The sequence below is a fragment of the Danio aesculapii genome, chromosome 18, assembly GCF_903798145.1.
Source record: "Danio aesculapii chromosome 18, fDanAes4.1, whole genome shotgun sequence".
Taxonomy (NCBI): Eukaryota; Metazoa; Chordata; class Actinopteri; order Cypriniformes; family Danionidae; genus Danio; species Danio aesculapii.
This window is the reverse complement of record NC_079452.1, coordinates 2579471-3118225: the sequence shown is the minus strand read 5'-3', so window position 1 is coordinate 3118225 and position 538755 is coordinate 2579471. Positions and strand designations below refer to the sequence as shown.

The 538755-nt window shown below is 37.2% G+C and overlaps 13 protein-coding genes across 15 annotated transcripts in view; 4 read left to right on the top strand and 9 right to left on the bottom strand.

Annotated features, from left to right (window-relative positions):
- Positions 1 to 2324, bottom strand: part of kcnab1a (potassium voltage-gated channel subfamily A regulatory beta subunit 1a) — a 227981-nt gene extending 225657 nt beyond the window's left edge. The window contains exon 1 of the mRNA XM_056478098.1: positions 1913 to 2324. Coding sequence (XP_056334073.1) covers positions 1913 to 2148 — 236 coding nt within the window. The 5' untranslated portion in view covers positions 2149 to 2324. The remainder of the gene's footprint in view (positions 1 to 1912) is intronic.
- Positions 2325 to 54984: 52660 nt separating this feature from the next.
- Positions 54985 to 67584, bottom strand: LOC130245932 (vomeronasal type-2 receptor 1). The gene is made up of 6 exons (XM_056478718.1): positions 67343 to 67584; positions 64911 to 65202; positions 61274 to 62083; positions 59805 to 60032; positions 58925 to 59048; positions 54985 to 56170 (listed from the first exon to the last, which is right to left on the bottom strand). Exons 1-6 carry the CDS (start codon positions 67582 to 67584, stop codon positions 55077 to 55079), a joined length of 2790 nt encoding a protein of 929 aa, XP_056334693.1. The 3' UTR covers positions 54985 to 55076.
- An 11849-nt stretch (positions 67585 to 79433) lies between these two features.
- Positions 79434 to 116776, bottom strand: gmps (guanine monophosphate synthase). Its single transcript, XM_056478244.1, has 16 exons — positions 116572 to 116776; positions 112731 to 112909; positions 109617 to 109731; positions 107578 to 107675; positions 107369 to 107472; positions 107037 to 107230; positions 104904 to 105069; positions 103054 to 103205; positions 102068 to 102241; positions 101150 to 101255; positions 99848 to 99963; positions 99510 to 99635; positions 91163 to 91278; positions 90202 to 90332; positions 87973 to 88145; positions 79434 to 80569 (listed from the first exon to the last, which is right to left on the bottom strand). The coding sequence occupies exons 1-16, from the start codon at positions 116596 to 116598 to the stop codon at positions 80468 to 80470; spliced, it is 2079 nt and encodes a 692-aa protein (XP_056334219.1). The 5' UTR covers positions 116599 to 116776; the 3' UTR covers positions 79434 to 80467.
- Positions 116777 to 122964: 6188 nt separating this feature from the next.
- slc33a1 (solute carrier family 33 member 1) lies at positions 122965 to 143157 on the top strand. Of its 3 annotated transcripts, none has more exons than XM_056478747.1 (7): positions 122965 to 123087; positions 126223 to 127006; positions 131835 to 132037; positions 134626 to 134810; positions 137530 to 137647; positions 137955 to 138170; positions 141951 to 143157. In XM_056478747.1, the coding sequence occupies exons 2-7, from the start codon at positions 126265 to 126267 to the stop codon at positions 142116 to 142118; spliced, it is 1632 nt and encodes a 543-aa protein (XP_056334722.1). In that variant the 5' UTR covers positions 122965 to 123087; positions 126223 to 126264; the 3' UTR covers positions 142119 to 143157. The 3 variants fall into 3 exon arrangements, with proteins under 3 accessions (XP_056334722.1, XP_056334721.1, XP_056334720.1); XM_056478746.1 differs by having other exon boundaries at positions 122965 to 123091; XM_056478745.1 differs by having other exon boundaries at positions 122965 to 123181.
- A 348-nt stretch (positions 143158 to 143505) lies between these two features.
- c18h3orf33 (c18h3orf33 homolog (H. sapiens)) lies at positions 143506 to 152219 on the top strand. The gene is made up of 5 exons (XM_056478460.1): positions 143506 to 143607; positions 143753 to 143812; positions 146389 to 146542; positions 150031 to 150191; positions 151007 to 152219. Exons 1-5 carry the CDS (start codon positions 143506 to 143508, stop codon positions 151277 to 151279), a joined length of 750 nt encoding a protein of 249 aa, XP_056334435.1. The 3' UTR covers positions 151280 to 152219.
- Positions 152220 to 154411: 2192 nt separating this feature from the next.
- plch1 (phospholipase C, eta 1) lies at positions 154412 to 328215 on the top strand. The gene is made up of 24 exons (XM_056478120.1): positions 154412 to 154561; positions 173395 to 173495; positions 235792 to 235938; positions 245241 to 245483; positions 251731 to 251861; positions 253987 to 254157; positions 265315 to 265408; positions 273880 to 274083; positions 274174 to 274294; positions 282354 to 282525; positions 287233 to 287340; positions 291508 to 291669; positions 296391 to 296453; positions 305234 to 305319; positions 307632 to 307729; positions 307935 to 308114; positions 310249 to 310356; positions 310461 to 310585; positions 310679 to 310763; positions 314741 to 314887; positions 317812 to 317891; positions 320194 to 320253; positions 322363 to 322720; positions 323856 to 328215. The coding sequence occupies exons 2-24, from the start codon at positions 173417 to 173419 to the stop codon at positions 326141 to 326143; spliced, it is 5310 nt and encodes a 1769-aa protein (XP_056334095.1). The 5' UTR covers positions 154412 to 154561; positions 173395 to 173416; the 3' UTR covers positions 326144 to 328215.
- A 2051-nt stretch (positions 328216 to 330266) lies between these two features.
- On the top strand, positions 330267 to 337689 carry LOC130245928 (extracellular calcium-sensing receptor). Its single transcript, XM_056478714.1, has 6 exons — positions 330267 to 330520; positions 332642 to 332918; positions 333269 to 334099; positions 335548 to 335757; positions 336572 to 336695; positions 336788 to 337689. Exons 1-6 carry the CDS (start codon positions 330267 to 330269, stop codon positions 337687 to 337689), a joined length of 2598 nt encoding a protein of 865 aa, XP_056334689.1.
- Positions 337690 to 396823: 59134 nt separating this feature from the next.
- Positions 396824 to 400122, bottom strand: LOC130245782 (extracellular calcium-sensing receptor). Its single transcript, XM_056478547.1, has 6 exons — positions 400013 to 400122; positions 399518 to 399809; positions 398507 to 399328; positions 398146 to 398373; positions 397870 to 397984; positions 396824 to 397737 (listed from the first exon to the last, which is right to left on the bottom strand). The coding sequence occupies exons 1-6, from the start codon at positions 400120 to 400122 to the stop codon at positions 396824 to 396826; spliced, it is 2481 nt and encodes an 826-aa protein (XP_056334522.1).
- Positions 400123 to 436925: 36803 nt separating this feature from the next.
- Positions 436926 to 440196, bottom strand: LOC130245739 (extracellular calcium-sensing receptor-like). Its single transcript, XM_056478500.1, has 6 exons — positions 439976 to 440196; positions 439515 to 439806; positions 438548 to 439375; positions 438202 to 438429; positions 437913 to 438036; positions 436926 to 437839 (listed from the first exon to the last, which is right to left on the bottom strand). The coding sequence occupies exons 1-6, from the start codon at positions 440194 to 440196 to the stop codon at positions 436926 to 436928; spliced, it is 2607 nt and encodes an 868-aa protein (XP_056334475.1).
- Positions 440197 to 459464: 19268 nt separating this feature from the next.
- LOC130245707 (extracellular calcium-sensing receptor-like) lies at positions 459465 to 462737 on the bottom strand. The gene is made up of 6 exons (XM_056478462.1): positions 462517 to 462737; positions 462071 to 462362; positions 461097 to 461918; positions 460736 to 460963; positions 460461 to 460584; positions 459465 to 460378 (listed from the first exon to the last, which is right to left on the bottom strand). Exons 1-6 carry the CDS (start codon positions 462735 to 462737, stop codon positions 459465 to 459467), a joined length of 2601 nt encoding a protein of 866 aa, XP_056334437.1.
- Positions 462738 to 488568: 25831 nt separating this feature from the next.
- On the bottom strand, positions 488569 to 492165 carry LOC130246097 (extracellular calcium-sensing receptor). Its single transcript, XM_056478959.1, has 6 exons — positions 491945 to 492165; positions 491413 to 491704; positions 490182 to 491009; positions 489835 to 490062; positions 489562 to 489685; positions 488569 to 489479 (listed from the first exon to the last, which is right to left on the bottom strand). The coding sequence occupies exons 1-6, from the start codon at positions 492163 to 492165 to the stop codon at positions 488569 to 488571; spliced, it is 2604 nt and encodes an 867-aa protein (XP_056334934.1).
- Positions 492166 to 500311: 8146 nt separating this feature from the next.
- Positions 500312 to 503626, bottom strand: LOC130245827 (extracellular calcium-sensing receptor-like). The gene is given in 7 exon segments (XM_056478601.1): positions 500312 to 501225; positions 501317 to 501431; positions 501587 to 501814; positions 501969 to 502729; positions 502732 to 502795; positions 502920 to 503211; positions 503517 to 503626. Coding segments are annotated over 7 exon segments (2484 nt in total).
- Positions 503627 to 530204: 26578 nt separating this feature from the next.
- LOC130245766 (extracellular calcium-sensing receptor-like) lies at positions 530205 to 535946 on the bottom strand. Its single transcript, XM_056478530.1, has 7 exons — positions 535937 to 535946; positions 533917 to 534064; positions 533140 to 533431; positions 532147 to 532974; positions 531623 to 531850; positions 531233 to 531356; positions 530205 to 531118 (listed from the first exon to the last, which is right to left on the bottom strand). Exons 2-7 carry the CDS (start codon positions 534024 to 534026, stop codon positions 530205 to 530207), a joined length of 2496 nt encoding a protein of 831 aa, XP_056334505.1. The 5' UTR covers positions 534027 to 534064; positions 535937 to 535946.
- Positions 535947 to 538755: the final 2809 nt, after the last annotated feature.

Sequence of the window (538755 nt, the reverse complement as noted above, 5' to 3'; positions counted from 1 at the left end):
CGATCAGCCCTTTAATGTTTATTGCCACCCTTTATAGAAAGATTGAAAATACAGGAGAAATACCGGAAAATATCTTTACGGGACGATAGCGGGTTAAAATTGTAAAATACGAGAGAATCCTGTGAAAAACGGCATAATTGGCAGGCATGTATTCTACATCCCTAATCATACACAATACCCAAACCCAACTACTTTATTAGAAAATTATGAGTTTTATTGAGCTAAAAGTCTTAGTCAATGTTTTGTTAATAGCGAGAATTTTATCTTAAAATAAAGTGTGACCAAAACTTTCAACCCAGGCTTTTTCTGAAAACGTACCGCTATATATATTTCTGGAGAGCGCCAAATTTGTCTCAGGAGGTATGTGTTTTTGCATATTTTGTTTTCGTGAATCCACCAGATGCCACTGTGTGTCCTTTTTGAAATATAAAATTTCTCTCTCGAGTGCTATTCATGCCTGCTAATCTTGCGTTAATTCACCAGAAGCCGCTGTCGACTGACTGACTGACTGACTGAATCACTGACTGTCTGACGAATCGACTGACTCCTCCCTCCCTAAACCTAACCAATAGTGTTTTCAAAAGCACCTATTGACCCATCCACCCACTTCCTTAAACCCAACCGACAGTTTTAAAAAGCAAACCAAGAAAAAAAGCTCTCACCTGATTTTTACCACATTTTCAGATTTTACCACATTCTCACCCTGTTATTTTCTTGTTTATTATATTTTTTGGCTTCTGTTTTTGTTTTACCCACTTTCTGGAATTGTTCTTCGCTGGACTCTAATCCCGTCATCGTGGTCAACTCCTCTCTGCATCTCAAGTTCGCCAATGTACATGGCGAGCTACTGGACAAACTGGTAACAGCGGGAAAGCTGTCCAAACGGAGGTAAGCGGTGAGCTGGTAAGCGCAAAAAGGATGGGTTTTGTAACAGCAACCCTATAGCATTCTTTTTAAAGATGAAATGCAGCCATAAGTACTTCTGGTTACATAATTCACTATCTCCAAAAATGTATATATGTCTACGTTTTCAGAATGAGCCTATGTTGAAGACTTTCAAAATAAATAAAATAAAATAATAATAATAATAATAATAATAATAATAAATTAAAAATAAAAGCACTATTTTAAATTGTCATAATAATATTAATGTTAAGGTATTTTTTCTAAATGTAATTTAAAATTTCTAAATTAATATCCATTTCCATAGTAAAAATTATATCAATCTATAAATTATCTAAAATAAATTTAATGTTGTGATATCTATATATTCACTTGGAGTCATTTAAATAATGGATTTTAGCATTTAGTGTTTTCATTGCTTAGTTATTTAGACAACACAGCATATATTAATAGTGACCAATAATTTTTTTAATCAGCCACTGCATGAAGAAAAATATACAGAAAGTGTAAGTTTATATTAAGTTGCTATATTAAGTTGCTATAAAAGTGTCTTCGAAAGGAATACATGCCAATGACATAATTATCAGTAGAAATCAGAGCTTTTGACTTGGGGCAATCAATGTTCCACTGATTTCCCTGTGGCAGATAATAATAATAAAAAATGAAATAATAAAAACAAAACGTGCAAAGCAATGAGCACAAACGAGAACAATGGAAACATCTTCCTCCTCCTCTGATATCTGCTAACGTCACTCAGAAGAGAACAAAATATACAACCACAAGTGGGCGAAAAGAGGAACGGCACGTCACAAGAGTTTTCCTCCCACTCTCCAGAACTTCTTTGTTTTTCGGAAAGTTCCTTAATAACAACCGTCCAAGGGATTTTTAAACTCAGAATCATTAAAAGACAAGAAACAACAGGCTGAACACAATACTGAACACAAACACAGAGTAGAAAGGTTATCAAGCGGAAACCCAAACGTCCCTTTGCACTTTACTGAGTGTGTACCTGTAGGCCATGCCAGTCCTGGCTCGGACAGAATCCTGCAATGAGAGTGTGTGCACGTTGAGAAACTCCTCCAGATGCTTTAGTTCTACCTGAGAGCTGGAACGCAGACACACCAGCGGAGGATAGAGTTTGCCTCCAGCATTTTGCTTCCCGCAGCGACTCGAACCCTTCTCCTTTTGCCCACCCTTCTGTTTCGGAGTGGGGATATCAGGACAAGTGGCTTTGTACAAGTACATCTCTCCCAGTCACGTCCATACACTGTCCAGAACAGGCCCTCAGGAAACAAAGTTCTCCCGTTCTGTCAAAACAACCTGGACGTCCTCTTTCAGTCAGGTTATTTTTTTTGCCCAGAATCACGTTTAGCTAGTTGATATCTTCTGGCTCAATCTGTCTCTCTGTCTTGTTAGTCACACATCTGAGTGCAGTCAATCCACTCTGTTTTACTCTCTAATAAACACCATGGGAATCTGGGACATTTTCCCTGCTTGTATCTCTCCCTCCATCCCTCCCCCTGCTCTCCCACCCTTTCCATCTCTGTCGCTCCACCTCTCTCTCTCTCTCTCTCTCTCTCTCTCTCTCTCTATTACATGGTGCTATAGCCATAAATACATTTGTGGCTAAAATAAATTCTAGTTTGAGTGATAAATGTCCATTTTGTTTAGAAAGAGAAACAATTTTTCATTGTTTTGTGGATTGTAAAATACTTTTTGGATCTTTTAAATGTTTTCTTTGCTTTATTGTTGTTGTTTTTATTATTCATGAAGCAATGTTTTAAAGGGGTCGTCCACTACGATATTATATTTTAAACTTTAGTGGATGTGTAATGTAGCTGTGTGATCATAAACAACATCTCTGAATGTAATACACTCAAAGCTCAATGCAAAGGTAGACATTACCTTTTACAGAGTTAGCTTAGCAAAGCCTACAGCAAACAAAGTTTGGGGTCTACAGAAAAATACATCCGGGTTAGCGAGATTACCAACACTTCAGGTTATGCATTCACCATGCACATACACCCAGCGCAGCGAAAGGGCATGGCCAGAGGTGCTGCAGAGAAAGCTAAAATGCCATCCAAACACTGCTATTTCCACAGAGATCGTTTTGTTTCTGTATTTTGGCTTCCAAAGGACACGTCACAATAAGAGTGTGCTTACAATTTAACTTTAATTGTGTTCCAGGTAATTATATAAAAAAATGTGTATATAGCTATCATTTGACAAAGGATAGATTCCAGAATCTCTCCCAGTTCAGTGCTGGATTCGGCAAAAACTCATCAAAGGAGCAGCTCCAACCATAATAGAAAAAGCTGTGGATTGTGAGCCACAACCTGTAAGTGTTTTTTATTTGTTAAAATTTATCTATTACATGAATAGATTCTAGCGGTAATGATGTGGTGTAGCAATGACGTAAATAAAGATGTAAACAATAAAATGCTGTTTGGCACCACTAACAATTTAGCTACATTTCATATTCATATTCATATTCATATTCAGCCATGAAACCCTTGTAAACACCCACAGTCTTCTCCAGCACTGCATTTTCTCTGTATGCGGCTGCTTTCTGTGCTAACAAACTCACTAAAGATATGTTAATGTTTCATATTACTTACACAGGCTTATTCAGAGTATATATGAAAGACACTTGTCAGATTTTATTTTAGAGAGCAGGCATGAGGTTCAGCTGTGTCCTTTTATTTTCTTTATTTTCTGATTCAGGCTCAAACTGATATGACTAACAGCTAAACTGATTGACAATATTTACACAGCAGAGGCACAGTGCATGCTATTAGAGGCATGACACTTTTCCTGGTGACATGGAGCCGATCCTCAAATCACAGCACGTTATGTTAGCTGACCAATCAGAGCCTCTTGAGGATTACATAATAAGAGCTGTATATAATAAAAGTAAGGTATGTGAAAAAATAATGTGATTTTTTACAAATGAAGCATGATCACACATTGCTTTGCATCTTATAAACACAACCAAGCTTTAAAAATACACTCTGGACCACACATTTAAATACAAACAATTACAGAAATACAAATGTCATTAAATTAAAGAGCATAGAATCACCAAGAGGCTACACTCTTATGCTAGTTGAGAAACATCCACTAGATGTCGCTAGTGTTGAGCGGCCATTTTGGAATAAAAATTCTTATAGAACAACAGCTAAATTTGTATTTTAGTAACTTAACAGTTAAATATTACTTGAAATATTATATATTCATACACCCCCATTGAAAAGCAACATTTTAAACAATATCTTAATAAAAAGAAAAACAATTTCCAAAATGTTGACAAGACTAAGTTTATTTTATTTTTTTTTTAACTTAAATTAAGGTGATTAAATAAGTATACCCCACATCAAAAACTACTTTATCTAGTTTGTAAGCACCAAGACTCCATTCTTCAAAAATAACCCCTGTTTTAGAGTTGCTCAAAGAGATGCTCAACTTACTGTCTCTTCAGAATTCCTCAAATGTGTTCAATTGGATTCAGATGAGAAGACATATTTATAATAATCTTACATATTAACATAGATGTGTATGTGTGAGTATATATGATAAATTTATGTGTCAAAATTCAATCATTTTGGAGAAAGTGGCTTTTTGCATAAAAGCTGTATTAGTCTTTCTTTATCAGACAAGACTGGACAAAAAATATTACAACATATAATACTGCAACAAACAGTGTACTCTCTGTTTGTTATAAACATCCCTTTTTGAAAGTCATGTTAATTTAATTCAACATGTCAGTATTCATTTATATTATGACAGTGCATAAACTAATAAACTAAAGTAATTTAAAGTAATTTCACCTAAAAGTGACAGTTGCAAGAAAATAAGTATAGTTAAAATATAAACATGAGGTCTGTAAAATAAACTACCAAAAGTACTGATGATCACCAATCTTGTGATAGTAAATGTTGTATTGTGGTCTTTCAGGATGTATCTCAGCTTTAATGCACTTTTCAAATAAATAAATAAAAAACAAAGCAGCTGCTTGCCATTGCGATAGTAATAAGATCCAATGGACTGCCGATCTCTTTCACTCCAAAATGACGGAATCGCGGGGCAGTTGCTGGGCACTGCTGTTGCAATAGAACATTCTATTGAAGGTCGCCTCTTGGTGATTCTAAGCTCTTTGATAAAATAAATTGGAATGGAAAGATATTGTATTAGTTTTAAAAAACTTTAATCTTTGCATCAAGAATTATTGTTGATTTTATTTATTACAAAACGATGAAAGCTATCCATGTCTTTGAGATCAAATGGTGCTGTGCTTTGTTTTTGAAGAAAAGTTGCATTTTATAAATGAATTGATTTGATTTAAAAAATAATTGTTTGTTATAGTAATTGTAAAATTACTCTCTCTCTTTTTCTCTCTCACTCACTCTTTCATCCCTTGCTATTTTGCAATCCCTCTTTGCATGCTTCCACAGATACAGTAAACTCAGTCTACAGTCGACCTTTGATCCCCGGCATCTGCTGGAACTACAACTATGACATCACGTCTGTTCCGGGGGATTGTGGGAATGAGTTGAAGACTTTCTTTCCCATATCTAGATATATCAGCATGTTTGAGCATCTCGGCCAGAATTCCATGGAGACGAGCCAACAAATACACACACACGCAGAGGCAGCAGTGATCCATACACACTCACTGACAGACCCCAACAAAGTCATACACGCATCACATATTCGGGAGAGACAGAGAGAAGCGTTTAAGGAAAACTGTTTACATTCAGCATCAGAGGCAGTGGAAAACTGCTCGTCTCATGAAGTGTCAACCAAAGTGGTGGAGTTGTCAGTAATGCTTTTGTTTAAGTTTATTTTTAGGACACAGGCACAGTCGTATAAATAACCTGAATGAATTTTCACACTCGCAGGAGCGCACAGAGTTCATGACTGAGAACAGATAACTCATTCTCTGCCATCATGACATTAACTCTGTCTTACTCCTCAATCCCCCTGAATAGGCTTACAGAACACTGTAGGAGATGTGTGCATTTTGCATATACACTGCATAATAAATGCTTTCATTTCTTAGAGTTTTTCTCTTGTTTCTAGTTTTTCCTTAATTGTTTTTTCTTAAAACAAGCCTTGTTTTTCTCTTGTTATTACTTTGAAATAAGATTTTTTTTTGCTTACCCCTTTGGCAAATTATTTTGCTTGCTTTTTAGAAGAAAAAAAAATCACTTAATTTTAAAACTACCAATTGAATTCATTTTAAATGTAATTAATTGTGAAACTTTTTTTTTTTTTTTTTTTTTGCTTGTTCATAAAATGTTTCTTAATTTAAGAATTTTTAGATAATTAGACTAGAAACAAGACACAAACTGTTAATTTGTAAAAAATAAAATAAAAAAAATAAAAAAGAAAACTATTAATGTTCAATTTTGTTTGTTTAAATTCAACCCAAATAAATTGTTTACAACCACTTATTTTTTGAGAATTTAAGTAAACAATCCTCTTTCCAAACAAATGAATCATCTTTGAATCATTTGTTTCAGTTTATGAAATTCTTTTCCAAGTGCTGTTTGATTGAGAGAATATTTTTTTCAACAGATTTTTAAACATTAAAGTTTTATTAACAAAGTTGTAATTACTAATTTATTTTGTTATTTTTCCTTTGCCTTATTGACAATAAACAATATCTTACTAATAATACTGACCTTAGCAGAAGTCAAACATAATAGAAAACAAGTTTACAAAAGCATATACACCTGTACAAAAATCCTGGTTGCCTTAAATTTTTAGGCTGAATCAAATTAACCTCATGAGTCCACTGAACTTATATTATGTTAAACTGACTTAACACAGATTGCATAACTTATAAAATTAAGTTAGAAGATGATTTACTTAGTTTAATAAGTTACAATGAACTAAAAACAGGACTAATTGTCAGGACTAATTGATCATATATTTTTACAGTGTACATCAGATATGCCAGGATCTTAAAATAAATACATGAATAAAATTTTCATAATATAATTTGTATTAATATTATATATGTATATATATTTTTTATAATTTTTTATCCATTTTCACAGTAAAGAATATACTGTATCTATGCTCTAAAATGAGATAAATGTTGAAATGCCTAAATGTATTAGTGTTGTTTCTTCTTTCTTCTGGATAATGTTTTGTTATGTTTATAGTTCGGCTAAAATAAAATAGTTTTTTACATTTTTTAAACAATTTTGAGGTCAATATTCCAAGCCGCTTTAAAATTTACTTGTAGTGTTGGCTACAAAACAAACCACCATTGTCCAATGAGTTGCATAATTAACTTGCCAGCCTAAGTCTTAAGGTCAATACTAGTCTCTTGCTAAATATTTTGAAAAATATTATGTACTGTCATCATGCCAAAAAAGACAAAAAATTTATTAAAACTATTAAAAAATAAGTTGACATTATCTTCTATGCATTAAATCACATTTGGAAATATTTTTAAAAGAATTTAAACTTAAATTATATATACAGTTCAAGTCATTACCCCCCCCCCCCCCCCCCCCAATTTTCCCCAATTTCTGTTTTACGGTGAGAGAATTTGTTCAACACAATTCTAAACATAAGAGTTTTAACAACTCATTTCTAATAACTGATTTATTTTATATTTTCCATGATGACAGTAAATAATATTTTACTAGATATTTCTCAAGACACTTCTATACAGCTTAAAGTAACAAAGACAAACCATCATTATACAAAGTTATTGTATAACGATGGTTTATTCTGTGGACTGTCGAATAAATATATAGCTTAAAGGGGCTAATAATTTTGACCTTAAAATGTTTTTTAAAAATTAATAACTGCTTATATTTTAGCTGAAATAAAACAAATAAGACTTTCTTAAGAAGAAAAAGTAGTATCAGACATACTATGAAAATTTCCTTTCTCTGTTAAATATCATTTGGGAAATATTTAAAAAAAGAAAAAAAAATCAAAGGGGGTTTAATATTTCTGATTTCAACTGTATATATGGTACACTAAGACATCCTAGACACCTATCCTAAGAGCCATTCATTATCCCTTTCTGAACATCTATCTCCGCTCTTTTTCTAAAGTACAGTATGAACAGTATCTGAGCTTGAAAAATAAAAATATAATGATATATAACAGGCCTCATTTCGTTATTTGCCATTAAGATAATGGTCTACAATTGCATTGCTATTTGGATTAATGTTCAAAACACCCCTGGGATGGAAATAATGGGAGCGAAGGCCACTTGTGTTATTATATTAGCCCTGGAGCTCACAGCTCTTGTTGTTATTAAATCTGATCTTTGTCAGACTAATTATTACACTTACAGCTTATTAGCGCATTAATGTTAACACAAAATGTGACTAATGTAGTCCTCATGGCTGCTTCCATTAAAATAAAACTATTATTATTCAAATACTTGAAAATGATAAAATAATCATAAAATTGAACTGCAATGTGAATTAGCAAAACAAAATGATGGCAATTCATAACTATGTTCAGACATATTTGTAGCTAATTCATTTGAAACTGCATAAGACTGTTATGAAAACGTAATATAATATAATAATGACATGACACATTTTATGCAACTGTGCTTAATTGTCATTGGCTTAGTTATGTCATTTAAAAATCAAAGAAGATATTGTTTGAGATGTCTGTGTTATAACTTAACCTGTCATAACTAAAACATAATAATCAAGACAGCTTGTCATAAATCTGTCATAAACATTCTTGTCATAAGGCAATAAAAATCGAGTCACATATTTTATAACAGTGTCATTAATATATGTGTTGACCTCTACAGTGGTGCGAATTGAATATCTGTCAAAAAATATTAAATATGCTGTTCTACAATTGTTTGACAGAATATTGACACTTTCATTGAGATTTTTTAATGCCAAATTCATTTAGTTCAACTGTAAAATAAAAAATAAAAAAGGGATCAGAAATATAGACATGATACAATTATAATAGACTCATGACAATCATGTTTATGACAAGTTATGTTGTCTTTGTTTATATTAAGTTGCCATAGCAAAGACATCTTAAACTAACTCACCTTTGTATTTTAAATGACATAACTGAGCTAATGACACTTAAAGACCATAGTCATAAACATGTATACAATCTTCTTTATACTTATGACAGGTCATGTCATGATTGTAAAGGTGTCTTATGACAGTCACCCCATTCAAGTATAAAGTGCTACAAAACTTTGTTGTAGTAAAACACTTATCATTCACACTATCACCAGCTTGAGGAGGTGCGTCTCACTTACTAATAACTGTGTGGGGATTATTTTGTATTTGTATGTACAGAGGAGCTTCTCACAAAAGAAAAAAAGAACACAAACAGCTCGTGTGCATGCACATCAATTGGTTCTTAACCTTGTTTTAATGTTAATGAATTAAAGCATTCCAAATGAGCATCCGCTTGCCCAAGGATAGTCATTTGCATAAAACACAGCCAAAATATCTGTTTTCCACACAAGTCTTCATTTAGAGCCTTTTCTTATTCACAGCAAACATAAATTGGGGTGCATTTTCATCTGAGAGTGCAAACACCAACCCAGGCTCATTCTGAAAGCATATCCCTATATACATTTCTGGAGAGCGCCAAATACATCCCAGGAGATATGCTTTGTTTTGTGTTTTTTTTTTTTTTTTTTTGCAGTTTTTTTTTTTTTTTTTTTTTTGCAAATCCACTACACTGAAGAAAATTATTCAAAGATGATTCCTTGGATTTACTCTTTTTTTTTTACGATAGGTGGTTGTAAACAATTTATTTGGGCTGAATTTAAACAAACAAATTACATTGCTCAATTTAATTTGATTGTTTAAATTCAACACAAATAAATTGCATGCAACACTTTTTTTCAGTGAGGCCGCTGTGTATGCTTTTTGAGATCACAAATTTTTCTCATGAGTTCCATTCGAACCTGCTGTTCTCACGAAAAAAGGCTGCTGTCGACTGACTGACGTCTGCTACGTTTTCAGAATGAGCCTATGTTGGCTAACACAGAAAGATCCTTGACAAATGAACTTTTATGCACATCGAATTGACACACATTAGCCTGCTGTACATCACACAGTAACTGTGTTCTTATAAAACTCACAACAGAAATATAAGCTAGCAAATTAAAGCAAGGCTGAAAAACTGTGCCATTAAACATGGCAGCTCCAATTTCACTTTCAGAGTTTCATTTTCTCACTGCTCCTACTTAAATAACCTTAATTGCCTTTTATTGATTTTCCCCTGCAGATATTAAAACTTCAGAATTAAGATCAGTAACAAAATGTCTCCTGCAGAAAATAGATTTAATAACTGTGAGCCACAAAACACAATCTGTAATCCGTCACATTACCGGGAAACCAAATAATCTGTGAATAAATGCATACTTTATATTAAAAAAAACTATTAGAGCCAAAGAAGAGAAATCCCAGTTTGGACTCTGCATTAAATTAAATTCACAACAGTGATTTAAAGGGGCAGTTCAAGATTTTTTTAAATTTCTTCACCATTTACGCATTCACTCAAGTGGTTCTAAAGTTTTATGAACTTCGTTTCTTCTGTTGAATAAAAAAACAAGATATTCTGATGAATGTTGGCAGTAGTAGGAAGAAAAATACTATAGAAGTCAATGGCTGTTTTTTCCAACATTCCTCAGTATATTTGTTTTGTGTTCAACAGAAGAACGAAACTTAAACAGTTTTGGAACAAGCACAGGTTCAGCAAATGATGATGGAATCTTAAATGCAACATATCTACTTTAACGTTTTAAATAAATTATGTGTGTTCAGGGGGGTAGGGTATGTATGGGTGGGTAAAATGAGCCTGGGTCGCTGCAAATATTCTAATTATGAACATGCTTGTAAAAAAATTAAATAACAAACATCATATTCATGATTCTTGCTCTAAATATGCCTGATAAAATTGTTTGGTATATAAACCCCTTTTTACTTTGACCCATTAGATATGTTAAACATGTAAGTAAGTTAGTAAGTAAATGTGAAAGAAAGAAAGAAAGAAAGAAAGAAAGAAAGAAAGAAAGAAAGAAAGAAAGAAAGAAAGAAAGAAAGAAAGAAAGAAAGAAAGAAAGAAAGATAGCTCTGCTAGTGCTGTTTTCGCTTTGTTATCAAGCAAAAAACATTTGTAATATTTGTCAAATATAAAGCAATATAACTATATGGCATCAACAAACTAATTCAGGTCATTATAAAATGCGCATTGTACCAGCTGAAATAATGAACTGTTATAATACTATACTTAACATACCATGTATGCCTCTATCAGTCTAGTTCTCTGTCTCTGTCTATCTCTCGTGACCTATTTGAGCAGATAAGCTTTCATCTTTGAGAAAAGAAATAGAATAAAAGGTGAACAGAATCTCATGTCCTACAGCTGCGGGGTTTCAGATTTAAACCCTTCCATTAACCTCATATGTATTCGTCATATTTCTAAAGACATAAAAAAAAAAAGCTAAATCGGCTCAAAGACAGGCTTCCGTTTCTGGAAGAGGTAAAAGAAAGATATTTGCAATGTAAAGCAGCATAAATGGATTTGGGCTGAAACACTTACAATGGCAAATATCCCAAAAGAGAATTAGAAACACAAAACAAAAATCCCTTTAAGCTTTTAAAAATTTTGGCATGTGAGAGATTTGTAATAAATCAGCCATTGCTGGTTCATGAAATAAAGGCTAAATTATACAGGATAAAATGAAATAGAAACAAATGCGTGATTTACAATGCCCTCCGCTAATATTGGCACCCTTGGTATGAGCGAATAATGTTGTGGGAAAATGCCTTTCTTGGTTAATCTTTTGATCCCATATGAATATCAGCAAAATATATTTGTCAAGTATATTTTCATTGATATTTAAAGGAACAATATGTAAGTTTTGTTTTTATTAAAATATCCAAAAACCCACTAAAACAGTGTTATATTTTTCTTTTTGATATGATACTTGTCAAGGGGAGTGGAATTCCAAGTGCAGCTTTTGTTCATATAAAATAGTCAGCAGGCAGGGGTTAAAACAGGTGCAAAACAGTATCATAAGTGGTCATCCACTAGAATAATCAAATAGTCAGGCAAAGTTAAGGCCGGGTGGCAAACGATCATAAAACAAAAACAAAAAACAAGAAGCACTGGCAAAGTCTATGACAGAAATATATAATAACCCTACTGAAATAAAACAGCCTAAACCAGCCTAGGCTGGTTGGCTGGTTTTAGCTGGTCAACCAGGCCTGTTTTAGAGGGGTTTTGGCCACTTCCAGACTGGTTTCCAGCCATTTCCAGGCTGGTCTTAGCTGGTCAGGCTGGGAGATTACCAACTAAAACCAGCTTGACCAGCCTAGCCAGGCTGGGAGTCCAGCCAAAACCAGCTATGTCCAGCTTAAACCAGACTGATCAAGTTGGTTTTAGCTGGTCATTTTCCAGCCTGACCAGCTAAGACCAGGCTGGAAATGCCTGGAAACCGGTTGGGAATAGAGAAGTGGGTGGGCGGATCAATCAGTGCTTTTGAAAACACTATTGGTTGGGTTTAGGGAAGGAGGAGGGTGGGTCAGTCGATTCAGTCAGTCAGTCGACAGCAGCCTCTGGTCGATTTTAGCAAGAATAGCATGTGCGAATGGCACTCGCAAGAAAAATTTGAGCTTGCACAGTGGCCTCTGGTGCACTCGCGAAAACAAAAACTGAAAAAAAAAACATACCTCCCGAGACATATTTGGCGCTCTCCAGAAATGTATTTAGCAGTACATTTTCAAAATGAGCCTGGGTTGGATAAAGGGCTTATGTAGCTGGAGTGCCCTTTAGTGAGTCTGGTGGGTAGTGCAGCTAATGACTTTCTGCACTTATGCTAATTACATCACTCATTCTTGATATCCAGTTTGGTTTTGTAGAAAACAGATAAACATCAAAGATACTTTAATATGTTAAATACAATTTTTCCAGGCTGCACAGAGCAGTACTGTAACGGAACCTTAAACCAGAGAACCTGAAGTGGTTGACTGTGGCATAATAAAAGTTCTGTTGCTTTTATATCATGTTGCACTCATCTGTCATCAGCTTGTATCAGGGGTCCTGTTACATTTTGACAGCTTTCAACCTTACTCTCCCTCCTACCACTATGATAATACATTTTGATTAATACTTTGTCTCATTCATGAACATGATTTATGCAGGAGCCTCATAGCATGTAATGAAGACCACGACTCCCATGTTTCTACACTCAGTCACGACATCATCATACTACACCTTTGTTATGCATACACATCCTCTAGTGGTAAAAATTACATATTGTGACTTTATTCTTTAGAACAGGGATGCCTAAACTCGGTCCTGGAGGGCCGGTGTCCTGCAAAGTTTAGTTTAATCCCCAGTCATACACACCTGGGCTAGCTAATCAAGCTCTTACTAGGCTTTCCAGAAACATCTGTGCAGGTGTGTTGAGGTAAGTTGGAGCTAAAATATGCAGGACACCGGCCCTCCAGGACAGAGTTGGGGCACATCTGCTTTAGAACACCTAGACGGCTAAGAACAGGAAACCCACAGGCTAAACTCACTCAGTCATTCACCACAATGGAAAAACCAAATGAACAGAGCTGTGCAGTAGAAGGTTGTTGAGATTCACAAAATGGCTATAAGAAAATAGAATTGGACATCTTCATTGTTTCCTTTTTTTCTATCATCAGGGGAATAATTATCAAATGTATTTTAGAGAAGTGTCAATCTCTCTGAAAGAAGATGTGTGTCTGTATTTCCCAACACTGCTAAAGCATCTCCAAGAATCAGAGCTGCAGAACTGCAGAAGTTAGTTGGATCTTGGGGGGAGAAAGTCCCTATAACCACAAATTGCTGGTTTTAGAGAGGCTAATCTAATCCAAAGGCAAACCCAAGTGCCCTTTTTGTAATATTTTGAGTACAATAAAAAAACGGTAAACAATAAAAAGATGTTTTCACAGCCTTTTTTTGGGTGGGGGGGGGGTCCCTCACAGTATGGTGGTTATTCAAGGATTTTTAGTGTGAAACTGTCAGGACTCTTGTGTTAAAAAGATCGAGTTCCATCCTAACAGTTTCACTCATTATCTTTCAGGAAGTAAGACAGAGAGAATGAAGCTGAGAGAGCATATACGCTAAGAATAGAGATCTTATTTATATTTACTGTTCCAAAGAAGATCAAATGCCAGTTCACACCAACACAAGACAGCTGAGAATGTCTTCAGAAAAGATCAGGCCTCTTCAACATTTTTCAGGTCAGTAACCTTTGGGTACATGGAGAACTTCGTAAACCATTTCAGTAGTGTATCTACACTGTATACTACATTTGAAGCAAGTTCTTTTAAGTTATCTGCTATTGGAAATGTACTATCAATCAATAAACACCATGCATATATCCTGATCCAGGAGCCTCAGAAAGAGCTGCGGCCCTCCAATAATTGAGTTTAAGACCATTGATTTAAAGAGATCTGAAATGAAATGACTGTGAATTGCTGTGAACAAAAGGGTGAAAATGGAGTTTGTTCACACTACCATTGAGAAATTGTACTTTTTACATTTTAAGTAGTTATACTGACCTTAAACATTGGAACAAAATTGTACAAATCCACTTTGCTATATTGACTTCATTAGAACAGCCCTTAAAATAATAATTGTAATATTTATGTAGTACCAAAACTATTTAACACCCTATCATTGCCTCAAACCCCACTCATATAGTATATTATGCAAATCCATATTTTAATTTCATTCATAAAAGTCTAATCAATAATCAATTGGAGACGCCATGTTGAAGACCCCTGATTGTTTTGTTTTAATCAACAAATGTCATTCAGCAACAGCTCATTGCAAGATTATAAACAACAAGAACGAGAGACTAAAACAAATTCAGGATCTCATGTGCTTCACTCAGACACATCAATAAAAGACAATGATTTTTAAAGAGAAGACTAAAAAAATCTGATTTATTTTAACCCAAGATTGGATTAAAAATGGATAAATTAACCGTGCAGTTAAGATAAATATTTGGTAAAACTTTAGTATAAGGACCAATTCTCACTATTAGAGGCTAATTACCTGCCAATTATCAAGATATTGGCTATTTATTAGTACTTGCAATCAGAATTATTAACCCCCCTGAATTATTAGTCCCCCTGTTTATTTTTCCCTAATTTCTGTTTAACAGAGTGAAGATTTTTTCAACACATTTGTAAACATAATAGTTTTAATAACTCATTTCTAATCACTGATTTATTTTATCTTGCCATGATGACAGTAAATAAAATTTTACTAGATATTTTTCAAGACACTTCTATACATCTTAAAGTGACATTTAAAGGCTTCACTAGGTTAATTAGGGTAACTAGGCAGGTTATGGTAATTAGGCAAGTTATTGTATAACGATGGTTTGTTTTGTAAACTATCGAAAAAAATACATAGGTTAAATGGGCTAATAATTTTGACCTTAAAATGGATTTTATAACAGATTTCCTTGCTCTGTTAAACATAATTTGGGAAATATTTAAAAAAGAAAAAAATTCAAAGGGGGTTTAATAAATCTGATTACAACTGTGTAAAGTGCAAATTTTTATTCTACACCCCTAATCCTACCCAATACCTAAACAAACTATTAATTAGTAGTTTGTTGAACTAAAAGTGTTAGTTAATGTTTTGCTAATAGTGTACAGCATGCAGATTTGTACCTTAAAATAAAGTGACATAAATTTTTAAATTAAAATATTAACCCTACAATCGAGTTTGTCCATATTTGACCTAAAACTGAGTAAATAAAAAGACATATTTTAGAATGAATAACTATTCAATGCTTAATCACACTTAAAGCCCTTGTGCGAGGCATTGCCCACACATCAAGCTCACTCTGGTTTCAGCACTCACCGATAAGGCATGCCAGTCTCAAACGCAACACTATCTTCTCTGGCTCGTCCACACAGCTTCAAGTACCAGTTGGTCTCCATCTCCCTGATAAGAAAGGCTTTCCTGGCCCGCAGCAGCACCCCCTGCCGGTACTGTGCGTGGCTGTCACGAGCATTCTCCTGAGAATTACGATGCCCACGTTGCCCTGCCAGAGAAGCAGCTGATTGTCTGCGGTGCCTGGAGGCCTCCTCGGGGCCCCCGCGGCCCACCGAACCACTGCGAGCTGCAAACATGGCCGACAGGGGCCCTTTCTCCTTCCTCTACACGAAATCACAGAATCATTCAAAACTGCACGGAGACTTGCTGATGGTCAGTAAATCATCTTGCTATGCTTTTGTCTGGTCGGCTTTTCCCTCTCTTTCTGTGTATATGTGTGTGTGTTTGTGTGTGATCTTCTTCTCCAGCCTCTCTTATAACCTCCCTCTGCGTGCTGAGGATGAAACCAGATCTGGCTAAGCTCTTGGGTCCGGCTGGAGGGTTGGGTTGGGTGTGGATGAAGATAAAAGTCACTAGACTTTGGTGTAAGTAGAATTAGGTAAAGGTCATATAAATCGGAATGTTTAATGGCTATTGTTCAATTTCTTGTCATTTTTACAGTTACCCAAATAATTATTTGTTAGACTTTTGACATTCACTGAATTACAGTCAATTTATCAATGAATATTTATATGACTGTTCAATTAAATCAGTCATTAATATATAGAAATTAGATGCCCATTTATAAAACATAAAAATATTTGTGTTTATTCCCATTACAAGTAAAATTATACTGAACATAATGTTTTTGTCACACTTTATTTTATGGTAAATTCATGCTATTAATTAACCATTAACTGTGATTTTTTTTTAAAGCTCAATAAACTACTAATTTGCTAATTAATGCTTTCTAAGGTAGCAGTTGGGTTAAGATATTAGTTAGGATTAGGGATGTAGAACAAGATTGCACAGATTATGAACTTTATAAGTACTAATTACAGCAAATATATGAATAATAGGCAGGTAATAAGCTATTAGTTAATGGTGGGAATTTGTGCTTAACTAAATGGTTTAAGAAAAAAACAATATTACAGATGTATAATTCATTTATTTTTTTGTGCTTAAATATAAATTATGTTTGTTTGTTTTTTTAACTTTATTACATTTTACTTCATTACTCTGTATTAACTTTATTATATAGAAATTAGCGCTTATGTTCAGAAAATATTCTGTTGGGAAAAAGTCCCAGTAACACTTATATTGGTCAAACTTTTAGAACCCTTGTGATTTTTTTCATGTTCTTTAAAAGTTTGTTCAGCACATAAATGTTGTATTTATATGCACTGTAAATCCCAATAAGTTAAGGTAACTCAAACCATTTGAGGACACCGATTGCAACAAACCATTTAAGTTCAAAAACTAATCCTAATAAGTACTGTGAACATAATCCATTTGAGTAAACTAAGCAATTTAAGCACAGTTAAACCCAATAAATGAAGAGAACTCAAACCAACTGAGTACTGTAAAACCCAATAAGTTAAGGCAACTCAAACCATTTGAGGAAATCGATGGCAATAAACCATTTAAGTTAAAAAACTAAACCTAATGAGTACCGTGAACTTAATCCATTTGAGTAAACTAAGCAATTTGAGCACAGTAAAACCCAATAAAAGAAGAGAACTCAAACCAACTGAGTACTGTAAAACTTAATAAGTTAAGGCAACTCAAACCATTTGAGGAAACCGATTGCAACAAACCATTTCAGTTAAAATAATATGAGTACTGTGAACTTGCTCCATTTAAGTTGAAGTAATGAGGTATTTAATTAACTCATTACCTTCAACACTGAGTTCAAAAGTTTTTTCAATCGAGTAGAATTAACTTTCAGTAAATTTTGAATTAACTACACTCATTTCATTTGATCAAGTTGACTGTTGGGTTTTACAGTGTGAAAAAAAGTAATATTGTGATTTTTCTTTTGAGTTTAAAATAACAGTTTTTAATATGAATATGGCTATATAACTCCAGTCGTCAAAATAAAAAGAAGAAATAATTAGAATTATTTCTGGAGTATTTTTGATACTAAACTCTTGCCGTCAATTAAATAAATACAATTTTTAAATCAATTTAAATTTAAATCTTCGTTTTTATTCATTTTTGCAATACACTCAAAAATGTGGGTTTTGTAACCCAACACTGGGTCAAAAATGGACAAACGCAACCAATGGGATGAAAAGTGTAATTTAGATTAAACAAAAAAAAAAAAACTAACTTTGGGTTAGTTCATATTTGACATAACTTTGGCTTATGGCAATGCAGCATTTTTAAGAGTCAATCACATGAAGAGTTTAGATGTAAAAAGTTTTTAAGTGTCATGTACCTGTAAAATCTTTCTAAATGAAGATTTTAGATGCAAAAACCTCTAAATGTCGTCTGTAATTTTAATCTAAAATGAGCATTTTTATGTGTGTAGTTTCCTTAACAATTACTCTAAATGCAAATAATGGGTTATTTTCATTGCATTTCAGTTGAAATAACTGAACAAACGTAGGAGGCTAAGAAAAAACGAAAATAATAGAGGAAAACTTCGATGGTACTTAGAGGGTTTTGCATCTGAACTCTTCAAGTGTCATCTAAATTGAGCCTTTTTTCTCAGGCACCTGTGTGTATGTTCAATAATTTAACTTTTATTACAAAGTCTAGGTTCTTGTCATCACCTTCAAGGTGAAATTAATAGACAAACACAGGAGGCTAAGAAAAATGCTCATTTTAAAAGAAAATGTCAGATGTAACTTGTTTTTGCATCTAAACTCTTCACATCATAATCTCAATTCCTTCTTTGTATTTTAATTAAACAAACACAACATACAGTAGGTTATAGACTTCTTTCCAACCTTATGAATGGCAGTGCATTGAAAATATATCCCCAATAAAATGGTCAATTTGAATAGCGCAACCTGCCTCTGATAAGTAGCAAATAGGGTACGCTGCATGAGTCAGCAAAAAAATAAATAAAAAATGGAAAAAGAGAGAGGCTTCAATATATACTAGAAAGGTTGTCCTCTTTCTACACAGACATGAAAGAATGTTGTTATGATTAAGTCATTTCACAAGATCTACTTTCACAGGTAGCCAAACAGTGGCTCTCAAAAACATCTCATAATCTTCTCTCGCTGTGCCTGCAGATGCTTTGATGAAGCTCACTGAACTGACACTCACCAACATAACAGAGCCCTGTGTCAACAGCTCAATAGTGCTTTATATTTAAACACAGACGTAATAGTCTTTGGGTCTTTGCAAAATGTTAGTTTTTCTGCTAGGTATGCACTTTAACTTGGCACAGTGGGGATATGATTCTTAACTGTAGCATATGTAGTTGAAGGCAAAATTATTAGCCCTCATGTTATTATGTATAATCCTTCACTAGCTATTTTGCAATACTTTTCAGCTTAAATTGCCAATTAAGGGCTTAAGTAGGTTAACTAGGCAAGTTAGGTTAATTAGACAAGTCATTGGCCAACAGTAGTTTGTTCTGAAATCAATCAAAAAAAGAAAGAAAAAAGTAAGAGGGATAATAACTTTAGATAAACGTTTGTGTATATATATATATTTATTCATTTATTTTTTTGCTGTTATTCTAGCCCAACTAAAATAAATAAGACTTTCTCCAGAAGAAAATGTTTTAAAAATAACTAAAAATGCACAGGGCTAATCATTTTGCCTTCAAATATGTAAGCTTCTTAGTCATGTCTAAGAATGCTGTAACATGCTGCCTGTTCACTTTCATACACACACAGACACACACCTGAACTGATCTGCTTCCTAAATCAACAAACAAAAGGAGATCATTAGCATGTTTTTAAATTCTTATCTTAAAACAATCTAAAAAAAAATTAAAATAGAAAAATGCTTTTGGCTTTTTTTATGTAACGAGATAATAGATGAAGTAATCTCATGCTTACCTCAAAGGTCGAGTCACATATGGAAATTTGCTAATTACGTGCTGGCTTTCCATGACACCAAACTCAGCACAAAATTAATCCTTCCTCTGAATGTCAGCAAAAATAAAAGTTTAATGTTGTTCAAATTTTTTCTCAGCTACTTCAGAGGAGTAGAAACCCTATTTCACGCTTGAGTAGAAAGAGTTTGAAAGCAACCTGAAATTCCCTCACCTGAATGTTACAGAAAAGGACGTCCTAAGACAGGCTGTCTTAATCTATTTCAGTGCCAGTGGGCACAAAACAGCTGTGATCGATGTTCTCCGAGTCCATCAAAGCTCCTGTCAGAGGTGTGCCAACATGATCTCACATTCAAGAAGAAAAACACCAGCGATAACAAAACTGACTGCTCAGATGTGAGTGTGTGATGTATGTTTATCACAAATATGATGTTGACGTATGTTATTCGCTAAAAAGATCTAGTATCATCTTGCTACTGTTCATTAGCCACAATCGCTTAAGAATTAATGAGTAATCAAATATGAATTTTAAAGAAACTTAATGCCGATATTCTCTGCACCCGACGGGCCTCGACCTCACAGGTCACATTTCCAAAGATGACTATTCTAAAGCTTAATAATTGATGCGGGTAATGTCTATCTGGTCTGGCCGATGATCGAGGTTAAAAGTATATGCGTGTGGGTTTTTGGTTTGGGTAAAGTGGTTTGTGAGATGGAAAGTGAGAGCTAGCTGGAGGAGAAGCTGGAGAAACCAGAACCGCTCTGAGTGGACCTTGGATGTGACGTGGAGGAGAAACCGGAGCACCAGTAGGTCAGTCTTTGGCCCGATGACAAAGGTGAGAAGACTGTCCTTCATGTCTGAAGCATAGCACACACATCTCATGCAGGCCAGTGTGAAATAATATGTTTGAAAATGTAAAGCAAACCAATTTAGCAAAAAAAAGTACTTTTTCAAATACATTTGAAATATAAATGTAAACATTTTAAAGTAATTTTCTAAAAAAAAAAAAAAAAGAACAAAAAGAAAAGGCATCAATATAACTATAACAGTATATAGCACAAGCCGCCTAAGGAAATATTTTTGTTCACATATATATATATATATATATATATATATATATATATATATATATATATATATATATATATATATATGGGATAAAACCAAATAGAAAAATAATTTTTAAAATAATTTTAACAATTTTTTTTTATAATTTTAAAACTGATCTCTAGTGTGTTGATTGTGAGATGGGACTCACATATCAAAAATGTTTGTATTTTGTGTTGGCTACTCTTTGTATAACCCTGAGTTACTTTTTGGTTGGCCATCTGTTTGTTACCAATGAGTCTCCTGTTTTCGCTACTGCTAGACTAGAGCTGCATCCCAAATAGCACACTATAAACTATGCACTTATGCATTATGTACGTTTGCACTTACACACTCAACAGCATAATATATGTATGTAGTCATCCCAAATGGAACACTAATGTTTTTTTTTTACTAAGCGGAAATTCCCTGATAATGTTTAACGGTTCCCAAATTGGTAAATTAATGACCAAAGTACCAAATAATACCTGACATGAGTATAACCACATTCACCATCAGGAGGAGGTATAATCACTCTCATAGGAGAAGTTTTCTGACATGTGCGCCTGATAGCTCCACCCCTTCCTCTACATGAGCAAAGCTGCATTGAGTGCGTGAAGTGTCCATCATTCCACACTTCATTTAACCGGTTAAATGAGTGCATCATCCGGGTAATTAAAGTGCAATTATTATTTTTAGAGTTTTCAGTGTGAACGCAATACTTACAATATTTATACTACAAAATGGCATAGAATAGTGCATAAGTATGCAATTTGGGACGCACCTTAGTTCAGTAAATGGAAAGAAAGAAGAAATGCCTGCATGTGTTTAGCATTTTTCCTTAATCGCGAACACAACTGTAATCTGGTAGTGTTTGCATTGCTTTGGCTTTTTCGGGTTTAATTATTGTGGTCTCTTGATTGCAACAGAGAAATACTGAGAAATGTCTCTAGACTGAAGGCATTTCATGCCGTTAAAAGATCACAGCTGACCTTGCTAGCTAGCTAACCTATTGCAATATTGCCCATTCCACTACTTAACAGTGTTGCCATTTGACAAAACCTAAACTAAGGTTTTCTCTTTCCAACAAAAAAGAAATAAAAACATTTAATGTTGGTCTTAAAGAAACAGTGGCAGGGAAATGTATATAAATATCATGTTGCCATATGGCAACACCATGCGGTAGATGGTTAAGAAATAATATATAGAGAGCTAAGTTTGTAAAAAAAACTGAAAACATACTAGCAGCTTATTACTAGGTTTTTGTAGCATAATATACAACAACCACCCAGACAATATATCACTTTTAGCCTATCAAAAATGTCAATAAAAGTCAATTTTTTCAAACTTATTAACATCAAAAGCTTTTAAAGGAAAGATCAAGGTCCTATAATGCAATTCAAAAGCCTAAATAACTGGATTTTTCAAATATATTTTTACAGTCTACTGTCATCATGAAAAATTCAAATATATATATAGTTATATATCAGTTAAAAGAAATTTGTTATATGGAAGTTGAATTTAGATATATTTTCAAAAGATATATAATTTCAAAAATATAAAATATCAATTACTGTTTAATATGTTTATCATATATTTAAATAATATTTAAATACACCATCATACACTATATTACCATGCGGAAGACACTCACACACAGAAATACTTCTATATACGAGGACAGAGGTGAAAGTATTCATGAGCATTTGAGCTCCACATTTTAGACAAGGTAACTAAACTCCTCCTCTGCTTGGTGACCATTACGTCTCTGTACATCCATCAGCAGGGGTCACGACCTGCACCCGGACCTGCAGAGCGACAGTTGCTGTCCCATAGTTTAAATACTGCGACAAAGCCTGTTCCTATGACAGCAAACATCACCAATACACACACACATGCAAACAAAAACCAAACAGTCACTCTGTAGACTACTTCTAAAAATGAATGTGGCCCTAGAGACAGATCTATTAAAACAAAAAAAAAAATGTACAGCTTAATTCTACATCACTCATGAGGCATCAAAAGCTGCCCCTGAAACTTAAAATGACTAAAAATGATTCCATTTCCCAGAAGAGCAGAGGAAGTGACTGACTTTAAAGCCTCTAGAGAATCAGACTTAGACTAATTGAGAATTTAGGCTTCCCAATGATTCATGTGCTGTGACATAAATGTAAAAAAAGTCTGTGAATATAACAGTAAAAATACAGTAGAATTTATAACCTGGTTAACCAAAGAAGGTACAAACCCTTGTCACTGGGGCAGTACCTTTTTATGGGACAGAATTATACCTTAAGACAAAGAAACAAATTTGTCCCATTGCAGTTTGTACCTTTATGGACATGATTTGTATAATGGGAAACCAAAATGTACAGTACCTTTGAGTTTTGAACCTGCAGATACAATATTGTACCAAATAAAAGTACAAATCGGATCCATGAACCACTACAGTGACAAGACACTTTGTACCTTAACAGTGTCAAATGTGTTCCTTCAAGAACTATCTAAAGGCATTTTTCTATATCCAAAATGTGTTGATTTATTTTCAGTAAATATAAAACATCAAATACATTTATAAAAAATGTTTTAATAAAAGTTTATTTTTGTGTAAATGCAGCTTTTCAATTCGAAATGAAGAATAAATCAAAAGATCTATTTTTTGCTAAACATTTCACAACACTTTTCACAAATATGTTACAGAAATACATTCTCCCGCATGTACAATATGAAAATAGAAATAGAATTATGCAAAAGTATTGTAACGATATATGCACAATGTTTGATTAGTTTTGCAATACTAAAATGTCTGCATGAGCACTTTGCAGACTTTTGCCAGTTCACATGCGTAGTGGAAAGCAAACGCCAAAAGGTGCGGATATCAATAATGAAAATGAATTTATGAGAAATTGTTTACCAAATGTTTATTAACAATGCCTTAAATGTTTACTTTACAATACCTACTGTATAGTTTTGTTTTACCAGTTGTTTTGTATTATATAACCTAATAATTAATGTTTATGAGCTTCTTTAAACATATGCTTCTCAATTATGATTCTTGTTTTAATATGAAAATTATTCACAAATCACTTTGCCTTTCCAGTCATATTTATTTTCATAGATATTGTAATAAAGTTGTCAGACAGTTATGTGCCTTTTTATGAGAACAATTGTGTACCTTCATTTCAATTGTACCATAACAGGTACAGAACAGTATCATAAGAGATCTTTTCTGTACCATATAAGATACAACTTTTACAAAGGTACAAAACTGTTCCTTAAGGAACATAATTTGTACCACCATGTACCTTTTTTATGAGAGTGTATAGTTTCCTTAATATATACAGTGAACAACTGTAAATTCACTTTCCCAGAATTCCCTGCATGACACTTCACTTTTAATGCTTTTTTGTTGACACTGCTACAGTTCCTTATAATTTTTTTGAGTTTTATGTTACATGTATTTTTTTTTTCGAATATTTCCCAAAAGATGTTTAACCCCACAAGCAATTTTTGACAGTATTTCCGTCTTGTTTGTTTTGTTTGTTTTATTTTGGCTAGAATAAAAGCAGTTTTAATTTTTTTTTAAAACCATTTAAAGGTCAATATGATTAGCTCCCTTAAGCAATTCTCTCTTTCTTTGATTGTCTACACAACAAACCATTGTTATACAATAACTTGCCTAATTACGCTAACTTGCCCAATTAACCTAGTTACTGTAAGCCTTTAAATGGCACTTTAAGCTGAATACTAGTGTCTTAAAGTGATTAAAAACAAATTTCGGGAGAAGCACAATCAGTTTTTGACGAGGCTAATTCGTCATTATCAATCATTCTATTATCCAGTCAGCTCAAGACAAAATCTCTATGAATAGTCCAAAACATCTGTTTCTTCAGACTTCAGCATTTCTCCACCATCCTGACTCCACACTATAAAATCTGATACCTACTTAAATCTGAATGGATAGCAAGGGTGTAGAATTAGTATCGACGGAGAGGACGTGTCCCCACCAATATCCACAGATTATTAAAATTTCCCCACCAATAATTTCATCTCATCACACTCAGGCCCCGTTTACACTAACACATCTTAGTTTTAAAAATGGCATTTTAGAATGAAAAAACGATCCATGTCCACACAGGCATTTCATCTCGCATTTCAGAAAAACCTCCATCCACACTATACCACTGAAAACGCATGTCACGTGACCACACACACACACACACAGGAATGCACTGCAGCATACGCGCACGTCTGAACTCCAGGCAGTCAGCGGGTGCTTGAAGCACAAAACCCCAGAGAGCAGAGCATGTCAGACAGTTTATCAAGGATGTACCACTGGATCACGTCTCACTAAAGTTGTTAAACTTGGTATTTAATTAATCTTGTCTCTATTTAACGACCCTTCTGTCTTTTGAATCTATCAGGTAACGTGCCACAGTGTCAGTACACTGCTTCCATCTTTCGCTATCACGCTTGTGCTTGTACTTAGTAATTTTATTGAAAACCTCAGAAATGTGGGTTGGTTTCTGTTGGTTGTGCACCTTTTTTACCAACCAAGTTTGTCATCGCCATTATAACAACACAGAGAACTCTGCCTATTCATGCCAGAGTTGAGAGGTGGTAATTTGTGTGTAACTTATCTTTATTTATTTATGATTTGGTTATGGGTAAAACAAAGTCCCTGCAGGTAAGGTAAATGAAACGGTGGGCTAAAATAATTAATTTGTTTTGAATTCATTATTCATAAATAATTAATTCACCGCCGCATATGACGATGATGCCATCGTCCATCGCGATGTTTCATCATTTGGCATTTAATGCCAAATTGGTCAACATCACCAAACCCTATTTTAAAGACAGAATGCATACTTCAGGCTACATAATTCACGATCTCCAGAAATGTATATAGCGCTACATTTCAGAATGAGCCTGTTGAGAATAAGCCAAATCCAATTAGTTAAATTGTATGAGATGAGAAGCAATGCTGAGAGAAAAGAGACAGAGATATATAACAGAAGAGAAGGAATTAAAGAATAAATTAGCAAGCAATAATGTGTGATAATAATGAAACACTGATCAAGACTGAATCACTTGCCAAATGACTTGCTGTAAGATCTTGACTGTGATTTTAATGAAGCTTTGCTAAGCAGAAACTCTTCCAGATAATGCAATGTTCAAATCCTTTTTCTTCATTTTTAACTTTCTGTAATTTATCTTTGATTTGTCTAACCCGCAAACTTGTTCTTATATAATTTACTCACTGTTTACTCACCTTCAAGCTGATCCAAACCAAAAAGTTACATTTTTCTGTTGAACACAAAAGATGAAATTTCAAAGAAAGCTGAAACCATTGACTTCCATAGCAGAAAAAAACAAATATTATGGAAGTCAATAGTTACAGGTTGACAGCTTTCTTCAAAATATCTTCTTTTGTGTTCAACAGAAGAAAGAAACTTAAACAGGTTTGGAACAAGTAAAGGGTGAGTAAATGATTGTAATTATTTGGGTGAACTTTCCTTTTAAATCCGCAAATAGCACATACTGTATGATAGTTGTTGGTAAAATGACTGCTCCTGTTCTCCTCTTTAATGCAAGACATTCACACATTGTGTCAGTCGAGGTCAAATAGGTTACTTATACTGATATAATTCATTGAGCCAAACATTATTGAGTGATAGCCAGGAGAGCTTCCAATGTAATTGTCTTGATCCCAAGGGCTTTCATTCAGCCAAGTGGTTTTATTTCAATTGTTGAAGGAGGAGATGAAGGAGGAGATTAAAATGGAAGGGAGGGGGGATGAAGTGAGGGGTAATGAAATGATGACTGCTTCTTATCTAAAAAGAGCCGAGGGAACAGTTTTATCTCTAGTGGATACGCAGAGCAGAAAAAAACAGCAGTTCTTAAAATTAGTGCACATTAACGATGGCATGAGAGAATAGAAAAAGACAGGAGCAGGGAATAAAGGTGTGTATGTACACAAATGTCCTAAATGCTTGTCCTTCCATTCTCGAATGGCTGTTCAGTTGTACTGTATCGAAGCTTTCCTGACAATCTGGTGTCTAATTACTCCAGTGTGTCATTCTACCCAGACAGAACAGCTGTTCACAGGCTCCAGATTTTTCCACACACACACTTTTAGATTCATTCTGCACCAATTCCCACCTTCACACATGGTCCAAAATTAACACTCTTCAAGGATTTTGGTGGATTTCACAGCAGTTGGCCCATAATTTCATTCATAACAGTAATAACTGTATCATTATATGGGTTGATTTTTAAGAATTACTTGCTTTTGTAAATGAATTTTTAGCATTGTTTTTAGAATTTTTTTCAGCTTCTCAGATCTTGTTTTGAGAAATAGTGACCAGGAGCTCTATAAGGATTTTCATCCAACTTTTGAGTTAAAACCTGAGCAGATTCATGATGCAGTCAAATCATGACAAATTAATTGAGTTGAATGTGCATCAACGCTACTGCAACGTTGTTATTATGAGTTGGAACCTCAAAATCACCAATTTATCCAAAGTAGGTACTGTACAACACCATCTTGTGCTAACAAAAGTGACTTGAAGGCATTAACTCGTAAGTAGGAACATTCCAGGACTTGAATGCTGCAGCAGAACATTTTAGAACAGCTAAACTGAGTTAGCAAAGTCAACTCTGAATAGTGTTACGAGTAGGTGTTGTAGTGTAGTGTGTGTGATGTTTTTCCTCTCTCTCTTTCTCTCGCTCTCTCTTTCTCATTTCGCATTATTCGCAGGTGCAGCGGATTACATCGGATCATGATTGGCGCTTGGATTGGCGGCGGCTGTATTTAAAACCTCAGAGAGCATGGACTCGGCGGCTCCCCGCTCTCTCTCAATTTCCCATTCGGTATTCTCTGTGGAGATTTCATGGCTCGAGTGATAAAAAATGAGTGTTTGTTGCTCATGTCTCTTATATGGCGTTTTGTGATGCAGATGTGAAGTTGTATATCCTAATTGAAACCTGGTTTTCTGTCTCCCTGTCTGGCTTGGATTTTTTGGAAGTTTTCTGTATTATATTTTTTCATCTATTTTCAAGGAAGTTTTCTCTAATTTAGTTAGCTTGGTTTATTGTCATTTATTTTGGCTGAATCCCTCCCGATGTTATTTTTGCTTCTTATTTTCTGTAAATAAATAATATTTTCTTGTTAATTCTTAGTGGTTGTGTTTTTGGATTATATTTTGGGGAGAGAGAGTGTGGGGGCACCAGGGATTATATATATTTTTTAATCTCTGCTATCTTGTTACGTTTTGTTTAAACCTCTTTTTGATTAAGGATTTTTTCATTTATTTCATAGCAATAGGTTGACTCTGAGTTAAGCGCGGGAATCATGACTATGAAAAGTCATGATCGATGGAGCTCTGATATACGATTACTATATTATTATGATGACTTATTTTGCTAATAAGTAAAATGCAGGGTAAATACAGCAGCATTTCTCATGTAATGGAAGAAAAGCAAAAAGGGAATTCGACAATAGCCATACTTGAGCCCATTCAATCTGATTACAAGCGGTTCTCAATGCCTGATGCCTTACTGCCTGCCTCTCTGAAGCTGTTTTAAACATGTGATTTATTTAACCTTGTGTGACATTGAAGTGACTGTGACTGTAAAATTGTATTTGTACTTAAAGAGCACCTATTTTACCCCTTTTACAAGATGTAAGATAAGCCTTTAGTGTCTCCAGAATGTGCCTGTAAAGTTTCAGCTCAAAATACGCATTTTTATTATAGCCCCCAGAATATGCCCATTTTGGTGTCTGATTACAGAGTAGATATTTTTGTCAACACAATCTCACAGCAATTTTTTAACTTTTTGATTTGTTGGCTAATTCGCATGAATTCATACAATCTAATTTGCACAATTTAGTACAATTTGCTCATCCCCCAATGACGGTTGGGTTTAGGGGTAGGGTTAGGTGCCACGCCTCCTTTTTAAACTTGTACGAATTCGTAGGAATTAGCCACTAAACTGACAAAATGTAAAATACTTACATTTTCTTGTGAGATCAGGCTGGTTTTTGTAGCCTGTGACTTTAAATGCAAATGAGCTGCTTCTCCCCACACACCGTTCCAATATGCATGTCTGTTGTATTGTATGTCAGAAAATAAAATAAAAAACTTGTGTTTATATCACTCCATTATGTTAGTGGACACACTGTTACACACAGTTCTGTCCAAACAGATTACAAAAGTAGATTTTCATCATAGGTGCCCTTTATGTTAAATGCACTAATTTAAATTCTGAAGAGGTACCTCTCAGTTACAGCTCTCGTGCCTTTATTTTGAGTGCATAGAAATTCAATCATGATTTAAGAAAAGCACCAATAATAAATGAATGAAGAATTTAAACATTGCTTGCACTTAAAAATGGGAGGAGATCGAAGGACACTCTAGGCTTCAAATTTGGTCTTTTAAATAACAAACGATATAAACAGTTGTTGTTTTTAATTTATTTTGTTGTTGTAATATTTATATTTGCTATTTAATTTGAAATGTTATTTGTTTTTGTTGAAACAAATTTTTAAATTGTTCTTTTGAGAGTCAGTTTTAATTCTGGTGTAAATGCCTTTGCAAACTAACATGGAGATGCTCATCGCCTGCTATTGAACAACAGGCATGACCATGTTAAAGTTGTTTATGCAACAAAAATGGTATTTACCTATATGCATTTAAGAATAGTAACATTTCTCATACATGAAAGTCAGGAAACACAACAGTGTTTCTCAACCACGTTCCGGACCACCAACACTTCATGTTTTGGGTGTCTCCTTTGTCACTCATTACAGGTCTTTCAGTCTCTGCAAATGAGCAGATGAGCATCTGAATCAGATGTTTAAGGAGTCAAAATGTTTGTTATATCTCCTTAACATTTTCAATGTCTCCTTAACCAAACACATCTGATTCATCTCGGAACTCATCTCCTCAACCAGAATGGCTAATAACTTAAAACAGGGATGTCCAAACTCAGTCCTGGAGAGCCAGTGTTCTGCATATTTTAGTTCCAACTTCCTCCGTCACACCTGCTTGAAGTTTCTAATATAGACCATTTCAATGTGATGTCATTAGCCCATGAACATTTCCTGCTTGTTATCAAACTATTTCATAACTGTAACAAGAGGCAATTCAATCCTAACTTTACGTTAAAACAGCTACCATAACATTATTTATCAATATGTGGCTCTTTTTGGATTCTTGGAAGCTAAAGAAATTAAAAATGTAAAACAGGATATACGTTAAATTTATCCGTTTAAAAATGCGTGGAGGTCATGTGACCATCAGGAAGAACGCAGCATCTCATTTCTCACAGGACGTGTTATACATTCTCGTGGTCTTCCGAGGATACCTGGCAAGACCGGTTTTCATAAGAACGCTAGTCCGTTCTCTGCTGTCTTGGAATTAAGAAACAGCCAAGATGTTTCTTCAGCGTAGCCATCAAAGTCCAGTCCCAAAACTCAAGACCGCTAGAACGGAGGATATGTGAAAAATCCCGGATTTGTTCTTGATTTCGAGGATCAGTGGTGGTTCTAACTTAAATGGCACCCTGGGCGAATCAACCCCATATACAACCAGCCCCCCCACTCCCCCCACTCCAAAATTATTAAGAATATCCATATTAAAATATGGGCAAAACCAGAATTGGGATTATTAAAAATATAAATATTTATTATAAATACAATATTATTACTATTATTATTATACAATTATTATTCTAAATATCTAAGTAAATAACAGAAAACAACCCTAAATGTAACTGGAAAACAATGTAAAGACAAAACTGGAGTGATATGCTAAGATCACTTCAGAAATATTTTGCATGAATATTATTTATGACAATTCTATAGAATACAAAAAATATATATGTTTTATAGAATTATCTGTTCATCTTAGACCCGACTCAAGGCCGAGAATTAATTTTGTTAAGTCTTACCTCCCTGACTCTATCCCTACTTTCTGCTTCATAGCCATGCTTGGTCAAAATAAGATTATCATCATATTATAAGCTTCAGTTTTGTCAACTTGCAAAACTCGCTGCGTGTGATGATTATTACTGGGGCACTTTTTTTTGCACCGTCTCCCCGTGCTGCTCCCAGCAAGATGCTGCCCTAGCCGATTGCCCATATTGCCCATGCCTAAATCCGCCACTGTCAAGGATGCATAGATGCAGACTTGGGCACAAAACTTGCTTGAGAAAGTGGGAAGCACAGCATTTTATACCTGTTTATTATTAAAGTTTAGAGATAAAACTTATTTATCTCAGGAGTTTCCCTAAATGAGACGGTGAAAGTAAACATTACCATAAAAATCTTAATATAGGCATTAACACACAAAGGGTGTTTATTTGCTGAAATTCTTATTAAAATCTGTTTTATTTGTATTGTGCAAAGTAAATTTGTAAGGTTTTTGTGTATGTTATATATAGTGAAATCGGGAAAAACAATAAATCATATGAATGCTGTAATGTTTAAACAATTGGCAGTTAAAAATATGGTGAGGTCATGTGACTATCAGGAAGAACGCAGCATCTCATTTCTCATGGGACGCATTCTGTGTTCTCGCAGTCTCACGAGTTTGTTTTTCTAAGGACACCTGGCTAGACCGTACTCTACGAGAACACAAGTCTTCTTGGATTTGAAAAACAGCCACAGACAAAGAGAGGGAGAAAAAATAAAGCACATTATGCCCAAACAAAAGATACAGCTCAGGACGTAACATGGGTGTCACAGCCAAAAGATATGAAAAATATGCAGAACTGGTGGTCCTCCAGGAATGTGGTTGAGAAACACTGAGCTAGAATATTAAAACTATGTAAAAAGGTTTAACAACAGTGCTAGTATACAATGTTAATTCTATAGATTATTAAACCTGCATAATTTGTATAAAATTGGCAATATTTGCCAACTCAAGTATTTTGAGACTTGTGTGTGCATCTGAAAATCAACGCAATAAAAAGAGAACAAAGTAATGGATTACATGCTGTATGAAATGTCTGCAGGTGTATGAGAGTGTGTAAAAAGTCCAGCACAGCAGTCTGAAAGTTCTCAAATTCAGATGGCTATGATAACTTGTCCCAATCAATAATCTTAACTTCTCTACAATTATAAGCTCCACTATTACAATTTCCTGCCCCCTAAAACTAGCCCTAAACTTCTTGATGATGCACTATAACATCCAGTCTGAGACTGCCGGCCTGGCACAGTCTTACGGCCACACAAGGAAAACAAAGATGGTCTCACACACAGTTCAAATGGTAAGTTTCAGATCTTTAGTAAAGTTAGTTAAGCAGGTGTGTTTGCTTCCACAGGAGAAGAAGGACATCCACGGAAGAGTACAAGAGGGAGAGCCAATGAGGAGAAACATCTGACTTCAATTCCAGCCGGTGAGTGAATGAAGGAGGTGAGTTTATATAGTGCATGGGTGATTGCGGCTGCAGGTGCAGGTGATCAGTAATCAGGTGATGGTTCACGGGTGTGGTGTGTGGTGGATGGTGAGGGAAAGTGGTGATTGGAGCTGCAGGAACTAGCCGAGGGTGTGACACACTGATGTTCTGAAACTGTTGTAAAATGCGGTAATGCAGTTCTAAATTGTTGTTCAGAGCACTGATTTCAGTTGTTGTTGTTTTTTTGTTGTCAATAAAAATATTAGGTTACACTTTACTTGAAGAAGTGTAATGACACCTTTTCAATTATGACACAAAAAAGTTTTTTAAATATTTTCAAGATTTTATGCATGCTTATGACAACTATCATTAAGTGTCATTAGTTCAGTTACGTCATTAAATGCAAAGATGGCCATGTTTGAGATGACTTTGTCATCTCAACTTGACATTACCAAGACAACATAACTTGTCACACATCTGTTATAAACATGAGTGTCATGGGGCCAATATTATTGTGTCATGAATACTTTTCTGATCACTTTATTTCAAACTAAATTTGTCATTAAAATTTCTCATTAAAAGTGCCAATACTCTGCCAAATTATTTTATAACAGCATCATTAATATTTCATGGTATTTTAATTAAAAAATCCAATTTGCACCACTGTAGAGATCAAGAAAAAATATTAATTACACTGACAATCATGTTTATGACATGATTACAAGTGAGGTTGTCTTAGTAATGTCAATTTGTGATGACAAAGACAGGTTATGATGTATATGGTTATGTCAAGCCTCAAAACAAATATTTTAAACAATGCCACCTTTGCATTCAAAATGACAAAAGCATTTGCATGCATAAATCTCATGATTATAAATTGACAGTCTTTTGATTACTCCCTTAAATTAAAGTGTTACCAAATACTATTTACAAATACTTTAATTGGACAAAATATTCTTGTATTTCTGACTTTATTTTGTTTTTAACAATTTAAACAACAACCAAAGTGATTCAAAAGTGATTTTTTCTTCTTCCTCCAGTGATAATGCTGTCAGTTTTCAATAGTCTCAGTAATCTGATATGATGTGCAACTACTTAACATAAAATCTTTGTTCTGTCAGTTACTCTCGAAAAGACAGGACAGAGTGAAATGACTGCCATCTAGCTGTCAAATCATATTCAGCAACAATGAGAGAAATGTAAGTGAAGAAAATGCCTATCATTGGGAAGCTCCTCCTGATAGACAAAGACAGACTCTAATCCTCCATGACAGCAGTCTGAATGTAATTATCAGCTCTACTCATCAGTCTCTGTCCAATGAATGCATCTCAAAGAGGCATGTAATGGGCCACACATAAAAGGAAAATTTGCTAAAGGCATATTGCATATGCATCTGAATATGATGAATCATGAAAACTGTTTGTCGTAAAATGACACTATGAGAGTTTGTTTAGCAAAATCTAATTCCTTCTTTGCAGCAGATGAAAAATCTGATCATCACGATTCTTCAAAAGACTTTTTCTGACCTGTAGGGCAGTTTTGAGCTTCTGCGGCATCTGTCACTGTCATCTGTCATATCTCGTTCTGCCTCCATCTGGATATTTATCCCACCTGCAAGACATTCAAGTGCAACATTGAGTTTTTTTTTCCATGTAAATTTCAAAACTTCACCTGCATTTCTCTCAGCTTGTATAATTTGTTTAGATCTCCAGCCATTCGTCTGCTGATAATGATTATCTTTTTGGTAAGTAATGTGTCTGATTCACTGCAATCATGTCAGATGATGGGGCTTAAGCTTAATGGATGGTTATTGAACGTATTTCATACTTATGTACATGTGATTTTTCAGGTTTTTTATTTTTAATAAATTTGCAGAAATTTCAAAAAAAACTTTTTTTCACTTTGTCATTATAGATTTGATGAAATAAATTAATTTAATGAGTGAATAGGGCTGTAACATTAAAAAATTTGGAAAAAGTGAAGTGCTATGAATAATTTCCAGATGCACTATATATGTATATATATATATATATATATCCCACATCCCTGGCTTGTTCCTGCTGCTCCAATCATCATTCTCCCTCTCTATCCACCTCTCACCAAACCCACAATTAATCACCTGAGTACTGATCACCTGCAGCTGCAATCACCCATGCACTTTATAAACTCACCTCCTTCATTCACTCACCGGCTGGAATCGAAGTAGGATGGTTCACCTCACCTTCTCGCCCTCTCTCTCTCGCCTTCTTCCATGGATGTCTCTCGTCACCTGTGGATGCATATTCAACAAATAAGGGAAGTGACTAAGCTATTCTGGTGGTTGATTGAAGATCTGATGTTTACATTCTTGTCTTCCTTGTATGACCATGACAGGATTCCGGCTCAGCAGACAAACTTCTCACTTCATCGTCAAACATTATATCCCCTCTGTGTGTAATGAAATTCAGTATAAAATAACCACCATACAGGACTCCCCATTAGGCGATGGCAAAATATCCTAACATACCAAGGAAGTGATCATCCAGTCTCTGCACAATCATTAAGAAAAAATCATTTTACTCATCCTTCCCCGAGCCAACATTGAAATCATTCTGGGCAGGCCGTGGCTTGCACAACATTAGCCTAATATGGACTGGAGCACTGGTGAGATCCTGGGATGGAGTTCAGTCTGTATCACCCATAGTCATACTACTCCTCCTACTGTTCACACTCCTCATCAGGACTCCCTCTCTGTTCATGCCACTACCATAAAAAGTCCTCGTCACCCCTCCACCGTCTTCGTTCCGACCATCTACACCCCCTACATCGACGTCTTCAGCAAGAAACGAGCCACACAATTACCCCCACATCGGTCCTGGGAGTGTAGCATCGACCTGCTTGACCTCCGAAGCGCATGTAATCTGATCCGTATCCAAGAAGGAGACGAGTGGAAAACGGCTTTCATAACCCCCTCCGGCCACTATGAGTACCAGGTGATGCCCTTTGGCCTAGTTAACAGTCCCTCCATCTTCCAAAATTTTATGAACAAAATCTTCAGAGACTTCCTCCACCGCTTTACTATAGTATATAGATGACATCTTAATCTACTCCTGTAATTTAGCAGAACACCAGTCTCATGTCCAGAAGGTCCTCCGGTGTCGCGGAGAGAATCACCTCTTGCTGAAAGCTGAAAAATGTGAATTCTACAAAACCTCAATCTCCTTCCTTAGGTACGTGATCACCGCTGAGGGGGTCAGTATGGAGTAAGGTAAAGTGGAAGCCGTCTCCCAGTGGAAGTTGCAGCGGTTTCTGGGATTCGCCAACTTTTACAGACGCTTCATCAAAAACTACAGCATACTCTCAGCTCCTTTAACCTCATTCTCATTAACTCTCATTCTGGGCAGGCCATGGCTTGCGCAACATCAGCCCAATATGGAATGGAGCACTGGTGAGTTCCTGGGATGGAGTTCAGCCTGTATCGCCCATGGTCACACTACTCCCCTTACTGTTCACACTTCTTATCGGGACTCCCTCTCTGTTTATGCCACCACCATAGAAAGTCCTCGTCACTCTTCCACCGTCATCATTCCGACCATTTACACCCCCTACATCGACGTCTTCAGCAAGAAACGAGCCACTCAATTACCCCCACATCGGTCCTGGGATTGTAGCATCAACCTGCTGCCAGACAGCCTTTTCTTCATTGCAAAGAAGGACGGAGGACGAAGGCCCTGTATTGACTACGGAGTACTGAATGCTGCCACTATTAAATTAGCTTATTCCTTACCACTGGTCCCGGCCATTCTGGAAAAGCTTCGAGAGGCGCGCATCTTTAGTAAACTTGACCTCCGAAGCGCATATAATCTGATCCGTATCAGGGGCAGCCCCCTCAGTGAATATTAATAGACACCCTTCACAAGTCAGCCCAGTAAAGTATGGGGTGCCTCAAGGATCAGTTTTAGGCCCTTTGCTGTTTACAATATACATGCTACCCCTGGGAGACATTATTAGAAGACATGGGATCCATTTTCACTGCTATGCAAATGATACTCAATTGTATATTTCAACTAAAACTGATGAGATGTCTAAACTGTCTAAGCAAACTGAGTATATTAAAGATGTTAAAGACTGGTTGACCAACAATTTTCATCTCTTAAACTCACTGGGCCTAAATCCTGTACACAGCAGATCTCACAACTAGACCTACATTTAGAGGGATACAAAGTTAGCGTTAGCTCTACTATAAAAGATCGGGGTGTCATACTAGACAGCAATTTAACTTTTGAAAACCATATATCCCATGTCACAAAAACTGCCTTCTTTCATCTGAGAAATATTGCTAAGTTACAAAGTATGCTATTCATCTCAGATGCAGAAAAGCTAGTCCATGCTTTTATGACTTCCAGGCTGGATTACTGTAATGCACTGTTTGCTGGCTGCCCAGCGTCTTCTATTAATAAACTTCAACTAGTACAAAATGTAGCTGCCAGAGTTCTTACCAGGTCTAGAAAATATGATCATATCACCCCAATTTTGTTCTCCTTACACTGGCTGCCTGTTAAGTTTCGTATTGAATTTAAAATATTGCTTCTTACCTATAAAGCTTTAAATAATCTAGCTCCTGTTTATCTAACCAACCTTCTGTCTCACTACCATCCAACCTGCTCTTTAGGATCTCAAAACTCAGGGCTTCTGGTAGTACCTAGAATAGCAAAGGAGGTCGAGCCTTCTCATTTATGGCTCTGAAACAACCTTCCTGATAACGTCCAAGGCTCAGACACACTCTCGCAGTTCAAAACTAGAATAAAGACCTATCTCTTTAGTAAAGCATACACTCAGTCCATCACTTAGCGGTATGATACATGAATGTGTTCCACACAGGTTTCTTCATCTCGTTTATATACACTATGAACAGCAGCTATGCTAATTATTCTCGGAACCCCCCCCCCCCCCCCAACCAAGTTAAAATTATCTGTGATAACATCTACAGAGTCAAGGAGGTCCTCCACTCCCGGTGGTGGAATGACCAGTGGTGGTTGATTGAAGTTCTGATGTTTACCTTGTGAACTGCTTGCAAGATCGCTCTCACTCTTTAACACCCCTTACTTGCTTCATCTCTCTGCATTATCTGCATTGCCTTGAATAAATACCCTTAAAAGATAACCATCCATGTCTTCCTTGTGTGATCCTGACAATATATATTTATAAATTTAGAGTATATTTTTTGTAATAAGCAAAAATACATTATATGTGACAAAATTACAGATAGATTATGTTTATCCAATAGTTCTGTCTGGTTCTCAAATCTGGTAGCCGTGCGACATTCTGCAATATTAGAACTTGTACAGCCTCTTCACTCTTCTGTATCACTCTTCTGTATTATGCCCAATTATAGTGACAGCAGATCAATAAACTCACTACATTTTGACATATTGCAGCTGTTGGACAACATAATGTATTTTTGAGGCTTTTTTAGGCAGGAATGTTGTTGTTTAGATAGCAACTGTGCAGTTCATTTGTAAGGATAGTGCCTATTTTAAATATTTAGAATTTTGCAGAGTGCGTTGGCAGCCATTAGCCTGTCATTGAGCAGAGCAAAGAAGATTGACGTTGTCCAAGATGTCCGCATAATAAGAAATAAATAAACGTAATTTCTAACTACAGCTGATCAAATCATTATAACACCGGTAAGTGAAGTCGATCTCTCTCTTTTCTATGTTGTAGTGCTGTATTTATACCATAGTCTGCTAGTGTTTCTGGTTGTATTTGCTTTGATTTGGCTTTTCAGGCTTAATTATAGTGATATCCCGATTGCAACAGAGAAATACTGGAAAATCTCTATAGACTGATGGCATTTCATGCCGTTCAACCTTATAATCTTGAAATGTGAGCAAAATCCCATTATTTATTATTTATATATATAAATGGGTTGTGGTTTAAAGTACAGTATAAGTGTACAATGGGATAACTAAGCAAAATATATAAGACTGATCTTGTCACAATCACCAGCGATGTAGTCCATACAAATCGCTGGAGAACTATAAATCTGCCACCAAAAGTACTACAAATCCTGTTATGCACTACACACACACACCTGTTCCAGTTCTCCTTTGATTACACACACACAGCTGGGAGCTGCTCAAGAACTGATTACACAGACTATATAAACAGCACACACACTCACAGATGTTGTTGAGTCTTGTTGGTATTATCCCTGTAATATTACAAAGCATTTGCTGTGTTTAGTCTTTCCATGTTTTTACCCCTGCCTTGTTTCATTGTATGCCGCTTGTATCGACCATTTACCTGTGACTTGACTACGATTCTGGATTTTCCTCATGCCTCTGTTTGTACTCCATGACTATTGCCTGTCTGACATCTCTTAATAAAGTACCGCACATGGATCCTCAACTCTGTTGTTCAGTACCCTTGTGTTACAGATATTTTTTGTTGTATATTAATAAAAAGATCTGACACATTTTGCCTATAAGTTCTACTTCAGTAGTTATTTAAGTGAAAGTAACTCAAAAGCAATAAATGATCAAGTGACACATTAATAACAGTAATACTGTAAGGTAAGGCATTACCTTTTTAAAGGTAAGGTAAGGGATTGTATTTTTGTTTCCATATATTAAATTCTGGAGTGAAAGGTGATTTGCAAACACACATTAACCATTTAATACTTGCAAATTTTTTAAAAATCCAAAATAAAAGTGTGTATATTTAAAATATTACTAAAAAATATATTATAAATACTATTGCGTTACAGCAAAAATGTTACTAAAATGAATCACTTTTCTTATAATTTACTCCCAACGTGTGTTATTGTTTAATCATAACAAGTGGAACCTCATAGTAAGGTTATCTCCTAAATTTAATTTAACATCCAAAAAAGTATACAGGCCTTTAATCTGCACTTAAAATGAAACCTTTCATTCAGCACTTGACCTGTAGTTGAATATTTTGGACTACAAGTTCATATATCATACACACCTGACCTTCACAGTGGTCAGTGGTCTGACAGGTTGAAGAAGAAACCCCTCAGACTCAATTGAAGGGCAACCCCTGACACCAATCCCATCCTCCAGAATAGAAGCAAGCTCATGCATCCTAACACCTCCAGCTGAATCACATTCATTATTAATCTCACAGTTTAATGAGTTCACAAAGACGACATGAATTATTAAAATCATACCTTGACAGTCCAGCCGGATTGCTTTTATCACTGCTCAGTGTTTTCAGTGGTCACTCCACAGTTGAAGGATCACTTGGCCCAGACCATATTCAGGCATTTTGTTTACACCACAACCACAGTCACTCAGACACACACACACAGACATACTACAAAAGTCTTCCTCAGGCATGCTGGGCTATTCCTCACTGAGGGTGTGTTGTTACACGTCCAATTATAGAAAAATATCATCAGTCCACCGGGCATGTAGAGTGCAAAGTGGCATCAAGTGAATTGTGCACACTCATTCTCTCTGACACACCGTTTTGAATATTGCTCATGCTTTGAATGCACCAACTCTTTATTTAAGCAGTGGGGTTCAGAAGTCTGTGACCACTATGACCACATTTTTATTTGATACTGAATGTTTTATTTTGGCTGTGTTAAAAACTGTTTATGTAATTTTATCCAAAAACAAAAGCCTTTTTATTCGAATGTCAACATGTTCAACAATTTGCATCTAAAAGATGGAATGGCATTTCACAGTATTAACTTAAAGGGCACCTATGGTGAAAAATCTACTTTTTAAGCTGTTTGGACAGACATATGTGCATATATGGTGTATAGACCGTCATATTGGGGTGATATAAACACACCCAGTCCTTTTATTTTCAATTTAGCAACAAAAACAGTGGACCAATTGGATCGGTTTTCAGATCGACTGCAATTTTATGTAGGAGTGCGGTCCCCCCGCCCACCGAATTGATTGACAGCTGCGTGTATTAACATGTCCCGGTAGTCACATGTAAATTCATATAAACAAGACCAGACATGCGCAAAGCAACCGGGAATAAAAGGTGTGTTCAGTTTGCTAGGATTATCAATCATCATCAAATGTGATCAAAAGTAAGTTTCACATGTTTAAAATGTTTTAAAACAGTGCACATCTGTAATGAAGTACAGTGATTTACTTCAGATTCACTTCATCAGCACAGCCGCGTGTCAGAACAATTATAAAGGAAGACGCTTCAATCCCGGTTTGTGGACATTAAATCAGGTTTATTTTGTACATTAATATAACAGATATCCATACAGCAGTGGATATTAACCTGTATCATGTCATATTTGCGTGCAAAAAGAGTGCAAAGCTAAACGGGCGCTCTGTCTGTCTGTCTGTGTGTGTGTGCGTGTGTATCTGTGTGTGCGTGTGTATCTGTGTGTGCGTGTGCGCACATGAACTTTGTGTGACTTTGCGATGCAACTGCACAAAAAATACTCATTGGTAAAGTTCTTACTGTAGTATTTCTCTCAAACGCTACATGAGATCTGCTTCCTTTAAGTCTGTCTGTTGTCTGACGCAGCCGAGGGAGGAGATTAAGGCACGCAGAAAGGCACATAGAAACTGTGGGCGGGGAGGACTAGCCTTAAAGGAGCAGTACACCAAAACCGCCACCCAGTGAAAAAATTTATAAATAGGAATTTACTAAAAGGTATAATAAAAATTCTGATGGGTGTTTTGAGCTGAAACTTTACAGAAACATTCTGGAGACACAAAACACTTATATTAAATCTGAAAAAAGGACCTAAAAGGGTCACAAAACACCAAAACATTTTTGAGATAGACATATGTCCCACGTTGCTAAAAGCACTTTTAGGACACATTTACTTCACTAAAAAGTGAACATTGGATGTTTTTGCGTCGTTTTGAGCAAATTGGTTCTTACGGTTTGAAAAGAAATTCTGAAGCTACGGCACGGCGATAAGATCTTTGTGTACATTTCAGCATGGAGATTGGATGTCTGTACCGGACAGTACAAAGTGATGTAAGTGATTTGATTGAGTTTTTAAGCATTAATTCATGAGAAAGACTTGGTACGAACCAATCAGTGTGCTCTAGTGTGAATAAGATGCAACTTTATTAATATGCATGATATAGCCTGGAAGAATGTCCTGGTTACGTACGTAACCCACGTTCCTCAAATAGGGAATGGAGACGTGTGTCTGTAATAAACAGACTTTGGGAGTGCTTTAGATGACCAATCACTTCTGAAGATATGAAAACGAGCCAATGAAATGCCAATTGAATTGGCGGAGCTTAGCTCCACAGCTGAAACTGATGAGCCAATTAGGGCTATATCAGTCGGCTGTTGGAGTCAGCTCATCAGAATTTGCCTGCTGAAGAGCCGATCACTCAGCTCCCAACTGGAGACTCAGGTGCTGTGGCAGTGGAGACACACGTCTCTACGTTCCCTATTCGGGAAACATGGGTTATGTACGTTAATAAACAGACATTGGGAGACAGTATGGAAAACGCCACAGCAGCTAAGCCTGTCACGCTCCTGATGTGTAGTTTGCCAAGCCAAGGCGTGAGTGCAACCTTCCAACGTCCCCTAGGCCCAACATATTACCATTACATGGGAATAATACGAATTTAGATCGGGGTTGTAAATGTGCTTTTACCTAGCTAATATAGACTAGAGATTTAAGAAATACATCATCTGTTTAATGATCTGTTTAAGAGGCGCAGCGTACTCGCGCCGAAAATGAGGCACCGCTTATATATCATAGTATTATTAATAAGTGTGCTTCGGCCCGAATTACTGGCACAATTCGCTGACCAAAAATGCCACCGGAATCCTAACCCTCCTGATACCAACGGCATCAGCAGAGCTGTCTAAGGACAGAAACTTATAGATACTGATCGAGTGGCTCAACGAATCTAATCATAACCGCTGTCATCTGAGCATAACAGCTTGCTCTCCAATGTCGCGATGGACCTTTGATCTCCGGTATCATCAAGTGGAGGCACGGGCATCCCGGGGGATGAACCGCACAACCACCCGAAGCTTGGATGGGGCGCGCTGTGGAGGAGTGGGGGGTCCGCGGGCCCGGAGGCGACGGGGGTGGCTGACGCCGCGATCTCAGCTGTGCAACATCCAGGCCTTGACCCCCCATGCTTGACCCCCAGACCTGTCATGCGATACCCGTGCCCATCATCCGGAGATAGGAACCACCGCATCCAGAAATGCACAGTCAGAACAGCGTCTTGAAAAAGACGTGTTGATTGACTGTTGCTCTCTTAGGGAATCTGCCTCTACATGGAAACTGCTCTTTTGTGCACACCAGCGAAACGCTCAGGGGACGCTTAGGGATCCCAGATCGACTGCCGCTGTCACGTCTTCCCCCGCACTGGTGAGTAAACTTGAAATCAGGTTGGCAGAGAGCATGTCTTCAGTCTCATGATTGGGTTTGAAGCAACAATTCTGATGAGATTACTCAAACAGCCGACTGATATAGCCCTAATTGGCTCATCAGTTTCAGCTGAGTTCAGATTGTGTTGCCAACCATAATAAAAAAAATAGTAGAAGAAGAAAAAGAATTGTTCAGAGTGATGGGTCCTCATTATTGGGTTTATAATTGTGCCGCAGTGAAGGTTCAGTTTTCATTTCCCCACGATGAGAGCACAGCTATCAAAAATACATTTGTAAGGAATATTTTTTTACCTGAGAGCTTTTCAAATCTGGAATCGATGAAATGAGGCGCAAATTTTCCACTTGTCTTCTTTTAAAAATAGACATGGTTCCAGTTGGTGTTGATTGTCCTGTCTCTACAGTTTTGGTAAGTGTATGATCAATGTTCATTGTTTATGTTTATTCAGATGGCAAAGTTAGCTAGTATTGTCAATAGTACTCTTTCAGTTTTTGAAGACGTATCTTAGTCAAAATAAATTTAGTTACAGTAATATTTCTACAATATTTGAATAGCAAAGTTAGTTTGTATCGTCACCAGTACTTGTTTTTAAACACATACTTAGTGAAATGACTGAACTTAGGTAGTTTACAATAATATTACTACAATATTATGGACTAAAAATGCTTTGTTCTGTGTGTTTTTAAATGGTTGTACAACAGTTACATCCGTCCTCTGAACCCAAAGTGTGGTGTGAGGTGGTGTGCCAAATCAATGTTTCACAAATGTAGCATGCTAGGATTACAACAGAGACAATTAACATTACAACAGTCCACTTTTTCAGTGCAGGACAGTATTTGTGGCAGGCACAATGGTGTATTTATTAGTTATTTGTGTATTTCAACAAATACAGTTGGGAATAATAACTACCATTGCAAGACTTCGATATTCGCCTCGTCAGGAGCATCCATAGGCATGTTTGTGTTGACAGGTTAAAAATGATTTGGCAGTGGACCTGCACTGTCATCAACCAGATAATGTGACTGAGGGGAATCTGGTGGAGAGAAATCCTCCACTTCCACACACCTCCCAGATCCCCGATAAACACTGCTCTTCGAATTGGCTGTCTGTTCTGCCCAGTGGGACTTGTTGCACCTTTAGGACCTCTAGTGGTCTATTATAGTATTCCAGTATGAACCATGAAGTTTCTGTATATGTCAAAGCACATGGTGAAAATCGTTTTGCTGCAATAATCTTTGTGTTCTAAACTCTTCTTGGCAAGAACTGCTTGTAAGTCATTATATTTTCTATGTAAACATCCTAAAATTAGTTTAATTCATAATTGATTGTTGACTCAAACCTTCTTTTTGATTGTAATTATGTTAGACCCTGTACAAGCTTCAGTTTCACCTAAATGTATCTTTTGTATCTATTTTCAGTTTCATGACAACATTTGACTACAAGAGTCTATATTAAATGGAGCTGGAAGGCTATATCCTGACTCTCGTGTAATTTATGACAGGAGTTTGGCTGGCTGTCTAATCTTGGTTAAGAACACTAATTGGAGGACAGTACACTGTCCATCTCCCCTGCGTCTGTGTTTGGGTTGCCGGTGTGCAAATTAGCTTTTTATGCATGTAATGAAATTCCCTTTTCCATGCAAACCATTCCCTCTTTTGCCGCCCACCCAAACAAAGCTGGACACACCAATTTTCCTTAATTTTTTTAAACTAGAAGTGTGAAAACACCCTGCTGAGTTAGGGGGGTTCAATGCACTTTAATAACTGCTGTTCCTGAGCCAGTTAAAATGTGCTATTAGAAGAAACTGCTGCAGAAAGCTGCACTATGCAAAGACTAATTTACAAGATAATTCAAAATCAATCGATATAATTAATTACCAAATTAATCAATAAATAAGTCAGCAATCAGTCAATCACTTAACTAATCAATCAATTACTCAACCAATTAATCAATCAAAACATTAATCAATCAGTTACCAATCAATCACTCAATTAATCAATCAAACAACTGTTCGATCAATCAACAAATTAATCAATTGTTCAGTTATCATTCAATTATTACAATTATTCAATTAATCAACTAGCAATCGACATGAATCAATTAATCAATCAATAAGTTACACAATAAATCACTCAATCAATTGAATCAATCAATCATTCAATGATCCTCCCTCTCAATGGCTCAAGCCTCTGTAACCAATCATGGTGGGGTATATGGCTCTCAGGGGCGGGATATCGGCTTGACGCAGGCAGAGAAACTTTTCTCACTGAGTGAAAGTAACAGTAGCATTGCCATGGAGTGTTTTCTCCCGTGTCTGATAGGCTGCTTCGTTTCTATTGGCCACGCGCGGACATTCGTCCCAGCACGCTTCATTCACAACACACGAAAAAGTTTTTTAAGTTGCTGCCCAGCGGGACAGAGAGAGAGAGAATGAGTTCAGCGAATGCTGTGTGGATTGTGTACACACGCTCGCATGATGGTAGTCACTGTGCGCTAGTTAAAGCAAAATTCAAGTTTAACTATTGGTCCCGAACAATATTTTCAACCAATCATCTTTCTTGCATTTACAATCTCTCTCATTGGTTGGTGGTTATAGTTTTGCGTGCAATAAGCAGAAAAGGAATCAATGTGATGCGTAAGCGGCGGGATAAAAAAAAGTAAGGAACCCAATGCAACCATATGTCGTCTGTTATCACACCTGTCCATCGGCAATAAGAGTCCCCCGTAACTCTTATTTATTTGTGGGTCATTTTCATTGCTCTCTCTGCATTGTATTTGCATTGTCTCACAAAATAAACATTACATATACTTCTATATGATGAAAAAGTAGTCAAAACAAATGACAACAACAGTGTTGCTTCTTTTCCTGTAACAACAGCACAGCGGTAACAGTAAGTCTAATTAGTTATATTATTATTATTATTACTATTTTTTTACTCATTGATTTATTTTCTTATTCATTTTTAATTTGTTTATTTTTTCATCTTATTTTGTGTTTAAAAATTCCAATCATCTCAAATCTCTTTATTTTATTTTTTTAACACAAAAAAGATGATAAAATAAACAAATTAATAATTAATAATATAATTAATTTCTTGTGTAAAACCTGATGCAGCCCAGCCTCACCCAGACTCAGCCTCCAGTGGCCCCCAGGTAAATTAAGTTTGAGACCCCTGATGTAAACGAATGGGACTTCAGTCCAAAAAAGAATAATAATAATTACACTTCCAATAAAATTTGGCAAAAGTCATATTGGTCATTTAAGGTAGTTGTTATCACACTGCTATAAAGTTCAATTGTTCCTTTTTGTTAAGAGTTTGATTTTAGCTAATAATTTGATGCTATAAAAACAGGACATTTGGAGATTGACGCAATAATAAATCTGTAACGTTTAACTTCTCTGTTATTTTACTCCAACAAATCACTCAGCTAAGCAACCAACAAATCAATTGCTCAAAAATTAGGTATTGAAATTAGAAACAGATCTTTTTGGATGGGATGTGTAAGAAACCTGATTAATGTCTGGAAATAAATAATGAATCAGCGTAGTGAACAATCTTACATGAATGTTCCATTAGTTAATGTTCATGAATTTACTAACAATAACTATGATTAAAAATGATTTACAAGTTTTGTTTATGTTTAGTTATTCATTTCATCATTTTCAAATGCATAATCAAAATACAAATGCTTGTTAACATTAGTTAATGCCATGTTAACAAGGACTAACAATGAATGAGGACTTACTTTTCATTAACTAATGATAACAGCAAGAATAAATGATGTAATAAATGCATTCTTTATTTATTTCAGTAAAATACATCAACTAACATTAACTAATGGAATCCTAGTATTTAGAGTAGTGTATGAGGAATAAAATCAATCTCTGTTTGAATTTGACAATAATGGATATCTGACATTATTTTCTAACAATTTATTATGGGCCATAGCAAATTATTCCATAGCAAAAAAGATGTGTAATATATGAGTCATTTGTGTAATACTAATATTGTCAAAATGTAGTTTGGATGTGGGTAATGATACATGTTTGTTTGTTTTTTTTATCTGACCCAAAAAAACTAAACAAAAATATATGTTGATTCAGTATGAAGAATTAGCCTTTATTATTTGAAAATATTTTTGCAAGGTATTATTTTAATATTTGTCCATTGTAAATAAACTTGCATAAAAATATATTAAGTTTATAAAAAATAATAGGCGACGCAGTGGTGCAGTAGGTAGTGCTGTCGCCTCACAGCAAGAAGGTCGCTGGTTCGAGCCTCGGCTGGGTCAGTAGGTGTTTCTGTAAGGAGTTTGCATGTTCTCCCTGCGTTCGTGTGGGTTTCCTCCGGGTGCTCCGGTTTCCCCTACAGTCCAAAGACATGCGGTACAGGTGAATTGGGTAGGCTAAATTGTCTGTAGTGTATGAGTGTGAATGAGTGTGTGTGGATGTTTTCCTGAGATGGGTTGCAGCTGAAAGGGCATACGCTGCATAAAAACGTGCTGGATGAGTTGGCGGTTTATTCAGCTGTGGTGACCGCGGATTAATAAAGGGACTAAGCCAACAAGAAAATAAATGTATGAATGAATATAATAATAATAATGGGTGGCATGGTGGCTCAGTGGTTAGCACAGCAGGATGGTCGCTGGTTCAAGTCCCATCCGGGCCAGTTGGTATTTCTGTGTGGAGTTTGAATGTTCTCCATGTGTTTGCATGGGGTTTATCCAGGTGCTCCGGTTTTCCCCACAGTAAAAAGACATGCACTTTAGGTGTGTGTGTATCCCATGTAGCTGGAAGGGCATCCACTGCATCAAATATATGCTGGAATAGTTGGCACTGCTATGATCTTTGATAAATCAGAGACTATATATATATATAGCATTAGCATTAGCACATCTAAACATAATTAATTAAGAATGCTGCACCATGCCACATAGCCAAAGCAGTATACTCAAACAGCACATTGGTAAATTTGTTTATTTTATAAGTAAAATGGAGACAAAGGAAACTTATAAAGCATACATTTACCTTTATATTGTTTATTAGTGAGCGTTCACAGATTCCAGTACAAAAATGTGGTTCAGCTACAACAGATCATATTAGATGTCATTTGTTCATTAATCCATGATGCCTCCCACTATATAAAAACACTATATAAAAACACTCATTCTGATCTAAAATTAATTCACAAAAATATTCTTCATTGTATGTTAGCAAAACTATTACAATTGTAATTCTGTGATATAACAAATAATTAATAGAACAGTTTAATTTGTTACCTCCAGTCAAAAGAGACTGAAGTTTTTGAACTTCCAATGCTTCCCCCTGCTGTCACAAACCAGTATTGCATTTAATTATTTTCAAGCTCTTAAGACTGTCATTTGCTTTTGAGATGTTTAAATGTAGTTAATATATTATATAGTTCTATTTTAAATGGACAAGGAAGGTCAAGTATTTGAAATATAATTAGTATACCTAGTATAAAACAAGCTCTCAAAACTTTACAGATTAATATTAGATTTATTTATTCACCTTTTTTCTAAGGTTTGATATTTTGATTTTATTTTTACAGTTGCTCAATCCTCTGCTCTTTTTATTGTTTAACTAACTGAAGCCATAAAAAGTGCTAAAAATGCTGGTTCCTATCTTTTTGATGGCTTGAGTAGGACAGTTTAACATGCTACTTGCCTTAAAAGTAAATACACAAGAGTGCATTTACAAGACAACAATGCAGCAAAACAGAAAGGTTTTTCTGCATCATTTACATTTTCAAAACCTTCACACAGATCTGTGAAAATGACTAAAATGCATTATTCATGCAAGTAATTGGTGATGTCATTGTACAGAAACTAAACGCCTGTGCAGATATGGTCCTGTAATCTACCATTGTTGTTTTGGTTGTCAAGTACACATGCATGCCATAAGACTGAAGCCATGATATGGATGAGAATACCAAATTCACATTTTGGTACTTTAAATGGAGACAATAAACATTCTCTTATTCTTTCCAAAAATTATCATGTACAGTTGAAGTCAGAATTATTAGCCCCCCTTTGACTTTTTTTTCTTTTTTTATATATTTCCCAAATGATGATTAACAAAGCTTCTGGAGAAAGTCTTATTTGTTTTATTTCGGCTAGAAAAAAAGCAGTTTTTTATAATTTAAAAAATAATAAAAACATTTTAAGGTCAAAATTATTAGCCCCTTTAAGATATATATTTTTGATAGCCTACTGAAAAAAAACATCATTATAGAATAACTTGCCTAGAAGTTTAGAAATGTGTAGAAAAAATCTCTCCATTAAACAGAAATTGGGCAAAAATAAACGGGGGCTTTTCAGAAATTCAGGAGAGCTAATAATTCTGACTTGAACTGTAGCTACATGCACAGTAAAAAAATCTGTCAATTAACAGTTCGCATATTTTGTGATTTACAAGTGTTTTCCATTTATTTATAGATGTGAATTGCATTATGGGACCTAGATCTCTTCTCTGTTTACTTTTGATGTTGACATTTCAACTCTGTAGTTTAACAAAGGGATTTGGTCACACTTTATTTTGACGGTCTTTTTGTTGAGTTTGTTACATTGCATCTACATGACAACGAATTCTTATTAGATTATAAGTAGACTGTTAGGTTGGGGTTAGGGTAGGGGTTTGGGTTAGTGTAAGTTGACATATAGTTGCAAAGTTTCTTATAGTTAAATGTCCGTTGAAAGAGCAGTATCAACAGATATTCGGCAGAGTCTACTAATACTCAAATGGACCATCAAAATAAAGTGTTACTAGTGACTTTTTGTGACAGTAGTTTAAAATAATTTAATGTATGAGAAATAGAGGGAAATAAGTCTAAATTGTACTGGCAGGTTATTAATGTCACGGGCAATGAAGAGATGAACTCAAATGCAGAAAAATAATGTCTTTATTTAAGGAGCGAGTCTCAGGGAAAGTAACAAAACCAAATTAACCCAGTTGGGTAAACGCTGAGGGTGCGTCAAGGACAAAACCCAGAACAACGGGACTCTCGCTCACTGGCAGGCCTGGACACAAACAAAAGGTGAGTAACGGAGTGCTTCGCACAGACACACAAATGACAACCTACTGACAAACATGAAGGGAAATGACGTGCTATAAATAGGGGGAAAAGGGAATAACAGGCAGGTGGAAAGAATTAGCAGAAATGATTGGTGCTCCTGTGATTGCAAATAAAAACAGGTAAAACTAGGTCATCTGTAAATGCAAGGTAGGAGAGGAGAGCAAGAACGCAAGGTACGGTGACAGTACCCCTCCTCTCAAGAACGCCCCCTGGCGTTCCCTGGAGACTCACCATGGACCTGATGAAACTGGTCAATGAGAGAGCGGTCCAGAATATCCCGAGCTGGGATCCAACATCTTTCCTCCGGACCATACCCCTTCCAGTCTACCAGATACTGATAGCCTCTGCCTCTCCTCCTCACATCCAGGAGACGGCGCACAGTGTATGTAAGTGCACCCTCAACCAGTCTGGGAGGCGGAGGAGCAGAGGTTAAGGGCTGCAGGGGGGAGCGAAGAACAGGTTTGATCTTAGATACATGAAAGACCGGGTGAATGCTTCTAAACTGAGGGCTTAATTTGAGTCGAACCGACACTGGACTGAGCACCTTGATAATAGGAAAAGGTCCGATGAATTTGGGTCCCAATTTACGTGAGGGAAGTCTAAGGGGAATGTCTTTGGCTGACAACCAAACCTTCTGGCCACACACGTAAAGAGGGGGCACGGAACGGTGGCGGTCCGCAGAAGCCTTGTTCCTCTCGCCAGTCCGAATAAGGGCCCTTCTGACGATTCTCCATGTCTGGAGGCATCTTTTAATGAACGAATGCACGGAGGGAACAACGGCATCAGGTTCTTGGGAAGGGAATAGAGGGGGCTGGTAGCCTAGGCAGCACTGGAAGGGAGACAACCCCGTAGATGAAACGGGGAGGGAGTTATAAGCGTACTCGACCATGGTTAACCTGGAACTCCAAGATGACGGTTCCCCTGACGCCACACAACGCAGGACCCTTTCCAGGTCCTGATTAGTTCGTTCGGCCTGGCCGTTGGTCTGTGGGTGGTACCCAGAGGAAAGACTAGCAGTCGCCCCCAGCTGTCGGCAGAATTCTGCCCAAAACCTGGACACAAATTGGGGACCCCTGTCTGAAACCACGTCAACCGGGAGGCCATGAATACGGAAGACGTGGTCTAAAACAACGGCAGCTGTCTCCCTCGCTGAAGGTAATTTGGGGAGGGGAATAAAGTGTGCCGCCTTCGAGAATCTGTCCACCACAGTGAGGACTACAGTGTTGCCACTGGATGGGGGTAATCCCGTGACGAAGTCCATCGCTATGTGTGACCAGGGTCGCGAAGGGACAGGCAGTGGCCGGAGAAGCCCTGCTGGGGGTCGATTAGAACTCTTAGCCACCGCACAGACCGGACAAGCCAACACAAACTCACGAGTGTCCCGTACTATCGAGGGCCACCAGAACCGTTGCTTAATTAACCCAATGGTGCGATCTGCTCCTGGGTGGCAGGCTAGCTCAGATGAGTGACCCCACTGTAACACCTTGGTCCGGACCGACTCAGGCACGTATAGCAAGTTACTAGGGCACTTAGTGGGCGTAACGATGGTGCGGAGTGCTCTAAGAACCACAGACTCCACCCCCCAGGCTACCCCTGCCACCACACGTTCGGGTGGCAGAACAGCAGCCGGAGAGGTGGGTTTGGGCTCAACCTCACTAAGACGTGACAGGGCGTCTGCTTTACCGTTCTTGGACCCCGGGCGATAGGAGATGTGGAAATCAAACCGGCCAAAGAATAATGCCCAACGAGCCTGACGAGAATTTAGTCGTTTGGCAGATCTAATGTATTCTAAATTCTTATGGTCGGTCCAGACTACGAAAGGAACCCCCGATCCTTCAAGCCAGTGACGCCACTCACCCAACGCCAACCTGACAGCCAGTAACTCCCTGTTCCCGATGTCATAGTTTCGTTCCGAAGGGGTTAGTCGGTGGGAAAAGAAGACACAAGGGTGTATTCTGTCGTCAGATGGTGACCGTTGGGACAAAATGGCCCCTACACCTACCTCTGATGCATCAACCTCCACCACAAACTGACGGGATGGGTCTGGATTGACCAAAATGGGTGCAGAAATAAAGCGCCTCTTTAATTCAGAGAAGGCAGTTTGGGCCTGAGGGGACCACTCAAATCGTTTGTGGATGGAGGTGAGATTTATCAGAGGTAGAGCAACCTGGCTAAAATTGCGTATGAATCGCCTGTAAAAATTGGCAAACCCCAGAAACCGCTGGACCGCCTTGCGACTGTCTGGGGTGGGCCAATCCGCAACTGCTTTTACTTTGGCAGGATCCATTTGCAATCCTTCAGGCGACAGAACAAACCCCAGGAACGAAACCGACTGTGTATGGAAGTCACACTTCTCCACCTTGGCGAATAAACGATTCTCCAGCAGCCGCTGAAGCACCCGCCTGACGTGCTGGACATGCTCCTGTTCATTCTGGGAAAAAATCAGAATGTCATCAAGATAGACGAACACAAAATTATTGACCATGTCCCGGAGCACGTCATTGACGAGTGCCTGGAAGACCGCCGGTGAATTGGAGAGCCCAAAGGGCATAACAAGATACTCGAAATGACCAGTGGGGGTGTTAAAGGCGGTCTTCCATTCGTCCCCCTGCCTAATCCGAACTAGGTGATAGGCGTTGCGGAGATCTAATTTAGTAAAGATGGTTGCCCCCTGCAGGAGATCGAAGGCCGATGACATCAGTGGCAATGGATAACGGTTCTTTACCGTGATGTCATTCAACCCCCGATAATCAATGCAGGGGCGCAGAGATCCATCCTTTTTCTCCACAAAAAAGAACCCGGCACCAGCTGGAGAGGAAGAAGGACGTATAATACCTGCTGCTAGAGAATCGTGGATGTACTTCTCCATGGCCTCCCTCTCGGGTCTAGTCAGAGAGTATAGACGCCCCCTAGGTGGAGAAGTGCCAGGTAATAGGTCGATAGCACAGTCGTACGGGCGGTGCGGAGGAAGCGATGAAGCCCGGGACTTACTAAATACCGCTCTCAAATCATGGTAAACGACAGGTACGCCAGTCACGCTCACCTCCTCCTGTAACATAGAACGAGAAGAAAGGGGAGAACATGCAGAGCCAAGACATTGAGACAAACAATAGGGACTCCAAGAAGATACAGAGCTGAGAGCCCAATCAATATGAGGGTTGTGCTTGACTAGCCAGGTGTGACCCAACACTAAGGGGGCCGTGGGAGAGTGAATGAGGAGAAACTGTAACTGCTCCACGTGATTGCCTGACAGTGTGAGTGTGAGGGGAATAGTGCAGTGGGTTATCACAGCTAGGTGAGAGCCACAAAGAGTTTTGGCTGAAATGGGGTTATCCAGAGCGACCATAGCAATTCCCAGTCGCTTAGCCAAGTCTAAGTCCATAAAGTCCCCTTCAGCACCGGAATCAATAAGGGCAGACACCTGCTTAACAAAACCCTTAATATTTAACCAGGCCTGGAGTGACGCCCGACCCCCAGGCAGTGCACGTGTGTTCGTGGTGCTCACCGTTAATCCGCCCTTAGATGGCTTACGCCGCTCTCTGATAGGGCACGAGGCCACCTGATGCCCCGCCTCCCCGCAGTAAAGGCAGAGGCGGTTAGAAATGCGGAAGCGTCGCTCCGTCGCCGACAAATGAGCTCTTCCGACTTGCATCGGCTCCTCCTCTGAAAATTCGGGGTGTTGTGCCACGAGAACATCCAGCGCGCCGGTGTTCCTAGCTGAACCCTCGTTGACTCCGCCTCTGCGATGACGCGCCCTGAGCGCGAGCCGGTTGTCGACCCGGATGGCGAGATCGACGAGTCCATCGAGACTGGACGGCAGCTCGAGCGAGAAGATCTCGTCCTTAACGTACTCCGCCAAGCCGTGAAGGAAGTGGTCCCATTGAGCCTTGGCATTCCAGCCGCTGTTCGCCGCCAGAGTGCGGAACTCAATGGAATAATCCGTCACTGATCGGTCCGCCTGTTGAAGTGCCGCTAATGCTCTCGCATTCTCAGTCTGCAGGGGGGAACGGTCGAACACCTTCTTGAGTTCGTCGGAGAAAGCTTTAAATGATGTGCAGCATTCGTTTTTGTTGTCCCACATCGCCGTGCCCCATTCTCTAGCCCGGCCAATCAGGAGAGTTATAGTAAAGGCTACCTTGGAAGTCTCTGTGGGGAAGCAAGATGGCTGGAGCGAGAAGGTGAGGGAACACTGGGACAAAAAGGATCGACAAGTGTCGGGCTCACCAGAGTAAGCGGCGGGTGGGTTGAGTCGAGGTTCTGCCTGTCGTGAAGGGGTTATCGCCTGTTCCGACGATGCAGCCGCTGGAGGATCCGGAAGAGCCGCTGGAGGATTAGGGAGAGCTGCTGGAGGATTCGAGAGGGCAAGCTGCAGCTGATTAAGGCGCTCGGCGAGCGCAGCCAGTTGTTGTGACACCTCTGCGAATGCCTGGTGGGAGGCCGCGATTTCCTCCTGTTGTCGCCCCAGCAAAGCGCCTTGTTGGGCGAGCGCTCGGCGAATATCAGCGTCTTCTGCGGAGTCCATGTTGGTCAGTAGGTTCTTGTCACGGGCAATGAAGAGATGAACTCAAATGCAGAAAAATAATGTCTTTATTTAAGGAGCGAGTCTCAGGGAAAGTAACAAAACCAAATTAACCCAGTTGGGTAAACGCTGAGGGTGCGTCAAGGACAAAACCCAGAACAACGGGACTCTCGCTCACTGGCAGGCCTGGACACAAACAAAAGGTGAGTAACGGAGTGCTTCGCACAGACACACAAATGACAACCTACTGACAAACATGAAGGGAAATGACGTGCTATAAATAGGGGAAAAAGGGAATAACAGGCAGGTGGAAAGAATTAGCAGAAATGATTGGTGCTCCTGTGATTGCAAATAAAAACAGGTAAAACTAGGTCATCTGTAAATGCAAGGTAGGAGAGGAGAGCAAGAACGCAAGGTACGGTGACAATTAAAAGGTTTATATAGCGTAATATACAACACCAACCAATGATCAAGCTACCATAATGCAATTCAAAAGCAACAAACATAAAAACATGAATCACAAAATACAGAAAAAAGCTAATTTATGGATATTTTTACAGTGTGGTTAAACAAATAAAAGCTTTTTGATTTTTGTTGAAAATGGTGTCATGTAAACTTCTGCTAAAATGTAGAAAATAAAACAATTATGGAAAATGTTAAAAATGAACCTCATTGTAAAACATGTGTAACAAATTATGTTACTGAGGCGAAAAAAACTGTAAAATAACAACAAACAAACCCCTTAATAGCCCATTTCTGTTTTGGATCTGGCATCGAAATGTATAATAAAGACCCTTGAATCCTGGCAGTCTTATACAATAAGACTGTATTATGAGGGACATAGTACTTTACTCTTCTAGAGACAAAGTGGAAACCGTGGTTCCATTAGGATTACCAGAGCTGCTGGTGGTCGCGAGCGATGCAGAGCTTGCAGCGGCGGCAGCTATGTCACGTGATTTGGTTCGGGGAATCATCATCTCCTCTTTGTTCCTCTCTGGTTTGACAAGCAGCACGTAGCACTTGGGTATGAAGACACACGCAAGCAGGCCGAAGCTGGAAGCCAAGATGGCAAAAATCTGCACGGCCACCATAAACTTCCCCCGCGTGCTCAGGTAAGCAGGAACAAAGGAGATCCAAACGATAAAAAACACCAGCATGCCGAAGGTCACGCTCTTGCCCTCGTTGAAGTGGTCTTCCAACTTGCGAGCCACAAAAGCGAATGCAAATGTCACCAGAGCCAACAGAATGTCGTAACCAAAGATGGAGCAAATAAAGATGATGTTTCCAGGGTCGCACTCCAGGATGATCTTGATGTTCTGAACGCCTGTGTTCTTCACGGGGTGTGGAGGCATCAGAATTAACCACGCAGTGCAGCCCACGACTTGGATCAGAGTGCACATGATCATTATCACCCTCTGGTGTCTTGGATGTATGGGGTCAACGTCATTCTTTTGAGGTATAGCTGGAGCAAAGACGGCGGTGTCAGGACTCTGCTCAGATGCTGCAGCAGCCGCTTTGGCAGCTTTGGCTGCAGCTTTGACTGCTTTCACAGCTCTGGCTCTCAGCATAAGCAGAGCAGATTTGCCCATTAGCGAAGAGAGGATGAGAGCAAAACCAACGGCCAACGCCACCTGACTGGTCATGCAGGACCACATCTGAGGCTTGCCAAGGAACACAATGGCGCTCAAGAAGGTGATCACCAAACCCAACAGTAGAGAAAAGGTAAGCAGAGGGTCATTGACATTCACCAAAGGTGTATTAAGGTGCATTAAGAAGATGATGGCAACTACAATTGCCGCAAGAGCCCCAAAAGCAGCAATGGCAATAAGTGTAATTCCGAGAGGTTCTGAAAAGTCCAGGAATTCAATGGTCTTGGGCACACACTCGTCATGATTGGCATTGGACCAGTAGTCCCCATCACATTGGATACAGCCTCGTGCATCTGTTGGAACAATCATTTAAATTGAATAATGGTACAACCTAAAGTAAACACTTTGACTGAAAACTAGAACTGGCAACATTTTCGATGACGCCTGCATTTATAATGCATTGTGTATGAATTTTTAATGCATTATAATACGTGCATAATGCCTTATAAACAAAATATTCTTACCAGTTAAACACTTACCTATTTGTGGTTATGACTTTTAGGAGTGATTCATTACCACTTTACATTTTGAATGCATGCATAATGATATTATATAAGACTGACTTTTAGCTCAATAAAATATTAATTTGCTTCTTAATAAGATTATACTTCATTGTATTGATAAACAGTCACTATTCTAAAGAGCCCCTATTGTGCATTAAAAAGGTCATATTTTGGTTTTGGGGGTATCCAACAACAGGCTGATATCCATGCAAGGTCAAAAACACTTTCATTGTCTTATAATGAGCATTTATTTTACCTAATTATCCCAATGACTCCCATATGATTTGTTTAGCGATTCATTTGTTCCTAAATCTCTCCTTTGCACAATGCTAATCTGCGCTGATTGGTTCGATGACCCAGTCTGTTGCAATTAGTTGACGGCATTCAGCGCTAGACACAGAGAAATGCCCACCACGGCTTATCAACATTGTTAAAGTAGTCAGAGTGCAGAGTATATGTGTGAGCTTAATGCAGGAGTGCTTTAAAGCAATGCAGTTAAACACCAGCATATTCTTAGCCATAACCCTAAGTAATAACAATGACACACATTCAGTATTAATCCACACAGTGGCAAAAGCTGAACTATTTTCAAACTTAACTGCCGCACATGTGTAGGAAGAGCTGATGGTGGCATCACAATGACAAACGGCAAAGGATCGCAAGGTCACAAACGCATTTAAATCTGTAAACAAAACGGCACGCATCGCGTTTTCAACTTGACTTTATATAAAGAGTTTCAACTTTTCACCTTGGCTGAATATGCAGAGTTAACCAGATAGAGTATAAGTCGCATAGAGAGATTACAAGGAACAAAACACAGTTAAATACATATTTTGCGAGCTAGAGAAAACAAGGAGGCAACCATTTTAAATCGCACTTACTTACACTTGTGAAATGAAGAAAAAAACTGGTCCATGAACTGTGTACTGACAAAGTTCCTGTCAAGCTCTGACAAAGTATTATACATCAATAGTCTTTTCTGATCTTTTCTTTAACAAACAGCCAGCAAATCCCCCGTTGCAGGGCAGATTATTGCATTTATCAACAGAACATTCACTCATTAATCTTCACTCATCTTCAGTCATGATCAGTCCCACACACACCTGCACTCTGCTAGCATTTGAAGGGAATGGCACGTTCATGTTTTACCGGATCCGGCACAGAACATATTTGTTATTGTTTTGTGTCGACATCGATACGAACAGGCAAAAGATCCGGGCGAACGACGAATCATTTAAACGACTGAGTCGAATCTTTTATTAAATAAGTGATCTTTTTTTAACAAGGTGCAATATCAGATTTAAACCTCAGCTGGATGTTTTCATTCACTTAGAGCTGTGTTATGCACTGCATGGAAGGTCATTTTCAAAAGCCCATAATAGGGGCTCCTTAATAATGAGTTGGTAATAAGCCAGTAGTTAATGGTTGAAATTGGTACTTAACCTTTTCACACATAAGTTATAAATATTCCTGCTGATCTCCTACTGAGTTTTTATTAATGAGACCTTTATGTAAAATGCATCACTTTAAAGTTTTCATAGTATGTGTATTTGAACGGCTGAAGCCTAAAATAAATGTCATTTGTTTGAAAACACTGATAAATTGATTAGACTGATTAGACTGAGAAGTGATTTATGACAAGCACAGCATGCGTCTTTATATGCCTGTGTGTGGGAACATTTGAATTTAACAATTGATGAGTGTTCTGAATGTTCAAATAACACTGATGTGATCGTATGCAAAAAGGGTTAAATCAAAGTGTTATTATATATTAAAAGTATGCGCCCATTAGACTCACTAAAGGCACTCAAGCGATCTGTACACTCTAACAGCCATTCACCCAGACTACACATCTCATCATATATTGTGCCAATCAACCCCTACAGCTGATATTTATCTGGACACTGATTACACACACACAGCTAGAGGACATTAACACACACTATAAAAACTCCACTTATATACAGATCAGGGCTTGTATTTCTGTTTAGTGTGCATAACTAAGCATTTCATGTTCCTGTCTTGCTTGACAATGTTATGTATTTTGGAGTTTTTATTGGATTGTTGCTTGTTTGCCACTTTGTTTTCTGGACTATCCATGTGGATTATCTGTGTGCTTCTGGTTGACCTTGTTTTGACCCTTGCCTGTATGACCATCACTTCTTTAATAAAGATGCATTTGCAATGTCAACTTTGTTGTTGCACCTTTCATAACAGAATTATGATTTATATCACATAATAAATAAATTTTATATTTTTTTGTATCCAATAATAAATTATATTTATTAATATTATTCTTTTAAACAGCCATATCAAATATTAAATCAATTGTCCTGTGTTGTTTTAATGCATTGTAATCTAAAAATTGATAAGAACAAATATGTACGTATTATAACATATTGTAAATGTAGTTACTCTTATGTTACACTATTTAATATGATTTATGAGACATTATACATTGATGATAATACATTAAGAATAGGCAAATAATGCATTATAGTTACAGTCTTAGAAAGTGTTACCCAAACTCTTTGGAAAAAAGACCTGTTGTGTTGGAAATCTCGCCATCTGCACAGGGAATGCAGTCAAAGCAACACACTGGTTCTCCCTGCCGGATGCCCATTCTGGTGCCTGGCTGACAGCGTTCACTGCACACAGAGCGTGGTGCCTGGAACAACGTGAACAAGCAGTGTTTAGTTTTCAATAAAAATACACATGTGGTACTTAAGATGGTTAATTGTCATAATAAAAAAATCATTACAATATTAAGTAAATTCTTTGTTCTATTAAGATGCTTTTCTACTATAAATATATATTGATTAATTGATCAGTAAAATACATTGCTCAGCACCAAATAGTACACATAATAAATTATACATCAATTGAAAGCTTTTTTATTCAGCTTTCAATTCATGCATACATCTCAGTTAAAATAATAAAAATACACTTAATAATTGACTGATTTTTGGTTCAGGTCACATATTAATTGTGAAGGTAAACTTGAATGTTTATTCTGAATTGAACTAAAATAAGTATGTAGTTACATTTTTAAATTTTGTTTTTTATATATATATATATATATATATATATATTCCATTTAAATTGCTAAAACTGAAAGTGAAGTGAAAGTATTTAAAAGATTCAAAGATACAAATAATTAGTATTGTAGAGATATGGTGTGATCCTTTTTATTCTGATTTTTGTCCAAACAAATTCCATTATAAAGTATTATTGCACTAAATTATGTTATTTTGTGTCTGCAAATCAAGGTAAATATGAATATTATGTATTATTCCATAATGCATTGCAAATATAATAAATATTTTATATAAAATAATTGCAGAAAACTATTTTGAAACTCCTAATGTTATTTTTACATCAACTCATCTTTGATCATGCTAAATAAATGACATAATGTCCTCACCTTTAGAACATTATTATTCCATATGATGGAGCCATTGTTAATGACCAACTTCTCCTCAGGCGGCGCTGTGCTATTATAGTAACCGATATGTGTATATGCAATCCCTCCATTTGAATCACTCTGCCAATTTAAGAGTTCATAAAAGCCTTCCACCTCACCATTAGTAAAGAACAACTCTTCTCCGGTGTGAGGCACGATGAATCTGAGGTGTATCAGGTAGTACATGAGCTAAACATAAAGCACATATATTAGTTAGCATTTATACTACAAGTCAAAAGGTTGGAAAGAGTAAGATTTGTTGTTTTAGATGAAGCCAATTCTGCTCACCAAGGCTGCATTTTTTGTATTAAAAATACAGTAAAAATTGTTAAAACATTGTAAAATGTTATTAATATGTTAAATATTATTATTGCAGTTTCCAATTTAATTTATTCCTGTAATTCAAAGCTGAATTTCCATAATCATTACTCCAGTATTTAGTGTCACGTGATCATTCTTACATTTATAAGGAAAAACAGATTGCATTAATTTATTCATTCATTCATTCATTCATTTACATTTGGCTAAGTCTCTATTTCAGAGGTTGCCACATCTGAATGAACCACTAACTATTCCAGCATTTGTTTTACACAGCGGATGTCCTTCCAGCTGCAACCCAGTACTGGGAAAGATTGGATGCAAAAATTACGGTAGTTTTCCGGGAGAATTAACAAAACGGGAGGGTGACAGGTGATGGTTCTGAAATACAGGAGACTGCCAGGAAAAAGGGGAGTGCTGGCAGGTAATCAGCCCATTTGGTTTATTCAATTCACCTGCACTGCATGTCTTTTGACTGTAGGGGTACCCGGAGCACCCGGAGAAAACCCACAAGAACATGGGGAGAATCTTTTAACTTCACACAGAAATGCAAACTGGCGTAGTCGGGACTCAAACCAGTAACCTTCTTGCTGTGAACCACCGTGCCACCCCCGTAATGAAAAGAAAATGCAAATGAAAGCCAACATTTAGAACTTTATTTTTAATTAAAGAATTATAAAAATAAAACATATCACAGTTTACACAATATCAAGCAAGACCATATTTAATTTTATTATTTTATTTAAATCATTATTTGTGAATTTGTACCAATAATATCTGATCAAATAATCCTTTTATAATAATTTCTGAAGGCCCATGTGACTTGAAGACTGGAGTAATGATGACAAAAAATTCAGCTTTTATCGCAGAAATAAATTAAATTTTAAACTACAATCAATAAGAAAACTAAATATAAAAAAATATTTCGCAATCTATTTAACAATTTTTACTGGATTGTCCATCAAATAAACGCAGATTTGGTGAGCAGAATTGGCTTCTTTTAAAACATTAACAAATCTTACTGTTTCCAAACTTTCGAATGCTAGTGTATATTGGCAAATATCAAACAAACTCGAATTCTAAAAATACATCACTTTCAGTGTGCGTCATACCTGCCAAGGCTCGAAATTAGTAATATCAGCACATGTGTTGTTCTCAAAAGGCCCGCTTCCAGTTTTGCATAGCTCTAGGTTATGTAAAGCATGTGCTACAGCATATACAGCCTTATAGACGTTGTATGTAATCCTTAACTGCGATACATCAGAGTAGGTATTATCTACTGTCCCTAACATCTCTTCTCCAGTGCATCTCCTCATGCCTTTTAATATCAGCGTATAATTCGTAGTACAGTTAAAGACTATCCCCCAAAATTCTTCTGTCAGAGAGTCATTAAATGGACTAATGCTCAGTAAATGCTTTTTCAGGCTGGGTATTTCCGCACGTTTAACGGCAAACCCTATAGTGCCACCCAGAAGAGACAGAACGTTGGGCTGACGGGAAATGGCAGCTGAAGTGACCCAAGCTTCACTGGCGATCCATGTGCGGTTGGTGACATTGCTTTGTAGTAGTGCCTCCACTAAAGGACTGAGATCCACATCAGAGGAGAACACCACAATGATCTTAGCCGTGGAGTCGTGCACCGTCTGCACGATGCGAGCGATGGCCTCTGGGTTCTTAATTTTCGGAAGGGTCTCAGAGAAGGATATGCACACTCCTGCTTCCTCCACCACCTCCTTGAACCTCTTAATGCCATATTTCCCATAGTCGTCCTCGGCTGCGATGGTACCCACCCAAGTCCAGCCAAAACGAAGGACCAGTTTTGCCATCGCAACAGATTGGTTCTCGTCGCTTGGAATGGTGCGAAGGAATGTGGGGTACTGGAACCTGCTTTCCAGAACGGAGCATGATGACTCGTAACTGACCTAGAGGAGCAGACAGACAGATTCGGCTCAATTTAAAGCTCTACATAAAGAGGTGTTTGTTGTTGGATATTACTGAATAATAATTGAAATTGTAATAATGAGGTCTGAGTCAATGACAAATTAAAGTTTTATACTTGAAGAAATGTACTCTTTGCGTTGTTTTTATCAGTTGGGTTTATATGGTTGTGAAATTTAGAGTTTAAATTTAATGCAATACTGTATCTTGAATGTCAATGTACATATCATGTGTATACTCACACAGTGAAAACCTAAATTAGGGCTACAGTTAAACTACAATTTTCTAAGTTTTGAGGTCATTGTAGTATGTTTTTAAGTTATTCTAGCAGGACTAAAAGAACATATTTTTGGATTTTTTAGACAGGAGTAAAAGAACATATTTTTTTCTAGATTTCACAAGTTACGTATATTCTGGAAAACACTATACTTAAATGTGATATTTAAGAAAATGTACACTGATCAAAATTAGAGATCACTTTCAGATCTAGCTTTTGCCGTGTGAGAGACTAGTGATGTGGCTGCGTCTGAAATCACATATTTCCATACTATATAGTATGCTAAAAGAGTATGCGAGCCAAGTAGTATGTCCGAATTCCTAGAATTCAAAAAACAGTATGCAAGAAGTACCCAGATGACCAAGTACTTCCGGCAAGATTCTGAAGTGCGTATCCGATGCACGCTATGCTATCCCATGATTAGGCCCACACGGAATCTGCGCTTGCAGAATTCCGCAGATTTTTAGCCCATCATTAATTCTGTTTATTTACTTGAGTAAATGTGTGTAAATCTATATTTATTCAGTTTTTGAATTAATTACAGTAATATTATTGACTAATGTGAAAATGTTCATCTGATTTATGTACAATACACTTTGTAAAGTATTATTTTCTGTCTTTTAGTAGATCTATTATAAGAGAGACTTGCTTTGTTAACCAAATAAAGTGAATCTGTTTGGATCTTCATTTTGAACATTAAATAAAAGTTAAAAAGGTATTATTTTTTATATCACAGGTTTTAGTTATTATACTCCCAAAATAATTCAGCAGAAATCCGCAGATTTTTACCAAAATTCTCAGCAGAAATTGCAAAAAACGTCTGCAGATTCCATCTGACCCTACCCATGATGCACCTTGAGAGATTTCATGAATGGGAGTGAAGCGACACAACTGATGCGAGTGGGTCACGTGATCATGACAAAATGGCGGATACCAAAGGCTGCTTCATAGTTCTGCACTTATTCTTCGATAGCCATGCACTTATACTTCTGCGTGCTGTTTGTGTTGCTCATCAATAACATTTCCAAAATGCTAGCTGGCAGTGACATTATTTGTTCCTCTGTGCTGAGTTTCTTCGTGGGTGTTTTGTTTTTTCAAGTAGCTAAGTACAAATAGCTAAAACCGGCAGACATGCAACAACTTTAATCATAAGGTGAATACAAAACAAAAGATTCCATCTGGAGCTCCTTCACAGGACGGGACACTTGTAAACACTAGCTCCATCAGGCTCGCATCTCTCATCACCACCCACACTCGGCACAGCTACCAAGCCGACCAATCACAGAGCTTGCGCTACGTCATTGCGACATGTACAGTTGAAGTCAGAATTATTAGCCTCCCTGTTTATTTTTTCCCCAAAGTCTGTTTTACGGAGAGATTTTTTCAACACATTTCTAAATATAATAGTTTTAATAACTCATTTCTAATAACTGATTTATTTTATCTTTGCCATGATGACAGTAAATAATATTTGACTAGATATTTTTCAAGACACTACTATACAGCTTAAAGTGACGTTTAAAGGCTTAACTAGGTTAATTAAATTAATTAGGCAGGTTAGGGTAATTAGGCAAGTTATTGTATAACGATGGTTTGTTCTGTAGACTATCAAAAAAAAAATACAGCTTTAAGGGCCTAATAATTTTGACCTTAAAATACTTTTTAAAAAACTTTAAACTGCTTTTATTCTACCCGAAATAAAATAAATAAGACTTTCTCCAGAAGAATAAATATTATCAGACATTCTGTGAAAATTTCTTTGCTCTGTTGAACACCATTTGGGAAATATTTAAAAAATAAATAAATTCAAAGGGGGCTAATAATTCTGACCAACTATAGTCACATTATTTGAGAGGTAAGTGTCAGCGTTGGCCTCAGCCATGGCGAGGGCTATGTGACCGCGCGAAGGCTGCACCAGATCATACAGTACGTTTGCGCTTGACGCAAAAGTATAAATCAGCCTTACGACCAGTGATGTCTGCGAGAGACACAGTTCTACCAGCATGTCATAATGATGACTACATTTTTTATGAAAAAAGTGCTTTTCTCTAATTTTGATCTCCTGTGTGTCTGACTTTTATTGTTTCTCTGTTCATTCTCGTAAAACAACTATCTTGTATAAAGTACTATATAAATAAAGGTGACTTGACTTGCTAAATGTACTTTCACTAGTAAAAAATCTTTAAATGATGCTGATCACAAATTTCTGATTCTGATTTAAATTCTTTAAAAAATATATTTTAAATGTTTTACACAATATCATAATATAAATTAGTATAATACAAAGATTAAACAAAAAATTGCATCTCTCGGAAGAGATGAATTTCCTAAATTATTAGTTTTTTTTTTTCTTTAGTAGCATTTTAGGACAACCCTATGATCCTGGAATTATTATTTTTTTAAATATATGTCCTCTAAGAATTATTAAGAAATGTATTCAGGTTTTTAATGTATTCGTTCCAGCAATTAAAAGTTCTGAACCTACATATAAGTGTCATGTCATTGCCCCAAAAACAGTGATATTTGTAAGTTACTTGTGGGAAATAGTAGAGGCCGAGAATCCTGGCTGTGGCGATGGACAGATCCGATCCTCCAGCACCAACCAAAGCAGATAGAGGAGGTCCATTTCCACAGCGGTAGTTGGGCACAGCCTCGTCCTGGCCTGTCAGGAAGGTGAGTGTTCCCTCCACAGCTTTGGAAATGGTAAAGCAGGAGTCATAGATGACATAACCCAGCTCAGTTTTGGGTAACAAGTCTGTTCTGCTGTTGATCTCTTTTAGAGCAAACAACATGGTCTGAGCCCAGCGGAATGCACGGAAGTTAAAGCTGAAGGGGAATTCACAAGTTACAATTGAACACTGTACTTTTTTGTTTTTTTATTATAAATTTATTTATAACTGTGATGTACTTCATTCCTGTGTTTATTACAGTTAGTTCAAGTTCATCTTCTGTCCTCTAAAAAATCACTTTCTAGAACTTTTTTGTTCTTGTTGACTGTTTTTCTAACTCCTTTTGTGTGTTTGTTTAATTTAGAATCCCAAATCACGTCGGCGCCAATAGCCTAGTGGTTAGTGCGTCGACACATAGCACCAAGGTGTTCACAGTGACCTGAGTTCGATTCCCGGCTCTAGGTCCTTTGCCAACCCTTTCCCTATCTCTGCTCCCTATTCTTTCCTGTCTGTAAATCTCCACTGTCCTACCACAATAAAGGTTAAACCCCCCTAAAAAAGAATCCCAAATCACATACAATATTCATGAGAGAGTTAAACTCATCTATTTCATGAACACTTCACAACATACCAAAGAATTATAAATAAATAAACAAATGAATAAATAAACATATAAGTGATTGAATGAATAAATAAACATAAGTGAATAAATAAACTAATGAATGAACAAATAAATAAATGATTGACTAAATAAATAAACATATAAGATAAAAAAACAAATGAATAAATAAATAAATGATTGAATAAATAAATAAATAAATGATTGAATAAATAAATAAACATAAGTTATTGAATAAATAAATAAATGATTGAATAAATAAATGAACATAAGTTAATAAATAAATAAATAAATAAACAAATAAATTAATTAATTAAATGATTGAATAAATAAATAAACATATAAGTGATTGAAAAAATAAAAAACAAATGATGGAATAAATAAATAAATGATTGAATAAATAAATAAACATAAGTGATTAAATAAATGAATAAACAAATTAATTAATAAACAAACAAATAAATAAATAAATAAATGATTGAATAAATAAAAAAATAAAAAATAAACATATAAGTGATTGAATAAATAAAAAACAAATGAATGAATAAATAAATAAATGACTGAATAAATAAATAAATAAACATGAGTCACTGAATATAAAATGGATGAATGAATGAACAAATAAATAAATGAGTGAATGAATAAATAAACATAAGTGATTGAATAAATAAATAAACAAATTAATTAATAAACAAACAAATAAATAAATAAATGATTGAATAAATAAAAAAATAAAAAGACATATAAGTGATTGAATAAATAAAAAATAAATGAATGAATAAATAAATAAATGACTGAATAAATAAATAAATAAATAAACATGAGTAATTGAATAAAAAATGGATGAATGAATGAATGAACAAATAAATAAATGATTGAATGAATAAATAAACATAAGTGATTGATTGAATAAATAAACAAATGAATGAATGAACAAATAAATAAATGATTGAATATATAAATAAACATATAAGTGATTGAATAAACAAATGAATGAATGAATGAATGAACAAATACATAAATGATTGAATGAATAAATAAACATATAAGTGACTGAATAAATAAATAAATAAATAAATAAACAAATGAAGGAATGAACAAATAAATAATTCAATAAATAAATGATGAATGAATAAATGACTCCCATTTCTAGCTTGTTTTGTTCTAAACAACATCTGGAAAAATAAATAAATAAAATGGATAAAGGCCTCTAAAAATGTATAAATGTAAATAAAAATGTTACAATTGAATATGCTTATAAATATCTTGATAGATTATGAATATTATTTTTTTCTCCAGCCTTCATGTCTATTAAACCACTGTAATAAGGACAGTAAAAGGCAAGGCAACAGAGGTAATACAACCTCGTACCACAAGATGTCGCTGTAAACGACAGGTTGATTGACAGAAAATAAACAACAACATAAATAACAAAATCTCTCAGGAGGACTAATTAAGCTCCTCCGTAAAAAATATATATAATTAATTTAGCCTGATGAAAGACGAAGCAGTATAATTAGGACTAATTTAATCAGATGTTTGCAAAAAGTGTCTCTTTTCTTTCTCATTTTATAATACGATGAGTAATTAAAATGTACACCTAGTTTTACACCAACTAAAAATATAAATGTGCTGGTGACTGTTAAGCTTGTCAAATGTATAAGATATTTTATCCTACCCCTCGCAATCCACAGATTCTGGAGGGTCTGTGGTGTTGCTGTCTGTTGAAATCAGGCTCCGATGAACGGGAAACATACCGCCTATCACCACCGTCGTCTTCTCCACTTCTTTGTAACCCCTCAGATTGAATTTGGCTTTGAGTTTACAGCTCCCTTCAGCATCAACGGATGTGAAAAGGTAAAAAATCATGCATAAAACTAACAAAAAGCGTCCTTTGAAACCTAATCCAGTTAAATCCATGGTAAAAGTCACACTGCTTTGCTCCGAGTGTGTTTGGAGAGACACGGCAGACAGAGTGAATTACAGACACCTGAGTGAATTCCCATCGACTCTTCTGGGATCTGAAGATTGCATAAGCTGATATCAAAGCTTCTCTCAATCTGATTCACACACAAGGGGCAGAAATGAACCTGTGCTTAGGGCAAACACATCTGACACTTTTCTGTTTCTAGGCCTAACAGCAAAATAGCTAACTTAAAAAAATAGGTTTACCATTTCTTTATGTTTAAAAATTAAACCATGTGTTATTTAAACAATTGCACCTTTTTGAATCATCAATGTGGCAATAATTATGTTTAATTACTTAAATTCCAAACCACAAAACTGCTGGTCCCCACAGCCATGTACAGAAGGAAGGGACTTGTTTTTTGGTCAAAAACAGATTTTTCTACTATTCAAAATACAAAACTGCATTAATATCTATCAAACATATGATGTGAATAACAAAAAGAAAATACCAAATAAATATTATAAATATAGAATGAAAGTAGTGCCCTGGAGTTGTATTACTGATGTTAACAAAAATACATCATTTTGGAATACAAATCTCTCTGTTGACAAACTCTTGACCATATTTTCTGAAGGTCTATGAAAAAATGATACATGATCTTTATATAAATGTACAAAATAAAATAAATCATTAAGCTGTCATTTTTGTGTTTTCGTAAAGTCAAAAGGTAATTGATTAATGTGGCCTAAGTTTTTTTTTAAATATATTAAATATATTATATTTTAAAAATACGCTTGAATTTTGACATTTTGCCAAACAAGAATTGCATGTTTCTGTAGAATGACCCAACTACATTTTCCTGGTTATGTCTTGTTAAAAAAAAGTTTAATTAAATCTTCATTATGTTGTATGTTTGTTTTTTAAGAAAATAAATCTTTCAATTCAGAATAATTTTAATCAGTCAATCTTATATTGGATTCAGTGTGACAGTAACAGTAATAAAGATAAAAATGGTAATAACATTTATAATGCTGCATAAGCTCCTCCATAAATTGTCATCTTATTGTGGTGGAGGGGTTTGAGTGCCTGAGCGATCCTAAGAGCTATGTTGTCGAGGGCTAATGCCCCTGGTAGGGTCTCCCAAAACAAAAAGGTCTTAGGTGACAAGTCAGACTGAGTGCATTTCAAAAAACTGGGCAAATAAACCGGCTGGGCAGCCCAAAGGTGCAAAGTGTGACCATCCTCCTACAGGCCCACCACCTAAGGGGCCAGTGCATTGTGAAACAGGTGGTGGTCGAAAGTCAGGAACACAATGACTGATTTTCAGGCACAGAAACTGGCACTTGGGACATGGAATGTCATCTCACTGGGAGGGAAGGAGCTTGAGCTTGTGCAGGAGGTTGGACGGTACCCACTAGAGATAATCGTGCTCAACTCCAAGCACAGTTTGGGCTCTAGAACTTCTTGAGGAGGGCTGGACTTTCTTCTGCTCTGGAGTTGCTCACGGTGAGAGGTGGCAGGCTGGTCAGGGCTTGCTTATAGCACGTCAACTCAGCCACCATGTGTTGGAATGTTCCCTGGTGAACAAGAGCGTCACCTCCCAGCACCGGGTCAGGGATGGTTTGTGCTTATAGGACAAACACCAGCGCAGAGTACCCAGCTTCTTGGAGTACTTGGGAGGGGTTCTGGAAGGTGCTCCGCCTGAAGACTCCATTGTTCTACTGGGGGACTTCAATGCCCACGTGAATACCTGGAGAGGTGCAATTGGGAGGAATGGCTTCACTGAATCCGAGTGGCGTTCTGTTGTTAGACTTCAGTGCTAATCACAGTTTGTCCATAACAAATACTATGTTCGAGCATAAAGCACAAACATATTGTGAGGGTCTCTGGGAATGTCTGGCTGAACCACTTGTCAGGGGGATTTTTAACTCTCACCAACGGAAAAACTTTGACCAGATCCCGAGGGAGACGGGAGACATTAAGACAGATCTCAGATTTCATTGTTGACGCGGCTGTGAGAAGCTGTGGCTGCAAGGCCTTTGGTGCCTGTCACGGCAGCAATTCATGAACCCGGTGGTGAACACCAGAAGTAAGGGGTGCTGTCAAGCTGAAGAAGGAGTCCTACCAGGCTTGATTGACCTTTAGGACTTCCGAGGCAGCTGATAGGTACCGACAAGCCAAGCATGTTGCAGCTTAGCGGTTGCGAAATCAAAAACTCAGGCCTGGAAAAAGTTCAGGGAGACTATGCAGGAAAATTACCGGTCGGACTCAAAATGATTCTGGCAAACTGTTTAGCGCCTCAGGAAGGGGAAGCAGTTCCGCACCAACACTGTTTACAGTGGAAGTGAGTAGCAATGCGAAGGAAATTGAACCAATTCTATACCCTCACTAGGGTACTAGAGGGTTCATAGGAGTATGCCCAACCAGTCTACATGTGTTTTGTGGAACAAAAGAAGATATTTTGCCATTTCGAAGGCATTCTGTCGGATGCATTCTGTCCAGTCCCTGTATGAACAGAGCAGGAGTTTGATTCACATTGCCGACAGGGTTGTCCTCTGTTACTGGTTTTGTTCATAATTTCTAAGTGCAGCCTAGGGCCAGAGGAGGGCTGGTTCGGGGATCACAGGATTTCATTTTCACATAAGTGAAGTCTTCACATTCAATCGCTGAATGCCTTCACTATTGTAAGTCACTTTGGACATTTGTTAAACTCATTCATTCTTTCATTTTCCTTTGGCTTAACCCCTTATATTAGGGGTCACCACAGTGCAATGAACCGCCAACTATTCCAGCATATGTTTTATGGAGCGGATGCTCTTCCAGTCGCAACCCAGCACAGGGAAACAACCATACACCCTGACATTCACACACACACTTACACACTACAGCCAATTCAGTTCATCCAATTCACTTATGGCCCATTTCCACTGACTGTACGGTATGGTACAGGCCAGTACAGTCACATTTGTCAGGTTTGCGTTTCCGCTGCCTAAAGGTTACCCAGGGTGTACAACAGAAAGTTTCAGTCGACGTCATTCTCGCTCGAGGAAATGTCAAAATAAAGTTAAACGGGTCGTTCACATATCATATGAGAAGCCCTTTTCGCAAAACAGATGCTTTATACACATAAATACTTGTGTATAAATGTTCATAACTATCCTTTCTATGAACATGGTTTGATTATAACTGCAGATCAATGACAGTGCGAAATAGCCTACTGTAACGTCTGTGATTATATAAAATAAATAAATAAATGCAACATATATGAACCCACAGAGACCCTTACAGTCGCTGATATGTTACTATTTACAGACAAACTACACACAGCATACATTTAGTCCTTATTTGGGTTCAAAAATAACATGCAACAAATAGCCCACAGTACGTGCAAACCTCTCATCTGTATTTTTAATCTTCACCAGCACATGTAACCTCTGTCAGAGAGTAATTCCGTCATTTAGAGTACATAATAGTCCAAAAGGCGATGATAATAGTTAAACATGGCAGTTTGTTCATGGTTTAGGTTGGTGAAAGAATCATTCGCTCCTTCATTTTTTCCGGCTTCTCCTTTGTTTTTTCAAGCTTCACTCTCGCGCTTTTCTGTTTCTGAAAGGATCGGATGTCAGAAGCACTTCAATAATCACTTGCACATTATTATCATCAGCTCAAGACGTTCCTTAGTTCAAATATAGACATGATCGCGAGCTCCCTGGAGAAAGTGAAACTGCTCATCACTTTTAGACTGTCTCGTAAAACAAAAACAGCACACGACAGATTTGGTTCTTCTTGGCTTTGTGGCTGTTCATCAAGACAACGACAAGGTTTGTCTGAGTTTGGGTCAACCATGGCTCATTATTATATGCATATAGTATTACAATGTAATGTCTCGACTGTGCATTTAAAAATGGTTGGTTTTCATTCTTCTGCTTGTGTATGCACGAGTGACGCTTCTCTGTAAACCAATAGCGTTCAGCTGCGCGTCTAGCTCCACCTTTTGGTACCCTTTTGTCGTGCTAGGTACACTTTGCAAAGAGTGCCCAAAAAGTGGTACAGTATGGTTCGCTTTTAAGTACATTTTGACAGTGGAAACAGCCATAAAAACTTACCAAACCGAACCGTACCTTACCACTCAGTGGAAACGGGCCATTATACCGCATGGCTTTGGGCTGTGAGGGAGCACCTGAAGGAAACACTGGGAGAACATGCAAACTCCACACAGAAATGTCAACTGTCCCAGCGAGGACTCGAACCAGTGACCGACAGTGCTAACCACTGAGCCACCATGCCGTAATTTTTTTTCCAATATTTAACATAAATTTAAATGTATTATATTTCTGTTTCTAAAATATTCATTATTAAAATATCCATTTAATAAATCTGCTTTGTTCAAACGCTTCAAAATATACTGCTCAAAAAAATAGGGAACACTTGGAGTTCTGTTGTGTTGTTTAAGTGTTCTCTTTATTAAATTCATTATGTTCAAGTGAATTCATTACGTTTGTTAATTATCTGATCATTTTCAGTTATTTATATAAAAAATATTCAGTTTCTGTGCATCATTTAGTCAAATGGACTTGTAACTGGACAAAACCTGTATTTTTAACTATAATTTTACGTGACCCGTCTCTCTCTCTCTCTTACACACACACACACGCACACACACACACACACACACACACACACACACACACACACACACACACACACACACACACACACAAACAAAGAACAATTGAAATGATGAAATAGGAACCCTTAATTCCCCCTACATTGAAAACATGTAATTAAAGATCAGTTATATCAGACTGTGACAGCTGGAGACAGATGATAGGGACGGGGAAGCAGCGCAGATCCTCTACTGGGGTTGATTTAATTGTGATAGGCAAGATTCAGCTTGTCTACTGACTGCACTGGAGCTCCAACATCCCATGCCGTTTAACTCTATAATAGGCATGATACTGTATCTTTACTCTCCTCTGGGATCTTGCTGTTTGGGGATGTGCTTGTCACCACATGTCCTTCAATCAGCACAGTGACACAAACACACCTGCACCCTCTCCCCAAGTGAAAGGAAGAAACAAACACATTGTAGTTCACAAACAAGCTTGTCACATTACACAATATCTCCTCTTAACGCTTCAGTTTGGTCATTGAGCTATGTTTTTACTCATTTTAGCTGAAAAAAAAACTGCCGATGACCTTTGATGCTGTATTGATATTTTTGTCACACATTTATGACAAACTGAAGAGACCAACTCCGCAGATTTGCGCAGAATATTTAGCTTATCATTAAGTCTATGTATTTACTTGTGTAAATGTGTGTACATTTATAGTTATTCAGTTTTTTTATTAATTTCACTAATATTATTGTGATATAATAATAGTAATAATAAAATGTCCATATGATTTATTTACAATACAGTTTGTAAAGTAATATTTTCTGGCTTTTAATAGATATATTATATGAGAGACTAGCTTTGTTTACCAAATAAGTGGATATAATTGAATTTGTGAACATTAAACAAAAGTTTAAAATGTTTTATATTTCATTTCATGTTTTGTAAAGTTTTTAGTTATGATACTTCTAAAATTATTCCACATAAATCTGCAGATTTTTCTAAGTAGAAATACCAAAAAATGTCCGCATATTCTGTCTGGCCCTACTTGTGCAAACATATACTTGCTGCCATTTTAGATCTACCAAACAGGATCAGCTTAGGGCCAGCACATAACCAGCAGCCATCAAAATCATCATATGCTGTTCTTCTTTGTTGTTGTCTTCAGAATAAATTACTTTAATTCCATACTGAAAGCCTAAAAGTTATTTAAAGAAAAGCCTAAATAGTTGTTTGAATATTAATAAATAGGCTATGCTACAAACTATAAAAGCATACTAGTACAAACACGTTAACTGTGTAGTAAAACATACTAGTAATGGCCTTAAACATGCTAACAACATGTTAAACAATGCTAGTAGCATGACACTGATGTGCTAAAGCTTGCTAACACGATGTTATCAATGTTAAAACATGTTAGCAACATGCTAGTAAAGCTAACAAACAGGATACACCATCGTTTCACTGAAGGCCATAAGCAGTTATTGTTTATCTCTGTCCAACTCTCTTTTCCTTCAACAATTAAGGCCCGTGCACATCGAGATAATTTTTGCGTGACTAAATAAAGGGCGTCAATGTGATTGTGCACACCAACGGACAAAACGAATTTGTGAAAGCCTAATAAAAAACAAAAAAACACCTCGTGCTCGTTTTTTGTTTTGACGCGCCACTTCTCAACCAATCAGGTTGGCACTTTTGTTCACATGCAAGGAGCTGCTGAAGTTACAGTAAACAGCACTTGGAGGCGCTCAAGCGCAAAACTGTCAATGCGAGCGCACATTGAAGAAGATGCCCAGAGGCAATATGAATGTAAAGCTGCTCATTGCTCTGGTAAACAACAACCATTTCTTCATCGCTAGAGCTGGAGCTGCTACTTGAACCATCCATACCAACAAGCGTGTCAACTTTGTTTTCTTCTTCTGTGTTACAAGCGGGTGTCAGAAGCTTAAAGTTGTGTAGCGTCATCTAACGTCAAGGAGTGATTTTGCATACTCTTCTGCTCTACGCCAGTGAAAATCGCTTGGGTTTGAATCCAGAAAAACGTTTTAAAAAACGGTGACGATAAACTCAAACGAAAAGCGTCCCGGTGTGTACGAGCCTTTAAACCTACAAAAGTACGTTTTCTTAACTGTATTCATTATCTCACTAAAACGTTTGCACAGCACTGTACATACATGTATACAGATTATACATACCCATAAAAGTCTTAAGGCCTGTTCACACCGGGATGCTTTTTGCTTTCGTTTTCCATCTACGTTTACACCAGCGCGCAAAACGCCAGGTGTAATTTTTAAAGATTCGGCTTTTACGCCTGGCATTTTGCACATTGGTGTGCACGATCATGTTAGTGCCCTTTATTTAGTCACGAGGTGTTAAATGTCGACGGAAAATGCAAGCAAAAAGCGTCCTGGTGTGCACAGGCCTTCATGCTCGTTTTTTTTGCTTTCGTTTTGACGCGCTGCATCAAAACCTTCTCCGCCAATCAGATTGGCACTTTTGTTCATGTGCATGAAGCTGCTGAAGTTACAGTAAACAGCACTTGGAGGCGCTCAAACGCAAAACTGTCAATACGAGCACCAGTGAAAAATTGCACTGGTGAACAATAACCATTTCTTCATCGCTAGAGCTGGAGCTGCTACTTGTTCCGTCTATGCTTATTCGAATCACCAGTAACGACAAGTGTGTTAGCGTTCTTTCTTCTTCTTCTGTGTTACAAGGGGATGTCAGAAGCTTAAAGTTGTGTAGCGCAATCTAACTTCAAGGAGTGATTTTGCATCGCTTGGGATTGAATCCGGAAAAAATGTCTCGAAAAACACTGACGATAAACACAAACGAAAAGCGCCCTGTTGTGTACGAGCCTTTAGGCTAGTTTAAATCAAAATGCATATATGAGCAATTCCATGCAAATTTTAACCTTGCCATGAAAAAAAATTGTTTTGTCAAAATAGCGAAACCGTTTCTGCGTTTTTTTTTGTGCAAGCAAGTATTTTACAGTGCTTTAAAAATACTAAAAATGTCTCTGTTAATGTTTTCAAACTATTATATTTGATTTTTCCAAAAACAAACAAGTGCCAATTTCACATCCGTCACATACATAACCGAGCTTTTTCCTCATAAATGTCAAATAAAATAAAAGTGTTCTATAGTGAGCCAACTCTTATCCTTTTGATTAGCATTATTTCTTGAGGGATGTATAGTTTAATTTACAGAATTTTATATTTATTGTATATTGTATACTGTAAACTCATCAACTTTTTTCGTCACATCCATAACGCATTATTTTCCTCATTTAAAATATAAAAAATGTTTACAGATTGATATTTTTTTGATTTATTGACTGCTCCCATAACTCTTAGTTTTTTTGAAAATATAAACAGATGTTTCAATATAATGTTAACATATATTTCTCTGTGAATTTAGGTTTTGAGATTTTAGTGCAAATGTCACATCCATAACGCTGGACTTGCTCATATGTAATATATTTTTATTCAAATGCAGTTACCATGCACACTGTGGGCTGTAATAGTGATAGTCCACCAGATGGCGCGTTTGTCTTCATTTTGTGCTTTAAATCCCTATAGAAAAGCATTCCCATTTGCCACGCATCATTTTTTTGTATTCAGAAAGGCCTGGAATAATTGCATCACAGGGTTTCTACAGGTTTCATCAAGTCAAATTTAAGACTTTTTAAGACCCTTTTAAGACCATTATGAATGAAACTTCAGACTTATACAGGGCTAAACACTAATGCTTATTTCTAATGGCCCGGTTTGCCACAAAAAAAGCAAATGTAATTATTTCTTAGCGACATACTTCAATGTGTCAAAACAGGAAAATTGTAGCAGTAAACACTATTATCAACATAATACTTTTTTATGACAAGTTTAACATTGTGAAAAGTATATTTATTGTAGAGGCAATTACATAAATAATCAAAAAATATATATTTGTTGGCTGTTGGTCCAAATTGATTGAGTATAACTTCTATACTCAACCTATTGAATTTCTGTTATAAAAATTTAAGTTCCATGTCTATTTATAAATATTATGTCTACCCCCCTCCCCTCCCTCTTACTTCTGTAAATATTTTTTGTAGGAATGGAAAATAATGCAAAAGCATAAACTGCTCTGTTATTATTATGAGGAACTGTTTTTAGTTTTCTTTCCCTGATTTTATTAAGATGGATTGTTAGATATTGGATGGACGTCGGCCCGATTGGGTAGCTTTACTTAGATAGAGGAAAATTAAGACCTGTTTAAAATGATTTGAGACCGACAACACAATATTTCAGTCAATTTAACACTTTTTAAGGCCTAAAATTTTGATTTTGAAATTTAAGACATTTTAGGACCCTGCAGATACCCTGCGTCATTTGTAGCAAGTGTGTAAATAATCATTTTGATTCAACAAATGTAGCATCATTATTAGATGAGGGGAAAACAAAGGCATTGACAGCAAAATAAAGTAGATAATAAATAAAAAATATAGATCATTAGGAGCAGATGAGATTATTACACTTTTTCCCCCTGTATGAAAAGTTCTGCATGTTTAAATGAATGCTGTGAAAAACTGCTGACTTTTAAACAGCAATATACCACTAAGTCAGTTCCATGTCAGTTCTAATGCTATTTACACAAAAATGTAAAAAAAAAAAAAAAAAAAAAATGTTTTAACAAGCCACACCTGATTTTGGACCAAAATATATACAGTTGGAAGTCAAAATTATTAGCCCCCCTTTTAATTTTTTTGTTTCTTTTTTAAATGATGTTTAACAGAGCAATGCATTTTTCACAGTATGTTTGATAATATTTTTTCTTCTGGAAAAATCTGTTTTATTTTTCTTGTTTTATTTCTGCTAGAATAAAAGCTATTTAAATTTTTTTACAAACCATTTTAACGTCAAAATTATTAGCCACCGTCAGCAATTTATTTTATTTTTTTTCGAGTCTACAGAACAAACCATCGTTATACAATAACTTGTCTAATTACACTAACCTGCCTAGTTAATCTAATTAACCTAGTTAAGCCTTTAAGAACCCTATCATACATCCGGAGCAATAAGGCGCAAGACGTGTTTCTATGATATGTTACTATTTTCAGACCAGCGCAACCTTTATTTTCCTGTTTTCCGCCATGTTGTTTAAATAGCAAATCCATTTGTGCCACTTTGTGGACTCATGGGTGTTTCGGTCTAGATAAGAGGTGTGTTAAGGCGCACTGTTGGCACGTTGCTGCTGTGAGGAACTAAAATAGACTGCTCAATAGACCAGCTGAGAGCAGGTCTAAAGTCCAGCCCAGTTGTGTGACTTACACATTGCTTAATACACACAGGATGTACAGCAATATGCAAATATCTTTACAAATGAAAAAAGAATTAAAGGATTAAAATATTACAAAAAATATTATTTTCTACATTAATATAAAAACCACTGCCTTCATCTCAGGGGCTTTTTCAGTTTATTCATGACAATGTGCTTTGTATAATATTATTATTATCAGTATTATTTATTATATGCATATTTATATTTGTTTTATTAAAAACAAGCTTAGATTTGTCCACCTGTCTGGTTTTGGACCATATGGGGCATAGTACGTATTTGGATATAACTCAGTTGTTTGACCACACTTCGCAATTATTGTTCATTTATTTAGTTGCTGGAAGTAGTAACTGAATTTAGAAATAGTTTTGAAACAAATCTTTGCGCTTAACAAACTAAATTAATTATGTAGGCTAATGGATGTCTGTGCATACAACACGTTTCCTTATCCACGAAAAAAAAAGGCTCATTCTCTCGCTGCAGATGGTTTTCTCGCTAATGAAGCATGTCGTTTTTTCCACTTACAAAGTCCACCATGTAAATAGCAAATGCGCCATGGCATGACACAACTGACTCTTAAAGGGAATGGGAGATGAGACATTGATTGGTTTATTCTCAAAACACACCCATAACTCATTAAAAGAATAAGCTCAACCCTGTTAGACCATGCGCCACGGCGCAGAGCATGTCTTTCCGGCCTTAAAATAGCAAAAGTGGTCGGTGCCAATGGCGTAGTGGAAAAGTGCACCGACACATGCACTCTGGTGTTCGCGGCGACCCGGGTTCGATTCCCGCCTCGTGGTCCTATGCCGATCCTTCCCCTCTCTCTGCTCCCCACACTTTCCTGTCAATTCTCTCTACTGTCCTGTCCAAATAAAGGTGAAAACCCCTAAAAAATAATTATAAAAAAAAAAAAAAAAATAGCAAAAGTGAAATCGACGTACCCTTAATGCTTTGCGCTTCGATCTTTAAATAGACCTATAAATCTCACTTTAAGCTGTATAGAAGTGTCTTGAAAAATATAAAGTAAAATATTTTTTACGGTCATCATGGCAAAGAAAAAAAAAATCAAGAGGGGGATGGGGCGGCTAATAATTCTGACTTCAACTGTAAACCTAAAATCAATCAAAGTAAGCTTTTTTTTTGATGAGAGAAATCTGAACACAGAGTTCTTTATTAAAGCTCAGTTTGCATTATACAAATATCAGTTTCAAACTGCATGCGGTGGCTTGGTCTGAGGCACAATACTAAGGTAAAACAGCATTGTTCATGTAGACAAAAAATAAAGGGATGGGGTGAGGAGGAGGAGGGTGAAATCAACATTTGAATTGCATAAATTAAACTGAATATCGTGTAATATTGCAGTTTACCCACTAGGAATTTAAACTTGTTAGTTGTCATTTTTAATAGACGAGTAAAATATACACAAAGGTGACACTTGAGGAAAAAGACATTAAGAACAAGGTCTGCAATTAAGACAAGTCAATTCATCTTGTGTTTTTTTTTCTTTTCTTTTTTTTTTTTTGCTATCATGACAACAGAAGGTTCTTGAAATGAAATCTTTAAAGACAATAAATACAGAGCATGTTATCATATCACAACGATTCTCTACACCATAAATTAGACAGAGGGCTAAACGCAGATCTGCAATGAAAGCCCACTCTCTCTATACATACAGACACGCTTCTGTTAAAGGAGTGGAATATCAATATGAAGAGGACTCGGACATTGACTGTAACTCATGGTCCAAATTCATTTCAGCTAAACGCGGCTCAGAAGAACTTGGTGTATGGTGCGGGACGGCCCTCAGGTTGTGTCCTGTCCATCACCTCTTTCTCTCTCCATAAAAAAACAACAGAAATCTCATTTCAACTTGCTTTTGGAAACACTATTGCTGTTCCTTGCACACACACACGCAAAAAAAAAAAAATACCAAGGCCTTTATTGGTGAAAATAAGTACACTGTTGATCTTCCATGTTTGTAAGACCAGAGCAGGCAAACTCAGCCATGACGGTGGTGTAAAATGCAGATATTCACATATTTATTCTCACTATTCAAATCTCAATAATCCTCTTCTTAAACAAAATGCAGCATAAAATGAAGTCGCATCCCTGAAAAAACAAAGTAACCAAAACGAAAGTTAAAACAGGCACAAAATTTCAGGAAGACTCCTGATTTTAGGAGTTTCCTTCACAGCAAAACCTCTGCGACAAACCAACCTGTCACTGCATAAGAGCGCCAATCACGAAACACTCAACTCTTCTCTGGATTTGGCAAATAAACATGGATTGGTCATGATTTAAGGAGCTACGACTGCTAGTTCTTCCACTTCCAAAGCAAATTTCAGAGCGAGCAATCCAAACAGAACTCAACACTGGGTTAGTTAAATCAAGCTTATCTTAAAAAGGCAGAAAGCAGCACAACTCCAAACTTCATCCTTATACTGGTGGACGTAAAAAAAGAAAAAAAATAGAAGCTGTTTAGTTGGTGTCATGCTGCCCGTGGACAGTTGACTGCCCTAATATGACCTTAGACCTTCGGTGGCTACAACAGAAAGTTTGGAGGAGTGACCAGTCACAATGCAATAAACACAGACAGCTGATACAAAAAAAGTCAGTGTATCATTATCATTATCATCATCATCATCATCATCATCATCAGTGATGATAATAATAACAATGACAACAACATAATACCAATATTACAACCGACCCCAGATAATGAGGCCCAACTGAAGTAGCATCATCAGTTTAGCGCTGATCACAGTACAACCTGCCGTTGTAGGGAATGTTCCGGTCTCAGCGGGACAATGACAGGCTGGTGAGCCTAAAGGAGGTGAGGGGGTGTGCACAGGAGAGGAGAAAAGGGGATTTGGGGGGGAATGTAGCAGTACTGGGAAAGGGGGAGGTAGAAGAGGAGTCGACGAGGAGAAATCAAAGTGTCCAAGAGTCCACTGCTCTACTCCCACTCGGTGGTTCCCGGTGGTTTGGACGTCAGGTCATACATCACCCGAGAGATGCCGGGGATTTTCTTTATCTCGTTCACCATCTTGAGAACCACCTGCGGCCAAAAGAGAACGAGTTAAGCACAAAGCATATCCAGTGTTCAGTTATGGCCAGTAACTGTTTAACTGACATGCAATCTAGATGATCTTTTAACAATCCCAAAATCTGTTAGTGAGATTAAATTGGATTACATTTTAAAAATTACAGTTACTTTATGGATCACCCAAAATCAGTAATTGGGCAATTTACGGCCCCCCCTCCTCCTCCTTCCAACCTGCAACTGATGTCAAAAATAAAACGAGATTCGGCCGTATGTTTTGAATCACTATCATTGTTATGCAAATAGCCACTTGTGGTTTTGACCCTCACCTATTGGACATTTAAAAAATTACTGCACTATATTTTTCTCAGCATACGGTTGAGACTAACGCACATGCAGATTATTTCTGGGGCTGATTTAGACATTGAAATAAATGTGCATAAGTGCTCTATTTTTATTAAAGCTCTATTTTTGTAAATATTCAAGGGTCATTTGATGTTTATCAGTTTTATACCACCTGTATTTTGTTGCACACTTTTTCATGGCTTACACATGCTGGTGTTGTAACAAATATGCTAATTCTGCTAATATTCGATTCAAATGGTCTCATTTAATAGATTTTCCTCATATGCGTATTGAGATTTCTATGAAAACTATGTACATTTTACTGCAGGTTGAATTGAACGAGTTAAAGTATATGTGACAGTGTTTCCTCTAGGATTTTTTCCAGCTGTGGCGGCAGGCCTTTTTTTACACAAATCTACCAACTACCTGTGGCGTTATTTCAATGACAAATGTCTTGAGCGCAGTATTAGAAGTCGAGATCGCATTTATGTAATAGCATACGAGCATGCGGATCTCTTTGCTTGCACGCCGATTTCCTCTGCTCGTGCACAAAATGTCTTTGCATGTCCCCTCAAATATAAGCCGCTTCAAAAGTGTGCAGATCTTCTTGTGCGCTCTCAAATAAACGCTGCTGAAGTGCAATTTAGTTTGTGTATATAATGAGTATGTCTCCAGCATTTGTTAGATTTGCTAAGAAAATTTATGAATGTCTCCAATAGACCTGCAGAGCGGTATTAATGCGTCCTGAAGTAAAGTGAAACGGCTATACGTCGTGTTTGCTGGCCTCACGCACCTGTCAGTCAGTACGTCACCTTAAAGGGTTAAACAAATGACGCACAGCGTTGCGCTGTTATAATTCACTTACCCTTTAATACGTTTTGGTGTGATTATTACCTGCTATTAAAAAATATATAATTTTTTGAATGAGAAGCTGTAATGTAGCCGTGGCGGGATAAATTTTGGCATGGCGCCCCGCCATGGAAGAATGAATGTAGCGGAAAGCATGTGTGAATATACTGTATACTTGCTTTCTCCCTCTTTGTTGTAGTTTTACAAAAAAGAAAAATACTGAGATGAACAATTGACAGTAAAGTCAGTAAAGTTACCCAAACTGTATTCTGCTGTTCTTACGCTATGTTAGACTTTTGGTAAAGCAACAATTTAGGGTTCTTGCACCATTTTAAAAGAAAAATTTTATGCTTTTTATGACCTTTTAAAGACCTCAACAAATATAATTTCAGACCCAAAAATTTCATAATTTCTTTGGAATAGGCTACTCAATTTAATATCCTCGTTAGATTTAAATGAATTGTGCCTCGTCACAGTAGTCCCTGCCTTTTGGGTGTCTGGCGGTGAAAAGAAACTGTTATAGCTGACTGTGAGGTGGCGTCTGAACTAGACCTGTAATCAGGCCATAAAAGTTAGTCCCAATAGGGCCCGAGCCCGACAAGTACATATTGATTGACAGCTTTTAAAAAGCCTGAACCCGTTTATAGCCCAACATTGTTCAAATGTGCACATGCACACAGTACTTTTTTCATGAATGAGTGGTTTATATGCATGTTAACATTACTTAAGTTGTAAAATAAAATAAGTCCTCTGTAACATCTTAACATCTCAGTACTCTAAATAGGCCTGGGTACATACACTTAGCCTTTAAATTGGCCAACATACCAATCAGAAAATAGGTCTTTCTTAACAAATTAAATTAAAATAAATGATAAATGATGACGGGTATTTGGAAATAATGAAATTAAGATAAAGGTTCTGTGGGACTTGTTTCGGAACTTCTCTTCACAATCTGCATTAAGGTGACGGTGAAGCTGAATAATAAAAGATTAATGCCAGAATTAGCCTATATACTGTCTACATTATGATTTTATGGTTTAATTTTAATATTTAATTATAATTTGAAAATTCTTTACTCATCATGATTAGGCTATGTGTTTTTGTGGGGGAACATCATTGAATCCACTGTAAATGGCTTTAGTGCAGTCCTGCGCTCACTGAGCACTATTGACCTGGCTAATTTAGCATATTTTGGGTATGGGTAGGATTGTTTGTTCATCTTCCACCAAAAACATTCATTTCATCTTCCCTGTCAGCTCACTGTACACTGCTGTTTAGTGCTTTACCATAATACGCAGTGTATGAGTGTAAATATTGTACACAATAAACAATAGTGTTTACTATTTCACAAATGTTGCGATCGAGACGGGCGAATGGGCAGCGTTGTTTCCGATCGCCATTCAATATAAAAGACTGAACAGTGTCCTATCAGTCATCATAGATGATCAGTCATTGTTATCTGACAGAGTCAATATAGCAGATACTAGTTTGCTGGCCTTGCTGAACGATCTAAATTGGACAGGTTTAATTTATTTAATGAATTCATTTATAATCAATGAAATAATAGCAAGTTAATATAGACAATAATACATCTTTATTTGTAATAAAAATCTTTTTACATGTAATAAATGTATAACACTATATTAATATTTTATTCAAGCGATTTATAGTATTTTTTGCTTAATTTTCTAATAACTTTTTATTAATGATTTTCCACATTAAATCATATAGTAATTTATAGTAAGCAACATATTGTTTTTAAACCATAAAGCTACAAATTTAGCATTACAAACAAATTAACTGCTGACAATTAATAAAATTAATAAATAATAAATTAATTAAAAAATAAAATTAATAAAAAATAAAATTAATAAATTATATATATAAATATATATATATATATAAACAGTTGCTAGTTTGGTAAAAGATAGTAGTTTATAGTCAGATAATGAGTTAAGATAATCAGTTTATAACTATATTGTATAAATGCTTAACTATAGTAATTCATTTTAATGACACATTATTGTTTGCTTTTTATATTTTACAACAAGGCAATTATAACCAAGTATGATAATATTAAGATCCTGAATTAGTTTATTAAACTTAATTCTACAATTAGAGGGTCCATTATGTTTTCTTTGTGTATTCGGACACGTGAATAAAGTCATAAGTGTTTAACCAATTATTTTTATTTACATAATTTGAGTTCAGAAACTGCAGAGATGTTAAAATGATTGTTACAACATAATAATGATATAATGACTGAAATGGGAAACCATATTTGTAAAATTCAATAGGTGGCGATAACGCTCCTAAGGAGTTAGTTAGTTACCATATATGGTTTGCCTAGATTGTGTGTGCTGGACTGTGTGTGCCTGAAACGTGTGTGGTTCTGCGGGTCTGCAGCTGGACATATCTCAAAATTATAGAAATCTGTCGGGTTTGGGCAAATATCATAAGCTTTAGTCTGAACTAGTAACATTGTTAGGTCTAGCTGCAAACAATGCAGGGATTAAACTGGACCTGCTATTGCTATGACAAGCTGTTGCAACAAGTTAGCGCTGGTGCTTTCCTCCTTTCATGTGACTTGATGGCTTTGAGCCCCATGGTCCCTAACGAAAAGGTCTTTTTGCAGAATTTACACAATGCCTCATTGCCTCATCATTAAATTTACACTTTCCCATCTTTGCATTTTGAACCACACCTTGACAACCAAGTAATGTCAGAAAACAGGAGCAGACCGACGGAAGAGTCTGTAGCCGACCTACCGTAATAAGCTAATAAATCATGGAGACTGTCATTTCTCTCCTGTTTCACGCATACTAAATTAATCAACTATTAAATGTTTTACGGTGAACCACTGTGGTTCCCTATTGTCATTAAGGACACAGGGAAGAAATGTAATACCTAACAGCCACTTTACGGTAAATTTAAGACAATTTAAGACCTTAATTTCCCAGTTTTAATTTAAGACCTTAAGACTTTAAGGACCCGCGGGAACCCTGAATTGGTTGGGACAGAATAATTATTATTATTATCATTATTATTTTGACTATTTAAATATTAAAATGCTAATTTAAACAGCCACTGATATATTTCAGTGGTTGTGTGAAGCAAAAAAAGTGCTGATTTGTGAGTGGTAATGCTTAAATTATAAACATTATGTCTGTTGTCCTAAGATGCACCAATTACGTCATATTTTCTTGTGCTTGAATGTTAAAACGGCCCTATGAATTGTCAGTCACTGAAATGGCCCCCCACCAATTTGAGTTTGAGACCCCTGCAGTAAACAATTCATCATTTATTATACTGTGCATCTTTTTTCATGTAATGCTACAATTTCCAAACACCATATAAGTTAAGATAAAATCCACTCGACTGACAACAGAACTTCTCAACCAGTTAGAACACTGTTTAGGTCAATAAGTTTATTCTCATGGCAAAATCTGGTCAACTTTTGCTTTGATTTTGATTTTTTTTAATACCAATAGGTAATTTTGAGGGCAAGAACATTTTGTGTTTCATTTTATTATTGTTTTGTGAGTGTGTGTGTTGTAATGGAGGCATTTCCAAACACTGTTGTAATTCAAATCCCAAGAATATTTACTTTCATTTGAATTTCACGTGAGATTTTGTTAATGTTTCAGTAATTTAAACAACACATTGTATATTAACACAGTAATGACATGTACCTTAAATATGCAGCTCTGATTAAAATTAGGTTTGCACAAATCAGTTTGTGCAGAAGGTGGCAACATTGCTTTATGGGATGGAAAATATGAAAGATTCTGTGTGTCAGGCATGTGATCAGTCTAGTATTAAGATGGTGAAGAAAAAAAAAAAATATTTTGTATATTAGTTTTACTATACCAACACAAAGAACATTTTGGTATTTAGTGAGCTCTCTTTCACCATGACTTATGAATGAGAAGTCAATCATTTTTTTTTCAGTTTCAGAATTTCATGTCGGTACAGACTGAGCAGCACTGAGCTCACTTTCAGTTTTTTACAGAAATTAAAGGTTTTAGTTCAGCTGATTGATGAACATTATGCCTCGTAAAGTATCTGTTGTGGTATATACAGCACAAGCAGAAGTCAGATATCACTGACAAATGACTGGCATGATCACTGGCAAGGATTTAGTATGTTCAGTACTCACAGTCAAAGGCAAACGTAGAAAGCAACATCTCATATACTGATAGCAAATCCCACATGTGCTCACTAAACACTTCACCATTTTATTATTTTAACACCCCCAACTAAATATATTAAAACATTCAAAAATACATAAATGACATGTGAAATTTATATGGGTCACCCCACTGAGGTCAGAAAATATGGAAATCCATATTACAGGAGCCAAAATGTAATTATTATTTCGCCGCTAGAAGGCAATGTGCACTTACTGTGAAGAGGACTAATAAATCACTGGTTCATCATCTCTCCTGAGATAAACCAGTTCTCCACCCTGCCCTTGCTTAGTGGAGAGTAAGAACACACATTTATCCACCTTTTTCCTATGCCACATGAATAATGGAAGTAAACTCAACTAAACTGAAAACAATCAATTAAATGTTTTTAAAACTGGGTACAATGAGATGCAAACTGTGAAACTCATGTACTCAGTCAATTCTATTATTCTAAACCAAAGTCACTTAGGGCCGTCTAAACTGAGGAATTAGCGAATGAAATTGAAACACCATCACTTAGGGTTGGTTTGGACAATGCTGATTGGACAGAACAAGGGAGTGCTCACTCTATTGGTTAATAAGGTCTCATTTCCACTGAGTGGTACAGTTCAGTTCAGTATGGTACGGGTCACCTTTATTAGGCTTGTGTCTCCACTAGGGCTGGGTGATTAATCGAAAAGTAATCGAAATCGACATTCAGAACCAATAATCGATCAAATTCTTCCAGATGATTTTTCAATTACTTACCTTATCACATGTGGAGTCATGTGACCCTGCTCTTTTTGTTACTATTGTGTTACTTTGCACTACACTAACGATCATTGGAAGCTGCTCCAATGCCTTGAGATGGCGGCATACTTTCCATTCCATTTAAATAGTTTTTTTAATTAAAATATTTGTTTACAGAAGATGCAAAAAAATGCACTATTTAAAATATTATTTACGGAATATACATGAGTTAGTTTATTTAGAAGAGATCCTGCTTATTTCCTACTTGTAATATGAAAAACATTGAAAATTATTTATTTTGTTTCCAAAAGTGCAATTTATTTTTTTTCACTTTTTTATATTAAAAATATAAAACTTTGTTTTAGGCAATGAGTGTAGTAAAAAATGTATTCTGCTATTTGGATTTTTTTTTTTTCCTTTTTAAACCCTATGGTGATACAACGATTTTTCTGAAAAAGTGGATCGTGCAGTAATTTTGATCGTCCATGATCAAATGGTTTATCACACAGGCCTAAATGCACCTTTCATTCAAACATCTCTAACTTGTAATATGCGAGCATATTTACTGTACAAAACCTGTACAAAAATGAAGCATAAATAAGAATTCCAAAACATACCACTCCCTCAGTTTTTACTATGTACAATTGAAGTCATATTTATTCCTTCCCTATTCCTATCCCTCCTGTGATATATATATATATATATATATATATATATATATATATATATATATCCAAATGATGTGTATATTTCCAGTGTTTTCTGGTAAAAGGTCAATATGATAAGAATTTTTTATAATATATATATATATATATATATATTTTTTTTTTTAATTCTATTGTCCACAGAACAATCCACTGTAATGCAATAAATCGTCTACTAATATGTAAGGTCTAGTTAAGCCTAGTTTGCCTAAAGTCTTAAAATTGCACTTTAAGCTGAATACTAGTAACTTGTGAAATAATGCACTGTCACAGTCAAACACAAAATAAATTATTTATTAGAAATGAGGTAAAAATAGTATGCTAATAATGTTTTGAAAAACTCCTCTCCATTAAACAATTGGTAAATATTTTTAAAGCAATCCAATAATTACTTTATTAATAATAAATAATTGTTAATTAATGATTGTGACTTCAACTGTATATACACTATTTGTAGCTCAACATTATTATGTGAAATGATTTGTAATCTTTGAAATGGAAGTTCCCCAAACCGGGGAACTAATCACTTTCAAATGCAGTTGTAACACGCAGAAAAAGGTGGACAGGGGAAAAATTGTGGCTAGAAGATCAAAATTCTCACCTCCTCTGGGATCTGGTTGTCTGGAGTAGCAGCGATGCCGGTCATGAAGTCGCTGGTGATGAAGGTTCTGATGACGACGGAGCGTCTGCAAGATGGTTGTTTCTGCAGCGGGTCACGGTCAAAGTGCAGCGGTGTGAGGATGACTGGCATCTGACTGATCTTACTCGAGTAGCCTGCACGTTAAACAATTTTGAAGAAAATTGAAAACCAGTAACCACTGACATATATTCAAATTCAAGCTTATTTGTATGGCACATTTTACAATGATTGTTTCAAAGCAGCTTTACAAAAGGACCACATTATCGCATTACAATCAAATACAAGTTATTATATATATATATATAAACATAGTTAACCTGCAGTTTTACAGCATATAAGAGAACAAACATTGTGGTCAGTAGCTACTGGTTTCCTTCAAAATATTTTCTTCAACAAAGTCAAACAGGTTTGAAATCCAAATCAGCAAGTAAACAGTTTCAATATTTAGTTTGAGCTTTAAGTCTAAAAAAAAAATCAAAGCATAACAGTTGTTGGCAAGTGCTCTTCATGCTTTATTCCAGCTTCTTTCAGATCTTGATGCTAAAGAATTAATAGTTTTTGGTGATTTAGATTGAAACTGGCAGTAATCACCAACTGATAAATTTAAAAACTATTGTGATGCATCAAATGTCTTTCAGATGGTTGATAACCCCACTAGACTGAACTTAAAACTGTCCTGCAAAATCATCTATAATTGATTTAATTTTAACGAATGTCCCACACAAGTTTTCAACTGTGTCTATATTTGCCAATGACGTCGGTTATCACTGCGTCTTCTCACCCAATTGCCAATTCTGCGATTTTCCCATAGAATCGGGCTACTTTAACCCACGGGGAAAAAAAAATAAAACGAAGAAAGCGGTTAATAGTTTGACAAACTGCATTAATTATATTTACATGGTTGTGTTTAACCAGTGGTCCCCACTTTTGAGATGCAGGGGTTCTAGAGGAGACTGCATGTGTGGCTGTTTTTGTTTCCATGGTAACAGACTGGCGGGAACCCCCAGGATTGATGTTAAGTATTAACTGCAAAAGTATTATATTTTAAGTATATGTATATCATAAGTAATATGTAATTTCTACAGAATAAAGTCTGTTGACTTACAATTTAAATAATATATTGAATGTTTATTTTAGGTTTTATAAATTTGTCCCACAAGATGCCTACAAGTTTAAGGATCAATTCCATTTCAACTGGGTGACACATATTCAGCAAGACACAACATGCCAGCTATGCTATCAGTAAGCTGATTTATTTTTAAAGAGAATCTTTAAAATTGCTAATATGAAGTCATTTTAAAATAAGAACCCATGTATAATGCATGCGGTGACGTACAATATTTAGCATAGTAACAATCGATGACAAACTTTGATTTTTGGGCTAATTGGGCTAGTTTTGTTGTGAAAATCTGGCAACCGTGATATCAATAGGGAAAATTTTTATAAAAAAAAATAAATAACATATAAATAAACGTGATATGAAGCATTTTTTCAAAATAAGCCTTTCTACATGATCTGAATAACTTGGAGCTGAACAAATTCATTGAATACCTGAACTTGAAATAGCATACATAACCCCTTCAAAAGGTACACGGTGAAAGCTAAGGATAATGCACACAACTTTTTAATCAAACATGCCTCATAAGTACAATCTGATTTGGGCAAAGCCAGGAAAACAAATTTACAGTCAAATTGGCTTTACTTTAGAATTTATTCTGAACTGACTGATTCAGATCATCAGGTCGTTAACAAAGAGATCCATGAACAGATCATTGTGTGTCAAATAAAAGAGACATACAAAATGTGCAGTTAATACAAATAAACAATTAAATAAATAAATAGAAATCTTAAATACTAATAATAACTAATATTGTTGTTCAAAACCGTTATAAAATAAAGTGAAATGTTTTTACTGTTAAAACCATTTAAATACCAGAAATCCAAGTCAGTAAAACAGTAAGACATTAAGCAATTCCCTCCAAATGCGTGAAGTGCTTTGAGTGTTAAGTGCTATAGAAATGTAATGAATTATTGTTATGAACATTTGTTGCCTTGTCTAGGCAAAGCATATTTTTCCCTCAGAGACATAACTGTGGTAAAAGTGTTTATACAGCTCTCGCAGTAGCCATAGCTGTGGTTGGACTGTTTACACATGTAAAAGGTTATAATAATGCAGCAGACGGCTCTTACCGGACTCTCTTAAAATGGAGTGTGCAACAAAGTCTGCCTGTCGCAGTGTGCTCAGTACACCAGTGGTCAGGAAGGTGGGCGTGATGTCCGTGGGCGGTTCCTTTACATGTGAACCGAAGACGTAAACAACTCTGCAGAGATGAACAAGGACAAAAAAAGAAGACAATATAACTGACAATGGACAATAAGAAATGTACTTAAAAGATATTTGTACAAAACAACATTCTTACACTTGCATTCTTACATTCAATGACACTTGTCATTTATTTCAAACATGTAACCTTCCTTTTAAAGTTAATAAATATGATGTTTTTGTAGCTTTGGGTGTTGCTGTTTTTTTTTCTTATATATTAACGTGCAAGTGAAAAAGCTTTTGTTACATTTAAGATACTGTTCACACGAATACGGGGTTCAATTTCACAGTTTGTCCACATGAAAACAGAATATCTGGTGACTGAAACCGAAAATTTCTGAAAATTCTGGCCAGAGTGAAGATTTTACAAAACTACAGGTATAGCGTGCTAATGTGGACACTACAACTGGAAATTTCGCCTCATGACAAGCCCGTGCTCACTGTTTTCTACTTTCTAATTGGCCAACATGGCCAACAAGACGCAGAGGCAATGTCTGCACAATATTCCGCAATGTTCAACAGTAGGAAAGTAATCTATCTCTGTTTGCATTGACTTAAATGCAATCTACTCACGAAATTTACTTAATACCCAGTTTAGTTTTGTGAACTAGGCATAAAAGTTTCATTATCGCCACCTGTTGGTTTGGGGTGCCCATGACAGGCATCACGGAGTGTATTCATTTGGACACAGATTTGTTTTTAAATGAAAGCAGGGAAAAGTGTACGTGTGGAAGATTTGACCTAAACATCAGTGAATATTCCTGGAGCTATATATATATATTCCTCTCTGTTGAGCACTAGAGCAAAGAGTCCATCTGTTGACATTACCTGTTGATGGAATGACAGATGCGAGGGATGAGTCTGGCCAGGAACATCAGAGAATCCCAGTGAGGAGCCTCTTTACTGCTCACTCCACAAACATAACTGTATGATCGCGAGTCTCCCTGTACAGACAGATCATATGGAATGAGAGTTAAATATAAGTGTGTATATTTTTAAATCTGCGATACACTTTGATTGGAAAAATTATATTTTTTAGATGTATACAGGAGAAATTTCATAAATATCCTTTTGGTGGCTGTTAAAAAGAATATTACCAAAAAATGTCATCACAAGAAATTCCTACCCTAAATGCATGGATTGAAATTATAATGGAAATTTATAAAACAGACCAAAAATTGATGCAGCATCTCATACAGCTGATGACAATTCTGATAGAATACCCCCTACAATTTTTCATAGCTCATCCATTTTTTCCCCTTTTTCTTTCTTTTTATTCTTATGTACACAATATATATTTACATGCGCACATATAGGTAAATATATTTTGCTGAAAAAGAAAATGAACATGTGTGCTTATATCTATGTGTATTCAGATATACGATCTCTGACACGTATCTGATGCAAGTGTAAAAAAAAAAAAAAAAAGGAATTTCTGTGGTAAATTAAATTCCCATATCTTAAAGGCATGGTGTAGAAAATAATATTTAATGCAGTGCTTCTCATCTAGAGAGAGACCCACTTAATATTGTTTCTTAATCGGACAGTAGCTACATTTCCATTCACCTATTTTTATGCGCATTTTGTATATGCGCATAAAAAAAAACAAACGGAAACGCCAAGATACGCATACATTTTGAAAATGCGCATGAAAAACATATGCACATAGCTGAGTAAGAATTTTTATTTAATAAGAAAATATGTGCATAAACTGCGATGGAAAGGCTTCAACCGAACTAATTCCAGTTTGCCCATTAAAAAAGTCATGTCACTTTCTTATAGGAGATCATGTGATGATAAAAATGTGTGTAAATGGACAAAGCAGCAGGCTGAGCACATTGTAAAGCATCTGAAATATTGTTTTGGACATTCTAAAACGCCTTAATGCTTAAATATTAGTATCATTATATTATTTATGACCTACAGAATCAATAGAGTCCGTGCTCAGCGTCGCACGATTATGTAACAATGGTACAAATCACAATGAAAATTCTGCACATAATATATGTTAAATATCATGAGAGCAATAATAATTGACAAATCTTATTCAAATTGTAACAGAATCATTAAGAGAAAAGGGAAGAACATATACAGTGCTCAGCATAACTGACTACACCCCATTGAAAATTATTATTTTTATCCATTTATCTGTAAAATATAGGTCATATATTTTGGTGCATTTGAACAAAACCGATTTATTAAACTGATATATTTATTTAAACATTATTTTATACACCGAACATTTTTAGAAATAGAGGATAATACATTTAAATTCATATGAAATACTGGGGAAAAAATTACAAAACTACAAAATTTCAACTAATTTTTTTTTGTTTGTTTCTGTTGAATTTTGCTCATTTACATTTTTTATTCAATATTTTTCTTTAACATATCAATTTAGGTGAACTCATTTTGGACCGTTATCATAGATTATTTTGTTAGGATAGCCCTAGATCTAATATTAATTTAAATGCGAGATTTGTGAGGGGTGTACATATATATGCTGAGCACTGTATATATTGGTTTGTTACTGGTTACTGGCCATACATATTAGACCCCTATTTTGTGTACTGCCTGCTGTGTAAACTGATCACTTATAAATGATAGTCAGAGCTATTTTTTGAACTTCTGAAGCTATTTTTTTTACACTTCTGCTCAAACCTTGTTTTCCCCACGGTCACTGCAGTGTCCTCAGATGGGATTTGCCTAACTCTGGGATCCTGCTCTTTACTACCATAAAACAAGCTTACATCCATTTTCTATCAAAATATGTTAAAAAAGTAAAAATTAAATGAAAAATAATACAATATGTAATAATGATAATATGTGAAAATGCCCACATGTAATGTCAGTAAACACATCTGGAAAAGTACCACTTATAGCACAACATTGCCCTGAGGCAACGAAAAGAAAAATTGAATTTCTGAACATGTAAAATAAAAAAATAACAAAATAAAAAAACTTGATAAAACCCAACAAAAGGCATCTCTACAACTACACAAATACACACATTTTTGTACAGTTTATGTTACTTTAAATGAGGTTAACTAAGCAAATAATCTTCACTTCTTCTCATACCATGTGCTCCTGTCACCATGAGTCAGAAAATGAAGCTTTACCTTCAAACGGTGCTAGATAGCAATTCCCACACCTTATTGGATGTTTTTGAAAGGATTGATGCTCCTACTGCAGCAAATTCCGTTTTTACTGTCGATATTTGGCACTAGTTTATCAGGAAGTGACGATTTTGTTCACTTTGACTCATTGGATGGAAATGCTGCTTTATTTGCACATCTTTTATGTGATATACCAGTTTTGCGCATAAAGTTAATTCGCATTTTTGGATGGAAACATAGCTAGTGACAATCATTGATTTTAAACAAAAGTGGAAAGTTTACAATAACATGACAATTCACCGAAAATGTCTGAGCTGGCTTAAAATTAAAAGTCCCTGTGCATATAGTCCATTACAGGCTTGCCAACATGCATAAATACAGTGTGTGGTATTTAAAACTCTTCCCCCTGCCTGTCAGCATGTCCCAGCTCAGAGTCTGCAGACTGTGGTAATTTTAGCAGTAGGCTGTTTGTTAGAGAAACACCCAGCCATGCGTCATCAGCCAGTGTGTGGTGAGACGCTGACTGCCTCTGTCTGGATGTGTTTTCTGTCTATAAGGCTTCATCTCTGAGATGCAAGCCAGCTTCAACTGATACTCTGATTGAAAAGCTGTCTATAAATACAAATATCATGAGACCTGCACATAGCATTAGACCAACTACTGCTCTATACGTTACACTAATGGACAGAATGAACAGCGCTTGGGCATTTGCAGCAGCATTAAAAATCCCAATTAAACAAAGCAACAGAGCATATAACAGTAGCAGTGTTTGTGAAATGAAAGTGTGTGTTTGAAAGCCTAACCACAGAAATGTGGAGACAGGAAAAATGTCATAATGAGATACAAGCAGACAGAAGAGTCTGTCGTTTTGGAGACAGTTTAAATCAAACTAAACTAAATGAGCAGTTTTAGAATTCTTATATTATAGGTAGCCCTTTAACAGTTAAAAATATTATCTTAAAAAATAAAAAAGGAAAACAATTGGCCAAAATTATCTTTTTTTATTATTATTACCAGGATTGCTATCTATTAAATAACCCCATTTTACACAATGTGCTTTAATGCTTTAAAGTGCTTGAACCCGCTAATAGCCATATTGTTAATGACAAGACTGAGGGGGAAAGACACACATTACTTAGCTTTCAAAAGCTGTTTTCCAAACATTCCCATACATGTATTAGTGTAAACCTTGAAAATTCAGATAAAGTATTACCAAAGTCCCTTTAAGGCAAGTCATTTTACTCAGTGGCCATCTTTGAAACGCTTCTCGGGCAGTATACCCGGGCATTCTGTTTGCATGGGGAAACATCAAATTCTCCAAAACTACTAGCCAAGCTTACGATTAAATTCCATATTACAAATAACCAATAAAATTAAACAAAAACAACTGTCTATTTAGTTTCATTTCTAAATGTTCGTATCACACAAAATCTGCAGAAACTCACGTCTGGTCAGAGCCCCTCCCCCAGAGAATTGTCATTCTATAGCAATCGCTGATTGGCTCCTGTACTAGAAGGCGGGGCTTCATTCACCATATTGACAGTTACACATTTCCCCATTCAAAAGTATACGAGTGGCATGTCTTGTGTATTCTGTAGTCTTTGGTATTACTTTACATGTGAAAAGTCACTTTAGTGGAGCTGGCTTTCTGCTGCTAGGCACTAACGCTGCATGTCCACTGGCACATTGCGAGAGCAGTGCATCAAGTGTTTTCAATTCAGTCATTATGAAAGTTGAGCATAATGCACAGCATGTTTGTTGATGCTCATCTTCTGTATGAATGCGTTAAAAATAGTGTTGCTTTCGTCAATTAAATGTATGACTAAATACAGTTAAAGTCAGAATTATTAGCCCCCGTAGAATTTTTTTTTTTCTTTTTTTTAAATATTTTCCAAATGATGTTTAACAAAGCAAGGAAATTTTCACAGTATGTTTGATAATATTTTTTCTTCTAAAGAAAGTCTTATTTCTTTTATTTTGGCTAAAATAAAGGCAGTTTTAAGTTTTTTAAAAGCCCTTTTGAGGTCAAAATTATTAGCCCCCTTAAGCTATATATTTTTCCGATAGTTTACAGAACAAACTATCGTCAGTGTTGCCAGATTGTGCGGTTTCCCGCCCAATTGGGCAGTTTTGAATTTATTTTTGCGGGTAAAAAATGACATAGGCGGGTAGTGAAAATTTGGGCAGTTTTGCAACGGCATGCCCGCCAGCCCCGGTCTGTCCTCATAAACCTGTTTTGATCTCCCAAAGAGATGCCATAGCCCCCGTTCCTCGCATACATATGCTTAGAACAGTGTAGAACGCTTGTGATCTCCCTCCCCGACACCGTACAAATTCCAGTATGCGCATTAAAAAAAAAAAAAAGTCATGTGATTTTGTTATAAGAGATCACGTGATGATAAAAATGTGCGAATGGATAAACCAGCAGGCGAGCACACAGTAAAACATTTGAAATGTTGTTTTGGTCATTCTAAAACACCTCAAGTGTTATTATATTATTAGAGACCTCCAAAACTGTCAAGAGCATCTGTGCTCTGTGTCCCACGCCTTTAAACAGTGTCAGGATTGCCTTTTGAGCCGCAAGTTATTTATTAAATAAAGAAAAGATTCACGCAGCTTCTCAAACTGCAGCAAATTCCATTTTTACTGTTGATACTTGGCGCCAGTTAATCAGGAAGTGACGATTTTGTTCGCTTTGACTCGTTGGATGGAAACGCTGCTTTATTCGGACATCTGTTGTGCAATATTCCAGTTTTGTGCATAAAGTTAATTTGCATTTTGAGATGGAAACATAGCTACCGTCTCTCCACTCCACCTATAGTTGGTGTTTGGTGAGTGCAGTGTCGTGTGGCTGCAGACACATCATCACATTTTTCTTTACTATTAGATACTTATATTGACTGGGTTAAATATAACAATAAGGAATTATTGTTGTGTGAAATATTGTCTATTTATTACTATTAATTATTATTGTCATTTTGGGATCATTTTATGCCACTGATTACATAATGATTATATAACAGCATAATAATGCAAATAGCCAAAAACACTTACTTAGCCTTAAGGTTATTTAGATTCTATAATTTGATGGTAAAATGGCAAATGTCCTATCATATATACCAGGGCTATTCAATTAGTTTGTCAATGACGGCCGGTTCATGAAAAGCATCCCAAACGAAGGGCCGGAGAGATATGACTTGCTATATGAGTGATGACACAACTGCATATAAGAGCCCGTATGCTGTATTTTTCCTTAAGACACCCACGTTGGCTTTTCTACATTAAAATGGTAACATATTGTATTTTGAAACTACATAATATCAGTGCATTGTACAATAGACTTTCTTTTTTTTTTTTTACAAACATTAAAATGTATTTCAGAGCACAACAAAAGTAGGCTTCTTCTACATTCAGACACATTCATATGTTATGTTTTGAACTGCATAACAATTATGGATGAACGATTATAGATTTTGGTTGTACGATTATATAGTTTGAAGAATAATCATGGTTTCACGAATATCACGTCTAATGTAAATTCAAGCTTTATGTTGGCTAAGTACATAGCTATTTAGATTAATTGTTGTTGCCATCTGCGTTCATGCATACATAATCATTTCAATAATAATTTTTCTAACATATCTTTTGTTTACATTGCACTCAAAGGTATGCACAACTCACACCGTGAGATGTTTTCTGCTGCGTGCGCCCGGAAAGACACAAGCGCGTTGCTCTGCTTGTGCGCACATATTGTCATATATTCTTACATTAGAAATAACAAACTTGCAAACAGAAAGACGTGATATGGGAACAGCCGCTGCTATGGTTAATCCGGTGTGCGTGTGTATTAGCCTCAGTGTACATACATGGAACTTTAAACTAGCGCACAGTTGGCAACTTGGCATAACTTTGTTTAATTGCAGCAGTTTTGTTTTGTTCCGTGCAACAGAAATGCAGCTTGAAGAAACCTTTACGATTAATTAACTGTGACAAATTAAAGCGCAGTTAATAGTGAACATCCAAATGTACCACTTGAATGTTTTTGGCTGCCCACGCCGCTTGCTTATGATGACTCACGCTCTGCGCAGCCTCTGCAGCTCATGCTGTATTGAACAGACGCACGTCACTTCATAACTATAGCGGCCATTTTTCGTCTGAACTAAATTTATTTTTGATGTCTTGGTCACACAATTTGGAGAGCCGGAACAAATTGCCTAGGGAGCCGGGTTCAGCCTGCGGGCCGCCAATTGAAAAGCCCTGATATATACTACTCAATGTCCTATTAGGTAAATGCCCAATTATAAACTTTGACACAGATGAGGTAGAATGTAAAAGTCATTGAAAAATTTGTATATATTGCAATGGCAAAAACGACTGAGGTCATCTCCAAGTACTTCACAATAAGTCAATATGTTGATTATTGTGACAAGTCTAACAGTTGCATTACTAATGAGAGACCAAAACAATTTATTGCAGGGTTTCTGCAGATATTATAATGACAAATTTAAGACTTTTAAACAATTTAAGACTATTAAGTATTAAATGTAATACCTATAGAACAATATAAAAATCACAAAATTAGTGGTAAAATAAATGTATTCAAATTGAACAGTACTAAAGACAGGTTAGATGCACCATTGAACTACAGAAAAAACAAACAAACAAACAAACATCTTGAGGCTGATTAATACTTTCGTCTGGCACCGCATCTCGCACCTCACGAAAACGGACGGGCTTTTGTACTTGATGCATTCGCCATAGAGATATTCTTTTAATAACAGGGGGTGGTCAAAAGAAACAGACAGTAAAATCAGACGGATAAACAGAGAAGTGGAATGTTTCCCAAACTAGGTCATATCATTAATATTATTGAGGATTTATAAACTAATTAATTTTTATTATTTTTATATTTTATTATAATGATTATAACGATTTTTATAACCATTCAAGATTTTTTAAAATCAAACTTTGATGCATCACTTGCTTTTGTTCATATCTCGCACAGTTCTATCTGTTAAAGTTAAATATTAATGGCAACAGAACATGAGTTGCTCTACAATTATATTTTTTTATTATGGCAAAAATAAAACAAAACAAAAAAAAACATAATTTGTTAATTCATTTTAGTTTGTAAGTTGTAAATTGTTTCAAATTCAAAATTGTAATATATACATCAGTGTAAAATCTTTGACTGGTGGAAAAACATTCTGTAATATTAAAACAACCTGGGTCTCCACTTTTGCCATGGCAAACACAGCGCCTCGCGAATGGAGTTCATTAACAGAAAGCCGATTGGCTATTGCATGTTGGTCTCATTTGTAGTTGTAATACCGCAAATTACACTTGGACTAGTGAAAAAGAACTACAACAGCACGAAAACCAAGCAACAACAAAAAAGAATTTAAATGAGCATTAGATATAGCATTACATGGACATCGGAAAAATAAGACCCGTGCAAAAATATAGGACCTAGAACAGCGAATTTAAGTCTTTTTAAAGCCTAAAATTTAGATTTTTTTTATTTTAGACTTTAAGACCCCACGGAAACCCTGTATTGAATAAAACTAGACTAAATTTTATCAGTTTTCATTGACAAAAATGGTCATGGATGAAAATGGTCATCAGACTAAAAATCTCAGACTTAAGCAATTAAAACCTGACTAGACTAAAGTGATTATGAACATGACTAAAACAAATCAAAACTAAACTCTCAGCCTCACACAAAGACTTGAATAAAACAAAAATTAAAACAAGCCACCAAAAACACTAGCTGAAAATGCACACTCCATTGAGCTTGCAACGTGCCAGTGGAAATGCAGTTACTCTTTTGCATGCGGATTCTAAAGGAAAAATGGCTGCGTACTAAGAGTGCATTTGTGCAATGGCATTTCTAATTTGAAAACTAGCATTGATGCAGCAACCACACCTCTAGATGTCAGTACAAAACAGACAACAGACATTATCTGCCAACAAACAAAAAATGCTGATCGATTTATTCTCATGCTCACATAAAAAATGATCTAAATAAAAGTAAATAAACGGCAGACAAAAAAGCTTACCTGGACACCGACGGTTTTGATTGGCAGTAGAAAGGCATTTAGTGAATGAAGGCTGGTGATCTGCATGAGTTTCTCTTCCTCCTCGTCTGATATGCATGACTTCACTCTCTGAAGAAGGGTGTGAGGCTGAACGGAATGACATCAAAAGAATTGAGATTTTATAGCATGCCATATATAATCCACTGGGAGCTGGAACCACAGTGTGCTTTCAAGTGTCCACTTTCAACTCAATCAGAAAGCTTTAATACTTTTAGGTTGAAAAGATAAATTATTGAAGGCCAGTGTCAATAATTCAGCCTACAAGAAGCAAATCTTTAAACACACACACACACACACACCTTTTTGACACTGGCAGAAAAGTCTGTGATGATTTTCAGGATGTTGTTAGTCTCAGCAAAGTCTTTACAGACGTAAGGCTCATCAGCACAGATAACTCTAATGGCCAGACCAGGACCTGCAAAACACGTTACACAACTTCAGCAAGCAGCCTTTCAGAAATTGTTATTGGTTTCATGTTTATCATGCATTTTTAAAAACATGGTTCACTCAAAAATGAAAATATTCCTGCCAATTATTTTCAAGCAGTTACAAAGTAGTGTTTTTAATGTAATTAATGTTTTTAATTTAATTAATGTATTTATTTCATTCAGTTTTTCAGGTATTTATTTAGTTAGTGGAACACAAAAGCAAATATTTTGCCAAACAGCCACTGACAGCCACAACAGGGAAAATGCTATGAAAGTCAATGGGTGCTGGTTTCCAGAACTCTTCAAAATATAGTTTTTTTTTATTGTGTGTGTTCAACAAAAGAAAGAACATCAAACAAATGGAACAAATGAAGGGAGATTAAATTATGAAAGGGCCATTAGGAATAAATTAAGACATGCTTAAAATTGCATTGCCTAGGTCTTTTTTGAGTTCTGGTGTTCATGTGGACAAACTGCAAGTTCAATGTTCTAACACATCAGGACGGCAGTTACATAAACATAGACACGCATAGAATTTAGCAACCAATTAGACACGGGGGAAATATTTTTTATAAACTATATAAATCTTGTAAGCGCATAAATAGTTTATTTTCTTGGAGGTTCACACTGGATTCTTACACATTTCCAAAGTCAAATTTAAGCACTTTTCAAACCTTTCCAGCATTTTGAGTGTGGCAAATTACATACATGTACTTTTGAGCGTTTCATCAGATGCTATTTGTTATAGTATTCTAAGCCATGTTTGCCACAAGCCCGACATTGAATTAATACTATTTACTTAAAAAGATGTTAAAAATATTCATCTATCACTTTAAATGTATATTTATTTAAAGTTCATTAGTTGTTCACTCATGAACTGAAAAAAGGACAAACAGATCAAGCTACAGGCAAAGACACGAATTGCAGAGTTTATGCTATTTTATTTTATTAAAATAGTTCATTCTCATTACCCATTTAGTAACAAGTTATTATAAAACAACTACATTTTCAAGCAATTTATTCTAAGCTCTAACACTTGATTAAAATAAGCATTTAAGGATTGCTAGCACCCTTAAGAACCTTTCACAAAAACTAGAATACCCAACTAATTGTTAGCAGAACCGATTGTTTAAATAATTATTTGCCAAAAAAAATGGTTTCTGAGGCTCTCACCAGGGAAAGGATGTCTTGAGACGATCTCTTCAGGAAGTCCCAGCTCTCGACCGAGTGCTCTCACTTCATCCTTATGGAAATCCTTCAGCGGTTCGATTACTTTCCCCTAAAAGGCAAAACGTTCAGAAGAACCAGTAAAATATCAGTTAGGGTGAAGGCGTAATTGAGTTCACATAACACGAAGATGACAAGACTCCCTATTGTGTGCCTCTATTCTGACACTCCACAGGGGTCTTAAATTTACTACAGCCCAATACATTAGAAATCCATTTTCCCTGCTTGAATTCACCAATATTGACACACTGCACAAACACTTTACTATTATGCTGTTAAATTGCACAAATGTGAAAAAAAGAGCAAAATAACTGTTACAACAATAAAAGCAATACTCATTCTCAGGAAAACGTTTTTCTTCTATTTTGATATTTTGATGATCTAGTATCTTTATTCATCACATCACTCATAATGTTCCCTTAAGGTAAAGAGGATGTTTCTGAAATGTTCTCTTTTAGGATCTTTAAAAAAAAAAGATCCAGAAATCCAGCAATGTTCTGCAAGGCTCAGTTATTGTTTAACAAAAACAACATTCTGATTTGGTTTGCAAAAACTACAGAAGCAGAAAGCATATGAGACATCCTGTTTTTGCTGGGCTTCAAGGTTTCAAATGACCCAACACTGTTTATCCCAATACTTCTGTAACAAGGCCTCAATAATGAAGTCATCTCATAACTACACATGACAAATGCTCTCTCTGAATCAAACCCATATTTAAACATACAGCTGTCATCACCAGAACTTCAATAAACATATGCAAACTGCAATCATTTAGAATTAGGATCACATGGATCGTGATTGAAAATTATGCAGCACATAAATTTGCATTAAAAAATACTGTGCATTTGATTGATGTCACTTTACCTCGTCTCTGAGCTTGCGGATAAGCTCTGTGTCATTGTGGTGTGTTTTGATAACTTCTGCCTTCCCACTAGCAAGGTGAGATGCGCTTTCGATGAGGTCTGGCCTGAGCGTTCCCTGTGCCAGATACACATCTTCTGGCTTCAGATTCATCTCTCCAATCACCTCGTTCGCCACCTATGACAGACAGCACATTACTGTCTATACATCAGCTTGTTATTTCCTACACATTCTCAACTGGAGGACTTAATGCTATATAAAAGGTTTGGAGGCTCAAAAGTTTGCTAATGCTTCTTCAGCTAAGTGCAAGTAAGGCTGCATATAGGCTGGGTGATCTTTAAGGGGGAGGGACTTACACCACAAGTAAACTGGGTTTAGGGTTGGTGTAGTAGACATTTATAAAGCACAGGTTATTGTGAGGTTGAGTAAGGTGTAGACATTCATAAAACACAATAGCTTGGACTTTGTGTCATATAAAAAACAATAAATAAATGAAAACTTGAGGAGGTTTGTCCAGCCCAATTGGAGCTGGCTCCGACCTCAATTAATACCTTCTCGCAAAGTGCGGATTTACATCACCATTTACATCACTGCACAGTTGAATCATCATGGCTAATTCTAAACCCACAGTGTTGTCAACATGTTTAATCATCGCTTCAATACAGGAACTAATTATGATCAAGTTGACTGCGCAAACTACTGTCATGTCATTGTTTTTGACAGTTTGCACATGTGTACATGTGAAACATTTTAAAAATGTTGTGCACATATGAAACCTTTTTAACAATAGAACCTTTTTTAGAATAGAATAAATAAACTTTTCCACTAGTGACTGCATGCAAATGTAGCCTTTGTCTGCAGACAGTCTTAGTTGACTTAATTGAAGCTTACATTTTAGACGAACCAAAACTGAGGTCAACCGTTCTCCACAGTAACGTCATCACAGGACTATTTAATAATAATGAGTGGACAAATATTCTGCTACACACTTTTACAAACGTATCCCCGATGATCTTTCGCTTCTCTTCTGGATTGGTGGTCATGTTGAGTGTTTTGCTGATGCGTTTCCTGGGTGTGCGGTCCTCTTCTGAAATTGGCAGAGTCGTTGTGCCATTGTAAAAAGTGTGTGCTGCGTTTACCACTGTCAAGCAAAGAGGGTTTCATTTTAGTTACAACACAGATCCATGTTTCATTTAACAATGGTGTGATGCACTTTTAATAGGCAAATAATAATTTACAATAAAGTATAAAAAGATAATTAATAAATGACACACACATACGGATATTCAGTACACTTGAAAATACAGTGAATAATTCTATAAATATTAATTCTATTATATAAACTTTAGGAATATTCAGATTGTCATATTGGCAGCGGTTGTTCATCACAGAATCAAATGATTACTGATGAATAAGCAATTTATTTTCAAACATTAACATTTTCACATTAAATCAGTCTACGACATAGAAAATTATGTGATATGTATTTATAGGCTTTTCATTCGTTAACTGTACATCAAGGTTCCATATGTTAACATTAATCAAATTTAACTAAAGTCAATATCATGACAACTACAAAAGCATTTATTAATCTTAGCTGATGCTAATTTCTGAGCTAATGCCTAATAACAGATTGAAATCAAAAGTTGTAATTGATTTATTAAATTGAGTTGAGTAAAATTCAATTGTTTTTATTAACTTAAACAGTAACTATAAAGTGCCTTTTAATAAAACTTAATTGTAAAGAGTTAGATTGTACTTATCCATCCACAGTTTAATAAAATATATATTTTTGTTATCACAGCTGTTAAGTCAACTTTTTTGCAGCTTAGTCAATATCATGATAATACTGTATACCACGATAAAAGCTTCAGAGAGTAATCACACCACGTCAATTTGATACTGGCAGAAGCCTACACGCATATACAGTTGAAGTCAGAATTATTAGCCCCCTTTTGAATTTTTTTTTCTTTTTTAAATATTTCCCGAATTATGTTTAACAGAGCAAGGGAATTTTCACAGTATGTCTGATTTTGTTTTTCTTCTGGAGAAAGTCTTATTTGTTTTATTTTGGCTAAAATAAAAGCAGTTTTTAATTTTTTATGAACCATTTTAGGGTCAAAATTATTAGCCCCTTTAAGCTATTTTTTTGACTGTCTACAGAACAAACCATCGTTATACAATAACTTGCCTAACTATCCTAACCTGCGTAGTTAACCTAATAAACCTAGTTAAGCCTTTGTCACTTTAAGCTGTAAAGAAGTGTCATGAAAAATATCTAGTCAAATATTATTTACTGTCATCATGGCAAAGATAAAATAAATCAGTTATTAGAAATGAGTTATTAAACTATTATGTTTAGAAATGTGTGGAAGAAATCTTCTGTTAAACAGAAATTGGGCGAAAAATGAACAAGGGGGCTAATAATTAAGGGAGGCTAATTATTCTGACTTCAACTGTGTATTAGTGCTGTCAAACGATTCATTGCAATTATCACATCCAAAAAAGTTTATATTTACAAAATGTTTGCTCATACTGTTTAAATTGTGTAATTAAATATATGGACGACTATATTGTATACAATTATATTTATAATTATTTAAAGAAAAACTTTATCTTGTATGAAATTTATCGTGATTAACTGTTTGACAGCACTATTATATTTACAAATTCAAATACACAGCATAATAACTTTATAATAACTTCATTAAAAATAAGCAATCAAGTTACAATATTAATGAATGATTGAAAACAAAATACAAACAAATAATAAATGATTTGTGCTAAACTTCAGTGACAGAAATATGAAAAAAAAAAAAAATCTTAATCTGAATGATACCTTTGAGTTTAATGCCGAGTTTAGTCAGTGCTTCCTCAACACTCTGACTCTCTCTCTTTCTCATGAAGCCATTGTCGATGTGAACGGCAATCACTTGCTCCTGATTGAGGGCTTTGTTCAGCAGGGCAGTGCAAACAGTGGAATCCACACCGCCACTCAATAAAACCTGCACAAACACACACACAACTGATTCAAGACTCACATTAAACAAGACATACAATAAACCTAAATGTTCAAACACACATACATACACAAAATAACAACATGATCGTGTTTTTTTGTAGATACATATTACTATATTATTAACACTACAGTATGTTCATTAATAGATTATAAATCCAGTAACTCTTAGTTCATGCTCTAGAGAGAAGACCCACTTTGCAGAAGAGCAGAGAGGAAATCACCTTGCTTTAGGAAACAGCACTAACTAATTGGAAATTTTAATTGGTTCCCTTCACACACACACACACACCTCACCCAAGCACTGCCTGAAGCAAAAGCAATTATTAGGAAATTAGACAAATTAGAGCATTATGGTACTAATCACATATGTGCCTTCAAACAAACAAAAGGTCTCTTAATTGATCAAAGAAGATCAATAGAGGACAGAGTCCACAATAACAGAAACATTCACCACCCATACTTTTAAAAGAGGAGCGTAATTAAAAACAAGAAAACAAAACAAAATAAGCCTGAAAACTGGTTAACAGCACATTTCATTACTATATATTAGTGAACTGTAAAGAATGCAACCCTAACAATTGACATTTTACAGCAAGATGTGAGTAATAGATATTCCTTCATAATATACATTGTTGTTATAATGTGATAATAATAGTAAAAAAAATGACTAAATGCATTGTCCGTTTTTATCTAAACTGTATTTGTTTGCAATGATTACAGATTCAGTTTGAAAGAGATGTTGTATGCTTGCATGTATGTGTGTGATTATCTGCCAAAGTGCTTGATTTCTTCATTACCATGATACAAAAAAAAACTATTATCGTCAGTGATTGTAGGTCTACTACATATCGCAGTGGTTTGTAATTAATCATTGATTTAACAAGAAAAAACTGTTTCTTTATGTGCCTCCCATAAGCACACCCTCTGACTTCAGCACATAAGACAATGTAGTCAACATGCATCTCCAAAAGCAGGCAGAGTGAACATGCTGGTTTTCTAGTCTCAAAATCAGTATTCACTTCAGTATGGATGCTGAAAAATGACCAAGCAATCAAGCTATGACACAAAGACAGTTACTCCACTCTGTTTCAAGTGGTTTTGTTCTCCTGATTGTTCTTGATAAAACTATACCGGTGGAGCAAAGTGGTGGTCATTTTTCTTTTTTTTTACATTGTCAAAATGTCTGATTTGTTTTATGTAAAAGTAAAACACTGCTGTTCACTTTCACAAATTGTAGTGATGTTGTATTTTCCCTGAAACATGGAACAATACACTGGTAGTAAAATGTTTTTAAATATTGAATTGCATATGAAATATTGCATTACTTGTTAAGTGACCACTTTTTTTCCTACCAAATAATTTTAGTTCCTGATAAAGAAACACTAAATCATTCATTTATTCAACTGCAGTGATTATGAATGTTTCCCAAAGCATGCACACATCCACCATCGGTCCACAAAGATGACTATACTTTCCAGAAAATCTATTACATGTGCCATGTCTCAAAACATTATAAACATGCATTTAAGTTCCTCCCATTCTACAAGAAATCCTTTACATTTTAAAATATTAACAGGACTAAATAAGCATAAAACTATTTATTTTACTGAGCAACATACTGCTAATAAACAGATCTATAGCATTAAACATGACAAACAAAACAACTCTTTTTAATTATTACTATAAACTATAACTATAGAGAGTATTTTGTTTTTGAGCAACAACCTAATCCTAAAACTGATTTAAAATGACATCAACAATGTTCACTCCAAGCAAATACATCAGGGCTAAAACAGTTGGCCTCTTTAGTCAACTAATAAAACATTATTATACAGTTGGACATATTACATCCAGTAAAAACTTCAGTCTCACTCCAAGTAACCACAAAACATATGAGCAGAGCCACATATTCAATCATTTTAAATGATGAAGGAGCTTTCCGTTACTCACCAGGACTTTCGATTTGTCCACCTTCTCTTGGATCTCTCTGATGCAGCTGATCTGACGGTTCTGGACAGTGAAGTTACTGCTGCAGCCTGCAATCTCAAACAGGAAGTTGCGCAGCATGTCCATTCCTTTCTCTGTCAGATCAACCTCTGGATGAAACTGAGTGCCATAAAGTTTCTTCTGTTCATTAGCGATGCCTGAGTCAAACAGAGATGGGGAAACATGTTAAATCGCAAACAGCCAGACAAAACACCCAGCACCTGTTACGCTTTTTTTTTTTTTACAGTATAAAGCATGTCTAGGAAAGCATTACTCCTTTATTTCCATATGCACACCTGCAACTATGTTTCCGGACTGTGCAACAATTTTGAATCCATCTGCTACTTTGTCGACACTGTCTCCATGTGTCAGTAGAACGTGCTCCTCCTTTTGTAGCCCCCTTAAAACATAAAAAGGCGTTGAGCACAACATTTCTTTGAGAAAGTTTAGAAATGAACAATAGATGATAACCAAAAAAATGCTAAGATAATAAAAGGACTCGTACCTAAAGAGCGAGCAGGAATTGTCCAACGCAATGTTGAAAACCCCATCCTCCCTCACACTCTTCCTGTGCACCGTACCGCCAAACACTTTATTCATCATCTGGAAAACACAAAAACAGTTTAGTGTTTTCAATAGTATTTTAGATGTTTAGAAAATAGCCTATGTAAAATATTAACATCAAATTAATAAAACAATCAGCAAATGAGAAATAACAGGAAAAATAGATAAAAACAGACAATATCTCAAAAAAAAAAATCATAATTACAAGATTAAAACCATTTAAATTTAAATAAGGCAAATGCTTTGATTAAACACTAATGGTGTACATATATTTTGCGGTTAGTTTAGACATTCATCCTCTTCGAACATATATTAAAGTTTTTCTGAATCATTTAGATTAAAAAATCTATTATTTACTTTTTTCTCTGTCTTTAATAAAAGAATAATGCAAAAAAAATGCATACAAGCTTTAGAAAGTAAAAGAATCCTGCACAGTTAGGAGATTTAGGCCGCATTTACACTGCACTGTTCAAGTGACTCAATTCCGATTTTTTTCTCCCATGTGGCACAGATCGGATATGGCCCATGTACGTGTAAGCAGGAACAAATCACATGGATTCCGATTTACTCAAATCAGATTCAAGCCTTGTTCATATGTGGAAATTTATACGATATGATCAGATCTGTGCCCTCTTGTCTGCAGAGTAAGCAGGTAGATCGGATTTTCGCCTCATTAAAAACCATAGCGAATGACGTCAACTCTGACACTTACTTTTCAGACTTTAGCAGAGTCCCAAACCTTAAATCTCATATACAAGAACTAAAACAGCTTTTATATTGTCATAAAGCACAGGTATTTAAGCATGTTAACGAGAGCGAGAGAGCGCAATGTCCGCCACATAACCAATATAAACTAATATAAAACTAGTGTATCCATCACGTGTATACTGGTTTAAAAAAGCCTATATATCAAAAGACAATGGACAAATGAGAACCTTTCTGTCATAAACTATAGTAAAACAGCTTGTCAAAAGCTGCGAACACATTGCGTACAGAAAAGAGCACTCTTTAATTATCAGCTGTTAGTAAGCACCCGCTCTTTTTTCCTAGTCATTGCACCTTTGCCGTGTGCTGTGTAAATGCAGACGATCGGAGGTCATCAAAAAAATCGGATACAGTGACAAAATCGGAATTGACCATGAAGAGCTGCAGTGTAAATGCAGCCTTAGAAACCCGGGGTGGACAACCTTTTTAAGCCCCAAAAAGGCGTGTCTCTGTGGGTCTGCAAAGCAAGTGAGATTGTCTGGAGGAGTGCTGACAGGTCTCGCGCACACAGATCAAAACCGGTAAACACGAGAAGATTTTCCACTACCTAAATTATCATGGATGTTTGGTTATTTTGGGCGGATACAAAAAAAAAAAAAAAAAAAAAAAAAAAAGTGTAAAAGCATGTTAATAATAGTAAAAAAATAAATAAAATAAAAAATAACAAGTCTTTAAATATACTTGTTTGGACGTTAATGTACCTGAGCAGCCTGTCTAAGTAAAGTCTATGTGTGGTCACTTACCAAAAATTATGAAATATTGCATATTTGTTATTAAAGAATTTCAGCTTTTTTTCATTTACAGTTTGAGTAAGTTGGACTTTTAGTATGCTTTTTAGTTTTAATCTAGTTTTAAAATAAAAGATTTCTAAAGAACTAGTTGAAGTACATTAGGATTTTATATATCTTATTTTTAAGTTAAGAGTTTGTGTTATACTACAGTAATAGAACTTGGCAAAAGTAACATTAAATATATTTATATAAAAAAAGTTTTTATATAACAGTTTAAAAATTAGCTTTGCAACCACAGGAACAAAACAATAAAATAAACGGTTATTATACTGTAATAAACGTGTTAATGTTCACCCCTCCAACAAATTTAGCCTTGTAGACATCAAAAAACAAAAACTTATTTTCATTATTATTGAATTATTATTATGAATAATATTATCTACACTGTAATTATTTATTAATAATAATAATAATAATTTCTCACCTGCATTCCATAGCAGATTCCAAGAACTGGTTTTCCGATGGTGAAAATGGCAGGATCAAACCAGGGTGCGTCTTCGGCATAGACAGAGTTCGGCCCTCCAGATATTATAATGGCTCTAATGATGGAGACAATAATTTGATATACACATTATAAACCAATTTACATTAACCAAAATAGAATTAAATAAAAACTCAAGAGGCTGGGAAAGATTTAAAGTGTCTGTCTGTCTGTCAAGCCTGGGAAAGTTAATGCAAAGGCCAAATGATGTGGCTCATTTTTCTCTTCGGCTTGTGGATTTTCTTTCTTTCTATCAGTCACATTCCAAGTCTCAATGTCTATTGCTTTGGGAAAACAGCTTTGTTTTCTTTTATGTCCTCATAGGTGGAAAACACTGAACTCAAACTCACACAGTGTTCTCTCAAGGACAGACTAACTAACAACATAAAGCAATATGTTCTCACCAACTGGTCTCTTACAAATTTCAAGTACAGCTTTAAGTTTTGCAAAACAAGCAGCCTGGATGATCATACTGAAACAGTAACAAAACCATTTGAAAGAAAGCAATTCTCTTCATTAAGCTTCAGTGAAAATACTATATCTGAATGAATTTGATCAGATCCATAAAATCATCATTTACAACACCTAAAGACCTCAAAGCCTCCTCACAATAAATTACTTTTACTCAAATGCATTACTATGAGCTGCACATGCATTTACAACTTGTCTAATCCTGTACTGCGTAGAAAAAAATACTGATATATCTCTAAATTCACCCAACTCCTAATCTGTGCAAGCATTTGATGAAAAGCTTCAAGCAATGATCATTGGAGCCAATCATAGTCCTCCCTGTTGAGCATGTGAACAATGACCAATCAGTGATGTTCAAGAATCCACTCAGCAGTACTCAAACTAGACAACCAGAAAATGCTGGTTCTGTCACTTTTTTTTTTTTTTTGCAATTCAGTACCAATAGGGTATATGCTGAAGTATGCTAATAGGACTTTTAATTTGAGTAACCTGGGTTAAGCGCTTCAGGTGAACAATATGCCATTGCAAAACTGGTGCGTTTAAGCTCAGTTTTCTTTAAAAATCAGCGATCTCCACAGGCTGAGAGATATTTGATATAAAGTGGGTCTCAGATTGTACAAGAAGCACTGCATTAAATTACATTTTTCCCCGCCATGCCTTCATAAAATGAGCATTTATTTTACCCCAGTATAATTAATGGAGCTTCTGCGCTAGCCTGCCGATTCTGACAGGAGCGTGTGCGAGTAAACAGCTTTTTGTCTCGTTTTATGTTTGAGCAACTAAATGAATGCCAAAGTCTGTTTAACTGATTGTATTTTAATTACATTACAACATCGATGCTTTAAAAGGAAATGTATAAAATGGAAAAAACTCACAATAACAGGTCAGCGGAAGTTTATCAGTATGGGAATAACACTGGCTCGGCATTTACCCTATTGGAACCAAAATCTGTACTTTTGACATCCAAAATTCCAAACCATTATGACTTTTCTTTTCTGTTGAACGCAAAAGAAGATATTTTGGAAAAAGTTTTTTGGAAACAGGTAGCCACTGACATCCACAGTAGAAAAAAATATATGTATTATAAAAGTCAATGGCTGTTGGTTTCAAAAGAAAAAAAAGTGAAGGAAGAGTAAATGATGACTTCAAGAATGTGCATCAAATCACATTATTTACACTTTGCTAAAGAACAAATTACAATCTAAATCGTGCTCCAAACTAAGCACTCCCATAAAGGTGTAGAGACAGAAAAGTGGAAGGGTCTCCATGGTCACAATAAAGCAACTGAAAACCAGGTGAAAAGGGTAATGGGTCTCGAATGACCATGTGTGATAAGATTTTAATAAACCAAGAGCGTAACTTGGCCAAAGAAAGAAAATGCACATATAGGTTAATCATTCTGGTGTCTTCGGCTTTTAAAGGACTATGGTAGACAAGGGCGATAAATTGATTTTATTGATTAACTTAACTGTTAAGTTCACATCGATTTGTTTGAATGAAAATCAGTTTTCACCCTAATACATGACGCTACCCTCTGGGCTCCTGTGGTTTCCCTCAAATTCCCATAGAAAAACACAAACAACAAGCAGCGAGAAGAGGTGAACTCGGATTAATGTTGCTCTCCTTGAAATTATTTTTTAAAAATAATAAAAAATGAAAAACATAAACAGCAAAAAAAAACTGCTTAACCCAGGGCTCGCAGTGAAATATTTACAGCGAGATGTGCATTTAAAACTGCGTGCCACACCTTGCATTTCTCACAGTGAGAAGTAATGAATAAGACAATAAAGGGAGAAGACGCACATAAGAAAGGAACTGTTACCTATAGAATAGATATATACAATGAAAAAATCTATGGCTGTTACTGATCGAATTTTGAAATCCAACATTGCTGTTTCTGGATAAATGACATGACCCAGTTGCAAACACGTTCATTACTGTAAATATCAACACTACCAAAACTCACTCAGTGCACCAGACTAATCTACAAGATGCAGAGACCCCAGGCAAATAACAGCAATAAAATGCAAGCCACTACCACTATGTGAGTAATTTATATGAACTGATATAGCACAAAATAAAAATGAATAAACCACAATGCATGGTCAGTGAAAAACAATCATCTTGAAAAGGTCCCATTTATTTAACAATCGTTATGAGTTTACTTTCACTGTAATTATAAAATAGTGTAATTTATATTATTATTGATACAGTCTTGTATGCAATAAAGCTTATAAATTTTTATCTTTAAAATGACAGCTTTTTTTCTTTAGCATTTTTACATCCTATAATTAATTATAATTATGATAAGGTTATATAGGTCAATAACCTTCAACTCATTTTTTTGTGGGAAAAAAAAATTAAACGTAAATCATTTTTTGTTTTTTTTGGTGAAAAAAAATAAATAAATCAGGGATTCTTTAAAAAGGTCATATCACCCAGCCCTAGTTTAAGGCATTGGATTCACTGAGATTTGGGTCAGATTCTAAAGCCAGTTTGTTTTCGTGCCAAACCTTTTTGCTTTGCAACTTCCCTGGTACTTTTTAAACAGCACCTACAGACAGTGCTGAGCACCAACAGGCTCACCTGAAACCCTGTTCTCTGATGGCGAAGGCGGGTGTCTCCAAAGGCAGAATCTCAGACTGGACAAACATCTCTCGTACCCGTCTGTCAATCACTTTGCCATACTGTGCTCCTGCATCCAGGATCACCACAGCACCCTCATAAGAACATAAACCATCTTTAGTCTCTCCGACGATGTCCAGCTGCAGATACACACAAAGACACAAAACAAATGAACACACATGACCTAATTACCCATGTTAAGCAAGTAAAATGGCACTAATTTAATTTGTGATGCATTTAAAGGAGCATGTGACTGGAGAGTAAAGATGTGCTGTTGCTGATAAATGCAGTCACATGAGTCCCAGGAAACTGATGTCCTGTGTGGTGCTTATAATCATTACAGCCTGACTGACCCTACAACATTGTATGTGTGTGCGTGTGTGTAGAGAGAGAATTAATGTATTTTTAATCAGTGATTTAATCATTTAATACAATTTGAATGCCATATTTAGTAGTAGCAACTAATAATTTAATAGCCTGCTATCTAGATATTGTTTTGGAACTGCTCATTAATCCTACATTGGTCACACTTTAAAAAAATGTTTCATTAATTAATGCATTTACTAAGCTAAACTAATTATGAACAATACTTGTACATCATTTATGTTATATTATATTATAATACACAGGCCTGGGCAATTAATCAAAGTAACTGAAATCAACATTCAGAACCTATAATCGATCTAATTTTTTTTTTTCCAATTACTTTCCCTGCCACGTGTGGATTCATGTGACCCCGCTCTGGTAAGGCTGATTTAGACTTTTGCAGCCACATCTGATCTTTGGTCAAGTAGGACCCATTCTTGAGCCTTACTTTGCACTACATTGACAATGATTGGAAGCTGCGCCACAGGTGCATTAAGATGGCATACTTTCCATTACATTAAATCATTATTTAAATTAAAAAAATTTTTTACAGAAGATGCAAGAAATGCACTCTTTAAAATATTATTTACACGATATACAAGAGTTAGTTTATTTAGAAGAGATCCTGCTTATTTTCCACTTTTAACATGAAAAACATTTGGAAACAAGGAAAAAAAGTGACTTTTCATTTTACGCGATGTGTGTTTTAATTTCAGTTGTTCAACGTTGATGTACAATAAATAATCATAGCTAGTAGATAGTATACGTGTTTCCTTCAATGATTTGAAAAGTTATGCACCTTACATTCAAACATCTAAATTGTAGCATGTGCGCATATTTACTGTACAAAACTTGTCAGTGCACAATGAGGGCAAAACAATTAAACAAATAACCAATTATTATTCGTAATCAAGTTAAAACGTTCAATTAATTGAGATTAGGCCTGTCACGATATCTATTTTTTGTCGTACTGCACAAAAATTGCACAAAAATATATTGTGATAAACAGTATTACTGTTGATACTGTCGTATTGACAATAAGACCATTTTATGCCACTAATTATATAAATGGCAGAATGACAATAGTATTATAATGCAAGTACTCTCTTCCAAAGAAAACAATATTTTATTCTTAAGAGTTTTTAATTTTATAGTCATTTTAACAATTTAATAATTAGGCATTGGAATCAGAATGTTAAAACGCATACGAACAATTCCATGCAAATGTCAACCTTGCCATGAAAAAAAGTATGTTTTCACCAAAATACGGAAACGGTTTCTAAGTTTTTTGTGTAAGCAAGTATTTTACAGTACTTCAGAAATATTCCAAAAATGTCTCTGTCAATGTTTTCAAACTATTGTATTTGATTTACCAAAGTCACACAAGTGGCAATTTCCCATCTGTCATCCACAACGGAGAGATGTCACATCCATAACGGCGCTTTTTCCTCATAAATGCAAAAATGTCAAATAAAATAAAAAACAATAATTTTTCTTCTATATTGAGCCGACTCTTATCCTTTTGATTATCCTTATTTCTTTTGGGTTGTGCAGTTTAATTCACAGAATTTCTACAAAGCATGTTGTATACTGGAAACTTGCAGAATTTTTTGGTCACATCCATAACGCATGTTTATTTTCGTCATCTAAAAGTAAAAAAAAAAGTTTACAGATTGATTTTTCTGATCCTTTAACTCTGTGGTTAGTTGTTCTGGAAAATATAATGTTTCAATATAATGTTAACATATACTTTCTCTGTGAATTTATGTGTTGAGTTTTTACTACACATGTCCCATCCATAACGCTGGAAATGCTCATATCCTAAACAAATAAATAATAATAAATGTTAACAGAAAAGGTAAAAAGTAATAGAGGCTACCAAAAATTTGCTACCAGATCTATTTTCCGTTGTTAGAGCCCATGTGAAAATATAATAAAGTAATTTATAGTAAATACTAGTGTATTTTTAAACCATTCAGATACTGACACCTTCAATTGAAAGGTTGCAGAATCAGCTAAAATGTTGCTACAATTGGGTTTTATGTATGGGCGATATATATTGCATCACCAAAAATGACTGAGGTCATGTCCATGTGTTGTGCAATAAGTCGATATATTGATTATTGTGACAGGCCTAATCGAGATTTTGATTTTAGGCCAAATCGCCCAGCCCTAACAATACATTTTACCATGAATTGGAAGACAGAGACTCACTAAAATGTCACTCAGTCTAGATTATATACCAAACACACTATGGAAAAAACTATAAGAACATTTCACTGACATGTTAAAAGACTTTAAGAGCCACAGTGCAACAACATAATACTAATTAGCTATTTAGTATGTTGCATATTAGTAAACGACAAAGTTTTATGCTTAATGTTTACTTTTCATTTTTCTTAAGCATAATCAAATTCTGATCTGTACATCAATCAGAATTAAATCGTACATTTAAAAAAAATGACATTATTAAAATATTAAACACACCCGGCAGACATAAGATAGAAACAGGTGTTTGCTTGTTTTAATGCCATGCAGTCTTTTAAGTCTACTTAGTGCTGGAAATGTCAATGTAAAAATAGCTTTTTAAATAAAAACACTACATATATAGCATCATAATACTAAATACACACACTTCGTAGTAAAGCATTTATTTCTCACTATAGTTTACAAGCACGAAACGCTCCCACGTGGTTTGTGAGTGAACGACACTTTATAGCTGACTCTTTCACAGCAGCGATAATTGAAAACTGTGTGAAAATGCAATAAAGGTCAGTTAATTAACACTTATTGGAGTGCAAATATTAACTAGTACTCATTTAATACGCAACGATTAAACAAACAGCGCACATGACTCTTCATCAACAGTGTGAAATGCACTGGCCTGCTCAGCGTATACAGCTCATAATAGCATGTTACCACAGAGAGCATCACAACTTTTCAGTTTCCCCTACTTTAAAAGTAAAAGGGATAAATACTTTTGCAGTTGTATAAAACACAGCGGCGTGTCAGGGGTGGATGTTCGTTTCAGCCACAGCTCGGAAACCTCATTAGCAATGGCAGCTCAGCATGTCACATCGATCGTGGCTAACTAGCATTAGCTTGAGCGCGCGAGCCCAGCTAACTGAACGCATGAGCGGCGAGAGCCTGTGAGCTTCGCCCGGGGCATGTGATAGATCACCAAACCATAAACCATACCGCGACACCAGCCGGGCAGAGCGCTGTAGGCATGAAAAGGTGCGTAAAAATTCTCTGCATACCATTTATGCGTTTAGAAAAGAAATACAATAACCAGCCAAATCAGTAAAACCCATGTCCACTCTTAAGTTTCCAAGCGCAGTAAGGCCGCGTGGGAACGGGGAGAACCGGCGACACTCACAAGGACGGCCGGGTAGAACATTTCGGCTTCTGTTGGCGCTTAGGCCGGTTTACTCACCTTGCTGTCCCCGTTGCACAACGCCATGAATGTGAGATGTGGAGCGGACAGCCCTGTCTTGCCGTGTTTCTGCTGCGAACGTGTTGAGCGGGTTCTCTCTCTTCCGCGTGATCGCTGACGGTGTTTGTGTGTCACCCACTCTCCTGCTGGCCACTGACTACTGCTCTCTCTACAGCTATCTCTGTCCGCTGCTGCCTGCTGTGTGGCGGCTGATAGGAGGGGTTTGACGTTAAGAGTCAGAGAAAAAGTTTGTGGTGGCTGGGCTGGCAGTGGCCTGGGAAGTCTAATAACCTAATGACTATTCGCTTAGCATTTTAAGCTTATTTGTTTATTTATTTATGTATTTTTAAATGTTTGCTTTTTTCCCTAATATTTATAACTTTGTTTAGAAAACAAAACATGTATTTTGGTAATTAGAACATGCATGACAAAACTTACTTTATGAGAATGAGACCTTTCAGACATTTTTGGAACTCCCATTCCACCAGTAAGAGCTGAGTGTGATGGTTTATTTAGCAGCGTGATAGCATGATTTTGTTTAAAAAATATTGCAATGCACACAACACTATGGGGTTCTTTAAAAGAGGACAAATTATTGGTGCGCATCTCGTTGGCGCTTCTGTGACCAAGACAGCAAGTCTTTGTGATATATCAAGAGCCTTGCTATCAAGGGTAATGTCAGCATACCACCAAGAAGGTTGAACCACATTCAAGTGGAGAAGACATTCTAAAACACTTCATGGTGCGAAAAAAAAAAAGCTTAACATGGCTTAATGTACCTAAACTTCAACCAGAGAAACTCCAATTTCTGTCAAACTTTACTTGTAATTAACCCCAACTACTCAAAAAAAAAAAAAAAAAAAAAAAAACAAGTCCAAATCCATAGATAAAGGGAAAAAAAACATCACGTTAAGCGTTTTCTCCCCATTGAAGTCTATTATAAGGACAAAGCTTAACATGGCTTAATGTACCTTAATAACAAGCAGAGAAAATCAATTTTCTATCAAATTTTACTTGTGATTAGCACTAACTACTAGCAAAAGAATGGTTTCCACAGCTAAAGTAAACAACAAGCATTTTTCCCTGTTGTGGGGACGTCAATGTCATGCACAAGCACATTCGTTTGACAGCAAGGGTTAATCTATTATAAGTAAAATTAGATTTTATGAACAGCCTTTTTAACATTTGGTTTCCCATAGTTGTTGTAAAGTTACGTAAGCCATTTTTTATTATTATAGGCTTCAATGGGGAAGACAACACTTAATGTGATGTTTTTCACTTTATCTATGCAATTAGGGCCTGTTCTTTTGACAATGGTTAGTGTTATTCACAAGTAAAGTTTGACAAATTTGGGTTTCCTTGGTCAATGTTAAGCCACATTAAGCTGTTTCCTTATAATGGTCTTCTATAGGGAGAATGCTTAAAGTGATATTGTTTATGAGTATATTTTTATAGAAAATTTTATTGTCTCCAAATGTTGAACAACATTAAGCACTTAAAATGGACTTCAATTGGGATAAAACGCTTAACGTGACATTGTTCACTTCATCCACAGAATCAGGGCATGATCTTTTGCTTGCAATTAGTGTTAATTACAAGTAAAATTTTTCATAGATTTTTGGTGTGCCCCAGTTGTTGAGGTACGTTAAGCCATGTTAAGCTTTTTCCTTTTATAATGGACTTAAAACGCATAACGTGAAAATTTTCACTCACTAAAATTAGAGTTCATTCTTTTGACATCAGAAAGTGTGTGTCATTAGTTAAATTTGATAGAAATTTGATTTTCCCTACTTGTTGTTAAGGTACATTAAGCCACGTTAAGATTTTTCCTTATAATAGACTTCAATAGGAGAAGAAAATGCTTAACGTGATGTTTTTCACTTTATCTATTTGGGACTGGGACTCTCTTTTTACAGTAGTTGGGGTTAATTACAAGTACCGTTTGACAGAAATTTGGGTTTCTCTGGTTGATATTTAGGTATATTAAGCCACGTTAAGCTTTTTACATGTTAAGCGTTTTTAGAATGTCCCAAGAGGAGAAACTGTGGACACAAGTGGAAGATGTCTGAAATGGATGTCTGGGTGCTAACCCGGATTGTACTCAAAAAAACATAAAACCACAGCTGCCCAACTCACTGCAAAGTTAAATGTTCACCTTAAGTCTTCTGTTTCCATCAAAACTGTTTGTCAGGAGCTCGACAGGTCTCAATATACATGGCAGGGCTGTATATTGTTGGTTCCAATGGTGCTAGCTGTGAGCAATGAGAAACATGTATTGTTCTTTGATGAGTCAACCTTCACTGTCTTTCCCACATCCAGGAGAGTTACGGTGTGGAGAAGCCCCAAAGAAGTGTACCACCCAGACTGTTGAATGCCCAGATTGAAGCATGGAGGTAGATCGGTGATGGTTTGGGCTGCAATATCATGGTATTCCCTAGGCCCAATACTTGTGCTAGATGGGCACATCACTGCCAAAGACTACCCAACAATTCTGGCAGACCATGTGCACCCAATGGATCAAACATTGTATCATGAAGGCAGTGCTATGTATCAGGATGATAGCGTAGAAATAATACCTTATTTTCAGACGAACTAATAGTCACAATAAAAAGGAAATTTCAAAATAAATTGTCTTGCACCCTAAGTTATTTTTACTGGGCTTAAACACAAAAAAATCCTAATTATTCATAGATTTAAGTATTTATAGCTCTTTAATTTGTATTTAAATGCAATCTGTGGTTGCAAAGAATGTTCTATGATTGTAAAAGGCCATGTTTCAATGTGTAAAAGCTGAAAACAAAATAAAATAAAAACACTGTGAGAAAATAAATAATACTAGTATTTTCACCAGCTAAAGCTATGTCAAAATCTCCCAGACACTTCAAGAACCTGCCAGCAAAGCTGCAGTACTAAATAACGTTTCTGGCACCTGTGTAAAAAGGCTGTAAAGTGAGGATGCTTTCAATAAATGCATGAATAACGTTTTAAATTAATTAATTCATTAACTTCCTTCAACTGTTCTGACATATGTTTTTACGCAGTGTTTTACGCATTTCCAGCCACAACCTATTACTGGGAAACTTTTTAAATAACTTCTAATAACTGAACTAAATCAACATTTGGTGTGACTACCAATTTTTCTTTGATGTATTTCAGGTATTTGCAGCAGTAGTGGTAGTAGCAGTTGTTGTTCTGGTAGTTTGTATTTATTTTGCCCTTTAAAGCCTACAATATAAACAGCTTAGCACGTGAGTAAAATGAATTGAACTGGTTCAAATAAAGTTAAATAAAATAAAAAATCTTATAAGAGAGTCACTATAGCAATTAAACAAACATTAAACGAATATCCAGATATGATTTTGACTTTGCACCTCCACATAATATGACAGGGATTCTCCTGGATTGTTCTAGGCACTCCCCAAATTCAGATTTGATGTATTCAAATCTTAAAATAGAATTTGGCAGTCTCTCGGTTCTCTTTGTCAGCTGTGTACAATTATGTCTTGGTTTGGGGAAGAAGAAAAAAAAAAAACAGGAAAAATTACTGCTTAAATGAATGCAGACTGTGACTTTGGCTACTAATGAAAAAAACACACTCACGCGTCTGATCACATGTCTTTATTCAACATCCTCTGTCACATGCAAACCTTTTTACAGATTCTGCATGGCTTCACACACACTGGCCATAAAGTCATTGATTATCTCTGGAGAAAGCAAACAGTGGATGTCTTTTACAGTCAAAGCAAAAAATGGCTCATAAAAAGGAACACAAACCAAACAATATTTATGTTTTTTTTATCATTATACTAATGTAACACACAGGCATATAAACACTGTTACATTATGCGGATATCATATAAATAAAGTCAGAAGACAATATTAATTTTAGCTTATTTAATTCTTTACCGCTTTCAATTATGTCTATTAAATAATTACACACATGTAATTAGCCCAGTAATGCATCTGTGGCCTTTTGAAAATGGGACATTCAGGCTGTGGTCATGTGTGCTTTACTTTATGAGACGTTTTTTGAGAAAATTTGGTCTGCTGTTTAGAAAGTCATTACATTTTAATATAAATATTATATGACACACTGACTGGGAGGTGGACAGTGATTTATTTATACATGCATACCACCTTTAAATACTTGTTACATTATATGTAACATTTGAAGAGTTTAGATGCAAAAACTTCTGAATGCTATCTGAAATTTTCCTCTAAAATGAGTATTTTTATCAGGCTCCTGTGTGTATGTTCAGCGATATCACTTTTATGGCAAAGAATAAGTCCTTTTCCTGGTCTTTCAAGTGAAATATCTCAACAAGCTGAGAAAAATGTTCTTTCTCAATGGAAATTTCAGACAGAACTTAGATGTTTTTGCGTCTAAACTCTTCATTTACAGAACATTGAAAACCTTCAAAAAAGTTGCATGCGTATAATACATTTTTAATCATGTGTATTTGTTTATTGCTTACAATTTTGTGTTGTCCTCGAAGTCCTCGTATAGGTTTGGAATCATTTCTTCACAGGTCTTGGATCTGATTGAGATGCTCTGCACAATCTCTCTAAGCCTCTGGATGAGCATCCCAAAGTGGAAAAAGAAGAAAGAAAGAATAATTATTGAAGCTGCTGTTTATAATATTTCAAACAATATATATTAATGTTAGTGTGAAAGAATGCATTTGAAGAGATACATTCTGGTGACCCCAATAAAGAAGGTAAATAGCTGAAAAAAGTAAGTGAATGTTTGAAATGTGCTGTGTTAAACTGCAAAATAAGTTTAATTTCAAATAATTCAAATTATTTTTTATTTGAAAATAGTTTCTGTTAATTTATTGACAAATTATTTTAGTTTTTCTTTATTAGGTTAGTCATGGTCATGTTAATAATGTTGTCACAGGTCATTTCCATTCTTTTTTCAGTAAATGGAATAAAGAATACACTATATGAAACAAAACTATTTGTACTCTTAGGACAAGTAGGGGGATTCACACAAACTAAGAAAGTCAAAAATGTTAGTTTGCTAGCCTATTTCTAACATAATAATAATATTTCTTCATTACTCCATGTCTCTTGGAAACATTGTGTGTTTCAAATTGTGCTTCATTGAGGTGAGTGGGCTTGACTCTTCTCTCTTATGCATCTGACACTTTATATAAACTCCATCTTACAAGAACTCAATAATGAAAATCATGTTTATTATAAATGTACAACAGTCATGTTGCACTGCTTGCTTCAACCTTTATTAACTCTTGCACAATATTATCCTTAAATACCTCTTTTGCACAATATTCACCTTTAATACCTCTCTTGCACAAGATCGTGGTGTTCACTGGCTGCTTCACGTGCACACGTGTCAAGCAACTGAAGCAGAGCTTGAAGGTAAACAAACAGCAGTTTATCATAAGCATTTTATTTATCATTTCTTTTCAACAGTTGGCATTAACAGGGAACATAAAAACGTTATCTGACTAACATCTAGCAGCTAAACGTGTCTGGAAAAATATTCAAAGGCTTTTATTTTCGTAAACAGTGTGGATGTGAATGCGTTGGAATGTTCTGATTGGCAATTTTCCTTCTGTGTTCACACAGCGCAGCATTCTGATAAATTACCGGTAATGTTACAACTTTTCTTTCCGGAAAATTGCTGTAACGAATTTACTGGTATTTTCAAAAAGGGCCTGTTCACACATGATCCCTTACCAGAAAATTGCCGGTAAATTTTCGGAAAGGTCTGTATGAGTGAAAGGGGCTAATGTGTTGTGTTTGTATTTATTAATTTATGTAGCACCGTTGTCCTGCGAGACAGTCCACACATGTAGCGGAATGACAATAAAGCTTGACTTGACTTAATACACTCAAAAAATGACGTTTGCTATTTGTTCAATAAAATTAGCTAAAACAACACAATTCTTGACTGTTTTGTGGAAGGGGGACAACTTAATTGTTTTATGCCAACACAGTTTTGGGGTTTTTGGGGGACAACTTAGTTTTATGTTCAATCTACTTAAATTTGTAAAAAATAATAATAATAAATAAATAAATAAACAAACAACTAATAAGTTACATTTCCTTTATGTTTCCCTTGCGTGGAACCCGGCATTTGTTAGTGTAGGCTACTTTCTCACAACCACACAGTAGTAAACTTTTATGTAATAGACTAACAATAACAACTCGTATTGTCAGTTGAGCACAGCATATTTACAGCTCAATAAACTAATATTTGTTTAGTTCATATAAAGGTTGACTGTGATATGCCATATGCATGCTGAAAGAACACCTTCTCTCCTTACGTCAAGCTAGGCTAGCTACATGAAACCAGGTGGAACCAAAAACAGACATTGTAAGACACGTCAGCTGAACTATACGGACACATTTCACCGGCGGACCACCCCGGCTTCCTTCTCATTTTACCAGTCAGGTGTATTTACTGCGCTTCCCTGCGTCTTGTAAACACTAGATATATTACATATCTGTGTGGATATTTTTGTCTCAGCAAAGTGCTGCTCATTTGCCGTCAGTGAGTTTTGTTTCGTCATTTATATACAGCTTTTATTCATTGATTCACTGATGTCTTGATTTGTCATGTGGTTTGTCATCATAGTGCAAGGTAATCATGAATCAGTATATTTTACCATCTCATGCTTGTGTCATCCTCTTTTTCTAAGTATGTACTTTGTTATTAAGGACTGCCGGGCACAAACTGTTATCTGTTTATGTTAATCCAGCTATACGTCACTGTATTTTTCTTATGTTTTCTTCCTCGTTTTCTGTGTTTTGATATCAGAGAGCTTTTGGCTTGAGTATATACTGTTATCAGGTTTTAGTGAGCATCTTGAATGAACACATGTCTAACGTTAAACTTAAATGATTTTACATCAAGCTTTCTACAACTTAACAATGAAAACTAGTATTTCGTGATGCTTTAATAGCAGGGAGCTTCTGTAGGGGTTTTCTGTAGTTCTGGGAGTTTCTTATTGTAGAAATAACTTTGAATAAATATCTTAAAACAATACCTCTTAACTGATTATATTCATATTCTTTAGGTTTATATGATGTAAGAATCATGACAGTTGTTGCTCCCACTTTATATTAGGTAGTCGTAACTACTATGTACTTTCATCAGAAAATAAATACAATGTACTTACTGTGTTCATAATGTATTGTAAGAACACTTCTGGTGCTCTTGAGGTGGTATACAAGTAGGGTTAGAGGTATGGCTAGGTTTAATGGTGTTAATTACAGATGTAATTACATGCAGGTATTTAATTAATCATAGGTCCAATGCAAAAAACATGTATTTGCACAATAACATTGTAACAAATGACTGATTTTAGTGTAAGTACATATTAGTTTAGATCAATTTATATAAAGTGGGACCCTGTTGTTTTTTCTTTTACGTGTAACGTTAAGTGTTCTGATGCTATGTATTTTTCCCTGTTCTTCTTAGTGTTATATATTTAGCATTATACTACTCCCCATGATGGTGCTTTGCATCAATTATGGGAGCAACGTCGTTGAACTTAAGAAATATATACTCCTCTCAATTCATCTACAGGATTTCAAAAGGAACTTAGAATTAAAATTACTATCCGCAGACTTTGAAATAACCCCAAAAACCTGTATCAAATCTGCAGCAATATTACAGATGCATATTGAAAATTACTGTACTGTAAGAAATACAGAGGGCACAAAAATTGTCTTAAGGAACAAAACACAGTGATTTCAAAATAACTTTTGCCACATATATGCTTATGATGATAAAGTCAAATTAAAATGAAATTTGGAATTTGATATTTAGATGTGCTGGTCATATAATCAGAATATCTTCAAAAAGTTGATTTATTTCACTGATTCTATTCAAGAAGTGAAACTTGTATAATGCCTTTTTTCATTCCACACAGACTGATATTTCAAGTGTTTATTTCCTTTCATTTTGATCATTTTTATGAAAACTAATTAAAACCCCAAATTTAGTATCTCAGAAAATAGAATTAGAACATTGTGAAAAAGTTCATTACTGAATTAATGTAAATGTTTTTAGACATTACCACACTCTAATCAGCTAATTAACTCAAAACACCTTCAAAGGCCTTTCAATTGTCTCTTAGTCTAGTTCTGTAGGCTACACAATCATGGGGAGGACCGCAGATATGAGAGTTGTCCAAAAGATGACCATTAACACCTTGCACAAGGAGGACAAGACACAAGGTCATTGGAAAAAAAAGGTTGGCTGTTCACAGAGCTCTGTGTCCAAGAACTTTAATAGAGGTGAATGGAAGTTAAAGATGTGGTAGAAAAACTGTACAAGCAATAGGGATAAATGCACCCTGGAGAGAATTGTGAATCAAAACCTGTTCAAAGATGTGGGAAAGATTCACAAAGAGTGGACTGCAGCTGGAGTCAGTGCTTCAAGAACTACAGATGTTTGCAAGACATGGGTTTCAGTGGTCTCATTTCTTGTGTCAAGCCACTCTTGAACAACTGACAGCATCAGAAGCGTCTCGCCTGGGCTAAAGACTGGACTGCTGCTGAGTGCTCCAAAGTTATGTTCTCTGACGAAAGTAAATTTTGCATTTCCTTTAGAAATAAGGGTCCCAGAGTCAGGAGGAAGAGAGGAGAGGCACACGTTGCTTGAGCTACAGTGTAAAGTTTCCACAGTCAGTGATGCTTCGGGGTGCCATGTCATCTGCTGGTTTTGCTTCGCTGTTTTTCCTGAGATCTAAGGTCAACGCTGTTCTATACCAGGACATTTTAGAGAAGTTTATGCTTCATGCTGCTGATTAACTTTTTGGAGATGCAAATTTTTTTTTCCAACAGGACTTTGCACCTGCACACAGTGCCAAATCTACCGGTATCTGGATTAAGAACCATGGTATCCCTGTTCTTAATTGGCCAGAAAACTTGCCTGACCGTAACCCCATAAAATTTATATTGAGTATTGTAAAGAGGAAGATGTGATATGCCAGACCCAACAATGCAGAAGAGCTAAAGGCCACTATCAGAGTATACTTGGGCTCTCATAACACCTCAGCAGTGCCACAGACTGATCCACTCCCTGCCACACTGCATTGCTGCAGTAATTCAGGCAAAATGAGCCCCAACTAAGTATTGAGTGCTGTGCATTGTCATACTTTTCATGTTCATACTTTTCAGTTGGCCAAGATTTAAATAAAATTTTTCTTTTAGTAGTCTTAAGTAATACTATAATTTTCTAAGATGCTGAATTTGGGGTTTTCATTAGCTGTCATCAAAATCATCATAATTAAAATAAATAATTTTGATGATTTAGAAATGCTGAGTGCTTTTGTTTCTTATCATTTCTTTTCAAAGTTTGAGGTAAATTATCTAACGTTTCTCATCAAATGGCTATTAAATACATGGAAAAAAATGTATTCCGGCACAAACAATTTTATCTATTATGCAAAGCATACTAAAACACACTTTTTAGTCAGTAAAAGTCAAGAAAAGTCATTGAATTTGGCTAAGCGTGGGAACTCTGAAAGCCAGACATCTCACTTAGTTTTTATTATGGATATGCATCATTTGTTGTGTGACCTAATTTTTTGACAAGATTTTATTTCAGTTGTTTTGAATGGAAGTTCCCCAAACAGAAACAGGTTTATTTTTCATCATCTTTTGTCCTTTCAGGTATTTTGAGGCCATATCTGGATTGATGCCCGGCAGATTAAGATGGAACTGTCTGAATCTCTCACACACAAGAACGGGAGGCAGCGGAAGCCTGTGCTGCCCAACTCAGACATGGGGGAAAGAGAGTCCAAGCTAGAAGTTGAGGGAGACGAAGAGGCTCTTCTTCCAAACTCCGACAGAGCCGATAGACGAGCGCAAACACACAAAGGGATTAAAGGAGAACTGGGCAATGTGTCCCTGTTATTGTTCCTGTATGTGCTTCAGGGCATTCCTTTAGGCTTGGCTGGAAGCATCCCTCTCATCATGCAGAGTAAGAATGTCAGCTATAAAGACCAGGCCTATTTCAGCTTCGTCTTTTGGCCCTTCAGTCTAAAACTGTTCTGGGCTCCTCTGGTGGACTCTGTGTATCTCAAGCAGTTTGGGAGGAGGAAGTCCTGGCTGGTTCCTACTCAGTACCTGCTGGGTCTTTTTATGCTGTATCTATCATTAACGGTTGACTCCATGCTTCAGATGGATGGACAGAAAGGGCCAGATGTGATCACTTTAACCGCAGTCTTCTTCTTGCTGGCTTTCCTCGCAGCCACGCAGGACATTGCTGTTGATGGCTGGGCTTTGACTATGCTTTCCAGGGAGAATGTGGGTTATGCTTCCACTTGTAACTCTGTGGGTCAGACTGCAGGATACTTCCTGGGAAATGTGCTGTTTCTGGCTCTGGAGTCGGCTGATTTCTGCAACAAGTATTTGAGGTTTGAGCCTCAGGAACGGGGCATTGTTACACTCTCAGGTATGTGTAACGGATGTAATAATGTTCTTGAAAAGCACCTCTGATGTTCATCGTGGCGGAATTCATTTTAATAATGATACAGTACTGATATATTGCAAAAATACTGATATATTGCAAAATATTATTACAATAGAAAGAACTGCTGTCTACTTCAAAAACAGTAATATATTTCTGTGATGTCAACGCTGAATTTACCACAGCTATTACTCACATGATTAATGAATAATTATTTTTATTTTTGTTGAGAATTCTTTGTGCTTTTTTTGGGAAACATTGATAAACCACTTGTTTGGTTTGGTGTTTGTATGGGGAAAAATACATTTAATAATTAAAAATTGTTATTTTATTAAATATTAAATTTATTAATATTAAAAAGGATTAAAATTAAAAATATATTAAAAAAAATGATATGATATATAAATTCATTTAAAATGATCATGACTTCTGGTAGCAATTTTAAATTTATTAATTGATAAAAAGATCCAATAACCATTTAATTGACAGCGCAAAAATTAAAGTTTACTCCTAGGGCTGGGCGAAATTGCAAAAAAATAAAAATAAATCACAATATCATGTTTCATATCATTCGATAAAGCTAATTATTGAATTCTTTTTAGCAATACATTTGGGAATAGTATTTTTTTTTAATTTAACCACCTTATTTTAATTTACCAACATTACTAAGGCAAATAGTTTTAATAGTCAATTGTAGCGAGACAGAAGGTTGGTTAGATAAACAGGAGCTAGATTATTTAAAGCTTTATATGTAAGAAGCAATACTTTAAATTCAATACGAAACTTAACAGGCAGCCAGTGTAAAGAGGATAAAATTGGGGTGATGTGATCAAATTTTCTAGACCTGGTAAGAACTCTGGCAGCTGCATTTTGTACTAATTGAAGTTTGTTAATAGAGGATGCTGGGCAGCCAGCAAACAGTGCATTACAGTAGTCCAGCCTAGAAGTCATAAAAGCATGGACTAGCTTTTCTGCATCTGAGATGGATAGCATACTTCGTAACTTAGCGATATTTCTCAGATGAAAGAAAGCAGTTTCTGTGACAGGATATATGGTTTTTAAAAGTTAAATTGCTGTCTAATATGACACCCAGATCTTTTATAGTAGAGCTAACGCTAACTTCGTATCCCTCTAATTGTAGGTCGAGTTGTGAGATCTGCTGTGTACAGGATTTAGGCCCAATAAGTAATAATTCTGTTTTGTCTGAGTTTAAGAGAAGATAATTGCTGGTCATCTGGTCTTTAATATCTTTAAAACATTCAGTTAGCTTGAACCGTTAAGCATTGAGACTGAAGCCCTGTGTGAATCTATTCCATACAAAGTGTGAAGCAGATCGGTTAGTTCTAGTGATCGGGTCATTCAGAAAAGTTCAGATGTTGATCAACAAGGTGTACCTCCCATGTGCGCGCCTCCATTGGAAATGACAAACTGACATCCTTAGCTTATTGGCGTTGCTTTTAAGGTGCATGCTCAGCAGCCACGTTTTAATAAAACTGTAGCATTTCATAACGAAACAACATATTGAACTTTTTTTATTATTGAATAGTGTTCGGTCAATAAATACAGATATCTATTTTTTTTTATTTTTTTTATTAATTTTTTTGGCCAGCCCTATTTATTACCTATTTAGTCGTCATCATCAGTGGTTTCAAAACTTTGACTTTATTTTTTATTTTTTATTGTTAACCCTATGTTCCCAAATAATGTTGGGAACTGGTAACAAATGACAACTAATAGTACAAAAAATATTGGAATTCAATGACAACCAGTTTCCAAATTTTTTTAACAGAAAAAAGACAACTCGAACATTCATTCATTTTTTTTTTAAGCTTTGTCCCTTTACTAATCCAGTGTGGCCACAACGAAATGAACCGCCAACTTATCCAGCACATGTTTTATGCAGCGGATGCCCTTTCCAGCTGCAACCCATCTCTGGGAAACATCCATACACACTCGCTCACACTCATACACTACGGACAATTTAGCCTTCCCAATTCACCTGTAGTGTATGTCTTTGAACTGTGGGGGAAACCGGAGCACCCGGAGGAAACCCACGCGAAACATGCAAACTCCACACAGAAACGCCAACTGACCCAGCCGAGGCTCGAACCAGCGACCTTCGTGCTGTGAAGCGACAGCGCTACCTACTGCGCCACTGTGTTGCCAAAACTCAAACATGTTTGAAACAAATAAAGTAAATGACAGAATTTTTCTTTTTGGGTGAATGTTCCCTTTAAAGGGGACCTATTATGCAAAAATCACTTTCATAGGTAGTTTAAGCACAGTTGTGTGACAACAGTGTGTGTGAAATGAGGCAATGGTAAAAATGAATTGATATATTTTTTTTATTGACATCAGAGGGGGAAATCTCTCCTTAATTAGCATAGACGGACCTGAGTGAGAAGCAGCCGTCTGCCGTTATGCTGTGTTCACAGTTTACTCTTCATTTCATTCGGACATAAAATTCACTTCACAACAGATGTGAATTCGCATCATGGGAAGGGCTTCTGTCTGCCCGGTGACTTTAGCTTCGTTACTAAATGGCTAACATGGATTTTATTGACAGAATAGCTGTGTTTATGTGGTTTAGGGAGGCTGAAAAACAGCATAAATTCGTTCGGCGCCGTGTCCGAGTCCACTAGATAGTTTCAGAGGTGTACCCAGCTCTGTGAGTTCAACAACTCCTCCAGAAATCATACCTGGATAATGCAGGCTTTAAGCAGTGCTTCTGACTGAGCCGAGCCCAGTTTGATTAGCTGTTGTCCAGTGTCGGCAAGAGGCACTACGTCCTAATCATGCCCCTACAAGAGAAAGCTCCTGATTGGTTAACGTGGTGCTAATGTCCGCTAAAGTTCATATTTTCCAACTCAAGCGATTTGCGCATTTAGCGTGTCATGTTTTAATTTGCACAAATCGCACCGCAGGATGTCTATTCGTATCTTTGTATTGACTTAACATTCGTATCGACTTAACACTCACGCTTGACGCATCATCCTTGTCTGGTGTGAATGCACCATAAGAGTTTTCACGTCGTGCAGGCTGAAGATAATATCAGCGAGGATGCACAAATGAACACAGGGGTCTCCATAGGCTGACTTCTTCTGAGCCACTTGACATTGACATATTGACCTTTTCAGTTTTTCATAGAGATTACGTTAGTCCTGATTTAAATGTTGCTATGGTTACAAATAGGCATGTGTAGCCCCTTCCCTTTTGAAAAGAAGCCATGAAGCACAGTCTGATTTGAATTTAAAGTCACTAAAAACAACACAATTTGGATTAGGGCTGCACAATATTTCATTTGAGCATCAATATCGCAATGTGTGCGTCTGCAACCGTCACATCTCAAGACATGCAGTGTCGAGTAGGATTATAGATGACCAGAAACCACTGGTCAAAACAATCAAGATTTGTGGAGACACTGCAGAATAGAACCGTAATAGAGTGAAAGTTTATCATCTGCATGTGTTTTTAGGGCCTGTGACTGTGTGAGCATTTGAAGAGACTTTATATCTATATATATGGTATAACATTATTATATATAGTGAAGACTATACCGTGCTATTTTACATTTGATTATTCAATTTCTATACCTGAATACTGTTGCTCTCTCCAGAAAACCATAAAGCATTGTTTATTTCACTTTAATATTTGCTCAATTGTGTTTATTTATGACTGTAGTTTATGTGTAAAATAAATTGCATAAAAATATATTTATATTTCACTCCCCTACAAAAGCATTCCAAGTAATGGCTTGGATATTTAAGTCATTTGGTGAAATAATATCGCAATATACAGTGAAAGTGAGAATTATTAGCCCCCTTTGAATTTTTTTCTTTTTTAAATATTTCCCAAATGACGTTTAACAGAGCAAGGAAATTTTCACAGTATGTCTGATAATATTTTTCCTTCTGGAGACAGTCTTATTTGTTTTATTTCGACTACAATAAAAGCAGTTTTTAATTTTTTAAAAACCATTTTAAGGTCAGAATTATTAGCCCCTTTAAGCTATATTTTTTTCTATAGTCTACAGAGCAAACCATCGTTATACAACAACTTACCTAATTACCCTAACCTGTTTAGTTAACCTTATTAACCTAGTTAAACCAATAAATGTCACTTTAAGCTGTATAAAAGTGTCTTTAAATATCTAGTAAAATATTATTTACTGTCATCATGGCAAAGATAAAATAAATTAGTTATTAGAAATGAGTTATTAAAACTATTATATTAAGAAATGTGTTGAAATCTGCTCTCCGTTAAGCAGAAATAAAAAAATAAAAAAAAACGTGGGGCTATTAATTTTGACTTCAACTGTATATTGCAGAGAAAAAAAGTATTGCAATGTAAAAATGTTTCAATAATGTGCAGCACTAATTTGGATCAACGGCTAAAAGGGTCAGTTTCAGAGAGTTCTAAAAAATATTTGTGCTGTATTTTGAGATGATTCTTCATATACACACTCTTGGGACATCAGAAACTTATTTTAAATTTTGTAAAAATGGGGCATAATATCTCCCCTTTAATATCGAGGCATATTAGAATGATTTCTGATGAATTTTGTGATACTGTGCTGGAGATGCGGAAATTGTAATAATAATCAACCTTAATAAAAATGAATTATATTTCGTTTTTCTTTTTTAAAATTCAAAGACATGCATCATTGTTGAGCATAAGAGACTCTCTTCAAAAACATAAAACCCTTATCCAAACGTTTGACTTTATTTTCAATATTACTTAGACCTCTATAAATGTAATCTTGTGAGCAGGTTTACTGATACCTTGATCTTTGTTCTCTTCTTCTGTGTCACAGATTTCTTGTTTTTCTGGGGGATTGTGTTCATGGTGTCCACCACTCTGGTTGCTATCCTGAAGAAGGAAAATGGCAAACCCCATCACGCTAAGAAGAAGCCCAGAGAGGAGACACAGGGTGTTATGGAGACTTACAAACTTCTGTTCTCCATCATTAAAATGCCCACCGTCTTTACATTCTGTGCTCTGCTACTGACTGCTAAGGTAACATCAGTTTTCTGAGGCTCATTATGGGCAACTTCCTGTTTAAACTGGTTTGATTGCTGTTACTTGTTACTACACATTCATCTCGATAACATCAGATTACTTTGATGGAAACTGTATGTAATTGGTAACAATAAATTAAAAAATAATTCAGATAACTGTTATATACAATATTTACAAAACTATCAATACTTTCATCAAATGACAGCCTATAGTCGGCGCGGTCAACCAGATAAACGTTTTATGCAAAAAATTACTTTCATTTTCCTTTTTTTGTGTTGCGTATGAGCATGAGCAAATGGGTTGTGATTTCAGTCACATTGCAATTCTTTTTTCACATGACTTTTTAGGGTTCAACACTAAGGATTTATCAAATTTTTGTGAAAAGACATACTGTGTGTGATAATAAAAGGATGACCAAGTGAAAGCAACCTCTGCTGCTTACAAAAGACCTTTAAAAAATATGGAGCTCTTGAAAGCAGCAGGACTGTGGGTGCACGAGCGTCGCTTTTATATTTAAAAGAGAACTGATTGCACCAGGTACGTTTCCAGGCATGGATGCTTTGCGCAAGGAACCGTTTCTTTTTCGTTTCGAAACACTTGCGTGCATCACATCACCTGAAATCAGCCTCGACACTGAAGCCCTCATCAGTGCATCAAGATTACCTGTGTCTCACCGTGCGCTTGATCAGCCTCTCATTTGGTATTCACCTGCTTACTTTTGCTCTCTCGAACACCGTTATTGTCATGTCTCATGCTGGCGCCTCATTGGGCAACCCTTATTGTTAAACTCTGCTTGTTAAGCTCTATACACCAGCACAATGGATTTGAAATGAAACGAACAAGAAGTGCTTTAACTGCAGACTGTCAGCTTTAATTTGAGGGTATTTACATCCAAATCAGGCCAATGGTGTAGGAATTACAACAGTTTGCATATGTGCCTCCCACTTGTTAAGGCTCCAAAAGTAATTGGACAGAATGAAAATCATAAATCAAACTTTCACTTTATAGTTCTTGGTTTCAAATCCTTTGCAGTCAATTACAGCCTGTAGTCTGGAACTCATAGACATCACCAGACGCTGGGTTTCATTTCTGGTGGTGCTCTGCCAGGCCTCTAGAGCAACTGTCTTCAGTTCCTGCTTGTTCTTGAAGCATTTTCCCTTCAGTTTTGTTTTCAGCAAGTGAAATGCAAGCTCAATCGTATTTAGTTCAGGTGATTGACTTGGCCATTGCATAATATTCCACTTTTTTTCCCCTCAAAAACTCTTTGGTTGCTTTTGAAGTATGCTTTGGGTATTCTCCATCTGTACTGTGAAGTGCCATCCAATGAGTTCTGAAGCATTTGGCTTAATATGAGCAGAAAATATTGCCTGAAACTCTTCAGAATTCATCCTGTTGCTTTTGTCAGCAGTCACATCATCAGTAAATACAAGAGAACCAGTTCCATTGACAGCCATACATGCCCACGCCATGCAACTATACTAGCATGGTTCACTGCTTAAGATCATGAGCAGTTCCTTTTCTTCTTCATACACTTCTCTTCCTATCACTCTGGTACAATTTGATCTTGATCTTGTCTGTCTATAGGATGTTGTTCCAGCACTGTGAAGGCTTTTTTAGAACTCCAATCTGGCCTTCCTGTTTTTGAGTCTCACCAATGGTTTACATTTTGTGGTGAACCCTCTGTATTCACTCTGGTGTAGTTTTCTCTTGATTGTTGACTCTGACACACATACACCTACCTCCTGGAGAGTGTTCTTGATCTGGCCGACTGTTGTGAAGGGTGTTTTCTTCACCAGGGAAAGAATTTTTTGGCCGTCCACCACAGTTGTTTCTTCCAGGTCTTCCAGGTCTTTTGGTGTTGCTAAGCTCACGGGTGCGTTCTTTATTTCTAAGAATGTTCCAAACAGTTGTTTTGGCCACACCTGATGTTTTTGCTGTCTCGATGGTTTTTGGTTTTTCAGCCTAATGATGACTCAAATATTTATGGACCTGACTGTATATTTTTCTCTATAGTATCATGTTTTTTAAATCACGTTTTTTCTTTTTCAAATTAAAGTTAGTTAAATCATCCATTTGTTACTCTCATAATGCCTATTAAATTGATTTTTAAAATTTTATTCAAGCTCAAACTATTTTAATATTATTTAAAGTACAACAGTGTTTCTGTTTATTATAAGTCATAAAAATTCAACTTTTTAGTCAGTAAAAGTCAGCGAAAGTCTGGAAATTTGACATTTTAATACCACCAAAGCTGTATCCATTTGATCAAAAATACTTAATGTTGAACGTAGAGAATGTTGTTACAACAAACTGATTTTTTTCTCTTTTACAATATTTTAAAAAATGTAATTTATTCCTGTGATTGCAAAGCTGAATTTCAGCAGCATTTACTCTCATTATTAATGTCACATGATTATTCTAATTAACTGCCCACTGCTTTTTACTTTGTGTGTTTTTCTGCTGACTGTTATTATATATAACCACTTATTTGAGCTTCATTAAGGTCATCCTCCTGTTTTAACTGCTTTGATTGCTATGAATTTGCAGTTCTATGCAAATCAGCCTCTCGTCATCTGTTTTTTTAGGTGGGATTCTCTGCTGCAGATGCTGTGACGGGACTAAAGTTAGTGGAAGCTGGGGTTCCAAAAGAGCAGCTGGCCCTGCTGGCAGTCCCAATGGTGCCTCTGCAGATCCTGCTGCCTCTGGTTATTAGTAAATACACGGCCGGCCCACGTCCACTCGACATTTTCTACAAGGCATTTCCATTTAGGTACAAACTAAACCAACACACACACACACACACACACACACACACACACACACACACACACACACACACACACACTATTATGTGCTATGTTCCAAAGTTGAGGATTTACTTCATGTGGAAAGTTTACGAGTAAAACTATTTGTCACATGTCTCCAAAGAAATAAAAATATTCACTTCCTGGAAAACTAGCACAATATCTTTATGGCAATTTTTTTTTTCAATAAACTAAGAAACTAATTTTTCTGTTTTTAATTTTCATCCACACTTAAAAGGTTCAATAGGAGATTTTGGAAAATGTTAACGCTACCCTGTTAGCACTGAAAACCTCATCCCACCCTGCCAATCCCCATCCATTGAAACACCTCTTGAACACACGAACGCGCACTAGACAACATCACTACGTTACCTAACATTGACAGAGAATGCTTTATAGTACAGTTAATAGTTCCGAGACCAAAAAGTAGATTGTTGATGATTGCCTGCCATTCTGTCTGAACCGCATCTGTGAATGCACTGATGATGCATGAACAGGATGAACAGGGTGTTCAGAGCAGAGGTATGCAATTATAGGAAGTCTATCTTTAATGTTTGGACCGACAATTTGATTGGACAAACTTTTCTTGGCCCAACAACTTTCACAGAATATTGGATGCATATAAGTACATTTGGACCACTTTATGCAATTATTGCTATCAGGATGTGAAGAGACTTCAAACCAGGGGTGCGTTTCGGAAAACCATGGTCAGCCAACTAAGGTCGCAAATTGTGTCGTTACAAACATAGTACGTTGATTTACCATTTCCCAAATCCATCGTTTCAATGAACAAACTGCATTACAAACTTTCCAACTACACCTTTAGAGTTGTACTTAGAAACATATTTCCTGGCTATGTTCTATTCCTAGTTATCCCCCCTATGCCCTATTCATGCCCTATTCATTAAAGTCATCTCTCTTAGGTGTAATTTGCTTTCAAAGTATTTTTATAGTTCAGTTATAGCGATCTTCATGTTGACAATTGCGTTCCCTTGCACAGTGCACACCTTATGCCATTTTTAACGCAGCCGTGGCTCATGACGAAAGCTGTAGGTCACATATTATTTAAATATTTATGTTATGTCTCCAAAGCTTGTGAAAACAAAAATATATAGCATACATTAATACGTTTAATTTATAGTAGGTTATTTATTAAGAGAGGGCACTGCGCTGTCTCCTCACAACAAGAAAATCGCTGGTTTGAGCCTTGGCTGGGTCAGTTGGCATTTCTGTGTGGAGTTTGCATGTTCTTCGTGTGGTCATGTGGGTTTCCTCCGGGTGCTCCGGTTTACGCCACTAGTCCAAAGACATGCGCTATAGGTGAATTGGGTAAACTAAATTGCCTGTAGTGGATGTGTGTAAATGAGTGTATGGGTGTTTCCCAGTGATGGGTGGCAGCTGGAAGGGCATCCGCTGTGTAAAACATATGCTGGATAAGTAGGTGGTTCTTTCCACTGTGATGACCCTTGATTAATAAAGGGACTAAGCTGAAAAGAAAATGAGTGAATGAATTTATTAAGAAATGTATCTACTGTTGGCCTATATGACATGGGCCAGTTGGTTTGAATATGTCAAATTGTAAAAGTAGACTTAATAAAGAAGTAAACAATATCCTACTTAATAATAATAATAATAATAATAATAATAATAATAGTACTTTTATAGTAATTATAATTAATATTAAGTAGGATATTTTTTTTCTTTTTATAATAAATGGCCTACTCTAAATTACAACCATTAATCTAATGATTTATATATGGGATTAGAGTGTTAGCTAAGTGGTTTTTGTTTTAGAATAGAATATGGAATGTTCTCAATAATATTTGTAAAGGAAACATAGGCTCTGTATGTGACATTTACATATATTTCAGTTAATATGGAAAGCGAGTGCATGTTTTTATCAAAACTAATATTGGATTTTTTTTAATGCGTGTGCGTGTAAAACTATATAATTTGATCAAAAAAGTATGGGTTTTTTTCTCTAAAAAACTTATTCCACCTCGTTATGAGCGTCAATATGGACATTTTACGTTATAACTAATGTAGTTCAAATGATGGATCTGCGACAAAGCCGCAACGGTTTTGGGAAACACTTATTACTACATCGTTCTGTTCCCAAACGATGCATCGTACTGTGATAGTTCAGCCACGACTTATGTCGTTGTTTGGAAAATGCACCCCAGCATAGCAGAACATGTTTCTGAAGACAGTCACTTATTGCACCTTTAATAATGATGAGAGTGCTTAATTTTTATAAGCAATTACTCAAGTCACAGGATTATTCTCATTAGTTTTTTTGGTGCTAAACATTTTTTATTAATGATCAATTCTTTAAATCTTTGTGTAAATGACTTCATTTGTTGAGAAACGAAGACAAAATCACATTTTACTCTTGATTTTCATCAAGGAATTGATTCCGTAAATGTGTTCCCATCTCAGTTTATGCACATATATTTTTAATGGATTAAAAATGACTCAACTGAGTTTTTTGCACATCTTTATAATTTATAAGCATATTGATGTTTGAATTCATCATGTGGTCTATGCAATATCCCGAAATGTGCATAAAACCCAGTGGATGGAAACACGGCTACTGATTCTGACCAGTCGCAAGTGTAATCATCAGTGGAGATGAATGGCTTTGTAAGAGTAACGGGACGCATGTTTTTCTGGTGTTCCTCAAAGGTTATTGATTGGTCTAGAATACGCTCTGCTGGTCTGGTGGACGCCAAGTGTCCGGCAGGAGGAGGGCTTCCCTGTCTATTACTATGCTGTTGTGCTTCTGAGCTATGCAGTACATCAGGTTAGTCTGCAATAGTCTGTAGAGATGCTATTATTGCCTTCATTTGTGAGACATTCAGTTATTAATACATTTATACATTATTATTATTATACATTTATAATAATATTATTATTTCATATTTCCGTGTATTAGTGCATACATTCATAAAGTTATAAAAGTATCAAAAAAAGAAAAACGAGTGGAGATTTAAAATTATTTGAAAATTATTTATTCCTGTTGGCAAAGCTATTAATATTTTCTATAAACAAATAAATAAAATCACTTTTCTTTGTACTTGTGTTTACTGTGAAACGTCTTTGTCCACTAGGTGGCACTGTACAGCATGTATGTTGCCTGCATGGCCTTTCATGCCAAGGTCAGTGACCCTGTGATTGGGGGCACCTACATGACCCTTCTGAACACTGTGACTAATCTAGGAGGGAATTGGCCCTCAACACTGGCTCTATGGCTGGTAGACCCTCTCACCTCAAAAGAGTGTCACGGGGCCCCCGGACAGACGTGCGGCTCCATTGAAGAAGCAGGAGTAAGTGCTTTCATACCTTTTGTCCTTTTTCTGCACATGCCTACTGCTTTTTTAAATTATGGGTTGCACATCCGGATTGGGAAACTTCCATTCAAAAGAACTGAAACAGATCTTTTCCAATAATAAATCTGTCAGAAGTGAGAGGTGCATTAGCTTGGTGTTTTAACATGACATTAGTATCACGTGACATTAATATCAATGGTAAATGTGTGGCCAAAGCTCTTTTGAGCTCACTGTGTTTTGTTCCTCTGTATGATGTCTTTAATAGCTTTATTTGGAAAGACTTAGTTTTTTTAAATATTGATTAGGATAATTGTGAAGGACAGTGCATTTGTATAAATATAACAACCATATTGGAAGCACAGATAAAAACAATGAAGCAAAGATACAATTAAAACAAACAGCACTTTATGGGTCTTGCTTTACAATAAGGTTTCATTAGTTAATGTATTTATTAATATTAACTAATTATGAACAATACTTGTACAGTATTTATTAATCATAGTTCAACATTTACTAATGTAGTATTAACATTCAAATTCATGCTTAACACACCGTATTAACTAACATGAATATAGTTAATGCACCATGAGCTAACATGAACTGTCAATGAACAACTGTATTTTCATACTAGCATCAGAGATATATACTCTAGATATCGCATGCGTCAATAGCGCCTCCACATTTGTACAGTGCTCCCAGGACAAATGTCATTCAACCGCACTTGTCAAAACAGTGTGCCAACGTGAAGAAGCCGGACTTTAGTGCTGTGTACGGCTGTAGTAACGAGCAAACAGAGAAAACAAAGCACAAAGGCAGAATATTTCATAGGTAAGATTTCGTTTTTTACGGTTTTGTATGTTGAGAACTTTTGTGCTCAACAAGTAACATTATTGATAATAATATAGTCACTTACTGCACTGACCATAAGGAAAAGTAGCTCCAACCTGCACTAAATGCCAGGCTTATGCTAGTCTTGTTGAATAAAATAAGCAAACTATGAAAAAGAAATATGACAACAAGATGCTGCAGTGCCAGAAACTTGCGTATTATTGTCGGCTAATGAACAAGTAGTTAATAATGGAGATTCATTCACAAACTAATCGATCTCTCAGTTAGAATGAGAAGTGAAAGCAGGAGAGGGTGTGTGTTTCATTACACGGATTAGATCAAATTTAACAGGGAGGGAGGATAATACATTTCCATGAACACAAACACATGCTCTTTGTCAGGAATGCCCATGCGGTCACTTATCCATCAGAAAACTTATTTTCTACTTATCCAATGTAGAAAACTGATGTAAGATTATAATTTTTGTAATTTAAAAAAATTTGCATACCAACCACCGGGAAAACTCACGATCATAGATACAGTATATGTGTATAAATCTCTCGCTCTGTATGGCCAGTCCCTCACTGCACCTTGGTCTCGCAATCATTTCAAAGAAGCGCTACCCTGTACTAAAATAGCGGCTCTATTGACGCATTCCTTCCAATAGACAACAACAGGGTAGGGAACATCTAATGTAAATATCTATGCACTAGCATTAACTAACATGAACAAATGCTTTAATACATGTATTATTCTTTGTTTATTTATGTTAGAAAATGCATTAACTAACATTAACTAATACAACCAAAATGATACAGTACTTGTGTACAAAAAAATCAAATGTAAATTAACCTTATAGTCATCATCATCATCATCATCATCATATAAATTAATAACATAATTGAACTTTGTTAAAGCTAGTTTTATCCTCACTGAATTGATATATTATGCAGCCCCACTATACCGTTAATACCATACTATACAGTAATTATCAAAATGTCTGTAATATTGCTGCTCAAAGACTTGTTTTGAGTTAATAATTGCCTGCTCAAAGTAATTTGTCAATTTTTTTTTTTAATATTCAATACTTTTGCAGGCTTTCCCACTGTGCTCTATACATAGTACCATAGTAGGTAAAGTTCCAAATGAGCCATACCATTACCAAAACGCAGGCAGGCCCAACCCTGTTCCTGGAGATCTACCCTCCTGCAAAGTTCAGCTGAAACCTTGATCAAATGCGTCTGTCTTTAATTACCAAGTGCTCCTTCAGATCATATTTAGTTGGTTTATTTGCGTTTGATCAGGGATGGAGCTGAACTCTGCAGGAAGGTAGATCTCCTGGTACAAAGTTGAGCACCGCTGACAAAACGTGATGTGTAAACATACTGCTGATCACCAACTGGATCGAGAGCATCTTCACTACCAGCGACATTGGATTTGTGATGAGAGGCATTGGATTTGCGCCAAACCCCTGTATTTCAATAGCCAGCATCCACTGCTGGGTTGTATAAGGTAGTCGCGAGACAATTCATCTTATGATTCTATACCATCTGAAGTATCATGATACCAAGTAGTATTGTGATACTGTAATTCATAACTCAAATTATAAGGAAAATTGTCAGAAATACAATATTTTATGTTAAAATAGGTCTTGAATTTAATTCATAATTCCCTTATTATTGAATTATTTGCATGTCACTTCACCTAAAACATATTAAATCTTTTTAACTGACCAACAAAAATACATTAAAGTAAAGATACAATTGATACCAAATGAAATTTGTTACAAAAAAAAAAGTGTTTTTCCAACAAGATTATGATTGTTTCAATGTTTCCTTTTGCTATTTTGGGTTTTTCATCTTTTTTTATTTATTTATTTTTTTGTCTTATCAGGTAACAATCCAAAGTAATTTAAAATTTCTTTTGAAGAGATTGTCGTGGTTGTTGTAGCTACTAAATCATATTGAGAGAAACAGAAATGAACTGAATCAGATGTACGTTTGATACGTCAGAAAACATCAGAAAACTTGCAAACTTAAAGGGCTCCACAGACTATTAAAATAAAATGGTCTATTGTTACACAAACGTGTGAGCGTTTTAGTGACTTTTCCACATCCAACATTATCTATTGTAGATAAACCGTTAATGACGATACTACCATTTACAAACTACAGTGGCACCGCCAGTATTTTGGAGCCATAGTATCGCGATACTACTACAGTACTGGTAAACCATGCAACCCTACTGCTGTATTGTTGATTCGGTTAGCTAAACCGTTTTTATTCTGACAAGACACTTTGCATCGTTGGTGGCCAAGGAGCAGTTTCAGCAAGATGGAATAGAATTACCCAGAATAAATACAGTTTTAATCAAAGTCATAGCAGTTGAGGTGGAATGATTTATAGCGATAATCCCTCCCACTTTACAAGACAAAGCGAGTTGAACCGTACAGTACCGCACAATGGAAAAGTAGCTAATGATACTTCAGTGTACCCTTTTAATAAAAGCTTAGCAATGCAATGGAGTGGACGTGTGTCTTTCTACCCCACTCGTTTTCGCTTATTCCCTTAAATCTTTTCAGACAAACTATAAAAACTAGCTAAACGACTTGTAAACAACAGTATTTATATAAAATGGCATCTAAATTGGCGAAAACATCAAAGAAAGAAACCAACGTAAAAGCGGAGACACCCGTGGTAACAGGTGAAGTAAACATGGCGGCTCTGTCAGATTTGCTGGAAGATCATAGAGCTGTCTTGGAGGCAGAGTTCAAGGCCACAGTTTCAAAATTGGATGTGGAAAAAATGCATTACAGTTCAACAGAAGCTATTGCCATATTCCCAGAATTCACATAAAGCATTATGGGTATAAATGGTGGAGGGAATTAGTTTGTAACACTCAACTATAAGCAACATCTTAACCTGTTTTTTTTTTTTGTGTTGTCTTCAGCTCTGTGTGAGAGAAGGTGGTTCGTGTGTCACATCATTGGACGGTTACTATGTGGAGTCTGTGGTGTGCGTTCTGATTGGTCTCTGCTGGTGGATCTTCTTCGGGAAAAGAATGAAGCGCTTACAAGAAGAAAGTCCCTCAGCGTGGCATTGCAGGGTTGCCAAATAGCAATCTCAGCTGAACTCTTCCTCTTGTTTTAAAGTTACTTCATGCCTCTCTTTCCTTCTTTGAGTGACTGCTTGTTTTCATCACACTACAGTGGCCCTGTAGAGAGGCTTTGAACTGAAAATGGTAAACATAGTGCTAGTAAATTATTAGCAAATATGTTCTATTTTTCAGACTTTTATTGTAAAATTGAAGAACTATAAAACCAGAAATGGCTCTAGCTTATGTGTACACGAAATGGTTCATGACTGAAATGGCATGACTCACTGTTCGGTTGCCTCTTGAATACTTGAGTTCCTGTGCCTTTCGCATTTCTGTTTCTAATGCAAGCACCACCCTCAAAAACAATCAGCCTTCCCTTATCATAAATGATATATGTAGGATAAAGTAGTTTCAAAATTCACTTATCAGCTTTTTTCAAGAAAGACTAGATTCTGATTGAGCTTCTCTGGTGGGATGTTAATAAAGTGTTAAGCACACAGCATCATCAGTCAACCAATTGAGAATGAAACTGGTTGACGTTCTACTACTAAAAATGGTTACAGCAGTTTTTATTTTAAGTACGCCTACCTTTAATGAAGGTATCAGTTTAAAAAGCAACTTATAAAATAATGGCCAGGAAAAAATAACTTTGCCATATACTGCTTTTACTGTTATTCCTGACTGTTTTATTTGCTCTTTTTCCGTGCATTTTAAAGGCCAGTGCTTTATTGTCGTTTGAGTGTGTGTGACTGATGTTTCATGAAACGTTTTGGGGTAACAAAGTTTGTTCCCACAACCAAAACCCATATCAGCAAAATTAGTTGTTATATTTTCTATGAAGGATTTAGACTTTTAAGGAACGAAGCCTATATTCTACCAGAGGAACTGCTGTTCATGGTTGACGTGGATGTTTATCCAATCACCGGCACTTTTACTACAAGTTGGTACTTAGTGATTGTGGAATGTCTAGAGAATGATTTCCCAAAAAAAGATGATTCTTTCATTAATTACATTGTATTTCTCAGTTTCTATTTTTGAGTAAATCATCCCTTTAAAATGCTGTACTGTAAAATGTTTCTTTATTTTTATAATGCTGATTCTGTTGTTTTATGTCAAATAATGAGGGCAGAGCTTTAGGGAGAGGGATTTTAACTGTTGTAAATACTTGTAAACAGTTCCAACGAACGTTTTTATTCATCATTCCTAAAGTCTATATAAATTAAAATAAAGGCAAATCTTCTATACAACGCACAAAACACTTGCTTCGGTTATTTTATGATTTCCAAATATATGCATATATAAAAGGTCTGCGTGTAGAACTAAAAACGCTTTTTAACTTTTTTGTCCTAATCGCTACCCGTTTATAGTGGGCGGAGTTTTATTCTGTAGTTCTTTTTCTGTAAACAACATGCCGTCACTTTCTGCAGATGACAAAGAGGATGATAAACCCTCTAACAATCTCATTGCACGTTTATCAAACTTTGCTGACGATCATTTGACAATTGTCCGGGTAAGTAGCAGACTCGACAATGCGTGTCATTTAAATTAATTTTATAAACATCCTGTATATATCATATGATTCATGTTTTGAAAGAGAAACTCATGCAATGTTATAATCTGCTATCTTGTGAGTATTTTTGTCCTCTTCCCAACAGAGCATCAGCACATGTGTTGGTCTCGCGGGGCTTCTCATAGTAGCAAGGAGCATCAGGCTGGTACGCACGCACACACACAGACACATGGGCTCGCGCGCATCCCAACACAATATTGTCTCAACGTAGCGATCTTATATGAGTTTTATGATATTTTTTAACGTATTTTATACTGGTCTACTCTGATCATTTGAAGTGCTTCTTTAATCCTTCCTTAAGTCGCTTGGATAAAAGCGTATGCTAAATGAGTAAATGGTAAAAATAATATAATATAGCGATCTCAAGTTTTACTAACAAACTCAAGCATTAGGCTTGGAACATACCCAAATCCCTTTAAGGAATTGAAACTAAAATGAACTAAGGAATTAAATGATATATTTTTAAACAATAACATATACTATTGCATATAAAATATGTATATATGTATATGTAAGTGTGTGTATGTATGTATGTATGCACAATATCACAAAAGTACTCAATGGCACTGGTGGAAGGCGTGTATACAGCCATATAGCACTGCTATGAGTGTGATATTGCGTTTATACAACAGTTAACTGCTGAAAAAAATCATTTCCATGCTGATTCCCAGCCTGGTCTTAGCTGGTCAGGCTGGAAAATGACTAGCAAAAAACCAGCTTGACCAGCCTTGTGCCGGACATAGTTTGGTTGGGCTCCCAGCCTGGCTAGGTTGGTCGAGCTGGTTTTAGCTGGTAATCTCCCAGCCTGACCAGCTAAGACCAGCCTGGAAATGGCTAAAACCTCAATAAAACCAGGCTGGTTTAAGCTGTTTTTTTTTTTTTTCAGTATAGGGTTCGATGGCATAATCATGTATATAAAAAGAAAATCTAACACAGAGAGTCTAAGAATCTTTTTGCATGAGGATTTACTTTCTTTCGCCATTTACATCATTCACATAATTACTGCAGCTGAAGTCAGAACAGCAGAAACCGTTGCTACTTTACAAACGTAACTTTAAAGCTAGCATTTGAATGATTCTCTAGCATAATATATAAAGTGATGACAAAACAGGTGATTTTGCTGAAATTTTAAGATTATAAGAGTGAAATGCCAACAGTCTAGAGACATATCACGATTGCAACAGAGAAATACTATGATATCACAATAATTAACCCCAGAAAAGCCAAAGCAAACACTACCAGACTATGGTATGAATACAGCACTACAACATAGAGGAGAGAGATCAAACTGAGTTAAGTTGAATTTATGCTGTTTTTCTCCTCTAAGGGCTTATTATGTGGTCTCTGTCCCCATCTTGGGGCTGAACGTCAATTGTCTTTGCTCAGTATGACAGCTTGATGGACGCTGATGCGCTGTATCTCCTACATCTTAAATATTTAAAATATCTTTATAAAAATAAACTGCATAGTTGCAATCTAAACTGCCTAAAAAGCCTCAAAAGTACATTATGTTGTCCAATAGCAGCAATATTTGTAAAGCAATATTAAGTTTATTAATCTGCTGTAACTCTACATGGGCACAGTAATGACAGTAACGAGTGCTGTTATTGCAGAATATTGCACGGCTACAGAGTGCCATATACAGAGTGCCATCTGGAATTTTCTTCTACAATGAGCATTTTTCTCAGCCTCTAATGTTTATGTTCAGTTATTTCATGGAAAAAGCTATGAAAATAACCTATTCTTTGCCATAAAAGGGAAATTACTGAATCAAGACATATAAGCCTGTGAAAAATGCCAATTTAGAAGAAATTTTCAGATGCCACTTTTTTTCACGTTTTTGCAAAATTTTCAGATGATTTTTTCAGAAAACGTGAAAAAAGTGGCATCTGAAAATTTCTTTTAAATTAGTATTTTTCACAGGCTTATATATCTTGATTCAGTAATTTCCCTTTTATGGCGAAGAATAGGTTATTTTCATAGCTTATATATATATATATATATATATATATATATATATATATATATATATATTCCACACAGATTCCACAAAGAATCCACACAGAAATGCTAACTGACCCAACCGGAGCTTGAACCAGCGACCTTCCTAAATATATATATATATATATATATATATATATATATATATATATAGCTTTTTCACAGCAAACCTAAATATATTTAGTAAATGTTAACAAACTTTTTGTGATTTTGATGACTGCAGCACACTCCAAAATTGTTGGCATAGAAGCAAAATAATAGTGAAATGGTTAAAGAATATCCAAATTCGCCGGTTTTGAAAGCTGGTGAGGAGGATAAACAGGAGGATATCAAATGATTAAATGTTGTAATTAAAAGGAAAGGGGACCTGACATCATGATAAACATGTCTCTGTGCCAACTTTTTTAGAATGAGTTGCAGACATCGAAATCAAAATGTCTTTATATATATATATATATATATAAAAAAAAATTGCTCACAGAAAACGCACGGCTTTGAAAATATTGAAAATATTTTCTTTGTACTTTTATCAGTTAAAAAAAGGATAAACAGAATCTCATATTCTCAATTTAGTTGTATCGTTTTTAGAATTGGGTCACAGCTACTTTTATATGCTACATCTTTATGGTGTTGTAGTTACGACATTCACCAGCAGAGGCTCCTAATATCCTATCAGTTTTTTTTTTTTTTCTGCTCATGTTTTCTATTCTTTGTCTGCAGATGACAAAATTCGGCTCCGGCACTGATATTCCAGCACGGTTCATTGAGAGAAATATCAGTATCAGAGGACGACTGAGAAATATCACAGAGAAAGGGCTTGAAGTGGAACACATTCCAATTGCTGTCCCTTTACTCAGTCGCCTGCTTGCTAAACGTAAGAACACACACAAGCCCTCTTGTGCAGTGCTTCAGAAAGACCCCCGCACACTTTAATTAAATGTCCTACTGGTGGGCCTGTACATTTATTTCACAGCTGTCAGAGGGACCACTGTCTTCATCTAAACAGCTGCTCTCAATTAGGACTTCATCTTTAGAAGCACAAATCTCTTAGAAACATCTTTTTAACACTCTTCATAATTGTGCTTCTCCTGCTGTGTCAGAAAAGGCAGAGAAGGGTTTTTCTTTTGCCGTCGTAGTGACTTTGAACTTGGATTGAAACCCATTGACTCCAAAGATTGTAAAATGCAGATTCATCTGGTTTCACTTAAGTTAAACTGCTTTTGGTTTTGCAGCAACATTTGCAAATTTACAAGATTTTATTTCAGTCTTTTCAAATGAATCTCTATAAACCATTCAGTCAAAGTAATTGTATTACAAACCAGCCATGCCTTCAAAATGAGTTTAGATGTGATCTAAATGTGCCTTTTTTAAGACTAAACAATCATAGATCAAGTCTCTGAATTGTAATGAGATTATGTGTGTCAGTGTCATTGTGATTCACAGATGGCTACGTTAAGCTTGGTCTCTTGGGATTCATACCATATGGACATGTATAACTGTCTCCTGTACACTCCACAGAATGATTCTTCTAGCATGCAGGGTATATGTGGGGTCTTAAAATGTCTTAATTTTCCAAAAATCTAATTTTAGGCCGTAAAAAGTCTTAGGGTGCTTTCACACCTAGGCTTTTGTTTTGGAACCTGGCACATTTCCCCAGTTAGCACGGTTCATTTGGCATACAGTTGAAGTCAGAATTATTAGCCCCCCTGTTTATTTTTGTTCCCAATTTCTGCTTAACGGAGAGCAGATTTCTTCAACACATTTCTAAACATAATAGTTTAATAACTCATTTCTAATAACTGATTTACTTCATCTTTGCCATGATGACAGTACATAATATTTGGCTAGATATTTTTCAAGACACTTCTATACAGCTTAAAGTGACATTTAGAGGCTTAACTAGGTTAATTAGGTTAACTAGGCAGGTTAGGGTAATTAGGCAAGTTATTGTATAACGATGGTTTGTTCTGTAGACTATCAAAAAATATATATAGCTTAAAGGGGCTAATAATTTTGACCTTAAAATGGTTTTAAAAAAAATAAAAACTGCTTTTATTCTAGCTGAAATAAAACAAATAAGACTTTCTCCAGAAGAAAAAAATATTATCAGACATACTGTAAAAATTTCCTTCCTCTGTTAATCATCATTTGGGAAATAATTAAAAAAGAAAAAGAAAAATTCAAAGAGGGCTAATAATTCTGATTTCAACTGTATGTGAATCCAGCAATTGCACTCGGATCTGTGCCAAAACAATTGGTCTGAGATCGCCTGAATGAGATGGTCTCGGCTCGATTGAAACAAACTCTGAAAAGGATGAATTGTAGTGAGAAAGCAATACGATTCAACGAACCAGGCTATATCCCAGTGTATTATGGATATGTAATAGGCATATATACGGCTATATAAAGAAAGAATTATGAGTAGGACGGGATGTCATTCCTACCAGTAAATGTGCGTTTCATGTCAAATATGAAAGTGAAAGCATGCTAACTATTAACGAGAGCTGTTTATCCGTTAGGAAATTTCATTAAACAGCAGTCTTGGTTTATCTGTTATTTCTCTCTATAATGTATAGCCTATAATGCTTAAGCTCTGTATGAGAAAGTCTTACCTCTGATTCATGTTTGGTGACGATGTCTGTGAGTGTCACCATTCAAAATGAAAAAAAAAAAAGATTCGATCCACAGGTGTGAAAGCACCCTCAAATCCACTGAAATATTGTGTTGTAGGTCTTCAATCATTTTAAACGGGTCTTAATTTTCCTATGTCCATGTAAAGCTATACTCAATCAGGCCAACACCCATCCAATCACTAACAATATATTTCAATAAAAGTTTTAAGAAACGTTTATTTATTAACTCTATTTACTTATGAATGTGGTTTAATTATCTTCCTTGTGATAACATTTGTTTTTAATGTTTTTTTTAACTTAACTTTAGCATTTAGCCTTGCGTAAGTCTGAAATGTCATTCATTATGGTCTTAAAATGGTCATAAAATTTTTTTAATTTGATTTGATGAAACTTGTAGAAACCCTGCTAGCATGACCTATCAGCAGTGCTAGACAGAAACTGTGGGGGGGGTTTTTTGTGTGTGTGGATGTTTTTTCAAAATCTGCAGATTTATGTGGAATGATTTTGAGAGTGTAGTAACTTAATACCATATCACCCTGCTGCCCAAGAGCAGTTGCTCACTGAAGCTAAGCAGGGCTGAGCCGGTCAGTACCTGGCTGGGAGATCAGCAGGGGGTTAAAATGCGAGACGCGCAGGGCACATAAGCAGTGCGCAAACGCTCGCATCCATTAGTAAACCATTCACAAAAAGGCCCCTCTCAGCGAAAAAAGTGCGTTCGGTACACTTGTGAGCCGGGGAGGTTGATAACTGTGGTGTACTGTGGTGTTAGTAACTGTACTATGGAGTGGATTTCGGGCGGCCTCTGCGATCGGATACTATACCAAAATTGGCAACCCGGGGGTGTTACAGTACAGACTGTACCAAAAAGCTGAGGACCGGGGGTGGGGTGAAATTACGTGAGCTTTTTTGGGAGAAATAACAAAACGGGAGGGTGGCGGGAGATGGGTCTGAAATACATGAGAATTGTCAAAACAGGAGTGTTGACAGGTATGCTCACACATACACTCTGCTTCTAATTTTGATCACTTCAAAATTGTTGATAAGCCGTGCTGGGCATTTCTCTGTGTCTCACGCTGAACACAGTCAACCAATTACAACAGACTGGGTCTTTAAACCAATCAGCGCAGATTAGCATCCCACTAAAAAGGGGTTTAGGAAAAAATGAATCGCTGAACGAATCATATGAGAGTCTTTGGGATAATTAGTTAAAAAAAATGCATATTATAAGGCAATAAAAGTGTTTTTTGACCTTGCATGCATATCAGACTGTTGTTTGAGACCCCCAAAACCAAAACACAACATTTTTTAATGCATTTTTTAAAAGATAAATATTTCTGTAACAAAATCACATAGATTTGATAAGAAATGCATTAATCCCTAGCACCATGTGGTTTAGTTTAATGATTTATGCATATCTGGAAGCTTTAAAGCCACTATATCCACCGTCATTATACTGCATGCAGGAGGCAGGAGAGAATTTAAACGTACTCTGACTGTGTTTGTGTGACAAAAAAAAAGTCAAATACACCAATGATGGCTTCAGGGTGATTTAAGTTTTGAGTGAATTATTCTTTAAACACATAAAACAGACCTTTCTTTAAATTGGTTAAAAAAACCTCAGTGCTTCATGTTGGCTCCGTAAGCTGTTTTCCCATTGTAAAAGAGCACTTTGAAAAAGAGTCTTGTTGATCTAGAGGTTTTAAAGGGTCATTGGGCTTGACTTCAGCAGGTCAGACTGTGGCCCTCCTGGATGTGCATTTGGCTGGGGTGGAGCTGACCTCAGAAGGGCACCACTGGATCGGTCAACAGCTGAGACCCGCTGAGACGGTTTGGCTCCGGCTGATTGCTCGACAGAATGAGACCCTCCACTGCCTAGTGTCAGTTAACAAGGTGGGTGAGATGCCAAGTCAAAGCGTTAGCTTGACAAATGTGAGGCTGTGAAGTATTGGAAAAGGATTCTTTAGGTTTACAACTTTTTACAATGTTTACAATCGTCTATCTAACGTTACTAATCTATCTATCTATGTCTCCATCCATCCATCCATCCATCCATCCATCCATCCATCCATCCATCCATCCATCTATCTATCTATCTACAGTATCTATCTATCTACCTACAGTATCTATCCATCCATCTATCTATGTCTCCATCTATCTATCTATCTGTCTGTCAGTCTGTCCGTCCGTCCGTCCGTCCATCCATAGTATCTATCTATCTACAGTATCCATCCATCCATCCCTCCATCCATCCATCCATCCATCCATCCATCCATCCATACAGTTTTGTAAATTAAATATACATTACACAGTTTCTGTCTGCGAAATCCACATTGTCCACAACGTTTGAAGACTCTTTAGATAGTTTAATATTTTAAGCATTCTACTTAATAAATGTTTGAAATAATTCATTGTTAATTTAATTACCATTAAATAATTGAAAGCATGGCAAAATTATTTACAGTATTTTTCAAAATGACCAAGTAAAATATTTATTTATTTATGTGAGCATATGAACATGATCTTTTCTTTATATTCAAATTATTTTTGGCATAAAATAAAATTGATTAAATTTGAAAAATTAGGGGACTAAATAATTATTTGGTGACCAAGTGATCATTTAAATTTTACTATTATAAAATAATTTTTGCAATAGATGAATGACAACACTGTTTAACCCACTTTATCCCCTTGACTGTGTTTTCTAGGGCTCCCTCTTTAACACTTGTGTAAATGAGGAACTTTTAAGACTTGGTTTGGCTAGGACGTCTCCTCTTGTGGGTCTGGACCCTCACTCTCAGATTTACTGGAGTCTCTATAAGCGCTTACTTCGTGCTGAAAGCAAAGCTGAGAAGAAAGGAAAAGGCCTCTGGAAGGAAGAGAGTCGCTGGGAGAGATTTACTGATGTCTTGAGGAACAATATGCTGCTCGTCTCACTTAAGAAACTCTTCAAATGGAGATCTGGCACTAAAAAGAAGTGAAACATTTCATTTTCCAAGTTGGTGATTTGTTCGATTTATTTTGCATTACATATTTATTTTAAATCAGACATCTTTCTGATCTAAGACATGAAGGAGCTCAATTAAACCTATCCATCCGAGAATGTGAATTTCCATGTGTTATTCTGCTTACTGCTACTGACACTTGTGAAGAATGTCTCCTTCATGTCTTGCTCATGAAGACAGACTGTCTTTACCCCTGCTGTAATGGTTGTAGCATTCTATAATCCATCACGTTATTCATGCTGTCTTACACCTGTAGTGTCGGACCCCGTCATCATACTCCTGACAACCGGAAAGCCTTTGTACTCTGCCCTCCTCCCATAAATCCATATCCTACAGACCTCTTGGATTTCTCTTTCCCTGGGAGATGGGGGAGTGCTTTGTCACGATGACATGGCAGTGGGGGTCTACCAATGCCCCTGTGGAGATCCCCATTACTATAGAAACATCACAGTCGGAAGACAAAGTGTATCAGGGGGGCCTTTCTCAGGGTCCTAAAAGCCGTAGTGCTTGTAGAGCGCACAACAGAGACTACGAGAGGGGGAAAATGCTTGAATGCCAGAACTATTGTAGTTCAGGATATTTACACAACACTGTTTTCAACTAATAATATTGGGGGCCTAAAAAAACTCCAAAGTGCACAAATTATTTATTAAAAATGTTACATCATGAATGTGAATTTTAGGTTTGTATTTCGCCCTTTTTTTTTTTTTTAGAATCTGTGCAGATGCTTTTTTCTCTACAAAGTAGGGCCAACTGAATAGTTTTAGTCATTTTCCATTTGTGTACACTGCTGTGGTGTAAATGTACACTCTGTGTTTACTTGCATTGTCTGTAAAAAAAGAAAAATGAAACAGCATTTTTCAAAAAACATTTTATGTGAATTTCACATGATTTTAACGTGATTTCGTGAGGGAAAATAAAGATAGCTGAAGCACATTTTATCAGAGTCACATTTTTTTGCTTATTAAATTCTCATTTAGTTCAATGTGTTAATTTGCATCGTGAGTTTTAGGGCGTACTCACACTATGTACAGTTACCTTGAACCAGGCTGAAGCACGCTTATCCCCTCTCCTGTCTCTCCTGACGTGAGCACGCTTATGTTATCAATGATGCGCTGTTCAGTAAGAAGCGCTCTCGCTCAGCACAGTGGAGATTCCTTTAGTTATATCGTTTTAGTCGCTTGATATGCAGTGACACGCAGTCAAATATTTCGCCGAACAGATCAGCCACTTTTGAAGCTCAAAATTTTTGCAGCTGCCATGCAGCAAGGGGTTTGAGACTTTAATAATCTACGACAGTTTGCGTTCATTGAACAGTAAGATTGATTAAGAACACATACTGTATGAAACAGTCCCATAAAATTCATGACTTGTCTTTAGTTTCGGGCTCAGGCATAATTTGCACTCATACTACAAGCGTACCGAGTAAACCGCACTCTGGCACACCTCTTCCAATTGGGCCAAGGCTGGCCAACTGAACTGTGCCTGAGCCTGAATCAGAGCACTCACACTTCTCAAACTATCCGGGAAACGAGCCTGGGGGCAGTTCGGATAGCATAGTGTGAGTGTGCCCTTAATAGCAATTATTTATTGTCTATATAAAAGAATATATAGTTTCCAAAGTATATATTTTCCAAATATATTTGAGATGTTATCAGTGGGCGACACGAAGGCTCAGTGGTTAGCACTGTCACCTCACAGCAAGAAGGTCGCTGGTTCGAGCCCTGGCTTAGTCAGTTGGCAGTTCTGTGTGGAGGTTGCATGCTCTCCCTTTGTTCGTGTGGGTGTCCTCTGGGTGCTCCGGTTTCCCCCACAGTCCAAAGACGTGCCATAGGTCAACTGAATAAATTGGCCTTAGTGTATGTGTGTGAATTAGAGAGTGTATGGGTATTTCCCAGTACTGGGTTGCAGCTGGAAGGGCATCCGCTGTGTAAAACATGCTGGATTAGTCGGTGGTTCATCGCGTTGTGGCGACCCCTGATGAATAAAGAGACTAAGCCACACAACATAACATACCAACTACAAAATGTTGGTGATTTGACACTGCATTTTTAAAAGCAATAATTTAGATTATTGGTTATTTTAACTTATTTTTTTTCCCCTAGAAAATGACAATGGGTGAACAAGCAAACTTTAAGAGAAGGTGTAGTCTTGTTAGTCTTTAAACAGACTTAAGTAACATCTAATGACCCCCTCATGGGTTTTCTCAACAGTGAGAGTGCAGGGGTTTTTTTTCCGCCTCAGTTCTCAGTGCCAATAGTCTTATCTACTCCAATAGGCACAAGGGTGGGGGAGTGACCAGGGAAGTTTCCTGCCCCATTCATTCAGCCTTTGTTGTGCAAATGTCCCTTTCGACTATGGCAGAGATGCTGGACTCTTATTGGACAGACGGTTTGAATTGTAAGGTGCACTGGGTCTGAGTGTAGACTTTGAACTGGGAGTTACACACACACAAAGACCTGTGGAAACTGTGGAAGGACTACGAGTGAGAGATGTGTGTGTGTTCACTTGGAGAGAGGGAGAGAGAGATCTGAGCTTCTCTCTCCTCACTGTATCAAATTCCATGCCTGGAATTTTGAACTCCTAAATTGATTTAGCTATATTTCTGTTTTAGGTACTGTGACAATATTGATGTTATTTTAAGTTATTCTATTATTTGGTGTGTTAAAAAAAAGAGCATATCCCCACAAGTATTACTTTTTAGACTGTAGTCTATTTAACCTTTTTAAAAGTGTTATGCATTATTATTACAAGGTTTTTTTTCAAGAATTTATTCATATTCAATTCTATCTATCTATCTATCTATCTATCTATCTATCTATCTATCTATCTATCTATCTATCTATCTATCTATCTATCTATCTATCTATCTATCTATCTATCTATCTATCTATCTATCTATTCATTAGTATTTATTCTGATAACTTGGCTTTCAAATAAAAGTCTACATGATTAGATTTTTTTTAATTTTAATATCTGTTCAATGGTACTCTGCACTGTTTCATCAGTCAATCCGTTCCTGAATGTCGCTCCTGGTTTTTGCGGCTGCTCTTCTCTGCTCGGGTCACTTACCAGTCCGGAGGTTTTGAATGAGAGCGGACACTTACAGTTGAGTTAAACAGTAAACACTGCTTTACGAGGAAAGAGAGTCTTGGAGTCGCGTGTGTAGAGAAAAATACATACATGATGAGAAGTGTCGAGGCTGACTTTGTAAACAAAGTGGATTTATAAGCAAACTCTTGAGTCAGAGGAACTGAAGTAAGTGATTTGTCTCTGTTCTTCTTTGTTGAGAGCAGGTGCACGTTTTGAACGATAACCCAGACGAAGTAGTTTCACTTTTCCCTCTTTCTTTTCGGATTAACATTTCTGTTCAATTATGAAATGTGTCAGTGAACTATTATGCTGCTATCATCAATTAGTGGGGACTTAAATTCTAAAAACTTACATTTCTCTATCTAAATATTAGATTTAATGCAAACTATTACACCACATTTATTGTTGGCTACTATTATACTGACAGTCTACACACTTTATAAGGCACAGTTTGTTTGATTTAAAGAATTAGAGTATTAGTTTTAATTCTAATAATTCTTTAATTCTTTTATATATATATATATATATATATATATATATATATATATATATATATATATATATATATATATATATATATATTTATATATATATATATATATATATATATATATATATATATATATATATAAAATAAATTTAAAAAAAAAAAAATATATATATATATATATATATATATATATATATATATATATATATATAATATTTTCATTATGCAACAAAGAACATTACAAAGATACAGTATGAACAAAGAAACAAAAGAGTTACAGAAATAAAATTCCAGCAGTTTAAATGATGTACACCGAGAAAGGGTTTTACATGCAATATAATTGAGTTCACATATAAATCAAAGCTCTTTCTGAAAAGAAAAAAGTAAGGGTGTTTTTTTGAAAATGTACATTTATGGATGTAAATTTTAGCCAAAAAAGCTATAAAATAATAATAAATTTACAATAAGAAGGATCTAAGTTCAAAGAGTATCCAAAGAAACAATTTTTGGGGTAATTAAAAAAGTTTGGAAATAAGAATTTTTTTTATGAAATTGAAAAAGTCGACCCAAACAACTTTACAGTAAGTGCACTCCCAAAATAAATTATTTAGTGTTTAATCATATTGAGTACATAATGAGCATTTAGTGGAAATATTGATTTTAAATTGAGCTAGTTTGGTATTTATTGGATAGCAATTATGAATGATTTTGACTGACACTTCCACAGCTTTATTAGAAAAAACTGTTCCCAATCTATGTCATCAAATATATTATTCCAAAAACCTATGCAAGCAGGTAAAGAGATCCGAGAACTATTAATAACCAAGCGACTATCTTTGTTTGACATAGAACTGAGAAGAGTTTGGTCAACAAAAAGGTTTGTGTTGTCAAAAATAAAAGAATCTAAAGAGCCTTTGGGGCCAGATTTGGCTAAAGGTATAACATATATATAGTTGATACATAAAATTCAGGTGGGCCAAACTCTTTTACTTATTTCAATCTGCTAGAAAGGGTGGCCCGGTGGCACAGTAGGTAGTGCTGTTACCTCACAGCAAGAAGGTTGCTGGTTCGAGCCTCGGCTGGGTCAGTTGGCGTTTCTGTGTGCTTGTTCTCCCTGCGTTCTCCTGGGTTTGCTCCGGGTGCTCCGCTTTCCCCACACAGTCTAAAGACATGTGGTACAGGTGAATTGGGAAGGCTAAATTGTCCATAGTGTATGAGTGTGAATTAGTGTTTATGCATGTTTCCCAGAGATGGGTTGCGGCTGGAAGGGCATCCGTTGCGTAAAACATGTGCTGGATAAGTTGGCGGTTCATTCAGCTGTGGTGACCCCGGATTAATAAAGGGACTAAGCCGAAAAGAAAATGGATTAATATATATATATATATATATATATATATATATATATATATATATATATATATATATATATATATATATATATATATGTATGACACAACCTTTATTGTACTTGTTGTGGCAGTCTGCATAACCAACTTTACCTCAACTTAAGCAAGCAGACATGCAGGTGGCCTTCTCGAGAGGATTTAGAGAGTCTGGGGGGCATTAATTAAAGTTTCACTGACTACTTGGTGTTACATGTAAGTTTAGTGTAAGTCAGAACACATTATAGCTATAACTTCACTATAGTTGTCTTGCAGGCTGGTAAATTTATCTGGGCGTGTGCTGTTTCCTCAAGCTTTCAATGTTCACTGTTACTCTTGTTCAACACTTTCACAAAACCATTTATACCGGATAAATGTGCAGCAAAGATGATTGAGTGATGCTTGGTCTATTTAAGATCTGCCAGCTTCAAAATGGAGCTTAATAATTAAAAAAAGCTCAAGGATTTAACAAGATTACACTGTTGATGTTCAACCCATAGCCAACTAATCTCTTCGGAAAAACGTTTGGAAAACTTGAGCTGTTTTTACTCAAAAAAGAGGTTTATTATTACGAAAGTGTAGACAGATCTTTATATAGCTCTTTGTAAATTTAAAGCAAGTTACTACAGTTTGCTAGGCTTCATCAACAACTCGTTACCTACTTATATATGCTTGCCCTGATGTTACATTAGGTGCATATACATGACCTGTCTCTGGCTCTATAAGATGCCTCCACACAGGGAATTACATTAGACTCCAATAAATGTCAGACACACTTGGGGAAAGGTTAGGCTTTGCAATTGAGACAGTCTTGCATTTGTCACTGCAAAGAGCTCCTATTCAAAGTGTATGCATATTTCTGTGTATTGGAACGCGCTGAGTAAAATGACTCCAGTGTTTTCCAAGCACGTCGTATCATTTTGCTCCCCTACTCGGGTGTAGCGTGGGGCGGCAAACAAGCCTCTGTGTGGAAGCGGAGACCAGATTAATTATTTAGCCTTTATTATCCGAGAACAGAAGACAAGACTTGTTAACTGTATTCTTTGTGTCCTCACTATGGCTTCAGTGAAGTTAGTCCCCGGCAGCCTTGAAACAGATCCCAGTGTCTGTCACTAGTTCTGGGTCATGGTAAATATGTCTGCCACTCCTACTGTATAGATCAGCCAAAGCCATGGACGTTTCAGTGCATTCGTTAAGCTTATTCAGCTTTTACTGTAGGGTAACATACAAAAAAAACACTTGCTTTCCTTTTTTTAATGAAATTTGAATCCAAGCAGATTGAAATAAAAAAAGTTTTTTTCACTAGAATTTTATTTATAGACTTGAATTTTAGTGGCTTTAGTGACAATAAAAACGTAATATTACAATTTTAATCTTCCTCTTTAAAAGTACAAAAACACAAATATAGCATACCACATACTTTAACATTGCCTTACTTAAAAAAGTACACAATTAGTTTTTTTATAAGTTGCTTAAGATTGTTATATATTACTTTTCCCCAACACTAAATATGTGCTTTCTGCAAGCTGTCTTTACACCTAGAGTACAGAGTTTTTTTACAACCTGTATGCAAAATAAAAATCTTGATCAATGACAAGTGAGAAATTTACAAGTTTAGATTCCTGAAAGGAATTGTGTAGTCAAAAGTCCACATTATTAGGTGTTTTGTTTTGTTATGTGCTTTATAGTAATCCTTTTAATGATTCAGAATATGAAACTGCTGCAAAAGATTCAGTGAGTATGAGCTGTCTAAATGAATCAAAATGAATTTAAAGTTTTTTACATCTTTTTGCAAAAATGTTTGAACCTGGCATCCTTTACACTTTCTATGTTGTATAAATTATTACTTAAAGAGATGATTTTGAAAGGATGTGTGCCCCCAAACCCTATTCTGGTGGATGAGCAATGTATGAATGAGACTGAACAAATGAATATGAATTATGTCTTAGTAAATGAAAAAGTTACACGCTGCTGTGAGATTGAGTTAAAAGGATATGTATTCATTCATTCATTCATTCATTTATTTATTTCTTTTTTGGCTTAGTCCCTCTAGTGTTGCCACAGCGGAATGAACCGCCAACTTATCCAGCAAAAAATCTTATATCTATATCTATATAAGTAATTATAGCCCAATATATATATATATATATATATATATATATATATATATATATATCATTATAAAGAAAATACATTTTTAAGGGGGGCTAATAATTCTGACTTCAACTGTATATATATAAAAATATATTAAATAAATAAATAAATACAAGCAGAGAAGCAGAAATGTGTCAAAGAAGCTTTGTTTATGCATATCTAACACTTATAAATCAAAACTGACATTAGATTTAAATAACGTCAGTTTAACGTTCAAGGTATATGTCATTGGATTTAACCTGCTAAATCTTTATGTTGACGTCATTCTAAATCTGATCCATATATGCAACTTTTTTTCCATATAGATTTATTTATAGGACTATAACCATTTTCAAGGTAAATCGTAGTTTAGAAAAGTCAAGGTTCTAAAACTGCCAACATTTTCTGTTATGCCATTCCTACTACAAACTTTTTTTTTGTTTGTTTCTTAGGACAACAGTATCTCCAACAGAAAAGATATCCAAAGATGTTGTTTTAAATTGTAAAGAAATCTGTGTTTTTGAAACTAATGAAGACAGCAGAAGTCAATGATTGATTTGAATTATTTAGCCTGACATGTTTACTGTTCAAAATATCTTAAATGTTTCCCAAATTACAATATATTGTGTTCAAAGGGGAAAAAAGTTTTTGTTTTTTACCCCAGGCATTTAAAAAGTATATATATTAGAGCAGTAATCACAATACAGAGAAACCGTGATATTTTTACCCAATGTTATTATACCATCAGAATTATATACCTGCCCATGACTATTCAAGAGTTAGTTAAAAAGAGAATTCATGAAGTTAGACTATTTACTGTTTTTCTAAGATGATCAAAAATGTTGTTGCTGGATTTTAAATTAAAATGCTGGGTCTTTATATAAATATACTTTATATCCTTTAGACAAGGATTTTTCATTAATATTATATTAGGATGCAGCAGTATTTTACTTAGGCTTCACAAAGAGTAAAAAGGGTCTAGCTACCTCTTTTACAATTTTTAAGAAGAGCTCACGTTCTGTAACTTGCAGTTACAAATTGTAAACACCAATTTTTCAGAAAGATCAGACTTTTACCCCCTGTTGACTGCAATGATATGAACACTCGAAATAGTAAGCAAGTAAAGGTTTATTTATATAGCACTTTTCACAGACATTAAGTCACAAAGTGCTTTACAATTAAAGAAAACAGTTAAGAGAAAACATATTAAATCAAGTTAAAAATCCAAGTACAGAAACGCCAATGTAAAACCAGCTCACCATAATGTTAATTAAAAGCTTGACCAAAAAGATGGTTTAAATGTTTTTAAAACGTTCAACTGATCCCAGAATGAAATAGTAAATAGAAATAGCTGTTGCTTCAGCAGTAAAATGTAAATACATTATTTGTTGTAAAAGTTATTTAACATTTCATGATAGTTTCATAATAGTTTAATTGCGTTCATTATTATAGTTTATAATGACAACAGAAGTCATAAAGTGCAGTTTAATGTAGCTAAGTATTTAAGTAGCTAATATCGCACTCTTAAGTCTTTCTTTTAATTTTCATTCCTTTAAAACCCATTTTAACACATTTGAATCAGTTTTTAATCATTTTTATTCTTTGTTGTTTTTATTTTCTTATATTTCTTTTATTCCTGTTCATGTAAAGCACTTTAAATTACCATCGTGTACGAAATGTGCTATATAAATAAACTTGCCTTCAGTAAAAAAGTTAAAAAAAAAAGTTTTGATTTACAAATAGGTTTATTAATAAGATGTTAACTACAAATTGACTTGGGTATGCTGCCAGCATCTCGTTTTGCTATAAATATAATTAAAACAAATATTGTAGTAATTCGAAAATATGGTAATTACAACAGGGTTCAAAACTGGGCAAATTAAAGAGTTCAATTTGTTAAAACTAAGTTAATTAAAGCTTAATAAACATCCCCATTTCATATTTTGTCTTGCATTTCATTGTTTTCTTTTTTAAGGTGCAGGTTGTACATGAAGATTTTATCTTGGTCAAAATATTTGAGCTTCATTGCTGTATTGACATGTAATGTGCTTGACAGAGAGAGTAAGTGAGAACAAGCACTCTTTCTACAGGATATAGGGTCTAAAGAGGGTGCTTGTGGGGGGAAAGTGTCTTGCTTTACAGTCAGAAAGGGCGTGGGGTCACTGGCTGAGACTCGACCCCCACTGTTTAATCTATTTTAAGTGCTGTCACCACAATCATCTCTTCTCAAACCCTCTCATATTGATTAATTAATGACTTTTCTTTTTTCTGATATAAAGACTCACATACAAGAATCCCAATTGACACAGGCTTAAAATTTAGTCTTTGATTCTGACCTTCTGTCTGTGTTTGCATTACTCATGTGGAAAAAGTGAAAATGCATCAGAACCTATTGGTTTGCAGGGTTCCTACACAGTTTAAAAAAAGTTTGCAATAAGACAGCATGATACTGGATAATATGCAATATTGTTGTTGAGTGTTGCGATAATGATATTTCTTACTATATGACTAACTTAAAAAAAAACACAATTTTTTCAGCAATTAAAAAAAACGCCATTTATTTATGTAATGATCATACTAAAATAAACAGGAATACATTGTTTTGGAGCTAATTAAATCTAAATAATAATAATAATAATAAAAAAAAAAAACATTTTGACTTTAAAACACCAATGACTGAAAAACATTTGTCTCCTAGCATTAGTATTTATTTTCAGCTTTAGGTTCACCTAACAGCACCTACTGGAGAGATGGGGATAAAAAGTAAAGGCCCATGAAGCACACAAATGCTTGGCATATAAATTAATTTGATGTATTGCAGTTATATCTCTTTTAAATGTTATATGCATGTACTGTTATCATGATAACAATACTTTTTTGATTAATTGTGCAACCATAGTTTGTAATTTACTTTGGGTAATTTTCTGGTCTGGAAAAGTTTGGAACAAATAAATCAGTGTATGAAACAAATATTTATGTTTCCAAACCATTGTTTCTAGGAAAGAGAGACTATATAGAAGCCTATGGCAGTGAAAGTTAGACCTGTGTGCTGCTAGAGTTAAACAGTCATTTACACAGTACTTTATAGTCAACAGAATTCTTAAGTTCTGAAAGGAGTTTTTATAGGTTAAGTTCATCCAAAAATGAAAATCATGTCACCATTTATTCACACCCTCAAGTCATTCCAAACCTATAAGAATATAGTTCATCTTATGACTACGGATGAGATATTTTTAAAATGAAATCTTAGATATTTCAGTCCCTTATACATATTTTAATATTTTTAAAAAATCCATATTTTGTTAAGTTAAACAAAAGTATTTTGTGTTTGGAATTGCATGAGAGAAAGTAAATGACAGAAATGTCATTTTTCATTTAGATGACAAGAATGAGTGCCAATTTAGCATAAAGGTTTTAATAAAATGATGTACTTTGAACTGGACTGGCTGTAATTGACAACATATAAAACAATAAATTTTATATCTTAGAGTTAAAACATTTGTATTATATTTAACTCTTTTGGTTAGATTAAATCAGCCACTGAATACAGAATATACTATACAGAAAACCTAAAAGACATGAGGCACACAGAAAATGTTTGGTTTTAGAATATTTTTAACCGAATAACCTCCACACGATCACATATTTGTTTATGTGTGACTGTAATATTGTATGTGAAGTTTATGTGACACACAGGCGATGTTAATGTGGCTAACAAATTTATATACTGTTACTCCAGCTGTGAGAACAGTTTGCCATAGTTTTCATGCTAATTTTTGATTATGTATATTTATAAATATATTAATGCCACCCACACACTACACAACTTAAGGCTCTCATTTTTCCATTTGCAGACAGTTAAATGTGATCATTGACAAAATCTGAAGCAAATCATTGGTGGTTCACATTACTGTCTGTTAATTGACAATGTAAATATAGCATATTTCTATGTGTGACAAACGATGTGTAGTGTGTGTGGATGAAATTACATCCTGGTGAACACTTTAAAAATAACAAAATGAGCGAAAATTCTAACCTTTTGTGCTTAATTTCATTCTTGGCATGTATAAATCAACTACAAATATTTTTGTTTGTTAAGAGACTCTTGGTAATGCAATATAGTTAAGCAGTGTATGAAATGTATGCAAATGTGCAGCAACTTGATGTGACTGTCAATGTGAGCCACTGCCTGATATATATATTTCTTTATCACCACTTTATCAGGTTGTCCAACTGCTCTTTAAAGCCACTCAATGCATTTAAACATGTAGACATGGTGAAGACGATCTGCTGCAGTTCAAACCGAGCATCAGAATGGGGAAGAAAGGTGATTTAAGTGACTTTGAATATGGCATGGTTGTTGGTGCCAGACAGGCTGGTCTGAGTATTTCAGAAACTGCTGATCTGCTGGGATTGTCACGCACAACCATCTCTAGGGTTTATAGAGAATGGTCAGAAAAAAAGAAAATATCTAGTGAGTGGCAGTACTGTGGGTGCAAATGCCTTGTTGATGCCAGAGGTCAAAGGAGAATGGCCAGACTAGTTCGAGCTGATAGAAAGTAACTCAACAGTAACTCTAATAACCACTCATTACAACCGATGTCTGCAGAAGAGCATCTCTGAACCCACAACACGTCCAACCATGTCCTCATGTAGATGGGCTACAGCTAGACCACACCAGTGCCACTCCTGTCAGCTAAGAACAGGAAACTGAGGCTACAATTCTCACAGGCTCACCAATATTGGACAATAGAAGATTGTAAAATGTTGTTTGGTCTGATGAGTCTTGATTTTTGCTGTGACATTCACATGGTAGGGTTTGAATTTGGCATCAATGACATGAAAGCATAGATCCATCATGCCTTGTATCATTGGTTCAGGCTGGTGGTGGTGGTGGTGGTGTAATGGTGTGGGGGATATTTTCTTGGCACACTTTGTGCCCATTATTGCCAATTGTGCATCGTGTTAACGTCACAGCCTACCTGAGTGTTATTGCTGACCATGTCCATCGCTTTATGACCACAGTGTACCAATATACTGATGGCTACTTTCAGCAGGATAACATGCCATGTCATAAAGCACGAATCATCTCAGACTGGTTTCTTGAACATGACAAGGAGTTCACTGTACCTAAATGGCCTCCACAGTCACCAGATCTAAATCCAATAGAGCATTTATGAGATGTGAACGGGAGATTCGCATCATGGATGTGCAGCCGACAAATCTGCAGCAACTGCTTGATGCTATCATGTCAATATGGACCAAAATCTTTCGGACCAAAATATTTTCAGTACCTTGTTGAATCTATGCCATGAAGGATTAAGGCAGTTCTGATATCGCATAGATAAAATAAAAAGTCTTTATTAAAAAACAGTCATATTATGCTTAATTGTTTATTTCATGGAGTCGCAAAATACATTGTTTGCAGTAATACTTTTTCATAATTTATATGAGCGAAATAATACACTCCATTGCAGGGATGCTGCAGACAGAAACATGAATAAAAGCATCATGAGAAAGTTTTACTCATGAAAGTTCAATGTTTATATACACTATTAATTGAGAAATGAATAGTGTATAGAAACAGAAATGGTACTACAATTATTATCAAGATATAAGATGATGTATATTGTGAATTTGTGATATGCAATTTTTGTCAAATTGCCCAGCTCTACAAGTAGCCATCAATATTTTTAGTTGTCAAACATCCAGCAATTGAAATGTTTTCAATGTCAGTGCTTTAAAAAATCTCATAAGGTTTGCGTCGATGTGACATAAATAAATATGGCCGCTGTCATCATTCTCCCACTCACTGAGCTTGTTACCGAAACGAGTCAATCACTGATTTGCTTCTACTACAGAAGCCAACACGCAGGCCTTACGTAATCCAGGAAAGTTATATTTTTCCACTTCACAATAATGGGACCCAGCCAAACCAGATTGTGCTCCTCAGGGGCAGATGGGACTTTCTTATGACAGTACAAACAGCATGGTTTATTGAAAAGCCAAGTGCTCACATTACCACACTCTGACACTATAATCATTCTCAATTTTCCCTCTGTGTGTGGATAATGCCTGCTGAAAGGGGCTGCTAGCCTCTTATCCCACAGCTAATGTGCCTCATAGTCACTCGCAGGAATCATTTTTCAAGCACATGTGACAGCTTTTGATTACCCTCGCATTTATATTCCAGCTATTTTGACAGTAAGCGACAAATCGCAAGATGAGAGAAACCAGGAGAGTTGAACAGAGTGAGGGGTTTTATCCTCAACACAAATGCTGGCCAGTGTTTTACACAGGGCTTCTGAGCTAAATACAACTGTGTAATCACCTTTGAGATGCAAGAACACCTTTTAGTCAAGATATGTCTTGATAAGAAAGTTCAGTTCAGATTGACAGTAATTTCTCTTATTGACCAGATGAGAACACAGATGATTCCCATTCTCCCAATACTGGCGTTTCAAAAACCTACACATATGGATTTAAAGGAACACCTTACTTTATACCCTTTTTGATGATTCAGCCAATCTCTGGGTCTGGCAGGATTACTTTTAGCTTAGTATAAATTATTGAATGAGAATAGACAATTAGTATTTTGCTCAGACCTTTAAAAAAAGAATTGAGATTGTTTTAATATTTAAAGCTTGACTCTTATACATTGAGACCGACAGGAAATGCACACATATGTGCACACATTGCGTGTTCACTTCAGTCTGACTTTCTAATCATTAGGTCATGACTGCCACATGATATTAATTCATACCTGCCAACATTCAGATCATAAAATCTGAGAGATTTTATCCGGGGGTATGTGCGAAGTGAAGAGCTGGGGGGTGGGGGGATGTGATATGGGGGTGCGCGAAGTGAAGAGCGGGGAGCGGGTATGAAGATGGTTGTGCGTTGGGTTCGGTGCGCATGGAGACTGAACCTGGTGTTGGTTGGAATTCCGGGAGTTTTTTGGGCGACAGAAAAATATGGGAGATGGGCGGGAGATGGGTCTGAAATACGGGAGACTCCCGGGAAAAATGGGAGTGTTGGCAGGTATGTATTAATTACTTTTATTTATTACATAATATCGGGGCAGTACAGTGGTTCAGTGGTTAGCACTGTTGCCTCACAGCAAGAAGCTCACTGGTTCGAGTCTCGGCTGGGCCAGTTGGAGTTTCTGTGTGGAGTTTGGATGTTCTCCTCGAGTTCATGTGGGTGCTCCAGGTGCTCTGTGAAACAGACTGAAATGCCTACTTTACTACATCCAATCAGATTGCAGTAGAAAAAACAAGCCACGCCCACAGTTTTCTCTTTTAATATTCTGTTTCACTTAAACTTGCTACACAATAAGAAAAAATAAATAAAACTGGTCGCAGCGTGCTGTTCATGTGGACTTTAAAGGGCACCTATGATGAAAATCATCTTTTGTGAGCTGTTTGGACAGAACTGTGCAGGTATAGTGTGTCCACAGTCATATGACATAAAGAGAGTAAGTCTCTTTTTCTTAAATTTCCTGACGTTAAAATATGATCCAAATCCCTCCCATTTTAAGACCCACCGCAATCTGACGTAGGAGTGTGGTTTCCCCGCCCACTGAATTTATTGACAGCCGCTACAATCCCGGTTTGTGGACGTTAACTCAGGTTTATTTTGCACATTAACATAAAGGATGTCCATATATCAGTGGATATTAATGTGTATCCTGTCACATTTGCCATGCAAAAACAGTGCAAAGTTAAACGCATGGACTGCGTGTGTGTGTGTGTGTGTGCTCGTGCGTGAACTTTGTAATGACATTGTGTGTGACTCATTGTGATTAACTCCACAACAAATACATCAAATAATCATTGGGAAAATTCTTACTGTAGTATTTCTTACAAGCTTTACATGATATCTGCTTCCTTCATGTCTGTCATTGTGCTGTTTAGCTGACGCTGCCGAGGCGGAGATTGAGACACACTTACAGGCATGGGGTAACGGTGGGTGGGGAGAACTAGCAATAAAGGCACAGGCAACAAAAACAGCTAAATTGTGTTCATTCAAAAAATCCCAATATTCTTAAAGGTATAATAAATAATCTGATGGGTGTTTTGAGTTGAAAATTCTGTACACATTCTGGAGACACAAAAGAGCTAAATTTAATCTTGAAAAAAAGGGTAATAGGTGCCCTTGAAGTGCCATCTTAATAAAAAGTCCCACAATGTACCATGAAAATCAAGGTGCATCGATACGCATTGAGCAACTCAGAAGTGCAAAATATAAATACGGTCACCTAAATCATTGAATGTAATTACAAACGAGATACATTTTTCTAAAAAAAATCCATTATTTATTTATTTAACATAAATGAACATAGCTAGATAGGTTAAGAAAAATCAAGCAAATACTTATGATGGTTTAATTGTTGAAATGTTGCTGATGTATGAATCAATTATTTAGCTATAATGTATCTTTTAAAACCTTGTACAAAAAAATCTATGAAAATTATGAGTTTATACATTCCAGCTTTGAGGATGTACAAGGAGTTTGTTTTAATTTAATTGAAATGAATTGAATGAAGCTTATTTTTCATAGCTGAAACTTAATTGAATTCATCTTTGTGTACTAAAACGATTAGCAGCTTAAAGAAAAGCATGCTGTGTCCTGTAACAAAGTTTTATTTTATGTTTAATATATTCAGTCATCCTGTACAAAGTACTTAAAAAGTACATTTGATTCAAATCTGATTGTTTAATTCAGTAAATTTCACTTGGTAAAAGATCAGAGTCTTTTCCTGGACTGTCTGTGTAGATTTGTACTTTTAAAAGTAACTATTTTTCATTTACATCTATGTTAACGGTCACCCGTTTCCTCTGTTAGGACATTTACTTTAGCAGCACCTGTTGCGTGTTTGTCTGCTGGTGATTTATGGGAACATCCTAAGGGAGAAAGTTCCGGAAAAAGTAGGACCCCCATTGGCTTCTGTCGTAGTGTCTGATTTCAGCATGTTTCAGGAAATTGGTACAGACTGAGGTCACGGGGTCAAATGCATAGTCTTTGTGGGGGGCTCTAGTTCGAGTGGATGGTTTCTGTTTCTCTACAGCTCCACAGGCTTGTAACTGCACCTCTGAATAATGAGAAGCAATTTATTTGCCATAAAAAGAAGTTGTTGTAGACCTTAAGTACAAGAAAAAAAGTTATTATGTGTTTGTGGAATAGAGAGTATATAGCATTTTTCCCCCCACAATTAATTATTTTTTACTCACAATTAATTTAGAAGAATTTAGTAGAATTAAAAAATATATATTTTATATATATATATATATATATATATATATATATATATATATATATATATATATATATATATATATATATATATATATAAAATTAAATTAAAGTTTTTATTTGACAGTTTTTCTCTTTTTTGTAACGTCTCTTTCATTAGTCAGTATATGGAAGCCAATTTAAACCACCAAAAAAGAGTTAATTGCATATTTTTATCTTACAACTCTGACTTATGCTGAGTTCAGACTGTACGATTTTCAAAGTAGTCCTGCACAGATGTTCTCACACTGCATGACTATCTGGGGTAGCGTTTCCTCGCTGCTGTGTTCACACTGCAAGATGGATTGTTGACAGGGGGTTTCACATTGCATGACTTTAAAATAGGATGAATTGCCAACAACTTTGTCGAGAAGGGTCTGGCTGCAGATTTGCACTTGCACTCTCATACTTGCACTCTTGGGCTTGCATTCTCAGGCATCCACGCTTCCTCTGCTAGTAATTTCATTTACAATCGTCACCTCGATCACACTTGCAATCGACACAAATAAACTGGAAGCTAGTTTCCAGTGTATTTGCGTTGCCAGTGATGACGTCAAAAAATTCTAAGTACTTAAGTTGTATACCATGACAGATCCTCCTCACCTCCAGAAAAGCGGTTTGCGGATAAATAATTATGTTATAATGCTTTAATGTGAATTTACAGAAGCAGGCTACTATAAACATTTATACCAGCAAAGTTTATTATTTATTTATATAAACTATCAGAAATAGACACAGAAAAGAATTCTTACACAGTTATGAATAAAAAAAGACCAGGCTAATGCAAATTAGAATTTTAGATTTTATGAGTAGTTGCTGAATGCAAATGTAAATGTCAATAAAAACAAAGGATCAGATTGTCAGATCCACAAAAAATCTGAAACATCAGCTCTAGTAAGTTATGATGACATATTCACAAATCAAAAAAAGTTTGATCACATTAGTTTTTTGTAAATCGTTTAAATGTATGTGTTACCAAATGGCAACACTGTCCAAAAGTGGAACGTGCAATATTGCAATGGGTTAGCTAGCTAGCCAGGTCAGCTGTGAACGTTTAAGTTGTAACAATAACAACATGAATGCTAGCAATATAATGTTGATTAGTTGTTTGTTAATGGAATTTACATTATGGATAAAATCTAGTTTTAATGGCAATACTACTTTTGAATAGATATGAATACAGGGAACAGTGTATTAACGGGCACAACCATGTTCTATGGTAAGTGAAAGAAGAAAAGGATGAGATGGGTTTTAGTGACCATGAGAATGATGCAGATTGGACATTTGATAAGAGTAGTGATGGAAACAATTCCAGTAAGTTAGCTCAGAGGCAGATAAGACAGGCGTAGTGACGTATATAGTATAATATATAAATATAGTTAGCTAGTAGCTACATTATTCTGATGCATCTGGATATACTAGACTTGTTATTTATTTATTATAATATTTACTGGAGAAAATATTTATTTACTGTATGTTATATACATGATAATACAATATTATGTTTGTTTTTAATAATATTCAGCAAAAAAGAATAGAATGAATGAAAGCTGTTGGAATATGAGTTGTTGGAAAGTATGTATAAGGTATCATTTACTGTATAAGTTCTGTGTTAAAGCTTATAATACTGCAACACCAATTAAATCATTTCAAACAACAAAATTATTAATTATACGTAAAGTTGTAAATTTGACATTTCTAAGTTAGATTCACTGTTGGACGTTGTTGCCATATAGCAACATATCATAAAGTACCTTAAAAAAAGACATTTTTCCAAATTATTTTATTACAGCACTTCAAGTTAATCCATTTTAAGAAAAGAAAAACGGTCCATTTTTTAAATAGAATATATCATAATGCTTGCAGTAGAGGGTTAAATATAAAAGCCCTATAGAGAAAAAACATAATTATGAATTCAGAATTCTGACTTGCAAATGAGTTTACATTTCACAAATCTTATTTTTTTCTCAGAATTGATACATTGTTTCACGAAATGGTAAAATTTTAGGTGATATCACAAATCTGGCATTATTTTGTTGTTGTTTTGTTTTCATTCTATGGCAAAAACACAAGCTTCCATAGAATATTGGCAAAATATACAGTGGGAAAAGCAAATCACTCTGACAGTTTTGTCTTATTTATTTTTATTTATTTTTTATTAGAAGTTTCATTCCTTCAACAGCTGTACTGAAAAATGAAATCTTTAATTACACTGTTAAAATAATAATTGTTATTAACAGTTTCTGTGTGTTTTCCATTGATTTATGGTTGTGAATTGCATTATGGAATGTTGATTTCTGTTCTGTTGACTTTTGATGTTGAAAATTCAACTCTATAGTTTAACAAAGTGACTTTTATTTACATTTAACAGAAACATTAATAACAGTAAATGTTCTGGCAGATTATTACAAGGGTTTTGCGGTACAATATATAATACCGACCCAGGCAATATATCACTTTAAACTATTAAAAATGTTTATAAAAGTAATTTTTTCCAACTATTTAAGGTTAAATTGTTGTTAGAAAAAAGGTCAAGGTATCATAATGCAATTCAAAAGCATAAGTAATAAAAAAAGATAAAAACGTGAATCACAAATTATGGAACACTGTTAATTTAAGGGTATTTTTTACAGTGTACATTATAATTTTTATAGTTCCTTGTTGTTTTTATTTTTCAAAGACTGCATAAAGGCAAAAATATCCTTTTAGTGAAAGGTCTAATTGTTTTTGGAAGTAATTAGAAATCCTACGTTTGAAATTAGATAGTGACACTGCTCATAATTTTTTCATATAAGTGACACTACTCATATTTTTTTCTCTTTTTCATCTGTAAAACCAATACCAAACGTGTGTTTATAATTTTAGATGTACGTTAAGCATTCTCACTCCCTTTAACAACACACAAACCCACCTTTTTTCATTCCTTATTTCATTCTCCACAATCTCTTTTGTAATCCCATCAGCACAATCAGTGCTGTTATGGTAGAACTGCGCCTGTCATCTCCAATCATCTCACTCGAGTTTGACAAGATTAGGCTTCACACTGAACATCAGCCCCTAGCTGACATGCACATGGATCCTAACATTTACAATCACATGAACTTATCATCATGCAAACAAAATGCATTATTTAATGGACATTTAAAACTGTATGATAAACCATAATGTATATTTAATAACAGAAACGAGTAACAGTAATCACATTGCAATTGAAAATATACTAAAATATCGATTTGGAACAGATTTTAGCCAATGGCCCAAATTCAGCCTTGTTTTAGCCAAGACATCTGTTTGGAAAGATATTAGATGCCTTTTAAATGCAAAATACTTTTCAAAAAATAACAAACCACACTTGTTGAGCAGTTGATGGATAATGTTGGGAGCACACTGTACAATTTTGGGCATGATTTAGCTGTCTGAGACAAGATTTGTATATTCCTCCTAGGTCAGAAAGTGTAGTCTTTGATGTGTTCACAGATGTCTGATTAATGATCATCTCAATTAAGTTTAATCTCAGATGAAATTCTGCCAGTGTCAGAGATTTTGAGGCACAGTACAACCGTGTGGCTTCTCCAATGATGGACATTCAATGAAATAAAGAGATTGCTAATTGCCATTGACGTAGATGATGTAAAAATCTAGATAATTTGTCTTGCGTACATTTTAAAGGGGTCTTGACTGATATACCCAGCAAACAATTTTATGTTTAATAGAGGACAATGTTTAGACGTCGATTAGACATCTATAAAACATCTTTTAATAAATGCTTGCTGGGTACGTAGTCTGTCATTTATGACAGTTGAGATTAGGGCTGTTATATTGAATAAATGTGATAAGAATATGATATTTGATATGCAATATGATACAATATATTTTTTTTTAAATGTCATCGCTCCAAACATTTTGGACTTACCCCATCTTCTGATGAATCATGTACTCTCAAAAGCATCATTTATTGCCATCACCATTTTGTTAGCTAAGCATACTATACTTTTTGAATGGAAACATATTTTTCCCCTACATAAGGATTGGATACTAAAGGTATTGCAGTGTGTTTGCCCTAAAGGGCACCAATTTTACTGCTTTTTCAAGATTTAAAATAAGTCTTTTGTGTCTCCAGAATGTGCTTGCAAATTTCAACTCAACCCCCCCATTAGATTATTTATTATACCTTTCAGAACATTCGAATTTTCTTCTCTGAACACAATGTAGCTGTTTTTGTGGCCTGTGCCTTTAATGCCAGTTCTCCTCAGCCACCATTCCCTGCCTGTCAGAGTGTGCTTCATTCTCTGTCTCGGCTGTGTCAGATAAACAGCGCAGTGACAGACATGAAGGAAGCAGATCTCATGTAACGTTTGTGAGAAATACTACAGTAAGAAATTTCCCAATGATTATTTGATGAACAGTTGAAGTCAGATTTATTATCCCCCTTTGAATTTTTTTCTTTTTTAAATATTTCACAAATGATGTTTAACAGAGCAAGGAAATTTTCAAAGCGTATTTGATAATATTTTTTCTTCTGGAGAAAGTCGTATTTGTTTTATTTAGACTAGAATAAAAGCAGTTTTTAATTTTTAAAAAGCCATTTTAAGGTCAAAATTATTAGCCCCTTTAAGCTATTTTTCTTTCGATAGTCTACAGGATGTGTCTTGAAAAATATCTAGTCCAATATTATTTACTGCCATCATGGCAAAGATAAAATAAATCAGTTATTAGAAATGAGTTATTAAAACTATTATGTTTAGAAATGTGTTGAAAAAATGTTCTATCCGCTAAACAGAAATTGGGGGAAAAATAAACAGGGGGGCTAATAATTCTAAATTCAACTGTATTTGTTGTGGAGTTAATTCAAGCCTTTCTGCGACGATGAGTCACACACGTAGTTCACCCAAAAATAAATCATTAACTCAAATGGTTCTAAACCTTTGAATGTTTCTTTTTTTCTCTGAACACGAGAATATATTTTGAAGAATGTTGCTAACCGGTAACCATTTACATCTATAATAATGAAAAATACTATAATAGTAAAAAACTAATGAAATGTCAGTGGCTACATTTTTCAAAATAACTTTTTTCTTCTTACCTTTTATGTAACTGTGTGCAAAATTTATGTTCAACAATCTTTAGTTCTATACGAAAGGTCATATTGCATCTGGCTTGGGGCTTTTGTTAAATATGGAGCTTGTTTACTCAAGAAGCCTGCAAAAATGAGCTACTGGAGATCAGCATATCTGCAGATGTGATATAAATGTGATTTAAATTTATCTAAAATTATTTAGTTGTTAAAAAGTTTAATAAAATTACAACAAAACAATGTACTCTCCATTTCTAAAACATATCACTGTCAATTTATAATCCTGTGTGAAGTTTTTTTTCCTGAAAAGTAGATGCGGAGACCAGTTTTCCTGTCTGTTTATTCAGCAAAAAACATATGGATCTATCATATTAAAATGAAAGAGTAACAATTCAAACTAAAATATTTCCAATCAATCTGAAAGGATTAGCACTTGAAAATGCTTTCCCCAATTACAAGACTTTTTTAACATTTAACAGTTTGTTAAACATGACGATTAGTGACTTAATGGGACAGTTCACTTTAAAAAATGAAATCCTTTACTCACTCTTAACGTGTACTATTTCTTTAATTTGTGTACTATTACACCCTTAGGAACAAGCTCTTTGTGTTTTCTCCATTACAGATATCCTGCTCGCCATCCCATCATGAGCTACAGGAAGATGGACAAGTATGGGGCTCCACAGTATTGCCGCCATTTTCTGGCTGACAACAGCGTCTTCCATGGTAGGTTTATGGGTGAATGATATATCATCTATACAGAACAATATCAGGCCCTTCAGTCTAATTTTAGAAGTTAGGATAAAATGTGTAGAGGAATTACCAACCTACGTCACACATGATGTCACACGGCTTCCCGGTTGCAAAAAGAGACCGGTTGCAATAGCAAACATGTCATGTTGTGCGGTAGGATGCCAATTCCAAAAAAGTAAAAAAATAGAAAACTTTTACCGTACACTACACTGCTTTTAATGCAAACTGCAGACGTCTTTGGCTAAAAGGAAGCTGAGTAAGTGAGGACCTAATTAAAAATTCTCAACTCTGCAGTTCTCATTTCATATCAGGTAAGTTCACGCTATGCTGAATCATACACATTACTAATTTTCGATTGCAGCAATGATTGCAGCAAAAACAATTAAATATGGTGACTTAAACTGCATTCTAGGAATGCTAAGAATGAGATGCAAATTTGTACATTCACATACCCTGCTATACAGGTGCAGTTCACTGTCAGAATGCAGTTGTTTTGCTTGTTGTTGATTACCCAGGCCTTGTAAAGCTTCATCATTTTTCCTTGTCTTTGGCTAGGCAGAACCTCGGTTTTTAGCACTACATAGTTTTGAATCTGGTAATCATGGAACATTATTTCTTGCACATGACCTCAGAGAACAACATTGTTGGCATCCAAAGACTTGGCTTTTAACTTCTCTCTTGTAAAATCACTTGGAGTTTCAATGAGATAACTGTATATTTGGGGTTGGATGCTTTGCTATTTCGTCTTATCCAATATCCATTGGGAGGGTGCTATCACAAATGGACCTGTCAGACGAACGCTGCTCACTTTACCGCTAATTTGGCAGAATAACTGTGCTTATCACTGGGTGACAAGCTGTTATAATAAGCTGAAAGCATTATGTAAATAATATATATAATATGTAATCAATATAACTTATTTCTAAGATAACAACAAACTCTTTACCTCATCGGATGTCATTCCTTCACTGTAAATGCTAGCGCTCCTGGTTTATTTCTGCAACCTTGCTGCATGCGCATACTGAATGTTTACAAGCATGGTAGTTTGTCTATACCTTTACAGATCTTAGTTTACTATTAAATGCAACCGGGACTGGTTTACACAAGGTGGTGCTGTCTCTCACATTACGTGGACAAATAAGCATGTGTGCTGAAGTGTTTGGGAACCGGCGTCAATTATAGGACTAACTGAATAGAAATCAGCCCTCATCAGCTTGAATTCATTTGTTTAAACGGAGCCGTGTACTGAAGATCACATCAATGAGAGCAAAACTGAGAGCATGACAGAAGTGAAGCTGTCTAATAGCTAGTAGAGATGGATTGAAAAATGAAAGAATTTCTATAGCATGATTACATACAAAGCAGAGGAGGGAATATTGACACCTGTGCCAAATACCAACAAGCCAATATAACTGGGTATAATGCATTAAACAGTTACTGAATTATAATAAAATTTTCTAGGAATGCAGTAATGTAATACATTACATTTTACATTGTGATTACAATGATTACAATTACTTAACCTTTATGCTGATGGGGATGTTTTCATCCACTCTGGGGTTATTTAGAGCCTTTTTTTCTCTGTGTTTCAGCAAATGGAATGCTTTTTGGTGACAACATTTTTTTTGACAAATATTTTTAGAAAAATGCTTAGAAAATTTTTAAAAACTCAACAATAATCTGGGCAAATTTACACTCATTCATTATTTTAGTGGCTATTTTTGCCTATTGACTTACATTCTAACTACATTTTTTGATTGCAAAGCCATGACAGCATATCATCATGCATTCTTGACTGTTGGTGGTTTCCCTGTTGGGAATTTTATTATTATTTTTTTACAGTTGATCGTCATTTGCAATGCAAAAAAGCATATTTTCTGGCTTTTATATGGAGTTGTATATAGTGTGAGTGGGTGAGAGAAACCTTTGCTCACTGATCTTGATACGTCTGAAAAAATCTAAATAAGCAGCTCAACTCTCAGAACATCGTAAACACAGTAAGTGTATTTATGCACGCACACTATAACTTGTTGTTTTACTCCACAGAACTCCATATAGAAACTTATATACTTTACAGAACTCTGTATTAGTCAGAAACGTTTTTGCACAGGTCTATCCAAAGGGTTGATGGTGCAAACTGATGATCAATAGTAAAAATGACAAAATTTACCTCTTTCCAACAGGGAAACCATATACAATCAATAATGTAATCATGCATTATTGATTGTTGATGGTTTCCCTGTCTTGCTGTCATGGCTTTGCGATCAAAAATGTCACTATAATAGATGGGGCAAAAACGTAACAGAAGGGTAGTCAATTTGAAGAATACAAAAGGGTTAAGATGATATAACTGCATTACATACATTACAAATGAAGCGTTAGATATAAATAAATTCAAAGTTCATTCATTTTCTTTTGGGCTTAATCCCTTTATTAATCAGGGGTCGCCACAGCAGAATGAACTGCCAACTTATCCAGCAAATGTTCTCCAGCAACAACCCACACCCATACACTGGAAAACACCCATACACTCTTGCATTCACACATATACACTACAGTCAATTTAGCTTACCCAATTCACCTATACCACATGTCTTTGGACTGTGGTGAAAAGCGGATCACCTGGAGGAAACCCATGCGAACACGGGAGAACATGCAAACTCCACAGAGAAAAGCTAACTGACCCAGCCGAGGCTCAAACCAGCGACCTTCTTGCTGTGAGGCGATCGTGCTACCTACTGTGCTACCTAAATTCAAAATAAAAATCTAAAATAAATTACATTTTGAGAGGCAGCATCAGATAATGGGTGCAGATAACATCTTATAATTTAGTCTATATTATTCCAAGTAACATTGAATTATTTTGTTAGAAAGCTTCATTTCAAGGAACCTTCATACATTCTGACAAATGTTTTTCTTTGACGGAAAAATCTGAAGGTCATCCATCATATTGCCAGATTACACTGTCACTGGATCACTCTCGTTGACTGTTGTTGTTGTTGTTGTTGTATAGTATAGTTATAGTACAGTAATCATTCATTCAAGGGCGACACTGTGGCTCAGTGGTTAGCACTGTCGCCTCACAGCAAGAAGGTTGCTGGTTTAAGTTCCAACTGGGCCAGTTGGCATTTCTGTGTGGAGTTTGCATGTTCTCCGTGTTCGTGTGGGTTTGCTCTAGGTGCTTCGGTTTCTCCCACAGTCCAAAGACATGTGCTATAGGTGAATTAAATAAACTAAAATTGGGAAGGGCATCCGCTGTGTAAAACAAATGCTAGATAAGTTGGCGGTTCATTCCACTGTGGTAACCCCTGATAAATAAAGGGACTAAACTAAAGAAAAATGACTGAATATTTAGTTCAAATGAGCAAAGTTCTAAACTGAAAGAGTCTTCAGTGGTTTGAACTTGCGTTCATGTGCACTTTTACAATGAGAAAATATCCTTGACATCTCATCACCTTAGAAATATAAGGTTCTATCTGAAGCTCAATATCTCAAAATCATTCAGAACGCAGATAAAAACTTATAATTCCAAGGTGATGATCTCTCTATCAGCACCAGGCAAGCATTCATTTTATTATTTTTATATTTAGCTTTTTTGTTTAGTGAAGATTATGCTACATTGTCAATATAGGCTAAATGAAATATTATGCATGCGCAAGATGTGGTCACAGAAGTGCTGCAGGTGGAATCATAATGTAGTTTTTATTGATTGCAAGATAAACCCTGTGATATATATGTCTGATTTGTACTTGTAACCCTCACACTACAGTAAACCCTCATAAATATTTGGTGACCACCAGTATGGGTCGTGACTCCCATCACTGCTTAAAATGGTTTGCATGCTACTGAATATTGTGATGACTTGAAAAAGAAAGAGACTAGCAGATCTTCTTCTGTATGCCGTTGAGACATATAATTGCAACATATATTTAAAGTGTAGATTATTCTTATGATTAGGAATAGTAATAAGGACCTAATTCTTTCACGTAAGAGCGGGCGCAGCCCTTGCAACCTTATTGGCCCAGAATCTCTGGCCTCATTCACTTCTATGAATGATGGTGCACAACAACGCACCATCTTCAGCTGGTGAACAAAACTGCTCTCCATGATGTGTCTCGGGTGCCTGCTTAGATAACAGTGTCTTTATCAGATGTTTACAGAACAAGCAGGAACCCAGTGTGCCTGTAGCTTTCTCTACACATATATGTGTTGTATTACGTGACAGAAAACCGAAGACTTTTTCAGGCCGTATAGCAAATCACTCAAATCTTGTGTCTTGTGTCTATTAAATATAAATCTGAGACTACTGTAGCAAAAACAGCTAAAACTGTTAAGTTAGCACTTTTAAACATCCGATCACTTAACAATAAGTCACTTTTAGTCAATGATTTTATCAGCACAAATTGCCTTGATTTTATGCTTTTAAATGAAACTTGGCTAGATGACAGCTGTAGTGCAGCAGTTCTGAATGAAACAGCTCCTTTAAACTTTGACTTTTTGAGTGTTTGCAGAGCCAATAGGAGAGGTGGAGGCATTGCTGCCCTGTTTAAAGATGTCTATGAGTGTAACAAGTGTCATTTGGTGACTTTTTGTCTTTTGAATATCTGAGTATAGCACTAAAAGGTGCTCCACGTATCTTACTGATCATTATCTACAGACCTCCAAAATATTCTCCAACTTTTATTGATGATTTTACAGAGCTGTTATCATTAGTAACCTCTGAATTTGACTATTTTACCATTGCTGGGGATTTTAATATTCACATTGATAATCCAGAAATCAATGCTGTAAAAGAACTGATGACTGTTTTGAACACTTTTGATCTGACTCAGCATGTTCAAGGACCCACACACAATCGTGGACACACTCTTGATCTACTTATAACTAAGGGTTTACACATTTCTTCAACTGTTGTTAAGAATGTTGCACTATCTGATCATTTCTGTATTTTCTTTGACATATTGATCACTCCAGCTATTAAAGACAGATCTGTCTCTGTCAGAAAGAGATGCATCAATGAGAACACTAATGAGCAGTTTATGAAGGCCATATTGCTAGCACCAAGTATATCTGCAGACTCTGTTGATTCTCTTCTTGATTCGTTTAATTCTAAAGTTAAGAATGTCATAGATGACATTGCTCCTGTTAAAGCCAAGAATATAACTAGCAGGCAAAGGGGATCTTGGACTAGGTCCCCAAGAATTAAAATAATGAAAAGGCAGTGCAGAAAAGCTGAGCGTATGTGGAGAAAGACGAAACTAGTAGTCCATTATAATATCTATAAAGACAGTCTTCGTGCTTTTAATATGGAACTAAAAACTGTTAGGCAGACTTTCTCTCAAGCCTTATAAACAGCAACGTAAACAATGCTCGTAAACTCTTTGCAGCGATAGAGAAACTCACAACCCCCCCAGTCGGATTCCCAGTGAGCTACTCTCTGAAAGCAAATGTAATGAGTTTGCTCATTTCTTTACTGACAAGATCAATAATATCAGAAAGGCAATCAGCTCATCCAATCAGCCAAATTGTGTCGACGTCAGACTAGCTCAACCACAACTTAAGAAATCAGACATTATGTCCGATTTCATGGCAATTAATGGCAAAATCTTAGAAGAGATCGTGCAAGCTATGAAAACATCAACCTGCAGTCTTGACACGCTGCCCACATCGTTCTTTAAAACGGTGTTTACCTGCTTAGAAATGGATCTTCTAAAAGTGGTAAATGCTTCACTTCTCTCAGGGATTTTTCCTAACTCACTTAAAACTGCAGTTGTTAAACCCCTCTTGAAGAAGAGCAACCTGGATAACACCATATTGAGCAATTACAGGCCCATCTCAAATCTCCCTTTCATTGGCAAAATCATTGAAAAAGTTGTTTTTAACCAGGTTAACAAGTTCCTAAACTTCAAGGGGTGTTTGGACAATTATCAATCTGGTTTCAGACCACATCACAGTACAGAGAGCGCCCTTATAAAGATAATTAATGACATCCGCCTAAATACAGATTCAGGCAAACTAACAGTGCTGGTACTGCTCGATCTCAGTGCCTCATTTGACACTGTCGATCACAGCATACTTCTGGATAGGCTGGAAAACTGGGTTGGGCTGTCTGGGACGGTCCTCAAATGGTTCAGATCTTACCTTGAAGGAAGAGGTTACTATGTCAGTATAGGTGACCATAGGTCGAGGTGGACACCCATGACATGTGGAGTCCCACAAGGCTCGATTCTGGCACCACACCTGTTCAACCTTTATATGCTGCCTCTGAGCCAAATAATGAGAAAAAAACAAATCTCCTACCACAGCTATGCTGATGACACTCAGATCTACCTAGCCTTACTGCCTAATGACTACAGCCCCATTGACACCCTCTGCCAATGCATTGATGAAATTAACAATTGGATGTGCCAAAACTTTCTTCAGTTAAACAAAGAGAAAACTGAAGTGATTGCATTTGGGAACAGAGATGAGGTTCTCAAGGTGAATGCGTACCTTGGCTCTAAGGGTCAAACAACAAAAAATAAGGTCAAAAATCTTGGTGTGACTCTGGAGTCAGATCTGAGTTTTAATAGTCATATCAAAACAGTTAGTAAATCAGCATACTATCATCTCAAAAACATTGCAAGAATTAGATGCTTTGTTTCCAGTGAAGACTTAGAGAAACTTGTTCATGCTTTTATCAGCAGCAGGGTTTATTACTGTAATGGCCTCCTCACTGGCCTTCCCAAAAAGACAGTCAGACAGTTGCAGCTCATCCAGAACTCTGCGGCCAGAATTCTGACCAGAACCAGGAAATCAGAGCACATCACACCTGTCCTCAGGTCTTTACACTGGCTCCCAGTTACATTCAGAATAGATTTTAAAGTATTATTACTGGTCTATAATCACTAAATGGCCTAGGACCTCAATACATTATAGATATGCTCACTGAATACAAACCTAACAGATCACTCAGATCTTTAGGATCAAATAGATTAGAAATCCCAAGAGTTCAGTCAAAGCAGGGTGAATCGGCTTTCAGCTATTACGCCCCTCGCTGCTGGAATCAGCTTCCAGAAATGATCAGATATGCTCCAACATTAGGCACGTTCAAATCAAGACTGAAAACACATCTGTTTAGCTGTGCCTTTACTGAATGAGCACTGTGCTACGTCCGACAGATCGAACTACTATGTTTTTCTCTTCTTTTTAATTCTTTTCAGCTTTTATTTTATTTTATTTTATTTCTATTTTTACCATTTCTATTATTTGTTTTTATTTCTCTTATACTTGTTTCTTTTATTCCTGTTTATGTAAAGCACTTTGAATTGCCACTGTGTATGAAATGTGCTATATAAATAAACTTGCCTTGCCTTGCCTATTGTTTTGATGCAAACTTGATGTAATAAACTGCTATTTTCCTATTATATTATTTTATTTGTATGTATTGTCATAAAAAAACAGTTTATAGAACAAGTAGTTTGACTGTTTATTGTTCCTAGTCATTTTTTTCCATAGTCAAATGAAAGAAAGTTCTAAAACCACAGCAGAAAAAGCTTATTTCCACATTGCAGATTAAGGTCAATAGTTTCCTATAGTTTAGTGTCACACGATCCTTCAGAAACCAATATAATTTGCTATATAATACATTTGTGGTCAGTTAAATTAGTTTTTTTTTTATCAATTAATACCAATTATTACTTTACTGTGAATTTTTATAAATACAGTGTGTTCTTGGTAATTATTTATTCATTGGAAATGGCTATTTTTGAGTGTGATCCATAAAAATTTTTCTTAAAAATACTTTAAGAAAATTAAATAAATGATTATTTTATTTAGATTAAAGAAAGTGTAGAAAGTGTTTTTGTGGATTAGAACAGGTTGGCTCATATACCATTAAACATTATTCTTTAATTAGATTAATTGATTAATGATATTTTACCACATGAAGCATTTTTAACCTTACATATTATACAGTTTTCCATGGCCATGCATTTTTTTGTTTGTTTAACAAGTGCATTGCTTAACTTGCAAATTGAAGCTAATTTCATGAATTCAAACTATTTAGTCAAACACGATGCATTGTTGCTGTTTATTTTCTAAGCATTTGTCAGTATGTTCGTGCTAAGCTGTCCTCTGTGTTTTAGGAAACATGCTTAGTGGTCGAATACAAGAGAGTAATAATGAAATATTCATTAATTGTAGCTGTCAATGGTTGTCTGTCTTTTCAGTAAAGCCAGCTTCTTATGTTTTGATGCTTAAATGCAAATTATATGGTCATTATTATAGACCATTTCAATGTGGTCATGTCATTGGCCCATGAACATTTTCTGCTTGTTATCAAACTATTTCATTACTGTAACAAGAGGTAATTCAATCATAACTTAATGTTAAAACAGCTATCATAACATTGTTTATCAATATGTGGCTCTCTTTGGATTTTCAGAAACTATAGAAATTAAAAATGTAAGACAGGAAATACGTTGAGACCATTGTTTTTGTTTACATCCCTCAAAATGGTCCATAAGAATATCTCATCTGAACATCACTTTTGGTCTGTAGTGTACATCGGATGATGTTGTTTGGGTTTGTTTTAGCTATAATTCTCTATATGTGCAGTCAACACAATCAGTCCTTTTAATATCACTATCATTTGTGTTAATGCCCACCATACCAAAAAGCAGTTGTGTGCTTGTATGACGGCACGTTTGTTCCTGTGAGAGGTGTGATTGTTGTCTATTGGCTGGGCAGTTGATGCATGATGTCCATCAGCCGCCCGTCTGTCTGAAAGGAGGTGTTTTGTCTGACTCTTCTAGCAGCGCTGCAGTAATTCACCCTCATTTTTTAAACATTTTCACTGCTTCTGCAGACAAGAGATGAATCAACCTGCCTGGAAAATAGAAGAAGCGAGTGATTTAATCTTGTGAATTATCATACGCACTTCCCAATTCCACAAATCTCTTTTTAATATAACACTGGTTTCCAGTTTTTTTTCTCTCTCTCTCTCCTCTCTCTCTTGCTGTTTCATTCTGATTTGCTTGCTCATTTGTCTCAGACCGTTAGCTCTATAATGAAGGAGGAGGAGATTAATGAAAAATGAGGTGCATGGTGCATCATAGGAAAAAGAGGTTTTGCCTGAATCAGGCTGCATAATGCCTTGTTTCCACTGAGTGCTACGGTTTAGTACAGTACAGTATGGTTCGGTACCAATCACCTCGATCAGACTTCAGTTTTTACACCTCCAACATAACCTTTACCTGGTAGGCATGATGGTACATGCCACAAAGGTGCGATCATTTACTTGAAGAAGAAAGCAGTGTTCGTATGGGAGTTGGAAATCCTTGACAATGCTTGATTTTTAATGCAGTGTTTTCAAGGTTTGGAAAGTGCTTCGATTTTGGATAAAGTGCTTGAAAATGTAATTGTGTTGCTTTCATAATGTTTTATCTCAATAAATAGGGAAAAAAAATATATTTAAATAAAATAAATCTTTTTGGTTTTGCATAAAATAATGCATGTGCCTGTAGCATGACCTTTTTTGGCCCTTTTGATTAGGCAGGAATTCAATACAAAATGCATGGAAATGACCTTTTCATGAGGGCTGCACGGTGGCTCAGTGGTTAGCACTGTTGCCTCACAACAAGAAAGTCGCTGGTTTGAGCCCCAGCTGGGTCAGTGAGTGGGAATGAGGTGTTTCCCAGTGTTAGGTTGTGGCTGAAAGGGTATCTGCTCCGTAAAACTGGATAAGCTGGCGGTTCATTTCGCTGTGGCAACCCCTGATAAATAAAGGGACTAAGCCGATGGAAAATGAATGAATGAATGACTTTTCCATGAATGAACAATGCAGAAAGTTTAAAACAATATCAAAAGATGACATGTTTATGATGTAAGTAAATTACGTTTAAGAGAGTAAATGACAGTAATTCAATGTTGGACTTCGGACAAATTTCCATTGAAAATTTACTTAGAAAACTATAACAAGTAGCATCTGACATGTGATGTAGTATGCATATGTATGTAAATATGTAATTTGCCACAAAACTTTGAAAACGCAACAAGAAAAAGTGCTTAAATTTGACTTTGGAATAGGTGTAGCATGAGAAACCTTTACGAACCTTTTGTTTCGAATAAGTGGTTTGAAACGTGTATCAAATTTGCAATGTCATGTGATTTAAGTAAACAGGGCTTTCTTTGTCATCACTGTTTCAAATCATTGCAAAAATCCTGTGGCTCTCCATTAGGGGTAATGTGTGTCATACAATAAATTGCCAGTTCACTCATATTGACCACCTGTGGCAAATCACTGAAAAGGTTTCAATGTTTCAGGTTAGCATTGTTAAATGACTGGTTACTAGTCTCTCATTGGCCTCCATGTATATATATATATATATATATATATATATATATATATATATATATATATATATATATATATATATATATATATATATATATATATATATATAGCCTTGGAACGCATAATAAAAACGCTTAATATTTAAAATTAGATGATGAGCTAATTGCATATATAGGTTTACTGTCAATTCAAAGTTTGCAATATGTTTGAAAAAGCCAATTTCAGTATATTTGGAGTTTTTGTTGCATTTATATTGTTTTGACGACTATATTCAATCATTCGTTTTCCTTCAGCTTATCAGAGGTCACCATCATGGAATAAACCATCAAGTATTCCAGCATAAGCTTTACACAGCGAATGCCCTTTGAGCCACAACCCAATAGTGGTAAACACCCATAAACCATCATCGCATTCACATACACACTCATACACTACAGCCAATTTAGCTTATTCAATTCACCTACCGCGCATGTCCTTGGACTGTGGGGAAAACCAGAGCACCAAGAGGCAACCCACGCGAACACAGGGAGGACATGTAAACTCCATAAAGAAATGCCTAATGGCTCAGCCAGGACCAGCTGACATTTTTGCTGTGAGGGGACAGTGCTAACCACTGAGCCACCATAGTATCATAACTTTTTGATTTAGTGGCTAACTACTATCAATTTGTATGATCGCATTCATACAGTTCAGTATGATTTGTTCATCCCCAATGACGGTTGAGTTTGGGGGCAGGGTTTGGTGCCACACCTCCTTTTAGAACAGGAATTTTTGTACAGCGGAACTTGTTTGTCTGAACTTGTGCCAAACAAATTATCCACTAAACTGACAAAACATATAATAGTTACATTTCCTCTTGGGATCAGGCTGGGTTTTCTGAACGCTTCGAAACAGTGAATCATTTTGTGAAGCAATGGCAAAATATGCACACAGACTTTTAATTTCAGTCAGCCAGCCGGAAGTAGTGTAACGGAGCTTGATTCATTTTGCCATAATCACGTGATCAGTGACGTCCGAAGCTTCATCTTCACCTACATGTGACTACTTCGAATTTTGATTCAAAGGTTTAATTACCCTCGTGGGTTAATAAAGTGTATAACGAGAGATGATGCATCGATTACATACATTTCTAGTGTTTCAAAGCACTGCACGGGTCGCTCAACCTGGAATTCAACTAAAATACAATAGTAATTTATAGTATAAAAGCTTTTGAATCATTCTAAAGTGTATTAGTGTATTATTTACAACTATTTTTAAAGAACGCCACTGCATATTATGGTATAGTGTGTAATGAATTTCAGCTGGCGAGCGAGGTACAAAAGCCTCACTTCCATAGACTCTTCCTTAGAGTGTCTTCTACTACTACATGAATGAGTTGGTCAGTTGTGAACATTTGACATTTTTGCAACATTCTCACAGTTTAACCAGCAGAGGTCTTCATTGAAGCTCTGGTTTTGGAAAGCTTCGAGCAATTAACCTTTTTTTTCAGATACAATTGAGTCTAAGTTCAGAAAGCTTCATTTCACCATCACTATTTGAAACGCTTACATTCTGCTTTTGAGATTTTGTGTTTTGAAGCCGTAGGGAAGTGGGTGTCATTTTATAGTGGTGGGCAAAGCGAGGCTTCATGAAACACTAAAACAGTCGAAACTTTGAAACGTTTCAAAACTCGCCTCTAAAGTGACACCTAGTGGTCATTTTTATGTATTGCTCTGGAACGGCTTCAGCAAAGAAACAGTTAAACAAATTGAGGCATTAAAGTCTCCGTGAACCAGAAGCTGCGATCGTTATTCTTTTCATAATGTGACGCAGTTTATAGAGAAACTAAATTTTAAATGAGGTAACAGTGGGCGTGGCTTGTTTTTTCTACCGTGGTAGTAAAGTAGGCATTTCATTCAGAAAGATCAGGAAAGGGTTTTAGAAGAGTTATTACAACCTAACAGACTCCTCCTGCCTACCATTTCTGTTTGTTGTCAAAACTGACAGTTGGAGCAACGTTAGCCACGCCCATTACCTCAAAAATCACTTAATCTGATAAATTAACTGTAAACAAACAGGAAGTGCATTTTCAGATTTTTATGGAAGATTAGAAGAGTTTGTTTTTTTTAATGACATGCACAGATGAACTGTTCACCACAAAACTAGCAATGTGAGCTAACAACATCATTTGCTTATTCCTCTGTTCTTGTAACATATTTTGTTTTAACATTGGTCTGACATCCAAATGTACATTTTGTGAATAAAGATGACTTTTTTGTTCATAAAAAAGTAACATTATTAAAATATATCAAGTCATAATTACAGAGTATTTGTACAAGTCGGCATTCAAAAACGAGTAATTTCCAGCACATTACTTTGTGCACACGCTCGGTCCACTAGGCTACATGAGATTTTTTTAAACCCTGTCAGTCAAACGCAGAGTTGCCCTGTCTCTAATTGCTTCTGAAATGGCCTATGCTTTGAATCACTTTAGTCATGTGACCGGGTGTTTCCTTATGATGCGGTAACACTAGAGTTTGAGCATGCAAATTCTGTTGTACGACGCTGCAAAAAGGGGAAAAAGTAAACAAGATGATTAGACATTTTAAAAAGTGAGCGATTGCTCCATATTTTAAATTTCTGTACAGAAAGGTCATGTTTTGTACTTTGATTGGTCTCACACAATCACGTGGTGCGATTTCACAGATCAGAGTTCACCAAGTTTAAACTTTCTAACACAGCAAGCTGCAAATCTGGTCGCACAAGCTAGCGTTTCCGGTCTGCCACATTCGCATGCGTATGAATGGAAGTCTGAGGGGCGAAAAGTACAGTGTGACTGCGGCTTAAGTGACGTGACCTGGGTGATGGATCTCCACACCGTTGAAACGTCATTTTCACGTCAGCCACCCCTACCATTTTATTTATAAAACCCTTTTAGGGAGTTAGTGTACATTTCTGTTAATTTTACTTTGTCAGTTTAGACAATTTTACTCCTTAACTAGCTAGAGTGTACTTTTGTTTGTTGTTTTGGCCTTTCCCCCTCCTAAAGGCTATTTTGCTTCACAGTTTTGTTTTATAATTCTACATTTTTGTTAATAAATACTTTAATTGAAATTGGTGTGTTGTCATGAAGGCAGGGGATTGATACACACTCACCCCAACCAACCTTTATACATTTCACTTTGGCTGTAGACAAATACCATCAGGGACGTAACAGTACCAAAATGTACTGCTCAGTGAAAACAGCCCATGAATTGATTATATGATAGAATAGTTCTTCGATTCTTCTGGTAATGCATTGCCAGCCTAATTTGATAGCGTTCAGACCTCTAACACATTTTCTCACACATGAATAAAACAGGGAAGCCTAACATTGTCCTGACTTAACAGTTTCCTCAAGCAATATTGATCTTATCAGTTTCATTCTGAACCACTTTACAGCTTGCTTTGAAAGCATTTGCAATGCTCTACAGCTGTATGGTTTCACTTCAATTTATTATTAAAAGTTTGATTGCTCTTTTGGTGCCCGTCAATGTTCTGTTTGAATTTATTGCGCTTCAAGTGTTGTGGTACATTGCACAGTCTGGCAGTGAGAAGCATATTCTGATTATTTACTTGTCCGTGAAAATGAAGCCCTCCAAGGAATCAGCTTGCTTGTATTTTACAGGGCTTTATTTCTATCTGTCACCGATCCAGTGTGATGGATGAGTGTGAAGGAGGCTTCAAAGTGGAGCACTCATCAATTGAAACACTCAGTGAGCATGTTTAACTCTGCGTCACGTTGAGCATGTTTAACAGAAATTGTAGATGATGACAGATCCTCCTGTTGTATTCATCAAAGGGGATTAATGGGCATTAATTGCAATTATTTGTCAAAGAAGATTTGGTGATTTGTCAATTCATTGTCCCATACAGACATTGGATATATGGCTAAATACAGTGCATCCGGAAAGTATTCATAGCGCTTCACTTTTTCCACATTTTTTATGTTACAGCCCTGTTCCAAAATGGATCAAATTCATTTGTTTCCTCAAAATTCTACACACAACACCCAATAATGACAATGTGAAAAAAAGATTTTTGAAATTGTTGCAAATTTATTAAAAATAAAAAAACCTGAAAAATCACATGGACATAAGTATTCACAGCCTTTGCTCAATACTTTGTTGATGCACCTTTGGCAGCAATTACAGCCTCAAGTCTTTTTGAATAGGATGCCACAAGCTTGGCACACCTGTCTTTGGGACTTTTGCCCATTCCTCTTTTTGCAGTACCTCTCAAGGTCTATCATGTTGGATGGGAAGCAACGGTGAACAGCCATTTTCAGATCTCTCCAGTCAAGGACATTCACCGAGTTGTTGTGAAGCCACTCCATTAATATTTTGGCAGTGTGCTTAGGATCATTGTCCTGCGGGAAGATGAACCGTTACCCCACGCTGAGCACCCTGAAGCAGGTTTTCATTCAGGATGTCTCTGTACATTGCTGCATTTATCTTTCCCTCTATCCTGACTAGTCTTCCAGTTTCTGCTGCTAAAAACATCCCCACAGCACGATGCTGCCACCACCATGCTTCACTGTAGAGATGGTATTAGCCTGGTGATGAGTGGTGCTTGGTTTTCTCTAAACGTAATGCCTGGCATTCACTCCAAAGAGTTCAATTTTAGTCTCATCAGACCAGAGAAGTTTGTTTCTTATGGTCTGAGAGTCCTTCAGATGCCTTTTGGCCAATCACTCAGCGTAGATGGCCGGTCAGCTCTTGGAAAAGTCCTGGTGGTTCCAAACATCTTCAACTGTGCTCATTGGAACTTTCAAAGCAAAAGAATTTTTTCTGTAACCTTCCTTAGCCTTGTGCCTCGAGACAATCCTGTCTCGGAGAACAACAGACTATTCCTTTGTCCTCATACTTGGTTTGTGCTTTGACATGCACTGTCAACCCTGGGACCTTATATAGACAGGTGGATGCCTTTTCAAATCAGGTCCAATCAACTGAATTTACCACAGGTGAACTCCAATTAAGCTGCTGAAACATCTCAAGAATGATCAGTGGGAACAGAATGTACCTGAGCTTAATTTAGAGCTTCACGGCAAAGGCTGTGAATACTTATGCCCATCTGATTTTTCAGGTTTTTTATTTTTAATGAATTTGCAACAATTTCAAAAAAAATCTTTTTTCACATTGTCATTATGGGGTGTTGTGTGTAGAAATTTGAGGAAATAAAATGATAAAATGAATTTAATCCGTTTTGGAATAAGGCTGTAACATTAAAAAAAGTGAAGTGCTATGAATACTTTCCAGATGTACTGTATGTTATTCTTCATATATAAAAAAAAATAGTATATTTGACCATATATGTGCGTTCTAATGATTGAAAATTAATATGTGATTGTTTTCAATATGTAAATGCCATGTTTTCAGTACTTCATAAATAAATAAATAGATAAATAAATGCTAGTTTTAGCTGTTTTTGTATTACAAATAGTGAATATATTTGCATAATAAATGACCCTTTTGTAAGTTGTCACTTTCCACTCATAAATATTAAAGACATTGCTTATTGCTTTCTGTAAATGTTGGAAACAATCACAACACAGAAAAAAAAACCTCATAAAGAGAAAAAGTTCAGCGAAATATATAAAAATTATTTCATCATTTACTTTACCTTTCACTTGTTTAAAATATACTGTATTTGTATACTGTAATACTACTCTATTCTACTGTATTTGTTTCTTTCTTCTGTTGAACACAAAAAGGCTGCTAGCTGGCACCCATTGAATTCCATATAGTGATTAAAAAAGAAAACAAAAACTATGGAATGATGGGTACCATGAAACCAGTATTCCTCAAAAAGTTTTCTTTCGTCTTTTCAACAGAAGAAAGAAACACATAAAGGTTTTAAACCACATGAGGGTGAATAAATGATGAGGTCATTTTTATTTTTGGGTAAGGTATCAGTTTAAGAAGATTTGCTTCTGAACAGCTCTTTTGGCTATTTTTCACAGCTGGTTGATGTTTTTTAAACTTCAGTTAATAGCGGAGAGATGCTGTTCAAACCAGCTTGATCTCACGAGAAAACGTAAGTATTTTACGTTTTGACAGTTTAGTGGCTAATTCGTACGAATTCGTACGAGTTCAGTCATACGAAATGGTACGATTTTAAAAAAGGGGCGTGGCACCTAACCCCGCCCCTAAACCCAACCGTCATTGGAGGATGAGCAAATCGTACTAAATTGTACGAATTAGATCGTACGAATTCGTACGAATTAGCCACTAAAAAAAGTTACGAATTGCCGTGAGATTGTGTTGTTCAAACACAATTTAAAACTCTCGAGCAGATTTGAAACTGAAAGTTAACGATAGCTGTAACGATGCATCTGCTTCTTGGATTATGTCTCCTCTATTAAATTTCTTCTAAAACCACGGTTAGATTAAACAAAAACAACAATCAGATGTTTATTTAATAATCATGATAGATACCTAATCATCCTAGTCAAGAAGTTCATAGTTCACCCAAAAATTTAATTCTGTCAACATTTACTCACCTTTGACTTATTCCAAACCAGTTTTGAGAATTTTGTTTTTCTTTCTGTGGAACACAATAGAAGATATGTTGAAGAATGTTGGAAACTCGTAACCTTTGACATCCAAATTGAGAAAAACAATTCCTACAAAATCAGTGGTTACAGGTTTCCAACATTCAAAATATCTGCTTTTGTGTCTTCATTTTTATTTCGGGTGAACTATCCCTTTAAACTGGCTATATGTAGTATTCAAAAGGTTGTTAATAGCGACACTGGTGAACTGGTGGCTGGTAAACTGTAACCAGTAATGTATTGCTCATGCTCTTTTTGCCATTATTGTCTTAGAAGTAAAAAAAAGTTGCTAATACTTTTGCTTCGATATATAAAATCCATATAAATTCATTCATTCATTTTCTTTTCGGCTTAGTCCCTTCAATAATCTGTAGTTGTCACAGCAGAATGAACCACCAACTTATCCAGCATATGTTTTACACAACAGATGCCCTTCCAGCTGCAACCCATCACTGGGAAACATCCATACACACTCATTTAAACACATGCACTACGGACAATTTAGCTCACCCAATTCACCTATAGCACATGTCTTTGGACTGTGGGGGAAACCGAAGCACACAGAGGCAACCCACATGAACACAGGGAGGACATGTAAACTCCATATAGAAATGCCAATTGGCTCAGCTGGGGCTCGAACCTGCGACCTACTTGCTATATGAGGCCATCGTGCTACCCACTGCGCCACCATGATGCCCTATCCATATAAATGTTAAATAAAAATAGGATAAAGACAAAATAATGCACAAATCAAAGAACGAGAGGGCTAAATAAGCAGTTAAATAAATATCTTATCATAGCAATCTGGATTTGTACAAGCTCTGCAATTCACCAGCTTCATGTCAACAGATGCTATCATTTTGACCCATTGTGTCACACGTGGGAGAGGGAAACATATTAGCATTTACATCTGATGTTTTTAATTCTTGAAGACTATTGATTCTTTATTTTGTCTACTCTCAAACTCATTTTTGATTTTTATGAGGAGGGTCTATTAGTGGATGTTATACACTCACCGGCCACTTTATTAGGTACACCTGTCCAACTGCTTGTTAAGACAAATTTCTAATCAGCCAATCAAGTCAGCAACTCAATGCATTTAGGCATGTAGACATGGTGAAGGCGATCTGCTGCAATTCAAACTGATCACCAGAATGAGGAAGAAAGGTGATTTAGGTGACTTTGAACGTGGCATGGTTGTTGGTGCCAGATAGGCTGGACTGAGTATTTCAGAAACTGCTGATCTACTTAGATTTTCACGCACAACCATCTCTAGAGTTTACAGAGAATAGTGCAAAAAAGAGAAAATATCCAGTGAGCGGCAGTTCTGTGGGGCAAATGCCTTTTTGATGCCAGACGTCAGAGGAGGATGGCCAGACTGGTTTGAGCTGATAGAATCGCAACAGTAACTCAATTAACCACTCATTACAACTGAAGTATGAGCATCTCTGAACGCACAACACGTTGAACCTTGAGGCAGATGATCTACAGCAGCAGAAGGCCACAATGGGTGTCACTCCTGTCAGCTAAGAACAGGAAACTGAGGCTACAATTCACACAGGCTCACCAAATTGCACAATAGAAGATTGGAAAAACGTTGCCTGGTCTGATGAGTCTCAATTTCTGCTGCAACATTCAGATGGTAGAGTCAGAATTTGGCGTCAACAACATGAAAGCATGGATCCATCCTGCCTTGTATCATTGGTTCAGGTTGGTGGTGTGGTGTAATGGTGTGGGGGATATATTCTTTGCACACTTTGGGTCCATTAATTCCAATTGAGCATCATGTCAACAGCACAGCCTACCTGAGTATTGTTGCTGAACATGTCCATCCCTTTATGACCACAGTGTACACATCTTCTGATGGTTACTTTCAGCAGGATAACGCACCATGTCATAAAGCATGAATCATCTCAGACTATTTTCTTGAACATGACAATGAGTTCACTGTACTCAAATGGCCTCCAGTCACCAGATCTCAGTTCAATAGAGCGCCTTTAGGATGTGGTGGAATGGGAGTTTCACATCATGGATGTGCAGCTGACAGCAACTACTTGATGCTATCATGTCAATATGGACCAAAATCTCTGAGGAATATTTCCAGTACCTTGTTGAATCTATGCCACGAAGGATTAAGGCAGTTCTAAAGTCAAAAGCTGGTCCAACCCAGTGTACCTAATAAAGTGGCCAGTGAGTGTATGTAGACATGCCTTTTCTAGTCTTTTGGTCTAATATTGTGAAATTAGCTCACATAATTTACACTTGAACACAAAAGGAGCGAATTGAAACTGTTTGAAAAAACAAGATTAGCGCTTAGGATATTTTGGCCAAGACCTAAAATTATTCAGAGAATTGCTTATTTTTATCTGATTTGGATTAAAAATAACAAAATGACAAAAAGTAGTTCAGTAGGCAATTAATTTACAACTTCATGTTGTTATAAACCTCTTCAACTCTCATTCATGTGGAACACAAATGAAGAAGTGAAGCAGAATGTTCACAGTGCTCATTTCCTTTCAACGACAGACACACTTTTACGTAGTAAAATGATTTTTGCCATTTTTACAAAAGTGAAAAGCAATGTTAATATTTAATTTTTTTTTATTGTGGTAAAAGTGTAATGTAGGCCATTGTGTGTCTGGGGCATAAAGTAATCCATAGCTGAAAATCTGTTTGCACTTCACGTGTCTCGCACATTCTATTCCCTCCTGTTGCAGCAGCCCAACATTGGCAGATTAATGAGAAATACATTATGACATATTAATCTTTTAGAAACCTTCCGTTTAACTCTAATAGCTCTGAAGCGTGCACCAATGCGTGTTCATCTGTAATGATGTGATCACAAAGTTAATTTATTATTGCAGAAACGTGAGTCAAAACCCAATCAGATGTTGTTTTGATAAGTTTATTCTCAAATATGTGTAAACTGGGACATGTTTTATAAACTAGTGACCTCATTTAGCCTATACTTGAATTCCCTCTGACTAAACTATAGTTGTTTTTGCAAAACAACACATTATTATTATTATTTATTTATTTATTTACTGAAGAATGTTAAATAACAAAAAATTGGCCAAAAATCACTTAAAAATGTATAGTTTGTCATAAATTTTTCTTCATGCTCTTTTGTTGCGCAGAATCCAGACACTGTTCACTTTCATTGTTTGGAAAAAAAAAAGCTGTTGGAAGTGAATGAAGACATCCCCAAGTCAGGAAAAAAATGGGTTTGGTATAAGACAAAGGAAATAATGATTTTTGGATCAGCCTTTTCAGATCCCAGACAGAATGTCGTGCCTCAGGTGCACTACAACTTTAAAGTTTTATTCAAAATCAAGACTTACCAAGAAGATTTGGTTGACCCCTTAGTCGCTTTCATAACACACACCTCCCCTCATATGCCCCTCTCCCTCCCACCAGTAAATATGTGCTGAAAAGAATCGCAGATACCCTTCGTGCAATGATCAGTGTGACTGAAGATCAGGCGGAACGACAGAGAGTGAGAGAAACGGAGCGCGCGCGCCGCACTGAGCGGAGACTGAAAACTCCGTTCCGCGCGCATCGATTATCAATCAAATGGATTTCTTTAAATGATCCATTTAAAGTAAATAGTCAATTACTACTGTTGAAATCGATTTGAATATTTGACAATGTAGTAATAGATACATATTTAATTGGGTAGTGCAGTGACACCTGCATTCCGAAGCGCATGTCTTGCTCTCCGATCGTCGTACCAAAAAGCATTCGGTCTTAATGCGGTGTTTACCTGTTATCAACTATAATGGCGGAGCTGGAAGTTTTGAGAAATGCCAGTTTTGAGAAGGGTGAGTCATGTTTTACGCTGTTGTATTAGCATCACATAATTGATTTATTTTCTGGAACGGATGCGCGTTTTTGAGACCTGCTTTTGTTATTGATCATTTTCTAATCGGTGTTTGATTAAGCACTTAATTGCGTTTAAACAAAGTCTCACTTGAAGCAGTTGTATATCACAATGCCCGGCTGTTTTTGTGTGCTGTGCTTGGGTTCTGTACACGCATGACTTTTCGAGGAGCTGTCCAGGGTTCTACATCGGAATGCTGTTGTGCTCTTTGGGAGGAGGTGCGTGGAGAATCCGCTCCAAAACACGGATCTACAGGCTGTGGATAATTGAATGTTTGCAATTCATTTAGTTCTCAAGCTGTGCAAATGAATGCGCTGATTTTAAAAGTGGGGATCTGATTTTTGTGATACCAATTATATTGAAGCCATTATGGTCCATTATGAGGAGCTTTCTATCCGTATTTTGGAGCGATGCATTGGATTTGGATTTTCTTTGTATGTTAAGTGCTTTAGGATAGGAGTCGTTTTTGATTTAATAAGTGAGTGTTTGGTGTCGTCCTGTGAAGTTAAATTGTGAGAATCTGTCACTGAGTGAAATGAAGGAATGAATGAATGAATGAATGAATGAATGTACGATATTACATAACATTTACTATCTGTGAAAGAATTAGTCGAAAAAAATATTGGCTAGTTTAATGGAAACATACTGATATCGTTTTAATGTTTTTATTTTGTTTTAAACCTCGTTGGTTCTGTGAATAGCAGGGGCTATTTTGCAGAATGTTCATGCTGTTCACCTTTTTAGAGGCAGGAAACAAAAAAAATCAGTTATATATTTTGTTAAATATACATTAGAAATCTGTTATAAGATAGATAGATAGATAGATAGATAGATAGATAGATAGATAGATAGATAGATAGATAGATAGATAGATAGACCTTTATTTATAAGAGTGTAAACAAAAACAAGAAAATTAGTTAACCAAAAGTTTAATACTCAGATAAAGGTTTTAACACTCAGTACAATAACATTTTGGTTTCATATATTGTATTTATGTCAGAAACAGTCACTTGTGGTTTCAGTTTATTTTGTTGTTTCTTTATGATGGAGCACATGTCTTGAGAGAAGGTCTCAGTGCTGTGGTGCTATAGGCAAATGCATCACCTCTGTCAATGACTACAGGGAAATATAATGCTTAACGTAATGAATCTGAAAGGTGTTTATGAGCTGTGATGTGATGCAAGGTCTCTCTGGGTCAGTTGTTTTTATGCTTACTTGATTTTTCTCTTAGGCTATGTTCTGTTTGGGGCCATCTGTGGCATATTGGCATATCTAGAGTTGATTGAAAGTGTAAATTCCAATATATTGGCTAAAACAGTTACAATTTGTTTTAATGTCTGTGCTTGATTTAACAATAAAAAGAATGATTGGTTGTGGCATTAATATGATGTAGAAAAAATAACAGCACAGCAATGATAAAACTTGTTTCAAAATTCAAAATGTCAAGTTATATATCTAAAAGCAACAGTGAATTGTAAGTCAGGTTCAATCCATAGATGAGCTGCATTTAGAAAGACAAACAATTAAAGGCATAACATGTTATTGTCGCCACTAGATGCCGTGTGTTCAAAACAAACTAATGCGTACTTTGATGATGCTGTGTGACAGAGTGTGGAATCATGGGAGTTGTCATTTTAATTGAAAACACACATAAAACACACAGCATATTAAAGCATCTGTTTTGTTTCTCTGTTTTCTATAAAACCAAACCGGATATTGAGGATGTGTGATATCATAAGCATGAACAGGACATGGTCAGTGTCACTGGTTAAAATTGCTTTTTTTTCTAGATTTGAAAATACTTGGATACTGTAAGCTCAAAGGTCAGCACAAATACACTCACCAGCCACTTTATTAGTTACACCTGCCCAGCTGCTTGTTAACGCAAATTTAAAATCAGCCAATCACATGGCAGCAACTCAATGCATTTAGGCATGTAGACATGGTCAAGATGATTTGCTGCAGTTTAAACCGAGCATCAGAATAAGGAAGAAAGGTAATTTAAGTGACTTTGAACATAGCATGGTTGTTGGTGCCAGACGGGCTGGTCTGAGTATTTCAAAAACTGATGATCTACTGGAATTTTCTCGCACAACCATCTCTAGGGTTTACAGAGAATGGTCCGAAAAAGAGAAAATGTCCAGTGAGCGGTGGTTCTGTTTGGCAAATCCCTTTTTGATGCCAGACGTCAGAGGAAAATGGCCAGACTGGTTCGAGCTGATAGAATCGCAACAGTAACTCAAATAACCACTCGTTACAACTGAGGTATGCAGAGGAGCATCTCTGAACGCACAACACGTCCAACCTTGAGGCTGATAGGCTACAGCAGCAGAACACCAAACCGGGTGCCACTCCTGTCAGCTAAGAACAGAAAACTGAGGCTACAATTTGCACTGGTTCACCAAAATTGGAAAATAGAATATCGTAAAAATGTTGCCTGGTCTAATAAGTCGCAATTTCTGCTGCGACATTCGGATACTAGGGTCAGAATTTTGCATCAACAACATGAAAGCATGGATCTATCCTGCCTTGAATCAGCGGTTCAGGCTGGTGGTGTGGTGTAATGGTGTGGGGGATATTTTCTTGGCACAGTTTGGGCCCATTAGTACCAATTGAGTTTCGTATCACTGCCACAGCCTACCCGAGTATTGTTGCTGACCATACCTATCCATTTATGACCACAGTGTACCCATCTTCTGATGGCTACTTCCAGCAGGATAACGCACCATGTAATAAAGCACGAATCATCTCAGACTGATTTCTTAAACATTACAATGAGTTCACTGTACTCAAATGGCCTCCAATGTCACCAGATCTCAATCCAATAAGGCACCTGTGTGAGACTTACACCATGGATGTGTACAGTAGCTGACAAATCTGCTGCAACTGTGTGATGCTATCATGCCAATATGGACCAAAATCTCTTATGAAATATTTCCAGTACCTTGATGAATTTATGCCAGGAAGGATTAAGGCAGTTCTGAAGGCAAAAAGAGGTCCAACCCAGTACTAGTAAGGTGTACCTAATAATGTGGCTGGTTAGTGTATATACCACTATTCTAGTACTTTTTGTATATTTTAATGCCAAAACAAAACTGACATTGTACAAATAAACAAGGAGAATAGCAGCACATTATACAATAATCTAAAAAAAAAACAATAAATATTTAAATGACAGAGCAATGTAAGCTGAGGACTATTGGGCGGTAAGTACAGAGAGGAATTTGAAGTAAAGTATAACACTGCAGGTTGTTGCATAGCAGTATTGTGTGCAGTGACAGTGTCAAGTGCAGGTGTGGGTGAGTGTATATTAATCAGTCCTGTAGATGTTGAGAGGCTGAATTCATGAGCCCACCCAGTGGTTTGAGGGAAGAAGCTTCCCCTGATTCTCTTAGTTTTGGCCATTAGGCTAAGCACGTGTTTAACAGATGGCAGTATAGGTGAGCAAAGAGTTACCGGGGTGATTGGAGTCTTTGATCACTTTTTGTCATCAAAAATTTGTGTTTGGTCTCTCAGCACCACAATGGAATGACCTTGCTGTTCTCCTTTATGGTCGATATAATGGTTGCTCTCATGTCATTTCTGAGTTCATGTATGTTTTTGACTGCAGCGAGGGTTTGGTACACCCCCGCAAAGAGAAAATAGGTCTTTCATGTTAAAAAAAAATGCTTTCCCTTAGATAATGATGATTCACTGCAGTATTCCCTGTATTTTCAAACCTTTCCTTTCCATCATGTTCAATTTGTGATGTCTCGTTTTTTGGTTTTATTCCGTGGCCAATTCTGATTGGATTGGCAGAATGTAGGGATTATTGACTAGCACCACAGTTCAGAATGGATGTGATTTGTAGATTAATTGCAAACGTTTACCATTACATGACAGAAATTTTTTATTTGTATGTGAGTTTTTAAGGCTTCTGACTGTGTAAAGTTTGAAGAAGGACTTAATAGAAGGTGATTTTTTAAAGTAAAGTTCTAGTAGACATCTAGCACATGCGTTCAGATGAAGCCGTGTTTACTGCAGTCGTAGTCGTAGTTCACTGATTAACTATCGAAATTCAATTTAACCAGTTGATCGAAATGACATCGTAATAATCAGTTTTTAGTAATGATAGCTGTTTGCTTAGACACTGAGCTGCTTAGTTGTCTGCTTTTCAATGGAATCTGTGTAGTAAATGCTACACATGAAATTAAAACGTATAAAAACATGGTTTTACTCCAACTCATAACTTCAGTCAAGTGTTCAAAATAAATTCTTATGTGGGACGATTCCATAGTGGTGCGTTTTTTAGTCCTGCTAAATCAATGAACGCAGTTCTATCTTCTGTTTATTCAAAACTGCTATAGTGATTTCCTGGGATTCTTCGAGGGCATTTGGAGTTTCTGTAAGAGCACCCTCTAGCCTTTGAAGGAGATGTAATACTAATCACATCTTGCTTCGCTGATAAGAAGTGCAAGACAATCATAGCTTTGCTTAAGGCTGATTTATACTTAACGGTGGCTGCCTTGCTCGTGGTCATGCATTTATACTTCAGTGTGCTGTTTATATAAAATAAATAAATAAATGCAACATATATGAACACATACAGACCCTTACAGTCTACGATATGTTACCAATTACAAAAAAACTATACACAGCATACATTTAGACCTTATTTGTGTTCAAAAACAACACTAAATATAACCCACAGTCAGTGCAAACCTCTCATCTGTGTCTTTAATCTTCAGCAGCACGTGTAGCCTCTCCTTAGAAAGTAATTCCATCATTTCGAGTTCATAATAGTCCAAAAAGTGATGATAATAGTTAAACATGGCAGTTTGTTCATGTTTTAGGTTGCAGACGCATCATTTGCTGCTGTTTTTTCCGGCTTCTCCTTTGTGTTTTCGCACTTCACTCTTGCGTTTGTTCCTTTTTGACAGGATCGTCAAATATAGCTCTCAGGACAAAGTGAAACTGCTCGCACTTTTAGACAAGCTGGTAAAACAACAACAGGGCACAGCAGATTCTGTTCTTCTTGGCTTTGTGGCTGTTCATCAAGACAACGACAATTTTTGTTTGAGCTCGGGTCGACCATGGCTCGTTATTATATGTAAATAGTATTACGGTGTAATCTCTCGGCTGTGTATTTAAAACATGACAGTTCCTTTTTTTTCATTCTGGCTTGTTGCATGAGCGAATGACGTATCTATGTAAACCAATAGCTTTCAGCTGCATGTCTAGCTCCGCCTTTTGGTACCTTTGGTACCCTTTGCAAAGGGTGCCGAAAAAGCGGTACAGTACGAAACGGTTCGGTACACCTTTTGACAGTGCAAACAACCATAAAAGCATACCGTACCGTACCACTCAGTGGAAACAAGCCATTAATGTACAAGTAGCTCAAACTCACTCATTTAGAGGCAAGAACCAGCAGACGTGCAACAACATAAATCATAAGGTAAACACAAAACAACAGTTTCCATCTAGAGCTACTTCACAGGACTCGACACTTGTAAACTTTTGCTTTAACTGGTTCGCTCAAGATGTCATTGCTGCAGCCCGCAGCTTGATGACTTGGCGATCGTCAACTACGTAATAGACCTAAAACCGCCCACTAATGTAATGCCCATGCTACTGTGATGGTTGGGTTTAGGGTAGGGGGAGGTGTAGTCAATCGTCAACTATATAGTGGACATTGTGCTGCCAACTAAGGGTATGCCCATGCTACTGTGATGGTTGGGTGTAGAGTAGGGGGAGGTGTAGGTGATCATCACCTACGTAGCAGACCTTGTATCACCCACGGAGGTAACGCCCATGCTACTGTGATGGTTGGGTTTAGGGTAGGGGGAGGTGTAGGTGATTGTCAACTATGTAGTGGACCTTGTACCGCTCACTAAGGTAATGCCCATGCTACTGTGATGGTTGGGTTTAGGGTAGGGGAAGGTGTAGGCGATTGTCAACTATGTAGTGGACCTTGTACCGCCCACTAAGGTAATGCCCATGCTACTGTGATGGTTGGGTTTAGGGTAGGGTGAGGTGTTGGCAATTGTCAACTATGTAGTGGACCTTGTACCGCCTACTAAGGTAACGGCCATGCTACTATGATGTTTGGGTTTAGGGTAGGGGTAGGTGTAGGCGATTGTCAACTATGTAGTGGACCTTGTACCGCCCACTAAGATAACGCCCATGCTACTGTGATGGTTGGATTTAGGGTAGGGGGAGTTGTAGTCGATCGTCAACTATGTAATTGACCTGGTCAACTACATCATCAAGATGTGGGCTGCAGCAAAGACTGTCTCGGTTTGCACAGCTCACGGTTCCGCCCACACTGGTCATACCGACCAATCACAGAGCTTGCGCTATGTGTCGTAGCAATGTGTAGTTACAATATTTGAGAGGTGCATGTCAGTGCCGGCGTCAGCCACGGTGAGGGCTATACGACCAAGTGAAGGCTGCGGTGGAGCATACACATGCACTTGACGCAGAAGTACAAATCAGCCTTTAATCTCATTTGCGATTTCGATTAATCAACCCAGCCCTAGATTGAAACCTTCAACCCGAAGATGCTATTGTTTGTAGTTTTAACAAAGACAAATTTTATCTAACTCATACAGTGAAGATCATGTAGTTTTACTTGACATTTGATTTCATTTGATTCCCCAGAATAGCACAATGTTTCTTTTAAACATTTATATATTATTATATTTATCTATGTTTGTAATTTGTTTATGTTGGTGAGCTCTCCTATAAATACTCCAATCAATCTAAAATTATCAACCCTTTCCAAATAGAGTAATTAATTCATTAATTTGGTGAATTTGTTTCAAATCATAATATACAGGTACAGTATACTGCAAAAAAAAAAAAAGTCAGTCACTTTCTTCCAGTATTGTGTGTCCCTACCTAAGTTCAGTATTTAGATTTTCCCCCCAATATTTTATTGAACTGCTTTTTCATGCACATGGGCACCTTTTTTGTTGTTGTTGTCATTTTTTTATTCAATCAAATAACATGCTTGTAAGATGAAATCAACTGATGCACAATTAAAGTGATTGAAGTCAAGGCATAGTACAGTAATGTTTGCTTTAGATAGATGTTCACAGATGTAATCAACTGATTTTTGTTTTCAATTTGGAAACATATTGCCTTGTTAAACCTCAAGGAATCTAAAAGGAAGTCTTGTCTGTACTACAGCCTGTTTATTTAATGATGAAAAGATCAGGCAATCAGAAAAGTATGAAAGGAACAAGGGTCAGCATGTGAAAAGCTAGACTCATACGAGGCTTAGATTACTTACAACGCAGGAATGAAACAAATGACACCCCATTAACTAGACACTATAAAGAGGCAATCTTTTACAATATGATCTGCAGGGAGCCAATATCAGATTCAGCTTTCAGAGAGGTTTTAGAACCTCAGTTGTTTTTTGATTAGTTATAATCCCAAAAAATATTGCAATGCAGTTTGTGTGGGGGGAAAAATCTGAAAATAATGACTGCACTGCACATTTGGTACAAAAAAAAGATACAGTTCTGAGATAATGCTTATCAATCTGTGCATCTCAGCCTTTCCTTTCCTTGCCAATGTCTGAGTGTCATGAGTTTTGTGAACTTTAAAGACACAATCGAGACACAAGCTCAATTATTGGGGTGTAACAATACATTGATATGGATCGATTTATCAATCAGATGTCTCTATGATGTAAAAATATCAATACTTTAATAATTAGTTTATTATGGTATTTTTCATTCACCACCACAACATCTGCATGCATTTCTCGTCGCAATACAAAAAACAAAATAAGCAGTTTCATTTTATTTAACCAGCAATCATGTATTATTTATTTTGTCATGTATAACTAGATTTTTTACCTATTACATTTTTTTCTATATTAAAAATAAAAAATAAAGTATACATTTTTTTGTTGTGGCTGATAGCAGTTCTTACAGGAAACAATATAATTAACAAAAATGTATCTGGTTCTGTAAATTAGGCACAATATATTAATTTCAATATATATCTAATGATATTCCACTAAATCAAATTTTGAAATTGTGTTGCAGAAATTTGTTTTTCTTTTTTAAATATTTCCCAAATGTTTAACAGAGTAGGGGAATTTTTACAGTATGTCTGATAATATTTTTTCTTCTGGAGAAAGTCTTATTTGTTTTTATTTCTGCTAGAATAAAAGCAGTTTTTAATTTTTTAAAACCATTTTAATGTCCAAATTATTAGCCCCTTTAAGCCATATTTTTTTTTTTTGATAATTATATTTTGATAATTAACCTATCCTGCTGAATTAACCCGGTTTAGCCTTTTAATGTTACTTTAAGCTGTATAAAAGTGTCTTGAAAAATATCTAGTAAAATATTATTTACTGCCATCATGGCAAAGATAAAAGAAATCAGTTATTAGAAATGAGTTACTATTATGTTTAGAAATGTGTTGAAAAAAATCTTCTCTCCGTTAAACAGAAATTGGGGAAAAAATAAACAGGGGGTAATAATTCGGGGGGCTAATAATTCTGACTTCAATTGTATCAACAAATATCTTATCACTATTGTTACTTCTTACTATTTGGGTGCGGTTTATTTAAATATTGATATATCTAGGGATTTTGGAAGACAAAACAAAGATTAAGTTAATAAAAGAAAAAAAGTCTGACTGTTACTAAATGAATGAGGTGTGTGGAGTAACTTTAGTAAGAAAATATGCACGTCCACCAACCCAAACCACAAACTAATTTCATAGTAGCCATAACAAAAAGCAAAGTAAAAAGTATTTACAAATTATATGCAACACTGAAGTAAAAACAGCGTTTTTAGCGGAGCCAAAAGCTAAGAAATCAATAAAACAGAAGCGAATGAACATGAATAATTACCTTGAAGGAAACAAAACAAATCTTCAGCTTAAACACTAACTAACTACCAGCAAAACATAAAAACAAACATTGGCTTCCACTCCAAATGTAGTGCTTTTTCAACACGTTGCAAGTCAAGTGGCATACTAACCTTGCCGCAACACTGTGGGCTCTATTTTAATGATCTAGGCGCAAAGTCTAAAGCGCATCATGCAAACACATTAAGAATACCACTTTTGCTATTTTAAGGATGGAAGAATACACTCTGAGCCCTGATGCATGGTCTAAACGAGTTGTGCTTGTTTTTTTAATGAGTTATGGGTGTGTTTTGAGTATAACTTGCATTAAACCAATCAGAGTCTCATCTCCTATTACCTTTAAGAGTCAGTTGTGTCGCACCATGGCGCATTTGCTATTTACATGACAGACTTTGTAAGCCTCCTCCATTCGGCCTCTTTACTTTCTTTTAACTTTACTTTTACTCTTTAATTTACTCCTTTACTTTCGAGGATAAGGAAACAGTGTGTACGCACTCCACTGAAGACATCCATTAGCCTACATGTTAAATTTAGTTTGTTAAGCAAAAAGATTTCTCAAAACTATTTCTAAATTCAGTTCTAATTTCCAGCAAATGAATAAATTAACAATAATAACAAAATGTGGTCAAAAAACAGTTCTATCCGAACACATGTCCTATTACAGGTGGACAAATGTAAACTTGTTTTTATTAAAACAAATATAAATATGCATATAAATAAAATGTCACAAATGGATTTGCCATTTAAACAACGTGGTGCAAAACGTGAAAATTAGAGTTGTGTTGGTCTGAAAATAGCTACAATACAAATAGCACCAAGCAGGTCTTGTGCCTTATTATGATAGGGCCCCTTGAGTCACTTTGAATCCAGCCTCAAACTCTTAATGAAAAAGTGAAAATCAAGTGAAATCCCAGAATCAGTAGCCAGAATCAAATCTGTGTGAATTAGCATCAACATCCACAGCAAAGAAGTGATCAAAAACAACTCAAGATAGACTATTGAATAATTACACAAACTTAGAAAGGATGAACAGTGTGACAAATAAACAAGAGCAATCAATAAAGGAAGATAATCACACACTCCTGTCTTGCGTCACTTTCAAGTCTTAAAAGTAGTTCAAATGCTGCTTCCCAATTCGCATACTCTTTCATTTTCCTTCGGCTTAGTCTCTTATTTATCAGGGGTCGCCACAGCAGGATGAACCGTCAACTATTCTGGCATATGTTTTACACAGCGGGTGCCCTTCTAGCCACAACCCAGTGCTGGAAAACACCTTTACACTCTCATATTCACACACACACTCATGCACTACGCCCAATTTTGCTTACCCAATTCACCCATAACGCATGTTTTTGGACTGTGGAGGAAACCCACACGGACACAGGGAGAACATGCAAACTCCACACATAAATGTGACCAGCGACCTTCTTGGTATAAGGCAAGAATGAATAAGCAAAAGAAATCTGATTGGAACAGCAATGAGGATTTTGTCATCGTGATGATGAAGATTGACAGGAGTTGCGTTCGATCTTAGGATCTAAAATTGAGAAAGAACATTAGGGTACATCACTCTAGCCAAGAATATTGATATCATATATCATGACAAGATGTTCAATTTACTGTTCATCCCTATGAATCATCCGTTAACTTGGTTTGACAAGTTAAATTAAGAGGATGTTTTAGTCATTTACAGTTTCACCTATCGCCATCTTGGGCAATCCCTGAATAGTAGCAATCTCAGAATAACACTTTTCATTTTAATGTTTAATATAGCCACAGGCCTTTACGACCACCCACTCTGCATAACCTAATAGCTTCAGTTGCACAACAAGCACCATAAGAAGCCAAGCTGGAAGCAAATTTATATTCACTCCGTCTCCATGGCCATTCTTTCTGAAGTGGAGAAGATTAGACAGTTCACAGGGGTACTGGTTTCTGTTTTCGGAGATATCCATATCAGCTCTGCTCCATCCTTGTGCTGGGTAAAGGGAAATGGTAAAGGGGAGGTACTTCCCCAATTGCCCCAACACCTTCCTGAGCATCTCCCTGAACGCCAGCCTGCCTAACAGTTCTTCTTTGATGTCAATACTAGAAGTGCACGATGGGAACGCTGTCAGAGAAGCAGGCATGAATATATTAAGATTCCACTCAGTTATTCTGTGCTGTGATGGATTGTGGGGACTTGGCGGGGTTCCTTTTGAATTTGTGGTGGCGCAGTTTTGAGTGAAGGCTGTAATATCATCATCGTTGTTTCTAATTAAGACAGAGACAATGTGATGAGTGGATTTCCTCAGTTTAGATTCTGCATTCTGGGTGTGTGGATGTTGCCGTTCTCTCAAGGGAGCTCTGTAAGGAGCCAGTTTCCAATAGTGTGCATGTCCACTACGGCGCTATTATGGGTTTTTAATTAGTTTCCATATTTTCCCTTGATTCCCGTAAGATGTTCCACCAGCTTTTATGAATACTCTGACAGAAGGTTTACGTTTTAATAATAGAAGTAAATCTGTCTGCTTTGTGATATATGGCACTGAAGACTTGCAGAGCACATGGCTGTTAAAGGGATAGCTCACCCAAGAATGATTTTCATTAGCCACATTGTGGTGATTAGCACTGTCACCTCACAGCAAGAAGGTTGCTGGTTCGAGTCCCAGCTGGGCAGTTTGCATGTTCTCCCTGTGTTTGTATGGGTTTCCTCTGGGTGCTGTGGTCTCCCCCATAATCCAAAGACATGCACTATAATTGAATTGACTAAACTAAATTGGCCGTTGTGTGTGTGAATAAGTGAGTATGGGTGTTTCCCAGTACTGGATTGCATCGGGAAGGCCATCCGCTGTGTAAAACATATGCTGGAATAGTTGGCGGTTTATTTCACTGTGGTGACTACTGGAATAGAGACTAAAGCCTCATTTACACTATGAGCGACTCGCAGCGGCAAAGCGTCAAGCTACTGTTCATTCCAACGGAGAGCGAACAACTTCCAGCAACCTCCGTCTACGTAAGTGACATCGACCGTTGCCAACCAGGTTGGCGTGTTGAGTGACGTGACAAAGTAGAGAATACTTCAACTTTATGCAAATGAAGAGTGACTTTCTTGAGCGACAGCCAATAGGAACACCAGTGAGATCCTCTCTCAGCTTGCTCAGAGGCCGGTTGTAATAGTGCTGTATATACCTACACACCCCTGCGTTTGAAGCAGGTCGCCACCCAGAGCGACAGGCAGCTACAAAGTCGCTGCTAGTCTGAATGAGGCATAAGCCAAAGGAAAATGAATGAATAGTCACATTGTTTCTAATCCATTTGACATTCTTTGTTTAATGGAATGGAAAATCTACGTTTTTGACACATTTGATTTTATCAAAGAGATGGAGGACAGGAATTTTTTCAGAGGTTCTAAAATGATAAAGATGTAGGAAACGTGATTTGTGCATATTTATGATGCTGCATTGCAGGTAATCTGAGCCATTTGATAGTTGTGACTGACAGGTTAAAATATATCAATTCAATTCAAATTCATATAAACTTTATCGTCTATCAACTAGTGATAGAGATTTGACTTCGGTTAGGCTCACACCTACACAAAACAAAGACAAAAATCTGACTTGCAAGATTTAGCACACAATATTTGACTGTACAGTTTGTGTTTATTTAAAATATTAATCGCAGGTGGAGAAAAAAAACAAAACAAAAAAAATGGTGTAAAAGAATTCAAAGCACATGGGTGAAATCTGGCTTGCCATAATGTTTTATGTGGCAAGAGAGAGACACACCAAATGCAGATTTTAGTATTTGTATGATGAGGTATGATGAGTAGATTGCATCATACCTCTCAACATTGGGATGTGAAAATAAGGGATATACATTATTTATAATATTCTTAATATGTATATATGTCTGTTTAAACATGCACCTAAAACCCAGACTGTGCACTTTCGCTCCTCTTCAAATAAATAAAGTCAAGGTACAGAACAAATTCACATTTAAAAGCAAGGGGTGGTATGGTGGTGGTTCGGTGGTATGGGTTGCGTATAGGGTGGATTGGCCCTTTAGGGCTCTATTTTAATGATCTAGTCTAAAACGCATTGCGCTAAAGCATTAAGGGCATGTCCGAATCCATTTTTGCTATTTTAAGGATGCAAAAACACATTCTTGCGCCCCAGTGCATGGTCTAACAGAGTTGTGCTTATTCTCTTAATAAGTTACGGGTGTGTTTTGAATATAATGTGCATTCAACCAGAGTCTCATCTCTCATTCCTTTTAAGAGTCAGTTGCGCCGTGCCATAGCGCATTTGCTATTTACATGGCGGACTTTGTAAGGGGAAAAACTGAATGCTTCACTAGAGAGAAAACAGTTAAACAGACCATCTTCAGCACGGGGATAAAGAACATCTACAGAATAAGCTCTTCGTTCGGCTTTACTTTCTGTTTACTTTACTTTTACTCTTTTTTTATTTAATCCTTTACTTTCGTAGTTCGGAAAAGGAAACGGTATTGTACGCACATCATTGTATATGGTGATACAGACCTCTCCAAAACCCGACAGATGGACAAATCTAAACTTGTTTTTATTAAATATAAATATGCGTATAATAAAAAAAACTGCTAATAATAATATTATTATCCAATTGCAAGTTGTCATGAATAAACTGAAAAAAGCCCCCCGATATGAAGAAGGCATGGAGGTAGTAATTTTTATATTCATGTAGTAAATAATATTTTTTGTAACACTTTAATCCTTTAACTTTTTTATATGTAAAGATATTTGTGTATTTCTGTGCATCCTGTGTGTATTAAAAGATGTGTAAACATTTGGACTTGCATACATAACTAACGCGCTCTACACTGGACTTTAGACCAGCTTTTAGATGGTCAATGGTGCAGTCTATTTCAGTTCCTCAAAATAGCAACAAGCCAACAGTGCGCCTTAACACACCTCCTTTCTAGACCGGCACACCCATGAGTTCACAAAGTGGCGCAAATGGATTTGCTATTTAAACAACCTGGTGCAAAGCAGGAAAATTAGGGTTGCGCTGGTGTGAAAATTGCAAACATATCTTGCAACCTTATTGCGCCAGGTGTATGATAGGGCCCCTTATGTTAATTACCACTCTTTATAGAAAGATTGAAAATATGGAAAAATACCTTTACCGCATGATAGCGAGATAGAATTGTAAAATACGGGAGAATCCCAGGAAAAACAGGAGGGTTGACAGGTATGGATTGCATACAAACTGGCTGACACCAATGCAGTGCAACAAGCAGTATGTTTGAATGTACAGAATTTGGGCGACGCGGTGACACAGTAGGTAGTGCTGTTGCCTCACAGCAAGAAGGTCGCTGGTTCGAGCCTGGGTTGCTGGGTCAGTTGGCATTTCTGTGTTGTGCTTGCATGTTCTCCCCAAGTTTGCGTGGGTTTCCTCCTGGTGCTCCGGTTTCACTCACAAGTCAAAGACATGCGGTACAGGTGAATTGGGTAAGCTAAAAAATTGTCCAAAGTGTATGTGTGTGAATGAGAGTGTATGGGTGTTCGCCAGTGATGGGTTGCAGCTGGAAGGGCATCCGCTGCTTAAAACATATGCTGGATAATTTGGCGGTTCATTCCGCTGTGGTGACCCCAGATTAATAAAGGGACTAAGCTGAAAAGAAAATGAATGAATGAATGAATGAAAGTACAGAATTTATCTTTGATTGCTGCTTTATATCGTATATTGGCTATAAACTCTAATCACTGTTAATGAATGTTTTGTCTTTCTTATTTACTTCGATAGAGTATAGTAGGTTACTTAACCTGATACAAAGATTCATGCTGATATAAACCCAAGAAGTAACATGTATTTTTCATTAATGCAAACGTGTATTTATTTGTTACTTTAATATGTTATAATGCAATAAAGAGACAAATATTTAACAATATCTCCATAAATGTACAATTATTCAGTCTTACTATTATATACTATTATGATTATATCGTAATAGCCTCCCGTAAAAATGAGTTTGACACCCCAATGTATAGCATTAGGACATTTTGAGCCGAGCCATTTGATTTGGTTGACTGATCTAGTCTGATATGTTCCATTATTAGTTACTCTTACTCTATTACTTATTATTTAATAGCCGTATTATCATTCAGTAGCTGAAGATTATTCATTTTGTTTATTTTAATTCATTTGTTTATTTTACTTTTATTAATTTTTGTAATTTTTATTATTAAAGTAAACTAAATAAAAATGATAAATCTTTGAATAAACATTTCTTGGTATTTAGCTGAAATAAAAAAATTTATGTCGTTCAGGTTTAAAATGACTCAAAGTTTAATGAGTAAACATTGTTATAATATAGAGTGTTAGGTATAGAGGGATAGGTCCTTTTTAAGTTTATATGCAAAGAGATCTAGCCGTCTGCTTATAGACACTAGCTGCTGCTCTTCTATGAAGAGCATAGTTCCAGCCATTTAATCTTTTCCCTTTTATAACCTCAGAAGAGTCTTTGGTGGCAAGAGAGTTTAAATGTCACCTTACGAACAGCCTGCCTGCCTGCTGCGTTTGAGATGGACGTCTTCTTGCATCTGACCAGCGGACAGGGCACACAGGTCAATAAAGCCAGAGCAAGGACTAATACAATTTCATAAGTGGATGAATTCATCTTTGCTTTAGCATGCGCAACACAAAAAAGAGAATGAGGACACAGAGAACTCTGAGATGCGAGGACGCCAGAGAACTGCATTCATATTGCAACTTGTGAGATTAAATGATTTATAGTGGATGTTGCAGTTGATATCATGAGGAGCAGAGGAGTTTTCAATAAATTAGTGGCTTCCCCTCCACAAGCGCAATATACAGCATTGGACCTCCGAGACATCCACCCACACTTTAAATCCCCCTTCTTAGGGTTTCAAACAGCTCACTTTATAAAGTTATCTCTTTTTTGGCCCTGCATTGACTTCTTTATACAGCCTCGATGGTTTATGTGCCCTAATGTCTTTTTTTAGCACAAAAAGACCACTCGTGTTATGTCATAACATTATCTGCTTTCTCTTCCACTTATGCCGCTCACTTTGACCCTCTAGGACAAAAACACATCTGTTCAAAGCCCCACCATCATCACATTTCCCCCCACAACAATACATTAGCTATTCTGTGTAAATCCCTGCTTGGTACTGCTTTCTACCGTTACAAAGGTTCAAAGGCTCTGCGTGAATAGCTGGCAGGATGGAAGATAGATGACCAAAGAGAGGGTGGAGTGAAGGTAAAGAAGTGGGCGTCAGATGTGGACACTCAAAGGGAGATTGTCACTCGCAGTTTTAAGGGAAGTGAGCAAGAGAGAGATCTTCAGGGATGACACTCAGTTTCCAGCGGTCACCTTTGTGTTTTGAAGGCATGGGACCTTTCTTCATGACGTCAGAACACTCAGCTATGGCCAACGTAGCGTCTCTTTTGGCTCGTAGGTTCTACCATGTTGGAGGCAGCGTGGCGGTGCCACAAAAGTGTCGTTTGGCATATATAGGTGAGAAAGTTCTTGACAACTGTGTTTGCAGGGATGCAGAATGCAACGTATTGGTTATAATCTGATAGTTTATTTATATATAGCTACTCTATGTGGTAAAGAACATGAACATTTATCAGAATTCAGTGGATTTATTTGCTATTTTAGTCTGAGTAAAATGTTTAACAGTCTCTTCAGGGTTTTTGCAGACTAAAATGATTGCAATGCATTCACAATGAATGAATTTTCTCAAACCTCATGGCATTATTTGTATCAGTTTTTGAGTTTTTCTGTGTGGTTGTTGTTGTTTTTTCTCAAGAACCATTGGGCTCGCAAAATCCTGGAGTGACCAGTTAATATTTGTTTAGTTTGGTAACGTCTTACAGATTTTACATAAACAATTTCTTATTATTCTTTAGAAAATGACAATTTGTAAGAACAACAATTAGATTCTTGTGATTGAAAATCAGGGTTATTCTATTAAATATTAAATTTTGAAATTTTTTTTTTATATTTCATGCCAAAAAAGCTTTGGTCACACTTTATTTTGATGGTCTGTTTGTTGAATTTAAGTTACATTGCATCTACATGCCAACTAATTCTCATTAGATTGTAGGTAGACTGTTTGGTTGGGGTTAGGGTAGGGGTTAGTGTAAGTTGATATGTACTTGCAAAGTTTCTTATAGTCTGTTAAATGTCTGTTTAGCAGCAGTATCAACAGATATTAAGCAGACAGTCTACTAATATTCAAATGGACCATCAAAATGAAGTGTTACCGCTTTGTTTTGCTGTAATTCTTTTTTTTTTTGTAGATATTTGTTGATGCAGTTGATTTTGTGTTTGAAATTAAATTAATTATCAGCTTGTCTGCCTTGCTCTAAATGTGTGTGTGTGTGTGTGTGTGTGTGTGTGTGTGTGTGCGTGTGTGTGTGTGTGTGTGTGTGTGTGTATGTGTGTGTGTGTGTGTGTTTGTATTCTTGTTTGTAATCCTTACTCAGCGATACATGACATAGGTCTCAAATTCAATTTGTTGTTCAACAGTGCTCTTTATTGTTTAATGGCTGTCAGTTGGGGTGAAAACACTAACCTCCTACTCCTTGAGTCCTAAAATTAGCTTGCGCATTCATTAGGCTGAGATTTTGGAGCTTCTGTTTTTACCGCTACATTGCATCAGATATGAGAGTCAATTGTAAAAGAGCAAAAAAAAAGAAGTGCTGCCTATTATCACCTTTCAGAAATAGTGAAAGACATCTACTCTGGGATTCATAGCCAAGAGAGGGTGTGAGAATGTACAGTGCATGTGTGTGTGTGTGTGTCTTTAAAACACTCTCTGGCTGGCATTCTACATGACTGAATGTGCTCAGTGTGAAACTCAGTGTTTTATGGAACAGATGGTTCAGAATGCAGCGTTGTCATACAAATGTAAACATAAACCGGCTTTTGGGCTTCTTTTAGCAAACATCTCTGTGAAGTGTAAAGGTACAAAGCTTTTTAGAAATGCCAAAGTATTCCCATGACACCCTATTTAAGTGCATTTGTTCCTGTCTTTTGGGTGAGTGCCTATTCTTGTCTGTTCTGTTGAAATTTGGCTTAATTGTGAAAGTGCAACATTATTTTGGTTTTGATGCATGAGAAGAAATGTTAGTAAGAACTGACCATACAGTTTTATGCACAAGTTTGCCAACCCCTAATCATTTTTATAATGGCAAGCCAAATCAGCAAATTCATTTGGATATAATTTTAAACCCTAGGGAAAAAGCAGCATTTCAGTTCTGACATAGCATTTATTCAATCAAGGCATTTTTGGCAAGAATGGCCCAAAGAAAGGGCCATTCTTCCTTGCAACATTTCTCCAGTTCAATCAGGTTTGATGGGTGCCAAGCATGAACAACCCTTTTCAAATCAATTCATAGATTTTCAATAATGTTCAAGTCTGGGAACTGGGATGTCCATTCTAGATCATATACTGTGTCTGAGGATGAATTACTTGGTATATCTGGAACTGTGCTTTGGGTCATTATCCTGCTGAAACATCCAACCATGATACTGGGTGGTATCCATGAAACCTTTAACTCTGAAAAGGTTTCCAGTACCTGTGCTTGCCACACATCCGCATAGCATGATAGACCCTCCACCATAATTTACAATAGGGAGCATGTTCTTGTCCTGGAATGCTGGGTTATTTTTCCATCATGCAAATTGTCTATTGTTGTAGGATCTATCCACAGTATAAACTGGTTCAGGGTTGACAAGATGAGCCTTTGCCCATCTAAACGACTCTTCTTGTTGGCAGAATGCAGAAAAGACTTCTTCTCCTGCATCACCCTTTCAAAGAGCTGTTCTTTGTGAAGAATGCGCTGAACTGTGGAATGATGTTCAATGACATTATATTCAGCAAGATGTTCCTGGAGCTCTTTGGCGGTGGTCTGTGGTTTGCCTTTGACCATTCGAACCACCCTTTGCCTTTGCCTTTCAGATATTTTTCTTGGTCTACTACATCTTTCCTGCACAAGAACTGTTCCTGTGGCCTTCCATTTTCTTACTATATTTCTCACTGTGGGAGATAAAGACTTTAAACCTTTAAAGCTTGTTGCATCCTTCTCCTAATTTTTTTGCTGATGAACTATCTTGGTTTTTAGTTCATTAGGAAGTTCTTTTGAGCTTCCCATGTTCTTACTTTCAGGTTCACAATAAAAAGAAGCACAACTAGCCATCAGCTATCTTAAATATTCTTTTTCATGATTGGTTGCACCTGTGTTAGGATTGTCAAGGTTCACTGAGTCACTCAAAGCAATTTTGTGTTGTAATCAATTAGCGTTTAGTGACTACAGGTTTTGAAATCCACACAAAAAAGGGTGCCCAAACTTTCGCATTAATTATTTTTCAGTTTAAATTTTATTTTTTAAACATCTCAATACCGCTACACTACATATTTTTGTCTGAAAAACATGACATTATCTAGCTTTCACTAGAAACCGAATGGGATTTCACTGTGATCTTCTCTTATAAAGAAAAAGCACATGATTATGCAGCCACAGAGGGGTGCCCAAATTTTTGTATAAAACTGTATGCAATGGAACATTTTTAAAGGGTTAGTTCATCCAAAATTTGACAAGTTATACACTATTTATTCAGCCTGTGTGTTTCCATATTTTTTTTATTTGTTTCATTTGATTGTTTGTTTCATTATTTTCACTGTTGAACACAAAATGAAAAGTGTTTGAAACCTGTAACCATTGAGTTACATAGTGGAGCAATATGGAAGTCAGTGATTACAGGTTTCCAGTATTTATCTAAATGTGAAGGATGAGTAAATGATAACAGAATTTTCAGTTTTGGGATAGATATCCCTTTAAGACAGCAAAAAAACCTCCCCTGAAAGAGTGATCTTCAATTTCATGGGATACATTTAGCAGCACTGAGTGTCAGTAGTATCTGGATGCAGCCTTGATGACTGAGACTGCATATCTCAGTGATGCAATGTCAGACACAATGCACTCAATCGAGCTAGTGACATCACTGTGAGGGGTAGGGTTAGGGGTGGGGTTATAGGTGAGTGCTTTAAAAATCATTGGATGCAGCTCAGATTGCACTGCACCTGGTCTGCATCCAGACCCCTCTCGATAGTGTAATACTTTAGTGTTTCCAATCATAATATAGTAGGGTAAGTTGATCTAAGCATTCATTTAGTTGTTTGAGATTATAAGACATTTAAATTGAAGAGGGGAAGGACAGCTGAGCAGTGATCACTGTACACCCATAGAAAATATGGTGTTCATATTTTAAAGAAAAGAAGAAAAATAAAAGTCCAGGCTAATCAAAATCCACAATAACTGTACGGTCAGCTAGAACACATTGTTTTCATCAAAGATTTGACTTATCACAGAGCATGCACCAATACATTGTTGGGTATTTATAGCACAGCTCGTGCACATACACAGTTTAATCTGCTTTATTTGTGTGTGACATGTTCCTCATCCAGATCCTCTGCCTCACAGTGCTCTGAGGCAGTGTCAACACCATGACAGTGCTGCTAAACCATCTCCCTGCCTTTCTGGCTCAGATCCGCCTTGTGGAATGAGTCTTCTTTTATCCTCTTCTGGTGGAAAGAGCTTGGGGTGATATGGAGTTATTGCTTCGGCTGTAATCTAACCTGACCTTCCTGATGATTTTGGTGGTGATCAAGATAATGATGCTTATGATTAGGGGATGTCTGTAATGTTTTTTTAGTAGCCAATTCTAATGCTGATGTCTAGGCAGCTGGTTGTCTGATGGTCGATGTTATGCTGATATATTATGTAGTTTAAGAGTGTTAAAGCTCTCCCTGTGGTGTAAATAGCTTTTTAGGTTGTTTACAAGATTGGCTGGTGTATTTATCAAGCTTAAAGATGCCAGAGTGCATTGATTCAATGTTACATTTTTCTCTGATATCTACATAGTAGGTTTAAGGCTACATAGTAGGTTTAAGTATGATATGCTCGTTTATAACAACAGGAATTACCTCCAGAATGAAAAGCTCAGTTTTGACCATATGTGGAATCACTGTGAATGTTAAAGAGCTCTTCTCTGACACTTAGCAGCTTGTAGCTCTGTTTCTAAAGCTCACACACACAGTGTGAAATACTCCTTTTTACAGTGTGAAACACTCCTTTGAGTGCTCTGGCACATGCGGTATACGAGAACTGGATGAACTAAAATGGTCGTAGTGTATACGTTTGTGTGAATGAGAGAGTGTATGGGTGTTTCATACTTCTGGGTTGTGGCTGAAAGGGCATCTGCTGCATTAAACATATGCCAGAGTAGGGCTGTGTGATTTGGGCAAAATATCTAATAGCGATTTTTCTGACAGACATTGCGATTGCGATTTGATTTGCGATTTAATCTTGTAGTAAGCCGTGGCAACAATTATGCGACAGCTCTTGAAAATTACCCATTTTTGTTCGCTGTCTGTGACTTTAAAACCAAAATATTCTCATATTACTGATTTTTCTTTGATATTATTTGTCTATTAATGCTTCTGAAGCAGCAGATGCCATCATCTCAATTGTCCATGCTTTCCTGTTGTGTTGTGGGCATCCCGCATAGCTCGGTTGTACAATTCTGATTGGGCAGAACGAAAGTGTGCTCACTCAATTGGCTAGTAAGGCAATCACACACAGACGGCAGTCATGCATTTGCTCTGGGCAGGGGAAATTAAATAATACATGTATATTTCATATCACAGCCTCTTGCGATTAGCTAATTGCAACGTTTGCGATACGATTTCGTTCAATCGCACAGCCCTTTGCCAGAGTAATTGGCGGTTCATTTTGCTGTGTTAACCCTTGATAAACCAGGCACTAAGCTGAAGGAAAATGAATGAATGAATGAATGAGTAAATGCTTTGTTTAATGAGAATTCTTCAACTGAAGTGGTAGAGAGGTTTATTTTAGCTAGAAGGAATGAGTGAATGAAATGAAAGTTTACTCCTGAGATGTGTTGTGGATGTATGTAGGCTAAATTATAATTATACTCCACAAAAGATGTATTAGAATTGTGATTATACGTATATGTAAACAGAGGCAGGAATTAATATCAGTTTGTTGCCTCATTACAAACATATGTTACACATTTCACAATATACGTGTAAACTAGTGAAAGATAAACTAACAAATGAGACCCTATGCCTCTTTGGGGATGCTGAAGACATGCATAATCTCTCTTTCTCAGTTTTTTTTGTTTGTTTTGTTCTAACAACAAGCTGTGATGGGATGAGATACTTCATGCCTAGCTGCGTTGCTTGAGAGCTTTATTGCGCTGGTCTCATTTTCAAAAAAAGAGTTCCACAATGCATGCGTAGATCAACATACAAATAAGGGTTAATGATCATTGTTGTAATTTGATCAGAAAGCACTGTGGCCAATCAAATGTTACCTGGGGCATGCATATTAATGATCCCATGTGAATATAAATTATTTCATGATCCAAGTTAGTGGTTTGTTCTGATTGACCTGTTTCTCTACTGAATTTTCCACTTACATGATTTACATGAGAACGAGGGAACAATGGTGTTTGAGACTCATGGTATGCCATTTGCATGTACTGAACTTTTATTATTCACCTCTGTTAGCATATCTAGATTTTCATTCTATGGAATCTTTAATTACAGTATTAAAAAGTGAGTTTATTCTGTGTATTTTTTCAAATTGTTTGATAATTGTAATATATTAAAAATCTTTATGGACCCTATCATACATGCGGCGCAAGGCGCGACGCAATAGTTGTTTGCTAGTTTCAGCTTGGCGCAAGAGTCGTTTTAATATTTTGCGCCATGCTGTTTAAATATCAAATGCATTTGTGCTCATATGTGCGCCCATAGGCGTTCTGGTCTAAAAAAGGAGGCATGTTGAGGCGCATTGCTGGCGCGTTGCTATTTTGAGGAACTTAAATAGAAGGTTCAAATAGATCAGATCAAAGCTGGTCTATAGTCCAGCGCAGAGCGCGTTAGTTGTGCGTCTGGCTTACACATTGCTTAATACAGACAGGGTGTACAGCAATACGCAAATATCTTTACAAATGAAAAATAATTAAAATATTAAGGATATATATAGGATATAAATATAAAAGTTTAAAATATTACAAAACATATTATTTTCTAGCCTACATAAATATAAAAACCAAACTTTCATGTCTTCATCTTGGGGGGCTTTTTCAATTTATTCATTTCAATTTATTCAAATGAATTTTCAATTTATTCATAGTTATTATTATTAGCAGTATTATTTATTATATGCATATGTATATTTGTTTTATTAAAAACAAGCTTAGATTTGTCCACCTGTCAGGTTTTAGACCATATGGGGCATAGCATGTGTATTTGGATATAACTCAGTTGTTTGACCACACTTCGTTATTATTGTTGTTAGCTAGCTCCCAGTTTAACATACCTCTATTAGTCTTCCCTCAACAGCTTGTGCCTTAAAAAATTGTTCGTTGTCCCTCATGTTTCTGAATGAACGTTATTGATGCAGATCATGCAGCCAAGCATAGGCTATATATTAGACAATCAATTTCAATGCCTGTTCTAGTTACACAATGTATTTAACCAGTAATGTTACCCAATTTCTGAAGAAGCACGCACAACTAATGGCTTTGTTTCATAGACGAAAAAAGCAGGGATTATTGCTGGACTCGATCGGGACCAAATTGTCGAGTACCACATCCCTACTTTTAGACAATCCAGCATTCGCTCTTTTTTATATCAGTTTCTGGTTCAAACATTTATGGTTGAAATAATCCAGTTTAGCCTATTGCCACACTTGTGCAGCATTAACTACTGAAGTTAAGTAAGTGAAACTGGAGCAGGTAGTGACCTAATGGACTAATTTACATTATTCCTTCTATATACTAATTGAGTCAAGGGTGCAGAATCTTGTTTAAGCTGTTTTGTATTTACACGAAAAATAAATAGTTAGGATATGTCATATTGATGACCAGAAGATGGGTTTTAACTGCTAAAATTGTTCCCTGCAGGGGGACCTTAGACATACACATAATTTAGGCATAGCTTGGATATTTAAATACCCCCCCCCCCCCCCCCCCCCAAATTGAAGACACTTTTAATATACAATTTGTATCATGATTCTGAATATCATCATTTTGAGATTTCAGGCCATTACCCAGGTGATAATGCGCTTCTCTCCAGCACAGCTCAACAATTGTGATGTGATGCACAAAAGTTCAAGCAGTGATGCATGTAATTCATTAAACATGTTGACATTATAACAGTTGCACTGTGTCATTTATCTATTCATCAACACTGAAACTAAAACTACTGCAGTAGCTAAAACATTTTTTGTATTTATGTTTGTTTGAGGTTGGCACGGTGGCTCAGTGGTTAGCACTGTCGCCTCACAGCAAGAAAATTGCTGGTTCAAGCCCCAGTTAAGTCAGTTGGACGTTTCTGTGTGGAGTTTGCAGGTTCTCCCTGTGTTTGCATGGGTTTCCTGCATGTGCTTTAGTTTCCCCCACAGTCCAAGGACATGCACTATAGGTAAATTGGGTTTATGAGTGGAATTGTGAGAGTGTGTGTGTGCTTCCCAATACTGGGTTGCCGCTGGAAGGGTAACCGCTGTGTAAAACATATGCTGGATAAGTTGGCGGTTCCTTCCGCTGTGGCGACCCCTGATGAATAAAAGGACTAAGCTGAAGGAAAATAAATGAATGAATGTGTGTTTGATTTTTAAAGAATGAGTTTTTGCCTGTTTCTTTAGATCAGTTTGATTTCTTCTGTGTTTTTATTTTGACTGTTTGGAATCATCTTGTGACTGAATAAATCATAGGTCTCCATTCAGCCATTTTCGTTGATGTCAGCTTTGAGTTTAATTAAGGTATTAACAAACTATTACAGCTTCCATGCAGTAAGCAGTATAAAGTACATAGAGGTGGTTGTTTTCACGAAAATACACCCTTCCGGCTTACACTGCAGGCTCATTTATGAATTATGGCCAGGCCCACACGGAATTAGCGCGAGCAGAAATACGCAAATTTTTAGCCCATCACTGAGTCTGTGTATTTACTTGTGTAAATGTGTGTAAATTTATATTTATTCAGTTTTTAAAATAATTTCACTAATATTATTGTGATATAATAATAGTAATATGAAAATGTTCATACGATTTATTTACAATACAGTTTGTAAAGTAATATTTTCTGTCTTTCAGTAGAGATATTATATGATACACTTGCTTTGTTTACCAAATAAGTGGATCTAATTGGATTTGCACTGTAAACATTAAAGTTAAAAAAATATATATATATTTTTTTTAATTTCATATATTAAGTTTTTAGTTATGAAACTCCTAAAATCATTCCGCATAAATCCGCAGATTTTTTACAAATTTCTCTGTAGAGATTAAAAAAAAAAAAGTCTTCAGATTCTGTCTGGCCCTAATTATGGGTCAGTAAATTCATGACATGCTGCTTCAAAATCATACCCCACACCAAGAGCTGTTAAATAATTTTTAACAATAAATAAATTTAAACAATAAATAAATTTTTGAATTTCAGTTCACTAAACGACCGTTAGAAAAGTACATTTTATATAGTATCAATATGAGTAGTATGAATGTAATTTGGATGCACTACATCTGACATTTGTCATGATCACATGGTCTGCCTGCATCAGTAGCTTTGCTTAACTCCCATTCATGACTTGTCTCATGTTGCATCATGGGATAGTGTAGCATCATTTGGCCAAACACTTCAGAATTTCACCGGATATAGTAGGCACTTCTCACCTACCGTTTTTCCAGGACTACAAATTCAAACATACTACTTGGCTCACATACTGTTTTAACATACTATATAGTAGTAAATTATGCAATTTCAGGGTGTTTTAACACTGGCACTTTTGGTCCGCACCTGGGTTCATTTGATGTCAGAGTTTGGTACGTTTAGCTAGTGTGAACAATGTCTTCTGAACTCGGGTGTGCACCTGTGAACCGTACCCAAGTCTGCCTGAAATAGGTGGTCTGGGGTACGGTTCGTGTGAACTTCTGGTATGAATGAAATTGTACCATATAATGGAAATTAATCGCCAACTGGACAACAAACTATCATTTTCCTATTGTTCATTTGTGTGTGTGTGTCTTTGTATCACGTACTGTACCTTGGTGACAAGTGGGACTAAGCCAGGGCAAACACAGAGATAATGTCTGCTAGTCTGCTTGCGTGAAGTTCTAAATGTTAGTAATATTTTTGCGGCAGATGGACTCGAGTCGCTTTTTGTATGTCCAGAACCCAAAGATTCAGTAAAAGCAAAATGACCGAGATGTGCATAACGTTACGTCTTTCCATTTTGGCGCTTTGCTTTCGTGGCCGTCACCTAGCAACACCCGTACACACAACAGCAGCTCGATGACGCAAGCATATCAAGGTTCAGAAGGAAAAAAGACTATGTCCAAGAGAGTGGCAAGGAGGGACATTCCAACTTGGCTTTGGTCCAGACAATTGAACCAAGTGTGAAAGCACCCTCAGACACAGCCTGTGAACTACAATTGATACTGAATTATCAAATATATTGTCAGCGCTGTATGATGTTCACACATTAGATGTTAAACAGTACATAATTTCAAAACATAAAATGCATCTTTTAAATGATACAATCAAGCAAACTGAGCTTACTTTCAGGAGGAAACTAAGCAAAGATTTTTTTAGCATCATTACTGTTTTAGCCCCCCCCCCCCCCCCCCCCCCCCAAAAAAAAAAAAGTTTGCTAAATGCATATACAGAGGCATTGGTGCAAGACTGAGCAGTCTGTTGAACCTGTGTGCAGGTGTCTGTCTGCATAATGCATGTCTCATCCTCGGTTTTGTGTTCCTGCTCTGATGGCTCTGAACACGCAGTGCTTTGTGATTTAGGCATCACAGAGCTTCTACGACCCAATTATTCAGTGTTTGATAACTCGCTGTACTTCTCACCAGGCCGCTTTGATCAGCGCTCTCTTCTTCAGCCGCCGCTCTGTTGAGCACAGTTAGTTCTCCTATGTCTCCAATATCTAAAAAAGAACCTCTAGCCCCTGCTTTATTTACACTTTCTGCCTCTTTTCCCTCTTGCCATCTGAGTTTTGTGGGTCAAAAGCAGGTCAAAGCACTGTTGTATTAATTAAATATTGCTTTGCTTTTCTGTTCCTCTCAGTTGGCTTCTGATTTCCTCTCTGGCTGCTTTGTGCTTTGCGATGCTCTACTAAGCTGAAGTCCTGCATATATCCATCTGGTGCATGGACAAATATAGAAATTTAAGTGCGCTCAGAGTCAATAGCTTTGATTAAACCATCAGGTAGACTGCATTAAGTAATGGGGCGTGAATAATTGAGCTACATGAAATCTGTTGTTTCTTTTGTCATGGTAATTTGCCTTGATTGATTTTTAAAGCCAATTTCTTTGTCTGCATATTGAGTCAGACCTTAAAAAGTAAACTTATCTTAGCTGCAAAACAGTAGGTAATTTGCTCTAGAATTGAGAAAAGACTGAAATAGCCGCTTTAGATGGGATTAAAATCAAAACGTACTTCTGTGAAACAGAAATTTCTATAATGTCCACCAGTAAAACTAGTTCCATCTCAGTAGAGATATAGAGAAGCAGAACGTCTCATATGAAAAAAAAGCAGCATACTATCCTTTTTAAGCATTTTAATTGATTTCAATTAAGTTTTACCCCAGAGTGCAGCTGAATAGTCTCTTTAACTCATTATTAGCATGTCATGAAGTGACAGGGGAGTTCGGCATCCTAGAAGCGCGAGGCTCTTGTCAATCTTTCTCTCAAGTGTTCGCACTTCTCTCTGCAGCCTAATGAACACGTTTCTTTCCCTCGAGATTTGTGCCGAGTCCCCACTGTGAAGAGTGCAGTAATCGGCCGTGAAGGTTTACTCAACACGCGACTAATTTGTTTTAAATGAGCTGGAGAGACTCGTGCTAATAAAAAATAATAAAAGTCCAAAGAGGAGGACAAGGGACTTAGACAGAGAGCAAAGAGTGCAAAGAGCAAGGTAGAAAGACCCCAATTACCTGTTCATTAGTCTTGACTGCTCATTAAAATGGATTTCTTCATTTAGAGATCTAATTGATGACCCTCATTGTACCGACAAGAGCAGCAGCATGTGCTTGTCCATGACCTTTGACTCCGCTGGACATTCTTTCACACCCTCCAGTCTTGCAAGTTAAGCAGCGAATTAAGTTGCATGTTTTGGCACACTGAGTCAAGTGGAGAGTGTGTGTCCTCATGTGTGCATGCATTCTGAGTGTCCTTGATGTACCCTTGGTTCTGTTTCCATATTTTTTTAAATTCAAGTCGCACTTGTTTGGGTCCAAGGAATCCCTTGAGTCTTTCAAAACAAGTTCAAACAGCAACATGTAAGAGGCACACAATGTTTTTATTTTGCACTTGAGTTGGTCTTTATCTCTGAGATAAAAAAGGTGTGAGTTTTATTTAAAGTGGTTTGCAGAAAGCCACCAACTTTTTGTCCAAAGAACAGCTTTGTATTGTTTGGATGAAGGAATAGCAGCCTAGAGACATTCAAATGCTCACCAGGTGTTGGAAGCAAAACGAGAAACAAAGAAAGACAAATACTTTGTTTATATGTTGCATAAACTGTTGCTACATTGAAAAAATCTGACATTGTGATTTTTTTAATTTTTCTAATATAGACAGTCACCGGCCACTTTATTAGGTACACCTTACTAGTACCAGGTTAGACCCCCTTTTGCCTTCAGTACTGCTTTAATCTTTCGTGGCATAGATTCAACAAGGTACTGAAAATATTCCTCAGAGATTTTGGTCCATATTGACATGATAGCATCACACAGTTGCTGCAGATTTGTCGACTGCACATCCATGATGTGAATCTCCTGTTCCACCACATCCCAAAGGTGCTCTATTGGATAGAGATCTGGTGATTGTGGAGTCCATTTGAGTATAGTGAACTCATTGTGATGTTCAAGAAACCAGACTGTGATGATTTGTGCTTTATGACATGGCGCATTATCCTGCTGGAAAGTAGCCATCAGTAGATGGTCATAAATGGATAGACATGGTCAGCAACAATATTCAGGGTGACTGTGGTGTTGACACGATGCTCAATTGGTACTAATCATCCCAAAGTGTGACAAAAAAATATCCCCCATATCATTACCCCACCACCACCACCAGACTGAACCAATGAGACAAGGCAGGATGGATCCATGTTTTCATGATGTTGACACCAAATTCTGACCCTACCATCCGAATGTTGAAATTGAGACTCATCAGACCAGGCAACATTTTTCCAATCTTCTATTGTCCAATTTTGGTGATCCTGTGGGAATTGTAGCCTCAGTTTCCTGATCTTAGCCTTCAGGAGTGGCACCCGGTGTGGTCTTCTGCTGCTGTAGCCCATCCGCCTCAAGGTTGGATGTGTTGTGCGTCCAGAGATGCACTTCTGTATACCTTGGTTGTAACGAGTGGTTATTTGAGTTACTGTTGCCTTTCTATCAGCTTGAACCAGTCTGGCCATTCTTCTTTGACCTCTGGCATCAACAAGAACTGCAGCAGATCTGAAATTGCAGCAGATCCGTCTTAACCATGTCTGCATGCCTAAATGCATTGAGTTGCTGACATGTGATTGGCTGATTAGATTTTCCATTGATGAGCAGTTTGACAGGTGTATTCGATCATTCATTAATTTTCTTTCCGAATTAGGCTGCGTTCACACTGAACTTTTCTCCCCATAGACTTCCATTTATACGCACGCGAATGTGTCAGACCGGAAACGCAGGGTCATGCGTCAAGTTTCGCAGTTCGCAGCGGTGCAAAGTTCAAGCTTGGTGAACTCTGACCTGTGAAATTGCATCACTTGACTGCGTGAGACCAATCGAGGATCAAAACATGACCTCTTTGGACAGAAATTTAAAACATGAACCAATCGCTCGCTTTTTTTAATGTCTATTCATCTTGTTTAATCCCGCCCCTTTTCGCAGCGCCGTACTGCAGAATTTCGCACACACAAACTCTAGTGTGATCGCAGCTTTAGTCCTTTTATTAGTCAGTGATCTTTACAGCGGAATGAACTGCCAACTTATCCAGCCTATGTTTTACGCAGCGGATGCCCTTCCAGCTGCAACCCATCACTGGGAAACACCCATACACTCTCATTCACACATTTAGATTGATTTGGATGATTCAGTAAGGGAATGCATCTGCATAGAATATAATACAAAAGACAAGAGGTGTAACTACAATAAACAGTACTTGATGAATTCCTGTGGATTCTAACAGTAATCAGCAACACAATTGAATAATCAAATGCAAAACAGCAATGTATAGACTTCATTGTACACTGTTAAAAATATTATAACAAAAAGTCTGTTTGTTGTGTTGCTTTAATCTATTTTAATTAATCAGGTTTCAACTATTTTATTAAGTTATACAAAGTTTTTAGTCTAGTTTACAAATACTTTTAGTCAGTTTGATTGATGTATGTTGAGATGACTAGAAAAGTTCACTTGACTTAACAAAAAAAATGGCAACAAGATTTTTTACAATACATATATAGTTCAATATACACAGATTCATCCAGATTTTTTGACTAACTGCATCTCTGTTTAATGTTTATCATATTTCTTTTTTCCATATTTATTTTGTGTTGTCGCTTGTCACTTTATGTACACTGGAAGCTTCTGTAGCCAAAACAAATTCCTTGTGTGTGTGAAGCACACCTGGCAATAAAACTGATTCTGATCTGATTCTGATAATAAAACTTGAAACTCTCTTGAAATGCTCACAGTCACAGACCTTAAAACACACTTTAAACTTTGTGAGTGTGGCTCCTGGTCTGGTATAATTTCAACTCAACAGTGCATATCCTGTGATGTGACTGTTATGGATGCACACACTGCGATATGAATGCTGAATCGATATATTGTGCTGTCCTTCTACAGGGTACAAAAACCTTGTGAGCTGCCTCTGCCATCTGCTGCCTAGAGAGTGAGTTGCTTAATACAGGCTAATTCATGCTGCACTGACAGGAAGTGACCAACACCAACAGATATGTTTATTTGGTTTTGTTTGATCAGTGTCTTCAGCCTCATCCACACACAGATTATGCTGTAGTTTGTTGATGCTCACATCTTTATTGTAGTGTGCTGCAAACTTATGTTGCAACTCAGCCAGAGAAAACAAACTGTGCTGCAATGGAAAGGTGGTGTCATGCTTTCATGAGAATACAAATCAATAATTTCTTCCACAGTAACGCTTATAGGCTGTGACTTTGTGTGAGTACTGGTACTTTATAAAAAAAGAGAGAAAAAGTTTGTGTGTGTGTGTGTGTCCTGGATTTAAAATGCTGTGTTATTACACCAGTGAAAATATATACTTTTGCTGGATGTTTTTGGAGACGTTTTCTTGAGAAGTTTCTCTGTTGTTACTGTAAGTTCTGAAACTCTGGAACCACAAAGGAACGTAGTGGTGGGAAAAAGAAAAAAGGATTTGAAATCCAGGATCTGGACAAGATGCCACAAAGGCAAAAGAGTAGATTAAAAGTCTCTAAATTAAGAGAAGTAGTAGTTTAAAGAGGAAAAAAAATCATGTTAAAGCCAGACTAGGCCAGGCACTTATTAAGAGCAGAGAGCGTGTTATTCTGTCACAGTATCTTAATATGCTTTAGAGAGTGACCTGAATCTTTCATAATAAGAAGGGCTTGTTTAAATAGAGTGTGCAGTTAAGAATATCTCTCTTATTACCGCCTCCATTGCTTTTTTTTTTTTAGAATAATCTTAGAAATTGTTGTTGTGAGACAGAAGAATAAAAGGTTTTCTGCAATATGCTTCAGATACTGTAAACGTGTGGGACCCTTCTGCCAGGAATAGTCTTAGGAAAATATAGAGATTTCGTCACCTTAGAATTATAAGGTTCTGTCTGCGTTCTGAATGATTTTGAGATATTGAGCTTCAAAGTTTTTGCATTCCATATAGCAAACAACATGTATGTAACAGTTCTCTTTCATACATTAACATGACAGAGACCCTAAGGGTTCTCTGAATGTAAATGATCAAAGTTTTCTTACATTTGCAAATTAGAGTAAATAAACCACTGTAAATGCAGATAGAACCTTCTCATTCTGAAGTCATTTTCCACTTGTAATTATAAGGTTCTGTCTGGCAGATCATTCATTGAAGCATTACTTTTCAAGAAATATAATCAAAAACATATTAGTTGGTGTTGTAACAATATGTTGATGCTTGGGAAAGTAAAATATTTGCTTTCTATAACATTTATTTCATGTTTTAGGATGAATATTATTTCTTGTTCAAATTAAGCATACAAGGCTGTGCTAAATATGTTTTTCCAGTGCAGCTTTTAATTTTATCTAATTAATATGTTAATATTTATAAAATGTTATGCTTTATATGAATTATTGAATTATATTTATTGAATTATAGGCCCATGAAGTAAATTAAGTATTTGCCCTTCAAGGCTTAATATTAAATTTAAAGACTTTAAAAGAAACAGACGATGACCAAATGAGTTTAATAAACGCTGAAAAGTGTTTCACTGATTATATGTAAACAAATAAATATATTTCACTTTTAATATATACATTGTTTTAATATAAATTTCTTTTTCAACAATGTAAAATTTAACATTTCATCTCAATGTCGGCGACGCGGTGACGCAGTGGGTAGCACCATTGCCTTACAACAAGAAGGTCGCTGGTTCGAGCCTCGGCTGGGTCAGTTGGCATTTCTGTATGGAGTTTGCATGTTCTCCCCTTGTTCGCGTGGGTTTCCTCCAGGTGCTCCGGTTTCCCCCACAAGTTCAAAGACATGTGGTACAGGTGAATTGGGTAAGCTAAAATTGTCCGTAATGTATGTGTGTGATTGAGTGTGTATGGGTGTTTCCCAGTGGTGGGTTGCAGCTGGAAGGGCGTAAAACATATGCTGGATAAGTTGGCGGTTCATTCTGCTGTGGTGAGCCCTGATTAATAAAGGGACTAAGCCAAAAAGAAAATGAATGAATGAATGCTTCAAGAAATGCTTCTAAATCATTACATTGACACACTTCTCAATTTTGTGTGGTGCGGCATTATTTAGCTTATTTTGTGTGATTTTGTCTTTCTGGTGTTTCCTGCTGTCAATGGAGCAGTCCGAAATGACAAAGAAAGCTGATCGTGATTGGTCCTCGTGCATGCATTAAAAATGCTGATTGGCTCACAGAAAAAAACCTTATAGAGTCAAGCTAGAGTTTAACTTTGTAGATAAACCTTTTTTGATTTTTAAATAAAAAGCCTTAAAATGTAAACAACTTATAAAAAAAACATCCCATTATGTAAATAAGTTGTCATTTAAGACGAATATGTCAATAACTCTATTTTGACAAAAATGTCAGATAGAACCTTGTAATTCTAAGGTGACGATTTCTTAATATTATTTATAAAGGTGTACTTATACTATGAAAGTATACAATCACCCATGTTTATAGCGCAGTGTGTGCAAACAATCACATCCAAAAATGTAAAGGATTAGTTCAGCTAAAAATAACTCTGATTTGTCAATAATTTCAGAAATTATTTTAGATTTTTGGCACAAAAACCTGTTAATGGAGCTCAGTAACAGTTACACTACCTGACAAAAGTCTTGTCACCTATCTAAGTTTTAGGATCAACAAATAATAGTTGACTTCTTGTTGATCATTTGGTATCAGAAGTGGCATATATGAAAGGCAAATGCCTCTAGATTATGCTCATTTTACAAAAAAAAAATGATCATGCCTTAATTTTTAATGATTTAATTAGGACAATAATGTCTGACTTTGCTTAGACAACAGTCCGGTCACTTAACAGAAATAATGCACAGTATGGAATATAAAGTCATAGTGCGGTGGAAAAAGAATTAATATTGTATACTTTATGACTCCCATGAGCTTGGAGGACTGCATCCACACATTTCTGCAATGATTCAAATAACTTATTAATAAATTCATCTGGAATGGCAAAGAAAGAGTTCCTGCAGGATTCCCAGAGTTCATCAAGATTCTTTGGATTCATCTTCAATACCTCCTTCATCTTACCCCAGACATGCTCAATAATGTTCATATGTGGTGACTAGGCTGGCCAATCCTGGAGCACCTTGACCTACTTTGATTTCAGGAACTTTGATGTGGAGGCTGAAGTATGAGAAGAAGCACTATCCTTGACCTCTCCTGTAGTTTGTAATGTAATGGGCAGCACAAATGTCTTGATACCTCAGGCTGTTGATGTTGCCATACACTCTGCAGATCTCTAGCATGTCCTCATACTGAACTTAACCCCAAACCATTTTCCTTCACCAAACTTGACTGATTTCTGTGAGAATCTTGGGTCCATGTGGGTTTCAACAGGTCTTCTGCAGTATTTGTGATAAATGAGATGCAGTTCAATAGATGATTCATTGGAAAAATCTAACTTCTGCCACTTTTTCTAAGTCATCAACTAGAAGTCAAGTTATTATTTGTTGCTCTAACAACTGGGATCAGTGACAAGACTTTTGTCAGGCAGTGTAAAGTTACAGTTGAACCAATGAAGTCAAGTGGGGGTTCAGGACTTTGAACATCTCGTGACCATGGCTGTTCATGGAGGATGAGACCCCTCTCAGATTTAATATAACATATTTGTATAATATTCCATTGCTTTTCTATGTAAGCACACTTGATGTGCATGGTCATTATACACTCATGTCTTTTGCAGTGCCTCACACATGAGATGTCTTAACAGTTTTTAGATGCTGCATAAAAAATATTTAGTAGTTTTCCATATTTTGTAATTTGTCTTTTGCTTTTTATGTTTCTCGTTTATTTATGCTTTTGAATTGAAATATGGGACTTTGATAATACATTTTTTTTACAGTGTACCATGATGAGTCATGATGGCTACATGAACCGTTACACCCATAGTTAGAAGATGTTTCAAATGGGAATAGAAAGCATTGTCTTTCATGGTTATGTCAGATCTAATTGGATTGTGGATTGTGTGCCAATCTGTGAAGTGCTGATAGTGTAAGTGGGCCAAAGCTTTAGGAGGGACAGGAAGAGGGTGTTGATAAACAGATGAATCCGTGGAGAGCATAGAAGGTATTGAGCAAATATTTTGATTCTTTTGTAGATTTGGATCATGGTCCAATATGATATTTCATCACCTGCCCTCTATAATCTGGGTTAGATTCATTGTTTTTATGCAGAGACCCGTATCTAACATGGGTTCTCTATAAGCATCTTAGCTTAGAGACCTGCTGTCCGTCCTGTGTAAACTGGAGCAGACAGATTACTTTTTCTTATGCACTTTTCCCCCACTGTATTCTATTTTCTGACTTTTTATCCTTCAATTAATTTCAGAACTGTTAATTCCACTTCATCATTATAGGCTGTGTGAATTAACACAGTGTCTGAGCCTTCATCCATTAAGTGCTTCTAATCACTTAGTAGAGAAGTGTTTCCTAACTATTTGTGTGTGTGGGTGTGTGGGTGAGTGTGCATTTACATCATGTTGACATTGCTTTCTGAGAGAAAGATTAGTTTTTTAAATCCCTCACAATTGTCCGGTCCATTATGTTAAATCCTGCTCCAGTTGATCTGTATCTTTCCCAGTATGTTGTCTACAAGCATGTGTTTGAACTGAAATACTTGATGATGTTGCATGTAATGTTATGTAATGTTAGTTCTGGGGTATTATGCAAATATAATGTTTTGATAATCTCCTGTGTTAAGAAGAGCTGTTCAGAGCAACAGAAGTCTCCGTATGCAAAAACTCAAGATATCATGTAACAAATGTCAGTATATTTTACCAGAACTGTAGCGTAATTATTTTGCGAACCTGCCTACATATATATATTTAGGTTTACTTGTCATTTTTAAGATTTTGTCTGTTTTTTTTATTTATTTATTTTTTTGGAATATTTTAGTATTAGCATTTTTACTACTGATTTGTAAAGATTTTTATTTTAGATAGTTGTCAACTTTTCCAATTTTTACATTTATATATACTCACTAGCCACATTTTTAGGGAGACCTTTCCAGTACCAGGTTGGACCCGCTTTTGTCTTCATGGGTAATCTGTGGTCATAGAGGGATGTATCCATGTTTTCATGTTGATGATGCCAAATTCTGACCCTACCATCTGAACGTTGCAGCAGAAATCGAGCCTCGTCAGACCAGGCAACGTTTTTCCAATCTTCTATTGTCTAATTTAGGTGAGCCTGTGTGAATTTTAGCCTTAGTTTCCTGTTCTTAGGTGACAGGAGTGGCACCCGGTGTGGTTTTCTGCTGCTGTAGCCCATCTGCCTCAAGGTTCAACATGTTGTGCGTTTAGAGAGGCTCTTCTGCATACCTCTGTTGTAGTTATTTAAGTTACTGTTGCCTTTCTATCAGCTTAATCCGGTCTGGCCATTCTCCTCTGACTTCTGGCATTAACAAGGCATTTACGCCAACAGAACGGCCGCTCACTGGATATTTTTTTCTTTTTCAGACCATTCTCTGTAAACCCTAGAGATGGTTGTGCGTGAAAATCCCAGTAGATCAGCAGTTCCTGAAATACTCAGCCCGTCTGGCACCAGCAACCATGTCACGTTCACAGTCCCTTAAATCTCCTTTCTTCACCATTCTGATGCTTGGTTTAAACTGCAGCAGATCATCTTGACCATGTCTACATGCCTAAATGCATTGAGTTGCTGACATGTGATTGACAGATTTGAAATTTGCATCAACAAGCAGTTAGACAGGTATACCTAATAAAGTGGCCGGCGAGTGTATTTAGTTAGGTAGTTGGTTCTTTATTTTCATCATTTGAAAAAAGAAATATCCATAATATTCTTCGAAATATCCAATGCCAATTTCTGTTACACAGATACACACACAAAAAAACTGTTTCTCTGTACAGTTGTCTTATGATTCTTATGTGTTTTTAATTATCCAACAATAAATGACAATATTATTGTGCAATAAATTTTGCATGACTATTACAGACAATATATAAATTACAAACTACTAAAAATGACACTTTATTTTACTTTTAAATGTTATTTGTTATTTTGTTGACCTTTTGTTAACATTTGTAATTTCTACTTGTTTTCACACTATTTCAATATTTGAATAATTAATTAACACTATGATTGTTAGTGAATGACAGGTTTTGGTAATAAAATAAACAAATAAAACAAAACAAATAAACCTCATGAAAAAGCACTTGTTACTTTTATTACTTAGATAGAAAAATAGGAAACACTATATTTTGATGGTCCATTTGAGTATTAGTAGACTGTCTGCTTAATATCTGTTGATACTGCTCCTTCAACAGATATTTCACTGACTATAAGAAACTTTGCAAGTGCATGTCAACTTACACTAACCCTAACCTAACAGTCTACTTATAATCTAATGGGAAATAGTTGGCATGTAGATGCAATGTAACCTAAATTCAACAAACAGACCATCAAAATAAAGTGTGACCAAAAATGAAATACATTTTCAATTTGAATACATAGGTAAATGACTTATATCTATATATTGAATTATACTGTATATAATGTGATTGTTTTATCTCGAGGGGCTATCCCATTTATTAAATTCATTTCAACATTTGAATCATTTACTTAAGTCAAATTACAAATGTATTTAATTTTTTATATAAGTAATAAAAGTAACGAGTGCTTATTGATGAGGTTTATATGTTTTGTTTTATTTGCCTTTACCAAAAACCATAATATTAACACAAAATTTACCCCATATTCAAATGTACATAATAGACCTAAATTTAGCACTATTGTGTCAGTGGAAAAAATGTGTTCGATGGGATGTTATTCTGAGGATTTTTACCTTTCAAAATAATCCATGAGATACAGCAATGAATGCATGTGTGTCTTGTTATTACGATGATAAGTACTCCATATCTAATAAGCGTTTTCTGTACAACTTGCACAAATTAAGCAAATAAATTCGTTGTAAGCTTCACATTAAAAAACAACTAGCTGCAATGGCTGCTTGAGGGTTGTAGCTTTAGACTGATGTATAGTTTGTCAATATTATTTGTGTTCTTTTTGGTGTAATCTATTCGTAAACACTGAAATGTGCAAAAATAGCACCCTAGTGCGTCCACATCCTGATGCTGGCTACGAGGTAAAACATTCAAGCACAATTGTGTTTTACTTAAATTTTCTCATGTACATTTCCCTGATTGCAAAATAAAAACCAGATTAAAAAATGGGTAATTTATACTTATATAAATTACATTGCAGTATAATATTACACCACCCATTTGATGTATAGGACTTGATGTATAGTACAGCAAATATCATTTTGTTTTCATCGTAGCTGATTAAGCACAAGCACAAGCTCAAGCACATCATATGAAAAGCAAATGAGAAGCATCTTGAGTTGGGCGGGATGTGTCAGATACTATAGAATGATGTATGAAACTGAAGTATGAGGTGATGTCAAAAGAATCATTGATCCATTCAGACGAAAGTGAAAAACAGCAAGCATTGAATGTTTATATCTTCTAAATGCAAATTTTGTCACTGTTTTAGGAGCACACTATGTGATAGATATCCTTAAGACAAATATACTAATGCTACATCTAAAAGGCTTTATTTTAATGTCATGGGGCCTTTAATTATTTTATATTATTTGTCATCCAAGAGCTCATTTGTCCCATAAGCCCTCAGGTGTCCTCGGTCGATTTTCCTCGCTAGTTTCAGCCTGAAATCACACTCACAGCATAAAGTAGAGCGTGACAGATTAGTGAATGTTTCAGCAGCTTTTGGAAAGACAGTTTTGAGGTTTTCTATGTTCCTCCTGTATTCCCCCTAATGGAGGAGATGAGTTGAAGCACACGTATGTCATGGTGCAAAGTGATTTGGAGCAAACTTGTTCATATGTTCTCATCTGAGCTTGTCTTTGCAGCTCTCTTTTTTTTCGCAAAGAGAAGTTTTATTTAGAGTCCTTGAGATCTGTCAGCCGATGTAAAGCCGATTGGTCCCAGTGGCCCAGCCGGACAAGGAGTTTCCATCTCTCTCAGTCAAGAAGATGAGCTGGGTTACAGGCCGCCTCTGCTCTCTTGCATCATTTTGGCTGTTGTTGAATCTCTCTCAAGGCTCTTGGAGTCTGCAGCTGGCTTTCTGAACACTTTTCAACCTTCTTTTATGTGGCCTGATTGCAATTGTTAAAACAAGGGCTGCACAATACTGAAGGATATACACAAAGGCTTCACTAGGTTAATTAATTTAACTAGGCAAGTCAAGTTAATTTGGCAAGTTATTGGACAGTAGTGGTTTGTTCTGTAGACAATCTAACAAAAATATTTCTAGAAGAGCTAACAATATTGACCTTACAAAAATTGCTATTTTGGCAAAACTAAAAGAAAAAAAACTTAAGAAAGAAGAAAAAAATGGAAGTAAATATGCCGTGTAAGCGACTGTTAATAGTTGCTTGGGAAATATTTGAAAAAGAATACATTTCAAAGGAAAGCTGATCATTTTGACTTTAACTGTGTATTGAAATATGAATACAATTTCACTAGATACTGTTGAATAGCTCTATTTGGAAATAATTCATTCATTTGGATTGATTAGGAGAGGTGAATGTATCTGAATAAAAATAAAATGACAAGCATACATAAAAAAAGAGCAAAAGATAGAAATGAACTAGTGCATTATGGATTTTTGGGAAGTCTAATAGTACATATACACAAATTAAATAATAAAATAAAATGTCAATTGTAAAATAACACTTTTTCCATTATAAAAATAAACATATACAATTAGACTTAGTTAAGGCTATAAATGTCATAATTTCTTATGCTCAAATGTTTTTAACTCATTTGAAATGCTCACACAGCCATAGGCCTTAGAAACACATGCAAATGTGAAACTTTCACTCTATAGACCATAAACTTTACAGTGAAGCTGCTCAACTATAATCTGGACTCCTCATTGCAGATCCAATATTATATAAACTCTCGTGTGCTCTGGTTTCCCCCGCAGTCCAATGACATGCACTATAGGCGAATTGAATAAGCTAAACTGGCCATAGTGTATGTGCAGGTCTGAATGCAACATTGTATGGGTATTTCCCAGTGCAGGTTTGTGGCTGGAAAGGCATATGATGCACAAAAAAAAAAAATACAATAAATAAATTAAAAAAAAACACAACAACATGCTGGATAGGTTGGCAGTTAATTCCGCTGTGGCCACTCCTGATTAATAACGGGACTGAGCTGAAAAGATAATTAATGAAAAATATAATATATCATTTGAACTCATTTGCCAATTTTTTCAGGGGATAACTTAAATGCTTTACATTAGATTAGTCAGTACCAGAGACAAAACTGGAACTAATCTAACAATAAACTGAAGATCAGAATGCAAAAATCTGCCAAATTAATATGTTGTGGGGAAATTTTTTTTTTAAATGGTGTGTATTTTTTAATAATTGGTTTTAATTTAAATGTATTACCTTTCTATGAATTAAGACTTTCAAAAACCAAACTTATTATACTGAATGTAACTGTTCAAAACAGTTTTTTAAATTAACCAAAATATGTTGTCTATTTTAACTGGGAAATTGGTCAAAAATACTCATTTTTGTACATATTATAGTGAATTGACGAAATGAAGTTCACATCAACAAAATCAAGATTCTGAAGCACTATCATACTTTAAAAAAAAAAGATTGCCGTGTAAGACTTAAAAATAAAAATATTGATTAGGCTTAATTACATCACTCCACAACTAAACAGCAAAGTTGTCACAGCGTATATGTACAGTATAGCATTCAAAGAATCCAAAAAAAAAAAAAAAACATGCAATGATGCTTGCTTGTTTTCATGTCACCCCATAAATAATTGTAATTTTTAAGCAGTTATACATTAATAATTATGTGAACATCACCTTTGGGTCACATCATGCAACGCCTTCACTCACTCCGGAAAGCACGTAGATTTATTTACAATCACTTGGAAGGACATCGATAACACAGGAACAACATGGGTTGATGGCAAAGCACAACTAAGAATACCGGACAAAAACTGAATGACACGCAGCACTATAAATACACAGAACATGATGATACTGATGATACAAAGGCGTGAGACACAGGTGAAACAGATGAACATAATGGAATGGCGGGAACTAGAACAAAGGGGTCACATGAAGAAAACAAACACACATGGAGCACAGGAGCTGACACATCACTGTTGGGAAAAAAGAAATATATTTTGTATTATTTTGTCTCCTTTTCTTTTTATTAAACCATTGTTGCACATCTTCTCAATGTAACTTTTGCATTACATTGAGGATAACAGAATTCTGTGAATCAAATAATTCACTTGTATCCAATAAATTGCTAATATGTTAAACCTTGAAGAAAACAACACCAACTGCACCAGGTCTCTCTCTCAGATGAGGACAAATCGACAGAACACTGGTCTTATTTTGTCACATCCCTCCTCGATGTGTGATGTCAAAATGATGCCCGTTGTCACCCCATCTAAAAATATCCATAGTTTCAGCCAATTTTATCCTACATCTGTCAACTTTTCTGTATTTTTGGTGTCTGCCAGGCCACTTAGTGTGTTTGTGTTTGTTTTTGTCCAGTTGAGCGATGCATGAGTGTGATGCAGTCGGGGACTCAGATGGTGAAGCTGAAGAATGGCTCTAAAGGTCTGGTCCGGCTCTTCTATTTGGATGAACACCGTTCCTGTATACGCTGGAGACCATCACGCAAGAGTGAGAAAGCCAAGAGTAAGTCAAACACACTCAGATGTATGTAAAAATGAGAAGTTGAAGGATTCTTTTGTTCCTGTGTGTAAAAATATGATGCCATTCTATTATTATCCAAAACTAATCTATTAAAAATGTTTTGTAAACTAAATTAAATGAAATTAAATTCATCCAGCCATTTTCAATCACTTATTTGGGGTCAAGTCATGGAAGCTATTTTCAATTTAATTTAATAAAATTCTATTTCGTTTTGTTCTGTTCTGTTCTGTTCTGTTCTGTTAGAATGTCAATCGTCTAACCTATTAAAAATGTTTTGTAAACTAAATGAAATTTAATTAAATTAAATTTATCCAGCTAGTTTTATTCGCTTATCTGGGGTCAAGTTTTGTTTTGTTCTGTTCTGTTCTGTTCTCTTTTGTTCTTTTCTGTTCTGTTCTGTTCTGTTCTGTTTTGTTCTGTTCTGTTTCGTTTCGTTTCGTTTCGTCTCGTTAGAATGTAAACACAAAAACTGCCACTGGGGTGGTACCTTTTCAAAAGATTTTCTTTGATTTCCTTTGGACCTAAAGGGAAGTTGCCCGAATTTATATGTAAAGCTGATATAAATAGTAAATAATAAAGATAAATAAATATGTAAACTATGATTCAAACTAATACTGAACATAAAAAATAACATTTAAACGTGTCAAACTATTTAAAAAAATACTTCATGTAAAATGAAATGCTAACTTTTTGACCATGATCAAAAATCATTATATATGATTATAATGAACCATTAAAGCATTTAGCAGATACATTAGCTTTTCAAAATGTATCATTAATTAATTTAATTTAATTATAATTTTTTAAACTACCAACTAATTGTTTAAAACACTTTATTGTTTAAGCTAACACTCAACATTTGAAAGTTATTACCATTGCCATAAGTCTCATACATTTTGGCAAAAATGATAACAGTGCTTTATATAACAAGTAAATCAAATGTAAATACAATCTACAAACAAAGTATTAAAACATCAATATTACATCAAATTATAAAAATCTAGGTGACACGGTGGCTCAGAGGTAAGCACTGTCGCCTCTCAGCAAGAAGATCGCTGCTTTGAATCCCGGCTGGGCCAGTTGGCATTTCTGTGTGGAGTTTGCATGTTCTCCCCATGCTTGCGTGGGTTTCCTCCGGGTGCTCTGGTCTCCCCCACAGACCAAAGACATGAACTGAAGTGAATAAACAAAATTGGTCGTAGTGTATGTGTGTGAATGAGTGTGTATGGGTGTTTCCCAGTACTGGGTTGCTGCTGGAAGGACATCTGCTGTGTAAAACATATGCTGGATAAGTTGGCGTTTCATTCTGCTGTGGCAACCCCCGATGAATAAAAGGACAAAGCTAAAGGAAAATGAAATGAATGCAAAAGTAAGTTATTAAATAAGTCAACAAGTTGAAGTAGCACAATAATAAGAATTAAAATGGAAATAAAATAAATGTAATAATCCACAATGACAAAGATAAATGAATACAACGAAAATATTTTGTTTACTGTAGATGTGCATCAAAAACAGAAGCTTTCCTTTTTCCCATTTTGCAGCAATGTTATGAAAGTGAAATCATTTCTTCATTTTAAATCTTTTATTCAGTTTTTTTTTTTTTATTAAATTGCCTAATTGAATGGAAGCGTATTAGAATCAGAAACCATCTGCTTGGAGTGTTCCACATCTGTAGTTTACAGATCTCTTTTTCTGATATCAATGTTTTGGGTGCTCTCCTTTTCCCTCTCTTTCTCATATCCTCCTTTTTTTTAAACTCTGTGTGCATTTCTTGTTCCCTTCTGCCATCATCTCCATCAAAGCAGCTCATGTGTATGTGTATAAACGCTGAGTGTCTGCGTGTTCTCTCTTACATAATGGCAGCGAATGAATCACAGACCAGAAACACAGCAGCGCTCTCTCTCTCCCCATCTGCATTTGCGCTCGGCTTGTTTGGGTGAACCCGGTTCTACATAAGCGCTCCTTTTCTCTCTGTTAGTGTGCTGTAAATAAATCCTGTTCACTCCTCTCCATATTCACTTCAGGCTTTTGTTAACAGAGCTGATCTGACCTAGCCCAGATGGGGGATTATTACACAGTACAGTTAAAAAAAGCTCAAGTGCTATTGTCCCCTGCAGCATCTCACCCTCTTTTCTCCCCCACCTCTCGCTATTTTGCTGCTGTCATGTTTGTGAACTGCTCTCATAAGATAAGCCTCTTTTGTTAGTCCATTTGCATAATTAAAAAAAGGCAGATTGCGGCCAGCTCATTGTCAGGTTAAGGGATCAGCAGTGGAATCCAAGGCTTTGATGTGACTCGGCTTTCCACAACACATGCGGAGCTGTTTGATAAGATTATTATCATAACAGGAAATGTTAAAAAATAGTTTAGTCAGAAAAAATCATTTAATATTTAACCATTTAATGTCATTTAATGCCTTAAACTCCTAGGGCTTTAGTGGCCACATACAGTACGTGGACAGCACATTTTAGCTCTTAAGTGGATATTTAAAATACTTTGAATGTTTTATATTTTGTTACAGACATACAGTGTCATCCTGCAACTGTTTTGCAGCATATGAAATATCCCAAACACCATTTTTAACTGTCCAAAAGGAGCAAAAAAAATAGTTTTACTCTCTGATAGTCAAAACATGTTCCAAAATATGTATGTGTTATTAATGCATTAAAAAAACTGTCAGGAAAAAGTGTTATATGGAAATTCGGACTACAAGTCCACATATATGGACATCATTTTTCTCTAAAAGTACATCATATCAAAAGATGATACTTAGGATGCATTAAAATGCATGTAAAAAACAGCTTGGGGCTTAAGAGGATATTCTGCAAACTCCTGTGCTGTTATTTTATTTATTTTTTTCAGTAGAAGCATAATACAAACTATTATGCCTCGTGTGGCTCAGAGTATGAAAAGTGCTAAACATAATTAAGACAACCCAATATCTTTTTAAATTCCTCTGAGACGTTAGCTCGACCCAGACAATAGACACGGACAAGTGGTTCACTTTATTTACAATAAGGATAAGAAAGAAAGAATATATATAATCACCCAAAATATTTTTACAAATGTGTACAATAAATGCAAAATAGGCAAAATTTGAAACAACAAAAATGAAAAAAAATAAATAAAAATTAAAACAAACCTGAATGAGGGCTGGAAAATAAACAGTGCCAAATAAAAAAATAGAAAACAAAAACAAATTAAACACCCGTTAACTAAACCCTCCCCACCTCTAAATAACTAAAGAGAAATCTGAAAATAGAAAAAGAAACATCTTCGGCGTCACATGCCCCTCACTAAACTGCACTTGCTGGAGAAAACATCCCACTTCTAACCTAATGGATTAGCAGAGAACCAGTAAGGTGGATGTAAATTGTAAGTCACTCGACATACTTTATTTCACTTCCCTTTTAGTAGATTTAAGAATATTTAGTTTGGACTTTCAGAATAGATTCATAATTCAACATAATTAAGCAACCCATATAACAGAACACACACAAGTGTCACACTTAAAGACAGAGCAGTGGCAAGAGACAAAGGATTCCTCCAGTCTGGTCCCAATCGTCACTGGAGCGCTTAAATGGCCCCCATCCTCTCCTCATTGTTTCACTTGAGAAAACTCTGTGAGCCAAACGGAACACCTAGATTTTAGAAGCACATCAGACAGTAAATAAAATTGAAAAAGGGAGAAGGAAACAAAAACGCAACACCCCCAGGCAAATAACACAAACAAACAAATGATATATAAAGAAACTATATTTTGGGCAGGACGTGGCGCAGTGGGTAGCACGATCACCTCACAACAAGAAGGTCACTGATTCGAGCCCCGGCTGGGTCAGTTGGCATTTCTGTGTGAAGTTTGCATGTTCTCCCTGTGCTCGCGTGGGTTTCCTCTGGGTGCTCTGGTTTCCCCCACAGCCCAAAGACCTGCGCTATAGGTGAATTGGGTAAGCCAAATTGGCCGTATGCATGTATATGTGTGAATGCAGGAGTGTATGGATGTTTGCCAGTGTTGGGTTGCAGCTGAAATGGCTTCTGCTGCGTAAAACATATGCTAGATAAGTTGGCGGTTCATTCCACTGTGGCGACCCCTGATTAATAAAGGGAATAAGCCGACAAGAAAATTAATGAATGAAACTATTTTAAAAATATTTTTTAGAAACTAGTTTAGTTTTCATGCTAAAATTCAACCAGTGCTTCATATGAAAATTCACCCTGATGTCCATGACTGTTGATAACTCGATGATTTTCTTTATTCTGCGTACATAAAAGAAGATATTTCAAGAACTATATCTGCAGCCTCAGAAATAAAGGTACAAATGCTGTCAACATATACATGTTTGTACCTACTGTAAAGTATCCATGTTTGTAACTAAACGTAATATGGATGCTGCATTACTCAATATAATATCAAAACGTCTCCCAGTACTGTGTTGTGACTGGATGGGCATCTGGAATACTTGGCGGTTCATTCTGCTGTGGTGACCACTGATAAATAAGGGATTAAGCTGAAGAAAAATAAATGAATGAACGTTTGGTGCACCTGATTCAACATGCTTATGCAAATCGCAGTTTTGCATTTAGATTAAAAAACTGTATTTTGCATTTTCACCATTCCTTTAATTACTCCGTGAACTGGACTAGACGTCCACACTGTATGGCGCTATTCCTGTTTTAGCTAAATTCATAAGCTTTTATTTTTAAACATTGAACCTCAAAGCCAGAAGAGAACTCGCACGGGAGATCTGAGAACTGCTCATTTAAATAGGTAAATGAAAGATACGACACGTAAATTAATCCTTGCTTCTCAACGGTAAAGCTGAATTATGAGCAATAATTACGTCCACCTGTTTGACTTGATTAGTATTCACTCGGTTATGTCTTAGAATGTAAACATTCAGGAAATTGTGTTGTCTGTAGCTTTCTTATCATGCTGCATAAAACATCTTATTCCTGCTCTCCGTGTTTTTAATAGTAATCAAACAACAAAAGATAATGAAGTCACTCTGCTCTTGACTGAATGGCTATGTAGCTCAATCATAGTTCCTTCATTTACACAGTATGCAGTGTTATATTTGAATATAGTATTCAGTTTATGTAACTGAAAACTACTGTTTATTTTAGTACAATCATTGATATGTAATTCATTTGTATTGCATTTCACTTGTAGACATTTTTATTTGACAGTGTCCTGTTTTTAGATTGAACCTATTACACAGAACTGTACCAAAACAATGGCCCTAAAACTGAAAACCTAATCGAACCTTGAGAAATTGAGAAACTGTTGCATCCAAAAGTGTATCACCCCCTGACTGCTTTTGTACCTGTATTTCTGAGTAAATGTTATTTTATTTATTTCCTATTTTTTATTTAAAAAAAAAAAAAATATATATATATATATATATATATATATATATATATATATATATATAAATATATAAAATGTTACAATAAGACACATCAAAACAAGGCAACAAATGAAGAGGGAAAATTACCCAGCTCCATGAAGTGCAACTGACATCTCACATGGAACATTCTGCACACTTTATGAAAGAGCATCAAAGATATTAAGGGGCTATTTATAGAAAAATAAATAAATAAATCAGAAACAGGCAGTACCATGGTGGAAAAGCAATGTGTTAAAGCACAATTTAAAATTGTCCAACAGTTCATGAAAAAATACTGTTAATAATATAGCTGATATATATTTTTTTAATATATTTTTTGTCATGAACAGAATATTTACATTAAAGCTAAGTAATATTTATCATATATTGTCCCTTACTAATTACTACTTTTGAACATTTAGGTTGTTTAGGGCAAGTCTAATCAATCCATTGTTCTAAAAAATCTGCATTTTACAACTATATTTTAAACCAGTATTTTATTTTTTATATCTCCTAGCACTACCTAAATAATTAAGTATGTTATAATCGCTTTATGACCATCTCTTTATACTTAAGAACCGCACTTTAACATCAATCTTATCAATGTTTCTCACACAATTTTATCATATGGCTCTTAGAAGAGTTGGAATAAATATACACCATTGTTTTATAAAACATTTATAGTGTTTTTCTGTTACTTTGGGAGTGTGAGAGCTGTATTTTTTTTGTGTGTATGAGAAGTTTTGTGACATCAAGACTGAAGTTTCATGTTTGGGTGAAAAATCACTCTCAAAGGGCTTTGCTAACAGATTCAGAGGCTGGTTTGAGTTTACATTTTGATAAGACTGAAGTGGACAGAAAGCACACAGTGCCTGCAGAAGCTGTCAAGAGTTGTGCTTTCATGTAAAGCAGCACAGCGAGCGCTCGTCTGCAAACACTAAAGCATGGGTTCCCTTATAAACAACCAAAGAAGAAGTGTCAGATAACGACAGAAGCAAAAGCAAAAGGCACAACAAATGGAAATTGAGCTGAAATCTAATTACACACTATTACGATCCCATGCTTTAAAAGTGAACTCATCTCACTTGCGCTTTAAAAATTGTGGGTGATAACTGTCAGACTTTGTCACACTCTAAATTACACTTCTGTCAGTATCAATTTTTCTTGTTACGATTAATTGTTAAAGCTTTTTGCTGCAAAAAAAAAAAAAAAAAAAGATTACTTCAACAGGTATATATATATATATATGAGCAATATCACATGGGTAGCAGTACAATGTTGCTGTATATCAGCACTGGTGGGAGGCGTACGTTGTGCTTAGTGTCCCACCAGTGATGATATGCAGCCACACCGCACTGCTATAAGTGTGATATTCCGTTTATACAACAGTTCAGCGGCATAATCGTGTATATAAAAAAGAAGATTAAACGCGGAGTCTCAAAATCCTTTTGTAAGAACTTTCTTCCACCATTGATTCACATCTGCAGCTGACGTCAGAACAGCGGAAAACCGTGTGTACTTCACCAACGTCATTTTAGAGCTATTTTTGAATGATTCTTTAGTGTAATGTCTAAAGTGACGACAAAACAGGTGATTTTGCTGACATTGTATAGATTATAAAGCTGAACGACATGAAATGCCATCAGTCTAAAGAGATTTCCCAGGATCTCTCTTTTGCAATCAGGAGATAATAATAATAATAATTTACCCTGAAAAAGCTAAAGCAGCGCAATCACTACCAGATTACTGTTGTGTTTGCGATAAGAAAAAAAAAAAAAAAACGCTAAACACATGTGGACATTTCTTCTTTCTTTCTGTTTACTGAACTAATCTGCAGTAACGAAAACAGGAGACTCATTAGAAACAGATGTTCAACCAAAAAGTAGCTCAGGGTTTTACAAAGAGTGGCCAACACAAAATTCATACATTCCTAGTATGTCCCATCTCACACTCAACACACTACAACTACTATGGTATAAATACAGCACTACAACATACAAAAGAGAGAGATCAACTTAGAATGTAATTTTCCAGTTTTGTAATGATTTGATCAGCTGTAGTTTGAAATTACGCTAAGTTAAGCTTATTATCTAAGCGCTTATTATGCGGTCTCTGTCACCATTTTGTGGATGGCGCTGTATATCCAAAATTATAAATAGTTCAAATAGGCACTATCTTTATAAATAAACTGCATAGTCGCAATCTAAACAACTACATTCTCACTTGAAAAAAGCCTAAAAAGTACATTATGTTTTCTAACAGCTGCAATATTTGTCAAACTGTAGTGAGTTTATTAATCTGTTGTCACTCTATTTGGGCGGAGTATTAAACAAGGGTGGGGAGGATGTAGGAGTTCTGATATTACAGAATATCACACTGCTATCTGCCAATCAGATTCGAGAACCAGACAGAACTGTATAAATGAAGAGTTCAGATACAACACCACTCCCGCCAAAAATGAGCTAATGACAGTGAGTGAATGATTAAGGCATGTAGTACACCATCAACAAATAGATTTGCTTCTAATTATCCAAATCCCAGTGTCAGCGCATTCAGAAATAACAGTTTATTGGCAAAAGCCACTAAACGCCACTTGCCTTTGACAGCAAAAGCCGCTATATCCCGAGAACCAATCAAAGGGCAAGAATAGAATCATATGTTTTCAATATAGCCTCAATATGGCTATATTATTATTTCAATATAGCCTCAATATGGCTATATTATTTCAATATGTCCTGCAGATTTGAACTCCAACCCTAATCAAACACACCTGAACAAGCTAATCAAGGTCTTACTAAGTATACTTGAAACATCCAGGCAGGTGTCTTATGGCAAGTTGGAGCTAAATCCTGCAGGGACACCGGCCCTCCAGGAGAGAGATTGGTGACCCCTGGTCTAAAGTGACATTTTTTTTTAAAAAAAGGTATTTTATTTACTAGCTAATAACCTTATCATTACATATAAAATGAAACTTCTAAACCTAATTATAGGAGCCTGATAGAAAATGCTCATTTACAAGAAAAGCAGTCTGATGGATTTAGAGGGTTTTGCATCTGAACTCTTTAAATATATAAAAAAAAAAATAATTAAACAAATTCAATTAGTTAACGTTAGGCACGCATTGAAAGGAGCAATGATAAATAGCTATATCATAGTTATATGTTTTTAACTCCATTTAATAAAGAATTGCAACTTTTAATTTGAATGCTTTAATTAGCAATTACTAAGAAAATGACATCACCTCAGATTAATAAATACATTTCTCATTACTTTCACAGTTAAACTAACTGATGTAATCTTTAAACAGAATGCCGTAGGCCAGATTAACATGTGGAAATGTGAAAATTCAATAACCAGTGCCAATACAACAATCTGGATGTTCATATAAGAAACTAAAAGTTTAAATAATAAATAATTAATTATTCATGGAATTTTGAAATGCCCACGATATCAATATCATGCATGTTCATTATTCATTCAATCATTTTCATTTCGGCTTAGTCCCTTTATTAATCCGTGGTCGCGACAGCGGAATGAACCACCAACTTATCTAGCACATGTTTTACGCAGCGGATGCCCTTCCAGCTGAAACCCATCTCTGGGAAACAGGTTCATTATAAATTGAACTATTGAATATCAGCATGTCTACTCCAAATCATTTTATAACAATTAGGTATCACCCTGAACCATTTCTTTAAATTCATTTTCCAAAATGAACTGTTCACCCAGGCATATCCATTATTGTAGTAATGTGGTCAGATGGCTGTTGTAAAGGCTTTTGCTAATGAATGTTCCTCTGGTTGGCCCGTGTTGGTCATCCATCGCTAGTGGCTCATTGTTTCAGGGGTTGAAAGATCATTTTGTCTTTTCTCTCTTCTCTCACTCCTCCTCCTCTAGTCACCATCGACTCACTCTACAAGGTCACAGAAGGGCATCAGTCTGACATCTTCCATCGTCATGCGGAGGGGAACTTTGATCCCGGTTGCTGTTTTACTATTTACCACGGCAATCACATGGAGTCACTGGACTTGGTTACCTCAAACTCGGAGGAAGCGCGGACTTGGGTGACCGGACTCAGATATCTGATGGCTGGTATCAGTGATGAAGATTCACTAGCTAAGAGGCAGCGCACACACGACCAATATCCTTTACTGCACGAGGGATTGATGATCATTTATTCATTTTTTTATTTCTTTTTTTTGTTGTTCTTTTTTTTGTACAACAGAATGATATTTGCAATTATATGCACTACCATTCAAACATCAAGTTGATAGAATTTCTGGTAAGACTTTAGATTACCACAATCTAGACAACTTAGTACCAGTTTTTAAACTTCAGAAGAGTTAAAGCAATATTTCATCCCCCCAAAAATGAGAATTTATTCACCCTCAAGTGGATTTAAATCTTTATGAGATTATTTCTTCAGTACAAGATATTTTGCTTCTGAAGAAAGCTGAAAAGTCTGTTAGATTCCATAGTTGGAAAAACAAATGCTATATAAGGCAGTGGTTACAGGTTTACAGCCTTCTTACAGTATCTTCTTTTTTCGTTCAATTTGGGGTGAACTATCTCTCTTAAAAAAAAAATAAAAATCTTGTCCAATAGAAATTGGTAACATTTGTCATTCTGGCCCATTTCCATTACATGGAGGGGAAAAAATAAATTGTTGTGACTATCCTTAATCAAAGGTCCACATTTACATTTTGGGTTTGCTGAGGGGTTTAGACGCTTCCTTGGAAATAGTACATGGAATGACAAGCCTTTATATGTTACTGTTTATTATAGAGTCAATTAGAACACAAAACTGATATCAAATAAACAAAAATCAAACAACTTTGGCCACCAAAAACACTGAACACTGGCCCATCTCCAGTTGGTCATACTCAGGTTTTTAAGATTCCACTGGCCTGCAGGTAGTGCATTTCTCCAAAATGAAAGAAATCACAATTAACAACATAAACATTTAAATAAAGTAAACAAATGGCTCCTTCAACACCGGCCCCTAATTTTATTTGAATTATTTTTAAAACAGTTAGTTATTAATGGAGCCAGGTCATATTTACAATATTTGTGTTTAATTGTGAATTAAAAAACAGTTCAATTAAAATAATTCAATTAATACTTATCTACAGTTGTTATTAGAAGAGAAGTTGACATCAACCCTCTAAATAAATGAACGAATGAGGAACGCACGGATTCTTGAAGTAACAATATTTTTATTGGAAATGTGATGGAAATATAATCAGTAGTTTATAGAATAATATGAATAGTAACATTTTGCCCAAAAACATGCCTAATAAGTGCCGTACATTTTGAAAAACTAAACATTTTCAAGTAGTCTCTTAACTTAGCTAGCTAAGTAAAAAGGCCTCGAGCGGCTATCTTTAAAAGGATAGTGCACCCAAACATGACAGTTCTGTCATAATTTACTCGCCCTTTACTTGGGTAACCTTTATGAGTGTCTTTCTGCTTCTGTTAAATGCAAAATAAGTTATTTTGAAAAATGTTGGAAACCTGTAACCATTGACTTGCATAGTATTTGTTTTTTCTATAATGGAAATCAATGGTTATAGGATTTCAGCTTTCTTCAAAATATCTTCATTTGTGTTTAACAGAAGAAAGAAACTCATAAAGGTTTGGAACCACTCGAGGGAGAGTACATAATGAGTCAATTTTTACTGTTGGGTGAACTATCCATTTAATGGCAGCATATCGGTTATGTATAACATAACATTTTATCTGGATTACTTCTTAATTGCACTCACACAAAGCCATGATGTTGCTTTTTTCTCCCCATCTTTGTTGAATATACAAGATCAGCTTTTGACATTCAGACTTTAATAGAACTGAACATAATTTTCATTTTTGGCTGAACTAATCTTTTAAGGGATGCATGATTGGAGGAAGAGGTGGAGAGGAAAGCAAGGATTTGTGATTGATTTAGATTGATTGATTTAGACTGTTTTAGAGAAATGCACAGAGAGAGAGAGAGAGAGAGAGAGAGAGAGGTAGCAAGAGCTCTTTGAGTTGTTCAAGGCTTCAGGGAGTCTTCCTCTGCGGGGAGTTTTTACAGAAACACAGCCTCACTTGAAAGAAGCGGCCTTAGAGGAAGTGGAGATGAAAAGCTGAAGCTGCTCATCCTCTCCTCCCTTATGTTTATGTCTGTTATTCTCATTAAAGAGGCGTGAGTCATCAGGAGGCAGTCATTATAATCTGCCATAACAGTAGACACAGAGCGTATGGCCGCTGGTTATTTCACTCTCTTGTTGTTGTGCATATAATATTTCCAGTCCCCACTGTTTCAAAAACACAAACCTGAAATCACCAGAAAAGAGCAGCCAACTGTTGTGTTTAGAATGTAAAATATATTAAAACTGAGGATGGAGACATGGTAAACTACAAGGTAGTAAACATGCACTCAAAAATAGGATTTTGCTGCTTCTTTAAACTTCTTATTTAAAATGAGCTGAAACAACAGAATTCTTAAGATTTTTTGACACAACTTAATTGTTTTATGTTCAATCCACTTAAATTTGTTACGTTACCTTAATCAATTTGTGTTGGGACAACACAAAATAATTGTGCAGAACCCTGCATTTTTTAGTGTATGAACAAATGTACGTCACAATATTTTTCAACAAATACAGTTTCAGAAGAAATCAATGTATCCACATCAATTTCACATATGGTTTAAATTAGTCATAAATTGTATAATAATATTAATAATAATAATAATAATAATAATAATAATAATAATAATAATAATAATAATAATAATAATAATAATAATAATAACAATAATAAGTATAATAATAATAATAATAATAATAATTGTAAAAATGAAGGGTATTGTGGTTGCCATAATTTTACCAATAAAAATATCATGTGAACATTCCTTAATTTAAGGTAAAACACTTTTTCAAAAATACAAATATGAAATCATCAGAAAGGAGCAGCCAGAGATTGTTTTTATAATGTCAAATATCTGAAAACTGAGGATGTAGACACGGCAGACTACAAAATGGTGAACTTTGAAATTGATTTGTTGAAACACTGTGTGATGTGCAAATCAAAAACATCAATTTCACATATGGTTTAAGTTTATCATACACTGTAAAGAATTGTACCATAAAAAATGATGGTTAACATGTTAATATACTAAGGGTTCTAAACATTTCATCAAAGTTGTCTTAAAGCTATTAAACAACACCCATTCTTGCCTAAGGACAATTTAGAAAAAAATATTCCTCCTCAAATGTTGAATACTATAGACCTTTTTCTTAGAATGCAAAATGACCCATTATGCTTTGCGTGTATGCGCAAGGAGAATGCTAAGAACTTCGGCAGTCGGCAGCTGATGTGAATAAACAGTCACATTTGGACAGCTTTGAAATGATAGTTTTAATCTATTTTATTTGCTTTTAACGTCTTTGAACTAATACTGTTGTCGATCAGCGCCACCTCCTGGACTGATTATTTAAAAAATGCTATCTAATAGGAATGAAATACAACTGCTGTGAGGCATTTTCCCCTCGTTGTCTGATGGCATCTTCTGCCGATTAAATGAAGCCTCGTCATCGCTAAAGTCAACAGTTTCTCTCTTTTTTTCAAATATATAGCCAGCCCAAATGAATGTAATTCACCAAAAGGTTTGACACACACATGCAGCCTGTACTGTCCCACTAACACACAGATTTAATAAGTGTCACAAAGTGAAAATAAAGTGACGTTTTAAAATGACACAAAAACACAAACCGTGGTAAATACTACACACACTAACTAAATGAAACATAATTGGCTCTTGATTAGAATCAACATGCACATCAGCCTTTGTTTCATTCACTGAGGCTTTGAACTGACAGCTTGTAAAGTTTTATAACATCAGTAATTTAAAAACATATATTTTTTTTAATTTACATTACTTACAAAGGCGAAGAAGATGACGTGGATTTTTTTTAAACATGAATTCAGAATTACATTCAAGTAACGCCATAGCGTTCATTAGAGTGATTCAAACAGTAACTCTTATTTGGTAGTTCTTAAAATTGTAACCTTCAAAATCAAAACTGTGAATATGTAGATTGCAGTTTATCAGAAAAACACACTTTCTTGTGTGTCCTTCAAAACGAACAGGTATGTGACCCAAGACCACTTAGGTCTTAAGTTGCACTGGTATATTTTTAATAGCAAATAGGCAAAAGTTCATTGCATGGGCCAAAATTATAGATTTTTCTTTTATGCCAAAAAGCAATAGAATGTTAGGTAAAGATTATGTTCCATGAAGATATTTTGACAATTTTCTACATATAAATATATCAAAATATATATCATTTGGACAACTTTAAAGGCAATTAACTCTGTATTTAAAAATTTTCTGAACCCTTAGATTTCTGAACCCTCAAGTAATTTGAAACTTTATTTCTTCTGCTTTCAGAAATTTCAATTTCAAAAGTTTTAAATTTTTTTTATTTTAAATAAATTTAGAATATTTTTGCCCCACCGTGAGTGCCATACACATTTACAAGATGTGCACAATTGATTAAAGAGAACAAATTTAAATGAAGTGATAATAAATAGATATTCTGCTTGGTAAAGTTCTGGTGAAATGTTAATGCCTGTTTGATTAGCCTCCTAATCACGCTGCACTTATTTGAATCAACCTCTAAATTTGGATGACTTTCAAAGTCTGTCCCTTGTCTGCAGACCCTTCTAAGTAGCCTCTCACTGTTTTCTTTTCAGTCACGCAAGCACTGCCACTTTCAGGTCTGTAATTACATCCATCCCAGGCTCTTTGCCAACTGTCATACTTCATAAAACCAGACATCTTTTCTTTCATACTAAGTAAAGATGATGTTTTTCCTGAAAGTTTCTCATTGCTGATCCCATATACAACACCTACAAACTTTCCTCTATGCATACAGTTAATTATTAGCCTTCCTGAATTATTAGCCCCTCTGTTTATTTTTTTAACCATTTTCTTTTTAACAGGGAGAAGATGTTTTCAACATATTTCTAAACAAAATAGTTTTAATAACTCATTTCTGATAACTGATTTATTTTATCTTTGTCATGATGACAGTAAATAATATTTTACTAGATATTTATCAAGACACTTCTATACAGCTTAAAGTGACATTTAAAGGCTTAATTGGGTTAATTAGGTTTACTAGGCAAGTTAGGGTAATTAGGCAAGTTATTGTATAATGATAGTTTGTTCTGTAGATTATCAAGAAAAAAAATTGCTTAAAGGGGCTAATAATTTTGACCTTAAAATGGCTGTTAAAAAATTAAAAACTGCTCTTTTTCTAGCCGAAATAAAACAAATAAGACTTTTGTGCAAATTTCTTTGCTCTGTTAAACATAATTTGGGAAATATTTAAAAAAGAAAAAAACTTAAAGGTGGGCTAATAATTCTGACTTCAACTGCATATGCACACATACAGTATGTGACCCTGGATCACAAAACCAACCCTAAGGGTCAAAGCTTTTGAGAAATGTATAGAACAAGCTGAATAAATAACCATTTTGTTATTGTATGGCTTGTTACGATTGTACAATATTTGGCAGAAATGTAACTCTGCAAATCTGGAATCTAAGAAAGTCACCTTTAAAACTGTCCAAATTACAGTAAGTTCTTATCAATAAATATTACTACTCAAAAGTTTTGATATAATAAATGGGGGCAAGATGATATTTACTTAATATTCTAATGATTGTAGGAATACATACAATATTTCCACAAATATACAAATTCCTTAAGTTCCACAGCTATATGCAAATATCAAATAGAATACATGTCTCAAAATCACACGCAATATTATATAAACTCCAAACATACCACATGAAAGAATTTAGATATCTTATATAATGTATTCTGAGCAACCTGAGATCCAGTTATTGGAATTGAACTTCTCAAACTCAGAACCAATTAACATCACAAAACAATTTAGCAGCCCAGTTACACTATGGAGGTGGTATTATACATTACATCAGAGTGTCAGGGTGGCCATTTTTGTGAATAAAACCAATGAAATGCATTTTCATTGCATTCGCAATAAACATTGTGTGTCTGTACTGTGCTTGTGATTCTCTCAGTTGTGCATTAGAGCTAATTGTGTTACAGCTCTGAGGAGAGTAAAGCATGAGCTCATCCACTCCTGGTGTGCTCAGACAGATATAGATAATAATGTTTCTAATTAAATTTCTTTAAAAGGCACAGGCAAGATCCCCCCCCCCCTCCCCTTTTAATAAATAAATTAATTCATTAATCATACAAAACTTTCATTTTGGAATCTTTGAAATCTTTTGCCTGATTTTCCTGCTGTTGCCATCCTGGCATCTTTATTCTGTTGTTAAGCTTTTGTCCTTTGCCCTTAACCCTGCTTTAAGTGGATGAAGCAGACCTTTGAGGAGGCTGATAAAAATGGAGATGGTTTTTTAAACATCGAGGAGATCTACCAGCTTTTACACAAGATGAATGTCAACTTGCCTCGGAGGAAAGTTAAACAGATGTTCCAGGTATGTGGAAAAGATTGGAAAAATAAAAGAATTAAAGAGATAGCCAACCCCCCAAAAGGAAATTGCTCATCATTTATTGACACTCATGCCATCTCAGATATACTATCTTTCTTTAGATGAACACAAATCAGTATTTTTAGTCAAATATTCCATCTCTGTGAGTTTATATAAACATATTTAAAAAATTCACTTGAGAAGCAAACTTCAAATTGTGTAAGCAACTGTGACCCTCTCTTAAAACAAAAAAATTATGGGTTTTTTATAGTGTTGTAAACATAGACTGTAAAAGATATAACGTAGTATCCATGACGTCACCCATAGGTTTCTGATGAGCACAAATTAAGCTACCATTAGGCATAGCCAGCCATCGCCATTTTGTTTGTGCATCATTGCACCCACCTGGAGTGCCAAATAAGGGAACGAGGCGGAGCGTCAGTGGAGCTACAGATGCCTGCAAACATCTTACTTGGAAAGGTTTTCTTTGGGATAAACGCTTAATGCTTCATTACCTGCGACTCGTTTGTGTTGACCACATGTGCTTGGTTATTGGTTACTATATCAGTAAAGTGTTGTCTTTTAAAAACACTGTTGTAATACATTGAGCCACTAAACATTGTTCTTATGACATTTTTCTACAGGAGGAAAGCACAAATTACTTCCAAATACTTCAGATATAGTCTGTGTTAGGTAATGCAGGGCTATTTATAAAATCCAGGCATAAAACTGTATGACAACATTTCAGATGACTGTTCTAGAGCCTACAGCTAATCAATCTGTCAGATTCTGGAGTGCTTTACAGTTCTAAAGAAAATTATAAATGATAAATTATCTTAAATAAAACAAATACATTTAAAGAGATGGTATATAAGTATATAATTTCACTCAACTGGGAAATGGAGGCAACTTGAATAGTTTGTAAACACAATTAAGGGCACTCAGCATGCTATATTATCTGATAATATGCCGAGCTCAGCGGCTAATCAGCCGGAATCAGCGGAGGTGACAAGACAGCGAGCAGCAACACCTAGCTGTCACTCAAGTGGCCACGCCCTTAATTATGCAGACTTTATATAACTTAATAAAAACAAAACGGCTGAGTTATAAAAAAATTTACCCCTCTCACAGTTGTCATGAAGGATAATATTAGCTATATTCACCAAAACCATCTTTTGTACCAGGCTATAATCATGTTTTTATCAGCTGTATAATTGGCCAATTTAGAACATCTGGAGTTCCTGGAGCCAGCCCCCAAAGGCGAATTGATGAATTGCAGTTTTAGTTACTTCCGTATTGGCTCCACGACGGAGAGGGGGATGCTACCGCTTTGTTTTAAAGCACCTTACTCAACTGTTAACTTTAAATAATGTAAACTTGAAAGCCATGCTTAACAGTTAGTCAGAAGTGATTGTTTATATATATTCCCTACATATGATTCATGCAATGCTCGTATTGTATTGTACTGTATTGTATTTTTAGATAGACTTTTAGAACCTTCGAGAACCTATTAACTTGCATTATATTGACTTTTAAAAATTTTATGAAAAAAACGATGAGTGTGAGTAAATCATATATATATATATATATATATATATATATATATATATATATATATATATATATATATATATATATATATATATATATATATATATATATATATATATATATATGGATGCCCTTCCAGCCGCAACCCATCTCTGGGAAACATCCACACACACTCATTCACACTCGTACATTTTTTTTTATATATATTATTATTATTCTTATTAGGATTATTTGGATCTATCTCTAACTTGAAAGCTGTCTGACATGTTCAGAATTCAAGTTTCTTGATGCTCTTGACGCAAGTTTCTTGATGGCATGTTCTATAAAACAGCACTAGGTTTTATATCCTCTCATGATAAACAGTATTTCTCCTTTTTGAACCTAATCTCATATTGAGCTGAAGTAGTTTTGACAGAGAGAGAGCAAATGGGGCAGAAATGTAAATATTGAATAAAGAATGAAAGTAAAGTCTTTCATCATTTATGATATTGCAGGATAAGATAAGTCATTTAAGGGTATTTTCTTTTCAAATCTTTAAAGCAATTTTACACCTTTGCACTTTGTTTGTTTGTATTGACAGGAAGCAGATACTGATGACCAGCAGGGCACGTTGACGTTTGAGGAGTTCACTGTCTTCTATAAGATGATGTCATTAAGACGAGACCTTTTTTTACTGCTCATGTGCTTCAGCGAAAAGAAGGATCATCTGACCGCAGAGGAACTCGGGAACTTTCTGCGTGTGGAGCAAAAGGTCAGTTTGATATGTCCAAGCATACCTCTTACACTTAATATTGTGTCTCTCCGTTTACAATGCTGTCAATGGTGTTAGTGAGGCCAGCAGGGGGCGCTCAACCTACGGTCTGTGTGAGTCCTAATAAAAGTGAAGGGGACGCTAAACTGTCAGTGGGCGCCGATTTTCGGATGAGACGTTAAACCGAGGTCCCGACTCTATGTGGTCATTAAAAAATCCCATGGCACTTCTCGTAAAAGAGTAGGGGTGTAACCCTGGAGTCCTGGCCAAATTCCTTCCATCGGCCCTTACGATCATGGCCTCCCAATCATCCCCATCCACCAAATTGGCTCTATCACCATCTCTCCAATCCACCTATAGCTGGTGTGTGTTAAGCGCACTGGCGCTGTTGTCCTGTGGCTGCCGTCGCATTATCAGAGGGAATGCTGCACACTGGTGGTGGTGTGGAGAGACCAATAAATGCGCTATATAAATCCACATTACTTACTTACTTACTTACTTACTTACTTACTTACTTACTTACAACATTTACTCTCATCCAGAAATGAAGGTTGGATCCATGTTAAGGACTAGTACAGTCATGTGATTGGGATGGGATTTCATGCTTTTTTGAACATGCATCACAAACTCTGTTCCTCAGTCTGACACAGTGTTTTAACTGTAAATCCCAAATATGTTAATATAAATCCTGACTGATGTTCTGGAACCACCTCTGATGTCTTACACAGTTTGTGCTTTTTACTCCAGTGTTACGACTCACTGTGTACACTTTATAGTGAAACCGACTCACTATTGATAAAGTAGAAAAGGTGAATTGAAAAAAAATTAACTATTAAAGTTCCTTAACCATTAATTATCGCAATAATCTAAGCCTGTACACTTAAATGACTGTATATTTGCATGGCTGTAGCGGAACTACATAAAAGTATTATATTCAAATATTGATTGTCATAAAATATATTGCATTGTTTAATCTTGATGGCATACAAAGAGAATTTCAGAAGAGTTGGGATATTGTAATAATAATATACCAATAAAATAAATATAATTTGGGACAGAGGCAAATTAAAAGTTTAAAAGTCTTAAAATATCAAATGAAACAGTCCTTAATAAGCTGTCCACAATATCAGTAGCAGTTCTCAACCACAGTATCAGTCTTCAATAAGCAGGTGAACTGGTAATATACTGTATCAGGGCTTCATGGTTTAAATCGAGCATCTTAGACTTGCAAATAGGAGCAAGATCATGGCTCATTATTTTGTGCCAAACATCATGTGAGAATTGGCAGACAAATCGAAAAATCGCATTTAGCTATGCAGAAATACAATAAACATACAGTACGTCTTTCACCAACTATCATATATAAAATATTGTGAAAACATTGAGGTAATCCAGAGAAATCTGTATAGACTGTATAGAGTAAGGCAGGATCCCTCAGCTGAATGTGCTCCCCTTTTAAGCCTCAGATGACACAGCATGAGAAACTGTCATGTGCTGATAAAGCCACATGAGCACAGGAGAACTTCTGAAAAACCACTGCGACTGAACACAGTGTGCTGCTGCAGCAAGAATTGACACTTGACTTGTACATTAGTTGTGTGCTATAGTGATGCCACCAGTTCTCAGGGTCTGAGCTGATCTCAGATCATCAAGAACAAACTGGAGATGTGATCTGGGCTCAGAAGAGTCCATATTTCTGTTCTTGTTTTTGAGAAAGAAAAGAAAACAGACATTGAGATTCCAGTCTCAGAGTTCACAAAGACCATTCAGACTTTCATGAGTGACAGATGCAAAAGCAAAGATTTGTCAGATATAGCAGAGCAATGGGTGTAAGAAATGTGTGCACAAGTACCATTGACATGGAGGCATGTATTATATATAACCATACTGGCATCAAGATGATGCATTTCATGGTCGGTCTATGGTTATTAGATCAAGTCTCATTCTGCATGTGCTACAGCAGCTTTGTTTTGTAGACACAGAATGGATGTGCTCTACTAGCCTTGCTTCAGTCCAGATCTGTGTCCTGTTGAAAATGTATGACTTGTCACGAAGAAGAGAAACAGATAATGATGACCATTGACTATTGAACATTTTGGACCAGGGCAGGTTTAATAGTTTAACTTTAAAAGTTGTGTAATCAATTTACAGTATAATAAAAAGGAAAGTTGACTTGACACAGTGTTAAACATATCTTTGTCCCTAAGTTTTAGGAATGTATTGCAGGCATCAAAATTAAAATTTGCTCTGCTGCTGCTGCAAAAGTAACATACATGAAAATCCATAGACAGATCTGTACGTAGGAGTAACCAGTGGTGGAGTTAGAATGTTATACATGAGGTGGCCAGGGATTGGCAGCACACAAACACACTGTAGTTTAGACTATACTCACACAGAGAAAAAAAGCCATTAAAGAATTAATTAATGTCAGTTGATCACAAAATATTTTTTAAAGATCACCAAAGAACCAAAGAGATTACATACAGCATCTGTTACGTTGCAGTAGCCTACATGAGCTGGCTAATTCACACTACTAAATGTTAACTTGTGAAACACTGACAGAGCCCATTTCCTCATATTTGCTAAATAGTAAATCCCTTGCTTGAGACCAGCCACAAATGCAGTTCATCTGAACTAAATTTAACTATTCAATTCAATTCACCTTTATTTGTATAGCGCTTATACAATGTAGATTGTGTCAAAGCAGCTTCACATAAAAGGTCACAGTAAATAGGAACAGTGTAGTTCAGTTTGTAGTGTTTAAGTTCAGTTCAGTTTAGCTCAGTTCAGTGTGGTTTAATAATCACTACTGAGAGTCCAAATACTGAAGAGCAAATCCAACGATGCGCAGCTCTATAGATCCCGAAACATGCAAGCCAGTGGCGACAGCGGAGAGGGAAAAAAAACTTCACTAAAGGTGGAAGTGAAGAAAAAAAACCTTGAGAGAAACCAGGCTCAGTTGGGCACGGCCATTTTAATTTCTCCGCTGGCCAAACGCCTTGTGCAGAGCTGTAGTCTCAGTGGCGGAGGCTGGAAGCTGGCCTCAGCGAAGACTCGCCTGTCTCTGGACCGTCACAGGAATCAGTCTCATGTTCTCCACTCCTCCATGACCATCACAGTAGCTGCTCAGGATTCGGCCAGGTCCAGGATATAAAAACCTTGGGATCATCTCGTCGTTGGTCTTGGATCGAATCAGTGGCTCTGCATAGTCTGAGGGCCTCGGGAAGAGTATCCCCAGGTGGAAATGGAGAATAAAGAAAATAATTAGCGTAGCTGATGTTCACAGTGTAGATCAACAAGATGCAGAACCTGTGTGGAAGCCCCCAAGTGGTGCACTAAGTGTATGCTTTACTGAACAGATAGGTCTTTAATCTAGTTTTGAATTGGGAGAGTGTGTCTGAGCCTCGGTCGTTATCAGGAAGGCTATTCCAGAGTTTAGGAGCTATAAATGAGAAGGCTCGACCTCCTTTACTCGACTTTGCTAATCTAGGTACTACCAGAAGCCCTGAGTTTTGAGACCTTAAAGAGCGAGTTGGATTGTAGCGAGACAGAAGATTGGTTAGATAAACAGGAGCTAGATTATTTAAAGCTTTGTAGGTAAGAAGCAATATTTTAAATTCAATACGAAATTTAACAGGCAGCCAGTGTAAGGAGGATAAAATTGGGGTGATGTGATCAAATTTTCTAGACCTGGTAAGAGCTCTGGCAGCTGCATTTTGTACTAATTGAAGTTTGTTAATAGAGGATGCTGGGCAGCCAGCAAACAGTGCATTACAGTAGTCCAGCCTAGAAGTCATAAAAGCATGGACTAGCTTTTCTGCATCTGAGATGGATAGCATACTTCGTAACTTAGCGATATTTCTCAGATGAAAGAAAGCAGTTTTTGTGACATGGGATATATGATTTTTAAAAGTTAAATTACTGTCTAATATGACACCCAGATCTTTTATAGTAGAGCTAACGCTAACTTTGTATCCCTCTAATTGTAGGTCGAGTTGTGAGATCTGCTGTGTACAGGATTTTGGCCCAATAAGTAATAATTCTGTTTTGTCTGAGTTTAAGAGAAGATAATTGTTGGTCATCCAGTCTTTAACATCTTTAATACACTCAGTTAGCTTGGACAGATTAGACGTCTCATCAGGTTTAGTTGAAATATATAATTGAGTATCATCTGCATAGCAGTGAAATCTGATCCCATGTCTTCTAATAATGTCTCCCAGGGGTAGCATGTATATTGTAAACAGCAAAGGGCCTAAAACTGATCCTTGAGGCACCCCGTATTTTACTGGGCTGATTTGTGAAGGCTGTCCATTAATATTCACAAACTGGTAACGGTCAGATAAGTATGACTTAAACCATTTTAGGGCATGTCCCTGGACACCTGTAGACTTTAAGCGATTAATAAGGATACCATGGTCAATGGTGTCAAATGCCGCACTAAGATCGAGTAGAACTACTGTAATAACGAGATGCACCCTTGGTCAGCAGCTAAGAGTAAATCGTTGGTTATTTTCACTAATGCAGTTTCTGTACTGTGATGAGCTCTGAAACCTGACTGAAACACTTCAAAAATATTGTTGGTCTGCAGAAAGGAGCATAATTGAGCAGAAACAACTTTTTCTAGTATTTTAGATATAAATGGAAGATTTGAAATAGGCCTATAATTAGCTAAGTTGCTGGGTTCCAGTTGTGGTTTCTTAATAATAGGTTTAATAACAGCTAACTTGTAAGGATTTGGAACGTGGCCTAAAGATAAAGAAGAGTTGATAATGTTAAGAAGAGGTTCTCCTATAACAGGTAGCAATTCTTTCAGTAACTTTGTTGGAATTGGGTCCAATATACACGTAGCTGGTTTAGAGCTATTTATAATTTTGTCTAGCTCTTCCTGTTTTATGATTTTAAAGCACTGTAGGTTATTTAGATTCAGAGACGTGTTTACTGGATCTGAAGTATAAGACGGTGCAGAAAGTTTAATATCTCCTATTTTCTGTCTAAAGCCTTCTATTTTATCACTGAAAAAATTCATGAAGTCATCACTACTAATTTGCGGTGGAACGTTTTGTTCCAAAGATGACCGATTGTTTGTTAATTTAGCAATGGTGTTAAATAAGAATCTAGGATTGTTATGATTATTTTCTATCAGTTTGCGGAGGTGCTCAGCCCTGGCAGATTTTAAAGCCCTCCTATAGCTGGACATACTGTCTTTGTATGCAATTCTAAATACTTCTGAATTAGTTTTTTTCCATTTACGTTCCAGGGCACGGGTTGCTGTTTTGAGAGCGCGGGTTTGACTATTATACCACGGTGTAGTTTTATTCTCTCTAGCCTTTTTTAGTTTGATGGGTGCCACAGTATTTAGAGTGCTAGTAAAGATGGCATCCATACTGCTGGTTACTACATCAAGGTCATTTGCGTTTGCGGGTGCATTTCGAAGTAGAGAAAGATCAGGTAAGTTATTTATAAATTCATCTTTAGTGGATGGAACAATAGTTCTACTAGGGATATATATCGGAGCGGATCTGCTAATTTCAGGAAAACACAGCTTATATAGTAAGAGGTAGTGGTCTGTAATATCATCACTTTGAGGTATAATGTCTACATCAATGACCTCAATTCCATAAGACAGAATTAGATCTAGTGTATGCTTTAGGCGATGGGTTGGACCAATAACATTTTGCTTTATTCCTAGTGAGACCAGCAAGTCCATAAACGCGAGCCCTAATGTGTCGTTAGCGTCATCTATGTGGATGTTAAAGTCTCCTACAATTAGTATTTTATCAGTTTTAACTAGTAAGTCAGAGATAAAATCAGAAAACTCTTTTAGAAAATTGACATAGGGTCCTGGGGGTCTATATATGGTGATTAGAGCGAGAGATAACATAGGTTTTTGCATAGTGTTTGGAAGGACAACATTAAGCGCTAGTACTTCAAAGGAGCTAAATATAAGTCCGTTTCTCTGATTAACATTAAGAATATCACTAAAGATTGATGCGACTCCACCACCACGACCAGTTTGACGAGCCTCAACTACATGAGAACTAGAACTACATGAGCAGTCCACTCTTACCTGCCTGATTTGTTGGAATGTTCCTCTATCTGAAATATTGTTTTTGCTTTTTTTTTTTTTTTTCTATTCGTCATCTACATTAAATTGCTTTTAACACAATCTACATTGTAAAAGCGTTATAGAAATAAAGATGAAATATGTGGTTTCAACTTGCATTAATAAAATGATATATTAATGTCAAATTCATTATACAGTTTTTTAAAAGGTTCTATATGCAGGCAAGCAGAACCCACAGTTTGAATGCAATGCAAGAATAACAATGTTTATCAAGAACAATTTCTTCCATTAATTAGTTGAATGTGGATAATTGACCAAGATAATTTGACTACATTACACGTCCAATACTAGGCTACTTGGGTTACTTAAGGGAAAAAAAAAAAACATTTGAAGCATTTTTTAAAGAAGCAAGCAGTGTCAGACAGTGGACTGCACATTTGTTAAATTCAGTCTCTCGGATTAAACATTTTATCAAATAAATATGGTTTCAGCTGAATGATTAACACATCAACAAAACGCACACACACAAAATCAATTGAACCTATCGTTAGACTACACTATGACTCAACCTCTCTAATATGATTAACTGATTCTGGAGCCTTGTTGAATTATCACCTGATGATTAACTATAAAATGTACTTGAAATATGATGTTTTATTATTTGTTTTTGTCTAGAAATCATATTTAATTAGAAAATTGATTGGGCTGCCAACGAAACTGATAATAAACTTCTTTCGACATACGAGATGTAATTCACCATTAATAACTGAGCCCAATATAGGGTGGCCAATCAGATGTCAGGCCCAGACACCCCTCCGGCTCTTCCACTGGGTGGACCTGAGGTGGAGGAGGGTCTGCACTGCATATTGCTAACACAAACAATAATCAGGTATTTAAAGGTTGAGAAGTAAGCTCATTGGCTGCTGAAGTGACAGCAACCAATCACCTGCATCTGCATACCTGGAACAATTTCAAGACAAAACTTTGTATTAATGTCTTTTACAGCCTACAACTGTATAAGAAAATCTGTAAAGATGCACAGATATGGCTACTGAGAATGTGCGAGTGAGGAAACCGGCTCCACTTGCATATTGTAAAACCTTGCAAATGTATTAGGTGTCGCCCAGCCCGCAGCTCTACAGATGTCTGTTAGAGAGGTGCCACGTGCATGCACCCAAGATGATGCGAAGCTCCGAGTGGAGTGCGCATGCACTCCTGAGGCTGGGTCTGCCTCCTCCAGGGGCAGTGCTTGCAGGCACACTAGCTGGTCTTTAAACTGTGTGGTAGGAACCTTGGGCACATATCCCGGGTGGGGTCTCAGGACAATGTGAGAGTAAGCCAGCCCAAATTCCAGGCACGTGTCACTGACCGAAAATGCCTCCAGGTCCCCGACCCTCTTAGTCGAGGCCAACGCAACCAGCAGAGCTGTCTTCAGGGACAGAAATCTTAAAGATACTGAGTCGAGTGGTTCGAAGGCATCTGTACGCAGGCTAGTGAGAACGAGGGCGAGAACCCAAGAGGGCATGAGAGGGGGGCAGGTGGATTAATTCGCCTAGTGCCTCTGTGGAACCGGACGATGAGGTTATGTCTTCCCACGGTGCTGCCAGCCACCACGTCATGATAAGCAGGGATGGCAGCCAAGTGGGGAGGGTGACAGCCTGCTCTCCAGCTTCTCTTGGAGGAAAGAAAGCACAATGCAGATCTGGCAATTTCGGGGGTCTTCTCTTCAAGAGACGCACCATTCCGTGAATAGACTCCACTTCAGGGTGTAGGCGCACCTCGTGGAGGGGGCTCTAGCCTGAGTGATGGTATTAACCACCACAGTCGGTAGGTTACCTAAGTCTTCTTCGTGTCTAAGGACCACACGTGGAGGTTCCAAAGATCGGGGCGAGGGTGCCAGATGGTGCCCTGTCCCTGAGAGAGTAGCTCCTCTCTCAAAGGGATCTGCCAGGTGAGGGCCGTCGCGAGGAGGGAGAGTTTTGACATCCAGGTCTGGTTGGGCTAGAGGGCTGCAACAAACAAGACTTGCTCCTCGTCCTCCCTGACCTTGCACAGTAACTGCGCGAGCAGGCTCACTGGGGGAAACGCATATTTGCACATGCCCTGAGACCGACTGCACTGCCGTGAATTCCTGGGTGAATCCACCAACGGTGTCGCCAAACAGGCCAGCCTGGGATATGGGAGGAGTCAAGAAAGTGAACTTTGTCATCTCCGTGCATATCTTTGCCAGGTTTTAGCCCGAGGTGGTGCTCCTGGACCTCTAATGTGGCCATCTTCCCAGGGCACACGCAGCGGACTTGAGGTCCGTTGAGCTCAGTCGGGTGCGGTGCAGGGCTTGTAACAAGCCTGGATCGGAACCACCCTCGTGCACCTGTTCCAGCACGCACGCATGGACCCTAGCATGCAGGGTGGAGGCAGCCTGGCCCGCGGCTGTGTGAGCTCTGACTCCGGGGAGGCAGAAAACCGACATGCTTTGGACGGGAGACGAGGCATACTCCAGCAGAAAGAGGCACCATGCGGGCCCGGAGTGGCACTCTCAATCTGGGGAATCGACTCGTACACCTTGGCTGCTCCACCATCAAGGGTGGTGAGGCGGAGGCACCACCACCGGGAAGAAAGGGATGGGAGGCTAGATTAGTCCTCCACATACACCCATCTAGTCGGTCCGGCTGCGAGGCTGGAAGATAAACCATCTCCAGGGCCACGGCCGAAGCAGCCTGGGAAAGCACGATTATCATGTCTGTTTCCAGATCCGCCGCCACGCTCGCTCCCGAGGGGAGGAAGTGGAGGGAGGGAATCCTTCATTAGACAATGACAGCCCATCCTCCGATGCAGCGGTGGACATCTGTGAGAGGGCGGAGCCATCCGAGGACGAAAGCGTTTCTCTCACTTGAAGCTTGGCAGATTTACTCCCACTGTAATCCTCAGATCTGCCCGAGTGCCCAGCCACGAAACGGGAGACATCTGGGGTGGGTGGCTCTTTTGCAAGAGCAACCTGCGATCTTAACTGCGCAACAGACATGCCGCCGCAGTGACGGCATGTACTGCCCGCGAGCACCGCATTAACAAGCTGGACCACAGACATGCAACGCACTTTGGAGGACCGGACCCAAAGAATGGCAGGCAAGGGAGAACCCCAGCTCGACTGCCTGCCGTGTATCGCACTCTGGACCGGAGGACCACTCTCGTTCGCTCGGAATCGCTGATGATCAGCAGGAGGAACCCTCATTGACTCTCTCAGAATGCTGTGAAGTCTCTGAAGAAAAAAGGATGCATCTTCTTGCTTTCCCTGTGCTTTTATTGCTAAAGTGATTGCAACCAGCATCAGGTGCGCAAGCTGATGCTGCCAATTCATTTGCCATTTCATTGGCCCATTTACATACTCTTTCAGACAATTGGCTTTCTGAACGAAATTCCCATAAGTGGATTAATTCCACTATAGCATTGAAGTTGCCCACCCGAAGAGGAACTAAACACTTCACTAGTGAGAAAACAGTGTGTTTTATGCAATATGTAAGCAAGGCGTACAACTTGCATTGAGTGGAAAAAATTAACGCTTCACACGTGAGAAAACAGTTAAAACAGGCCATCTGCACGAGGATAAAGAACGAGCCTCTTCCATTCGGCCTCTTTACTTTCTCTTTACTTTCCTTTTACTCTTTACTTTACTTCTTTACTTTTGTGGATAAGGAAACAGTGTTCTACAATTATTTATCTAACTACAATCTAATTATTTCTAAATTCAATTCTAATTTCCAGCAAATAAATAAATGAAAAATAATGATTATGAAGTGTGGTCAAAAAACTGAGTTTTATCCAAACACACGTACTAAGCCCCATACGGTCCAAAACCTGATAGGTGGACAAATCAAAGCTTGTTTTTATTAAAAGAAATATAAATATCTATATAAATAATAATAAGAATAATAAGAATAACAATAATAATAATAGTAATAATTGGAATAACAACAATAATAATAACAATAACAACATTATACATAAGCAAATTGTCATGAATTAACTGAAAAAAGTCCCCCGAGATGAAGAAGGCATGGAGGCATTGGTTTTTATACTTATGTTGAAAATAATAATTATTGTAATATTTTAATTCTTTATTTTTTCATTTCTAAATATATTTGTGCATTGCTGTACATCCTGTCTGTATTAAACAATGTGTACACGTTTAAGGTGGACAGCTTTCTGCTGGTCAATTGCTCAGTCTATTTAAGTCTCTCAAAATAGCAACATGCCAACAATGCACCTTAACACACTTCCATTCCAGAACGAAACACCCATGAGTCCACAAAGCTGCATAAATGGATTTGCTATTTAAACAACGTGGTGCAAAACAGGAAAATTAGGGTTGTGTTGGTCTTAAAATAGCAACAAATCATGCCAAACACATCTTGTGCCTTATTGCGCCGAGTGTATGATAAGACCTTTAGTGTATACGTATCTGTGTGTGAAAATAAATATTATTTGTAAATTATATAAATTATAAACCATAATTTTAAAACGGAATTTAATTTCTTATGTTGTATTCATATTATTTGACTTTTTATTTTTATTCTATTATTTTTCAAATTTTAGTTGTCACTTATAATATTTTATACATGTATAACTCTCATTTTTACAGCCAGATTGTACATCTGTTCAGTGCATTTATATCACCCCCTTTTAAAAGTAGTTCTTTCCCTATTCCAGCTCAATATCCGCCTGGGCTCTTGGGTATTCCTTAAGATTCAGAAAGTGAAAGGCTCTGCCTCTATTAGCTATTATAATGGCTTTCCAGCTGAGGCTATGAACAGCCCCAGTGTGATGCTAAAAAAGCTTCTCTGTGCCCCTGCTCCCTCTCTCTGCCCACACACGGACCACGAAGCCCTGGGGGGAGTTGTGAAAAGAGGGAAAGGGTGCAGACAAAACAGAAGGATGAAGTCATTTAGTGACAGAATGGCAGTTCGGAGGGTTTTTGTGATCTTACTTTAAGAGGAGTTGACCCTCAGAGACTAAATGATTGACATGTTATGGATCCTATCTGGAAGAGTGGCATGAGATTGACCCTCTCTTTTCATTTCTTGTGTGCTTTCTTGCAGATGTCCAGTGTGACCCCTGAGTGCTGCCTGGACATAATCAATAAGTTTGAAGTCTCAGAGGAGAACAAGCAGAATGGAGTTCTTGGAATCGAAGGTGAGGACTATGTTTGGCCAGACTCCTTTTTTCTTTCCCTATTTTCCTAATTTTATCTTGGAATATTTGTTATAATGTCAGAATAACTACAATTAGTTAACTACTCTTACATTATTTCTACTCAAGAATTCATGTGTATAATAATAGTAAAAATAATATCCCAGTCAGGCATGATATTACTGTATGACCAACCTCAAGCATTGTCACTGCATAATCCAGTATATGAACCATCCATCGGTATCATCCCATCAAATGGGAGCCTCAGAACTTCAGTCTCAGAAATAGTAGGCAGTCTGAATTGTTCATAAACTGCAAATCAACAGCAGTTAGAACAGTGGTGACTGGGGCAATGTGTCACAACACACAGCACATCCAAGTCTTTTGTGTTAAAGCATGTGTAGCTCATGACCCAGCCTGTTTATCATGGTAAGTGTACACCATTACCTGCAATGCATGAAATAACGATGGTTTGTTCTGTAGACTATCGGAAAAAAAATATAGCTTAAAGGGGCTAATAATTTTGACCTTAAAAAGTTTTTTTTTTTTTTATTAAAAATGCTTTTATCCTAGGCTGAATAAAACAAATAAGACTTTCTCCAGAAGAAAAAATATTATCGTACATACTGTGAAAATTTCCTTGCTCTGTTAAACATAATTTGGGAAATACTTTAAAAAAAGACAAAAAAATTCAAAGGGGGGCTAATAATTCTGACTTGGAAGATGTTGTTAAACAACACTAGTTGAATATATGAGAGCTATAACAAATTGAGCTAAGGGCCTGGTGACCTATTTATTTGTTTGATTTATTTGTTTTATATTAAGTGTGAACCTTGTGGAATAGAGTGAACATCATTTGTTACTCGCCATCTGAAATACTCCATGTTCAAATGCATGAGATAAAAAAGGGCTGCAAACTTTTACAGTTAAAGACTGGATTATTAGTTTTTAACTGAAAGAGAAAAAAGGTCAAGTGTAGGAACTGAAAATATAGGCATACTTTGACAAGGAAAATGTTAAAAGGCTTTCAGGATGTAAGCATAAATGTTTAGGAAGAGAATTATAATACTGACTGTTAAAAGTATAGACATCTGTGCTTGGGATGTGCTTTGAATTTTAGATTTTTAGCTTCATCAATACTATATTGCTTTGGACAATTATAAGGCTCCAACTACTCTGCGTGAGGTGTTCCCAGTGCTCTGTACTTAGCCCATTACTGTTTATTATTTAGATCATGCCTCTTGGACTGGTTTTCAATATAACCATTAGACTGATAATATGATAAGATATACAGTATCTGCAAAACCACATCACTCTCTATGTGTTAAGGAGATAAAGACATGTCTATAGACCATTTCAATGTGGTCATGTCATTGGCCCATGAACATTTCCTGCTTGTTATCAAACCATTTCATAACTGTAACAAGAGGCAAGTCCTAACTCAAAATTAAAACAGCTATCATAACATTATTTATCAATATGTGACTCTTAAGGGATTCTCGGAAGCTATAGAAATTAAAAATGTAAAACAGGAAATATTTTGGGACCATTGTTTTTGTTTACATCCATGAAAACGGTCTATAATCCAATTTTCGAAGTCTGAATTTGAGCAAGACAGAAATTTCCAACTCTATTTTTGATCCTCCAACTCTAACAAAAATATAACTAATTTCTATATAACTAACTTCATTCTGATGTCAGCCTATAAGATGCAGAATTATCAGTGCATTCTTTTATTACATCATGCATTGACTACTGAATGCCCTTTTTGCTGGATTACCAGTGCCCTAAATTTCTCACCTAGAACTCATAAAAAATTTTGCTGCAAGAGTTTAACCCATATTAATGATCTGCACAGTTCACGCCTGTATCATTCATTTAACCTCTACTGGCTTCCTGTGTCATACCTGCTAACTGGGCAATAGGTCATTTTCTGTTGTGGGTCTGAAACTATGGAACTCTTTGCCACTGCTACCAAGGACGGCAACATTACTTTCTGAATTTAAATCAACAAACCTACTTGTTTACACAAAAATAGCACTCATAATTGTATAGTGTATTATCAAATGTCTGAGTATTTTTCATTATGTGTTGTTTTACACCTGCTTTATTTTTGTACTATCCATTTTATATGTTGCTGTGTCATTTCAATGTGTCTTTGCTGCAATCACTTTGTCCCTTTTTTTTTCTCGACTGGGAGAAATCATACTGTCCAACTTAATTGATTATCTGAGATAACTCTTGCTATTATTATACTTTCAGTGTATGTTTGAATCCTGTGCTTTTTATTTTTACTCTAAAATGCAAAGGAATGAATGAATGAATGAATGAATGAATGAATGAAATTACAAGTTGCTGTGACATTTGAAGACATTTCTGAAGGCATTTGTGATATTAAAGCTCATGCAGGCACTTCCAACATATGATCCACCTTGTGATTGGCTGAATGTTACTTTACTCAAATATAAGTAACACACTTGGATTGGATTAATCAGACTGTTTGCTTTGTGACACTGTACACATTAGTGACTGTGTCTGTGATAAGACTGTGACTGGAGATTCAGCTGCATGTTTTTTTTTCCAGTGTCTGCTGTCTCACAGTTTGAGGACATAAAGAGGCTGTTTTGATTGATTTCAAAGTGTTAAAGCAGAAGTCTTCAACCCTTCCCCTAGGGACTCACTATCCTGCAGAGTTCAGCTCCAACCCTAATTAGACCCAACTGAATCAGCTAATCAGGCTTTTCAGATCATTGAAAAATACTCAAGCAGGTGTGCTAAAGCAGGTTGGAAATAAACTTTGCAGGACAGTGGGCCCAGAGGAGCAGAGTTATATTGTAGACCTATTGTGATTGTGCGTGCGCGCGTGTGTGTTTTGGAGCTTTATTTATTGGGTCCATGAACACTATTCACTGACAATAAATCACTGGTTACCCTCTTTTCCCCTAAGCTAAATAAACACAAGGACTCAGTTGAGGTTGGCTTCATGCTAGAGAAAATCTGATGGAGCTGATTCATCTTTTATAACTTGAGATTTTTGCCAAATGACACATAAAGTGGGTATATAGCTACAATATGCTTTATCACCTGTTGATCGAAACATAATGAACTTCAGTTTTAGAGGCAGCTGTTCTAAAGATAGGACAATAGAGGTATAACATGTTAACAAACCTGTAACTATATTTGAGTTTTATTTTGATTAAATGCTAATATTATAATGACAGATGCAAGTAGGAGTGCAATGGATCGCAACAATCATTCAATTAAAAATATTATATGTTTGGATTTTTGACATCCACTGTATTTGTTATTTCTTTTATGAAAATCAGTTACCGGTTTCCAATCTTATATATATGTATATATTCATGCAGTGCATATTACCAAAGTCCCTTTAAGGCAAGTAATTTCACTCGCTAGTCATCTTTGAAATGCTTCTGCTCGGGCATTCTATCTGAATGTGGAAACATCAAATTCTCCAAATTGATTGCATTACATATTTGGAACCACCAATAAAATTAAACAACAACTGTCTCATAAGTTTTGTTTTTAAACATTCGAATCAAACAAAATCAGCATATATTCAGGTTGCCCAAGTTTATGCGCATGCGCACTCAAAAGGAGCAAGATCACGACGCCAACCTCATTTATGGCCATTCTACACATTATCATCCTCTGAATAATGCTTTGTCAGATTGCGCTTGTCTTTTGAAGTAATCCACAACTTGGTCTTGATGGTGAATTTCCTCCAGAAATGACAGCTACTCTTTGTTTACAAGTTTGTGGGCGTTTGAGTAATTGCTGTCATGTAATGTGCATACAAAACAGACTGTACCTCGCAATCATTTCATACAGATTACAAAACCAAAATACCTTTGTTTTCAAGTGCTCTTGGTTCATTTAAAAGAACAGATTTCAAGCTTTATCTGTTTTTTAGTATTCTCTGAGATTCCAGTGTGTTTGACCACATAAACTGTCGTAAAAGCACACGTCTTGTCTGAGCTTTTCCTTTGGAGAAACATCAATCTATAGTGATCGATGATTGGTTCCTGTACTAGTAGACGGGGCTTCATTCACTATATTGACCGTTAAACTTTTCCCCATTCAAAACTATACGAGTGACATGTCTTGTGTGTTAGTCTTTGATATTACTAATCAGAAATTGAGTTTTAATTAGTGCTGTCAAAATTTGTGCATTAACACATGCGATTAATTTGAAATATTTAATGTGTTAAAAAAATGTACCCAATTAACGCAGTTGCAGGTTTTTTTATTTCCTGATGTGGTTGATGTGCGTGCAACCTGCAAAGAAATATGGATAAGACCAAGGAAGGACTTTTAGCAGGAAAGTTTAAGTATAAAACAATTTATGTCACATTACCACACTATCCAACGTTTCCTCCAGAGTTTCATGTAATTTCGTATGTTTCATTTTTAATCTTTCAATTTTTGTTTTAATGGAATTTGATACCACATGTCGAATGGAAAGGAAAAACCTCTACATTTCATGACTCGTGTGGTCCTTTAAGGTAATCAAAAATCTCCGTTTACATGGTAGACTCTTATTAAGAGTATTATCTTAATCAGATTAAAATCAAAGTATTGGTGTCCATGTAAATATACTCTGAAAGTGACAGATGATGTCGCAAGCTGTCAAGACAGCGCATTGCTCTGCCATTAAGATGATTCCATGAGCCCTCAAATGTTTCATTAAGTTTGACGTGTTTCCCCCTTAAACCCAACTTTTGTAAAGCATCTGCATCACGTTGCTGTGTCAGAGTCCTTGCTTGTAAAATATATCCATACTTTAGAACGATTAGTTTAAGCAAATTTGATGAATGCTGAATCTGAAGGCAGTCGCTCACTGGGGGCGCTGTACTGTGCGCGTTTTGTGTGTTTGCATGTGTGTCTGTGCGTGTGTGCGTTTCCTAGCAACAAGAATAAACACCTCAACATCGCTGAGGGTGTCTGTATGCCTCAAAGTTGTTTAGTATTAATTGTTTAGAGATGGTGTGACCAAAGTCCCTGTAAGAATTAGTCTTTGGTGTGACACAACGCATACCTGTGGGTGCCCTTTGATGTACCTCCTTGATGCTGCTTTGTCGTAGCACCAGTGGTACCAAAATTAGGCACCGAAAATCATATGCTAATTCAGTGATTCTGCTAGTGAGAGACTGTTCTCACTCTCAGGTCACATCATTCAAAAGAAAAGGGCCACATTGTCCCCCAATAATGTCAACAGACTGGACTGTCTTAGCAGCTTGCTGAATGTAAAGGAAACAAAATTGTTTCTACTTTATAATTAATGTTCTCAACTCCCAGCAATACAACTTTTCAATGAGTGCAATTGTTTGTATTCATTACTTTATTATTATAATTTTACAATTTCCATATTTGCAACGCCTGTATTTTGGCAACAAAAATTCTAATAAACAATCATATTTTGAATTTAAATAGTTTTTTGTCTTGCGTTTGCATTAATTTTACATTTGAATAGCCAAAATTACAAGTTTCAGTCTTTTAAATGCGATTAATCACGATTGTTGTTTTGTATCGATTGACAGCACTAGTTTTAATATATTAATGTTAGGAAATGTACTGAATACCTTCATGATAGATGATCTGTACTTATTATTCTAATGATTTTTGGCATAAAACAAAAATTATTTAGATCCATATAATGTATTTTTTCGCCATTTCCAAAAATATACCCATACAGCGTAAGACTGCTTTTGTGGTCCAGGGTCACATATATTGATACCTTTTTTGTTTACTCTCTGTGTATGTGTACATTTTGAGAAATCAGTGCTAAAGTGCTCAATTAAGTTCACTTTGATTACTTATATAATAATTTACTTATGTATGTTAGTTTCTGCTGTACAAGGAGAATCTGCAAGTAGAGATAGGGTTTTGCATGTAAGCGTGTTTCACTACTTCCATGACTGAGTGTAGGATACATTTCCCAGTGGTTTGTTTTCCATTAGTGGCTTGTCAAGCTGCAACGAATTCATTTGGCATACATCTGCTGCATGCCATTTGCATACAGCTTAATTTTTAGTCTAAAACTCCATTCTAGATGAGAGCAAGACAGTAACGCTTTTAAAAAGTCACTGTCTTCCACTTACTTTTTTTTTTTATTGAGTCCATTGTTACTTGATTTTGCAACTGAAATGCAAGCAGTGCATCCTTAATTGTTTGACTTAATTTTGAGCTTTGAAAAAGACATTTTAAGAAACACTTTAAAAAAAGTTGTTATGCTTTCATATGAGTATATGTAATATACAGCTCAACCTATTAAGGTAACCCTTGACCACAAAACCAGGCATAAGTGTCATTTTCTTTTTTCTTTTTTTTTTAATTGAGATTTATGCATTATATAAAAGTTGAATACATGTATGCTTTGTTAGGATATGACATTATTTGGCCAAGATACAACTATTTGAAACTTCGGAATCTGAGGGTTTAAAAGACTAAATTCTGAAAAAAATTCTTTCAAAGTGGTCAAAATTAAAGGACCATGAAACCCCCCTCTTTAGGTTCAAGTCTACCTCAGAATTTTTTCAAAAAAGGCTTCATGATGGGCGTGGAGCTCTGCTAGCAGAGGGTGGACTGGGCGTGGCCAGCAGAGCAGGGGGAAAAGAGGGAAGCAAACAACTGTTGTCAGTTGGCTCACAAAATGAGACACAAACCGAGAAGACCCATTATTTTATAGTTTACAAAGTTAAAATGCAAAGAAATGAACAGTAAGTAATTTAATGCCTTTCTACATTAGTTATTTGTACTTTGGTAATTATAAAGATAATCATGTTTTTATAAACACTGTAAATGAGGAGGACTTCTTTCCTCCTGAATCCTTGGGTCTGAATGCAGACACAGTGGATAGCAAGGCAGCAGGTCTCTTCCCCTATCTATTTCAACCATTAGTCCTTCCAGTAATCTGGAGAGTTTTAAACATAGGCAAACATAACAGCAATGGATATAGGCGATGTGTCTGAATGGTAGCGAACTCAACTGATAAAAGACAAAGTCCGCCATTCTCCAATTTTCGTACAGCTCTCCTGACAAACTTGGTCTGCCTTGCCTTCGGAAAGCACATAATTAAGAAGCAGGATCTTCTCATAGCATAAAAAACTCTGCTATGAATAATAACAAGAAACCGACGTGTCATCAGTCCATTAGCAAATGCGTGCTACGTCACTGATTTTGATCCCACCCCAAAAATTATTCTAAACCGGGAAGATGAAATTAGCTGACAAAACCACAAAAATATCCAGTTTCTCCACAGTTAAAGCTGACAAGTGCTAACAATGTCTTAACTGATGCTCAACACTCACAAATCTGTTCAAATAAAAAAAAGTACTCCAGGGTGTCTTTTTAGCAATGCATATTACTTTTTAAAAATTGAGTTTTTATATATTTATGGAAGGGGATTTACAAAATATCTCAAAACAACATGACCTTTCTCAATATTCTAATGTATTTTAGCATACAAGTAAAATCAATAATTTTGACTCTGGTGAGTTAATGTGTGCCTCCATCACAATAGTATATGTTCCACATATATATGGACAACTTATTCTTGGCACAAATAACTTGGAGACAAAAACAAAAACACACTTGGAGTTGCAATGTTGCCTTGAAACAAGCTACTGGGGCATGAACACTGGTGCATGAGCTTGAACAAGACTGATGTAGTGACTGAATGAAGAAAATGCACATTTATAGCTGTTTTTATTTTTATTGTTTAATGTTGATTTTTTTGGTTGTCAGGAAAAGGTTTGTTGGTAAGACAAAATTAAAGTCTTGGTTGTTTGGTTATCAGGTTTCTTAGTCAAGGTTTTCTTGTCTAATTGTTTTACACATTGTTACTTTAATGGAGACCTTAAAGTGAAGAATACAGTTTGAACTTTATGTTAATCTCTCATGAAAAAATAAAAATGTTAAAATGTTTATGTACTTTTTGGTTATTACTGAACTTCAATGCAGCCAACCAAGACAAAGCTAATTGAAGCAACCCAAAAATTTATTAATCATACATGGACAAGACAGATAAAACAACTTGTTGATGTAACAAGGAAAAATCTGAGTTGAAGTGCTTTACTGACATTGAGTAAATAAGAATACATTCAATCAGATAAACACAACACAAACATTTTAATTCAATTAGCTGCAAAGCAGTTAGATAGCCCTGTTAAAACCATGTTGAATTTGCACATTTGTATTGTGTTCACATAACACATTCAAAGCAGTTCAAGTTTAATGGATATCTTTAGATGCACAATGGGTGCTACAATAAATCTTGTTGATTCAACAAATTATTTTTTGAGTGTACTGAAAATGTCTATCTGAATAGCTATCTGACTTATAGTTTTCTCATTCTTCCTTGTAAAACAGCTTTTACATAGTCTGCGTTGTATAAAGCATTTTAGAAATAAAGGTGCATTGACTTGATGGCTGTTTTCTGTTTTTTTTCCACCTAGGGTTCACCAACTACATGCGAAGCCCAGCCTGTGATGTGTTTAACCCTCAACACCACGAGATCAATCAAGACATGGATCAGCCTATTTGTAACTATTTCATAGCTTCCTCCCATAACACTTACCTGACTGGGGACCAGCTGTTGTCTCACTCCAAGACGGACATGTATGCATGGGTCCTGCAGGCCGGCTGCCGCTGTGTGGAAGGTAAGATCACTCTTTATAAATATATAAATCTCTCAAATTGCTCAAAATAAATAACTCCTTGTTCTGTTTGTGATTTGATTTGGTTTACAGTGGATTGTTGGGACGGTCCGGATGGGGAGCCTATGGTCCAACACGGTTACACTTTAACCTCGAAGATCACCTTTAAATCTGTCATTGAGACCATCAACAAATACGCCTTCGTAAACAACGAGTATGTACTTCCACATTGTTCCTTTTATTTTCAGGATATTCATTTATGATCAGGAATTCTTTGATGTAGTATCTTTAAAAGCAACCTCTGCTGGGCAGTTCATTAAAAAGACAATACATTGGCGTATCACGAGTCACACACTCGAAAGCTCTAAAAAGTTATTTAATTTTACTACATGTGAGTCATCATGTTGACAGAAGCGTCAGTGTGTGAACATCCTAAGAAAACTTTAAGCAGGTGCTCCATCAAATTAAACAGAATGAAAACATTAGCAAACATAAATCAGCCCCCTGCCACTGTCGCCCTCAAAAGACAATTTACCTTCATGGTCTTTATTATGTCACACAGACAATACAAGAAATCCTTAGATATTTCTTTAACCACATCATGGACCTGATGATCACAATGTAGGTCAAAAAGTTGTCTTAATAAATTGTCTTTTGAGAGAAATAGTGGCAGTGTACCGATTTATGTCTGCTTATATCTTCATCATGTGACACTATGACTGGTATCTGACTGGTATTTAACATTTATCTTGTTAAGCCCGGACAGATCTAGTGGCAATGGAAACCAACTATGTTGCCCCATCTGGTCCCATCTGAACCGAAAATCTGTGCATGAAGACACCAAACATTTGACAGCTGACTGAAAATAGAATGTACGCCAGCATGAGAGGATGTATGTTTCCATACATACAATAGTATCTGTATTATCATTCCACAAAGGGAAAGCAGAACTCATGCTCCCCACATACAAACTGTAAACAAAGCAGCATTTACTCACCATTTCCAAAGTACTTCTTGGTCACCACATTGGTATTTGCGCCTGCAAAAATATCTGATAATCTTATAATCCATTTAGCATGCAAATATATAAGAAATGCAAAAAAATGACAGTCGACTTCTTTATGTTCCCTCTTGACTTGCATCGTCTGCTTGGTTTTGTCATTAAAATCTTTGTTCTAGCACTCTGATTTGTGGCTAAATAGCCAATCATAGCGCTCTCCATCACCGATGGCTGACGCCGGTTCTACATGCTCAATTGAGCAAACTCCTGCAAACATGAACCCAAAGGGAGACGATATGTGGAACATACCAAACAAACTTTCCTGACATGCTTTTACAGATGACCCGATTCTGCCAAATAGACGCCCAGCGGGTTGGCATGTACCATTTTTAAAGCATCAGTTAATGGTTAAATAATTGCAGTAAAGCAAACATACCAGCAAAACAAAAATAAATGTTAATTATTCTCCCAAAACAGCCATTAATTATGGCTTATATTAGGGCTGTACTTGTAGCCTATACATTTTAGAGATCATGAAATTTCGCAATTCTCAAAACCTCAGCCAAATAAAAAACAAAACAAAAAAGTCTTTACATTTATTGAAAATAATAAAACAAATACAATAGAATATAATATTTATAAATTAAACAATCTGTGCTTTACAGTTGCTCAGTGGTTAGCACTGTCGCCTCACAGCAAGAAGATCACTGGTTTGAGTTCCGGCTAAGCCAGTTGTCATTTCTGTGTGGAGCTTGTTCTCCTCGTGCTCGTATGGTTACCTACGGGTACTCCAGTTTCCCTCACAGTCCAAAGACATGTGCTATAGGTGATTTGGATTAACTAAATTGGCCGTAAAGTATTAGTGTGTCTGTGAATGTAAGAGTATATGGGTGTTTCCCAGTGCTGGGTTGCGGCTGAAAGGGCATCCACTGTGTAAAACATATGCTGGAATAGTTGACGGTTCATTCCGCTGTGGCAATTCCTGAAAAATAAGTGTCTAAGCCAAAGGAAAATTAATGAATCTGTGCTTTAAGCATACATGTAGTTAATGATGGTTAAACCTAATTTGTTTCTTATTAAAGCTACAAATGTCTTGCAGTCTTTTGGGGTTTGATTGAAAAGGATAAGCAGAGCAGTATAGCCTGCTGTCACTTTAAGGATACAATTTATTGTTCCTCATGCATTTTCATTCTCAATACTTTATTTTCATTATTTAAGTTTAAGTGAATTATCTCTAATTGCTGCCACTAAATCGTCACATTGGAATTATAAGGTTCTATCTGCGTTCTAAATGATTTTGAGATATTGAGCTTCAAAGTTTTTTGCATTCCATAGCAAACAGTATGCATGTAACAATTGTTTTTTTTTTTAATAAAAAGTCTTAAAATATAAACAACTTATAAAAACATCCCATAATGTTAGATGGAACCTTATAATTCTAAGGTGATGAAATGTTGCTCTAAGTGCAACATTTTTGCTTGTAGTCGACCTATAGGAACGCATCTTAATCTAAAAGATGCCTTTACATGTCTGTGTTCTGCTCCGTCTCTTCAGCTGAGCTCATGCACAGAACAGCACTTCTCTTTCATGCTTTTAAAAACATGAATGCATCTAATACACAACGCATGTTCCAGGAGTGAAACCTTTAAATACCCTGTCAATCCCATAAATTATTATTCATTGTGTGTATGAAACCTGACCCACTTCCCAAAACTGCAATGATTGACACACAATTAACCATAGTAACTCACAGCTAACAAAAGCATCTTGTGTGTTACTACTCTGCTGCTTTTATCAAATTTAATATTACAGCACCAAACACCTTTAATGTTCTGCAATTTAAACTAAATCATCGACAGCAGTCTCTATTATGACATGTAGACTTAAATAGACAACAGGCTTTGTGTTTTTTTTTGTTTTTTGTACAAAATTTCTAGTTGTGTAGCCATGTCTGCCTATTAAAAGCATCTCTATGCTTGATTTTTATTATTATTATCATTTTTTTTGGCTTGGCGTATTAATTGGTAACATTTATGGAGTTCGTAGAGTGGGCAAATGTACGTTGAAATGTTTTGGTATTACTTTCAATATAAATCTTTTTTATGAATTTATTTAGATTTTCTATGGGCTTATTCTAGCACCTTTCTGATATACAGTATATTTGTGTACTGCATTAATCTCAATCTCAATATATTTGTAGAGCACAATTAAAACAACTTACAGTTGACCAATGTGCTATATAATGTTCTAAAAACAAACAAATATATATATATATATATATATATATATATATATATATATATATATATATATATATATATATATATATATATATATATATATATATATATATATATATATATATATGTGTAATGCTGGTGCAGTTCTAATGTAGATCAGTAACATGTTCCAAAGTTTAGCTATGGGAAACGCACAATCACTCTGAGATTTAAATTTTGACTTAAAAACAATCAACACGCTCTGGATGGCAGACCTTAGAGCTCTTATTGGATGATATTCGGATAACGATCAAAGAGTTTAAAAGAAAGTCTTTACTTTAGCCAAGGATCTTAATTGGTAAAAACATGACTTGATGACGGAATTCATCTGTCTATCAAATTGAAGTGCACTGTCCAAAATTTTTAACACATACTTTCAGGTAAAATACCCACATTTACTTGGGAGATGTTTGTAATGTCAGACGAGCCAAATGCAGCGATATCTGTCTTATGGACCCTTTTCACAAGACTATGATGCATTATGATGCGTTTAATTGTCATCATAATCTTAAATCCTTGAAAGTTTTTCATATTTTGATTTAAAAAAAAAAACGTATGAACATTTATATGCATTTATGAATGTATTATCTTTGTGTCAAATTACAAAAAACTTATTACTGGTTATTGCTTACCGCTCAGCATATACGGGGCTGAGAGTAAATTTGACGTTATTCTCTCTTCTGGCTGTTGTCATCAGTCTCACCAACACAATCTCACGGCAATTCATAACTTTTTGATTTAGTTGATTCGTATGAATTCTTACGATCTAATTAATACAATTTAGTACGATTTGCTCATCCCCCTATGATGGTAATTGGGTTTAGGGGTGGGGTTAGGTGCCACACCTTCTTTTTAAAATCGTACAATTTCATACGACTGAACTCGTGTAAATACAGACATTTGCTCGTGAGATTTTTTTTTCCTTTTTCTCAAAATTATTGATAACACCATTGTGGAGTTTTTTTTTTTACTGTTTCAGCAAATTGGATTGTAAAAATATTATTTGTTGTACTCTTTGATTCAGTGCGCTCTAAGTTTACCCAACCATGACAAATGTGAAAAGGGTGTATTCATTACACTACACTGTAAAACCCTACAGTCAACTTTATCAAATAAAATGAGTGTAGTTAACTCAAATTTACTGAAAGTAATGAGTTAATTAAATACCACATTACTTCAACTTAAATGGAGTAAGTTCACAGTACTCATATAGATTAGTTTTTAACTTTTAATATGGTTTGTAGCAATCTGTTTCCTCCAACATTTTGAGTTGTTTTAACTTATTGGCTTTTACAGTACTCAGTTGGTTTGAGTTCTATTCATTTACTAGGTTTTACAGTACTTAGTTGGTTTGAGTTCTATTCATTTATTGGCTTTTACAGTACTCAGTTGGTTTGAGTTCTATTCATTTACTGGGTTTTACAGTACTCAGTTGGTTTGAGTTCTATTCATTTACTGGGTTTTATAGTACTCAGTTGGTTTGAGTTCTATTCATTTACTGGGTTTTACAGTACTCAGTTGGTTTGAGTTCTATTCATTTACTGGGTTTTACAGTACTCAGTTGGTTTGAGTTCTATTCATTTACTGGGTTTTATAGTACTCAGTTGGTTTGAGTTCTATTCATTTACTGGGTTTTACAGTACTCAGTTGGTTTGAGTTCTATTCATTTACTGGGTTTTACAGTACTCAGTTGGTTTGAGTTCTATTCATTTACTGGGTTTTATAGTACTCAGTTGGTTTGAGTTCTATTCATTTACTGGGTTTTACAGTACTCAGTTGGTTTAAGTTCTATTAATTTATTGGCTTTTACAGTACTCAGTTGGTTTGAGTTTTATTAATTTATTGTCTTTTACAGTGCTCAAATTGCTTTGTTTAGTCAAAACGGTCAAATGGAAAAGTTCACAGTACTCATTAGGATTAGTTTGTGAACTTAAATGGTTTGTTGCAATCGGTTTCCTCAAATGGTTTGAGTTTCCTTAACTTATTGGGTTTTACAGTGTAGGAATTATCATATTAAATGATTAACTTATATTGTCTAAAAATGATTAAATGTAGTATAAATGTAGAATTTAATATAATATGAAAATAAGTAAATGTTGCAAATAAAAAAAAACATTTATTAAAAATAAAACATTTAATATTCAAGTTGATGAGATCATGTGACAACATTTTATAATAATTATTTTAAAAATGGAAGTACTGTACACTAAGCAGTATGTTAATGTTCCATAACGTCAACTCAGCTTCATAAGAGAATTGCATGTGTGTTCTTTGCTTTTACACCATGTGTGATTGACTTCTATCAGAAAAAGCAGGCTTGCAGTGCCCGCGTTTTCTTTTTTTTCTTGATCTGACAATTACCAGATAAGACAACCAGCGAGGTGCATGACATAAAATTATATTTAATTTGTTGTGGAAAATTGTTTTGTTTTTCACAGTGAGGATAAGTACATAACACATGATATCTTTCTGTACTAGCGCCTTGATGCACCTAGAAAGCTACCTGTCAGTTTCTATAATGGTGTTTTATCATTAAACAGCCACCTGTTTTAGCTAATGGCACACCATGATGTGGTAAATGAGCTTTTTAGCACATGCACATCGCATGCAAATTACACTTCCCATATCCCATGATACCTGCTGAGACAGCATTGCTATCACTACAGCCCTACAGGATATCTTTTCGTTTTTCCATTTCCCTTTTTCCGATTCTCTTGTTCTTTTCATGGAATGTTTATGTGTGTGCGTGTGTGCGTGCGTGTGTGTGTGTGTGTGGAATGTCACTCAAAACGTAGTGCTTTTTAAACCTAGAGGGTTCTCCTGGTTCCCTGACAGACGTGACATTCAGGAATAGCTTGTGAATCTCCTTATGTCATTTTCAAAGAGCACAGCAACATTATTCATTTAATTATTTCTTTCTGGGATTTTTTTTAAATGTCAGAGAATTTAAAATTGTGATCTACATGCCTTAAATGTAATCGTATAACATGATTTATCAGTAGCAAAGCATTTGTTAAGGGAAATAGGAACCTTATTGTAAAGTCTATACTATTCCAATGTTATCTAATGTGTTGCTAACATTGGTTCATGTTAACTAATGCATTAACAAATATCAATATTAACATTTAGTTTACATAACATTTTGTATTGCTGAATAAATGTTGTTCAATGGTAGGTCATGTTTTCTAATAAAGGGGTTCTCAAACTTTTCAGCCCGCGACCCCTAAAATAACAACTCAAGTGACTCACAACCTCCACTATGCTCGGAGGTGGTTATCAACATACAAATAATGCACACACCAACTGTTTAAACAGGAGCATGCTGACAACACAAAAAAGTGCAACAGTCCAACAACCATATAATTTTTTATAATCATTATTCATTCGTTTAATTTGATATTAACCTCACTTAATAAGACTGTGGGCACAATGTTTACAGCACAAGTCTATTCTTGGTATAAGACCACCACTTGGAGATCATCCAGCATGTTCCGTCGTGGGCTTTATTTTTAATGTATGTGAGTGCCATAAATGTGTCAAAGTTTAACATTGTGCTGTAATATCAATCTGAAAAAAAATAATAAAGGCTGATGGGTTTTTATTTGCATGTTGTTTTTCTATTTAATTATTAAATATTATTAGCCCCCCTGTTTATTTTTTCCCCCAATTTCTGTTTAACGGAGAGAAGATTTTTTCAACACATTTCTAAACATAATAATTTTAATAACTCATTTCTAATAACTGATTTATTTTATCTTTGCCATGATGACAGTAAATAATATTTAACTAGATATTTTTCAAGACACTGCTATACAGCTTAAAGTGACATTTAAAGACTTAACTAAGTTAATTAGGTTAACTAGGCAGGATAGGGTAATTAGGCAAGTTATTGTATAATGATGGTTTGTTCTGTAGACGTTTGAAAAAAAAAAAAAATTGACCTTAAAATGGTTCATATAAAAATTAAAACATGCTTTTATTCTAGCCGAAATAAAACAAATAATACTTTCTTTACATAAATACATAAGAAAAAATATTATGAGACATACTGTGAAAATGTCCTTGCTCTGTTAAACATCTTTTGGGAAATATTTAAAAAAGAAAAAAAAATTCAATGGGGGCTAATAATTCTGACTTCAACTGTATATTAAATATATTATGAGTTAAAAAATATTTTTATCTTCTGTGGGTTATGGATAAAACATGGTAATTCTAAAAGTTTAATAACATATATGAGATTTTTGGAAATCAACAAGCGACCCTAGGGGGTCCTGAGCCCCTACTTTGAGAACCACTGATCTAGTCCGTGAACAAATATATCAGTGTATTTGTAAGTAAACATTAACTAATTAAGCTGTTCATTTAAAGTGATGCATTAGAATAAGATTAAGTTAACATTAATAAAGTTTATGTAATGCTTTATTTACTAACATTAACTAATTGTAAAGTGTTATCGAGAATTAAATTAAGAAGTGATCATACTAAATTCTGAAAAGATAGGGGCAAAATATTAAAGCATATTATCTAATGTTTCTATTTTGTTCTTGATTTAAGAGTGCATTGATAGTTCTATTGGCGAACTAAACACAAGTATTGTTCAAGAGTAAGATTTTGCATTGTGAAATATGTGTTGTTTTCTCACACGTCTTTGGAAACCCCTTATTTGAATTGTTAGAACATCTAGATTTTGCAGAGAGTTTGAGTATGCATTTCATATACGAAGTAAACAAACCAGCAAGACATCATTTGGCAGGGAAAAGAAAGTAAAAGAGAGACACAGTCAAACAAAAGACAGGCATTCAGATGGACTGGAAGGAGGGAAGAGAGATAGAACACGACAGTGAAGATGAGTCAAGTTGAATAAAAAAGGATGAAAGGTTAATGTGTGGAGAAGCTCTGGAGGCAGGGAGCATCTGCTGACTGTTCTGGCTGTTCCCTGCTTCGTGATTCCTGTCACCCTCAGACTTTCTCTCTTCTGTCTCCTGCTGCGTCAGGTTCCCTGTGATCCTGTCCATAGAGAATCACTGCAGCATTCAGCAGCAGAAGAAGATCGCTCAGCACCTCAAGGAGATCTTCGGAGACAAGCTGGATGTGGGGGAGGCCCTGAACAAAGACCCCAAGCAGCTCCCCAGCCCCAACTTGCTGAAGGGCAAGATACTGTTGAAGGTATGATATGAACTGAAGACACCCTGTAAGCATTTTCAAGCTTTAGTTTCCTCACTTATCTTTCTTTTATGTTTAAACATGCTGTATGTAAGTTTTTGACTCTTCCAATGCATAAAAATACCATAATATGTTTGCAGATATTTAGGAAACATGCTAAGTGAACATATTGTTCATCTAAAAAACAATGCTGAAGTCAAATATTCTTTGTTTTGGTCTCTTTTACCTGCCCAATGCCAGCTTACCCAATTATAATTCAGCACCCTGGGCTACCTTAGTTGAAGTACCTTATCTTGAAGGTGTAGGGGTAAGGGGAAGGGCTAGATAGCCGTTGAAAGAGAGATTTTTCAGGACCACACTCGAATCCAAGGGGTAAGAAAATTTCCCAGAATACACCAGCCACAATGGCAGCATAACTGCACCTGGAAGTCAGGAGATGCACAAATTAGTATTTTTTTGTCATTATTACGAATTTGTTTAACAAACAAACATACGTTTTAATACATGCATAACCGTGTTCGTGTTTTACCGTCATGCTTTAAAAAAAAACAGCTAAAATAAAAACCGCTAAATTTCGCTATCTATAGTCCCTAATATTAACTACTGTATAGCAGTCCCACAACATTCTGAGACTGGATGATGCTCGAATACCCTGTCAGAAAAGTCTAGTGGCTGTGGTTGAGCTTTTGACAGTGGCTGCTATAATGTTAATGTTGTTTTCTTGTGTTTACATTGATGAATATGGCCAGGGTGTAAATGCACAGTACAGTTACGAGCTTATTGCCACATTAAATCATTATTATAAAATAATATCGCTGCCTTCAGTGATTTCCTGAAGATAAATACCAAAAAATAACGTAACTGGAATACCTGTAGTGGTGTCCCATTTCTTAGGGGTAAATTTTGAAGCCCTTCCCTTTCACACTCTGTTTGAAGAGCGAAGGGGAAGGGGTAGGGATTCAAACATAGAATTGGGATTGGGCCTTACTGACTGTACCTGTAGGTTTCAAACAAGCATGAATTGCTCAACTTGTTTGATATTGTGTGTTTAATTAGGGTTGGAAGTTAACTGCAGGGCTGCAGCCCTCCAGAAACTGAGTTTGACCTATAGGATAATTATGAATGGAAAGTATTAATACAATTCTGTTATAATATATATTCTGTTAGAATATATATTTTCTAAACTATGAAGTAATGTAATAGCTTTAAGGTAGCTGACCATCTTTTGCACGTTTGTAATGTTCATGCCTGTTTTGTCATCAGTATAAGTTTTTTTCTTTTGCCTGATAAACAAACATTATGATTTTCAACTTAACCTTTGGTATTTGTCCTGATGCAAAGCTATTGATTGGCATCAGAAGATAAAGAATGGCATTTCTTGTTCTTTTTGGAGCTTCTAGACATTTTTGAGAATAACAAATGATGACCGAATTTTCATTTTGGCTAAACTGTTACTTTAAGGGTGTAATGGGATGACAGGTGGTCAGTGAGATGAGAAGAGACTATTGCTCTGTGTAAGTGCGGACGTCACTGTGCCAGCAAGAAGCTTGGTATTAGTAAAACAGGTCAAGACAGATGGCAGTGCCAGCCTGCTACTCTACAGGACCCTCCCATTTGAGCAAACAGTGACGGCAGGCTCTCAAACCCAGCAGGGACCCTTTGTGATTGGAGCACACTTGAGTAAATCCCCTTGCACTGGAACACGGGTCTCCTTTGATTACACACACACACTTAAACATGTCACAGTGTCAGCCTCCTCCACCAGATGAGAGCACTCATCTTGTATTCCTGCAAACTCTGTAGGTCAAAAGCGTGGGATTGATTTTCCTCCTTCTTGTCCTTCCACCAGCGACTCTTATTTCCCAATAGCTCTCATACAAATATGTCTTTGAGAGAGACAGACGAGGAGGAGACGAGGATCTGTGCTTGGAGTTTTAAATGAAACCACCTTTAAATGGGTTTCAGTACTCTGAAGTGTCTGAGAATCTGTTTATCCTCAGGTTAAGATATGTATAGCAGAAATACATTTAATTCAGTTTGCAGTTTAGCAGTGTCAAATTTATTTATGATCAATTTGATGTAAAGGTAAAGTATTTAATAGACTACAAACGGTGTTTAAGTAAAATAAATCAATTTAGGCAACTGTTAGTATGGCAATATTTACATAACTATCTTTGATGGTTCAACACTATCCTCAATGACAGCCCATTGTCTCTGCTGTTAACCAGGGGTGCATTTCCGAAAACCATCGCTAGCCAATTTGGATAGCAAGTTCAGTCATAACAAACATAGTTCATTGATTTGGTGTTTCCCGAATCCGTGATTCCAACAAACATTTTCCCCTAGAGCTGTAGTTAGAATAGTTTTTGGTCGTTTTAGGGTGAGGGTTAGGCTATCAATATCGGGTAGTATTTTGAACAAATGTTTAACAACTTTTGCACATTTCTACTTTTGACCCCAAACAACAATATTTGCTAGATTTACTGGCTTAGTTTTGTTTATTTTAAATACACTCTCCGGCCACTTTATTAGACACCTCTCTAACTGCTTGTTAATGCAAATTTCTAATCAGCCAATTACATGGTAGCAACTCAATGCATTTAGGCATGTAGACATGGTCAAGATGATCTGCTGCTGTTCAAACTGAGCATCAGAATGGGGAAGAAAGGTGATTTAAGTGACTTTGAACATGGCATGGTTGTTGGTGCCAGATAGGCTGGTCTGAGTATTTCAGAAACTGCTGATCTACTGGGATTGTCACACACAATATGGTTTACAGAGAATAGCCGAAAAAGAGAAAATATCCAGTGAGCGGCAGTTCTGTGGGCGCAAATACCTTGTTGATGCCAGAGGTTAGAGGAGAATGGCCAGACTGGTTCGAGCTGATAGAAAGGCAACAGTAACTCAAATAACCATTCATTACAAACAAGGTATGCAGAAGAGCATCTTTGAATGCACAGCAATGTCGAACCCTGAGGCGGATGGGCTACAGCAGCAGAAGACCACACAAGGTGCCACTTCTGTCAGCTAAGAACAGAAAAGTGAGGCTACAATTCTCACAGCCTCACGATTATTGGACAATAGAAGATTGGAAAAACGGTTTGATGAGTCTCAATATCTGCTACAACATTTGGATGGTAGAATGGGTCAGAATTTGGCATCATTAACATGAAAACATGGATCCATCCTGCCTTGTATCAATGGTTTAGGCTGGTGATGTGTAATGGTGTGAGGGATATTTCTTAGCACACTTTGAGCCCATTAGTTCCAATTGAGCATCGTGTCAATACCACATCCTACCTGAGTATTGTTGCTGACCATGTCACCTCCCTTCATGACCACAGTGTACCCATCTTCTGATGGCTACTTTCAGCAGGATAATACACCATGTCATAAAGCGTGAATCATCTCAGACTGGTTTCTTATACATGACAATGAGTTTACTGTACTCAAATGGCCTCCACAGTCACAATAGAGCACCTTAGGGATGTGGTTGAACTGGAGATTCGCATCATGGATGTGCAGCTGACAAATCTGCAGCAACTGTGTGACACTATCATGTCAATATAGACCAAAATCTCTGAGGAATGTTTCCAATGCCTTGTTGAATCTATGCCATAAAAGATCAAGTTCTGAAGGCAAAGGAGGGGTCCAACCCGGTACTAGTAAGGTGTACCTAATAAAGTGGCCAGTGAGCGTAAACAGTATCTGACTATGACTTGTTAACGTTAACTACAAACATATTTTGTCCTTTATCCTTCATGTCATGTTCAAGTCAAATCTTTTCCCTGTACAAATGTATGAAACATGGGTGTGATCTTTGCTGCACTGCTGACTTACTAAATATTACTAAACCTGCTTTTATCATCTTCAGAATATTGCACAAGTACGACCGTTTCTGTCTATGCCAGATGCTGAAAGGCTTATTCCTGCCTTTATTAAATCTAGGCTTGACTACTGCAATTGTCTTTTTAAGGGATTACCTGCAAACATGATTAAGAGGCTTCAATATGTACTAAACTCAGCTGCTCGTGTCTTCAATCATACACTATCCCGTAGCCATATTACACCACTGCTTTCACAACTTTGATTTTAAGGTACTTATTTTAACCTATAAAGCGATACATGGCCTGGCTTCAGAGTATATCAGAAATCTGGTTACAATGTCTACACCTTCTCACTCCAAATATACTCTTTTGAACCTCGCTTTAAATTTAAAACTAAGATCGGGAGGTCATTTTCATATATTGGATCCAAGTCAGGGAATTCTTGACTGTTTTAAGAAATACCTTAAAACCTTTTTTTGTGTGTGTGTTTGTGTGTGACACAATCTACATTGTAAAAGCACTATACAAATAAAGGTGAATTGAATTGAATTGAATTGTTTGCTTTTTTAAGTCATTGATCTTATTATGATATCACTCAATGTTGTGGGTTGTAATGTATTATTTTATTTTCTTTGCTCCTTATTGTCTCTAATGTTGCGGTCTTCATAGGAAGAGAATGTTACTACATTGTGCTTGTGGTTTTGGATGTGACCAACAGCCATTAGTATGGATTTAATTCCAGCATCAATACGTGAAGTGCTGTGTCAACACAGACAGGTTGTAAGGTCTTTAAACTGAGGTGAAACACAATATAATGCTCAATAGTGGGGTAGCTGACAAGCAAAATGGAAGCATTCATTCCTTCCTTTTTTTTTGTTTGTAGGGGAAGCGCCTTCCTTCGTACCTGTCGGCAGATGCTGAAGAGGGTGAAGTGTCTGATGATGACAGTGCTGATGAGATTGAAGATGATTTTAAACTGAAGAATAGCACGGTAAGTGATATTAAGTTATACAGTATAAGAGCCTGCTAAAATAGCAGGCTACTTGGTTGTTTGGTGTCACGTGCAAGTGTAAATCTAATGCCACAGAAAAACACAAAAACTGTCAGTTACGAGATTGGCTGTTAGACAGGAATCATCCACAACACTTTGAACACCATAAAACATAAATGATGCAAATCTTATTAAGAAATAACACCTCAAAAATAAATGATATGCTCTCAGACTATCCAAAAGGTAGATTACATTTTTCTTATGTAGAACATTTTAGAAAGAATTGTTAGGAATTTAGGAAGATTTTTTTTTGCTAAAATCATTGTTTTTGGTAAATCATAATAACATAATGACAAAATTATTGTCATTATGGTCACAAAAGTGTATGTAAAGTCAAATATATACAGTTAGGTCCATAAATATTTGGACATCGACACAATTCTAACATTTTTGCCTTTTTTTCTCTATACACCAACACAATAGATTTGAAATGAAACAAACAAGATGTGCCTTAACTGCTTTAATTTGAGAGTATTTACATCCTGATTAGGAATTACAACAGTTTGCATAAGTGCCTCCCACTTGTTAAGGGTCCAAGAGTAATTGGGCAATTGGCTTCTAAGCTGTTCCATGGTCAAAGGGTCAAATCCATTGTGTTGGTGTATAGAGCCAAAAAATGTTAGAATTCCAAATATTTATGGACCTAACTATATATATATATATATATATATATATATATATATATATAATTTGACAATTATATATATATATATATATATATATATATATATATATATCATACATATTTGGTCAATATATCATTCATTCAGTCAATATAACAATTAACTTGCCATTTCGACTTGACATGATACTGTATATACCGTCTGTAGGAGTAGGAGTAATTCTGCTAATTTTTTTCATAGACTGCAGTTTTATATTTTTTCATGTTTTTTTTTTTTTTTTGCTAAAAAATAACTCCCCTGTATGACATGACAGATGTAGATAACATTTAATATTTGGGCGAACGCTTTCTTTAATGCAGTAAGTAAAGAGGGAATTAGATAAAAAAAAAACAACAACACAGAAACGAACAAACAAGAACACTACACAAGCTGTTATGTACCACTTTCTCTATGTTCTGCTATGCCACCTATAATCACACATTATCACCTCCTCGGCATCTCTGTCTCTGCACCTTTTTTGAAAATCTCCTCCTTTTGCTGGAGCCAGTATTTTGTCTGGCTGCCTTCTCACCCATTCTGACTCACAGTGAGCAGTTGGTGTTCATCTCTAAAAGGCAATCAATTACAGGCCGAACCCCTGGCATGTTTTTGTGTTTTCGGAAACACCTCTAAAGTCTAGCGGAAAGTCTTTTGTGAAAACATAGCCATTTGCCAAGAGATCCATTCAGCAGTGCTGCTATCAAAACCTTTTTTTATTGCACTTTAGTCCAGCAACAGCTTTTCCAAGGTTTTAATTGTTACATTTAATTTCCTAAAAAGAATTTAGTGTTTTTAGGTAACCAACTGTTATTGTCTTTATGGAAAAATATATAATTTAAATGGATAGTTAAAATTACCCCCCCCCCCCCCCAAAAAAAAAAAAAAAGAAAACAAAATTACCCCACCATAACTCTCTCATGTGGTTTTAATTATTCATGTTTTTCTTTCTTCTGTGAATATTTTAAATATATTTTAAAAATGCTGGTTGATGGCACACATTGACTTCCGTAATAGGAACAAATACTATGGAAGTCAATGCGTGCCAGCTACTAGCATTTTTAAATAATATTATTTTTTAGGAAACTCAAAATGATTTTGAACAAGAAGGAAAAAATGATGACAGAGATTTCATTTTTAGGTGAACTATCCTTTTAGTATACCTATTCAAAATATTCCAAAATATTCATTTCAATGATCCACTCAGACAAGTCATTGCTGTGAGCTAATTAGTTTCTATGCTTTATCTCATTGCTTGTCTACTTAAACATGTCTGGGAATACAGGCAGCTGTTTAAGGCCTCGTTTACAGTAATGCGTTTACATTTTAAAATGGCATTTTAGAATGAAAACGATCTGTGTCCACCCTAGCGTTTCACCCAGCGTTTCTGAACAACTCTCTGTCGACGCCAAACCACTGAAAATGCACATTACGTCACCACACACACACTTTGGCATGCGCTGCAGCATGTCTAGCCAGATGAGAGCTGTGCTCGTCGGACTGTTCATCATGGATGGATCCAATCTCACTATATTTGTTAAACGTGATATTTAATTCATCTTGTTGTCTATATCTAACGACATATTCCCCAACTTTGGTCTTTTGAATCTATTACTTGTTCTCAGGTAACGTGTTTTGGCTGAGCGCAAAGATAAGATAATAATTAATGTAACCATGTACATTCTGTATTTTGACTGATTGCTTGCCTTTATTTCCTATAATGTACAAACTTATTGTACGTTGTACTTTTATAATAGCCATTATTGATTATTAAACTGCTATTCAGTGAAAGAGACAGGCTATGTTTCGTATTTTCAATGAAAATGAAAGGAGGCAGCAATGTTAAAGGCTCCGTTTTGGTATAAATACCCATAGTGAAGATGACGCTCATATATGCAGCACGACGCCTCAACATTTCTGCTGTCTGTTAAGTTGTTAATATCAAAATAATAAAAGTTCCTTATATCATGTTTTCATTTTATTGTTAAGATAGTGAAACAACGTACGTATCCAGGATGATGTGAATAAGGTTATAAAGTACACTGTTCCCTTTGCAGATTTACCCGACCCGTCCCCCGGAGTCTGTTTTCCATACTGAGGAAAAGCCTCAAAAACTCCGGCATAGTGTGGACGGATGGCGTAAACGTAGCAAAACTTATGCGTTTTAAAACTAAAACGCATTAAAACTAAAACGCATTAGTGTAAACGGGGCCCAAGTTGAGGCTCATTATGGCTGCTGTTTCTGAAAAGAGATTTACCTGTTCCAAAAAAAAAAAAACAGGTTTGATGGTTGGTACTACTTTAAGCCATTTAATTGCTCTTTTAGATTAGCATTTCAGCCAATGATTATTGATAAAATGACTCATGAACAGAGATGGACTTAACCAATAAGCGAGGTAAGCAGCCTTTTAGGGCCCCTGGGAATTAGAGGGCCCTGACCAAGAAACCTATATTAATCATACAGCTCTTTTATACATTTTCTATCGTATGTTGTAAAATCTGTCTATAACCATTAAGATTTAAACGTTATTACTTATCTTCAAAACCGGGGGCCCACATGAATAGAGGAACGTTCCTTCCAGACTGAACATACAAATATTAACAGAGAGAGATGTGTTCTACACATCACAATCTCATTTCTCTTTTTCACGCAGCAGATATTTATTTTGGTGCCCATTTTAAATCTAAAAGGATAAACAAAAATGAATATACTGTAGTATAATTTATAAAATAAATACATATTTATGGACATTATATAAGTGTAATATTATACTTTCAAAAAAGTTTCAATGAAGGCAATACATTTGTATTTTAACAGTTTTTATAGCATTTTATAATAAAATAGTTGTATAAATGTCTATAAAATGAAATTAGTTAAACCACATTTGTTAGGTGCTCAAGTGCATACCCGTTTGCAATTTAATGTCTTTGTAAGTGTTAAAAATATTCTAATTGACTTGTACTACTAATACACAAAATTTTACCAAAATAAATGTAACTTAATATACTTTAAAATAAAAATTACATTTTTATTTATTTAAAAAATATATAACATGTGGCTTATTGCTTTGTGCATGTTTGAAGAACATTACAGATCCACATATAACATATTAAAAAAATGTTTTTTACAGCATTTCTTTGTCTAGTAAAAGTAAAATGTCAGTGTTGGACCTCTTTTTGCTGCAAAATGCTGAAATCATATGCAGCATACAGCTTTTATGAAGCCATGTAAAAATAATGGCATGAGCTTTTTGCCCATAAATGCAAAAAATATGTCTGCATCAGGCTTTTGCAAAATAGACGTCCTGTTATGTCAATTTGACTTTCTTAAGGCATTTAGGAAGTCTTAATGGACGCAGTTTTTTTTTTAAAAATCAATTCAAGGCAATGTATGTAGAGTTTTTAATGAGTTGCTTAATGATTTTGACAGCACGTTCCTGCTTTTCAGTCTAATGGGCCTAGTCAGCACCAGGTGGAGTCCCACATCAGGAAGAAACTAGACTCATTGATGAAAGAGTCTAAGATTGGGGACAAAGAGGACACAGACAGTTTCTCTATTCGAGCGCTGCTTCGTGCCACCCACGAGGGCCTCCAAAGAAACTTACGCAAGGTGAAAAAATCTCTCTATCTGTAATTTTACATTTCTGTCTCTTCCATTATTCATAGTGATGAACTGTGATTAAATTTTTTTGAAATTGTCCCTGTTGTGCTATTTTTTAAACTGCCCCTGTTATGCATTATAAAAGGTCAAATTTTATTTTTGGGGGTCTCTAATAACACACTGATATACATGCAAGGTCAAAAAAACATATTCATTGTCTTAATATGCATTTTTTTAAACCTAATTATTCCAATCACTCCCATATTATTTGTTCAGCGATTCATTTGTTCCCAAACCCCTCATTTGCATGACGCTAATCTGTGGTGATTGGACTCAGTCTGTTGTAATTGGTCGACTGCGTTTAGGGCGAGAAGGAAAGTAATGCCCACCATGGCTTATCAATATTGTTAAAGTAGCCAGAGTACAGAGTTTATGTGTGAGCCCAATGCAGGAATGTAATAAAGGAATGCAGTTAAACACCAGCATTTTGTTCTATTCTTAACCATAGCCCTAAGTAATAACAATGACACACATTCAGTATTAATCTACACAGTAGCAAAAGTTAACCTATTTTGAAAATTGACTGCGTCATGTGTAAGAACAGCTGATAGTGGCTTAAGCAATTAAACGGTAAGGAATCGCGACCAGAAATGCATTTAACATGGTAAAGAAAGCGGCACATATTGCATTTTTAACGTGGTTTTAGACACTATATGTGATTATAAAGAGTTAACCAGATACAGTACGAGCTGCATGGAGTGATTACAAATAACAAAACACAATTAAATACATATTTTGCAAGCTCAAGGAGGCAACCATTTTAATCACACAAGTTGTGAACTGGAAGAAGAAGAAACTGGTCCATGAATTGTGTACTGACAAAGTCCCATACATTAATAGTCTTTGATGATTCTTCCTTTAACAAAATTCCCCATTACAGGGTAGGTTAGCCTATTGTATTAATCACCAGAATTTTCACTCAATTGTGTTCACATAATCCCACACCCGCAGTCCGCTAGTGTTTGAAGGGAAGGGCGCGTTCACATTTTACCGTATCTGGCACCTCATATTTGATATTGTTTTGTGTCAACGTTGATACAAACAGGCAAATGATTTGGACACAAAACGAATTGTATAAACAACTGAGTCTACTCCTTTTTTGAGAATCAATAGTTTTAAACAAGGTGCACTTTCAAATTTAAACCTCAGCTGGATGTTTTCATTCACTTAAAGCCGTTTTACATACTGCATGGAAGGCCATTTTCAAAAATCCATAATAGGGGCTCTTTAAGGTTCCTCATTTTTAAAACTATTTCAAGATTTTTTACATTTTCTTTCAAATTGCCCTTTTTGCAAGTGAAAAACAAATTGTAACCAAAACCACATGTGTGTTTAAAATGCTTGAACTTTTGTGATGTGGTGTCTACTGTGCAACCATCAGCTTCACTGTCCACAGTAGAAGTAAAAGAGCCAAACTCCTCAATGCCTTTTAATTTGGTCTTTAAATAAAATCTAAATCTACACCAGAGCTAGATCTGGGGCATAGATTGTGGTTTGTTAGTGGTGGTACATTGGAGAAAGCATCTGGTCATCAAATCATACCAGAATTTGTTTGGAAGAGGACTAACAGCACCTCTTCAGCGTTTTGTCCGTTTGTTTGGTGCGTGCTAGAGTTCAATTGCTGTGTTCCCGGTTGGCGAAAAGATATACACCAAAAGGGGAAATGAACTTGAGTTTAATTTAACCAAACAAGACAGGAGAGAATACATACCTAGACACAATCCTGGGTCAGTTTCTGCAAACATCATTCCTACCCAAAAATGTTGTACATTTTAGAACACCTAATCAGTACTAACCCAATCACACATTAGCCCTGCAATCCAGAAAAAGACATGGAGCATGCCTTAATTAATCCCTCTTTTCTTGCCCTATTTTGCACTTTCTAAACTTTCATTTTAATGTGCCGTTCGTAATGCACGGAGGGATTTTCTCTCCCCTCTGGTTTTCCTGCATAAAATTTATAAGAAGAAAAAGTAAATAAATGATCGAGCACATGCTTAAATTAAGACTCTGTCATTCATTTTAAGCATCACTACATTTAAAAACCTTTCTCTGATCTTGGATGGCTAAAAATACTCCTTTGAATAGTTTGACATTCATGCAAGGCTGTTTGAGAGTATGTTTCTTTAAAACATCTGTTGTTGAAAATGTTGACTCTAGGAGTGCACCAATGTCAGCCCTGATGCACCTTTTAACATAGTGGCAACGCATTTTAGCAAACAATTTGAGTTAATTTAAATATAAGTGGCTGAATATTAACATACAAAAGAGAATCTCTCAAATGTTATCAGAAATACTGTACTTTATGTGGAAATTTTTGGACGTTTACTGTACATCAAATAAATATCCCATGGATTTGTGAAAATCATATTGTCTAACTACGTCAATATAAGTAAATATTTTTAATAATCACATCATTTTAATCAGTAAACTGTTGTTCAAACGTTATATCACATCCACTGTACACAGTATAATATGCAGTGAAATGTTCACTTGTATCTTGTTGTTCATGTTTATATGTGAAAATTTACTTGTTAGAACAGGACATCTGTATAATTTATAACATATTTAACGTAAATATAGCATTATTTAATCAAATGTATTGATCACCATCCCAGTAGTGTTGTTCAGCAAATGGAAGGCGATTCTATGATTTGTACTTGTTTTAGGTGTTCTTAATGTGTAGGGTAATCTCTGCCTTGGTGCTCATTTTGGACACTTCTGTGAAAGAGATTATTAATCTCTGGGAGTCTTTTGTAGTAAAATAAAGGTTAAACAAAATGCGATAAAATAAAATAGTTTCTTGTATGAAATCTGAAAAGTGCAAAACATAATGCACTCAAAAAAGTATTTTTGCTGCTTGTTCAAACTACTTACTTAAAATGAGCTGAATCAACACAATTCTTGAGTTCTTTTTAGGTCAACTCAATTGTTTTATGTTCAGTCTACTTAAATTTGCAAAAACAATTAAGTTAACTTAATCGATTTGTGTTGGGATGACATTAAAAAATGCTGGGTTCCACACAATTTCTTTGAGTGTGGAAAGGTCCATAATTCAGTAATTAAGTAATTAATTTTGCTACACTCAACGATCTCTAGATCAGGTTAACATTGTGATGTGTATTTATATAACAGGTTTTATGCCAAGTGTCATATACTCGTATATCACAGCCCGTTTGACAAAATTTATGCTTGTGTGTATATGTATAAATATATATACACAATATATACAGTTGAAGTCAGAATTATTAGCCCCCCTGAATTATTAGCCCCTCTGTTTATTTTTTTCCATAATTTCCGTTTAACGGAGAGAAGATTTTTTTCAACACATTTCTAAATATAATAATTTTAATTACTTATTTCTATTAACTGGTTTATTTTATCTTTGCCATGATGACAATAAATAATATTTAACTACATATTTTTCAAGTCACTTCTATACAGCTTAAAGTGACATTTAAAGGCTTAACTAGGTCAATTAGGGTAATTGGGCAGGTTAGGGTAATTAGGCAGGTTATTGTATAACGATGGTTTGTTCTGTAGACTATTGAAAAAAAAATGTCTAAAGAGGCTAATCATTTTGACCATAAAATGGTGTTTAAAAAATTTAAAACTGCTTTTATTCTAGTCGAAATAAAACAAATAATACTTTCTCCAGAAGAAAAAATATTATTAGACATACTGTGAAAATTTCCTGAATTTGTTCAACAGCATTTGGGAAATATTTAAAAAAGAAAAAAAAAATTCAAAGGGGGGCTAATAATTCTGACTGCAACTATATAAATATATATATATATTATCATATATATATATATATATATTATCATATATATATATTATCAGACATATATATATATATATTTCATGTAAGCCCTCAGGTTGACGTTAATTAAATGTTCAGATTTTTATTGATGTTTACCAAATCAAATTTAACTTTCATATAATTTTTTTCAGTGGATTAACTGAATTAGCACGGATTAATTATTCACTTTAAGAATACCAATGTGAGCTTACAAAATAAACATTGTAAATTTTGATTTCATGGAGACTTTGTGTCTTTCGCTTGGTTATGCCATTTTAAATGCGAATATGGCATTGTTGTTTTGACAACTTAACATAAACAAATACTTCACGACCTGTCTTTGTCTTTGTCAAGACAGCTTGACGTTACCAACTAGTCATAAATCTGTCATAAACTTGACTGAGCTGAGCTTGTTATAACTGTGTCATGAATGCTTTTCTGATCACTTTTTTCATTGGATCAAAATAAAATTTTAATAACATTTCACAGTGTCAATAATCTGTTAAATTATTTAATAACAGCGTCATTTATAGTTAATGACATTTAAATACATTTGATGACAAAATCAATTTGTACCACAGTACTTGAGGTCAAGAAAGACATCAGTGATGCTGTTATAATATTCATGACACAACTATAATGGTCTCATGACAATTATGTTTATGACAGATTTATGTTGTCTTGGTAATGTATTTGTCTATGTCAAATTATCTTTATTTTTTATTTAAAATGACGTAACTGAGTGACAGTTGTCATGTGCCATGTTATGATAATAAATGTTCCATGACAGTCCTACGAACATGCCCTTCAATTCACCAATTCATTCTTTTAGTCTCAAATAATGGCTTTGTATGCATGTGTCTTGCAGAATTCCAAAGACGGCATGAAGAAATCCCAGAGCCGTTCCTTTATCAGCAACCTCAAGCACAAGGTCAGGATAAAGACAACCTTTTTCTGTCTTTCTCTTCTCTCTCTCTTTCTTTCCCTCTTTCTTCTCTCTACTGCAGAATCAGGACTATCCTATTTCCTGTCCTCTTTGTGTGTGTCTGCAGTCTCAAATGTTACATAAATGTGCTGGTTTCGATCCCCAGAGGAAGAAAGATTTGAAGAATAATCGCTATTGATAGATTGAAGTGCAAAACAGATCATGAAGATGCATCCGTCATTTTGATCAGTTATTTGAGGGCAGTTACTGATGTCAGAGCAGTGCCAGCAGCCAAACATGCTATTGAGTCACTTTATTTTAAGCATATATTTACTGTGGTTACAACAGAATTCCTACATTCACTTGATATTTTATAGTCACTCACCACTGCCTGTGTACACAGATAATAACAGCTGCAGTGACATTCTCATATTTCGTCCTTTACATGAAACCACATCATTCATCTCCACTTTGTATAATGAATCTGATAGATAAAGATCAACACCTCAGTAGCAAATCAATAAAGTTAGTAAACAAGGCTTGTGGGTGCTGCTTTTTAGGCAAGGCAAGTTTATTTATATAGCACATTTCATACACAAAGGTAATTCAAAGTGCTTTACATAAACAAAATAACAGTTTTTTAAAGGAATAAAAAAAGAAAGCCATCTGTTGATGTAGCACAGTGCTTATTCAGTAAAGGCACAGCTAAACTGATGTGTTTAAAGCCCCGGTCAGGTCACATGATTTTTTTTGTCGGTTACGAAAGTCACTATGTCAGATTATGCGATTTGTTTTGATAAAATCTTGACTTGTCGTGGATAGCAAATGTGCCAGACTACACGTTCCTTCACGATCAGTCATACTGTCACGGATGGGTCAGGCTCTCACGATCCCCACTCACGAAGATCACCATCACCTGACTTCTAATGAGCACACAGCTGCATCACATTCACGAGCACCAGATAAAAGCACAGCACTCCAGTCGCTCATTGTCCGGGCTCGTCTCGACGAAAGCGGACAACTGAGCGACCACTCAGCGTAGTCATCCTCAGCTAAAACAAACGCTTTACTTACCTGTTCTCTTTGTATTCCTCCTAGTCTTCCTGGTCCACCCGAATCGTCCTGTCTTCCAGTCCTTCCAAGTCTGTGTCATCCTCTGTCAGCTGTATCTGGTGTGTGCTGTCCATCCTCGTGTATTCCTGTTACCCAGCCACGGAGGAAAAGACCCTAACATCATTCCTGATCCTCCTGGCTATCCTTCATGTGCTCCTTGTTGTCATTTAATAAACACCCTAACGTTTCCTTACCTCTGTCTCCTGTCCGCTTCATAACAGAAGCCCGGACCCATAACGACGACAACATGAGCACCCCCGATCACTTTCAAGAGCTGGTGGACCAGTTGAAGCGGATTCTACAGCCACCAGCTCCACTTTCCAACGCACCACCAGCACCGAGCACTTCCGCCTCCACAGTTTCTTCTTCGGCCCTTCCTTCCAGTCCCATGGCCCGACCAGCGCCCTACTCAGGCGGAGCGGGGGAGTGCAATGGTTTTCTGTTACAATGTTCCCTCATATTCGAAATGCAACCTTCTCTATATCCCACAGATAAGTCAAAGATCGCCTACATCGTATCACTACTCTCTGGGCCTGCACTTAAATGGGCTGAGACGATCTGGAACCAAGCCGGGCCGGTCATGAATTCCATCACTACCTTCACGGAGTATTTCAAAGAGGTGTTTGGACGTTCTGATGGGGAAGTAGCCGCTGGAGAGCAGCTGTATCATCTAAAGCAAGGTACTCTATCTACACAGGAATATGCTCTCCGGTTTCGCACTCTAGCAGCTGCAAGTGGATGGAATGAGAGATCGTTGTTGACCACGTACCGGCTCGGCTTGGAACCCACTCTCCGAATCCAGCTGGCCACATTAGATGATACTATGGGTCTGGAGAGATTCATCCAACATTCTCTCCGATGTTCCGATCGTCTCCGTTCCTATCAACAGGACACCATCACCCCCTCGTCTGCACTCCTCCAATCGCCTGAGTCAACAGCCTCTCCAGAACCAGAACCCATGATAATAGAGTCTGGAAGACTGACATCAGCGGAACGACAGAGGAGGCTGACCCGGGGTCTGTGTCTATACTGCGGTGTCAGTGGACACACCCGTATGGAGTGTCCCCTTCGTCCCATTCGGACTTCAGTGAGTGTATTCAGTACGAATATTGAACAATGTAAACCACTTACTACCACCGTACAAATAACTACTGCCTCTATTTCTCTCCTTGTCACAGCCCTCATCGACTCCGGGTCAGCAGGGAACTTCATCTCCCAATCCCTCTGTCGTCAACTCCACCTACGTACTGAGGCGTCCTCGCATATATACCAGATACAACCGATAACCCAGTGCACTCGATCTTCGACCCGTATCCATCGACAATGCGAAGACATCCTTCTTCAAGTGGGGTTGTTACATCAAGAGAGGATTCAATTTCTGGTTCTGGAGGGTGCAAATATGGACATCATTCTAGGGCGCCCGTGGCTGGTGAAGCACGATCCCATCATCTCTTGGGGCACAGGAGAGATAAAGAAATGGGGATCTGGATGTACACCTACCTGTTTTCCAAATCTCCCTCTTCAAGGTCGGAACCCCATTTCTTTGTTTACAACATCGGTCGAGAGTCCTCCTGAGAAGCAGTCTATCCACATTCCTAAGGAGTACAGCTCCTTTCATGATGTCTTCTGCCCCAAGAGAGCTTCCCAGCTACCGCCGCATCGGCCATGGGACTGCGCGATCGACCTAGTTCCAGATGCCCAGTTGCCAAGAGGTAGGATCTACCCGCTCTCGCTTCCAGAGAATCAGGCAATGGAAGATTACATAAGGGAGGCTCTGAGTCAGGGGTACATACGTCACTCAAAATCACCAGCCGCCTCAAGCTTCTTCTTTGTGGCCAAGAAGGACGGAGGGCTGCGTCCATGCATCGACTACAGGGTCCTAAATAACGGTACAGTAAAATACCGATATCCCCTTCCTCTGGTACCAGCCGCTTTGGAACAGCTCCGAGAAGCTAAAGTCTTCACTAAATTGGACCTCCGCAGCGCGTATAATCTGATAAGAATACGTGAGGGGGACCAATGGAAGACAGCATTCGTGACCCCTACTGGCCACTATGAATATGAGGTCATGCCTTACGGTCTGGTCAACGCCCCCTCCGTATTCCAAAACTTCATTCATGAAGTCCTCCGGGAGTTTCTTCACCACTTTGTAATAGTGTACATAGATGACATCCTCATTTACTCCCGGAGTGAGGCCGAACATCGCCAACACGTTGCGGAGGTCCTACACACATTGAGAGAACATCACCTCTACCTCAAAGCGGAGAAATGCTCATTCCACCAGAAGTCGATTCATTTCTTGGGATACATCATTGACCAAACCGGTATACGTATGGATGGGAAGAAAATTGAGGCTGTTCTATCCTGGTCAGAACCCACTTCCATTAAGGAGCTCCAGAGGTTTCTTGGGTTTGCTAACTTTTATAGACGGTTTATCAAGGACTACAGCAGGATTACATCACCTCTCACTAATCTCCTCAAGGGTAAACCCAAAGGACTGGAGTGGACCAAAGAAGCAGCCGCAGCCTTCCGCCTTCTTAAGAAGGAGTTCACAAGGGCCCCACTCCTGACTCATCCTGACCCAAATCTTCCTTTCGTGGTGGAAGTGGACGCATCCACCACCGGCGTCGGGGCAGTATTATCCCAACATCATGATACACCGCCCCGACTGCATCCCTGTGCCTATTTCTCTCGGAAGTTGAGCCCGGCGGAGCAGAATTACAGCATAGGAGACAGGGAGCTTCTAGCAATCAAGCTAGCCTTGGAGGAGTGGCGTCACTGGTTGGAGGGAGCCAAACATCCGTTCCAGGTGATCACAGATCACAAAAACCTCCAATATATCAAAGAGGCCAAGAGACTATGTCCACGTCAAGCCAGATGGTCACTTTTCTTCTCACGTTTTGATTTCTCCATTTCCTATCGTCCAGGACCCAAGAATCTAAGAGCAGACGCTCTCTCTCGTTTACACGAGCATCACGATCATGAAGAACTCCCAACGAAGATTCTTCCCGAACACATCTCCATTTGTCCGATCACCTGGAACGCTCCTCCAGTCGTTGCCACTCCGGAAGCCCCTGCTCCGCCGGGATGCCCTCCTCATCGGCAGTTCATACCACCTGAACACCGGGTAGATCTGATCCACTCCTTACATACCTCGCTAGGCACTGGACATCCAGGGATCAACAATACTCTCTCGCTAGTATCCCAACGATTCTGGTGGCCAAACATGGCAAGGGATGTGAGGCAATATGTTCAGGGCTGTAAGGACTGTGCCCAATCCAAGAGCCCACGTCATCTACCCGCTGGAAAGCTCCATCCCTTGCCGATTCCGAACCGTCCCTGGTCACACCTAGGAGTGGACTTTATCACTGACCTCCCCTCGTCAGAAGGTAATACCTGTATTCTAGTCATCGTAGATAGATTCTCAAAGTTTGTCAAACTAATCCCTCTGAAAGGTCTTCCCACAGCCTTTGAAACAGCCGACAATATCTTTAATCAAGTCTTCAGGTCATTTGGTATTCCAGAAGATATTGTGTCGGACAGAGGTCCACAGTTCATCTCACGTCTATGGAAAGCCTTCTTCAAGCTCCTAGGTGTGGCCGTCAGCCTCTCTTCTGGATATCATCCCCAAACCAACGGGCAGACAGAGAGGAAGATTCAGGAGGTGGGACGGTTCCTGAGGACCTTCTGCAGTGGTCACCAGAGCTCCTGGAGCCAGTATTTGGGCTGGGCAGAATATGCCCAAAATTCACTGCGGCAACCCTCCACCGGACTCACGCCATTCCAGTGCGTCCTGGGCTTCCAACCACCGCTCTTTCCCTGGGATGGCGAACCATCTGATGTCCCCGCAGTGGATCACTGGTTCCGGGAGAGCGAGAGAGTCTGGGACGAGGCTCATCAACATCTGCAGAGGGCAGTCCGTCGAAGCAAGGTAACCGCCGATAGAAGAAGGTCTGAAGAACCCAGATACACACCCGGACAAAAGGTGTGGCTATCCACCCGGGACATACGCATGCGACTGCCCTCTCGCAAGTTAAGTCCCCGATTTGTTGGTCCCTTCACCATCGTGGAACAGGTTAACCCCGTCACCTACAAACTACAATTACCCTCTCACTACCGTATTCACCCTACATTCCACGTATCACTCCTGAAACCCTATCACGATCCTGTTCTTCCCTCCACAGAGCCTGACCACGAAGAGGAACCCCCTCCTCCACTGCTCCTAGAAGAAGGAGCCGTCTACGCAGTGAAGGAGATCTTGCGTTCCCGACGTCGTGGTGGCCAGTTGGAGTACCTGGTGGACTGGGAAGGGTACGGCCCCGAAGAAAGGACATGGGTTCCCAGAGCTGATATTCTCGATCCTAGTCTCATGGTGGAGTTTCATGAGAGCCACCCTGAGTTCCCAGCGCCTAGAGGCAGAGGGAGACCACCACGGCGTCGGAGGTGTCGGCCCTCAGGAGCGGGCCCTGGGGAGGGGGGTACTGTCACGGATGGGTCAGGCTCTCACGATCCCCACTCACGAAGATCACCATCACCTGACTTCTAATGAGCACACAGCTGCATCACATTCACGAGCACCAGATAAAAGCACAGCACTCCAGTCGCTCATTGTCCGGGCTCGTCTCGACGAAAGCGGACAACTGAGCGACCACTCAGCGTAGTCATCCTCAGCTAAAACAAACGCTTTACTTACCTGTTCTCTTTGTATTCCTCCTAGTCTTCCTGGTCCACCCGAATCGTCCTGTCTTCCAGTCCTTCCAAGTCTGTGTCATCCTCTGTCAGCTGTATCTGGTGTGTGCTGTCCATCCTCGTGTATTCCTGTTACCCAGCCACGGAGGAAAAGACCCTAACATCATTCCTGATCCTCCTGGCTATCCTTCATGTGCTCCTTGTTGTCATTTAATAAACACCCTAACGTTTCCTTACCTCTGTCTCCTGTCCGCTTCATAACACATACTGTGATGTCTATGACGAGTGTTACTTCCCAAAGCAGTCACAAGTGTTGCTATAACAATATTTTTTATTCTTATTTTCTTATTGTGTTGGAGTGAAAAGTGTTGTGTTGGGGGAAAAGAAAACATTTGAATTATTTGTTAATAAAATAGTGCTGCATTATTCTCAGTCAGTGGCTGAAAAATTAAGATTGCCGACACTGCATACATTTGAAGGTTTCTATGGATTTCTTTTCATCAAGTAGCCAGTTCATTGCTGTGACGCGCTATATTTCATGGATGCTGAAAAAATACATTTAAAGAATATTTTAACACTTTCAATTATTCAGGATTATTTATTGCACCAAAAGTAATTTCAAAAGATTATTAAATGTACGTAAACTTTGAAATTGCTTAATTTGTGTGTATAAACGCCTATGATGCAAAAAATAATAAATACATCATGCAAAGAAATCTTTTTTTCTGCAAATATTTTTTTTTTTTTGCACATTATTTTGACAATACTTGAGGCTCACCCAGTTTTTCCCGATGCACACACAGAGTCTCTTCTCTTACTACGCTACTGCTTTTTAATATTAAGATATTTTCTTTGAAATCTAAATGTACATTTTCCTGCCATGGGTTTCTTATTAAACAATCCCTCGCCTGAAGTTGAACCTTATTTTCTTCAGAGCGAAACAAATCATCCACCCGTATAGTTGAGTAGTGGAGAAGCACAAACAAAAATATGATTTGTATATTTTTCTTGGAAAAAAATATCTTTTTGAAACAAATTTCTTTTGCAATAATTTTATCTTAATTGTAATGTATGTTTTGTTGATTAGTTATATGTAAACAAGAGTTGAATCGCTACAAAACTAGTCCGCTATATGCGCCAAAACACAAATTGCAGTGAGATTGTGTTGGAATGTTAAATGAATTAATAATCTAGCCTAAAAAAATTTAAAATTAAATATTCCGTTTCATAGAAGCATATATCAAACTGTTTTAACTATTAATGGCTAATTTGAATAAGCAGGAAATGCTTTTGCAGTGTATATGCAGCACTGAGCATGTTCCTAGATTATCTCGGCAGAACAAACTCTGTTGGAAGGAGAGAGAACTCAGAAACTCAGTGTGAGAATGGAGATGTCTGCCAGTAAAATAGCTTAAAACTCCTTAATATTTTGAAGGTAGTTAAAGTTTGCAGAACCAATGATTGGTCTTATCCAACTGTGACCCACCCATAAGTAAATATGCAGTAAATATTAAAGTAAAGTAAATATTACCTGACCGACGCATTAACGGCAGCACCCACTGGGATAACTGAGAAATTATGTGCTCGTATTGTACAGTGTCATCCATGTGACGGAACTGGTCCTGAAGATCAGGGGAAATATTAAACATGCTAGACTTTCTTTGATGATGTCATGAGGCGTCGCAGACATGGTATCGGTTGTCATGAACTATGCCAGATTACACGAAGAGAAACGATAGAATCTTGTGTCACGACTTCATTTGTCATTTACAAATCCCCACGACACCCTACGTCAAGAAAATTGTGCCAAAATCATGGCAAATTCATGTGATCTGACCGGGGCTTAAGTCTTAATTTTAATGTACCTAATGTTGGAGCTCATCTGTAGCTTTGACTGAACTCTTTTAATTTCTAATTTACTTGATCCTAATGATCTGAGGGATCTGTTAGGTTTGTATTCAGTGAGCATATCTTTATTGGGGTCCTAGGTCATTTAGTGATTTATAGACTGTCGTAATACTTTAAAATCTATTCTGAATGTAACTGGGAGCCAGTTTAAAGATCTGAAGACAGGGGTGGAGTGCTCAGATTTTCTGGTTCTGGTAAGAATTCTGGCAGCATCTTTCTGGATATGCTGCAACTGTCTGTCTGTCTTTTTGGGGAAGGCCAATGCGGAGTCCATTACAGTAATCCAACCTGTTGGTGATAAAAGCTTGAACAAGTTTCTCACTGGGAGCAAAGCATCTAATTCTTGCAATGTTTTTGAGATGATGATTTACATACTACTTTGACATGACTGCTGAAACTTAACAGTAACTGATCAGACTGCAGAATCGCACAAGGACTCTTGACCTTATTTTGTGTTGTTTGAGCCTTAAAGGGATAGATCACTCAAAATAACATTTCTGCAATGAAACCTGTAACCAATGACTTCCATAGTATTTGTTTTTGTCATTATTGATTGATTGATTGATTGATTGATTGATTGATTGATTGATTGATTTGAATGCTTGTCTGGGTTGTTAGTGTTTTCTCATCTCCTGTAGCTCGCATTGATCTTCTCTGTCAGTTCTATAGGAGGTAGACAGGCTTGCCTTTCGTTTACACATTATATTTCCTCCCACTCTCAACATTTGTCCCTATATGTGAGTTTACGGTGTCTCGAAGATTCCTCTTACGGTCCTCTTTCGTTACTGATGAACCTAAAGCCTGTAATTACTGTAGTGATTATACATGGCACCTCATGACCCTAAAAAGTTAAATGATTTGGACACTATTGACAGGTGGTAAGTATTAATCCTTGCCACACACACGTAGTTATGTTTAGTATGCCCTTTAAAAACAGGCTTGTTTTTTTCAGTTTTCCTCTGTTTTGTGTAGGAGGAATTTCATTACCTCCCATCCAAAGCAAAGGAGTAAATATTCCATCTATTTATTTAGCTTGCTCTCTCTCTCTCTCTTTCTCTGTGTGTGTGTTTCCACAGAGGCACTCTAAATCAAGGCTGAAATGTCAAAGTGTTGAAACAGAAGATGACAGCCAACAAGAGCCATCAGTTGGACAGTTCAACAGGTGTGTCTCTGGATATTTAGTTTTATGTTTTGTTTTGTTTTGTTTTTATGTCATTTTAGAAGTAGCATTTAAATAAACAATATACCATATTTTAGTATGAGTTCAGAAGTTTTTTGATGTATTTTTTCATAAATATGTTTTTTCATAAATAATTTAACATAAATTATTTTAAAAATGTTTTTCCCTGTGATGGCATTGATAAGTTGTAAACTAGTGAGGTAGAATTTGGTGCAGTTTTGGTACTAACAAACCTTACTTTATAAGGTGCATGAAAGCATACGATATGCAAAAAATATAAGACAAAAAGGATTTCAGCACTACTCATAATGGAGACTTTATTACTTAAACAGTATTGATGTGTTTCAGCCAAAGGAAGGCCTCAAGGAAGACAGTTGCCAAAATGCATTGGTTTTAAGTAATAAGGTTTAAGTAATGCTATATTGTCAATACTAGTTTTCAATGCCACAGGTATATTCAGTAATGATTCAAATATGGTGATTGTGCTCAAGAAAAATTTTCTATTTCTATGTAAAGTGATCACAGCCATTTTTTTGACAGCAATGATTATATAAAGTATATTTATTTACATGCATTTGCTGTAATTTGTGATAATTTTTATTTTTAAGCATTTACTGTATAGAATTAAACTATATGTTTAAATAAATCAAAGATAATGATCTTAAAAATATTGATCTCAAGCTAGTAGTGTAGAAGAGCTGTGTATATCAGAGGACAGTACAAAAACTGTTTAACCAAATTCAGTGTAACAGCTGGCTTAACTGGCACAAAAGAGCTTGGTTTTGAGAAAACTACTATGTACATTGCTTATTTGTCATTTTTCGGTGTGTTTCTGTTGAAAAAAAAATTATACTAAAATTACAAAAAAAAGCCCAAATAAATACATAAATTTACTCCACAATCGGACAATCAATAGAATGTTTGTTTCTCATGTTAATGAGGATTTGCCATCATTTGTATGCTTAATAGGCTACATTAAGACCAAGAGGAAAGTCATTTGTAATGAAACCGTCACTCTGTAAGAACGTGTTCTTATCTATTTCCCTGATTTCATAGTCTAGACATGCAGTAAAAATGAAGTGACTGATTAAACAGGCTTCTGGGAGCATTTGAGTTTTTGTCTGTATTGCACACCTCTCACTGCATGTGTTGGAGCATCTAAACAATCAGATATGAGGAAATTTTCATTAGTTTGTCACGTAATCTGAGAGCAAATGCTTAGCATCTTAAAGATGAAGTTTTTGGAAGAATTGTGCCAGTTATATTTATGAAATATTGTTAAACTAGAACTGTTTCTTTAATATGAATGCCAAACTTCTTTTTAGCAGCCATTACATAACACTAGAGTGTAACACTATCATTTATTTTATATAAAGGAAACATGTCATATTGTTAACAATGTTTAAAAATATTTTGCTGTAGAAAGTGGGATGCAATTATAAAAATCTCTTTACTGATTAAGTGATACAGTACATGTAAAGTTTTTAATTTTTACATGCGTTTTGAGCTTTGGGAGCCATATAATGCAAACTTCTGAAAATAGTTTTCAAAGATGGGATTTAAAAAATTCACTTTGATTTTATTTTTTTATAAATAAGCTATTCATGAATCACCTTTGCCTTATGTCTTTACACTGTTGATTTCACCTGGGGACTGGATTCACAACAATATACGTAAAAAATAAGTTAGGGAATCTCTTAAACTTCTTGAATATATCCTTAAGACCATCTTATTTCTTGTCAACCTGTTGACTGAATAATGACAGACTCGATCTGAACAAGCATGTTAAGTGTGCGCATTATCTTTTTGCTGTACATGTTTGCTGTATATGGGCATGCTTACGTGTACTTAATGCTGCCAAAAATCATGTTCATTTATTGACTAAAATGAAAACAAACTATCAGCCTATCTGACTCCTTTTTGTAAAAATGTTACTAAATTTTTAATTCAGTTAAAACTGGTGCCACCTTAAAACAACACAATAAAATGATAAAATTATTCTCCTCTTTGAGGATTTAAGGCAAGTCAGAGGCTTTAGGAAGTTAGTTACAGTGATTTCTTTCATAAGAATTTGAACTCTTCTTAAAGTAGCAGAGTATATATGTTTTAATTTTAAAATAATGTCTTTTTCAAAATGATATCAGAGATAGCAAAACAGATATGAGGTTCTGTTGGAATAGTTATTATCACTTTAATGCTACTAACAACATAATTTTGAATGTTTTTGTAACTCCAGTCTCTGTAGCATTCTGAAGTTTTTCACAAACAGTTTATTGTGCTGTGTCTGTCTGTAGAGGTGGACGGAGAAGGAAAACAATAAAGCTGAGCAGAGATCTTTCAGATCTGGTGGTCTTTACCAATTCTGTTGCCTCTCAGGAGTGTTTAGATGAGGGTGAGAACTCTTTTATCTGCTTTTGACCCACACTGTCAAGAACTTAAGAAAATACAATGTACACAATCATTTGTGTTTTCAGTATTGTATACAAATGACACGAATGGCTTCAGCATATCGATTCCATTGTTCAGCAAAGTTTAATTCATTTTTTTTTTCAAGAACATGCTTCTAACCTAGGCTTTTTTACATCCATGTCTTTCAGGATCACCCTGTAATGTTTTGTCATTTAGTGAGGCACGAGCTCAGAACTTGGTGCACCATCGAGCCGAGCGCTTCTTGACATTCAACCAACGACAGCTTTCTCGGATCTATCCTTCTGCCTACCGAATCGACTCCAGCAACTTTAACCCACAAACATACTGGAATGTGGGTTGCCAACTAGGTGAGAAAACCACACAAATAAATGGACACTCATAGATGTAAAGTGGTTAGCACAGTTGCCTCACAGCAAGAAGGTCACTGGTTTGTGGACCAGGAGGACGTTCTTTATAGTTCTTAAAGTGAATTAAGTTCTTAAAGTGACTGAGAACAATAAACAGACAACAGGATCAGAAACACAAATAAACAGTGTGTATTCAATGTGTAATAAAAATTCAAAGATGACCCAGTGACCCCAGCATAGGAGTGTACGTGTGCATGCTGTGTGTTTTAGCGATCCTCTCTGTAAAACCATATGTTCCCGCTTGCACGTACCATCTGGGTCTTGATTTGCAGACAGACTGACTGAAGTTTGATACGCCTACTTGTGCAATTTAAAAATATAGCTATGCACATTTTTGCTCTTATCAATATAGTGACAACTCAAGGGTTTACACAACAGTATGCATTTAGGTATTCCCTGCTACCAGATTGGAACCCTGTTTGCCTTTAACAACGCCTTTAATTTTGATGTCATATATTTAATAAGGTCATTTTGGTCCATGGCTGCACGGTGGCATAGTGGGTTGAACGTTCGACTCACAGCAAGAAGGTCGCTGAATCGAGCCTTGGCTGGGTCAGTTGGCATTTCTGTGTGGAGTTTGAAAGTTCTCCCCGTGTTGGCTTGGGTTTCCTCCTGGTGCTCTGGTTTCCCCCAAAGACATGATTAAAAAAGGGACTAAGCCGAAGAGAAAGTGAATGAATGAATTTTGGTCCATATTGACATAATAGAATCACTGAGTTACTTCAGTCTTGTTGGTTGCACATCCATGATATGTATCTCCTGTTCTACCCAAGTGGCAACCTCCCGCTCTCCTTCGTGAAGCAAATATACGGAAGTAACTGAAACTGCAATTCATCGAAATTCTGCTAGTCTTGGCTCCATAAGGGCAAATTTTTATTGACCCCACTGTTACCCTTCATGACAACTGTGAGGGGGTGAATTTTTTTATAACTCCTCCATTTAGTTTATATTAAATCTTTATAAGTAAGGGCGTGGCCCCTTGAGTGACAGCTAGGTCTCGCTGGTCGCCGTCACTTTACCTCAGCTGATTCCGGTTGATTGTTGAATTTTCTTTTGACCTGTAATGCATCCAGAATCTGACAGATTGATTAGCTGTAGGCTCTAGAACAGTCATCTGAAATGTTGTCTTACAGAGCTATGCCTGGATTTCATAAATAGCCTTGCATTTACTAACACATACTATATTTGAAGTGTTTGGAAGTAATTTGCGTTTTCCTCCTGTAAAAAAACGTCATAAGAACAATGTTTAGTGGTTCAATGTATTACAACAGTGTTTTTAAAAAGAGTAAACACTTTATTGATTTAGTACACAACCAAGCACATGTGGTCAGAACACAAATGAGTAACAGGTAATGAAGTTCTAAGCGTTTCTCCCAGAGAAAAGCCTGTCTAAGCAAAATACTAGCCTGTATCTCCGCTCACACTCCGCCTCCTTGCTCTTGTTTGGTATCCCCCGGTCGGTGCGATGACGCATGAAGAAAATGGTGACAGTTGGCCACGCCTACTTGTAGCTTTTTTTGCATTCTTCAGAAACCTCGGTCACAGATACTACGTCCATATCTTTTACAGTCTTTGGTTCTACCACATCACAAAGGTGCACTATTGGATTGAGATATGGTGACTGTGGAGTCCATTAGAATTTTGTGAACTCATTGTCCATTTTGAGATGTATTTAATTGAACAAAAAAATTTGCAAAAAGGGATTAAGAAGCAGTGTGTGTGTGTGTGTGTGTGTGTGTGTGTGTGTGCGTGTGTGCGTGTGTGCGTGTGTGTGTGTGTTTGCGGATGTGTGCTTGTGTGTTTGAAATCATATGGGTCCAATAAGCAAGGGTAAATTGGAACTTGTGGAGCCACAGCTGAGTTCTTCTCCTGATTGTTTGCTGAATGAAATGTTTATCAGGCCATGATGAAACCTCATCGTTCGTTAGCCATCCAGTTTATTTATATTTAAACAGCTGAATAAATAGATGATTTAAAAAAATCATGAATAAATGAGAAGAAGCTGGAAATATAGATGGAAATAAAGAAAATCAGAATGGGGAAATGAGAAGTTTGTCTCTTGCTTAACCCACAGTGGCTTTAAACTACCAGACAGAGGGTCGTATGATGCAGTTAAACAGAGCCAAATTCATGGTGAATGGAGGCAGTGGCTATGTGCTCAAACCCAGCCTGATGTCTAAAGGTAAGCATGAAACTACTTTTGTTGCTTTATAGCCTGAACAATAGTAAGGCTCAAGTAATTCTTCATGTACTCTAAGAATTGTGTTCTCTGAAAATCTATTCCAGGCGCCTTCAACCCTCTAAGTGATGAACCACTTCCTGCAAATCCTAAGAAACAGCTAGTGATAAAAATCATTAGTGGACAGCAGCTGCCCAAACCTCCAGATTCAATGCTAGGGGACCGTGGTGAGGTAAGAAAATACCTGACAAAAATACATCTCCTCCAGGCTTCAGAGCAGTAAAATGTAATTGATATTTTTGATGTTTGTGGCTGTCTTTTACAGATCATCGATCCATTCGTTGAGGTGGAGATTATTGGTCTGCCTGTGGATTGCTGTAAAGAGCAAACCAGAGTTGTGGATGATAATGGTACATTTTTTTTTTCTTGTAACTAGGTTGCTGTTGAGCTTATATGAACCAAAGGTGGAGATAAAAAAATCCATCATTGATTAGTTCAGACTGTTGCTAGACTGACAATGAAAATTGTCTGTCATACATGGTAAACATAACACAACACAACACACAACCCTTGCCAATTATTTATTTTCCCTTTCAAATTCACTATGGCTGCATTTACACTGCAGATCTAGATGGTCAATTTCGATTTTGTGACTGTATCCGATTCTTCTGACTCTCCTTTTTTAAAAGTGGCTCATATCCGATTGTCTGCATTAAAGGCCGGCTCACACTGTGTGATTTTTAAAAAAAAATTATTTTTGTAATCCTGAATGAATCTAGGATGTCAGACTGCGTGAACATGACTTCCATGTCACATTGTAAGATCTCAGCCATCATAAAGTCAAACTGAATGCCAAATACAAAAGAAAACGCCCCTGGAGTTTGACGTCATCCACCCGTGACACTTACTCTATCCTGCGTTCTGAAATGATTCCTCACAGCAAACAAAAACAATCTTAGCTGCAATTTTGCACACAGCGAGTCTCAATAATGAAACCGCAAAAAAAAAAAAAAACTTTTGACATTTCCCCCAAAAGTTTAATTGCAACGGGCAGTAAGCGGCTGTCTGTGAGCATGTCAAACCAACAATTAAAGATCACCAATTTTAGCCTAAGGTTTCGGGAATTTTTTAGGATTTCCCAATTTTGTCTCAGATGACATAATCGTGGTTGAAATCTCACAGTGTGAGCAGGGCTTTACACAGCACACGGCAAAGGCGCAATGATCAGGAAAAAAAGAGCAGGCACTGACTGACAGCTGATAATAAAAGTTTGCTCTTTTCTCTGTTCCTGTGTTTAATCTGTTTGCAAAGTTTAATTATTTTTAAATTCTTTTTGACAAGCTGTTTTACTATAGTTTATGACAGAAATAATTTTTATTTGGCCATCTTCTTTTAATCTAGGCCTTTTTAAACCAGTAGGCAATTTAATGTTGTGTCCATGGCATGATTTATGCACGTGATTGCGATCTCTCACTCTTGTTAACATGCTTAAATGCTTGTGTTACAAAGCAATAGAAAAGCTTTTTTAGTCCTTGTGTATGAGATTTAAGATTTTTTAAGGCAACTCTGCTGAAGTCTGTTTTGAAATGAAAGCGTCAGACTTGACGTCATTTGCTATGGTTTTTAATGATGGGCGATTCGCATTGACAGGTAAAAATCAGATCTACCTGCTTACACTGCAGACACGGGGGAACAGATCAGATTCATATCGGATAAATTTCCACATATGAACATGCCCTGAATCTGATTTGAGCAAATCTAAATCCATGTAATTTTTTCTTGCTTATATGTACATGGGCCATATCCGATCTGGCCCACATGGGAGAAAAAAAGTCAGAATTGAGTCACTTGAACCATGCAGTGTAAATGCAGCCTATCATGCACAATTTTATCAGTGTGAAACATGACATCCCATGGTTTTGCCTCTGTCACAGGTTTTTATGCATTTTGGTTTTGAAGATGACAAGGCTGCAATTTTTCTTTAAACAGCTTAAAATACTGCATACTTTTTGGTCATATAGATAGAATCATTTGAACTGTTTAAAGTGTTTACTTTGATTCTTTGTGTACTAATAATAACAACAAAACATTGGGCCCCATTTATGAAGCATTCATAAATATAGAAAACTTTGTAAATCACTTTGTATAAAAACGTCTGCTAAATGAATACATGTAAGTATAGTTTGCATGTAAAACAGACCTTTCCAAAAACTCGACTCCGGATTTACAAATGCTTTGTAAACAGCAGATTTGATAGTTAAACGTGTGTATGTTAATGAGTGCCAATCATTTGTAAACACATTTACAAATAAAGTAGCATAATTCTAGTCTATAATTACAAGTATGCAAGTTATGTGTCCAGAAACACAGTGGACTATTCTGAACTCCCTTATAAGATATGGCTCAAGTATAAGAACAAATAGGCCATATTAACAATAAATATAAAAAAAACTTGTGTCCACTAAAGCATTTTAGCCAGGTTCAAATTACCAGACTCTCTTCTAGGGCTGTGCAATTAATCTAAAATCCGATTTTGATTTCGGCTTTTAACGATTAGGAAAAAGCATTAATCGAGATAAACGATTATTGCATCATATACCACCCCCTTTCCAGTTGTACACATTTGTTGCTCTGCAAAGCTCAGTTCCACGTGAACATTACTAAAAGCATGTACTGTAATGTAACGTTTGCAGCACGGGATGCGCATCATTTATTGATGAACATTTGAATCATTCATGTTTAAAAGCACGAACAAGACCGCATGCTTCTGTGTGTGTGTGCGCGCTTAGGCTCGGAGATGAGCGGAGCACACACATCTAATGCCATCTTAATGCGAGCACTTAAATGGTCAAATACATGCACATTTGTGTCAGAGCGCGGTGCTTAATAAATATTCATATTTACCCTCATTTGTGTAATAAACAAACAAGTTCAGAATCAAAAGACATGTGAAAGTGAAACCATATCAGAGCTGCACTATTCTTAAAGTGACAGCGCAATATTCCTCCTGCCGCCTATTTTTATTATGAATCAAACAACAAATGGAGAAAATCCCTCACTGCTCTTGACTGAAGGACTTTTAGCTGAAGTTTTTTTTTTTACAGGGAAGATGCTTAAAGCACAGTTTGTTTCATATTTTTATTCTATTGGTTAAAATCAGAATTATTAGCCCTCTTGAATTATTAGCGACCCTTTCCCCCAATTTCTGTTTAATGGAAAGATTTATTTTCAACCCATTTTTAAACACAACAGATTTAATAACTCATTTCTAATAACTGATTTCTTTTCTCTTTGCTATGATGTAAAGTACATGATATTTTACTCAATATTTTTCAAGAGACTAGTATTCAGCTTAAAGTGACATTCAAAGGCTTAATTAGTGTAATTAGGAAAGTCATTGTAAAACAGTAGTGTCTTCTGCAGACAATCAAAAATATATATTGCTTAAAGGAGCTAATAATATTGACCTTAAAATAGGTCTCAAAATATTAAAAACTGCTTTTATTCTAGCCAAAATAAAACAAATTAGCCTTTTTCCTGAAGCAAAAATATTATAGGAAATACTGTAAAAAATTCCTCTGTTAAACATAATTTGGGAAATATTTATATGCATTAAAAAAAATTCACAGGAGGGCGAATAATTTTGACTTCAACTGATAATCGTTTTAAATAATCGTTATTACAATTATGATCAAAATTCCTATAATCAAACAGCCCTACTGAAAATCTCTAGCTGGTGGTTTTTGAGAATACTTGAGAACACTTTGGAATCTTTGTCAGTACTGTATTACTGGTATCTCATTTAAAGTTGAAGTAACCAGCAACATTGTGCTGTCTCCTCTACTGACTGGAAAGTTGGGTAAAAAGTCACAATGATGAGCACTATGTTTTAAAGAGAATAAATTGTTTATGATGAGGAATTATGATGTGTTGTTGTTTAAACTATGCTGCTATTTGCGCAAGTGAAATGAAAAATTTTAAATAAGATAACATTTTTTTAACAGTTCAAAGTCATTCTGTCCATTCTAATTTAATTAATTTCAGATTTACATTATAATATAGTTGACGATGATGATGATTAATGGGTGAATGACCACTATCCATCTGTCAGAAAAAATGTAAATGAAAAAGGTTATTAAATGTCCTATCATCATCTTAAAATAAAAAAATAAAAAATAAATAAATACATAATTACATAAATACAAGCCTACATGTATACATGCATACAGTACATACACACATTTACAAGTAATAATAGACTTTGAAGGATTTTTACAACCCTGACCATCAAATTTAGCAGATAATGAGAAAGTCTAAAGCAAACTTATTTGAACTTAAACAAGATTAGATGACATTTCGCTTTGTTAACATGTGTTTGTTAATGTAGGATTTAACCCTGTGTGGGAAGAGACTCTGTCCTTCACACTTCATATGCCTGAGGTGGCTCTAGTCCGCTTTCTGGTCTGGGATCACGACCCCATTGGACGAGACTTTGTGGGCCAGAGAACCATAGCTTTCAGCAGTCTAATGCCAGGTAAGAGATATTTTATCTGTAGGTGTCTATAAGCAGTTTTGGACTTGTGTACCTTTAAAATATTCTACCAGAATGCTGTTCCACATATGCAAGATATATGCAAATAAACCAGATTCACCTTACCTTTTTTCATAAAAGATGCCAATAGACAGCCAAAAATGAAAAGGCTTTTAGAAATTAGTCACACTCATGGTGTTCCAATGCCCTGAGACCTTTGTTTATCTTCGGAACACAAATGAAGATATTTTATACAAAATCCAGACATTGAAAGATTACAGTTGATCCACAGAAGTCACATGGAATGTTTTGATCTTTATTTATGTTGTGAAGAAGAACGATGCTCTCAGGGGATTGGAATGGCGTGAGTTTTTAAAGAGCCCCTATCATGCACTAAAAAATGTCATATTTTGGTTTTGGGGTCTCTAACAACAGGCTGATATGCATGCAAGGTCAAAACACACTTTCATTGTCTTATAATATATTTTTTTTTTTTCGAATTATACCAACGACTCCCATATGATTCATTCAGCGATTCATTTGTTCCCAAACCCTCCGTTAGCGCATGGCTAAACTCCGCTGATTGGTCTGATGACTCAGTCTGTTGTAATTGGTCGACTGGGTTCAGTGTAAGACAGAGAGAAATGCCCACTAAGGCTTATAAACTATTTTTAAGTAGTGAGGGTGCAGAGTTTATGTGTGAGCCCAATGCAGGTGCATTAAAGCAATGCAGATAAACACCAGCATATTGCGCTTTTCTTAAACATAAGTAAAAACAGTGACACACATTCAGTATTAATCCATACAGCAGCAAAAGCTGAACTATTTTGAAACTTGACCGCTGCATGTGTGTAGGAACAGCTGATGGTGGCCATATAAAACAACACATAATTACATACAAACAAAACACAATTAAATACATAATTTTTTAAGCTAGAGAAAACAAGGAGGCAACCATTTTAATCGCAAGGCATGGGACGACAACCATTTTCAAGGTATATACCATGGTTTGGAAAAGTCAAAGTTTTAAAACCGAAAATTTTTCTGCTCTACCATTCCTAAGGTATGTGTGGAAAAAAAGGGTAAAACTTCACTCAACACTTTATTTTTATGGACCATTTGAGTATTAGTAGACTGTCTGCCTAATATCTGTTGATGCTGCTCTTTCAAAAGACATTTAACTGACTATCAGAAACTTTGAAAGTGCATGTCAACTTAAACTAAGCCTAACCCCAACCTAACAGTCTACTTATAATCTAATGAGAATTAGTTGACATGTATATGCAATGTAACTTAAATTCAACAAACGGACCATCAAAATAAAGTGTGAAAAGTTTTAATCTTTTACCCGAGACATTTAAAAAGAGCAGTGATTACAATACTGTGAAACTGAGATATTTTTATACAAGGTTATCATACCGTTAGAAACTTATAACGGCCCATGCGTATTAATTTCACTTACTTACAATTGTGAAATGGAGGAAGAAACTGATCCATGAACTGTGTACTGTAAAGTTCCTGTCATGCTCTGACTAAGTCCCATATCAATAGTCTTTTCTGATCCTTCTTTAAACAAACGGCTGACGAATCCCCCTTTGTAAGCGTGTAGAAAGCACTCGTCAGAAAAATGACAGGAACACAGCACAAGGCTGGGGCTATAATGCTGATGTATTTTTGCAAAAATAAACTTCAACCACTGACTCTTTACAGCCTTATCTCTGGGTAGGGAAAATAACACTAACTGTCCCTCACATTTCAGAGCACAGCGTCTACGCGACTTGATTCTGTCGAGATCTGCTACAGTGTTTGTCTTCCTCTTTTTCTTTCTATAGTGTTTATGGGTGGGGCCGGGGGGTTCAATTTTCCCCCAGTCTGCGCGTGCAACAAATGGGCGGGGCTTGAGTTCCGTATTGACGCCACACCAACATGACTAAATACTCATTACCATGGTGATTCATTCGAACCACTATGAGTCAACTCTTTTATAGATGAATCAATTGTTTTAAACACAGTTCACTTTCAGATTCAAGCCGTAGCTGGATATTTCACTTCACTTAGAGCTGTGTTACACACTACATGGAAGGTTATTTTCAAAAACCCATAATAGGGGCTCTTTAAGGGACATTTAAAAAAAACAAAGCTTTTTTTAATGTAAATCACAATTTAAAGACAAAAAAATCAAAATTTCTTCAGCATGTATTCTTGCTTATGTGGATTTAAACCTTTATGAGTGGTTTAAAACCTTTGAGATATTTTGAAGAATGCTGGTTGCACATCAACTTCCATGGTACGGAGAAAAATGCTATAGAGGTCAGTGGGTGCCAGTGGGTGAGAGGTGACCACATGAATGGCAACATAAACAGACCACACGACATGACTTTGCTAGTTTGCTGAGTTATTATTGTTATATTTTCTGCAATCTATATTGGTCTTAAAAATGACAGTGAGAAAAAATGAATCAGAAATGAATTAAATTAGTTGGTCTCAGCCAAATGTGAACTGAACTACAAGTGGGAATTTCCCCACTAAGAAACAACCACTTAATTCTGTGTGAACAGCAGTCACTTTATAAGCAATTACATAACCAATATAAACCGAAAAAAAAGATTATGAGACATAGAGAGCATAAAGTGAGCAAAGAACTCAAGGTCATTAATGAACAGCATGCAAAGTGAGTGATATCAGCAGGTTCCTGTGTCTTAGAGTGGTGCCTTGTGAAGTGTGCCATTGGACTAATGAAGGCCTGAGGTGTTGCTTTTGGACAAGACCAGGGCTCTCTCTGCTCTTATCACTCAGAGAATCAAATACTGGTCACCAAAATACAGATGGCATCATGTCTTTTCAATTCCATTCACTCTCTGAACACTCTCACAAATGCCTTTCTTCATCCCATTCTCAATCATTGCTCCTCTCTTCCACTCCCACAGGATATAGACACGTTTATTTGGAGGGAATGACAGAAGCATCCATTTTTGTCCATATCACAGTGCATGACATCTATGGGAAGGTGAGCTCATTACCACACAGACAACTGTACCTAATCAGTCTGATAAAGATCCACAGCTATTTCCACTAGACATTTTACAGATCTGAACTCTACACACTAATTCTTCATGTATTTCATAATTAGATCAGCATTGATTACTGATGCAACATTTTCCAGGATTTGTAATCGTTTGATTAAATAAAAAAAAACGTGTAAAAAGGCTCAGCTGGTTATCATAACAATCTGTTACGCAGAGTGTTGTTTTTGTCCATTTCTGCTGTTGTGTAACCAAGCACGTATGACTGTAAAAAAAAAAAAAAACGAGAAGTAAATGAATGGTTTAAGAAGATAGAGACTAGAAACAAAGCAAATGATCTGCCAGGGCAGTGAGATTATTATAGTTGGTAAGACGAAATAAAAAAAAGAAGAAGAAACCATATTTGGGCTTTTGTAAATAAAACAAGTACAGTGCTCAGCATATATAGGTACACCCCCCACAAATCTATCTTTTAAATTAATATTTTTGATAGGAAGATATACAATATTATATTTGTGCATATACATTAGATTACTCAGTACTGCAGCCAAATTTGGAGCTTGTCTAACAAAATAACTTAAGATAACAGTCCAAAAACTAGTACACCCAAATTTATGTTATAGAAAAATATAAATTTAAAAAAGAGGAAAAATTAAGAGAAGCAAAAAAGTGAAATATTTAGTTGAATTTTTGTAGGTTGTATTTATTTATTTTTTATTTTTTGCAATAGTTTGCTTGAATTTAATTGTATTATCTTTAAATTTCTAAATATGTTTGGTGACTAAAATATTATTTTAATAAATATATCTGTTTAATAAAACTGTATTGTTTAAATGCACCAAAATACATTGCCTATATTAACTTAGAAATGGATAAAAATATTCATTTTCAAAATGGGGTGTACTCAATTATGCTGAGCACTGTATAATAACACTTATTACAAGCAGTGTATTTAGTCTAGTTATCTTAAAACTGGCTTGTTAATAGCTTTTAAATCTATAAGCTTTTCTTATTTTGTGTGAAAAGGTTTTTTTTTTTTTTTTAAATCACCCAAACATTTAAACTTAAAAAAGATAAAGATCAGACGTGCATGCATTTTTTATTATTCTAATAAGCCTTGACAGGATTTACACTGTAAATGTATCCACTTGTTAAATTGTGACATATCAGTGACATATGGAATACTGTTTCCGAGTCCAAGCCGCTACTCATTTGAATTGAGAAAATATTTGTTTACGATCACTTAGTCATTTGTCTATGATTTTAGTCATATCACACGATAAAGTGAATTTTATAAAAAATCATAGTGTACACATCATTCTCTGGGCTTGCTGGATCACAAATTTGAACAATCAAAAAAAAATTATCACTTTCTGACCATCTGATATTACACATGGACATATAAACTGCGATCGTAATTTTCGAAAGTAATACTTTGCTTTGTAAATCTTTATTATTACCATTTGTTGAGTCTCCCTATACATTTTCATAGAGCGCTTGGACCTGAAGCCGCTTCGCATGACGTCACACTTAACATGCGGATTGCAACAAAACATAATGGAATTTATTTTGGAACTAAAGAACAAGTGTGAGTGAATTTGTTATCGGTAAACAAGTTACTACAGATAAAATAAGAAAATGTATGATTATTGACTCTTTTTAATAGGCAAACTTAAAGGTGCCGTATGTAATTGTTTGACTGTTCTAAAGCAACCATGTTTGCAGATATTTAAGAAACAACTCTTTTAACATGGAAAACAATCCTTTTGTCACATGTTGTCGCGTGTAGTTATGGTGTAGGCTCGATAGTCAGGCACACTTGCTCATGTTGATGTCGTCTATCTGGCAACCTGTGTTTGTGTGAAGTCTTCAGATGAGGGGCCCAGTAAAAAAGTGTTTTAATTTTGAACTGCAATACCTAGTGGGCCAATCCCACTGGGCGTCAAGCTTACATACAGCACCTTTAAAACAACTTCTAATAGCCAAAATTAAGTCTTAAAAATACAAGGCTGGTCTTAAATGAGGTCTCAGGTTGTAATTAAGCTAAGTTTATTGTTAAAATTTACTAATGAAGAAAGATTTTAAAAACAATCATAAATAATCTTACACAATCTGAATTTGCATTGTATTTTATTCTTAAAAATGTCTTGAAATAAGGTTGTAAAAGGAGGTTTTGCAGTGCAGTGGTATTTGGTTCTCAATTACACCATACAACCTCTAAAGCAGCAAAATATCCTGATCTCATTGACATTTTATTGAAGTTCCTCCAACCTTTTTACTTTCCAGTGGAGTCCTTTAGTCCTCAATCCAAGCTATACCATAATGCACTTGCTAGGAGCTAATAAGGTACCATGGCTATGTAGTGTTGCATGTTACTGCATGAACGTTGTCTAACGTCCTTGTGAATTCCTGTTCTTGCTCAGTGAACACTAAGCTATTGTAAATGTTCAATCATTATCGTTCAAGTTCATTTTGCTTCTCAGTTTTTGTGAGAATTTCTGTTTTGATCAGTTATGTCTGCTTCTAATAAATGTGTTGAATTTTGAAGGATTGAAAGATGAGAGTTGACTGAATGAATCATCATTTGTTCCAAAGGAATGTGCTGCCATCTGTTGGGTTTAATCGGCACTGTAGTCTTAAAAAGATTGTTGTGGAAGATATTGAGGTTGACCTTTTGAACGTTTAAACGTGTGCCACTGCATGTATGTATTGTCATTGCTTGTGAATACTGAATGTTTATTATAACCTGACTCAGCAACCCATTTTAGGGGATGTTTCCAACACCATACCATGAAGCTGAATTATCATAAAGAGGACATTCCACATTCAACATACATTTTTTTAATGAGTATCTACAGAAAACAGAAATATAACTTTTATATGATAACTACTATATATACAGTTGAAGGCAAAACTTTTTGCCCTGTTATTTTTTTATATTTCCCAAGTTGTTTAACAGAGCAAGGTAATTTTCATAGAGTTTCCTATTGTATGGGATTTTTTTAACAATAATTTTTAAGGTCAATATTTTTGCCCCCTTAATAATTACTTTGCTGATTGCCTACAGAAGAAACCACTGTTGTCCAGTGACTTGCCTTATTAACCCATCTTGCCTAACATATTAATGTAGTTAAGCCTTTAAATTGCACTTTACGCTGAATGCTAGTATCTTTCAAAGTAACTATTAAAATAAAATGTGTATATATCTACAAAAAAACAGTAAATATACATTACTTGACAAAAGTCTTGTCGTCGATCCCAGTTGTAAGAGCAACAAATAATAACTTGACTTCTAGTTGTAGATTTTTCCAATTAATTATCTGTTGAACTGCATCCTAATCATCACAAATACTGCAGAAGACCTGTTGGAACTCATATGGACCCAAGATTCTCTAGAAAGCAGTCAAGTTTGGTGAAGGAAAAATCATGGTTTGGGGTTACATTCAGTATAGGGGCATGCAAGAGATCTGAAGAGTGTATGGCTATATCAACAGCCTGAGATATCAAGACATTTGTGCTGCCCATTACATTACAAACCACAGGAGAGGGAAAATTCTTTAGCAGGACAGTGCTCCTTCTCATACTTCAGCCTACACATCAAAGTTCCTGAAAGCACAGAAGGTCAAGGTGCTCCAGGATTGGGCAACCTAGTCACCAGACATGAATATTATTGAGCATGTCTGGGGTAAGATGGAGGAGGCATTGAAGATGAATCCAAAGAATCTTGTTGAACTCTGGGAGTCCTGCGAGAACGCTTTCTTTGCCATTCCAGAGGACTTAATTAATAGGTTATTTGAGTCATTGCAGAGATGTATGGATGCAGTTCTCCAAGCTCATGGAAGTCATATACAATATGAATTCTTTTTTTCACTGCACCATGACTTTATATTCTATACTGTACATTATTTCTGTTAAGTGACAAGACTTTTGTCTAAGCAAAGTCAGACCAATAATTAAAAATAAAAAAAATAATTAAAAAAGGCATAATCATATTTTATTTTGGTCAAGTAAGCATAATCTAGTGACCTTTTCCTTTCATATAAGCCACTTCTGATGCCAAGTTTTTATTTGTTGTTCCTAAAACTTTATATATATATATATATATATATATATATATATATATATATATATATATATATATATATATATATATATATATATATATATATATATATATATTTGCCTTCAACTGTGCCTTCAATACTACTTTACAATTTAATAATTATTATTTACCTTAAAAACAACTCTTGTTTAAGTGATGTACTGGTTTCTGCAATCCCGTTAACTTTTTCTACATCACAGAAATCAGGACCCTGTAATCAGCTCAAATGTAAATGAACAATAATGGGTGTTATCATTATGAATCAGAAGACAGTTGTATTTTTTTTTCCTTAAATCCCAGAAAGTTAATAGATCTAAATCTTATCTTTATATTTGGTCTTTCTCATTTCTCAGGGGCGCCAGCTTCGGGGTTTTAGAGGGTTATTTAATAAAAGTTCCAAGTCCTCTGTGGACACACATATTGGAGTTCCACCTCGTAAACGATCCATAACAGATCACCTTCTTCGGAGGACTGCCAGTGCCCCTGCAAAAGGCCGCAAAAAGAACAAGATGCCATTGGCTGAAGCTACATATGACAGAAAGCAGAGCACTGGAGATTCTCAGAGCACTTTTGTAGAGAAGAGGATGGGGAACAGAAAAGCACTCCAGCATCGCCCAGTATCCATGCCCCTGGATAAGCTCCTGCACAGTCACCTCAACCTGTCCACCCCTGATCAGGAGGAGCCTGATCCTGGAGCAGACACGATCATTGGTCAGTTTCTTTTTTTATTAATTTTCTTCATATTCTAGAAGGGCTATGTCATATTGAGTCAAAATGAAAGCTGTTGCATTATACATTAAATTATTAGTAATATTATTATTACTCTTACCATTGTAGCTATAATGCATCAGAGTGAATGTTGGCTGCACTTCAGTTTCAATCAACTCCGTATAGAACAAATGCTACAGTTATTCCACTAATTATCTATGATTTACAAATATATTTAATTGTGTAAAAAATATTCTATTGTTATCTTTTTTATTAATATATTAATAAAATGAATAGTTCAGATGCAAAATCCTCAAAAAGGTGACTACAAAATAATTTCAAAATGAGCATTTTCTCATGTTTATGTTATTTCACATTTCAGTTTAAAAGCAATGAAATGAACCTATTTCTTGCCATAAAAATACAATTACTGAACCTACACACAGGAGCATGAGAAAATGCTTCTTTATGAATGAAATTTCATACACCACTTCAAATATTCAAATATTAAAATTCTGTTGTCATTTACTCACTTAATTGCCTTTTGTGCAGTACATATAAAGCTAAAAAAATAAGAATTTCATTATTTTGGGTTGACAATTCCTTTATGTTTATATTGAGTTTCTTTAATGGACCCTTAAAATATTCAGACTTGTAGGATTTTCTTTCTTTAATACCTTAACTTGCCTTTGTCTTGTTCTGTCTTTACTGCTGTGCTTCTCTATAGTAGAAAACTGAATAGGAAACCCTTGCAGGTAATCCACAAAGCCATACTCAGGCTGACTCACCCAAACATTCTAGTTTCAAGCCATTGCACCAATGTTTTTTATCAGCTATTGTTTTGTTTCATAAGATACAACCATTTGTGCTTTTAGAAGAATGGAATTGTAAAAAGAAATAATAAAATAAAACCAACAAGTATCTGGATGTTTGCCAAGTATCTGGATGTTTTCCATGGACCCACACATTTTCATTATCTGACTTCCTTTTCACAATTGTACTTGGTGGTGCATTCCATTTGTCCTGTGTTCAGAGTGACGTGTGTTGGATTTTGGTGTTCATTTGGTAAAGTTCTGTGAGATTGTTTTGTCATAGTTTTAAAAATGTGCTGAAAATCTTCTCTGAAATGTTTCCACAGAGTCTTTCTTCCGTGAGAAACCCAGATCCATCTCAGTGGATCTTCTTTTTGAAACTTCTGCCTTCAAAGAACCTGATGCCCATGAACTTTCTGCTGACCATATTCAAGACTTTGACACTGAGCCCAAAGATTTAAAAGAAACCCCATACCTGGTCAATGAGGGCAGTAAGAACAGTCTGAGTGATCCTCAGAAAGAACACTTAAGAGATTTTGGGAAGAGTTTCACTGAAGGCGATAAATTATGTTCTACCCAAAGGCCAGAAGACCACTGGCCAGGTCCTTCAGATAAGTGTAATGGTGGCAGCATTGTGCAAAGTGAAGAAAGTCTAAGAGAATGTAGCCAATTGGAAAGTCCTAAAAAGAAATGTCTAACACCTAAGGCAGCCACGTATTCCTCAACCTCCTCTTCTTCCTATTCTTCAGGTAACTTCACCAAATCACACTCGCCTAAAATGGATCCGTCAGACCAGAACAGTCTCCAGGACAGTGCTCTGTCTCGCCTTATTGATGCTGTCTCGCTAGAGAATGAATATGACACTTGTGGGTCTATATCTGCTCTGATTGGCCAATTTGAACTCACTGCTCAGCAGAACACCCAAATTATATCCAACTCACAACCCATGAAAGATTCCTATCCTCTGTCTGATCTTCCTCGTCTAAACAATGGTCTTTCTAGCACTCCACTGAAACTCATTGAAAAATCTGTGTACACAGCTTCAGATCCAACAATGAGATCTTCTAGTCCTGAAACTACTGAACCTGCTGTCTTTACCATCTTGGATGAGGAAGTGCTTTCTCCAGTATCAACAAACAGCTTTTGTCAAAACTTTCCCAATGAATCTCCCATGGTCAGCCAGGGATCCTCATCCATCAAAAAGCCGTTTGAGTGGACGGCTCAAAGAAATCCAAAGGAAAGCAGTAGCAGTCGAAGTCCTTCCACTGATTCTTTCAAGAACTTTGATTTCAGAGGTTACAGAGAAACCTCAATCAACAGTACAGCCTCAGATCGATTCTTGATGTGCCAAGACTCCGTAAGCAGCAGTTTGATGGAATTGGAAATTAATGTGGATGGAGATTCCTTGGACAACACCCTGACCCCTTTGAGTCCTCTTCAAGATTTTAGAAGAATTCAAAGCTTAAACCAGACTTCCCCCTATCACTTATCAAGACTTGAACCAATGCATCTCCACAAACCTTCATACCATCCCACTCCTGCTCACTCCACAGACACGTCACTATTTCACAGACACAACCAGTTTCCACACCAAAGTCCGATCTCCAGCACACACATTTCTGGTAAAACCCAGCCAAGGAAGTTCAACTGTTATAACGACAATGGGAGATTTCCACTTAGTAATAGAATAGATACTGCAGATAGAAGGCACCAGGAGACACGAGACCAAAACAGCTTGATCAGCAGAGGAGAATGTTTACACAAATCTCCAGAATGTCTCACAAAGACAAAAGGCTGCAATAATTCCATAGAAAAGGACTTCTACGGCACAACTGTATCAGACTATGACATGATTTCAGTTGAATTGCAGGACTGTTCCCAGCCATCCCCACATTATAAGCCCTTTCCTGTAGCTCCTTCTCAGATCAGTGGACTCTCCCAAGATGCTTCTGCCAAGTCTAAGAGCCTGGGAGATCTAACATCTGAAGACATTTCATGTAACTTTCAAAGCAAGTACAAGTCAATCAGTCGAAGTTTTATTACTCCTGCAATGCAAGACCAAAGATGGGTGAGTGGGTTGTCTGGTCGTCCGAAATCTGCAGATCCCTTAACTGAGCAACTTCGTAAACTTGTGACATTGGATCATGAAGACTATACATGTGCTCCTTGTTCTCAACCCACCCCGAAACCTCTTTCAGTACTGCCACTTTGCTCTTCTCAGAGATTGGCTGATGATCCTGAAGACCCTCCACCGTTTCTGTCAAGGCGATTGTCATCCCGCAGTCAAAGTCGTGTTCGTCATATAGCCAGTCGTGCACGTGAGAGACAACAAGAGGCCTTTAAACACCGGCCTGTTGAAGGTGCCATGGATGTAGTTCTCCGCAATAAACCAGTGTCCTCCCAATACCATCCACCAAATAGGCACTCTACAGGCTCATATATCGCTGGTTACCTGGAACAACTGGGTCCTGAGGCTCGAGGCTTGCCTGAAGGAGCCTGTACCTCGCTACACTATGGATACAGAGATCGCTACTATAATGACGATTCTGTACTCCTCCCTCCTGATTTCTCTAATTCATCGGAACCTGAGGTCTTTTTCCTACTTAGACTTTGACCTTGCATCTCAGCCATTGTTAAGACTGTGCATGTATTTCGTAGTAACAACTGCAACTACATGTAGCAGGACACTTCCAGAAATGTGTAAAATATCATATAACACAGTCTCTTAGGCCCTGTTTACACTAATACGTTTTAGTTTTCAAACACGCAAGTTTTGATACGATTACGGCTTCCGTCCACACTACCCTGGAGTTTTCAAGCCCTGAAATCGGAGCGTTTTGAAAATGCTGAAGAGGCTATTTTCGTTTTAAAACACTGCTGCTCAGGCGTGGCTGCAGACATTTGCTATCTAATTATTGCTTTTTCTCAATATTGAGTGCACAATGGTCAGTCTTTAATTATTTTCATTGTAAGTTCTGATGTCGCAAGTTTGATAAGAAAACAAGATACTGAGGACGCCTCGGGTAAATCTTCAAAAGGAACAGTGTACTTTATAACATCATTCACATCACCCTGGCTACATTGTTTCATGTTTACAATAAAAAGAACACATGATATGAGGAACTGCCCATTTTCATTTTAATATTAACAACATAACAGACACCAAAAATGTTGAGGCGTTGTGTAGCTACATATTTATATGATCATCATCTTCACTGTATGCATATTTATAACAAAGTGGAGCCTATAACATAACTGCCTCCTTTCATTTTCATTGAAAGATATAAAACATACCCTGTCTCTTTTGCTTAATATCAGTTTTAATAATCAATAATGGCCACTATAAAAGTATAACATACAATAAGTTTATACAATATAGGAAATAAAGGAAAGCAGTCAGTCAAATGTGCAGACTTATTTTACGTGGTTACATAGATTAATATATTAACTTTTAATATATTATCTTTGCGCTCAGCCAAAACACGTTACCTGAGAACAAGTAATATTCAAATGACCAAAGCGTCGTTATAGAAACAAATATTATGTTTAAATATCACATTTATTAATTATACTGAGATGTGATCCAGCAGTAGATCCTTGATGAACTGTCTGACGTGAGAAGCTCTCACCTGGGGAGGTGTGCTTAAAGCATCAGCTGACTGCCTGGAGCTCAGACTTCCGCATATACTGCAGCGCATGCCAGAGTACGTGCATGGTCACGTGATGTGCGTTTCAGCGGTATAATGAGAACAGAGAGCTTTTCAGAAATGCTAGGTGAAACGCCAGTGTGGACGTGGATCGTTTTCGTTCTAAAACGCCATTTTAAAACTAAAATGTATTAGTGTAAACAGGGCCTTACATGTGCTACCCCTGCTGTATGAACAAATTACTTTAGATATTTGTGGTCCCTGTCATGCTTGAATGAATATTTTGTTCAAAATGTGTACTGTCACAAAGTAAAATAATAATAATAACAATAATAATAATAACAATAACAACAATAATAATAATTATAATAAAACAGTAAATGATTGAATTGGATATCTCTTTGAGACTTTTTTGATGTTGTCGTCTATTGGTTCTTTTTTAGATTACACAAATACAACAAAATCATGAAGGGGCTTCAATTTTTATTCAGTCTTCCTGTGTATTATGTTGTTTATATGTCTGTGTAGTATGTGCATACTATGTTGGTACATTTATCGACAGTCCAAGCACTATGGTTTTTATGTATGTTTGAATTTACTGTGACATTTTTCTTTAGCATGTGAAGCGTAAACATTTTAAGCATGACTATGCACAGACCTGTAGATGCTGTGCTTTGATTTTGCACAGAATGATTCTGTTGTATTGAATGCAATACATCACATTTACCTGCTTGCTAACTTGCTTGCTTTCTAATAGTCATGAATTTAAAGAAGATTGAAACTCTTCTTCATACTCTAAAGCTGTATGGTTAAAGTTTTATTTTTATAATTGCTTTGATACAGAGAGCAAAAATAATGTTTGTTAGAATGGTTTAGTTTTTTTTTTTTGTTTGTTTGTTTTTTGTAGAAATTCTTCCCCAATTTCCCTGTGCTTAAAGGCATTAAGTCTATTCTTTTTACTGCTTCTCATCCAAGATGAGTGTAAGCATTTTCCTACCATTGCAATAAAAAATGAAATGTTTGCTATGAGGTAAAACATGTATTTGTGGGTTTTTTTTTCTTCTTCTTCTTTTAGCGTTTCTTTAATATCTGGGATCAGTAGGTCTGCTGATGAAGGCTGCATTTATTTAATGTAAAATTTATTTAAAAACAGGAATAAAATAAAATAACTTAATTGTACTTATTTTTATTAATGTGTTTCAGAGCTTAATTTTGAGCAGCCATTACTTTAAAGGGATAGTTCACCCAAAACTGAAAATTCTGTCTTCATTTACTCACCCTTCACACGTCAGAAACCTGTTTCAGTTTATTTTTTCTGTTGAACACAAAATACGTTATTTTAAAAAATATACGAAACTAGTAGCCTTTGACTTTCATAGTAATTCTTTTTTTCATATTCATATTAATTTTCAAAATAACTATGTTCAGTCTTGGTCTAGGGTACAAGACAATAAAGTAAACTAAGTAAACAACAACAAATCAACACATAAATTACATTCAATGAAGAGAATTACATATTTAAAAGTCTAATTGAGAGCATCAAGGTGGCGCAGTGGGTAGCACGATCACCTCACAGCAAGAAGTTTACTGGTTCGAGCCCTGGCTGGGTCAGTTGGCATTTCTGTGTGGAGTTTGCATGTTCTCCCTGTGTTGGTGTGGGTTTCCCCCACAGTCTAAAGACACGTGCCATAGGTAAATTGAATAAGCTAAATTGTCCGCAGTGTATGTGTGTGAATGCAATGGGTGTTTGGGTGTTTCCCAGTGTTGGGTTGTGGCTGGAAGGGCATTCCACTGGCGGTTCATTCCACTGTGGCAACCCCTGAATAATAAAGGGACTAAGCCAAAAAGAAACTGAACGAATGAAGTCTAACTGACGTAGGTAAAAATAAAAAACGATACAAAATAAATTATGTGAGGGCTCAGATATTATTTTAACAGCTTCATTAATAACTGATTGCTCATAAAAAGATTCAAAAGATTGATACTTCCTTTTCCCTATAATTCCTATAGCTATCTTTACCAAACATGAAAGGCTGGCTTTAGACTGAACTGCATCGCTTCCAAACCATACAGTAACACCATAGTTTATTATACTTACAGACTGGTAAAATAAAATCATTACTTTTGCTTAACCCCCAAAACTCGCAATCATTGCTGCACACAAGAACCAATACCGACTACACATGGACCCCAGGTAAGCAAGTTATCCATGTAAACATGCAGATATTTATGAGCACATATGTTTAATGGGTTCAGCCTGGATAAATACAGGTGACCGAGAAAATAATTTCCTCAGTTTTGTTAATAATAATAAAAAGATAGCTTGAATCACTCCCTTGATTCTACCTCTAAATCTTCATACAAGATGCTAAACACAGCTGTGTTATCTGGGTATTTTACTATAATGTTCCTGGAATGACTTGTACAGTCATTTGTGAATAGTGAGTAGGTTTTGATTTCGTGGTGAACTATCACTTTGCTACATAATACTGATAGAACATATTCTTAAGGATAACTTAACTTTTCACTTAATGGAAGCTATTTGTTTTAGCATCATGCACCCCAAAAGAAGGGAGTAAACATTAAACAATAACATGCATTTACGTCTATTCCTGTAAGTCTGTAAAAGGTTCACATTTACTGTAAGTAACAAGGTTAGCCAGGTTATAATTTAAGTGTCATATTCAGAATAACAACAAACACAAAAACCGCATTATGCTGATGTCAGATAAGACTGATTTGGTAAGAAAACTCAGACAAGAGTTTACAATTAAATGCGATTGCATCAGAAGCTTTCTCACAGATGGGATATTTTTGTTTTTCAAGTCAACTGTGTCTCAGTGCCACACTATTCCAAAGACACTGAATGTCCCTGTGCATCTCTATTAACTGCAAGCTCATCAAAAATGATTGTTTAATTGTATTTAATTCTGTGGCTCAGCGGATGTGTAATTTGTTGTTTTCTCTGCTCCATGATTCTCCACTGATCTTTTGGGATTGTGGTCAAAACAAATACATCTTCTTGCTTTGCACTGACACAGTAGGGTGCAGGACAACTGTCAGACAAGTTGAGAACGTAGAACTGTGCAAATGTCTATACATGTCTTGTCATTATGGCTCACACTTTTTGCACCGGTGCTTCTGTTGTGGCCAGCATGTGGATTTGGAACTGAGGAGACTCCGCAGGAAACATGTATGTACTTGATCACTCCACAGTACTCAGATGAACTTGGTGTCTATCAAGACGGTGATGTGATTATTGGTAGTCTCATCAATTTACACAACCTGGCTGCAACTCCTGACCTGAGCTTCAACAGAAAACCTGGATTAGCACAATGCTTAGAGTAAGTCATATATGCTTCTCTAATTCTTTTCTTGTATTAGTTATTTATTGTGGCAGTGCATATCATCTAGATGAAGCCTATTGGAGTATTTGTTCACCAATTGAACATTTTACAATAACTTCTTTAATCTCAGTATCTTTAAGATTGCAGTCACTTTCTCATAACCTTTTTAAATTTACAAGACTGCTTTAAGAAATGAGCTAACAATGGAAATTGTTCTACAGCATGTACTAATTGTAGTTCATGTTAATTTCAGTATATTCTCATATAATGTTATTGTATTTGTTATTGTGTAATGCTCTATGGTTCAGTGGTTAGCACTGTCGCCTCATAGCAAGAAGGTCATTGGTTCGAGTCCCGGCTGGGCCAGTTGGCATTTCTTCACATTTCATGTTGAGTTTGCCCGATGTTCACCAGGCGCTCCGGTTTACCCCACAGAGTTGGATGATCTAAATTGGCTGTAAGGTATGACTGTGTGTGTAAATGAAAGTGTATGGGTGTTTCCCAGTTGCGACTGGATGGGCAACCATTTGTTAACCCCTGATAAACAAGGATCTAAGCCGAAAGTAAATGAATGAATGTGCATGTTAATCAATGCAATATAATGTAAATAAATGAGCATCATTGTAGTGACATGCCATGAGTTACTCTATACCAGGGGTAGGGAACCTTCGGCTCGGGAGCCACATGTGGCTCTTTGACCAAAACCTTGCCCCATAAAATTCAAACAATGTTCATGAGTGGTGAAAAAAACAAATTGTCCTTTATTAATACATAGACTTGCTCAAAATGTGATGCTTCATATTTATCCCTAATGGCTCTTTAAAAAAATGCATTTGCCAAAAAAATTAAAAATCTCTCTTTGCTGAAAAAGGTTCCTGACCCCTGCTCTATACATTTAAATGGATAGTTCACCCATAATGAAAACTTCTGTCATCATTTGCTCATCCTCCACCAGATCAAACCCGTTTGAGTTACGTTCTTCTGTTGAACATAAGATACTTTAAAAACTGCAAGAAACAGGTAATCATTGACTTCCATAGTATTTGTTTTTCCTGCTATGGGTCTCAATGATATTCTTCAGTATGTCATCTTTTGTGAGCAACATAAATAAAAGAACTCTTAGTTACAATAAAAGCAGATTTTAATTGTTTATGAACCATTTTAGGGTCAAAATTAGTAGCCCTTTTAAGCAAATTTTTTTTTCTACTACAGAAGAAACCATCATTATACAGTAACTTGCATAATTACCCTAACCTGCCTAGTTAACCTAATTAACCTAGTTAAGCATTTAAATGTCACTTAAAGCTGTATAAAAGTGTCTTGAACAATATCTAATAAAATATTATTTACTGTCATCATGGCAAAAATAAAAAATAAAATTATTATTAGAATGTTCAGATGCAAAAAACCTCTAAATGCCATCTAAACTTTTTCTCAGGCTCTTGTGGGTAGGTTCAGTAAATTCACTTTTATGTCAATGAATAGGGTATTTTCATCATCTGTAAAGTGAAATAATTTAACATTAACATAGGAGGTTGAGAAAAATGCTTGTTTTGAAGGATTATGTATGATTATATATGTTTGCATAATTATAATTGCAAACCGCACTTTGCACCCTTACTCTTATTTGATTTTTTTCTGTTGTTGTTGTTTATCTTATCTTATTTCATTCTCTAAATTTTATAGTAGTGCACACACAGTCCTTCAATTCAATTCAACTTTATTTGTATAGTGCTTTTCCAATGTAGATTGTTTAAAAGCAGCTTCACATAGAAGATCATAGTAAATTGAAACAGTGTCAGTCCTGTGTTATGTTGTCAATTTATGTTGTTTAATGTAGCACCATGCTCCTGGAGGAAGATTGTTTTGTGTCACTGTGTACTGCACTATATATTGTTCAACTGAAAATAAAGCAGACTTGAATTGATCCTGTATATGTGTGTATATATATATATATATATATATATATATATATATATATATATATATATATATATACACATATATATTATGTTTAATTATTTATGTTTAATTAGTTTTGAATATTTGTTATTCATTATTCGTTTTCATTGTTACTGATTTCATTCACGTTGCTGGAAATTGTTTGTCTGTTGTCAGGTTTCAGGAACGTACTTACCGCTGGTTTCAGGCAATGGTTTTTGCAGTTGAAGAAATTAACCAAAACCCCTCTCTGTTGCCGGGGGTCAAACTGGGTTATCACATAATGAATAGTTGTTCCCGTTACCCTCACAGCCTGACAGCAGCCATGTCAATGATCAGTGGAGGAAACAAAACTTGTGGTCCCACTAAACCAGCTAAGCTTCTGGTCGGAGACTCTTCATCTACTCAAAGCATTCTTCTATCCACAACATTGATTCCCCTGAAAATTGCAATGGTGAGGTTATTAACTGATGTTTTTAGGCTGCAATATTTGTTATCACTTTATTTGGATGGTACTTATTTTGGATGGTTTTCTTGGGTAAAATTTACCACATTTCAACCACATGCCAACTTATTAGTGGACTGTAGGGTTAAAGTTAGGGTTAGTGTAAACTGACAGTAGCTATTAATTTGATATTATTGTTTGAGTCTTATCATTTTCTGTGCTGTTTAGATATCCAAGTATGGCATATATTGTCACCCTGATGAAGGCAAATTCATTTGAATACTATCCATGTGAAGAACTAAATTTTTGGAGTGCCTTAGACTGATGGTTTGTTTGATTATTTAAAAATGTGCTTCCAGATCAGTTACCTGGCCAGCTGCCCATGTCTCAGTGACAGACAAAAGTATCCAAATTTTTTTCGCACTATCCCCAGTGATGTTTATCAAGCACGCACCATGGCACAGATTGCCAAACGCTTTGGGTGGACATGGATTGGAGCCGTGATTGCAGATAGTGACTATGGGCATGGGACTGTGCAGGCATTTGAAGAAGAAATTAAAGGCACCGGGATCTGCTTGGCCTTTTATCATACACTCTACAGGGAGCAGTTAGAAAAAGATGTGGCCTTTGCTGCCAGAACAGTCCAAGCCTCTTCTGCTCGAGTGATCCTGGTTTTGGCTTGGTATACAGATGTGGAGGCATTTCTGTTGGAATTGATGCGTAGGAATGTGACAGATAGACTGTTCCTGGCCAGTGTGATCTGGAGCACCAGTTACAATATCATGGCTAATCCCCAGCTCTATACCATCTCAAAGGGAACTCTAGGTGTAGCTTTAAGAAGTGCACCCATGCCTGGATTCAGTGCGCATCTTCGGCAGTTACATCCTGCCCGTTATCCTGATGATAAATTCTTGAGGACCTTTTGGGAAAATACATTTGGTTGTAGTCCTACAATAAGCTCTTCCGTGATTTTCCAGAACTCCTTGCCTCCATGCAGTGGCAGAGAGAGTCTAGAGGGTCACAGTGAATTTACTGATACATCTCATCTGACAGTTACATATAATATTTACTTGGCTGTTTATGCTGCTGCTCACGCACTTCATTCATTGCTTGAGTGTAACTCACAAAATCACTCTGATTCAAAAATAAAACCAAAGTGCTCCTCTCCAGACAACATCACCCCTGCGCAGGTATCCATCTTACATTGCAAGTAATACAACTGATAAATTTTAAATGGTAAAAAAAACAAGCAAACTAACATGTGTAAACTGGGGGAATGTCATTGAATTACTGTACATGTTACAATAGCTCAAGGTTCTATGTTTGTGTAGACTGGCGTTTTTACATATATTTTTATTTTCTCAGTTTCTTTTTTTGTTTTACAAATTTTTCAAAATGGCTTCTTTAGTGTTCAAAAACACAAAAATAACTCTAACTGGGATGGATCAAGGCTGAGTAAATGGTGGCAGAAATGACAAATTTGGGTGAACTATTCTTTTAATGAATTTGCTGAAAATTAAACTGCTAGCACAAAAGACAGAAGGTGCATCCCAAATCGCATACTTAATACATTTTGTAGTATAAATAGCCCTTTGACTGCCCCTCTACCAATCGGTTGACCATGTTTTTACTGCTTTAAATAATGGCTTACACACACAGCATTGTTGGTTTACCAAAAAAAAAAAATCTACGCTTGGCTTTGGTTTTAGTGAAAAAAAAACAAAACATGAAAACATGTTAAATGAAAATCTGAAATATTTTATGGCATACTTAAAAAAAAAAGGTGATTTAGTATTCAAAACTTTTATTTTGATTTTTTTTTTATATTGGTCTAGACTTTATATTTTCAGATTTTTCATAGTATATGTATTAAGTCCGGTACTTTTACCATACATCGACATATCAACCATTTGGTAGAGGCTGATATTTTGGAAATTATGGGATGTGTTGAAAAAAAGAGTGTGTTAACTAGCGACATTAGAAGTGACATTTTTTCTTGGTAGGGGTAGTGAAAAGAGATAGTGTAAGTAGTGCATTCACACTAAAAACTCCAAAAAGAATGTGCACATAAAATACCCGGATGATGCACTTATTCAACCCATTAAAACAAGTGGAAAGATGTACACTTCACACACTCAACAGCCGCTTCTTGCTCACGTAGCGGAAGGGGTGCAGCTTTCGGGTACTGATGTAGGATTATTTATTTTGGATTGTGAAAGCAAAATTCACAGTGATTATACCGCCTCCCGATGGAGAATGTGGTTATACTTAAAGCAAGTATTATTTGGTATTTTGGTCATTTATTTCACTAAATTGGCAACTGTCAGACATCATCAGGGAATTCGGTTTGAATTTCAGCTAAGTAAAAAACCATTAGTGTTTAATTTAGGACGACACTACATACATATACTATGCTGTTGAGTGTGTAAGTGCATAAGTACATAGTGCATAGTGTGCCATTTGGGACGCAGTTAGAGTTCTTTTAAAACTTAATTGTAAAAAAAAAAAAAAACAATAAAGACAGACGAAACTAATTCTGTACGATTCATATGCAATCACTTTTTCTTATGTATAGGTTAAATGTCCACTTTTTTCTGACATCCGCTTGTTACATTTTCTCTTTTCCTGACTTGGTCAGCTTTTACAGCATGTTAAAGAAGTTCGTTTCACCACTCAGTTAGGAGAGGAGTTTTATTTCCAGGAAGGCGGCATTCCACCTGTCTATGACCTGGTGAACTGGCAGATAGCTCCTGATGGTTCACTCCAATATGACTTTATTGGACGAGTGGATGGGGACCAGCTCAGTATTAATGACTCAGCTATCACATGGCCTGGAGACTCTGGGAAGGTACTGTAAGGGCGGGGCTTTCTAACAATAACATTTCTGTGCGAAGTTTGCATGCCTTCCCCGTGTTGGGTTTCCTCTGGGTGCTCTGGTTTCCCCCATAGTCCAAAGACATGCACTATAGTTGAATTAAATAAGCTAAATTGTCTGTTGTGTATGTGTGTGAATTAAAGAGTGTATGGCTGTTTCCCAGTGTTGGGGTGCGGCTGGAAGGACATCCACTTGGTAAAACATATATGCTGGATAAGTGGGCAGTTCATTCTGCTGTGGCGACCCCTGATTAATAAAGGGACTAAGCCAAAAAAATATATGAATGAATGAACGAATATCTGCAAATAGGTTAAGGAAATAACTTGCTGTGTTATTTTGCATAACTCATGTACAAACAGTCAAACCAGCAGTTATGACGCCAGTTAAAGGGTTTTCTTTAAAACAAACAAACAATAAAATAATAAAATTTGCTTAAAGTTGTGTCAGGAGCGAAAGTTTCTCAAAGAAATTGGTCAAAAACATTTTTTGGGTTGGAAATATTTGTTTCTAGAAAACAAAGTCAAAACATAGTACTGAGGTATTAGTTTTTCCAGTAAACTAGCAAATGTTTAGTTTAACTGAGCAGATTTATTCATGGGTCATTTTTACGTTCTGTATGTTCCAAAAATGAATGATATTCTCCAGGGTTTGGCAAAACATGAGTGTGTGTCAGTTTTCATTTTGGTTTGAACTAAGCCTTCAAGGTTCTTACCAAATGTAAATAATGCCTTCTAGAAAGCATGCACATTGAAATGAATAAAAAAATCATTGTCTCTCCAACTCCCAGGTCCCCGTATCTGTGTGCACGTCTGAGTGTCCTCCAGGCACACGTAAAACCATTAAGAAGAGTCTGCCAGTGTGCTGTTTTGACTGTCTGCCCTGCACAGAGGGGGAAATCAGCAACAGTACAGGTCATCAATGTTCACCAAATCTTTTTACTCCATCATGAATGCATGAAGTCATTATAAAACTATAATGGTCCTCTTTTGATTTGCCCACCTAGGCTCAATAAAATGTTATCGCTGTCCTAAAGAGTTCTGGTCAAATAGTTACAGAAATGAATGTGTGGCCCGTGAGACTGAGTTTCTTTCTGTTAGAGAAACGATGGGCATCACGCTGATGAGTGTCGCTGTTTCCGGTGCGGTCATGACAACTACAGTAGCTGTGATTTTCCTCTACCACCGGAACACTCCAATAGTAAAAGCTAACAACTCAGAGCTGAGCTTTCTGCTCCTGCTGTCTCTCAAACTCTGCTTCCTCTGCGCACTGGTGTTTGTGGGCCGGCCTTCACTCTGGTCATGTAGGATTCAGCAGGCTGCATTTGGGATTAGTTTTGTCCTGTGCATCTCCTGTATTCTGGTCAAGACATTTGTCGTTCTAATTGCATTCCATTCTGCTAGACCTGGATCTTCAGCTCTTATTAAATGGTTCGGACTGAGCCAGCAGAGAGGAATTGTGCTGGGGTTTACCTGCGTCCAGGTGGTTATCTGTGCCATTTGGCTCTCTGTCAGTCCACCTTTACCTCACCATAACTTTGGAATGCAAGGGTCAAAGGTCATTCTTGAGTGCACAATTGGGTCTGTTGTGGGATTTACCTGTGTACTGGGTTATATTGGCTTCTTGGCGACTGTGTGCTTCCTACTGGCCTTCTTCACCCGCAAACTTCCAGATAATTTTAATGAGGCAAAATTCATTACTTTCAGCATGCTGATCTTCTGTGCTGTCTGGGTTGTATTTGTGCCAGCATATGTTAGCTCGCCGGGGAAGTACAGTGTAGTGGTGGAAGTTTTTGCCATCCTGGCCTCTAGTTTTGGACTTTTGTTTTGTATTTTTGTCCCAAAATGCTACATTATTTTACTTAAGCCAGAAAACAACACTAAGAAGTTTCTTATGGGAAAAGAATAAACATGCATTTCAAACATTTTCTTGTTTGTTTATCTACAATAATCTTTCAAAATTCAATTCCATCCAAATGTGAAAAAATAAATAAAACTTTTACCAAAATGGAAGAGTTTTTTTGCAAGTTGTTCATTACTTTACAAAGGAACAGTGTTTTATTTTCAGTATTGTGATCATTTTTTAAAATTATTTATATATACAAATAAAAGCATAAAAATAATCAGTTTAACCCAGCAGTTTATGTTGTTTCTACATTATTATGTCATCTTAGAGGAGCCTTGTGCACACAGTGTATCATTATCTAAATTTTCTATTAATATTTATATAAAAAATGGGTAACACTTTATAATAACTACATACTATGAATAATTATTAAGCACTAGCAATTATTGAATTCATTATTTGTTAACGTTAACTCTACATTAATTGTTTTAATACTAAATTAAGTATTGCATTATTTACAAACTAGTTATTTAAGAATAGTTCATTTAATAGATCATTCTGAAAGTGTAAGTAAATTATTAATAAACTATTTAAATTAACATTTATATATTTTATAATTCAGTCATATAATAATAGTTACTTTGTTTATTAATAAATGCTTTATTAACTCAACCTAATGCAGATTTGTGACTTAATCTAAAGTGAGGACTATTTATGTTTTTTAAATTCCTTATAAATGACACAGCACAGCATTTACTGCTATCAGATGATACTCAATTATATATTTTAACAAAACCGGATGAGACATCTAAACTGTCTAAGCTAACTGAGTGTATTAAAGATGTTAAAACTAGATGACTAACAATTTCCATCTTTTAAATTGAGACAAATGAGAAGAATTATTTACTGGGCCACAATCCTGTACACAGCAGAACTCACCTCAACCTGCAATTAGAGGGAGACAATGTTAGTGTTAGCTCTACTGTAAAAGACCTGGGTCTTATATTGGACAGCAACTTAACATTTGAAAACCATATCTCCCATGTCACAAAAAAGGCCTTCTTTCATCTGAGAAATATCGCTAGGTTACGAAGCATGCTATCTATCTCTGAAGCTGAAAAGCTTGTTCATACTTTTATGACTTCTAGGCTGGATTACTGTAATGCTCTGTTTACTGGTTGCTCAGCAATAAAATTCAGCTAGTGCAAAATACAGCTTCTTCTTGAGATTGAATAAAAGACTCATTTGAACGTTACTTACTCTCTATTTTCTGTCCGAGCCTTGACAGAATAATCTGGCCAACACATCCTGGATGGAACCGACAAGGGAATCTCCTATAGTTTCTGCTATGGAGTTGCAGGAAGTTATGCTGGGCCAACATGAGGAGGAGCTGGCAGCTGCGAGGCAAGCGGTTGAGAGCTTATCTGCTCAAGTCACCGAGTTCACAGCGCAACTAAGAAACCTGCATCATGAGTCCACTCTGGCACCTGACTCCCATCATCCCCCAGAGCCTCGCATCAACAATCCCCCACACTACTCAGGTCAGTCCACTGTGTGCCGTGCCTTTCTAACACAGTGCGAGGTGGTCTTTTCCTTCCAACCTAACACCTATTCCAATGATAGCGCCAGAGTGGCATTTGTGATTTCTCTGCTAACCGGGCGAGCAAGAGACTGGGGAGGGGCTTTGTGGGAGGCTAACTCCGAATGTTGTTATCACTTTCCTGCTTTCAAGCAGGAGATGATCAAGGTGTTCGATCCATGGGCGCGAGGCGTCGCGTCGCCTCTCCACCCTTCACCAGAGAAGAAGATCTCCAGCGGATTATACGATTGAGTTCCGCACTCTGGCAGCCACCTGTGACTGGAACGAGCCGGCACTAGCAGCACGTTTTCGGGATGGTCTCAACGCCAAAGTTAAGGACAAGCTCCTGGCCCACGACCTTCCCACTCGTTTTGATCCACTGATGAAGTTGGCACATCGAGTAGATAGATATCTCGACCGCCGCAACTGCTTCCACAGCTCCGCACCTGTGTTTACTCTCTCTCATCCGGGTCCTGACACGGAGCCCATGCAACTGGGTACCATGCGCCTTTCCTAGACGGAGCGAAAATGCCGTCAGGCGTCAAGACTATGCATGTGCTGGACACATCGCCCTGGGATGCCCATTAAAAGATCTAGCTCACCAGTAGATAGAGGAGTACTGGTGAGAGCAACAACTTTTTTTCCCATCACTCATGTCCTGTTCTTTGCTGGATGTCATTCTGCACTTTAAGGATTCGTCCATCTCTTGTTCAGCCTTTATCGATTCTGGTGCAGAGGGGAACTTAATGGATGATACTTAGGCTAAAGACAATGAGATACCGTTCCAGACTCTCGACCCTCCTCTCACCATGTATGCTCTTGATGGAAGACCTCTCTCCAGGATTGACCATATCACACTTCATGTGAGTCTCACCGTCTCTGGCAATCACAAAGAGACAATTTCTTTTAATTTATTCCATTCTACCTTCACCCCCATAATGTTGGGTTATCTATGGCTCATCCAAATTAATCCCCACATAGACTGGTGCAAAGGTACAATATTATTAACATGGAGTTTACCTTGTCATGTTAAATGCCTTTTTTCTACCATACCTGCTTTGTCTTCTGTTTCTGTGTTGCAGGAGGAGCCCGGAGATTTATTTGGTGTTCCTGAGGAGTACCATGATCTGTGACCGGTGTTTATTCATTCCCAGGCAGCCTCTCTCCCTCCTCACCACCCATATGACTGTTGCATTGATTTCATTCCAGGGAGCACTCCTCCTCATGGGAAGCTCTATTCCTTATCTGCTCCCAAATGTTTAGCACTTGAGAATTATCTTACTGAATCGCTTGCTACGGGAACCATTGTCATCTACCTCTCCGGCTGTAGCACGGTTTTTCTTTGATTATAGGGGGCTGAATAGCATTACAATCAAGAACCGTTACCCATTGTCTCTCATGGCATCAACCTTCAATATCCTACAGGGCGCTAAGATATTCACTAAATTAGACTTGCATAACGCCTATCACTTTAGCGCATTAAAGAAGGAGACGAGTGGAAAACCGCCTTCAATGCTCTGCTTGGTCACTTTGAATATCAGGTTCAGTATCAGGCGTTAATCAGATTTTGGGACGTCTACTCCGCATGTTAGTCGCTCATAACCCTACGTCATTGTGCGAGCAGTTAGAATGGGCTGACTACGCCAATAACTCACTGCCCATATCATCTACTGGTACTTCTCCCTTTCATTGCTGTTTAGGATATCAACCTCCCATATTTTCTTCGCAAGAATCTGTAGCTTCGGTACCCTCAGTACAAGCTTTCATTTAACGCTGCCGACGCACTTGGCAGAGAGCGGCAAATCATTATTCAAGACTCGCAAACGATCATGTCGCAATGCAAATCTTCATCGTGTCAAGGCTTCCCGTTATGTCTGCGGCCAGAACGTCTGGCTTTCTACTCTTAACCTTCCTTTACAATCTCCCTCCTGTAAACTCACTTAGAAATTAATAGGTCCCTTTTCCATCTCCAAGATAATCAATCCAGTGGCTGTTCGTCATCGCTTACCCTGCTCTATGTAATGCGTTCATCTTGTATCAAGTATTAAATTCTTTATTAATTTTTTGGTAACTATTTCAAGTATAGTCCAGTCCAGTACTATTATTTAACTTTTTTGCATACCTGTGATCTGCGCAGTCACCTCGCTGTTGAATCCAGCCTCCTCACCTGCGCTTGCCAGCTCCAGCACTTGCTCCGCTGCAGGGGCTTTCTCCTCACCCTGTTCCTTCAACCCCTCTCCACACCAAGGGAGCCGAGGGCGGAATTTCTGTTGCCTTCATCCAGTCTGTGTTCCCCCACGGGTGGTCGGCGAACAGCAGCTGCCTTTGTTCTTCTTGAAATTGAATAAAAGATTCCTTTGAACATTATTTACTCTTTGTTTTCTCTCCGAGCCTATCTGAGTGTGTGTGTGTGTGTGTGTGTGTGTGTGTGTGTGTGTGTGTGTGTGTGTGTGTGTGTGTGTGTGTGTGTGAATGCGAGAGTGTGTGTGGGTGTTTCCCAGTACTGGGTTGTGGCTGGAAGGGCTTCGCTGTGTAAAACATATGCTGGAATAATTGGAACACACTCCTCCTGTCTTAATGCACCAGACATTTTGTTAGAAATACTTAAATGCTTTATATGTTTGTTTCTATGTTTGTTTGCATAACTACTATTTTCATTTATAGCACTTTATTTTTGCATTGACATTCAATATCTCTTGTTCTAATACATTATGACTAGCAGATACTCTACTTATTTTATTCACTATTTCCAACTGGGCATGCCCATCTCGAGGCCTCTAAAGATTGTGCAGTGCCATTGATGGGATCCAAGACCCGTGAAGCATTCATCGCAACTACTGAGGACCTCAAGGAAAACACATATGAAGAGTTGAAGAGATGATGCCAACCATCGAGGGCTTTGAGGACATCACATACACTTAAAGAGCCCATATTATACATGAAATAGGGTCATATTTAGGTTGTAAGGGTCTCCAACAACAGTCTAATATGCATGCAAGGTCATAAAACACTTTTATGGTCTTATAATCTGCATTTATTTTTACCTAATTATCCCAACGACTCCCATATGAATCGTTCAGCGATTCATTTGTTCCCAAACCCCTCCTCAGCGCGAAGCTAATCTGCGCTGATTGGACCGATGACAGCCTGCTGCGATTGGTCGACAGTGACAGGCTTCAGCACGAGACAGAGTGAAATGCCCAGCTGGTAATCAACTATATAAAAGTAGTCACAGTGCACACACGCTTCATAGTGTAAGGCTTTTTTCACACACACACACAACCCTCCTCAGAAGAACTGGGGAGATCGATGCGAGTCTCCTAGCCTCTCCCTTTCCCTCTCTCACACACACACACACCTCAGAAGAACTAGGGAAAGCGACGCGAGTCTCTCTCTCTCTCTCTCTCTCTCTCTCTCACACACACACACACACAACGCTCCTCAGAAAAACTAGGGAAAGCGACGCGAGTCTCTCTCTCTCTCTCTCTCTCTCTCTCTCTCTCTCACACACACACACACACACACAACGCTCCTCAGAAGAACTAGGGAAAGCGACGTGAGTCTCCTGTCTCCTAGCTTACGATCGCCATAGCAACGACAAACGGCAGTGGAATGCGAGCTCACAAAAGCCTTTAATGTTAAATCCGTAAACAAAGCGGCACGCGTCGCGTTTTTAACGTGGCTTACATGTGATAAGAGAATATAAAGAGTAACCGCGTGTACTGTACCAGGTTAACAAGTAACAAAACACAATAAATACATAATTTGCAAGTTAAACGAGGCAACAATTTTAATCGCACTTACTTACACTAGTGAATAAACCTCAACCACTGACTCTTCACAGTTCACAACTCATCTTTGGGTAGAGTCAAAATTATCCATCTGAGCACAGCGTGACTTCATTCGACCGGCGGCGTCTGTGTGTGTGTGTCTAGTGTTTTTTCTGTGTTAGTGGGCGGGGCCGCAGGTTTCAAATCTCCCTGGTTTGCGCGCGTAACTACTGGCGAGGCTTGTGTTTCGTGGCTGCGTCATCGCGAAACACCTAATGACTCGTTATCAAGACGACTCGTTTGAAGCACTATGAGTCGACTCTTTTATAGATGAATCAATAGTTTTAAACACTGTACACTTACAGATTTAAGCCTTAGCTGGATATTTCACTTCACTTAGAGCTGTGTTACACACTACATGGAAGGGCATTTTCAAAAACCCATAATATGGGCTCTTTAATACACAAATACAAATAATGTATGTAACTGTATATGGTAACACAAAAATACAGTTACATACCTATTGTGTGGGATTTACATACCAAACATAAAACTCTTGAATTTTCCCAGCTTAAACTTTGTCACTGGTTTAGTCATGACATCGGCTACCATCTCTTCTGTGGGATAAAACTCAACAGTCACTTTTGCTAGGTGCCGATCAAATGAAATTATACCAAACATCAACATGTTTGCATCTTTGATGGCACACTGGATTCTTAGTGCTTGGTTGTTTTCCAAGATCTGCACCGGCATATACATATAGTCATTTTCCACACTGTCCAACAACTGTACAAGATACATGCTTTCTTGTTTGGTTACAGTCAGTGCCATATGCTCTGCCTCATGTCAATAAAGAAACTGTGAACTGTTTCTCTGACTTCCAAGAGAGCAAAGGACCATTCGCAGCAAGATTGAGACAGTACCCTGTTGTGCTTCTTGTGTCATTTAGAACTGCTGCCCATCAGCATCACAACAAGCCACAAGTTTGAGTTTATCATCACTTTTCTTGTAACATAGCTCCTCATCAATTGTACCTCTTAAGTACCTTGTGACATGTTTAACTGTAGACCAGAGCTGTTCATTTGGTTTGGACAAATATTGAGACAGTTAAGAAGAACCCAACTTAGATTAGCTCTATTACAGGGGTGTTCAAACTTGGTTCTTCAGGTTGAAAGTAAACTTTGCAGGACACTGGTCCTCAAGGACTGAGTTTAGGCACTCCTGCTCTAGTATATGTTATTAGATAGATCAAACTACGAATCTTAATGTCAGCATTTCTTTTAGATGCTTCAGTTAATTTATTGTCATGGGCAGCAATGATAAAATCATCTAACCACATTATTATCCCTCTGTTTTCCACTGCACTTACTGTACACACAGTAATCAGACAAATTATGTACAAAATCGTTTTCACTGAGATAAACATGTAATATTTTGTTCCAATTTCTTCCTGATTGTTTTAAACTATACAGTGATTTGTTTAGTTTACAGACTAGTTAACACCACTGTTTGGTTTGACTTTAAAGCCTTTCGGCTACTCCATGTAAATCTCACAATCAATTAGAGCATGCAAGTAAGCTGTTTTTACATCCATTTGGTGGAGTTCAGGGTCATATTGTGCTGCCATTTGCATCAAATTTGCATTTGCACTTCTCCATTCATCGACCAAGGAGTAACGCAGATGGTGTAGCACTTCTGGTAGCCTGAGGAGTACTTCGATAGTCTATTAAGAATGGATGAGTGAAGAACTTCCACGGTTCTGCTTGAATTGAAGCAGTTTGTAAAGCTTTCATAATTCTGTTAAATTTCTCTACCTCTCCGTTTGCATGACGATTGTAACCTGCAGATCCGTAATGTCGTACATTTCTCTTCTTCAGAAACTCAGAAAACTCGGCAGAGGTAAACTCAGTCGTCAAGAAGTGCTTCACACTGTGTCAACCTTGAAGGTAAATGCGACTTCGGGCCATTTGCTAAAGTAATCAACGAGAGTTATGGCATATCTATAGTCTGATGGCACAGTCCGACAATATCAATGGAAACTTTGGCCCAGGCGGCAAAAGGTAATTCAACAGAGTTTAGAGGAGCATCATGGGTAACAGCACTTATCATTTTGTTGGCAAGTTTGTTGTTGCAGTTGTGTATGAAAGCTTCTGTCTGGCTGTCCATCTTGGGTCACCAGTACAGCTGTCTCGAAGTCTTTCTTCGTACGGACTATCCCCTGGTGTGTTTCATGAGATTATTCAATTAGTGTTTTTGGTATGGACTCTTGCACCAAAAGGCGGTGTGTTCCTCTGATGATGTATCCATCCACAATAGAAAGCTCATTCCGGATGGCACGTCATCAAGATGGCGCTGAGCGTGGCCACCATGTTGCGAGCTCCCAGCAAACTTTGTTGTGTTTTGTGTGTTTTACTTGTCTTTATGTCTTTTTCATGCTGGATGTACATACTCTCATTGCCTACGACAAACATACACTTCGGGAAATTGGTTCCCTCGTTGCACATCGAAGACCGGACTTTGAGTTCTTTAACGACACTCTGTTTACAAACACAGCAACAGAGCCCTTTGTCTGGGTCACACAACCAAAGCGATGACGGAAACACAGCCAGAAAAGAGGAAAGAGATCCGGCATCCTTGTCAGACTAAGATGCCGTGGATTTCGACCTCCGCTCCCCCATTCTGCTGGCTAGTGTTCAGTCACTGGACAACAAACTTTGCGAGCTACAGGCGTGCATTTCCTTCCAACAGAAAACAAGAAACTGCTGCATTATCTGGCTTACAGAAACCAGGCTATCTGCGGAGGTACCAGACACAGCTGCTGAACTTTCGGGGTTCTCCGTGCACCGCGTGGATAGAATGAAAAAACTCACAGGGAAAAGCAAAGACGGAGGTGTGTGTTTCTTTATTAACAACTCATGGTGTGATGAGAGAAACATACACAAAGTTAGATCATTTCATTCTCCTGATCTGGAATACCTTATCCTTCGGTGTTGACCATACTGGCTACCAAGGGAGTTCACAGCAGTTATAATTATGGCTGTTTAAATTCCCCCTCAAGCCAACACAGAGCAAGCGCTCAGGGAACTGTATGGGAGCATAAGCGAGCAGGAAACCGCACACCCGGAGGCAGCGTTTATTGTTGCAGGGGACTTTAACAACGCCAATCTCAGGAAAATCGCTCCAAAATACTTTTAACATATCACCACAAACACGCGTGGTGATCGCATTCTGGACCACTGCTAATCTCCGTTCCGGGATGCCAACAAAGCCCTCCCCCACCCACTGTTTGGCAAATCAGATCACTCTTCTGTTCTGCTCTTGCCTGCTTACAGGCAGAAACTGAAACGGGAACCACCCACCCTCAGGACGTTTTGATCACGTGGATTGGGAGATGTTCCGGGCAGCTTCTGATGACGACATTGAAGTGTACTCAGACACAATTATGTGCTTCATCAGGAAATGTATGTCCCAACAAAAACTGTCCGTATCTACCCCAACCAAAAACCATAGATCAATGGCGAAGTTCGAACAGCCCTAGCAGTGCGAGCTTCCGCCTATAAATCCAGGAATGCTAAGGAACAGAAACAAGCAAATTACAACCTCAGAAAAACTATCAAAGCAGCAAAACGTCAATACAGAGACAAGGTAGAGGGTCAATTGAACACCAACAATACAAGGAGCATATGGCAGGGACTTAATTACATCCCAGACTTTAAAAGTAACAAATGCACCACTGTAAACATTGCTGCGTCTCTCCCGGACAAGTTGAACTCGTTCTATGACCGATTTGAAGCCCAGGACAGCGCGCTCCCATGGCCGATACCGAAACTGTTTCTGTAGCAGATGTAACAATATCTTTCTGTCGCATGAACATCCGAAAAGCTACGGGCCCAGATGACATCCCTGAACGTGCACTTAAAGCATGAACTCCAGCTAGCGGGGGTTTTCATGGACATCTTTAACCTCTCGCTCTCTCAGTCTGTGGTTCCCACATGCTTTAAGACAGCTACTATTGTGCCTGTACTGAAATCAGCTAAAACCACATGCTTGAGTGACTAGCGTCCGGTTGCACTGACACCCATCTTCAGCAAGTGCTTTGAGAAGCTAATTAAAAACCACATCTGCTCTATATTGCCTGCTCACACTGACCCTCTGCAATTTGCATACAGGAATAACCGCTCCACTGATGATGCAATTGCTTTCACCTTGCACACAGTTCTGTCTCACCTGGAAAACAAAAACACATATGTGAGAATCCTCTTTGTGGACTACAGCTCAGCATTCAACACCATAGTGCCTGCCAAGCTGGTAGTGAAGCTCCAGGCTCTGGGTCTACACAGCTCTCTGTGCAACTGGATCATGGACTTCCTGTCAAGCAGACGCCAGGTGGTCAGAATGAACATTACATTATCCACACTGATCCTAGTAGGAGGTGAGCTTCCCTTCCTCCAGGACATTTACACCAGACGGTGCATGAGGAAAGCCAAGAGAATCATCAGCGACTCCAGCCACCCAAGCCATAGACTTTTCTCTCTGCTACCCTCAGGCAGATGGTTCCGCAGCATCCGGTCACGCACCAGCCGACTGAAGGAAAGTTTCTTCCCTCAGACTATCAGGCTGATGAACACTTAACACACCCCACACAAACTCTTCCACACCCCTCACTGCACACCATCAATATGTAGCATGCACTGCACTTTAAAACAATACTGCCTACAATTATGTGTACACCCATTCATTCTACATATCACTGTCAACACTGCCAATTTTACATTGTACTGTTTTTTTGGGAGTATGCTGTTGTTTGTCATTGTTTTTACACTGTCTGTATTTTGCACTGTCTATATTTTGCACTATCGTTGTATTTGCACTGTCTGGAGCCAGCACCTAAGCTTTTCATTTTTGATTTGATTAGCTTTGAAGTATGCTTGTTTGTCCAAATCAACAACTTTCTTTTGTTTAGGCCAACATGTCTCTTAATATGTACGCAGTTTAGCGAACACTGGGCAATCACTGCATGCAGACTGAAAATCTTCTTTGGAGATTGCGCTGGGAGCAAATGAAATCATAGCAACTGACGCAATGGTTTTTGCAAATCCTGTTCTGTGTTTGTAAGAGACGGTCTTGATAGGCCATCAATGACACTGTTCATTTGGCCTGGTCTGTATGTAACCTCATAGTCAAACTCCATAAGGCATGCAGACCATCTGGCAATGCGTAATCATGCTAGATTATTCCCTTTACTCGTCAACAGAGTGGTAAGGGCTTGATGGTCAGTGTGCAGCAAGAATTTCTGTCCCCAAAGCCACATGAGCCATTCTCAGTAGCCCAGACACATAACATTGCTTCCTTCTTAACGCTGGAATATTTCCATTCAGCATCTGATAAGGAGTGTGAGGTAAAAGCGATTGTTTTTTCTGTCCCTGTGTCATCCAGCTGAGTTGAGACAGCACCAACCCCGTAGTCTGATGCGTCACAGGAGAGTATTGTTGCATGATTGCTCACTATGGCCTCTTTGACACAATCAAAACTTACTTGTGCTGTGGTATTCCAGCGGTACTTAGTCTTTACGAAATAAGGCTCTCATGGCTCCACCAGAGTAGCATAAGCAGGCACCAACTTACTGTACCAGGCATTCGGACTCAGAAACGATCATAATGTAGCTGCATCATTGGAGGAGGGGCGTTTGTAATAGCAGTAGTATGGCCCTCGTCTGGATGCAGACAAACCGCTGCAAGTTTGTATCCAAGTAAGCTAAGTGTCTGTATTCAGTTTCAGACCAGCTTCCTTGATCCTTTATAGCATCGCTTTGAGATTTGCATTGTGGCTGGCTTCATACGACCCATGAACAATCACATCGTCCAAGTAACACTAGACAACATTCAGGCCCTCCTAGATTTTAGTCATCATTCGCTAAAAGCAGATGGTGCTGAGCACAGTAAATATGGTACTCTGCAGAATTGATATACTGTAGGCCTTCATGTGTGATGAAAGGAGTAAGTCCTCTGCTTTCTTCATATAAAGGTACTTGGTAATATGCATTCTTAAGGTCAAGAGAAGAGAACATCACTGATCCATGCAACTCAGACAGTAACTCCTCTATTAGCGGTAAAGGATAACAATCTTATACCACTGCTTTGATAGGTTCCTTTAAGTCCACGCACATACAAACGGTGTTGTTCATTTTTTTGTTGACCACAATAGCCCCACTCAGATGATTCAATCTTCTCAATGATACCATTCTTTTCCCGTGTCTTGAGTTCATCTGATACTGCTGCTCGCACAGATAAAGGTAGGTGGTGAAATTTTTGCTGGACTGGTTTAACACTCATGCATATTTTCACTTTATGTATGAAGTTTTTTGCACATCAGTATGCAGCAACAGTTGGTATGGAGGCAGAACTATTTGAGGCATTGAATAAAATGCTGGACGGCTGAAGCAATGCACACTCAGTAGCAGGTTAAATCAGCCGACCACCCTTGATTTCAATGTCCAGTGCTTTACATAACTCATGTCCGAAGTGCGGAGATCCCGATTTGTAAAACTTCCCAGCTACAGTCTTCCCATGATTCCCAGAAGGTCATGTTCAGTTTCAGGTAACCACTCACAGCTATGTTTTCCCTTGAGTAAGCCAGAAGCTGTACTTTTAGTGGGGATAGATGCATGAACTGAAACAATAAAATTTGAATATTTGTTGCAGCAGCAGCGATGCACCAGATCCTGTATTCACTATAATTTTAATAGTGCAGGTATGTGAAGGAGAAGTGGGTGTAGCAATAGTAAAAATACCAACTGGAGCCCCGTCATCAAGGCAGGCATTTACACAGAGAACAGTAATTTCAGGAAAGCATACTTCATTACCTGATCTTGATGCTGTCTTGCACAATTTTGAGAAATTTCCAACTTTTCCACATGTTCTACATATGCAGTCTTTGGAAGGGCAGGATTTATCATTTGCAAGGTGGTTAGCAGAGCCACAGCGGTAACACTGTTGGTGCCCATTGCGTGTTTATCCTCTTCTGGTTTAATCCTTGTTTTATTTTTGTGCATTCTTGCCTTTTGAATTGCTGCTACTTGCTTCAATTCCCCTTCAGCAATGACTTTAGCATCAGCTACTGCTGCTTTGACTTGTCTTGCACTAGACAGCGCCTTTTGAAAGGTTAAATATGGATCTAGTAATAGTCTTTCACGAATTCTGGACATGCATATTTTTTCTACAATCTGGTCGCGGATCAATTCCTGCTCAATATCACTAAATGCACATGTTTTAACTAGTTCACGAAGTGCTGCAACATAATGATCAGTGGACTCACAGTTTGAGCATGTTGTCTGAAGCAGTACCTCTCTGAAACCACGTTCAGCGTAGGAAAGATGAATTGTTTCAGCACTTGTAAGGATTCGTTGTAAGTATCAGCAGTAACAGGCAGTGTATTGTAGATTCGTTGCCCATCTGTTCCTAAACAGTGTATCAGCAGAGCTCTTTTTCTCTCGACAGAAAAGTCCTCTCCCCCGATAGCAAGCAAGTAATTGTTAAATAATTTTTCCTACGCATCAAAAGAATGTTTTGCTTTCAAAGGAAAGTTTTTCACCTGGGCAGTCCAGAAATGCTGCAGGGGATTGTAGAGAAAGCTGGGCTATCATAGCATCCTCCTCACCACTTGTTATGTTCTGTTTACTTTGGATGCCAGCACAATAAACCAAATCAACACAGGATCAGTTAGTCATTTTCTTTTACTCTCTCTTTTCTTTCCACACATCTCTATTTTACATACCGTCCCACCTAGTTGACGGGAATATGAACAATAAAGTGGACAAGAACACAACAAAGTGCAGCCTTAGCTCTTGTCTCATGTTCCCTTGACTACATTTTGAAATTTGGAAACATAATTGCAGTGACTAAGAATTTCATGCCAGCTTTGGATATCAGGAGTTACAACTATCACCATCTCCAGTCCCAGTGCAGTGTTCAGATAATACAGTCTATTGTACTGTGCAAAATTTTGTAGCAATCTTATGAGTAAGTTCGTCTTGTCCTTGTTGAAAGTTGATTGAAGCTCCGTTCGTTTGTTGTTGCTCTGACAAAAAAAAAAATTTCTGTGGATGATGATATATGGAAGTCCATCACTAACCATTTCTTCTGCATTCATTTCTTATTGCTATAATTGTGGTTTCCACTCTTATAATCTAGTTGGGGACACGCTTACTTCTCATGTTTCTTTTGTTAGTTAACTCAGTATACAGAGTAATTATTCGAGGCTTCCCTTTATCAGCATAGTAGGTATGTAAAATCCACAGAGCTTTAGTACCATTGTAAAGAAACTTGAAATAATCTCGAATGATTTACTTTATGATTTAGATTTTTTTTGTTATTTTGTTGTATTTGGTATATGTTTTGGTTTGTTTAATGAATTAAGTTGTTTAATTTTGACATAAATTGCGGAGCCTACCGGATATATATAATGCGTATAGTAATGAATGAAAACAATGCATGGATCGCTTGATGAAACATGGTAAAAGGGGCACAGATGTACGGTTGCTTTACGTATTCCTCCTTCATAAGTTTTAGCTCCTGGTTTGAGGGAAAATAAGGTAATTTTGTTTAAAATTAATGTTTGATTGTTGATGTTGGCTTAGTGTTTTAACTTTCGAGATTCATTTGTTTGTTGTTTGTTTATTTCCTCTCTAGTTCTTACGGTGATTCTTGATGAAGTAATGTGTACTAATTCTATGGAGTGTGACCAATAAATGAAAAGTGAACCATCAGTGAAAGACTTAATCATCTTTTAGCCAGGACGCTACAACCGTCATCAATGGCATCCCTCATGACAAGAGACAAGCCTTTGTCATCCAGGTACTGCATTAATTCTGCATAAGCTTCTTCATTTATATCAGCCGCTTCATCATCAGTAGCAAGTGCGGAGGCCTCTCACATCTATTCTGGGCCAATAACCTGTTAGCGCAGCCATGTTTGTGTATAATAGCACACTTATCTCCTCAGTTTTCTGCTTAACTATAATACATTTATTTAAATATGTTCATTTATGAAATGCAGGAAACACATGACATGGGCAGTGTGAGGGCACACCCAATAGGAATGCTATTGCACATGAAATAAGAAATCAACTTTTACTTGAGTAGTTAATATATGAGGTCATCATGCCAAAATAATGTAATGTTGTTGAGAGATTATTTTTATTGAAAGAAAAGAATTTCAATGCCTAATATGTTTGCCCTGCACACTGGTTTGCACATGGCATAGAAGAGAAATAACATAAATGGAGCTAAACAGGATTAAGCATGCAAGCAACAAACATGCTGTTGGAGATTGCAAAAAATGGTGCAGCACCTGCTTTAAATAAATACAGTCACTGCATGACCTTCCTTCAGGAACATTCAATTATAATCTATCAGTAGTAGTCCTTTCACACTCAATCACTTTCCTTCAGCTTATTCCCTGCTTCATCAGGGGTCGACAGTGGATTTAACTGACAATTACAGATATGGCTAGTGAGAATGCGTGAGTCAATAAATGTGACGACTCGTGACACCGGTGTGTTTCACAGCAGCATGCAGAATGCGCTGACACAAGGAAGGCATGACCAGCAGAGGGCAGTTATTTAACATAGTGAACATCTCATCAGTAGTGTTATCAAGTTTTTTATGATGATTTGTTCACTGAAAAATAATTGTTTTAAATGTTGTGGATCAACTAAAAATCATTATTTAAAAACAGATGCCTACAACTTCATTGTTATTTTATTATAAGCATAAAAATAAATACCTCAAAAACCTCACTAAAATTAGAATTGATAAAAATCACCATGGAATTTTGAACAATTGAACTCCCGCAACTTTATTTTTCATAATTTCATTTCAGTTCAGTTTTTTGCTTTTTCAAAACTCAATGTTTCCCATCAATGGAACTTCAACCCTGCATCCAACCAAAACTCTAGGGGACATTAATCTAATGGAATTTATTGGTGACATCACCCCGTGCACACACAGGGCAACGTGAACGTCAGACCAGAAAAGTATAAAAGCCGGCACTGGACTTTCAGCTGTAATTTCTTTGCTTTCAAGAAGCACATATGTAAATGCACCCTACTTGGCCAATCATTACTGACAAAGCACACACACATTACAAAAAAACTGATGAAAGTCACTCTGGCAGAACGTAGAAAGTTTAAAGCATGTGTGCCGCAGTACAAACAAAGAGGGACGGGGTATTTGCCACCCTAGTCAGTTGAATATAGGAAATTAGTGGAGGTTATGTCGCATGCTGCTGACAGATTTGATGCCATTGATTAGCAGCCACCCCGTGAACAGCTCCACCTGTGTCTCACAAGCATTTTTAGATTAAAGGGAATTACCCAGTAGAATTGATCCTTCTTGTTTTCAGCTGGTTGTGTATGGTTGTAGGACATTTAAACTTGTTTTCAGCTAACTGTGTATGGTACTAGAAAGTTTACCCACTGTTTCCTTGGTTACTGTAAGAGCTTGTGTGTCGAGCCGGACGGTTTCGCGCCCCTCCTGCCGCAGTTTTGGGTGTTTTTACTCTGGAGGCGTGTCCAAACGCCAGGTAAAGACTATATATTTGAGCACAGTAGGTTTAGTTAGCAGGAGAAGCACTTAAGCATCGAGAGCAACACCATGTAAGTACATTTAGACTTGTTTTCAGTTGCTGTGTATGGTTGTAGGACATTTACACTTGTTTTCAGCTGTGTATAGTACTAGAAAGTTTACCAACTGTTTCCTTGGTTACTGTAAGAGCTTATGTGTCGAGCCGGACGGTTTCGCTCCACGGCAGCGGTCGCAGCAGCCTCGTGTGAAGGCCGCCTCGTGTGAAGACCGACGAGAGTAAAGACCATCGACTCTACCTGCGCGACTCCACCGAGCTAAGACACAGACAAAGCACTTGAGTACTTTTTACTTTATTATTTTAAGTTATCTCAACACTAATTATTGTTTTCCATGCACTTTTATTATGTGTTTACTAATTCCTGTTTTTACTAACACTCGCAAAGCACAGGAGGTACGCTGCAGACGCAATTCTCACAACCTTCGTTCAATACATGTATCTGCTATTTCACAACTCTCTCTCTCCGTGGGCCTCTGGAATTGTCAATCTGCTATTAACAAGGCAGATTTTATTACCTCCGTAGCCACTCATTCTGACTATAATCTCATGGTTCTAACTGAGACCTGGTTGAGACCGGAGGACACTGCTACACATGCAGCTCTTTCTACTAATTTCTCTCTTTCCCACACTCCTCATCAGACAGGGAGAGGGGGTGGGACTGGACTACTGATTTCCAAAGAATGGAAATTCACTCAGAGACCGTCCCTGCAAAAAATCAGCTCCTGAATTCCATGCAGTGACCATTATCCACCCCTTCTACATAAATGTGGTTGTCATCTACCGCCCACCGGGTACATTAGGTCACTTCTTCTCTCATCATTTTCTGATTATGACACTCCCTTGTTGGTGCTAGGTGATTTCAACATTCACATTGAAAGACTTCAAGCTGCTGACTTCCAGACTCTGCTTGCCTCTTTTGACCTCAAAAGAGCACCTACTTCTCCTACTCACAAATCAGGTAATCAGCTAGACCTTATTTACACCCGACATTGCTTCGCTGATCAAACACTAGTAACTCCACTACAAACATCGGATCATTTGCTTCTGTCTCTTAACATCCACATTACTCCTGAGCCGCCACACACTCCAACTCTAGTTGCCTTTCGCAGAAACCTACGCTCTCTCTCAACCAATAGACTATCCACCATTGTTTCAGACTCTCTTCCTCCATCTTGCAAACTCTCTGCACTTGATACGAACAGTGCCACTGATACACTCTGCTCCACACTAGCATCATGTCTAGACACATTATGTCCTCTTACATCCAGGCCAGCCCGTGCCAGTCCTCCTGCATCCTGGCTCTCTGATGTTCTCCGTGAGCATCGCTCAAAACTTCGGGCTGCAGAGAAAATTTGGGGAAAAACTAAAAATCCTGAACAGCTCATAACATACCAAACTCTTCTGTCCTCTTTCTTGGCTGAGGTTACTTCTGCAAAGCAGACATACTTCCGTCAGAAAGTCAACAGTGCCAAAAATCCTCGCTTACTTTTTAAAACATTTTCCTCCCTCCTCTATCCTCCTCCTCCACCCACATCCTCCACATTCACTACCGATGACTTTGCTACATTCTTTTGCACCAAAACTGCAAAAATCAGTGCTCAATTTGCTGCACCTACAACACACACGCAAGATACACCACCAACACCACACACACTCACCTCTTTTTCCCAGCTCTCTGAGTCTGAGGTGTCCAATCTCGTGCTATCTAGCCATGCAACCACCTGTCCGCTTGATCCCATTCCCTCTCATCTCTTGCAAGTCATTTCTCCTGCAGTCATACCAACACTGAGTCACATAATTAACACATCTCTTGACTCTGGATTTATTTCTTCATTTAAGCAGGCTAGGGTAACCCCACTGCTAAAGAAACCCAACCTAGATAAAACGCTACTTGAAAACTACCGACCGGTATCCCTGCTTCCATTCATGGCCAAGATTTTGGAGAAAGTAGTGTTCAATGTTCATGGACAACAAGCAATCTGGCTTTAAGAAAGGCCACTTAACTGAGACTGCCCTGCTCTCGGTCGTGGAGGATCTCAGACTGGCTAAAGCAGACTCAAAATCATCTGTCCTCATCTTGCTGGATTTATCAGCTGCTTTTGACACTGTAAACCACCAGATCCTGCTATCTACGCTTGAGTCACTGAGCGTTGCAGGCACTGTTATTCAATGGTTCAGATCTTACCTCTCTGACAGGTCATTCAGGGTGTCTTGGAGGGGAGAGGTGTCCAACCTACAGCATCTAAACACTCGGGTACCTCAGGACTCTGTTCTTGGGCCACTTCTCTTCTCCATCTACACGACATCTTTAGGACCAGTCATCCAGAAACTGGGATTTTCCTACCACTGCTATACTGATGATACCCAGCTATACCTCTCTTTTCACCCTGATGATCCCTCGGTTCCAGCTCGCATCTCAGCCTGCCTGTCAGACATTTCACACTGGATGAAAGATCATCTGCCAACCCAACTCTACACCATAACTTTTCAATCCAGATGGATGGGGCAACCATTACTGCATCCAAAATGGTAAAAAGCCTTGGAGTAACGATTGATGACCAACTAAACTTCTCTGACCACATTTCTAGAACTGCTCGATCTTGCAGATTCTCACTCTATAACATCAGAAAGGTCCAACCCTTCCTATCTGAACATGCAGCTCAACTCATTGTTCAAGCTCTTGAAAAAAAAAACATTACTAATGCTTTGCTTCTTAGACTTTACACACCTGAAACTTGCCTATAGCACTTATTCACTGTTGCACTTATAGTTGTGTAAATTGCTTCCTTGTCCTCATTTGTAAGTCACTTTGGATAAAAGCGTCTGCTAAATGACTAAATGTAAATGTAAATGAAAGGACCTAATTAAATCATGGAATAACCCATACTCTGCACAATTATAAATGCCAAGAACAGCTATTTATTCATCAGTTTGTGGGCCGGGGGAAAAGGCATGTAAAAATATGCCAGTTGTTGAAGAAGATTTAGCACGTCATCTTCGACCAGATTTAAAATCTGCTAAGGTCCCTCCTTTGTCCTCTAGACCACTGAGTGTCACCTCTGGTCAAGTAGGCAAAGCATACAAGATGGCTAGTCAGTCTGTAGGATGCTTGCACACCATGTCAGTGCTGGATGCATATTAGGCTGACCTATTAAAAGAATGTTTAGATGGTGGTGCAGCAATACCCGAACAGCTTTGAGAAGCTCTTCGAACTAATTTGGGTCATTCCATATTCCATGAGCAATCAGAGGCCAGTCTCGAGAAGCTGGTACCCCACATTTTTTTGTTAACGTGAAAACGCCTGCCGATGGTGTCTCAGTAGGTCCTTTTCACGGTAAAACACGGCTACAAAATACAGTTTTGTGCATGCCCACCTCACTTCAAGCCAGAAGTCAGTGAAGCCAGAACAGGCTCTGATAATGGAACAGGAAGTACTGGCTCTTTTAAGAAAAGCCGTGGTAGAGCATATTCTCCCACTCGTCAGAGTTACAGCCATTATTTCGTTGTGCCCAAAAAGGATGGGCATATTAGATGAAAGAAATCTAAATTGGTCTGTCAGGGATCTCAGGTTCAGGATGTTTACCATCAAAAACCTGGTGTCACAAATTCCTCGGACTGGTTTGTCACAATAGACCTCAAAGACACTTACCTCCATATATCCATCCTTCCTCAACACAGGAGGTACCTGCTGTTCGCTTTTGGGGGTGAAGCCTTCCAGTTTTGGGTTCTTCCATTCGGCCTAGCTCTGTCACCTTAAACCTTCACCAAAATAGTAGAAGTGGCAGTAGCTCCACTTTGTATGTAGCTGTTAGTTGCACCTTTATTTCTGGAGATTGCCCAGTTTCAGTGTAATTCATGTTTTCATTTCGGATGTTTTTTTTTGTTTTTGTTTTTTTGCATATACGTGTAAAATATTAAGCACTCAGAGCAGCAGAAAAAAGGGAAATGCCTTTATAATTTTGACATGAGCTCTATTTAAAAAGCATTGCAGAAGATCATTCTAAGCTTATGCATTTAAATCATGCTGCTCTCTCGGGCCAATTTCATACACCAAGTGCAGAAAAAAATAAAAACTCAACTTTATTTATTGTTTAACAGCTAAGTGACCTTACTTTATTTATTTATATTTTGATACAAGGTACTTAAATTGTGTTTCAATTGCTTAGCATTAGAGATTTTGTCATTATGTAGAATACGCCTTCATTTTTGATCATTGATAGCAGTAGGCCTTTTTTCTAGAAAAATAAATAAGTAGTCCTAGATAAAATAAACAAATTAATTTAATGGGTTAATAATAAATAAAAGTGTTGTGAAGCTGAATGTGCAACTCAAATAGCCTTCAAAAAAAGCTGAAACTGAAAATTTATCGGAAATTGAAATTAAATCAAACTGAATTATTTTGAACAGAAACATTTATTTGGAATGAATAATAATATAAATAAGAGCTAATTTTGAATGGGTTATTTCCCATTTGCCCTCTAGTCAAGCATCATAACATTTTGGCTAAAATAAAATGGCCAATGGTTTAAAATAAAAATCCATAAAATTGAGATTTTGAAAAGAAAAAGATATCGAACATGCCGGTCAGCTGGGGCTTTGGGGCGGGCTGAAAGCAAAGGCAGAGTTTGCCCGAGTCCGCTAAATATCCAGAAGCTCTCAGTTGTTTTTGTCTTGCTTAAAATGTGTTTTTGTGCCGGAACTTCTGCATCTAGATGCCTGAATGTCATATGTGTGTGAAACGGAGCGAAAAAAGACCCTTGCATAGGGAGAGAGAGGCATTATCAGTGATGGGTAAGTAATAAGTGCATTATAATGAGATGATTATTTAACACATCATTTAAGTACTTCCAAAATTATCTGGGATTACAGAAATCTTGAGAAAAACAGTCTTTGTAATAATTAGATTTTGCATTACCTACATTAGTTTTACAAAAATTCGTAAGAAGCCTGTAAGATTTCCAGTATTTTGGTAAACTCCAGGCCTTGTCCTTTTGCTTAAAAGGTTTAATTAAATCAATTAAGCCAGGGAAGATGACAGCCCTTATTGTTTTGAAGGGTGAATGCTTGTTAATTACATTAGTAACTTTAGAATAGTAACTCCAGGATCCGTTTTTTCAAAAGGTTTAATCCGGATAAAATTTATCCGGATTTAGTAATCCTTTTTTTTCGATTCGTGATCACGTAATCCAACTTACTTTCTGAGCCAGTGTTTCAAAGCAACATGGGATTGGATCAATCTGATCCGGATAGGAACTTTTTAGGATTACCAAATCTGGATAACTAGTGCTCAAACAGGATAGGAAATCACAATGTAGAACTATAGTTTCCCTTCGAGAGAGGAACTTCATTGCTATGTGGAAAAACTCCCATTATGGGGATTTCCTTCAGAAAGCCAATTGTCTGAAAGAGTATGTAAATGGGCCAATGAAATGCCAATGAGTTAGCATTGTCAGCTTGCGCATCTGATAATCGTTGCAATCAATTTGGCAATATAAGCACAGCGAGAGCAAGGCTGAGGCATCCTTTTCGCTTCAGAGACCAACAGCCTTCTGAGAGAGTCGATGACTGTTCCTCAAGCTGATTTCCAGGGAAATCTTCCTGAGGGAGTGAACGAGTGCGGTCTCCCATTCCACAGTGTGTGACATGCAGCAGAAGACGGTCGAGCTGGGTTTCTCAATTGTCTGGTGTTCTTTGGTCCGGTCCTCCAGAGCGGTTTGCATTGTTGCGAATTTCCTAAAGGAGCAACACCCCTCTCACTTGATGACACCGAGGCTCAGATGTCCACATCTGCATCGGAGGTGGGCTGTCATAGTCTGCTGACGGATTCCCCTCTCGGCTCCTTTCCCTTCCAGAGCGAGTGCGGCGGCGGATCTAGAAACAGACATGATAACCGTGCTTTCCCGGGCTGCTTTGGCTGCGGGCCTGGAGATGGTTCATCCTCCAGCCCCACGGCCGGACCGACTGGATGGGTGTATGTGGAGGGCTAAAAGGGCAAGACCTTCTAGCCTCTTATCCCTTTCTTCCCAGAAGTGCACAGTGGGCTTATGCAGTCTTGGAGGACACCTTTCTCTGCCCGATCTGTGTGGGCCTCCGCCTCACCACCCTTGATAGTGGAGCAGCCGAGGTGTACGAGTCGATTTCCCAGATTGAGAGTGCCACTGCGGGACCCTGCCATATCCCAGGCCGGCCTGTTCGGCGACACCAGCGGTGGATTCACCCAGGAATTCACGGTAGTTCAGTCGGATACGATGGGCTGAGTCGTCTGTCGGTGGGGATATGACCGCTCCCCCCCCGCCGAACCATCCACATCCACTGCTTGCCGCAGAGATCGGCCGTCTACGAGAGCTGCCATGCCCCGCCTGTGCCTCCGGCCAAGCGGCAGCGTCGGGCACCTCACAGGCAATAAGCGCTCCCCGCCCCAGGGCGCTGCTAAGTCCAGTAAAGCGGATTGCGAAGCGCTCCTGAGATGTGCCATCTGGAGAAGAGGGAACTTGCTCTCTCCCCGGTGGGGGGCCGGGCTCTTTATCCAACGGCGCTTAAAAAACTCCATTAAACCTCAGAGAGAGAGAGAACTTTTCCACTTCCCCGGATGTGACAGCCTGAACTCTGCCAGTCTGGGATGCTACGCCTTCCAGCTTGCAGTTTCCGTGCATTTCGTCAGTGGCTCACAGGTTCTGGGAGGATGGTCTCCTTTCTCCCACTCCTTGAGCCCCCCCTCCAGAGTTTGGGTGCGAGGTGAGAGTGAATCTCTCGCCTCCAGGTCTTCCGCAGGACCCCAGTGCTTCCCGCATCAGCACACCCACTCCGCTCTTCCCCACTGCTGGTACGTCAGTGATTGTAGCCATGAGTCCTTTAGAGCTCTGCCTGCCTGGTTTGCGTGGGCCATCCCTTCGCGGTGGCTCATATGCACAATCAGACTCTGCTATGCAATTCAGTTTGCAAAACGGCCTCCCAAGTTCACAGGTGTGTATTTCACCTGTCCGCCCCTGTCTTGCGAGAGGAGATTGCTGTCCTCCTGGCGAAGGATGCAATTAAGCCGGTCCCTCCAGCCGAGATGAAGAGTGGATTTTACAGCCTGTACTTCATCGTGCTCAAAAAGAGCGGTGGGTCACGTCCAATTCTAGATCTGCGCGTTTTGAACCGCTGTCTGCATTAGTTGCGGTTCAGAATTCTTCCACGCCACCGCCAGTTCCTGCGGTTTGAGTTTGAGGGTCGAGCTTAGCAGTACAAAGTTTTCCCCTTCGGACACTCTCTGTCTCCACAGGTCTTCACCAAGCTCGCAGAGGATGCACTAGCACCCCTTCGGCTCGCGGGCATCTGCATACTCAATTATCTCGACGACTGGCTGATTTTAGGCTGATTATGTATAGATACACGGTGCTCCGGCACCTCCAGAAAAAACTCTCAAAAAAACTGAAAATTAAAAAAAAAAAAACTCTTTTCTCGGGTTGGAGCTGGACTCGGTCACCATGACAGCGCGCCTCTGCGGAGAGGGCGCTTAGCTAATCCTGAACTGTCTGAGAAAGTTTGACAGCAAATTAGTGGTCCCACTGAAATTCTTTCAGAGGGGGCATATGGAATTCGCAGCCGCTGTCACGCCACATGGATTACTTCATATGAAACCACTTCAGCACTGGCTTCAACAGACGCGCATGGCACGCGGGCACTCACCGGATCACTGTTACCTGTTACCATCACCATGCCTGGAATTCGGGCTGGTCTACTCCCACGTTGTCCTGAGACCCCAGCCTGGTTGTGTGCCAAAGGTTCCGACCACACCGTTTAAGGACCAGGTAGTGAGTCTGCAGGCACCTGCAAGACCCAGCCCGTCATTACTTTGTCCAGTTCGCACTTTGCGAATCTATCTGGATCGCACTCAGATCGTAGATTATCTGTGCAGCTCTTCGTCTGTTAGGGTGGTCGGCAGAAGGGAAGTGCCGTATCTAAACAGAGGTTGGCCCACTGGATAGTGGATGCCCACTCCCTCACTTACCAAAGCCAGGGTGAGCCATGTCCCCCAGGAGTTTGTGCGCACTCCACCCGGAGCATCGCATCCACTTTATTATGTAACCCTTGGAGATTGAGGAAACAACTCGGTTAAGGTGTTGTAACACGCGTGCTGCACCATTTTTTACTCTGTCAGTAAAGTTCCCTGCTTAGGCAAACCCTGCAGAGATTCCTCCGAGGCCCCCAGCATACACTCAACGAAGGAGTCAGATGCTGGCCCGTTACGTTGTAGGTCTACCCGCTGGTCAGCCCTCGTTCTGGGTATAGGTGCCTGCTATGCGCTGTCCCCACTAGGCAATCCCGTATGCTTTTTCAGCCACGGTGCAGTCCCCCCTCACAGGTGGACCTGTGTCGTCCCTCACCGCTTATATTCATATGGGTATTCCCCCTTCTCAGGGCTATTCCATATGCTCATTTGCCACCATATCTCCCCATTTGGGTATTAGGTGGCCTCTGCAGCGTCCTCCCTATCGGGACTGCACACTTTCCCAACGTTCTGTCGTATTTCAATTCCTAGTATTATCTAGATGCTTTGCTGCTCCCAAAAAATATATCTAAATGCGTAAATCTTCTGTTGAAGTGGGATAAGTAACAGGCAGGGAACACGTTGGAAGACCGCGCCTCTGGTGATGCAGGTGCACTCACGCTCTTTTGCCTGGCAAACCTCTCATCGGGGCAAAGGTAAAGTTCAATTATTATGCCGTTTTGCAGACATTTTCCCATAGTGGAAATGCTATGTTCCTTCGCCATAATGATTGCCCTTTAGCTGTGGGTTTAAATCTCTTCAGCTTAAAAAAAGGATGCCTCAGCCATGCTTTCATTGTGCTTATATTGCCAAATTGATTGCAACAAGCATCAGCTGCGCAAGCTAATGCTGCCAACTCACTGACATTTCATTGGCCTGTTTACATACTATTTCAGACGGTTGGCTTTCTGAACGAAACCCCATAGTGGAAGCTTTTCCACAAAGCATTTCTGCTTAGTAGTAGACTGGTAGTAGTAGATTAGTAACCGGAGCGATATGTAAAGAGCAACAAGTAGAATAGCGAGTGTGGGGTCAATAGAGGTTTATTTTTTATTTGAAATGAAAACACACATTTTTTTAAAAAAAGCTAAAAACAAGAAAAACTCCACCCCATCCTTCTGCAACATAAACACTGTACAATGAGGATATTTATAACAAGTTTCAAATATAGATGCACTGAATTAAAGAAAAGAGAATGTCAAAAACTACACAATAATTTCAAATTTCCTCATCTGATGTGGAGAGACCAGCTTGTCTGGGTGTAGCCTTTAGGAGGCAGATCTCAAGTCTGGCCTTGGTTTGCTGCAGTTTGGTCAGAGTCAGTTGTTCCTCTGCCAGACGAAGCTGTGCTTCTGCCCTTTCAGTCTCTTTTTTTGCAAGAGTGCCTTGTAATCATCATCTTTGTTTAATGAAGGGTGCATCAACCCTTTCCTCTGAGATCCTGTGGCAACTACCACTGGCTCAACCAATGAGGATCCAGCTTCTTCCTCAAGAACAGAGCTAAGATTCAATATACACTCTTCTGGATCAGTCTCAGGACAAACTGGCAGATTCTCCTCCTCCTCCTCAATACAAGGCTCGCCATCCCCTACAATACCCTAAATACCATGGAGAGCTTCCGACTTCTCACCTTCAATAATGTCGAGGACCACATCTGTGTAATCTCCCCTCTTAAAGGGCTTGTTGCCTGTTTGTGGGTTTTTGGCTTCAGCTTGGTCCTTTGTTGCCCTGGCCTTAAGATTCTTCCACCGCAATTTGATTTGGTCTGTTGTCCTCCTCTGGCCAGACCCTATGGCATTCACATTTTTTATTAAAATCCAAACATCATTTTTCTTTTTGTTGGTATTAAAACTAAATTAGTGGGAATTAAAACTTCCCACTATTGTTCCATAATGGCACTGAACACCCTCTAGTAATGCATTGGTTTCAGCAGCAGTGAAGTTACAGCTTCTTGAGTCCATGGTTCCATTGCTTTACTATAGTGAACATTGTTTATCAATTATAGGCCTTGGGTCCAATTGCCTCAATTGAACGAAAACCAAAACTAATTAGTTGTAATAGGTGTGTTTGAAATGACCAACTATACAGCCATATAAATCAGCCTTTCTCAGAGGATTCACAAAGACAGTGAAATGGCAGGTGTTGTCCACCGACACCACCATTGGAGCAATAGACTGCACACATGTGCATGTACAAGCACCTCGTGAGAATGAATGGGAGTTTACAAACAGAAATGGGAGGCAGAGCATCAATGTCCAATTTGTGTGTGACGCTGACCTCTTCATCACCAACTGCGTTAACAAGTGGCCTCGTTCTGTCCATGATACACGCATCCTGAGGGAGAATGCTCTATATAGAGACCTCCAAACCAACTGACCGGATGGCATAATATTAGGAGACAGTGCCTACCCCCTCCTACCAATGCTGATGACTCCACTTTTAACAGCAAATACACCAGCGCAGGCATGCTTCAACACTGCTCATTGCAGAGCAAGATGTACAATTGAGCGTTTAAATTGTTTTGGTCTTAAGAGGTGCTTTGTATGCCTACCTGAGAGCGGAACCACAGAAAGCATGCAACATAACCCTTGCCTGTATTGTCCAGCACAACATCACTACTAAGCGCAATGTCCCTCTCTGTGCTGACAATGATGCACCTGAGCCCCTTGGAGACCCTAACAAACCTCCTGCATTCTGCCAAAACGAACAAACAGGACTTGCAACAAGGGACACAATAGTTAGACACTATTTCTGATTAGGATTAGTTTTGCATTTCAAATATCAGTGATTGCCATTCTTTGCATTTTTTTTTTTTGGTTATTCTGTAATCATTGCATGCATCATTAATAAATATTCTAAAAACAAAAATATTTTCCATTGTGGTGAATATATATATCAATTAGTGACAGAATAAAATGTATTGTTTTTGGTCAATTTTGACAGCTGTTTTGGGGATTATTTTTTAAGGCCAAACTCTATCTACTTTGTTGTAGGCCTATACTGAGAGGCTGAATACGTTAAAGCCTACCTAATAACTGTAGTCTGACAGATGAACAAATAAAATTAAAACCTTATGAATAAATAGGACATCTTGTAAGATACTGCATGATCCAAATATAGTATTATAAGTTTTTTTTTTTTTTTTTTAAGTTTTCAGTACATTTTGGGCATGAAATCCATGCTGAATCCACCCTTCTGATGGGATCAGTTTAATCCCGATTTTTTAGATCAAAAAGTGATCCAAATCCTACAAAAAAGGTCTGAAAAACCCAAACTAATGGTTTGATCCGGACCAAAACCAAGATTGGATTACGAGATCTAATCCAATAATGTAATCCTTTTTTCTTTTGAAAAACCCATTTTCAAGAATTGATCCAATCTGTTATCCAAAATCTTAGTGGATTAATTTTGAAAAACCGGGCCCAGGCATCATTAACTATTTCTTCCCAAAGAGTTAATAGTTGACAGAATGCATTAAAGAGCCCATATTATAGATGAAATAGGGTCATATTTAGGTTGTAAGGGTCTCCAACAACAGTCTAATATGCATGCAAGGTCAAACAACACTTTGATGGTCTTATAATATGCATTTATTTTTACCTAGTTATCCCAGCGACTCCCATATGAATCGTTCAGCGATTCATTTGTACCCAAACCCGTCCTCAGCGCGAAGCTAATCTGCGCTGATTGGACCAATGACAGGCTGCTGCGATTGGTCGACGACACTGACAGGCTTCAGGGCGAGACAGAGTGAAATGCCCAGCAGATTATCAACAATATAAAAGTAGTCACAGTGTACACACGCTTCATAGTGGATTTTGGCTGCCAGTGGGTGAATGTAAATACAGACGATGGACTAGAAAATACTGACGACTAACTATTTTATCAAGCAAAAAGTCCAAGAACTGGCGAGGATATGTCCTAGCAGTCTACTTGCTCTTTTTACACACACGCACACACAGGGCCGGCGCGTCCAGAATAGAGACAGCGCGACGGCGACACCTCCCTCCCCCTCCGCGTCCTCAGTTACATCCGCGATTACAACCCTAAGATTTCAACCGCGACACCCCCTAAAGTCCTCACTTTACAAACGGGTCCCTTTGATCACCCTTTGCCTAGAGCTTTACCCTATTCAGAGACACGCACACACACACATCAACCTCCTAAGAGGAGACACTCACACAAACGACCGTCCTCAGAGGAGCCACACACACACACATTACACACACACACATAGCTGACTATCCATAAACAAAGCGGCACGCGTCGCGTTTTCAACGTAGCTTTACACGCGATATGAGAATATAAAGAGTTAACCTGATACAGCACACGCGGTTACAAGTAACAAAACACAACTAAATGCATAATTTGCAAGCTAGAGTAAACGAGGCAACAATTTTAATCGCACGTACTTACACTGGTGAAATGGGGGAAGAAACTGATTCATGATCCAATGATCCTTGTTCTGAAAGTCTATACCGATCCTTTCTTTAACAAACTGATGAAGTCTTCTTTGTAAGCAGGTAGTTTCCAGAGGCTCTCGATCTGCTCAAGGCTAGGCTATATGCTAAGGTTTCATCTTTGGGTGAACTGTCAATAATCTCCATCTGCACAGCGTGACTTCATTCGACCGGTGTCTGTGTGTGTCTCTGTGTGTGTGTGTGTGACTTTTTTCTGTTAGTGGGCGGAGCCGCAGGTTTCAAATCTCCCGGGCTTGCGCGTGCAACTACTTGTGTTTCGTAGCTGCGTCATCGCGAAACACCTAATAACTCGTTATCAAGACGACTCGTTTGAAGCACTATGAGTCGACTCTTTTATAGGTGAATCAATAGTTTTAAACACTGTACACTTACAGATTTAAGCCTTAGCTGGATATTTCACTTCACTTAGAGCTGTGTGACACACTACATGGAAGGGCATTTTCAAAAAGCCATAATATGGGCTCTTTAAGTAGATTCTGAAGGAGCCGATGGTGGTCTATACATACTACCTATAATTATTAACTGTTTATTTTTCATGAAAAACTACATAAACAAATAAACATTCAAAATTGACTGGCTCTAAATTCATAAATTTTGGGTAAAAGGCTCCAAATATTGAGATACACAATTTTTAAACCTTTAAATGAATTTATGTTTCTGTTAAAATATGTTTATGTTAAAAACAAAACAAATTATCTGTTGTATGACAAACAAACAAACATAAAATGCAAAAAACAAAAGCATTGTCAAAGATGTTTGTACTCTGACTAAAAACCAAGAAGGCAACTACAAACTTAGTCTGATGCAAAAACTTAAGAGAAAACATAGCCTATATACAATTTTTTATATACACGTTAATACAATTTTTTTCAGCTTGTATGTGGGTTGACCAGGTCGAACTTGATGGATATTTGTTCCCTCGTGAGGTACACCTTATAAATTATTATTAAGTATTACTTACATTGTTAAAGTTAACTAAACATATATTAATGTATTAGTTAATGCGAACAAATTGTGAACAACTAAATTCAGCATTACATATTTAGCCAGCACTCTGATGCAGACACACTGGGGCACTGTTTTTGCACATGTCAGTGTTTATGAATAGATTCTCTTAGGCAATCTCTTAAAAGGCCAGTCCGATATTTTGTGTTTATGTTCATGCTTTGTGTTTTTTAGTTATTTTGAATTTGATAACACAACCTCCTAATAATGGTTTTAAACTTTATCTTAGCTGGGCATGACACAGCTAAGATCTTAACATTTTATCAATGTCATTATAGTTACACATTTTGGTTATCATAAATAATATTTAGATTGTATCAAAACTCAATATGAACATTTATACTTTTGTGGAAAGAGCAAATACTTACTATAGTGCACAAAATACATATTGATTTGTGGAACAGAAGCAATATTAACATATGTAATTACTAACATGTTTCATTAAAGCTTTTTTTTAAATGGAAAAATCTTGAGTATGGTGTGAGGCATCTGCGTCTTGTTCTGGAAGGCAATATGGTACCATGTGGCTAGTGCTAGGGCTTGGAAAAGAGATGCTGTGAGGATGTTGGTACAGTGGATTTAAGGGAAGAGAAGTTGTCAGGGGTGGACGCATCATTTGTGCTTTAGGAGGTTCGCTTGAAACTCAGTCATCTCCTTCCTCATTGCCATCATGCTTGCTCTTTCCGTCTTCTGCTCTTCCTTTGCACAACATTACTTCAAGTTTGTAACGGTGGCCCTACCCTGAACCCCAGGTGGGTAATATTTTACTCTTTTGTTCAGGTACCAGATGGAATAAATCTGTCAATATTACAAATTTAATTTCAATCCAGATAGCTATAAGCCACGAACTACAACTATACTAAAGATAACAAACAAAATACACAAAAAAATATATATACACAAATTCACCAAATGGGTACGTTTTGAAATATTTACATTTTCTTCACTGAAATATCACCACCAACATATAGCACACAACCAAAAGAGAGAGAGAAAAAACTGTTTTATGAAAATATCACAATCAATTCATTGCACACAAAAGAAAAATGTATCCACTGAAATATACTAATTAGTATCTACTACATGAAAAAAGGGGTCTCAGCGCATTTCATCAGTATACAAAAACCAAACCCCAAGAAAGCCACACCCCTCACAGCCATCACCTTTCTGGCCATACAAAGGTAAAAACATGTAAAGCATTTATTCAAAGAAACAGTTCATTTTCGTCAAAGTTCAGTTTTTCTCAATAAACAACAACCACACTGGAAGCGCTGCTGGGATATGGGTGCTAAATAGATTGTGCAATGTATGTGTGTGTGTGGTCAACAGTCTTTGTGTAGCAGAGTGGTAAGTTGAGAAAAGTAATATTGAATTAAAGCGGACTACGCCACCCTGATCACAGGGAATTTAACACAGGTTCTTGGTGTTAGGAACAGGCATGAGACGTGAATACCAAAAATACAAAACTTTATTTTCCTAATCCAATATAAAAATCTCTTAGAAACGCAGTCTCCAATAATAGCAGCAGCCACAAACCAGACAATAGACAAAGGGAGTTAGAGGCTTACCTGTGGCAGGTAAACTAATCACATAGCACCAACTCCACAAAAATGCAAATGAGCTTACCGCAAGTGCACCACACACACACACACATGCGCACACACACACACAGTGTCGTATCCCACCACCGCACACGGGGGACAACTAGTGGCCTGCCTGGAAGCCTCGACTCCTACAATACAAGAAAAACAATTATACACGATCACAATCTCCCACAAAATGCAGCAATCCCCAACAAATATATTCATAAAAATATCTCCTTACAAAGAGAAAACTCAATAATAACCATAATAATAATAATAATAATAATAATCAACAATTTGAACTTAAGCAAAAGAATAAACCTCCCGTAGCAAGTACAAATAAGACAAAACAATAGATTAGACACAAATGATGGAAAATATAAACACTAAAAGACACACTGTATTAGCTGCTACACCCATATGGGTACCCAATTTACTGAATCGTGTGTAACGTTTCAATGAAGGCAAATAGCGGCAGTGATTTACAGCGCAATCGTTGGAATCTTCACGTTAAAGTTCACACATTAACCCGGTATCAGAGAAAGCACGCATCAAAATAGTCAACAGACTTTAAAAGCAGCATAATCAAAAGCAGCATAATCAAAAGCAGCAGTATCACAATTGTTGCTCCATCAGTCCGCCACACTCAGTTATCCTTCCTAGAAAAGGATAAGATGTCAAACGTTGATAAAAAACACGATCGGCACACAATTATTTAAAATCGTACATACCTTTAGCTTGCGAACCACTGTGTAAACATACACCCACGGACACATTAAGTACAATAAGCCCAGGAATAAAAAGCGATCCTGCTGGGGTGACAGTACAACAGGCTACAGCCAATCTTCTCCCCAGACGCTAGGAAGTTAAGTACAGCCAGTTAAGAACAGCTCCATAACCAGATGCTAACGGGAAACACAAAAATCGCTACCTGCAGGAACGGAAGGGGCAGAGGCGGAACCAGCGGGACTCCGGTAGTGATGCACAAGCGGTGCTTCAATACGCACACACACACCCAAATTCTCCCTTATATACACACACCCAAGAGTTATATGATTGGATAATAGAAAAACGCGATGACGCCAGGTGAGCCCACTACAAATGCAATGAATGTATGTGCACACTAACAGTTCATTCAATGAGTGGGTGCGGTATAGAAAAAGTCAACAGCTGAAAACACATCGCTTTGGCAGTCAAGCCATCAAGATGCTGGTATGCTAGCGTTTTTGTTTTTTCTTTCTTAATGTGAAAATATATAGTAACTGAAGCTGGTGAACTAGAGGGAAATCACCTTACGGCCCGCGTCTATGTAGAGCAGTGGTGCTCAACCCTCTTCCTGGTGATCGACCTTCCTGCAAAGTTCAGTTCCAACCCTGATCAAACACACCTGGATTTGCTGGACTTGGTCACTGCTAGCACACTTGTGCAGCCACTCGCTTTTTGCCATGCTCGTTTGCGGTGCTCTTCCCCGTACTGTTCTCCTAACTCTCCACTTTCTGTGCATTGAGTACAAGGAGCTGTACATTGATGGATTTGCTCTTTAATGTTTGTACTTTCAGCAGTGAAAAACCTCACTGAAATGAACTAAAATGAACTTTAACTGAGAACTGGGCTGACACAGTTTTAGTCTGCTAGAACTTCTATGTTAAGCTGCTTTGACACAATCTACATTGTAAAAGTGCTATAGAAATAAAGATGAATTGGTAGCTCTGGAGGTTCTGGCAGTGACAGAGGTTCTGGCGATGACGGAGGCAGCTCTGGCAGTAATAATTCTGGTGGTGGCAACAACTCTGTCAGCTCGGGTGGTGGTGGTCATTTCTGCAGGTCAGCCGATGGCAATTTGTGAAACTTAGGAACAGAGACCATGACAGGGAGAGAATCCGGACATAAAGTCATCTTAGGTGATCTCTGTGGACTCTCTAGTTGAAAGGTTCAGCCAGAACCTAAAGAGCCTGCTGTGGAAGTTTTTGGTGGATATGGGCAGAGACTGAACTAAATAGATTTATTTTGTTCTTTTTGCATATAGAGAAGTCCCACAAGCATCAACTGTTTTCTTCTCATTTGAATTACTCTATGGCTGGCAAGTACAAGGACCCCTAGATCTGCTGAGGGAAAGCTGGAAGGAGTATGCAACTGCAAGACCAAAGAGAGGGGTATTGTTCAGTATGTCTTGAGGTGAGGGATCCTGTGTAGCAGTATAAGGAACAGGCAATAGAAACCTTTTTTTATTTATTTATAGAGCTTTCCAAAAATTTAATATTTTGAATATTATTGTACATTTTGGATCCAAAATGATTGAGACAATTATTGAAAAACCTTGTACCAGCCAAAACACTTGTTCACACACTGAGCTAAAAGCCTGGTCACATGAGCTGTCACACAGCAGTGAAGAATGTAAAACAAATTTATATAATCCAGTATGCAGGGAGTATACATTAAATACAATAAATCCCAAATTTTATAAAAGTTTTTGGAAAAACCTTCAGACAGTGTCTAATTTTTTCCAGTTTTATGGAGTGTAAAATGTCATTAATCCACATGGAGTAAGTAGGTAGAGCAAATGACTTGTGGTAGAATACGGCATCTGGCCAGGAGGGACACAAAAGCCACAAAACTGCTTGTTCAAATAATAAAAAAAAAAAAAAACTATTTAGCTGGAGCCTGACAACAATGCTCACAGAGAGGATCAACATCAAAACCAAATCTAAATCAGCCCAAATCTGAAATCTTGGATATCAGGCGCCACATTGTCTCAGTCATTTAGAAGTGGCTCGAGAGCTTATACCATCACCATCACGCCAATTTATTTGACTATTTTTACCAATACTTGGTCTGCAGATGTTCTGGGGACTCTTTACCAAATTTGGTAAATGATTTAATCACCTAACAATGGTGCTTTACAAGCCATTCAAACCTAACTAATTGCCTCAAGAGACTTTTATTTTTGATGACTCCCAGGTCATGTGCCCATGTGCCCATGCCCACTCTACAAAGTGTGCATCCTGTTTGATGCACACTTTGTAGAGACAAAGTATCTCTGGAATTAATGCATATGAATTAAAGACAATCACTTGACGCGTTATAATCAAAGCTGATGTATCTTTGAATAATATGCCATAGATTTCTTTATAGTCTATGTTTATTGCAACCATTGTAACCAAGTTAATCAATGTGTTTTTAACCCTCATAGCAGACGAAACCTTCCGCATGTGTCTGAAATGTATGATGTCTGGTACTAAATGAAAGCTAGTGACATTTGCAATGCATTAGTATAAATGAAAAAGTAGTAGTACAAACATAATTCATCTTGTAACATTTAATGTAAGATAGTTACGAACAAGAGATTTCACTACGTGAAAGTAACAAGCAGTCACTCGTTGGAAGACAGTGCCATTGGGATGGAACAAACCAGGTCACATAACAACCTATTGCAACAGTAAAACTTTGCTTTTTGCATTAGCTTGCTTGCTGTTGCTCTCTGCCCCCTTTCGCCTTGCTCAGACACCGCACTGCCATACGATTGGGTCACCACAAACTTTCCACGCAACCCCTATACAATTTTGGGACCGTCAAAACCGCAAAAACTTCCACAAACTGACTCTCAGCAGAGTCTGTTACCCTGGTAACCCAAGACAACTTCCACTCACGAGCAAGTGACATCACTGAAGCTGAGTCACAAACCAGGAGTGCCATATTTCCCCAAGGCCAGCTGGAGGAAAACTCAAGACTTCAGCAAAAGTGCAAGTACCACAAACAAATGTTGTCTCTTGCTGATCTAGTGCTAATTGATTTTAAGGAATTAAAGATAAGCCAAATCTCTGCTTTGTGGTTTCTCATGTGTGATTCTAAGATCTACTACTAGAATTACGTACTAGAATTGATTTGTAAGGATTAATACGTACTAGAATTAATTTGGGACAGTTATATACTCATTTGGCATCCTCTGGACTGCCTCTGTGTGTATGTTTGTTTGTTGTTTGCTTATTATGTAGTTTCATGTATTAGAGTGTAGCTCAATAAATCTTTGTTTTAATTTTTGTAAGAACTGTGTTTGTGTTTATGTGCTTCTAAGTCATTGTCTGGACCTCTAGATTTTTTTACCTTGCTAAAAGTTTACCCCATACCGTGTTATGTTATTATCGTTGGCCATGGAAATAATATAAACAAGATTGGTAAAATATGATGACTTCTATTTGCTGGAAAAATGGTAGATAAAGTGTAAAGCTTTTAATCTGATTCAGTCTGACTCAACTGAGTCGAATCTAGTGATTCAAATCTTCAAGATCTGATTCCTTAAAATAAGCTTATAAACCCCTGATCAATCTTTTAACATAGGTTGATCTTCTACAGGAGCAAACTTCGGAAAGTTTGACCATAGTCCAATGAGAATTTTGCATTGAATCCAACTATGTTTAGCACACACAGATGAGGAATGCACCCTGTATAAAATGCTTTCCCACAGTTCATCTGAAATGTCCTCTGATAAGTCTTCTTCCTATTGTTTTTATAGATGTCAGTGAGCTTCTATGCAGAAAACATATTTTGTCACAAAACAAACTGAAATCATACCTTTCCCAATAGATACTGGTTCAAGAGTGAAATCTATAGGGGAGGGGAGGCACAGTATCAGCTCTAAGGGGTACAAAAAAGACAGCTCAGGTTGTTTGGGGAACTCAGAAGATGCCTCTGGCCATTATGGGCACTCAAAAGACTGCTCTGACCATTAGGGAAACTCAAAAGACAACTCCAACCATTGGGGGAATTCAAGAGATGACTCTGGCCATTAGGAGAACTCAAGAGACGGCTCCAGTCATTATGGAAACTCAAGAGACAGCTCCGGCCATGAGGGGAACTCAGGAGACGGCTCTGTCCTTTCGGAAAACTCAGGAGATGGCTACAGCTGTTCTGGAAACTCAGGAGATGGCTCTGGCCATGCAGGGAACTCAGGAGATGGCACCGGCCATTCGGGGAACTCACAGAACGGCTCCGGGCATTCAGGGAACTCAGGAGAGAGCTCTGGCAATTCAGGGAACTCAGGAGGTGGCTCTGGCTCAAACTTCTCATTTAGGAAGAAACACTGATTTACATCAATTTCACATGCTATTGCGCAAATGGAATAGATAACAGTTGTAAATTATAAGCAATTAGCATGACACCCTTAATAAATCTCATTTACTGTGCTTTCTGGCTGATGTTTTGCTCACTTTTGAATGCTAACGGTGCTTTTGCTCTAGTGGTATCATGGGACAATGTCTACAACCCACACAAGTGGCTTCGGTAGTGCAGCTCATCCAGGGTGGCACATCAATGCTGTGGCAAGAAGGTTTTCTGTGTCAGTCAGCATAGTTTACAGAGCATGGACGTGCTACGAGGAAACAGGCCAGAACATCAGGAGACATGGAGGAGGTTGTAGGAGGGCAACAACCCAGCAGCAGGATCGCTACCTCTGCCTTTGTGCAAGGAGGAACAGGAGGAGCACTGCCAGAGCCCTACAAAATGACCTCTAGCAGGCCACAAATGTGCATGTGTCTGTTCAAATGTCTGCAGGTAAGGGTTGTGCTTACAGTCCAACACTATGTAGGAAGTTTGGCATTTGCCAGATTAGTCACTGGCACCCTGTGCTCTTCACAGATGAAAAGCAGGTTCACACTGAGCACATATGACAGATGTGACAGAGACTGAAGACATTGTGGAGAATGTTCTGCTGCCTGCAACGTCCTCCAGCAGGCAAAACAGCCCTCTATGTGCTCGCCAGAGGTAGCCTGACTGCCATTAGATAACGAGATGGGATGCGAGACTATATGCGCTTGGTTCCTCCTAATGCAAGACAATGCTAGACCTCATGTGGCTAAGGTGTGTGAGCAGTTCCTACAAGACAAAGGCATTTATGCTATGGACTGGCCCACCCATTCCCCAGACCTGAATCCAACTGAGCACATCTGGGACATCATGTCCATTTTCAATGGAAAAAAAAAAATCACTTTTGCTTAAATTAAGCTTGTAACTGGAAATAAAACCAAATAATTAGAAAACCTTAAGAATGTGAATATTGTAATAAAAATGAAAAAACTGCAGGAACTGAAACATAAAAATCTGAGATATAAATAGGAATATCATCTGCATATAATGAGACCTTTTGCTCAATGCCTTGTCTAGTTACCCCTGTTATTAATGTAGCGCCACCTAGGTGTATTAAGTTTAAGATAGCGCTCCAGGTTCAATACACTAAATGCCTACTGAGATGTTGAAGTAGGCCCCTCTGATATATTTCAATGATGTAGTGTAAATAAGGCAGATTAGAATATAAATGTTTGCTGAGTTTGAATAAATAACCAGAAATAAACTCTGTGAATAATAAAACTCTTAGATAAATCAGAAAATATAATGAATTTAATTAGAATAGAAATGTAAATATTGGAAAAAGAACCCAGGTTTAAAACAAAATACAAAATATAGAATTTATACACTGCCAAAAGAAAGTAAAATGACCAAATATAAGTCAACACAAGGAATTCACAATGAAGAATAATAATTAAACAAATATAGAAAAATACCACCTTTACACCCTCGACCAATTAAAGTTATGAATCAAACAAGTGACTAAAGGATGACAGAATAGGTTCCTCTTTGAAAATACCTACAATAGTGTCACTCAATTACACACCGAAGTACACCTATATAAACTATTTAACAGTTTAAAACTGTATTGTAAAAACATGCAGGAGTATTATATGCTCACTGCATAAACATCAACAAATCAAAACTCAGTGGGCCCACACACATTCATACCCCACCCCGTTGCAGGCCTGTATCGTTGCTAGTGTACGTTGTGGCCGGGAAAATGAAAATGGCCTCTTCACTCTCCTGAGCACAAATAAAATTAAACAAAATACCTCAGATCCAGATGACAGCGATCCAGATGACAGCAGTCAAGATGACAACACTCCAGATGACAACTCTCGTGGACAGCGATCTAACAATCAGCAATCGATCGGCGAAACTCCTGCAGCAGGTCTCTATTAAATCCTTGCTTTCACTTTTAACTTTCAGCTGACAAAATGCAACTCCCCCGTAGTCAGAGAAACCACCAAATCTGCTCCTCCAAGACTCTTTCTGCACCGTCCGATCCTAAGTTGGCAGTCTTTTCTTTTCTCTCCTGATTTTCCGTTTAACTGTCTCTCTTCGGATTTATGTTTAAATCCGCGGTACTCTCAATTAACGCTATAGGCATTTAAAAAATGCCTACTCACTCTGAACTGACTATTAACTGACACTGGTAAACTTTTCTGACAAAACACACAGCGAACTCCAAAACAAACACAAAACAAACTCAAAGTAACCAGAACTGTGTTATTCACACGCGATCTACATTACAATGTCGTGTTTTTTTTTTTTTACTCTCCGTGTATGTTTCTCAATCATTCCAGCCCGCAGCGCGTCTCTCCTTCAGTTTCCAAAACTGCCGGCTGTCAAATCCCTCTCTCCTCAACAACCAATCACATTTCACATTCCAAACCGGAGGGCGGGACTAGACACATATAAACCAATCAAGGAACACCTAACAAACTTGTTAACCCCTTGTATTTCAGTGAAGGTTGATCAAACTTGCTATCTGATCATGCTCTCAAAGACAAACGCAGATATCATTACACATCAACATTAGGAGGTATATATTCACAAATAAATGCAAAACGCATTTAGATTTAATTCTGTTCTAGAACTAATATGAATAAATAAATAAATAAATAGATAGATAGATAGATAATAAATAAATAAATAACCTTAAGATTATTTCAAAACTTAAAACGTGTAGAACTTCATTGTACTGGGTTACATTAATGAGTCAGATTTTAAAGCGGTGGAGAGAGGCTCAATGGTAATAGTGAAAACAAGTGGGCTCAGTGGGCAACCTCGGCGGGTGGATTGGTAAAGATTAAAGTAACCTAACTGAGGCCTGGGTAGCAGAATATATAAGTTTAACCCATTAAATATTTTTTTTACAAAAACCAAATTCATTTAATGTATAAAAAAGCTATCCCACTTCTACTTTAATCAAATGCTTTCTCAGCATCTAGTGATAAACAGCTTCTGAAATAGAATGGGAAGGTACATTTTGAATAATATATAATTTTTAAATATATATATATTGTTTAAATATGTTTAAATAATGTTTAAATTTAAATAAACATTAAGCAAACTAATAGGACAATATAAAGATCAGTCTAAAGTATTTTTATCTCTTTTTTTTTAATTAAAGTGATCAAGGCCTGATTTAATGTTTGTGGAAGTGTTGATGACTTAAACAATTTATTGAATATCTATTAATAGGGGCCCAATTTATTGAAAAAAACTTCATATAAAATGTGACTAGAAACCCATCTGACCCAGGCATTTGCCACTTTGCATAAATTAAGCAGCTTTGGCAATTTCTTCTAACTGGTCAACCAAATAAGAATCAACTGTAAAAATTATCAAAGTCAAAGAGGTTGGTAGTTTGCTCAGAGAAGTATAATACTACTTACTCCAATACTCCTTAAATTGACTATTAATTAGTATAGGATCTGTTGTTGTGCCTGAAAAGGTGTTTTAATCTGGGGGATAAGATGGAAGGATGTTCCCTTTCCGGTCAGGAACTCTGACATTGTTAAAAACATTATGGGTTAAGCTGCGGTCCCACTAGAGTTTGTGTGTGTGAAATTGTACGGCGCTGCGAAAAGGGGCGGGATTAAACAAGATGATTAGACATTAAAAAAGCGAGCGATTGCTCCATGTTTTAAATTTCTGTCCAGAGAGGTCATGTTTCATCCTCGATTGGTCTAATGCAGTCAAGTGATGCGATTTCGCAGGTCAGAGTTCACCAAGCTTGAACTTTGCACCGCAGCAACATGCGAAACTTGATGCATAACCTTGCGTCAGGGCCGGCCCAAGCTTTCAGGGGGCCCAAAGCAGAAATTTTATTTGGGGCCCCTTGGTGCAATCAATATGATTAATTATTGTCAATCCTTAATTATTCACACGCTATAAATCCAAAATTCATATTACTTGATGTTATTAGTTGTAGCTGTGCTGCTTACAACATACCAATAATTTTACCTTTCTACAAATTTTAATTGTAACAGTAGTGAAGCCACTAGAGTGGTCAGGTGTTAATTTGCATTTTAACATTCAAAGTCTTGCATTATTAAAGTAGAATTCTTTATGTGATATACTGAGAAGCAGTTAAATAATTCAAACAATGCACTGATTGACTGTAAACAGGTTAACAATTTTTATTTTGCTATGATAGGAAAATAGCAATGTGAAATTTGTGCAATACAATCACAACAGTTTTATTAATAAACACTATTAGACAAAATAACTCTTTACATACTTTTTACAGCTTTAAATACCACCTCAGTATTTCACATTTTCCCTAGAATTTGTGTTTCCTGGCTTTTCTGGAGGCAAAATCGTTGATGATATCATCATAAGTTATCTGATGGGCAATCTTGTTATTAATGCTAATTAGTGCAAGTCCACTCAGTCTTTCTTGAGCCATGGAGGATCTCAAATAGTTTTTAATCAATTTGAGTTTAGAAAAGCTCCGCTCTGCAGATGCAACAGTGACAGGGAGAGTGCAGGCTATCCGAAGAGCTACCCAAAGATTTGGGTAAAACTCACAGATCTCATTTTGAGAGAGATAAGTGAGAAGCTCAAATGCTGTCATCTTTTCTTGGGGAAGATCTGGAAGATTTTCCATCTCTGTTGCAAGGGCACTCCCATCCACATCAGCCTCTTCTCCACAGGTCAGTTTGTCTCCAAGAAGTTTACACTGGTCCCTCCGTGTCTGTGCATCAAGCTGGCTAAAGTCAAGGAGCACTCCGAAGTTGTCTCTAACTTCACTTAGAGAATGAAAGCGGTCCTCCAAAGACTGGATTCAACAGTCAACCACAACATTAAAAAATTATACTTCCAGTCTTTTCATTGCATCACTTAGTGGCTCGTCAGCTGCCTCGTAGGCAAAATGCCTTTTTGTGGACTTTAGCCTCTTCTTTTTCAGTACTGCCTCAGTGTTCATTTGTTCACAAATTTCTTTTGCTGAAACCTGCGCATCCATAAAACCTGTTTTCTTATAACTGCCTAGGTTTTCCTTATTTTTCTTAATGAGGCCTACTGCAACATCAAGTTGCATGTTGGTTGATTGAAGGTGCTTGCTTGTGATATTAATTCTAGAGAGAATATCATACCAGATGACACAGCAAATCTGAAATCTATATGAGCCAATTTCTTCAGCAAGACAGTGGGCCTCAACTTTCACTATGGAGTCTTTAGTCTGTTCCCTGACTTCCAACAAAGCTTCTCTCACCTTTCCTGCTTGGTATCGTAAAGGTTCAATACTATTCACTCGGCTTTCCCATCGCGTTTCACTCCAAGACTTAAGAGTGACATCCACATACTTTCGCAAGATGGCCCATCTTTGAGGAGACCCTGAGAAGAGTCTGTAAAGTTTTTCAACATTTCCAAAAAAACAAGTCGCATCCTTTGAGGCTTTAGCAGCATCTGAAACCATTAAATTTAAGGTATGTGCTCCACAAGGCACATAAAAAGCACATGGATTATTGGCTAACAGCCTAGCCTGCACACCTTTATTTAGGCCCTTCATGTTTGCACCATTGTCATATGATTGTCCCCTACAGTCTTGGAAAGGGATGTTCAGTTCTTCAAGCCGTTTAAGAATAAGTGTGGACAAGCCTAGACCAGTAGATTCAGGAGCTATGAGAAATCCCAAGAAGTGTTCCTTTATCTCTGGTGTTTTTCCAAGACTTACAGTGCGCACAACAACAGACATCTGTTCTTGGTGACTAACATCTTGGGTGCAATCCAATATTATAGCATAATATTTTGCATCTTTAATTTCTGCCACCATTGTGTCCACTATTTTCTCACTGACACAGCCTATCAGCTCATTTTGGATGGTTTTCCCCAAGTATGTGATATGTTGTGCTCCACTGTCAATTCGTCTCACGTGATCTCTCAAAACAGGATCAAATTTAGCTAACAGTTCTACTTCTTTCAGAAAGTTTCCAATGTTTTCCTGATGTAATGTATCAACAGATCCCCTTAGTGCAAGATTTCGTTCTGCCAAGGACTGAATAATACTGATTAGGCGTGTGAGAACATCTCTCCAACGATTCTTTTCTGCTTCCAACAGGGCCATTTCAGCTTCATCAATTGTTTTCCCCTTTGAAAGACGGAGTGCAAAGTCCTTCCATTTCGCCATGTTGTTGCAATGATCATGGCTATTTTCATGCTGTTTCAGTAATGCACCTATATTAACCCAATCCTGTTGTCCCTCTGTTGCCAGTTTTGTTGACTTTTTGGAGAACAATTTACAACAGAAACAGTAGACGGCATCATTTCTTTTTGAATAAGTAAGCCAGCTGCGCTTGATTTTTTCTCCATTATCAGCTGTCTGTATGTGTAGTGGTAGTGGAAGCTTCGGCCATCAGGTTTTTTAGGGAATGTAAATTTTTCGTTTATAGGGAGTGGCCCTCTACTTACAGTAGGTGAGAGTTCAAAGTGGCTATTACCGCCGTGGCTTATACCGCCGCCGTTTGAAATAAATGCTGCTCTGTTTTTAGTGTAAGACCGCAGTTTGTGAAAAAGCCGCCAGGGGGCGCAAAGGGACGGGATGCGAACGGAAAGAAATAGCCTTTACAGCAGCTTTAAATATGCTACTGTGCTTGTAAATGATATTAAACAATAGGTCAAAGCATTATAAGTCCTTCATTAATCATTTAAAATTTGTTAACACACTTTATTGTAAACTTTCTAAGTGCAAAGAGGACTCGTTTTGGAATTGAAGAAATAAAAGACAACTAGCATGAAAGCACAAACATTCAGTACAATAAGTAGTCTTAAATAAATTAAGCAGTCTTTTAGCCTGCTTTTAGTGTTTGCCGTTTTGATAGGACTAAGACAAGACTTTTTCATTTATGTTTTTATTTATGTTTTTATTTACATTTTCGTTGTTGATTATATTTTACTATCTTATTTTATGTCTGAATTATTGTACATAATAATAAACGAATAATGAAAATAAATTAATAATGAAAATATGCCTAAATAAATAATTTATTTAAAGATATTGCGGCGAAACACTGAGAAACCGTCAGGGGCATGGTCTAAAGAGCTTAAGTTGAATGCTGCTTCATCAAAAGCAAAAAAAATAAATTGACCTACCTTAAGCAGATCACTAAAAGTATAATAAAAAAATTTTTTGCTCTCTCTCTCTCGCTCTCTCTCTCGGTCTCGCGCTCTCTCTCTCTCTCTCTCTCTCTCTCTCTCTATATATATATATATATATATATATATATATATATATATATATATATATATATAATTATGTATTTATTTAATTATATATACTTATAAATATATTCTTAATAAACTTCCCAGCCACAAATATTAAAAAAACACAACTTGTATTAAAACTGGGCGAGGATTAGAAAGAATACGATGTTTGTTATATAATTTAAAATGTTATTCCTCTTGTCCAATTTCTTTATGCACATTTTTTCACTCGCTACTCTGCCAGGAACTTCGCCGCTAGAGAGCACCTTCAAAAATCTCTCATGGCTCATTCTTCACGAATATAGAATTAAAATAATGGCGCGTTTCATTGTGCATCCCGCGGGTGCAACCAACAAGAGTTGTGCATTTTAGTTTAACTTTTTGAGCGTTAAAAGCAGTTCGGTGTTAGTTTCTATTTAAATATATCAAGCCGAAACTAAACAGCGCATTCTCTCTGCCTCCTCGTTCATAGACCGGGACGCACTGCTAAAGCAGGCAATAGAGAAACTCCGTCATTCATCATAATCTTAGCTGATGTTTCGGAGTCGAAAGAATATATTAAAGAGAAATGTTCTTTTAACAGTCCCTATATATTTAATCTTTTTCTTTTTTTTTCCTGTCATTTCTCTTCAGCAAATTATATTTTTTAAAGCTGCTTGATTCTTTTAAAACCGAAAGCAGAGCCCGTCAATTGGTGTTTTTCCATATACGTTTATCCTACGATAATTGTTCCTCTGATCCTTTTGCATAAAGGTTTTAATAAAAAACAGGTCACTTAATTACTTTCGATGTGCTAAAATATTTGTTAAACGAATGTTATTTTAAAAAAAGCATATGCACATATTACAATTGTAAAATAGTCTAAAATGCATGGTCTAATCAGAAATAAAGGAAATTAGTTATATTTAATGCATAAAATAGGCTAGCCTTTTTATAAATTGAGTTTAATTGATTTTAAACTTTTAATTGCATTTTAATGTCCTGTATAAATAAAAAAAGTTGCATCAGATTGACGAAAAAACGAATATTAATACCTGCAAACAGGGCCACGGTTACTTTTTTTTCACTGACTGGCATGACTGGCAAACGCGTCAGAAAAAAAACTGCTGAATCTCTGCGAATATTTGGTTAACTTATAAAACAAATGTCTGGTTTAGTGATGTTAGTAATGCATAGAAAAATGCAAAGCAGAATTCTCCTGAGCTCATTAAACCACTGATGACAGCGACGGAATCACTGGCCCACCACGTTCTTACGAACATATTTTATTTATTAAAGGTATTATTTCATTGACCTGAACATAACCAGTTATAATATAATTACTAACCCATCGTCATCGTCATCACCGGTGTGACATTGCGCCACGACATGGATTTTCTAATACCGTCAATACCGTAATAAATCAATTTTGCGCGGCTTAAATGGCTGCATTTACATCAATAATAGCTAATTCTAAATAATAAGGCATTCAATTTTCTTCAAACGATCAGTTGTGGTCTGAATACATGTCCTTATACTACAGGGCTCGAAATTGCAACCATTTTGGTCGCATGAGCGCCCGAAATTTAATATATGCGCCCTCATAATATATTTGGGAGCATTTGTGTGTCTGAATATAATGAATATAATAAACAGGGAGCTTTTGTTACTGCAGGAAATGCAAACGACTGAAGAGTGAAAAGTGCACAGGTTTGCAAACCTCACTTAAAGTTTTAATAATAATAATGGCGCAGATGGCAGCGATCATGACATGAGGTAAATGTTGATCCGCCAGCTGAGATCAATCGAGTGTTTTTGGAGAAGGTGCCCGAATCTTGATGCGTTGCATTCACCGCGTGTTCAGCGCAAATGTCGCTAAATATAAAATCTAACACTGTACACATCATCGCCAAAGAAACTCACCTTTACTAAGTTTACACTGAAACTACGGCTCATAACAAAGAGCGGAATTGCGCCGATGGTCATCATGAGAATCCTGCTCTGTCTGCTCATAAATTGGTGCGGCTGACTCCCCTGCTTTATTCCACCAACACAGAGAAATGAAGATCAGCTCATAACGAGACTAAGCATTTAAAATGACTCAAACCGAAACTTTTAAAGAGTGATAGAAGTGAGACTTTCTTTTGTCCGTTCTTCCTTGAGATGTATATTATTTTGCTATTGAAAGTAATACCATGATATTATGCCGTCACCGTTCAAAAGATGAAAAATACCGTGATATTAATTTTAGGTCATATCGCCCACCTCTAACAGGTAGCCTAGTTCAGTTCAGAAGTTGTTGTGCATAGAAACATTCATTTTCATAAGGCCCCATATTTAATGCGGTTTCGTTTTTAAACGCATAGGTTTTGTTACGCCATCCGTCCTATGTCGGAGTTTTGGATTTTGTGTATTCATGTTTGTGAAAAACACTTAAGAGTGGAGACCCCATCCCCCTTCTCATAACCAAAAGCTTGTCTGTGAGGTGTTAATGGGCATCAGTGAGGCCGAAATCATGTCGCGTTTTCACTGTCGGGCTAGCTGCATGCAAACCCTGCCCCCAGAACTTCCCCGGAATTAGATGTTGCATATTATTCTGTGATCTTAAGGAAAGTGTTAAGTAGACTATTTAAGTGTCTTTAATATAGTGTATAGATTATTATGCGTTATTGAAACATCAAGGGGGACGCAGCAAAGTCACTTATAAATTAAAATTGTATTATTTTATGCAATTTTATTATTTTATGCAACAGCCTTACATTTAAAACGGAAACTTAACGGCGATTATAATCAAAAAGAACTCAGCCTATAAGGCTAGATGTTTTCTTTCCCTTATTTATTAATTTATTTGTTCATGTGTTTGGCGCTTGTAACTCGTGTGCCATCGGAAAACTAGTGTAATGACGGCAAGCCATCTTTCCCAGACTCGGGGCAAAGTCCGCCTCTCCTTTCACTCCGTCCCGAAGCCCCAGCTGGCCCTCCTGGCATCCTCTGCGTAAAACATATGCTTGATAAGTTGACGGTTCATTCCGCTGTGGCAATTACAGACTAATAAAGGGACTAAGCCAAAAAGAAAATGAATGACGAATGAATGAATGAATAAATAAATAATAGTAATAAAATAAAAATAAGGTAATAATCTTTACACACAGATGCCGCGTAAGTGGCCTTTTTTAATTTAGAGATGGTACATTTGAATTGCCTCTGCCACTTCTTCCCCCACCTCAAACCTGAAAGTTGAAGAGAGAACTATAGCCTATTCACACCTTGATGCCTCAGCCTCAATAGCAACAGTTCACAGCCCATTTACGCCAAGACAGTGCAAGTTTAGCGGAAGAATGTCAAATCAAAATCACGCAGATGAAGCACACCAGCAACTACTATAATGAAACTATTAAAATGGCATTGGCATAACTAAAATAAATGTTTATTTGCAGCAGCTTTTTTTCGCGCAACAGAAATGCGGCGTTGGGAAGCATTTAATAAATAAAAGCAGGGTTAATAGTGACGTGATTCAAATGATGGATCTGCGACAGAGAAACTAAGGGTTTTGGGAAACACTCATCACTATATTCTTTCCCCCCCAAAACTATGCATAGTTCACCTGCAAGTTACTGTACGTCTTTGTTTGGGAAAGCACAGGTCCGCTGGTGCCGCGCGCCTCTTTCTCTGGGCCAAAGCAAGGTGATTTTGAAAATATTAAAGATATAGATTAATTACATATTCAGCAAAAGAGACATTTATTTAATATTTCACTATGCATTTCATCTGATAGGCTAATCTTTATAGCTTAATTAAACACATATTGTCAAAACCCACACATGTCTGAAAATGAAAATGGCATTTATTTTATTATTAGACTCCGATTTGTTATTTGTTGCCTAGGCTATTTTCACATTTGAGGTGCTTTATTGGCATGACAAATAACTGTACATTCGTATAGCCAAAGCAGTGCAGCGTCACTGCGGACAAAGACAGTGCAAAAAGGGCAGTAGTGCAAACAATTATGGATATAACACAAAGAAAATAAAATAAAAAAATAGAATAATAAAAATAAAAATAGAATCAGGATAAAGGTAATGATATAGCCTCTCACACTGGAGAAAACTGAACTAGTGGATATCACGAAGACACGCAGCTTAATTTATTTCATGTTTTGCTTAACTAATTCTTTGAATAAAACTATTGAGCTATAAAGGGAAAAAACGCAGAAGAAATTTGCCATTATATTAATTTTAGCACAGCTGCCAGTCATTTTCACATTAGTTTTTCAGTTAGGGATTAATATTAAAGTAGCCTAGTAAAAATGTCTATACTATAATATTATAATTTGTTATATCCATTATTATTATTAGTATTATTATTATTATTATTATTATTATTATTATTATTATTATTATTATTATTATTATTATTAAAGCTATACAATTGACAAAACGCAGAACCCTTAAAAAAATTTGCTTTCATTTTGACATAGCTAAAGCACACGTTTAAAGTTATGTAAAAAAAACATCCCATTCTACAGCAGCAGTCAAGTTAGGACACTTAAAAATGCCTTTTGCGTTTGAAGATGATCGACCTGCGAAGTTATGTTTACAGTGTTATAAAAGAAAAAGGTATTAAAAAGCTATTGCTATTTTAAAAAGCTATTTAGTGCGTGTGGATTTACCGTAGACAGGCTTTCTGTTTGGCTAATGCCTAAAAATGTAACTAAGTAACACATTCATTTTAGCAAATATTTTTAAATGGCATTTAAAATTTAAATTCATTTTTTTAATTTAATTTAACATTTAAATATAATTTAATTTAAAACATTTATTTTTTCCTCGCTGATTTTGGTTGGGTAATAAAGCGTGATGACTCAGATATGATCTAGTTTAGCTTGCATGTGAGGGCATATTTTGACGTCTTTACCTAAAACTTTAAACATTTATAATATTTAAAATAAAACGGAAAGAAATAAGGAGACTAACATAATTTAAACCACTTGTTTGGTGCTTAAACCATGATCTTTCTGCATTAATGTAAACGGTATCGTTGCCTTCATTAATAAAATCGGTAATAGCGAAACTGCATTATTATTACTATAAAAAGTAGGACTATATCGGTAATGAATGAATAAATAGCCTAAATAAAAGGAACAAGAAAGGACCAAATTCAGTCGTCAAGTGCAATGGGATTGCGCCCTTGCGCCCTCATTTATGATATCCTGCCGCCGGGCCTGCTATAGCGAAACTTTATTGTTTGAGAAGAAACAAAAATGGAAACTGTGCATGAAAACCTGGCTGGGAAGACGGCGATAACATGAATTTTCTGTTCTTCAACGAGAAAAAAAAAAAAATCGCAGACACGACACAATGACGGCGTTAATTATACAATGCAGTGTTTACGATCATATTAACAACTAACATTAATATCAATAACTCCTCTGGCTTTAGACTTTACCTTTTAGAGCTTGTTCTTGTCGGCGCAATATAAGTTTATTGCATGTATAGCCACGAATCAGATTATGAAGAATGATTAAGAGCATGCTTTTCCTTTATTTCATCCTTTCCGTAAGGTGTTTTATTTATTTATTTATTTATTTATTTATAATTTTTAAAATAATGATGACAATATTCACTGTCTAAGCATTCCTCGGTATACTACCAACAAATTACGCCCCTGTACCCAAGTAGCCTACCTAAGTTAATTTACATTTCATGTAAAAATTAAGAAATCAAAAAAGACAAAAGTATTATACTAAATATCCGTACAAACGAACATGTTTGTTGTTTAACTTTCGTTGATAAAACAACACAATACAGCCTATAATAATGTAGGCTAGTTAAATAGAAATAACTTTAACTGCTTGAAACAGTAAACGTTACATTTTAGAAACTTCACAAATACTAATCAATAATAATATAAATAGTAGGGAAGAACAAAAATATTAGCCTAGGCTTGTAACAACATAAGTCAGATGTTGAAAAAAAACTGCGTCTCTCCGCCTTTTGTTTTCTATTCATATTTTAAATTATTTGCCAGAAAAACTAACATGTTGACTTTGTTCGGTTTAAGCGGAGACTTATTTGAGATTACAATGTTTCCAGCAGCACTGAGACGGTGTGCCTAGCGCATGCAGATACTTTTTCGCAACCGTGGCAAAGAGGGTATCCTGCTCCGCCGCCTGCATTTCTCGGAAACCAGCTCTACATCGCGGAGCGGCGCGTTCTCAACTACCAAATATGCTGCTCCATTTCTCATCAACGTCTACTATTTATCAGTTTCTCTTTTGTATTTGGCCATTTTTGAAAAGGCCTCTCTGCCATACCCGGCTGGACTAGCTGGGCATTTGCGTTCAGTAGATGACACCGGAGCTGGCTCCGCATTTCATGGGCTGGGTGACATGACCGCAGCTCTGGAGGTTCGACGTGTTTGTCCATTTAACACTTATTTTTCTGCCTTTTATGGTTGACAAAAAAGAAGAAGCCCTGCACTCTTTTGTATGTCACTAGAAAACGACTGAATCAGCTGGTGTGCGCGAGTCGAGTTGCTGTCGATGTTATAATTGTAATTTTAATAATATTGTAATATTCAAGATCTATAAATACAACTCTGGATAACTCGAAACAGCGACCACAAGTACTCTCCTCCATCTTTAAAAGTTTGCAATACTCACATTGACAACCCAAACCCCGCTGTCACCTCAACAGAAGTGCTTTCATTTGACTGAACAATGAAACAGAAGTAACACGCTTTTCCGCTCGAGCACACAGCACACAACGGCAAAACTTGAAGCGCGCTGACCGAGCATAAGATCATGTTTATTACTAAGAAAACTAAATCAAAATTATATTTTAATTGAACACATCTGATCACATAAGGTACGCACAGAAAAGTCTGTTTAGTGTTGTGGAAAGGCAAAGCTGAATATCTGTGGTTAAACTGCCACCCAGCGGTCAAAAGCTGCTGGCGCACCAAGTACCGCTGTCGCCGCGGTATGAATGGCGCCATAAGGAACACATTGAAGTAGTAACATCTGTACAAGATCAGTCCTTTCTGAGTCAGACAGGCTGGATGACCACTCAGTTGGGTCAACTGGAGGAGCTGCTGATCCATGGTCAAGACTGGAAGTTGATGAGGGTGTAGATGTGACATTGATCCCAATGTCCACAGAACTAGACAGACCTATAAGGAATTTGCATTAATAATATTGAATAAATATTGACGAAAACTGCGAACGTTTTTTGCTATTTCTGCAGAGAATTTCGGTAAAAATCTGCGGATTTCTGTGGTATTGTTTTGGAAGAATCATAATTAAAACCTTAATATATGAAATAAAAAAATATATATTTTTTTACTTTATTTAATGTTTAAAATGCAAATCCAATTAAATTTACTTCATTTGGTAAACAAAGCATCTCTCATATAATATACCTACTAAAAGACAGAAAATATTAATGTACAAAGTGCATTGTGCATAAATCAGATGAACATTTTCATTTTAGTCAATAATATTCTTGTAATTACTTTAAGAACTGAATAAATATAGATTTACACACATTTACTCAAGTGAATAAACAGAATTAATGATGGGCTAAAAATCTGTGGAAATCTGTGGAAAATCTGCGGAATTCTGCGTGGGCAGATTCCATGTGGGCCTACTAATTACCTGCCACCTCCACTGAGATTGGGACAGGATCAGTGGACGAAGGTGCTGGTGAATGATCATCACCTGCAGAAGATGCACCTGATAAAAGATAAAACAATAACATTGAAACAAATACCGAAATATTGAAAAAACAATAATAAAAATATTATAATATTATAAAATAAAGTTAGCATAGTTAGATGTCATAATAGAAGGTGATGCAACTATAAAAACAACTACAACAACAAAGTAACAAAAACAAAAAGGTCTCACAAATAGCAAGATTTATTAACATCAACATTGATGTAGGGTTGTTAAAAAAACTTACATGGTATATCATCATCAGCTAAAGCACTGGCACTTGGGTCAGATGGTGTTGGTTGTGCTCCACTCCCAAAATATTTCAAAAGTGCTCCTATAAAAGTTTCATAGAGGTATAGATGAAGGAATAAAATACTATTTTAGCATTAAAAAACTATTTCAACAAATTTAGCTTCTAAGTATAACACAGCACGCATGCTAACATTACTGGAATAATTTATAACATTTTATAACATTACTGGAATATAATAGCAAAAAGATTCCAAACTGTTACACATTGATAAAAAAGAAGCCTATTTTCAATGATCACTCCCACAAATATTTGTAAAACAGAAGCTTATTTTTCCATAGTAATATATTAATGTTATTTTTTCCACAGTAATATATTGTTATTTTTTACACAGAAGGTAAGAACTTTAATGTAAATGAACTTTGTATCATAGTAATAGCAAATGATCACAAAGCTATTTGCAAATGTTTATTAAATATTAGCTTCTATGCTATGCAAGTTACCTAATGTTAGCCAGCTAACGTTATCTTCCAATATTGGCCTAGTTCAGTTGAGATTAATTTTCTCAACTTACCTTTATCATATTGTTTCTTCTCTTCCTCGGATTTCTTCTTTTTTCTTTTCTCGGCACCTGATGGATATGTTCTTTTTTGTGACATTGTTACAGTACGACTAATATACGATATTGATCTGCAGTGCCGCTGCTTCTTCCATCAACGTCATTTACGTCAATCAGTCGTACTGTGCAATGAGCATGCATCCTGCAGTAGCTCATTACCATATTTTTATAGCGTTTACTTTTTTACAGTTAAACATTTTTTAACTGAATATTGCAATTTGTATGAGTACCCTTATAAATGGCATAATATATATTTATATATTTATTTATAAAAAAAGGTTTTTTTATCAAAACACGTTTTCATTTTATGTACTCTTGGGGGCCCCCTCGTGGCCACGGGGCCCTAAGCAGCCGCTTATCTCGCTTATGCCTTGGGCTGGCTCTGCCTTTCATTTCCGGTCTGATGCATTCGCGTGCGTATGAATGGAAGTCTATGGGAGGAAAAGCCCAGTGTGACCGCAGCTTTATCACCAGACCAATTATATTGAAGAGTAAGAAAACAGGCCAATGAATGCCTATAAATTGGCAGAGAAGCTCCTTCTTAGGTGCAACCACTTACTAACAGTGGTGGAAATAGTACTGAAAAATCATAGTCAAGTAAAAGTAACAATACTTGCCTAAAAATGCAGTGCAAGTAGAGTAAAAGTATAAATATTGTAAATATTACTTAAAGTATGAGTAAAAAGTAGACCTTTCAAAAGTACTCAATAGTAGTGAGTAATGGGTATTACGCTGAAAAAAGCTGATGCATTTTCATGTAATTTGCGGATGTGTGTAAAAGTAACATTCTGTAGTGCATTTAGTTTTTGTCCAACAGGCACACAACATCAAAAGACGCTAATATTAGGTTATATTTAGGTTGTGGCGTCATGTAATCAAAATTCAAGTCTAGCCAGTGTCGAAGGACAGCGTTATTTTGATGTCAAATAACGACATGGATAGACATGGATATTTGGTTGATTTTTAGGTTGGACGTTGGACATTGACGTAGGCCTGACATTGGGTTCTGACGTCAACCTGATTTTCATTTCCAAACAAAATGCAACGTCCCCATGATGTTGGGGAATAGTGTCAATCTGACGTCATGTTGACGTCTTGTGCCTGCTGGGTGTTTAAGGCCATTTTGGTCATCATACAGTAAAGTAAACATCCGTCATCTTCTCATCAGTGACATGCATCTAAACAGTCTCTGGGTCAATGCGTGTAAAGATTTTGGACATCTTTGACACTTTTAATGCTTCCAAACAGTTTGCTGCAATTATAAATTGCCCATGTCTTGAGGTAGTTCATTATGATGTGATTTACCTTCTATGTGTGATTTGATTGGACAGGAATCACAGGACTGATTTTTCTAATCCCCATTGACAAGAAAAAATAAGTAGTCACTGCAGGTTGAAGGAAAGTAGTGGAGTAAAAGCACCGATACTGCACTAAAAATGTACTCAAGGGAAAGTAAAAGTACACATTTTTAAAACTACTTAGTAAATTACAATTTCTGAGAAAAACTACTCAATTACAGTAATTTGAGTATTTGTAATTTGTTACTTTACATCATTGGTTACTAATCAGGGAGTATACAAGCAGCAATTGAAAGAGCCTCTGTCAGACTTTTCTTCAGAGCCAATTCACACTGAAGAGAGGACACTGCTAAGCTGAGACTGTCTGGAGTTCCAGTTCCTGCATCCAGCACGTGAACAACGCATTCAGTGGCGGTTGAGCTGGGCATTCTCCTGTTCTTGGGCATTTCACTGGCTGCGTATAAAGAGCAGTCAAAAAAAAAGAGCAGTTACACTAAGAGAGCTACACAGTCGGCCAAAGACACTATACCGACTGTGCGTTTCTGGATGTGGTGGCCAGCATATGGTAGTAGTCTGATGGACAGTTTATGCCCTCACTGCGTGAGCATGACTGTTGTGCAGCTAAAATAGCGGCTCGCACTTACAAAGTACGGGCCACCTTTGTGCTTCCCGCAGTATGGCAGGCCCTCAGGCAGATCTGAGGATTATAATGCGGGCTAATCCACCGGCTGAAAAAGCCCATGGACCCCTATTCCTCCGTAGCTCACTCTATCCAAGCTTCGTGCATGGGTGTTAGCTCATCCTCTGGTATGGTCGCACTCACTCTTGATGACACTGGTGACCAGATCTCCATTGCGGCATTGGAGGGTGAGCTGTGAGTCTTCTGCTCTTTGTGGCTGTGGATCAGGACCCTATTTCAAATATGTTAGCTATGCTGTCCAGAGCAGCTTCAGTGATTAGGTTGGAGGTAAACCTATTTGGCAACACTGATGGGGACTCTGCCCAGGAGTTCTCAGTGGTGAAAAGAGCAGCCAAGCACATTCTATCAGTGGACAGAAGACTGCTCAGTCACCCGAAAGTGTCTGCCCTGGAACCCTGACTTAAGCGGCCTTGTTTAGCATGCTGTGGGAAGATGACATCCTTATCCAGAGTGCCGAAAAGTTTGGTAATAGACCATGCAGCGTCCCAGAAATTAGCAAATTTCCTTTACCCCACCATATTCCTTTATTCCTGCGAGAAATACACAGTGCTCAGAGTGTTGCAAGGCTGGGACACACTATTGTCCAACTCGCAACCTTGCCACAGCAGTGTTAATTTCGTTGACAAAAAAACTTCATCATAATTTTTGTGATTAACAAGTTTCTACAGATGAAAACTAAATAAAAATTAAACTATGATGACAGCAAGTATAATAAAAAAATACTGACATTTTTGTTGACTAATAAAAACAAGACAAGAATTTGATTGAAGGAAGTTTTTTAGAAAATATCCAATCAGAATTAATCTTGGTATGTGATGCATGATGTACACACGCACACACACTTGAAAAGAAACTGATCCACAGTAGACGCTGGATGCGATTACATAATCTAAGGGTAAGTTTCAGGCTTTATGCAGGTATGTCTCTGTTACGTATTTTCTTTAAATAATTAATGACATAAAAATAATATAAATATCCTAAGTAGTGAGTTTTTGTTTGTGTGTGCGCATTGCTTGTGGTTCTTTTCTCTCCGCCTCTGTCTCCAAATAGGTTTCATCATACCAAACAGGTGTGGTGAATCAGGTGCCAGCACGTGGACGCCGGCTTGTTTGTGAAGACCATTTTAACCAGACTGGAGCGTAGTTCGGAGAGTCTCCTCTCTCCCGGCTTGTGTTGTGAAGTAGAAACTGTGTTGCATTTACTCGGCTAAATGGTTGCAAGTTTAACGCTGAGTGTTGACTTTGAGATCTATACGGAGACACGTGTGCTGAGGAGGGTGTAGTGGTGGGCAAAGCGAGGCTTCATGAAACACTGAAACAGTTGAAGCAAATGTGTCGAAGCTTCGAAGCGTTTTGAAACGCCACTCTACGGTGACCTAGTGGTCAGTTTTTATGTATTGCACTGGAACAGCTTCAGCAAAAAACAATTGAGCAGATTGAGGTATTAAACCCCACTTTGTAAGACTGACCCCTCAAGCGATATAGTGGAGTGGTTAGGGTTCCTGACTACCATACGGGGATTGTTGGTTCGAATCCAGGCTTATATAGCTGTTTTGAAATGCTTTATTATCAGTTTGAGATGCTTTGTTCGTGCATTGTTTTGTTTCAACATTGGTCTGACATCCGAATAAACACTTTGTGAATAAATATGGCTTGTTTTGGTCATAAAACAGGGCTGTTGATAGATCAGATACAGTTGTGGACAGAAGTTAACAAGAATTATTTATATTTTTCATTAAATTTCCCATTTATTGTATTTTATGAACGTCTACCCCAACCCTAAGCCCAACCATGACAATACTGTAAAAATATAAATTATTGTTTTACAGTTAAAAAATGATGCTCGAAATTGATAGTGTATCTGCAGCTGTATCCTATCTAGACTACACCGTAACAGTAACATGATTAAAATACATAAAATCATGATTTTGGAGTATTTATACAAGTCTGGAATCGAAGCCGAAAGTCATTTGAAGCCTGTAACAACACGCACATGGACGGTCCACTAGGACATACGAGACAGAAATTTTCAGCTGACCCTGTCAGTCAAATGCAGATTCTGCAGGTTTCGAAACGCTTCTGAACTGATCGATGCTTTGAATCGATAGTCACGTGACCAGGTGTTTCGAAGCACTTTAGTCACGTGACCTGGGTGTTTCGGATCATGCTTCGGTACAGTGTTTCGAAACACTTGCGCTTCGGGATCTCGACAGTGTCGATACGTCAGTTTCACGTCAGCCATCCCTAGGAGGGTGCCTTTTTGTTTTAATACATTTTACTCATGTTTTGTGGTTAGTAGGGAGGTAAGTGAATGTTATTTTATTTGTTTTTATTTCATGTGCAGGTAAGAGGGTTAAAAACTCCATAAGCTTTTTATTGTCTCCTTTTTGAAGTTTAAGTCAAATAAAATTGACTTTACGTTATTTCCTTGGTCATTCATCTTTGTTGTTTTTCCTTTTTTATCGGGAGATAAGACTCCGGGCTCGTTAATTTAGAGGAGTTCTAATTATTTTAATTTAATATTATTTATTGTTACGGGTCTGGCTCGCTGTGTGGAGCCAAGCAAGGTTAGATTTCGTAACGAATGGGGGCTCGTCCATTCCTTTTTTAAACAATTGTTTGAGTGATTATATTTTGCTTGTGTAAATTATTGCCCCTAAAGTGAAAAACATTGATTGATTTTTATTGTTTAGAAAGTACACCTTTTATTTGTACTAAAAACTGTCCTTTTTTGTGAGGGGGAGTATATTAGTTAGAAGGGTGTAAAATAAAAACTTTAAAATGGAAGATGTGGAGGCCTTTCTTGGTAATCCAACTGTTGAATCACTGGACAAATTTATAAAGAAAGATCTGCTGCAAATAGCCGACGCTTTAAAAATCTCCGTAAATCCGAGCGAAAAGAAATGTGGGATGAAAAACGAACTTATTTCTAAAATGATAGCTCTTGGTATTGTGCCAGACTAACCCCTGCTCATGTCTGTGAAGCAAATATTCATGGAAACAGTTTGTTCTGATGAGTTCATGTTGACAGAAAACAGAAAAAGAAAGCTCTCCCTGTCTGTTTAACTTTTTTTTTTGTAGTAAATATGAATATTTACAAATAAAAACTGACCCTTTACAGTTTTCAAATTTGTTTGTATAATCCATATGATAAAAAAAAATGACAGAGTATTTTATTGTGCTAAAATGCATATGCATTTGCTGACCCCTACCTGTCCTCCTCTTCGACAAACTGACTCAGCTCTCTGTACCCTCCTCCGCCTGTCAGTGGATCACCAGTTTTCTGTCAGACAGGCAAAAGTTAGGCCCAGTCCTAATTCTATTTTTGTACCTCTACCCCTTCCCCTTGGCCGTTAAAAATGAGTGTTAAGGGGAAGGGCTTCAAAATTTACACCTAAGAATTGGGACAGCACTACAGCACCTGCACACGTCATCGTATGTCATCGCGATCTCTTGCTTCATATGAGATCAGATGATCGTGACAGCTGTAGTTATTCCAGTTGTGCTATCTTTTAGTATTTATCTTCGGGAAATCACTGAAGGCATAAATTATGTTATCAAAATGATTTAATGTGACGATAAGATCGTAACTGTACTGTGTATTTACACCGTGGCCATATTCATCAATGTAAACACAAAAAAGATCATTCCCAGCCACAAGACATTACTGACAGGGTATTCGAGTGTCATCAAGTGTCAGAATGTTGTGGGACTGCTATTCAGGAGATATTATTAGGGATTTTAGATTGCAAAATTTAGCGGGTTTTTTTTTAAAGCATGATGGTAAAACATGAACGCGATTATGAATATATTAAAACATGTGTTTGTTTGTTGTAAGAATTCGTAATAATGACAAAAAATAAAAAATAATTTGTGGATCTCCTTACTTCCGGGTGCAGCTGTGGCTGGTGTATTCTGGGAAATTTTCTTACCCCTTGGTTTCGAGTGTGGTCCTGAAAAATCTTCATTCGAAGGGGTATCTAGCCCTTGCCCTTAGCCCTACTCCTTCAAGCTAAAGAGAATTGGGACACCCCTACCCCTTGGTGGGAACGCACAAAATGAGGGGTATGGGGAAGGGCTAAGGAGTAGAATTGAGATTGGGCCTTAGTAAGGATGGATAAACTCGCAGTATTCAGTATCAGTATTGGTGCCCCTCGGGCCAGTGTTCTCTCCCCAGTGCTGTTCTCCCAGTCTGCAAATGACTCCACTTCTCTGTCAAGCTCCTGAAGTTCACTAATGAAATTGCTTATGATGCTCAATGCTTTTCCAGGGGATCTACCTCCCTGCAGAGTTTAGTTCAAAGCCCTTATCAAACACAACTATACCAACTAAGTAGAATCTAAAGTAGCACATGGTAATTATAGACAGCTGTGTGCTTGATCAAGTTTGCAGCTGAACTCTGCAGGAAGTTAGATCTCCAGGAGCCAGGTTGAGCAACCCTGGGTATAGACATTTACTCTAACCCTAGATAAGATTAACATTATGTTTTGCTTATTTCCAGTCCCCCAAAACTACCTAAAAAGGCATTTAATTGAATACTGGGGGTATTTATTCCTACACACCTGTTTAATTGATCTGTTCTATGAAACACAGTATCACATTTGTTTGCTGGGCTATAACTGAATGTCAAACGATTATATGGCATAGAAACATATTACAGGGATACTTAATGCTTATATGTTAAACATGTCTTGTGGATTTATTGTAGCAGTGTGTACAATAATAATGCATGTTTGTGATTTAAAGATGTGTGCTTTTATGTAGGTATGTTTGAATGATAAATTCACATTTTGGAGAAAAATTCCAGGATCACACTTCGGGTCAACCCACCTTAATAGAACTGATTTAAAAAAAAAAAGATGTACACGCTTTAGAATACTTATACAGTAGTGCTTTTATCTTAATATTATTGTTTTCAGTGTAATTGGCTTGATGATTTACACCATGATAAAAGTATTTGGGCAATTACAAAACTGTTTTGAAAAGCAGCTATGTTTTAAATCCTTGTTTACAGTTTACTGTGACAAATTAAATAAATTAATAACTTCAGTACCTTGTTCAATAAAGTGTACAAAACAGGCATTATGTGAGCCATCTGTATGTAAATTGTAAGTATAGACTTTATAATTATATGCATTAGAAAAAAAAAATTATGCATATGTCTAAAAGTAAGCCATTGATTTACTATACACAAGATATTTAGACAGTATGATCTCTATCTCTTTTGTGTTTCCCGTCCCATGATGGCATTTTTTGTGTTTCTCTCTGGATGCAAAAGGATAATGTAGCACTTTGGGGCAAATATGGCCACCAATAATCCAAAACTAGAAGCTAAAATGGCAAATATCTCCACAGCCACTGCATATTTCCCTGGTGAGCTTACATATGCTGGAACAAATGCAATCCAAACAGCACAAAAGATCAACATGCTAAAAGTGATGAACTTTGCTTCATTAAAGTTATCTGGAAGGTTTCTTGCCAAGAAGGCTAAAAGAAAACTTACTGCTGCCAACAGTCCAATGTACCCCAACAACAGAGAGAAACCAGCAACTGAGCCAATGGCACATTCATAGACTATTTTAGAGCGTATATACTGGTTGTTTTTGTAAGGTGTTGGAGAGGCAGTTGATAGCCAAACTGAACATATGACAACCTGGAGGACTGTGAGGACCAGAACTGTGCATCTTTGTTGAGCTGCTCCAAACCATTTCATTGCTCCTTTGCCCTCAGGTCGAGATGAATTAAACACAGCTATTACCACCATAGTTTTGACCAGAATGCTGGAGATGCACAGGACAAAGCTTATGCCAAACACAGCATGTCTTAACTGACATGTCCACAACTGGGGCCGACCAATGAATAGCAGCACACACAGAAAACACATTTTTAGTGACAAAAGCAGCATGAAGCTGAGCTCTGAATTGTTGGCACGTACTATGGGTGTGTTACGATGAAGACCAAAGATGATCATCACAAGAACACAGAAGCAGGTGCCAAGTAGGGAAGCAGTGGTCAGAGAGATGCCCAGGGGATCCTCATAGGACAGAAACTCTACTTCCTTTGGGACACATTGATCCTTATCTGGACTGGACCAGAACTCATCTGGACAAGGCATGCACTCAATAGCATCTGCACGTAAGAAAGGTGATGAAATATTTATATAGTAGTGGTAGTAATTACTTTTATTTTGTAGTATTTTTGTTTATTATTATTTTTTTTTTTACTTTTTAAAAATACATATCAATTGAGTTGAATAAAAACCTGTTGTATTGGAAATCTCTCCATCTCTGCATGGCAGGCAGTCAAAACAGCATACAGGAAGCCCCTTGCGTGTGGCCCGTCTGGTGCCTGGAGAGCAGCTCTCACTGCACACAGACTGTGGAGACTGAGAAAAACATTACATGTTATCTGTCCTGTTTATTTTGTATACTTTTATATATTGACAAGTTTTCCCTTCCAAATTTTGGTCTTATCAAAACACTGACTATAATTAATCTGCAAATAACAAGAAGTGAAAATAATGTGCATTTTAATTACCTTTTTTGGCTCAAAGTTCCAGTATATTGCATCCTCATCTATTGTAAGCACCATTTCTGTTTCTGTCCCTTCCTTTACAACACCAACAGTGTAGATTTGTATTGATCCATCAGAGCTTGGCTGCCAGTTTAGCACATCGTAAATAGCCAGAGCATCTCCATTCTCATCAAATGACACATGATCCCCAAAGCCTGTGGTGAAGTTCACGTTTTGTAGGTAATGAACCAGCTATACATTTGTAAAAAATACAGTTGTTATACATTTATCAGAATTGAAAAAAATTATATAAAGAAGTTATTTAGGTTTTCCATGTTCAATTGGCCTACAGATACACTACAAAATACCTTACCTAATCTCTTACCTGCCAGGGTTTTAGATTAGTTATGTCAGCACAGCCTTTTCCCCTGAATGGTCCTCTCCCCTTCTCACACTGCATCAGGTCATGAAGTCCATGTGCCAGGGCATAAACTGCCTTATAGACATTATAAGCTGCCCTCAGTCCTGAAACATCAGTGTATGGTGTGTTTGTGGTGCTTAGATCCTCCTGACCTGTACACACTTTTATCTCTCCGTTTTTGTCTTTACCCCCAGGTTCAAAACTGCATCCAAACATGTTCTCCCAGAAGATTCTCAACATATTATTTCTTGACTCATTGCTGGGGCCGAGATGTAATAGAAAATCATGAAGCCCTGGTATCTCTCCATGCCTAACAGCAATGCCCAATGTGCCCCCCAGAAAGGGCAGTAAACGAGGAGAATGGTATACAGGTGACGTAGCCCAAGCTTCACTTGCAATCCACTGCCTGCCTGTCATGTTCTGAGACGCCACCTCATCTATCAAAGGCAACAGAAAGGATGAAGTTGAAAAAACAACCACCACTCTAGCTGTTGATGCCTGAATCACCCTCATTATGCGCTGAATATCTCTTTGGTTATTATTATGGGGTAGAATTTCAGAGAAAGCAACACAATGTCCAAACATCTGCATTTCCTGATGGAAAGATTGGGCAGCATTGACACCATAGTCATCATCACTGTAAATGAGACCGACCCAGGTCCATCCAAAATGTCTCAATATCTGAACCATAGCCCGGACTTGGAAGGCATCACTGGGAATTGTTCTGAAGAAGGATGGGTACTTTTTTCTGTCACTCAAACAGGAGCAAGTGGCATAGTAGCTAACCTTATAAGGAGATAGAGAATGGAGAGCAAGAAACACAAAATATGATCAGTGTTTTTGTCATTTTTTTATACACAGAGATAAGTAAATTTAGGAAGAAATTCATACATGATATATAATGGAATGCAAAAATACCAAAAGAGTTTAAAAATATGCATACAGTGTATTTTTAGTTTTGTCATCCCATCTTACTATAGGCACTCGAAACAGCCCCAGAAGACTGGAAATCGCTATAGAAGGAGTTGAACTTGGATCCCCAACAATCCCAATCACTGGTGGAGGCCCAGTGCAGTTTAAGTTTTGGAAGGACACCTCTGTCCCACTAGCCAGGGATATGGCAGCCCGAAATGCCATTCCTAGTCTCACACAGTTGTCATAAAGATGGAAACCAAGAGTGATATTTGGCAGCAAGTTTGGATTCTTATTGATCTCCTCTATTGCAAAAGCCATGGTCTGTGCTTGCTGGAAGCTTTCCATATCAAATCTAACAAAAACAAAAGTTACATGCAGATAATGACAGCGGGGTTTTATTATTTATTGATTAATTTAAGCAAAAACTATTACTCTCTCAATACATTATTCAACCAAATTAACATAAACATTCATATTTCTTTATATTATTTATTTCTTGAAAGTAAAGCCAACAAACAAACTCCTCTTTTATAGATTGTGTGGCTCCAGACTCACTTTTCACAGAATGGTGGCTCTGGTTCAGTTCTGAAGCTCTGTTCTGGAAACACTGTAAAGAAATGAATCTGAAACAGGCCTCCAAGTATCACATCTCCATCCTTGATCATGCCATTCAGGTGAAAACGTCTCTGGAGCCGACATGAATCTGACGTCCTGAGGATTGAAGGTGCAGAAATATAGTTCAAGGACAGGTATAGATAAATACACAAAGTAATCCACATCTCTTGCTTTTTCAGATACACCCACCCATCCAGTTATCTCAGTAATTTATAACAAAAGTTATGTGGAGTTAGAGCAGGCGGTGCCGAGTGGGTATCCCTTGAAACAGGACGTAACCCTTTAAGTCATTTGTTTTCATTTCTATTTATGGAATGAGAACTTGAGGATTCAACTTGGTCTTTAGTTTGCTACCAAGTTGTTACTGATGTGTGTGTTTACCTAAATCACTCTCTAAACTAGGGAAGACAAACAGTCAAGAATATTGGACATTATTTTTGTAAAGTTCTTATTTATAGATGCTATTTGTTCCAATTTGATTCCTTGTCCAGTTCTTCTAAATGACAGGGATTTTTCTCAGAATGTCCTCTAGATGTCAGACATGAACTTAAAACAGAAACCTGTTGATAGCCAGGGTATGGTTGACACTAATGCAATGTTATGGGAAAAAAAAGCTATTTCTCAAACAATGCATAGGCCTATTTTATGGTGTCTCGTGCAGTAAGCATTAATTAATGAACATGGTTTGAGGTTGTAGGTCCTTTTAACCAGTGAAATGGCCAAATCTTTCAGTCAGAACATGTTAAAGAGTAGTATACTGTTATGTCATTGCTTCATCATTTACTGACCCATATGCCTTTCTAAGAAATGCAATTATCTTCCTGGAAAGTTGCCACTTAAATTGTCCAAATTTCACCAGCATGTATATTTACCTTGGAAAATTGGTTTTCCGCATAACTTTCCTCCACATAAAATACTATTATGGAATAATTATCTCATTACCTCCAGATACAAAAAATCTTTATTTTCACATAAATGGTTTCAGAGAAACATATTTTGTTACAGATTTGTTCTATGATAATGGAAACATACTCTTTTATGAAGACTTTATAAGAAAACATAACTTTCCAATTCACTTTAAAGAATTTCACTAAGTGGTTAAGGCTATTCCAGCTGGTCTAATAGAACTAATTAATAATCACCTTTCCTATGCATGCATTGAAAAGATACTCCCAGAATTTAAAAAAAAGGGTCTCTCTTTCATATAATAAAAAAAAAAATACACAAATGTTGCAATCTAAACACAAAATTTCCCCTTGAAGAATTTTTTTATGGAATGCAAAAATTACTGATATTAACTGGAAAGCTTAGTTTTAAATAAAGTTACAGAAGAACATTTTAAAATACTTACCCGTGCAAAGTATTTTTATCTAAATTCATGGATGTTGAAAATGCTGGCAAATTTTGTAATATACACAAGGAAGACTTATCTCAACTTTAAGAGAGACATCAAAGTTGATGTCTCTCTTAAATTTTTGTATGATCTTAGTGATGTGTTATTTGTGCAACTAAATGTTTTGAGTATGTTGTTAATTTTTACATCTTACAAGGTAAATATTTTATTCATAAAAAGGATGTTTGTGAAGTGTATACCAAAATGCAATTTATTTTATTAGAAATTAAAACTTTGAAAAAGACTCTAATGCAAATTAATAACAAAAACAATAACTTGATATTAAATTTCATGGAGGATTTTTTTTTCTGATCGCTCACTGTAGTCGAAGATTGTGTTGATCCCATTTTTTTTTAGTACTATGTTATATTTTATTTAATTTTTTTATTTTCACTTGTTATGTTTTTGTTTTATTATTTCTGGTAGTAGTTGTTTGCACTTACTGTAATGGCTGTAATGGTCTTGGATATAGTTTGTGTGTCAATCTGTATTAATACTTTGTGTAATGTTTCAATGCTGATAATAAAAAAAACTATAAAAAAAAACATGCCATTCTAAATCCAGTACTTCCTTCTTTATTCGTTCATTCATTTTCTTTTCGGCTTAGTCACTTTAATAATCAGGGGTCGCCATAGCGGGATGAACCGCCAACTTATCCAGAAAGTTTAACATCTTCTATTTTCTGTCTGCAGCCTTCAAGAAATCATCAATACTAATTTGAGGTGAGACATTTTGTTCCAAAGATGACAAATTATTTGTTAATTTAGCAATGGTGTTAAATAAGAATCTAGAATTGTTATAGTTATTTGTATCAGTTTCCAGAGGTGCTTAGCCCTGGCAGATTTTTGAGCCTTCCTATAGCTGGACATACTTTGAATGCAATTTTTAAGACCTCTAATCAAATTTTTTTTCCATTTGCGCTCCAGGGTATGAGTTATACCATGGTGTAGTTTTATTCTCTCTAACCTTTTTAATTTAAAGGGTACCACAGTATTTAGTGTGTTAGTGAAGATAGCATCCATACTGCTAGTTACTACATCAAGGTCATTTGTGTTTGTGGGTGCATTCAGAAATAGAGAAAGATCAGTTAAGTTATTTGTAAATTCGTCTTTAGTTGACGGAACGATAGTTCTACCAGGGTGATATAATTATGCACATATGCTAATTTCAGGTATACACAGCTTATATAGTAAGACGTAGTAGTCTGATATATCATCACTTTGTGGTATAATGTCTACATCAATGACCTCAATTGAGATTGAGACAATTGAGACAAAATTAGTTCTAAAGTATGCTTTAGGATGGGTTGGACCAAATTAAGGCCATCATATAGATTAAAAGTAATTGTGGATCTGTAATGACAGCTATGTTGTAGTAGTATGTTTTTTTAATTAAGGTTTATTAATCATGTTTCGTGCATGACCAATATACAGTACATGTTTAACAATTTTATATTTGGATTTTTCCTCATTTATTAATTGTATTGTAAAATGCTTATTCAAGTCCCTGCTGGGTCAAGCATTTCTGTGTGGAGTTTGCATGTTCTCCCCATGTTTCCTCCGGGTGCTACGGTTTCCCCCACAGTCCAAATGCATGCACTATAGGTGAATTGGATGAACTAAATTGACCGTAGTGTATAAGTGTGTTTGTGTGTGTGTGAGAGATGGCATAAGTGGTTTTTGGAACTAAAGTTCAGGTTTACCATTTTGATGCTCTCATAATTCCGGAAATTTAAGTTGATATAAAAAATAGTTTAAATGGTGATTTTTCATTACAATGACCTAAATGATAATTATTATATGTGTTTTATTAGTTTACATAATTATTTGGTTATTATAACAATTAATATGCTTTTCATGACCTTTACAAATATGGGCCTTTTAAGCCCGCAATTCATGCCATATGGGCAATAGCTGGAAAGTCATTCTGCAAACAGTGAAACTCACAACAAACAAGTAAGTTCTTGGTTTTTACTATTTTGTGCATTATTTATTGTTATTTGTAAATTAATATTCCACTTATTATCCGAAATGGCATGCTTATCTTTCACCACCTTCATGAAATTATCCGGCACACAGCCTACTGTTTTAGATAAACAACAATAACTGGTAACAAAAGGAAAATAAAATACATAAACACGTAAACATTAGAATTAGGTCTTTGTAATGACAGCAGAAGACGTGGAATAGCACACGTATTCGCTAATGATAGCATGCGCTAGGCCTGTATCTGGCACCAGAGTCGATTTAAGCCAGAACCGGGCAGAGCTCACTCCTTCGTGGTGAACAAATCGCCACTCGAAACCAAGAGATGTAAGTTAACGTTATGACTGATGTACTAAGTGGTTTATGTATTTATTTTTATTTTTTTTGTAAACATAGGTTTAAATGACAAACAATGACCAGTGGAATCTGGTATAAATAACGTGATAACGAGCTATATTAAACATTAATATGACGTAGGCACAATTTAATTAAACATGAATTATTAAGTATGATTGAACAAAATGTATGAATTAAGTAGTGTAAATGTGTGATTTTATTTTCCCAAAAGCCATGTTTGTGACAATTTTGTGTTCAGTGAAACTGTATATGTGAATAAATGTACCTTAAATTTGATTTACCTGAGATTACCCATAATAAATAACTTTTTTTTAATCAAATGGTTCAACTAGTGCCTTTGATCATACTATAGTACTATGTTTTGGCAAATGGTATGAAATTTGATATCTATATTACTATTCTGTTCTATTTTGGTCCTCTTCATAGAGAAATCTTACACTGCATAATTAATATTGCACTACATATATTGATATTATAAACTGTGAAGTTTGACCTTATAAAATATTTTATTGGTGAATGGTGGTAGGAGTGGAAACGGAGGATTGAATCCTTTGAAAGATGCTGCTCATCATGTGAGGTAAGGATAGGGATATTCTTACATGGAAGTACATCAGTGACACCAAAGGTAATCTTTTTCTAAATGTTGTCATACTGCAGGTTTGCCTCAGTTAATATTTATTTATACATACAGTGTATGAAATGTTAAGATGCATAAAAGGGTTTCATTTTTTAACTTATGTTTTTAAATTTAACATTTAAAAATTAATGAATGAATGACAATTTAATGACATGACATTATAAATGTCAACAAATAACATTTAAATAAAAAAAAAGTTAAAACTATTAAAGACTGAACACCATCAAATAGTGATGATTGTTTAGGGCCAGTTTCCTGTATAGTGTACTTTTTGTGCAATATAAAACCAAAATGATCAATTTATTCACTAATCAGAATCAGAATCAGAATCAGAATCGGTTTTATTGCCAAGTGTGCTCACACACACAAGGAATTTGTTTTGGCTACAGAAGCTTCCAGTGTACATAAAGTGACAAGTGACAACACAAAATAATCTGAAAAAATAAAATAATAATAATAAAAAATGATGAACATTAAACAGATGCGGTTAGTGAAGAAACCTGGATGTTGAGTTGTGTGTACAGATTGTTATAAATATACAGGTTGTAAGGTGCTGTGTACAAGTGCGAATGTAGAAAGTATTGCATTGTATATTGATATAAGGTGCTGTGTACAAGTGCGAATGTAGAAAGTATTGCACATATTTATTGCACAGTAGGGGAATATTTAACTGTTCATAAGGTAGACAGCCTGAGGAAAGAAACTTTTCCTGTGTCTGGCTGTTTTTGTGCTCGGTGCTCTGAAGCGCCGACCAGACGGTAACAGTTCGAACAGGTAGTGTGCTGGGTGTGAGGCGTCCAGAGTGATTTTGCGAGCCCTTTTACTCACTCTGGAAGAGTACAGTTCTTGAAGTGTAGGAAGGGTTGTGCCAGTGATTCGTTCAGCAGTCCGGACTATTCGCTGTAGTCTACGGAGGTCAGTTATGGCAGCTGAGCCGAACCAGATGGTGATTGAAGTGCAGAGGATGGATTGGATGACAGCTGAGTAGAACTGTACGAGCAGCTCCTGTGGCAGGTTGAACTTCCTCAGCTGACGAAGGAAGTACAGTCTCTGCTGGGCTTTCTTCACAATAGAGTCTATATGAGTGTCCCACTTCAGATCCTGAGAGATGGTGGTGCCCAGGAACCTGAATGACTCTACTGCAGCCACAGTGCTGTTCATGATGGTGAGTGGGGGGAGTGCAGGGGGGTTTCTCCTGAAGTCCACTATCATCTCCACTGTTTTGAGCGTGTTCAGCTCCAGGTTGTTGTATCTGCACCATAACGCCAGCCGCTCCACCTCCTGTCTGTATGCAGACTCGTCACCGTTCTGGATGAGGCCGATAACAGTAGTGTCGTCTGCAAACTTAATGAGTTTGATGGAGGGGTCTTTTGCAGTGCAGTCGTTGGTGTACAAGGAGAAGAGCAGTGGAGAAAGAACACATCCCTGGGGGGCACCAGTGCTGATGGTGCGGCTGTCGGATGTGATTTTGCCCATTCTGACTAGCTGCTGTCTATCTGTCAGAAAGCTGGTGATCCATTGACAGACAGAGCTAGGAACAGAGAGCTGGGCCAGTTGTACTCAAGCAGTGATGGGACGATGGTGTTAAAGGCAGAACTGAAGTCCACAAACAGAATCCTTGCGTAGTTCCCTGGTTTGTCCAGATGTTGTAGGGTATAATGCAGTCCCATGTTGACTGCATCATCCACAGACCGGTTTGCTCTATAGGCGAACTGCAGGGGGTCCAGCAGGGGTCCAGTGATGTCCTTCAGATATGCTAGCACCAGTCTTTCGAATGACTTCATGGCCACAGATGTTAAGGCCACAGGTCTGTAGTCATTGAGTCCTGTGATCTTTGGCTTCTTTGGGATTGGCTTCTAATTTCCTGTCTTCTGTATCAGTTTTTACTGTTCATCCAGAAGAGTTTGTAATGTATGCTCTGTGGAGTCAGTGTTCATGTGTTGACAGAATTGTTATTATTTGGCAGTTTGAATTTGAATCTTGTAAACAAAATATCTACTCTTTGATTAATTTTAAAACATTGTTCTGGATAACACAACACACAATTGTAATTTTAGAGTTTTTTTTTAACTCTTTGCCATACTATTATTTTTATTCGTTTTTACAGGACAAGGGGTGTTTGCAAAAAGCCAGATTCTTAAAGGGTCATTTATAGTAGAATATAGAGGAATTTTAAGCAAGACTGCAGACTCTGTCAGTTCTGAAACAAATGAAGTAGGAAGTACTGTGACTGATCAATACCATATAGAAGGTCAAAATACTCGGTTTTGTTTAGATTTTAGTACCTATAACTTTGACGTTTTATTCAGTTTGTGGTCTCATTTTATCTGTATCGCTGTTAGCTGTGACATTGACTTGCCTTTTACTACAAAGACGCTGTTTTCATGTGTAAGTAAAATATTAAAGCACGGTAGAGCAATGATAAAACAGATCTCTGGCAGAAACGGTGACATAAACAAATGAAAAACCATCCATAATTCAACACTTTTGTGTCAGTGGACTAAATGTCCTTGATGGGATGTTTTTTCTGTGGACTCTTACCTTTCAAAATAAACAGTGATGTACAGCAATGAATGTGCGTGTGTGTTGTTATTACGATTTTATGTACTTCATATCTAATAAGCTTTTTCTGTACAACTTACACAAATTTAGCAAATCTATTCTTTATAAGCTTCCCACTGAAAAACAACTAGCTGCAATGGCTGCTTGGGGGTTGTAGCTTTAAACTGATGTACAGTTTGTCAAGATTACTTGTGTTCATTTTGGTATAATCTATTCATAAACATTGACATGTGGAAAAACAGTGCCCCAGTGCGTGAATTTGTTTTTACGTAATTGATATTTTTTGTTTAATGGCTTTATGAAAACCATAATTAATGTCATCTCTTGAAAAAAAATGGGATTTAACAGGTTAAGCCTGACTTGTGTGAACTCCAAAGGTTATTGAATTATAAGATTGACTTGTAAATGATTAATTAACAAACTGGTCAACATTTTATTTACACTTTATTTAAAGCACAATTCTACAAGAAATGTAACATACTACCACCCTTCACTCTGTCTCTGGTTAGTTTAAACTAGGGATGCTCATATTGACCGTTTAACCATTATTGGGTGAATGCATTTTTGACAGATTAATGGTCAAAAATAAGTATCAGTTAAACGGTTAAAATGTATTATTATTTTTATTTTAATATTTGTTAACTCATGGGGTGTTAACCACATATGCCTACAGATGAATTCAAGTCTTTGGTTGACACAGAGGAGTTGATGGCCAAACCAGTGCTGATTGCCTCTCTCCTGTATCTGCACCATAAACTTATTTTTTATTTTATTTTTTGCACAAATGAAGAAAAAAAAAAGCCACAATGTGGCCACAAGTCAGAGCATCAAGGTATTCTCTCGCTCCGAGGACACACTGACTCCGTTCGTGAACAAAATAGATATTGTCTTGATGATTTAATGTACAACCAACCTTTTTTTCTCTGTTTGAAAAATTAGTTATTCATAATTTTTATAAAAGGTCTGTTTTTAAAATAGCTTACATAATCTATGAATCAAACAAATCCAGTGATTTACTATGATTTTTGCATAATAATAACTCCACACCAAACAAAGTCATTCATTTTATAGCTATATAAACTATGAAAATGTATGCAAAAGAATGCAATACTAAATGTAAAAATATAAAGTAATTATATGCTACAGTAACCTATGCTTTAAATAAAAGTCAACATAATGTATGTGCCTTGTTGTTTTTTCTAATCACCGTGGACACAGCAAGATCGTCTTTAAAAAAAACCTTCTGTAAAATACAGACCTACATTTACAGATGACACCATCTTAATAAAAAAAAAAATATTTTGCTGTCAACTATAGGCTACACTCTTTAGGGCATTCTACATTACGTTGATAGGAACTGTTGTTAAGTTTAGGCTATGTTTCCTACTTAATATTAATATTCTTTAAAGTCTATAGATATACTGAAATTGCTGTGCCAGTTTGACACTATACAATAAACTGAGCACAGATTAATTAATTCAAAAGACTCACTCAGCTGAACTCACCAAGAGTGAGACGGTAAATGAGAAAATGAAAGCACACAAGCACTAGATGCTCAAGACACAATCTTTAAATTGATTTGTATAAAAAATGTTGACAGAGGTTTGTGATAATAGGATTAAAGCTGTGAACATCCCTAGTTAGTGTTAATTGAACAACAGTCTCTTTTTTACAGAATTTTTTTTTTATCTTTTGCCCTCGAATGGCTGGTCGCTTTGGTGCAACCTAAATTTATTTATTATTTTTCACACCATTGAGGTATTAGGTTGCACATACCACCAAATTGGTTGTACTTTAGAACCCTGACCGGTTTAACTTTGTCTTTTGTTAAATTCTGGAGTTTTTTTCTCTTTCTTTCTGCAGGGAATAATGGCTGGTTTCCAGGAGCAAGCCAAGAAGCCAGCAAGTCCCTGTCATGGTAAGTTAATAATAGTGTACTACATTGCAATGTTCTGTTTAACTATTTAATATTATTTATAAATTAAAATTAAATGTGCCTAGTTAACAAGATTGTATTTACAATTAATTTAAACTTTATGATTATCATATGTTTTAACTGTCTCTTTGCTTTAAATCAACCAATTTTTTATAACCAAACATTTACTCAATGCAATCTAATAAACTTCAGTGACGATGAATAACTGGATTGCACATGCTAAGAAAAGATGGTAAACATCATAAAATGTCAAACAACTTTAATGGTATCAAATTCAAAATGTTGGTATTGAAATTACTACCTACACTTAAGCTATAAGCAACTCATCTGTCTAAACTTTTAGTGAAATGTAGTATTAAATTTGCTTAATGAACACGGAGGTTAAATTTATGTATTTCATAAATATCTTTTTATTTAGATTGTAAGACCCATCAGCTTACCAAAGAGGAGATATCGTCTTTAAAAAAATGCTCCATTTGCGATGGATCATTCTCCTCTCTGAAGTGGTGGGGACTGAAATGTAAAGGTGAGTCTTAAAATTCACATAGGACTTTTTTCATGTTGATGTGCAATAATTACAAATTCATATAAATATGGCAAAATAACAACATATTAAATATATTTACATACTATTAAACAAAGTTGGACATTTGATTTGTTTAAAAGTCATTCTGGTTTAAAGGGCAAAACTGTGACTTTGTCACTATTGCAGTGTTGTGTGTTTAGACAGGGAGGTTTTAGTTGGTAATCATTTGGGAAAGAATATTACTATACAACTTAATCTGCATTTTATTGTTATTACAGATTTTCATTTGCATGAGCAGATGTACTGATGTTTACTATGTTTTCCAAACATGTACTCTTTTATGTTTACTAATAAGAGCTTTGTTTAATGTATACATTATCAATTTTTTTATTAAACATTCTTATTTCTTAAACAGTGTGCTCTACAACATGGCATATGTCTTGTTACTATAAAGACAAAAGATTAAATATTGAGGTAAGTTATCTATTTGGTGCAACTGAAAAACACAATTTTTATATTAAAATGCTGTTGTATCTTACCATAGTCGATCCAAAACTTTAAATTCCACCATGTACTATCATGCGTTAATTAATATTAAACTTGCCAAATAACTCAATGTAATCTGAAGCAAAACAATACATTTGGAATGGAAAACCATATATTTTTTATTATTAATTTCCTTACGAAAAATTATGCTTCAATTTAATTTTATTAGGTTTACTTAAGTAATGTAGAAGTATAATTTAAGTGTATTTTATATATTAAGATGTATATACTAGTAGAATACCTGTTTGCTACCTAAATAATGATTTGGACTAAATGACCCACTTTGAATAAATAAAAATAAACTTTAAGCTGTAAGTGTAATCTACAATGACAATTCCCTTTTGTAATAAAAGTAAACTCATAAATATACTTGTAATATAATTTCAGAATACTTGTGCTAATTAATTATTGGTCTGTCAACTTTGTCCCATACTAAAAATCTGGGCATTGCATTAGACTGATCCAACAGAACTGCACACAATACAAACAGACATAGACACACACACACACACACACACACACACACACACACACACACACACACACACACACACACACACACACACACACACACACACACACTTTCTGTTGGTGCTGGAACCCAAATGTGTCACTTTTGGATCATAAGGCTCAAATAAGATAAGGATATTCCGAATATTTCTTCCCTAAAATATGTTTATGGTGTGTATACTCTCAATAATTGTTTATAATGTACTTGTAACAAATAAACTACACTTTATCATTAATCAAGCATGCACTGATCTTTAACAGGCATATACTTAAAGTATATTAAGTATACTTTACGTTCTAAGTTAGTATATAAAACTACATTAAAGACTCTAAAAGTTATGAGTAACTATAATATATTTTATTACATTAATTACATTTGCCTTACTCTTACCTGTTTGTTGAATTTCCTACATGTCCTGAGTTTACATACCTTGTCCAGTTTTTACACATCTGGATATTTACCTGTGTAATGCCTGCATTGTTTTAGTAAAGACTTGTATTTGCACTCACCATCTGCATCTGGCAATCCTTTAACAATTAAAAAATAATTGCCATTATAGATTATCAGTGAAAAAAAATTGCTGACTCCAAAGTTTCCAAAGGAAATTGATATGCACATCAAAGTGCTTCAATATGATGTCACTGTCTTTGTAATGTTTCATGTATGTGTTATGTATGCCTTACCTTTGTTTTGTTGTCTTTGAATCAAAATTAGAACTGTCAACTGAAACAAGCGAAGAGGACATATCAGATGATGATGTAGACTATGTTCCAGCTTCAGAAACCGATTCAGAAGATGATGGACCACCAAGCAAATCTACATTTCTGGCAGAAAAAGTGATGGAAATTGGTCACATCAGTGGAATTAATGTAAATGAAACATCCACATACCCAACAGGCTTAACGTCTAAAGTAAAGAAGGGGATACATTTTAGCTTTGTTTGCAAAAAAGCTCAATTTAAAATAGCTGGACATTTCAGAGTTCCTGTTAAGGAAAATGCAGACATTGCTAAATGTCTTGGGCCCAATCCCAATTCTATTTTTGTACCCCTTCCCCGCTACCCCTTAGCCCTTAAAATCGAGTATGAAGGGGAAGGGAAAGGGGTTCAAAATTTACCCCTAAGAAATGGGACACCACTACAACACCTGCACTCGTCATCGCGATCTCATGCTTCATTTGAGATCAGACAATCGCGACTGCTGTAGTTATTCTAGTTGTGTTATTTTTTTGGTATTTATCTTCAAGAAATCACAGAAGGCAAATATTATATTATCATACTAATCTAATGTGGCAATAAGATCGTAACTATACTGCGCATTTACACAACGGCCATATTCCTCTATGTAAGCACAGCAAAAACAACATATATCAGACAATATAGCAGACACTGTAAAAAGCTCATTCCCAGCCTCTAGACTCCTCTGACAGTGTATTTGAGCGTCATCGAGTGTCAGAATGTTGTGGGACTGCTGTACAGGAGTTATTATTAGGGATTAAAGATAGCGAAATTTAGCTGGTTTTATTTTAGCATTTTTTTTTAAAAAGCATGACAGTAAAACACAAACGCCATTATAAATATATTAAACATATGCTTGTTTGTTGTAAAAATTTATAATAGTGACAAAAAATACTCATTTGTGCATTTCCTTACTTCCAGGGGCAGCGATCCTGCCATTGTGGCTGGTGTATTTTTTACCCCTTGGTTTCAAGTGTGGTCCTGAAAAATCTTCGTTCGAAGGGGTATCTACCCCTTCCCCTTAGCCCTATGCCTTCAAGCTAAAGAGAACTGGGAAACCCCTACCCCTTCACGAGAATGCGCAAAAGGGAAAAGGGTAAGGGCTAAAGCAGGGGTACTCAATAGGCGAACTCCGGGCCACACCCGGACCCAGACACGAATAAATCTGGACCAACGCCAAAATCAACTTGGTAATTTAATTTAATTTTTTTGAAGTGTTTCAGTCAGGTTTCAGAGCTCATCACAGTACAGAAACTGCATTAGTGAAAATAACCAACGATTTACTCTTAGCTGCTGACCAAGGGTGCAGCTCGCTATTAGTTCTACTCGATCTTAGTGCGGCATTTGTCACCATTGACCATGGTATCCTTATTAATCGCTTAAAGTCTACAGGTGTCCAGGGACAGGCCCTACAATGGTTTAAGTCATACTTAGCTGACCGTTACTAGTTTGTGAATATTAATGGACAGCATTCACAAATCAGTCCAGTAAAATACGGGGTGCCTCAAGGATCAGTTTTAGGCCCTTTGCTGTTTACAATATACATGCTACCCCTGGGAGACATTATTAGAAGACATGGGATCAGCTTTCACTGCTATGCAGATGATACTCAATTATATATTATAACTAAACCTGACGAGACGTCTAAACTGTCCAAGCTAACTGAGTGTATTAAAGATGTTAAAGACTGGATGACCAACAATTATTTTCTCTTAAACTTCTCTTAGAATTATTACTTATTGGGCCTAAATCATGTACACAGCAGATCTCACAACTCGACCTACAATTAAAGGGATACAAAGTTAGCATTAGCTCTACTATAAAAGATCTGGGTGTCATATTAGACAGCAATTTAACTTTTAAAAATCATATAAAAAAATAAAAAATCAAAAACTGCTTTCTTTCATCTGAGAAATATCGCTAAGTTACGAAGTATGCTATCCATCTCAGATGCAGAAAAGCTAGTCCATGCTTTTATGACTTCTAGGCTGGACTACTGTAATGCACTGTTTGCTGGCTGCCCAGCATCCTCTATTAACAAACTTCAATTAGTACAAAATGCAGCTGCCAGAGTTCTTACCAGGTCTAGAAAATTTGATCACATAACCCCAATTTTATCCTCCCTACACTGGCTGCCTGTTAAGTTTCGTATTGAATTAAAAATATTGCTTCTTACATATAAAGCCTTAAATAATCTAGCTCCTGTTTATCTAACCAATCTTCTGTCTCGCTACAATCCAACTCGCTCTTTAAGGTCTCAAAACTTAGGGCTTCTGGTAGTACCTAGAATAGCAAAGTCGAGTAAAGGAGGTCGAGCCTTCTCATTTATAGCTCCTAAACTCTGGAATAGCCTTCCTGACAACGTCCGAGGCTCAGACACACTCTCCCAATTCAAAACTAGATTAAAGACCTATCTGTTCAGTAAAGCATACACTTAGTGCACCACTTAGCGGGCTTCCACACAGGTTCTGCATTTTGTTGATATACACTATGAACAGCAGCTACGCTAATTATTTTCTTTATTCTCCATTTCCACCTGGGGATACTCTTCCCGAGGCCCTCAGACTATGCAGAGTCACTGATTCGATCCAAGACCAACAACGAGATGATCCCAAGGTTTCCATATCCTGGACCAGGCCGTATCCTGAGCAGCTACTGTGATGGTCATGGAAGAGTGGAGAACATGAGACTGATTCCTGTGATGCTCCAGAGACAGACGAGTCTTCGCTGAGGCCAGCTTCCAGCATCCGCCACTGAGACTGCAGCTCTCCACAAGACGTTTGGCCAGCGGAGAAATTAAAATGATTGTGCCCAACAGAGCCTGGCTTCTCTCAAGGTATTTTTTTTTTTTCACTTCCGCCATTAGTGAAGTTTTTTTCCCTCTCCGCTGTCGCCACTGGCTTGCATGGTTCAGGATCTATAGAGCTGTGCATCGTTGGATTTTCTCTTCAATATTTGGACTCTCAGTAGTGATTATTAAACCACACTGAACTGAGCTAAACTGAACTGAACTTAAACACTACAAATTGAACTACACTGTTCCTATTTACCATGACCTTTTATGTGAAGCTGCTTTGACACAATCTACATTGTATAAGCGCTATACAAAAAAAGGTGAATTGAATTTAATTGAATTAATCATAATCCAAATGAGTTTTCAATAGAGTGTGCAATTGTAATTCCGCAATTTATCTTTGAGGATTCTACTCCGTTTGATGCAGGCTGCTCGCTATCTTGCTCACTCCAGGCTGTCAGTTTCATCTACTGTCGCAGACGAACAGGAGTTCTCATCATTTCCAAACATTGTGAATATCTCTAACTTACTTTTTTGCAGGCTAAACGTGATAATGGCGTGCTCAAAACCGGAAAAGAAACAAAAAGTTGATTTTGAAAACCACAAGTTTAAGACTGAGTGGACAGATAAATATGCATTCGTGCTTCCAGCGGGAAGCCGAAAACTTAGCAATCATCAAAAGTGGGAACGTAAAACGCCATTACGAATCCAAGCACACACATTTTGAGCAAAATTACCCTCAGAACTCAAAGGTATTTTTGGATTTTATGGATTTTTTTGATGAAGAAAAGAGAGAATTCTATGAAGATGTTTTAGGTCTCACAAACCTCCATGGACATACTAGGAGGGATGACATTTTTGAAGCAGTGACACAGATGCTTAGAGACAGAGAGATAAACCTGAAGCATGTTGTTTCCATTGCTACTGATGGTGCACCAAGTATGATTGTGAGAGAGAGGGGATTGGTGTCACGCTTGAAAACTCACCATCCTGACCTCATGGCATACCACTGCATAATTCACCAGATGGTTTTGTGTGCCAGTCTTGGAGAAAAGTGATGAACCTTGTCAACTATCTGAGAGCATCCTCTGCTCTGCAAAATCGTTTCTTGCTTCACTTCTCAAGACTTTTGGATCAGACTGCAGGAAAACATCACCATCACAATTATGCTGAATTCCTGGAAAAATTGATTCAAAATTTCCAAACTCGATTTCCCACTGGGAAAACATGTCTTGTTGTGCATAGAAAATCCATTTCTAATCAGAAGTATTGCATTTGTGTTCTTAACTGAAGCCATGAAGGTCTTCCCATGAGCAAATACTGCTACTTTGCAAACAGCTAAATAAGCTCCAAGAAAACCTAGCACTGCAGGAATCTCTCTGTGACCCTGTCACCTTCTGGACAAAAATGGTTACTGCAGCAGGTGTTTCTCTCCTGCAGAAGATGGCCCCTCAGATTCTCACAATGTTTCCCTCAACGTACTGCTGTGAAACTCCCTTTTCAACCATGAACATGGTGAAAAACTCATTCCGCTGCACACTCACCAATAAACACCTACATCAATCTGTGCCTCCGCCTGGCCCTCACACCTTTTATGCCCAAGTTTAAACAACTGGTGCCACAAAGAAGGTGTCACCTTTCACACTAAACGTTCTATCATGTTATTTTTTGTGTATAGTTGGAAAGTTTTGAGCATTGCCTTTTTTTGTTGGAGTTCTCTATTTGGAATTTGAGCATTACTTTTCCGGACCTCGGACTGAATGAAAATTTGTTAAGTGGACTTTTCAAATTTATATTTGAGTACCCCTGAGCTAAAGGGTAGAATTGGGATTGGGCCTTAGTTTCCCTCCAGGCTATTCGAAACAAGGGAAACTTTAGCATAACTCTGAAGTGCTAAAAGATGGAGCTAGTTCACTTGGAGTCAAGAAAAGAGCCAAGGATGAGTTTAAAAATTATGAATATTGTGTCCACTATAAGGGCATGATTTTGAGAGCAGAGCTGTGGAGACACATGAGAAGGCACTCTTCCAATCCGAAGGAACATCACCACTAAGGCAGGAAGAGAGTACTTGGCCTAGCAGCAGTGGTTAAATCAACATGTTCAAGTGCTGTTGATGAAGGGGTGCTAAAGATGTTAAGCTGTATGCTTGATGATGAAATTGCAAGTGTAGTTCGCAATGACTTTTGTCTTCTAAGTTTTGCAGAGTCCCTCTACAGTAAACATGGGCATGACCCCTCAAAACATGACTACATCTGGCAAAAAATACACCAGCTTGGGAGATTTCTATAGACCATGCGTAAAAGATCTTTAGTCTTAACTTTATAGGATGCAGTTAAACCAATAAATTTCCTAAATGTGATTGCGGCTGTGAAAGAGACTGCAGGATTTGATAAGGATCAGAACAGCTACAAAATTCCAAGCCTTGCATAGGAAATTGGCCATTCCGTGTTAAAAGTGAGTGAAATTATTAATTGCTATGCTCTCATGACTGGAGATGAGAACCTAATCAAGTCCTCAGATGCTTTCCAAAGCCAAGTGGTCAGAGTACATTTCACACAGTCCCTTAAGCACAATTAGTGATTTTAAATATAACAAGCCAATGCAACTACCTCTTACCGAAGACATCATGAAATTGAACAAGCACCTTGATGACCATGCGAAGTCAGCAACTGCAGCACTGGAAAAGGAGGCAAGACCACAAAATTATTGCAGTGTTGCTAAAACAACACTGACTAAAATTGTCCTTTTTCGTAGAAGGTGCGTTGGAGAAGTTTCAAAAATGAAACTGAAAAATTTCCTGGAACAAGACAAATTAGCAATGAATCCTTATGTGTTTATAAGTCACTTTTTGTATTTTAAGGGCTTAATGTATCTTAGTGTTGAGTTCATGCTTAAATTATGTTATATTTACTACTGTTTGGTAAATGTTTGATAGTGTGCAGTTATTATAAAGTATTACCTGATTTTTGTGTTGACTTACAATTCTAAAATTGTTATATCATATAATAGTGTGTAATACAATAACAATACAGTAATACAGTAACAAAAATTACAGTTTTGCTTTGAAGTGCTTCATCCAAAAGATTGTTTCATAAATCTTTTTTTTTTGTGCGTGAGATTTGAATTTTCTATATATATATATATATATATATATATATATATATATATATATATATATATATATATATATATATATATATATATATATATATATGTGTGTGTGTGTATATATATATATATATATATATATATATATATATATATATATATATATATATATATATATATATATATATATATATATATGTGTGTGTGTATATATATATATATATATATATATATATATATATATATATATATATATATATATATATATGTGTGTGTGTATATATATATATGTATATTTGTTTGTTTGCTCCAAAAGACAACAAAAAACTGACCTTTACAATAAAACCAGTGGTGCCATACAATTGGTGTCATACAAAAGTGAAAACTGAGGACCGAGCATGGAAGCAAAAACTGAAACTGATAAACATGAAAGACAAGGGAGAACAGAGAGAAAACAACAAAACAGATCCACTAACCGTCATAAACAATTTCCTGCTTAGCTTTGGGGTCATCGCTTTAGTTGTTTACATTATTTACTTACTATGAATATATCTATTTCCTTTAGGAACATACTTGCTTGTGCATGAACTTACCTGTTTCCCATTACCCATTTGAATATACTTGCACATAAACTTGTGTTACAAATTTCCCTACGGAATATAGTTACCTATTATCAAAAACTCAACAGAGCATTTTGTCTATCCCTAATTTTTTCATCAGCACATATAAACCTGATAAACTACATTGTAAGTAGCTTGATTTGTGTGTTGTGTGAATAACGATCTTATAAATCAAATTGTCCCTGTAAATCAAACCAGTAAGGAGTTTGGTTTGTGTGTTGAATGAATATCGGTCTTCTAAACCAGGAAGCAGCTCATTCTGTTTGTTGTATAAATATCGGTCTAATAAACCATATTGTCCCTCATAAATCGGGAAGCAGCTCATTCTGTGTGTTGTATGAATATCAGTCTTATAAACCATATTGTCCCTCATATACCAGGAAGCAGCTTGATGTGTGTGTTGTATAAATATTGGTCTCATAAACCATATTGTCCCTCATAAACCAGGTAGCAGCTCATTTTGTGTGTTGTATGTATAGAGGTCATATAAACCATATTGTCCCTCATAAACCAGGAAGTTGCTTATTCTATGAGTTTTATATATCGAGGACTGAAAAAACATATTGTTCCTCATAAACTAGGAAGCAGCTCATTCTGTGTGTTGTATGAATATCAGTCTTATAAACCATATTGTCCCTCATATACCAGGAAGCAGCTTGATGTGTGTGTTGTATAAATATTGGTCTCATAAACCATATTGTCCCTCATAAACCAGGTAGCAGCTCATTTTGTGTGTTGTATGTATAGAGGTCATATAAACCATATTGTCCCTCATAAACCAGGAAGTTGCTTATTCTATGAGTTTTATATATCGAGGACTGAAAAAACATATTGTTCCTCATAAACTAGGAAGCAGCTAGATTTGTGTGTTGTATGAATATCGGTCTCATAAACTATGATGCACCAGTAAACCACAATGTGGTTTGATTATATGTATGTTGTGAAAGGAAAATTAATATTTTTAAGTGAGATTTGTCTTCTGTAGATCAAATAAACATTTTTGACCTATTACATTGATTGGATGGTGGGAAAGGTGGGTCCCCATAAACCACCAAAAAGTCACATTGACATCCTAAACCACATATGCCAGTATGTGTGTGTGCGTTAGTGCAGCTGGATTGTTGGGACAAAACACCTGAATACATACAGACACTATGGGCACACACCATAACTATGAGTACAGTGCTGATGTCCCCATAAGTCGAGCAGTGTAGAAGTGTTCAAAATGACGTGCCTTACCACCTCCCGCGTTTCCTCGTCATGTCTCAATAATTACGGTGAACCTGTTTTTCTGTGTGTATCAGTGTATGCTCAGAGTGTATAATCTCCCACTATCAAAACTTCCCTGCTACTGCACATACACATTTCACCAGCGGAATCCTCGTCAGTGATTGACTGTATTTGGTCACGTTGAATTGGTCAAGCAGCAGAATCCTTGTCAGCGATTGGTTGGATTTGACGTCCGTCAAAGTCAGCGCGCTTCTGGTTTTCAATTAGCTGTCAAAGATACACAAGGAAGAGATGAACATTTAAATTAAATGAATTAAGCTGAATTATTAAGCTTAATTCCAGCCACGTTAACAATAGACAACGACAAATTACTTAACATTTGTCCATCTTCAAGGTATGAATTGCTTATTTACTATATAATCATGTGGTGTGTGATAAGTTAACTTTAAACATTCTGTGCAAGACTGTTAATCAGGGTAATATCACAGGTGCAACACCATAAGCCGACAAAATGGTGTCTGTGAACTTATTAAAGTAAGATAAGATTTTTTGTTCATTTGTTTAAGTTTGTTTTACAAACGAAATTCGACTACTTTATACAGTTCATTAAGTATTCACCATTTTGTTGTCATAAATACACAAGCACATTATTTTTTATTTATTTAGTAATTCATTAATGATTAATAATTTGAGTGAATGAATTTGCACTTTAATACAGTATTGTATTAAATGTAATATATAAATACAGCTGCCCTAATATAGCAGTATTGGTATTGATTACCAAAATATATAACGTTAATGTTTTATATTTTGGGGGTTTTGAATTTCTAATACTGAAAATATTACACATATGCCACCTATATTTATTTTTTAGATATATTACTGCAGTCTGACAACTGCTATAATTGCATATATGACATCTCTCATAACAGTTTATGGAAACCATATTTTCATTATGTTCTTTTTTTTTTAAGTCAACGTGGTTAGAAAGTAGAGAATAAAACCTGAGCAGGATGCAAAAAAAGTCCATATTGTCAGACAAAGACAAAGCCTTCATTGAGGGAAGAGAAATTAACCAGTTTAAAGGTAAGATGTGCCTTACAAATAGTATTTTCACTTTTCCACTTCCTAGCTGCATATTGTGCATACAAACTTTTGTAGAACAGGGAAAATGTCAATATTTCTCTAATTTGAGTTACAGATGATAGTGTTCTTGAAGCCATGGTGGTGAAAGCCTTACTTTTTCCAGTTACTGCACCTCATATTAATATAAGTGTATTGACTGTACAACTAAAAGGTTGACTTTGTTGCCATTTTAGGGAGAAGTGTATTTGCACTGGAGCACATTAAACCTTTTAGATTTGTCTTAGAATAACCTGGGATTCTCTCACACAGTAAACATGTTGAAGGCATTAAAAAAAAACTACTTGTTTGAATTCACATTTATTAGAACATGTTACTGGGAAGTTGGACATTTTTGGCTTCTTTTTAATAAACATTTCAACATTTGTTTAAATTTTTTTTAATGATGTAATGTATTTTAAAAACATGAGTACATTAAAATGTCTATTTCTCTTTGATGAGTCTGTGTGTGTGTGTATGTGTGTGTGTGTGTGTGTGTGTGTGTGTGTGTCATCAGCTGGGTGGTCACGTGAACGCCTTTCACTGGCACTTAGCATCACTTAGCTGAAAATCAGCGCACCACAGGTGCAGCGCATTACTGCGCCTTTATCTGTCCAGCGTTCCTGTCTCACATTGTCGCAAGTTCAGAGACTAGGTGCTTGATTTAGTTCCGATGCCACTCTGCAAGCCCCTCCCACCAATCCACCAGTAAGTCCTGCGTAGGATGAGATCCTCTGCTCCACTGAAGCGCGATTTCCACCAACAGCCTGTTATTCTGGCGAACCCCAATTGTGTCGACCAATTTTAGCTAAATGCTCGCTGTATATCACGTTACAGCCCTCGTCTTTTCCCAATGAAGACAGTAAGGTGGCATTTGTCATCAACTTGCTATCAGGTAAAGTGGCACTATGGGGGACCACTGTCTGGGAGCAAAAACTTCCTTGCTGCATTACATTTAAAGCCTGTTCTGATGAACTAAGGACCAATTTTGATTGAGCGGTTTCAGGCAAGGAAGCATCTCTGTTGCGGAATTCTTTATTGACTTCCGTACTCTGGCAGCCGAGTGTAAGTGGAACGTTTAGGCTTAGTGGGATGTTTTTTCATGCATTAGCGGATTATATAAAAGATGAAATTTATGCGATGGATCTGCCGAAAACGTTAGATGGTCTCATCAATCTAGCCATCAGAGTGGACACTCAACTGCAAAGAAGAGGATCTTACAGGGAACTTCGCTCGCAACATTTGGTCTCACAGACCTGCCTCTCCGCTTCTCCTGAGATAACGCCAGCTGACCTTGATCCCGAACCCATGCAGATGGGCAGATTTCGACTCTGTGGAGGAAAGACGTCGACGCCTTGCAGAGGGGCTTTGTATGTACTGTGAAGTTGCTGGACATTTTGTGGCTTCATGTCCAGTCATGAACAAGAATCTGCCTATGGGTAAGAGGTTATTGGCGGGTGAGGTCGTGCTTAATGAATCCTCTCTCAACATAACTACTTTGCCTGTTAAGCTGTGTTTTAATTCTAGCAGTCATGACTGTCATGCGCTCATTGACTCTGCAGCAGAGGGGAATTTTATCAACTCCAAACTTGCTAACAGTCTGAAGATCTGTTTTTCCTCTTTCCCTACCCATTGCTGTGCACGCCCTTAGCAGTCTGTTTCTTCCTACCATCACACATTTTACTGGTCCCATAAAACTCATAACCTCCGGTAACCACACTGAACTTATTACTTTTTTTTTTAAATCTGAGACTATCGCCACCCCTGTGATTCTGGGGCACCCCTGGTTGGTGCTACATAAGCCTCACATTAATTGGGGTCACAATGCAGTGTTTTCCTGGAGCAAGAGCTGTCATAAGTCCTGTCTACTGCTGTTTCTCTTTCTGTGTTTCAGGAGGAGCAGATGGATCTATGAAACGTGCCTCTTGAGTACTATGACCTGAAGAGAGTGTTCAGTAAGTCCCGGGCTGCTTCTCTGCCTCCTCAGGGGGCAAACTTCACAAAACTAGATCTCTGCAATGCTTATAATTTGGTTCGCATTAGAGCGGGGGATGAGTGGAAAATGGCATTTAACACCCCCAGAGGGCACTTTGAGTACTGCGTTCTTCCCTTCAGCCTTTCCAACGCTCAGGCTGTTTTCCAGGCACTCATCAAAGACGTGTTGAGAGATATGATAGATTGGTTTATCTATCTTTACCTGGATGACATACTTATATTTTCCCATTCTCTCCAGGAACATGTTCAGCACGTCAGGCGAGTGCTTCAGAGGCTGTTAGAGAATGGTCTTCATGTCAAGGTGGAGAAATGCATTTTTCAGGCACAGTCTGTTCCCTTTTTAGGGCATATCGTGTCAGTCGAGGGGATGCGCATGGATCCAGAGAAGATTCAGGCTGTGGTAAATTGGCCAACTCCAGATTCCCGTAAGGCCCTGCAGAGGTTTCTGGGCTTGGCCAATTTTTACCGCCAATTCGTTCGCAATTTCAGCCAGCTCGCCGCACGTCTGACCGCCTTGACCTCCTCCAAAATGCCGTTCAGGTGGTCTAGCGCAGCCGAGGCTTCACTCTCCAAACTGAAAGGCTGCTTTGTTTCAGCCCCAATCCTTATAGCCCCTGATCCCTCCCAGCAGTTCGTGGTGGAGGTCGACGCGTCAGAGGTTGGGGTCGGAGCTATTCTGTCCCAGCGCTTCTCCTCGGATGGCAAGATCCACCCATGCGTGTGTTATTCCCATTGTTTATGAACCGCAGAAAGAAATTACGACATTGCTAATTGAGAGCTGTTGGCCGTCAAGCTTGCTTTGGAGGAGTGGCGTCACTGGACCGATCATAAAAATCTTGAGCACATCAAATCTGCCAAAAGGTTAAACTCTAGTGCTTGGTGGGCATTATTTTTCGGACGGTTTAATTTCAATCTCATATAGACCAGGTTCTAAGAACATCAAGCCTGATGTGTTATCCCGTCTTTTTGATTTTTCAGAACGTACATCGTCACTTGAACCCGTAGTGCCTCAGAGGATTTTTTTTGTCTAGCATCACATGGGAGATCGTGCAGCCTCGGATGGGGTAATGCCCCAATCGGATGCCCACCGAGTTGGTTATTCATGCCAGAGGAACTTCAGTCTGATGTTATCCGGTGGGGACATTCCTCCAAAGTAGCCTGTCATCCTGGGGTGAGTCGCATATCATTTGTTATTAAACAATGTTTTTGGTGGCCAGCTATGGCTCGTGATATGCGTGATTTTGTATTAGCTTGCTCTGTTTGTGCTGTTTCTAAGACTTCCAATCGCCCACCTGCTGGACTCCTTCAACCGCTGTCAGTGCCTTCGAGACCCTGGGTCCACATTTTGCTAGATTTTGTTACGGGTCTTCCATCCTCCAACGGCAACATGGTAATTTCAACAACCGGTTCTCGAAGGCTGCTCATTTCATCCCTCTGCCCAAATTACCGTCAGCCAGAGAGACAGCGGTTGCTGTCATTAATCATGTTTTTCGCATTCATGGCCTCCCGACGGACGTGGTTTCTGACAGGGGGCCTCAGTTTATCTCTAAATTTTGGAGGGAATTCTGTCGCTTATTGGGGGTCACTGTTAGTCTTTCGTCTGGTTTTCATCCCCAGAGTAACGGTCAGACCGAGAGAGCCAATCAGGATCTTGAACGCTCATTGCGATGTTTGGTTTCTCAGAATCCCTCCTTTCGGAGTCAGCAACTCTCGTGGGTTGAGTACACGCATAATTCATTACCAGTGTTGGCTACGGGTCTCTGTCTGTTTCAGTGTAATTTAGGTTACCAACCATTAGTTTTTCCCAGTCTGGAATCTTAAGTCGCGTTTCCCTCCGTTCACGCCTTAGTCCAAAGGTGCCGCCGCACTTGGAACAGGTCCAGACAGACCCTCCTCCAGGTGGGTGTGAGCACCAAGGCTAAAGCCGATCGCCACCGGTCTAAGCCTCCCGTTTACGCTGCCGGTCAAAAAGTGTGGCTTTCTTCAAAGAACATTCCTCTCCGCACCATTTTTAATAAGCTAGCTCCTAAAATTATTGGCCCATTTATTGTCACTAAAATTATTAGTCCTGTGGCAAACCGACTTAAATTACCTTCAGTGTACAGGAGAATTCATCCTGTATTTCATGTATCTAAAGTAAAGCCCGTTTTTCTGGAGTTTACACTCCAGGAGGCATTTCTAGGAGAGGGGGTATTGTCACGATTGTGGATCTGACTGTTCCTCTTTGGTGTGTGTGTGTGTGTGTGTGTGTGTGTGTGTGTGTGTCATGTAAACGCCTTCCACCGGAACTTGCTGTTGCGTAGCACCACTCAGCTGATAATCAGCGCACCACAGGTGCAGCGCATTACTGCACCTTTATCTGTCCAGCATTACTGTCTCACATTGTCAGTTTGTTGTCCTCACGTTTGTGTCTATGTTCTGACAGGCTCCCGTCGCTGAGTTACTGGTAGTGAGTTGCTGAGTGAGCTTTGTGTCATTGGACTTTGGGTCTTCTCTGTTGACGGCTCCATGAACTTGTTACATGCTCTTGTATTCTGTTTGATCCCATTGCGATTATCCATCGACTGCTGGCTTCGCTTATTTGTCATCTTCTAGTGATCACACCACTGTTGTGCTCTGTTTGATTCCAATATGTTATACTTGCTATTGGGTTCCCTTGATTTCGTTAGTTTTCATTACCTCAGTTTAGACATTTCATTAAGGCATTACATTTGTAACATTTTTGTCAACACAATCAAAAGTGGATGATATTAAATACAGGTGTGAATGAGGTCTAAAATGTTTTAAGCTTGTCCGCTGTAGTTCATTTTTCAGTGGTAGTCAAAAATGCATTTGATTAGCATAGTATTATTTAATAATAATAATAATTATTATTATTATTAATAAAGTAGTAATTGTTATGATATAATAACCAATAACAAGGGGGTCATGATGTCAACAGGGACACACTTAGGAAGGTATAGTAACTGTCATATATTTGACAAAAGATTAAATGGGCCAAGTTTAGCTTAACAAAATATTCAATATTAGGTTAGTACTTGGTGTTTCAGTCAGGAATGTTTCAAGTATGCAGTATTTTTCCCACAGCATCGATGCTTCAAAAGAGGATGGATCACTTTGACGTCTAGTGAATGATGATCACAGAAATCCAAACTGCAACATGAAGAAAATTGTTCTTAAAGGAAGGCCACACCTGTGTCTGTTTAGTATAAGGGATATCTTTCCAGATGAAGAAATTACTTACAACTATGGTGATTTTTTCTTGGCCATGGCGTTCAAGGGTAAGTATGTGTTCTGCTAAAGACTGTCTTCTATTATCAGAGACCAGCTTAGTTGTATTGTGTTGTGGATTTCATTTATTTGTTTTACTTTTTGATGCTTCAAATTGCTCTAAATATTCAACTTAATTTTATCAATCTTGTTTCTCTTTTTCTTCTTCACGTAAGTCAAAGAGAATTAAATCGCCACTTTGCAAACCATCTTGTGTTTCTCTTTCTCACATTTACAGGAATTATGTGAAGAGTCATTGGTAACTGAGATTGAATGCAGTGCGAAGACTTCCACATAAGGGAAAGACAAAGTAAATTTAGTTTTCTTCTTGACAGTAGCTATGTTTCCATCCAAATTTGCTAATTACATTTATCCCCAAAACTGGAATATTGCAAAAAAGACGTGCGAATAAAGCAGCTTTTCTATCCAATGAATCAAAGAGAACAAAATTATTGTCACTTTCGGATTAACTGGCACCAAATATCAAAAGTAAAAATGGAATTTGCTGTGGTAGGAGAAGCTGCGTGAATCTTTTCTTCATTTAATGAATTACTTGCACCTCAGAAGACGATGGCATTCAATGAACGCGTAGCAATGTTTAAAGGCTTGAGATGCGGAGAACAGACGATCTTGGCAATTCTGGAAGTAATTAATAGGCTAATATAATAACACTAAATGTCTTTGCACAATGAAGTCTGAAATTTTTGTATGCGTATTTTTTTTTTTTTATATGCGAAAATTCATCACGTTTACAAACCTTGCACACAGAGTCCGATGCAAATTAATCAATCATTATGAAAAAGTGTAAAACATTTCGGAGTCAGTTTAAGCTGTGATACTTTGTTCTGCTCTCTTTTCCAAAGTAGAAAAAAAGGAATAGGCTGCATATTGTGCTCATCCAATGCTACATAGAGAGGAAGGAGAGTTCAGCTCATTATCAAAGATTATCCCCAATAAAAAATTTATTTCAGGAAATCAGTGGAATTTTCATGGATTGTTTGTGATACTTCACACATTCACGTACGTAAACAAATCCCGAACATACTGGCAGTAGCCTACTATAGCAATAATAGATGGCAGCTGTATTGACGTATCTAGGCAATGAACTAAAAGCAGAAGATGCTTTCTATTATATTGTCGATGACCAGTACGTCAAATGTATGGACACACACACACACACACACACACACACACACCAAACAGCAGCAGGGCAGAGGTGCGTCAGTCACTAAATCCAGCTTATAGGGATTCTCAACTGTCCTCCACATTATGTCTTTATTTTATGCACTGTGTTTGTCATAAAGTTATCTGTAGCTCAAATGACAGCATTCTGTATTTAGCTTTTTGTTTGTATGGTGGCTCTGAACTGTCAAAACACCTCTCAAAGTGCTTTTTCGGATGCGAAAAGAGGAAAAAAATCTAACCAGGTAAAAAAAAAATTTTTTATGATGGACGAAAGTTTCAGAGGCAGTGCGTAAATAAGATTCACAGGTCGAATATAATTTTTTACGTGTGAAATTTATGGATGAAAATTTTGGATTCAGTGTGCAATAACCTTACTACTGAAATGGTTAAGATGTTTTAGAATGACTAAAACAACATTTCATATGTGCTCAGCAGTGGTGAAAAGAGTACTGAAAAATTATACTCAAGTAAAAGTACCATTACTTGCCTAAAAATGTAGTGCAAGTAGAGTAAAAGGATCTGTTAAATATTACTCAAAGTATGAGTAAAAAAAGCAGATCTTTCAATAGTACTCATAAGTAGTGAGTAATTCACTTTAAAAGCTGATGCATTTACATGTAAGTTGTGGATGTGTGTAAACGTAACATTCTGTAGTGCGTTTAGTGATTGCCCAGCAGGCACAAAACATCATAAGACGTTAATATAGATTTAGGTTGTTATAAAGTGACCAAAATCATATTGATGTCAAATACTTACATTTATTTGTCAGGTATGGCAACCAAAATCCAACATCTGATAGACATTGTGGTAACCTCAACACAACATCAAGCTGTAACATCATTAGACGTTGAAATTTGGTTTGTTTTAGGTTGGATGTTGGCCTGACATTGAGTTCAGAAGTCAACATGATTTTCATATTCAAACAAAATGCAACGTCCCCACAATTTTGGGGTACAATGTCAATCTGACGTCATGTTGACGTCTTGTGCCTGCTGGCCCTTTAAGACAATTTCGATCATCATACAGTAAACATCCATCATCTTCTCATCAATGACATGCATCTAAACAGTCTCTGGGTCAATGCGTGTAAAGATTTTGCACATCTTCTTGGACACTTTTAATGCTTCCAAACAGTTTGCTGCAATTATAAATCGCCCATGCCTTGAGGTTGTTCAGTATGATGAGATTTACCTCTTTACTTCTATGTGTGATTTGATTGGACAGGAATCACAGGACTGATTTTTCTAATCCCCATAGACAGGAAAAAATTATTAAAAAAGTAAATGTGTGTAAAAATTTTGAGTACAAAAAAGTAGTGACTGCAGGTTGAAGATAATAGTGAAGTTTTTTTTTAACTCTGTGTATTCATTTAAAACAATGGCTAGTGTATTGGGGGATGGGCATGAAATAAAAGGACAGTTTGGCCTTGTGAGGACCCCCATATTTGAACACATTTGATGAATAGAGTTGGGTCGGTTATGTGTTGGCTTTTTAGGCTCAGTTTATGCTTGCCATTCGCTTTCTTGTACCAAAAACATCAAATTTTAAACACCTGCAATTGGCCAGGTTATATTAGTTCATTAATTAATTAAGTGTGGTAGACACTTGGCAAGCTTTCTGACCCAATTTTGTGCTTTTCCTTTTCACATTTACAGGAATTATGTGGAGAGTCATCAGTGGCCATGATTGAATGCAGTGCGAAGACCTCCACATCAGGGAAAGAGAAAGTAAGTGAATTTAATTTCCTTCTTAACACTGGCCCAATCCCAGTTCTCTACCCCTTAGCCCTTACCCCTAGAATTGGATGTCCCAATTCTTTTTAGCTTGAGGCATAGGGCTAAGGGGAAAGGCTAGATAGCCCTCGAAACAGATTTTTCAGGACCACACTCGAAACCAAAGGTTAAGAAAATATACCAAAATATATCATCTACAGTGGCAGTGGCATATGTTTTAATACATTCATAACGACACTTGTGTTTTACCATCATGCTTAAAAAAATAATAAAAACCGCTAAATTTAGCTATTTATAATTCCTAATGATAACTTCTGTACAGCAGTCCCACAACATTCTGTCTAGTGGCTATGAGCTAGTGGCTAGTGGAATGAGCTTTTTACAGTGTCTGCTATAATGTTAATGTTGTTTTCGTGTGTTTAGATGAATACGGCCATGGTGTAAATGCACAGTACAGTTAGAATCTTATTACTACAGTACAGAATATAAGGGACTTTTTTGAGGTTTGCAAATAAAAAAGAAATGTTAGATTAGTTCTGTTGGAGTTTTGTTGAGCCAGTCAGTACAGTTCAACACTAAAAAGCAAACTCTTTAAAGTTTAGTTTACAAAAATGAAAATTAGGCTATGAATTACTCACCTTAATGCCATTCTAGGCATATATAACATTCCTCTATCAGACGAACACATTTACATTCCCCCAGACAAACAGTGATTTTCTGCATTCAGCTGCTCTGTGCTTCACGGAAACCTGGCTGAACGACACCATACCGGACAACGCGCTTCACCTACCGGGCTATCAGCTGTTCAGAGCGGAACGCTTTTACATCAATGAAAGGTGGTGTATAGATGTAACAGTTTTAAAGAAGATGTGCTGTCCAGATCTCGAAGCACTGTTTATTAACTGTAAGCCTTTTTACTCCCCGCGCGAGTTCTGCTTGTTCATCCTCGTCAGTGTTTACATTCCTCCGCACACGCACGCGAAACTAGCTGATCAGATCACGGTGATAGAACAACAACACCTGGACTCTGTTTTAATCATTCTTGGGGATTTTAACAAAGCAAAACTATACTGTGAACTGCCAAAATATAGACAGCATGTTACATGTCCCACAAGAGACAGTAATATATTGGATCAATGCTATACCACAATAAAGGATGCATACCGCTCTGTCCAACGAGCAGCTTTGGGACACTCTGACCATTGTTTGATTCCTCTCATTCCAACCTACAGGCAGAAACTGTAAACAGCCAAACCTGTATTAAGATCTGTGAAAAGATGGACTAACGAAACAGCGGGATCTACAAGCCTGTTTCGACCTCACTGACTGGAGTGTTTTTGAAGCTGCTGCAAACGATCTGGATGAGCTCACAGAGACTGTAACCTCTTATATCAGTTTCCTTGAAGACGTGTGCATTCCTACCAGGACTCAACTCACATACAAGTGCCCTCCTGCCTCAAACGCTCTACCATCATCTCCATGCCAAAGAAACCCAAACTTACAGGACTAAATGACTACAGACCGGTGGCACTAACATCTGTGGTCATGAAGTCTTTTGAAAAACTGATGCTGGCCCACCTGAAGGACATCACTGAACCCTCACTGGACTCTCTTCAATTTGCGTACAGAGCAAACAGGTCTATGGATGATGCAGTAAATATGGGACTGCATTGTGTTCTGCAACACCTAGACAGACCAGGGACCTATGTGAGGATCTTGTTTGTTGACTTCAGCTCGGCGTTTAACACTATCATCCCAAAACTTCTCCTACCCAAATTAACTCAGCTCTCTGTGCCCACCTCTGTCTGTCAGTGGATCAACAGCTTCCTAACGGACAGGCAGCAGCTGGTGAAGCTGGGAAAATTCTCATCTAGTATCCGCACAATCAGCACTGGTGCCCCCCAGGGGTGTGTCCTCTCCCCACTGCTCTTCTCCCTGTACACTAATGACTGCACTTCAAAAGACACCTCTGTGAAGCCTTTGAAGTTTGCAGACAACACCACACCTATAGGCCTCATTCAGGACGGTGATGAGTCTGCTTACAGACAGGAGGTTAAGGAGTTGGCTGTCTGGTGCAGTCACAACAACCTGGAGCTCAACACGCTCAAAACAGTGGAGATGATAGTGGACTTCAGGAGAAACCCCCCTGCTCTCCCCCACTGAGCATCATGGACAGCATTGTGGCAGCAGTGAAGTCATTCGGGTTCCTGGGCACCACCATCTCTCAGGACCTGAAGTGGGACACTCACATTGACTCCATTGTCAAAAAAGCTCAACAGAGGCGGTACTTTCTTCGTCAGCTGAGGAAGTTAAACCTCCCAAAGGAGCTGCTGAAACAGTTCTACACCTCCATCATTCAATCAGTCATCTGCACATCAATAACTGTCTGGTTTAGCTCAGCTACTAAATACAATCTCCAAAGACTACGTCGAATAGTTCAGACTGCTGAGCAAATCACTGGTACAACCCTTCCTACACCCCAAGAACTGTACTTATCCAGAGCGAGCAGAAGGGCTGCCAAAATCACTCTGGACCCCTCACACCCAGCACATTACACTACACACTACAGAGCACTGCCCACCAGAACAGCCCGACACAGAAACAGTTTCTTCCCTCAGGCAATCCATCTCATGAACACTTGATGATAATTATTGTGGAACCAACATCACTACTTGCTATACACTTTTATACACATATACACTTATTTAACAACACACTTTACATGCCAATTTGCACATAACAGCTGCTCATATAACAGTGTATATAGTAATATAGCTGTACATACACTTGTCAATTTGTATATTTGCACTCACTACTTACTTCTATTTTTTTTAAATATATTTATTATCTGTTTTTTGTCCTGTCTCTAATTCTGTTGCACTGTAGAAGCTCTGTCACGAAAATAAATTCCTTGTATGTGTGAACATACCTGGCAATAAAGCTCTTTCTGATTCTGAGTTATTTGTGAGGAACTGAGATTTGCAAATGAAAAAGAAATGTTCGATTAGTTCTGTTGGAATTTTATTGACCCAGTGCAGTTCAGCACTAAAAAGCAAAACCTTTTAGAGAAAAATAGCGCCCCTATTATGGGTTTTTGAGAACGACCTTCCATGTAGTGTAACACAGCTCTAAATGAAGTGAAATATCCAGCTAAGGCTTAAATCTGAAGGTGGACAGTGCTTAAAACTATTGATTCATTTATAAAAGAGTTGACTCCTAGTACTTCAAATGAATTGTCTTGATAACGAGTCTTTAGCCATTTCGGCGTGACGTGGCTACGAAACTTAAGTCCTGCCTAGTTGTTGGTGCGCAAACCCAGGAAAATTAAAACCTAGCCCCCACACAGGCTAGAAAAAAAGGCTAGACACACACTGTAGCAGACGCCGGTTGAATGAAGTCACGCTGTGTTCAGTTGGATATTAGTGAAAGTGTGATGGAAAGTTAGTGTTTTATCTCTACCCAAAGATGAAACTGTGAAGAGTCAGTTCTTGAGGTTTATTTTTGCAAAAATACCTCAGCATTATAACCCAGCCTTGTGCAGTTTAAGTGCTTCTGGAAACTACATGCTTACAATGGAGAATTCATCTGCCGTTTGTTAAAGAATCAGAAAAGACTACTGATGTAAGAGACTCTGATTATGACCTTAATCTGATTAAATTAATCAAAAATCGCTGTTTACATGGTAGACTCTTAATTAGAGTATTGTCTTAATCGCATTAAAATCGAATTATTGGTGTCCATGTAAATATAGTCAGTGTCGACCAATTGCAACAGGCTGTCATCGATCCAATCAGTGCAGATTAGCTTTGCGCTAAGGAGGGGTTTGGGAACAAATGAAACGTTCGCTGAACGATTCATATGGGAGTCGCTGGGATAATTAGGTAAAAATAAATGCATATTAAAAAACCATGAAAGTGTTTTTTGACCTTGCATGCATATTAGACTGTTGTTGGAGACTGTTATTAGAACTCCCTTACAACCAAAATATGACCCTATTTAATGTATAATAGGGGCTCTTTAAAAGGTTAGTTCACAAAATGAAAATTTGCCTATGATTAACTCACCTTAATGCTGTCCTAAGCGTATATAACTTTCTTCTTTCAGTCGAACACATTCAGAGTTATTTGAAGTTTTTGCATTCCATATAGCAAACAATATGTTTGTAACAGTTCTCTTTCATACATTAACATGACAGAGACCCTAAGGGTTCTCTAAATGTAAATTATCAAAGTTCTCTTACATTTTGCAAATTGGAGTAAAAAAAACACGGTAAATGCAAATAGAACCTTCTCATTCTGAAAAGTAATTTTCCACTTGGAATTATAAGTTCTATCTGGCAGATCATTCATTGAAGCATTACTTTTCAAGAAATACAATCAAAAAATATATAAGTTGGTATTGTAACAATATGTTGATGCTTGGGAAAGAAAAATATTTGCTTTCTATAACATTTATTTCATGTTTTAGGATTAATATTTTTTCTTGATTAAATTAAGCATACAAGGCTGTGCTAAAAAAAATTTCTATTAGTGGTCCAGGAGCGCCACCTCTGGCTAAACCCGACTGATATGCGCAAAGTCGACAAAGTCCGCTTTCTTGACTCCACCATATCCCAGGCTGACTTGTTCGGCAACACCGTCGGTGAATTCACCCAGGAATTTTAGGTGGTGAGAGAGCAGTCTGATGTGATGGGTAATGTCATCTATCGCTGGGACTGTAAGCCCGCTCCGCCCGCCGAGCCATCCACATCTGCTGCTCCTTGCCGAGGGTGCCCGCCTAACAGACCTGCCCCGCCTCAGGCAAAGTGGGCGTGTCGAGCACCTCGGAAGCAGGCAGCCCCCCTGCCCAAGGTGCTGTTAAGTCCGGTATACTGACCGCAAAACGTTCCTGAGACAGGTCATCAGGAGAAGAGGAAATTTGCTCTTTCCCCGCTGGAGGGCCGGGCCCCATTTCCAACAGCACTTTTCAGTGCCACGCAAACATCAATGAAAGAGCACTTTACTAATTCCCCAGATGTGACAGCCCGAACTCTGCCAGTCTGGGATGCTATGCCTTCAAGCTTGCAGGTTCTGTGCATTTTGCCAGTGGCTCACAGGCGCTGGGAGGACGGTCTCCTTTCTCCCACCCCTCCAGCCCCCCCTCTGGAGCTTGGGTGCATGGTGAGAGTAAATCTCTCACCTCCAGCTCTTCCGCGGGACCCTCACGCTTCCCAGATCAGCACATCCACTCCGCCCTGCCCCACTGCTGGTATGTCAGTGATTGTAGTGATGAGTCCATTAGCGAGAGCTCTGCCTGCCTGGAGATGGAGAGCGAGTTTTACAGCCCGTACTTCATCGTGCCCAAAAAGAGCGGTGGGTCATGGCCAATTCTAAATCTGCGTGTTTTGAACTGCTGTCTGCACAAGCTGCCGTTTAGAATGCTCACGTAGAAGAACATCCTCCGATGCGTTCGTCCTCAGAATTGGTTTGCAGCGATAGACCTGAAGGACGCGTACTTCCATGTCTCCATTCTTCCACGCCACCGTCAATTTATGCGGTTTACGTTCGAAGGTCAAGCTTGGCAATACAAAGTTCGGGCTCTCTCTGTCTCCACGGGTCTTCACCAAGCTCACGGAGGGTGCCTTAGCACCCCTCCGGCTTGCGGGCATCCGCATACTCAATTATCTCGCCGACTGGCTGATTTTAGCCCACTCTTGGGAGCAATTGATCATGCACAGAGACAAGGTGCTCCGGCACCTCCACCTGTTGGGGCTTCAGGTCAACCGAGAAAAGAGCAAACTCGCCCCCGTGCAGAGCATCTCTTTTCTCGGGCTGGAGCTGTACTCTGTCACCATCACAGCACGCCTCTCCGGAGAGCGCACGCAGCTAATGCTGAACTGTCTGAGAGAGTTCAACAGCAAAATAGTGGTCCCACTGAAATTATTTCAGAGGCTCCTAGGGCATATGGCTGTCACGCCGCTTGAATTACTCCATATGAGACCACTTCAGCACTGGCTTCACGATCAAGTCCCCAGACGCGCATGGCACGCAGGCACACACCGAGTCACTGTCACTGCGCTGTGTCGCCACGCCCTCAGCTCTTGGAACAGCCCCTCGTTCCTACAGGCCGGAGTGCCTCTAGGACAGGCGTCCAGTCATGTTGTTGTTTCAACAGCTGCTTCCATCACGGGCTGGGGGGCTGTGTGTTGTGGGCATGCAGCTGCGGGCTTGTGGAAAGGAACCCAGTTGCATTGGCATATCAATCGCCTAGAGCTGTTGGCAGTGTTCCTCGCTCTCCACTGTTTTTTTCTGGTGCTGGAGCAGCAGCACGTGCTGGTCAGGATGGACAGCATGGCGGCAGTGGCGTATATCAACCGCATGGGGGGGTATTCGCTCTCGTTGCATGTCTCAGCTCGGCCACCGTCTGCTCCTCTGGAGTCTTACGCGGCTGAAATCACTGCGCGCCATTCACATTCCAGGTGAGCTCAACCCTGCAGCCGACGCGCTCTCATGGCAGCCTTTACATCCCGGAGAATGGAGACTCCACCCCTAGTCTTCATAAATGAATGAAACGAGCTTACATGTTCGAAGTATTGCCACTTATGTAGCATACTGTGACATTTAGTTGTTTTATGTCCATCGCTCTCTTGCCGTCACCCATATAACTTACAGGAAAACCAAAGTGCTCCCAAATGCCAGATCTGTTGCTTATGGGAGGATTATATTAACGTTACTTGCCATTTTGCAATGAGCTAGTGTAGCATATGCCTGACTGAAGTAGTGTTTGGAGGCGGGCGGGGCAGTCAGCACATTGCCTGCCACATAATTTGGGAAGCCTTGTTGAGCGTAGTTACATCAAAAGCATCATAGTTCACACACTTTATTCTCTTTTATCTTTTTAGATTAGTCTGAATCGTTTGGTTTGTAATGTGTACCAAACCGGAAGCCTCATACCGAAAGGCTAAATATGAATACGCGTATCGTTACACTTTTAATATACTAATATATTAATATATCATTATTAATATATTATTAATATAAACAATCCATACTTGCATGTGTAAATAAAATTAAATAATTACAATATAAGTCATTATAGTTTGAACGTAATCTACAGTCAAGCCCAAATTTATTCATACCCTCTAGCACCTTCTCTGCAGCACTGCACAAGACGTATGGCCAGAAAAGAAATGGTCATGCCCAATTGAGTCTGTTTTTTCTTGTTCATTTTTTTTTTTTCACTTTCATCAATTAGTAAAGTTTGATCCTCACCAGTCTTGCTTGATTTGGGACTAGTGGAGCAGTGCATTGATGGAGTTGTTCTTCAATGTTTTAGCTTTCAGCAATTACATTTACATTACACTAAACTGAACTAAACTCAACTTCAACTGACAACTGAACTGAAGCAGTTTTAATTTACTAGAACTTTATCTATGTTAAGCTGTTTGACACAATCTAAATTGCAAAAACATGTAGAAGTAAAAATTATTTGAACTGAAATTGAATTGAATAATGACAGCATTCATGTTTATTTAAACTGAATAAGGGGCAATGGGTGGCGCAGTGGGTAGCACTATCGCCTCACAGCAAGAAGGTAGCTGGTTCGAACCTCGGCTGTGTCAGTTGGCATTTCTGTGTGGAGTTTGCATGTTCTCTCCATGTTCGTGTGGGTGCCCCGATTTCCCCCACAAGTCTAAAGACACGTGGTATACAGTAGGTGAATTGAGCAAGCTAAAATTGGCCGTAGTGTATGTGTGTGAATGAGTGTTTCCCAGTGATGGGTTGCAGCTGGAAGTGCATCCGCTGCGTAAAACATGTGCTGGATAAGTTTGTGGTTCATTCCGCTGTGTCGACCCCAGATTAAAAATGGACAAAGCCAAAAAGAAAATAAATGATTGTTTAAATAGAGTAAGAGTGATCAAATACAGTGGTGGTGATGGTATATAAACATACTAGTAACGCACATTGTCCCTCATTCTCTCCTTTTAATTATTTTAAAAATACAGTTTGGTAACACTTTCAAATAACTTTACAATATGACTATAGTGTATAGTACTATATAGTAGTGTATAGTACTATATATATAAAGCATTAGCAAATAGTTCATTCATTTCTTAAGCTTTAATTCTACATTAATAGACATTAGTAAGTGGTTTTTAACTACAGCTAGAAATGCTATATTATTGACATAAGGACACGCTTAATGTTTATATTGTCATACTTTGTTAATGATAACCTTTTCACTACTAAATCAAGTGGTGCAATATTTACAAACCAGTTATTTAAGAATAGTTGGTGTTTTTTTAATAATTAATGTAAATTATTAATAAACTTTTTGATAAAACATTTACACATCTTATTTTTCAGACATGCTGTCCTTGGTAAGTAAAGTGTTATTATATAATGTTACTAATAAATTTTGTAGATAAATCTTGATTTATTTATGCATGGACACACCATCACTATATTGAAAATGGGCTTTAAGAGTCTGATAAGTTTTTTATATGTGTAAAGTAGCTGAAACAATTGTCAACTCATTTTTAAAGAGATTATTTTTAAAAAGATTAAACACAAATTGATAGGGCAGTGTCAATATGATTAAGCAATTTCACACCATAGCAATTCAAAGCTATTTATTTTGTGCTTCTTTTCCCATAATTGCCTTTTTTGTGTTTCTCTCTGGGTGTAAAAGGATGATGTAGCACTTTGGGGCAAATATGGCCAGCAGTAATCCAAAACTGGACGCTAAAATGGCAAATATTTCTACAGCCACTGCATATTTTCCGGGAGAGCTCACATATGCTGGGACAAATGCAATCCATACAGCACAGAAAATCAGCATGCTAAAAGTGATGAACTTTGCTTCATTAAAATTATCTGGAAGATTTCTTGCCAGGAAGGCTAAAAGAAAGCTTACTGCTGCCAAAAGTCCAATGTATGCTAATAACATGGAAAAACCAGCCACTGAGCCAATGGCACATTCATATACTATTTTAGAGCGGATATATTGGTTGTTTTTATGGGGTGCTGGTGAGGCAGTTGATAGCCAGACTGCACATATCACAACCTGTATTGCTGTCAATACCAGAACCGTGCATCTTTGTTGAACTGCTCCAAACCATTTCACAGCACCTTTGCTCTCTGGTCGAGATGACTTGAACACAGCTATTACCACCATAGTCTTGACCAGAATGCTGGAGATGCACAGGACAAAGCTTATGCCAAACACAGCATGTCTTAACTGACACGTCCATAACTGGGGCTGGCCTATAAACAGCAGCGCACACAGGAAACACATTTTCAGTGACAAAAGCAGCAGAAAACTGAGCTCTGAATTGTTGGCTCGTACTATAGGGGTATTACGATGAACAGCAAACACAAACATCACAAGAACACAGAAGCAGGTGCCAAGGAGGGAAGCAGTGGTCAGAGAGATGCCCAGAGGATCTTCATAGGACAGAAACTCTACTTCTTTAGGAACGCATTGGTCCTTATATAAATTGGACCAAAACTCATCTGGACACACTGTGCATTCAACTGCACCTGTAAGTGAGACAAAGATATAAGTTGAGAATTTAATAAGAAAATACTTTTTAAATTTAAATAATTGACTTACCTGTTATATTAGAAATCTCACCATCTCCACATGGGAGGCAGTCAAAACAGCAAACCGGCAAGCCCTTAATCGTGGCAAGCCTAGTGCCTGGAGGACAGCTCTCACTGCACACAGAAATTGGGGGCTGAAAGGGAACTAATATTTTAGTAATCATCTTTGAAGTCCCTTTCACATAATTATCAACTTGTCGCTTAAGCTATTTGTCTTTTCATTGTATTCATAGCTTTTTTTTTATTTTATAAATAAATGATTTGTAAGAATCCTTATATTAATATGCAGTGTTATTTACTTTTTTTGACTCAAAGTTCCAATATAATGCATCCTCATCCAGTGTAAGCACCATCCCTGTTGCAACCTCTTCATTTACTACACCAACTGTTTGGACCCTTATTGAGCCATCAGAGCTCGGCTGCCAGTTCAGGACATCATAGATGGCCAAAGCATCTCCATTCTTGTCAAATGACACATGATCCCCAAAGTCTGTGGTAAAGTTGACATTCTGCAGGTAGTGAACCAGCTGTACAGGTTGTAGACAGGACATATTTGAAATATGAATTAATATTTTTGCAAATGTATTGCATTTCCACATTAGCTCTTTTACATGCCTGGAGAGAATGTGTACCTATGTCTCTTACCTGCCAGGGTTTTAGATTTGTTATGTCAGCACAGCTGTTAACACTGAATGGTCCTCTCCCCTCCTCACACTGCATCAAGTCATTAAGTGCATGTGCCAGGGCATAAACTGCCTTATAGACATTGTAAGATGCCCGTAGCTCTGAAACCTCTGTGTATGGTGTGTTTGTGGCGCTCAGATCCTCTTGTCCTGTACATATATTTATGACTTGATCTCCACCATTCTTTTTACCCCCAGTTTCAAAATTGCACCCAAACATGATCTCCCAGAATATCCTGATCATATTATTTCTTGCGTCATTTCTAGGTTGGAGACGTAGCAGAAATTCATGAAGTCCCTCAATCTCTCCACGCCTAATAGCAATGCCAAGTGTGCCCTTCAGAAAGGGCAGTAAACGTGGACTGTGATGTACAAAAGAGGTAGCCCAAGCTTCACTTGCAATCCACTGCCTGTCTGTCATGTTCTGCAACACCAACTCATCAATCAAAGGTATCAGAAAGGAAGGAGTGGAAAAAACAACTATCACTCTAGCTGTAGAGGCCTCAATCATTTTGGTTATGTGCTTAATATCTTCGAGGTTGTTATCATGGGGTAAAATTTCAGAAAAAGCAACACAACCTCCGAACAGCTGCATTTCTTGCTGGAAGGACTGAGCCGCATGAACTCCATAGTCATCATCACTGTAAATGAGACCAACCCAAGTCCATCTAAAATATTTTAAGATCTGAACCATTGCTCGGACCTGGAAGGCATCACTGGGAATAGTTCTGAAGAAAGAGGGGTACTTTTTTCTGTCACTCAAACAGGAGCAGGTGGCATAGTGACTAACCTATTTAATGGAGATGGAGAGAAAGAGAGGGTAAGAGTGACATGAGACAGAGAAACAATATATATTTTTTGTAATGTGTTTTTACACATTCAAAAACAGTTGACAAAGTAAATGACTTTTTTTTTTCACCCCATCTTACTATAGGTACTCGAAACAACCCTAGAATACTTGAAATTGCAATGGAGACAGTTGAACTTGAATCCCCTACGATTCCAATCACTGGGGGTGGGCCAGTGCAGTTGATGTTATAGAAGAACTCTTCTGTTCCACTAGCCATGGATATGGCAGCCCGAAATGCCATTCCTAGCATGACACAGTTGTCATATAGATGGTAACCAAGAGTGATGTTTGGCAGAAGGTTTGGATTTTTATTGATTTCATCAATTGCAAAAGCCATGGTTTGTGCCTGCTGGAAGCTTTCCATGTCAAATCTAATTAAAATACAATAATAAAAATCAAAACAGATTTACATATTCTGTTACCAGTACAATTAATACTGAATTCAATATCATGTGATATTTCAATAAAACAACTAGACAGACAGACTTTGGATTTTTATTTTAGCCGTATTTAAAAAATTTTTATTGACTCCATACTCACTGCTCACAGTATGGTGATTCTGGCTCTTTTTTGAAGTCCAGATCTGGGAACACTGTGAGGAAGTCAACCTCAAACAGGCCACCAAGTATAACATCGCCATCATGATACATTTCATTCAACCTGAAGTGTCCCTGGAGCTGACAGGTTTTTGATCCGAGTACTGAAGCTGTCATAAAGAAATTAAAAGACAGATAGATGGAGATGTTCAGAATGACCCACATTTTGAGTCACCTAACCACGCTAGACTCAAGCAAAACCACACACAACCATCATTACACATTAGTGCACTTAATTTATGATAAATGTTGTGTGGGGTGTTGCTTTAAAAGAGCAGGCGGTGCTAATTGTTCATCCCTGGACATCAGGGTGTTAAGACCAGACTACATCTAATGTAGAAGCTTTGGGAAATTACATTAGTACTTGTCCACGTATTCTTCCTAACAGTGCTGTTCCATCAAATATCCTCTAGATGTCAGTCCTGCATTTGGCTTTTTTTTTTTTTATGAAGAAATAAAGAGAATAATAATATTAACCTGCCTTGAAATCTTACTCTGGTAGTGCCATGGTAAAATGATCCTATTAAATTGTAATACTAAACTGTGAAAAATGTAAGAAATTTTTAACTAGACGATTAATGAATACATGTCATGGTGACTTTAAAGTGTTGGCTTGCACTAGAAAAGAACCAGCATTTGTTTTTTTCATTCTTTCATGTTCTTTTCAGCTTAGTCCCTTTATTAATCTGGGGTCGCATGTGTTTTATGCAGCAGACGCCCTTCCATCTGCAACCCATCACTGGGAACCCCCCATACACTCTCATTCACACACATACACTACAGACAATTTTAGCTTACCCAATTCACCTACACCGCATGTCTTTGGACATGTGGGGTAAACCAGAGCACCAGTAGGAACCTATGCCGACATCGGGAGAGCATGCAAACTCCACACAGAAATGGCAACTGACCCAGCCAAGGCTCAAACCAGTGACCTTCTTGCTGTGAGGCAACATCGCTAACACTTAAGTTTAGGTACCAATTCAAATCATTTGCTACTGGCTAATAGGCAGGTAAAACTTTCTTCTTTCTCAAAGAAAATGAATGAACTGGCATTTGCTACAACTAAACTCTCACAATTGATTGCTGCGAGCCCCCAGTTAGCAACCAAAAAGCAGCGAGCTCCACACCACCTCTGTATTCACCTTGCTTTTCACCTTTGAGAGCCCTCCAGCGTTGCGCCACGGCCCCAACTTTTTGCGGCTCGTTCGAACTGCTTATTTTAATGAATTGAGTCAACACAATTCCAAAGTTGTATTCGGGACAATATGATTGTTTTATGTTCAACTTAAATTTGTAATAAAGATAATATTACCTTTTTATGTGAACACATGAATGAATTTTGTGATTACGTTGGGTGCCCCCTTAGATAACAGTATCTAATCAAATCTTTACAGAAAAAGAACCCACTGTCTGTTGCTTTCAAAAGTATCTGGATGCAGCCTTGATGATGCAAGCTGAGACTACATATCTCAGTGATACAATGTCAGACAAATTGCACTTGATGGAGCTAGTGATGCCACTGTGAGGGGTAGGGTTAGGGGTGGGGTTAGGTGAATGTAATAAAAAGGATTGGATGCAGCTCAGATTGCACTGCACCAGGTCGGCATCCAGACCCCTCTCGTTGCTTTTGCTAGGCCAATGTTTTTTTTTTTATTACTCTGTGATAGAAATCTAAGGGCTCTTCAAGTTGTGTAGTTTTTTCACATATAGCGTGCGGTATCAAATTCCATTAAAACAACACTTCCTGCAGTTTATATTCACATCCAATATCTCATTTGTCATCGGGGAATGCATAAAATATTACTGAATAAAAGTGAAAATGCCAAACTGCAGTTAAAGTCGACAAATTAAAATGAAACACCTGAAATTATATGAAAGTCCCAAGGAAATGTAGACAGTGTGGCGATGCAATGACGTTAATCGAATTATGTGCTATAACTTGTAATATGAGATCATGAAAGGAACATTCAAAAAAACAACTCACGTAAACAGCTTAATCATTTTACAGTCTTATTCAGATTAAGGTAAATAATTCAATGCCACATCGTCTACGAGTCTAGTGTCATTTAGTGACAATATGTTTTACTGATTTATATGTTTCACATTTTACTGATCATTAAGGCCTCCAGAATATTCACACTTTGACTATTTTACTAATGGTGGGGAATTTAATATTCACATTTATAATCAAGAAATCAATGCTGTAAATTAACTCATGACTGTTTTTCTGACATGTACAGGGACTCACACAATCATAGACAGACTCTAGATTTATTTGTGTTACTAAGGGTTTACACTTTTCATCCACTCTTAAGGATGTCACACTACCTGGTCATGTCATTTTTTTTTCTTTGATTTATTGATCACTCCAGTCACTGAGGACAGCCCTCACAAAAAAAATAAATAAATAACTGCAGTGCAACAGCAGTATAGAAGTATAACGGCACTAAAATTAAGTACAATTGCAAAATTTCAGTACAATGAAGTAAAAACACAGTTCAAATACAGTACAATAAAGTTCAACAGCAGTATACTGTATGTTGCAATAAACTGGAGTAAAAACAAGTAAACTCTTTGCAGTATTTACTGCTCTTGTGTTGATGTATTCTACTTGCCAATTGTGTGGTAAGAACTGTACTGCACTTGTGTTCCAAGTGGTTTGTTCTTCAACATCTTCCAATAATATTTTGTACTTTTTTCAGGGATATAATGCAATAAAATTCAACAGCAGTAAGATCCGCATTACAACTGAACCTTAAATAAACTGAAAGGTCCCTTACAAAAAATTACTGCCCTTTTTGGTAACACTTTATAATAACTACACACTATGAGTCATTTATTAAGCATTAGCATCTAGTGAATTCATCATTTGTTAAGCATTAACTCTACATTAATAAACATTAGTAAGCAGTTTATGACTACAGCTACAAATCCTGTATTCTTGACTTATAACCACATTTATAATGTGCTTAATAATTGTACTTTCTAAATTTGTGACTGGTTGATTTTTCATTACTAAATTATGGAGTGCATTGTTTTCAAACCATTTGTATTTAAGAATAGTTGGAGGTTTTTAAGATCATTCAGAAATGGTTAGTAAATGATTAATAAACTATTAAAATTAACATATTATATATCTTATTATTCAGGCATATAGTAATAGTTACTTTGTATGTTTTACTAGTAACTCAACTTCATCCAGTTTTGTGACCTAATCTAAAGGTCTATTTATGCTTTATAAATCCCTAATAAATGACAAATAAAGGCTTAGTATCAAATGAATATTAAATCTTTGCAATCTTATCTAAAATGTAAAATTACTGTAAAATTAAACATTACTGAATAACAGGAGTGTCAAAATACGACATAAAATTGGATAAACCTAAAATATAATAATTTAACAATATAATAGGATGCAATGTTTAAATTGTACAGTAATTTTATTCTAGATAAGATTGCAAAGATTTATTTTTTATTTGATACAGTTTCATTTGTGTATCTTCAAATGAATATAACTGAATAAAGTCCTCTCTTTTATTACATTTTTTCCCTGTTTAGAAAATAACTGAGTTTTTAATTGTCATTTATTAGCAATTTAGAAAGCATTAATAGTCCTCACTTTAGATTAGGTCACAAAACTGAATGAAGTTGAGTTAATAAAGCATTTATTACATACCAATTAACTATTATTATATGCCTGAATAATAAGAATTATAAATGTTCATTTGTTTATTAATTATTTACTAACTTATTCTGAATTAATTTAAAAAACCACCAACTGTGCTTAAATAACTGGTTTGTAAAAAATGCAATACTTAATTTAGTAATGAAAAATAAATCATTAACAAAGTATGAAATCATTAAGCACATTATAAATGTGGTTATATGTCAGAAATACAGCATCTGTAGCTGCAGTTATAAACTGCTTACTAATGTTTATTAATGTAGAGTTAATACTTAACAAATAGTGAATTCACTAGATGCTAATCCTTAAGAAATGCTTTATAGTGTGTAGTTATTATAAAGTGTTACCCAGTTTTTTATAAGAATATTGCAGTTCTTTAAAGGAATACTGCAGTTTTAGTTGACTTTTGAAAAGTGCCGTGTTTTGGACACGAAAAAAAACTGCATTTTGTAAGTATATTGCAATGTATTCCTGCAATACAACTGAAGTACTACTACACTAGATGTGTGGACTCGAGTCATGTGACTTGGACTCGAGTCATGAATTTGATGACTTGAGACTCGACTTGACAAAATATAAAAAGACTTGCAACTCGACTTGGACTTTCACTTGGACTTGCGCCTATTGACTTGTAAAGACTTGCTACTTCCCATTAAAAGCCCAAAGATAAAAAGTATGTTGACTCGGACCGCTCTATCTCTGATCTCAAAGCACCGTAGATTGTTATGATTCGACAGCGTCCAACGTGACTACTATGAGGCGCCGGAGTGGACAAAAGTCAAGCGAACACTGAGAGACCGAGCCAATACTCGCACGCCAATACTCCGTCTCTCCCGTGCGTACATTCGGTCTCTCTGCGTTCGCTTGACTTTTGTCCACTCTGGCGCCTCATACTGTACCTTTCGTTCAGTACACAAATTGTAAGTCTGCATATAATCTCTGAGAGCGCTCAAGAAAGTTTGTGTGTGATCAGAGCATATTTAAGAGCGTGAGAAAATTGGGTGCAAGCAGCATATATTTGAGAGCTCGCAAGCAGTTTCCTCCACAAACAGGAAATCAGTGCACAAGCATCACACAAGATAGAGAGCAAAGTACTTCAACGTTAGGTGAAGAAAACAACGTTATTGTTTATATGAAGTAGCCTACTTCATTGAGAATATGTGCTACCATTTTACATTGCTGCCAGATGGATTAGCATCTTAAACTCCTCAGCACACACGAGATTCAATTAACAAAATACCAATTTCACTCAATTTTACTTTGCAGCATACAGGACTTGTTGGTTTACTGCTGCCTCATTGAGGTCGTTTATGTAATTTTAGCTAATCACAAGTTGATCACCGAAGACATAACATAGCACAACTAAACTTAATGAATTAGACAGCAGTAGACCTGCAATTTCTGTGTGATGTGAGGCAAAATGGAATCTATTGTGGTGGAACTCGTTCTTGTGCAATGTAGAGACGAGACGCAGCACTGTTGAGCACTTTTTCAGAAAATTCCATTTGTATTTTTATGTATCTGAGCAATGTTTTTTTTATAAAAAAGGTTTGTTTAATGAATACAGATATTACAACCATACATAATCTGTATACATTTTATTTTTCTGTTAAAAAGACTCGAAAAGACTCGAAAGTCAAACCGTAGGACTTTGGACTTGACTTGGGACTTGACTCGGGACTTGCCTGTCTTGACTCGGGACTTGACTCAGGACTTGAAGGCAATGAATTGAGACTTACTTGTGACTTGCCAAACAATGACTTTGTCCCACCACTGGTTAGACCTTACCAGGGTTTTTTTTACTGTAGAATACTGGCAACACTGTTGCCAGTTAATCACTGTAATAGTTTGGTTACAGTGAGTAACTAACAAGTGTTGCCAGTTTAATACTGTAACCGAACTATTACAGTGACTAACTGGCAACAGTGTTGTAGCAGTAACTAACTGGAAACTGCTTCCAGTTAATTACTGTACTGTAGTGTTACAACTCACAACATTATACTGCATACACATTAATGGTATGTCGTATATAGTTATTGTAGTATTACTAAAATTAATCAGTATTCTTAACTGTTTTTAAAATAGAAAGCATATAAATTCTTTAGACAAATGTATTCTATTGATTTGGCATCAAACAAATATACAACAGAAAATGTATAACAAAAATAAACATATCAGCAGATATCAATACATTTTATTTTTAAACAAAACATGCAGTGTATATAGCACAGGTGTCAAACATTTAAATAACATCTGACATATTACTGAGGGCCACAGGTCTGCACAGTGTAGCCTTAACCCTAATTAAACACACCTGATCAAACTAATTGAGGCTTGTTAGAAATCTAAAGATAATGTTGAAGTTTGAGTTTGACAACCATGGCACTGTATATAGCATATTTTTAAAGCAACTGCCAACATTTATCACAATCACATATCCATTAAAAAACAATTAGTGCTGTCAATCGATTAAATATATAGATTAAAAATAACTAATTAATCACACTTTTTTCAATTAATCACAATTAATCGCATTTAAAAGACTGAAACTTGTAATTTTGGCTATTCAAATGTAAAATTAATGTAAATGCAAGACAAAAAAACTATTTAAATTCAAAATATGATTGTTTGTTAGAATTAGTTTAAATTGTAACACAAATTTCTTCATTCTTCACCCGCAATAAACCATCAAGATCCTCAAACTGTTGCCTTGACAGCGATAGTTATTACAGAAATAAAAACACAGGCATGTAAATGTCATTTAAATTTCTAAACAATCAATGCCAATAAAGAAAAAAATGATTTTCATGTTGCATTCTAAGTGGACTGCAAAAAAATGCCAAAATACAGGCATTGCAAATATGGAAATTGTAAAATTATAATAATAAAGTAATGAATACAATTGCAAAAAGTTGTATTGCTGTGAGTGAGAACATTAATTATAAAGTAGAAACAATTTTGTTTCCTTTACATTTAGCCAGTTGCTAAGACAGTCCAATCTGTTGACATTATTGGGGGAAAATGTGGCCCTTTTCTTTTGAATGATGTTACCTGAGAGTGAGAACAGTCTCTCACAAGCAGAATCACAGAAACAGCATATGAATGAAAAGAAAGAAAAAAATAATAAAAAAATCGCTCAGCACTGAACCTCATGTTGTTCCAAACCTGTAGTGATAATAAAAAATAAAACAAATAATTTATGCATTTATTTAAGAAAGCCTTTATACTATAAATACCACTTCATTTAGCCTCTGCAAAAATGTATGAAAGTGCTGTTTAAGGGAGAGATTTTTGAATTTCGCCATTAAAAGTATGTCGTTCATATATAATACTTATCTTTGAATAAGCTTTAATGTGGCATTACTTGTCTCCTGATTTACAAGGTTAAATAATATAGGGTTAAAAACATAAAAGGAACAAAAAAAACACTTAAGTTTTTTAAGTTTCAAATAATTATAAAAAAATATTGTATCAAAAGAACATACACACATACATACTCTAGATATGGTTAGAAACATGTTTGTCAAAAAAAAAAAAACAGGCACACACATCAATTTAAAATAAAAAAGGATTAAAATAATTATAAAAACAAAATATCGGCAACACAGAGAATCCAAAGGATTCATTATTTTTATTATTATTTACATAAAAAAGCTCAAGAGGACAAATGTTTCTATTGTCCCTATGAATTCATGGTTGGAATCATCTTTTTGTGATTCCCTGTGATTATTCATGTGTACAAGTTACCTAACTGAGGAGATTGGAATTTAATGTTTTTTATGTGAATAAAATATGCTTAGTTGCCAGAAAGACACATTACACTGTTTGCTTCTGTACATTATCCAATATCCAATTACCCTTCCTGTCGTGTTTGGGTCAAATCTGACCGATTTACAACTTATGATATCCTCCACACTATGCATTGGAACATATAAAAGTGATGATCATCTCTTTCATTGAATTTTGAGTGTTTTAATCAAGCTTGTTAAACCTGTGGTGTTCCCGGTCAAAAGTGACTGCCATAGGAAATCAATGGGTATCCAATTCATCCATCAGACAGAAAACATCCCCACACACACTACGCCAACTCACTTACTCACACTTACTCCCTCACTCACGCACTCACTCACTCACTCACTCACACATTTCAGACTGAACAATGTCTTTTGCAGGTACACATCTCTTTTACATGCTTATGTGCCAATCCTCCAGCCTGATCTCACAACTAAACATAACTATTTTACGTTTTGTCAGTTTAGTGGCTAATTCATACAAGTTCAGTCGTACAAATAGTATGATTTTTGAAAAGAGGCATGTCACCCAACCCCACCCCTAAACCCAATCGTCATTGGGGATAAGCAAATTGTACAAAACTGTAAGAATGAGATCGTACAAATTCATATGGATTAGCTACTAAACCCATAAGTTATGAATTGCCATGAAAGTGTTGGATCCTCCAATGGGAGTCAACTTCCTAATAAAACAGTGTATCATATCTTCACACAGACTAGGTGTCTGTTATGTGAATCCATTTGTGTGTCTTTCTTTGTTTCTTTTCTTATTTTATTCTTCTTGTTTATTTATTTATTTATTTCTCTCTCTCTAGAAAGAAGCTCAGAGAAGGAATCTTGTTCCCTTTCTTTCTTTTTTCTTTCTTTCTTTCTTTCTTTCTTTCTTCCTTAAATTTCTTCCGATCTCTGTTCAGCCAATCTCTGAGTCTAGCAGAAGCACTTTCAGCTTAGCTTAGCAACAACTATTTTATTATATTAGACCATTATATCGCTCAAAAATGACCAAAGTATAACTAGTGCTAGTTCTGTGTCCCTGCGCTCTATACCTTCTATAGTCACTATTCCCTATATTAGTACACTATAGCATATAGCATAGGATAGCATTTTGTTTGTGCTTTGCTGGTTGATAAATCATTCAGATGGATTAAAATTTCAATTTCTTTGGTCAGACCCTCTGATAGTTATTTTAGTTAGCTTTCTATTAGTAAAACAAAGTGTTTTGATTTCTGTCATCTATTGTTCAGTTTGTAATACATTTTCAGTGCCTAATTTTATGTCTAATTCTGTAAATTCATGTTAAACACTACTTTGACACTTTGTTCACAGCTAAAGAATGTTAAATACAAATTTGGTGGAGAAAAAAGATTTTTTTGTGCTAATGTAAGAGCAGTTAAAACAGATCAGTCAATTTTGACCGGGAACACTAAAGTAAGGAGTAGGATGTGAACACAACAGGAGGGTTAATAAATATACTTAAATGAAAGTAATGTAAAAATATATATGAGCAGAGGCTAAACCATTTGAACACATTTTACTTACTCATTGTAGATTCTAATTTAAGGCTTAAAAACATATCAGACCTTGCATTTGAATTGATAGACAGAATAGAGCACACTCAGAAGTAAACACATCAAACACCTAGCTCCCTTAAAGGGCCAACATTTTCTGAATACTTTTTACACATTTTGTGTTTAAAATAAGACAGACATCCTGTGTATGAGTGTATTAATGCCTAAAACATAGTTTTCTGCCTTAATATAAATGCACTTCTCTATAAATAGCAACATAAGGAACAGAGAACATGGGACAGTAATGGTTGAACAGTTATTTACTATCTATTTTCACGCTTACTACCTGTAATGAGTTCATAAAATAAATTACTGTAATTTATTCTTTGCACTACACAATTTCAACTCCTACTCCGTTTACAGTAAAATACTGTTTCTTTTTATTACAGCAAAACACTGGCTATTTTACAGGTATTTACTGCATAATCTACAGTAGGGTTAACAGTGTGCAGTACAAACGCAGAACAACTGCAATTCAAGTGAATTACTACTACAGTACAACAGCAGTACAACTACTGCAATAGTGCTAAAGTGATACTTCTGCTATAATGCAGTACAACTACTGCAATAGCACTGAAGTACTACAACTGCTATAATTCAGTACTGCTACTGCAATACATGCTAAACAAGTTATTGCACTTAGGTACATAAGTATTAAAAGTGCACTTTAGTTTTTGTTATGTCTTGCAGTATTGTAGATCAATTTTGTAGCTTAGCTTAGCATGAATTATTACTTTTTACATACAATACAAAAGCAGGGGACGGAGGGGTCAAAGGTCAAGCTTAAGCTCAAGGTTTTTTATGTAAATACATTTTATTACTAAAACGTGATTGCCAATTTTCTAATGTCTATCTATAACTAATTTGTTTAGGCTGCATAATTCAAAACTCTAATTTTATATTAAGTCTATATTTAATATATCTACATTTAATTAAGTCATCACCCTAACAATACAATCTTTTTGGTAGTGAAGTACTAATATAACTGCAGTACAACCTCTGCTATACAACTGCAGTACTAGTACAAAACAACTGCAGTACAACTACTGCAGTACAGGTGAAGTACTACCACAATACGTAGGACTACAGTAGTACTGCAGTACAGGTCCAGTACTACAATACATAAAACTAAAGTGCAGTTTCAATACCACTGAAGCATTGGAGGGTGGGCTGTCATTATCTGTTATTATCAGGGGTGGTGGGTGGTGTCATCGTCACTGCCACTTGACCAACTAGATGGGCGTTATGTGGAGGATAAAAAAGAGGGTAAGCCTCAAAGAGCCGTGGGTTACAACTATTCCAAGATCTACGCAGACCGGTTGAAGAACCGCTGTCTTCACAGGCTGCTTTCCAAAATGCTTACGCAAAAGTGCATGCTCTGATGTGTTGTTTCTCAGGATTAGTTTGCAGCAGTAGAGCTAAAGAAATTTCATGTCTCCATGCTTACACACCAATGGCAGGTGGCCTCCGCAGCGTCCTTTAGGGATTTTTCTCAACATACCATTGTATACAAAAATTCATAGATTTTAACTAGGTCTATATTTTACGACTCCCCAAAAATATAAATAGGCATTAAAGCACTTCGCAGGTAAGTAAAGGCAAGTTAGGGCCAGAAGGCACATTGGAGGGCTGCATCCCTGGTGATGATATGTGCTCACGCTCAGCCTGGCAAGCTCTCACCAGGGCCATGGCAAGGTTCAACCACTGGCGTTTTCCATACATTTCCCCATAGTGGAAGTCATTCACATCACCCTGGCTACATTGTTTCACTATCTGAACAATGGAAACATTATATAAGGACCTGTCTTTTTCATTTTGATATAAGCAACTTAACAGACACCAAAACTGTTAAGGCATTGTGTAGTTAAATGTTTATAAGAAAGTCATCTTCACTGAATGCACATAACAAAATGGAGCCTATAACATAACTGCCTCCCTTCATTTCCATTGATAAATCGGATATGGAACATACCGTCTCTTTTGCTGAATATCAGTTTTAATAATCAATAATGGACATTATAAAAGTATAACATACAATATATTCAAAATAGGAAATAAAGACAAGCAGTCAGTCAAATGTGCAGAATCAGTGTATGTGGTTACATAAATAATATATTAAAGGGCACATAGGTTACCCCTTTTTTCATATTTAATATAGGTCTTTTGTGTCCCCAGAATGTGTCTGTAAAGTTTCAGCTCAAAACACCCATCAGATTATTTATTATAGCTGTTTGAAGTGTCTATATTACAGCTGGAAAAAAGTTTTTGCTGTTTTTTTGTACTGGCCCTTTAAGGCTAGTCCTCCCCGCCCACTGTTCCTACATGCCTGTCAGCAATCGCCGCCCTCGGCTGCCTCAGGAAGCAGATCTCACGTAACGTGTGCGAGAAATACTACAGTAAGAACTTTAACAATCAGTATTTGATGCATTTTTTGTGGCGTTGCAACAATGAGTCACACACAATGTCAATACAAAGTTCACGCACACACACACAGCGCAGACACACACACACACATAGCACAGACACAGAGAGAGAGACAGCGCGTTAAGCTTTGCACTCGTTTTGCACGCATATGTGACATGATACTGGTAATCTCCACTGCTGTATGGATATCTGTTAAGTTAATGTACAAAATAAACCCGATATAACATCCACAAACCGGGATTGAAGCGTCTTCTTTTATAATTGTTCTGACACGCGGCTGTGCTGATGAAGTAAATTTGAAGTGAATCGCTATAATTTTCACACATGCACTGTTTTAAAACATTTTAAACTTGTAAAACTCACTCTTGATCACGTCTGATGATGATTGATGATCCTAGCAAGCTGAACAGACATTTTATTCCCGGTTGCTTTGTGCATGTCTGGTCTTGTTGATATAATTATATGCGTTACTATGGAGACATGTTAATTCGCTCAGCTGTCAATCAATATTGGTGGGCTGGGGGACCGCACTCCTACGTAAAGTTGCGGTTGATCTGAAAACCGCTCCAATTGGTCCACCGTTTTTATGTTGTTAAATTAAAAAAAAAAAAACACTGGGTGTGTTTATTTCACCCCAATATGACAGTTTATACACTATACTTACACACGTCTGTCCAAACTGCTTTAAAAGTACATTTTTCACCATAGGTGCCCTTTAATATAAGTAATTGGTGGAGAAATGCATTTAGTTTTAAATTAAATGGGTTAAATTTGACCTGCAACATTGAGATGTACTCTATACTTCAAACATTCATATTTAACATGCTCAATTGTTAATCATTGTGACAGAGTTGGTCCATTCACGTCAAAGAGAGGGCGGGACCGTTACTCATCGTGGAAGCTCCTTAGATGTTGGTGGTTCGTAACACTTCATTAATCCAGCTATTGGTTCAATGAGATGTCACTTGCAAGAGGGCAAAGGTCGGTGGCCATTTTGATTTCACAATGTTTACATATGACAGGACATTACTCCCAAACGCATTATAGATTTAGTTGTTTTGGCTACTAGTTTGAAATGATAGCACTGCATTCCGTGGCTGTTTATCGACATATACGTGAGATGTGGACTAAGTATTTTCCTGAGTTTGATTGCCTGGATCCTTGCAGTGTTGTAAATTATTCTGTGGACAGCGGGAGGCTTGAGGGGTGAGTTTCTTCAGTTATTATTGTTTCTTTGGTTGTTGGCAGAAAGTTTGGCTTTATTGCAACAGCTCAGATGCCGGCATCTGAGAGATTCTAGTGGAGTTTGTGGACTTGAAGGCATGGCAGATGTGTGTAGGATGAGCCCGGGGAAAGCAGGTGGTGGCATGAAGTGGAAGTAGAGGAAGATATGTTGATGGCATTGTCAGAATCAGGATCGGTTTTATTGCCAAGTGTGCTGTACACACAGAAGGAATTTTTTTGGCTACAGAAGCTTCCAGTGTACATAAAGTGACAAGTGACAACCTGAAAATAAATATGAGAAAAGACAACAAACATTAAACAGATGCAATTAGACAAAAAGCTCTGGATGTTGAATTGCATGTACAGACTTGTTATAAATATACAAGTTATAAGGTTCTGTGTACAAATGCCTATGAAAAAGTATTCCACATGTTTATTGCACAGTAGGGGAATATTTAACTGTTCATAAGGTAGATTGCCTGAGCAAGAAACTTTTCCTGTGTCTGGCTGTTTTTGTGCTTGGTGCTCTGTAGCGCCGACCAGATGGTAACAGCTCAAACAGGAAGTGTGCTGGGTGTGAGGGGTCCAGAGCAATTTTGCAAGCCCTTTTACTCACTCTGGAAGAGTACAGTTCTTGAAGTGTAGGAAGGGTAGTGCCAGTGATTCGTTGAGCAGTCCGGACTATTCGTTGTAGTCTATGGAGTTTGGTTTTGGCAGCTGAGCAGAAGCAGACAGTGATTGAAGTGCAGAGGATGGATTAGATGTCAGCGGAGTAGAACTGTACGAGCAGCTCCTGTAGCAAGTTAAACTTCACAATAGAGTCTATGTGAATGTCCCATTTCAAATCCTGAGAGATGGTGGATGCCCAGGAACCTGAATGACTCTACTGCAGCCACAGTGCTGTTCATGATGGTGAGTGAGGGGAGTGCAAACTTCAGGAGCTTGATGGAGGGGTCTTTTGCACTGCAGTCATTGATGTACTGGGAGAGGAGCAGTTGGGAGATCTGTTAAAGATCTGTGAGAAAATGGAGGTTCTCAGAGCAGGTTCTTAGACAGGCTGGTGAAATACCGCCTGGGCCTGGTGCTTTCCTTCTCTTCTGTTTTCTAATAATCTGATGCACATTATACTCACTGATCTGAAGTGCAGGGGGGAGAGGGGGTGGCTGGAGGAGTTGATGGCTGTTTAGAGAGATGGTCAGGGTGGGGTGTGGGGTGTCTTGTCAGGGCTCTCAAATCAACAATTAAACATTCAGCTCATCTGCAAGATGTTTATTGCCGTCTATGCTGGGGGACGGTGTGAATTATGGTTTATCTTTGTTAAATGATAAGTAAGTCCTGGTAGGGATGCATAACTCCTCACAAAAACTGATGTATGATGTTACAGGGCTGGGTGGTGCTGAGCTGCACCTGGATTTTCAGGGGAGAGCGGGGCTCTTGCCGAATTTGTTGTTGTTTATCAGTTCTTTTACACGGTTTGGTGGTGCGATGCTGCAAGAAGCTTTGAAGCTGGAGTGTTTTTTGTAGCAGGAGTGGTCTTCAAAAAAGAAGATGAGGGAGTAATGTTAGTCGGGTTATTTATAGTGAGTTTGGAATGATCCGATTGGCTTATTAATGATTACAGATGAGAGACCAGCTGCGATCAATCATATCACATGCTCCTTTCGAAATTAGTTTGTTAAACTTCACAAAGTATCTGTTTATTTGTATATTTGTTTGTTTATTTTGTTTAAGCAAACATGCCGAGCAGACGGACACACAACGCTTTGCAAGTACAGTGGGACTCCGCCCACTGCTGTGTGACTCAAGATGTGCAGAACACCCAAGAGCACAGCATGATTTAAAGCATAAGCTTAAAGAATGATCTGCTGCAATATTTTTTAATAGAGCTCATGTTAATATTGTCTCCTTGTCCTCATTTGTAAGTCGCTTTGGATAAAAGCGTCTGCTAAATGTAAATGTAATATTAAAAAGGCTTTATTTTCTGCTGCTATATGTGCATAATATTTCACATGTATATGAAAAAAAAAAAAACATGAAATACACTGAAACTGGGCCATTAACAGTTTTTAAAAGCATAATAGTAATATCAAGGAGAACAATGACGTTTTGAAGAAGCAAAAACTGAACTGAAATGAAATTAAGTTGCGGGAGTTCATTTTCTCGTAATCCAGTGTCAAAATTCTTTTTATTTAGTGAGGTGTTTGATGTATTCATTTTTATGCTTCTAATGAAATGATAATCGAATCCCTAGTAGCATTCAAGTTATAGACGTTTCTGTTTTTAGATTGAGATTTTTAGTTCATCCACAACATTTTGAAAAATAGTTTTTCAGTGAACAAACCATCATCATACCTGCCAACACTCCCGTTTTTCCGGCAGTCTCCCGTATTTCAGACCCATCTCCCGCATTGTTCTGTCTCCCGGAAAACTCCCTGAATTCCACAATGCACCCCCCCCCCCTCCAACTTTTTGATTCAGTCCCCATGTGCACAGAACCCAATGCGCAACCATCTTCATACCCGCTCTTTAGTTTGCTTGCACACTAAAACCCACTGCCTCCCCCCCACCCCGGTCTTCACTTTGCCCCCTGGATAAATTCTCCCGGATTTTAAGATCTGAATGTTGGCAGGTATGATTATCATAAAAAACATCAAAATAAAAAATGATAGCTTCTTCTGTTGTAATTCCTCTGGCTTGTAGCATGCACTGCTGATGATTCCTTGTAAACCAATAACATCTGTAATTCCCTGTAAACAGTATTTCTGCAAGTATAGCTCCACCCTGTTCTGTTTGGCTAGGTTCCCTTTGGAAAGGGTGCCAAAGGGGTGTTATGGTGCATTCACACCAGATGCGGATGAAGCATCAAGCGTGAATTATTTACATGTTAAGTCAATGCAAAGAATAGACATTCTGTGGTGCAATTTGTGCGGATGAAGCAGCGCGAATTGAGCGTCACATAAAGCACAGCTAATCTCTTAATAAAATTCATGTTAGCCATTTAGCAACTAAGCTAGAGTCACTGGTCAGACAAAAGCCCCGCCCATGATGCAAATCACAGTCTATTGTTAAGTGAATTTGATGCGCAAATGAAGCAAATAAACTCAAAATGTTCACACGTCTATTTAAGTGCGAATAGCACGATTTATTTGCACATAACACATCTGGTGTGAGAACAGCATTACCTAAGTTGTGCTTACCCCCCTTACTTGCCTTGCTTTTTTGGTACTATTTTATTTTTGCTATAAGCTATATTGTGGATACTTTCTACACAATCCCAATGGTGTTTAGGGATTTCCTTACAAAAAAATATATAATAATTGGGCCTTTGGAAGAATTAGGTGCAACATCCCTCAACAAACTGACAACTGCACCCTATGGAAGCATGAGGTGGATCAGGGATGATAAACTTCTCTTTGGCCGCATTTACACTGCACTGTTCAAGTGACTCAATTCCGATTTTTTTCTCTCTCATGTGACACAGATCGGATATTGCCCATGTACGTGTAAGCAGGATCAAATCACATGGATTCCGATTTACTCAAATCAGATTCAGGCCTTGTTCATATGTGGAAATTTATCCGATATGAATCGGATCTGTGCCCTCGTGTCTGCAGTGAAATGGCTCGTTTTCACTGACTGGTACGGTACGGTTCGGTACGGGTCACCTTTATCAGGCTTGCGTTTCCACTAACAAGGGTACCCTTTTGATGGGCGTGGTGTATGACAGAAAGTTTTAGTCAACGTCATTCTAGCTCGAGGAAATGTCTACAATAAAGCTGTATGGGTCGTTCACATAACATGAAAAGCACTTCTCACAAAACAGATGCTTCATACACATAAATACTTGTGTAGAAATGTTTATTACTAACTTTTCAATGAACATGAGTTGATTATAACTGCAGATCAAAGACAGTGCGAAACAGCCTACTGTAACGTCTGTAATTATATAAAAAAAAATAAATAAATGAACATATATAAACACATACATCCCCCTACAGTCTCTGATATGTTACCAACTACAGAAGAACACACAGCAGACATTTCGTCCGTATTTAGGTTCAAAACAACACAAAATATAGCCTACAGTCAGTGAAAACCTCTTATCTGTGTCTGTAATCTTCAGCAGCACATGTAGGTTCTGTTAGTCCAAAAGGTGAAGATAATAAGTTAGTTATACATGGCATTTTGTTCATGTTTGCTGAAAAATAATGTGCTCCTTTTTTCCGGCTTCTCCTTTGTTTCTTCACGCTTCACTCTCGCGTTTGTCAGTGTCGGATCGGTGACAGTGACAGGATCGGGTTTCAAAAGCACGTCAATAATCAAGCGCACGTTATTATCATCAGCTCAAGAAATTTGTTATTTCAGATATAATGTTAGACGCGCGCGAGCGCAAGCAAGAAAGCGAATCTGCTCCGCCTCAGACTGGCTCGTAAAAAACTACAGGGCACAGGGTAAATCTGCTGTTCATCAAGATAACGACAAGGTTTGTTTGAGCCCAGATCGACCATGGCTCGTTATTATAAGTATTTATAAGTTTGCTATAATCTCTCGCTGTGTAATTCAAACATGGTGTTTTTTTTTTGTTTTTATTCTGGCTTGTTGCGTAAGCGAATGACGTATCTCTGTAAACTAATAGCGTTCAGCTGCGCGTGTGGCTCCGCCTTTTGGTACCCTTTCTCGTGTTTGGTACCCTTTCGATAGGGTGCCGAAAAAGTGGTACGGTACGGTTCGGTTCGATATGCTTTTTGACAGTGTAAACGGCCATAAAAAGCGCATCAAACCGAACCGTACCATATCGAACCACTCAGTGGAAATGGGCCATAAGAAGGTAGATCGGATTTTCACGTGTCAATGCGAGTCGCGCATCATTAAAAACCATAGCGAATGACACTTTCATTTCAGAACAGACTTCAGCCGAGTCCCAAACCTTAAATCTCATACACCAGGATGTAAACAGCTTTTATATTGTCATAAAGCACAGGTATTTTAGCATGTTAACGAGAGCGAGAGAGCGCAATGTCCGCCACGTAACCAATATAAATAATATAAAACTAGTGCAGCCATCACGTGCATAAATCACGCCATGGACATGACATTAAGATGCCTACTGGTTTAAAAAAGCCTGTACAAAAAGAAGATGGACAAATGAGAACCTTTCTGTCATAAACTATAGTAAAACAGCTTATCAAAAGCTGCGAACAGATTGCATAAAGGAATAGAGAAAAGAGCACTCTAATTATCAGCTGTTAGTCAGCGCCCGTTTTTTTATTTCCTGGTCATTGCGCCTTTGCCGTGCGCTGTGTAAATGCACTAATGCAGACAATCGGACGAGTCACTTTTAAAAGATGATGTAAGCAGGTCATCAAAAAAATCGGATACAGTCACAAAATCGGAATTGACCATCAAGATCTACAGTGTAAATGCAGCCTTTGTGGGATGGAAGAACACAGGAGAAAGTCCTGATGTGTTCTTCCATTTATTGAGCCAATGGAGACCAGACTGTGCAAAGTAGGTTTCCTATCCTGATGGGAAATGGACAAAAAAAAGATTATTTTCTGGAATTGCAGATTTTCTGGAAATGCATAAATGTTAAAAGCTATTTTATGTTTTGATTATTGTTTTTTTCTTTACACAGAGACACATGGGAGGAGTATTTGATGCCCCCACTGGGTATTGCACAGTGATTCGAAAAGTTAGAAAGATGTACCACATCTAGTTGTGCCCCTTTTTAGACATTTCAGTGGTAATTTAATTCATCATCCACCAGCAGTTGGCTCCAATACAGAACAGAAGAGAAGAAAACACGGAAAATTTAAAGAAACTCCAGTAATTAAGCTTGCTGATTAAACCACCACCTGCTTCTTGTCACTCTGTCTCATCACTCACCGCAGACCATAAAACTTCTCACACGCTTGTTTCTAGAAATGAAATGCAGAGAAAGCCACAATAAATCCCCCAGTCATCTGCTCTGTATGTAATGTGGCTTTGCTTCTTGCCACATCGAAATAAGTTGCCATGATAAAATACTTTAGTTGTCTGCATTGCTGAAAAACAAATCGTAAAATAATTGTATATTTATTTCTTTAAAATAATTATAAATATTGATGTAAAATTTTATGAATAGTTAGTTATAGTAATAGTTCTTTTATGAGTATACATGCACAGTTGAAGTCAGAATAATTAGCCCTCCTGAATTTTTAGCCCCCCGTTTAATTGTAAATAAAGTATAATACAATATATTGTATAATAATATTTGTAATTGTTATATCTACAACAGTGGTTTGTTCTGTAGAGAATCGGGAAAAAAATATTGTTTAAAGGAACCAAAAATATTGATCTTAAAATTTTTTTTTTTTAAATAACTTTTATTATTATAATAATTCTGACTTCAACTATATATATATATATATATATATATATATATATATATATATATATATATATATATATATATATATATATATATATGATATAAGTTCTATTGCAGTGATCTTTACTACAATAAATAAACAGCTGTACCTTGTTTTATGTAATTTAATCAACTGCATCTACAACTTTAAAAGTCCTTCTGTTTAAAAACAATAACAGAAAAAGATATATATATATTTAAAAGTGTTCCGAAAATATTATCACTTGAATTTCATCATCATCATTGCAGGCCTACTCTCAAACATGGGCATGACAGTTTAAATAAAAGACAGGTTAAATAAGAGATTACAGTGTTACAGCCTTGTGGACCTATTTATTTCGTGTTTCTCTTCCCATTATGACATTTTTGGTGTTTCTCTCTGGATGTAAAAGAATGATGTAGCACTTTGGGGCAAATATGGCCATCAGTAAACCAAAAGTGGAAGCCAGAATGGCAAAAATTTCTACAGCCACTGTGTATTTTCCTGGTGAACTCACATACGCTGGAACAAATGCAATCCACACAGCACAAAAGATCAACATGCTAAATGTGATGAATTTTGCTTCATTAAAATTATCTGGAAGATTTCTAGCCAGGAAGGCTAACAAAAAGCTTGCTGCTGCCAAAGACCCAATATAGCTGAGTAACATTGAAAACCCAACCACTGAGCCTATAGCACATTCATATACTATTTTAGAACGGATATATTGGTTGTTTTTATAGGGTGTTGGAGAGGCAGTTGATAGCCAGACCGCACATATCACAACCTGGAGGACTGTGAGGACCACAACCGTGCATCTCTGTTGAACTGCTCCAAACCATTTCATTGCTCCTTTACCTTCTGGCTTAGAGGACTTGAACACAGCTATTACCACCATTGTCTTGACCAGAATACTGGACATGCACAGGACAAAGCTTATGCCAAACACAGCATGTCTTAATTGACATGTCCACAACTGTGGTCGACCAATAAACAGCAGGACACAAAGGAAACACATTTTTAGTGACAATAGAAGCAGGAAGCTGAGCTCTGAATTATTTGCACGTACTATAGGAGTATTACGATGAAGAGCAAAAACAAATATCACAAGAGCACAAAAGCAGGTGCCAATAAGGGAAGCAGTGGTCAGAGAGATGCCCAGAGGATCCTCATAGGAGAGAAACTCTACTTCTTTTGGTACACAGTGATTATTATATTGATTGGACCAGAACTCATCTGGACATAGAAAGCACTCAACAGCATCTGTAAGTTAAAGAAAGAAAGAAATATGAAATTGTAAGATTATATTAGTCATAAAAGATTTGGCCAGGATCAGTCTTCTCACTTGTTGTGTTAGAAATCTCTCCATCTCCACATGGCAAGCAGTCAAAACAGCAGACGGGAAGACCCTTGCGAGTGGCTCGTCTGGTGCCTGGAGGGCAACTCTCACTGCACACAGACCGTGGGGGCTGACAGAGACATCATCTTCTCAGTCATGTGGTTGTCATCTTTCTTACATTTGATCAACTTACCTCGCCATCATTTTTTACATGTCTAAAATAGATTTGATAAGCATTATATCAGCAAAATTGTTGACATTTAAAATGCATTGTTAATTACTTTTGTTGTCTCAAAATTCCAGAATATTGCATCTTCATCCAGTGTGAGCACCATTCCTGTTTTTGTTCCTTCTTTTACAACACCAACCGTGTAGATCCTTATTGATTCATCTGAGCTTGGCTGCCAGTTTAGTACATCATAAATAGCCAGAGCATCTCCATTCTTATCAAATGACACATGATCCCCAAAGCCTGTAGTGAAGTTTACATTCTGTAGGTAGTGAACCACCTGTGCAATTTGTAGACACAGGACAGGTGTTATAAGTTTATCTGAAACTGTAATGATAATAAAGCATATATCGTGTTTCCACTTGAGCTCTTCTACATGCCTGCAGAGAATCTGGATTATACATGTCTCTTACCTGCCAGGGTTTTAGGTTTGTTGTGTCAGCACAGCTGTTTCCACTGAATGGTCCTTTACCCTCCTCACACTCCATCAAGTCATGAAGGGCATGTGCCAGTGCATAAACTGCCTTATAGACATTATAAGCTGCTCTCAGTCCTGAGACGTCAGTGTATGGTGTATTTGTGGTGCTCAGATCCTCCTGTCCTGTACATACCTTTATGACTTGCTTTCCTTCAGTATCTCCTTTACCAAAACTGCACCCAAACATATTCTCCCAGAAGATTCTCAACATATAATTTTTTGGATCATTGCTGGGGCGAATACACAGTAGAAACTCATGAAGTCTTTGAATCTCTCCACGCCTGATAGCAATTCCTATTGTGCCCCTCAGAAAGGGCTGGAAACTTGGAATATGGGATTCAAGAGAGGTGGCCCAAGCTTCACTTGCAATCCACTGCCTGCCTGTCATATTCTGTAAAACAACCTCATTCATCAAAGGTATGAGAAAGGATGATGGGGCAAAAACAACCACCACTCTTGCTGTAGAGCCCTGAATAATCCCCATTATACGCTGTATATCTCTGTGATTATTATCATGGGGCAGGAATTCAGAAAATGCAGCACAAAGTCCAAATCGCTGCATTTCTTGCTGAAAAGACTGAGCAGCATAGACGCCATAGTCATCATCACTGTAGAGGAGGCCAACCCAGGTCCATTCAAAATGTTTCAAGACTTGGATTATAGCTTGTACCTGAAATGCATCACTGGGGATTGTTCTAAAGAAAGATGGGTATTTTTTCCTGTTACTCAAACAGGAACAGGTGGCGTAGTGACTAACCTGATTAGATCACATGAAAAGAGAAAAAGAGGCTTTTTTTCCCAAATGCAGATGAAAATGTTTGGAAGAATGTATATTAAGAACAACATGAAGATTATAAACACAGAAAAAAAAAATGTTTCAATTATATATTCTATGTTTTTCTCTCTTACTATAGGCACTCGAAACAGCCCCAAAACACTGGAAATTGCAATGGAAGGAGTTGAACTTGGATCCCCAACAATCCCAATCACTGGTGGTGGGCCACTGCAGTTTAGGTTAAAGAAGGACTCCTCTGTCCCACTAGTGAGGGAGATGGCAGCCCGGAATGCCATTCCTAGCATCACACAATTGTCATAAAGATGATATCCAAGAGTGATGTTTGGCAGCAGCTTTGGATTCTTATTTATCTCTTCTATTGCAAAAGCCATGGTCTGTGCATGCTGGAAGCCTTCCATATTAAATCTAAGAGAAAATAACAAGATTAGATATCGACATTTTTTTTTAATTAAATAGATTACCAAGTAAAAACAGACAAATACAAGCACTGAAATGTTGCCAAAACATTAAAAAAATCATTATAATTGTATCTCTTCTATAATTATACAGTGAGTCTCACATTTCACAGTATGGTGATTTTGGATTTGTTGTGAAAGTCAGATCTGGGAACACAGTAAAGAAGTGAACCTCAAATAGGCCTCCAAGTATAAAATCTCCATCCTGGTACATTCCAGTCAACTTAAAATCACCTTGTAGCAAACACATACTTGGTTTGAGGATTAAAGTTGCAGAGATACAATTAAAAGACAGGCAAAGATAAATATACAGAGTAAACCACATTTCTCTGTTCCCTTCTGATCAAGTTACCCACCAACTTCAGGTTGTACTGTATAGGGTGTTCCTTTAAAACAGAAAATGCCAAATGGGTGTACCTGCAAATCAAAACGTCATTCCCCCATCCCTCTCTAAATTAAAGGGGTTAACAATTATTTAAATATTTGTGTATAATACAAACACACATACACACACACATTTATATACACACACACAAATAAATATATATATATATATATATATATATATATATATATATATATATATATATATATATATATATATATATATATATATATATATATATATATATTTATTTATTTATCAGGGCTTACAAGATTTCTGAATTGCTGGTCACCACTGTACTGTTATAATGTTAAAATATTTATATATATTAACCCAATTTTTATTTACAAATTTTTAAATAACCAAAAAATAATGTGAGGCCAGCACTGTCGCCTCACAGCAAGAAGGTCACTGGTTCGAGTTCTGGATGGTCAGTTGGCATTTCTGTGAGGAGTTTGTATGTTCTCCCCATGTTGGAGTGGGTTTCCTCCAGGTGCTCCAGTTTTCCCCACAGTCCAAACACATGCGCTATAGGTGAATTGGGTGAACTAAATTGGCCGTAGTGTATGAATGTGTGTGTGAATGTGTATGTTTCCCAGTACGCCATATCAGCAGCACAGCTGAATGCCATGTCTCAGAACTGAGAATGCAAAAGTATTGAAATTAAAGATGCACCAATTGCAATTTTCTTGGCTGATTCTGATTTCTCATTCCTGCTGATACTAAATTTTCTTTCTAAGAACAGTAACAAATGTATAATAATAAAAATAAATAATTAAAGTATCCCATAAACTGCATTTACAACACTAAAAAAATATAATTTTCCACAGTCTATTTTTTATTTTTACAAAAGTCCAAAGGTAATCATATACTTGCATTATTAAATGAAACATACTATTTTATATGTATAGCTTTCTATTATTAATTTATATATACAGTTGAAGTCAGAATTATTAGCCCCCTTTGATTTTTTTATTCTTTTTAAAATATTTCCTAAATGATGTTTAAGAGAGCAAGGATATTTTCAGAGCATGTCTGATAATGTATTTTTTTTTTCTGGAGAAAGTCTTATTTGTTTTATTTCGACTACAATAAAAGCAGTTTTTAATTTTTTAAAATAATATATATATATATATATATATATATATATATATATATATATATATATATATATATATATATATATATATATATATAAAGGTTAAAACATTTCAGCCCCTTTAAGCTATATATATATATATATTTTTTTTTTTTGTCTACAGAACATACCATCGTTATACAATAACTTGCATTACCCTAACCTGCCTAGTAAACCTAATTAACCTAGTTAAACCTTTAAATGTCACTTTAAAATGTATAGAAGTGTCTTGATAAATATCTAGTCAAATATTATGTTCTGTCATCATGGCAAAGATGAAATAAATCAGTTATTAAAACTATTATGTTTAGAAATGTGTTGAAAAAATCTTCTCTCCGTTAAATAGAAATTGGGGAAAAAAATAAACAGGGAGGCTAATAAGTCAGGTGGCTAATAATTCTGACTTCAACTGAGCATACAAATCCTTTATTTTTTAAATTAAAGATACTAAAGTTTAATGATTTGGTTAAATTTAAAACAGCACAATTTATGTTTAAAGCTAGGAATAAACTACTTCCAAAAGGCATACAAACGTTTTTCGAAGAACGACAAGGGGGATATAATCTGAGAGAAGCACTAAATTTTAGGAGGTTGAAAACAAGAACAACTTTAAAAAGTTTGTGTATGTCTGTCTGTGGTGTAAAACTATGGAACAGTCTAGATCTGACTCTTAAACAATGTTAGGATAATAATCAATTTAAAACGTTGTATAAATATATGTTATTAAAGGAGTATAACGATGAAGGTGATTAAAAAGGTATAAAAAGAGAAAGGTATGATGAAATTAATTAATGGCTACCTGCAGTACTAGGTTTTTTTTTTTTTTTTTTTTCTCTGGGTTTATGTTACAAGGTATACGGGTACAAAATGGAAGCAAACATATAGTTTGTCGGATATGCCAAAAGGATAGAATGTGTTCATGTGAAAAGAAGAGATAAGTAAAGGAAGAAATAAGTTTAAGTAATAAACGAATGATGTATGTGGTAATGGGGTGGGAAAATAATAAGCTTGTGCTTCATCCCACTCCATTTTCGACCATGTTGAAATGTATTCTTTTGTTAATGATATTTTATGTATGATACTTTGTTCGAAAATAAATAAATCAAATCAAATCAAATCAACTGTATATATTATGCACTTGATGAAAAGGAAAAAACATCTCTGCTTTCTAATAAAGCAATTGAGTCTGAGTGTATAAGAAGTATGAGTCTCTGTGTGTAAGAAGTGTGATTGAATAACAACTGTATTTTTTAAAAGTTTGAGTTTGTTTTTAATTTTAAATTTAAGTTTTCAGAGATTTTTCATTTTAATTTGTTAGATTAAGGTCAATTTTTAAGAGTTTTTGTCATTTTTAAGTAATTAATTACTGTTCATTTTGCTTTCATTTGAATATAGTTTTAGTTATTTTATATTATTTAAATTAAATATTATATATTTTTTGTGACCAAAAAAGTTTTAGCTAACTATAATTACTTTGACATAGGCTTGACTTTCACCAAAACATAAATGACAAAAATAGAAATAGAAATAATAAGACAACTTGTTCACACAACATTAATGGGGATCCAAACAGTATTTATTGTTTAACATGTGCAAACAAAATGAAATTGGTAAATATATTTGAACATATTTAAATAAATTAATAATTAATTACTGTTATGGTAAAGATACATATGAAGTATCTATTGATACAATACAATCCACCCTTATCAGAATGCAGTACTATCTAATTTTAATCAAAATAATGCAATTACATGTTAGCTTTATTTATCAAACTCTCAGGATCAAGTTCAGTTTGTCTAAAACTGACTAATAGGAAAGCTGTGAAATTGCCTGCAGATTCTCTTACATGGACTACTGTTAAAGCCATAACATATGTTCTATTTGACTTTACGACAACTTCACTTTTAATAGTTAGCAGATCAAATAACAGATCAGTACATTGTAAAACTGCTCTTTAATTGGTATAGAACAGTGAAGAATTTCTGACAGGAAGGCACTGGGAGTAGAGAGAGAGATGAGAAGGATTGGCAGAGGACCTCAAGCAAGGAAACAATCTTTGGTTTGTTTTACACAAGCCATCAAACTAACACCATCAGAAAAGAACATTTCAGAGTGGAGAAAAAATTTGATTAAAGATTATCAAAAATTTCTTTAATGGATTAACTTGCACAGATTAATATTTCCCCTTAAAACTAAAAATGTGTGCTAGCTAAATAAACATTGCAAATTATTATTTTATACAGACTTTAAAGGGCACATAGGTTACCCCTTTTTTCATATTCAATATAAGTCTTTTGTGTCCCCAGAATGTGTCTGTAAAGTTTCAGCTCAAAACACCCATCAGATTATTTATTATAGCTGTTTTGAAGTGTCTATATTATAGCTGGAAAAAAGGTTTTGCTGTTTTTTTTGTACTGGCCCTTTAAGGCTAGTCCTCCCCGCCCACCGTTCCCACGTGCCTGTCAGCAATCGCCGCCCTCGACTGCCTCAGGAAGCAGATCTCACATAACGTGTGTGAGAAATATTACAGAAAGAACTTTAACAATCAGTGTTTGATGCATTTTTTTTGTGGATTTGCAACGAGTCACATACAATGTCATTACAAAGGTGACGCACACACACAGCAAGGACACAAACACATAGAGCACACACATCCACACACACACACACACACACACACACACACACACACACACACACACACACACACAAACGTAGTGCAGACATACACACACACACTTAGCTCACACACACACACACACACACACACATACTGGTTAACCTATATTTGTGAGGACTTTGACAAAACATAGTACTTGTGAAGGCTATGCATTGTAAGGGTCATAGGAAATTTTTGATTTGTTAAATTACCTTTAGGTGTCACCAGAAGCACCAAAATCACTTTAAACATAACAACAAGAAATCACTAACATGACAAAACATTGGACTTGCGAGGTCCGACAATGATTTTTTAAATGTGACGTCAATCATTACCACTTCCGGGTCCAAACTTGACAAGCAATAAACAATAAAAGCGGTTTGGCAAAGTGCTTTTTTCAGTGTCTTGTCTTTTAATAAATATTGCCATATTGTCTGTTAAAATAAATATTAAAGCATTTAAATATTATTATAATGTCACATCTAAAATGAAAACTTTATATTACCTACAGACATTTGGATGAGAGATCTGTGAGCAATTCCATGAAATTATCAACCTTACCATGTAATCAAAATTTCTACCAAAGGTTTTTACAATACTTGCAGCACATATGTCAGCATTTGGTGGATCAAATACTTACGTGAGGTCTCTTTTAATAGCATTTTTTTTAAAGTTCATATAGCATTATTTTAATTGTTAGTAAATGATTTTTCATAGTCAAGTAGGGCTATTTTCAGGTTTGTCACATTTATAATGCTACAAACGAACATAAACGACTTTGATCATTTGTTTTCTTGTCGGCTTAGTCCCTTTATTAATCCAGGGTCGCCACATTGGACTGAACCGCCAACTTATCCAGCATATGTTTTACGCAGCAGATGCCCTTCCAAACATCCATACACACTCATACACTGCGAATAATTTAGTTTACCCAATCCCCCTATAGCGCATGTGTTTAGACAGTAAACGGAGCACCCGGAGGAAACCCACGCCAACACAGGGAGTACATGCAAACTCCACAAAGACACACCAACTGACCCAGCCGGGACTCGAACCAGCGACCTTCTTGCTGTGAGGCGACAGCACTACTACTGCATCACCGACTTTGATTATTTGATTATTTTTTTTTATTATTTGATTATTATTATTATAGCATTATCTTATAGCATGATGAATAGCCTAAATGCAAGGGACAACTCTAAATGGTAATATCCTGAGTTTGAGTTCCACAAACAATTTTGGAATGATAATCAAACATAAAATTATTTAAAATTGAAATCTATTAATAAAGACAATGCATCAAACAGTTGAGTGGAAAAAAAATCCAACATAACAATGTTGCAAATTTTTTTATTTCAGTACAGGCCGCACTGAGCAAGACAACTGTAAATAAAGTGCTTTGAGTTCTGACCTAACACAAAAGTCGTCTGATTTCTCGAAAATCAAGTACGAACCTCATTAAACAAGACGACTGTAAATAAAGTGCTTTGACTTCTGAAATAACACAAAAGTCGTCTAATTTCTCAAAGCACTTTATTTACAGTGGTCTCGCTCAATGCGGTCCGTACTGAGATCGAGAAATCAGAAGACTTTTGTGTTATGTCAGAACTCAATATCAGTACAGACCGCATTGAGCGAGACCACTGTAAATAAAGTGCTTTGACTTCTGACCTAACACAAAAGTTGTCTGATTTCTCGAACATCAAGTACGAACCTCATTAAACAAGACGACTGTAAATAAAGTGCTTTGAGTTCTGACCTAACACAAAAGTCGTCTGATTTCTCGAAAATCAAGTACGAACCTCATTAAACAAGACAACTGTAAATAAAGTGCTTTGACTTCTGAAATAACACAAAAGTCGTCTGATTTCTCGATCTCAGTACAGACCGCATTGAGCAAGACAACTGTAAATAAAGTGCTTTGAGTTCTGACCTAACACAAAAGTCGTCTGATTTCTCGAAAATCAAGTACGAACCTCATTAAACAAGACGACTGTAAATAAAGTGCTTTGACTTCTGAAATAACACAAAAGTCGTCTAATTTCTCGATCTCAGTACAGACCGCATTGAGCAAGACAACTGTAAATAAAGTGCTTTGAGTTCTGACCTAACACAAAAGTCGTCTGATTTCTCGAAAATCAAGTACGAACCTCATTAAACAAGACGACTGTAAATAAAGTGCTTTGACTTCTGAAATAACACAAAAGTCGTCTGATTTCTCAAAGCACTTTATTTACAGTGGTCTCGCTCAATGCGGTCCGTACTGAGATCGAGAAATCAGAAGACTTTTGTGTTACGTCAGAACTCAATATCAGTACAGACCGCATTGAGCGAGACCACTGTAAATAAAGTGCTTTGACTTCTGACCTAACACAAAAGTTGGCTGATTTCTCGAACATCAAGTGCGAACCTCATTAAACAAGATGAATGTAAATAAAGTGCTTTGACTTCTAACATAACACAAAAGTCGTCTGATTTCTCGATCTCAGTATAAAAAATAAAAATATCAAGAATGATTGGTATACTTAAATCACTTGGTCAAGGTTTGCCTCTGACTGGATCCACACAATAGCCAGTAACGTTAAACACAAACAAGCTTCACTAAGCAGGTGTTGCATGCATCTATATACTTGAAGAAGGGGATTTTTGCTTTTATAGCTGACTTTATAAGAGGCTATTTGCTTGAAGAAGGGGATTTTTGGCGTGAGAATACTGTCGAATGCTCGACAGTTGGCAGGCCAGCGTTTAGATAGAGGACTCTACGAAGCATCTAGTATATAACTAAGTTAACAATCATGTAACCCATAGTTATAAACACGGGACATATATTGAATAATATAAACCATTACTTACCACATTCTGTAAATTGTTGTCATATGTCTCGGTCCTCATTTTTGCCTTGTACCTTTCTTCACATTTCTTATGGTGAGACCGCAGTGCCGCCATCCTCCTACTATACCGATCCATCTTTTCCCGGGAAATGTCTGATGACGTCATTCTCAACGTAGCGTAAAATGCGTGAAATTTGTGCATCTGCTCACGTTACCTAACTAATTGTGAGCTGCGTCAAACTTTAAATACTGCTTCCTTGATACTTTTACTGACGATATTAATACCTTTAACGACCAAATAAACACATATGTGACAAGAGAAAATCACCTTTACATGCTTTCCTGTGTAACCTATTTACAGCGATCTCAATTAGTGTTAAGTGAAATTCATTTTAATGTGTGAATGAGTTATATTTTACCACATAGTTCCCTCTCTATCTGTAGCCTATTTATTTATAACCTTCAGTTTTTAATATGGAATTAAATACAATTAAGAAACATTTATGATTATTTATGAAATTATACTTTCATGACCAGAATGTTCAAAAGCACAGCATTTCTCCCAAGCATTTTTTATAGTAATAAATAACTATTCAGGCACCACATGTGCGTGTTTATATATATATATATATATATATATATATATATATATATATATATATATTTATATATATATATATATATATATATATATATATATATATATATATATATATATATATATATATATATATATATATAAATGTGACATGGTCTGACAGAAGCATGGGGACAACTGTAAAATTATTTTACAAATAATAAATAAAATTACTTGTGGAATTTATTATTTCAATAAAGTTTTTTAAATAAGTATTTAGCACAACAAAACTCTTAAAGCTGCAGGTTTAAACAGGGCTGAGGACGAGGACAGTGACAGGCTTTGTACGTTTTAGTGCTTTTAATGAAAAAAAATCTAAGAAACCAAATGAATGACAATCCTTTACAGAAAAACCCACAGAAATCAACCATCAGGCCATTTTAGACATTTGTTTGGAATGAAATACCTTTTATTCGCTATATTTGTTTTTATTTCAGGGAGAGATAATGTATGTTTCTGGTAGAATGTCCCGTGTATGTATGCGTGCCTGTTTCTTTCTTTCTTTCTATCTATCTATCTATCTATCTATCTATCTATCTATCTATCTATCTATCTATCTATCTATCTATCTATCTATCTATCTATCTATCTATCTATCTATCTATCTATCTATCTATCTATCTATCTATCTATCTATCTATCTATCTATCTATCTATCTATCTATCAGATTGTACATACGTGTATACAAATAAAATCTGGTGTCTGAATAATATATACATATAAATATATAACTAGTTATTATAAGGTACTATAGTGTATTGATGTAAATGTGGAGCACAGTAAACTGACATAATACACCCAAAACCTCCACATCCAGTGGATTAAAGCCATCAGGGACTGGAGAATCTGCTACATGGCCTGTGCTTTAGCCAATCAGTCTGAAAATACTGAAAGTTTACAGCAGACACTACAGGCTGACATTAAAAACCAACTACAGACAATTGTGTAAATAGTTTTAATTATAGTGTACATTTCTATCAGTTATCCTACAACATCAAGATAGATTTATTCTGACACAACTTTTGACCATATTTTATCACCATTTTCTGAATTTTAGGAGAAATGTTGACTAGTGACTCAATGCTCAATAAGAGAATCAAAAGGTTTTAAATAAAAGGAACACAGCAGAAAAACTTAGAGATGTGTTCCCATGCAGCAAACTTAAACAGAACAGTGATGTGCTCAAATTATTCTTCTTTTCTTGGACTGGACTGTCTTATAAACAAGCGTCGTTTACGTTAATCCAGGGTCTGGAGTGAATAAATGGATTGTTTTGAAGGTAAGCCTTTCTGCCCACTTTCTCTGGAGCTTTTTTCAGAACAAAGGGTTGTCCAGGGTTGCCTTCACTGCAGCAGCCTGCTCATCAGCTGTCCTAGGCCTCACTGCAGCCTTCTGTCATGAAAAACAAAAGGTCAAAAACTTTGTAAATTAGGGGAGCACACACACACACACACACACATAATATATTGTGATATATGTTGTGTGCAATATCACATTAGTTGTTTTAACTATAAGCCAAATCATAATATAGAGCCTTTTGATCATTTTGTTCATCAATTCTCTACGTGCTGTACTAATGTGAGGTGTGCATGTTAAAATGATTAAAGAAACGGTGAGGAAACAGCTTAAAAATCTCACATTCAGACACCAGCGCTCATCAAACCCTTCATTAATACCACACAATAACCTGATTAAAACCTCAATCATCAAAATGAACTAGCCAATCACCAAAATGCAAGAACAACTGTGATGTTATTAAAACCTCAATCATCAAAATGAACTAGCCAATCACCAAAATGCAAGAACAACTGTGATGTTATTGCGTTTAGAGTAAGTGATGAACAGTAAAGGAACTGCTGTAAATAACTGACGACAGCAGCGAGGCTGAAGGACTAAAGTCACCATCTTGGATGGCCTGAAGGTGAATAAATTAACAACAAATGACATTTTTGGGTGAATTAATCCCCTTAAGACTTTCTCTTAAATACTAGATTCACCAACTAACAGTTAAACAAGCAGTAATCAGACTTGATTTTCAGATTCAAGTTTAATCTAAGCCTAATCTACATTTTGGTGACTGAATTTAAATTTATGAGCAGTCAATCCTTAGGGAACAAATGAAAAGGCTGTTCTTAAGACCAATGAGTGTGTTTGTTTTGCAGGAGAGCAACTGAGTGATCCTTCTGCGTTACCTGTCATCATTTGAATGATCTCCTGATTCTGGCCAGTGATGACAGAACTTGAGGTACGGGGACATGCGTCTTCATTATCAGAGTCTTCTGAAATCACAACAGCACAAAACACTGTTCATTTATTATCTTTCAACAGGCAGATTCTACAGCTAGGGCTGGGTGGTAAAATCGGTATCGATATTTATTGACTGAACATCGTTGTCAATATCAATAAAAAAGATTTGGTATGTAGTTTTGGTATGAATCGCTATAGTTTTATTAAAATGTGTCTGCTGAGCGCCTGCCTTCGAAGCAGTGCCAATAAGCTTAGGGTCTCAGTTTGTCATTTCCAATGGTCGCACATGTTATGCAAGCGCCGCACACGTAACGCTAGTTAAAAAACATCGAAACTTTTCAGAATGCCGTGAGCACACCGTGTGTCATACCAGTAGAAATAACCAATCTGCTTCACACTTTGTATGGAATACACACATTTCAGTAATAACAGCAGACTAATGACCTCAGACAAACACAGCGCATCCAAACACTGCAGAGCCTTATACTTTTCTCCATAAACTTGCATTGGAGCTGCAGCAACAGTCTCTGTTTGTCATCCTCTGACAAAACGCTTGATGGTCACCTAGTTACGAGAAAAGCCAGGGGAGCGCGAGCCCATTGTAAATGGTCAAGGAAACCGAAACCACGTGCTTGCGCTTGTCACTTCAGGTCAGAATAACAACACATGTGAAAATAAGTGCGGTGGCTGGCAGCAGTGAGGAGATTGTAAATTAAATGGATGCAGCGCCAGAGTGGCTTTTTGGTTTCTTTTCTTGTGCATCACAGCCCCTAGCTCCCCATCTGAAAGAGTTTCAGCATAGGGGTATTGTAATCATTTAACTTCACCATTTTTAATGTTGCAGTGTGTGTTTGAATAATGACGGTTAGTTCCTTTACTAAAGCTCAGATTTGATGATCCTAATTTGTGTTGTTCACAGAGTTTGAGGTTTACGGTATCATTATTATTCACAACTTACAGATGTTGATCTACCTTAAAGTTTGCTTTGATTGTTCAGCGTTTACGCTTCACCATTGCACTTAACATTTATATATAATATATATATATAAATATAATATATAATATTTATCAAGTTTAAGTGTCTCTTTAACACGTATGTTTATGAGATATTTTGTTTAAATGTTTTATAGTTAGCATAGTTAAATGCTATTAAAACTATCTGCCTTAGTAATGTTGGTAAATTAAAATAAAGTGGTTACATAAAAAAATCCTTATATTCCTAAATGTATAAAAAAAAAAATTCAATAATTATTGGTATCGAATGATATGAAACATGATATTGTAATACATTTTGTTTTGAATATCGCCCAGCCCATCTGCAACACACTAAAGTAAACTACCAGATACTGACCAGTTTGAGCGAGGTGATGCTTGTGGCTGACAGAGGTACGGAGACATGTGTCTTCATTATCAGAGTCTTCCGGAATCACAACAGCACAAAACACTGTTCATTTATTATCTAACAGGAAGATTCTACAACACACTGAAATAAACTACCAGATACTGACCAGTTTGAGTGAGGTGACGCTGGTGGCTGACAGAGGCACATGGACAATGGACATGTGTCTTCATAATAAGAGTCTTCTGGAAATCACAACAGGCAACTCAATGTTGGAAGGCAGAATTGGTAACAAAAACTCTCCAGGCAGAAGCGATGCTGCTTATAAGTCAACCCACATTTAAAAAGTGTTAAATTATTACTGTATTTAAGTGCTAGTACCTAGTCCAGGGATACAGCTAAATACATCTACAGTAGGATGATTTGACAGATTTCACATTGTGATCATTTTTCTCTGGTTGTGGGTCTTCAAACGCATTTGCAGATTTGATCTGAATAAAGTTTCTTAAAAAGATTACTGTGCATTCTTGTGTTCATTGGATGGGCCAGATATATTGACTAGAGAGGTGCACAACAACTTTCAATGGAAAATTTATAATAATCCTAATGACGATGGGATGGGAATAATGGAATTATGAATAAACGAGAAATAAATGACGGTTTCCTGCACTACTACACCATTACCAACTGATGATGGTAATATCTGATGATGACTGGCATGTGTGTGTAGGGGCGTGACAACCACAAAGCTGATGATGACTGGCTAAAAACACAAGTGATGCTTTTAAAGAGGTAGACGGAGCCTCTATATTAAAGCAATAAAACTAGTTTAGTATTGATTATGCTAAATGTTAAATAACCAATAGTAGTGAGACAAGTCAATCATGTCAGTGTATTTTGACTAAGTACTTTACAAATCACATTTCCATATGATCAGCTTGCTGTGAATAGAGCCAGAAGTTCAGGCATACGGCGTCAGCGAGAGTGGACTCTGCAGTGATCACAGTGCTCACAAAAGCAATTTATTTATATTATACCAAGATTAAAACATGAATGCGTCTCCTGAGGAGCAGTCACTGCACTTGCAGTGGATTATAATAATAAGGTGTACGTCTCCAGTTGGAGCGGTCACTGCACTTGCAGTGGATTATAATAATAAGGTGTACGTCTCCAGTTGGAGCGGTCACTGCACTTGCAGTGGATCATAATAATAAGGTGTACGTCTTCAGTTGGAGCGGTCACTGCACTTGCAGTGGATTATAATAATAAGGTGTGCGTCTCCAGTGGGAGCGGTCACTGCACTTGCAGTGGTGTGTAATAAGGTGTACGTATGCAGTGGGAGTGGTCACTGCACTTGCAGAGGTGCATAATAATAAGGTGTGCTTCTCCTGTAGGACTTGTCACTGCGCTTGCAGTGATGGATAATAATAAGGTGTGCGACACCTATAGGAGCGATCACTGCGCTTGCGGTGGTGCATGATAATAGGGTGTGCGTCTCCCGTAGGAGTGGTCACTGCACTTGCAGTAGTACGCAATAGCGTGTGTGTCTCCAGTGGGAGCAGTCACTGTGCTTAAATTTCAGTCAGTCAATTTCAGCAGTTACTGTGTACGTAAATTTACTACTAGCAGCGGCAACCTAATGATATAATGCCTTGGTGGGATTAAAGACCAAGGATTAGAAAAGGCTTAGGGGTTAAAATAGTAAAAGGGGGCAATGATGGGGCATTTCCACTGACTTTTCCAATTAATTTCTATGAAAAACTTAAATGATAGAATTAAAGGAACTTAAGGTAGTGCAAGGAGCGTTGAGGAGTAGCCAAAGGTTTTGAAAGGAGTTACTTCATTTAGATCGAGTGAAATAGCAAGTTAAATTGCTGTGAAAACAGATGGGGTAAGCTAGACGTGTGATTCTGGATGATTTCTGAGCTGAAATTGCTTATCAGCTTGGTGTGATTGCTTTATATTTATTTATTAAATTTAAGCAATTTATTTTATATATATGTCTATTACTTATTATTTTCTTTCTTCTTTATTTTTAACACAATTCATTAATTGTTTCACTTGCAGAACAAAGATTATGTCTTTGTTTACGGTAATAACATTTTTAAGTTTATACATGTTAAGTACCTAGACGATGAATCTATGGAGTAAAGTCTATACACGGCGTTGTGATCGGCAATCGATTGCTCTTGACTGCCTTGTCCTGCGCTACACAGGTGTAAAACTGTAGTGTTTGCCTCTGATGTCGAAGTAGTACGCTACAGACACTATAACAATAAACAGTAACTGAATTCATTAAAATGATGCGACCTTGAAACGGTGCACATGTGATTAATGTATATACAAGCAGTTTTTACCAGGTTAATCTGCAAGCACCACGAGGGAATAATAGGCTTGTTATTCCTAAATTTGGCGCACCACAAAAGCAGTGGCATTGCGGGCGGTAGTAAGGCAGATTCCCGCTGTGAGTTAGTGGAAATGCTCCATGCTGGGGGATGGATGGGGCCGTAGCAGAAACGTGCTCGAGCTGTCATGGCGAATTGGCCGATGGTGGCGCTTCGCCGTGCTAAGCGCACTCGATTGATCTGTGCCGGTGGTTGCCGAAACTGGGGCGCGGCTCAGGTTTGTTGCAGGCGTCTGCAGGAGCGGCGGCGTGACAGGCCCAAGTTAAGACCGCGACCTCTGTTGATATGCTCTGCCGAGTACTGGTGCGCTAGACATCGGCTTGGAGTTTGCAGGAGGAGCCGTGTCATCCTCATGGAAATTTGCTGTTTGGACAAGGTTACAGTGATTGGATGTACCAACGCTGAAGTCAAGAGAAAACGGAGGTATGACGTGTTTGAATATTCATAGGGGTTTCCTCTTGAGCTGATTGGATAATAGAATGATTGTGAGGTTGATGAATTAGCCTCGTCAAAGACTGCTCCTTCCCAAATTTGTTTATAAAACATCACTTATTGACAGGCACTGGGGCTGTGTACTCACAGAGGATCAAAATGAGGCCTTCATATTTATTGCTTATGTCATTTTCTTGGGGAAAAATCTTTTGATTATACTTTAGAAACATTTAACTTACCTCTGTAGAGATGTCACTAACAAAATAAGAAGCATTGCTTGTTTCCTCTTCCTCATCTCTCTTGTCCATCTTGCTCCCCCTCATCACTCTTGTTTTTTTCTTTTTTGTCATCTGTAATTAAACATTTTTACATTTACTTAAAGATGAAAGAAAACTAATAATCTAGCTATTAATTTATTAATCTAACACAGAGAACATTTACATGTCTCTTAGATATCATGCTAAAAAGTAAAAACAGCGAGATTAGAGGTGAAGTGAACACATTTTTCAAACAAAGTTCTGTTTGCCTCTTTATAATTTAACAATGCATCTGAGCTGATAAATATTCACAACTTACAATGCATTATAATACTTGCCTAATTGTGGTCAAAGCCTTTAAGAGTATGATGCATTATACCACCAGAGAAATGTTCTGTGATGTGGTCATAATGATTTTAAGTGGATTTGTCTGATTCATGTAAAGTAAGAGAAGTTTATGTTCTTTTAAACAGCCCCAAGATATCAACAACTGTTTAAAACATTTCCCATTAGATAAAGCCAAGGCTGTGTGGGAAAGTGTTTTAATATTTATAAATATGTATGAATATATGATGTTTTAAATACACACAGTGACTGTGAGCTGATGAAGGCCAGCTCAGCTTACAGGTGTAGAGTCTGCTGTGTGTGTGTGTGTGTGTGTGTGTGTGCGCGTGCGTGTGTGTGCGTGTGTGTGTGTGTGTGTGTGTGTGTGTGTGTCAGCAACAGCGCCCCTCCTGGTAATTCTTATAGCAGTCAATGTAGTCAAACTTAAAGAGCCCATATTATGGGTTTTTGAAAATGCCCTTCCATGTAGTGTGTAACACAGCTCTAAGTGAAGTGAAATATCCAGCTAAGGCTTAAATCTGTAAGTGTACAGTGTTTAAAACTATTGATTCATCTATAAAAGAGTCGACTCATAGTGCTTCAAACGAGTCGCCTTGATAACGAGTCATTAGGTGTTTCGCGATGACGCAGCCACGAAACACAAGCCTCGCCAGTAGTTACGCGCGCAAACCAGGGAGATTTGAAACCTGCGGCCCCGCCCACTAACACAGAAAAAACACTAGACACACACACACAGACGCCGCCGGTCGAATGAAGTCACGCTGTGCTCAGATGGATAATATTGACAGTCTCTACCCAAAGATGAGTTGTTAACCTGGTACAGTACACGCGGTTACTCTTTATATTCTCTTATCACATGTAAGCCACGTTAAAAACGCGACGCGTGCCGCTTTGTTTACGGATTTAACTTTAAAGGCTTTTGTGAGCTCGCGTTCCACTGCCGTTTGTCGTTGCTATGGCGATCGATCGTAAGCTAGGAGACTTGTGTCACTTTCCCTAGTTCTTCTGAGGAGCGTTGTGTGTGTGTGTGTGTGTGTGTGAGAGAGAGAGAGAGAGAGACTCGCGTCGCTTTCCCTAGTTCTTCTGAGGAGCGTTGTGTGTGTGTGTGAGAGAGAGAGAGAGAGAGAGACTCGCGTCGCTTTCCCTAGTTTTTCTGAGGAGCGTTGTGTGTGTGTGTGTGTGTGAGAGAGAGAGAGAGAGAGAGACTCGCGTCGCTTTCCCTAGTTTTTCTGAGGAGCATTGTGTGTGTGTGTGTGTGTGAGAGAGAGAGAGAGAGAGAGAGACTCGCGTCGCTTTCCCTAGTTCTTCTGAGGAGCGTTGTGTGTGTGTGTGTGAGAGAGAGAGAGGGAGAGGGAGAGGGAGAGAGAGAGAGAGAGAGAGAGAGAGAGAGAGACTCGCGTCGATCTCCCCAGTTCTTCTGAGGAGGGTTGTGTGTGTGTGTGTGCGTGTGTGTGTGTGTGAAAAAAGCCTTACACTATGAAGCGCGTGTGCACTGTGACTACTTTTATATAGTTGATTACCAGCTGGGCATTTCACTCTGTCTCGTGCTGAAGCCTGTCACTGTCGACCAATCGCAGCAGGCTGTCATCGGTCCAATCAGCGCAGATTAGCTTCGCGCTGAGGAGGGGTTTGGGAACAAATGAATCGCTGAACGATTCATATGGGAGTCGTTGGGATAATTAGGTAAAAATAAATGCAGATTATAAGACCATCAAAGTGTTTTATGATCTTGCATGCATATTAGACTGTTGTTGGAGACCCTTACAACCTAAATATGACCCTATTTCATGTATAATATGGGCTCTTTAAACACCTGTTGAAGACATCTGCCTTGAAATAAAATCAAGGACAGTGTGGGAAAGTGTAAAGTATGATGCAGCTCAGTACTGTGCAGATGTAAAGTATACAGTTTTACTCTGCTGTTTAATCCAGCTTACTCTTGAAAGCTATGAGAACAAATATGTAGTTAAAAGTATAAAGTATTATAATGTATTGTAACTTATGTTATAATTATTATATACAACATTATTTTAAGGTTGTTTATAGGTCATGATGCATTCACGATGCTGCTTTAAGAATAAATACTTTTTTTTAATTAAAAAAAAAAGTTTTAAAACTGAGTCAAATATAATAGGAAACTGAACTGTGAATGTTATTAGTGATTATGATCGTGCATTGAGTGTCAATCAGCTGTTTGCTGTTAATGAGAGTTCATTAATTGATTGAGCAGAGAGAGAGCAGCTCCCCTCCCCCACTGCTGCGCTGCTCTGAGGGAGAGTGGAGCCTCTCTCTCTCTCTCTCAGCCGTCATTAGCGATCTCTCCGTCAGGTACAGTGAGACTTCTACAGCTCACTAACAAACTTAACTCAGCTGAATATCTTCCTATGTTAAGCTGCGGTCACACTTGACTTTTCCTTCCATAGACTTTCATTCATACGCACGCGAATGCGTCAGACCGGAAACGCGGGGTCATGCGTCAAGTTTCGCATGTTGCTGCGGTGCAAAGTACAAGCTTGGTGAACTCTGACCTGCGAAATCGCATCACTTGACTACGTGAGACCAATTCAGGATTAAAACAGGACCTCTCTGGACAGAAATTTAAAATATTAAGCAATCGTTGGCTTTTTTAAATGTCTTATTATCTTGTTTAATCCCGCCCCTTTTCGCAGCGCCGTACGACAGAATTTCGCACACACAAAGCCCAGTGTGACCATAGCTCTATATCTTAAGCTACGGTCACACCGGGCTTTGCCTGTGCGAAATTCTGTCGTGCGGCACTGCGAAAAGGGGCGGGATTAAACAAGATGATTAGACATTTAAAAAAGCGAGCGATTGCTCCATGTGCTATTGCAGCTTTCATCAGCTGATGTGAATGAAGGTGTTCACTGAGGAACAGCTGACTGAGTGGCAGCGCTCAGATTCAAATACATAAGTCAACACTTAATTAGTTACCTAATTGCTCGACAGCATGAGCTAATAATTAATGAATAAAGGTGCGGTCACACTTGACTTTTCCTTCCATAGACTTCCATTCATACGCACGCGAATGCGTCAGACCGGAAACGCAGGGTCATGCGTCGAGTTTCGCAGGTTGCTGCAGTGCAAAGTTCAAGCTTGGTGAACTCTAACCTGCGAAATCGCATCACTTGACTGCATGAGACCAATCGAGGAACAAAACAGGACCTCTCTGGACAGAAATTTAAAGCATGGAGCAATCGCTTGCTTTTTTAAATGTCTAATAAGCTTGTTTAATCCCGCCCCTTTTCGCAGCGCGCACGACAGAATTTCGCACACACAAAGCCTGGTGTGACCGTAGCTTAAGTATTAAAATCATGACTAAAGCTACGGTCACACTGGGCTTTGTGTGTGCGAAATTCTGTCGTGCGGCGCAGCGAAAAGGGGCGGGATTAAACAAGATGATTAGACATTAATAAAGCGAGCGATTGCTCTATGTTTTAAATTTCTGTCCAGAGAGGTCATGACCCTGTGTTTCCGGTCTGACGCATTCGCGTGCGTATGAATGGAGGTCTATGGGAAGAAAAGTCAAGTTTAAACATGTGAAACTCACTCTTGATCATGTTTGATGATGATTAATGATCCTAGCGAACTGAACACACCTTTTATTCCCGGCTGCTTTGCGCTCGTCCTGTCTTGATTATATGATTATGCACGTGACTACTGGACATGTTAATGCGCGAAGCTGTCAATCAATATTGGTGGGCGAGGGGACCGCTCTCCTACGTAAAGTTGCGGTCGATCTGAAAACAGCTCGAATTGGTCCACTGTTTTTATGTTGTTAAATTTGAAAAAAAAAGGACTGGGTGTGTTTATTTCACCCCAATAGGACAGTTTATACACTATACATACACACATTTTTGTCCAAACAGCTTGAAAAGTAGATTTTTCACCATAGGTGTCCTTTAAAAATAAGTAGTCTGAAAATGATGGCGCATAAATACAGGCATTATTTGCTGGCTAAATCTAACCCGTTGGCCCTTATATGTAGGTATAAATGCCCTGTTTTTTAATCTGTTTTATCTACACATTTTTAGCATAGAGGAATGTCAATGACTGTGAGATTTTAATGTTTTTACTTTTTTTTAATATCTTTTTTTGTACATTTGAAAAATAGCCATGGGGAGGAAAAAACACAAAATATCCCATGGTGGTTCTAGTATTTAAGGATTTGTTGCCAACTGGGCTTTTTTCTCTCTCAACAGTTCAATAGAGGGGCGTCACAGTAGGTAACATGATCGACTCACAGCAAGAAGGTCGCTGGTTCGAGCCCCGGCTGGGTCAGTTGGCATTTCTGTGTGGAGTTTGCATGTTCTCCCCATGTTCGCGTGCTTTTCCTCTGGGTGCTCTGGTTTCCCCACAAGTCCAAAAATATGCGCTATAGGTGAATTGAATAAACTAAATTAATTGTTAAGGAGAAACTTCACAGAAGAACTTCAAATATTAACGATAATAATAAAAATAAAGTAAATATAGCTTAAAGTGCTTAAAAATGGTAAACTGAGACTGAGAAAGACTCTCTTCAATGATCATGCTTTGCACCATTTATTTAAAAGTAATGTCATATAAAGTGTTTTCTTCTAAACGATAGAGCTTAATGTTACCGACTCGGTCCCAGTCATTCCCCTCACTGGCCAGCAGAGATCACCATCCCCGGACTTTTAAGCATTACATCATCCATCTAAACTGATTGTGCACACACCTGAACTGAATCTAGTTAACGACCCACGCTCCCTATATAAGCCACACTCAAACACCAGTTCATTGCAAAGTCTTGTTTAGCCCCGGCCAGCATTACTGAGCGGTCTTTCCTGTCTGATCTTCTGAGAATAACCCCGGACTGTTTCTGACTGAGTTGCCTTCTGCCTGCCCACGACCCTTGCTTTATACACGGACTCTGAACCACGCTGCCTGCCCTCGACCCAAGCCTGTCTAACGGATTCTGAACCACTCTGCCTGCCACTGATCTATGCTTGGTAAATCACTCTGTGTCTGTCAGCCGCCAGTCCCAAGACCATTATTGATTACTGTTGATGTGTTCACACTTTAGTGCGTATTGGATGTTTGTGTTTGACTGTGACTAATAAATACTGCATAATGGATCCCTCCGTGTCAGTCTCCTCGTTACACTTAAAGTGCTTAAATAACAAGTGCTATAAAATGCTAATGAACTGAACTGCTAAACTGAAGATTAGAAGTGAAATCAAGGCCATTATCACTTTTTTTTTTTTTTTTTTTTTCTGGATTGTAAGTCCTGCAAACTCTCCTTTTAAGACATTTGGACCAGAAGATGGAGCTGGTTCAGTGGAGGAGGCTGAGGGTCTGCTGTTTGTCCAATCAGGTTTTTTTCTTCTGTCAAATAAAAATATTAGGCTACCTCAAATCGATCGCTTCACAGGAAATATGCATTTAATTAATGCTCCGCTGTAATTATTATTTCACAAAACCTCAGTCAACATTTTTAATAAAAGTTATTACATTAAAGATTATGTCTTATGATTATGACTTATTTCCTCTGTCTCACTCGTGGTTCGTGTGTGTGCGCTGCGTGTGATGAAGGAAAATGACAATGAACATCAAGGGCCTCTATCCAGGCCCAAAGCACAGGGCGCAAAAGCATTAAGGGCGTGTCAGAATCCACTTTTGCTATTTTAAGGATGGAAAAATCCGCTTTGCACCATGGTGCATGGTCTAACAGGGTTGAGCTTATTCCCTGAGTTATAGGTGTTTTTTGAGAATAAACCATAGGGCATTTGCTATTTACATGACAGACTTTGTTAGTGGAAAAACTGAGCGTTTCACTAGAATGAGAGATGAGGCTCCTCATTCTTTACTTTCACTTTCACTCTCATGGATAAGGAAACTTCTTGTAGGCACAGACTAGGCATCCATTAGCCTATACATAATTAATTTCATTTTTTTTAAGTGCAAATTTAGTTTCAAAACTATTTCTAAATTCAGTTCTAATTTCCAGCAAACGAATTAATGAACAATTATAACGAATTGTGGTAAAAAATCTGAGATATATATCTAAATACACATGCTATGCCCCATATGGTCTAAAACCTGAGAGGTGGGCAAATCTAAGCTTGTTTTTAATAAAACAAATATAAATATGCAAATAATAAATAATACTGCTAATAATGATACCATTATACAAAAGCAAATTGTCACTAAACAAAAAAGCCCCCCGTGATGAAGGCATGGAGGTGGTGGTTTTTATATTTATGTAGGCTATAAAATATTATTTTTTGTAATATTTTAATCCTTTAATTTTTTTTTTATTTGTAAAGATATTTGCGTATTGCTGTACATCCTCTGTGTATTAAGCAATGTGTAAGCGAGGCGCACAACTAACGCGCTCTGCGCTGGACTTTAGATCTGCTTTGATTTGGTCTATTGTGTAGGCGTAAATGCGCACCTGGTGGAGGCGCACTCTAAACTTACACAGGAGAAAACTGGACTAGTGGATAACAAGAAGGCGCGTAGTCTAATTCATTTCATGTTTTGCTTAACTAATTCATTAAATACAACTCTCCAGCTATAAAGGAAAAAAATGAAATGAAAAGAAATTTGCTGTTAAATTAATTTTAGCAGAGACGCAGCTGCCAGTCATTTTCACATTAGTTTTTCAGTAAGGCATTAATATTAATGTAGACTAATAAAAATATCTACACTATAAATAATAATATAATTTATTATATTCATTATTATTATTATTATTATTAAGCTATAAAATTGACGAAACGCAGAACCCTTAAAATATTTGCTTTTATTTTAAGCTCACTTTAAGCTTATAGTTGTGTAAAGAAACATCCCATTCTACAGCAGCAGTCTCAAGTTAGGACACTTAAAAAAATGCATTTTGAGTTTAAAGATGATCGGCCAGTCAAGTGCAATAGGATTAAAATGCCCCCTCAATTATGACATCCTGTTGCTGGGCCTGCTTATATAGCGATACTTTATTGTTTGAGAAGAAACAAAAGCGGAAACTGTGGATGAAAATCTGGGGCCCGTTTAAGAAAGGAGGTTAAGTGAAAACTTAAAATGGCAGGTTTGTTAAATTCAAGAAAGCAGGTTAAGTCAAGTCTGTTTCTGAAAGAGAGGTAATTTTAACTCAGAGTCAGTTATTGTGGTAACTTACTACTTAACCTGGTCAGTAGCAGGTTTTAATCTCTAAACTCAAGAGTTTCTGTCGTCTCGTCCCCTTTTTTAAAGACAAAGCGGTATTTCTCGCCTTAGTCTTACGTTTCCACCCACCTATTTTAATGCTCATTTTGGAGATGCGCATAAAAACGATTGATGGAAACATCATGATGCAAATAACTTTTGAAAATATGCATAAAAAACAGGAGCATAACTGAGTTGGATAAACTTTTATTAGACCGAAAAGATGTGCCTAAACTATGACGGAAACACTTTTACTGAACAAATTACAGTATGTGCATCAAAAAATGTTTGTTATAAGAGATAGCATTGTCTTCTGAGGTGCAAGTACATTTATTAAATAAAGAAAAGATTGACGCACCTTCGTCTACCGCAGTAAATTCTGTTTTTACTGTTGATATTTGGCGCCCGTTTTATCAGGGAGTGTAAATTTTGTTCTCTTTGATTGATTGGATTGAAACGCTGCTTTATTCGCACATCTTTTATGCATTATTCCAGTTTTGCATACATTTAATTAAAATATTTGGATGGAAACATAGCTATTGCCTACATTTCAGTCACACAAAGAACAAAGTCACGTATGAGAATGGCTTGTCCTTTTTTAATAAATAATTCGCTTAAATTCACTGACCTTCGACAGGGACATGTACTGTTACTAGATTAATGGGATTATTATTCTTTCTAAAAACTATTGTTTAGTTCTGCTTACATTCTAAATGTCATATCAACCTCTATCACTTGATCAATAATAAAGGCAGACACACACAAGTGCAATTTTAAACCTATTAAAACTGATCAACGTGTATAAAAGTGGGAACGTGTGTAAAAATTTTATAAACGTCACACATTACATCAATTATTTTATTATACTTAAGTATTTAAATACTTTAGATGTAAAATTATGCTAAACTCAGAGTTTTTAATCTCTCTGTAAATCAACTCAGAGTTCAAGTTTAAAGTTGGTTGAACCTCCGTACTGAAACAGGCCCCTGGTTGGGAAGACGGCGATAACATGGATTATCTGTTCATTAACCAGAAAAGATCGCAGACACGACACCGTGACGACATTTATCATACAACACAGGTCATGTTTATGATCATTAGTATTAACAACTAATATTAATAACTTATCAATAACTCCTCTCGCTTTAGACTTTGACTTTTAGAGCTTGTTCTTGTTGGCGCAATATAGGTTTATTGCATGTAGGCTACGAATCAGATTATGAAGAATGATTAAGAGCATGCTTTTCCTTCATTGCATCTTTTCCGGAGGTGTTTCATTTATTTATTTTAAATGATGGGGACAATATTCACTGGCAAAATGTTCCTCCTGTACCACCAACAAACTACACCTCTGTCCCCAAGTAGCCTACATAAGTTAATTTACGTAATATGTAAAAATTAAGAAATAATAAAGACCAAAGTATTGTGCTAAAATATCCATAGAAACATACATGTTTATTGTTTAACTTTCATTGATAAAACAACACAATACAGCCTATAAATTATGTAGTTAAATATTAAATAACTGTAACTGCTCGAAACAGTGTAATAACAATTAAACATTACATTTTAAGAATTTCACAAATAGCCTACAATGACACTTTACTAATCAATAATATTACAAATAGTAACTAATAATAATAACAAAAACAATATAACAATATAAGTCAGATGTTGAAAAAAACAGCGTCTCCCCGCCTTTTGTTTTCTATTTGTTTTCTATTCATATTTTGACACATGTTGACTTTGTCCGGTTTAAGCACCAGCCTAATTGGGGTTAAAATGTTTCCAGCAGCACTGAACACCCGTTCAGAAGGCGTGCCTGTAGCGCAAATGCAGATACTTTTTCGCAATAGTGGCAAAGAGAGGGTATCTTGCTCAGCCGCCCCCATTTCTCGGAAAGCAGGCTCTACACTGCGGAACGGCGCGTTCTCAACTACCAAATATGCTGCTCCATTTCTTGTCAACATCTACTATTTATCACTTTCTCTTTTGTATTTGGCCATTTTTGAAAAGGCTTCTGCGCTCTGTGATGCCTGGCTGACTAGCTGGGCGTTTGTGTTCAGAAGATGGAGACCGGAGATGGCTGGCTGGGTGGCGTGGCTGGGTGACATGACCGCAGATGGCTCTGGAGATTCGACATGTTTGTCCATTTTAAACTTTTTTTTAAACAAGCCCTACAAATAGCTTCATCCAAATTATTGGTTCGCCTTTTTTCGTTCGCCACGAATGCAAAATGTGAGGTAACATTAGGTTTTCCAATGAGATTCATGTCTGAACCTAAACTTGCTGTATCACATCTAACGTTATATTCATAAATGTAGTCCTTGGCAACAAAACGGAAAATGTGTGACAAGAAAAAAAGAAGCACGGTGCTTTTTGTATGTCTCTAGGAAACGACTGAATCAGCTGGTCTATTGTGCACGAGTCATGTTGCTGTCGATGTTGTAATTGTAATTTTAATAATATTGTGATTTTCTAGATCTATGAAGTAACTCTGGATAACTTGAAACAGCGACCACAAGTCTCTCCTCCATCATTAAAAGTTTGCCATAGTCGCCTTGACAGCCCAAACCCTGCTGTCATCTCAACAGAAACCCTGCTCTGCCTTCAGTTGCCTGAAGAATGAAAAAGACGCGATTGAGGTAAAACGCTTTTTCCGCTCGAGCACACAGCGTGCAATGGCAAAATGCGAGATGCCCAGGGTGCCCAAGTAGCGCGTAAAACCATTCATGGCCATTAGTAAACCACTCAGCAGATATCTGCCCCTTATGCAGCCAAACTTTAAAAATAAATAAAGTATGTATTTTTAATCATTTAACTGATACCATTAATCGGTTACAAACGCACCCTTTTGGTTAACGGTTAATCGGTTATTTTGAGCATCCCTAATTAAACTGCAGGCTCCAAAATATATAGTTTTTCTTGGTGCCGGAATACTTTAAGCCCTGCATTTAAGAATTGTAGTTATTGGTTATAAGTAGATGTAAATTTTAGCCTAATTTTAGGCTGTAACGCCTGGAATCACTACAGGAAGGCACAGGATTATCGAAACACGTAGATTTATTGATAACACTTACACGGATGAACACAGGAAGAACATGGGGTGAAAACAGACATCAATGTAGACAGAATACCGGACCTGAATGAAACTAAAGGGTCAGGAACATAATGACAATAATTACAAACAGGGGATGAACACAAGTGAAGGTGATGAACATAATGACATGGCGGGAACTAGAACAAAGTAGTACATGGGGATGGTCACATAGTGAAAACAAACACACAAGGAAGACAGGATGTGACACAGGCTACGAGTATCTCAAATTTTTGCATAAATTAATTTCATCATAAGTAGGTGTACAGTAGTACTTACAGTCATGCCTGCAAAACTTCATACTTCAGGGATATGAATAATTTGTCTGTATACACACATACACACATATGTATATATACAGTTGAAGTCAGAATTTTTTCGATAGTCTACAGACAAACCATTTTTATACAATTTAACCTAATTAAGCGAGTTAAGCCTTTAAATGTCACTTTAAGCTGTACAGAAGTGTCTTGAAAAATATCCCATCATGGTAAAGATGAAATAAATTAGAAAGGAGTTATTAAAACTATTATGTTTAGAAATGTGTTGAAAAAAATCTCTCTGTTAAACAGAAATTGGGGGAAAAATAAATGGGGGCTATTAATTCTGACTTCAATTGTGTCCGTGCAGATATATATTTTATATTTTATAAACAAAATAATAGGAAAACATTAACACTGTAAAATAAATTGTACTTAAAGTATTTATCATGAATTTTTGTGATTCAATTCATAGTTGGAATACCAAAAAAAAAAAAAAAACACATGGCAGAAGGAACATTTTGCTTTGTCAATATCTACAGTATATGAAATATTGTGGTCTTGTAAAACATTTTATTACTTTTATATCATGACATATAGAAGAAGGACAACAAACATCACTTGACATTATTTATGTAATTCAAATGCATTTGTACATAGTAATGACACACTGATATTAAATAAAACATAAATGTTAATGTATCTTTATAATGAAGCTGTTCTCATTTGTTTCATTAATCTAATCAAGCAATAAGGATGAATATAGGTGGTAAACCCATGATGCAGACAAATAATTCCATTTCAATATGAATAAGTTTATAAATAAATTCATTACCAGGTTATTTTAAACTAAACAAAAAGAGGTTAATAATTAAAATATTACCAAATAAGCCAGAGAAAATTAGAGTTAATATTTTTTACATCACAATAACTTATCAACTATTTGTTTCTCTTCCCATTATGGCATTTTTAGTGTTTCTCTCTGGATGTAACATGATGATGTAGCACTTTGGGGCAAATATGGCCAATAATAATGCAAAACTAGAAGCTAATATGGCAAAAATCTCTACAGCCACTGCGTATTTTCCTGGGGAACTCACATATGCTGGAACAAATGCAATCCACACAGCACAGAAAATCAACATGCTAAAAGTGATGAACTTTGCCTCATTAAAATTATCTGGGAGATTTCTTGCCATGAAGGCGAACAGGAAACTTACTGCTGCCAACAGTCCAATGTATCCCAACAGCAGAGAAAAACCAGCCACTGAGCCAATGGCACATTCATATACTATTATAGAGCGGAAGTAATGGTTGTTTTTATGGGGCATTGGAGAGGCAGTTGATAACCAGACTGCACATATCACAACCTGGAGGGCCGTGAGGACCAGAACTGTGCATCTTTGTTGAACTGCTCCAAACCATTTCATTGCTCCTTTGCCCTCAGGCCGAGAGGACTTAAACACAGCTATTACCACCATAGTCTTGACCAGAATGCTGGAGACACAAAGAACAAAGCTTATGCCAAACACAGCATGTCTTAATTGACACGTCCACAACTGTGGTCGGCCGATGAACAGCAGCACACACAGGAAACACAGTTTGAGTGACAAAAGCAGCAGGAAGCTGAGCTCTGAATTGTTGGCTCGTACTATGGGTGTGTTATAATGAAGAGCAAATATGATCATCACAAGAGCACAGAAGCAGGTGCCAATCAGGGAAGCAGTGGTCAGAGAGATGCCTAGAGGATCCTCATAGGACAGAAACTCTACTTCTTTTGGGACACATTGATCCTTATCCGGACTGGACCAAAACTCATTTGGACACATCATGCACTCAACAGCATCTGTCATAAAGACACAATAAACCAAGAAGAAGAAAAAAAACATATCTTCCGATAATATTACAGTTTAAAATAAACTTTCTACCTCTTGTATTAGAAAACTCTCCATCTCCACAAGGCAAACAGTCAAAACAGCAGACAGGAAGTCCCTTCCTTGTTGCTTGTCTGGTGCCTGGGGGGCAGCTCTCACTACAGACAGACAGTGGGGGCTGAAATAGACACCATCTGTTATCACCCATGTGTTTTTATCTGTTTTACATCATGACAAGACTGGCCTATATTCTCATTTGTCTTGCTTAATAGATTTCACTATAATTCTGATCTATGAAAAGGGTTACGAACAGACAAGGTTAGTTACTTTTTTGGCCTCAAAGTTCCAATATATTGCATCTGCATCCAGTGTGAGCATCATCCCTGTTGTTGCCCCTTCATATACTACACCGATCTTGTGTACTGTTATTGACCCATCAGAGCTTGGCTGCCAATTTAACACATCATAGATGGCTAGAGCATCTCCATTCTTATCAAATGACACATGATCCCCAAAGCCTGTGGTGAAGTTCACATGTTGTAGATAGTGAACCAACTGTAGACAGGACAGGTGTTACATGTTTATCTAAATTAATATAGAGCACAAACTTTGGATTTACACATGAAGTTAACCTATGTATATCTGTACAGAATCCGAACTGTCTGTGTATCTACCTGCCAGGGTTTGAGGCTAGTTATGTCAGCACAGCTGTTGCCACTGAATGGTCCTCTTCCCTCCTCACACTGCATCAGGTCATGAAGTCCATGTGCCAGGGCGTAAACTGCTTTATAGACATTATAAGAAGCCCTCAACCCTGAAACATCAGTGTAAGGTGTGTTTGTGGTACTTAGATCCTCTTGTCCTGTACACTCTTTTTTTTCTTGCTCTCGATCTGTTTTGTTACCCCCAGTTTCAAATCTGCATCCAAAAAGATTTTCCCAGAATATCCTCAGCATATTTTGTGTTGTATCATTGCTGGGACGAATACGTAGTAGGAATTCATGAAGCCCTTGAATCTCTCCACGCCTAATAGCAATGCCCAGTGTTCCTCCCAAGAAGGGCAAGAAACGAGGAGTGTGGTATTCAAGAGAGGTGGCCCAAGCTTCACTTGCAATCCACTGACAACCTGTCATGTTCTGCAACACCACCTCATCCATTAAAGGTATCAGAAAGGATGAAAGGGCAAAAACAACAACCACTTTTGCTGTAGAGCCCCGGATCACCCTGATTATACGCTGAATATCTCTGGGATTGTGATCGTTGGGCAGGATTTCTGAAAAAGCAACACAATGTCCAGACAGCTGCATTTCCTTGTGGAACATTTGTGCAGCATAGACACCATAATCATCACCGCTGTAGAGGAGACCAACCCAAGTCCATTTAAAATGCTTTAAAATCTGAATCATAGCTCGCACCTGAAAGGCATCACTGGGAATCGTTCTAAAGAAAGAGGGGTACTTTTTCCTGTCACTCAAACAGGAGCAGGTAGCATAGTGACTAACCTTAGTACAGGAGATGAAGAAAGAGAAGAAGACAAATGACAGATAAATAAAAATAAGTAAACAACAAAAAACCTTGTCAGAGGAGTTATATGGTCTTATTAAGTTATTCATACCCATGGCAAATTCTGACAAAGTTTTTGTTTAAATGTAAATAAAAGCTGAGAAAATGTTTTTTTCCCACAACAAAGCCTCTTGTAAATCATCTTATTATTTTTGGGAGAAGCCTGTCTCATTTCCAGTCAAAAACAAACAAACAAAAACTTGCTGGTTGAATAAAAGTAACTTTACTTCGTCAGAATTTGCCATCAATTTCAAGAACCCAAGGCTTGACTAATATATATGTGTGTGTGTGTGTGTATCTGTGTGTGTACTAATATGTGAAATGCACATCCTCTAGTCTTACTATAGGTACTCGAAACAGCCCTAGAACACTGGAAATTGCAATGGAAGGAGTTGAACTTGCATCTCCCACAATTCCAATCACAGGAGGAGGGCCAGTGCAGTTGAAGTTAGAAAATGAATCCTCTGTTCCACTGGCTAGTGACATAGCAGCCCGGAACGCCATTCTTAGCATCACACAGTTGTCATAAAGATGGTATCCAAGAGTGATGTTTGGCAGCAGGTTTGGATTCTTATTGACCTCATTTATTGCAAAAGCCATGGTTTGTGCATGCTGTAAGCCTTCCATATTAAATCTAAAATAATAATAAAATGTAGTAATTTTCAAGAGATTTTAATTTTCAATTTAAAAGCAATTAATTATTAGTATATCCGCATTTACACCAGAGTGCATGCATCCATTGAGGAACCTTGTAAAATTCTACAGATTAAAAAGGTTATTGAAACATAACACTATTAATCATTTGTTTGCTTTTTTATTCTAATTTTAAACGTTGTTCTTCACTTATATACTCACTATATACAGTCTAACTTACTTTTCACAATATGGTTGTTGTGGTTCCATTCTGAAGCTCAGCTCTGGGAACACTGTGAAAAAGTGAACATGAAACAGGCCTCCAAGAATAAAATCTCCATCCTGGTACATTCCATTCAGTTTGAAACGTCCCTGGAGCTGACAGGAGCCTAGTCTGTGGATTGAATCTGCATAGATATGTTCAAAGAACAAGCATAGAGAAAGATACAGAGTGATACACATCTCTCTTTTTTTTTCCTGACTGATCCATTCACCCACTTAGTGCACTAATTTATGATAAAGGCTGCATGAAGTGTCACCTTGAAAAATGTGATGCTAAGTGGGTCTCCCTGGAAATCTGGACGTCATCATTTCATCCCTCCCAACTTTTTGTCCATGCACACTGAATTACTGCTTAGGGAAATTGTCTGAAGGTTTCTTTAAATACGCTGAGCTGGTTTAATTATATTTACTTGTACAATGGCTTGAACTTATCACAGTTGTTCCTCAGGATATCCGCTAGATGTCAGTCATGCATTTGAGTTTAAACACTTTTACTTCTGTTTAACAGCCTACATAAAATAGAAAATCTACCCTTACAAAAAAGTATAGTGGCACAACGAACATGATTTCTCCAAATTAAACAACGTTCTGGATTAACTTTTTTTTCAATCCAGAAAGAACATACAAGTGCAAATAGAAACAGATGCTATAAAACAAAATAGCAACCAAAATCAATTTACATTACTATGCTATTTACACTCAGTGTCAATAGAAGGTAGATGCTATTTAAATTATGTGTAATAGAAGGTATATGCTGTTTACACTGGCCTTTTATTAATTAGGAGTCGTCACAGCGGAATGAACTGCCAACTAAATCTAACATATTTTACACAGCGTATGCCCTTCCAGCCACAATTCATCACTGGGAAACACCCATACACTCATTCACACACATACACTACGTACATTAACTTACCCAATTCACTTATAGCGCATGTCTTTGGACTTGTGGGGGAAACCCGAGCACAAGGAGGAAACCCACGCGAACATGGGGAGAACATGCAGACTCAACACAGAAATGCCAACTGACCCAGCCAGGACTCGAACCAGTGACCTTCTTGCTGTGAGGCGATCGTGCTGCCCACTGTGCCACCGTGAAGCCACTACAAATCATTTATAACAATAATATAAATTTTAATTACATTTAGATAGAAACAGACATAGTGTTTTAAATGTTTTGTTATTTTGGCTTGAGAAAGCAAGCGTATTGTTATGCAATTTAAACTTGTTGTCATAATTATTATTATTAATAGTGGGGTTTGACTTATTACTATTCTTCTTAATTCTGGACAAACAAAAAGTTCTGCAGTGTTCAAATCGTGCAGATTTATTGGGATCCATGTGCTATGACTTTCGCCCCACAAGGGCAAAAGAAAAAAACTAAACATTGCATTGACTTAACATTGTCCCAAACTTTGACACATCTTAGTGCCAAGTATGAATTTCGTACAAATAAGGGATTTAAAAAATCTGATGAAGTTTGCAGTCTGAGTAAGACTATGTTTACACTGCTTTTCACATCTTTTTTTTTGCCCACATGTATCTCAGGTAATGACAGTGTAAACAGCCAAAACCGCATGGAATCTGATCTTTTCAGTTCAAATTTTTACCATTTTTATATGTAGTATTAAATCAGACACAGATCTGATGTTTTGCAATGTGACCGCAGTGTGAACGGTTATGTCGAATTTCATGTGACTTTTACATAATCTTTGGGAGACATGCATCATCATTCTGTGCTGCAAACATCATCTACTCCTCAGCAGCATAGTAGAATGGCACACAGGGCAATTACTTCACCACAGAAAGTTGGTTGCTCATTTTGAAGAAAATTTTGTTTTGAAAATTTTGTGGTGCTTGTTAGCTAATCTGGTTATTGATTGGGGCATGGTTGAACAACGGGGTGTTGTGTATAGGGGATCCGTGCGCAAAGGAGGGGGCACTTTCATTTTAAGGATGAACTTTCTCTCTGAGAGAAAAAAAAGGCAGGCGTCAAGCACCCAAACCCCCCTTCTGCACATGTATGTTGTTTATAATGAAGTAAAATGAAATAAATGCAAAGGGAGATAAAACATCTCTGCTTTCACAGTTCAGTCTGTGGCTGCTCATTAACCCTTGATGAGTTCACTACAATTTAATTCACTTCACCTTTAATTGTAAAGCGGTTTTACAATGTAGATTGTTTCAAAGAAGCTTCACATAGAAGATCATAGTAAATTGAAACAGTGTAGTTCAGTTTTCAGAGTTTAAGTTCAGTTCAGTTTAGCTCAGTGGTTTAAAAATCACTACTGAGAGTCCAAACACTGAAGAGCAAAACCATTGATGCGCAGCTCTACAGATCCCGAACCATGCAAGCCAGTGGCGACAGCGGTGAGGAAAAAACTTCACCAATTGGTGAAAGAGAAGAATTAAAAAACCTAGAGAGAAACCAGGCTCAGATGGGCATGACCATTTCTCCTCTGGCCAAACGACATGGTCAAGGTGCCGGAGGCTTGCAGCTGGGCCTCAGCGAAGATATGTCTGTCCCTGGAGCATCACAGGGATCAGTCTCATGCTCTCCACACCTCCAAGACCACCACAGCAGTTGCTCAGGATATGGCCTGGTCCAGGATATGGAAACCTTGAGATCATCTTGTCGCTGGTCTTGGATTGAATCAGTAACGGTGCGTAGTCTGAGGGCCTCGGGATGAGTATCCCCAGGTTGAAACAAAGAGAATAATTAGCGTAGCTGTTGTTCATAGTGTATTTAAACGACATATAGAAACCTGCATGGAGCACATTCATGTATCATACCGCTAAGTTATCCACTGAAGATTTTGATGTGATAAAAAAGATGTAATAAAAAAGAATTGGGAGAGTATGTCTGAGCATCGGACATTATCAGGAAGGCTATTCCAGAGTTTAAAAGCCATAAATGAGAAGGCTCGACCTCCTTTACTCCACTTCTGGTACTACCAGAAGCCCTAATTTTGAGATCTTAAAAAGCGAGTTGGATTGTTGCGAGACAGAAGGCTGGTTAGATAAACAGGAGCTAGATTATTTAAAGCTTTATAGGTAAGAAGCAATATATTAAATTCAATACAAAACAGGCAGCCAGTGTAAGGAGGATAAAATTGGGGTGATATGGTCATATTTTCTAGACCCGATAAGAACTGTGGCAGCTGCATTTTGTATTAGCTTAAGTTTGTTAGTAGAGGATGCTGGGCAGCCAGCAAACAGAGCATTACAGTAATCCAGCCTAGAAGTCATAAAAGCATGGACTAGTTTTTCTGCATCTGAGATGGATAGCATACTTCGTAACTTAGTTTACACCTGTGGTCAGAAAGACAACCAACACGGTTGTCATAAATCACAAATGAGCAGTGATTTTAATCACAAGTGACTTATTTTCGGTTTTAAATAACGAAATACACATTAGTAGTAGCAGAACAACCCTTTACCGTTCATGAAATACACCACAGTTGTTTGTGAAAAGAGCAATAATCATATTAAGCATAATCTTGACAACGTGCTTCATACAGTATACACATTGTGTGCATAATTAGACATTTTGTGCTATCCGTAATTGTACTTTTGCGCATACGGGTCAGTTTAGGAACAGCATCTGTTCACACTGCAAATCTGATATTTTCTACATTTATACCAACAGTGTAAACAGCTATGCAAAAAAATCAGATCTGAGAAAAAAAAAACTGATTGAGCACTAAGTCTCGCAGTGACTTACGTAGCCTAAGAAAATAGTTACTAATGCATTACTAGGCCATTGCTAGTCGGTTGCTAGGTTTTAGTAAAATTAATACACACTTGCATTTTGAAATGGGATCAGTTTGATGTTCAATTGTGTTATATTGAAAAGGTGATTTTAGTTAAATGAACAAAGTATCGTTGACTTGTGTGTATTTTATCCAAGAATAAAAAAAAGTGTTAAGAGTTTTGTCAATGTTCGTGAATTTTGTGTTTGGAGTTTTGAAAAAAAGATGTTGGGGTTCTGAAATTCATGGCAAAACGATTGGTGTACCAGGGGTGTTTCATGTTGTGAATATGTTGCCTTTTCTTATCTGGAACTCTCTGGTTGAGACAGAGGTTGTACCTGAATCATGTTCAGCTACAGTTGCATCAGCTGACGATCCCTTGTGGGATAAAATCCCTGTGGAAATTAATAGTGGCTCTACTTTCCTTAAAATGTTCCTCCTCTGAGACTGCTGAAGTATGAACTATGACCTGAGACCACGGCGTGCACTGAATCAAGACTGACTGGTTGACTAATAGGTGGACAAATAAATATCACAGACAAACTGAACCTTAAATAGTGGATTCATTATGTGTGAATTTTGCAATGTTTTGATCATTCAAATGTATCTACTTAACCTGTAGTAAATTTCTCTTGACATGTTCTTTAGTCTTACAAAGTATAGGGACTAAATGCTGTTTTTTTACTTATGTGAAAATACTTTTTTGCTTTTTTGTTGAAAAGTGACAAACATTGTATTGTAATCATGTATGGAATTGTCATGGTGTTGTGCTCTGTTGTGTATAGCTGAGGTCAAACCTAAAGGTCAACCTTTATCGGGGGGTGGGGTGGGGGTTCTGTAATGGCCACTTAATGCTACTTTTATGGTTGTTTTCAGTGACCTGATCACTACTCTGCAAGAAGAATGGCTCAAAACCCCTCTGGCCACTGTGCAGGACTTGCAAAAGACCAATTTAAGCTGTATTGGCTGCAAAGGAAGCCCTACACCAAACTAATAAATTATTGTGCTATAAAACTAGTTTCATTAGTTTCAGTTTCATTGTCCAACCCCTATATATATATATATATATATATATATATATATATATATATATATATATATATATATACATACAGTTGAAGTCAGAATTAATAGCCCCCTTTGAATTTTCTTTTCTTTTTTTAAATATTTCCCAAATTTTCAAATGATGCAAGGAAATTTACACAGTATGTCTGATAATATTTTTTCTTCAGGAGAAAGTCTTATTTGTTTTATTTCAACATGAATTAAAACAGTTTTTAATTTTTAAAAATCATTTTAAGGTCAAAATTATTAGACCCTTTAAGCTATATTTATTTTCGATTGTCTACAGAACAAAGTATCGTTATACAATAACTGGCCTAATTACCCTATCCTGCCTAGCTAAACTAATTAAGCTAGTTAAACCTTTAAATGTCACTTTAAGATGTATAGAAGTGTCTTGATATATTTACTGTCATTGTGGTAAAGTTAAAATAAATCAGTTATTAAAATGATTATGTTTAGAAATGTGTTGAAAAAATCGTCTCTCCGTTAAACAGAAATTGGAGAAAAAAATAAACGGGGGCTAATAATTCAGGTGGGCTAATAATTCTGACTTCATTTGAATTCTACCAAAGGCATTTACAATATGTGCTACCCAAATAATGACTAAAAGTAAGTCTTTGAGAATGGGTTTCTCAACCCAGGTGGCCATTAGACCAGGTGCTCATCTCCTGTTTCCAAAATGCATCACAAAATGCTTGAGAAGCTGTTCTACTATGATAATTGGTAATGAAAATAAATTGTTCAATAAGATGTACTTGTGTTTACTAACTGTTTATTTAGTTAAACATGAATTTAGAAGTGTAGGCCTACATAAGCTCGAAACAGCGACCTTAATTCGACTTAAGTCATAACTGAACTAAACAGAAATGGATTTAAGCCTTTGAGTATGCATATATTAGTGGCATAATTGAAGTAAACATCGTAATCAAACTACCATTATGTTGGACTTTTTGCCATATTTTCCGACATCCACACACCAACATCCACACATGGCTGTCAGTAAAGGTCCACACACACACGCACAAACACACACACATTGTGAAATGCGGAAGTTTTTTCTTTCCATTCGGCGTGCGTTAATAAATTCCATAACACTCTCACCAGTCCTTACTCCTTATTTGCATCTAATACCCCAGTTTGTCATGATTCAGTCTAGTGAACTGCATCCATGTTACCACGTAACGTTTGATGTAGTAATTCCACAGTAGGAATACACACAGGTTCGAAGACTCGTTCTCGCCACCTACAGTGCAATTCGGCCAGGTATACATCCAAGCTAAAATATTATGGTGGAAGTCATCATAGCTTGCATAGAATAGACCCAGCTCCCAATCCAATTTTGAGAATAGATTAACGGTGATATTTTTTTTATTGCCCGATAAGAGTCTCACGTTAACGCAGCATGTCCCACCACTAATATATATATAAATATATATCTATATATATATATATATATATATATATATATATATATATATATATATATATATATATATATATATATATGTGAAGTGAAGATGAGAGAGGGGGGTGGTGAGAGATTGCGAAGTGAAGATGGGGATTAACGGAATCAGTGGATGATGAACAGCCAGGGGCGGGGGCACGGACGCGTTGGAGGGGGACGGAGGGGGTACAGGCTGAGAGGGGCACCTCAGCCAATGAGGGCAGAGAGGCAGTGGCTCTAGCTACCCTGTTTTTTTATATATATATATATATATATATATATATATATATATATATATATATATATATATATATATATATATATATGCAAAAGTCTAAAAAAATTTTCTAAATGAGTGTATGTTCAGTAATTTCACTGTTTTGGCAGAGAAAAGGTTTAAGTAAAATAATTGAACATAAACATAGGAGGCTGAGAAACAAAGCTTTTTTAGGAAAAAAAAATCTGACTGCACTTAGAGGTTTTTGCATTTTGATCTTCATATATGTATGCCATAAATATAGCCTAAGATGCTGACTTGGCATTAAAGAGGATGTAACACACTCACTTTACCCAATCTAATATTAATATTTTGTCCCTATAGAGTAATACTGCATCCATATTTTCTTTAATAAGTCTTTAGCTCTTTAGGTTTTTATTTAATTTTAGACAAATTTACAGCGTTCCATTCCTCTCTAGTCAAAACTGGAGCACCTGGAGGTGTGCATTTGGCAGATCTAAGTCAAAAGTGTGCAAACTGACAGGTTCACAGGTTTACTATTATTTTATCTGCAGGGAATATTGTGCTGGTGTGTCATAAACCAGACACGTTGCCATGTAAATATAAAAGTGATGCATTCTAATTAACTCAAGAAGAGGGTCAGCTGATTTTTTTTTTTTTTTTTTTCGTGTGAAAGGGTTAAATTAATTATGGCTAAACAAGATCTGCTTTCCATTACATCCATATCATAATCATTCTTGGCCAAGCTTGTTGTGGGGTAATACGTACTTACACATGCTTTTTTGGGGAGGATTTCACTTATATTTTATGTAAAAGATAGCCAGATTCGAAAACAGAATCGCAAAATTGGTTATCATCCAGAAATAAGATTTTCACAAATAAAGTACTTGGTATCTAAAACCAAAGCGTTTATTTTTTTTTTTCCATTACTTGTCCCAGGCTTGAGCATAACCGTAAGTTCACACCGAAAGCGGCAAGAGCGTCAAAGTAGCCGGAAGTCATTCATTTTCAATTTCAAACCGGATTTTCAATTATTTACAATGTTTTCTTACAGGAACATGCTTTAAATAAGTTACTGATGTGCTTTAATGTTTAAAAAAGCAGGAATCTTATGCGACAGTACAAAACAGTATTGCTGCTTCAGAATATTTCAGACATATTATGGACACATATTGGATAATTAAGTGGAGCAAAGCCACACCACATGCAACTTGCTCTTCCATTGTTAAATGTATTTGATAAAAAGTGCGCAACATTTTCATGTTAGAAAGCATGTTTTATGAAGGAATGTAACTGATATGCTGCAACGCCCCTTTAAATACAAAATCAATGTAGCGAATTTTGACGCTCTCGCTACCGAAGCTGAAGGCAGACAGCGTTGTCACCAGGGCGGCCAGAGCAACCTTGGTCGCTCTCACCACTTTCGTTGTGTGTATGCACAGTAAGAGTCTAAATCTTTAAAGTGTAAGTAGCTATATTCATGACACAGCATGCACAGCATGTGCAACAATGTGTAATATCAATGTTTAATAATGCTTAATAAAGTATAGGTGTTTTTTAAAGAAAAAATGTAATATATACCAAAATATCTTAATATATATTAAATTATCTTCAGGTGCCTTTTTTGCTTTGTCTGCAGATGTAAATTACTGCCAATATGACTAATAACACAATACAACTGATATATTTACTAAACATAATTCTTGAAAAACAAACAAATTGATCTATAATTATCTCAGAAATCAACATGCACAGAGAAAATTCTGCAATTTTCTGCAACATTACAGTGTCAAATTGAGTTCATGTTAACACTATAACAATGTAAAACTATTTATTTTGCATTTCTCTTCCCATTATGGCATTTTTAGTGTTTCTCTCTGGATGTAAAAGGATGATGTAGCACTTTGGTGCAAATATGGCCACTAATAATCCAAAACTGGAAGCCAGGATGGCAAAAATTTCTACAGCAACTGCATATTTTCCTGGGGAACTCACATATGCTGGAACAAATGCAATCCACACAGCACAGAAAATCAACATGCTAAAAGTGATGAACTTTGCTTCATTAAAATTATCTGGGAGATTTCTGGCCATGAAGGCTAACAAGAAGCTTATTGCTGCCAACAGTCCAATGTATCCCAGCAGCAGAGAAAAACCAGCCACTGAGCCAATGGCACATTCATAGACTATTTTAGAGCGAATATATTGGTTGTTTTTATGGGGTGTTGGAGAGGCGGTTAATAGCCATACTACACATATAACAACCTGGAGGGCCGTGAGGAACAGAACTGTGCATCTTTGTTGAGCTGCTCCAAACCATTTCATTGCTCCTTTGCCTTCTGGTCGAGATGCCTTGAACACAGCTATTACTACCATAGTCTTGACCAGAATGCTAGAGATGCACAGGACAAAGCTTATGCCAAACACAGCATGTCTTAACTGACATGTCCACAACTGTGGTCTACCAATAAACAGCAACACACAAAGGAAGCACATTTTTAGTGACAACAGAAGCAGGAAGCTGAGCTCTGAATTGTTGGCACGTACTATAGGAGTGTTACGATGTAAAGCAAAGATGAGCATCACAAGAGCACAGAAGCAGGTACCAATCAGGGAAGCAATGGTCAGAGAGATGCCCAGAGGATCCTCATAAGACAGAAACTCTACTTCTTTTGGTATACACTGATCCTTCTCTGGATTGGACCAGAACTCATCCGGACATACTGTGCACTCAATAGCACCTTCGAGTTAAAAAAAAAACCAGACAAATTTTATAAAGAAAGGAAATTACTTTTAAATTCTGTGTAATTTTGTCAAAAATAATCTCCTTACCTGTTGCATTAGAAATCTCTCCATCTCCACATGGCAAGCAGTCAAAACAGCAAACAGGAAGACCCTTTCTCCTTGCTTGTCTGGTGCCTGGAGGGCAGCTCTCACTGCACACAGACTGTGGAGGCTGAAAGAGACATCTGTGATCATCTCTTTTACATTATAATAATAAGCTTGACCTTGTAATAAATTTGTTCTGACTTATATTATCATTTTTTTAGATTTTAATTTAGATTATATCTCAAAATGACATCAACGTGTAACTATTATTACTTTTCTTGTCTCAAAATTCCAGTATAGTGAATCATCATCCAATGTAAGCACCATCTCCATTGCTGCTCCTTTGTTTACTACCCCAACTGCGTGTAGCCTTATTGATCCATCAGAGCTTGGGTGCCAGTTCAGCACATCATAAATAGGCAAAGCATCTCCATTTTTATCAAATGACACTTGATCCCCAAAGCCTGTGGTAAAGTTTACATTTTGGAGGTAGTGAACCAGCTGTTTTTAGAAAAGACAAATGTCAAAATGTTTATTTGAAATTTTATATATATATATATATATATATATAGAGAGAGAGAGAGAGAGAGAGAGAGAGAGAGAGGGAGAGAGAGATTTTTTTTTCAGTGCGTTTAAATGACTTTATTATGCTTACCTGCCAGGGTTTCAGATTTGTTGTTTCAGCACAGCTGTTCCCATTGAATGGTCCTCTACCCTCCTCACACTGCATTAGGTCATGAAGTACATGTGCCAGGGCATAAACTGCTTTATAGACATTATAAGCTGCTCTTAGCCCTGAAACATCAGTATATGGTGTGTTTGTGGTGCTCAAATCCTCCTGTCCTGTACAAATCTTTTTTACTTGCTCTCCAAATGTCTCTTTACCCCCCTTTTCAAAACTACACCCAAAAATATTTTCCCAAAAAATCCTTATTATACTATTTCTTTGATCATTACTGGGAATGAGACGTAGCAGAAAGTCATGAAGGCCCTGGATTTCTCCTCGCCTGATAGCTATGCCCAGTGTGCCCCCTAGGATTGGCAGGAAACGTGGAGTGTGGTATACTGGAGAGGTGGTCCAAGCTTCACTTGCAATCCACTGCCTTCCTGTCATGTTCTGTAACACCACCTCCTCCATCAAAGGTATCAGAAAGGATGAAGTGGAAAAAACAACTACCACTCTAGCTGTAGAGGCCTGAATGATGGCTGTTATACGTTGAATATCTCTGTGGTTGTTGTCATGGGGAAGAATTGTAGAAAAAGCAACACAATATCCAAACAGCAACATTTCCTGCTGGAAGGACTGAGCAGCGTAGATGCCGTAATCATCATCACTGTAAATGAGACCAACCCAAGTCCATCCAAAATATCTCAAAATCTGAATCATTGCTCGCACCTGAAAAGCATCACTGGGATTGTTCTGAAGAAAGATGGATACTTTTTCCTGTCACTCAAACAAGAGCAGGTGGCATAGTGACTAACCTAATAAGATAGAAAATGTGAAAAAAAATATGAGTAACATATAACATGATCATTGCATCAGTATATATAATTTAAAAACACAAAATTTTACTTTAATGCATTTTGCATATTTCACCCAACTTACAATAGGTACCCGAAACAGCCCCAGAATATTGGAAATTGCAATGGAGGGAGTTGAACTTGGATCTCCTACAATTCCAATCACTGGAGGAGGGCCAGTGCAGTTTAAGTTTGAGAAGGACTCTTCTGTCCCACTAGCCAGGGATATGGCTGCTCGGAATGCTATTCCTAGTCTCACACAGTTGTCATAAAGGTGGTAACCAAGAGTGATATTTGGCAGCAGATTTGGATTCCTATTAATCTCATCTACTGCAAAAGCCATTGTCTGTGCCTGCTGGAAGATTTCTATATTAAATCTTTTAAAAGAAGATAAATGAAATAAAATAATATTAATAAATCAAGTAAATTAAAATAAATATCACATGATGATATATCATCGTCAAGATAATAATGAGATTCATTAAAATAAATCAATATAAGCATTAATATATAGAAACAAACATCACTTTCAGACTCCTATTGTGAATGTTTGGATACATTTCTTGATCACTTATAAAATACTTTATTTATATATATATATATATATATATATATATATATATATATATATATATATATATATATATATATATATATTATATATAAATTCCCCCAGACTCACTTTTCACAATATGGTGGTGCTGGCTCTGTTTGAAAACTCAGCTCTGGGAACACTGTGAAAAAGTGAACATGAAACAGACCTCCAAGTATAAAATCTCCATCCTGGTACATTCCTTCCAACTTGAATCGTCCCTGAAGCTGACAGGAACCTGATCTAATGACTGATTCTGCACAGACACAGTGAAACAACAGTAAAATGGACCACATCTCTCTTTCTCTTTGTATTTCTTACCTACTCATGCACTCTACTAACTAATTTATGATTAAGGTTGTGTGGGCTGTTACAATAAAAAAAAAAAAACGATGATGCTAAGAGGCCAACCTTGGTTATCAGGACGTCATCTTCCCATCCCTCCCGTACAGACAATATTATTGAAGGAATTAGGTAATGATTTTCAGCCAATTTCTTGGAGCCCATTATCATGTCTCCTTTGTCTGACGTATTCAGTTCAGGTCATGTACTGACTAAGGAAACCACAAATGCAAAATTGTGATAATGTGAAATTTCTTATACCAATGATCCATTGTATCTATACTGTTCATGCTTAAGCCTTTTTTTTCTACAGGATGTTTTCTAGATGTCACATTTTACAATACGATTCTATTAGTTAATGGTAGTTAATGCATTTAATAACAAACTCTGGATGAACAATACCTGTATAGCATTTATTATCATTAGTTAAGCCTTTAACTACCCCACCAAAATAAAAAAATTAAATCTTTGCATTGCATTTCTTAACTCCTGATGTCACTAGTTAACACATATTTTAACACATCCCATAATTTCTTAAATACCAACCTCTACCAAATGGTTGATATGTCGGTTTATGGTAAAAGTACTGGGTTTAATATATTTACTATGAAAAATCTGAAAATATTTGTAAGGCCAATTTATAAAAAAAAAAAATCTAAAAAAAAAAATAAATTGAATACTAATCATCTTTATTTTTTGAAGTATGCCATGAAATTTATCAGATTCCCATTTAACATGATTCCTTGTTTTTTTTTTTTTTTTTTTACAATAAAACCAAAATCAAGTGTAGTAGTGCAACAGGATTTATTTATTTATTTTTGTGAACCAACAATGCTGTGTAAGCCATTATTTAAAACAGTTATTCTTTAAACTACTTTAACAGTCATTATTTAAAACAGTAAGAACATGGTCAATCATTTGGTAGAGGGACAGTCAAAGGGTTTTTAATGTTAGTTAAATTCACATTCACAAAGTTTATTAACTTTAGCTAATCTACTGTCAGTTAACAAAACTAACACTGTATTTTCATTAACTAGTGTTAATGAGCATGAATAAATATTGTAATAAATTGTTTTAGTAAAAACAATAGCTAACCTCAACTAATGTGACTTTAATGTTACCAATTAAATACACCTGACCCAGCAAATCCAAGTATTTAGCAGCTGATCACATGGCACATTAAGCATTGGGGCTGTTTCTTAAATAAACAAATTTTAATATGCATTTCAGGAAATAAACACCCTTAATGTGTTTATGCCTTTATACAGATTTTCATGGTAACGTTTACTTTCATTGTCAATAACAAATAAGTTATATCTCTGAACTCTAGTAATAATCTAATAATATAAATTTAAAAAATAACTTAAAATGCTGCGCTTCCCACCTCCTTTATTTAGCTGCAATGACTTCTTGGACTTCTCAAGTGAGTTTTGCGCTCACGTCTGCATCAATGCTGTCTTGAGTTGTGAAACTGAACTTTGGCAGTTAATGATAACGTTACACAAGAACACAAAGATTGCTAAGGAACGCATATTGAGAAACAACCAAGGTGTCTTGGTTCTGTACAGACCAATAAAAATCTGTCTTGAAGCAGTGCACGCCAGAGAAAAGTTTTGTATAAGTTAAAACAGTCCTGGGGCACATATGTTACATGTAGCATAAAAGTACCGCAACAGCAATCTGAAGGCAGCCAGTGCCATCTCTTTATACAAAGGAACACAATGCAAAGTCTAACATCGGACAACAATCACTGCATTGAAGGTTCCCTGTTAAGAAAATCTGGGTACACCTAGACATAGTCGAATAATAAGATATCAGTATGTGGAAATGGCCATACTGTGAGCCTCAGACATGACTGTTTCCTTCACAAGTGTAAAACCCTGGTGGACAAAAGGGCAATCAGAACACAAAGCAGACTGTTACAAGACTCATGGTCTATGCCCTCATCATTTGCATGTACTTTAAATTGTTCATCCAGACTTGATGAGAAGCTGGTTCATCAGGAGGACACAGATGTATATGTAGCTCTGGTATCATTAATATGCATGCCTCAGGCTGCATTTGATAGGCCACAATGTTTCCTAGTAAAACAACAATGATCATTTTCCTCCTCAGTTATTTCTACATTTATATATAACTTATCATGTATGTGGGATGTTTATTGTGGAAACAGGTTTCTTTACTTGTATGTGGGACTTTAGTGACTTTAATGGCTGACTTTAGTCAAGGCACACCTAACTCAGATGCAGGTGTATCATACACAGGTGTATCAAATTGATTTGGGCCATATCATACACCTAGCTCAATAAGGCGCAAGGCATGTATGGCATAATTTGTTGCTATTATCACACCAGTGCAACTGTTATTTTCACATTTTGCACCACGTTGTTTAAACAGCAAATCTATTTGTGGCACTTTGTGGACACATAGGCGTGCTGGTGTGTTAAGGCGCATTGTTGGCATGTCAATATATTGAGCAACCATGCCATTAGCCAACTAAAAGCTGGTCTAAAGTCAGTGAAACTTTTGCATACGGATGAACGTGTAAACAGGGGTAGTTCCAAATGCAGCTTTATTTAAGAATGGTCTGATAGACAATGGTCAACAACCAGCATATGCAGTGTAAAAAAAAATCTAGAATCTTAATCCAAAAACAGCACAGGTCGGGACAGGTGGCAAGGAATCAGAAATAGTCCAGAAAACAGGAAAAAAGAAGGAACAAGGATAAACACTTGCCTAATTAATGCAACAATTAACATTACTCAGCAAAGTGTGTGTGAAACTAAGGTGCATATACAGTATACAGTCCATGTAATCTTTAGTTGTGGAGGACCTGGAGCGTGGGCCCGGGGCGTATGAACCTGCAGAGGACACAGAGCATAAAGCTGCGAGGACCTGGGGCATGAAGCTGCAGAGGACACAGAGCATGGAGCTGCAGAAGACCCGGAGCATATTGTTGCGGAGGGACCAGAGCATGGAGTTACAGAGGACCTGTTGCATGGAGTTGAGGAGGACCTAGAGCATGGAGCAACAGAGGGCCTGCAGCATTGAGCAATGGAGGGCCTGGAGCATAGAGCTGCGGAGGGCATGGAACCGTAGGTCTGGCGGCTCTGCTTCAGCAGGCACTGGTGGGTCAGATAACCCCAGTGGGTCAGCAGGGACTGGTGGTTCAGACAACCCCAGTGGGTCAGGAGGTTTAGGTTCAGGAGCCACTGGCGGTTCAGACAACCCCAGTGGGTCAGGCACTTGTGGTTTAGACAACAACCAAAGTGTATCAGGAGGCACTGGTGGTTCAGACAGCTGCATCTATGGCTCTTGTAGCTGTGGTAGGGGCAGTGACAACTCTTGGAGTTCAGGCAACACTGAGAGGTCACACAGCTCTGGCGGCACAGGATAGTCACATGGCTCTGGCGTCACTGGGAATTCACATGGTCTGGTGCTCACTATTCAGGGAATTTGGGAGAACCTGGCACCCAACATTTGGTTAATTCAATAGGATCTGGCACCCCTGGAGGATCTAGAAGCTCTGGTGGTGGCAACAGCTTTGGTAACTCAGGTGGTGGTAGTCATTCTAGTTGTTCGGGTGATGGCATTTCAGGCACAGGAACCATGACAGGAACTATGGCAGGGCGAACAAGAACAGGAAACCATCGTCTGAGCCAATGGTAGATTGACTATTATAGGAGCTGGTGCATGAGCTGCAGCCCCTTTTTGAACTGGTCTACTAGAGGCAGCCATCTTGTGCCTTGACCTGAAGAGCTAGCGGCAGCACTGTTGCGCTTGGAAGGGTTGGCAGTGGCCATTTTGTGCAGTGACTGTATGGTGGTGGAATGAGCAACAAGACCCATTACCAGCGGCTCTTGCTGTAATTTGCTCCCCCTCAAAATACATTTAGGATTTTCTTCCTCCACCTACGCCAACAGTGAAAGGGGAGCCTACAGTGAGCAGGGAAAAGTTCATAAGCTGACATAGCAACCCAGAGCACCAAAATGGGTGAGAGTGGTTTCAGTTGTTAGTTCAGTCTTTAACAAAAAAAAGTCTATTAACCCAAAATCCGGATATTTACAATGGTTGGAAATGTCCAAAATGTCTTTATTATTGAGTATTCTGTTGCATAGGGATAAACATGTAAACAGTGGTCATGTTCCATGCACAGTTTTATTTGAAAATGGTCAACGGTCGAAAACCAGCATATACAGTGTAAAAGACAATCCAAAAGTGTAATCCAAAAACAGGCTAATGGTCTAGACAGGCAGCAAGGAATAAAAATGTTGTTATGAATACAACAACAAAGAATACTTAGCAAAGTGTGTGTGAAACTAAGGGGCACGTATAGTTATTGTAATCAGTCTATGATGAGCATCCAGCTGTGTGTGTGCAATCAGGGAGAGAACTGGAACTGGTGTGTGTGTGAGGTGCATGATGGGATCTGTGGTTCATTTCAGTGGCAGAATTGTAGTTCTCCAACAATCTGCAGCTGCCAGGTTGCTGTTGATCAAAACAGGCACAGAGTTTTTGTAATTTAAAGAGTGCATTAGTTATGCGCCTATGCGGGCCAAAAATGCTGACACATTGCTTAATACACACAGGACGTACAGCAATTTCTTTAAGGATTAAATAAATACAAAAATTTTGTTTTTTACAAAAATAAATAAATACTACCTCCAAGTCTTCAGGTGACTTTTTTCAGTTTATTCATGACAATTTGCATTTGTATAATGTTATTATTATTAGTAGTAGTATTTATTTTTTATATATTGATGTTTGTTTTATTAAAAACAAGTATAGATTTGTCCACCTGTTGGGTTTTGGAGACGTATGCATCACCATTTTGGGTATATAATAATATGTATGTTTGGATAAATGTGTTTTTTTTTTACCACACTTTATTATTTTTGTTCATTCATTTGATTGCTGAGCATCCAACTGTTTTCTCGCTATTGAAGCGTTCAGTTTTTCCACTTAAAAATCCGCCATGTAAATAGCAAATGCGCCATGACACGATGCAACAGAGAAGGAAATTACAGATGAGACTCTTGATTGGTTTAATGCTTGTTATGCTTAAAATACACCCATAACTCATTAAGAGAATGAGCCACAACCCTTTTAGAGCATGCGCCAGGGTGCAGACTGAATTTTTCCATCCTTAAAATAGCATAAGTGTATTCGGACACACCCTTTATGATTTTGCGCCATGCACTTTGATAACCATGGATAAGCATGGATAACCTTAAATGTTCCGAATGCAGCGATGGTACGGGGCATGGCCCCGCCCTTCATTGCAATCGCTTATTGGAGGACAGTGCCATTGAGATGGACCAAACCAGATCGCTTAAAAACTTACTGCAACAGTAAAATTTAGATTTTTGCATTAGCTCGCTCCTGCTCTCTGCCACCTTGCTCGGACACCACACCGCCATGCGATTGGGTCATCATGAACTTTCTATGCAACCTCTTAAAGTTAACCGTCTTATAGGGACCATCAAATCCGCAAGAACTTTAGCAAACTGACTGTCAGCAGAGTCCGTTACCCCGGTAACCCAGGACAACCTCCACTCATGAGCAAGTGAATCTCAAGGAGTCACCAACCAATCAAAAGTGTCCTTTTTTCCCTGAGGCAAGCCTGGCGAGGGAAGCTCAAGACTTCAGCTAAAGCACAAGTACCACAAACAAATGTTGTATCTTGCTGATCTAGTCCAAATTGATCTTAAGCAGTTAAAGATAAGCCAAATCTCTGCTTTTGTGGTTTCTCAGGTGTGATTCTAAGATTCAGTAATAAGTACTAGAATTAATCTGGGACGGGTGTCAAGTCATTTTGCATCCTCTGAACTGCCTCTGTGTGTATCTGTGAATGTGTGTGTGCATTTGTTTGTTTATGATGTAGTTAGTTGTATGTATGTAGCTTAATAAATCGTTGTAAGAACTGTGTTCGTGTTTATGTGCTTCTAAGTCATTGCCTCGAGCTGTAGATTTTGTTACCTTGCTAAAATTTAACCCAATAACTATGTTATTATCGTTGGCTACGGAAATGATATAAACAAGATTGGTAAAATACGATGTCTTCTATTTGCTCGATAAATGGTTGATGAACTGTTGTGTTTTTAATTTGATTCAGTCTGACTCAAATCCCTGATCAATCTTTTAAATGTAGATTGATCCCCTACATGAATCGAGAAAAGATCACAATCTCGATTTGACCCTACACACGACCTTATTTTAGCTTTTTCTACGATTGAGCCAATTATATTTTCAAGGTCAGGAGAGAAGCAAGACAGTGGCACAAATCTTCACAGCAACATTGACACCTTCAAATGGCGTTAAAAGTGTCACATACTGTATTTATAAGGTATAATCCAACCAAAACCGTCAGTTCTGTCTTCATGTAATGATGAATTTGTGGCCGCGAAATCACACGTGAGCTGACCGCCTGCTGTTTGTTTACTTCCGAGAACCAGTGTTGCCAGACGTAGCTGACTGTTTCCAGCCTAAAACCAGCTGAAAACTAAAAAGCACTGCCCAACAATCTGTAGTCTCGTTGAGAGATCACAACTGTTGTAAGCGTTTGTATGTGGAGAACGGGGGCTATGGAACCTGTTTGGGGATCATATCAGGTTTATAAGTGAGGCTGGCGGGCATACCATTACAAAATCGCCCAATTTCACACAACCCACCAATGTCATTTTTTACCCACAAAAATAAATTCAAAACTGCCCAATCTGGCAACATTGCTGAGATTGCACACGTGCCCGTCTTTAGTGAAAAAAAAGCTGCATAGGCTGTGGATAACAGGTAATGAAGTTGTAAATAACGTTCAGTTTGTTGCACAGAGCAATGGTTTGAGGGCCGTGCGGGAGGATTGATTTGCATGTATGTGTTTTTTTTCTCACAGTGACGGCAGCCATGACCCGCACTCGGAAGTGAAAGTGAAACCTGTGCCCACATCATCTAATTGTACCAGTGAAAACAAATGGTCTAATAATGTTGTCAATAACAGATGACAAGCACATGTCTTAAACAATAAATCAACTTCAGAATTATGAATAGTTGTATTCTGATTTCATAATTTTACTGTGAATTAACAAACAGGACATATTAAAAGTCTGTTCAAGTCCAACATAATGACTATACAAAATTTAGCATTTTAAGCAACAGTATACCTACACACAGGCCTAATATTATTATTTTATAATAATATAACTCCTATTATGTTTTACCATGTTTGAGAATTAACAATAATAATAGGCTAATCATATTAACCTTTATTTTACATTGACAGAATCGTGAGAAAGAATCGTGATCTTGATTTTAAGCTAAAAAAAAATTGTGATTCACATTTTGCCAGATTCGTGCAGCCCTATACATGATGTTGACAAAGATGATAGAATCTCACAAATATACCAATGTGCGAGATGATGAACAGTGGTTGGAAGAAAATGATATAGCAAAATATAACAAACTAGGTCTTTATAATGTAGTACAAATCGATGCTTTTCTTGATGAAACTAAGAGGAGACCTGTTGAAGTTGGTGACTTTTTTCCAGATTTAGATAACTTTGTAGCTTCTGTCATGTGGGCAAGTAACGCAAGTAATTATAGGCAAGTGTAGTAATAGGCAACCCTTTAATGAGAACTTGCAGTTGCTGTATCGTTCATCAAAAAACTACTTCAGCTGCCACTCAGTTAAATTCACAATTTAGTGAGCAGTGCTTATTGGTAGAAACAAAAATAACTCTCACAAAATATAAATTTAGACATTTAAAAGTTCCTTATTGTAATGTATAATTGTTACAGACTTGTAGTACTTGCTGCGTTTTACTGTTTATAATTATGAATGTTATGGAGACAAACATGCTGCTGTTGTCCGTGGATTTTTATGGGTAATATTCTATTCTAGTTGGAACTCTCATTTTCTTGTCATGGTGCGTGGGTCAAATGTTGATTAAAACATTTGACACTGTGGACACTATACAACAGTAGGAAAACAGTAGAATAGTAGATCGTAGAATTGCTATTTCCTTGATCCACAGCCAGGGTTTACCTAACAGGTTTCCAAACCATGAAGCATTATCTTCAGTCATCTGGTGCAATTTTACTGAAAGATAATTCAAGATCAAGTATGTCTTTTGTTATGTCCCTTTATTTAATAATACTGCTCTTTTTATTTTTGGGAAGTGTTCTGTGTCTCTCCGCAGAAAGCAGCTGCTTGTTCCTTTGTTTGGTCCTGCCCCTGCTCCAATTGATGCCACACCCTGTATAGTCAGCTGACTCCTGGCTGCCTATAAATTCTTCCTCTGTCACTTCCTGTTTAGCTGTTTGAGCTCGCTTGTGGTTGGTAGAGGTGTGTTTACGATTATAGAAAGAAATTGTGTGTTTGTTAGTTAGATTTGTTAAATTGAAATTTGTCTAAGTATCTGAGGAAAATCTGTCTAAGTATTTAGTGCATTAGTTCTTACTTTGTTGACATTGAAAATCTGACCTCTGCCTGTTAAGTGACTACTCTGCTGTTTTGCCCCTTTTGGATTTGTTTGCTGATTGTAAATATTTGTACATAGTAAGTAGGGAGCTTGACGCCATTTTCTTTTATACCTTCTTTAATTGATTGTTTTTGTGGACAAGGGAGTAAGGTAAGAAAGTGTATTTTATTTTGTTTGAACTTTATTTTGTTCAAGTTCGGTGTTGTATCCATTAATCCGGTGCACCACTCAGGGCCTATAATGGTGAAGGCTCCCGCTTGCTTAGCAAAAATGTAATTCAATCATTATCTTGTGTGAAGCAAGAGGGTCTGTGATATTACCCAAGACCAAAGATGCATCATTGACCAGTTTCTGAACAGAATTTGGTAAGTTTCTGACTTGATCAAGGGCTTGCATGACACAATAAGATGAAATTAATGCTCCAATAGCTGATAGAACATAAACCACCTGCCGTTGAAATGGCTGGGGAGTATTACATAGGCTGAAGTTTTACATAACCAAAAAGTTCCAGTTGGTGGAGAAATCATACACCACTACGCTACTATGAAGAGTTTTGGGAGAGATTGTGTTCTGTGGAGACATGCTTCCAAGTTCTTTTTCTCTGTCCCAGCTGATGGAGTAATGTCCACACAGGATTCTGTCACCATTTCAATCACAATGTTGCAAGATTAACGAAGAATTTTACCCAGTGGAGTTGAGGATGGAGCATAATTTTCAATGCATCAAGAAAAAGTCATTGGCAGAAGTAGATCTGTCATGATGGGAGTTGTTTAAGTTAGGTTGAAGGATGGTAATCCAGGAATGCAACAGGAAAGAAGCTGGTGGAGTTGTGGCAAGCTGATGTTGTGGCAAGGGATTCCAGCTTCTACTGAGGGTGGGTGTGGCATGCAAAAGCTTTTCAGCAAACAAGGCATTTCTTGACATATTTATCAGCTCTATGAATATGTTGTTCATCAGTATATGGCTTGAGCAATGTCCATGATGATTACTAGTACGGCGATCTTGATCAACTGAAGTTTTGTGTGTTCTTCTGTGACAGTTGGCTTAGCAGTGGGTCTTAAAGGTTGTGGCTGGAATTGCAGATGATAAGGTTGGTGTGTATGGGTCTCAGGACAAGTTGTATCTGCACAGACTAACAAGAAAATAAAACGCAATGAAACAGTATGTGTTGCAAAAAAGAAAATGAAATAATTAAAAAATTAAATAAAGACAAAATAAAATAAAAATTGCTAACACTAATTTTGCATCCTCTGTTCAATCTGAGTCTGCTATAGTTGTTCCTTCTTTCTCTATCTCTTAATTCACATGACAACTAAAGAACAGTGAGGTAAGGATGGACTAATAAATGAGGAAATAGGGAGTCTTCACAGCAGGGTTGGCCCCTGATCGCTAATGGATTATTTCTTCCCTGGGCCCCCACTGTTCTTTGTGTCCTATCCCTGTAGGTGGAGGAACAACTGTACAATGTGAGACGTGTCCAAGTTTTTTTTCCCCTGACAATACTGCAGCTGCTGTAATCAACATCCCTTGATGTAGTCCATGCCACTTAGGCTCTACTGGTTTGTTTCTGAATGACTTTATCATGACCCACTAACCTGGGATAATTGTGTGTCCACCTTCTGGTGAATTCTACCAACACTACTCTTTTTCTAACATTGTATACTGACTTAAGGTTTTCACAGTAAACTATCAGGGCATCTGAGACAATGACTACGTTTACATGGACACCAATAATTCGATTTTAATGCAATTAAGACAATACTCTGATTAAGAGTCCACCATGTAAACAGCGATTATTTTATTTTATTTATTTTTTTTAATCAGATTAAGGTCATAATCAAACTAAAGAGAAATCGAATTAAGACGTGTGGAGTATGCTGATTTTAGTCGCATTATTGAAGTGCTGTACAGACATGTAAACACCTTAATCAAACTATTACTGTCATGTAGGGCTTTTTGCCGCGTTTTGCGTCAGGATAGTCCACATATATGCCCACACACAGCTGTTTGACGCCTACCTAGTCAGTGCAGACCACAGACACCTGCATCATGAAATGCGGAGGTTTTTTTCTTCCTTTCAGCATGCGGTATGAACTTCCATTAAAACAACAGTCTTCCAGCAGTAATCGTTGCATCCAATATCTCGTTTGTAACAGGGGGGCATGCCCAAATGAAAGTGAAAGTGTCAAACCGCAGTTTAAGTCGACAAATAAAGCTCTGGAGGAAATGCGGATGGCGCGGTGATGCCAATCTAATTATGTGCTATAACATGTAAAACGCGATCATGAAAGGAACATTCAAAAAGCAACTCATGTAAACACCTTAATCTTATTATTGTCTTAATTAGATTAAGGCAAATAATTTGATTACTGATGTCCATGTAAACGTAGTCAATGTGTACGTCAGCATATCTAAGATCAATTACACCTAGCATAGCATCTGCATTGAGTGTCCATTAATAATCTCATGAGGACTCCTACTGATCTGTTAAGTGATGCTCTCATACTACACAGTACCCCTGGAAGTGCTTCGACTCATGAAACTCCTTTCTGATGCATTTTGCTTAACCTGGTTTAAATTGTTCTGCTAGCTTGTTCAATTTGTCTTGATGCTTGTGGCCTGTAGGGGCAATTAAGATTCCACTTAATCTTGAACACTTTACACACTCCCTTGACGACCTGTCCTATGAAGTGTGTACCCTCATCTGAGTCAGTGCAATCTGGTAATCCCAATCTGGGAATAAAATCTGCTATTAGACATTTAGCAAGATGTGCAACTGTTGCACGTTCTGTTGGATAAGCTTTTATGCATCTCAAGTGCCCCAGTAAATTAGGTCTAGTGACGCCCCTGGTGCAAGCTATTAGTAAATCTGGCCCATTATATCAAAATAATGGCAAAACGTTTTAACCTGCTGTCATTTCTTCAATTGAACATGGAAGCTCTGCTTCTCGTTCCACGAAATGCAGGATCCTGTCAGCGTACCAAGGCAGCCATTTTTCTAACAGTTTTGGAGCTGCATCCTCGTGTAACATTTAAAAGTCTTGCGCAATCTAAAAGAAAACATGACAAAACTAATTTTCTGAAAGCGAAAATAAATAAAACTCCTGTTACTATATGATAAATGCAATATGTTAACATACCATGCCTGGGGCAGTTAGCCGAGGAAACTCCTTGAGAACCTCAAATATATTCTTTGAGATGTTTGCATCCACTGTGCCCTGTACAAGGCAGATTCTTGCATGTTCTGTTGCACCTGGCTGATGGGCTGTGTATTGTGTCTGAGCCATTGTTTCATTTTCTCAGCTGTCTTTTCAGGTATTGTTGATTCTACTGAACAAAATAATAACAGTTTCTGTGAAACATACACTCAAAATTTTGTCAGTGTTTTGTCTCAGTTGTCTCATTTACATTAGTGATGGGAAGTTTGGATCATTTTACTGACTCGGATCTTTGAGTCTCGTTCATCGAGATGAACGAATCTTTTTTCGAGTCATTTCGTTCATTTGGTTCAATTTGCCAAAATATTAGTAAAATGTTATGAATTGCTTCCAAACACATCTACAACGAGCCCAAAGGGTTGATCACATGACAAATAAGTCAGAAATAGAATACTATAAGAAGGAGAAAATAATAATTCAATGTTTACCTGCTCTTTTGTCTATGAAGGTATTTTTGTCTCTTTGTTCAGCTCACCTCTTCATGTCTTCAAATATCAGTGTTTCGTTCACGTTACACTGACAGTCACATATAATCTTAACCAATGTACACAGTCTGAGCCGATAGGAGCCATGATGATTAGAGTCTTCTGGTTCTTTGAGTGGTTCGTTCATTACGTGATAGAATGACTCAAACCCGAGGACTCGAGAGGTGAATGGATCAAATCATTTTCCGGCTCTAAATGCATATGATTGGCCCTTGATGAAGGGATGACTTAAACCCGATAGAGAACTCGAGAGATAAACGGATCAATTCTCTTTCTAGCTCTAAACGCAAATGATTGGCTTCTGCCTTTCCGCAATGAACGACTCAAAGGACTTGAAATGAACGATACCACCTGCACAAATGTGCGCACACGCGGATGAACGAATCACTCGCTGAGAGGACTCGTAGTTCCTGAGGCATATTGAAGATTTGTTTAAAATGAACGAATCGTTCAAGAACGACCCATCACTAATTTATATATTACTACCTATGTAATAAATTTCTATTTACATTGCTTGGTGCATCTCTTCTTGTGGCCTTCTTAAGCACCTCAGTCACTTTCGTATGTTCCTCGGCCTCTCTTCGATGAACCCAGTGGCTGCCTGCTTGTAATTATCACATGCTGTTCAGGTCCTAATTAATTAGTGCAGGTGTGTTTGATCAGGGTTGAAGCTGAAATCTGCAGGAAGGTAGATCTCCAGGAACAGGGTTGAGCACCCCTGGACTAGAACAATACAAATGACAGTAACTGTTAATTACTTGTGCAGTTTTGTGTAGTTTTATACATTCAAATCAATACATTAAAATAATATAAATTTGTCAGCTGCGGTTGGCAAGTGGTGGGGTGCCATGATATATAGTGCAACTGCGCTATATAAGTTCAATTCCTTTTCCGGCCACATCTCCCTCTCCCTCAAGGCGAAAGGCCAAAAAGAAATCTATAACCTGAAAAAAAAAAAAAAAAAAAAAAAAAAAAAAAAAAAAATATATATATATATATATATATATATATATATATATATATATATATATATATATATATATATATATATATATATATATATATATATAAGCATTTAGGCATAGCATCTCCTTCAGGGTATTTAGATTTAGATCTATTTTGTTCGTTTCTGCAGCTTCATAACCAACCAGTTCCCAGGGCTGAACAGAAAAAACAGCCCTGGACATCATCTAGAGTGGCCCACCATGCACTTACATGTCTGATTTGCTATTTTATGGGCATATACTCTCCATAGGGGTAATGGTTGTAATATTGTATGAACTGTATTTTCTATCACACTACAACTAAACCCACTCATCAGAAGAAACTATTGGCTTCTTTACATTCTTACAAAATTACTAAGTATTATTTACAAAGTTGTTTACCATTGAGGACCTCTATTTAGGTCCCCACAGTGACAGAAGCCCCATGAATAAGAGTGTGTATTTAAGTTTCAGGCCCCACCAGAATAAAAACATGCACACACACACAAAGTTGGACTATACGCATCTGTATCCATTAATTCAGTTTTTATTATGTTATTATTAGTTATTATGTAAAATAGCTGATAAGAATAGATATAGTTTATTTAGATCAAAACCAAGCATCGAACCATTAATTAAAATAATAAATAAAAATTGCAAATTGTTTTATCAGGCTTTATTGTGAATAACGTTTGTAAATTTATTGTAAATAAATATTGTATATTGAACAAAGGTTTAATTGCTGTAATGTTTTATTCCGCGATTTGCTTTTCAGTGTTTGGGCTTTCAGCAGAGACATTTGCACTATACTGAACTGAACTTCAACTGTGGAAACTTTTTGTTATATATTAATATTCTTAAAATTATTTATACACATTGCTTTGGACCTATTGAGAGATGAATGTCTTATTTATAATACAGATTTTAAATACAAGAATGCTGATTGAATTTTCAACTACTTAAATTACACTTTAAAAAATAAATTAAATAAACTGCAAATGGGTGACACCAAATCACTGCTTTTACCACTGAATCGTTTATTCAATTGATTCGTTTGAACGACTAATTCAAAACAAGTGACTGCCTTTATGAATGAGTAGTTGAATCACTGACTCACTCGATTCATTCATAAACATTCTTTCATAATTTGACCGTCATTAAAAAAACAAAACACAGCTGTCTCAGCGGCTCAGCTGTGACTTTGAAAGAAAACTGTTGAAGAATTAGAGCAAAATCAGGCAACTTTGTCTTTAGTCACACAAGTCACTTAATATTTGGTTTTTGTTCATTGACCTGGTTTGTTTAATCAATATCACGTTTGCAAATTGCTTAATAATCAACAACTTTGAAGGTGGATTCTGATTAATATTTAAATGTTATCTAATTAAATGTCCGCCTAACTTCAGTCTCACCGTCAGGGTCGTCCTTTACTTTAAGGCCCAATCCCAATTCTACCCCTTAGCCCTTTCCATAACCCCTACCCCTCGTTTTGCGAGTGCACGCCAAGGGGTAGGGGTGTCCCAATTCTCTTTAGCTTGAAGGCGTAGGGCTAAGGGGAAGGGGTTGAATAGCCCTTTGAACAAAGATTTTTCAGGGCCACACTCGAAACCAAGGAGTAAGAAAATTTCCCAGAATACACCTGCCACAGCGGCAGCATTGCTGAACCCGGAAGTAAGGAGATCCACAAATTAGCAGTTTTTATCATTATTACGAATTTTTACGACAAACCAACACGTTTTAATATATTAATAACGGTGTTCATGTTTTACCGTCATGCTTTAAAAAAAAAAAAAAACGCTATAAAAAATAATAACTGTAATAACTCCTGTATAGCAGTCCCACAACATTCTGACACTCGAATACCCTGTCAGAAATGTCTAGTGGCTGAGAATGGGCTTTTTACAGTGTCTGCTATAATGTTAATGATGGTGTGTTTACATTGATGAATATGGCCACTGTGTAAATACACATTATAGTTACGATCTTATTGCCACATTAGATCATTATGGTAACATGATATATGCCTACAGTGATTTCCTGAAGATAAATACCAGAAAAATAACACAACTGGAATAACTACAGCAGTCGCGATCGTCTGATCTCACATAAATCATGAGATCACGATGACATATGATGAAATGTGCAGGTGCTGTAGTGCTATCCCAATTCTTAGGGGTAAATTTTGAAGCCCTTTTCCTTAACCCCCAGTTATAAAGGCCAAGGGGCCTCAATTCTGATTGGTCAATGCTCAACCAATCAACCAAAGTCAGTCTCGTAGTTTAATTACAAGTTACAACCAGAAATAACCTTAAGGTCGCAGCCCAACGGGAATCCTGTTATACCGATGGCCAATCCATGCAACTCCCTGCTCGGGTTAGTGCTCACCATTCACACAAACCGCGCTCTGACCCACCCGATGAAACGAACTGTACCGGGTGCTGCATGGAACCCTCAAACTAATGGTAGTCAAACAAAACGGGCATGGTACAGACCGCTTAGTGTGAGCACACCCTAAGTAATGAGACAAAATATATGGTTTACTAATGTTGTGGACTAAAAGCATAGATGTCTAATCTAATAGAAATCTAATAGATGTGCTGATTCAAGCAGGTTTTAAGCTACTACTTTACATTTAATGATAAAATAAAACTAATATTTTGCGTGCAAATTGTAATAAAAATGATGTACATACGGCAACAACGTTACAACAAATTGCCGAATGCGACCTGTTAAAGTAGGCCAACATTACCCCGGCTTTAGCGAATATGATCCACTATAAATCATAAGTGATATTTTAGATTAAGAAAGAAACAATTTGACTTTCGGTGTCTAAATTATACAATGATGATGATAAATGATGCGGCGCAGTAGGTAGTGCTGTCGCCTTACAGCAAGAAGGTCGCTGGTTTGAGCCTCGGCTGGGTCAGTTGGTGTTTCTGTGTGGAGTTTGCATGTTCTCCCTGCCTTTACGTGGGTTTCCTCCATGTGCTCCGGTTTCCCCCACAGTCCAAAACATGTGGTACAGATGAATTGGGTAAGCTAAATTGTCCGTAGTGTATGAGTGTGTATAGATGTTTCCCAGAGATGGGTTGCAGCTGGAAGGGCATCCGCTGCATAAAACATATGCTGGATAAGTTGGCGGTTCATTCCGCTGTGGCGACCCCAGATTAATAAAGGGACTAAGCTGAAAAGAAAATGAATGAATGAATGAATGATAAATTATATGAATACAAATACAAACCTTTATTTTCACCTGAAGACCATCTGCTCGAAGCACCTAGCTTCTTCCATCTGCTGACAATTCAAAACTGCCCACGAAAGACGACCTAGCAATTGTGTTGTTTTGACTCAGCATCTCTGAAGTACGGTGGGGAAAGTGCAGCTTTGATTGTAGGTGTACAAAATGTGGTATTCAGAAATGTATTGCCAGCTGTCACGGATTGGTCAGGCTCTCACGATCCCCACTCACGAAGATCACCATCACCTGACTTCTAATGAGCACACAGCTGCATCACATTCACGAGCACCAGATAAAAGCACAGCACTCCAGTCGCTCATTGTCCGGGCTCGTCTCGACGAAAGCGGACAACTGAGCGACCACTCAGCGTAGTCATCCTCAGCTAAAACAAACGCTTTACTTACCTGTTCTCTTTGTATTCCTCCTAGTCTTCCTGGTCCACCCGAATCGTCCTGTCTTCCAGTCCTTCCAAGTCTGTGTCATCCTCTGTCAGCTGTATCTGGTGTGTGCTGTCCATCCTCGTGTATTCCTGTTACCCAGCCACGGAGGAAAAGACCCCAACATCATTCCTGATCCTCCTGGCTATCCTTCATGTGCTCCTTGTTGTCATTTAATAAACACCCTAACGTTTCCTTACCTCTGTCTCCTGTCCGCTTCATAACAGAAGCCCGGACCCATAACGACGACAACATGAGCACCCCCGATCACTTTCAAGAGCTGGTGGACCAGTTGAAGCGGATTCTACAGCCACCAGCTCCACTTTCCAACGCACCACCAGCACCGAGCACTTCCGCCTCCACAGTTTCTTCTTCGGCCCTTCCTTCCAGTCCCATGGCCCGACCAGCGCCCTACTCAGGCGGAGCGGGGGAGTGCAATGGTTTTCTGTTACAATGTTCCCTCATATTCGAAATGCAACCTTCTCTATATCCCACAGATAAGTCAAAGATCGCCTACATCGTATCACTACTCTCTGGGCCTGCACTTAAATGGGCTGAGACGATCTGGAACCAAGCCGGGCCGGTCATGAATTCCATCACTACCTTCACGGAGTATTTCAAAGAGGTGTTTGGACGTTCTGATGGGGAAGTAGCCGCTGGAGAGCAGCTGTATCATCTAAAGCAAGGTACTCTATCTACACAGGAATATGCTCTCCGGTTTCGCACTCTAGCAGCTGCAAGTGGATGGAATGAGAGATCGTTGTTGACCACGTACCGGCTCGGCTTGGAACCCACTCTCCGAATCCAGCTGGCCACATTAGATGATACTATGGGTCTGGAGAGATTCATCCAACATTCTCTCCGATGTTCCGATCGTCTCCGTTCCTATCAACAGGACACCATCACCCCCTCGTCTGCACTCCTCCAATCGCCTGAGTCAACAGCCTCTCCAGAACCAGAACCCATGATAATAGAGTCTGGAAGACTGACATCAGCGGAACGACAGAGGAGGCTGACCCGGGGTCTGTGTCTATACTGCGGTGTCAGTGGACACACCCGTATGGAGTGTCCCCTTCGTCCCATTCGGACTTCAGTGAGTGTATTCAGTACGAATATTGAACAATGTAAACCACTTACTACCACCGTACAAATAACTACTGCCTCTATTTCTCTCCTTGTCACAGCCCTCATCGACTCCGGGTCAGCAGGGAACTTCATCTCCCAATCCCTCTGTCGTCAACTCCACCTACGTACTGAGGCGTCCTCGCATATATACCAGATACAACCGATAACCCAGTGCACTCGATCTTCGACCCGTATCCATCGACAATGCGAAGACATCCTTCTTCAAGTGGGGTTGTTACATCAAGAGAGGATTCAATTTCTGGTTCTGGAGGGTGCAAATATGGACATCATTCTAGGGCGCCCGTGGCTGGTGAAGCACGATCCCATCATCTCTTGGGGCACAGGAGAGATAAAGAAATGGGGATCTGGATGTACACCTACCTGTTTTCCAAATCTCCCTCTTCAAGGTCGGAACCCCATTCTTTGTTTACAACATCGGTCGAGAGTCCTCCTGAGAAGCAGTCTATCCACATTCCTAAGGAGTACAGCTCCTTTCATGATGTCTTCTGCCCCAAGAGAGCTTCCCAGCTACCGCCGCATCGGCCATGGGACTGCGCGATCGACCTAGTTCCAGATGCCCAGTTGCCAAGAGGTAGGATCTACCCGCTCTCGCTTCCAGAGAATCAGGCAATGGAAGATTACATAAGGGAGGCTCTGAGTCAGGGGTACATACGTCACTCAAAATCACCAGCCGCCTCAAGCTTCTTCTTTGTGGCCAAGAAGGACGGAGGGCTGCGTCCATGCATCGACTACAGGGTCCTAAATAACGGTACAGTAAAATACCGATATCCCCTTCCTCTGGTACCAGCCGCTTTGGAACAGCTCCGAGAAGCTAAAGTCTTCACTAAATTGGACCTCCGCAGCGCGTATAATCTGATAAGAATACGTGAGGGGGACCAATGGAAGACAGCATTCGTGACCCCTACTGGCCACTATGAATATGAGGTCATGCCTTACGGTCTGGTCAACGCCCCCTCCGTATTCCAAAACTTCATTCATGAAGTCCTCCGGGAGTTTCTTCACCACTTTGTAATAGTGTACATAGATGACATCCTCATTTACTCCCGGAGTGAGGCCGAACATCGCCAACACGTTGCGGAGGTCCTACACACATTGAGAGAACATCACCTCTACCTCAAAGCGGAGAAATGCTCATTCCACCAGAAGTCGATTCATTTCTTGGGATACATCATTGACCAAACCGGTATACGTATGGATGGGAAGAAAATTGAGGCTGTTCTATCCTGGTCAGAACCCACTTCCATTAAGGAGCTCCAGAGGTTTCTTGGGTTTGCTAACTTTTATAGACGGTTTATCAAGGACTACAGCAGGATTACATCACCTCTCACTAATCTCCTCAAGGGTAAACCCAAAGGACTGGAGTGGACCAAAGAAGCAGCCGCAGCCTTCCGCCTTCTTAAGAAGGAGTTCACAAGGGCCCCACTCCTGACTCATCCTGACCCAAATCTTCCTTTCGTGGTGGAAGTGGACGCATCCACCACCGGCGTCGGGGCAGTATTATCCCAACATCATGATACACCGCCCCGACTGCATCCCTGTGCCTATTTCTCTCGGAAGTTGAGCCCGGCGGAGCAGAATTACAGCATAGGAGACAGGGAGCTTCTAGCAATCAAGCTAGCCTTGGAGGAGTGGCGTCACTGGTTGGAGGGAGCCAAACATCCGTTCCAGGTGATCACAGATCACAAAAACCTCCAATATATCAAAGAGGCCAAGAGACTATGTCCACGTCAAGCCAGATGGTCACTTTTCTTCTCACGTTTTGATTTCTCCATTTCCTATCGTCCAGGACCCAAGAATCTAAGAGCAGACGCTCTCTCTCGTTTACACGAGCATCACGATCATGAAGAACTCCCAACGAAGATTCTTCCCGAACACATCTCCATTTGTCCGATCACCTGGAACGCTCCTCCAGTCGTTGCCACTCCGGAAGCCCCTGCTCCGCCGGGATGCCCTCCTCATCGGCAGTTCATACCACCTGAACACCGGGTAGATCTGATCCACTCCTTACATACCTCGCTAGGCACTGGACATCCAGGGATCAACAATACTCTCTCGCTAGTATCCCAACGATTCTGGTGGCCAAACATGGCAAGGGATGTGAGGCAATATGTTCAGGGCTGTAAGGACTGTGCCCAATCCAAGAGCCCACGTCATCTACCCGCTGGAAAGCTCCATCCCTTGCCGATTCCGAACCGTCCCTGGTCACACCTAGGAGTGGACTTTATCACTGACCTCCCCTCGTCAGAAGGTAATACCTGTATTCTAGTCATCGTAGATAGATTCTCAAAGTTTGTCAAACTAATCCCTCTGAAAGGTCTTCCCACAGCCTTTGAAACAGCCGACAATATCTTTAATCAAGTCTTCAGGTCATTTGGTATTCCAGAAGATATTGTGTCGGACAGAGGTCCACAGTTCATCTCACGTCTATGGAAAGCCTTCTTCAAGCTCCTAGGTGTGGCCGTCAGCCTCTCTTCTGGATATCATCCCCAAACCAACGGGCAGACAGAGAGGAAGATTCAGGAGGTGGGACGGTTCCTGAGGACCTTCTGCAGTGGTCACCAGAGCTCCTGGAGCCAGTATTTGGGCTGGGCAGAATATGCCCAAAATTCACTGCGGCAACCCTCCACCGGACTCACGCCATTCCAGTGCGTCCTGGGCTTCCAACCACCGCTCTTTCCCTGGGATGGCGAACCATCTGATGTCCCCGCAGTGGATCACTGGTTCCGGGAGAGCGAGAGAGTCTGGGACGAGGCTCATCAACATCTGCAGAGGGCAGTCCGTCGAAGCAAGGTAACCGCCGATAGAAGAAGGTCTGAAGAACCCAGATACACACCCGGACAAAAGGTGTGGCTATCCACCCGGGACATACGCATGCGACTGCCCTCTCGCAAGTTAAGTCCCCGATTTGTTGGTCCCTTCACCATCGTGGAACAGGTTAACCCCGTCACCTACAAACTACAATTACCCTCTCACTACCGTATTCACCCTACATTCCACGTATCACTCCTGAAACCCTATCACGATCCTGTTCTTCCCTCCACAGAGCCTGACCACGAAGAGGAACCCCCTCCTCCACTGCTCCTAGAAGAAGGAGCCGTCTACGCAGTGAAGGAGATCTTGCGTTCCCGACGTCGTGGTGGCCAGTTGGAGTACCTGGTGGACTGGGAAGGGTACGGCCCCGAAGAAAGGACATGGGTTCCCAGAGCTGATATTCTCGATCCTAGTCTCATGGTGGAGTTTCATGAGAGCCACCCTGAGTTCCCAGCGCCTAGAGGCAGAGGGAGACCACCACGGCGTCGGAGGTGTCGGCCCTCAGGAGCGGGCCCTGGGGAGGGGGGTACTGTCACGGATTGGTCAGGCTCTCACGATCCCCACTCACGAAGATCACCATCACCTGACTTCTAATGAGCACACAGCTGCATCACATTCACGAGCACCAGATAAAAGCACAGCACTCCAGTCGCTCATTGTCCGGGCTCGTCTCGACGAAAGCGGACAACTGAGCGACCACTCAGCGTAGTCATCCTCAGCTAAAACAAACGCTTTACTTACCTGTTCTCTTTGTATTCCTCCTAGTCTTCCTGGTCCACCCGAATCGTCCTGTCTTCCAGTCCTTCCAAGTCTGTGTCATCCTCTGTCAGCTGTATCTGGTGTGTGCTGTCCATCCTCGTGTATTCCTGTTACCCAGCCACGGAGGAAAAGACCCCAACATCATTCCTGATCCTCCTGGCTATCCTTCATGTGCTCCTTGTTGTCATTTAATAAACACCCTAACGTTTCCTTACCTCTGTCTCCTGTCCGCTTCATAACACCAGCAATGTGGCTAAGGGCAGTTATGGACAAAAATCTAATCTAATTTGAAAAGACAATACATAACACTATTTTCATTGCATTTAAACAAATTATCCATTTAAAGCTGTCAGAATTTTTATGTCTATAAATGTATACGTATATGTAAATGGATAAAAAAAGATATTTATAACATAAGTTATATATTCATACTTATTATTAATATTATTTATATATTACTTATGATATAAGATAATTTATACATATGATCTTGTTGTTTTCATACTTTTAAATGATTCTCTTTATGTATGCTATTTTATTGAAAGTTGTTGTCTTGGTTAATACATACATTGTTTTAAAGTTTTGCATACACTCTGTCATGCTCTCCAGCATTTTCTGCACTTTAGGTGCATGACCTGCTGTGCTTCAGTTGTAAGGCCCTGTATGTCTCTGTGTTTCCTCTTCTGCCTCACTTCATTCTATGTATTTCTATAAGGTTTTAACAGTATAACAGTGGTTACAATATTATGATTATGTAGTGATTACATAAAAACGTTCCTCTATATGCATCAGAAATTCTCATAAACTCCCAGCCAATGTCGGCCCAGTGGTGTAGTGGTTAGTGCATCGACACATGCCCTCCGGTGCTTATGGCGACACAACTTTAATTCCCGCCTCGTGGTCCTATGCCGATCTTTTCCCTCTCTCTGCTCCCCACACTTTCGTCATTACTCTGTACTGTCCTGTATATTAAAGGTGAAAACCCAGGAAACTGCATGGGAAGAATTGGAGAATTAGCTTTCTTATTTGTCCAAGATCACTTTACCCAGGTGCTTCAGTGGCAATATTCAGCAGCCAATCAAAAACTGCAGTGTGGCTACATCAATGGCTCTTGTAGCTTTGGTGGTGGTGGCAACAACTCGTGGAGTTCAGGTGACACTGAGAGGTCACACAGCTCTAGTGGCACTGGATAGTCACATGGCTCTGGCTTATTTGGGAATTCACATGGCTCTGGTGGCCATTCGAGGAGGTCAGGAGGTGGCTCTGGCCATTCAGGGGACTTGGGTGGATCTGGTGCTCACCATTTAGGGAATTCGGGAGAACCTGGCGCCCCTGCTGGATCTCGCAGCTCTGGTGGTGGCAGCAGCTCTGGCAAATCAGGTTGTGGTAGTCATTCTAGTTGTTCAGATGATGGCATTTCAGGGACAAGAACCATGACAGGAACTATGGCAGGGCGAACAGGAACAGGAAACCATCTTCTGAGCCAATGGTAGATTGACTCTCATAGGAGCTGGTGCATTAGCTGCGGCCACTTTTTGAACTGGTCTACTGAAGACAGCTATCTTGTGCCTTGACCTGAAGAGCTGGCAGCAGCACTCTTGCGCTTGGAAGGGTTGACAGCAGCCATTTTGTGCTTGGACGTATTATGTAATGAATGCAACAAGAAACAATACTTGGAAAAGTGTGTGAAACTAAGGTGCACATAAAGTCCATGTAATAAGTCTATGATGAGATTCCAACTGTGTGTGTGCAATCAGGGAGAGAACTGGAACTGGTGTGTGAGTGTGTGGAGATGCATGATGGGATGGATGGATGCATGAACCACAGGTTCATTTTAGTGGCAGAATAGAATGGAGTAGTTCTCCAGCGATCTGCAACCGCCAGGTTGCTGGTGCCCTTTTCATCGCATGAAGATTCATTGTGCACCAACGGCCCTGAGACTGTAGCTCAAAGACTAGCTTCATTTCAATATCCTGGTATATTAATATTTATAATAGACTTTTAGGAATATCATTGACCTTTGCAATAGTTTATTCATTGTTTGATTTTGTGAGAAGTCAACATTTAATGGCCACGGGCATTTGATGTATGCTTTTCTTTGGATTATATTGTTCATGCAATTTGGGTAAAAAAGTACAATTTAGTACATATTTGTTTTCTCTCATAGTTACTGGACATCACTAGTGGCAATAAACTCACTTAAGACAATTGGCACCATAAGAGTAAATAGTGCAATACAGTTTCCCATTACAAGTACAGATGTCTTTGTCCTATGAAAGACACACCTAGTCAGGTGCTAACATCCTATTCCCAGCTGAACCATATCTGTCTCAAGATTCAACAATGTTCAGTTAAGCTCAGCCACCACACCATTCAGCTTCAGTACAGCCTCACCCTGCTGAAAAAAAAACAGCTTAAACAAGCCTAAGCTGGTTGGTTGGTTTTAGCTGGTTGACCAGCCTGGTTTTGGAGGGGTTTTGGCCATTTCCAGGCTGGTTTCCAGCCATTTCCAGCCTGGTCTTAGCTGGTCAGGCTGGAAAATGACCAGCTAAAACCACCTTGACCAGCCTGGTTTAAGCTGGACATAGCTGGTTTCGACTGAACTCCCAGCCTGGTTAGGCTGGTCAAGCTGGTTTTAGCCGGTCATCTTCCAGCCTGGTTTAAGCTGTTTTTTTCAGCAGGGCAGATACCAATTAGTCAGTTACATAACTGCAGTTTAGTTCACAGCCATTACCCAGGCCAATTGATCTTGGTGTACAGCCACCAGCCCCAGCATATTATGGCAAATTCCTATGGTATACCCAAACCAGCTCTGCCAACGTTTTATAGGGATAGGGAGTGAGACTTTTCCTACTCAAAATGGCATTAGATAGTCTCATATGAGGCCATGCTCATCTGACAGAGCAGTTTAAATATCAGGTGATATAATTAGTTTAATATAATTAGTGATCTTGGAGACAAGATCAGGTGTGTTTAATTAGAGTTAAAGCTATACTATGCAGGACACCAGCCCTCCAGGACCGAGTTTGCCCATCCCTGTTCTATACAGCCTAAAGCTACGGTCACACCGGGCTTTGTGTGTGCGAAATTCTGTCGTACGGCGCTGCGAAAAGGGGCGGGATTAAACAAGCTTATTAGACATTTAAAAAAGCGAGCGATTGCTCCATGTTTTACATTTTTGCCCAGAGAGGTCCTGTTTTGATCCTCGATTGGTCTCACGCAGTCAAATGATGCGATTTTACAGGTCAGAGTTCACCAAGCTTGAACTTTGCACCGCAGCAACCTGCGAAACTTAACGCATGACCCCGCGTTTCCGGTCTGACGCATTCGCGTGCGTATGAATGGAAGTCTATGGGAGGAAAAGCCCAGTGTGACCGCACCTTAAGAATACCAAGTGCCTGCAAATTAACACAGGCCTACTGTATGTGCATGACCACTACCTTACACTACCACATTCCCGGCCCTCCAAGACAAACATGGACAATACAATATTGTAAACATAGTGGCTTATAAACTTTCTGCTTGTGTTGATGCTGGCTTCTGCTGATCAAACTGCAAACTATCTTCAGTTACCTTATTTTGATTGTATAAATCTCTGACTCAAGGTTTAGACCTAGAATGACTAGCAAAACGAAACAAAAACTTTGCACAGTCTGAAACCTGAGTGGCTGGTAGAGTGCGGGAACACTTTTCAGTACTCTCTCCAGCTGGATTTCACACGGAAGAAATTTTTTTTCATTCATTTATTCAGGATTTTACACAATAGTTAATCAAAACATTGCAAGTTCTATTGTATAAACAAAACACAACAACATGGAATAAACAATGTTGTTTATGATGAATTTGGTGAATGTACACGCCTTTTTATTAATGTTCAAATAGCTGCATTACTTTGACTTAGCCACAAGAAAAAATCAAATGTGATGTGGACAGCCATTTTACTTGATGCTGGAAACTTCTCGCATTGCATTTTGTTAGGACATAATGAGTGAAATAGTTAAAGGTTTGACTCAGTTCGGAATCTCTGATAGTTTAATACTATCCATGTTTCCATGTGTGACATTTTAATGTAAGTCAAAGTAATAACATTAAAACTGGTGACATAAATTCTGGAAGTATTTACATGCACACAGCAAAGCAGGCTTTGACTACAGGACGGAGCATAAAAAATATTATATATATATAGTAGTGGTAGTTTTTTGTCGGCATTAATGTGCTGCGTTAACGCAAGACTCTTATCGGTCGATAAATAAAAATATATAGCCGTTAATCCATTCTCAAAGTTGGGTTGGGAGCAGGGTCTATTCTAAGCAAGCTATGATGGCTTTTACCTTGATATTTTAGTGAGGATGTATACCTGACCAGTGAGCCGTCTGACAAAAAAGTGCCCTTCTGGATCTTTCACTTACTTCTAAGACACTATTGACTACACTTACATGGACATCTGTAATCTAGTTATTTGCCTCAATAGACAAAGGTATTTACGGGAAGTGCTTTCATGTGAGAGTTTCCTGTAATTTTGGGTGCTATGGTAATTGTTTGATTGCGGTGTTCACTTCAATAATGCCACTAATATATGCATACTCCACGTCTTAATTCCATTTCTGTTTAGTTCAGTTATGACTTTAGTTGGATTCAGGTAATCAAAAATCGCTGTTTCGAACTTATGTAGGCCTACAGTTTATCAACAGCCAGCGCTAACTCGATTCAGTCTGAAAGATGCTCAATAAAGTCTGTATGGTCGCCTGTATGCATTAGAAAGTGCAAAAGTCAAAAGCAATTTAACCTTTATGCTAGATTGTAAATTATTATTATAATAAAACAAAACTATCAGTATTTGAAAAAAGTTGATCGGAGATGAAATTAACATTGTACAGTTTTACAGTTATCTCTTTTTTGTTTCTTTACCCATTATGGCTTTTTTAGTGTTTCTCTCTGGATGTAAAAGTATTATGTAGCATTTTGGAGCAAATATGGCCACCAGTAAGCCAAAACTAGAAGCTAAAATAGCAAATATCTCAACAGCCACTGCATATTTACCTGGTGAACTAACATATGCTGGAACAAATGCAATCCATACAGCACAGAAGATTAACATGCTAAAAGTGATGAACTTTGCTTCATTAAAATTATCTGGAAGATTTCTAGCCAGGAAAGCTAACAGGAAGCTTATTGCGGCCAATAGTCCAATGTATCCCAGCAGCAGAGAAAAACCAGCCACTGAACCAATAGCACATTCATATACTATTTTAGAACGGATATACTGGTTGTTCTTGATGGGTGTTGGAGATGCATTTGATAGCCAGACTGCACATATCACAACCTGGAGGGCCGTGAGGACCAGAACTGTGCATCTTTGTTGAGCTGCTCCAAACCATTTCATTGCTCCTTTACCCTCAGGACGAGATGACTTGAACACAGCTATTACCACCATGGTCTTGACCAGAATGCTGGAGATGCACAGGACAAAGCTTATGCCAAACACAGCATGTCTTAACTGACAAGTCCACAACTGGGGCTGGCCAATGAATAGAAGAACACACAGGAAACACAGTTTGAGTGACAAGAGCAGCAGGAAGCTGAGCTCTGAATTGTTGGCTCGTACTATGGGAGTGTTATGATGTAGAGCAAAGATGATCATCACAAGAGCACAGAAGCAGGTGCCAAGCAGGGAAGCAGTGGTCAGAGAGATGCCCAGAGGATCTTCATAGGACAGAAACTCTACTTCCTTAGGAATGCATTGATTTTTATCAAAATTGGACCAGAATTCATCTGGACATGTCATGCATTCAGTGGAATCTGTGAATAAAAATACACAGCAAGATTTAATGACTATAAACCTGTGCGTGTGTATATTTTATATTATATATATATATATATATAAACCTTAAAAAACAACAAAAAGTTCCAGACCCGTTGCATTAGAAATCTCTCCATCTCCACATGGCAGGCAGTCAAAGCAGCAGATAGGAAGACCCTTCCTCATCGCTTGTCTGGTACCTGGGGGGCAGCTCTCACTACACACAGACCGTGGGGGCTATCAGATGACAGCACATGTAGAGTATTCACAGAATGAATGGTTAGTACTCTGTATGGGGTATTTCAAATTGTTGCTTTATTCAATTCATCTTTATCTCTATAGTGCTTTTTAAAATGTAGATTGTGTCAGCAGCTAAATATAGATGCAGTTCTAGTAAATTGAAACTGCTTCAGTCCCTTACAGTACCAGACATGTAACAAACAAATGTAACATTCATTACATGACAAAACGTTATTTACAGATTAATAATAATAATACATTACGTTTTTTATCTGAAAGTTCCAGTATAATGCACCCTCATCCAGTGTGAGCACCTTCCCTGTTCCTGCCCCTTCATTGACAACACCAACCGTGTGTAATCTTATTGATCCATCAGAGCTTGGGTGCCAGTTTAGCACATCATAGATTGCCAGAGCATCTCCATTCTCATCAAATGACACATGATCTCCAAAACCAGTGTTGAAGTTCACTTTTTGTAAGTAGTGGACCAGCTGTACAGTTAGTAGATAGTAAGAGTGTTTAAAAAGTAAGTATGGCAAACTGTACATACACACATTTTTATTAATATTAATGATCTGTCACAACAATTGCCATTTAATATTCTTTCCGATTATATTACAAAATAACTATTACTGAACAGTTATACAATTGTAACAAAAAAATTAATACACAATATGACAGTATCAGTTGAATTAAGATATCTGAAAAACAAATTTATTTAGTGTATATTTCTACATTTTCCTCTTTCAGCCCTTCTATGTCTTAAGACAATTTTCATAGGTCTTACCTGCCAGGGATTCAGATTTGTTATGTTGCCACAGCTGTTCCCATCAAATGGTCCTTTACCCTCCTCACACTCCATTAAGTCATGAAGTGCATGTGCCAGTGCATAAACGGCCTTATAGACATTGTAAGATGCTCTTAATCCTGAAACATCAGTGTATGGAGTTTTGGTGGTACTCAGATCCTCCTGTCCTGTACAGACACTTTTCTCCTGCTGTCCAGTTGTCTCTTTACCCCAAGTTTCAAAACTGCACCTGAACATGTTCTCCCAGAAGATCTTCAGCATATGATTTTTTGGATTGTTGCTAGCATGAATATGTAGCAGAAACTCTTGTAATCCCAGGATCTCTCCACGCCTGATAGCGATGCCTAGTGTTCCCCCCAGGAAAGGCAAGTAACGCGGAGTGTGAAATACTGGTGAAGTGGCCCAAGCTTCACTTGCAATCCATTGCCTGCCTGTCAAGTTTTGTAACACCACCTCATCAATCAAAGGCATCAGATAGGATGATGTTGAAAAAACAACCACCACACTAGCTGTAGAGGCCCGAATTACTTCCATTATACGCTGAATATCTTTGGGGTTATTATCATGGGGAAGGATTTCAGAAAAAGAAATGCAGCTTCCAAATTGCTGCATTTCCTGCTGGAAGGACACAGATGCATAGATACCGTAATCGTCATCACTGTAGATGAGACCAACCCAGGTCCATCCAAAATGGCTCAAGATTCGAACCATAGCCCGCACCTGAAAGGCATCACTTGGGATTGTTCTGAAAAAAGAGGGATATTTTTTCCTGTCACTCAAACAGGAGCAGGTGGCGTAGTGACTAACCTGATTTGGACGAGAGAAGAGAGAGAGAGAAAGGGAGAGAGATTATGAAACACTGCAATGTGTGTTTAGATGAGAAAGAAAGAAGAAAAGGCTAAGGACATATGAATAAAAGACCAAAATGTGATTAAAAAGTTCAAATTTTTACTTTTTTTCATCTGATCTTACTATAGGTACTCGAAACAGCCCCAGGACACTGGAAATCGCAATAGATGGAGTTGATCCAGGATCACCCACAAGCCCAATCACTGGAGGAGGCCCAGTGCAGTTTAGGTTGGAGAAGTATTCCTCTGTCCCACTAGCCAGGGCTATGGCAGCTCGAAATGCCATTCCTAGCATCACACAGTTGTCATAAAGATGGTAGCCAAGAGTGATGTTTGGCAGCAGATTTGGATTCTTATTGATCTCATCTATAGCAAAAACCATAGTTTGTGCCTGCTGGAAGCTTTCCATATCAAATCTAAGGGGGTGGGGGGGATGCTTTCAATAAAATCACATGAATATAAACTAAAATATAAATTAAGCATAGATATATTCATAGATTCATATACAACTCAGATCACACACTCATAGAACCATTTGTTAAATATAATATATATATCAAGAAAACATAACACCTTTCTACACAATGTTTGAATAAACAATACTTACATTTGTTAACTCAATAGACACTTTTTACAGAGTAACTTAGAATCGGCAACAGAATCTGACCAACAAAGGCCAAAAATATGCAAGTGCTATGACTAGTCCCAATTAATCAAACAGTATGTTTTAACACTGTTTTAAATAAATAAACATAAGTGTTAGTTTTAATGTCAAGTAATGACAAAAAATATTAATATTTAGCTATTATTATTATTACTCTTATCAGTAGTAGTGGTGTTCCAGTCTCTCTCTCTCTTTCTCTAGCTCTCTTTATCATGTCATCTTAAGCTCCAGACTCACTTTTCACAATATGGAGGTTCTGGCTCTGATTTGAAGCTAAGCTCAGGGAACAATGTGAAAAAATGAACCTCAAACAGGCCTCCAAGTATAAAATCTCCCTCCTGGTACATTCCATTCAACTTGAAGTGTCCCTGGAGCTGACAGGTACCTGGATTGAGGACTGATGCTGCAGAGATACAATTTAAAGACAGATAAAGAAAGAAGTTTATACGGATCCACATCTTTTTTTTCTGACCCACTCACCCATTCTGCTTGCTAATTTATTATGATGATTTCATGGGGTGTTACTTTAAAAGAGGAGGCGGTGCTAAAGTAAGAATACGAAGATGAAGAGGGGGATGGGGCGTTGGGTTGTCACCCCCATTTCCAGGACATTATATCTCATTTGTGGGCATCAGGGAGCCAATATGAATTTGTGGGAGACTCCTGGAGCTTCCAGGAGACTTGTCATGTCTGCATTCTAAATAACGGTCACATAAAAAATAAAAATAAAAAACTCCTGCAGGTGGGTCAGCAGAAGTATTTCAAACTTACGTGTGATAGAGTTCATGAGATTGTCTGAGCATCATTAAAAATAAACAGTTACATTAGATAAGTTAATAAACTGGATGAATATCATTTAATTTAATTATATTGTATTAGTAGTGTATTGTCTAAGATCATGCATGGGGCCTATAGACCTTTCACATGACATCATGAGGTGTCCGGTTTGACTCCACGCAGTGTATTCATACTTCCACCTACAGTATACAGAACTAGCTATATAGAATTCACCCAGTAAGGAGTATATTTATTATAGATACAGTTAGATTATGTAAATATCTGTTGTCTATAGCTATCTTCTGTTGTCTGCATTCAAGACGAGACATCTGACAAAACCTACAAATCTGCCAGATTTCACCTTGAACTTGGAAAATGGGACATTAAACGAAGTATATTGCTTTGTGTTGCTGTCTTTACTGCAGATGAAGTTGGTATGATTACATGGTTGCTGCACAGTCAAATTTATTTTTATTACTTTTTTATTTTCTGAAGAATAAGTAATAAATAAAACTGTGGTTGTTTACAATGAACAGGAATCACATTCTATGCACTGCTCAGATGGCATTTTATAGGGTATTTTATTTATGAACATAAAACGTTTATGTCTATTTGATATTTAAATAAAATAAAATAATAATAGTGTATGTGCCTATTGCTAATAAAACAAAATCAGTATAACATGTTTTTAATTAAATATCTATCTGCAGTGCAGAGATGGAACCAGAAGTGTTTTTAGAAAGTGGAATTAATATATTTACCCTGTATTTAACTATTGCAATAACAACACTAAGAAAACTGCATTTTAATTCAGTATTAGATTATGAAATAATTATTGTAAATAATACAATTATACAATTAAAAGGTACCACAAATATCAAATGAAAACCACCCAGTAGGTGGTGGCAAGACACTTAATTTTTAAGTCTTAATTTATTACAATGGAGAAACTGAACAAACCATTCATTCATTCATTTTCTTTTTGGCTTAGTCCCTTTATTAATCTGGGGTCCAGCATAAGTCCATAAATCCAGCATATGTTTAAGGCAGCGGATGCCCTTCCAGCTGCAACCCATCACTGGGAAACATACATACACACTCATTTACACACATACACTACGGACAATTTAGCTTACCCAATTCACCTATAGCACATGTCTTTAGACTTGTCAGGGAAATTGGATCATCCGGAGAAAATCCACGCGAACATGGAGAGAACATGCAAACTCCACACAGAAATGCCAACTGATCCAGCCAAGTCTCGAACCAGCGACCTCCTTGCTGTGAGGTGATCATGCTAAATAAACCAAAATTAATTATTTCTTCTGTGCACCGTGATGCATACGCAGACAACTTGGTATCGGTTCAGTAATAATCATAACCGGTTATTATGTACTGACGTCATTTATTTCATATGCGCTATGTCTCCGTAGCTTACTATGGCGAGGGAGGTGAGCGTGAGTATTTATAACGCTCCAACTACTTAAAAACGCAGAAACTCTGCACAATTTCACTGCGTGTGTGTTTGCCGAACAGTCATTCACTGACACTTACAGCAGAAGCCCCTATTTCACTGCGATTGAGAAAATTAAAGTACTCCTTTTCTCTCTCTCATTTGACCTGCTGGCATGACTTTTCCTCTCCTCTCGGCTGTTACAGCGATACTTCTGGATACAGACACAAGCGTGTGTCAGCAGTTTTCTCCACCCTATCATGGATCAGCTGTAATCGCCGCTGCTGTTTATGAGTGTCACTCATCTCTGATGAGCACAGTGCGCAAGAGCCAATCGCAGCCCTTTCTGTTGAGCGTATGACCAATCATAGGGGTGTAAAAACGAACTCACAAGGCTCAGAAAGCGAGCGAGATATTTATATTTGTTAATTTGCTATAAATGCTTGTGTTGTTCTGTGCATGTACTTGAGTTTTTAAAAGTGCAGTTTATATATCTGACTGTATTAAAGAACAAAATTGTATAACAAATAGTATATAAATATATTTATACATTTTAATACAAGAATTGTTGTGCTGTGAAGAAAATATAAAATTGTGCATGGAAAGCATCTTCAATGTACCGTGATGCACCGAGATATCGAATTGAACCGAATCGATGGCATGATAATCGTAACCGAACCTTGAGACCAGTGTAGGTTCACACCTCTAGTATAAATATATATATATATATATATATATATATATATATATATATATATATATATATATATATATATATATATATATATATATATATGTGCGACTTATCTTAAGAGCCGGGAGGGATGCGGTGGACAGGACGTATTTGAGGACCGGGGGAGGTAGATGTGTGATTTCCGGGAGATCATCATTCGTTTGCGGTCATCTAGGAGGCTCCCGCATATGCACAGAGACTCCCGGATGCCCGCACTACCGGAAGGCTTGGGATGTCTGCATAACTAACTTACTACAATTTTACCAGAACTTTGTCGTGGCTTCATTCATCAATGTAGTCTTTTTCACTAGTCAGCCTGAAACATATACTTATGATACCAAGAAATGCGCTGTAATTATGTCATTATTAACCAGTCAAGCTTTAGACTGAGCATCAGCTGTTTGGCAGAGTGATTTACTTGTACAGTCTTCGTTTGACCATTTTATTTGCCAACTTAATTAAGTTTTTGGTTATCCTGAAGGAGGACAAGGCATCTCTGAACAATTACTAGATCTCAAACAGGAAAATCGCACTTCTGCAGATTAGGCTGTTGACTTTCAATCACTAGCTGCACAAAGTGGTTGGAATGAGGTTGCTCTCAAGGCTGTATTTAAATGAGAATTGAACGCACAATTACAAACTGAATTAGCATGCAAAGCAGTCGGTTTGTCCTTTAATGAGTTCATCACTCTAGCCATTAAAATAGACAATTTGATGCGCAACACTCCACACTCATGCCAGGTTTTGTCGAACAAATCTGAACTTGCCATGACAAGTCATGATACCCCAGAACCCATGTTGATCATCTCGATCTAAACCGATCTAAAATGACAATTGACCATGTAAAGTGTGGGAATATAAATTTGTATAATATATATATAATTAAAAAGTAGTTTTTAGGGTTTGACAGACCTTAAAATGTCTTGGTTTCCTGAGTCCTGACTGTCTTCAAAGTAATGCAAATTGTCAGTTTCACAGCACGGCTGTGTCTATTGTCTTTTCAAGCTGGTCAACTGGTCGGACGGTTTCTGTCTCCAGAACCTTATTTGCACACTGATTTAATGCTAAAATGTATCATGAATGGGTACTTGTATGCTGATGAGATCGGGGCTGGAAAGGCAAATTACCATGCCGACAACAACACTTCATTTGCATGCTTTGTTTAGGTTTGTCTCCACCCCTATGAGAGTCTGTAAAATGTATAAAAACTTAGTGCCTGCTGTACAGTTGAGAGTTTCTTTCGATGACGCCACAGCCACGCTGAGTTCATCTTATGAAATGATTATTCTTTGAAGACAATCGAAAGTTCTCCCTGGTTTTTTGGGCTCATCTTAGGATTTCACAACAGTTTGGTGCCGTAAGCCAGACTAGAGAAATTCACAACAAAAGCCACATAAAAACCAAACATAAAAACTATATATATATATATATATATATATATATATATATATATATATATATATATATATATATATATATATATATTGGAGGTCAATAGTGTGTCCCAACTGTATGGGGATCATGCTCCTCAGCCTCCCTGGGAAAGTTTATGTCAGGGTACTGGAGAGGAGGATCCAGCCGATGGTTGAACCTCGAATCCAGGAGGAACAATGCAGATTTCGTTTAAGTCATGGTACACTGGACTACCTCTACACCTTCACTAGGATATTTGAGGGTTCATGGACTTGTAGAAGTCATTTGACCATGTTCCTCGTTGCATTCTGTGGATGGTGCTCTGGGAGTATGGGGTCAGAGGTGCTCTGTTAACCCCCGCGTATACGCGGTCTGACAAGTTTTTACCTCATTAAGCTGAAATGAACTTATATTACACTTTCAGTTTTGATTGTGCAGATAAGATCAATACATCAATCGAATCTGTTAGGTGTCTTGTTTTCAATGTGTACACTCACAATGACAACAAACAAGAATAATAAACAGTGTAGGCAATCTGTCTTTTCTCTCTCCATGAACTGTTTTTAGAAACGCATCAGTAAAATGCGCTGAAACTCCACGAAAACAAAACACCCAGAGATGAGACACATGTCTTTAGAAAACTTGAAGTGTCTACTTTTAAATGCAGAGAGTGCCTGTTGAAAACAAATATTGTTTGATA

Excerpts from the sequence above, each read along its gene's own strand:
- LOC130245932 (XM_056478718.1), bottom strand. The coding sequence starts at position 67,584 with ATGGATTTAACTGGATTAGGTTTCAAAGGACGCTTTTTGTTAGTTTTA. Across the intron at positions 62,084-64,910 it reads GCCTCTACTATTTCCCACAA|GTCAGTTACGAGTCATCATG; the intron begins GTAACTTACAAA and ends CTGCTCCTCTAG. Across the intron at positions 56,171-58,924 it reads CGAGATTTCCAACACAACAG|ATGCACGAGGCTGTATCCAA; the intron begins GTCTTTTTTCCA and ends TTGTTCCAACAG.
- gmps (XM_056478244.1), bottom strand. The coding sequence starts at position 116,598 with ATGGCGTTGTGCAACGGGGACAGCAAG. Across the intron at positions 99,964-101,149 it reads CTCAAGACATCCTTTCCCTG|GTCCTGGTCTGGCCATTAGA; the intron begins GTGAGAGCCTCA and ends CGTGTTTTGCAG. Across the intron at positions 91,279-99,509 it reads TCAAAACCGTCGGTGTCCAG|GGAGACTCGCGATCATACAG; the intron begins GTAAGCTTTTTT and ends CTGTCTGTACAG.
- slc33a1 (XM_056478747.1), top strand. The coding sequence starts at position 126,265 with ATGGAACTGTCTGAATCTCTCACACACAAGAACGGGAGGCAGCGGAAG. Across the intron at positions 127,007-131,834 it reads GGGCATTGTTACACTCTCAG|ATTTCTTGTTTTTCTGGGGG; the intron begins GTATGTGTAACG and ends TCTGTGTCACAG. Across the intron at positions 132,038-134,625 it reads CTCTGCTACTGACTGCTAAG|GTGGGATTCTCTGCTGCAGA; the intron begins GTAACATCAGTT and ends CTGTTTTTTTAG.
- c18h3orf33 (XM_056478460.1), top strand. The coding sequence starts at position 143,506 with ATGCCGTCACTTTCTGCAGATGACAAAGAGGATGATAAACCCTCTAAC. Across the intron at positions 143,608-143,752 it reads ATCATTTGACAATTGTCCGG|AGCATCAGCACATGTGTTGG; the intron begins GTAAGTAGCAGA and ends TCTTCCCAACAG. Across the intron at positions 150,192-151,006 it reads GCCTAGTGTCAGTTAACAAG|GGCTCCCTCTTTAACACTTG; the intron begins GTGGGTGAGATG and ends TGTGTTTTCTAG.
- plch1 (XM_056478120.1), top strand. The coding sequence starts at position 173,417 with ATGAGCTACAGGAAGATGGACAAGTATGGGGCTCCACAGTATTGCCGC. Across the intron at positions 310,764-314,740 it reads CAGAGTTGTGGATGATAATG|GATTTAACCCTGTGTGGGAA; the intron begins GTACATTTTTTT and ends TTGTTAATGTAG. Across the intron at positions 317,892-320,193 it reads TGCATGACATCTATGGGAAG|TGGAGTCCTTTAGTCCTCAA; the intron begins GTGAGCTCATTA and ends TTTACTTTCCAG.
- LOC130245928 (XM_056478714.1), top strand. The coding sequence starts at position 330,267 with ATGTCTATACATGTCTTGTCATTATGGCTCACACTTTTTGCACCGGTG. Across the intron at positions 330,521-332,641 it reads GGATTAGCACAATGCTTAGA|GTTTCAGGAACGTACTTACC; the intron begins GTAAGTCATATA and ends GTCTGTTGTCAG. Across the intron at positions 334,100-335,547 it reads ACAACATCACCCCTGCGCAG|CTTTTACAGCATGTTAAAGA; the intron begins GTATCCATCTTA and ends TGACTTGGTCAG.
- LOC130245782 (XM_056478547.1), bottom strand. The coding sequence starts at position 400,122 with ATGATCAAGGATGGAGATGTGATACTTGGAGGCCTGTTTCAGATTCAT. Across the intron at positions 399,810-400,012 it reads GAGCCACCATTCTGTGAAAA|ATTTGATATGGAAAGCTTCC; the intron begins GTGAGTCTGGAG and ends TGTTTTTGTTAG. Across the intron at positions 399,329-399,517 it reads GGCTGTTTCGAGTGCCTATA|GTTAGCTACTATGCCACTTG; the intron begins GTAAGATGGGAT and ends TCTCCTTATAAG.
- LOC130245739 (XM_056478500.1), bottom strand. The coding sequence starts at position 440,196 with ATGTGGGTCATTCTGAACATCTCCATCTATCTGTCTTTTAATTTCTTT. Across the intron at positions 439,376-439,514 it reads GGTTGTTTCGAGTACCTATA|GTTAGTCACTATGCCACCTG; the intron begins GTAAGATGGGGT and ends TCCATTAAATAG. Across the intron at positions 437,840-437,912 it reads TGAGATTTCTAATATAACAG|GTGCAGTTGAATGCACAGTG; the intron begins GTAAGTCAATTA and ends TCTCACTTACAG.
- LOC130245707 (XM_056478462.1), bottom strand. The coding sequence starts at position 462,737 with ATGTGGTTTACTCTGTATATTTATCTTTGCCTGTCTTTTAATTGTATC. Across the intron at positions 462,363-462,516 it reads AAATCACCATACTGTGAAAT|ATTTAATATGGAAGGCTTCC; the intron begins GTGAGACTCACT and ends ATTTTCTCTTAG. Across the intron at positions 460,964-461,096 it reads CAAACCTAAAACCCTGGCAG|GTGGTTCACTACCTACAGAA; the intron begins GTAAGAGACATG and ends CAAATTGCACAG.
- LOC130246097 (XM_056478959.1), bottom strand. The coding sequence starts at position 492,165 with ATGTGTATCACTCTGTATCTTTCTCTATGCTTGTTCTTTGAACATATC. Across the intron at positions 490,063-490,181 it reads CTAGCCTCAAACCCTGGCAG|TTGGTTCACTATCTACAACA; the intron begins GTAGATACACAG and ends TCCTGTCTACAG. Across the intron at positions 489,480-489,561 it reads AGAGTTTTCTAATACAAGAG|ATGCTGTTGAGTGCATGATG; the intron begins GTAGAAAGTTTA and ends TCTTTATGACAG.
- LOC130245766 (XM_056478530.1), bottom strand. The coding sequence starts at position 534,026 with ATGTACCAGGAGGGAGATTTTATACTTGGAGGCCTGTTTGAGGTTCAT. Across the intron at positions 532,975-533,139 it reads GGCTGTTTCGAGTACCTATA|GTTAGTCACTACGCCACCTG; the intron begins GTAAGATCAGAT and ends CGTCCAAATCAG. Across the intron at positions 531,119-531,232 it reads AGAGATTTCTAATGCAACGG|ATTCCACTGAATGCATGACA; the intron begins GTCTGGAACTTT and ends TTTTATTCACAG.